This window comes from Coturnix japonica, chromosome 3 (genome assembly GCF_054131305.1).
Source record: "Coturnix japonica strain WE chromosome 3, WE-NBRP24, whole genome shotgun sequence".
In the NCBI taxonomy this organism is placed as follows: Eukaryota; Metazoa; Chordata; class Aves; order Galliformes; family Phasianidae; genus Coturnix; species Coturnix japonica.
In genome coordinates this window covers 46,329,242-46,874,592 of record NC_140665.1, presented here as the reverse complement: position 1 = coordinate 46,874,592, position 545,351 = coordinate 46,329,242, and the positions used below count along the sequence as shown (strand labels likewise).

General features: G+C 40.2%; 5 protein-coding genes and 3 long non-coding RNA genes across 25 annotated transcripts; 1 reads left to right on the top strand and 7 right to left on the bottom strand.

Annotated features, from left to right (window-relative positions):
• Nucleotides 1-10,859: 10,859 nt before the first annotated feature.
• AKAP12 (A-kinase anchoring protein 12) lies at nt 10,860-42,435 on the bottom strand. 5 transcript variants are annotated; one of them, XM_015858138.3, is made up of 5 exons: nt 41,917-42,435; nt 31,431-31,617; nt 16,681-20,450; nt 14,152-16,062; nt 10,860-13,503 (listed from the first exon to the last, which is right to left on the bottom strand). In XM_015858138.3, the coding sequence occupies exons 1-5, from the start codon at nt 41,995-41,997 to the stop codon at nt 13,495-13,497; spliced, it is 5,958 nt and encodes a 1,985-aa protein (XP_015713624.2). In that variant the 5' UTR covers nt 41,998-42,435; the 3' UTR covers nt 10,860-13,494. The 5 variants fall into 5 exon arrangements, with proteins under 5 accessions (XP_015713624.2, XP_015713626.2, XP_032299230.2 ...); XM_015858140.2 differs by lacking the exons at nt 31,431-31,617; nt 41,917-42,435 and adding an exon at nt 28,738-28,942; XM_032443339.2 differs by lacking the exons at nt 31,431-31,617; nt 41,917-42,435 and adding an exon at nt 28,801-28,942.
• A 12,610-nt stretch (nt 42,436-55,045) lies between these two features.
• On the bottom strand, nt 55,046-63,562 carry LOC107311536 (uncharacterized). Of its 3 annotated transcripts, none has more exons than XR_014944009.1 (3): nt 62,388-63,562; nt 61,510-61,723; nt 55,046-59,825 (listed from the first exon to the last, which is right to left on the bottom strand). It is a non-coding gene; the product is annotated as an uncharacterized LOC107311536 (long non-coding RNA). The 3 variants fall into 3 exon arrangements; XR_014944010.1 differs by having other exon boundaries at nt 55,046-59,791; XR_001554127.3 differs by lacking the exon at nt 55,046-59,825 and having other exon boundaries at nt 61,314-61,723.
• Nucleotides 63,563-68,157: 4,595 nt separating this feature from the next.
• On the bottom strand, nt 68,158-202,858 carry MTHFD1L (methylenetetrahydrofolate dehydrogenase (NADP+ dependent) 1 like). 5 transcript variants are annotated; one of them, XM_015858104.3, is made up of 29 exons: nt 202,632-202,858; nt 201,600-201,684; nt 199,601-199,651; nt 199,471-199,524; nt 197,490-197,614; nt 196,403-196,503; nt 195,436-195,560; nt 188,240-188,351; nt 183,678-183,757; nt 182,889-182,986; nt 179,747-179,920; nt 171,591-171,727; nt 169,743-169,789; nt 167,685-167,792; nt 166,811-166,885; nt 165,315-165,417; nt 163,499-163,575; nt 160,153-160,293; nt 153,034-153,102; nt 149,247-149,303; nt 147,849-147,960; nt 127,416-127,555; nt 125,763-125,804; nt 124,734-124,834; nt 124,148-124,325; nt 113,315-113,422; nt 111,593-111,745; nt 74,661-74,769; nt 68,158-71,074 (listed from the first exon to the last, which is right to left on the bottom strand). In XM_015858104.3, exons 1-28 carry the CDS (start codon nt 202,748-202,750, stop codon nt 74,680-74,682), a joined length of 2,862 nt encoding a protein of 953 aa, XP_015713590.2. In that variant the 5' UTR covers nt 202,751-202,858; the 3' UTR covers nt 68,158-71,074; nt 74,661-74,679. The 5 variants fall into 5 exon arrangements, with proteins under 5 accessions (XP_015713590.2, XP_015713592.2, XP_085397620.1 ...); XM_015858105.3 differs by having other exon boundaries at nt 70,786-71,071; XM_015858106.3 differs by lacking the exon at nt 149,247-149,303 and having other exon boundaries at nt 202,632-202,857.
• Nucleotides 202,859-202,899: 41 nt separating this feature from the next.
• PLEKHG1 (pleckstrin homology and RhoGEF domain containing G1) lies at nt 202,900-327,122 on the bottom strand. 6 transcript variants are annotated; one of them, XM_015858099.3, is made up of 20 exons: nt 326,800-327,122; nt 315,983-316,046; nt 293,946-294,020; nt 251,482-252,020; nt 233,911-234,011; nt 228,614-228,683; nt 221,129-221,175; nt 220,532-220,682; nt 219,447-219,578; nt 217,176-217,358; nt 216,994-217,089; nt 216,784-216,870; nt 214,845-214,878; nt 213,580-213,675; nt 212,307-212,345; nt 211,832-211,854; nt 210,830-211,048; nt 210,072-210,188; nt 207,626-209,300; nt 202,900-205,895 (listed from the first exon to the last, which is right to left on the bottom strand). In XM_015858099.3, exons 3-20 carry the CDS (start codon nt 293,992-293,994, stop codon nt 204,793-204,795), a joined length of 4,761 nt encoding a protein of 1,586 aa, XP_015713585.2. In that variant the 5' UTR covers nt 293,995-294,020; nt 315,983-316,046; nt 326,800-327,122; the 3' UTR covers nt 202,900-204,792. The 6 variants fall into 6 exon arrangements, with proteins under 6 accessions (XP_015713585.2, XP_085397618.1, XP_015713586.2 ...); XM_085541492.1 differs by lacking the exon at nt 326,800-327,122 and adding an exon at nt 317,901-317,921; XM_015858100.3 differs by lacking the exons at nt 293,946-294,020; nt 315,983-316,046; nt 326,800-327,122 and adding an exon at nt 292,868-292,994.
• A 60,523-nt stretch (nt 327,123-387,645) lies between these two features.
• On the bottom strand, nt 387,646-408,252 carry IYD (iodotyrosine deiodinase). Of its 2 annotated transcripts, XM_032443734.2 has the most exons (7): nt 408,191-408,252; nt 405,848-405,930; nt 404,348-404,573; nt 395,106-395,300; nt 392,951-393,110; nt 391,620-391,776; nt 387,646-389,657 (listed from the first exon to the last, which is right to left on the bottom strand). In XM_032443734.2, exons 3-7 carry the CDS (start codon nt 404,526-404,528, stop codon nt 389,475-389,477), a joined length of 876 nt encoding a protein of 291 aa, XP_032299625.1. In that variant the 5' UTR covers nt 404,529-404,573; nt 405,848-405,930; nt 408,191-408,252; the 3' UTR covers nt 387,646-389,474. The 2 variants fall into 2 exon arrangements, with proteins under 2 accessions (XP_032299625.1, XP_015713684.1); XM_015858198.3 differs by lacking the exons at nt 405,848-405,930; nt 408,191-408,252 and adding an exon at nt 404,764-404,949.
• Nucleotides 408,253-451,041: 42,789 nt separating this feature from the next.
• PPP1R14C (protein phosphatase 1 regulatory inhibitor subunit 14C) lies at nt 451,042-501,669 on the bottom strand. Of its 2 annotated transcripts, none has more exons than XM_015858173.3 (4): nt 501,275-501,669; nt 462,897-462,980; nt 461,460-461,492; nt 451,042-452,366 (listed from the first exon to the last, which is right to left on the bottom strand). In XM_015858173.3, exons 1-4 carry the CDS (start codon nt 501,530-501,532, stop codon nt 452,292-452,294), a joined length of 450 nt encoding a protein of 149 aa, XP_015713659.1. In that variant the 5' UTR covers nt 501,533-501,669; the 3' UTR covers nt 451,042-452,291. The 2 variants fall into 2 exon arrangements, with proteins under 2 accessions (XP_015713659.1, XP_085399602.1); XM_085543476.1 differs by lacking the exon at nt 501,275-501,669 and adding an exon at nt 496,366-496,493.
• Nucleotides 496,508-503,238, top strand: LOC146761389 (uncharacterized). The gene is made up of 2 exons (XR_014944789.1): nt 496,508-500,956; nt 502,838-503,238. It is a non-coding gene; the product is annotated as an uncharacterized LOC146761389 (long non-coding RNA).
• A 15,075-nt stretch (nt 503,239-518,313) lies between these two features.
• Nucleotides 518,314-521,334, bottom strand: LOC107311539 (uncharacterized). The gene is made up of 2 exons (XR_001554130.3): nt 519,339-521,334; nt 518,314-518,694 (listed from the first exon to the last, which is right to left on the bottom strand). It is a non-coding gene; the product is annotated as an uncharacterized LOC107311539 (long non-coding RNA).
• Between the last annotated feature and the right edge of the window lie 24,017 nt (nt 521,335-545,351).

The following is a 545,351-nucleotide window of genomic DNA, read 5'->3' as shown; positions in this document are numbered from 1 at the left end:
TCCACTGGGGAGCAATCTCCAAGAGATGCTGCCTCAGTGGTGGTCAGCCCTTAAATGAGGTCTCAGAGGAGGTGGAGTCAAAGTCCACCCCTTCCTGGAGCACAGCTGGATTACTCTCACCTGTGCTCCCACAGCTGACCCAGCACTTGCCTCAGCTGATTAATCAGAGGTTCAAGCTGTGATTTCCCATACACCTGGCATTTCTACTACAGAGATAGGCAGCAGTGTCTCCCTCCTCTGATGGGCTGTTTGGCTTTATAAGCTGGTGAGAACAAGCTGCAGGGGAGGAAGCTTCCAAAAGAGTAACGTGAATTTCCCTGACACATTGCACAATGATTTGACAACGGTGTTAAAAATATCGAGGAAATTTAAACACTGTTCGTTTTACATTAAGTCGCCGCCTTAACGTTCGGAAATGGCTTTCTGGAACGTTACCGCCAAATTCCGTCACAGCGTTGCGTACGTATGACGTCCAAAGGTCACCTCGGTAAGAAGAAACTTGCCCCTCAGCGTGGCTCCTCTCACACCGTCCCACCTTTGGGACAGAGAGAGGGGCTGCCCTTCACTGGCGCACAGGGAGCAACAGCGGGGCAGTCCCGAGGGCTAAACCAGTCAGGAAGCAGTCAGTCAAACTGTAAAACTGCCACCGTACATCTGAGGACTCCTCCCTTCCTGTTTGGGGTGGTTTGGTTTTGTTGTTTTTCTTTTCATGTGGGTTTATGTTTGTTTTGTTTAAGGCTGTTCTTTGCTTTTGGTTTACTTTGATTGCTTCGTTTGCTTTCTGGTTGCTGTTTCCTCTAACGATGGTGGGAACATGTAGGGTGTAGAAATAACAGGGTGGTTTGCATTTCTGGAAGCGTTCGACGTGTCAGAGGTTTCTGTGATAACACCAAAGGGTGGATGTATCATGCTCCCCTCTGAGGGCTGCTGCTTCTCCTCACCCCCACAGCTGGACAGCAGAAGGTCCAGGATGCTCCCAGGAAGACATACAGGTCTGTACAGGTGATGTCTGTATTGCTCGGTGCTCCAGGAACTGTGAGGTGAATCCTGCTGCTAGAGAGCTTCCTAAAGGAGTCACTTTCTGTCCCAAAAGGAACTTGTCCAACAGAAAGTAGAAGTTCTCAAGACCTGTATTTGTGTCTCAGCACAAATTCCTGATGTGGAAGGGTTAAAATGCATGAGGAACTCACTCAGTGTTGCAGTATCACCTGGGTCGTTGTGCTCCTTCTGATGTCCTAGAAAGAGAGTGCACCATGACTGGCATAACGTGTGTCTGGTCTCCACTGGAGTGCTTACACCAGCTGAGGTTTTGCATGGTGAGAGAAAACAAGTGCAGCTGCTGCTGCCAAGTGGGTTTATTTGCTTCAGCAATGTAACTTACTTGCAGTGCTATACCCCAGCGGTGACACCGAAATGAGAAATGACTGCATTTATTTCCTCTTGCTGCCAAGGAACACAGTCAAATGTGATTCTGAGGACCAAGAAATAGGGTTACAATACCACAGACTCTTAGCACTGATATCTCAGCTACTCAACATAAGAGAGAAGGGTGATTTGCAGGAGTGACACTCTAGTCATTAAGCTGTCACTGGAATAGTCTGAGGGCTATGGATTGCTCTGACTGAAGCAAGAAGCACCAACTTGCAAGCAGTGTATAACAAGGCAGTTCCTCACAGTTTGTCTTTAAAACCTACCAGCTGAGTGTCAAAATTATTCTTCAGTGTCCAGTGGGATAAACAGGGAGGCATTTCTTGGTGTCAGCCTACAAGAGGAAACATGCTAAGATTACACAAGTGAGTTGCTCCAGCTACTCATACTCACAAAGGCTCTAGGGAGTAACCAGAGCAAGCTGGACACCTGCTGAAGGGAGGCTTAGGTCCAGGAACAACACACTCTCTCTCCAGCTGACAGGGACATTTGTGGCAAAGACTTGTGCTGCAGCCAGCCTTTCTAGACCTATCCAACAGGCCACAAGCTCAGTGCTGGCTTAGACTGAAATTCTGATGCAGAAAAGCCACAATCTGGAAAAAGTCATCTAAAAGCAAACGAGGGGCCATATTCTGCATTTTGGCTGTGCATTTTGGATGAGGCTCTACTTGCAGCTAAGGTGTAAGGTTAGGATGGAAGGGGAAACAAAGCCAAAGATTCTCACCAGCATGAGGCTGCAAAAGAGCTGTTGAAGGAAGGGGAAAGGTGCAAAAAGGCTGTGTAACAACTGTGGGGGGAAGCACAGGCACAGGATACAGCCTGTTCAGCTGGATTGACACCAAACAAGTATTTCAAGCATTGCGGCAAAAATTGAATGTGTTATTTCTCCCTTTCATTTCTTTCATAATGAAGTGGTCAAAGAGATCAGCCACATCTTGAAGCAGTTGTGCCTTAGCATGGAGCACACAGGCAGCTATGAACAGCATTAAAGGCATTGCTTTTTAGTGACAATGGCAATAAAGGTGAAGTCTTCAAAAGAGCAGATGTTAGCACCCCTGATTTAGACCTTGTGGATAAAGCTTCTGGCTCTGCCACAGCCTTGCCGGCGGTTCTTCTCTAGGACCAGCATCTCTTCAAGTGCTACAAGGATACTTAGCACATCCAACAGGAAAAGGCTTTATTAACAACTTGCTCTTGTAAGAACATCTTATTTTCCCAAGCATTTCTCAGAGACAGAGATTAGGAAGGTCTCCCGATTTAAGCAAGTGCACAAAATAGCCCAGGGAAATACTATACCTGTCATCTTTTTCCAATTCAGATTTCATTGAAGTGCAAAGAGCTTTGGGAACAAGATACTCTATGACGGAAAGAAACATTCATGCCCTTTTGGATTTCTAGTCAGCTTTGCTGGAGGGGAAGTGTATTTGTATATCAAATCCCATACATCCTTGCAAAGCAAGCATTTTCTCTATCTAAAAACACTGGAAATCACGTATTTTACCTCCCAGAATAACCATGTTAAACTACAGGATAAAGGCCAAGGTAAAGGGAGAGATTATTAAAGCAAAGAGTAAAGCAAAACTGTAAGTGACAATGAGAGTCAGTAAAAAGGAACAGAAATCTATGGCCCCATGATTAAACTGGTAAGCAATGCTGGCTTTAATCTCCATTTCACTAGTTTAAAATAGCAGTGGGGGAGATGAGTTGCAGGAACCCAAATATCACTTGGGAAGGAGAAAGTTACTATTTCTTTAAAAGCTACTTACATTCAAGGCCTCTCTTCATAGCATCCCAGGCTGAGCAAGGTGCTAGAGGAGGGCAGACAGACTCCACTTGATAGTGCAGCAGGGAACTACATGTTTCTATCACTCATTGATTTCTCCCAGTGCTGCTGCAGGATTCAGGCTCTTGTTTTCTAGAGTGAGTTATAGAATGGCCAACCTATTATAATGATTCCTAGAACAAATACTCTCCAAGATCCTGAAGTGTCCAGCACAGCATGTAGCTCCTCTTACTCAGAAGCACACGTAACCATTGGGTAATACCTCAGCAGAGACAGTTCTTCTCCCACCTGCCACCCTGTCTCCCCAGAAGACTAATTCCTCACTGAATCCTCGGTTGTTTGGGTTTTATGGGGTGTTTTTTCTCCTCTTTTACCGAACCTCAGGAGTGTTATGACAGGTGTTCACCGCCCGGTTAGCAGGTTCCGCCAAGCGGCCGTCTCTTAAGGCACCTGATGCGCTGCCCCACAGTGACCTCTGGTGGTAATATTAAAGTTTCCAGCTCTTCATCCAGCTCATCATAAGCAGAGGGCTGTGATAAGCCTTGTGAGACGTGAGGAAATACACCTCGGAGCCCTTGCCAGGTGAAAACAAACGTCCTCCTGTCTGCCTCCTGTTTTTCCATATCGATAGTTTTCATTCACTAGAAGTTCATTAAACAATGATTGCCTGTATCAATTATGCTGGAAATAGCCAAGGTGAGCAATCTGCCAGCAGCACTCAGAGCTCTGCCATAGAATTAGAATCATAGAACGGCCTGGGTTGAAAAGGACCATAATGATCATCTAGTTTCAACCCCCTGCTGTGTGCAGGGTTGCCAACCACCAGACCAGGCTGCCCAGAGCCACATCCATCCTGGCCTTGAATGCCTCCAGAGATGCGCTGGTTTGTTGTCATTAGCCCTTAGGGTGCTATACAGGCCACACAGGAAAGCTGTATGGCGATGAGACTCACCAATTAGACTTCATTCAGCTGTTTCATCAGTTCAGCATAAAGACAGTTGGCATCAGTGTGAGGCAAGCAGTGGGGGTGTCCTTGTTCACCACAACTTTCCCTGTGGGTGACCCATGACCATTCCTTCAATAAATCCACATCTGAGATTCTGTGAGAACCTAAGGAGTAAAACAGACTAGCCAGTGAGTGGGTGGTGACATTCCCATTGCTGCCTACGATGGAAGATGCTTGTTTTGTGAAGGGAGGGAGTCCTTTGTAAGTGTCCTCATCAAGCAGCTATGTTTGGGCTCCTGTGTCAATAGGGATTGTTGCAAAGTAGTGGTCATTAACCATGACCATCACCTTAGGACTTGAATCCTCACAGTGCAAGTAGCAGCTGATTGTACTGCCACAGCATTAAGTCTCAGCTCTGGTTGTCTGTATATTCATGGCCCACTGCCAGTACACACTGATATCAGAATCCCTGAGCTTACACCTCTGGCTTGGTCATTGCTTTCTCAAGTTACACTCATGCCAAGGTTTATCAGCATTGATGCAGTGGCTCTCTAAGCAAGACGAAACTCAAAGTTTCACAGTCCCTCTTTTTGCCTGTTTTTCTTCCAGTTACTGTTACTGTTCAGCTTTTCATTTGCCACCACAACAAACACACACTTATTCAACCCATTGCCCCAGCTGCTATAGCAAAAGCAGCTCATCCCCACCAGGAGGACATGTCAGAGATCCCAGTTCTGACACTGACAAAATGTCACAGCTCATTTGAGCCTCTCAAATTCACAGAGCGACACGCTCCACAGATCATGAGCTCGTTAGCAAGGGCTCAATCTCCTTTCAATAGGCTGATCCAGATTGTTAATTCCCCAAAGTTGTTGCTTCATTAATTCACCCACTCATTAACTCACAAAACCAATAACTCACGCACTTATTAGCAGAACAGCCACAGGCTGAAGGGGAGAGCTCTCGTCCTTTCTTCTCCACCTGTGTGACAGCACCGAGCCACAGCAGCCCGACTGCTGGCGGACCCACTTCAGAGGCTATGATCAGAACCTGCTGAGGAGGTACTTATGCAAAAAGCAAGTTTACCTTGTGCCCATTCTGCTCTGCTCCAGCCCAGCTGCTCCCAGCTGGAACCGTGCTGTGGGCATTGCGGATCCCCTCGAGCTGCAGCAGGCAGATAACGCTAGGTGGTGCCGTTCTCCTGTGGGAAGAGGCAGAAGGTGTTGGGCTGAATGAGGTGCGGTGAGAAGCCTCTGGAGCGCCCAGGGGTGTCTGGAGTGCTTTGGGTGAAGAGAGGGTGAAAGGGAGAGCCTCAGATTGTGTCCCCCCGTCTGCCGGCGGTGCTACCGGGAGGGAGCCACGAGCCAACGGCCAGGAGGCAGAGCGGCTTTGCAGAGGGGAAACCCTGACGCTTTCCTGCACGTTCGGTTCCAGCTACACGAGAGAAGCGTAAAGTGAAGGGCAGCAGCTCTGGGCCTCGGCACTGCCCATCCCTGCAGCAGATGGGGGGCTGCTACAGCTCCACAGCGTCAGGGCCACGGAGGAGACAGAGCCTGAGCACATCCAGCTAGTATGGGTAAACGTGCACTCTTGCAAGTACATTGACATCCAGACTCAGAAGTTAACACAGATAGATAGAAACTTCTGTCTTTACCAGCCAGTACCCACCTGCATGCACACAGCTCTCAGATGAACAGCCCAGGTGGGGTTCATCCTCCCCCTCACTGGTGGAATACAGCCCCACTCCATACAGATCACATCCACTGTTGGCACCACACCTGTCTAGCACCAGCACCCAGAACCCCCTAAAGCTCCCACACGTTAGCACACAGAGCTCTGCTCCATGGTAGGCACACCTACAGCTGCGAAGCAGAAAGCCAGACACACTGAAGGTGGTCAGAAATCAGATTTAAGCAGGCAGATCAGCTGTGGTGATCAAGCACAGCTCAGTCAGCACAAGCTTCTGACCTTAATACTCAACCAGTCTTCTATGCCTATATTCCTTCCTACTCAAATCCACCTTGATTAATCTCTTCCTCTATTACTGATCCTTCCACTAAACACTCCACACAGAATCACAGATCACAGAATGACCCGGGTTGGAAAGGACCTCAAGGATCACGTAGTTCCAACCCCCCTGCCTGGCAGGGCCACCAAACATACACATTTACTAGATCAGGTTGCCCAGGGCCCCGTCCAACCTGGCCTTGAACACCTCCAAGGACGGGGCATCCACAACCTCCCTGGGCAGCCTGTTCCAGGGCCTAACCACTCTCCTAGTAGAGACCCCCTATCAGTTCTTAACACATCCCCACATTCCTCTTCAAAAATCTCTTAATCAGTTCCTACGTGATCCCAGAACATTCTTCCTGATCCCCTTCCACCCAGTGCTGTGTACGGTGAAGGCAGCCAGACCTCTTAATTGGCAAAGTTTTCCGGGGAGTTTCCCTGCTGACTCATCCTGATGGGTTTCACATCCTTGAATCGTCTCAGGAAGCAGCCAATTCAAGGTGCTGTAGTTCTCGCTAATTAGGTTACTACCAATTAAGTTACCAAGGTTCACCACCTGTCGTTCCTCTGATTCCCTCCCTTTCTGTGTGTTTATGATGATTAGGAGCTGCCTTTAGTTGAATGGCTCAACAGATGCCCACAGATCTGGTTAAAAGTAAATGAAAGGAACTCACACCTTTCTTGTTGGATTTTTCTCAGCACCTGGTTTAATTAAGTGTAGCTAACAAATGGCAAAGTGTGAACTGGGAATTCCAAATCTATGTGACAGAGGATGCTACTGTCAGCCCCAGTGGCACCAGGAATCTACTACATCTAAGGCCATGGAGGAGACAGGTGCTCCTGGTGTCAGTGGTGTTACTATAGACAGTGGTCATGTCTTTTTTGAAAACAGCTGGCATAAAATACCTTATCCTCTGAGCTCTGTTGAATAACTTGTGTTTACTACGTGCATTGCACATTGTATCTTAGCCACCCTAAATCACACAGCCACCGAAGAGCTGGTTCTCTTTCAACTGCTGTCTGAGCATTAGAGTCCTTTCTTTCTCTGACGTGGTGGCCTTGGAGGGTGTACTGGGGTAAAGAGGTCTCCTGCTGGATGCAGAGATGTTACATTGCCAGCTTCTCTGGGTATGGGAGGAGCAGATGCCATGATCTGATGCAGTGTTCTTCCAAGTTCTAGCTTTCCTGAGTAAAAATTGTTTAATAAACCTAAAAAACAGAGGAAAGGATGGGAGGAGAAACAGTGTCAGCCAACTTCAGTCCAACAGCGTAGAACTGGAAGAACAACCCATTCCTTCCCAATTCAGGCATATATTGATTACCAAAGGGCGCCAGCAGGTGAGAGCACCATAACAGCACACTAAAAAACTGCTGCATTGTTAAATCCTGTCTTAAGCAGTGTCTGTAAGCGGGTACTTGAAGCAGGTTGTAAGCATGGGACAAGCATATGTGGTACTTCCCTGTAAATTTATGTTTGTTTTCCCGGTTTCAGTTTTGGGATTTCCTGCCTTAGGTGTGGTTTCTGCATATTTAAAATCCCTCAGTGGATTTTCTTACATGAATTAACATAGTATTCCCTTCCATCCACATAAACTACCAAACTCCAGGCAGGCTGTCTGGTAGTTTCTTTTCACATGTCCCTCCTCCAGCATGGAGCACCTCCTTCCCAAGCAAGGGGCAAAAAGCACAATCACTGCTACTCCCTCTACTACGTTTTCTTCTGCCTACAAATGAGGCTGTCTTCTTTCTCTGACTCTCTGTTCCCATGACTTGGTTGTATTTTGGGCTCATGACAGAATCAAGCAGCATCAGAGATTTCTCAGTGAAACATTTAGACAGGCAAACCTCGGCACTCCTTATCCGAGGGTCTATTTTAAGCTCTTCTAAGCAGGAGAATCATTAATATTTCAGTCTAACTTATTTAAAATTCAATTGTAGCCTTCCAAACGTTGGTCTGTGTCCTCCACCCAGAGCAGGAGACCCATTAGCTCGTTCCAGTGTCTCCATTACATAAGAAAACAGCAGTGAGGGGAAGAACAGAGCTCCACTGAACTTTACACTTAACAGACCATAATTAGTTGTCCAGATACTTTTGTATTTCTTGTTTTTTATTTTATCGGATGTTACAAGCTGCCACTCCTGCCTTTTCCTGCAGAAAGGGAAAGCACTTCGCTGCACAGCAGTTCTGATTCGTTGCAAAGTATTGCTTTCAGGATATGAACGGATTCCATTTCTTTTTAATGGTGATATACACGTCTACATGGACAAACATATTCTTCAGGAAGGTCTTCATCGCAGAAATGCCACTGTGTTCATAAAGCCTTTATCTGTTGCAGTTAAGTCTTAATCAACTGGCAAGTCTAATTCCCACCGCCACTTCCTTGCTGGTATTACTTCACCCCTCAGAGGGGACAACTGATCAATATACTGCATAGTTTGCAACTCAAAATGCAAGAACTGATTGGTTTTTCAGTGGTGGTGTGCCAAAGTTCCTCATTTCTACAGTGCTCCATGGAAATGTGATGGGTTGGCTTGCCAAAGCACATCACTGCTTTCCCCCTGTATGTTAGCCACAATCAGAAATAGGTAACGGGAAGGTCCAGGCCTTATGACACATTCAGAAATAATATATAGATAATAAACTGTGTCTCTTCTTACTACAAGCAGCTACCAATTGTGAATGACAGAAAACAAAGCAATGATTTCAAATCTAGTCAGTATGCTGCCATGGCAAATATAAGCCCTGCATCCACCAGTCCATATGAATACTGGCTTAAAGGGTTGGTTTGTTTTTCTTTTAATGAGCTATACCTTTCTAGAAAGAACGGCAGGCAATGTGCCCAGCTATTGCCACAGCTGCCACTGACAGAGATGAAGGTTCCTCCCCTCATCTGTGAGGTATTAACTGCCTCTTCTGTGGGGAGTAGAGAGGACGTGCAAGCCTAAATCCAATTGCAGGATCAAGACAGATTATGCAAAAATCCAATAAAAGTATTTTCCCAGCAGGGAGATTCATGCCAAAGAGAATAATGCAGTCTTTAAGATTGCTCAGCAAATAGTGCAGTTTAGGAGAGTTCATGTCACAGCCCGAGTACTGGGCAGGTTACACTTGTCTTCATAATTCTTGGTCTTTCTCATAAAGTAATATGAAAACACCATCTGGGAGATCAGTAAAAACCAATGTGTAACCCTCAAGGCTGGCACCAGAAAGAGGGACATGGCAGTGCAGGCAGGTTTGTGTCAGTTTCTCACTTCGTACAGCCATTTGTACAGGAAACGGCAGGCAGCATCTCCTGGAAATGAGTGTAGAATCAATGCAGCACCACTTGTTGGGCAGAGACAGCTCATGCAGGGCAGGCGCTGTATCACTGCAGGACCCAGGGCCCACAGCAGAAGGCCACTGCGAGAGGACTGTGACACTGGGATTTGTGATGGGATGCTTCATGATGGGCCCCTGGGATCTCTGTTGCTCAGGCCAGCAGCTGGCTTGTAAATTCCTTGTGAGTTTAAAAGAATTCCCTTCCTGTCCAGCTGCTTCGAGGAAAAACTACTGCGATGGTTATTCTTGCTACTCTGGTTCCTTTGTAGGAGGGATGGGGATACAGCTATAGGCTGAATTATAGGGATAGGATCAAGCTGCTGCAAGATGCGTTCCAGAGACCACTCTCAGGAAGCAGCTTCCATGACTTGCTGGCCCTCTGCTGCCCTCACATTGTCCTATCATCAGTCCCAGCACCAGAAGCTCAGCTAGGCAGACCTTCCCAGCAATGGAAGCCATTTGCTAGAGAGGAACCAGAGACACTTCAGAAAACAGCTCATCCTACTTTAAAAACTTTCCATGAGAATTTCTTAGCAGGACAGACATGGGTGTTTCACACATAATCTTTCATTCTCCCTTTGGTAAATACTAAACGGCCAAACTCCCACCTTGTTAGCACTGTGGAAGTGGTCACACATCTCATCCATCTCCCCAAGGCCAGGTCTCAAAACCTCGTGCTGCCAGTCCCACCGGGCTTCTCCTCTCCATCCCAAGCCATGCCCTTCCTTGCAGGGCACCAGTTCCTCATGGCCTTGTGAATAACAAAGCTCCAGTCTGCAGCAAGCACACGAGGCCACCTCAGGCATTTCTGGCAGGCCTCCTGCCCATCCCCAGGCACTTGCTGCAGCCAGGCCATGCAGGTCCCTCTGTGCACACAGCTGCCTCACACATGTACTGATCCAAACAAGACAGCCAGATCCACTCCATAGCCTGAGCTAATAGGCAGGATACTCAAGCTGTTCCAACAAAACAGCCTCCAGTGCTTCAGGTTGCTTGGTCTCCAGTCCCTACACTAATGGCCGTTTAGAGACCTCATATTAACGAGTAACAGGATAGCATAAATACATAGACTTTGTACAAGGACAGGCAGAGGATTACAGCTGTGCACCTCAGGCACAGTCTGGTGGGAGCTGCTGCTTTAGTCTGTTCTTCCTGATGCTGCTGAGCTGGGCGGTGATTAGGCACCTGCAGTACGAGCAATATGAAACAAAGGAGGAAACAGCATCCTGCACTGAGCGCTTCAGCGCCTGCCTTTCCTGTGACTAGTGCAGGTATTTACTGACAATGGATTTAGCATCAGGAGCAAAACAAACTCACTGAAGATAAAGCAAATGTAAGTAAAGCTGAAAAAAAGAACAACACACACACACACATTAGAAGAAAATTTTAGTTGTATTTTATTTAATTAATGAAAATCTACCTTAAAAACAAAAATCAGATTTGGTAACCCAATACATTGGATTTGAGAAAGCTTCAAGCTTTTAAGCACAAGCCAGAAGTCACAGTCTCAAATGAGAGTTTCAGAGGCCAAAGCAATACACCGGAACAAAGTGGGATCGTTAGGTGGAGCCGTGCTCCTTGCACCGTTAGCGTGGCTTCAGGCGCGATATTTGTCAGCTGTCAGTTACAAGAAGCTTTTGTACTTGTTTTACAGTTATGCTTGTCGCACTGCTTACATAGGCCCTGGATTAATGGAGAAAACGAGCAAGTTGAAGCACTTGCCTGTCCAATTACTACCAACAGACAATTTACATTGTGATAAAGCTAGCTTTATTTAAATGAGGTTCAGACAAGAATTAACTTTACATATTATTAACAGCTTTGGAGCTACAAACATAAGAACTGGGATTACACAGGTCATGCTACTGTTATTTCGTTTTACCTGCTGCATTTATTGCAATATGGCTTAACGTACATAGGTATACAGTTTGTACAAATTCAGCCAAGTTTGCACTTGTGAGGTGTTATTAAGAGCATGATTAACTTGCAAGCCAATTTAAACCTGTGGAAACCAACAGAGATTGTTGGAATTGCCCAAAGGTAGGGGGAAAAAGCTGCCGCTAACCATGGACAAAGACAGACTGGATTGTTTGAAACCACATCGTTCAGCTTTAAATATTTATATAATTTGCTCTGAGGTAAGGAAAAATCTCTTGATGCTTCCACGCAGGGCAGCACCAGATGGTGCAATCACACCAGTGCAATCAGTCACATTGCTTGCTGTATGTGCAGCCCCGAGGAGAGGCGAGCACCTGCTGTAACAAGAGCATTTGTACACTAAGAGTTGATTTTCAAATAAATTACTATACAGGTAGGATAGTGAGCTATTGTTCGCTTGGTGGCATCGGTTTCACAAAGTGCCATCTGGAACCTTCACTTTCGAAATCAGAGCTGAAAGGATTGACTTGCAGCCCATGTTTGATTCTAATGTAAACAACAAAAGGAAGGACCTACTCCTGCTGGGGACAGGCAATCCCAGTGAGGTTTCTTTCTGTCTTTAGATCACCCTGCTCACCGCAGTTTGCAGCTGTTCTCAGTTCAACCCAGCTTAGGTGAAGGTTGTTAGGAACTCAGTACTACAAGCTTTTCTTCAGCCTTTTGCAATCCAAGGCAGAATTCATTACCAAGCCCTTACCCTCTCTACTCCCCCCCGCCCCCTCAGGGAATTGGTAAAAGCAACAAGGATCTCAAGAAATGGGGAATGCTGTGATGGGATGGCTCAGCCATGGGTTGGGAAAGGACGATACTTGTATACAACATGAATATTAGATGATGTTAGTGAAGGTAACATCCTGGGGATAGATGGGGCTGTGATCAGGACTGAGCAGACTCTGCCAAGAGCAGGGTGTGATTCAGGGTTGTGGTACGCCTGCTGAATGAGCAAGACAGCAGGGAAAGGGTAAGCCTAAAAGGTTCTCAGAAACCTGAGAGGACTGCAAGTGGAAGGGACACTGGTCAGCACAGTTGGATCTGAAACAGGTCAGGGCTCTCCTTTTGTCTTTAGAAATATCAGAATTCTACATTAAAATCAGAACTGGGCTTATGATTTACATATAAATATTCAAAGCATGACTGCCAAGTTTTGGAGAGATTTTACAAGGGGATAAACCTGGAACAATAAATAGGAAACTATATGTTATTGAATTCCACTCCACCAGTATGAATTTCCTCTCCAGGCTACTCTACAAAATTCCTTTTAGGGTATGCCTAAACAGTACAGAAGTATCAGAGCTCTACATTAAAATCAGAACTGGGATTAAGACATACATATAAATATTCAACACGTTACAGTCCAGTCTCAAAACCTGAAGTCTTGAACAACAGAAAAAAAAGAGTACTGTCAACCTCCTTTCAAGCTACACTGTAGAAACAAATTCTGACTAAATCAGGCCCACACAATCGAAGGACAGATAGAGATACCTGAATGGGACTGAAAGGCAGCAATCTTGAGCACCTTGCTCAAAAATCTGTGCGTGATCCAGTTCCTGCTGTTTGACAGACGCACCTTCTATCAGCCGTAAGTCTCATGTGTTCTCTTCAGTCAGCTCTCCCCTTCAGCACAGAAGTCGAGCAGCAGCTGTGGCCGCTCGCTGGTCAAATCAAGGCAGCTACGGAAGATGGTGGGAGTAAGGGGGACCGCAGAAAGGAGGTAGGGGTTTTAGGGATGAATGGAGAATTCAAGAGACATGGGACATACAGGACGGAAAAGTTAAGTGAGGGGACGGCAACAACTCTGACACAAATTTTAGTGGTCTGTCCATTCACTCTGATGTGCATCTCCAGTCTAAATGGGACGTTTTCAGCAGAGGCAAATGACCTTTGAATGGGACACGTGTGGATATACCCAATATTAAAGGCATTGGTTTTTAATGACAAAAAAGGTGAAGTCTTCAAAAGAGCAGGTGTTAACATCCAAGAATAAAGGGTAGTGAATTAAGCTCCTGGTTCTCTCACAGGATTGTCAGTTGTTCTCTAGCACTGGTATCTCTCAGAACGCCACACGGATCCTTAGCACGACTGAAAGAGAAAAGGCAGTAAAAAAAGCTTTATTAATGACAATTTATCTCAAAAGCATCATAGTATCTTTCTAAAGCAATTTTAGAAATGGATTTGAAGACAGCCACGTGGCTTAGTTGAGCAATCACACCAAATACCTGTGTGAGAGACTATAACTGTCACCTTTTCTGATTCAGATTTCACTTGAAGTGCAAAGAGCTTTGGGAAAGAAGCACTTCAACTTTACTATGGAAGGCAACAAAAACCTCCTTTAGTTTTTTTTTTCAAAGAGCTGTTAGCATGGAATCACGCTCATGGATTAAATCCTATACAGACTTGTATTGTAGGTGTTTAACCTAGGAAAACTGGAAATCATAATTTTTTACCTCCTAGAAATATCACACTAAACTACAGGCCAAGACAAAGGCCTTTTATGTGAGTATCTGTATGGAAAAAAGCAAGGCACTAAGTAGCCCAAGAGAGAGTAAAGACTGTGTGGGGAATTCTATGGCCAGTTAAAGCAGAGAGCAGCTGTCTTTTCTGAAACCGAGGAGGAAAAAAGGAAAGAAAAAAAAAAAAAAGAAAAAAAAAAAAAGAGACAATAATTGCAGAAATCCCAAAATCTACTTTGCGAAGAGTAAGAAATCACTGGCTACAAATACTACTTACATTCAGAGCCTCAGGAGCCAACAAGTTCTGACTTTGTGGACCATCACAATCTGTGTCTTCTTGGCAACCATCGTCCTGCCATGTTTGTGTTTTCCCATCTTCCACTAGTGGGTGACCATCTTCCTCCCTTTCTCCACACATTTGTTTACCTATATGTTGGTCTGAGATCTCCACAACCTTTCCTATCTCCTTTTCCTTCAGTTTTACTTGGCGTATGTCTAGGATATCTTTGGTTGAATCTTCTGAGGTACTTATCTCTAATGCTGAGTTCTCAACTCTCACTCTATCCCTTGAAATGTCTTCAGGAGTAGTCACAAAGTCAGAATTCTGACTTGGTCCATCTTCCAGTGCCTCAGAAGTTAATAGCACGTCTTTTGCTTTTTCTACAGCTGCATGAATATCTGCAGACTCTGTTAATATAGCATGCTTGCTTAGTCGGGACTGCTGGAGCTCCTGCTCTTTACTTGATACCTCTTCTTCCTTTACTACCTGCGTACTTTCCAAAAGTTCAGGTAAAGTCGTGTCTGTCGGGCTTTTCCCTCTGGACTTAGTGTGCTGTTCTGACTCTAAGGCAGCTGTCTCTTCTGTTTCTGTAAGTTTGTTAACAGCAGTCTGGATGGCGTTCAATACGATTTTTGTACTCTGGGACTCTATAGTCCCAGTTGGAACAACATCCGTCTCAGATTCCGCGTGGGAGAGAGTGAGACCATCACTTAAAGGAGCAGTGTTTTGTTTGGGCTGATCCATACTCCAGAAACTCTCTTGCTTCTCTGATATTCCATTAACATAAGCGTGAGTTACCTGAGGCTGGGGTGCTTCCACAGTACCAGGCTCTGCAGTCTCACAGCCTGAATAGTCAGGAGTAGAAGCTGGGACCTCACCAGAAGCCATTTGTTCTGGTGTGGTTGCCAAGGGGTCTACAGTTTTGGCTGTGGGCGTAGCAGCTTCTGCTACAACATGCTCTTCAGCTGCTGCAGCTGCTACAGGCACAGGCACTTCCAGGGACTCTGAGCTTTCAGCTGGTGGGGAGGCCGAGTCACAGCCTTCCTCTTGCACAGAGAAAACCTCTTGCTGGACAGCTGTTGAACAACATTCATCATCCCTCACAGCTTCCTGTTTTCCAGACTGAAATTCTTCGACTGTTTCCATCAACTGCCCATTTATGTTTTCCTCTTTCTGAATGTCTTGACTGTTTGAGATTTCTGAAAGTTCTTGTTTTGTTTCTGCAGTCCTTTCTTCAGCTAAGCTGCTCTGTATTTCACTTGTCTTAGGACTTACGTCAGTGCAGATGGTGCTTCCATTTTCAGTGACATCTAGGCATGCTGATGCTAAAGTAGATTCGTCTTCTTCAGTCTTGGGAGGGTGCTCAGTGAGAGCATTATCAGACAGTGAGCGTGTTTCAGTTTTGAGCATGGAATCTTCTATTTTACCACTTTCAATTTCATTACTTTGGGAGAGAGTTTCAGGTGTTTTTTCTATGAGTTCTGACTCTAGGACAGGGACAGGATCTTTTGCTGTAATCTGCCTGCCATCCCCATCCCTCACACTCTGCTCAGCAGCCTCAGCTGCTTCTGAGCCAGTTGCCTCTGATGTAAGAGCTGAGGTTTCTACCTCACTGTCCATTGGGACCTCATCAGCAATGACTTCTGAGCTCTTTACTCCAAGGAGCACAGCATCATCTTCCTCTCTCTGTGCAGGTACCTCGCTAGGAACTGCTTCGATACAAGTTTGCTCTTGCAAGTCTAACTCGGGAGTTTCATCCTGACTCTCAGTACTGACAGGGACTTCTGCGACAACCTCTTTTGTGCCCACTGGTCCCACAGGGAGTGTTTCACCCTCTCCTTCAAGTTCTGCAGGCTCTTCTCCTGTAGATCCTAATGCAGAGGTTTCATCTTCAATCTCGTTCTGCACCTGTGGAGAATGGTAACAGTCCTGTAAATAAGGATGTGAGCTGGGGGAGACTGAGAACACTCTGGGTGCAAGAGCAGCTGAATATAAGACCACGAGGGGAGTAGGGTTATGGGAAGATTGTGAGTCGAGTATGTTGAGTTTAGTGGGCCACTAAGATCCCAGCATGTCCAGTTTGACAGGACACAGATCAGGAAACAACGGACAGCTGACACATCTGGAACACAGACTAAGCCAGAAAGATGGTAGAAGAAGGCAGAAACAAATCAGTCATAGTAACTCCTGCATGACATGGAGATAGTGACGTGATTTCTATTCCTTCCTTTGCAGAAGTGCCTCAGCTGCAACTGTCTATGCTTGTGACTGAAGATGCAAGTTCTATGTAAGGTATCATATGGATATTGTATGTTCTCACATCCACTACAATACTCTGCAGCACAAATATCTGCAGCTGCTTCTTTTGGACCTCTGTGCATCTGTCTCATTAAAAACAAACTCCAGTTACTACACAACAAGGGTCTTTGATAGGAATATTGCCACAACCTGGTTCTAAATCAGGTGCCATATTTATTTATTTATTTCCCCTGACAGATCAACATTTATGTTTTATGTAATACTTACTGCAGCCTGCACTTCTGGAATACGGTCGTCTCTCCTCTCATCTACTGTCAAGTCTGCTTGGGGAACTTTCTCTTGTTCTGAAAGCTTCTGCTTTGCTAATTGCTCTTCCTTGGGAGTTACTGCTTCACTGTCTTGCGATAAAGGTTCCTCTGTTGTCCTCTGCACTTCAGCTACTTCATGGTCTTCTACAACTGCTTCTTCACATATCTGCTGGTGGCCTTCATCTCTCAATAAATCCACATTTTCATCTCCTTCTGCACTTTCTTTCACTGCAGCAGACATTTCACTTTTCTCTAAACCTTCGTATACCCTCTCTTCAATTCCACTTTCACCCTGAACACTCCCTGTACCTTCCAGGGGCTGGACATCATCCTCCAGCTTTTCTCCTTTTTTCACGGACTGTTCAAGCAAAATTGTTCCCTGACCTACAATTTTCTCATCTTTAGCATCATCTTTCTCTTCTGACTCACTTTCTTGCATGGTTGAAATTACAGCTGCTGTTATGGTTCTTTCAGAATCCAGCTGCGTTACATCTGAAGACTTCACTCTTTCGGCAACTTCATGAAGAACTTTTTGGGTCTGTTTGTCTAATTCTTTCAAATTTTGTTCAGTGGCCTCTACTTCCTGTACAGGTGTGACCTCCTCTGTAGTATCTGGAGTTTCTATCAACTGTGAAACAGCAGAAACCATTTCAGTTGTCTCTTCAGCAAAGGACACTTCCATCGTTTCTTCAGCACAGGAAGCTTCTGCTGTCTCCTCTAGAGCAGTCACTGCCTCTGAGGTTAACTCTAGCTCACTTGCTGTGGTATCATCACTTACATCCTTTCTCATCTCTGGCACTGTCTTAGCAACTACAATAGCTTCTTCTACAACAACTTCTGATTCAAGTACTTTCTCAGTTTCCTTCTCTTCCTCTTCCTCCTGCTCAACACACTCTGTCAGAGCAGCAGATATCCACGATGGTGACCTTTCTTCAATGCTGGTAACTGCTCTTTCCCCTTCCACAACACTAACAGTAACTGCATGTACTAGCCCTTCACTGGCTTGCTTAACACTTAGCGAGTCTTCTGGTTTTTCAACTCTTTCTTCCTCTGAGCTTCGTTCTTTCAATACTTCAGCGTCTTTTGCTTTCTGGGCTTCAATTTTCTCTTGCTCTGCTGCTTCATATTCAGACAAAGGCACAACAGCTGGAATGTCCGAATCTTCTTCAGCTGTTTCTGCCATGTCTTCTCTCGCTTGCTTAAGATGAGCTGCTTCTGGCTTCCCATCTGACTTTTTCTTCCTACGGCCAGGCATAAGTTTTCTAAACGGAACCCATGATTCATCTTTTCCAGGCTCACCATCTGATGTTGAATGCTCCAGGCTAGATCCTGTGACAGAGTCTTCGGTTCTCTCTTCCATTCTCGTTTTGGATCTTCTTCTTGGAGTGACTAACCTTTTAAATGATTCCCATGTTGAAATCCCTTCACCTTCAGATGGGCTTCCAGCTTGTTCTGGAGAGGAATTTCCTTGTCCTTGATCACTCTCCTGAGAGCTAGTAAGAATTGCATCTGTTGCAGTTTCTTTGCTCTGTCCAGATTCTTCTAGTTTTTGGCTTTCCTGACCAAGCTTATGCTCAGATTCTTCATCAGATGATGATGATTTCCTGGCTCTTTTCTTTGAAGAACCTACACATATAAAAGCTTCCCAAGACACAGAGGTGTCAACCTTTCTTTTCGGTTCTTCTGTGACTTTCTCTGGTTTCTGGTCCATTCCATTTTCTTTCAACTCTATCTGACTTTCTTCAGCTGGGTTTTCAGTTAATGACGTTGCAGTGCTCTTTGTCTTATCATCTTCTTCTTTGTCACTTTCAGAAGGTCTTCTGACACGTTTCTTGGGAGTCACCATCTTTTTAAATGATGCCCAGGGTGTCACACTTTCTCTTTTTCTCTCCACATCTGAAACAGCAGCATCTTCATTTTCCGAGACTTGTGTTCCATCTACAGATTTTTCCAAAGAAGGAATTTCATTCAGCTCCTCGGGAGAAGAAGCAGAACTCTCTGCCTTTTGTTCTTCCGGGCTATCTGGGGAATCCGATAAGTGCTGAGTTAATTCTCCTTGCTCCCCTAACTTAGATTCTTCTCTTTTGCCTTTGTGCTTCTTTCCAGACAGTTTTTTTAATCCAGTACCTGTAAATAGTTTCTTTAAAGGGCTGCCTTGTAATTTAGTTTTTTCTTGAGAAGAGAGCAATTCAGCTTCATTTGTGATACCTTCTGGAGGCCTCTTTCCACTTGCTTCCTCAGGAGCTATTTCTGTGGTTATTTCGCCTGGTTTGATACCATCAGTGCCAATTTTGCCTTGCAGTCCTTCATCAGTGGGTTTGACTGACTGTTGATCATCCTCTGCATCAAATGACTGTTCAGAAGTAGAAAATGACTTTGGTCCAGCAGCATCCAGAGCCGGTTTTGCCTCATCTTCTTTGCTTGCCTTCTTCTCCGTGGTTCCATCCTGGGCTTCTCCTTGTGTCTCCAATTTTTCAGTGACCACTTCTGTTGTGGGTGAAATTTCCAATTCTGCTGTCTCTGTTTTTTCATCAGACATTTCCTTCTCTCCTAGAACAGGTTTACTTCCGTCTATTCCTTCAGATTTTTTAAAATCTTCACTAGAACTTTCCACTGCTAATAAGGATCCTGCTCCAAGTTTCTCTTCAGAGGATACTTCAGTTCTGTCATTTATTTCACATTTCTCCATTGACTCCAGATCTTTTCCTACAGGTAGGACTTCTGTGGATGCTTTCAATTCTTCATTCACACCTGTGGTGATTACAGGCATCACTGACTTTGTTGTAGGTGGTTTCTCTGTAACCTCACTTTCTTTCTCTCCTTCATTTTTTTCTTCCTTTTCACCAAGATCTTCTGAGACTTCCACCAATTTACTTTCTTGATCTTCAGCTTTTCCCTCCTTGGCACCTGCTGTGGCTACATCTTGCTCATCATGCTCAGTTACCTCCTCCTTCTCACTCGCACCAAATCCTATGGCAGTCTTTGACTCCTGCTTTTTCTCTTCAGTCTGCTCCTTTCCCTGTGTTTCAATAGTTACCTCTGTCACATTCTTCTCTTCCACTTGCTTCTCAGACTCTGATTTCTCCTTTTCACTGGTTTCAGTCATTAACGTTGTTCCCTCTTTTTCTTGCTCTTCTTTCGTAGGAGACTGTTGTTCATCCTCTTTGGGCTTCCTAAAACTCTTCTTTTTTCGAAATCCAGTCCATCCCTGAGTAAAAAACTTTCTTAATGGTGAAGCAGTATCAGTGGCTGAAGCAGATGACTGAGAACAAATCTCATTTGCTTCCGGTGTTTTAGGAGATTCATCTTCTGGTTTTTCATTTTTCAGTGCGTCTTTGGTGTTGTCTTCTGCAGAGGGTGCATCTTCAGGCATCACTGTTTCTTCTGAGCTGACTTCTTTTTGATCCCCAGCTCCTTCAGTGACATGTGTTTCTTTTTTTACAGTAAGCAGTTGAACTGGTTCTGATTTTCCTGTCTTCTCCTTCTTTACTGTGAATCTGAATCCAACAAATTTAAAAACCTTTTTAAAGCCCAGATCATAAGACTGCGGCTCTGATGCATGTTCAGCATCTTCTGCATCTTCTTCTGAAGACGGCAACCGCTTATCTGCGTGAGCATCCTCCTTCTCAGCAGCTACACCATCCTTAGTGCTTGAGTCAGATGGACTTGTCTCCATAGTTTGGGCGTCGTCTTCCTTTAAAGTTATACTGGAAGGTTCGGTTTGTTCAACTGTTAAAAAAAAAAAAGAATATTTTCCTTCTTGATTTATTATTGTAATATACCTTTATAGATACATATATACATATACACACATATATAGCTTTCCTAAACGTAAACATTCTATTATCTGTGTGCCTCTATGTGCTACTGTTAAAAAATTCTGAACTAGTCTTTTTCTGATCAAAGATTACTTTGATTCCTTTCCTTTCTCATTTCATTGTATATATTCTTTCAAAGTTTTTACACAACTGCACCTTTAAAACTCCTTATTTTCTTCATTTTTGCAGCACTTTTCTTCTTTTGGACTGTATAGCAGATTTATGAGACAAACATTTCATTTCTACCCAATTACTACTCAAAGAATGTCAAGAATTGCGTACGTAATTATTTCTGAAGTAAAGCTCAGAATCCTCTCCCTGTAGAAGGGAGCCTTGGGGAGTGGGAGGGTTGAAGAACTGACCTACATTGACAACAAGTAAAGGAAAGCTCACTTTACAGTTCTGTCCCAAAAGAACAGTGAAATGTGAAAATGCCCATGAGAAATTTCCTAATTTTCTTGAAAGCTTGTAAACCTCAGGACAGTTGCATTACAACATATTTGTTTTAAAGATCATAAATCCTGGAACAGCCCCACATATCACATCACCATTGCCCTCCAGCCCTCACACATCTGCGTTTGCACTGCCTCTTTCTTGAGCACTGTTTGAATTTTTCCTTTAGGACATTGGCAGCCACCCTCTCAACCTTACTGGGACAGTTTATATGTTATTACTCCTTATAGCCATGAGCTGAAGGAACTCACAGACTGGTATACAAGCTAATCCCTCTGAAATGTGGCAGTTAGGAAGCCAGCACACATCCACACATCCAGCTTAGAGCACAAAACTGCCCCATGCCCCCAGAGAAGTAACACTGTTTTACATACTTAAACAGTTATAATAACTCTAAATGCAAGCTCTAAACGAGCACTAAGCTGTTATTGTTAGAGTCAGAATTTTAACAGGAATTGTGTGATCAATAATACACAATGATAAAAGTCCACAGCATATACAAGGTACCAAGAGATTCTTTGTCTTTGATCCTGTCAGGAGTTCAACTGAATATTGTTCTTGACACTTGACTTTGTGTAACAGGTGCCAAGTGGAAGAGCTTGCACGAGGCAGTGTGCTCTTCTTGCTGTTATGCCAAGGTGACCAACAAAAAAATTGCAAAATCCAATGCTAATAGGCAACATTTTAGGAGAAGGCATAGTCCCCTTCATTAAGCTTCACATGTGGTGTTTCAATGCAGAAGGGCACGCAGGAAACAGATTTCAAAAGCACATACATCACTGCATTCTCAAAAACTGATTTAGTATTTATTTGATCCATCTGCAAGTTGGATCCAACTGCAGTGAGCTTTCCTTTGCCCAAGGGCTGGACCACTGAGCTCCAGTGGCCGCTTCCAGCCTAAATGTTTCCTCAACACTGCTTGTACATGACCTTTTTAGGAAGGGCTGCATCTTTATAAGAACAAGGACAATGTACCTTAGGCAGGGCTGAAACAACTATAGAAAAATGAAGTCTATAGGCTCGTAACAGCTGTCTGGAGGGCAAATTATGTTTACATTCACTATCAGCAGTCTCCTGGTTGTTGCTTCCCAACCAACATAAGCTAAGCTGTTTATCTTTCTTGTTATCTAGCACCTTAAAATTACTTGCTTTAATCGTTAATTCTGATTCACTTAGAAGTGTGACCTTTGACAACAGCCCAGGTCCCTGAATTTTTCAAACAAGGATAAAACATCCAAACTGAGTCATCCACATCTGAGTCAGGTTATGAATCAAACACATGTAGTTGTACACTCATCGTACATAAGGGTAAAGCCAAGGAACTGCTTTTGTATCCGTGTTCATTTATTCTTAGGTCCAGAAAAAAATGCATTCTCCTTGCCATCAAACTACGTAATTTGAACAGGAAGCTTATCACAGCTCAGTGGGAATTCACAAAGTCATTGGTATTTCTTCAAACGCTATGGTACATAACACATCTTTAAATGTCTTAGTAACAGAGAGATCAGATCTTCAATATACTCTCTAACACATATACAAATAGATAGATACACAGTCGCCTCTATATATGTATATTTGTTTATACATATAAGCTTTGTTTTAATAGATATTTATAAGTACTACCGTTTTCAACACAGCGACATTGTTGGTGGTATTAACTCCTCTCCTTCTTTCCCTAGGTAGAGAAGGTGATATTCCTTCCCTTTGTCTATGCTATAAGCTTTTGTTTGTTTTTCTCCAGGGTAAACCAGCTATGAAATTAAACACCTATCATTTAATGTCAAATACAGATTTGATCCTGAGCCAAGCATCCTAGCTCCTCTCATGTAAACAAGATTGACAAAGCCTCCCTCCTGTTCCTCCTCAGACCTGCACTGATGCCAGCATCCTTACTCTCACATATGGGATGCTCTGTCTCCATCTGATGTGACTCAGATAAAGGTGAGTTGTGTGCCAGCTGAGGATGCTGGCTCTGTGCAGGAAAGAGCAGCAGTAGGCAGTGGGAGTAGAGGTGAAAAGGGTCTGTAGACCCTTGTGGGCAACTGCTGAGCAGGTGGATACAGCTTTGTGAGGGCTCTCCTATCCACCCATGTGCAGCCCTTGGGAAGACATGCTTAACATTTTGAAGAAAAAAAGAGAGGTGTTTTTTTGTTTGCTTGTTTTAAAGTTTATAGTTGCAGCTGAGTCTATGTTTCTTCCCCCCCCCCCCCTTCTCTTAAATGTGTTTCTAGGAATTTAGAGGCGTTTAGGGTAAACAGGATTGCTATAATAGAAGAATGACTGAGAATACAAATTAACGAGGTATTTATTTCCAAAGTGAGAGATGAGACATTCAACAAGTTGATAAAGGCATCTCTTCATACTCATGAGAAGCACTCAGGGAATTTTTGCTCACTCTATTTCTGAACTGATGCATTCATAACACACTAATATAAAGACATGGTAACTTAAAAATAAATAAATAAACAAAAATGCTCTGCAGGGGAAAAGAGCTGAAAAACTACTACAAAACCCATAGATCCAATTGGTATATAATAAGAGTACAAATGGAATAAGAAAAAGATAACACACAAGTTTAGAGGCATGGGCAAAAGCTTTTAGGAACTGTTAAAGCAGGTTGACAGCACATCCTTGCAATACTTCATTAAGGAAACTGCAAAAGTTAAAGACAACTTTACAAGAGTGACGAACACATTTTTAATGCTAGTCAGAAAAGCTGCAGCTCTGCTTCATGTATCACTTGAGCACCACTCCCTCACTGCACACATGGAAGGTGTTTCTCCCCTCAGCACAGCAGAGCTCAGCTGCCAGCCTCAGGGTGACTATCTGCCCTTGTTCCCAGCCCTGCTTTGCTGCTTCCCTCTGCTGCTTCTCACATAAATCAATGCACCAGCTGCTCCAGCTGCCTTTCCCCAACACAGGTCAGGGTGACACAGCAGGCCAACCACTCTGTGCCACCAGAGGCTGTGCTGGATTCAGGACAAGCCAAGTGCCATTCACAACCATGCCATGACTCTCCAAGATAACATTCAAATGGTGTTTTTCTATCCAATGGTGTAGTTGGCTAAGAAGCCAACTATGCATGCTGATCTTGCTGTTCAGCAGCTGGATTCCTTAGTGATGTTTTTTATTAATGACATTCTTGGTGCCCAAACATTGTTAGCACACCTCTGAATGCAAAGCAAACAAGTAGCTCTACTGCAAAGGCTTTGCAGGTTATCTGCACAAGGTGTTGTTAAGAGCACTGAAGCAGTCATCATTCACTTTATGAATCAGTTCATAGGATTTGAAAGCATTCTTCGGGAACACAAGAGATCCTCAATAAAATATGAAATGCTCCCAAATGTTGTTTCTCTTGGCCTGTCCTGGGGGTAAGGCTGTACTCCACCAGCTATGGACTTGCCCAGAAAAACCAGGGAATACAGCTACAGCCAGAGGCAGGGATAGAAGTCATAGGTCATATCACAACATTGATCCACTTCACTGTTTAAACCCACCGTGGCTAAGGACTGAAGCTGAAATTCCATTTTAACTGCTTACACACCAGTGAAACTCTCAAACATTTTAAGATGGAATCAAAGTGCTGATTGTGTTTTAACCACTGCAGGTGGTCTCCTTCCTCCTGAAAGAAACGAGATACTTCTTGGCTAATGAGAAGAGCTTGATTATTATTTTTTTAAACTTCCTTAGGTAGCTTAGTCCAGGGTAAGAATCTATTTGCATTCTGTCATTAAGTATATTGATAAGATGCTGGAAAAGTAGCACTGTCAAACCAATTCTTACCTCACTCTATTAAAAATTAATTTAATGGACAGCACTTCATCAGCAGGAAAAGAGCCACCGTGGCAGTTGGACTTAACCACTCCCATCATCTCCTATGTCTCCAGAAGTAAAAACACTCCTCTGCTGGTAGCTGCCAGTGGGGAAAAAAAGCATCGACTGCAAGAGTTAAACACACAGCACTCGGAGTGCTCGCAGTCAACCATGTCAACATCTGGAGCTGGTTGACTTTTCCCCCTAAGGATTTGAAGCGCTGTGCTGGATTTTTTCCATAAATTCCCCGCATTCTAAGTCTATCAGATGGATGTCACACACACCCTGCGCCCTGTGTTTCCAGCCCAACTGACCACTGAAAGACTCCAGAGAACTTTTGTTGCTGTTTTGTTTTCATTTATGCATTGTCTAAGTATTCAGGCCAGATCCTACTCGTAGTTGCACACACAACACTCTTGGTGGGCCTGCTTGAACCTGCATGAAAATTGAAGCTGAGAGATGATTTCAGAATCATTTTTCAGCACTGTACTGGGGTTTGCCTCAAATGCGACTCACACAGAACGCTTACTGCTCTAGAACCCACATGATAGGGATGTAGGAGAACGCAATTTAAGGAATTTGAACTGAGCTCAATACCAAGCTTCCACTCATTATGTCCATTTTTCCTTAATTACACAATTACTATTAGCAAAAACATTTGAAGGCCAAGCCAAGCAAAGCTAACAACTGATCCAAATGGAGAATCAGTAGTTGAAAATAAAACAAACCCAACAAAATGCAGTTTGAAGTGACATCTGCAGAAAACCTGCCCTAAATAGATTCATTTAGAACAAAACGCCTATTGGGAATTATTAGAGAAATTGAATACTTAAGCAATGTAAATAAATAAGCTGTGCTTTTGGGCTTTCGTTGCAGAGTGCGGGAATTGGACACCATTCCCCAACTCATGATTCCTTTGACCTCAGATTTCAGGAGGTCAGGTTTAGTAAATGAAACAACCCCCCCCCCACACTCCTCAGTAACAGCCTGAAGCAGAAATATGTCCAGGTGTTGCCTTTCCAACAAACCTGGGGGCTTCACTGTTGTGGCTCATCTGTGGTGGTGCTGCTTCTTGACCATTTATTTCAAACCCAAGCTTTCTTTCCCTACTATTCACAGTATGTACATTTCTACTTCAACACACACATTTTTATTTCACAAAAAAGCACACATTTTCCCTTCCCATTCTACGCCCTCCATTATTTCTATGGACTGCCTCACAGCGTTAACTGTGGGGAGAGGTTTCCTTCAGAATAATTAAATACCTTCAGAACCTTGAATTATTCCTTCAGAATAATTAAATAGAATAATAAAATTAAATACTTAAAGATTTATGCATAACCAATTTCAGAGTGCATACATGCACTTTCTGTTCATGCTCTTCTATCAAACCATTAACAGCAAGGAGCCCCGTCCAGTTCAGCCTTTAGTTCTCTGGTACTCGATGGGCAACTGAAAAGTCCTAAGATCTCACATACCAAAAAAGTAAAAAAAAAAAAAAAAAAGTTGATAAATAGTTGTAATTTTTCATGTCTAAGGACTCTCTAAGAAAGCAAAAGCAACATCCCCAGGAAGGGACATCGCACGTAACTTTATATGAAATAAACTTAAAAGGACGCATTTCCGCTGTGACACTGTATAACATTTTTTGCAACCCGTTTATGCCTAGAAAGTTTATGCTTTAGCTGTACTTGTCTGCTCCAACCCAGAGAATAACTTCCTGGATTCCAGCGTGGGACGTGGGACGCTTCATTCATTTGAGACTTGAAGGTATTTCTTCTTTCATTTCAAATGTTTCAGAAAAAATAAATAAAATAAAAACCAGTGCTAAAGCTCAAGAAGACAGCAGTGTAGAGCCTCTGAAATTGTTTTCTTTTTAACAGGAAGGTCATTGACTGTGGCTTGGATATATAGTTACTGTATTTAAAGCTTTTTCATTAAATGCACTCACAACAATAAACTACTCTCCAACCAGTCCAGCTGTTCTGCTTGTGAACCAAACCAGCATGCTGCAAATATTTATGAGATTTCATGGTTGTCCATACCGTCCACATCTCATGTTCTCTGACTTTGTTTTGCTTTTTAAAATAGAATGTATTCACTAAACCCGAGACAGATGCACCGCTAGCAGTTGGGTATTTGAGAAAAGTAACTGCTCTGTTAGCAGCAAGGAAGGGATAAGCAACACGGCTTAGAGGTCAATGCAACATTTTTGAGCACCCCTAACAAAAATGCACAATGGGAAACAGATCGGAAGGTTTTTTAAGTTGTTGTTGTTGTTCAAAGCATCTGCATAAGGGATAATTACCATCACACACAAACAAAGGAGATGCTGTTGTAGCTACACTAATTAGACAAATGATAGCTTAATACGCTCCCGCATACCAACAAGGAAATGCACTCTGTCCCTACAAAGAACAATAACACTTACAATGAGCTGGACCTTGCTAAATACCCTATAGAAGCAGAGGTGATATGGTGAAAATTCAAGTTTCTACAAGAATTATTAAATAAGAAAAGCCTCAGATGATTACACTGTGCAACCCTATAAAGACACTGCTTTAGAAAAACAGTTTAACCTTTAAATACTAACAATAAAGGGAAATAAAAAATACAGAACCCTCGAGGAAAAAGACTCAGCATGTGATAAGCTCATTAAACATCAAGTTTAATGAAAACCTCATTGTAAACAGCAGTGGGATACCTCCTCCCCTGCTAACTGATTCAAATCACGTACAGTCCTCCCCAGGGTCAGCTCCAAACAGCGCTGGACTTCTGCAGGCTTTGTTGTCGTGAGGCATTGTAACAGCAGAGTGCTCTGCACCGACAGCCCCCACCATTTGTTTGAAGCAGTTCGCCAGCGCCAGCAAACAACATAAAAGCAAACAAACGAATATTCACACAGCGCAGAAAAGACCGAGCGGATTCCTAAAGACATCACAATGAGGGAAGCTCTGATGCAAACTGATTACCTTTAAGCAACTAAGCCTTTTTTTTTTTTTTAATATAATTAAATGTCATAGTGCTGCATTGTTTCCAGGGAAAAGACAGAAGTTTGTGAGAAAGCAGCAGCATAAGATTTCCTTTTTTCCCCTTTAATGTATCACTCCTTCAAATAGCGTAACCTCGTCAGAAAGCCCAGCTGGTTTGTGGTGGGAGCTCTCACACTTCAGTGGCTCACACCATACTTTCTTAAGCTGTATAGAGCCCTATGCACATAACATCAAGCTCCGATACCCCAGGCTGAGATCCTTCACACACACACACAAACACAGCCCCATTCCTATGCCACAGTGTTACTCTCCTCTGGATTTTCCTTCGTTATAAGCAAAGTTAAAGATCGATTTATCTCATGCAAATGATTTGACCATGGATAAAAGACGCCCACTTCACACACCCTTACACCGCACTGGGTTTAGCTTGTGAGATACAGCCCAACATTGCAAAATTTTATCTTAACCAAGAGATAAAGGTAAAACTATCAGTGTCTCCTTTGTTGTTGTTACTCAATTTCAGACCCCATGTCATATTCTGATACCACATAAAAGAGTTGTAAGCACCTTTACATACCTCAGCCTTGCATTAGAGATGCCACTTCAAACATGCAATTGAAGTAACAAGAAGTTTTAAAACTTCAGCAGCTTTTGCAGTGAAATGGTTCCCATTTGGATCAAATACTTACAGTAGAGTTGTTACCTCCCGCCCCACTGCCAGCAAACCATCACGGGTCACACAATACTTGTGAGAGCCCGAGGAGCGCTCCAGCATACACAACCCAGCACGCCCCACCCCGGCAAGCTATAAACCCACTGCAGCACAAAGTCACACAGCAAAGCCAGGCACTAAACAGCAGAGAGAGAGAAAAAGCGAAAACAAAAAACCAACCCGATAACAACAGGGCTGACGTTTTAAGCAACGCCACGCTGCCTTACCCGTGATTGTTATGGTCCCCATCATTTTTAAATTACACTAATAATAAGAAACTTCCTTCTCACAGTATGCAGTTCCTGATATTTGTGGGTCTGGAGCAGCCTCCTGCCTCACCAGACGCGACGAGCAGGACAGACCGAAGCCGTGCTCTCACAGCCTCTCTCCCTCGGCAGCTGCTCGTGGTGGAGGACCATTCCCTCCTCAGCTGTTCACTGCACAACCGAGGGAGCAAAAAGCGACTCGAGGGTGGGCTGGGCTCACACGGTGCGCCAACAAGGAGCGGGATCCCTCCCCTCGCCTGAGCCAGCACCAATTGCCGGCTACCAGATCTCATGTGAGGCTCTGGAAGTGTTTGGAGGCTGCAGAAGTGCAGTTTAACTATTCTCTTTCCATCGCTTCACTGCTGGCAATTAACGTAATTATGCTCCCAAATATTTATCTTGCTGCTTTTCACTCCAAGCTGTTTTTTTGTTGTTTTTTCCCCCTCCTTGAGGAAGAACTATAAGCTTCGCACTAAGAAACAACCAGTTTTTGAACAACAGACTGCTTCAGTTCCAACTTTTGGAACACCTTTCTGAAGCAGCCACACAGCATCCAGGCCAAACTGACCCCCCGGTACAGTTACAATAATCCTACATTGGGAACAAATATTCTGCATTGGGTATCTCCAAAGCTCAGCTGCTGCCCAGGTGCTCTGCCAGCCATGCATAGCCTGTGTCTGTGTCCACCAGCACTTCCCAATTAGCTTCATGTGACAGCAACTACGGTGATGAGCTTTGCCTCTCTTCAACAATCTGCCAAACACAGACTCAAATAACGGCCTGACTGAGATGGGGAGCAGGCCCACAAGAAAGAAGAAAAACCTCAATTCCTTCATGATAAGCAATTATCCCTGTTGCCACAGTGCTTTATTTCTGATTTTAAAGAGTTGACAAACAAGATGGGACAAAGAAATGTAGAATTCAGTGATTCATCTCTCTCACTGGAGACAGAGATTTTTCTGAATGGAGTGTGTAAAAGATACTTAACCCTCCACCCCCCCCCACCTTTATTCATCTGCTTAAGCTCACGTGGACCAGACACTGCAGGGACCAGAGGGTGGATACAAAGAAAGATGGATATCTGAATGTAGCATTCACTTGAAGAACCAGCTTTGTCAGTGCTTTAACAGTTTTTCCTCTCTATGGATGCTGTTGTCACCAGCTACCGATACCGTGTGTTTCATCACCTATAATCACCTGCTTCTCACTTCTTTTTCATTACACATCTCAGGAACGCAATTTCTGTACACCTAAAGCTACAACTCATAATCAAACAATAAAAATTACTTTGACTATTAACTTTAAATTCATGCCCTCTTAAAGGCTTTTTATTACTTGATCCAGAAGTCGAATAACATGAAATGTACTGACACTATTTCAAATCACTGGATAATTTCTACTCCTTCACGACTTCGAGTACCTTCTCTCATCCCTGACCACTTCAGAGTAAGATTTTAAAAGTGAAAACAGTGTTTAACATAAGCAAAAGAGAAAATACATTGCATCCCAGTTGTACAGTGCCCAAAGCCTCTACCAAAAGGATAAAGGCGCAAAAGCTTGACATAAAACAAAATATGGAAAGTTTTCTATTGGAATATCAGCAATGGCAATTAATGTAGCAAAATAAACTGCCTTTACAAGAATTCAAAACCCAGAACATATGAAGGGCAACACAATTGCCACAAGCTGCTCCAGAGGCTGACACTGAAAAATGTGGTCCCTCCTCCCTTCCCCCTCCCCTCCCTCCCTTGCTCCCTCATTCCACAGCATTCACTGTCTGCCTTGACCCAATCTCCCCCACCACCGCTTTGCTGAGAAGGTCAGCCCACAGCCGGCTCCTGGCAGCTGATGCCTCCCAGTGCTGGAAGGAGCAGAAACAAAAGCCTGGCAAGGAACAGAAGAACAAGCAGCATGGTGGCAGGGCAGAAGAGATTCCCTGAGGAGAGCATATAGGGAGTACCCCTCCAGTAACACACATTCATGAGGTCAAAATGCAAATCTGATTAAAATTGGTATGAAAGAAAGCTTTAATCAACAGAGAACCAATGGACAGCTGCCTCTCCCTTCTTCTGAGTTCAAAATAAGTTTTTCAAAAGACACCTGGACGTGGTTCTGGGCATCCTGCTCCCAGCAGCCCTGCCTGAGCAAAGCCTGGAGCAGAGAGCCTCCTGAGATCCTTCCCACCTCAACCAGTCCATTATTAACACCAATATAATTAATGAATGAATATATTAAAAATATAATTTTAAAAAAAAAAAAAAAAAACTGTGAAAGAAGAGATAAGTCTACACAGCATGAAACACTAACACAGGAAGTGGAAACTGAACTGTTCTTTCAGGCAAATGCTCAAGACATTGATAGCAAACAGAGGCACTACTGGCCTGCACTATGGGAAAAGAAGCACCCCAAAAGTAGGAAGGATAGCACCCTGTTCCACTGACAGCCTCAGTCCTAATTCATTTGGTACCCAAACTCTGACATAAAGAAAATGCATCCCAATAAAAAAACACTCTAGAAGCACTTGAGTAACCAAGAGATCACCTGAGCAACTCCCCATTCGCTATTACATGGCCAGTTGAGCCTCATGTCAACTTCTCGCTCTGCTTAGCATCCAGCCTCTAAGATTAACCCATTAAACACAGGTATTTACTTACCACTTGTTGTGAGCGCCTCTGCATGCTGTCCAGGGGGCTCTTGGACTGGCGAAGTCACCTCTGGCTGCTGCCCAGTCAGCTCCTGGGGTGTCGTAGCAGCTCCCGGCTGCTGAGGCTCCTCTTGCAGGACTTCAATCTCCAAGTCGTCTTCATTAATATCAGGTACAGGTGAACTTGCATCTAAGGCCTGGACAGCCACAAATGGGATGAAGGATGGTAGCAGAGGAAAAAGAGGAAGAAAGAAAAAGTGTCATCAATACTAAGTTAGCTTTTTTGTATAAAACATTGTTCTTCCTTTCTCATTTTGGGTAAAGGCAAGCACACAGAATCACAGAATGACCCAGGTTGGAAGAGACCTCAAGGATCACGTAGTTCCAACCCCCCTGCCAAGCAGGGCCACCAAACATACACATTTACTAGATCAGGTTGCTCAGGGCCCTGTCCAACCTGGTCTTGAACACCTCCAAGGACGGGGCATCCACAACCTCCCTGGGCAGCCTGTGCCAGGGCCTAACCACTCTCCTAGTAAAGAACTTCCTCCTAACATCTAACCTAAATCTTCCTTCTTTTAACTTAAAACCATTTCCTGCTATTGTCAACCCTTTCAAAGAGTTTACTCCCCTCCTGGGAGTTCCCTTCAGGTATTGAAAGGCTGAAATGAGGTCACCCCGCAACCTTCTCTTCTCTAGGCTGAACAAGCCCAACTCCCTCAGCCTGTCCTCACGCATTTGGGGGAATACTTGTATGCTTCTGTGTAGCATCATTCCTGTTTTAAGATTATTAAATTCAATAAATCAAAACACTACTGTGAGAAAAATAAAAAACAGTCCATAATATGGGGCTGTTTATTGTACTCCTCTCCTGTTTGAAGTATAAGGAAGAAGCAGATCTTACAAACAGTCCTACAACCTCATGTAAAAGTATGTTTCTAGTATATCTTCTAGCACAGAGGAAAGCTTTGGGATAACATGAATCTAGCTAATGGAAAGATATTTTTCATGCTTCAAGATGTCTGGCACAGTTGCTCCGATATATACAAGATTGCTCCTCTGCTGATGTGCTTATCTCATGATCATAAGCAGTACAGTTACAGGAAAGAAAAAAAAATGAACTATTCAAGACAGAAAGTATCTACATAAATCCCATGTGGAAAACTAGGATTAAAACTAGAGTTCCAGAGCCTCAGTTACTAGGTAGAGCTCATTCTTAACAGAGAAAACGAATCTGCAGTATTTCAGGACTCCACACTATAATATTTGAAGTTTTTTCCCTAAATTAGTCACTATGAAAAAAAATCTCTCCTTCAGTTTCTATATCTGATAGATTTTAATCACCTCCAGAACATCTATAGGATTGTCATGTAACAAGGGAAGATGTTTTTAAAATAAAAACATACCTAAACAATTAAGTTGTGTTGCAATCATTTAACACAAAACAAAAACAGCTCCCTCCACACGCACTTCTTTACCGTTTGTTTAATGAACTAGATTTCCAGCTGATCACATTCCCTTCCAACAGAAGCCGTTTCAACTAATTAGACACATCCCAAACCTCTGCTCCTGAAGTGCAAGTTTAAAGTTCCTCTGGTGGAAAAGCAAACCTTAATTACATATCATTTTCTTATTACTCTGCTGTATTCCCAAAATAATGGCATTGAAGACTTGTTAATTAAGTGAGGGAACCACAGATGCACCCCATCTTCCAATGGAACGCAACATCCAAACACTCGAAGCACCAAACTGGGATCAGAAAGATGACACACTCTTGAGTATCTTCAATGAAAACACCGCTTTAAGAGATTCTGAATGGGCAGAGCTGTTTGTTTATTTTTATTAACTATTGGCCTGCTGCAGTGAAATTCCAAATCAACACACAACGTGCCAGGGAAAGGGCTTCCCACTTATCTTTCAGCTACCTTTACATGTGCCAGGCTAGATCTAAGCAAAGTGCCACACAGGCAAGGAACGTGCATTAGGGTTCCCAATCTCCAGTTCAGAAGCCCTTAATTAAGCCAAATTGTTTCCACCTGGCGTTGCTGCACTCCTCAAAGCTGCCTTTCACAGCCACATAATCCACCTCAGGAAAAAGGACACCATTATGCATCGCTGCCAATACCACAGATGGAATAATTTGGCGTCAGAGTTTTCACATGCTGAGACCAGATATTAAATAGAAGAAATACGGAATGGCTCAACACTCAGATTGCACTCCCACTTCTCACATCATCCTTTTCATAAATCTAAAACACAGGAACTCAGAAGGAATAAAAACGCCACGGCACTGAACAAAGGGATGTAAACTCCAAGTCAATCTTCTGCAATTGCAAACAGCATTAATTGAACGCGTAACAACCAATTAAAGACTACAGATGGAGAAACACAGAAAATAACAGACTAATTTTTAAATTGACTTGGGACTCTTCATTAGAAATCTAAAGAAGTTGTTTATTTTTTTAATTTAAATATACATAATACATTGCAGTCATTTGTTCTTTTTAAGACTGCTACTCCTGCTAACGCCAAAACAACCTTAACTTTACTAGTTCTAACTGCACTTGGCTAACTGAAGATAAATCCATGGATGGGTATCTCAAGGTGACACCCTCAGACTTAGCACCAGCAACTCTTTGAACTCACAGGAAAAGCAGGAGCTCTGAGTACTTTAGCACTCCACACCTTGTTAAAAAATGCCTTTGCTTTTCTCTTCACATTTCTAACAAGCCACTTAAAGCTAGACATATATATGTAGTATTATAGAATGTCCTGAATTGGAAGGGACCCACAAGGATCACTGAGTCCAACCCCTGGCTCCAAACAGAACCACCCAAAATCAAACCCTGTGCCTGAGACAGTTGTCCAAACACTCCTTGAACTCCAGCATATGGGGCTGTGCCCACTGACCTGGGCAGCCTATTCCATGCCCACCACCTTCTGATACAGCCCCTTTCCCTCATCCCCAGCTGCCCCTCCCCTGACACAGCTCCATGCCGTTCCCTCGGGCCCTGTCGCTGTCACACAGAGCAGAGCTCAGCGCTGCCCCTCCGCTCCCTGTGAGGAGCTGCAGCCGCCATCAGGCCTCCCCTCAGCTCCTCTGCTCTGGGCTGAACAAACACAGGGATGTCAGCTGCACCTCACAAACCTTGCCCTCCAGACCCTTCATCATCTTTTAGCCCTCCTCTGGATGCTCTGTACAGTTTTGCGTCCTTCTGTTGTGGTGACCACACATGCACCCAGTGCTGGAGGTGAGGTCACACAGCACAGAGCAGAGGAGACAACTCCTCCTCTTGCCTGTGGCAGTGCTTGGTCTGATGCACCCCCCAGGGTACAGCTGGCCCTTCTGGATTGCCGGGGCACATACACAAATCATAGAATTCAAATAAGCAGCCAATGTGGATCTGTGGACTGCATAAGAAGACAAGAAATATAGGAATTAGGTACCTCAACGCAGTACAACTGTCTCCTTAAATCAAACCCACAGTGAAATCAGAAGCTATTATCATAGTTAATAATCCCCCAGTCCTTAATTTATTCTACAGTTGCAATGAATTTAGGAAAACAGTGACTCTGTATTATTTAAAATAGACATGATCAAAATTCATAAGTCACTGGATCTAGTAGATAACACTTAAGATCTGTCAAACACAACTATATTTTCCTGTACAAAGAACAGTTAAGATCCCTATATTTCCTTCTAAACAATACTAAATGCTAAGACCAGAAGCAGTTTTTAAACTATCAGCTGGTAGAATTATAACCTGTATTCTCTCTGTACACAAATTAAGTTTTGAAAGCAGAACACATCTTTCAAGTATCTAAATATTTGAAAAACCTCAGTAATTACAATTTTGACCAGATTTGCAACACAACCCTGCCTGCCCTTTAAGGGTGCAGTGACCACTTTAGCCCAGCCTCTAGAAAAAAAGATTCTGATGTGATTCTCAGCCACTGGAGGGCAAATTTAGATTTCCAAATCAAGTGGTCTATTTGCTTACATAAAATATCAGAACTGATAAAGCAAGTTAAAACACATACAAGGGAGAAGAAAATATGTACCTTTTGGAGCGAGGTGGGCTTGTAATGTGAAGGGAGACAAGAGCAGTTAGGTTAAAAAAAAGTTCCTATTCTGAGAAAAGTTGTTCAGGCTCTTTATTGAGGGTCAGTGCAGTCTGTCCCACTGCATTAGCTCCTGAAAGAAACTAATTTCAATTTTCACTCACATTAACTGCTTCATTTCTCTGCAAGGATCTGAAGCACGGTTTAGACCAATTATCTCCAATTTACTCCGCTGTGTTCCTAATTCCACTGAGAATAGTGATAAAGCCTAGTTGAATATACAGTCAAAGTTTAGAGAGAGGGGTGAAAACCTTGAAGATAAAAGTCAGAAGCATTGAGTATGTGATTGTTCAGCACTTTATTTACCTACAAGTAGAGACATTACTGTTGGTACATTTATTAGTATTTATCAGGTTTCCCTGGCATTCATTCATAGCCCTCCCTGGATTATGAATTAGCTTATGAATGTGTTGTCACATAAATGCAGGAGAAACTGAAAAGACCTGGTTATCCAGTTCACTGGTCCTTCTGTTTGATCACTCTCAAAACAAAGAGCCATCAGTGATGGAACACTTTTGCTTCTGTCATACCGCTTCTATAAATCATGCAAATAATTTCTGAAGACATCCCTCATACCCTCAGCAAAGACAGAAGCCAAGCACTGATGCACAGCTCATCAGACTGAAATGAACACAGCTTGCTGACCACATCAACCTCATCTACAGTGGTTTCTGCTCCATTGTTTAGATATGGAAGTCTAGTGGTTGGGCCCAGCATTAAATGTATACACCATTAAACATCTATAAATATAATGCAAAGAGCCACATGAGGTGTGGATTAACAGAAGATCCCTGATGGCTTATTGTGTGTTAGAGCATGCTTCACACATTCATTCACTAGTCTGAATGGTCTAGCACTTCCCAGCCTCTTCCCCCACCAGGAATCACCATCATTCCCAACATTCCTTATACCAGACCCAATCATTCCAAGGATTCCTCACACCAGGCCAAAACGTACCACAGTTAATTTTGCCTCATTCTGTTAATCCTGCTACAGAGATTCTACGTTAGATTATTAAAATAGCCCGATCCAGCTGTCTGAACAACTGAGCAAACTAACGTAAAGGGCTCTAATGTTTTCCCAGAAGTTTAATCCCAAAACTTTGAGAAAGCTTACAGTAGTTTGGTCAACTGAGGAAATCAGCTCCTTACACATAATGATTCACTGAAATGTCTGTAAATAAAAATACTTGGGGGAAAAAAAACCCCCACACATTAAACACAAAACAAAACCAATCTTCCCCTGAATGTAGGTCATTCCAGCTCTCTGTTCACAGCAGGTTGTCTTGTTTCACATTAGCTAAGGATTGGAAGTTCATGGGACATTACAAGTTCCACATGGAGATAACAGAAGGCCCTTATTCTATAGGGCACATATTTAATCACAGTATCTTTTTGTTTGTTTGTTTACATCTCCCACAGATGAAGTCAAGAGCCTTTTCCTTACCTTTTACTCCCACAGAATTATCACCTTCTGTTCTAACTCTCAGTCTGACTTAGTTGTGACATATCCTTATGGATGATTATCCTCACAGCAAAAATAAAACTGATGGTTTTATTCCCAAATCATTTCTGCATTCCTTTGGAGACTTGTAAAGGAAGTGTTACTCCCAGACTGTCATTCTGGTTCATACTCTGAGCCCGAATCAATGCATGCTCCTTCCTAGGTCTCGCACCTCTCAACTCCTTCTGCATAACCATCCTAGGATACAACTAATGCAGCACCCTAACAGTTAGACAGGTAGAGCACAAAGCAGGCTTCCATAACTGAACACATGGCTTGCATTTCCAACCAGAATGATTTCCAAAGACCACACCACTCCTCTTTGCATCTCTTTAGCTTCTCCATCACATCAAACGCAAGCTAATTGCCTCAGCCTTCAAAGTGTCCGATACTCCCTCTGCCACCTCCTTCTTATCTCCTGTATGATTAGGGGTTATTTCACGCTTTCAGTGGATCCTCGGCACCAATTTCCATTGTGCATTTTTTTCAATTAAGCACCTTTATGCCTCTCTCCAAAGCTACCCCACAGGCACAGGCGGAACTCCAAACATCAGCACACAACGACATCATTACCTTCCTTCCAGGTCTGACGGAAGCACTCTAGAGAGCCCTGTAGCTCACCTCTGGGCCAAACGCTTCTAACTCAATTGCTTTTTAATTGCAAAGATGCCATTTAGGGAAGTTCCTCTGGTACTTGATTAAGTTTTACTATCACTAACATACAACTTACTTGTATTTTCAGGCAGGCTCAGTCCTGCCCTGTCACCAGCACACAGTTGTTAAAAGAGCAGATGTATGTCAGTCACAGCTGTTATTTGTCATGCATGCAGACAATAAGACATTCTGACATCTCAGCTGGTAACCTCTTTAGAAGAGACAGTTCCAAATATTTACTGTATAGCAGACAACTTGCTCTCATTACAAGGCAGGTAGCGTAATCAAGTTACTGCTCAGAAATGGGAATTATCCAGAAAACACAGTTTGAATGAACGCTGCTCTTGAGCGGAGGCCCTTGCATGGGAGCAAGCCAGGAATTCACCACACTAGATTTTAAAGCCATCAAAATTCCCGCAGAAGGTTATCTTTGCCAAACTCCTATTTTGCTGCAAGAACAGCTTGTTGCTCTGCCAGGGTTTTCTTTCTGGATTCTACCTTTAAAAGCTTCCCAATGCAGAGGCAGGTAGCTGCTCCAACATGGCCCTCTGCTTTCCCAGCAGGACCACAAAAAGAGACCTGTACTAAAATCAGTACCCGGGACGTTGAAATGTGATAAAAACAGGGTGGATAACACATGCTCTGTCTGAGATGTCAGCAGCATGACACAGCTCTCTTCATACTGACCATGCAACTTGTAGCAACATTCCTCCCACAGAGCTTGAGGGCACCACTCCGAGGGGCAACAAATCAGCTCATCTTCCCACTCCCTCTTTGGATTCTCAGTATAGGCATGGGAAGCCAGACAAGAGGAGCATCCCTGCTATGAGCTCATCCATTAAATATGATGGTGCCATTGCTGCAACCAAGAACAGTGCCACATACATCACGCCTGCTTGCTCCCTTCACCTGCTGCCTCCTTTGCCCCAGCAGCCAGCACCTTGCTATAATGGTGGGGGGAACGGCATTGCCAAAGAAAATGAGCAACTTCCTGTGCTGCCTATCTGCTGAAGGAGCTCACCTAGTTCCAGAAGCCACCAGGGGAAGCTGCAGGCCTCAGGCTGGGGAGGAGACGGGAACACACGGCCAGCAGCAGGGCCAGCAGCAGGGCTATCTCTGCTTAAGTCCTTCCTAGGCCAAGCTTTGGGTCACCATGCTACTCAGGACAGAGTAGCAGACAGGTTCAGCAGCACTGGCAGAAAGAGCCTTCATTCCTCTCTTGCCCCACACACTCAGACAGGTGTTTGCCTCATCCTGGCTCTGGGTCTCAGCTGGGCATGAGTCAAACAAATCCAGTAATACATCAGGGAACTTGTCCAGTGCAAAAACCCTCCTACTGTTTCCTGAAGGGCTGATGAGTTTACTTGGTTTATGGAAACAAGGTGAGCACCAGTGTGAAGCAGGACCACATTGCTTGGGCCATAGCAGAGAAGATGGGCAGGGGATAAAGAAAACAATAGGTGAAAAGTAGTATTTCTGCTGAGAGGGCCAGGAAATACCTAGATCAGATGAACCTTCTGTGGGACAATGCCCTGCCCACTGATTTCAGCAACACTGTAGGCATTGCTGCACAAACCCAATGAATTCAGTTCAGATGTGTGAATGGGCTGGTACCTCCAGCTACCTGCCACACACCCTGCAGAGGGGCATCCCACAGTAGGGTAGCTGTGCATGATAAGAAACTACTACAAAACAACAACAAGAAAACAGTCATCAATTTCAAGTCCCACTACAATGCTGGGTTGGAAACTCTGAAGCTGCTTTATGGGCAAATCAGCAGCAATCTGTGAAAAGTTAGGGTGAGCACCTGGGATCCTAACTCCTTCAGCCCACATTTAATCTGCAGTGCTTACAAACCAGCACCCAAAGGCTCTCAAAATCTCTTTCCTGCTATGGTAGCCCAAATGCTTCACATGGCATCTGACATCTCCTGGGCTGCAGAAGTGAAACACAGGCCCATGTGCTCCCCCTTGCAGTAACCAGGACACCTCGAGACCTGGTATTCAGCCAAAGAGTCACATGGGGATAACAAGGCAACGTAAAGACTGTAAATTTGGGCCTTTCTCAGAGAAAAAGCAAACAGGTTTTCAGCTAGTGCAAAATAGGACCATTATGAAAGAAACTTGATTAAATATTCCGCGGTGTTTCAAGTGATGAGGAAGCAAAACTGCCATGAAATTTTACACTGCCTATTGTAACAGTTGCCCAGACAATGTATCTGTAATTCACTTGCCAAGGCTCGCTCAAATTGGATTATGTAAAAGCCAGTTTTCCAAATATTCCATTCAAAAGAGCTGGGATGAGTGCTTGAATGTCAAAAGCACCAGAATGGAGACCATCCTTTAAAATGACACCACTGCTTCTTTTTTTCCCCTTTGCAAACACATTAGCTCTTTGATAGATTTCTCCAGGGGCATGGCATGGTGATTTTCACGTCCAGAGGGCTGTAAGGAACAGCTATGAAAAACTGTGCCATGAATCTGCATGAAACAGTCTCGCTGTGGTAAGAACAGAATAAGGGAGATATGAAATGACAACAGTAACAAAAAAGTAGGACTTCACTTCATTAAAACTTTGATTCAATGTAAGAGAAGACAAAAACAGCTGTTCTAAGAGAAGCGTAGTCACAGAACTTCTTACAGCAGCGATACGCAAAGAGAACTTCCTCACCTTTAATCAGCCTGAATGATAAAACTGAAGTGTTGGAAAAGGCTCTTCCTAAAGAGCAGATGATATAAACTACAGTATTTAGAACCAATCATAGCCTGCCTCGGAGAACAGCATTGATGGCATCCCCCTTTTCTTGCCTTGGTCCCCGTGACTGGGTAAACGCAACTATGAACATTGCGGCCCTCCTCAAAATCAGGTTATCTTTGTTTTAAAACAATCACTGCACCCAAAGGCTCACCCTCCAAATGCACCACTGTCTACATTTCAGCATTTGAATTCTAAAGCGGCTCAACACAACTGCTAAATATTTTGTTAACCAACACCGATCCCTACTGCTTATTTGGTTAAAAAGAGAATAAAATAAATCTCGGTTAATTTAAAGTTCATTCTCAATGCGGTTTTCAAATCTGTCAAAACACGCACAAGGAGGTCTAGTGGAAGCCAGGAACTATGGGAAATTCAACTTGAAAGTTAAATCTGAACCACAAGGTCAAAGAAACAAAGTCATAACCCGTTCTCAAGCTCCAACACACCCACACGCCCGCTCACAGAAACTTGGAGTGCTCCGAGGACCCAAGCTCAGATCAGGCTGCACAGCGGACTCCGGGCATAACGTCGCATTATGTCTCCCCTAACAACTAACGTCTAACCCCAACACGATGCTATGTAAACACGTAGATGCACATAACCTCCCTTTCAGTCCCAGAATCCCCTCAACACGCCTATTCCAGAGGGATAAATGGGTTCATTCATAATCTATTTTTAAACACCAGACGTTTTAAAAGAATTTCTTTCAATTCTTCAACGTCTTTATTTAAAATAACACAGGCTCGGACCCCGATCCCTCCTCCCCGTTGGTTGCGGGCCGCCGCCGCCCCGCTCGCCCCGACGCTGTGCCACCACGGGGAGCGCCGCAGCCACCGCCCGCACCGCGACCCTGCGCCCCCCTCCACGCCCAGCTCCGCTCGGGTGGGGGGGGATGCGGCGGGCCCGATGCGGGACTGGGAGTGGGGGTGAGAGGAGGGACGCTTAAGCTGGAGCCCAGCAGGGGAAACTTGGTGGTGCGGGGAGGGTCCCTGCTGCAGCCCCCCCGACGCGACTCACAGACGCATCCTCGAGAGATATGGGAGGAAAAAAAAAAAAAAAGAAAAAAAAAAGAAAAAAAGACAGAAAGAAAAAAAGAGATGGAATAGTAAGAAAAAAGGCTGGGGGAGCCCTGGGTACCACAGCAGCGGCCGTAGGACCGCAGTCAGGAGGGCTCCCAGCACAGCACTGCCCCGGCTGGGTGCGGCCCTCTCCCCCCGCAGCCGCACACAAAAGCGCCGCCGCCACCGCCCCCCACCCGGCCCCGCCGCTCTCGCCCCCCGCCGCCGCCGCGAGTTTTATGACTGCGGCGCTGCCCGTGGCGCAGTCCCGGCCCCACCGCAGCCCGCCCGGCCCGCAGGATCCCGCCGACCCCGGCAGGTGCCCGCCGGCGCGCAGGAAACTTTCCCCGCGCTGCAGAGCCGCCGCCCGCCTCCCCCGGCCCCGCACCGCCCCGGCCTTACCTTGGCGGGCTCCGAGGGGGCGGCGGCGGCCCCGTCCTCCTGCGGCGGGGCGGACGGCTCGGCGGAGCTGCCGGCGCCCATGGCGCTGCCCCGCAGAGCTGAGCGGAGAGGAGCGGCAGGGGCTCGGGGGGAAAGGGGTGGGGGGTGGCGGCGCGGCTGGGAATGAGGGAGCGCGGCTCTCCGCGAACTCCTTTAGGGAGCGAGAGGAGGGAGGGAAAGGGAAAAAGGGAAAGAAAAAAAAAAAAAAAGCGAGAGGGAGGAAAATCACCTCCGCCCCTGGTCCCCCCGCCCGTCTCCCGCTTGCTCCATCACATGAGCAGAGCCCCAGACACGCCTTGCAGCATCGAGCCGGGCTGATAAGGAGCGGCGGAGGAGGAGGAGGGGGAGGGGGGCAGCGCCCTGCCCGCCGCCCGGGGCCTCTCTCTTCTCTCCTGGGCACCGCCGGGGCGGGAGCGCTGCCCGGACCCCAGACCCAGCCCGTGGCCGCCTCGCGGCGCTGACTCAGCTCTTTTACCTCCCCCTCCGCCCACCGAGACCGAGTCGGCGCCCGCCAATGCCCTCGGGGTGCTCGGGGCTGGGGCTGCCCCGCGGTGGGCTCGGGGCCCCTTCACCACCAGCGCCCGCGGGTTGACGACCTCAGCCGTACGGGCTGCCAGGGGCATGTCCGGGCTGCGGCTGATGCGGAGCAAGCAGGGACCTATGCCTTAGCGGGGTACCACGCTGTTGGCTTTCTATTTTTTTTTCTTTCTTTTTTTCTTTTTCCATGCGGCACAGGTTCTCATTGATTAATTCCTGCTAGACTGCATGGCGAGCAAAGCAGGCAACGTGATAGCTTCCCTCCCGACCCAGAGACACACACACACACTGTGCCCCACTTCCCTGTGCCACAGTGGTGGGACCAGCATGCACAGAGCAGCACGCCCATCCAAAAGGACCCCCAGGGAAATGACACGTACACTGAGATAAACCAACCACGGTGTTGCGGAGGGAGCCCCTCCCTGTGAATCCCCCCATCCTCCACTGAGTTCATAGTTCAGATCCGAGATTGGGGACATTTTCCTTTAGAAAATGTGAAGCAATCCTCATCCATTGAATCACTGGGTCATTCAGGTGTATATATATCTATATTATATCTTTATATTCTCTTAACAATCCTCTCTGCTAATTGCCTGCTCTCTGCACGTGGTCAGCTTTTTACGTAAAGCAATCAGGCCACACCAAGTCATTGCATGACACAGCCACTGCAGCAGTACAAGAACCTTGTGGAGCCTCAGCAAGAACCAAACTGCTGCTGGGGATGGCACAGGAAGAACCAAATCACTCCCTTCAGCCTAGTCTTGCTCACCCTCATATATATGCGTAGTACCAAGAAAGTGTTGTCCGAAGGCTACTTGTCTCTTTTACAGTTTTCTTAATCTTTCATTTGTTTATTTTTTCCTCATCTTCAGAAAATTAGTACTGGTGCATTTCTTTTAAGGGAGAGCAGGAAAAGGGAGTGAAAATTGATTGTGTGGTTGCTTGGTTCTGGGAAGTTGCAGTGAATCTCAAAGCCATGGCCAGCCCCTGGGAGCAGCTGCACACCAAGGGTAGAATCCAACTGAGTAATTCCCAACATTTCTGGCTTCTGAGCCCAGAGACACCAAGCCCTTCTCCCTTCTGGTGCTCATGTTGTGCATTGGTGCTTGGAAGTGCTGTAGATGCAGATGTATTCCAGACTGGGCCTACAAGGTCTTTTTTGTAGTAAACTATCACTAATAATGTGCTTGTGATGGCAGAGCCAAGCCCACAGCAGCTTACAGGGCCACCCAAAGGCTAGCCTGTCTGCTGGGTTACCCTCAATTGCAGCCCTGCTGCAACCCCAGTAGCTCCTTGGGCTTGGAACTGAGGGAAAATTAGGGATCCTTCTCAAGAAGGGAAAGGTGCCATAATTCAAGCTCCATGCCATATCATTTCCACTGCTCATTGGCCACCAAATGCTTTCTTTGCAAGCAGTCTCCTTTCTGCCATCTGAAATTGCCCTGTAGCTCTTCTGCTTGTGGCTTGTAACTTTTGCTTCCTTTACTGGAGTAACTCAGCAGAGGGACCTCAGGAGATATACCCATATCCCTACTTTGGCCCAGAAGCTGTTTGTTGATCCTCTTGTAGCCTTTCACCGTGCTCTGTGCCCTGTCTATACAGGAGGAATAGTGACAGATGACAGGTCTGACTCTGGCATGTGCTCTCTCCTGTGTTTCTCTATCTTCCACCCATATGCTAGAAGGGTTACTGCCCAGACCTTTGCCCTGAGCGGTGTGACTGCCTCTTACTACACGTAGGCCTTTCAGGTGCTAAGTCTCTTCGCCTGTCTGGTAACATGCTTCGAATGGTCCTCTTCACAAGGCACCAAGCAGCACTGTTGCAAGAATATTCAAACTACGGACAGAAGTATGCATGGTTACTTTTTAGAAAGCTAAAAATATAGTAATGAAAGTACTACTGGCATGTTACCCACATCTCTTGTCCCATCCATGATTTGCCCCATCTGCAACTTGTGGCCTTGGCTCTGGGTCCCTGTCAGTCCGGCTGTGGCTGAGGAGCAGAGGGGTGGCATGGAGGGCTAGGCCTCTGCATCTGCAGTGGGAAGTGGGATCACCTGGCATGGGCTTTGGGCTCCTCATCTCCAGCCCAGGGTGCCTGGTCACAGGTTTGTGCAGAAGTTGGGGTGGCTGCCTGGACCCCTGTTCGCACCAACACCCCGCTGCTTTTATCAGCAGGAGCCACGCTGGGATATTTTTGGCATAAATGCTAAGTGGAAACGTATCATGTAAGTGTTCTTGAAATGGGAAGCTCTTGAGAACATATCTTGTAGAGAATGTAGTGCTCTGACTTCACCTCAGCTGTACTTACCACCTATATTCTGCCTTTTTTCCCCTCCTTTTTAGCCAGCTGTGATAGGAAATCCCAGGATGTTGCTAGAAATAGATGTGTATACCTAGGAAGCTAATGTATATCAGCCTAACAAAACACTAGCAAGAGGTGCAAAAGGAAGAAAATGACAAAAATAGCCATGTAAAAATAGTTTGCTTGCAAGCAGCCTTAAATAAGCCATAGGAAGAAACAAGAAAGGAAAACAATTTGCCGAATTACTTTCATTTGTTTATTTATTATTATTTCTTAGGAGCTAAAATACTCTAAAGAATCACGGCAATATACAAAATGTGTAAAAAAAGAGAAAAAAAGAACCCAAAAACAAGAACAAAGCAACAAACACCTCAATCTAATCCATTCACATCCCAGAGGTTATCTGTATCAGAAAAGATCTATTCAGGTATATATATGTGTGCGTGCAATTTATAAAATGGTCTCAAATTTGATGGTTATTTAGGTAAAGGCCATATGTTTGATTAACAAGGGTGTCACCCAGTGAATGTTTGCACACTGTAGCTGGTCCCAAATATCGCTGTTCAATGTGCTGCAGCCATTTTGGGAGATCTGCCCCCACCCATGGTTTATTTTCTATCCTTCCTCACTCCTCACTTACTCTGCTCTTCGAGAGAGTAGTTTGGCAAACACATGAAGCTTCAGTAGCCCAATTACCACCACCTGCCTGAGGGCAGTTCCTCAGAAGGGCACGGGACAGGCCAAAAGACCGCAGCAGTCTCATGACCCGCTGGAAGTTTGACCAAAGAGATGCACACCATGGCCCAAATAATGCAGTCTCAGTTTCCCTGTAATTTTCCAGACAGGGGGGAAGGCAAGATCCAGCCTGTAGCTTAGTTTCCTAGTAAGCACTTGACTGTCATGCAGCATAGCAGAATAAATAACACGGCGTGCAGATGTAAGGACTGCAGGGTGCCTGTGTGGACCCGAGCTTGCAGGCAGGGGCAGTGGCAGTGGCAGAAGTGGAGAAATGCGTCCTCCCTGGTGGTGTTTTATCTGCCGCATAGATAAACACATCTGACCCAAGAAGCCTTTCAATCAGTGCTCTGAGGAAATTCCTCATCAAGGAAGGAATGCCCATGGGACAGAGATAAAGAGGCAGAGGAGCTCTGCAATGCTATTGCCCCATTGTCACAGTAGCAGGTGAATGACTCTGCTTTGTCCTCAGGAGAAAACCCCTGGGTTTGAGACTGGGACTGAGAGCAGCACTGCAGAGGAATGCCTTGGCACTGCTGGCATTGTCATGGCAGCTGAATGGAAGGGTTCTGCGGCATCAGGTGCTGGGACACCTCTCTGAAAGTTAAATTTTAATTTTGAACATACTCAGAATAATTTAAGTTGTAAGAGACGTCTGGAGGTCACATTTTTGCTTTAAACACAGCTAGCTTCTGCCGTTCAACACTTTGCTCAGGCAAGTTGCTCCTCATCTCTTGCTGTAGTGATACTACACTTCCAGCCTGTGGTACTGAGGGAGTCCTTAATGCCCACAGCTGGAACTTAGATCCAAGGTTCCTGTCCTCTGTTGTCCCCCAGCAGTCTGCCAAGCCTGTGTGTACCTATCTCCCTTCCTGAAGTGTGTTTCCACCACCACTGCCCCAACAGGCACCTGGCCTTGCCCACTGTCCAGACTGCTGCATCCTCTCTCAGAGGTTCTGTCCCATAAATGGGAAGATCACTAAGTTTTTCTGCATCCCTCACACAGAGATTACCTGTTCCTCTGGCCATTTTTTTTGTCATATTTCATGGCTTCTGGCTGAGCTTAGAGACATTTGCTGTGTGAAAAAATGGTGTAAGGTATGTGATCCTTTCTCTAATGTGATCCTTTCTCTGTGTTGCACTCCCAGGGAAACTTTGGTAGCTTCAGGTGGGAAACAGCAAAATACTTTCTGGATCACAAACTCCAGCAAACAGAGCAGGAAAACAAACATGAAAAGAAACATGCAGACTACCAGGATCTCAGTGCTGTCACATTCTTACCTTGGCCTAAGCGAGGACCATTCTATTCTGCCACTGCCCACCCAGAATGCTACAGCAGGGATGATTTTCCTAGCTCATTACCTTGACCTTCATCTTTGCAGCATTCCTCTGGCTCTCCACAGAGCACAATTTTTAGTCTTAGCCTCATCTAACGCTACCCTAACGCTCTCCTTCAGTGCTGATGATGGTCATTACCCTTCTGCTTTTGTGAGATCTTCAAAAAAATGATTTGGTGCTTTGCCTTTTGCTGGGGGTAATGTCCTTCAAAGTCCTTCATTAAATCATGCCTTTGATGTGCTGTCTACAGAAAATGGATCAGCTGCAGAGATGTGGCTGATCTATGATCACTGCCTGGCATGCTGGACAACCTTACTTCCTCATTTCCTCATCTTTTATTGGTCTGTAAGTACCTGGTGCAGTTTCACCAGACTTCACCCCTGAGTCTGAGTGCCCCTCCTTTATTCATCCCAAGCCACGTGCCTCCATGCAGCTTTTGCTGTTGCCTCTCAGTTCCTCTAATCCCATGCTGAAGGCACCTGGTCCCACAGGTCTGTACGCAGCTCTGAACACCACCAGACATCTCCTGGGCAGTGTCTGGGTTCCAAAGCCATGTGCTTCATACCTGAGACTTTTCACCTGGGCAGCCTGTGCTTGAGTGGGTGGGTGATGCAGTTCCTATACACTGAATGGAGGGAAGCTGTTGGATCTGCCCTTTCCCTTACTTTAAAATTAGGCTGTGAACTCTCCAATGCATGCACTTTTGTTCTGTCTGGTAAGTGCTATGTTGAAAATAATGGAGTCCTGTCTATGAGCTGTTTCTCCAGTAAAACAAATAATAAATAGGCTTTAGCTATTCATAATTTATAACCTTTGTCACGACCAATGAGTAGAAAAGTTGGGCTCATCGCTTGACTGACAAAGTACAAAGAAACATCCAAACTTTTAACCAAAAGCTTTTAACCTTCTGTAAAAAAAAAGCTTGCTTCCAGAAAAGTAACCAAAAGAAAGATAGCCTGAAAGATAACCATCATGTTCCAGACTTGTGAATTATTTCTGAGCTGGGACTCTTAAAGCATTTTTAGCCCTTTTTTTTTCTGTTGAAGCACATGAGATTACTGATGCGGGAAGGAAGAGAGAAGCAGAAAATGCATAGATCATTTCCATCATCCAGGTTTTGTCTTAGTCATTGTACTAGAGGGCATTGGTACACGTGACAAGCAGAAAGCTTCAGAAACTGAGAGAACTGTCTACAGACTTCAGGTGGCTCATTGTATTTGCCAACAACTTAGGAAACAAAAAAATACAAAGCTGTTAGGTTAAAGAAGTCTTTATGTAGAGAGTCAGGTATTACTGTAAAATATAAATCGACTTTTGCAGTACTTGCACATCAAAAGTTAACACGTTTCTCTCTAAAGGACTCTGTCTTTAAATGTTTATAGCAATTATAACAAATTCTCAACAAGTCTGGTTGCCTTTATTGTGACAGCAGGAGCAATGACATGGCTGGTGTCATTTCTATGGTTGGTCATATTGCTGCAGAACTTGAAGTGATCCTTGATAAGATTTTCAGTGAAAGAAAAGAAGAAAGAAAGACAGCAAGAAAGCCTCTCCCACGTCAAATTCTGCAGGCTGACCTGTCAGCTTCTATGTTACTACATTTGGACTTGAATTTCTCACCAAGGTCGGAGTAGATTAGAAACTACTCTCATATCTGACAGAAATGTTACTCCCCTGTGAACAGGGGATGTATCTTAAATGTGGAAAAAGGGTTCTGTCTTCTCAAACAAGCTGTGTGGAAAATGTGGAGGCCTCTCTGATTTGCACCAGCAACCACCTCCCCTGCTTTTGTTTGGAACTAAGCAGTGGGCTCTGAAAACACAACTGAAAATATCAGAAAGAGATAATAAGATTTGAAAGACCTCATGATCATCTCATGATCATCAGCATTTCTCTTTATTCTGTTTGTGGGAAATGTGCTATATATATATATATATATATATATATATAAATCATGCCTAAAACACACAACAACAAAGTTATGTGCAGCCGGGCAAGGGCTTTATTTCAGGAGTGACCTCAGGACTCACATTTCCTCTTGCCTGAAGCTCAATTCACTTTTGTAGGGAACTTGCTCAGTGGGAGACATGTTTTTCTTAAATGTTCAACAGCTGCATGGAAGTTAGGCAGAAGGAAAAACAGAGGGGAAAGCAAAGGATAAAAAAAATAATGCTGTATTCCCCCCTTGTCTTTTAAAACTCTGGTTCCCTCAAATAAAAAGTAAGAAAGGAAAGTCTGAAAATCCTGATATGATGAAACTGAGACCCGTTGGCTGAATGGCATGCCAGAGGTCATGAAGAAGTCTGTTGCAGAGATTGGAACAAAGCACAATATCCATTTCCCAGCCATGTTTACAGAAATGTCTAGCTCCGCCAGAATTAGTAATGGGATGCCAGAATGAAGAACAGCTACAGCTCTTTTCATGCTCAGATCTAAATAACCCAGTGCTGCAAGAGCATGTGAAAGCAAAGAGTGAACAACCGTATGAAGCGCCTTTATTTTAGAGAAGCCTTGAAAAATAAGATGATCTGATGAGGAAGATGCTTGGGAAAGGTGTATAGTAGTTGAAAAGAAAGGTGACTGGGCAAGGTGAACACAAAGTACCAAAGATCAAAATTTCCCTGAGTTTCTGTTTTGTCACTTGGCACTTTTATACATGTATCTCACATTCACTTAACATGTCATGGGTTGAACCTGCATGCCCTTTTCTGCCATAGTGATAGCCTGCAGTAGCAGAAGCAGTTGCTTGAAATAAATGAGAGAAAAGGTTTCCCTGGTTTACTTTCCCTGTGTGGGATGCTTGTCTTAGCTGGAAATCAACTTGTGCATCCTGCAAACATGAAATAAAGGAAAAATTAAGAAGAAGATGAAAGATTAAGAAGAAGGAAAAAGAAAATTAAGAAGAAGAAAAAAGAGATGAAGTGGCTATCAGCAGAAAGGTAGAGTTGGTTGTTAAGAACTCCAAAGACAGAGGAAGCAAAGAACAGGTAGGGAAGCAAAGAAAATCAGTAGAAGCTGAGAGGTACCAAGGAGGATCAAAAAGTAAGGGGAAAGGAAGCATTACACAGAATTTTTCAAAAATATAGTGTTTGGTTTGCAAAATGGTTGCAAGAATAGTTTGCAGAATAGTTACAAAAGATTTAACCTATTCTGATGAATGGCTGTAGTTCTATCAGCAATCACTTTTAGGCAAAAGCCAAGAGCAATCACTCTGCTTGCGAAGCTGCAATCTTTCATCAGTCTGTGGGCCAAGTCCTCCTTGCTCTGCACTGCTTGTGGTCAGGAAAGGATGGAGATAATGCTAACAGAAATCAGTCCTGCTTTACCTGCCTGTTTGCAAGAAGAAGATACTGCTCTTGTTAAAGCAGAGGGTCTTCCATAAATGCAATTAGCACTTTCAGAATGTTCTTCCAGACACCAAGACACAACTGAGAAAATGAGGTGGGATCAAGGTCTCTCAAAGCATGTAGGTCCAGATTCAGAGCAAGCATATATAAGCATATAGGAAGGCCATGTGGAGTAGCAGTGGTAGTGCTTCTTTGGTCTTGGGCAGCTGTGGTGACAAAGCCCAGGCGGGATATTGCAGGCATTTAGGCCTTGTCCTCCTCTCCAGTTCCTGAGCACTGCGGTGTGCAGGCTCTGCCAGCGTCCTACCTGGAAGAGCAGCCATGCTTTCAGAAGGCCATCAGTTCTATCAGCAGAATTCAAGTCCTCTGGCAAAGCTTAAAATCGGTTGTTTTGAGCAACTCTGCTCCTGAGCCACTGACCTTGCCTCAAATTTTAGCTGTGTTGTGGCTAGTAAATACCATTGGAGACTGTGTCTGGCTACTGGCAAATAGCTGCATTATGAACATGGGCAGATGGCAAGGCCACGATGTGACCTAGATGGATATTATCAAAGTTTACTCTTGTGAGTAGCTGGTGCTAACATAAATCTGCTCCTAAAAAAGATGGCAGCGAGACTCTCCCTGCCAGGGTTGGGTGCTTGGCAGCTTCTATCCTCAGGTTGCCAAGTCATCCAGTTCATCTGGAGATAAATTATGCCTTTTTTTTTTTTTTTTTCTTTTTCTTTTTTTTTTTTGAGAAGGGCTGCCTTATAAAAGCATGTTGCTTTTTTCAAATCTATAGTGCTCAGCACAGCAAGATGAAGATTTCAAGTTATCCTTTATGGTTTTATGTTTGTTTGTTTGTGAGTACATGTGAGAAGTGATGATCTAGGCCCCTGTATCTGCCTGCATGCTGATGATTTCTGTAGCTTTCTGCAGCACGGACAGCTGAGGACAGTGAGCGGCCCACACACAGAAATGCAGAGGCTCAGGCTGGCTGTCAGCCCATGACCCAGGGTCAGAAGTGATGGGAAGAGATGCACTGTCCTGCTGCGGTAAGCCAAAGGACTTTTGATTCGGCTCTATGAAGTTGATACCACTTCCATTGGATTATTAGGGAAGAAAAGATCTCTTCATGTAAGTTTATGAAATATCTTTCTATTTCATAGCTTATGTTTTTTTTCTAAGATTTAATATGTAGTGACCAACACAATTATAGAGGAATGAAGTGTTGCCTTTTAGTTATATCTGTCTTAATCTGTGTATCTGTGTATTTTAAATCTGATTTCCAGAAGCAATAAATATATCTGGAAACTACCCCAGCTTGTACTTCTGTAGTGTCAGGAAATAAACGTGGCAATGAACAAAATGATAACTTCTTCTAGGGTTCTAACCATCTTCCTTCTCTTGTTATGATTTTGTCATTTTAATTTCTGTTTCAATAGGCACTAAATCAGATCAAATTGCTTTGAACATTAATTTCAAATTCATAGGCCATTTACCCCAAAGCATGCAATAATGTGTCTACCTGCCATACCCAAAAATAATGTGACATATGACTGGAAGCAGCTGATTAATAATTTTTTTCTGTCTAGACATCCATATGGCAGTATCAGGCCTATTCAGATTGCTCTACTGTCCCAAGAGGATTTCCTCATGCCTTTTTTTCAGGAAAATGGAAGTTTGGGTGGCTCTGGCCAGCTTTTTTTCTCCTCTTGACCATACAGAAACTATCAGTTCAAACACAGGGGAGGATGCACTGTTTGAATGTGGACTTTCAGTGAACAAATGCATGCATATCTATCCAAAACACAGCTCAAATCTGCCCAGAGCTATGCTTCTCCAGATTTCCCAAAAGGCAAGAGATCTCCTCACCTTCAAGGGCCAGAAATGTTGCAGGAGCTAGTTGCCCTGACACAGCTGCTGTGGTTGACCTGTGGACCCAAGAAGATCCATTCAAGGGAGCTGGGCTTGTTCAGCCTGGAGAAAAGAAGGCTGTGGGGTGACCTCACTGCAGCTTTTCAGTACCTAAAGGGAGCCTATAAAGAGAGGAGTGAACTCTTTGAAAGGGTAGATAACAGCAGGACAAGGGGAAATGGTTCTAAGTTGAAGGAGGAAGATTTAGGTTGGGTGTCAGGGGGAAGTTCTTCACTAGGAGAGTGGTGAGGTGCTGGCACAGGCTGCCCAGAGAGGCAGTGGGTGCCCTGTCCCTGGAGGTGTTCACTGCCAGGTTGGATGGGGCCCTGGGCAGCGTGGTCTAGCATTAGATATGAAGGTTGGTGGCCTTGCCTCTGGCAGAGGTGTTGAAGCTTGATGATCCTTGAGGTCCCTTCTAACCCAAGCCATTCTGTGATTCTGTGAAGGGGTGGATAGTGGTGCAGAGATAGAAATTCCCTTGGGGAAAGGATTGCCCTCTCACGAAGTTTTGCTCTTGAGTGCTTCCACTCACCAATGCATAACTAAATACAGCATCAGTGGCACTTTAAGTATTGTTCTCACATGACCATGTTTCTTTTCACCACATCCTTGTACACTGCACTCAGCTATGCCTCTTTGTTTGTATTTTAGCTTTGGAAATTTTTATGGAGAAGGGGAGGAGAAGGGCGTCTAGTTACAATTATAGTTATAACTTTATTTCTGGAAACAGCTAGTGAGGATGTGATCCATGCCTTGGCTGACCTGGGAGGCCAGGGGTCTGCCTCAGGAGCATACAGACTTTTGCTGAATGGGAGAGGGATTCTTCTATCAGCTTTCAGGCTCTGCTTCCAAAATAGATTTCTGCAGCACTGCTCCAGTCTTCAGTAAGAGGTTGGAGCTCTGGTGCCCACCTCGGCAGGGTTGGCTGCACCTCTGGCCAGGGGCTGAATGGCCAGCACTCTGCCTCAAGCTTCTCACCTGTTAGTTGAGAGCAGCTGGTCTCAGTGAGGGTTTTCTGTTGGTTGTTTTACAGCATCCTAGTCCTCCAAAAGCTCTTATACTTACACACCTCAGGTTTCATTTTCTAGCACACGTAAGCAGGCTAGCCTCAGCTTCACCCCCAATAAAATCATTTCAGATGCTTTTGACAAAAGATACTGACCTGGGTCATGAAGCAATCCATTACTTACAGCTTGTAAACATACATTAAATTAGTTTTGATCACACTAACTCAAAAAAGAGATTTTTGAGAACCTGATTTTTCTTTATTTTTCCCTTTTGCTGTACTTTTCATAGCCATAACAAAAAAAGCTGAAATAACTCTTTCTAAAAGAGATAGAGTACCCCCTTCAAGCCCTATCTGTGGCTATTGCTGGTGTCATTTCACTCTGAAGCTGTGCTTTGCAGCAGAGGTCTAATCCTTAGCACTGATGTTTACAGTGAAAGAGTTGACAGATCCATAAATATGGAGACTAACGAGCGCAGCTATGCTTAAAAAGTTTCTTTGTGAAGAACACAAAATGTTGTTATCCAAACAGAGAGAACATCTTGTTGCTCACACAGTATGCAAGGTCATGTCAAACAGTGAAGTAACTTTGTTTTTGCTAGTTTCACTTTCAATGCCATCATGTTCCAAGTCAAGTGTTGTTCTGCAATGTCTCCATGTCCAGTTTTCCAGCTTGAGAGGCTTTTGTCCATCCTCAGCCAAGATGGGTGTATTTTGTTAATAAATGTAGGAGGTGATCTTAAAATGGATAAAGCTTCTTAGAAAATGTTACTGTCTTCTTCTTATTATTATTATTATTATTATCTTTTTTAATACCGAGTAATTTTCTGTTTGAAGCAAAGATTGGAAGAACCTGACCACTGGTCGTGTCCTGTTCTTCTGACTCGCCATCAGTACAGGTGATAAGACTGCTCAGATAAAAGACACTGGATGAGTTAATGTAAATGTTTATTTTTATATTCCTTTGTTCTTCAGCTCCTCAGTTACATGAGGGGGAAAGCACAGTGAATTCAGCAGATGTTTACTTTGTGCCAGTTTTCCAGCGTGTCTAGACTCAATACGAGTCAACACTTTTGCACTTGAGCAAATGAAGGAGATGAATAATTTAGTCATTGTTTATTGAAACCTGATGCAAGAGGCAAGTACAATGGAGGAGGACTAAATGGCTAAGTAATCTGCCTTTCAGGGAGCATCCTTAGTTACAGAGCAGTGTCATATTGTAATGTCCCATGATGTCCATCCAAGGAGGAAATATTCAGGAGCAGTCCATTAGATTAAAAACATGTAGGCAAGAAGTAGTCTAGCAAGATAATGCTGTTACAAATACATAACACGAGTAGGAGACATCTCATGAGTAGGAGACATTGCAAGTATTTTTGGTGGTGTGGGATTGCTAAAGACTGTATAGATGTGAGTGAGTGTAGAGCCACTATGTATACCTTTAAACTTCAATATGAGGAGTTGTATGGTGTCTGGAAGAGCTCTGATTTTAAAATGCCACCTGTTTTTCAGAGAAAAAAAAGATCGCAGGCTCTGATCCAGTTGGTATTGAAGTCAAAGTGAAAAAATGAAACTCCAAATGCACAGAATAAATATTGTTCCACGTAATTTTTATTTAATTTGAAAGTTATTTTCTAGGGGCTTCTGACTAATCTTATTCTGCACAATCAAACGAAGTAATGACACCCCAAAATTTGGTGTCATAAAAAGACACCATAGAATATAGTGTCAGAGTGAGCTTTTAAAGAAAATAAAAATGTGATTAGTGGATATGTTTTTTCCCTTCCCTTCCCTTCCCTTCCCTTCCCTTCCCTTCCCTTCCCTTCCCTTCCCTTCCCTTCCCTTCCCTTCCCTTCCCTTCCCTTCCCTTCCCTTCCCTTCCCTTCCCTTCCCTTCCCTTCCCTTCCCTTCCCTTCCCCTTTCCTTATTCTGTTTAGGTTTTCACAATCTTTGTTATGCTTACAAATACTCACACTGACATACTGTGTTAGCACAAAGGAGCCAAGATTGGCAGTGGTTGAAAAAAATGTTTAGCTGCAAGTAAAAATTAACCTGATGTCTGTTTACATAATCTAGGCAAAATCCAAAAAGTAAACACGGAGTATTATGAAATAGCAATTAAACTGCCAGAATCATTCACTTTTAATAGTCCAATAATATTAAGTATTTTTTTAAGACAGCTTTTCAGTCTGGCACCCTCTCTACTCAGGAATGTTCTGCTTCCATCCAAAAATGCAAAAATGCATTATGTGTGTCAGTAGTTTAACCAAAGCAGAGGAAATATTTGAAGATATCTGAAATAGGAATTATATAAAATAAATCTGGCATGCCAGGCAAAGCAAGACTGTCTTGTGGAGCTGTCAATGTTAGTCTTTACATCCTGACCTGGGAAGCTCCTTTTTGTATCCAGAGCACCAGCAGTCAATGGCATTTTTTAGCTATAGGATTTCACCACTTTCAGAATGTATTCTCAAAGAGAAAAGTTCAGGATAACCTTTTCAAATTACAAATTAGAAGAAAGTTTTCTTCTGGGATGATCCAATGGGTTTCCCATCTTCTTCAGGATGACAGGATGTGCAGGAAAATCTTGCCTGCTTCTGGAGGGAAGGAAGAAAGAAATCATCAGGCAGCACAGCTGGTGAGAAAGCACCCCACGTTGGGGCAGCGCAGTGTAGCTGGTGTCAGGCAATAGTGTGGGATGGATGAGGAGAACTATAACATCAACTGTTGTATGGGTAAGAATTTCAGAACATCTTCAATTGTAGGGAGGAAAGTAACATCAGCCAGTGTTACTGGATTAAAAATAAGCAAGGTTTGGTCATGGAAGCCATGTGGATATATGAAGTAAAACGTCTATGCAAATAAATATTTATCTTCAGTTCTAATAATTGTTATACTTTGTAACACAGTCCATTACATGACCTGTGTTAGTGCAGCAAAACGATTTACTTCTGCTTCTTATGTGTTGATTATAATAATTTTGTTTCTACACATTATCTTGCACTGATTTAACTGTCACCTTGATTTGAAACTGTCTAATTAAGGCAGCATGAAATCAGTGCGACAACCTATTTGAAGCAGATTTATTCAATTTGGCCAAACCCAGGAAAGCTGTGGTTCAAGCTGAGCTGAAATAGGTTGTTCTAATCTAATTTCACAGGGGTTTTGTAGCAATACAACTGCTTCGCTTGGTTAGGCTTGGAGCTTGATCTCTATTTTACTCAAACACTTGTTTGAATACAGCCTTTCTTGTGGACATGAGCATACTGTAGAGAGGTGCCTCACAGTGGCACAGTTCATTCCCTGTGGTGGTGGTTGTGCTAACCAAACCCTGCAGAAATGACACCTGCCCCTAGAAGCTGAGGGGTGGCTGTGGCTGCTGTGGCTATGGGTACATGTCATCTCACACCAGCACCTCCATGGCAGCATGAGTTCCTCAGGCAGAAAAGCCCTGCCAGCAGGTTATTCTATCCAGTAGGGGAACATCTTTACACAGGGGAGGCAGTGCTTGTTTTACCCACGATGTATGGGTAAAAAAGCCCTCAAAGCCAAAGCAGCTTTGCTAGATTGAAATGGGCAGACTCAGCTGATTTCAATACTGAAAATGTGTCAGTATATAGGTAAGTTCTAGGCACATGCTTGGGCAAGTTAGCATAGATGTATTTACATTGATTTAGTGCATGATTTGAGTTCAGTCATAGTTGCCTTAATGCTCAGAGTCTGCAATCACTCCTCTCTTAACAGCATTATTGGCAGCATGAATTCTTGGCGAGCAGGAGTCTGGTCTCAGGGTCGGATGCGTTTCATGCCCAGAGTGAGATACATTAGCCAAGGCCACTGTACACTGCTGCTCCCATTACTGCATGCTGCCTTTGAAACCAAGCACAGCATTACCCACAGCAATGCCCAAGACCAAAAGTGGCCTGACTCAAGGAAGCAGCATCCCTCCCAGCAGCATCAGTTGCTTTCCTCAGAGCTGCCTGTGACATTAATGAATGAAATCTCATTATTTATCAATCAAATAAGCATGGATAATTCTCTACTAAGGGCAAAACATGAAGCTCCCACATGACATCTCCCTCCTTCTGGCAGACAGATTGTGGGGAAGGATCCCCACCAGGTGATACAGGTGGCACTACAGAACCTGCAAGGAGATCAGAAGGGGTTGTGCCTTGGGGCCTGCCCCTCCAGGCAACATCCTGCAGACCCATGGGGAAGGGAGCGAGAGCCTGGGGCACCCAGCTAGGATGTCTTTATCTTCAACTTAGAGCTCCCCTGCTGCCACATCTTTTGGTACATTTGGCTGAGAATAAGAAAAGGAAGGTATAGCTTTTAAAAATATTTTTTCAGCTGAATTGTTGTTCATTCAGAGAAGGGGGGTGCATGCACATCTCAGCCTCTTCAGTCAGCTTTTGCCAGCAGAGCAGGTTCCTGGCTCCCAGGGTCTTGGAGGAGGCATTGGCAGAGGAGTGTCATGGAGCAGCCACCTTCCTGGCTGGGGCTGCAGGGATGCTCCTGGCGGGAGGATAAAAGCTCAAACAGGTGATGTGGCTCTATTTTGACATTTGAAATAGCATTAATGTTTGCTTTTAAAGATAAATACCCAAGTCAGTTACAAGGCTTTCTTTGTTATCCAAAATCTCTGTATTCAGAAGGTGATGCTTCTATGGCAGTGTCACAGTGACCACAGCTGTCTGGGAGTGCATCCCTGGGCAACTTTTCCATTTCATTATTCATTCATGCAGCCTGGCTTGCTTTCTCCCCTGTGCTGGAAAGAGCTCTTTATATGTGTGTGTGAGCCTATATGCAAATATGTGTGAAAGAGTGAGCCTATATAGTTGTTACATTTTTCAAATAAAGCAGCTGGAAAGCACCATGCTCCAAAAGACAATTACCTCCACTTCCATTCTGCCAGTGCCACCACAGACAACAGTGTCTCCAGCAGAGTTAAGGCTGTGACCACCTCCTGCTCCTCATGCTGCTGAGGCACACATTTCTGGCAGCTCCAATATCTGTTTGTGGATGCTCTGGTGGGTGGCAGACGTCTCCACATGTCACATCCCCCATCTCACTTTCCCTCAGGGAGTTTCAGTGACTTACATTAAGGGGATGCCTCCCTGAGGAGGTACATCAGGGGGTATCAGTCAACCAGTGGTACCATGTGACTGGTGATACCTGCAAGCACGTAAATTATTGCATCCTGAGGGAGCTGTACTAATACAACTTAGCATCTCGTTCATGTCTTTGAAAGGCTTCATGAATATTAGCCATGCTGAAACATTTCTATCCGTGTTCTATGGGAGCCAAGCTAATTCCATAATCCAGGTATCTCACTTTTTTCTCACTTTACACTCAGTATGGAGACTAAATTAGTGCAGATGAAGCAGGGACAAGCACTGCTCTCCTCCCCCAGGCACACTGTGGCTGAGATTGGGGCTCTGCTGCCTGCCAGCAGCCTCCATCACTCATCCCCCCTGACATCTCCATTTTTCTCTCTCCAATGAACCACCTGCGCGTACATGAAATGGCACTTAATGGTTCTCTGCACTACCTCCTTCACCTTGACATGATGCTGCTTTGAGCGTGTGTAGTGGTGACGTGTAACATTCCTACATAAAAGCATTACATTTATATGGTGTTTTAGAGTGTCACATAGATTCAAATATATTAAAAAAAGCAGTTTAAATCTGAGCCATAGTCACTGCATCTCTGCAGCACTGTGCTGTCAGTGAAGGCAGCTCCTTGTCCTGAATTACCTTCTCGCTGGTGGCTGTGGCGGTGTTTTCGAAGCTGGGTGCCAGCTGTGTTTTTCAGATGTGGAAGCTATTTGGCAGCTTGTAGCTAAAGTGTGTGTGAGACAGACGGTAACTCAATCTGATGTGAGGAGTCACCGTTCTGCTTCTGAATCACGCCTCAACCCTTTGGAGAAAGTAATCATTAGACTAGTGTAAGGATAGGGGCACTTAGCAAATGATGAAACTCAAAGCTAGAAAGATAAGAGATTAAAGATAGCGCTTGCTCATCAGTCAAGACATCTGGGTTTGGTTTATGGTACACATTCCTCAGCATCTGTACTGGAGACTGGAGGATTTCCTTCTTTTCCTTGGCTTTTGTTCTCTCATCCTGTATCACAGCCGCCCATCCCTGCAGATGCCACGAACCCACCCACAGGACCACCAGTCTGGGGCCAAAACCCTGCCATTCTCTTGGTTTTTGCTACACAACAAAACAGTGCACAGGATCTGCCAACCCAACTATATCCAAAAGCCAGGGAGAGGTAGCTGGCAGGCCAGTTCTGGAGCAAGCACTGCTGATAGAGTGCCAGATCCCAGTATAAGCATTGCTTGCACGCTGACTCTGTCCACAGCCTCTCTGTAAGTGCGTGCCCTGGATTTTCACTGTATATTTTGAATTTTGCATTGAAAAGCAAGCACAAAATGATGCTAAGGTACATACAAAACATGTATGAAAGACTATATCTCTGGCCAAAAGTAAACAGGGGGAAGGCATCACTACTAAAGAGGCTACAGCAGCCTTGAGAGCAGTGCTGCTGCTACCTGCATGCTGGATGTTCCTCATCTTCATGCTTCTGACTGCAGTCCTTCGCACAACAAGGCATGCTCAGGTGACAGGAGTCCAGGGAGGCAGACATCTAGTTTGGGGGTGGCTTGTGCTGATTAAGTAAAGCAAGGTGGTCAGGGCATGGCCTGAGACCAAGAGAGAAGTGATAATCACATTGTCACTTGGTTAAAAACAGACAAGACTGAGTTGACTTTTCAGAAAGCAGCACTGGAAATGCCACAGAAATAACAAAGATCTGCAGGCCTGGTTATAAAAAGGGTGATGGGAGGGAAAAAAACACAGCAGAAAGGTGGAGATTTATGAGGACCTCTTACAAGGCATAATTGAGAGAGCAGGGAGAAGAAACAGAAATATGTGTAAAGATGCCAGGGGACACGTTCCAATCTCATATCTGAAGATGCATGTGCATTTATGGGCAAACGATTACTCCAGTGTATTGGTAAAGGCATATGAAAACAGGTATATGCATATGCAAGCAGCCATTTATGTTCACTGGTATGAATTATGCATGTACAGCTTCCTGTAAGATGCATGGCCCTGTGCCTTTTATTGGTGCAAATCAAGACTTATGCATTTTGAATATATGGCCCTTTTATGTCTGCCTACTCCTATGTTAGTATTTTATCGGGCTATTGTGTGCATTTCACAGAGACTCTGTTGCAGAGATCTGTACCACTATCAGCTTTAGCTGAGGACGCTGCTGGTCTGTAAGGACAGCAAAGTTACATTAGATAGCAGGTAATTGTTTTTTTTTTTTTAATCCCTTAAATGCTGTATTTCAGGCCAGTCACTTTACAGGATGCACAAAGCCAGCAAACACTACTGCTCTATACAGGAATAAGGAGCTGGTATGGCTGCACTTCTGCTCTCACTGAGGGCAGAGAGGTGGCTATCTCTTCTTGCTGCGTTCCAAAAGGTCTGTTTATAAAGCTACCTATGAAACGGTGATGGATTCTTTGCTGGTGACTGACTTGTTGCACAGCCACAAGCAAAGTCCTTACCATTTTGTTCTTGCTTTCTGCCATAGCAAAAATAACAGGATAGTAAACTGCTACAGCTTTGTTTAGAAGTTGACCTGGAGAGAAACTGAGGGGTAGGTATATACCATTTTCTGCCTCACTTGGGACAGAATATGAGTGCAGCTGTACTCTTTTGTTCCTGCCTGTGGACCCTCAGAGCCCTCCTTCCCTGGTGGTGCATCATAACACAGCATCCCACTGATCGATGAACTGCCTCCATAAAAAGGGCCTTCCTTCCTTTGTTTCTTGCTAGCCAGGAAACGATTGGGCCAGTCCACCCTTGGGACATTTTGCAGTCTATAAAACCAAGCAACAGCTCTTATGCAGGGTAGCACAGCCCAAGTGCCTTGCACAGGAGTAGGGTTCATCTCCTCAGCCCAGACAGCTGGCGAAGAGGCCAAATCATTGGGTGGAGAATCCTTTTTCCTTCCAGGCGTAGAAGCTGATAAAGCAAAAAGGTATCTGCTCTGCAAGCCTGGATTTTTTAATATATATCTTTAGGCTTTTTTTTATGTCTTCAAGTTGAAAACCAGCAGCATTCCTCTGATCCATTAGTAGTATATAATTTTAAAGGACAAAAGAAATAAAATGGGGTTACAAAGACTAATTTTAATGCATCATTCAGAGCTGTGATAACTGCATGAGAAAGGAGCAGACCATACTGCAGACAGCATTTAAGAAGTAAAGAGCGTGCCTGGATGACAATGGGCGTTTGTATTATCCTTAAATGCTGGGTTTATCTGATGGACTGCAGTGGGTCCTTAAGTTAAGACTGTGTTTTCTTACATACTTGCTTTTTGCCATTACACACAGGCACTGCATAGCTGTAATGGGATCCTCCTGAATCTCCTGGGCAATAGCACAGCGACATTCTTTCCCAGTCTAAGTGATACTGCAGTGTGTCGATGCATTTGGAGGTCAAGCAGCGTGGCAGCATGATGAAAACTCCCATTCAGCAAAGCGTTCCGCCGCTCATGGTTCGGCTGCTGTGAGCTATTCCCATCCTGTGAAACCAAAGCCCACAGTATTCGCTCAATTACCAAATTTGTACCAGTACAAAAATGGAACAAGCACTCCTGAGAGAAATTCCACTGTCCAGAGAGACAAATGAGACATCCTCTGTTTTATCTGCGTTTTTCCTTCCCCTGCAGCAATGTGCTTTCTGTTACCTGAGTAGGGGAGAATGAATCACTAAGAAATCCCAAACCTTTACAAAAATTCCCAAAGATGTTCAAAACAACAGCATTTAACTGTCTTTGCATTTCTAAAACCTGGCCTTAACCAGTAGGAAATTTACAGGAATAGAAAGGGACAGATCTTCCATGAGACTCTTCTGATGTAAACAGAAGTAAGAAAAGCCAGAAATCTCTCAGACTCCTCTCTTTTCTGGAGAGGTTTGTACACTCATATGAAGTTTTGTGTACTTAGCCAACTGGGCTATCACTCTGTCAGAGATTAAGCTAAAATATTAGCTGTTTTCACAATCAAATTATTAATAAAACACCACAGTATGACATCCTACACTGTGGCTCCATGAACAGCGCTGATATCTTTGGATTATGTGGAGACTACACACTGCCATTGTAAGGTGAAAATAATACAAAGATAGCAATAATACAAGAAGGATGGTTATAAATATCCAAAAGGCTATGCATAGGAAAAACTCACCAGTATAGAAGCCTTCAGTCTGGAAAACACGGAGACAATCTCCACAGAGAAGCAATCTCCAAGTGATGCTGCCTTAGTGGTGGTCAGCCCTTAAATGAAGTCTAGAAGAGGTGGAGTCAAGATCCACCCCTTCCGGGAGCACAGCTGAATTACCCTCACCTGTGCTCCCACAGCTGACCTGACACTTGCCTCAGCTGATTAATCAGAGGTTCAGGCTGTGATTACCAGTTTCCCATACAGCCATGAATCCTGGGCCAGCTTCAAGGCCTGCTGCAGCCACCCACTCCCATACAGTTGCCTCTTCCTTGCAGTGAACAAAGTTTGGTGGTAGTAAGGAAATGGGGTGGAGGAGGGGATAGAATAATGCTTAGTGACCACTGAAAGGTTCATTGAGGATATTTACTCTGAGCAAGCATGATCATCCCATTATTTTTTTTCTCCTACTTGGTGATATGAAAACCGAGCAGCAATTTCTTAACAGGTTCTTGGAGCCTTATTTAGAAAGATTTCAAGGATTTTATTCTTTTTGAGAACTTCCCTAGGAGATCTTCTTTAAATATTTGGCATCAATGAAAGTACTCTATTTAACGTGAGCTTCTCTGACTCTTGTTTTGGGAAGCCACAGGCTGATCCAAACTTCAGACTCCCATATTGCAGATAGATACTTCATGCAGTGCAATTGCTCACTGCGTAAATGATTGTGTGACCTTTGTTTCATATTACATTAGATTAAAGGTGTAATTGTTTGTAATCCAATATGGCAAAGGAAGGGGAACATTGGACTCAGCAAATCAGGCTTCATATGATGGCATTTCTTAAGGAATGTACAGTTAGCAAAGACTTTTAGGAACTATAAATAGTGGAAACATGTTGGTTCAGAGAGCAGATGCTTTACTGACAGAAAGCAGAAGCGCTGTTGCTAGGAGCTATCAGAATAAGAAGGGAAAAATCCTTTGGGGTCTTCAGAGACCACAACTGGAGTAGGCGGATTGTGTTCATTAAATCTCCCAAAGGATGGGATTTTGCAACATTTTCTGCAACTCAGATCAATGTATGGCAGTGCTTTGGGAGTTACTGGGGTAGTTCTTGAATTAATTTGGGTAATGCTTCTGGGTAAAACTATGGGTCCATTGAAAGCAGCATCAGTTTCATTATTGATTTGGATGCAGAGAAGATCTCATCAAGCACACGGGGGGGGGGGGGGGGGGAGGGAAAGTAGGAAAAGTTTGATTATTTTTTTTCTTTTTATGAACTTTGGGCACTCAAAGACAGCGGAACAGCTCTGCACTGGGACCTTTGGAGACTGCAGAGCTCAGTGCACGTGCAGTGAATGAAGAAGGGAGTGGGAGCTCCTGAGAACTTGGTGGGTGCCTGGGGGCTGCAATGCAGCAGCTGTTGAACCAGTTGTTGGGGATCATAAGGTGTGAACTATGGCACGGAAGTAACCTGAATCACCACCAGCCTGCTCCAGTTTGTGTCTCTAAATTGAACATTTTCAGACATTCAGAACTATCTGTGTAAAAGCAGATGTATCTTATGTGCCTGTCATAATAAAGATGAAGACCTTGTATCTAGCAATGACTGAAATATCTGTTGTGAAGCAATCATTTCCAGCTTTCAGCAAAAATATCTTTTATATCTTATCGTAGAACATTAGTTCAACAAAAGCCTTTTATCAGTCTATGGATTTTATCAAAGCAGCAACCAAGAACTTGAAAACCTAGGCAAGGGGATGAAAGGCGATGAGCTGTCACTGTACCAGTCCTCACCAACAATCAATTGCCTACAGACAAAAGGCTTCATTCCTGGTAACCTTTCCTTTGATTTTATCCTTGAACAACTTCTCTGCAGTTCCACCTTCCTTTCTGCCTCAGGTCCTGGTGGGGCCAGGCTGGGGCACTTGAAGGTCTCACAACTAGTCAATAGGCTTTGAGGCTGTTTAGAAGTGATTTTGAGGCAGTAGAAAAAGACTAGTTAAAATCTAGAGTATATTCAAGCTACCTTTTCCTATAGGAATTAGGCAAATATAACTCACCTCTTAACACTTTTCATTTAGTTCTGAAAATGTCAGCCAAAGCTTCAATTTCCCTTTGCCTTTCAATAGTTCTAATTATTGAAATAGAGCTGTTTTATCCCAAAGACTATTGCTTTCAAATGTACTGTTATCATAAAATTCTTCACATTAAAAATACTCCAGGTTGTTTAACTGGTTTTTAAAGAACTGAAAAATTTGGGGGAAAAAATGATGCAGAAATTTCTGTAGTGCTGAATGTTCCCACTGAAAACAGTGCTTCTCACACAGTCTGCATACAAAGGAGTTCATCTCCCACCGTCCTCAAACTGCTCAATATCAGATGCAAAATAAAAACAATGCCTCTGCTGAAGAACTTTTCAAATTTTGAGTCATTGTTTTATGTTTCCTTCCATCCCTTAAGCTGTCACCCAATATCCAGCCAATGAATTAAAGAAAAACTACCCCATATGTTTTGCTGCTCTTTTTCAGGCAGCAAACAAGCTGCCCACAGTGCAGTGGCAGGACCAAGTGCCAAGCAGCAGGACCAGCTAGAGGTGGACTGGTGGCAAATGGGATGCTCACCAAGCCCAGCCTTGCCATTGTCAACCTGCCTTTCTGTCTAAAGGTGGCTGTCAAGCATGAACCTTACATAGAATCAAGGGATACAGGTGGTGTAAGGGAGAAGCTTTAAGGGTCAGGAAAAACTCAGATGTGAGTCAGAATGATGGCTGAAGTACTTGGCACTATTCATCAAACAGAAATAGATACCATTTGTCTCTCCTTGCAGATTCTCCAGGTGTACATCTTTGCTCTTCTTCCTCCTAAGTCATCCAGGCCTATAAGTAATACATGTATGGCAAGCTGCTTTTCACAGTTGCTAAACGATTCTTCAGTAAGCTAGGATCCTGATTGAAATTAAAATATTTCCTTGTTTTAACTGCTCATGAGCTAACAGCAGTGCTCTGGCAACACTTTCCAGTGTGCAAAATTACAAAGTATATACCTGAAGCAACAATGCAAACAGTATTATTCAAGGTTAGTTCTGTGATGTATTTGCCCTTTCCTACTCTTTTTGTGCATGTCTCTTTTATGGCAGCATTCTTCTGCAGCAGTAGTACCCAGCTCCCAGCAATTGAATGAAAGGCACAAGCCTAAGCTTACAGCTGCAACCATCACACATCCACTGCTGCGTGGTCAATCTGGCCTCTTCCAGAAAATGACTTCTGAACCACTCGTCAGAGACAGCCAGGCCATTTCACTTCACTTTGGCTCTTGAAATGTCAGGGAGTATTTATCCAAAGTGCTCAGAAGTCATTGCATTCTGCCCTAATAGTATCACATTGGTCATGGGCAGATGATTTCCAATTACAACCACTTTCATGATTAAATCATTCAGACTGAAGCACTGTTTCTAAATTACTCTCTTATACACCAGATGTCCTTCCCTGTCTCATCCAGCCAAGACCTGGCCCTGTCACACAGCAGCAGGATAGGATGGCTGGGGCCTGGGGCTGACCTAGTGGCAGCCCTGAAGTTGGTATACAAAGTGCCATGGAGGGATATAAAGTTTGCCTTACTTTGGTGGTGATCTGTGCTATCATATACCATTCGTTTGAGTAATATGGCCACGTCTAGCTGACATTTACACACATGGACCATGTGCGTATATGGACACATGCATGTGTATATGCCCACCTGGCAGTGATTATTGGTTGTGAAAACAGCCACATTCTGCTCAACAAACCAAAGGTCAGGCAGATTTTTTTTGTAAATGGAGGGAAATCCTGCTTTCAATAACCAGCAGCTTGACCTTTGCCAGGCATTAGTCTTGTCAGGAGTCATTACCCAAAGGAGATTAAACCACTGAGAGACTGGGGATTAAGCACAGATTCTTGCTAAGTGCCAAGGGAGAACCACAGGAGCTGCTAGCAGGGTGGGAAGCTGCACTTACCAGGCACCACTTCTTCCAGAGAAGCATAGAGGGAAGGATGGGAGCTGCTCCCTTCAGCTGCTTACACTATTCCTTCCCTTCCTTATTTTTTTATTTTTATTTTTTCTCCAAGTGGTTGTTTGCAGTAAGAGATCGAATCAGCACCCTTGCCATCTTCAGGATGCTATTTGGACTGTGACAGCCCATTTAAAAGAGTGATCTGGCTGGTTGTCTTAATATTGTGTCTTAGAGAGGTGGCAGTGAAATGGCTGTAATGCTGTTGTGGTCGAGTTGGAGCAGCTGGTTTATTGGCTTGTGTTGATTCTGGCACCCGCAACTCCAGAGCAAGTCTTTGGCTTTTCAGCAGTCCTTCATGTGAGGGAGAGAGTGAGCCCTCTTGCTCAGAGATGATGAGTGTCCTTATGCTGTGTGACATCGCTCCTTGTGAAAGTTTGACTGGATTTGAAGACATTTAGCTTACTAGCAAGGAAAACTCTGAGCACATGGTAGTACTTGGTGACATCCAGACAGCCTTTATTTCCACCATGGTTCTACATACATGTTTAGCTTAATGGCAGCATCTGTATCAGATCTGAAGGAAATACACATGTAAATATTTTAAATCATAGAACCATAGAATTGTTTGAGTTGGAAGGGACCATTAAGGGCCATCTAGTCCAACTCCCCTTCAATGGACAGGGACACCTACAGCTTGGTCAGGTTGCTCAGAATCCTGTACAGCCTGACCTTGATCATCTCCAAGGATGGGACCTCCACTACTTCTCTGCCTGTTCCAGTGCCTCACCACTCTCAACTGTAAAAATCTTCTTCATTATATCCAATCTAGATTTTCTTTCTTTTAGTTTGAAACCATTGTGCCCCCTGCCCCATACCCTCATGTGCCCGACTGGATGCCCACCAGCAGGGCAGATCCAAGAGCTGCTGAACTGCAAGACTCGTGCTTGAGATTCCTTATGTTGGAGAAAGTTCCTTGCTGAAACACTGTAGAGAACTGAAAAGTTACTTTGAAACCCAGCTATGAGGTATGTTAAAATCCAGTCCTAGTCCAAATGACTTCATCTTAGTATTTAGCAAACAGGAGCAATGTCCGGTACATGCTTTAAATGCTTGATTTCTTTCCACCTCCTCCTGCATATCTTGCTTCCCCGTTTTATTTCTTCCTGTTCCTAGGTTGCTTACTGCTGTGTTATGATCCAATCAAATTAACACCTACAGTTCCTGAAACTTTTGCATTTCTTGTATTTCAAACCCACCCCAAGAAGCTCATGGGTGCACATTCCTGTACCTGATATTGCTTCACACAAATCCAGCTGCCAGCTGAGAAGTGGAAAGTGTCCAGCCGACCCTCGCTTCTGATCCAGTCTTTCACACCAAGGACCAAAGTCAATAGCTAGATATTTTGAGACCAGGACAGGATGTTAATCTGGTGTGTCCTTTCCTCTGAACACAAACTAACTTCAAAAGAGCCGCAGTGAGAGAGAAGATGGGGTGGGTAGGCCTTCTGTGCACAGTCCCTTGTGGCCAGAGCCACAGAACCTTCCTGGCTTCCAGGACAGCTCCTGCCAGCAGCCCTGGGCACAGAGGGAGACCCACGCCTTGCTCATTCCTAACACTCAACCGCCACGACACTGAGCTCCCTCCTGCTATGATTGCATTCAGCTGGAGACAGGGACATGGCAAGACTTGGTGGCTTAATAAAGAAGAACAGATCACTACTCAAATAGATTGGATGGTGGATAGGAAGGGAGCAAAATTGAATAATAGAGGTACTATGTTGATGAATTCAGACTTAAGACAGGAGCCACTTTTGCTAACTGAACATCAGCATATGCATGCACTTTATTTCAATGTTTACAGTAACTGAAAACCCACACTTTGGGATTTTAATACATGGACCAAGAAATCTGCTGTAAGTCATCTGTTTCAATGTCATTATTTTCTGCAACAGCAACAGAAAATTATCCAGTCATTACAAAAATCAGACCCAATAGTAAATGACCAGGTGTTTTTAACAACTTTAGCACCTTTAACACCTTTAGCAAATGCAGAGCTCACCACAAGAAGCCTTGCAAAGCTGCAAAATTGCCCAGAACCGATGCAAGGCAGAAGCCTCACATCTGCAGGCCCAGCTGTTAAGTGACAAGCAATGCACAAAGCAGTACCACTCACCTTGCAAAGATCTCATTTTAAGCCCTTCTCGATGAAGGCATTTGGCCCTAGCAGTTGGGTGGCCCCAGCGGAAGGCACAGTGGATGCCAATAGCTCAGTTGCTGTGGACTGCAATACAGAACCTACAGGCCAGTGTGAATTACTCCTAACAAATCTTCTGCTAAAATATAAAACAGAGCCAAAAATGGACCAGCTCAAGGGATTTTGCAGATAGTTAAACTGGTGGGGGGGAAAAGGCTATGACAAAACAAAAAAGAACCACTGCAGCTTTCCTTCAATTATTGAGGCTATCAAAACTGCATAACAAATCCTGCACACGTGACAGTAGAAAAATTGCAGGATGTTTGTTAATGAGTAGAGCTGGAATGGTGTTTGAGGGGGAGACTGATGGGTCAGAAAAGCAGTCCCAGCATGAATGGCCTGAGGGGACAGCATGGAGACTGCAATAGAGAAACGTGTGAGTATTGAGCAGCAGGTTGAATTTAGTGGCTCACAACACTCACTGTTTGTGTCCCACACTGCATGGAGACAGTCCCACACACTACTGGGGGAACCACAGCAAACCCAAGGAAGGCACAGTTACAGTGTTTTGAATTTTGCTGGGCAAGACAGAAGGAAAACCTCATATGTCTTTTAATAATGATAGGAAAAAAAAAAAAAAAACCAAAACAACTATGCCTGGAAACCTCCCTTATGCTCTTCTAACAGTCATTGGGTTTTTTTTCTAGGCTATACTGTGAGATGTGCACAGGATTGCATTATAACATATATACGAAAAATGGGGTTGTATACTGGGGCACAATTTAATAGAAAACACCGGAACTCTCTGTCCAGAGGAGCTGTGAAACCCGTATGTGAATCTTGCTTTCTACTTAGCACGTTTGTCCTGCCTCAATGTAATTACAGCATCCACAGTCTAGGACATTATGAGCTCTATCATCTAATCAGGCTAAAGGATCAGGCAGCTTTATTTTTCATGTTGAAGTTTATCATCGCAGTGATCCCCTGGCACTGGGAGACGGTGCTATGAATAGGATCTGAAATGCAGTCAGCAGACATTTCCGTGCTACTCCAGGGAAGGCACAGATAATTACTTTAATTATCCCCAGTTTGTTCTTCTGTCCATAATTATAGTTTGGGGTTTATAAATAATGAAGCATGATTTTAAAAACCAAAACAGGACCCTCAGTTACCTCAGGAACTGTGCTGCAATTCTGTCTCCAAATGAAGCTGTGCGAAAGGGAACCAAAACTACATTGTATAAGCCCATACTATACAGATGTGCGTAAGCAGAGCAAAGCAACAGGATGGAAAACGTCACCAGGAAAATAAACTCTCTCATCATTATTTCACTGTTTTTTACCTAAAAAAAAACAACAACAATGTCCCATTGTCTTGATTAGACCTATTGTCCTGTTGCATTTTTTGTTATTGAGGGAATCAAGAGTGAGAGTCAGTGAGTGTTTCCTGAGGAGCAGCAGCCTGAAAAGCTAAATACAGTATCCTATGCTTAAGGCACATTTTGCTGCAGATTTGAGAATCTGGAGGTAGACTAAAGCAATCAGCTGAGGGTTTAAGTTGCCTGAATACCTATGTGAAATACAAAACACACTGCAGCTTTACAAGGTGGTTAAAAACTGCACAACAAAGTTCTTTCCTGTTGCATCCTCACTTAAAGACCATTCATTCCTCTCTTGTTCCTGGGTGTTGAATGCGGCTAGCTAGCGACAGAGCTGGTCGGGAGCCAGCACAGCAGGAGGCTTCATTAGCCATGAGGAGGAGTAAAACAGGGCTTCAGGCAGGGCAATGCCCTCTCTGAACAAGCAGCATTCACAACCAGCTTCCCCACAACAAGCACATAACCAGCTGGATGGCCTCAGAGATATGCAGAGACCTATAGATGTGAGACAGCGATGGCTGAAGTGTTTCAAAAGATCATTGCTCATCAAGGAAACAAATTATATATTAAAAACCCTTCACAGAATACATGCTCTGCTCTTTCTCCACTTAGTATCTTCTTTGCTTGAAGCTTGGCTTTTGCCCAAATGCATCCAGAGCAACACTTGACGATAACTCAAAAATGTGAAGTTAATCAGTGTGCAGCTTCTGCTCCTGAATGCCAGGAGCCAAAGTGTATTTTTCTGGGAGAAACAGACTCAGTCACAGAGAATAATCATGTTTGCGTAAGTTTTTAGATAGCCAAGGATGAGGGAAATACTTTTGTTAACTCCTTTGAGAAAAGATGAAAACTCTAAAGAGAAAAATTCCACTTTCTCCATGTCATTTTATCCGGCACCAAATACAAGACCAAGCAGAGAGCTTTCTGCAGTACAGAGAAAAACATTCAGCCTGCCTTTTTTCTTAAAAACAAACAAACAAAAATAACCTTGCAGTTAAATTTCATCCTAAAAACTAGTTTGAAGAAAGAATAAACCTTTGCTCTGTGGTTTATCTTGACATTCCTCCAGAGACACATAACAGGAATATTTCAAATTCACTTTTGTCTCCTATTTGCAGGAAACAGGGAAGTTGCAGTTCTTAATGTCCGGGCTTCTGAAATGAAAGAGACAGTGAAGTTATAAGTTGAAACAAGAAGCCTTTAAAGAAGAAAAGAAATGGAAATAGAGTCTTAAATGTACTTGCAGCATTTTAGCAAAATCGGATATTTTTGCCTTCATCATAATAAACAGGGACGCTTATTTATGTCACACATACCTTCTGTCTATGATCTCTGTATCCCTGCTGGGAGGAAAACAGACATCTGAACTCTCTTCCCATCTTATATGGACTTCAAGCTCTACATTATAACAGTAACTGCTGCTAACTGACACCCTGAAGTGTAGTACTGGGGAATGATAATAAAGCAACTCTGTTTTTTTGTTTCATTGAATTGATCTTGTGGACACAAAGAAAAAGCTTTCAAATGACTCCTATCCATATCCGGATGAATTAAGATAAAAACATACAACAAATATTTTCCAATTTAATGATACCAGTGTTGGTGCCTTCCCCTCAAGCTTTATAACCATGCAGATGCTGACAGTCAGAGCTCTGAGGTTGGAATAATACCTGTGCTGTGTATTACAATCGTTCTGAAGCTCTGCCAATTTGAAGAGGAGACAAGTGCAGGAGCATTTCTGCACCCATGGATAGCCACGGCCTTAATAAGCCACAACCAACAGAGGAAAACCATCGCCTCCCTCATCAACCCAGACAGCCAAAGAAGCACTGGCACAGTAAGAGAGGCACCTGCTGCTGCTGACTGCATTAGAGGGAACTTTAGAGCTCACAGGGGTCTTCACTGTGATTGGACTGTGATTTTGCAGAGACAGCAGGTTCATAAACTCCCCTCTCTGCGCAAATAATATATATACTATATTTTTAATAGCTCTTCCTCCTGGCAGACTTGTGTCCATGTAAGTAATTTGTATTCTGACTAGACCTATTTACAGATGGCTCTCAAGGAAACGATTTCAACTTTCCATTTAGCATAAGCCAGGCAATATAGGATAAATAGGCAAGGGACAAAGAACTACACAGATTCCTCCAGGTTAATTTCCAGATACTCAAATATTTTTGTTTTTTTCTTTTTCTTTCTTTCTTTCTTTCTTTCTTTCTTTCTTTCTTTCTTTCTTTCTTTCTTTCTTTCTTTCTTTCTTTCTTTCTTTCTTTCTTTCTTTCTTTCTTTCTTTCTTTCTTTCTTTCTTTCTTTCTTTCTTTCTTTCTTTCTTTCTTTCTTTCTTTCTTTCTTTCTTTCTTTTTTTTTTTTTTTTTTCTTTTAGAGCATGTTTCTCTTATGTATCATAACATGAGTTCACTAATTGCCAACAGAAGAATAAGGAGCTGACTTTTTTGGCAAAGATTTGGCTCATATGACTTTATAGAGGAGTATATTCATGACTGGTGTTCTGCAGCTTTTTTGGGTGACAAGCATAATCTGCTTCTATGACAGAGGTAGAAAAAAATCAGAGGGGCTGATGACACCCAGTGTGTCAATGCAAGGAGAGCAGCATGCCATCACCTCTCACAGCAGGAATGTTTACCTGTATCTCTTTCACAAGTCCCTTGAAAGTACACTTTGCAGAGGAGGATATGAACTACACACTAATACAACCGTTCTCAGCTCTTCCAGTGTATAGAGAAACATCTGCAGCTCTTACACTAGTCTCTAAACATATTTCAATTGCCACATCCTAAAGATTTGAGTAATATCTAACAGGTTGGGGTACGATATCTTATTATTGTATGGTGCTCCCTAAGTGTTACAATATTCTCAATGCAGGACCTTTATTCAGATAGTTAAAAGCAGGAATGAAGGTGAACATGAGCCTATTTTATCTTTAAAAGGCTTAAATGTACAGAATCATCCATCTATCTCATGCCACCAACACCACTATAACAAAATCTAGTCTATTTATTTGCAGTTGAAAATATACCATTTTTCACCTGACTACTACATTTTTATGGTTTGGTTAGCACTTCTTTTTACAGTTAGGAAACCACAATTTCTGATTAAAGAGACAAGGCTAACATTTTCATTTCATGCACTACTTCACCTGAAAGACATTCACAAAATGGAGTATTTAATCATTTGATCTGCTTAATTATGATTACTTTTCACAGCACACCAATCCATGCATTGGATGGATTTGTGGAACACTATGCAGTAACCGCACGATTAAGCAAGCTACGTGAATCTGCATATAGATTTTACATTAGGATACTGCAGTCATTTTAGATGACTCAGAGGTAATGAATGACATGACTGACACATGATAAATCAATACGTATGTAAGAAGCCATTAGGCATGTAATGTACATCAGTAACAAAAACAGGATACATGCCAAGAAGCAGTAAGCGTAATACTAGCCAGCAACAGAACAGTCAGGGACAGCTTGCATGCGTGTAAGTACTGCTCACTACCAGCATGTCAGGTAGTAATTACTTGTCTGTCCTGTCTAACTTTCAAGCTAATAGGTTTTTACTTGTCTTGACTGGTATACGTGAAACAGTAGAATCTGCTCTCAGGGGATGTTATGTGAATGCTGTGAGGATCAAGTATGGGCAAACTAATGGTTAATTTGATCTGAGCAGCGTCTTCCTCAGGCTGTGCAAACCTCTCCCCTCCTCCAAACAACAGGCAAAAACAGAAGATGAAAGCTATCTCAAATCAGAGTAAGCAAGGATTGCTAGAGCATGGCTCGAACACTTTGGCACATTCACCTCAAACCTGTAGATGACCTGGGGTGCCACCACAGCCCTAAGAGCTCAGTTATGAGATATTGTCATTCTGTGAAAAAGGAACTTTTTGCTTTCCAGACGGGCTTTCTGGGTTAAGAGAGAGAAGTGATAGGAGCATCCCATCACAAGGTGTTTTGCTTCAGTTATGGTTTCATCCTCTCTTACTCCATTCAGTATGGTGCAAGGTTAAAATGATGTAGCACTAAATATTTTAGCAGCCTGGAATTTCAAGTGAGGAACACATGCTACACACAGTTAAAAAACACCAAGAGAATTAAGTACTAAGGGAAGGGTGGAGGTTGTGGGGGAATAGCAGCTTTCAAGGAAAAGGAGGGAAGCCAGCATGAAAAACACACAGCCTAAGAGTGTTCTTGAGAAGCCTTTTATCACTTGAGAAGATGACAGCAATCAGGAAAAAAATGAAAAACAAAACAAAACAAAGCTCACGATAAAGCAGAAAAACATCTCCCCTGATACCCAGGTAATGACAGAAACACATTGCCACATGAAAGTAGTATCAAAGATGAACTATATGTTTCTTTTTAGGTGACTAACGGGACATGAATTCTTCAGACAGACTTTTTTCCATAGCCAAGAGTGGTATAATTCCAGAGCCTGCTCCTTCTCACTCCAAACTGACAGAGCTGGGAAATCCAAGGACACTATCAATGTACACCACCAAAGGGCATCAGAACAAAGTGCTAGCCACCACTCAGCAAATGAGAAAGCCACAGACAAAGCGCATTTTATGAAACATTCCCCCAAGCCCATGTGTGAAGCTCTCTGTGAAACTAGGGCCCAGATAAACTCCTAACAATATATATTTTTTTACACATATACCAGAGACAAACACTCTCCCCCCAGTCTGGAACACGAAAATAATGGCTGCTGACCAACCTGAATTTCGACCTCAGCATCAAAACAATCCCTTCACTTCCTCTGTGACAGGGTCAAGGTCAATGTCATAGAAGCACGGCCTTGTGGGCAGTCCTGGCATAGTGCTCATCTGTGGGAAAAAAGAAATTAAGTTACAGTCCTGTACCTGTAAAGAGGCAGATCACACTATCCATGTAAAACTCAGATTAAATGGTGTAATTGTTCATTGTGGACTCAACTACAGATGGGAACTTCACATTTTTTGTTTTGGTTTAAAATGCTGAACTCTGTACTTCCCCAACTCATTTTTAAGTGTATGCTTCTAAAAGACAGGAAAGAAAAAATAAAAGCCATAAAATGGAGGACAGTATGTTAAGCTAAGCATAAGACTAAGCTCTTTAACAAAATGAAGCCAAGAAGATGCTCCAAGACTTACTGTTTCTCAGCATATTTCTCTGGAATGCACACCAATTTATATCTAGTAGGAAATTCACACAGCAAAGAGCAAGGATGTAACTGCTTGAATTCACCTGGTTATGTAAATGTGCTGAGCTACAGACCTTCTCAGATCACAGAAGCAGAATTAATCGCAACACTTTCATGACCAATTACTTAATGTGAAGAACAAATTAAAATAGTTCAACTAAACATACATGGCTTGTAGCTGAATCCTAATTTAGTAGTTAGAATCAGTAGGTTGAGATACAAAGCTAAAGCAACACAATTATCTCAAACTATGTATAATTAAGATCCTGATCTAGCATAAAACACCAGCATCTGTGTACTTTGAATAATACTCTGGCCTTAAATTACACAGTTAAATAAAACCCTGCTCAAGCTACTTATATAATTATTCACAATTGGTGTTTTAGCAGCAATTAAAAATACAGGATTGACATGGAAATCCCAAGGTACAGGCCCACCACAGCTTATACCACCTGAGACCAGAGGTACTCCTGCTGTCCATCTCAGCACTCCTACCTTCTCCTTAAGAAGGAAACATCTGAGAGTAGGAGAGTAGGTTCAGCAAAATTATCATATTTGTTAATCCTCGTCATCTTCTCTTTCAGCCTATTTAGCCAGAAGAGGCTCCCAAGGCCCCAGTGCCAGCACTGGCACAGGGTAAAGGACAAAACTGTGGTGCATTATCAAGGCAGGACCAGTCTGGATCAATCTTAACCACCATGCTACCCACCCTGCTTCTTTCTAAGATGATAGTCAAACTGAATATCTCACCATGCTTCCACTAATTCAAGGCATTCTAAAAATAGTGTTTGGGTTTATGAACTCTGTAAACACATTCAGTATCTTAACCTCAAAGGTGGAGAATGGCCATACTATATTAGGTCCTACATTAATACCCAAAGAGATGAACAATATTGTAATCTTTGGAAACAAGCCTGAAGTTCAGCATTAGCTCAGCTAGATTCTAAAGACCAACATTGGGACCAACATTGGGGTAGGTCAGTGGAGCAAAATTAAAGTTGTTGCTTAATTTGGCCTCAGGATGTAACCTTCCAGTGTGGTTGTATAGGAACAAATCAGACCGGCTGAGTACTGAAACTGCTCTTGACACAATAACATACTGACAAAGATAAACTGAGGTATGTTCTCATGACATGAGCTAAAACCCACTGGAAGGAGGAAGTTTCACCCTTGAGATGATTCCCCCTTGGAGCTGGCTATGGTAGTTGTCTCATTGCAAAGCAACCTTGTTCAGCACATCAAACTGATGAAAATACCCCTATTCTTTTGGACAGAGTTGGTCAGCTGATCAAACAAAATCTGCTTCCCACATGACCAGACCACTGGCCCAAGCAGGCAGCAGCAGGACAGCAATGAGTCCCCACCTCCTATCTGAGGGCACATAGCTAAGATGGCTGAAATGCTAATAAGTGTAGCATTCCCATCATGGGAACACAAGTACAAACATCTCTGCATGGAGCCCTGCCTTACCCCTCAACTCTGCTTTCTCCAGGTGGCTGTCCTGCCATCTCAGAGCTTAATTTCACCTCTGAGAAGGAAGAAAGCAGTACTGATGCAGCCATTGTCCTACTTGAAATCTGAGAAGAAACAATGCAACCTGCTCTTCTGCTGGACTTGGTACATTTCCTCTGTTTTTAAATATAGCCCTTCCTGAGCTTTTGTTATTGCACACAGTAGGATTAAAAGAAAAAAGTGTCTATTTGCATTCACTTAAAACCATTCCACTGATTGTAGGATGTCATTTCATTGGCTGACATTGTCTTGGCATCTTACTTAAGTACTAAAACACCTTGTCACTATTGTTTATCAGTTGGCCACACCTATTGGACTACTACATTATTCGGGTTACTGAATTATTTTCTGTCTCAGACTCAGCCCAATTTCTGAATTAACCCTTAACAAAAAACTGCCTTAATGAGTTATATTTTCTTGGGAGGGGAATCAGTACACTGCCAAAGACAACTTTCTAGTTACTCTGTTTAGGGCAGTTCTACATCTACACCTACACTTGGAAGTAAACTCCCACATTCCACTCTCCTTTGTTTTTATTTTTATATTATTATTTTTATAAATAAATCTACAAGCTTGGCCGGTCTTCATTTCAATTTCCCTGTACAATAAAAACAAGAATAAGTTAGTGGAGTTTTTCCTTATTATTGTGCAAGAAAAAAATCCTACACATATGTTTGCTGTTTTTTTTTTCCCCCTATGAAATGTCAGAGTGGAGTTGCACTACTGTAGAACTGCATACAATGGAAGTATTGCATCTATAAAATGTGAATATCAAAACAGTTTATTACCAGTTTAGGGAGTACAACCATTCTCATATTGAAAGTTTAAGTCAACAAAAGGGAGTGAGTTCATCTGAATTAGAATTACTGCTGCATGAAATGAAGTGTAAGGCAAAAAAATAAAAAACACCAAACCAACAAAACAGCGGAAACATTTTGGGACAAATGCCTATGTGAACTGCAGGGTGAAAATAAAACATGTCCTGTGATATTCCCCATTGCCCAGACTTCCAAACAGGCAAAGCCATGCCAATTTATGGTTATGTCTCTCCACTCTCCTTATCTGGACAGAGAGGTAACAGGCAGCAGAATCTATCCCTTTTTCATTAATTCAAGGTCAAAAGCAAGAGACAGCTGGCTGACTGAGGATATTACTACCACTTCTTTCCTCGCCAGAACTCCATTTCTTTCTGCAGACAAAAAAGCAAGACAGCAAAGAGGGCTTAGTCGAGTGCAAGGCTAAATGAGGCTTCAGCTGACTGCCATTCCACATGGGTGCAGACTCAAAGCCATTCTCTTCCCTTGCTCTGCCTTCCACAGTGCTGAAGGAAGGCATCAATGTGCTAGTTCACAGGCCAGCTATAACCTCAGCATGCATCATGACCGAGAAGCATCCAGTTCTCTCTCTACCCCAAGTGACTACAGTCTCAGTTTTGTACAGAGGTACGCCAAACTTCCACTGGAGCGCATGTTGTACTTGCACAGCACCCAGCAGACTGCTTCTGCCTCTCTAAGGTTTCCTGAGATAACTACACACTAAAATTACTTCATTCTTAAATCTGGCAAAAAGGAGAAAGAACAGTGAAAAAGAAAATATGCCAAAAACATAGTTCACTGTGGTAATTAGCAAGTATGTGCAGCTAAAAAACAAACAACAACAAACAAACAACAACAAAAACCCAAAAAAGAAATGCAACACAGAATCTTGCCGGGCATCTCGTACAATGTGTCATTTCTATACACTGCATGGAGATCAGCACAACTCTCCATTCTAATATAATGCCGTCTTGGCTATAGTTTTATAGCTACTCAACATCAAACGATGAAGCTATAAAGAAAAAACAGGATAAGAAGTAGTGAACAAGACCACATCATCCTGTTCATACCACAAACTCAATGTAGGTAGCCAAAACAATCAAAACTCAGTTTGACCAAAACTGTTGTTATTACACTTCCCTTGGGAGAAGAAATATGAGGCATAAACTTTGCATGTTAAGACTTTATGGAATTCAGATGAATGTTTTATACAGGGAAGACAATAGAAAGTTTTATGAAGAACTTGTCCAGCTGCTGCCCAAAATATATCATGAAGGAATTAATAGGAACTTGTTTTTTTCTACTGGAATCAATCACTTGCTTTACAAACTCTGCAGCTGTCTACACATCCATGTGAACAAATCACCTTCAGAAAGACAATATGAAAAATCCAATGTTTATTTCTTTCTATGTCACTCTATGTTTAGGAGATAAAAACAGAAAGTCTTACAAGCAGCCATCCTGAAGGCTGTTTATGCTCCTGGAAATGTGCAGTTAGCAGAAAATAAAAAAAGATTTTCATTCAGAAAGCCTGTTATAGGCTATAGCCATTTAGAAGAAGTGTTTACAATCTTCCAGGTGTGCTTACATGACTAAGCAGAAAAGAAAAAAAAGGAGCTTCCTTAGAAAAGGAAGGTGCCAAAAATTATAGGGAAGCTATATGAAAGTGCTGCTCCACATCCTCTCCAAAACATACCTTCAGTCACTGGATGACTCACTAAGCTGAGCGTCATTGGAGTTTCATTTAAATTACAGTTACATGTTCACTTGTAATTTCATTCCGTCATCAGGTTTACGTAACAATTACCATCAAGCCCTAAGGCTCTGCCAGCCAAGTTTGCCACAGTCTCAAGAGGAAATATCCTCCTTCACTTCTATCTCTCTTATTTTTTCTTTTTAAATTGAACAAACTCCTATCAGTGGTTGACACATTCTGCCTTTTATTTTGAGTGCACATATACACATATGTACCTATATATATTTACTTAAAAAAAATACGTATACAACCTTAAATCACCTTAACAGAGTCAACACAATGGTATGGTTTGCAAAACAGATGTCCTGAGGACTACATCCAACTCATTTCATGTTTTTTTTTTTTTTTTTTTCAGCTATAAGACGAGACAAGCTGATTTGCAGGTACAGCATGATTTCTAAGTAGAGAAGAAATAAGCAAACAACAACAACAACATTCCAGAGGAATTGGTTCTTACACAAAGTCGGCAAAACAGATGACTAGAAGATACCAAAAACCAACAGTCAGCTTATTGAGGACACCTCTCTGTTTTGTGGCTTATGGTGTTACACCGCGTTTGACAAGAAATGCAAGTAATTCATATTATCTAATTGTAATCTTTTGTTAACTAAGTCAGGACAATGTGTAACCATTTGAAACTTGAAATACTGCAGAAAACAGATGTTGTTTCTCAGGAGAATCTAGCAGACACGACTGCGGATAACTTCTCAATAAAATCTGATGGGATGAATTGCACACTCCACACTCCCTCAGCAAGAAACAATATAAGAGGAAACACAAGAGATCTATAAATAGCACTGTAAACCATGCATTGTTGTCAGCACACTACAATTTGTAGGAATCTTGAGGCGTGGCATGAAGGATCTCCACTTGAGGGTTTCAATAAGGAGCCATTTCAACAGCAGAATCACCACAAGAAAGTTGTTCACCAGTCTTCAAACTAAACTGTCCTACATTGCACAGAGATGTTCAGTGCGCACCAAACAAGGATGCTGGTGCACAAAAATCAGGCAGCATATCCCAAATAGCTCCAAGATCAAACTAGCTTGTTCTAGGGAACCTGAAAATTTCCCCCATCTGTCAGGTATCAGAAAGCAGCTGACATTTGGAATTAGGGAAGCAAACAATTTAACAGGAAAATGAAGGAAAAGAATAATATGAAGAGAACAGTACTGCTGAGCTTACTTAAAGAAAGAAATACAAATTTGCTGAACCTGCTGATGGCCAGAGGAGGTAGGGAGAGTGAAGCTCATATTTCCTTCTCTAGAAATCTTTAAACAAAAAACAAAAAAGGAGAACAACAGCAACCACCCTTTGAAACTCAACACATCGACTGCTTTCAAAATGACCAAAATAGTGTTTGAAAAGATGATGATCCTACTCCAACATATGCTGTAGCATTCCTTGCAAGAAACATCTTTGTTTCACTGGCATGCTGGATGATATCAGGTGCAGAAGTCCATCTGGCATCAATTATTCTATTACGATTCTCTCTTACATTAATGTTTGCACATTCTTGGCAATTTTCCTACTTTGTGAAAGTATTTACAACAACAAAATGCACACACACTGCTCTGCCATCAGCATCTGGATGAAGTTACAGAAGTACCAAACGCTGAGTATGCAATCCTAACTGACCTTGCTGCCAGGTGCTCAAGCAAGGTGGAAGCAGCTTGTGCCCTGTTATGTTCTCCATAACATAATTTATGTTTCCAGGACCCAATTTAGCCATCTTGAGAGGAAATAGTCTGACTGACAGCAGTCTCCTGGGCACCATGAAGTAAAAAAATCATGCAACAGTCCACATCTGTCCATTGCAGTTTTTGAGACAGCTGCACAGGGTACATGAGTACTTGGCTGGCCAAGTTCTTAGGAAATGGGTCCCTGTAATACTTCTGAAACTCAGATGTTGCTGTTAGTGATGTGCTGAGGCACCAAAGACTCAGAAGAGGCATTTCGTTAGTTATTAAATAAAATACTTAGGCACAGATGTAATCGGCAGGAGAATGAGCAGATTTCCTTCCTTAAGTAAAACATTTGTGACTCACATACATGACAGTATTTTCTCCTAGCAGAGTTGCCTCAACTCAAACATTTTCTCCTTGGAGAGTATAAACCGGTATTTGAAGCAAAAGAAAATGATCCCCCTGATAACAGCAAAACAGTGTAAATATTTTAAATTTTTATTAAAAAAAAAAAAAAAAAAAAAAAAGCACCCCTCTGAGGTTAAATGTTAGATAGGCCAAATGCCTCATGTATTAGTTGTTTGTGGTACTCACAAAGTGGTAGGATGTTCCACAGGCTGTTCAGAGCTTTTCTCTGAACCTAGATAAATAGTTAAACAGAGTGCTGTAAACTGAAAGCTATCAAAAAAAAAAACCCAAACCAAACCAAACCAAAAACAAAAACAAAAGAACACCCAAAAAAACCCAACAACAAACCCAAACCCAATCAAACAAACCACAGCAACAACAAAAAACAACCACCGCCAGAAGAGATAGCTAGAGTGAACAAAAGTATTACAAATACCAGGTAACTCATTCCAGAACACCCCGCACTCCATCCCAGCCCATTCAAATCCATTTCCAGCAGTAATTGCTCCCTTGGCCAAGGTCTGCATCCTGAATCTCCCTCCCTCCCAGGCTTTTGTCTGAATACCTGGCAGAAGACTTGAACTCACTGCCTCTTGTACAAAATCACCTCCTCACTCAGAAGAAATCCTTCTCTCCAGCTCACTCCTGAGGTCAGAGGCTTCCAGGGCTGCTCCCATTCCCTGACAAGCAGCCAGCTTATCAGACAGTGCTCTGAAGGAATAGATCTGGAGAGTATTTCATGGAGGGTTGCTCCTCTCATGTACTGCTTCAGAAACAGGAATGTCCAGGTTATCTGATGTTCGTGGATATACAATCCTCCTGCTTTGTCCAGTGCTTGGGTCTCCTGGTGGCCAGGAGGCGATCAAGTTGCACAAGTAGCTCAGGTTCTTTCTGCCTGTGCTATTTGGGAAGAAGATGGGCTGTATCCCAGCCACCTTGCTTTTGCTCAGGGACTGGGCACCCTTGATTTCCTCTGAAACTTCTTTATTTTGTATCAGTTGAGGGCCATCTCAAACCCTGGGAGCAAGCTCCACTTTGTGCCCTTGATCTTCACTTTGCCATTTTGTTTAGAAGATTTCTAACTTTCACACAGGACTTCGTGTGCAAGTCTGACACACTGACAGAGGAAAATACAGGGTTTAAATGTAGCCCAGGAACTAAAGACAGTGACACCAGGAAACAGTGCAAAGCAAGAACGAGCTCTGCATGTAACAAACGTTACCCTTCCCAGTTAGGTCATACTAAGGAAGAACATCAGTCAGAAGTGCATTGCAGACCTCTTGCAGTATCTAGCATTCTGTACCATGTATCCTCCAAAATCATAGCAGAACACACAGAGATCCTCCTTGTAAGAAAGAAAACTGAACAATTTTTGCCCTGCAGTTGGCCACTCTCTGTTTTAAGAAGCTTCCAAAACAATGCTAAGGAAAGCAAACTTTGAAGAACCTACGCTGAAGCTCACACTTCTGCTCAAAGACAGATGCTTTGAAAAACACTGATTAAAAAAACGTGGATAATGTGATAAAGAAGGAAGAGTGATCAAGAACAGCAATGAAACCCCATCCAGAATGGACGCACCCAATTTTTCATTAGTCTTATGTCATTAACTTAAGGTGTAAGAACAGACGTAGAATTTCAGTAAGGCACTTGCTACTATGATATGAAAGGCAAAGACAAAAAAGAATAAAAATAAAAGAATGGATTTTTCACGATTTTGGCTTTGGTTTCTAGAAGGAAGGAATGCTGGGTACAATCTTTATGCTACAAACCTTGTGCTTGTATCTAATAGAGATTTGTATCTTTATAAAGATAATGCTTTTCAAAGTACTTCAAAACAAATGCAACACACCTGGGAAATAACTGAAACAAAACCCTCATTTTAAAAGGTGAGTGAGATAAAAGGCAGAAAAGGTTAAATGTTTTGCCAAAAGTTAGAGAAGGAGCTGAGGTGATGCCAGAATAGAACCCAATGAAGCCAAATCTGATCGTCATCTTCATCGCATGTAACTGAAACTTGAAAATTGCTATGCCAAACAGTTACTCTCCATGCAACATCTTCATTATAATAATGAAATCTTTGCGTCAGTATTTCCAATGAAATAAAAATTTCTCTATTTCTCACACTTTGCCCTAAAGTACCCAGTATGAACTTGCAATTTTTCATCAGATTTCTGCAATAAAACGAACGATAGCAATGTATTCACATAAATAGCAAAAATGTTGTTAGACTAACCAAGTAAAATCAACCATATTTGGAAATACATCTTTATTAGTCTGAAAAACAAACCAACCCCCAAAAATGCTTTGTGGTGGGCATTAAGTATTACTTCCAAATCAGTGTGTGAAAGGACAAAGAAGGACTGAGTAGTAATAAACTGCAGCCAACATGGAATGCGTTAACAGAACTCTCTTGCCTAGCATCTAGTGGAGGATGATCTATGGGAACATTTTCTTGAGCACTTAAAAATGCATAGAAAGTACCCTATCAACAGAGCGAGAGTCCATTTGTGCACACACAGGGTAATTCATAAAAAATCTAAAATAAAATGATAACACAGAAATTGAAAACAAGTGGGAATATCATCTCTGTGATGCCAAAGTGAACAGAGTGGCACACAAGGCCATAAGCTTTATTTACTCACGGTATAGCCCCAAGGCTTCTGCTAATCAAAACAAGGCCAGCTAGTAAATGAACTCTCATTCTTGGCAAAGAAACTCTTCACAGTCAACACAGCCCACTACACATTCATCAGCATCCAGCTCTCCTCATCCCTCCCAGTGCCCCACAATGGTGGCTGCAGAGTGGCAGTGCCCAGCAGCATGTGACTGCCCACCCACTTGTGCACAGTCCTTGGTGAGCTGTTGTGGTTTATTAGTGGAAAAACTCTGCCTTATCTTTGCTTTGGTCCTGTCTGGACAAATTACCTGCAAAGCTTCTGGTTTTGGCATTTGTTCACTGCATCATGTCAAATAAAGTGGCACCGATGCTCTTTACTACAGACAGGATCAGGGCTACACTGTTCACAGGGATTGTGCAAGGTCTCTGACAGGCAAATATGACATGCACTCTGCCAACAGCATGACATCTCTCTCTAGTACATACAAAACTGCTTTTACTCCTCTGTGGTCTTGCTGCTTTGCTGCAGCTGTGTGCTTGTACCTGCCCCACACAGACTTTCCCCACCACTACTAGGAAACATGGGAATGGGAAAAAGCCATCAAAGGCTGAGGAAGGTAAGAAATATCTGTATCTTCTTTTCTGCATTTGTTAATGAAACATCATCTTTTATATTCATTGGTTCCCATCTAGCAAAATCTCCCAGTGCCCTGCATTACAGTTGCATGGAGCAACAGTGTGCCATGCATGCACAGAACCTCAGAGAACTATTAGTACAGAAGTTACATGCTTTAAATCAACCAAAGGCAGGCAGAAAACATGCTTTATCATAGCAGAACAATGTGCATCTCTCAGTCTTTTGTCTCTGGCAAAGGCTGTGCCAGATGATTTTAAAGAGAAAAGCTAAAGCTACAGAAACTTGACAAAGCAACAGTGGGAGCTGGTACCAGGAATGCTCAAACCCTGGAACACCACGCTCAGTACTTTCTCCAAATTACTTACCTATATCAATTACAACCCTGCATATTGTTGATGGCTATATCCTTTTATAAATCTTGTTAAATTCTTGGCCTTAGTGACTTTTCCCATGTTAACGACTTCCACATTTTAATCACATGAGAGAAAGTATTTCCTTCTTTTATAGAGGTATTAGTACAGATGCCTGGCAACTTCTCCTCACACAATCACAGAAATACTTCAAAGAAAAACTGGTTCCCCAGCAGTAAGAACACAACTTCAGATAACCTCTACAGCCTCTGTAACAGCATAGGGATAAAATACGGGTATAAGTACAAGTCTATGAAACATACAAGACTTCAGATGTAAACCAAATGTGAACACAGCAACTTAACTGTTCTGGGCTTTGTCATTATTTCAAGCACCAGAAACAAGTTAATGTGTTGATTGCCCTGAAACTTTCTCTGTGTTAAAGAAATAGAGAATGATACAAAATGCTTTAATTAACAGAGAGAGAAAAAAAAGGTCAAAGTGCTGAAGAATACAGACCTGTTACTAAACCAATAAGGGAATAACAGGTGAGGTCAGATAATAGTAATTAGCTTTGAGCACACATTTCAAATTAGCAGGCCTATAAATAAAATACCTCACATCACACTGTGTGCAACTTAGTGTTTAAAACCAACTTCAATACCCTGTTTTCAGAAGAAAATGCCTAAACATTTATGGATTGCTGAATTACCATCTCTGCAATATTCTTCTGCTTGTCAGGCTCCTTAACCAAAAATTTTAGCTGAAATAGATGCTTCCCTTGAATTTTCATTTTATGAGATCCAGGTCATAATACAGAAGTAGTTTGGATTGCATAAGCCTAACAAATGGGATTTTGTAAGTTTCCTCTTTCTCAAGTCTGGCATTGCTCCTCCAGCTATGCAGCAACTTCAGAGTTTCTGCAAGCCAGCTGGAGTGGCTGCAGTGCCACATGACGAAGGATCTTTACTTTTTGATGTACCTTCTGGGATTAGTGGGGAGGGCAAAAAGCCTGGCAGAATGCTGAAAAAGCTAGCACAGGTCAGGAAGTCATTTCTGGGAGCAGCTGTTTGCTCTAATTGCTTTTACAGATGAATGCTGTAGAGGGGAAAGCTGGCATCTAGTAGGTGCTGCAGACAGATCCATTATACCCTCATTAAGTCTGTTATTAAAAAGAAGATACTGTGAGAGAGAAAGAGAACTGACAGCATATGCAGGGGACATGCAGGCAACCCAGGAGCTGCTCTGTGACATCCATTACTTGTTTCCTCTCATTATAGTTTGACTCCTGAGTAGATTATTCTGGTACTTCAGGCTTACAGTCCCTCTGCTGCCCAAGTACCGCAGATACTTCCCAGCCAGCTTCTGCATGACTGCATTTTTGTTGGAGTGGTATAAGGCACCTAGAAAGTAGCAGAGGCCTACCTGCAAAGTACCACTCAGCCAGTTCTAAGTGCTGGGAGCTGTTGCATGAGCAGCTCATGCATCCCTGCACTCAGGGCACCACTGTCCCACAGAGCAGCAGGGCAGCTGCACTTCTTCAGTAACATGATTTTCATCTGCAGATACATGTCTGTCAGAACTCTAACTCTCACACTGCATTACCTTTGGGCCTGATATTAAATACACGTCTGGAAAGAATAAAAGGGTGGTCAATTGTTTTGAACTGGGGAAAAGGCAAGAGTTTTTCTTACTCAAGTGTCAGAAAATATTAATGTAACTTTGTACTTTATAAAGTGGAAGGACTCCAAAACCAGCCAGTGCTCCATGTACCTGCAGTGATAAGCAGAAGAATGTTTAGATAGGATACAGTTCTATTAAAAAAAAAAAGTCTGCCTTGTAAATCACTTTCCCATCTGGAAGAGTACTGCAAGCCCTGCAGGAGGACACCAGCAGTGAGCTGTAATGCCAAAATTTCCTCTGCAGTACGTATTTGGTTCTGAACCCAGTCCAGAGAAAATACCAGGCAGCATCAAAACAGAAGCTATTAATTGCCCTATAAAATGAAGATGACTCTATCTCCTTCAAACTGAGCTTTTATGATTACATCCTGGAAAAATGGTACCCCGTGCAACCACCAGGCACAGCACTGCAGTTAGCTAGGATTCACCTCACATATGATTTGTTTTTCTTAAAACTGTACAGGAAATGATATCGAAAGGCCTATAAGAAAGCACATTTCTGGATCACCATGGCTTTTATATGCAGGAAAAAGATTCAGAAAATATATTTAATTAAATGGTTCATTTGATATAACTAAAGGAAAGAAAAAGTTACTATTTCTTTTCCTAAGACCACCTTAAAGCATATCAGCTGTTTTCTAGTTGCATGGCATTCAGAGGCTTGGTTAACGTTTCAGTGTGGATTCAGATTAGCCACAGAAAACCCCCTTTACCCTGCAGTAAGAATGCTCATGGTTAGATGTACTAGAACTGCAAATCTGCTTTAATTCTATGTCATTCCAGCATGACACACATGCATACATACAGGGGGCATTTGTGTACATATTCAACAATTTTCCCAGTTCTTCCATTCCTTTCTTTTTGACTAGGGAGCAAAGAAGGTGCCCCAGTGTTGCCCATTTTGTATAGCACATGGAAAGCAGAAGGAAAAAGGGAAATAAATTTGAAATGGTTGTTGTCATTTCCTATAAAAAAGGTGAAAAAATCTCTTCTTATGACCGATCAGCACAGGTATGTGTGCAGGTGGCCTTTCTCAACCAGCACAAGGCACAGATTTGTCCCTTTTCCTTCTCTTCACTTCCCTCTCAGACCAACTTCAGTAAGCTTCAGTACTGCTCTATTGTTACCTCTCTTACATATTAATCTCTTACAGAGTACGTGCCCCTGTTCACCAGCAGGGGAATATTTGAAGTAATGCATCTATTTGTATAGCGGTGCCAGACATTCCTCCTATGCTCTTCCTGTGCTGTGCCTATAATTGCATCTGTCTTTCAAAAATTCAATCAAGGAGCATTTAATGAAAATCAATTAAATTAGCCTTTTGACAACACAGAGCAGCACCACTCAGATGACATACGTCAAGTTCCTGACAAAGCAATGAGAAAGAAGCAGCAAATGCTGGTAAGTCTTCTCTGCATCCCTTAAAATGCTGGTGAAGGAAGCCTTAAAAATGCTTGTTGCAAAGGGAGTGCAGTACGAAACAGCTGTTGATTTCCAAATGAGACAAGAGGGAAGCTAAATAATTCAGAAAAAATCTCCAACGCTGAAAGAGGGAATTAACTCTTGTACTATCTGAAGGGTTTTGTTTTCCATAAAAGATGTGAAAATCCTCAAACAACATGGTGTGCATTGATGCAGTTTTTATATTTGATTCTATGCAGCACACTCAATACATCAGGGTAGGAGGAAAGAGAAGAGAGGAGATGGGGCAAAGGGGTAGGATGAAAGATTTCCTAATGATCAGGAAGGTACCCATTGCAAAGTATGACAAATTTATTTGCCAAGTCAAAATGAATTTGTGAATATGTATAGAAATTTTCTCCCCTAGAACATTCACTAGTTTTCTACTTTTGTAGTCAAAACATTTATTTTATTCACAACATAAAGAAGTTGTGAATGTTTCTAAAATCCAATTTGAGTGACTTAATTTATCCTGAGAATACAGATCCAGAAATGAAACATCCTTAATTGCACCCTATTGCTACTAGCGGTGTGGGTATATGGATAGGTAGGCCTATACATGGATAGTTATTTGCATGTGCTGAGTGTCTGTGAGGTAAAGGGTTTCTCATCAAAAGTAAGCTATTTAAAAACAATTGTATTGCAATTCAGATTCCATTATTCAAAATTTCCTACAGTTTTCCCCCTTGTACATTTAAGATCTCCAATTGTGACTGGTTTTATGTGACATTTTCAGGTTTTGTTGTGGATTGTTCTGTGTGCTGTCAGCTATATGAAGGCAGAGCAATGAGCGACAAGCTGGGGTGACATAGCTATGTCAAAGCATTCCCATCACTTCTAGCTTCTTGTGCCTGTCGGTTATAGCATGTGTCGCGGGACTCACACATGCTGTACCTGTAGGTTCTGCTGCTATAAATTGAGCCTGGGGATGCAGCCAACCATCTCAAAGCTTCTCCTCTAATATAAAATGCAGCACTTTGTCTGTTAGAAGGAAACACTGGATGAGACTGTCTGCAGTTAGCACCAAGAATGCTGCACGTGATCTGCATTCGCACTAGCTTTACAGCAACGACGTGCCCAACACAGCATTTGGGGAAGCTGGGCTGCCCCTCTGGCACTCGGCCTCTCAAGAAATGAGAAAAGTTTCTTTGCAGAATGAAATGGAAAAAATAAAAAAATCAAATCAAATAAATGACAGCTTTCACACTGCTCTTATTTGTGAAGCTCTTCATACAGTCTATACAAACAAGAAGAAATTAATATGGCACGTAAATGTGCCAAACCAATTACAGCTGCTCCTTTTTTTCAGACAAGCACCATTTAGCAGTCTGACACCAGGAGCGCCAGCCAAAATCGACGTATCTCTGCTCAGCCAAAGGCAAGAACCATGCCTGATGCTCTGGGGCACAAGGAGCGCAAGAGTGTTGGGGGCAGGCAGCAAAAACCTCCATACTGGTTGTTTCAAGATGTTGAGAATCCAGTGATGCATGTAACAACAGTACATTACAGTTCTGTTGCAAACAACCAATTAACCTTCTCTCAAGTGTCATACGATCTAAAGATTCGTGAAATCAGAGTATTAACACACTTCACACTAGTTCATTGGTTGCTATTAGTACCGCACTGAGCTTTATCACAGTCAATCTGCTACTTCACAATGAAGCAACAACAACTACCAACATTTGACCTGTTTGAACGAAAAAGATGATTAAGCACAGATGTAACTTAGTATTACTAAAAACAAGTCACTGAAAGTAACAATTATTAAAAGAATAAAAGTTACATACAAAGCAATTCTTATTAAAACTAGCACTTATTTGACAGCTGTTTTCTCCCTGAGCCAATCCACCTATAAGCAGAGCAGCTCATCTGAGCCATAGCCTCACAGTTGCAGCTTGTTGGTTCTCTGTGGGTAATCAGCAATAAATATATATGACCAAACTCGCTGAGGCACTACTGAGATTGTTTGGATCACAATGGAGGAAAACAGCTAACACAAATTTTATAGCTTTCAATAACACTGTGTGTTTCAAAGACCAGTCATACGAAACTAATAACAGCTGATGAAGCTGTTTATATTAAGGAATATCTTTGCCAAAGTGCAGGAAGATCTATTAACCCAGGAAACAATCATGGGAAACAAGCCCTCCACTAAAAGTATATTACTACTGAGACAGAAAATAAATGAATTTCATAGCGTGATGTGAAAGCAGAAATATCCACGCAGTAGAGGCAGAGAGCATGAGCTGCCTTCTTAGCAGCACAGCTCATATTCTGTGGGAAAACCAGCAATCTGCAGCTGTACATTGGTCCAGGGATGCTGTTCCCTTGTTAATTATGCTCCACCTTGACATGGCACAGCTCAGCATAATGGGAACGAATACAAAGCACATAAGCAGCCTTTGGAGTCTTTGGACACAAAAGCTATAGCTACATGTTCAGATGGGCAGAGCTTGGGAGGTATTTGTATTTTAAAAGGAAAGATCTCAGAGATCTTTTGAAACACTGGGACCGCTCATACTGAGTTACAGTGACATTTTTTTACACAGTTTTCCTTCCATTCCAAATTCCAAAGTTATACATATATGCACATCCACTGTGATCTATTTTTCTCCTGTGCAACACTGTATCTTTGTAGCCTGGCTCCGTAAGTTGCAAAGCTGAATAAGAAGTGAAAATCTAACTTCATTTTGAGACTGGCAGGTCACAACCAAATTCCAGAAAGCACCACCTGAGAAGAAGACTGTTGAAAAGCTTTGTGTCAGTGACTTGGATGCAGATCCAAAATCTGACTCTGCTTTGGAAGCACCCAAACATGCCTATTCCTATGCAGACCCCCAGGGCCAATCTCTTTCCCTCGTTCTCCCCATGAAGGCACACAAGCCCACCTGCGTTCTAATATCTTGAACCCCTTCCCAGAGCAGAGTGGTATCTCCCTTCCTCCCTTTAAAATGTGACACATAATCCAGCTGCAACTGCACTGAGATTTGGTTAGAAACACCATATATCATTTCCTGGAACTTCCATTTTGACATACAAAGCAGCGTGCTACGTGCTACTGCTGAATAAATACAAGATTATATGACAGAAAAACAACCCACTTCCTTACAAAATATCACAAGCTTCAAAACAATGCTTTAAAATATTCCATAAAGGAGAAGAAGGATGATTATGGGAATCATAAGGGAGGAAAATGGACTTGGATTGTGGTGACTGGACAGTCAAACTGCCTGCAGATTAAGAACTAAGAAATAAAAAGGTCTGTGTAAAGAAAAAACAGTTCAATAATCAGAAGATTTTAAAGGTTTTGCAATATGCAGCTGGACCCAGCTGTCCTTAAAAATGATAGGATTTCCTAGCTTTGTTCACCCATACCTATATCTTACCAAATCAAACCTCAGCAAATCCTGCTTGAACTTCACTAGACACAGAGGTTCCATGGAAAATACTGTAGCTCTGGAGCTGCCAGAGGAGATCTTCCTCACCCTCAGTTTCAGTGATATCCCCCACACAAACACTGCCAAAAGGTTCACTTCTTGACTGTGCCGTGCAATTCCTTCAATTGGCAGCTGCTTCCTTCACTGTCATTTCAGCCCATCCCAAGAGAAAAAACCACATACTTTTCCCAACTCAATTGTCCCACAGCACTCACTATCGGCTCAGCAACAGCAGTATGTGCACAGCTGTGTAACATCTGGCATACAGGTGTACGGAACTGCATTTGCTTGTTGCCTGGCTAGTCACCACACATTCTTTGGAGGGACAGCAAACAGTTATCTTGTAGAAAGACAGTGCTGTTGTGCTCACTGCTCTTAGTTGCATTTATCTTCAGTGGTCTAACCTCCAGACAGTAAGGTAGAAATGTAAATTTCATGCTCATTTATTAAGGAAAAAAAGAACAACAAAACCCTCCTATGGGAGACAAGCACAGTGCTTCACTCTAGTACTTATAACCTAGCTTGAATTCTGACCTATTACCAAAGAGGAAGTGGGTGGGGCTGCAATGCATGCTCTAAATAACTTGTCCTGCGTGGCCTGAAATCGAGTTGGAGCAATTACTTTCATTCACCAGCTGGAGCTTACAGGCTAATGCCAGAAGCACTGCAAACATTAGCCTTAAACACAGCACCAAAGGCAGACTAAACACGAGGTTCCACAGAAGAAATAAGGCCAGTATAAAAACAAAGGTCACATTTAAAAGGCAGTCAGATCTTACAAAGAGTATGGGAGAAAAGTGTAAGATATTAAATATAATAAGAAAAAAAGGGAAGAAAAAATGTGGAAAAAAAATAAATAAATCGTGGTCATATTTACCAAAAGGCCTTGGTTCAGCAAGACAGATAATTCTAAATACAAAAATAGTAGAGGACAGATCTACACAGCAAATATGATGATGCAACTTACATCCAAGAAGTACTGTGGGCATACAGGCATCCATGTGTGAGCTTCAATAGAACAGGTGCAGATGCAGCTACTAGAATGTGACAGGACAGATTTCAGCACAAACTAACAAGCCATGTGCATATGCAGAAGCTTGCAACGTAACTGCAAGTTGCATCTTTATTACCACCACCACCTGAGCATGTGCTAGCTTCCAGTACAGACATTTTAGACTTCTGCACACATATCAGCAATGGGCACTGTGTTATGCCAGTTTGTCCCCAGTAACCCATGGCAGAAACTTATTAGTAGAGAAGACACCAGTGTTACTGAGACTTGTGCCACCCGATGCAAGTTCTCAACCAGCAACCTGGGTGAGGTTGCCAACCAATGGCTTGGCCTCTGGGACAAACCAACATGAAGGCAGCAAATGCAAAACAGTTATCTCAGGAGGAAGGGCGAGTCCTTACTATAAAGCAAAGCTTTAAAACTTTTCCAGCTCCGAAATGGATTAGTAGCATGGGCTGATAGGTGATTTGGCAGAGAGAAATGAAATATGGGTAGGTTATTAAAACAGCAAGCTTTGCTGGCACCTGCAGCTCGCTGAAATTCAAAACCAGTTGCCAAACAAAATTCCTATTTGGAATTAAAAAGGGGCATCTCATCTATTGTCAAAATCTTTCAGACTCAATTAGTTCTGAAATCAAACAGGTGCAATATTTTCTTTAACTAATGTTATGCAACATATATGCTTCAGTTTTGCTATTTTTCTACTTCATAGTTCTCTGTCCTTTTTGTTATGGCAGCTGGAGTCAGTTAGCAAATGTCTCTCATTCTGAAGCTCTAAAACAGTAATTTAGCTACATCCACAACTCCTTGCACAGGCTCTGCTCTCCATTGAGTCATAAGTGCAGGGCCAAGCCTCCTAAGCATGTTTGTGGAGGACTTTTGATTCAAGAGTAAATGCTAGGAAGATTTAACCAGAGAGTAGTCTTCACTTCCTAAAAATACTGCATAGCTGGTGTGGTGTGCCACTCCACGTGAAAAAAAAATCAAACCCACTCTTCTTGCCAAGAATTGAGTACAGATATTCTAAGCTATTATACCCATGATTGAACCAGCAGCTACCTCAACTACTTGGTTGTATATGAACAACAGTCCCCAAAAGATGAAGGGAAGACTTGATAAAGAGCTAATTTTTACTAAATAAACAGTAGATAGTCAGACATGGTGCTTCCAACTAAAACAGTGAGCATTGTTATGCCCTTACATGCCATCTTCAGCGTAACAATGATCTGCTTCAAGAATTTCCTCTCTGGAAAGCAGAAGACTGCAGCATGAAGAGGATGGGCTGTCCCTCAGCAGTGCCTATGCACACACAGGTGCCAGTGCAGTTTGCTGCACCGCCATGGAAAAAGCTTTTTAAATTCACGGCTAACTAGCTGAGCCTCTTGGAGCAGAAGAGCTTTGTTGCTTCCAAAGTACTGGCATACTGTGGAAGCTCACTACAGATCAGGAAATGTTTCTTTGATGAGATAAACTTGAAGTTGTATACACATTCAGGTCAGCAGCTTTCTAATATCTTCACACTGGTGGCATCTGCCAGTTAGAATGATAAAGGCTAAATGGAAGGGATGTGCTAATCTTGACATTGTGTTTAAGGAAATGTTTTTCAACAAATAGAACAAGCTTCAACATCTCAAAGGATTGCAAGACTCAGATTGTGCTCTCCCACAAACCATGCCCCAAGCAGCACACAGTGTTGCTTCCAGCACCAGCCTGAGATCCAAGAAACATCATCTCCCAGTTCTTGTTTGTGATGGACAGCTTCCCTCTCACCTGCAGCAGGGGATCATATTTTACTTGCATTTCCTCTTTCAATAAAGTTAGGGAGGAAAAGCACTATATATGACATGGCACATTATAGCAAATAAATGTAGTTTGCTCTGAAAGTAATACCTCCTATTTATTACCATGGAAACTACAACAGACAAAGAGCACAATAATACTATTTGGTGGAGCAAGTTCTCAGCTACCAAACAGTATTTTTCAACATAGTCACCATGAATAGCTATGCACTTTTTGCCAGAGGTGAACAAGAGTCTGCCTGCACTGAGGAATTCAGTGACATGCCTTGTTTCATACACACTTCCATGTAAGATGCCATTCTGTTAGACTGCCCTTCGGCTGCCATTTGTCACACAGTAACAACATGTAATGGAATACTGTTGAGAAGGTTCAACCTCTACTGTCATATCAATACCATTCACCTCTGATGTCATGGCCCAACATAATAAAGTAGGAAGTATTACTTTTGGATCAGCCCACTTGTTGCACGATGCCATATCAAATGGGAAAGATGATGCTGCAAATTGATTTTGAATAGTACATTTGGGAGTTGCTGAAGATATCCTCAGCACAGTAAACATCTACTGCTTACCATCTTCCTTTTCTGTCCACTGACAGCAGATATCAACGCACAGCTTCCTCAAAACACTTTTCCTACACTTTATATAAAGCCATATGAAGTAACTTGTGATATAAGTTAGATAAGGTATTCAGAATATGCAATAAGCCCAACCTAGTCCCTTCACTGCAATTTTCTTTATGATGTACCTAATTTAAATTTCATGAATATTTCAAGGCATAAATAGGCACACTAAGAAATCAACAAGCACTTTCACAATTAGATAATTGAGTTTGCAGATTTCAGTAAATATCCAGTTTCTGGCTATCAACTAAATGTGTTATTTAGATGAGAATTTTAATCCAAAGAGATTGAAAAACTGAAGAACATATGTGCCATTCAGTGAATGCAAAAAATTATTTCAGGAGAGAAATAAGTTATTTCTTGGAAAATCATAATTGATTTTGACTGTTGGGGAAGTAAAGCATAATTATTAATTAGTAGAGGAATCAAAACATTTACAGTTTAGCAGTTAGGAAAAAAAAGACATGAAGAACATGACTTTAAAGCCAAGATACAAAAGTAATACACCACATATGAAATGATGTGTAAGTAATGTGTAAGTAACTATGAGCCCCTATGGTCGGACTAGATGATCTTAGAGGTCTTTTCCAACCTGGACAGTTTTGTTTCTAAGATAAACCTCTAAAGGCTATGAATCCTAGCAACTCTGAGGCCAAAGATCCTCCTTGCTATCAGCTGCTAATGGGTATAAAACAACATGTCCAAACCCAACAGACAGTGCCAACCAGAGGTAATGAGATATGTCAATGCAAGCTGTACCATCTGAATACACTTGCTTTGATGCCTGATTGCAGCCAGCACAGGTGTGACTTAACACTTAGGTGCATGTGGTGATGACAGCCAGAGTGACTGAAAAACTTTATTTTAAACACAGTTACCCTACCTTCCTGGTTACCTGTTGTGATTATATTCCATTCATCTTTAAACATTATTTCTTCTCTGAAAGACAGACAGGAAAATAGTAGAGGCAGAAGACATAAATGTATTAGAGAGAGAACGAGCGGGTCTGGAGAGCCAAGAGGAAAATCCTTCTTGTGCAAAGACGGATGGTATCAGTGCCACTTGGGAAAAGCAGCCAGCAGGAGCAAAGGAAATACTAGTTAAACCAACAGACAAAAGGCAGATTTCAACAGCACAATGAGCAGAATGGAGGGATGTCCTCCAAAGACAACTGCTAAAAGATGGAAATAACAAAGCAGCAGTAATGACATTCTTTCCTTTTCATCACACCTCTCTGAGGGCTGAGAACGCATATGATCTCTGATGTGGTACAAACAATGCACACCCAGGCAGATGCATCTCTGGAAACAATTCTGGTGCTTCCAAACTGGGTAGAATTTTCATCTCAAAGACTTCCAAGTCTAAATAGCCAAAGCAAAATAGGAAAGGAATATTAAGATCTTGAGTTTCCTTGAGATATACATGTTTAGAACAGCAGTAAGGAACTATTTATTAAGAATTTATCACACCCATCTTAAAACCCATTCTCTGTGGAACTGGCAATCAGTATGCCACTGCAACAAAAAGTCAGATCATGTTAATTACACAGAGCTGTTAAAAATGTGCAATGAAAATAATATTCTTTAGAGGCAGTGCAAAGGCAGAAATATTTACCCTTGATTTTCTTTTCTCCTTATTAGGAAAGAGTTTTCTTCCATTGTTTGTACAGATTTAAAACAAATTTCAACAGTCCAGTCCTCCTAATTTCTACTGGAATTCTAACTGAACAAGAAACATAAACAGTTTTCTCTCATGAAACTCATTTCACACAAAAAGAGGCTGCACTGAGAAGTAGTCTGTGAAAATTCTAAAGTGCTGACTCAGAACTGCTGACAGGTCCTCTTGTTTTAGTTTGTTCCTTTTTTAAGCCTTAAGTCTGGTTGTCAGATACACACTGCACTTAATAGACCTCAATATTGTGAGATGCTAGCACTTCACATTCGTTGTTAGCATCGATTCTTAGCACTGATGTCAAACAGCTTGCACTGCTTATAGCAGTGACCAGGGTTGGCTGTTGCTCCTATTTGCCTCTATCGAATTTTCTTAGCCCAACTTTCACCAACATCTCTGGTGCTGGGAGTTTTTCTGTTCCTCTCTAAAATCATGCTCATTATTGAAAGTCTCACAGCAGATGGTTTGGTCTTGTGGACATTGTGAAATACATGAAATTGAAAAAACAATAACAAAACAAAACATAGAAAAGGATCCAAGATGCTCTGTCCTTAAACAAGCACGTTCTTCCCCATTTTATCTTTAAACACCAATAATATAATCAGATCTTGTTTTCTATGAAATTACAACATTCCTTTCAGTTTTGCTTTGTTGGATTACAACAGAAGCTCCCGTGATTGTGTTTGTCATTGGTAAGAAAAGAAACCTCCTATAGCACCTACTTTTAACATTTCCTCTAAATCTATTGATTTATCACCAAAATCCTCACTGCATTAAGTTGCATTGGGTTTGTTTAGCACATGCAGCAAAGTTAATACAAACTACCTAGCAAGGCTCCCCCATGACTTCCATTACTGCTGATCACACAGTTCCTCTATTTAGTAATATAGACCCTTTCACAATATCAAATAAGAAGAGATTCCTCTGGATGCCTGTTGTTTTCTCCTTACTTCAGAAATAAGCATTCCAATTCCAGTTTAACGTGATCTTGTTGGCAATTATACATCAAATAAAAACACATGCTAATGCAACACAACTAACAAGTCACTTACAGCACTGGCCCATGTAAAAAAGATCTTCACACCTCAGTTAAAATAAGTTTAAGCAAAGATGTGAACAAAGACACTACAGTTATAACAAATGCATGCTATGTACTTGTCAGCTTTTCCTCTGAATTTACTCCTGATAACTTCCCTAAGGATCCACATAAACTTGTTCCTTTCCTGTCATTGTTTTACACGGAACTACAAAATAGGTTTAGTGGAAGAAAAGGCAAATTTTATCAAAAAAATTTTAACAAGAGTCTGCAGCTCATTCTGCAGCAAGAGTTAAATGATGTTTCCCAGGGATCCCATCTGGCAGGAATCTAATGCTGCAGAATGCCACAGTTTCTAGAGATTATGTCTGAAATTAATACAGAGTCAGCAACATCGGCCCCATAAACGGTAAGACGGGATTTGAAAGAGGGCAGAGAGCTGAAGATCAGGAAGAGTTCAGCACTTTGGAGAATCAGCTTAGGACAGAAGAGCTGTCAAGCCAGTAGCACTAGGAACACACCTTCCATTCAGTACATTCCCTGGCTTGCTCCCCCTTGAAGGAAGCCAGAAACCTGCTAACCAACATCCCTCCCCACCCTTGGGTCTTTCTGGCAAGCCTGGAAGAACAAAACACAGTGACCCTAATGCAAAAGGATGTAACACTTCATAGCCTGGTAATAAAGCATGGCTTTGAGTGACACAGAGTTGGGGCCAGCAAGCCTCTGTAAGAGTGCACAGGCACAGGAAAGGGGGTAACCACACACACACTTATATGTGTGGGTATGTGTATGTGTACTCCTGCACTTGTGTACAGACACTGTAGGCACAGGGGAACACCTACAGACTTTTAGTGACCATAGGACAAATCTACTGGCTTGCTCATTTGACCACAAAGAAAAGCATTGCATCTGGACGAACCTCTTTCAGTCCAGAAGAGATTCCTATAAGAGTACACATGAGTTTTTCTTCTTTATTTTTTTAATATATTACTTCCTCTTGGCTGGATCCCCAAAGTTGTAAGTTACACATTCTATTTTTAATATATGCCATAATCTGGTTTTCCATTTTGTGTCCATAAAATGTGAGGTTTTATGGTGCCAACATTGCTAGATTTCCTCCCAACACCTTTAAATAAATAAGACACCCTTAAATTGCAGTTTATTCTTGTGTATATCCTGAGTGAAAAAGCAAAACTGTTTCCACTTAAGAGAAAGGAAAGCATTTGCTGATTTCTGTATGAGAATCATAGGATTTCTTCTGTCCTTTGCCAGCTTTTCTGCTTCCAAAGCTGAACACATTCCATTCTTTACATCAAATGTATCAAAATTAAGACCGTCTCCAGCAGCCAAAACAGTTCCAAGTGGGGGAAAAGGAAAGAAAAAAGAGTGAAAACTTTTGTCTGCTAACATGAAGCATCGATGGTCATCTATGGGATTATAATAATTTGTTGTATCCCACAATATAATTGAATGCAACTAAAGCAAGCGACACATAGTTTAAATCAGTGGTTAAAAACCCCCCACATTTTCAATGGGAGATAAGCAACAGAATTATGCTTTCTGTTATTTTTTTAATACAACAGTGGAAATATCTCTTTTTCAGTTTGAGTGACATTTAACAAGAACACCTGATGATCCAACCAAAAGCATATTCTTCTAGTAACAAATTCACTCACAATTCACATCTCCCTGTACTCACAAGGAAATTCTTACATAAAATGATGACGGCTCCATTCATTGCACTCTGCCATCAGTAATAAGATTATAAATTAAGTCAAAGTTGCAAAATTGTGGGCGAAAAGCCATCCTTTAAGCATTAATATATAGAGATATTCTTTAGCAATTTCATTACGAAAAAGATACCACGCAAAATGGTGGTTAGTGGCAAAGTTGAGTAGGAAATGAACAGTGTATACGTTTCCTCTGGATCATTTACACCATGCATAAAAGAGCCTAAACACCCTATTGCAGGGATGGATTTATGTGGGCAGGTACAAAGCTGTAAGAAGACAGAAGAGCAGCAGCAGTGTGAAAGCACTGCTCTCAACAGGCACACGTTCTGCAAGGCAGCAGCACTTCTGAGAACAGAAACTGAGCCAAAAACATGAGCTGTGTGGTGAGGAAATGCTGTGGGACACCCTTTGGAGTAAGCACCTGCTGTACAAAGCCCAGGGCTGCTCACAAGGGAACTCCACTGTGACCAGGGAAACACCAGACTCATAAACTATAAATGCAAGATACCCAACTCCACCAGTATTTTTTTTCCCCAACGCAGTAACCACAGGCCTCTGTATTTCAACTTATTTTCTGGATCAGAGAGAGGTATAAATCACTGTTCCAGATTCATGCGTTGTACAGCTTCCTTGACAAAAACCCAGATTAACACTTCATCTCTGAGCACTGGAAGCTTTGGACAGTGGTGAAAATGCAATAACTTCTGAGTAGCAAGAGGCAAGTACTGCAAATGGTACAGAGGAGTCACAACCCAGCAAAACTACCTCACGGATGTTCACTACTACTACCTTTTGAGTATGAGTGCATTTGCCACACTGTGATACATACAACACTGCCTTTGCTCAGACCTAAAGGAAAAAGCATAGAAGACTACTTTCTTACACAGTCTTCTCAGTGGTTCTCAAGAAGTCTAATTAAGATCACTAAGGGTCAAATCGGTACTTCTGCAAAGTACATTTGAGGTTTTAGTGTGAGCACAGCAGGGACTTCCCCGGGCACAGCTCTCCAGAAGCAGCCTGGCACTGGCAGTAGGCTAAAAATAAGGAGCCAAGAAAGAACTTTGAGTGTCGTCAAATTTCACGTGGGTTTGTGGGAAAATTAATAAAGAGTAAAACAATGGCAGGAGATCTTTACTTATCTAAGCAAGGCTTAAAAAAATACTAGAAAAAGTACAACTGGTTTCTACAGGTGACAAATTGTGACAGGTCACAATTCTTCTGCCTTCAGTCTAGTGATTTGTTTTATTAAGTGAGCAAGGAACAAAACCAGATTGCCTCAGCATTAGAGTTTACTGATGATTCACTAAATGGCAAACACATTACCTGCATTCCTCTGCTGCTCTCATTCATGGTATTCATGATTGCAACCAAGGGGCTATCTCAAAGCAAACCTAATATCCAGTATTGCAGGGTGTTAGCACGCCAGGTGCCTTGCTAAATACATTCCCCTCACACACATCAGTGTATCTTTCTGATCGACAGAGGCTCACTGCTCCTTTGTTATATAATTTAAAGACCACTCTGAATTATAAAATCAGAATTACAAAAAAGATTTCTGAAGATTAAAATGAATATAAATTATATCTTTGTAACTATCACAAGTCTGTGTGTATTTAACAGTTGACGTGTTGGCCACTAAACAGTGATTGAAACTGAGCACCTTTATGTTATTTTGCATATTTGTTGAAACAAGAATCAGCTGACTTGGACCCAATCATCTTCATAAAAATCTCTGATAAAGCTGCATGGTCTCCAAAAATTTAGTCTGTTAATATAAAGAATAGCTCCAGATAAATTTAGGGCAGCTGTGCAGAAAAGGAACCCATGGCCTGATTACCTACTTCTCACTACTTTTCCTGAAGCGAGGTACTCTAAGGTTAAGGTTAGCCTCAAATCTTCTGAGCATTGCTAAACTTTAAGTAGGACAACACATGTAGATCCCTTGCATTTTTAAAACATTTTATTCCCAGCTGCAACATTCCTATGTATGATTGACTGGCTCATTCTGAAGTCCTTCATATCATTACCTTTTCTTATTAAGCCTGAAGTTTAGCTCATTATGCTGCCTAAAGAAACATGATTATTAAAGAAAGATGTCGTGGTCAGGCACTACAGCCTAAAATATCACGCAATTACAGGATTTTATCTTCACAGAATGTTGAGCCCCTGAAGAAAAGCCATTTAGCCTACAAGTACCCCCAAATTTTGACATTTCTGATATATATATATATATATATATATATATATATATACATACATATAAATGTGAAACCAGTTAAAGACAATGTCTAAATTTATATTAAGCCTTTCTACATGACTTCAAGCAAAAGCCAAATGTCCAGCTGCCAGGCCCTAAAGCATAAGGCATCAAACACTGTTGTAGCTAATATAGAATTCTAGCCCACTTAATAGCTACAGAGGTATAAGATTAAAATTTTCCAAAAGACTTCAGTTTTCCTATAGAAATGAACACCTGAACATCTTGTGCTGTTTCCCATTCCGATTTCCTGTGGCCACCCCAGAATGCCCCACCATCCATCACACTGCACTTCATCCCTTAAGTCACCTTCGGTCACTGTGAAAGGACAGGTCTTTCTTACATGCCTTTGGGCCTTACATGTTTCCAGGGACACAGCCTCTACACAGCTGTGTTTAAGAAGTATTTAAGAGACTGCTATTTAAGAGACCTGGGGACCTGACTTACTGGTAGACTTGGTAGTATCAGGTAATGGATGGACTTGATGACCCTAAGGTTCTTTTGCAATCTTAAATGACCCTGTGATTCTACAAAAATAGGAAGGCTATGGCTTTGGTTCTGTGTCAGCCTGATCCTTTCTATGCTGAGGTTCCTGTACCTCTTGTTGAGTTATGAAAACTATACATAATGTAGCAGCTACACTACTGCACTACAAGCAGTACTCAAGAAGTTTTGCTTGTGTTAAGACATTTCATACCAGTACATTTAAAATGTAATTGCATTAGCTCAGATCCAATTGTATTTCTTCTTCACAGGCTCATGAAAAGCTCTGTTTCTTAAATCTCTAGGCCAAGACATACCATTCTTGGCTTTTTCATTGTAAAAGAGAAGTAAGCAATGAAGGGAATTTTCCCTTAGCTATATGGAATAGGCATTGTATCAGAGATTCTTAATCTTGGTGTGAAACTGAATATACTCTTACCTCCAAAAATGTGAGGAGAAAACAACAGGGAGAAAAGAAGGGGCAAAGTGTTTACACCATGGAGAAAAAGAGAGAGTGGAAAGTCATCATTCGGGACCAACTGACAGAGCGTTTATATCAGGTTTTTACTTTCAGATACAGGAAATGGTGACAACTACTGCAGTATTATTTCTGTTGGGGAATTGTCTCAGGTGCACAAGAATATGAGCCTTATTATTTCTTTCCTTCTGTTCAGAAAAAAACAAAACAAAACAACAAAACTACCACTTGACCAGTGATGTTCACTAATGTGTCATCCAATCTAAGAAAAGTAGACAGGGAAAGACAAATGACTACTAAAGAGCAGCATCAAATAGTTTCTCCAAATAGTAAGAACGCTGCATCTACAGAAGCCCATGGGTCACAGCTGCAATATGTCAGGAATACTTGTTTTAATGGACTTCTCTGCCTGGGAAATTACTCTTGTTCTATAAGCTTCAAGCCCACTATCAAGCTGGTTTTATGCAACCTTATCCTCATTTACAGTTAAAAGGTAACACTTCACTCATGACATTTCACAGCTTCGGGAAGCAAAGAAAGATCAGTCTTTTCAAAGTAAAACCATCATCGCTTATCAAAGGTGAAATACAGCATGCCGACATTTGTCCTTCCATTTTTCAAAGGAGGACACGTGAGGAATTCATCAGGAAAATGCTACTTCTGGGTGGATGAATGGAGTAGCGGCACTCAGATTTTTTTCAGTGTTGTCCACAGAAGGTAGGTCAGCCTGCTCTGATGGAAATACACCAGACTGGTCCTTCATATCTTTACAAGTAAGCACCTCACAATTTTGCAGGCCGGGAAACAGTGAATTTTATTCATGCGCTGATTTGTCAGGGGACCTCAGTGTTTACTTCACTGAACTCCTTATTTTAAAATCTGTGTCAAAATTTTCCTTGTCTTGCAAACTGTTAACATGAATTGATTTAATAAAAACATTGGGCATTATAACTTTTATAAAGCCCATGTCACAATGTAATCAATTAGAGAAGCTTCATTTCTAACTTCCCAATAAAATGCTATTTTGCAAAGCATGTGCGGGATATGTTTATTTAAAAACAAAAGAATTTGGAAAATGCCCTTCTTTCCCCATATAAGCTATTTTTAACTAATAATAAATTTATATTCTACTATGTAAAAGCATAACCTATTTTTAACCTCACTTTTTCATGTAAAGTTTATGAACAAAATACTTTAAAACAGGAAATCAGAGACCATTTCCTGTTTTAACAAGGATAATCCCTTGACCAGTGGGCACAAATATTCAGTCCTCTTTATTGTTAATTAGCACACTCTTCATCCTATATTTCACAATTTAATGAAAGAAAGCAAGTTGCTGGTAACATTATTAAGTTCAAACCATCTTTCACCTTATTTATCCAGAACTCAATAAAACTGTTCAGTCACAGACTTGCAGCCTCCAGCAAGGTTCCTGCTATTAGTCTTAAATCACTTTTAGAGTTGCAATAACAGTAAGTTGCCAAACTCAAATACACATCTATCTACATCTGCTTGATAATTTGTCTTACTGAGCAGTCTGGAAGAATTTCAGTTATTTAACTGAAGCTTTAAAGTTTTTTTTTGCTGCTTACCACAGAATCAATACTTTCTAAATCTACAAATTACCTTTTGAAAAATGTATCTGGAAGAATGCTAAGGGGCCAATGTGTTCCTTCTTTAAGTGAGCATAAGACAGCCTCTGAGGAAAGTGCATGTATGCAAAGAAGTTTAAAAAGGTGACTACTGCTTCCCTAGTGAATGGCTGAATCTCAAATTTTCTAGCCTTAACCATGAGGCACCTTTTCAGAAATGGATTTATTCAACTGAAGAAGACTATCGAGACAAAAAAAAACCCAACAACACTAAAATAGGGATTATGAAACATTATTACACTTCATCCCTAGAAGGAAGATCAACAGTAAGCTGGAAGTGACAAAGCATTGCTGCTGCTATGCAACAAAGACAGGCAATGGGGACACTAAGCAGCAGCCAAACATCCTAAGGACTCAGTGACCCCTAGTCTAGCAGCGCCAGCTTCTTCAAGCATTAAAAAATGAATGGGAGATGCATATATCTGGTTGCCATCTCTGATGCTCTGATATTACATCTTCTCTGTAGGAAGCATAAGTAGAATATTAACCCTTAAAGCTGCTTTTCCAAGGTGTTCCATAAGCTGATTTTTTAACTCCTCACATTTGACCTAAATGGATGCATGCAAGGCTGATTAATTGAACAATCAGGGAGGGCAGGCAGGGCTGCAGCACCAAGGAGAAGCTGCCATAAGCTGTATTGTTCGGTCACCCACTTTCTGCTCTGCCACAACGAATCCCCAGTAAGGTTCAAACAAAGCACTCAAACTCCCACATCTGACTCTCCAACACTGCATTCCTATTTCATGTCTGAAGTCATGTGTAAAATCAAAGGACAGTGGTCAAAATTTCTGCCACTTTCCATCCAAATTACACTTCCCAATGTCAACAGGGAAATGCAACTAATAGCAAGCCCCACCAAATAACTTAAGATACAACAACCAAAGCAGCTTTACCTCCTCATGGTGCCTCACTCTTGATTTCTTTTTTCCTTTCTTAAATGATGCAGTTTTATTCATTCTTGGAGTCATAGACTTTCAATCAGAGAAAAGGGAATGAAACAGACAGAAAAAATAACCATGCTCATAGTTAAGTCTCACTATAACAAACAGAAAAATCTTGATGATTCCCAGTCTCTGATAAACCTTGAGTAAACCATGTTTTAAAAGAAGTGCCCCTTCAGCTGCAGGCATGGTACAGGTGATTCTAATTTTATTTGCCAATGCTAATGCTATCTACAACCATAAGACAGCTGCACTGAGTTCATTACATACTACTTCACAAGTCTGATGAGGGCAAGACGTTAACAACCACACTGAAGAAAACTGTTTCAGAGCATAATGAGTAGTCTTTGCTCCAACTTCATTTAAACTTGTCCACACTAGCCAGGCATTACCCTTGATCAAGGAATCCATAATGCTGATGCATCAATTCAGCTAATCTTAACTGAAAACAACTGCTACATTGCTTCAGATCTACACACATCAGTTTAACAAATGCCTGTTCAGCAGCACTGACCTGACCTGCCATACCTTTCACTGAACAGCACAGCAGAGCCCTTCACATGCAAAGCAAAGTAGGTAAAATTACAACATAAGGGATGGGAGTCTATGGAAAAAAATAAAAAGCAATGTCAGAGGTCTTCTGAATTCAGGATATCAATTACTGACTACAGTGAAATGTGAAAGTCACTTTTTATGTATAGAAATAAGTGCTTGTTTTAAGGTACCTGTTCAGGTGAACCAATTTATGTTAACAGAAACACATGTTTATTACTTACATCTAAAAGCTTGAATACAGTGTTAAAATTGCAGGGATGTATTTAATAAAAATACCTCTGGAAAAGAGGACATAGGGAATGTCACTGATACAAGGAATATATACAGCTTACTTTTGTTATTAAAAAGTTAATTTTCAAGTGTCTACATCCAAGTCTAAACGTTAGCATAGTAAAATTATTCTCAGACATTGCTTAAAGTGATGTAAGATAGGAAAACATATACAGACACTGAATACAGAAAACTACTTTTACAAAAAACATACCGAAATTGTTTGTAAAGGAGGTTACACTGAGAAGAATCTGATCTACTCTAAACGTTAAACAGCTTACCAAACAATGCACTGTATTTTATTGTGATACATTGCTGAATGCTTTAATCTCATCCCAGAACAGCAAGACCTTCTCTCCAACCACTCAGTTTGCTGAAATAATGCATCTCACAACTTGTTTTTTCTACTCAATTGAAAACAAAGCAAAACCAGTTCTGCTAACTTTACGAATGCTGTCCCTAGAGACATCTAAGGCTAGTGTGAAGGAAGCTGTAATCAAGATGCAAATTAATTTTGCCAGTAGGAACAGCAATGGGACCTGCTCTTTCATCCAGAAAAGGTAATACATTGTACTGTATTATAATGTAGGTTAAATAAAGCTTATTACCAAACACCAGTGAAGATATAATTTAATTACACAGAACTTAAGTGCTCTGCCTTTCAAACGACATGGAGAAAATAATATATTTTTCAAGACACTCTTTTCTTCTCCCATAAAAAAAAATAAATAAATAAAAATCCTGAGTCATAGGGAAGGCATGTTCTCCTCTCTCTTACATCCATCAATTACACCCATGACTTCCTCCTGGACGGATCTTAGATTATGTCATTGCTTCAATTAATACTTTTGGAACATTTTGCAGTCTTTCTTACTAACGTGACTCTTACTTCAGTGCCCTCTCCCAGTTCTCCATGCATATCCTGGATGTATCTTCAAATAATGTCATAGGTATTTCCTCCCAATGGTACAACTCTCAATTCAACTTTCTCTTTCTAGCAAAACCCACAATTTTAGTCCTCCCCCCAGTTTTCTATTCTCATCTTCTCACCACAAAGGGACACAATCATCCTTGACTCTTAACTGTCTCTTGGTCCACAAACCTGGGATGTTCCCAGAGGCTGCCACATAACCCTTTTTATTATAATGTACAGACTTTACCCTGTCCTTTCAGCTGAACCATTCACTTGGGCCTATTTTTGTCTCATCTACAGCAACTCTCTCTGGCCAACCCAATACAGACTCATCATGCAATCCACCAAGGAACATGGATGATTTGCTGGTGCTATACTACTATAAATTTCTCAGCCTCTGGGTTTTAAACACACTGAACTAAAGTTTACTGTCCTCACCTCATCTTCTTGCTAATGACCTTAACTATGTTCTCATCTCCTGTCCCATCAATTCTATCAATTCTATCATTCAGTTCTACTTTAAATAATCTATCAGATTTCCTCTGAATGTAACATCATTCAGCACTTCCATGTACGTCAACATTCAGAATTGTACCCAGTTCAGTTGAGAACTGCACAGTTTCACTCCTGAGTTTAATAGAAAACAAAAGCAATAAATTCACATTTTCTGCACAGTTGTTGCAGTTATCTCAAAACCAGTCTGCAAAATCTATGAGCTGTTTGTATTTTTTCAACTAGATATCTGGCACTGTTAAGTTATTAACCACTATGAAAGAAGAAATTCACTTAGCAGGAAACAGTATCTTCCTTCCCAAAGTATTCAAAACATATTTACTTTCTCGTGTTTCCTCACCCTTGCAATATTAAGGCACTACTTTACCAGGACAGTCCTGGCTGTAACCTACAAGTGAATTAGGGTTTTAACATTCCCATACATTGATTTCAAACTCCTCCATGTTGTCCCAAGAATCCCTTCCTAGAGAATACAGTTTCAGAAGAAGTTCCAGAGGCTTGAAGTGCTTTCTTTATGGGGATAAATAACCTTCTGTAACACATCAACCCTTCTTCAGATACGTCAGTATCTGAAGGATGTCAGTTCAGTGCAAGAATTTGAGACTTGGTGTGTCTCCAAGGAGTACTCATATTTTCACTGGGCCCTTATCTATAATTCTAAGCCATTGAGGCATAAATGCATCTCTGAAAGAGGTTAGTAAGTATTTAAAAATCTCACTATGAATCACATGTAGCTAAATTACTTGCACTGGTGATTTGCTAAAGTGTGACTTCACAAAGGTAAAAGAAGGGAAGTTTTGCTTCTAAAACGAGCTTAAATTCTTGCACATCAAACAGCAGAAAACAATAGAAATACAGCTCAGTATGAGAAAGCACCACAATGGGTGGGGGTGGGGAGAAACACACATACTACAAAAATCTAGTAACAACTCCACCCAAGCATTGCTAGTGAATGACCTCACTTGTTTCCTACATATACTCCAGCGGTCTTCCTGCCATCACTCTGTTGAGCCAAGCAATGATGTCAACAGTCCACCTGTGAGAGTGTTGTAGCCCTCTGGGTCAGGGTCACAGGGAACTCAGAGAAAAGCTCTGCCAGTGTTAATTACATGCACCTCTTGTTTCACTGCTGATTTCCTCTGATAAGGCTCAGCTCACTTTTCCTGGAAAGACTTCTATGCTGGAAGCCATAGCCAAGTTTAACTCAAAACAAATATTACTTAGAGAATATGAAGATAAACATTATTTAGTTTTAAATATATATATATATGTATGTCTAATAGTGCTGAGATATATATAAATCCAATTAATTTATGTGTACTAACAGGCTAAACTACAAATGCTAGTTACTGCAGATTTCTTCTAATCTTTCAGAAGTACTTTTCCATTTGTAATGCTCTTCCCAGTTAAACTGGAGCAGAATTCTAACAACCTGCTTTACCACTTTTCTGCCAGTTAGAGTTAGAGTGAGAGAAGCTTGTCCAGTAAATAATATGCTTTGAGAATGGAGTTTGACAGTGGATCTCTTCCCCTTAATTCTAGACAAAAAATTGTATTATAAAAGTATGCTAGGATCACATTCAGACTCATTCATACATTCAGAATTGTAGCAACTCTGATAGTTTCAAGGAATGTTCTGCCCTACATCCTTGACCACTAACAGTATTTTTCAAACAATTTAGTATATATTTAGATCTTTATACATCATCTTGCTCTTTAAATTCTCCTAAAATACAAAACACTAAATTATATTACCTTCCCCATTCCTGATGCGGGAAAAGTTATATGGCTATACTATGTTTCACTGAAGTCAGAGTAACTAACTAGAACATGTCATTAAAAATCTCATCCACAAATTCTGTATCTATCTATCTACAGTGTTTTTCTTTAGAATCATAGTTCTGGTTCTAGGTGATGAATTAAAAACAAGAGGTATCACTTGAAATTATTTTGTCTATAGTAGTGTCCCGTGGACAGTTCAAGTGGATTTATGAGGCTGAACTGCAGCTAGTTTGCATTGAGGAGGGCAACGTGACTCATTCAGAAAGTTCAGCCCAAGAACATTTCACTCAGACAACCTACAGAATAGCTCCCTCATGGATTTCAAGCAGTTGCTGCCCATTCTTCACATACACTCCTCACAACTTTATGACACACAATTTCCAGCGCAAATTTGAATCCAGGCCATGAAGAAGATATTAGAACTTCTGACAAATTGCATTCTCTTACCAGTAATTGGAGTGTATTCTTACACTATTTAAACACACAGCTGTGCAGCACTTCTGGTGGATGTACATCATGTAGCCACACAGAAGGAAAGTACATCCCCATGTCCAGTGAGCTAAAGTGACACAGTTTCCTGAACTCCAGGAACTCTTCTGGTCAGAAAGTACTTCCTTCCTTGTTTCAAACACTTGATTGTTTCAGAGGGAATTAAAAACAATAGATTAGAAACTTTCAGCCTTTGCTAAGTGTACTGCTATGCAAGGAAATCGGGCCATGCTCTGGAAAGATGAGATAACATTGGGAGAGGACTCTCTTCCGGAAATGCAATAGCTTTTGCATCCCTTCTTTAGCACCATCACATGAATCAGCTACATATAAGTAATAATTCCTGCTATGAGATGTCAGATGCAGTTCAGCTATTGTTTGAAAGAAGATGTGCATGGTTAGCAAAAGGCATGAGCTAACACAGCAGTAATTTCTCAGCTATTTGATAAGCCACGTCAGGGAATAAAATAGTAGGAGTTTCTTAATCTTCGTCTGTAATTTAATGAATAATTAGGAAGAAAGCATGACAATCTCCTCTTTTTAGTACTCCATTGATTACATCTCTAAAAAGGGGAAAGAAAGTGTTATTTCTACACTCACAAACCAATCCCCTTCTCACTATAACTTAGTTTAACAGAGCAAGCAGACATGTCCATAACATCTTGGACTCAACTGATCCCAAAGGAACACAATTTTTTTTTTAATCACACTTTTTCCTGACACGATTCCTTTAATCCAGGTTAGAGATGAAGGATTTAATATTTAGAATATAATCTTAAATTCTTATTATGAAAAAGCTCCCCATCTAGACTAACAGAAGCCAGTGAATGATAGTGTTTCTGATTTTAGCTAACTTTTCAACACTGTCTCTCAAAGTATCCTTCTAGACAAAACATACAGCATTCAACCAAACAAGTACATAATACAGCGAGTGAACAATCTGCTCACAGGTTGGGCTCAAAGTGTAAATGGGGCTATATCAGGTGAGTGGCCTGTCACCAGTAGAGTCCTGAAAGGCTACATTTTGGGGCCAGTTCTTTTCAATGACTGTATACAAATACGTAAATCATCTGGACACAGGAGTTGAATGCATACTAAGTACGTTTGTGGATGACACTGAATTAGGAGTCTAGAGGGCTGTTGTAGTTTATCCACAGACCTATGAGGAGTGGCTGATGCTCCCTAGTTTGTTTGGCCTAGAGCAGTGGAGGAGCTGAAGGGATGGCTACATCTCCTCATAGAGGGGAGCATAGGGACAGTGCTCAGGATCAATGAGCTCTGTTCTCTGTCACAGTGACAGGGCCTGAGGGAACAGCATGGAGCTGTGCCAGGGGAGGGTCAGCTTGGGGTAAAGGAAAGGGTCTTCACCAGAGAGTGGTGGGCATGGAACAGGCTGCCCAGGGCAGCAGGCATGGCCCCAAGTGCCAGAGTTCAAGGAGTGTTCAGACACTGCTCTCAGACATAGGGTTGGATTTTGGGTGGTTCCGTGTGGAGCCAGGGGTTGACTCAATGATCCTTACACATCCATTCCAACACAGAATCACAGAATGCCCCAAGATCATGTAACTACAGTTATTTATGGGCTGCAATTTGAATAATAAAAGGAAACAGTCATGCAATTGTATTTTTTTCAAGATGAGAGTGCTTAAGTACCTCAGACTCAAAAACATAAGAAACAGCAACAATTCTTTAAGACCCTTTACTAAGAGCTTTTATACATTATACTTTCCTAATTCTCTTTTCCTACCAACATACAGCTACACAACATCAAGGAATAAAATTATTACTTAAAACATGAGAACTCATCTGGTTCTCCACATTTTTTAGTGACAAAGTCGTACTTCCAAATCAAGCTAGATCAAAAGAAGAGGAGTGATCAAGTTGAATGCTCTATACTCACCGTTCCTACCAGGGGGTAGATGAATCCAGCTCCAATACTGGCTCTCACGTCACTAATCGGCAAAATGAAACCAGTGGGAACACCCTTCCTCTCTGGTTGATGGGAGAGGGATAGGTGAGTTTTTGCCATGCATATGGGAAGTTTTCCAAATCCCTAGCCAAAAATCGAATGAAAATAAAAGATTATGTTTTTACGATTACAGTAACACAGAATACATTTTCACTTTGTCATCAACATTTCTATAAAACCTAAGATCTACATAGCAACAACTAAACTTAATTCCTTAACAGCTAATATTTCAGAAATTGACATAATACCGTATTTTATATAATGTTCTCTCTCAGTTCAGGCCCGTACCTCCAAGGAGAGTTGCCTGTAGTTATACCCACACTTCTGGTGTGAATTCTCACTCTAGAATTAGGTGCAAAATGTTGCCAATAGAATAGCTAGAGCGTGCTATTTTCTGAAAGAGTGGTCAAACACTTCTCTATGGAATCTAGTGACCTAATTAGATAACTAGATGAGATGGGAATTACCCTCTCAAGGGTAATAATAAATAGCTTGTAATACTTTACTATGTTTTTAAAAAGCACAAAGTGTGTGAGGCAATGGCAGCCACTTTACTTATGAAAATGTAATAGTTGGTCGAAAAGTAGGAGAAAACACCAGGGAGCTCCCCTAACACTGTTTGTCTCCAAGATTATTGATTAACCTTGAGTGAGGTACATTCCACTCTTCTCTTTATGCCTTGACAAACAACGATGCAATTCACAGGGCCAGGAGAGGCAGTACTACACTCTGCAGCCCATTGCTTACAGCAGTCCTTTAATGACATTGAGAATATATTTCCTGACACTACTAACATTTAGACTAAAAGTGGATTAGAGAATTGCAGTGGGAAAAGAGAAATAAATGGGTTATTCTGCTCCAAGTAGACTAAGCAAGCTTCTTCTCCATCTAGAAAATCAAGTTAATTCTCAGGAGATTTGTGTTATAGAGAAGATAGCAATACTTCTGCTTGCCTGGCCAAGCTGCTGAAGCATACTTCGGAATTTTTCCATGACACATCATCCATAGTTTCTATTTTCTAACTGAAAGGCTCCAACCATGTTTACTTCCAGAAGTCATTCTGTTTACAGAAATACATTCACCTCGCTACACTGTTTCAAAATAGCCCACTCCTATGTTTTAGGAACAGTGATCTATTTCATCTTCTAATGTTTATAATCCCTTGAAAATAACATGAACAAAAGGAAAGCAAATGATTTCCCAAGTGTTGGGAGTGCTGTTACTAAAATGAATAGCTATGCACCACTTTTTCAGGTGCAAATGAACACTAATGTGATAGAATTGCGCAGCAACTACTTTTGCAGTTATGCAGCTGTTGCATTCAGAGCAGTAATGCTAAATTGTCACTCTATGAAGAGTGTGCAGGTTTCATCAACAATCCCAGATGGATTTCAGCCATCACTCATATCTTACATAGATATGTATGGATGCTATAGGCTAAGACAGCTTTCAAGGCTGAAACCATTCATTTCTGTTCCATTTAATCCAATCTAAACCAATCCACATGGACCTCCATAGTTAAGTATCATAGGTAAGCTCATGCTTTTTAGAAAAGCTGGTCTAGACACTCCAATTGCAGAATATTTTACAGCCCAAGGTCTCCTGAGTCTCATCCAGCAGGCACTTGATGGCACATTTCATTGATGTTCTTACCTGCCGGGTGTAACGATCAATTTGTGACTGTGCAGCAGCAGATAACTCTATATCCTTTGCTCCATATACTTTCTGAGCAATGACCCTTATCTTTTCAGCAATCGGAAGCTGCAAAAACAGGAAACAATATATTTAAGAACAGAATCCAAGAGAAACTAAAATCTTGTTTGCTGACTGAGAAATCTTAATCTTTCATTTAGATTCATCCTTTTTTCAACAGTCTTGCTACAAAAGTAAAGGGTAATGGTGAAAGATATGATATTCATCTAGAGGTGCATGAATTAGAACCATTATTTCAGCTACTCTATCATAAGCCATAAAATCTGTTACAGAGTTGGCAACAGGAGCTTATGCTCTTGCTTGAAGAGGGGAAAGAAAACTACTGCTATGTAGTTCCAAGAATCAAGACTTAACCCACAGCACAGACAAAAGGAAGCAGGCTCCAGTGGGTCAGCAGGGATCACCAGATTATTGTGATACTATTCGTAACACAATAAAGATAACGAACACAATGAAGGGACACGATAAGGTAGAAGGTAGGCAGGATTCCTTTGGGAAGCAAGACATTTTATCAGAAAATTTCAGACCTATCACTGCTTCTTTAGTTCCTTGCCTTCTGCCCTTCTTAACATATATATTTTGACCTTTATCACTGATGCAGTAAATTATTTTGAAGAGTTCAACACCCCCTCCAAAACCAAACCAAATGAAACCATTCCAATCCAAGCATTTTATGATACACATCAAAATTCAAAGTCACTAAATTCAACTCCAAACTCTATGAGCATCCCCACCACTTATTTACCTCAAACCGAACATGTTATCTGCCCTTAGAGCTTCTGTTTGAAGGCAGATCCAGACTCTCACATTCAGGCTCTTAGAAATCCTTTCACCGATTTTCAGTAGTGTTTTTTTGTGGTCAGATCAGGCACTTACTTTTTGTGCCATCATTTCTTTAGAGTGAACAGCTTTTATCCTTTTTCTTCATTGTGTTTGGCATGACCCAGAAGACAGCAATTATGGCCCCTACAGCCTAATCGAAATAAATCACCAGCTTCTTTTTCTTTCAATGTGAACATGACAAAGAAAGACAAACCACAGCTCTATGTACTAGTTCAGCTGCTTCAGTACCAAGCAGAAATGGGCAGAGACGTGTGCAGTACACCAGTGGACACCTCACCTGTAATTTGTGCTCCAGCATATTCAAGTAATAATAGATAAAGAAGAAATACTAAATAAAGAGATATCACTTGGGGACGAGGACTTAATCTCAAGGAACTAATGCACAAAAGGCAATAGAATAAAAATGAAATATTTAATTTTATACCAGCACAGTCAAGCAGTTGGTTTCTGAGTAACAAACTAGCTAGTGCATTCATGGGAAGTTCAACAGTTAATCACACTTTCACAATACCTCTCTAGAAGCAATGGTTATTCTACAAAGATAGATCAGTTAGAGGGCCTCTATCAGGCTGATCTTTCTCTATTTCTGATTAAATTTTAGAAAAATGGAGGTTTAAAATAGTCTGCCTTTACACTAATGAAGAGCTCCAGTAACAGAGACATCACAAACAATAAGCTTGCCAGGCTTTCAAGTAGCTTAAATATAAGACTGCAAAAGGCTACTAAGGCTTAAATAAAATCCCTCCCTCATGAGAAATTTCAAAATGCAGTTTTAAAGATGCGCCACAAGACACCTCCTGAATGTGCTGACCATATAATTATTGCACCTTAATTGGGAAGAATGATGTCACATTCCCGAATTCAGGCTTTTAAAATGAATCCATGTGGAGTAATAAAACCTAATGAGGACTGGAGATAACACATTATGAATACTCTGGATATAATTCCTGGCAGCATAAAGCTGAGTGAAATACCTCAGTGACATGGGTAGCCATCAAGAGACTAAACTTCCTTCAGTGTGGTTAAGTACGTTCATGACCACTGCTGTCAAGAAAACAGTGGAAGATATGCAAAGAGCATCTGTTAAACCTGCCACTTGGGTACTGTTTGCTGGCAGGGAAGAACTAACAGCGACAGCAAAAGTAAATGCAAGAGGAATTCCCCTCCCTTTTGTCATTAGGTCAACATCAAAACTAACAGTTTTCTACTTAAATCTCAGTAACTGCACTGAGATGGAGAGATTCATTTAGATTCAATTTGCATTTGCCTCAAAATATTTCAAACTAATTTGACAGCAGTATAATTACTATGCCCTCCTTCCAGGAACCATAGCTGCAGTTTCCAAATAGACTGCAGCAGGGTTCTGGCAAACATCACAACAGACAGCTTTAATGAAGGTGGTGGCACTCTGTCTCCCAGGATGTGCTATTTTGTATGATCAAGTCCGAGCTGGACTGTTTTCTACAGATTTTTATATATATATTTAATAAATAAGCATAATTTTTGGATACTTTTCAGTATCCACATCTCAAAATTTTGCAAATTTAACCTAAAAAGAATCACCAGTTGGGAAACAGATGCAAGAATGTGAATTTCATGTGAATGCTTTTGCAAGGAATACACATCCATGATGGTGAGGCAATGCACTTGATGTTATGAAACAGTTTGAGCTTATTTAGCTTCATGACACTCAAAGATGAATCTTGGCTGAGCACAGTCCAGACAGAAATCAGCAGGGAGGCAAAGCTGCTCTGTACACATTAACACAGCCCATGCATGTACACAATGTTAGACATGCTTCCTTCCTGAAGTTTCAGGAGTAAGCAGAGAAGTATGCTACACTGTGCTAAGGATCCACCTGTTTCCTAGTATTTAGTGGGATTTTTAAGAGATCACCTATTTAGATTCACAGCATAAAGTCATTTCAAGCAAAAAAGCTTTCTGTATTTCATTTAGCAAGCAATATTGTTGGATAATTTCATTTAACTTAGTTTTTCCAAATAAAAGCCACATTGTAATTTATATGAGAAATAAAAATTCATTTCAGTTGAAAATGACATACTGGTATTTACTGCAAAAGAAGCCTTAGTAATTGACATGGCAAAAGTCTGGATGTTTACAGGACACGCATAGAAACAATTCTAGGGTGTTATTATCTCATCTTTAAGGGTAAGTTTAGGGTTAGGTTGTTGATTGATCAGAATTGAAATACTTTCACTGGTGGGAACAGAGATCTGCCCTATGTAACAATGTTTCACAGTGCTAACTTGTACGGAAAAATTACTTAGTTGAACTCAAAGGGGCTGAAAAATAATGTAGTAACTAAATCTTTAAGATACTTTAAGCAACATTTCTGTTCCAACAGACACCAAACAGTTTGAAAAACTCTTGTGAGCTACCTATTCATAACATACCTTGGTCAAATACCTGCTAGCAGAATCCACGCATATCAAGTACTTAGAAAAAAGAAGTCTTACTGTATCTCTCATGCATTTTTTCTGATTGTTTCTGCAATGGGCTGGGATATTCTTGAACTAATTGTTCATACAACAACTAGTTGATCAGATCTCTTGTGGAATCTCCTTTCTTGGAGAACTTCAAAATTCATGTAGACATGGTCCTGGGCAGCCTGTTCTGGGTGGGTTTGACCAAATGACCACCAGATATCATTTCCAACCTTAACCAGTCTGTGATCCTGACTACCACTCTCAAACTACAACACAACATCTTCAGCTGAGCTGATGCATCTCTTTGTGGACCCTCAACAAACAATCTCAGTGAAAGAAGAATGGAAAGTCTGGTCTGGATGGTGTGTGAAGAACTGCATCCTTAAAAACACCAACTTAGCCCTACAGCCCCTCTGCTGACTGGACAGCTACGATGACAGTGATATTTATAAAACATGCAGACAATGCAAGTGTCAAAAATACACAAGATTTAGGATCAGTGATAAAAGCTGTTCTTCTTTCATTTCCTTCAAGGAAGGTTGCAACTTAAGCACATTTAAGCAGTGAACAGGTGATAGCTACACAATAAACAACATGAATATAAAGAAAATGTGACTTCTATAGGTAGCAACTATGTATAAACAGAAACACTGATGGAATTAGAGCATCTTCAGAGGATTACTTTCAAATTCAGTTTTAGCTTCTCAGGAAAATGACAGCATGAAATGCTCAAGGTAAATTTATACTGAATGTAAGTAGGTGCTACATGGTCACATCGTACAAGGATCTGCTGATGGCCAAGTAGATTTGCTGAAAAACATGCATTTAAACATAGAATATATAAAAGCTGCTGCCCGGCCACTTTTAATTCTGACACTGCATGCTTTAAGTTTCATAAATATTCATTTTAGGCCCACTGCCTATAACATTGTCACTATTTCACTTAGGAAGTCACCAACCTCTGGATTTATTGTACCTGAACTGCATGTGCTTTAGCAGAAATTCTTAAAATGGTTTAAAATTCAAGGCAATGGCACTTATTTTTTATTTAAAATTTCAAATAATGCACTCCCTGAAAGCAGTAATCACTGGTTGACTAAGTGAAATAGTATGCAGACATCCCTCATTCCTCTTCTTGGGAACACTGCCAAATGAAAACATATGATGGGAGTATGGCTGAAGGTGCTGTGTGGGGTGACAGAGTGCAGCACTAAAACAATAGCTGACTCTGCACATTCAAACTCCTACTTGTAGCTTTTCCCTTGGATAAAATAAAAACACATTTATTAAAGTATCTGTATATTCTGGTTCCAGAAAACCTGTGGCTGACAGAAGGGTTCCCAAGTCTCTAACACTCCTCTTCCTTTGTTGGCACAAGACAAGATTTTGTTTTTTAATCTGCAGAAAAGCATATTCAGTCAAGTTAAATGGTTTGTGAATCAGCACCTAAGCCTGTGGCCTCAGAGATTTCTTTTCCAACTTTGAAATCCAAGCTGTGCCTCGGAAAGTTTCTTCATACAAAGAATAGGAAAATAATAAAAACAAACACAAAAGTGCAGTGTCGTCAAGAGCTTACACACACCAAAATAATAGAGTGAAACAAAGACAGCTTCCAATATCAGAACAGTCAATCCAGTGGGAAAAAAAAGTGCCCAGAGTCCACCACAATCTTTTTGATGGGAATGAGAGGAATTCTGTGGAATTCCTCTTTAATGTGGCTTTGTGTCTAAATAGCTCATTAGCAATGGTTGAGGGAAATAATTTAAGAACGAGCATATCCTGGAGGGCAGCACAGTCTACATTTGAAGATGAGAAATGATCTTCATTGGCTATCAGTAAAAGTTTCAGTGAGGAACATATATAATTTTATTTATCCCCACTCTAGCAAATTTAAGAACTTTCAGTTCTGTCCATTCAAGACAAAAGAACAGAGGTATGTTGAGCCTGTGCAACAGAAGACACATAATGGATGGATTCCATGGCTAAGATATCAGTAGGAGAAAAAAATAATTCCCCCACCACTTAATTGCATTGGAATTAAAAAGACAACTTGTTTGCAAACAGACAAATACTCTTCTGTAGGTCATTTCTCTGGAGCTCAGGGTCCTCAAACCAAAGTCTTTCAAGTCCTTCTTGACTCTGCTCTTCTCTTCAAACAACGAGTAAGCGCATCACAACTCATTCTTGTTATTGAAGCCCATTGGTTGGTGGTGGATGGGAGAGAAGCTAATGCACACACAAGCACTACTATCAGTTTCCTCTGTTTTGATGCTACTTTTAAGCTCCCTGTAACTGACCTACCATCTCTGACTGCTGAAGCTATGACAGAAAGAAATAAGTCCACATCATTTTGCCACAGTGCAACAGAGACAGGCAAAACTGTGGTGTTGAAATGATCAAGATTTGCCTGTTATTGCTATGCTCACAGAAGAAGAAGAGAAATACCAGTGATGAAGTTGTTAACTGCTTCAATTCCGCTCCCAGAAGTGCTACTCAGCCTCATTGCTCACAGATGGACCCAAGATAACAGAGATCTTCTTTGTTCAATAGCTTGGCCAGGCCACTCACTGCACTCAGCCAAAATATTTGTGTTATCAACTTCCACGGATTAATCTAGTAATTACCATGATGATACAGAGGTCACTTCTAAAGTAATGCCTCCTATTTATTTCCATAGGAATTACAACAAAGAGCACAATGACAGTGTTTCATGGACCAAGTTCTCAGATAGAAAACACTGTTTTTCGAAGTTGTCACCACCATTAGCTATGCATTTTCACCAGCCATGGACAAGAGCCTGCATGCTGCACTTGTACTGGAACAAGCCCTTCTTCTCACTCCCTTTTGTGACTTTTATGATTTTTTATTTAGCTTTCAATGCAGCGTGTGTGCAGTGACTTGAGGCTCTTCAATAATATCTGTCATTTGCCATGTCTAACTTTTAAAGGTAAAATGCCAACCCCCTGACTAGCCGGATTTACTGATCCTGCCTTCATTTTTCCCTGATTGAGCAGGCCTCTCTGCAGTCATGTGAGAGTTCAACACAGAGAAAATAGAAGAGGTCCCAAGCATTCCCCTTCCAAAAGCTTCAATGTGCTGCACAGTGAAAGAAGGCAGGTTCCTCAACTGTCATGCATGAGCAAGGAATATAACTCAGAACATAGCCCCCTACTCTTCTCTCACCTCCCCTCACCAAAAAAAAAAAGCACTGAAGCCAGAGAAATTTGGGAATAGGATGCATATGTTTTCATCCTCTTCTATCCTCACCTTAGTTATCTAACCTTATTTCTAATGGGTCAGACAACATTATTTTGAGTAATAGCGTTCTGCTGCAACTTAAAGATCCATACTTCAAGAAAAGTGAACCCAGAAAGGAAGCCAACAGTGATAAGAGAGTTGATTATATGATATTTTCCATATGTAATGTGAATATATGTATATGTTTTTTTTTAAGCACAGATTATTTCACGGAGAACTCAAGAGGCCTTTAAAATAAACCCATTTTCCAAACGTTAGAGATAGAAGCTCAGTAAGAAACCAATTCAACAATAAAATAAGAGGGAACAGTTTTCACTAGGGGAAACATCCATATTAAAATCACACACTGCTATGGTGCTTATTACAACTACTGCTAATAATAATTTAAAATGTCATAAATTCAGAAGTCTATCAAATAAAATATCTCATCCTTGCTCCTGAACAACCCCCCCACTACACTGAGTCCCAGTACTGCACGGATTACATGGCATATTGTATCTGCCCTTTTCTCCCACTTCTCAAGTAACAACAGAGTTGTTGTCAGATGTTGCTTCTTGCATTTGATAATGCCCTCAAAATACACTTGAAGCTTCTTCAGTTCACATTTCAACTCCTGAAAAATATTTGTTCATCTATTATCATCAGTAAAAATATCGTCTAGTAAGGGAAAAACAAAAGTTTGCCCTCTTAGAGAAATAAAGAAAATGTGATAAGTAACTTAAAAGTGGTATTACACATCACTGTGTCATGCAGAGACACTGGCCCCGGGCACACTCCCATCACTCAGCAACACCCAAAACATCGGTGTGATATCAATGCTGTCTTGGCTTAAACCAAAAACACTGACTGAGATGCTTTGAGAAATATGACCAGACTAGCACAGTTCTCTGATAAGGATAGCATGCTATGATGCTCAACAGGACCACTTAGTTGAGCCTCGAGTTCTGAGTCAATACAACTGCGTAGTATCCACTGTCCAAAACTGCTGATTCAGCACATGCCTGGGCATTTCTGGAGAACATGGTGTGACTGTACAAATATATCTTCGGATTCAGAAAAAAGAGAAAGCCAATCCTCTTCTTTCCTTTTTTTTTTTTAAACCACTATTTGAGAGATACAGGAAAGATGTTCTTCTCACACGATATATATTTGTGAACACCTTTCAGCTTTTATTTTTCAGATAGATTTGGAAATTACATAAAACACTACAAATAGATACATGTCATTTCAGAGAAAAGCCAAAAAGAGCTCAGTTGACTTGGACTATGCTGTAATTAGAAGCCATACTGACTACCAGTAATAGAGCTTGCTGCAGTCATTAATCTGACTGGTAAAAACAATTTTATATATAGGGGAATAAGGGCTTTGTTTCTAAATACCCAGGGTAATGCCTTCTTCAAAATGCTATTTGAATCTGTCACAGTGTCTATCTTTTCCAACAGGAGTTTGTGCTGCTGGGAGTTCTATTTATAGCTAAAGGGAAGACCAGAGTAATCTTGTAAAGACAGAGATATGAATGAAGTAATAGTGGTCGTATGCAGAATATTTCCCCCTTTGATATTACACAAGGGAGAGAAGAAAACTGCAAGCCTCAGCAAACTGGAGGCAACCAGGTCCTGAAAGCATTCAAGTAACTGGACGGATGAAGCAATTGCTGAAAAAGGCCAGAATTATGTGCTTGCTCTTACACACCCTTTTAGGCACAATGATGAGGGAAAACATGCCTGAACCCCATCTTACAAGCTCTTCTATTTCTTCACTTTTCTGTCATAGGTACCCCTTTGAACAGTACAATTCAGTCCTCCAAATTGTAACATCAAAAAACCCTATTACACCCATAGTTAACATGTGGACAGGCTGACTGGGAAGAGGCAATTTCTTTCATGTCTCTGTGAGCACAGTGCGTAAATGATCTACCTTGCCTTAAAACAAGTAGCACTGCTATTTCATTCTCCTGCCTCCAATTGCTTCAGTTCCTACCCTTTGCCCAGTAAGAATGAAACAGAAGCCCGAACTTTGCCTTTCACTGTTTTTGTTGGCCTGAATTTAGACTTCTACAGTATTTTAAGATTTTTATATGTTTTTATAAAATTCCATCAACATATTTTTGAGGCTTATAATACGTGTGTTAAGTTATGTGAATTTGAAATAATGTAAAGATGTGATTCATTCATTCTGTGCTATAATCACACTGCTTACGCAAGACGGAACGAGAAGATGTGCCTGGAAAGGACATTAAAGTAGAAATTAATCTTATTTTATTCCTTCACAGATGCAATGACCAGCCCTGCTGATCATTTCTACTCATTCATATCACCAGGTTCTTAGTTACATAGAGCATAAGTATGGGATTCATCAAATACTAACATGCTATCACTGTAACACAAGTGTCCTGTGGGGAAAAGTATTACATGTATTTCTGAATTAAACTTTAAAAATATATAAATTTTATTATTCAAAGATCATAAAATGATATCCTTAGTTTCCAGTGCATCTCATGAGGGACATACTCAGAAAGGCAGAAACATTGTACAGTTTGGCTGTAAAAATGCTCCATGGGCAAAAAGCCCTGAATCGATGCCATAGCCCTTAGAATCCCAAGTTACTGCCATTGATTCCATGAAGGCAGTTTGTAACACTAATAAGAGATGGCTGGATTACTGACACTTGCGAAAATCATGGGAGAGATGAAGAAATAAAATGGGTGCAACAGATATGAGGTATGTATCAAGAAGGAGACAGACAGAAGAGTAGAGCATATCTACCTCTGGTTGAACTTTTTTTCTGGCAAGTAGAATCAAAATAGAAACTTTCAGCCATTTAAAAGGAATGAAGCAGACGTTCTGCTGTTAAAACATAGCACTCAGAATTTTTCTAAAGAAAATAAGTAGCACTGACAACTGGGGCATAGGATCTGAAATTTGACAAGAGCTTCCCTGGTGCCAGTGAAGTCTATTTTGCTAACCAAATTTGAAACAATCCATATTTGGATAGCCAGGAAGGACCTAAGAAATTGGTTGTGCAACTTCCTAGGCAGTACATGCCTCCACACTTTCTGCCTGCATTGTGGTAATCCATCCAGCAGAGCAACTAGGGGTCCAGAAAGTCCTTCCTTGCAAGCTGCCCCTCTTGATAGGCTCACCTTCTTGTGATGTTACTTTGCAGAGGACTAAAATAACAAACGCTCATAGATAGAGCATAATCTCCATCAGACCTGGAACTGAAGCCTGAACCACACTATGCTTTGTTAGGTTATCTAACAGCTATAAACACAAAGCCCAAGCAAGGATCAGAGGAATAATCAATGTCAGGTGGAACTGTAGTGATATAATTAGTGAGAAAACCTAATCAGTGAAAATTAGAGCACTCTGAGTAAATTATTTCCTAAGACCAGTCAAAGGGTAGGATATGCCACCATCACCCCTGGTGTGAAACCAACACAGATGAGTCAATGGAGAGACTCTATCCTCAGGAAACTTCACAAACGAAAGGGGTGACAGAAGTATGGGACTCGTGGGATGCAGAAAGAGTAGCACTTTAGGAGCAAGTAAAACTTAAAAAAATAAAATTAATAAATATGGGATTTTTGAAGAGAGCAGGAGTAGAGCAGTGTGTGCCAGCAGCTGGCTGAGCTGCGAACCCAGAGGATCCTGGGTGCTGGTGATGGCAGTGGGAGCAAGGTAGGGGCCAGGGCTACAGCTGGACAGGCTGAGGGCCCAATGCCAACAGCAAGAGAGACCCATGTGGTGTGGGACTGTACTGCACCAGTAGGCTCTAGTCCTGACCAGCAGGAGGGAGCAGCACAATCAAGTCACTCTTGTTTGTTCACCTGAGTGCTGTGTGAGTGCAGATGGGTGCTGGTGAACCCTAACTGCTGCACTACCCATGACTGTGAGACAGTTAAGTAAAATTACAGGTGACTGTCAGGAAAATCATCATACAAGATCTTTGTGAAGTTTCCCACAATAGTTGTGGAAGTTCTACCTACAGATAAATTTTCATGCTAAATATAAGCTTATCAAAATATGATTTAATGCACTAATTAACAAGCACTACAAATATTCTCTACTACTGATCAGACAAGAAGCAGATTGCTCATTCTCTTTGTTTAGGTCACAGCCAAGCCAAGCCGCTTTCCAAGCATGCTAGATAGCTTTGTTGCAACATTCCTGTTTTAAATCCAATAACAATGCAGCATGCATTCATTAAAATAAAATAATCTTACCTCCAAGTTGTAGAGATATTTGAAACTGCTTTTCTGATTGGCTGCCTTTTCCACAGCTTGAGCTAATTTTACTGCTCCTCTTCCACCATCGGACCAGTGACTGCAGGGTACAGCATCAAATGCTCCAGACTGCTTTGCAATCTTACACACGAGATCAACCTCAGCAGGAGTGTCAGTTCTGCCAACCAAACAGTGCTGTTTTGTTTAATTGTTTCTATTTGATAATCTTATACACTTAGCCTTACTCTTTATCAGCAGTTGTACAGCAAATTTTTAAATAAGTTTACATATACACAGCACATTTACATACAGCATATGAATTTACAGTTCAAGAACACTTATCAAAATTGTTGTAGCTGATAAACATGAACACTGATGCCTCCATAACTTTATATGCTTTTTGTCATTTTAAACCTTAAGAACAATCTACAGATACAAAGGATTTTCATGATGGAAATTAATAATTATAATACTTCAACAGTTGCTTTTCTGAGCACGAAAACTGCTTCATTCACAAATCAAGAGCAAAAAATGTGAAATTTGATCTGTGGATTTACTTACAAGAGTAATGAAAGAATAGACTTACTTGAAGACATTTAGAGCAACCACAACGGGAACCCCAAAGAGCTGAGTAATCTGGATCTGTTTCTGAAGATTGCAGCAGCCATCAGCTACTAGCTGGAGGTTCTACGCAATTAAATACAAAGTAATGGAAAGGGTCAGATACATCAAGCCAGCCCCAGCCAAAGAATTTTCCATAAATTAAACTGAATGTAAACAGTGCTGATCATGTCAGTTGTGGGCAAGTAAAGTGCTTCCAGACAAAACATTCTGGTACTTATTAATTCTTACTTAAATTAATAAGTATCAGACTTAATTGTCTATGCTGCATCCAAAATTTGTAAATGATTGCATTGCCTTTTTCTCGGACCTGAGAAAACAGTGCAGCTGATGGCTGGCTGTCAGTTGATACAAATGATACAAAAAAATGGTCTGTGGGCAGGTACACATAGACCTATTCCACTTCCCCTTCTACTCTGATCAAAGGCTCTGATCAAGGATGGAGATTCCTGGAAATATAATGGACACGCGTATTGCCAAAACTGGTCACAAAGGTGTGAACGTTAAAATAGCAGAGGACAACTAAGAAACAAAGAAAACACACCTGAAGAGTCCACTCTTCTTTGCAGAGTGACCTCCGAGGTCATATTAAACCCACTGTTTAATGAAAGTGCTAAGCTGCCATGAATTTCAGGGAGTATCTTTGACCCCTGCACCACTTGGCCCTTGCACTGCCATGGATGCCAGAGCTGCTTGAGGCCACGTGATGAACTGGAATTAAGAGCTGATCAGTCTGAAAGCTTAATGGTCCTGGAAAATTTACTGAAAAGTTATATTCCAGCTGGTTCAGTTCCTCAGTACAATCTCGATGCAGTCACACACACAGCACATGCAAGGACAACTCCGAGTGGGGAAAGTTTAAATGGCTTTAATTGCTGGCAGTGCTCATTAAAGGTACTTAATGAATGTTAGTATTAGAGCACATCATTGTCAAACCCGAGGCTGTGTACTACTCACTCAGCTTCTCCAAAAGCTTTATAAAAGCTCCTCTTACCTCTTCTGTGTATTCTTTTTTCAGAGGGGCACCAGCAGATACCTGAAATGGTAATCGAGGTCATCATAGATTCAATAAAATATATCATAACTCTAAACAGTCGAAAGTGCACTTTTGCTTATTTTCTGTACCACCTGAAAGCATAAATATTGCACAAATGTCACAGCTTGATTGCAGCCTCTATTTTATTAAAAGTTACACTGATACAAGGAGAATAGCAAAACTAAATTGCATCTTAACAGTAAGACTCAACAACTAGTTGTAGAAGATTTATTAGAGAATGTAGTTAAATCCTGTTCTACATTCTTAACAATGCAATGCAAAGACAATGGACAGCAACTTCCAACAGCTGGCTAAAGGAATAACTAACACGGACTATCTGAAGAGGAATATCTTCTCTGGCTGTGCTGTTGACAATATTGACACTTGCTATTGACAATAGCAAGAAATTGCATGTAAGTAATTTACTTTGCTGAGAAGCAAAAGGGTATACAGAGTAAGACTGGAGCCAAATAAGATTGGACTTGGTCACATTTGTCCCAGGCAAAGGTCTTGGTCCATTTTACAGTTAAGGTCAAGTTAAAGTATTTGTCACTCTCGGTCCCTCTATGATGTATTATGTAACTAAATGAAAGCTTTATACCTCTAAAGATACAGTTCAAGAACAGAGATCACTAAAAAGACATTCTAGTAATGTATTTACTAGACTGAGTGATAAAGCACAAGAAATGTTCCTCCATGCATAAGATAATGACAAATTATTTTAATATTTATTTTAAAAGAAACAACTGGTCTAAAATGATAGAAAGTTATACAATTATTTCAGCTTTAAAGACTGAAAAAGGAAAAGCTCTGCCCTATGAGAGCATTTACTATAAGAACAACCATGCAGTCCAAAGTTTTGTGGCTGGGAAGGTAGTTCTAGCATTTTTACTCAGTAAGATTGTTTTCCTAGCAGCATCACTCTCTTCCATGCTACTGAGAAGAGTATTTTTAGGAGTTTAGTGTCTGTCTGTTTGGCTAGCAGAGTGCAGTTTAATTATATGACCCAGGAGTAATTCTAGGATTAGTAATCTATACAAGTGTTGCCTTAGCTAAAGAGCAAAAACTGATGCACTGCTGACTTTGGGTACACCGGGGAAACACTTGCACACTTCCTTCAGTTTCTTCAGCATCCCCTGAACAGACTAAAGTGACAGAATGAGTTCCTGCAATTGCAATGAAAGAAATCTCAAAACCTTCATTAACAACATTCCCTATTTCTGTTCATGTACTGAAGCCTGAACTATCTTTTTGTTCTTTGTTAGCTGCCAACTTTCCATCTTGTGACTACTTCACTTAGAAACACTATTTCAATATGCATGGAAAAGAAAAACAAATATATATTTTTTAGCTTTTTTTCCCTCCACACAACCAAACTTCCCTATCTTAAAAGATGTAGCACTTCTTCAGAACTTACATTCCTCCTCTTTTATTTATGCCTTTCCATTCTTGCACTGCCTTTGGAGGCAACAACTATATGATGAGCTAAATTGGGGACTATATGTAATTAGCACTCTGCAAACTATCCCTATTATTTCTTAAATGAAGATATTTCACATATTTCAAGCTTTACCAATGATTTTGTCTTCAAAGAAAGGTGCCAAAACTTACACTTGGCCCACCTCCATGCATCTTCAAAGCCCTCACTGTAGCAACAAGTACAACCACACTGGGAACCAAGCCAGAAGCTCTGCATTTGATGTTGAAGAATTTCTCCATCCCAATGTCAGCACCAAAGCCAGCTTCAGTTACTGTTAAACATTAAAAACAAAACAAAACCACACATAAAACATGCATTTGGTTAAACACTGGGGGATACTTCTACGTTACCATACAGTACTTTTAAATATATACCAGTATTCATTTTTGGATAAACTTTCAAATAGAGCTCTATTTACATTACTGAGCCTGATTAAAAAGCTATTCCCAACTCAGAAATAAAATCTCTTATTCTTGATACGTACAATATGCCATAAAAATAGTCACATGGCAGGGAGGGGGGAGTCGGTGGGGAAATACAAGCAATCCAATTTAGTTTAAATCAAAGTCTTTAACAGACATCTAGCTCACCAAAATGGCTCTGTATAATTAAATTTATTCAAAATGTTTGAAAATGCATATATTTGACTTTCTTACATTATTTCTTCTCCTTTGATTTCACTGAAAATATGCTTTTGCCATAATGAATGGATCTAAACTCCACTGGATTTACTGAACTTTTGGTCATCTCTCTCTTCTGTGGGATGGATGCTTAATTACAAACACAAACCAGCATCCACAGCCATGTCTCAGTCTTGGAGATATTATTAAAAAGTGAATTATCTAAGAAGACTTTCCACTAATGAGCTGCCAGACATTAATTTAGTGTGACACAGGAAAAAATCTGTGCAGAATTAGGATATGCCAAGCAAAGTATTTTTAGTAGAAACAGAGATAAAATAGAAGGTAACCTGTATTAAATGACAATCTCTTCAGAGCCAATTTGTTCCAGTTTGTCCAATATCAATTACTTCAACTGCCTCTTTTGAGATCCCCAAAAGTTGTTCTTATTAGGCAAACATAAGCATACAGTAATTCAGAAATTCAAGGAATTAGATTTACTATTGGCTGAAAAATTTCCACTGTAACTATTTTTCAGTAGGACACTGAGTATATGGGATCAAATAATGCTTCTGGAAGGTGTGAAGGGGCTTTCGAACAGACAGGCCAGGGTGGTAAAGTAGTGTGTTCCAGAGGCTCCTGAACCTGACCGGTTGCAGCCCCTCCAAGGAGGGCCAGTAACACGTCTTCATAAACCCAAAACCCAATCAGCACACAAAACTCAGTGAGCTCCTCGTCAGCCTCCCACTTGCCAGCTGGTTGGACTCCCAAGCTTCGAAAGGAATCACAAGCAAATGACTGATCACTTTAGGGCTGGAAGCCTTCAGCAGGGCCATGGACGATGCTTCCAGACAAGCAGTGCTGCTGTGGAAGAAGGTCTCCCTGTTGGCAGGTGATGGGCTTTTCAAAGCCCAAGCCTTAGTGCATTTATCCTCACACCACCAGCCCCTTCCAGCCCTTTGCTTGACACAAAGGCCTTCAAAGCTCATCTCTGTGGGAGGAAACTGCTGGGTGAGAAAGCAAGAGCTGGAAAACAACAGCAGTGGGCATGGCAGGAGAAGAAATCTCTTGAGACAGTAGCTCATCAATTATGTTCCCCAACAGCACTGTAATAAACATATTACCTTTTTTTTTTTTTTTGAAGAGCCCTGAAAAAAAATAGACACATCGAACACAGAAGCAACAACAACAAAAGGAGTTACACAAACACAATGATTCACAGAAACAAAGCTAATGTCAGGACAAGTCGTATTTAAAGCAGAGCCAGTGATCACATGTCTACTTTCCAGTAACCTCCATTCTTCTCCTCTATTCTTTTACACTGCACAAAGTGATTAATGAGAGCTCTGTCAGGAATATATAAGCACAATCCATCTTTAATATAAACAACAGATAAACTACCAAGTACTTGAGAGGGTGGGAAAATAATTTGTCTCTTACAGATGTTACCAGCATATACATGTAGAAGTCTCCTAACATTTCCAAGCAAAGTGTCCAGGGACTTAATCCCTTCCGTGACAAGCTTTTCCAATGCCAATTTTCCTTAGACTTGGGATTCCCCTCTCCCTACCTTTCAAAGAGCAAAAAGCAGGGATAACCAGAAAGGCACATCTAGCACTTCAGGGCTCCAAGGATGTGTAGACTCCCTTCACTCAGCCCCAAAAGCCTCAGTAAACACCAAGACAACTTATCTGCTTAGCTCTACATACATAACATGATGCTCTGCCATGCTCTCAACTGGTATTGAGGCCAAAATGCAGACTTGCCTAAACTTGATGCATGCAAACAACCCAGCACTGGAAAAATGAACACAACTTGGGTATTCAGCAAAGTGACCAGAATGACCACTGTGGATAGGATTTCTCAGTTTCGAAAGAAAAGTCAGTGCTTTCTCAAACGTGAGGAAGGAAATAGGATGCAGTATAAAAGCTGCCTGGATTAAAACTGCTTAGTCCATTTTATTTCCTCTGAGAAATAGAGAGAAGATGAAATAACGTGCCAAGCTGTTATACTTTAAAACCTTTGTGCTGAAACACTTAATACAATTATTTTCATACTGCTTCCTGCTTTCAAATTAAAGCAACAATAAAAAACAAATACAGACCATCAAGTGGAAGTGTCAAGCTGGTCTACATCCAGGGTTTATGAGACAAAACAGCTAATGATGTTAAATGGAAGAAGAGGCGTGCAAAGTAATACATGGATTCCTTTGTTCCTGTTACCATTTGTTGTATATGATTTTTCAAGAGGAGGCAATTACAGTTTGTGCGTGTTCTGATGAAGATTTTGGGAACCAATATCTATCTAAGCAGAAGCACAGATTTGATAAAATGTACCTAATCTAAAGGGAAGTTTACGATGCAACTCCTACTGCATGTCTGAACAGAGCTGTTTTTTTGTTGTCACTTTTAATTATTTTATAACCACCTTTAAGAATGAAAGTCTTTAGTCTCTTCTGTGTACTTCTCAAAGTACATCAGCCAACTAAAAGCAGAGTTATCTCACCAACTGCAGTGGTAGAATTCTGGGTTTGGAGCCTCCATGTCACACCATGCAACAAACTCCAGCCACCCAGCATTAGCATCCCACTGTCCTGTCCCCTGAGGTCCCCCTAAAGCTTTGCTGCTCAGATTGCCATCCTGCAGGGTGTTTGTAACAAATGCAGGGATGCTGAGAGGTAAATGATTCACCTTCAGCAAGCTCAGAGGAAAAACACAGGTATTTGCTGGTCAGTGCTTCCTTGAGACAGCAATTCCAATGCAACATAACCAACAAAGGTCAGGGATGTTACAGTCCCAGGTCCTGACTTCTGTTGCAAATCTCCCTTTGCACTAAGTCTAAGTCTTTAGTACTGCCTAGACAACAATCTAGGCAGTACTAAAATACTAGTTTCTGGGCATAATTTTCAGTCTTTACAAGCTCTTTAGACTGTCTCACTACATGGTCATATAGAATGCATAAAAATCGTAATGAACATTAGAATGACAAAAATTAAAATCACATGTACTGGAAATGCACTACCATTAGGTTACTTTTCATCACAGCCCATAGGTGATAGTCTAGCAATTAATACACGCACCTACACATCCTCAGAAATAAATTCAATCAGAAATAAATTCAACGAAACGTTCCAGTAAGTTCAAGTAATTTCTTCTGGTAGGAGATGCACATGAGGGCAACCAAAAGCTGAGCTCATTCCCCTGTCAGAATAACTCATGAGATATTAATTCAAAGTAACTGTATGCAAAACACAACACACAACTGCTACAGAGCTTTCTACAGAACACTTAAACCACATCCATTTGACCCAGTTCAACTACCAATGTAACCAACAGACCACATCTTTCATTCACAGCAAGAACCTGAAACATCCAAACTAGGCATGAAAGGGGAAGTAAAGGCTGATTAAGGTGGAACTGGGCAAAAGAGATGATGAAGTCTGTTGGGCAGCACAAAGTTACAGCAAGGATTTCCTCTCTGCACAATTGATACAGTTGGCTGAGGTCTCTAATTCCACTTTAGGATTCAGGCAAATGAACAAATCACTCCAATGGTTTTGTTTCTTGTTTGTAATTACCATAACCTCTTGATGGAATTACTGCCATGCTGAGCACATCTGGGAATATTTTATCACCTATGCATGACAATAGCTTAAATAGCGTCATGGCTTAAGCAGCTAATTAGATTTCACAGTCATGCCTAATAAAATATGTAATTTTTTCTCCACCAAAAAAAAATACATATGTTGTGCTATATCTACGCAAAGCAGTTCTATATTAGACTTGCTTTTACACACTGCTTAAAACCCTTAGAGAAAGTGCATTTGGAATTTTTATTTTTCCCTTTTTTAAAGTTATTTCACTGACAATTAAATTTCATGTAAACCATAACTAATGTCTAGTGAAAGTAGCTTCTCCCTGGTCAGCAATTTCTATCAACAAATCAGTGTCAAAACAAAACATTTGTACTGTAAAGGGCAAAGTAAGATGCATATACATGAGGTGAAGCTTTAGGACAAGAACCGTGAGCCTGAATTCCTGAACAATGTAAAAGGAAATGGAAACTCTGAGCTGCTCGCTGCCATTTACTCCCCACATGTAAACATATCTGTTCTGGTGCAGATGTCTGCTGGTAAACTCAGGAAAAGAAGAGTTCAAAGTCACAGAAGCACATGAACTGTGAACCTGGAGCTCGAGGCATGCTCACTGTACTGTACTGATATTTTCTTGTTTAAGTGAAAAATACCAAGGTGTGCAACTGCCAAAATAAACTAGGATGATCTGTGACATCTAACAGGATATCATATCTTTGTTAGTATAGCTAGGGATGTCTGTTCATTCTGACTGGCAATTTTTCTGATGTGAACTGAAGTTATTATGACAGATTTTGGAATGGAAGAGATATTTTTCCCTTTCTTAAACCTTGCCCCTGATTTTCCTGTGGATTTTCTTCTGATGCATTCTCAGATGTCATACTATGCTGACACTTGTTCCTACCACCACTGGACGCAAAGTCCAATGCAGCAGAAAACTGCACGTGCCTATATTAGCGCTGAGCATTTTTCAGGAAGAAAACAGCTTCACTTGGCTCTGACAGTTATATGTTGTAGTTTTGCCCACTGTCTCAGCAAGACCTGGGAGAAAACAGAGTAGATCTTTGGCATCTCGTGAAAAGCATCACGATCTGATAGCTCCATGCAGGAAGCCCTGAGCAAAATGAATTTTGCTCTCTGAAAGCAGATGAAATGACAGTGAGGTTGTGTTCATATTAGATTACCATTCATTCAAGACTCTGTGTAGATGTCTCTGCAATGGCATATGGACAGCAGTCCTGCCATAGAAACAGCCCTTGAAAGAGGTGCTAGAATTGTCTGCCTCCTGTCCCCACACTTAGCAGCAAGCTGCAATTCTCAGGCTCTGGCAGAGAGAACTCTGCTGCTAAAAATTTCTCTGGAGTAAAAAAAGTCTGTAAAGCTTTTGACTTTTCCACAAAATCAAAATATGTCAGCTGAAAACAAAGATTTACATTCAAGTACTCCACCACCCTACACTGTGGTGATAACAGTTCGACTTGTGCTGTCTTCCTCCAAAATACACTTTTCCCAATGGGCTGGAGCACTCTGTCACTTCTTCCTGAGAGCAAATGCCACACAGGGTGCTTGGCTCCAGGAATACTCTTTAGCTAATTGTTCATTCCTTTGGGACCCCTAGCATGCTATTTTGAGCTTCTATGCAGAAACATTTCTTTTACCAAAAAATGTTAAATCTTAACATTTAAATGCAGAACAGTATTAAATGAGAAGCTAAAAGCTATAGCACAATCTCATATGGTTACTCATTTTAAGTACCATTTGCTGTTAACTGAGTATTTTCCAAGAGCATCCCATGATTAGACAAATGAATACGCATAATAACTTGTGCAGATTATTCCCAGGCTACAGACAGAAAACCAGCAGAAAGTTCACTTTATTTTCTGCAAGCCAGATTGCCAAAGGCAATCCCTAAATCTTGACTCTCTCACAATTAAGGATACAACTCCCATCTGTGGGTTTTGCAGGCCTGCTTATACACGTATGCTGCATATGCTGCATTTGAAATTCAGGGAGCAAAAAATCAAAACTGGAAAACCCAGGAACCAAGAGGATTGGAACCATGTGATATAAAGTATGCTCTGCACATCTTCCCAGCTCTGCATGCCTCCTCCCTCTCTTGAAAATACACAGAAGTGCAACGGCAATGACTCCTACCTACACCACACCAATTTAGGGCATGGTCTGACACAGTGGCTGAACAGAATGTGTGCTCTGTCTTGCTGAAAAGGGGCATTTCTGCTCCCTCTCAACTCTTCTGCCCTTGTCCCCTCCCCACTGTCTGGACTTCTCACAGGTTGTTGGCACACATCTAATGGAAAGATAAACTGTTGGAATTTGCTATCCATAAAACAAACAAACAGAAAAACACATAACAGTTTCTTTTCCCACTGGGTTGGAGTTGAACCAGCTCATGTGAGACCAGACAAGTGTCTGAATATGCTCAAACAAGCAGCAGAAGCCAGGGAAGGAAGGGAGGGAAAGCCCCACTTCGACAGTGCCAAACTGTTAATTTGTTGCTCGCCACCTTGTCAAACCATGCTCTAATATTTTGAACATTAAATTTGATGTCTTCTCACAGCTCCCTAGTAACGAGCTCATTATTTGGATTTATTACTGGAGATTAAAAAGAAGTTGAAGATGTCTTATAACCACAAACAATTCATTCTAATATAAATATAGAGAGCTGCATGTGGCTTCATGTTTCTCCGAGTCCCTCTGCTAAGTCTGGTGGGTTTCACACCCACTTTTTCTTAACTCCTGTGTCCTATAGTCACACAAAGACCCATTTTTCATTGGTTGTATTGGCTCCTACATAGGTGCTATTGAATTCATACTGAATACATTTACCAAATTTAAACAATTCCCCCTTTCCTAATCTCCTTCAGTTTTCTCAGTCATGAATGTGACAGTATGATCCAGACAAATTCAAACAAAACAACTGTGATTTTCAGGTTGCGGCCTTTCACCATTCATAACACGTTTCTCTTGAGGTAACAGTATCCTTTAGCTCATAAGACAGATGACCATGTTTCTAAAATGGAACACAATTAATGACATAGGAATAATGTAATTACATTATCTCATCCTTAAGAGATCATCATGGCCTTTGGCAGAGAATTATTAGCCTTTTGGTAATTACAAAATTAAAACCTCACCACTTCTTTTTTTCTTTAATTTCGAGTTGCATAGAAGGAATAATTAACAGCAGCGCTGATGGATCTTCATTTAAGACCATTCTTTAACAATTCCCAAGCTGCAAGAAGTGCATTAACTTATATCACCTGCAGTACTACCCAAAGTTTTATCACAGCTGGACTGTTTCCCTGTGTATCCTATCACAAGACTTCCATCTACTCTCACTTTTAAAAGACACATTTGGTTGAAACTCCAGCCCCAAATATCTCTCTCATCATCTGCTCTCTGTTGAAGATTTTGGCTCCTCCTGCTCCCCCAGGAAGAGCTGCAGAAAACATACTTGGAACATGACCCACATTATAAGCATCAGGAAAACTTCAAGAGGTGGGCAGAGAGCCTGAAGATCTCCCTGGAAGCGTTCTACCCATTTCAAAGGGCCATGGATTAACACCTGTCCTAGCACTAACATTGCGCTGATTCATAAAGCAGGACAGAGGGGAAGAAAAAGAGCTTATTCTCTAGATAGCATGACACTTCAGCATATGGCTTGGAAGATTATGCACGTTTATGTTGCTGTTTAGAAAACAATCAGACTGTGAGTGATGATCAAGGCAGCAAAGTCTGAATACACACCATTTTGCAGCTACTCACGGAATCCTCAAAGCCTGTTACAATTTGGAGACAAAATCCACTTAACTAACCACTGCCACACTTCCAAGTTCCTTCTAGGTGTGTCAGGGTCAGGCAATTACCTCACCTGCCAACATATGCTCCTCCTCATCCTGGTGCTAAACTAAACGTGCCTGCGCAGGGACAGTGGGGAGTGGTGTCTGCAGCGCGGATGCCACACAACAAAGAACACAGCCAGATCAGAATGATCAATGCTGCTGTCAGTAGGTGCAATCACCCGAAGCATGCTACGCACCAAATCATCAATCATTTCAGTGTAAACCTACCTTATAAGACATGCAACTATTTGCCCTGGGCTACTTCACTACAGCTCCTCCAAGTCCCCTAGATTCCTTACTAAAGCTCGCATTTTACTCACTCTGCTTTTCAAAGATCCCAGGAGTGACTGTTTTCTGTAATGATTGTGTCAGTGACTTGAATGTTATCTTTTTCAGTACACACATGCAGTGAATCCTCCGCCTAGGAAGAGCAGCTAGTTTGGTGGGGTTTTTTTATTCCACTTAACCTCTGCTAGAACACAGAACTTCTTCCCCTTGTGACAGGCCTGGGATGGGATGCCTTCAACACTGTTCTTGCCAAAACCACTGAGCCATGGTTCAGAAATTCATGAAGAGGGCCATCTTCCAGCAGTTTGTCTTGGTGAAAAGATCACCCAGTGAAACATCCAGTGTGAGGGCTTTTAAGTTACTACAGAAAGCCACATGAAGAACTCAGTAGAAAAGCTCTTTGCTGGTGGAAATTATATCAAGTGCGTAATACGTGTTTCAAACACATACACAATTCAAGGTACTGGAATGATTTTTCAAAGAGATAAAGCACCACATACTTTTATTACTATCTAGGAGATGGGAAAAAAAACATCTGGCAGTGAGAAGATGCAACACAAGCCAGAAAGGAGCAGATGAGAGTAAAGTACCAGTGATGTAAACCCACTGTGCTGCAAAAGTTTTGTGAAATATTCACATTCATGATAAATGCAGCAGAAGCAATTCTAGAAGCCACGGAAGCTTTTCAGAAGTAACCCTTCCTACATCTTTTGCTGATAGGCACTAACTTGGTTTTAATTTCCGAAGTTTTTAAAATAAATTGCACAAGACCAGCATTTGAATCTCTCCTCCAAGTCTAAGATTGATGGATTGTGTCATACATTAATAATCATTTGTTTTTCCTAGAATTTCTAGATGAAGGAAACGGACTCAGCTGGTTAAAATTGCCATGGAAAGTAATTGTGCCTGTTGAACCATATGTGTGTGTATGCATGTAATCTATCTTATAGAAGGAGTCACAGACTGAGGAGAGTGACAGTACTAAGGTCACACACCGACAAATCCCAAGTGGATAAGAATGTTCCCATATAGATTTCCCAATGGAAAACAACAAAAAAACAACAACAAAACAGTAACAAAAAAGCTCAACAAAAAAAATTATGGTTTGGATAAACCATAATTCTACTAGTTTACAAGTCAAAAGTGTAAATTGTACATTACCTTTGGATCCTCCTTTGGTGAGCATTGTAATTTATTAATATACATATTTTTTCAGTTCCTCTTCTTAATTGCCCATCATCTTGTCATCCCAGCTGCTCTTTTATACTCAGCCCTCCCCCATATTTTTGTGCTTTTTCACTGCTTGTGCAAGCAAAGGGCCCCCAGTCCTACACTGAATTTCTAATTGGCTGCAGAAAAAGCTCAACTTGCAGCCCTTGATTTATGAAGCTGTTATTCAGCCTCTTGGGAGCTCTGCTTGAGATGTAGTAGATGCAGCATCCTCACGCATGTAAAGCATCTGCTTCTTCCCTGATGCTTCATTCTCACTTAGAGGTTGTAGTCAGAGCTGGAGATACATTTCAAGCATGGGTGTTATTACTGAAGGAAGCAAAGTTGAGAAGTTTGAGTTTGTCAGCTTCAATAAAGCTGACAAGACAGAAAATAAGTACAAAGAAATCTACAGAAAGACTCAGCATATAAAGATAGGCTGCCCAAAGTTTAAAAATAGTTGTAACCCACATTTTCTCATCCTGCATTTGAATCCAATCTATTCTCTCTATCAAATCAAGTTAGTTACATAGTATTTACATAAAACTGAAAAACTAAAATATCCATAATGAAAAGGTCAGAGCAGCAAACTGATACACCATCTAGGATACTTCATATAAGCAGAGAACAGATGCCACATGCTTTCAAATGCTGTCAATATCTGACCTTCAAAAGCACTCTGGCTATATACCAAATCAACACTCTTCCCAATAACAAATCATACTAGGCATATATAGCCTAGTATTGTATGCAATCTAATTAAATATTTAGAAATGGTTTAAAAATAATTTTTCCTAGGAAGGAATGTATGATATTTTTAGTGCTCTTTCTTTTAAGGCATAGAATCAGATGTGTAAGCAAGCCAGGTATCTGTTTTCAAAGAAAAACAACGCTTTCAATTAAAACTATTTAGAAATTCTCAGCATAGAATAACATAGCTTGTTGATTGAATACTAAAAATAAGAATCACCTTATTTCTTTCTGTATTGCCTCTCATCATAAACTACTTCATAAAAATCATGAGGCAAAACAAAACACCTGCAAATAAAATTTAATGTGCATTTTTTGTCCAGGATCATCTGAAGAGATATCTGATTCCTTTCCCCAGACCTCATGTTATTTCATTTGGGCTGGCACAAAGGGTAGCACAGAACTAGAAAAGAAAAACCATTTCTGAGTTCTGCTCCAAAAGTTCTTTCTGAAACGCATATTAACTGAACACTTTGTGTGCACACGCATATGGAAAAAAAGAAAAGCAATGCTGTTAAATAGAAACATGCAGTAGGTTATATTGAAACGCTGCCAAGTAAACTGCCATAATAAAAAATGGAAATACACACTTACGTTCTTATCAAGTTTCACATTTGCATTGATTTTTCTGGAGCCTTGAAAGTTAAGTTCACAAAATACACACACAAATAAACATTCCCCCCTTCATATTTGTACATTGTTAATTATTTAATTATAAAAGCTCTCAGAAAACAAATCCCTTTTTGCCTCAGAAAATAAATCAGAAAGAAAAAAAAGAGGGTTAGACTGACATGATGGAAACATCTGAGCAAACCTGATTCCTATTCAAGTAGTCCATAAGAACAATAGATTTCAGTATCAAAAAGTCATTAAAACAAACAAACAAAAATCTAATAAACAGCTTTAATTTTCAAAAGGTATTAAAAATAAACCATCCACTAAAATTAAAATTCAGTCTTTGAAATGGGACTTGAACTCTCTGTGTATATTATGCCCTGCTGACCCTTGCTAAAGGGTATAAGCCAATATGAAATACTCATAAATGGAGAGAGAGAGAATGATGGATTTTCTGCCAAATAACCCTAAGCAAAAATAATTCTGTTAGCTAGGGAGCCTGCCTTTATTTCCTTTGTTAAGTGATGAATTAAGAGAATTTCTTTACAGATACGATGTTTTACTGTTTGCATTTTTTAACCTCTGGCACTTCTCTTCTTATAAATAAAAGCAATACAACCAGCAGGTAACAGAAGATCAAAGAGCCGCTTATTTGCTTCTTAGAAGTTGAGAGTTTTCAAGTTAGATTGCCAGCTTGAGAAGGGAAGAAAAGGGGAGACAACAGCGCAGAAGTTGCAAAGTCATCAGTTTCTCCTCAGTAGAACAGTATTTCATTTACTAGGAACTGAGTTTTCCATCTACTTTCTGAATGAATAACAGTCCTTTCCTATCTATTTTCACCTTGAGAGAACAGTTCTGGGACAAATAATAATGGATAGGCCACAGCAGTTATACAAGCCATATTTTTAATTTATGAATGTGATTGGTGGAGAAAAGTGTAAAGCACACACACCATTAAAATACTATGTCAGCTTCTCAGTGAACTCCTGATGCACGTTTATGTTGAGTCAGCTGCCACGGCTCTGCAAAAGCCCTATCACCTGAAAAGTTCCTATTATCATAGTGCTTGGAATCTTCCACTTGGCATCTTCCCATAAGCAACAGTGAGATAGTTCTGCCCCCCATCCCAAGGAAGTTTATAAACTAAAACCAGAAAGAATAGGATTACATATGCAGGCACACAGGCTGAGATTACATACCCAGAGCCACAAAGCTTTAGGTCCAGGATGGAGCTGCCAATAGGCATGTATCATGACATGCATAACAGTACCTTGGCCACAAGATCAGTCACTGCCAGAGCTCACTGAACATGTGCCAGAGGTGACATGCCCCACACTGGGCAGTTCTCTCCTTGTCTGTTAATGAGCAAGAAAGACAACTCAAGGCCTAAGGACAGGTGTTCCTACATATCTTCTAGGAGTAAAGATCACTTCATTTGCAGGTTGTGGTACCACTATGCCTTGTGCAACTTAGATGAGGACCTTCTGAGCCTTGTAGCTCTGCTAACATGGCATTACGTTCCTTCCCAAAACCCACTGTGCTAACACAGCTGTTTGGGTAGCTGCACTCTGAATAGGGCCAGAGAAAACACTGTAAGGTTCTGAATGCCCCTTATCTGGTATGTAGCACACACATGTATCAGAGCAGGTCAGTAACAGCCACTCTGATAATGATGTCAAGCACCTCATATCAGGAAACATTAGCTTTGCTTTAACACACTTAAACTAAAAAACATATTCATTCAAGCAGAAAAACACTTGAATGTAGTGGCATGATATTTTGTTTCTTGTGAAGTAAGGACTGAAGAAAAGTCAGAGATGGAATGACGCAATGTAAAAAGTAGATGGAAACATAAAAATTGAAGGGCCACAGCATAGATCCTCCTTCTAGTGGCAGCAACAAAAATGTTAAAAATAAATCTCTGAACTGAAGGTTTAAATGTAATATATCACATGTTGTACTTGTGCCAAAAGACTCTTAACAAAAGTATTTGGGCTTTATTTCCTTTTTTGGAAAAAGACTACTAGTAAGAAAAAAGATTGAAGTATTTTATGATGTTCAAAAGCCTACCAAAGATTATTCACTTAGCATATTAAACACATACTATTTTCGTAAAGTGGCTTGTAAACTTGTTATATAAAGTCTACTCCAGGAGTACATAAAATGGATACCTTTTGAAATACAACTTTGTATGTATTGGGCAGAAAGTTAAAGCAGCTAGCACCATCAGTTTACTCTAACAAGAGCACTAGTGCAATAAAGAGTCAATTATTTAGCTTTTAAAAATTTACTGCTTCTACCTAACTACACCATTATGATGCATGACCATTACACCATTCAAAAAGTGGGGCCAACTAAAGAAACAGCACCAACCATTTGCAAAAACCCTCCTTGCCTTCTTGTCACATTGTACTGGTAAAGACATCATCAGACCCAACCTTGCCTAACACAGCATCCTCTGTAACACAGAGTGAAATGGGATACACTCTTTAGCAGCAGAAAAGAAAGCAACTCCAAACACACAGTCTAAGCCTGAAAAACAAAGTTCAGAAGGAGTTTGGTTTAGGATTCAAAAATCATGTTCACACTTCACTTTTGTTCTGATTTACAGCTCCTCCCATTAGCTAGAACACCTTCATGGTATCGTCATGGTATTAAAAGACTGACAGGGCAATCTGCCGAGTTGTTTACTGTAATAATTCCTGACACACTGACACGTGACACAGGGAAGCTTACTTCTCTTCCTATTTTATCCTTTAAACATCATTTGGATACTCAATGCTCACTAATAATAAAAAAAAGAAAGCAACACAAAAACAACAGTTCATCCCTTCTAATTGCCTTAACAGAGTTTCAGGAGAGAATCTGACTGATGGAAAAAAGAACCTGGACTTTTACATTGCGAGAGTTTTGTGACTTTCAGCCAGCACAGAGGGAGGGATGAGCAGCAGAGAGGTGATGTAAGAAACTCTGACAATGTTGGATGTGTTAAGCGTCAGAAACAATGACCTCTTCCTGAGCAGAGCACCGGATTCATCACAAGGAGTGGCCAATTGCATTCTGTGTTGATGAAGTAAGAACTGTTTCCCTTTTTATTGTTTTTATTGTTATTTTGGATTTTTTTTTTGTCTTTGTTTATTGGTATTTCCTCTTCCTTCTTAGCAAGGATGCCAATGTACATGCTCACAAGAATAAACAAAGATTGCAAGAACCCTGTCCTTGTGGCACCTGAAGGGAAAAAACTTAGAATGGGTTCTGCAATGTAGTCCCCACCATTCCTGAGTGCAATTCAAGACACCCCTCTCTGAGAAAAATCTTTGTCCTTAGAAAGACATTTGGAACATTGGCAGCCAGAATAAATTCAATTTCATTGCGGCTTGCAGCTTTGCACTCTTCCTTTGCTCTCCCCCATGTGGAACATGCCTCAAGCAAACTTATAGAACCCCATACCCTTCACCTCCTTGTAAACTACACTAAGCTGTTTTCCCAAGGATACTATCCCAAAAAAGAAAATCACTGGTTGAGGATGGCAACACAACTGTGAAAAAGGCGCATTTCCTTGCACTTTGACAGCTGCCTATCAGAAGGCACTTGTCACTTCTTGCCTTGGAGTAACTGGAAAACACATCACAAAGGCTGCCATTAAAAACTTCAGTCACAATTTACACCAGCCTTGGCCTTCACCATCCACCAACTGCTGTGGATTAGCCACATGTTTGACTTTACTCCTCAACAATCCAAGATCTGAAGGCTGCAATAAAGAACAACTTGGGGAAGAAATAACTTAATGACACAAACGAAAGAATAAGCAACTCAGATGCTCAGCCATAACACAGGACTCTGTTTAAATGCTGAGCTCCCCTTCCTAGACACTTTGCCAAGATCCCAGTTGGTGTTTAACAACAAGGCTGAATCAAAAGTGAGTGAATTCGAATCAGTTTAACAGGTCAGCCTGGGCAAGTTCAGATGGTGACTGTCAAGATCATGCTGCAGTCCATAACATCTTCACCCAAGCAGTGCAGCCACCTCAATGGGACATTCACACTTGCAGCAGTGATAGGAGATAGAACGGACCAGCTGAAATATGAGGGTTGTTCTGAAGGAAACGCTATTTTATTATGCTGGCCTATGACAACAGAGGCAGATATTGGTGGTATGGAAGTAGAGGCTGTCCCCTCCTCCAATATTTGCTACATTTTATTGCCATACAACAGATGGCAGCAGAGGTGCAGCTTGACAAAATGGTGTCCAACACTGAAGTGCAGATGAAGCGAATGTGTGTCGCTGAATTCCTCCACGTGGAAAACACAGCACCCATTGACATCCATAAACATTTGGGGACCAAAGCATGGGTGAGCACATTTAAGCAGTAGGTGGAGCACTTCAGCAGTGGCAACAGCAACACAAGCCATATGTCAGACAGTCATGCATAGCAATGCCACACCACAAAACAGAGAGCATCTTGAACAACTTACCTGCACAAGCTGGCAGAATACAACCCAGGAACCATGTACAGAGCTGAATATCAGCTTAAATGCACTCAAAATGAGGGCTGCAATATTGCAAAGTTTGTGCCAGGTGGACACAGGAACAGAAAGAATGCCATAAGCAAGTTTGTCAGGACCTACTGAACTAACACAAGGCTGAAGGTGACAGTTTCCTGGATTGCATCACCACTGGTGATGGGATGTGTCACCACTATGAGACAGATTCAAAATGACAGTCTATGGAGCAACATGATGTAAATTCCACATCAAAGCAGAAGTTCAAGATATATCCCTCAGCAGGTAAAAGTGATTTTAATTGTCTTTTGGGATAAGAAAGGGGCGATCCTTCTGGATTTCCTGGAACCTAGACAAACCGTCAACTCTGAATGCTACATCATGACACTGACCAAGATGAAGGCTCAAACCTCCAGAGTCAGGTCAGAGAAGCCAACCTTCCTCTTGCAACATGATAGTACTAGGCCTCATAACAGTTGGAAGACTGTGGAGCTCACTGACATTCCTGGCTGTACTGCCCTACCACATCCATCATATAACTCAGATTTGGCATCTTCTGGCTTCTTTTTGTTCAGGCTGATGAAAAATGAACTTAATGGGCAATACTTTTCTAGCAACAATGCCATCATAGCACTGGAATAGATTTTCTATAAGCGTGGCATGCAAGCTCTAGTTCATTGCTGGCAAAAATGTGTAGCTAATGATGGTGGCTGTTGAAAAACTATATTGTAGTTGCTCTATCAAATAGTGTTATTGTACTCTTTTAGCTGGTGTGGTTTCCATGGAAATAAATAGAAGGCACTACATCTGAAGTGACCTAGGTATGCGGCTTCAGCTTGTTTGAAATTAATGAGGGACTGTAATTCCCTTGGATACCTGACTCCAAAGCAGAGAATGCTTTCCATTAGAGAAAACTCACAACAGGGCTCAGCAGTCGCACTTTGTCTAGATTTTTATAAACCAGACTTGTACAATGCTGTTCACTGACAATATTCGAAAGTCACAGCACATCAAAAGGCACTGCGCTGCATTTCCAGCTGCAGAGTGAACTGAGAATTAAGCAACGCAGGCAAGGAAAAGTCAGATTTAAAAATAAATGTTAAACGAACAGTTCTGGGAAGAGTCTTTTTTTGCCTTGGTGGTGAAACGCGGTCACACAAACAGTGGGACTTAAAGAACTGAGGCTGGTGTCTCACTGCTGGCCGTCCCACCTCACCCCTCCCCTGCACCAGATCTGGTGTTTTTGTGACTCTAGGCTGAACTGCTGCTGTGTTAAGTCAGCAGAAATTGAAGCCAACAAAAAGGGCAATAGGTTTATGCCGCCAGGAAGTCATGAAAAAATGGTTGAGGACAGGCTGAGAAAGGAGACAGGCTGCTGCAGTCGTGCAGACTCCATCTGATTAGCTATTGCATCTACAGCAGCTTTACTGGTACCTCATCGTTCCAAATGAGACTACACTTTGATAAACATATATTTCAACAGTACCAAAAATACCATCTTATGTAATATTGTCTCACTTTCCTCCTGCTGCATGTACAACTGTTTGCCCGGCCATCGTTTGGGAAAGGAAGGTCAGGAAGTTTTTGTTCTACTTGTCATTGCTTTCAATCAAGAACTGTTCTCCAGTCTAGTTTATCAAGTGGCCGCATAAACAGGTATGCTGGCAAAAGCGAGGGGCTGCACAGGACTGGAAACAAGCAGTTGGAGGAAGGAGGCTTTTAAACCAGCAAGGGTAAACAATACATGTACTGGTGAAACTGGTGCAAATTCAGACCATACCAAAGAGAAAAACAGGGCCTACAGAGTTAGTAGAATTCTGCTCTGAAGTAGTTATGCTATAAATAAAATGTAAAATAATTAAAAACTCTCTTACATGAATGAACTCGCATTCTTAGATTAAAGTACTTATTCTACTACATGGGAAATGGATTTATTTCTGTCACACATTTCTCATGTTCCTCCTTTCGAACTCTCTCATTAGCTGAGAGCTAAGGTCGCAGTCCCTAAAATGTCTCTCCTTACCATTCAAGTCCTGCCACTTACCTTACGATATTCCCAATGCTTCTTGTTTTCTTTCACAAGATCATGCAGCTACCCTACACATGGCAAAACACAGATCTGAAATTGCTCTGCCAAGAGCCTAATTAGTATCAGATCCAGTGTGAGAACAGGACTGAAAACACAACCATTAGTTGGTGGCAAAAGAACACAGAGTAGTGAAAACCTTTACTCCTAGCAAAAGCAAGTAACTAAACTGATTCAGATAGTTTAATCTGCAGCACAGCTGACCTGAATTCCCACCATCAGTATGAACATTTGCCTTCATCCCTGAATTTCAATGGCAACATGAGGTTCAGGCACACAGTACACTGGGATAAGCGTGGGCAGTTACCAGCCAACTGCTTTGCTCGGCAGCTTCATAGGGTACAGGGCTCACTGTTCACATGGATGTGACCTCAGTGCTGGCTGGAGCACACCTAGTCCTCCTTCCAGACCTCAGTTTAGTAGAAGAACATTGGTCAACATTTAATAAAAAAGTAAGTGTTACACACTATCTCTACCCATGTGTCTTGCCAAACTGTTATTAGAAAGTGCATTTGTCAAAGTGCAAATCTTCCACCAAACAAAGCCATTTACACTAGTGACTATCTGCAAAATCTATGTAGAGCATTCTAGGAACTGTTGCTGTTTGTAACGTTCAGAAAGATCTCAAAACCATGGTGATGCTCTTTGCTCAGAGAGAATGTAGCCTAATTGTGGACCCAGTTTCATTAGGATTTGTGTTCTGTAGAACAAAGTCTGGAACAAAAGCCCTTAGCTGGCAGCACACCAAGATTTTCACCCACTGCAGCTACACCAATTGTTCCTAAAGAGAAATGCTAGGATGAAAGACAAACAAAGCCAAAACAAAACAAAGCAAAGCATTAAAAACAAATAGGTGGACCAGGCAAAAGAAAACGAACAAAAAAAACCATGAAATGCATGCATTTGCTCTCAGTGCTTCAGGAAGGCACTGAATAATGAGAAATCCAAGCCCTAGGTGATATTTTTCCGGGTCTAGAACCCAGCTGCTCAAGACTGCTGTCAACCTTCTTCCATTCAGGTGAGACAAAAATAACTTTTCCACTGAAAAGACTGCTTTTTGCAGAAACAAGGTCACTGCTCCCATGAAAAAACGTTAGATACCTCTAACACTTCTACTTTTTTCCCCGCTTTTTAAAAGGCCACATTCAAACAGATAAGCCTCAATGAACTAGTAATTCTGCTCTCATAAAATAAATGTACTCAAAATGCAGAAGTGATCTTTGAGTGGAGACTTGATTCTTAAAGAGTAAATGAGCAGACCCAACAGTAACAATGAAGGAAATGACTCCTTTCCTTGAAATGACCAGGCATTTTGTAAAGGATATGCAAACACGCAAGACATTCCCAGACAACCTTGAAGACCTCGTGTCCCATCACCTTAACTGCAATACAAAACTGACTCTAGAAACTGATATTGTTAATAATACTATAATAAAAATCATTGCATGTACTTCACTGCTCCTTTGAAGAGTATTTCTTCTAGGCACTGAAGAGCATGGGAGATTTGAAACTTACCTCTATAAAAGATGAACAGCCAGAAATAAGAAAACCCATAAACATTCCTTAAAAAGAAATAAGCCCTGAAGATAACGGAATATAGATAAACAGCATTTTTACCTCTTCGATACTTTCATTCTTACTTAGAGATTAATAAAATGATATTTTTCATTTATTTATTTTTCCCTCCCCAAATCAATATGATATACAACAGGGTTTCAACATTTTATACTCTACTGGAATAATTTTTACTGCTTCTAAGTATCCTTTGAGAAAATGTATCTACATCTTCCTGGTCACTAGTGAGCAACTTTCATAGAAGAAATCTTTCCAAGCTCTCATGCAAATACATAGGCTAGGCTAATTTGTATTATGACAAAAAAAAAAAAAGTCTAAAAAAGGCATTATATAACAACGCAAACATCTCCCTCATCCTTTCTAGAATTAGCCACGAATTTAAACATACATAATATTTTCAATTAATTTAATTCTCTTTATGTAATTTAGGCTAACATGTAGGTATGACATAAGCATGCATATATATTTCTCTTCTAGATTCAGGGCACTAGCACACACAGACTTATGTTTCATATTACTGCACTTCTTCAAAAGCTTTTTTCCATAGGTGTTCAAAGAGCAATTTTAGTATTAACTTAAGTCAACCTGACTTCTACCTCGTCTCCCACTGCTCCTAGTTGCACGGAAAGAACCTTTTATCTCCTTTGCTTTAGTACAAACAGTAATGCAATTGTAGTAAGGTTCAAGAAAGCTCAACCAGCTGACAGCTGATTGATCTTTCTCATAGCATTATGATTTGGCGCTAAGGCAATTAGACCTAATTCAAATAAGGTCTGCTGTGGCTCCCCTTGTTTCCCTCCCCAGTCTGTTTCATATGTGCATTTCTTTGATAACAGGTTAGCAAGGGCACTCAATACACAGAAGAGAATGGTTGCAGCAGTGCAAAGGCATTACTACTGCAAGTTTGCAACACCTTTTATGTTTTGAGAATTTTGAAGTTTAGAAATAAAAACCAGTTTTTATAAAATTTGATTCACCGTTCAGCACTTGAGCCGTGAGTTTATTTTGCCCACCACCACAATAGTTTGTTCTGCATGTCTACTGTTGTTCTTACTCTTTCTTTCACCACTTCCTCTCTGCTGTTGCTCTGCACTGGCTCAGGCACAACCAAACTGATTTGGCTGAGCTTGGCAGAGAAATAACCCAACAGAAAAAGTGAATGGTTTTCGTCAGGTAGGTTTTCATTTTCTATATGGTGCCTTTAACAGGTTTGGCTAACTCCAGAATGACGGTGAGAACACTTGAGGGGTGGGGCAAGAGAAGTGTTTTGGTATTATTCCCCATGTTCACCTTAAGGCTTTTTAAGATTATTAGCTTTTAAAACAGTTATTCATTCCAGCATTAAATAAAGTAGCATTATCACTTTTCATGGCTATCTTATACTCTCACTTCACTGCATGCCAACTAGCCAACAAACCTGATAGGTAAATAAAACTTGGTTTAGTGAGCAAAGTAATTACTTACCTACAAAACCCTTTTCCCCAACTAGTTTAAGGGCAATTTTATCTGCCAAAATTGAAGAATTTCCATGTGCAATGTTAGCAAAAGGTCCAGCATGAACAAATACTGGTGTTCCCTGAATGATTTAAAAAAAGATTTTTCATTAGTTTAATGAATAGCCAAGAACAAAAACTCAGCAAACAAAAACTCAACAAAAACTCAGCAAAGTAATCTAGATTATATACAAACCAAAAGCATGCAGAGCAAAAAAATGGAAACTTGGAAACTATTAAGTGTAGGAGTGTAGGATAAAAGTTGTTGTTTTCCCTTGCCCCACAAACACAGCACTATTAATTAAGAAAACAGGCTTTATAGAAAAAAAATATTCCTTTTTCTTTCATAAAAAATATTTTCTGTAGTAACCTAAGTATTTTTCCTTTGTTTCACTAAATAACATTAGTGAAATACTTAGGTTATGATAGAAAATGTTTTCTAATTTTACTAACAACAAATACAAATCTCTTACAAATAACAACAATGAACACCTGTTCTTATTGCTCCCTATTGAAGCAATTATACACTAATAATTGTTTTGCTTAGAACAACAACATAACATTCCTTTGCCTCCTTTGGCACTGGCACATAAGTTCTCAGGCTTGTTCTAAGAAAACTGTTGTGCTTTTCTTTACTTTTTTCTTTTAATTGAAAGAAGGAAGAGGGGAACATACATACACATTGGCAGAGGATGTTCTTCAGAGACTAGACAACTGAGTTGAACCTAAAGACAATTCTGCCTCATACATGTCAGAGAAGAAATAGTAGAAAAGTAGCAGAAAAAGTAAATAAACCAAAAATTGTGCCCTGAAATAAGAGGAATGGTATTGATTATTACTGTCACAACATATTGATGTTAGTGTTTAGTTTGTTTTTGCTTTCTGTCTGATAATGATTATATACTGCAATATCTATAGGATTTTATGCATTTATGCAAAAATTTAACTTGAACTAGCTACACCTTTAACATCTTATAACATTTAGGCATTAATCTAACAGGAGGTAAAATGCAAACTACAAAATTATCTCCACTCCATAGGGCTTGGAATTTACTTAAATTAAACACTACCCTACTCTACCAATTTAAGCCTATCCTTCCCTCAGGTTTTACTTCTATCTTAATACAGTATTTACCTTCATATCATTCAACTAAATAATATTGCAGTTTTCTGCTACTAGACTGAGATCCACAGGATTTATTCTCATTTGTGTTTTATCACTCAAGAAGTAATATTGAACATAATGAATTCTTAATTTCTTGTGGCAAGCAATTGCAGTGTCATTCTCATTACAACCTAGCACATACATCAGCAGAGGTGACACATGGAAGCAGAAGCACAGGTGATGAAAGGGCAGCCCAGCCCATACCTCAGCAGCTATGCACAGAGGGTCCAGGAAATCCACAACATCTCCAGCACAATTGTTCTTCCAGGATTTCAATCACACAACACGAATGGGAAGAGATTTAGATTGTGGGATCGAACATGCAGAATACCAGCACCAAAGAGACTCTTTGCCATACAGTTGAAATCAAAACACACTTTTAAACTACTGATGTGGAAATAAGTCATTTTATGTGGCAGTCCTAGAAGGAGAATAGTCTAGGTACTTAAGAGAGTAAACTCCAGCAGAGCCCCAGGATCCTCTAGCACAGCTGGGAATAGACAGCCAACTTCAGTCACTCTGTATCAGTCCAGCCACCTCACTTATTTTCTTTACATTCTTAATAAGCTATGTCAGAAAACAAAGAATGGCACAGGGGTACATTCTGTTGACTGTTCTCAGAACAGGAAATTTTATTATCCAAGTTTTAGTACAAGAAAATAAACTCTGATTGTCAATAAATATCTAGAGTTATCTGGCAGCTAGAAGGATGTTTATAGTACTTACTACCATCTTTACTGTGAGTAATACATTGAATGTAACATGAGGAGACCATCGCAGAGCAGCCAGACTGCATCTACAAAAAGTTGTCCCATACAGCAGCTGCTCTGTTACGCATGGTATAAATAAAGGCTAAACATTATGGGATTGGCTCACAATGGAGCAAATCTGTCATGACAAATGTGGATAAACACTACAAAATCATTATGTGCAATTCAAACAAAGTAATCTCAGTTCTTCAAAACTAGATATAAGTTCTGCTGAAGCCAACATTTATTGTAGGTAGAGCCTACAACACTGAACTAGCATTTCCCGTATTTTCCATTTGGAGATTTTCCTGTCATTCTTGCTTATAAAACACAGACAACCACTAACTACTTGAGATGGCATTTCTGTTGACAGAATAAAAGTATCATGACAGAAGTCAACCCAGCAAGAAACATCTTCAAAAAGAGCAAATTAAAATACACTTCTCCATTCCTGTACAAAAACAAATAAACACGCATACACAACATTCACACCAGTTCCATGCAGGACTGCTATTCAGTCACTTTTGATTTTTCAACTTCAAGACCTCTTCTCTACTGCATGCAAATATTTTTTTCAAAGTTAGTGCACATTTGCTGAGCAGGTCACTCTTCTTCCTCTTTCAGAGGATCTTAGAAGCAATTCCTCACACCACCACAGCTCAACAGCATACCCATATACAGGCTCTTGATCAGATTATAGCTTTCTCAATAATGGCTACTTGCAGCCAAAGCCACTAATATTTACAGTATACTAAATTAACTGCCAATATCAGCTAGAAGTCACCCAGAAACCTTCCTGCTACCCCTCCTCAGGCAGTCTTTTTGCCATTCACCAGCATCAAAGCAGACCTGCCTTGCTGAAGTTTCATCCCTAACTTGCAGAACAGGTTCATGGCACAGTTTGAGCTACGTTTGTGTTCCGTGTAATTACATTATTTTATTGTTGTTGTTTTTTTTCCCACCACTTCTGTGCTGCAGACACTGAATGTTCTTATCACAGGATCATTTCTGATGTTACTGTTGTCACCTCATAGTACTGGTGCTAAAGGTCTTTACACTTACACTGAATAATTGTTTTCCCTGAAGGAAGCAGTATTATGTTTCCCAGTCACTTGCTATTACTACACCTTTGTTAACTTGAAATTCCTCGTCTTCTGGATGCTGCTTATTAGGATTATTTCAAATGAAGTTTGGGCTTCACATCTCCTCATTTTGGTTTCTAAGAAAAGAATACTTGTAATTCACACACATCAGAAAGACATTTATTCTTAGATGAAAAGATATTATTACATCCATTGCCTCAGAGTACATTATGGTTGGCCTGGTTTAAAATCTATCATTCTGGAAGACTAAACAGATGTGTCCCTTTTCTTTTTTGGAAAAATTAGAGTTACCAAATTAGCTACTCAACCTGTTAATGTAAATCAATAATAATAAGAGCTATTTATTCACAAAATGGAACATGAAACAAACTCGAAGCACAAGAACAGCAACAATGGCATGAGCAGCAAGAGTAGACCACTGTACCTCTACACTGCAACACTGCAGTCCAAGAGGCACATGTACCACCTAAAGTACAATATTATCTTCGAAAAGATTTAGACAATCTGGAGATTTAATATTAAATGACTAATATTAGTTTGCAAGCCAGTATTATTAAAAGGGTGAAGAAAGTCCTCAAATGGAAGAGTGTGAAGCAGTCTTTCTGAGCTGCTGGTAGTCTTAAAAATAACTGAGCAAGAGTAATTTTGGGGGAAACATATCCTTGGATACTGCAGTCAGGGCCCTCCTAACGAGCAACAGAGTTTGATAAAAGCTGGGAAATGTTTCAGCAATATCACATTTTGAACTAGGAAAGAGTACCACAGAAATGGCAGAAGAATAGTGAATATAAAGAAATACAGTGGGAAAAAAGCACAACAACAAACATGCAAGTCTCAGAACAAAATGCCTACCAATGAAATAATCTCTTCTTATAATTATAATTGTCTTTTAGAGTGCTATGACAAAACAGTATTTTCTAACAAGTATGTGAATGCAATTAAATATGCTAACTTGTCAGTGATGCTTAACACGCAATATATTATCTTGGTAGTGATTTAATACATATTTTTGGCCATTACATTTTGAATTCTATTTGACCTCTAGTTTCTCTCGGTGGATTCTTTGTATCAACTTCTGACACATGTATATGGTTCACACAGCCACATGAAAGAACAGATTTTTTTTCACAGAAGAAACAAATTAGGACGCCTATAGCAAAGCTACACGTACTATGACCTAAATTCTAATACTCCCTGAGAACAGCAAGTTGTTACTATCCTAACACAAAAGCTAAAATGTAGTTACGACTTTGATATGCTTTCAAAAGACACATATCAGCTAGGGACTGTGTTGATATCTTTCCGCATTCCACAACTCCTCACCATACAAGGAACGGTGTGAGACATGAGGCAGTCAAAATTTCAATAAAATACATTTACTTTTCTCCAAATATGTTTGTTTCAAAATCTTTTCAATTATTTCCCCATATTTCTCTCTTCCTGCCCTCACAGATGTAATTCATTGTTAATGAAAAGCCAATACTAGTCAACCCAGTCACTACGTCAGGAAGCACTAATTCTGCTTTCTCCGAGCTGCTGGAAGAAAGCTCAGTAGGATAAGCGTAAGTCATTCCTTTATACAGCAGAAAAGCTTTATTTAGGCCCAGAAGGTGCTACGGAAAGAGTGGTTTTTAGCCCTTTTTTGAAAATCTGTAAACAGGCAGAAGGACTCTTCTGCATTTCTAAATGGCACAAAATATAATTATGAATAGAATGGTCTCAGTGAAGCATCCACCTTCCACTGATAATGATAGGATGTGGGAACTATCATGGGAATATACATGTAAAGCAAACACATAAGAAGGAAACTTTTATACAAGAGGAAGATGGGAAACAGATGGAAGTCTATGACTCAGAAGTCCAACTTGCTTTCCAGTGTGCTCAGAAGCACTTCAGCAATTTACTGCAGCTCTAAGCAAAATTAAGACTAAAGCGAATCTCAAACAAAGAAAATTTTTTAAAAACAAGACTCAAAAGGTATAAATGCAACTAGAGTTATCAGTTAACATCTGCTAAAATGCCATTATCGAGTTGACCCTGGCTTAAACTTGAAAGGTAAGTGTGGTCACTGGAGGGAAGTACTGCAAGGGCAACGTGAAATTTGAAAGCTGGAGAAGGGCAACTGCAAGCCATACTCACCTCTAATGTTTGCATTAGTGTTGGCTTAATTGCATCTTTCATCAAAACTGCCAAAGCACCTGTTACTCCCTGAAAAAAAAAAAGAAAAAAAGTTGTAAAGCGCAGTGTTTCTGAGCTACACTCGAAAGTATAGTAAAAACAGGAAAAAAAAAAAAACCAACAACTTGCAGTCCAAAGGAGATAGTATGCTCATAAATTACAATGGACAAGTAGTATTTCATGACATGCATATTTAGAAGTTACCTCAAGATTTCTAGCATATTGCATTACAATGCCAGAAATAGTGTTGATTGTACTCTGGGTACAATCTGGATTAAAGAAAGAAGGTTAGTATCTTTCAGAAATGGAATATTAAGTGATCAGCATGAAGACACTCACAGGAAATAACAGATGAATTGGAAGCCAAGGCCTCTGAGATTTGAGAAAGCAAGATGACGATAACTTGTTAAGATTGCCCAAAGAAATGACAGATGTATTTCTTTCAAGACAGAATCAATACTGTGAATCAATAGCTAGCTGCATCTAGAAAGGGTAACTTGTAAGACCTATATGTGTAATAGACACAGGAAGAAAGCAGGCACAGAATAGATAGCAATGCATCCTGAGATTAAAAAAATTAGAAGTGCCTCATTGTGATGACAAGAAGACAAAGGGACCTGAAGGAATCACTGTGCTCTAGTTTTAAAAAACATCTTATTCTTCACTAAATTTTTTGCTGGGTATTAAGCATAAATTTTAAATGAGAAAGTTGTGACATTCTCATACAGCATTTACACTAAAATTCAATGTCCATTTTATTAAAAATAAATGAATAAATAAAGACTATGCACAGCACAATCAGACTACAAACAGAATGATATCTAGAAACCACAAAACATATATTCCTATCTATTCCTAAATTATTTAGATTCTGACAAGAGAACTTATTTGTTTTCGAAAGAACTCAGTCAAGGATTTAAAAACAAAAAGTAGCAGTTTTACTAGGAATAACTCAAAGGTTTGCCAGAGAACACAAAAGATTTTAATACATTATTATATTCAAAAGAAACATTAAAGCTGAATGAAAATAAAAGCTGCCATAAAGTGTTTAAAATGAAAGTTGAAAACCATGGATCTGTTATCTGAGTAGCTTATTAGGAGCCAAACTTTAACCTTCAAAGAACAGCAACAAAAATAGTGTCTGTGCTAAAATTACACTGTGGTAAAATCCACATAATAGATAGATGAGAGACACTAAAGTTAACAATCATTACACAAATATAGCATTTTATATGAATTAAAATTTCCCCTAAGTATCACATCTGAACTCAACAAGAAAACAAAGGATTATGTTTGACCTCAGACAAAAATGAATTAAAAGCAAAACAGTACAACTGATTCCTACTAAAGCACAGTAAGTGTTACTTTAGAGGAGAGTTAAGGGAAGGACTTGTTTTTTTTTTCCCCCATTTTGGAAAGTCCTACCATCTGCAAACCCCAACAGATTCACAAGGATGTAATATGAAACAGGTAGCAAAACAATCTTGTCTTCTCTCTTCAGAACTGGAGAACAACTACTACTGTTGTTCCTTTGTTATCATCTAATTTTGTCTCAAAATTTTTTCTAAAGAGAGCATATTTTTAAGGCTACTAAATATTAAATCTGTTTAATATGATAGCTTCTTTTTTAAAAAATGATTTAATTCACTTCTAAAATTTGAAGAACTTACAAAATAAAATAGTGAGTTCGCAGATCAACATCCAACAATTGAAAATGACATGGAACAAATTTCATTAAAACCTAGCTCTTAATCCTTCTAATTTATGAAAGCAAATACATTCTCTCCACTGTTTATCACAATGTGGAATCTGAATCCATGAAAAAAATCAGTTTTCAATACATCTAACTAATAGATCAATAAGCCTGTTGTTTTCCTGTTTTGCTCTTTTTTGTTTTTTAAATCATTTCCAAGCCAGTTGATACAGCTTTCCTCAGATCAGTGGCACAATTCCACTTTACCACCACAGAATGAGACAATGGTTATGCCTAGTTGCTAGCAACATAGCCTTGTAATACCTAGGAGAGTCCTTCATGTTCTGTCTCACAGAAAACAGGAGCATATATATGCACTTGACAGGAGGTAACAGGCAACAGAAATTTCTGAGGAAAAACGTTGTTTGATTTGACTCAGTTTCTTCCTCTATCTCAGTTTTTCCAATGTGATATAACATAAGTTATTCATTTGCCATGCGCCTTTATGCTAAAAGAGAAACAGCTGCTGATACTTAAAAGTGCACGGACACTGAAGTAGTTTACAATCTTAACATGTAAAAGGCAATTGCAATTGTAAAAGTGATTCAAATTTCAGAGGAAAAAATGACAACAGAAAACTTTACATCAGGTCTACCAACTGGTCAATGGCAAGGTTAACTACCGAGCAGCAAGGGATCAGCCCTAATGCTCTTCTTGGGAAACCCGCTGGAGGCCTGACAAGTGTTAACTCATGCCAGCTGTAACACCTGAATAGAAGTTTCTGTCATCTGCTTCATGCTTGTCAAGACCACCAAGCTCATTATTCAGAACAAGAATGCAAAAGACACTGACTGGCAAGATGACCTGGGGGGAGAAGATGATGATGACAACAAAGATAAAGAAAAAAAATAAAAGGGATATTTTTTCCCCCCCTTCCTCTTCAAGTCAATAATGACTTGTATCTTCTCTCCTTTGCTTTCTGATAGTTTTTTACCAATCAGGTAAAACAGGAAGGAAAAAAAAAATCCAAATACTTTCTACACATTTCCACTTTATCAAAAACTTAATTGATACTAGAGACACATCTGGACACAGCTCACTGTATCACTGTATTCCTTGCTGAAAACAAAGAAAGGGAGATGAAAAGACTCCAGTTATATCCATCATATCTATCTGCCTTCATGGTTTTAAATACATTTTGTGTTAAGAAAAAAAATAATAAATTAGCCTACATTTCCGTATCTGTCTGCCATAAATCTGTCAAAATAAATTTTTCATTCCCTCCTACCCACGTCTTTCAAGCAGCTTGCAAACAGTTGCCACATCTCACTGGACCTGATTTGCAAAGATATTTGAGGAATTAGTTTCCCTTTTCTAATTCAAAGGAGGTAGGTAGATGTTTCCATAAAGTAATTAGACACTTAAGACACACACCAATTAAGTATGTAAGGAGCTTAAGGATCACTGACTGTTAAGAGAAAGAAGCTGGACTCATTATCGAATGTAACATGGACACCCATCTCTCCCGTGTTCTCTACTGGAACTGTGATCAAGTACTTCTGAAAATACCCCTTCCAACAGTCATGGGTGCAGATACGCTCCCCAGGATAACACCAAGATCACAGAGCAAAATGTAAGTTAAAATTACACGACACAGGAAAGCAAACTTAGATGAAAATCCACTTTCAAAATCACTTCCACAGGAGCAGTCTCTGAAGTTTATCAGGAGTGGAAATGAAAGCCAGCAACAGATGATAAGGAAGGCACTGAAAGTAACTACTGAGAAATGAATAAGGGTTACACAGACTGAAAGACAAAGAAACACTGCATTTTTTATAAGAAAAATAATATAACTTCCTTTTTTTTTTTTTTTTTGAAACTATAGTCTCTAACAAAATAATATTTTTCTGCAGTATCAGTTCTGTGAAAAAACTGAACCTTAAACCATAAACCAAGAAGGGCTTCAACTACTTGTGTCTAAAGTAAAAGTATGCACACACTGTTTCTGTTGAACCAGTGAACGAAACATATTCAGCTGAGAGATCATTTATAAAAATAAATATGAAGCTTTTTTCTGTCTTGGAATTATTGAAATTGAACAGCATGGTACAGAAAGCAAACTGAGAAGTCTTATTTTAAAAAAATAGTGACATTTATTTAATATTTTTCATAGCTGCTGAAATACTAATCTAGGGCATACATACCCATTTAATTTCACATAAAGATATGGCATGTGTCCATCAAAAGTCTTCTATACTGTAAGAGCCAAAAACCAATTCAGTCTTCAAAATACTGTACAATGAACACCACATTTTGGCAAAGACTTCTGTACATTTCATTACAGAGGCCAGATATTTAATCCATTACTCTTGTGGAAGAAGTCTTCTCAACTCATGAAATATTCAATTTATCTTTTTTCTATTACCCCTAGCCGGCAGCTGCATCTGGTTTATATCTACCAATGTGTATTTTAGGTTTTACCATTGTATTATTATAAATATATTGAATATAAAGTCAAAATTAAGAGCAATTGTGTTTTTGTGAAGTATATTGCGTGTACTTCTGGAAACAAATCACAGAGAAGGGTTTAGTGGTTTCGGTTCAAATAGATTTCAGTGAACTAAGGACTACTGTCAAACATTTAAACTTAAATAAATTCAACCTCGTTACATATATAAAAAGACAAGCTCCAGAATTTATTTATTTTTTTAGTTATAGGTAGGATTGACCATCACCCATTAGTCATGTTGTGTGAGTACTTCTCATGATAAAGCTGTTGTTAAAATTTGTTAAAACTATAAGCAACCGCAGTTCTTTGGGCTAAAACGTACCATACTAAACTAACAATGGTAGATTCAAGCTTTTAATCTTGATCTTGTTTTATGAAGATGTAAGCCAAAATGATTGAACTGCTCTTGGAATGAGAGTACTGGAAAAGTAAGTTATCATTCCATTGTCTTGAGTTCTTTCCTTTATAAGTTGTAAAGGTTTGGGAACTGTTTTTTTGTTTGTTTTGCCTCCTCTCTGACTCTGAAGAAGAATGAAAATTCAGGAGGAGAATGGGTTCACTTCAAACCTTTTATCACATCCTAAAATTTATTCTAGATATTAAACTTAAAAAAAACAAACAACAAAGCTACAGTTCACAGATATTCATTTGTGAATGCTTCATTCTGCCTCATCCTGTCTATAAAGCTTTGTCTGCAATTCACAGTATGCTTACAACCTAGGATGTAGTAACTACACATACACTTTGCATCAGGCTCTTAGTCTGGACAGCTATATCACAAGCAAAGATGTCTTCCCCTTGATCCAGAAAGAACTCTCTTCTAATATGTATGAGAAGGAGACAGAACCTAAGCAGTCCAAAGCAACAAGAGTCTAAAGCTGAGCTTGCAGAAGCAGTTAGTTACATAGGCAGCACAAACAGCAGAAGTAGAGTGCATATTAAGATTAAAGTCTAGAAATAGAAGGCTTAGTTGTAAGCTATTCCAACAGACTCATCACCACTAGGTATAAAACTGAAAAGTTGTTGAAGCACCACTCTGCAGAACTGAAATTCTGCATGTGTATGACTTATGGCATCGTATGGTCTTCGATAATACATCTTCTGCTATTGTTTCCAGGGCATTCAACTTTCTGCAGTATGCTTTCACAAGTGTAGTACAGTACAGTTATTCATGATCATGCTCCACCTTGCACAAAGTAACTAGCATTCAATTTGATAATTTGTCCTTTTAGGACATTTCTTAGCAGAAACCTCAAACGGCCTAATACCTGGGACCTTGATGCTGGGAAACCCAGTATCACAGCATCCTACTTTTTCACCAACATTCATAACTACAAAGAAATGAACACACAATGATTAAACTCAAAAGTATTCACTAACTTGGGCTGCCCACTCTACCCATCAGAAGCTAACTTGTTACCCCACCCTCTGCTAGTTGAGTCCAAATCATGCAATTCAAAAGGAAAATTTAAAAAAAAAATTGTCATCAAGAACATTAAATGTAGTTCTTCATAAAGGATACCATAAAATTTAGGACAGATGAAAAAAATGCCTTAAAATGGAAGTCTGCTGCATAAGTGGGTGTAGTTTTTACCTTTAATTTTAATGATAACCATACTTAAAAATTTCCATACTCCTATCTTAATTTCTGTCTCAAGACTATGAAAGCTACATATTATAATTTCAGTTATTTATTAAAATCGAATCTACTATGGTTGTAAAGATAATCCTGGCTTGCAGATTTTGTTGACAAGGTGTCTTTTTGCTCATTCTCATTCTCCAGTACCTGAAGGGGGCCTACAGGAAAGCTGGGAAAGTACACTTTATAAGGGCATGTAGTGACAGGACAAGGGGAACTGGCTTCAAAAAGAAGCATGTAGCGTCAAACTAGAGTTTAGGAAATGGTGAGACACTGGAACAGATTGCCCAGAGAGGCTGTAGATGTCCCCTCCCTGGGAGCATTCAAGGCCAGGCTGGATGGGGCTTTGAGCAAGCTGATTTAGAGGGAGGTGTCCCTGCCTATAGTAGGGGCTTGAAACTAGATCAACTTAAAAGGTCCCTTCCAACCCAAACCATTCTATGATTCTAAAATGCAGTAAGTTTGTGCAGTAGTCCTTCACAATGAACAAACATTATGTGGCACAAACTTTGATTGCAAGGTATAACTTTTGACTTAACAAGAACCAGCCATAAAGAAACAGGTATAGAATCATAGAATCACAAAGTTGGAAAGGACCTATAGATCATCTAGTCCAACCGTTCTCCCTTTACCATACCTACGGAAAACCCCTAAGCCATATCTCCTAGCTCCCTATCCAGACACTATGCGCTTGCAACCACTGTCTACTCACTTACAGTCTGGTTATAAGGGCTGGGATTTGACATAAAGAAAGAACAAATTAATCTCTTACATAAGTGGAAGTAGAGAATGAGTGATGACTTAATAACATGAGGGATAACACTGTCCCAAGCATTATTAATAATTAAGAATAGTTTGCTTTCATTCTGATCTAGTGTCATAAACATTCATGTGTTAACTATCACCATAACACCTGAGCACTCTTCACAAACACAGTAGCAAAGATTACCAGCTCTCTCTCTGACTCACTCAGTACACCAAAACTGTTTGCCTTAAAAAAACTGCAGAAGCGTATCCAAGTAGGTTATGGAGAACAGACACACATGAACCAGATGTTACCTGAAGACTTGGAGGAATAAGTTCTACATCTTGTTCTCATTGCATGCAAGTTTTGGCCCAGATGATCTTTCACTGCACCGTTCAAAGCATAAAGATTGGCATGCACCTGCCTTTCTAATGCTTCGAGAGGCAAAACAAACAAATCACAGTTTATTCACAGTCACACAGGACTAAGCATACCAAATCATCTGCTGTTACTGGTTCTCCCTTCTTGTCATTAGCCACCACGATTTTCCCCAGCCTCTCCTTCATATCTTCCAGACTAGTGGTAAGTGCAAGGATGGCCATAATTTCACTTGCAACAGCAATATCAAACTGAGCCTGTAAACAGAAATGAGAATTGTGAGTCAAATCTAAGTCAGGTCAAATACTCACAGGAAATCATTGGGAACAGATTCAGGAAAGATAGAGTTAAGGTTGGAATTCAAACAAGTTCTAAATTGTAACCCACAGGTTTTGAGATTACTCAAGCTAAAGTAACTGTAAAACACTTTGCTTATATTTCTTCATTAATGCTCTCTGTTACACTTCATTTACTTGGGGACCAATACTGTAGAGTGCTTAGGCCATTGCCTCACATTATCCCCAGCAGAAACTCCCTGAAGGACCAAGAATTTCTTCGGTAGAAAATAAATAAATAAATAAATCACCAGATGTGTTTTTAGCTGTACTAGCATGAGCACAACATTGGTTTTGGAGGGTATTTTTTTTTCCCCATCCCATAACGCTCTGTCTCTCTCTCTCTCTCTCTCTTTTTTTTTTTTTTTTTAATTCTGGTTTCAAAAACATTTTTGTTACACTTGATCATTCTTTTTCTATATGAATTCAAAATTTACAAGACTGCCAAGTCTTATGCTCAATCTATGATGATGTAAAACATATCACTCCCACCCTTTAAAAACTGAATATATATATGCTAGGGAAAAAAGGAACAACAACAAAATGAAACAAAATAAGGGCTATATACTGCAACAGTCCTAATACTCCTCTAAAAATACAACCAATGGTGCAGTACCTCAGCAGTACTTTTATTTTAGAACTTGCAGGACTGTAACAATTCCCTATTAGTAAAGCCAAGGCCACATGCTGCCAGAATATAAACAGAAAAGAAAAGCATATTCTTATAGCACAATACATTAATGAAATGGGGGTAAAAATGAGAACAATTTCTCCATGTGTGCCTGTCTTTAGTTTCTGTCATGATGATTACAGCCCAGAGCACTCTTATTGAGGCTGGCCTCTATGTACTTGCATGCTTAGTCAAAACTTGTGAGGGACACGGGAGTATTTCCTGGACTTGACAAAAGCAGGGAGATGCATACAATATGGAAAAATAAGAATTCATGCTGAAGCTGAGATTTTCAGAATAGCTATTCCAGTGAAATACTAAGGTTACAATATAAATGTTCTGTACCCTTTGGTAGCAGTTCCATATGCAAAAAAACAACTGCACGCACAATTTACAGTGTTGAGATGGCCTGGAAGCTACTATCTTTTCTGAAGTTAAAAAGAGAACCTCTATAAGCCACTGACAACATAAGACAGGAAATACACCTCAGAAATCTATGCCTAATCCATACAGTGGAATATTATCTAACTTCATCAGAACGTTTATTGGGAGGCAAAAATTAAATTTTAGTAATTGAAGTTTTTGTATAAACCTGTAAGGTCAGAAAAAGAATCCCAGGTAGATGCTCAGAGTGGCAATATTTAATTGAAAAAACAGGCACAAAAGATTTTGCTATCAGATGCTATTTTAACTCTTAATAACCTTTACACACCTAGGAAGCGCTGACAGAAGTCTTAGCTGTAAAGCCAGTTCTCTATTGATGAAAGGATCCACCCACATGGATTCAATTGCAGGATCAAGGCCATCAGTCATGTAATACTCTTTAGAAATCACAGCACCCCTCTTCATTAAAATGCATACTTTTATGCCCGCTGTGCTCTGCTATTTTACACAGGTGTCATTGATTTTAAGAGTGCTAGAACATCACTCCAAATGTTTATAGAATGCATCTGTTAACCATGAAGTCCTGTTTTATCTGGATCTCTGGCTAGCCCCTATAATGAATTTTCCTAACTGTTCTCTATTTCTTGAGTCAGTAAGACTGTGTGTTAAAATATAAATGGATATGCATCAATCCAAAGCATCTAAACCTAATGCATCAAGGTCATTTTAGCCAAAATAGTACAGAAGCAGCATTTGACAGCATATGTCAACTAGTACTCTATTGTAAAACAGACTGTGTTTAATCCAGCACCGTAATTATGCAGGTAAAATGCTGCATGCTAAGAATGGCAGGCTGAAAGAAACCTAAACATGTGAAACTGTCTCCAGTGTTGAAGAAACTTGCACCAAAGTATTGCCCCAGCCCATTAGCAGAGAAGTCTCATCTAATATTGAGTTTTTTATAAGTGACAGACAGAAAAGTTTCTACCCTGTGTGCTCAAAACCAAAAGAAATAAGCATTTCCTTTCAATTTCTCCTTCTGGTTTGACTGTCTTACATACTGAATTGAACAAAAACATTAGCACTATTTTTTGCTCTCTTTATTTAGGCACAAAGCTCAGTGAAGGTCTGAAATTACAAAGTAGATAAGAGTTCCAAAAAGAAGAAAAACTTTATCTACGCCACTATAACTACTTATTTCATTGAATAACAGTCAGAATATGAATTTCATTATCCAGGCTGCTAGATTCAATCATCATCTATTTAGCAGCAGCTTCACATCATTGCAATGACCCTGTTCCACCTGGCAGAGCTATTCCACATTGCGTTGCTTCACAGATGGATTTGCCCAAACCACACCATGAATACTTGTTCATCAGATAGAGTCAGTAAAATCTGGCTTTCAAGTTATCAGTAAGACTTTAAAAAACTTCCAGAAGCTCTCATATGGTAACATAGGTTAGCTTTATACACTGCTGAAAAGTACACCCACTATTTTCAGAATGACACCTTCAAGACAACATATTAAAATTAAGCACATGCTCCAAGTTCTTACATTTTTACATTCCAAAGCTGAGATGCATGATAGGAAAATGAAAACTTCAATAAAAAGTGAATGGTCATTTTCAAACCTCACTAATTGGACCAATAACATATGGTGCTCCCCCTCTTCTCTAACGTTTTTTTTTAAACACTAAATTTAAATGTAATGTAAATTACATACATGCTATGAGGGATTATAAAATAAAAATAAAATAAAAGAGAAAAATGGTACAGATTAACCTTATAAAAGGCGAACATACCTTTTATATTCATAAGAAGACATGGTTGAACTGCTAACAAATTTTTTTTCAGGTTCTTTCAACACTTTGTACAATAAACACTGATTTCTGTTCCTGAAACTTCAGTTACTCATTAACACAATCAGATGCACTGCAAGAATGCTATACAGTATCAACAGATGTTAGCACTGCAATTCAAAGAGACACATTGAAATAATTACAGGATAACAAACATCTCAGCCTCTGAAGCAAAGCCTGTCCAAAATGTGATGTATTAACTACTTGTACATACCTGACGGACAAATCCTTTTTCTGTATTTGCCTGGCCAACAGTTATCTTGCGTAAGAATCTGTCATTTGTATCCACAACTGAAAAAAGCAAATAGCAAAACATATTAACAACGACTAGGAGATCTGCAATATCGTCAGGCATACCTGTTGTTACGTATGTAAGATTCAGCTGCTTGAAAAGCACTGCTTAACATTCTTTCTCATGTCAGCATTGGCACTGACATGGTTTCTGCCTTTTACTTGATACCATTAGAAAACAGGTTGAAACAACTAAAGCACAATTTTTCTGAACAAGATTTTCAGCTAACAGGTACTCAACATTCTACTGTACTTAATACCTTACTAATGTATGAAAAATCTCCCTTTATAGCTACAATGCACCTCAGACCTACCTCACATCACTTGCTTCTTTCTTAACTTGTAAAGAATCGATTCTTAAGACCACTTAACCTTGTTCTGTTTCTCTTTTAAGGGATGATAATTGTTGTCACATTGGTTCCTCCACACAAGTTACATTCTTGCACAGTAACTCCATATTCAGCTGCACAGTTTTCAAAGGAAGTTTTTTTTCAATTGCCAGGACCAACCATCTGCTGTTGAGTACAACTTCAATTTTAGACAACTGTCTTTCTAAACTGGAAAGACTTTAAGTATTACAAGGGCATGCCCAAATTGTCCTGTGGAACTGCTAACTTCACTAACAATCACAGCAATCCACGTTATGCACTGACGATACGCAACTTCAGACATGCTTTAGTAGGAATACAAAAAGGAGGGGGAATCATCAAAAGCACTCATCTGCTGAGAATGTATCAGGATGTTTCTAAGGAGGAAACACCGGGAGGATGTTTCTGTTAGAAAGAGAGACTGAACTCCAAGATCTGTCATGCCCAGAAGGGGCAATCCCTACAGAATACAAAATCTCTGTAGCATATAAAAACAGACCCCCTCTTTCTTAAGGGTTCTGTAGCTCTACAAAAGAAAGGGTGGAAGCTACTCTCGAGCAGCTCAATCTCTAGCTTGCATTACGTCATTCTTGTGGTAGATGTAGATCAAAATCCTGTTCATTTCAAGGCTGAGAATCAAGGATATCCAAAGAGGTTGTCTGTATAAAAGATTAGATACACCATGTCCTCCCTCTTTTCCTGCTTTTGGAGAGTAACAAATTTGTTTGTCCAGTACAGGACAACGTAATTACAGAAGAGGGACTTTGACTCGCAATCCTACACACGTCCGAATTCAGTGCTGTGAGTATGCTGGCCACTTCCTCTTACTGGGCACTTCTCATAAAGCTTTCATAATTACCATATATGCTTTCCACCCTCTACATGGTACTCAGGCCCTTGATTTTCTCAGGAATTCCATTTAACGGGTGATACAACACAGATTTGGTTAATTCCTTTTAGTTTCTATTTGTGTATTTTAAAATACTACAGTACTAATAGAAATGGCAGAATAAAACATATAAAAACTTACAAACAATTCCATAACCATTGCAGACAGTTAATAAAAGAAAGATAAGATATGTGAAATACACAGAAAATACAGTTTTAACATGCTTTAATATGTAAGGGAGACAAGGGACATATTTAAACTGTCACAATCTATCCTTCAGAATATTAGTGAAGTCTCTTGAATTACAGCAGATATTTAACCAAATTAAAGAGCAATATACTGCTTCTATATTTGCTCTGTACTTTGATTTCTCTCTTGTAAGTGAGTTGTTCTTAGATTCACAGAGCAGATAGCTCTGATTCAGGTAGCACTGAGCAAATAGTACAATTGCCAAGCTGAAGTGCAGCTTCCTGATTACATACCTCTTTGCCATGTTATGGTAGAAGGGTCAATATCAAGGCGCACAAATCTACTGATCTCTTCTTCTGTTAAAGTCTCAGGATCAGTCTTATTTATTCCCAGTCTCTACAGAAGAAGTAGTTGAAGAAAAGCAATTAAATGGCTATTTTGCTTCAAATGGTATAGCTGCTGTGGCTTACTTCACCCACATTATGAATGCACTTGTGAAAGTAGCAAGTCAGGATCAACCCTTTCTTTTTAAAAAAAAGCACATAGGGAGGCATCAGAACAGGAACATTGGTGATGAAGAAATGCAATTAAAAAAGAGAAATACTCATAGACAAGTACATGAGAGATCTCATTCTGATACAGAAGAAACTCTCAATGTAAACCAAAGGGAAAAATCAACCTTACCAGTCACTAATATAAAAAAGATTATTACCTGCTTGCTCTAGAGGTTATGAAAGTCTTTGACAGACCCATCCCATGTATCATCTTGAATGAATCAACTTTGAATGAAATAAAAAATTCTGCTTGGATAGCCCATAAATTCAGTGATGCATAATGAATTAGCCAATATATCTTGGTTTTTATAGATTCAGGATTTCAGCAACACCCAACATTTTTTTAGATGATTCTACATAAAGATGTATGAATTAGTAAATTGTGTTTAAGAACTGCAGTCTTCAACATTTTTTTTCTGGCAATAGGAAGCATTCCCCAGTGAATTAACCAGGCAGCACAAAGTACTTTTAAGCAACAGAAGCTGGTATTACCTTTATCCTCCTTTTCACCCCCTAATTCCAAGTGCAGCTCTGCATGCACTTGGCAGCTATCCATTGCCATCCAGTGGCTCTGAAACAATACTGAGCAGGACTCAGAAACCAACAAGAATCATGGAAATGGACATAGAAGAATGAAGTTGTTCTTGAGGTTTGTGTTAAGGGGTTAGTATTTTCTCTCCTTAACACTAGTTATGATTGTATTGTTGGTTACTTATTTATTTGAATGGCAGTTTGAAAACTGGATACATTATTCATGTGTGAATTGCATATGAATTTCTTATGGAAGCACAACAGGATGCAGAAATACTATGCAAACAAATATAATTCTGTCCCTCAGAAAGAACACTGTCAAATAGTCATCAACAAAATCCCATCAGTATATGCTATAATAAACTTTTCAAAATCAGAAAATATTGCAACATCCTTTCAAATATGACTTTACTATAATAGGAAAAGTATTTTAAAACTCTAATATACGTAAAGACACTATGCTTGAAAAACATTATTGGTTTATTTCAGGAGAAAATAATAGTAAAAATGCTAGTTATGACAATAATATCAGACCCAGATGCTATTACTTTAGAGAGGATGCTTTTTGAAAGAGCCTGGACTTAATAAACTCATGGGAGTTTCATACAAACTTGGCCCCTCATGTCAAATAATTTCCCAACTGCACAACAGAATCCTTCATAAAGACATCCCACAATTAAAGAGAAACAATATTAACAACTTACTCTCAGACGCGCAAGCTGAATAGAAGAAAATCCTCTCACACCTTTAACTACTGGAACAAGCCTATTATATAAGGCCTAGAAAAAAAAATACAAAGAAAAGAATTAGTTTTTAAAATAAGAAGTTCTTTTTCTTTTATTTAGATTAGTCTCAGTATGAATTTCTCAACAACAGAAGCTGTGGACTTCTGATTTGAAAGAGTTCTGAGAAGGTAGTAGGCTTTTAAACAATGCCTTTTATCTAATAGCCTAAATTCAATTATCAAAATCGCTGTGTTTCTAGGTCTCACAGAAAAAATATGCATTAGTTTTGAAAGTTGGAATCCTTTAAAGTTCCAAAAAAGGGCCAAATTACTCAAATTGTAACTATTATTTGTAGGTTAGCTCAGTTGGAAGAAAAAAAAAAAAGAATAAGTTGCAATTTCTTTATTTTCTCCCTCTAAATACTCAAGTTAGCTTTTGTTTTAACACGACAAAAAGACTTAGTAGAGAGAAGAGGATCTAGTTTATATTTACTACATCTTCTTTATCACACATAACTTTGTATCAGAAGGACAATTTTTAAGTTTAAACGACTGTCTGAATTATTAAAAAAAGATATGTAGAGAAAATATCTTTCAGTAGACTCTCTAGTACAGTCTGAAACAGCTGATAATTTTCTGGACAGAAGATTCTTATCTTCAGACTGTCTTATGATAGATGTTTGCCAGAAAAGTATATTCTATAAGCAGTATTTCCCAGCAGAATACAGTATGGCTTCAGCAATTGTTTCCATTCACTCAGTGAAAATACAAAGACAGCCAACTTACATAATTTGAAATGCAATTTATGAAAAAATGAAAAGAATATCGTGTTGTCATTAGAAAACAATTCTCACCTTATCGGATTGAGTGTTCTCATGCAAGATCCTAGCATCAATAGCAGCAGCCAGCAAATTATTTGCAGCAGTTATCGCATGAATGTCTCCAGTCAAATGAAGATTGAACTAGACAGTGAAAATTACAAACTTCTTTTAATAAAAGGCTTTTAACTCCACCTATTAATCTCAGACATTTATTGAAGAAAAAATACCACCATATCCTTGAGGTAGCAGCTGAAATTAGTCTCCGATGTAGATGAAACATCACAGGCTGAGAATGCACTGAGCTGTAGGAAGGTCTTGTTTTCACCCAAGTACTTAGTCAGCTACCCTCAGTTTAGTCAAACAAAGCCATAGATGTTTTAATTCTTTCCTAAATGACCCATTAAAGTCAGTTCTATTCTGCTGATACTAAATCAGTTTTCTACCAGCAGCATGAATGTGACCTGGATCAGTTGAGCAGGTTTTTGCCAAATCCCCCAAAGAATACAATGCCTGCTGGCTTTCTGATTTCATGTCAGCTTTCTGCAAGTCACAGGAGAACAGGCAGAACCAGGCACAAAATTTGCTGATGCAAAGTTTGTCCAACAAAGTTGTGGGTAAAAAACTGAAATGGGCCATTTTGATTAGATCAGGGCTTGTTTTACATAGACATATATTTCCATAGATATGGAAGGTCAGTTTTAATTGCACTGTAGTAGTACTGACAGCTAAGAGGCATCACCAACAGCTGACACCAGCACTTGACTGACTGTACTCAAGTGCAAAAGGCTTCCAAATGCTGCATGAGTATTCTGGACCAGCTGTGCATTTTCAGTACGGCATTTCATCAGCATGGAATTCTCTTGCCTCAGAACCACAGCCTGTTTCAAGCTGGGAAGGACCTCTGGATGTCATTTGTCCAATCCCTCTGCTCAAGCAGAACTGCTTCCCCAGGACCAACTCCATGTCACCAACAATCACCAAAGAGGAGATTACACAGCCTCACTAGGCAGCCTGTGCCAGTGTTCCACCACTCCCAAGGAACAGAAATGCTCCCTGAAGTCCAGAGGGAACCTCCCATGTTCCAGTTTATCCCCATTACTTCTTGTCCTGGCATTAGGCACCACTGAAAAGAGCTCCACTTCCTCTGCATCTTCTGTTCACATATTTATATGCATTGATAAGATTCATCCTCTTCTCTTTTACAGACAGAACGGTCCTGGCTCACTCTGCATTTCCTCAAGGAGAGGTTCTCTAGTCCCTTAGTCAGTCCTGTGGCTCTGCACTAGACTCTCACCAGTATGTCCACATTCCTCTTGTACTGAGGAGACAAAGTGGAGCGAAACCATCGTGCAGTTCTGAACAAGCATAGTGAACATACACATTAGATGAACTAAACCATTCCAATTTGCCTCTTCACTCAGGGAACATGCTTGCATTTTACCCTCCAGAAAACAAAAGTCAACTGTCTGCTACAGTGCGCACATGTCCTTGAGCACACAGTGATGTGAAATGCAAGCAAAGAAGAGGTTGAGTGAGGCATTAAGTGTAGATGGCAACCACCAGCTAAGAATGAACACAACACATGGTCTATGTTTCAGCTCATTCGTAAGTCTGCAGAACCCTTAGCCTTAGCATGGTGACTGCTGTGTTAAGGGATACAAAGGCTTCGCTGACATTGCTGTTTTCACAGTGGGAGTATTTTGAAAGCACCCACACAGACAGATTCTTCAAGAGCCCACATGATTTCCAGAAGTCTTTGAAAAGTTGTGGTAACACCATTTTCAACAGAAAGCCACTCGCTTGTGGGCAGAGGAAAGTTACAGATTAATTCAGAATGAAAAAACAATTCTTTCATATTCAGTGCCATGTGATTAACAGCTGGGATGTTACAAGCACATACAAGAACTGTGCAGTGGCTTTCCAACCCTGTGCCACAGTCTGGACACAACTCAGAGCAGCCACATGAAGATGGTAAAGACCACACCAGCTCTCCAGAAAGACTCTCACCAAAGACCAAACACTGCACCCAACACTTTGTTCTTCCCACCCCTCCCAGGGGACAGTGTTTTGCTGTCTCCATTGTAGTCTCACCTCCTCCATGGGAATCACTTGAGCATATCCACCACCAGCTGCTCCACCTGCACAACAAAGCAGGTGGTCTTATCATGCATCAGTCTTGGGCACAAAAACCAACACCTTAAACATACAAACTAAAGCATACAGTTTCGAAGGCACGCTTTCTCAGTATTCAGATTTCTGTCAGGGAATAAATGATGTACCTAAATAAACGGGATTTCCATAATTCTGCATTTTTCATCAGGCGATAAAATAGGAATTGTTTAACTGAAAAGAAAGCTTTCACATAATAGCTGGCCCAGACTTTGACTAAACACGGGTTACAGAGTTAGGGCATGGTCATGCGCATGCAGCAGTTGGGTGGAAAGACAGTAGTCATGAGCAAGCACTGCTTCCGAATGAAATTTTCACACCCTTCCCTGAGCATTCCTTCCCCACTGCCTTCCACACTACAGGCAAAAGTGTTTGTTGCAGCCTACACAGAAATTGAGTGGTGGGATTAATGCACTCACATGCACCAGTCTTGGTTGAGAAGCACCAAGCACCAGGAGCCTTCCAGCTGAAATCAAACTTGTTAATTTAAACTTCAGCAAAGCAAAGTAGAGCAGATGGGGAGCGTTAGCCCAGTTAGGCACAAGTCTCAGCTAAGAAATGGCAAAAAAGAAAAAAAAGAAAAAAAAAAAAAAAAAAAAAAAAAAAGACTATTACTTCCAATCAGCATTGAAGAGAAGCTTGAACTCTAGCTGGCTCTTACTTGGCCCTCAAGCCCTTCTAGACAAAAGTGCAGCAGCCCAGAATTTGGGGGACAATTCAAGCTGATAAGTTCAGCCCTAGCCAGATATACAATGCATGCAAAGAAGAGCTACACTTATCACCGTCAGCTTCATTGGTTTGGTTACTTCAATACAATATAGGTGAACTTAGGACTGCTCCTCAAAGAGCGTTAAACAGTTACATTTAGAAAGGTCTTTTAGAGCATCTCCAAGGATGGGATAGGCTGGAAAGGTGTGTACCCACAAGAGCCACCTCCTGGCTAATTAATCCCCATGTCTTTCATTACATTTAGCTTTTATATGCATTATCAATACACACAAGTACATGAAGTATGAACCTTGTACAGGAAGATGCGTGAAAGAAACCCTCAATTGTAAGTTACTTGAAAATAGGAAAGTTGCTCTGAAAAAAATGCCTCCTGTTTTATCCTGTTGACCTGTGATATCAGAGGGAGATGTTGGAAGAATGGCAAGTAAATGTCGAAACTTCCCACAAATATTCTATTACATTTTGTTGCCAGGTAACAAATGACTGTAGAGGGGCAGCCTGACAAAAAGGCATCTGACATGGAAGCAAGTATGAAGCAAATGCAGATCACTGAATTCCTTCAAGTGAAAGAAAGTGCACCTATTGACACTCATTTGTGCTTATGAATGTTCATGGAGACCAAACAGTGGATGTCAGCACAGTCAAAGCTGGACTGTGCAAAAACACCATCATATAAAAAACACCATCATAGCAGCTGTGAAACAGTGGATCACGCCCACTGTTGCAGATATCTACAAACATGACATGCAAGCTGTTGTGTATCAGTGGCAAAAAGGCATAGCTAACGGTAGTGATTATGTTGAAAAATAGTTTTTTGTAGCCAATAATTTTTCCTATCAGATAGTGTTATTGTGCTCTTTGTAACTGTTGTAGTTTCCATAGAAATAAATAGGAGGAAGGCATTACTTTCAGAGCAACCTACGTAAAATAGGCTACAATTAAGTCAAACTATTGCATTAGTGAAGTAAGTAAGGATTTAAGAAAAATGCAGTATTTCCTTTTAATCTGAAACACATAGTGCACTTTGCAAATATTACATACCTTTAACTCCAAAAGTAGGTCCTTGGGAAGGTTGTCTAAGACAAGCAAAGGAATTAATCTTAAGGTGTGCAGTAAGAGCCTGAACAAGTCCAATTGTGACTGTGCTTTTCCCTTCTCCTAGGGGCGTAGGGGTTATTCTAGCAAAAGAAGGAAAGAGATTAATTGAATTCTTTGCCGATGTCAGCCTTGCTAAGGATATCACAACTGACAGCTTTTGATTTCAATGAAGAATATTTGTACAATAAAATTTCAATAAGATTACTTTATCTCCACAAAAATACTGCCACAATGTTATTCCCTAGCTCAAGCTGGAATGCCAATATACATGTGTCTTCTATTTAAGCAATTTACTATGATAGCAGAAAAAGAGAAGATTATTTTGGCAAAAGTTCTAAAAAGAATTTATTGAATTTAGACATTTCCATTACAGCACAAAAGTCTCACCAGTTTCATTAACAAACCATCCATCAAGATACTCCGGGCAAGTATTAATACTTTTCTTTTGCAATGCAGGAGATATTTTATTCCCACTGCTGAAACTATGAATGAAAAAATCACATATTTTAAATTAAACAACCAACACTTTTGTTTGCAGAGCTTAGCTATCCGTCTCTAACTGACACATCATCATAACACTCAGCAATGACAGATCAACTGTTCTTTAAATAAAACAGGACAGAAAAGTCAGTATATTTAACTAAACATGATTTATTTTGCATTTAATTTTCTCAATACTTTTGCAGATTTAAGGGTGATGAGGGACAACCGCTGTTACAGTCTGATCTCCTATGCAACAGCTCAAAAACTTCATGCTACAAAGAAGCCATGTCTGGAATAGGACAGTATTTCAGAAAGACATCCAATCACAAACCAGAGACACTAACCTCCACTCGAACACTCTATGCTTGCCTCTTTAATGAAGAGATAATTATGGTTGACTTTCTGAAGTGGAAAGCTTCAACAGTCACTTTCCGACCTCCATCTCAGGTGATGGATGAAGGAGTGAACATATTTATGGATTGACAGAAGAATAATGTATATCGGACAATGGAAAACAAATAAGCAAGCAAACAAAAACCTCCCTGTTTTCTGAGCAACTCGCATTCTAATCACTTCTGAGAGATGCAGCTCAGGAGGTGCGCTCCCTCAGCTTCAGCACATGACTTTTTTTTTTAACCAGTAAAATGGTCTCTACAGTCACTGTTGAATTCACATGCAAAAGGCTCTGTGAATGAAAGACATGTCAGGATAAATGATGTCCTCTCTGCTTCCATCATATTTGTTCATGATCCATGCTAAAAGTCTGTGTGGGGGATGGTTCTTTCTTTTCTTAAAGCAGGAAGGCACCTCTCAGTTTCAAAAGCACATTCCAGCTATTCATCTGAAGCACATTTCTCTCTCTGACCATGAAAAGAAGAAAGCCCTAGTCCACCCCAGACACATCACTCTGATTTAAATTTTGAAGTTTTGCTTTTTGGCTAAGTGCAATCATTCTTATCTTTGCTGGCTCCAACACCAGTAGAGAAGTACCTTACTGAAGCTGTCATTAAGAATTAATCTTCATTCCCAAGGAGTTACAAGCATACACACATATCCTAGATAAAAAAGTAACCCTTATCACATTACATCTTCAAAACCTGACCTAACACATCTAGTGCTAATTAGAAACACTTCCTTTACCAACTAGTAATTTTCATAAGGCATTGCTGTCCTCAGATCACAATTCAAATTGCATAACAGCACTAAGAAAATTGTCACATGTGTCTCCTTGCCTGTAAGATGCAGCTTAGTTCAGTTAATCCAAACTGACAAAATTTTTTGTCCTACAAAATTTGAACACATGACAAACATTAACTTGTTGCAAATGAATTTATTATATCATTGGATCCCGTTATTTTTCAAAAAGCAGCAGCAGCAAAGCCTTTGTTAGACACGTCTGGAATAATGTGAGCAACAAGAGACAAACCTAGTTAAGATCTTTTTTTCTATGGGAAAAAACAGCTCACTTCCATTTTTCCTACCACTGTTTCTGGTATCATTGCTTTCTTCCTGGGACACTTTCTTTTAGAACATCACAAACAGATTAACTTACTTTCACAATCAGATTCACTCCCCTAGCTACTGTTCTAACACTGGTTGCCCAAAACCTCTCTAAATCATTACTAGCATAGTTTCTCCTTGTTCTACTGCTTCATTCACTATTGTCTATTGCCATAATCTCTTTCACTTGATCCTCTTATTCCTGTGTACTAAAGCCGGATTTAGATAATAAAAAACTAATCTTGAGGCATTACTGCACTCATTCAAAGACTTAACAAGATAACAACACTTAAAGCTATTAGTTTTTTAAAAAAGTGAAACTAAGCCAACCAAGAAAAAAAAAAAAAAAAAAAAAAAGGACTTCACACAAAATCAAAAGACTCAGTGCATACAACAGTTACACTGATAACAGAACAACTATAACTTGTACAGTGGTTCTGGTCGATGGTAACTGGTATCTTTAAACACCATTCACATTTGATGGGATTCAGAGAGATTGTCACTAGCTTTTTCAAATGCCTCTGAGGGCAGACTAATTTGGCATGCAGAGAGGTCTAGGGATTTTACGATTCTCATGAAAAAGTTAAAGATACAGTTTACTGTTACATGTGACAGGCCAGACTTATTTCAGCAGTGCATGGCAACAGGAGAAGGGGAAATGGCCCCACAACAAACCATCGGAAGTTCTGCACAAATGTGCATAATAACTTCTTCACAGTAAGGGTGACAGAGCACTGCAACAGGCTGCCCAAGGGGATTTTGGAGGTTCCTTCTCTAGGGACATCCAAGATCCCCCTGGATGCCTACCTGTGCAACGTGGTCTAGGGAGCCAGCTTTGGCAGGAGGGTTGGACTAGATGATCTTCAGAAGTTCCTTCCAGCCCCTACACTTCTATGATTCTGTCATTCTGTTCAGTATAGGAAAGGAAAATGAAAAAGGCAAATACTTCAACCACAGCCAAAAGGCACATTGGCAGCTCCATGAAGAATAGTTCCAGAAGATCCACACCATCAAGTGACACATTACTAAAATACTCTGCTAACCTGTCTGTCATTTTCTATATGACTAGATTTCTCAGTACACCAGTACTCAGCACCAGACACATCCCCAATATGAATGTGGTGCTCTGAGAGAACTAACCATCAACAAGTGAGGGTTAAAAAACTGAATTAAAGCAAGCTTATGCTCCCCAGTGTACTCCTGCAAGCACACAGAAATCTACAGTTACATATCACAGCAATTATAATCTTCACTATATAAAATCTGCTTGGCTGTAAGAGTCTACATTTTCAATGTATTCCTCAAATAGGTTTTAATCAGTTTTCTTCCCTTCTGAGAAATTGTGGGACCCACAGTTTTTGTGGAATTAGAGTTACTTAAATGAAGATCTAAATGCTCAAAATGTACAAAGGCAGCTGTGATGGATTAAGAAAACCAGCAAACAAACTTCCCTAATTAGTCTACAGCTCCTGGGTGACACACTTGTAAGAATTCTTGTCCACTGGAGTAGGTAGGAATGGGCACAAATCCCTGATAAGTCAAGAAAAGAAACCTGACTTTTGAGACTCTTTCCACATAACAGAATTATCGAATCACAAGGACTCCTGCAAATCACAGTATTCAGTAAAGTGAGTTTGGTCCAGACCATCACTTGTCTTCAACTTCTCATCTCACATGTGACATCATGGCAGGATACCTTTGACTTTGAGAGGTTCAACAGCAGTCCAAAGACTATTGGATAAGCACTAAGAATTAAAGTCATTTAATAGTTTCAATAGATACCTCAACCTCAGTTTTAAAAACCAACTCTAAAAAGTTAAAATAAAAAGCCCAAAAGTGAAACAGATTTTCATTCCAATCATTTCCTTAGAAAGTTTACTTTAAATATCTTCCCTTTTGTACCTGGCCTACTTTGATCAGTTTTTATAAATAAAATAATCCATTTAGACAGTTTTGTAGACATTTAGATGTTTTTGCTGGCTACACTACTGAGCCTACACACTTGCAACTGAGGTCACTAGCTCACATGAGTATAAAATTACAATCGCCAGAGGCTAACTTTAGCTCAGTTGTGCATTTTTAAACAGATATGCAATGCTATGTTTTGACCTCATGCAAATCTAGGGAAAAAAAACCTTTAAAATACAGTAAATTTTAATGAACGTCAAGAGATTTTTACTCATATTTGTATTCTTCTTCACATTTCTTTAATATGTTTTCAGTCTAAACACAGAAAACTCACAGTCATTTCCCTCCTTAAATTAACTTTGCAATCTACCAAGTGGTCATCAGCTCCCTGGCAAAGTGAGTTTTCCATAACACTGGGAAGCCTTCTCTCTTTATGTATATCAAAACAAAGATAAGAACATGCAGACTTTTTGTTTGTTTGTTATACATCACATTAGCTTACAGTGGAGCTACTTCTGTGGGAAAGCTACATGAGATCTGACAAAGAGAAAATAAACAAACAGTGAAATGATACACTGCATCAGCTGTAACCTCTTCAGTTACCACAGCCATTCTGTTTCCAGTAAGAACTCTACTGGATGTGACAACTCTTCCAGTTTCCTATCTTCAGCTCACCAGAATCAGCTACTTCAAACATTGTAATGATTTCACCATTCCATTGTTTCATGTGGATACCTGTGAAATCTTGCAATCAAGGGGTAGGAAAGAGAGTTCTCATGAACGACAGCCTTACCTAAATAAATCTCTCGCCCAAGATTACAACTGTCAAAAATTTATTTCTGAGCACAGAAGAATTGGAACTCATGTCACTTACAGCATGACAACATTGCAGTGTCATCTCTAAAATGAGACTGGAGCTTCCAGCTATGGAGTACAGTGATAGCTGTTGAACTACAATGACTGAACAAGACCAGTGAAAGACTGAAGAATTCACAATACAATCTCTCAATAGTCAATAAGGTTTCAGAGAAGATAATCCCCATCAGCACCTACTCGATGATACTACAAATACATTATGGTCTCAGCCATGACTTTACTTTGGATTGTCAACTGTTTCAGAAAAAAATACCATTGTGTTGATGCACTATTTATTCTTCCCCATATTTTTCTTTTTTCCTGTACGTCTACATCTTTTCTTTTAAGCACTTCTGGGCCAAGAAATACAGTGAGCAGAAATACAATCCAATACATACCTACCCACAGTAAATTCAATTTCAAATCTGAAATTCTGTTCCCAAAATAGTTACCATCATACAGCTTCAACAAGCATTAAGCCAGCACTTACTCAAGTGCATTTTTATCTTACAAAAAAGCTGGTTCATCACAAAACAATCTATTAAATTTAGGAAAAAACATTAATTTTAAGTTTTTCAGCATTCAAAAACCAACATACTTCTTGCCAAGAAAAAAAACAAACAAACATTATATTTCATCATTGCATTTAAAACAAGTGATTGAAAGACACAGAGTGCAACACATTTTATATGAAGGTTTCATGTTGTGTTTACCATTACCCAGTCTACATGCTTGAATGCATGAACCAGTTACCCTGGACACGAAATGTAGCTACTATGTCATGCATAAGCTTTGTTCATTTGCATATTCACATTGTGCAATGAATGGGAAGCAGTTTAAGTTAACATATCCCACAACAGAATTTGTTTTAGCATTCTAAAAGCCTGAACATTGGCAGTTGATGCAGAGAAGCTAATTACTCCAAGATAAGAGTGAGTCTGACCCCAATGCCTCTGAATGAGTTCTACAGCAAATTACAAACACACACACACGCAAAAAAAAAAAAAAAAAAAAAAGTAGTAAGAGATAAGAATTTAAAAGAAAAAAAAAAAAGCAAGGAGGGGGAAGGAATAATGCTCTCAACACAGACAAAAATGGAATTTACTGAGGAACGTCTTCATCTGAATTATTGAGTAAATTAACTTGAACCAAACTGATTTTTCAGCACACCAAATAAGCATTGCATTTAATTGTACTTGTGTGCACTCAGAAACTGCCTGTAAAACTTCTGAATGAGTAGCAATGTTTTAAAAAAGTTAACCATTCCTGTAAATCAAAATATATAACTTGGTCGCTATTCAGATCAACAACAAGGAATAAACTAAAAAAGTATTTGCATGATATATTCATAACTTCTAAACATCATGAAACACTTATGCTCTATTACAGGCACAAATGTCTATGGCTGCATCATGGATAGATGGATACTCTCCACATTGCTGAAGACACACACACATGCTTTTCACTTCCTTTGCTTACGAAAAGTTGACATAGAATCATAGAATGGTTTGGGTTGGAAGGGACGTTTAAGATGATCTAGTTCCGACCCCCCACTATAGGCGGGGACACCTCCATCATACACCCTTATCAAACACAGTTAATACATCCATCAGTCTAAAGACTCAGAAGTATAAGCATATGTATCTTAAATGTTTCCTGTGAAGTCTTGATAAATTAGGCTGAAAACCTATACAGTGCAGCTTTCTAAAATAGTTACTAATTATCTGTACTTATGGTAAGCCTACATTAAGAACCCAGCTGACAAGTTTTAGTTGACCTTGCCTAGGCAGGTAGAGTCTGAAGAAAACAAATGAAAGTATTGTTTTGCTTCAGTTTCTATATCCAAGTGGTATTCAGTCTTCATTGTACTAAACATTCTCTTACCAGATGCAGCTCCTCAGCTTTGTTAAAATAGCTTTCTGCCACAGCCAATTAGCAAACAAGAACAGCTGAGAACACATGAACACACACTGAATACATTTTTTAATAGGTACAATATTTCAAACTTCAAACTCCTTCAGAAGAGAAGGCCTATACTGCAATTCAGTCCCAAGAAAACAAAAGATAAAAGTCTACCAAAATAGAGAACTGGCTCAACCAGATATTTTTTCCATATCTTAAATAACTTCTCCAAAGTCCTCCAGGAACATCTTTATATATTTCTGTTCTATAATATAGGTTTGAAGACAGCTTCATGACTCATTTTCCTCAGCTTTATAACATTAGAACTCTAAGTCTACAATAGATCCACTTCAGACAATGCCAGAAATACAGGCAGTCTCCACAGAAAGGTACTAAAACATGAAGGTACTACAGCAAACAGTTTGCTAAACACTATCTGACTGAGGAACAGGTAGATTAAACTAGTTAAGAACAGCTTTCTCCTTCTGGATTTGTCTAAAGCTATATATTTGAAATCCAACTGGTTTTATTTACAAAGAAGCAACTCTAAAGATTTATTCACAGAATCACAGAATTATCAAGGTTGGAAAAGACCTATAAGATCATCCAGTCCAACCATCACCAATACTTCCCAGCTAAATCATATTCCTCAACACAACATCCAAACGTTTCTTGAACACCCCCATCGTCAGCGACTCCACCACCCCCCTGGGCAGTGCATTGCAGTGCCTGACCACCCTTTCCAAGAAGTAATATTTCCTAATGTCCAGTTGACATTCAGACCATGAAGAACAAATTTCATTTGAAATATTAATGAACACCATAACATTTGTTCACAATTAGAAGATTCCACTTAAGAAACCAGGTGAATGAAAAAGTGTTATGTCACTAAATGAGTGGAAAAAAGAAAAAGCAGCTCTTCAGAAAAGAAGCACATAAGTCCTGTTGAGCATAGTATTTGCTGTAATCCTGGGAACAGAGAGCAGGATAAGCCTGCCTGGAGACACGTCTACATTTCGGACAAAAAACATGGCTTATTTAAATATGTAATCTATTTTTCAATAAAAAAGGTATTTGTTGTTAATATCAAAAGATTAGCAGGCAGCTTCTGCTAAAGTTTGTTTATAAACAGCCACAACACACACAGACTTAAATACTCAAGTTAAACATTTAACATGCGTATAAAGCAATAAGAAAGCACACAACAGCAGACAAGATTAAGAAACTTAGAAAAAAACTACCTTTAGAGAATATACTTCCATAGTAACAGAAGGGCTGCATTAGTTAAAAAAAAGAAATAAATCAAAAACAACATGCTTTCAGAGCAGAAAAAAAATACAGCCAAACAGTCAGGGTTTTTATTCATGCAGTATATCAAAGATGTAAGCTGCATGTTTATATTAATATGAGTGGAAAGGGTGTACATTAATCACATTACTGCGCATTCTTACCCAGCAACTAGAACATATTTTCCATCTGGTTGATCCTTTAACCTTTCCAGCAGGGACAAACGTACTTTGGCTTTGGTTTGGCCATAGATTTCAATTTCATCTGTAAGCAATCCTATCTCCTTGGCAAGTACATCAACAGCTTTTGGACTCTGCGCTCGGGAAATCTCAATATCACTGGAAAAGAAAACAAATAGGAGCCAGGAGATTTGTCTCAGCTTAGGTGGTCGACGACAGAACACAAAACAACAGCAAATACTCCAACAATGGGGTTATTGTAATCAGTTTTTCAATCTTCTCTCACATTTTATTAACCAAATCTAAACATCGGCTACACCTAGTATAATATTGAAAATCACATGCAGTGTTTGTTAATTGTTATACTTTCACAGTGTTCTCTCATTTAATCAGATTCCAAAGACTACATAATGCTTTCATCTCAAGTTAGAGACTATCTTCTGGACGGTCCAGCACATCCTAATGGAATGAATGTTTCTGTTTGTGTTTTTCTTCTCCTCCCTCCCAGGAAGTGCATGTAGCACATACACTTCAGTAAAAAGCACATATGTTGCTTGGCCAAGAATCACATAAACACATTAGTTAAACCTGTGCATGTTGTGCCTTTCATCAGAGGGCACTGCCAAGTGACCTAAGCCTCGCTACTCCCCCATGAGGAGCTGGAACTTTAAAGCAGATAAGTTGAAAGCTGCCACACATCAGACGGTTAATGCACAGGATTCAGAACAGAAGTGCATTGAGCTTATAAACTACTTCCTACAAGGACTGCAAGTGGCAGCCTGAAAAAGAGGAAGGACATGGAGCAAGTGCTTCCTGAGGGAAGGTGGTTACAGCCTGCGGACACTAGGCATCCACAGTTCCTGACCTAGACCACCTGGATTCTTTGGATATAACATTTCTCCATGGATTTTTATTGTATGAATTCAAACTAGTTTTCCCTGCAGCTCCCAAAAGCACTTAGCAGCTGTGAGCTCCAGAAGCAGTAGTGCCCAGGGTCAGGCACACAAGATTTGAAGAGTCATCTCCCTTAGCTTTGAATTGCTTGCACCACCATGAAAATTGGCTAAAAAAAATTACCAAGAGATTAATTACTTTCAGCCTATCCGGGCTAAACTTTTTCCTGTAGTCTTGGTTGATCACAATATTTTTAAGACATAATCTGGCAACAGCATCAAAGCTAATGTCCAGGACTTTCAAACAGTCAGCAAGACCTCAAATATCCACAGATTAACACAGAACTACTGCCAAACCTCAGCTCCAAGCATGGATTTAGCTGTTGCGCATCCACCAGCAAACCATCAGTTTGCGTCAGCTTAATTGCATGCATTTCTTTGAAGATATTGATAACCTAAAATGTGACCGTTGTTTAATTACATGCAAAGGTAGAAATCATCCTATCTGAGACAGTCAAATACAATAGGGCAAGTAGCTACTCAACCATAGCACTCAGTGGGCCGCAGATCCTTTTGCTGCATGGACTCAGCTGGGATCTGACCACTTCCAAGGGCATACCAAGCACATCCTCTTGCATAGGAGGATATACCTTCAGCTCTCTTATGCATTTCTTCAATCACAATTAGCCATAAAAACGTATAAAGAGCACATGGTTTAGTGTTTTACAAACATCACAAGACACAGAAAGAATATTTAGCTTTCTTCAAACTATATCTATAAAAACAACTTGAGTACCGAAGAGACATTAGTTAGGTGGTGGCACTGTGGTCCCTTGAAGGTTAAAACAAAGAAAAACTGTACGGTGACCTATTTTTTCAATCAAGCAATTGAAGTACTCAGCAAGGGAAGAAGGGTGTAGACTTGCATGACAGAAAGTGAACATGCTGTTTTTTGTTGTTACTTTAAAAAAATCCAACACAACACAACAAACAAACTTCCGACTAAATAAAATCTTTCTCCGTACTAAAAGACAGATGCTATTGTTTCAGATCTCAAGACAGACTATCAAGACTCTCTGCAGCACTCTCAGCCCTTCCTATTTCCCTCAGCTCTCTTGCCACAAACACTGCCCTCTCTCAGGCAATTAGGACTTTTCCCATCCTGCAGGAGCCACAACTAGCAGAAATTGGAAGGAGTAAAACTGATAAACTGCACAATTTTAATTAAATTGAAAGAATGGATTTTTAGATATATAAATTACAAATATTTGTCAAGTAAAATGGATGCCAACTGTTCTCCCTGGCTAAAACCACTGCTGTTGTCATTTCCTCATCTGAAGTTCCCTTAGGAACCTTCAACAAAACAAACAAAACGTTATGTTAGTGTACATTTCCAGATGAAATGTCTTTTCTAAAACACATGAAATTAAAGACCTGATTATAATTGATCTTTAGAACACTACACTTACTGCTAGCTCACTTACTTTATAGTTATATGCTTACATACATATTTGAAATACTGAAATTATTCAGTAAGGTACGTCATTCAGTATTAAGCTGCAAATCTGCAATGTTGGTTCTTCTTGCATGAATGAGAACTGTTAACCAAGGAGTACACTATTGCCAGCATCAAATCATAATTTATGAAATATAAGATTTAAGAGATGTGGGGAAGGATCTACATCTACTCAGCCTATGTCATGGAGATTGCTTTCTGCATGAAAATCCTCCATTTGTTTCCAAAACCTTTGAAAACACTTCAACACCCAGTTCTCACAGAAATCAAAAAGCAGATGTTCCTAGATTTAGCACTTTAGCAGCTTTCCTAATTTTCAATGAAAACTCCATCTGCTTCCATGCAATGCTGTGTACTGCTATAAGATTGTATTTTATTGCAGGATACCTTCCATCTGATATTGTATGTTATATTTAAAAGGAGAAAGAGACACAAAGCTACAGAGTAATCAAAGAAATGGAAGTCCTACAACAAGTTGTACTTTATAGCATTGTATGCTAAATATGCATATACATGTACAATAAACACACATTGCCATAGAGAGGGGTGACAGTGCTTTCTGAAGAGGTTTTTTTTGCAGATGAGATAAGCAGACTAAAACTTAGATATGGAATATATTTAGGTTTATTGACACATTTAACACTTTGCATTTTTTTTATTTTTTTTTTTTAAGAAATAAAATAAACAAAAGAACAACAAAAACAAAACCATTTATTACCTAGGCACTGGTGAGAGGGGCTGAAGCTTCAAGCAGCGGAGATCCCACTTCCTGAGCTGCTGGGATTGGATCCATCGCTCTGTATTTTTTACCATGTTCTGTTTTTAAACAAGAAATCAGCACACACCAGCTGCACCATAAATACTGAATGCTAATTCCAAATGATGTCAAGAGGAAGTCAAAATAACCTTTTATGGCAAAAGCTAATAAAAAACCAAAACACATAAATGTTCCATCTCATGGTTTCAAGATGAAAGAAAAAACAACTGCTGCTCCATGGCTGTGCCATTGTTTGTTCAGATTTCAAAAGGAGACAATGTTATTAACACAATAAGTGGCAGAAAAAAAGATCTCTAATTAGACACTCAAAATTTTTATTCTGGTTAAACTGAGAATTACTATTATTTTCCTCAAGTTTTAGAAAGTATCGAAGATATTAATCACTCACTGACCAATTTGTGCTGCTTCCAAATAAAACAACACATTTCTGGACCATCTATCCATCACAGGACAGGAAAAAAATAAAAGGTGTTCAAATACAAATAATCTTCATGACCTTGCAAGAAGTAACATCAGAGTACTGATAAAAGTGTTTCTGGCAAGCTTTACTACAGGTATCAGAGCTGTGACACGTTTAATTTTCTGTGTACCTAACTGCAACAGGCATGACTCATCTCAACTGATTAAGAATTGCCATGAAAACAAGAGGCAAGTAATGAAGTTGTGGAAGCAGTTTCTACAGTTCACAGGAAGAACAACAAGTTTTATAACATTTCAAGTTATACCAACCTGCATTCGCATTGCTGCTGCAACAGAACAAACTGCAGTTTCAGTAGTACTGCTGTTTTTCTGACCATAGTTGTGTTTCTCTGTAAAATAAGAACATCACACAAATTATGAGGCTTTTTTCGAGTGGGAACAACTACACTTGAAGCTACACCCAGACAAAGTAATTATGATGCTGACTTAGGTTAACAAGTTAACAGTACCATTGCCAAAATTATAGGTAGATCCTGCAAAGCTTGTTAAGGGCTGATACAGTGCAATAACCGGAGTGCAACTGTATGCTCTGACGTGTATTTTGCAAATATACACATACATACAACAAAACATACAACATACTGGAAAAAGAAAACTTGGAGCAACAGGATTTTTTGGGAGGGGAGGAGGGAAGAGGCAGAAGGGAAAGCAAGAGCAGATAGTCTGCAGAGGCTGTACAGTGTACAGTGACTCCAACTTAAAAGACAGTTATGATTGTTTCTAGTGGTAACGCATTATACAATAAGCATACATTAGCTACCCTAGCTAAACATACCATTTGTCATTTACCCGCAATTCCCCTTTTGGCTTGTGCACTTGCTATTGCTTATTGACTTTTATCTAGATGGATTTTCTTCAAGACAGAATTCACATCCTAGTCTCTACGGGCATAGCACAACCCTTGTCTCATTCCAAAGGGCGTAGACATAATTACAATAGAAGATAACAACTGTACGCTGACACTGTTAGCCTCTCTCCTCAAGGGAATTAAGAGCACAAACCCTGACCAAGCCAAGCTTTCCCTGAACTCACCCTGCCTACAGCTATCACAAAACGTCCACCTCAGAGCTGCTGCCCCCATGGTAGCAGAGGTTGGGAGCCTCGGGCTGGACCCAGTGCTCAGCAAAAGTACTGCAGTACCTTCTTACGCCTTTGTACCAGCACTGAGAGGCAGGGGCTCACCAGCAGGCACCTCCACCCTTGCTCAGTGCACTGTCAAACCCTTCCTCAACCCACCTTACCAGCAGTCATCTGCACTTCAATGCCAAACCTAACTGGGCAGCAAGAGGCCAGTATTGATACTAAACTCAGAGAGTATCTAAAAGGCCACCTTTTTGTATTAACACTCAGTGTTAAAAATAAATAAATAAATAAATAAAAATTTCTGGAAATATGCTCAGCTCAAGCACAGGAGCCTTACTGGAAGAGCCCATCAGAGTCATAAGCTAAGCATTGCTGCCTTGAGACAGGGCTGGGAGAGCAGCCAAAGAGACAAATGAAGTAGGAAGAACGGACTTTAAAATCCCCTTTCAGACAGCTGTGCTTTGCAGAAACATCTCAACTTTTTGTTTTTGGCTTAATGTGATTTTTTTTTTTTTTTATCAGGAGGGAGCTAGCATACATGTAAATACATATTGGTATTGGATGTTTCTCTTCAATAAAGACTATTTCCCAGCTTGCCTATGCTACGCGCTTACCACACTAACACTAACCAGACTTTTACAGAGTGAAGGTGAAGCCAGAGCATACATGAGCTAAGAGGACAACCACAGGATTGCAACAGCTCACTCAGGATACGTTTTCCAGATGGGAGCTGGAATAACACTCTCTGCCTTGGGTTTTGGCCAGAAGATCAGCTGAACTGCAGGCACTGCACTCCCTCCTCTGCCTCACCCTGACAAAGGCCCATCTACTGGCAGCACACAGCTATACAGGCAGGCAGATAGGATTGGAATAGAGATGGGAGAAAAGGTCACATTTCCCACTTAGATAACTAAACCACGTGGGCTCGAGCTTTTCAGTGACCTTAATGGAGTTGGTCATCAAGTCCCAAATAATCTTGTTTTGGGGGGTTTTTTTGTTCAGAAACTCATTTTTCATTTCTATACATTCACAAATCAAATGTTTTCCTGCAAGAGGCACTAGATGCCCAAATAATTAGTGCAGCATAATAAGATGCTTTAAAACAATTGCAATTCTATCAGATTTTTTATTTTTCTTTTTTTTTTAAGGAGAAAGAATTCCATTAGTTTGGAACAAGCACTTTTAGCTCTACTCTCCTGGCTTATATCACTACAGCTACCTAATATAACCACATCCTTGCAAATTTAGGAGTGCTTTTGAAATGTGCCCGTGTGTTAAGCTACCTGTGTAGCTACATGAGGCAGAAATCATAGTATCATAGTCTCATGCGGGTTGGAAGGGACCTTAGAGATCATCGAGTCCAACCCCCAGGATTCGAGCCTCCTGTGCAGCAGAGTGGCACTTCTACCACTTGTGCCACAGGGTATTCAGACCTGGGCCTCCAGTGTTGCAACATGGCATTCCTATCACTGTGCCACCGGCGCACACCATCTAGCCACCATCTAGCAATGACAAAAGTCACTTCACATCCATTGTTGCTTTCAGGCTTTGTAAGCTCCTGCGGCCCCAACACAAACGTTGAGTTAGAGATTTCTAAAGCAAGAGAAATCCTGTAACAATTCCTGAGCATGCCAGCCAAACAGATTTCACTACGCACTGAAAGTGAAAAGTCATTTGTAAGTCAGTGGTTTCTCCAAGGCCATAAGTACTCCAAAATATACTTTTAATAAATACCTTGCAATTAAACTAAGTGCATTCTTCCTGTCAGACAGACACCTGTGTTTCAAGTACTTCTCAAGCAAGTCTTCAGGCCAGCATTTCTAAAAGCTACTAAAATGTGTTTCTGCTGTTCTTACAGAGTTTCTCCAAGTTTCTGACAGTCTCAAAAGCATAAAAACAGACCAACACTTGATACATGATTTTATTTTTAAACTATCTTTTTAATATTTCATAGTGCCTTTTCTTCTTAACACAGACAACTGCAGCAACATGAGAAACATAAAAAACTCCATTGGCACGTAGTAGATACTTTGTTTCCTGCCTTAAGAATGAGTTTTGCTGTGGTATGTGAACATATTTCAGATGTTTTCCCAACAGCATTTTTTTTTCTTAGGGAAATACTAATATTATCAATGGTACTATAGAGCAGACAGGTCTTGAGACTTAGGTATCTTAAAGTCATGTCAAGAGGTTACAATGTGCCAATTTTGGATCTGTGAAGGGAAGACCTTGGCTCTATTTGCAATGGAATGTGGGAACTGGGTAACTGGAAGCGAGACTTCTACCAGCAGCACACAGAGCTAGGGAAGTTCAGTCTCTAACACTGCCACTCAGGCTACAAGGAGATTACCCCATACTGCTTTCACAGACCCACAGCTTCACCCCAAATCGGACAACTCAGTGGCTCCTGATGAAAAGGACTAAAATGAAGAGGGGTCATTTTTCTTCATTTATATATTTATAGGTGTTACTGTTCTACCTCCATTCTCTTGTTGCTCCTCCCTTTCTTTCTCATTCCTATTTCTGTTGTGCAGCATTAGTAAGGGATAAGGTTTGGTGCACTCCCCATGAAGATCAGGGCACAGTTCAGGGAGGAAGAAGGAACTAACTACCTTTTGATAGCTGAGTGTATTTAACCCAGAACTCTCACATCTGCAGCATATGTTCAAATCAAGAGGTCATCAAGAAGCACAACAAAAGGTATCTCTTGCTAAGGCCACACTTTGCATGGGAACGGCAGCTGCCTTATTACAAACCTGGTCTTGTATTAACTCTGCTTGAAGCGTCTGCTTAATTTGCCCTGAGGAAACATATCTAGTTTAAGAATCATACAGCTCTTCCTCCTTGTTCTTATGCCCATTTCCCCAGTTTTATATCAAAAGATGTTAATAAGCACACTGCACACTTGTGATTAGTTAATGTGCTTTGCCAAATACATCACATTACCCATTTACTTCTTTATTTTCCTATTCTCTCACAACATGGTGCCATCAAGTCAAACAATCACATTGGTATGTGTACTATAAAAAAAAAAAAACAAAAAAAACAGAAAATACCCAGAGACCCTTACAGTTGCTGAAGGAATTTTAAAGGAAATGCAATTCCTGCAGTGAAATATAGTAACATCTGGGAAGCTTTCTTAGTCTTATTTCTAATAAAATTCTGCAACATTTCTCAATGGAGAAATGAATGAACCTATAACTCTTCTACAACCAGGTTATATTAAAGGGAGCCGGTGAAGAGGAATCCAAACTTATTTTGTATTAGTAACAGTTGCAGGGGACATCTTGCCTGTTCTGAGATATGCAAGATTTCTCTAGATCTTCTTGCACCATACTCTGCTTTGCATTTTGCCAGTATTCTTTCTATACTGCCTTTTCCCCATGCTCCAGCTGAGACAACAGAATTCAAAACGTAACACATTGTACAAACCAACACAGAAATAACCGGTCATCCAATGAACTCTGAATGAATCCATGGGATCACTGCTTATTTAACAACCCTGATATAAAGAATATATTCCAGTATCTCCTCCTTCACCTGATATCTTATTCTTATTTACACATCAGAGACACATGCACACATCCCCCATGTACAAATGCCCCTACCCCCCACCACAAAGATGTAGCTTTTAATCACAATGTGTGGCCACCAATATGCCAAACACTTTCTTTCAAAGATTCGGCATACGTCACTTTCAAGAACTGTTCACTTTAAACGTGGCCTACCTGACAGCGAGTCAGGAGAACAGTTGATGATGGTGGTTCCAGGTTTTAGCCAGCTCACAGGAACACTGTCAGGTTTCGGACTGCCAGCTACTACCACATCCGCAAGCTGAAGCTATGTATAGTCCAAAATCCACCACAATCCCCAAGAAAAAAAAAGAATAAAAAATATATTTAATCTCAGAAGCACATTCTTGAATATGCAAATTATTTTCAGATTTATAGAAGCAACAATATTTTGAGCAGTTTTTGCAAACAAAATCCAAACTGATGACTGCATTCTTACCACACACTATATTTATGAACAATAGCATTTGAGACTGAAAAAGTAAAACAAGAAAGTAAAGACAGCTCCAATAACATTTTATGGGAATTACCTATTTTCAACCAATAAGCCGTGTAACTGTTCAAAGTACTGTCCAATACAGTAAGTTGGAGAGACTCAAGAAAGAGAACAACTGAATGACAGTAAGTAGGTAATTATAAAAAGTACAGTCAGTTTACGAGAAAGAAAAAAGCCTGGACAGCATTGACAAATGCAAGATGACCTGATCTGCAAACACTGTGCCTTTGAAGAATACCAATTAAAGCTTCCCTTTGCTTCTCAGCTCATGCTTGCTAATCAGTGCCTCTGATTTAGTTCAACTTTACAGATGTCAGAGCAAAAATGCTTACTTAAAAAATTCTTATAATCAAAGAGATAAGTTTCTTTCTTTCCTCCCTATTCTGAAACAGGGCTCAGTAACAATTATCAGAATCAATATGAAATAAAGGATAGCATCAGAGGCAGATATATAAAAATCCACTCCAACAGGAATCACAGAATGACCTGGGCTGGAAGGGACCTCAAGGATCATGAAGCTCCAACCCCCCTGCCTGGCAGGGCCACCAAACTTCCATGTTTACTAGATCAGGTTGCCCAGGGCCCCATCCAACCCGGCCTTGAACACCTCCAGGGATGAGGCATCCACAACATCCCTGGGCAGCCAGTTCCAGGACCTCACCACTCTCCTAGTAAAGAACTTTCCCCTAACATCCAATCTAAATCTTCCCTCTTTCAACTTAAAACCATTTCCCCTTGTCCAACTATTATCAGCAGTTTCAAAGAGTTTACACCCCTCCTGATTATAGGTACCCTTCAGGTACTGAAAGGATGCAATGAGGTCACCCCACAACCTTCTTTTCTCCAGGCTGAACAAACCCAGCTCCCTCAGCCTGTCCTCATAGGGGAGGTGCTCCAGCCACCTGACCATCCTCATGGCCCTCCTCTGGGCCCTCTCCAACAGCTCTAGAAAAGTAAGATGACCATATTTCCCTTCTAGGAAATATGGGCACCACACTGACCCAAAAGAACTGTATCAAAAAGACAGTAATTTTGGAAATTTTAGGAAAAATGTAAATAAATGACAACTGTGGCAATCTACACAAACCTCTCCATGAACTGATTTGTGACCAACAAGCATTCCAGCTTCTTTTTTGGCCAAAAGTGCTCTGATGCAACTCTGCCCAGCACTCCTGCCAAGAAAGAAAAGCTACAAATTCTATCAGGATAGCACGTTTTTGGCACAGCTGAGCATCCAGAAGGGGAATTGTGGCGGAAAAGGCAGAAAGCTAAGAAAGCTCCATCTCCTTAGAGGATACATGAATGGTCTAATCCTCCTCAGAGATTCACATGTGGAAACACAGCCAAACGTGTGGGAGAAGGCTTACTTGCTTGACAGATGACTAATGCTACAAGCCGATTCAGGCTTCAACTAGAAGTCCTATGATTGCCTGTAAACGTACAGTCTCAACAGCCTTATCCAAATTGCCTACTCTTCTGTGTCCGCTGCAAGTATCAGCTTACATGCCACTCCTAGGAGATCACATAAGTAGTAATGGTTGACCAGTGTCAAGTCAAATTAGACTGTGGAATTTGCAAGCAAATTTGGATAAAATAACACTGTACAATACTCCAGTGTACCAAGAGTACAAGAAGCAAACAGCTCCCACAAAAGAAAGCAGCTGCTACCATAACATCAACACAGAAAACATTAACACTATGATTATCTCCAGGTATGCATATCCAGTGTTTCTGTAACAAAAATGTAATTAATATTCTAGCAGTTACAATATACTGATGGTCAGGAACATGCAAAGTCTCTGGGACAGGGACTCTGAGCTTTGTACACTGCTTCACATCATGAAGCTATGAACCAGATGAGAGCTGTATGTAACAAGAGATAATCTTGATAAATTTTCAGACAACATATATCAGATCAATTCTACAATAAGTAACTATAGTGACAGAAAACAACTGACCAAACATTCATTTCTATGACTACGAATTGTTATGTTAAAAAATGCCTACAAAACTGACTGTGTTCATCTGTTAACAACGTTCACATAGTGAATGGCTGGAGTTGGTCATGTCCACAAGTGCATTGAAAAAAACAAACAAACCCTTTACCTCATTGCCCTATCCTACTGCCTCCATGAAATGTTTTTTTATCACAGGGCAAAGAAGAGTTGTTCTACAGGCTGAGAACGTACTAAGCTCAGAGCCCACCTCCCACCATTTCCATTTCATAGAATCAAAAAATCATTTGTGTTGGAAGGGGACCCCAAAAAGCCATCTAGTCTAACTCCCCTGCAGTGAACACAGACACCTACAGCTCAATCAGGCTGCTGCTCAGAGAGCCATCCAGACTTTTTCCTTGTTTAAAAAAATAAGCACATATAAAGAAGAGAAAAATGAAGTAGAAATATATATTCAACTCTCTTGCTATAAGCAAGTATTTTTATGTGCAATAGTTGGGAGAGTCTATGAAGTATACATAAAAAACACTTTATGGATTTTTTTACCCCCTTGATGATATATTTTTTTTAAATGACATCCAGAAACTTGTTTGACTGGGAGAATGAATCCACTGGAAGTAAAACAGTTGCTTTGAGAATTCTGGGTGTCCTTGGAAGAGATTCATCTCCATTAGGGCAATTTGGTTTCCTTTGAAAGAAGTCATGTCCCTGCCCTACCTGGCTTTGTTGTTGTTGTTATTGTTTTTCCTTTTTGCCATAACCTATTCTTTTGACTGGTCATAAATTACTAAAGCCTTGGGAGGCATGTGCAGGCTTTATCTTCTAAATCAGAAATAAATCACAGACATTAGAGATGGAAAAGACCTATGAAATCATCACATCCAACCTCCCTCACAAACACACTGCACAGTCTCCAGACAGAGGATGCATCTGATCGGAACCATATGCGTCAGGCAACTGTTGCCAGGAAGCTGAGGAGCTATTGACAGGTGGCCGTGGGGTGACCCATCAGGCAGTACTGCTGGTGGAAGTGCTGCATCCCAACCCGCAGCGAGCAGAACCAGCAAAGGCATCACACAAAACCATCCACAACATGCTGGGCAATGGTTTGGAGACAGAGTAAGGCAGTACCTGAGTAGTATCCTGCCTTCTCACCAGTAAATATTGTTTCAGTTGGGAAGAGCCATGCCAACAAATAATCTGAAACCTTACCTCATAACAAAATACAGCTCTCTCCACAAAGATTTAAGTAGAAGCAGATTAAGAAGAACCACCCACTCCCAAGATAGATCACTGAATGTTAAAACAACAACGCAGACACTCAAGCCAAGTAGTTAATGATAATGGTACAGAGTAACTGTACATTCCAGATAACTGAAAGACTATTTTGTCATCAAGCCTGCACAAACATTTTGTTTTTTACTCCTAAATAATTGCAATGATCCTATAAAATGATCCACTGTGCCTTACTCACTGCTGTCTGTCTTGCTCATAATGACAATGCACAGTCTCTACCCGTGAGTATGATAAGGGAATTGAAAATGAAAGTAGGAGGAACTCATGGGAATAAAAGACTACACACTATTTAGCCTTATTGCCAAACATTCAGTTTCTCAGCTTCCACAACTGACCTCTTCAGACACCCTGGCTGTAGCTAGGGGTACTAACTGGGTACAGAGTGCCGCCACACCCTCCCTTCTTCCCCATCAGTTCCTCTGCTGGGCAACTCTACTGCAAGCTGAAGTCTCTTCCTGTGAAGTATACTGTAGCATACTGCTATGGTGCATGCAAAGTCTTGAAACAGAAAATCCCACTACACCAACAGCAATGTCATTAGAAACTCTGTGCAGCCTCTCTTTATCTCTCCTTTCACAGGATCTATGTGGTCATTCTCACATTCTGTCATCTCACTCATGTCTAGCAGCATGAAACATACTTTTCTGCCACTACCAAAGCCCTTCATTTTATCAAAACAGTGAAAATAGGACAGTGAATGACTAAGAGATGTCAAAAAAACCATGAAGTTTATGTGTTGGATCTAAGAAAAAGTGGACTGCAGTCTACAGAGTTTCTACCCAAACATAAGAAAGAAACTCCTGTTCATTTACTCTGGCTGAACATTGTCCTACTTCTCATACAATCTTTTATAAACAAGTTCTCAATTCCTAATTGTGCCGATATACAGATTTTCATATCTTTAACAAGAAAACAGCAGGATAGTGGCTGTCTTAAAATACATGTAATGTGGTTCGCAGACAGGCTATGTGCAAGATTACATGTTGAAATCATGACTGAGCTGAAATCCAGTCTCCTTGCAGGTACTAAGTATTACCCATGTTTTGTCAAGAAATTAAGCTATATTGTTAAGAGATGGATGCATTGGGTAATCTTCTCTCAAACTAGAGACATATTCTAACATAATGAAGGACTGGGAACATCAGTTCTTTTTTGCCAGCAACAGTGAATCAACTCCTGTTATTTAAAAATGGAACTACCAAGTAAGATGCTCCTGAAAACACGTCAGCAGATCATTCTTCAGGCTCTCTGCAGAGTTACCTATGCAAATCTTGGCAGAAGGATGACATCCTATCTATCTCCCCCAACATGCTCAATGCTACTATAAAAGCTAACATAATATCTGTTTCAATAAAGGAATTACATCATTAGGTTTGGGATTTGTGATTCAGTGCAAATGAGCACTGTCAACAGACTAAGACACAAAAACTATCTAACCTTAAACTCCATTCTTCTTCTGCTGGTATGTGCTGCAAAACAAGTGCAACTCAATAAGAAGTTTATACTGTTCATACGCTCATGGCTCATTTTGAGAGACAAATTATGACACTATCATACGCCATCATAATAAACAGCACAAAGAATGCTATTGCAGAAATGTAACTTTCAGAGGAAGGATCAGAAGTGTATAACCATGCCTGAAGTCACTGTATTGCGCAGGAAAACAAAATGCGAATGAACTTTTCCAAGTCTTGGAAAAATGCCTGCATCAACTACTACATTAGCTCACTTGAAATTCAAATTAAAAAAATTCACAAGAGGAGAAACCTTGTGAGCCTGTAAACTGCTTTTACTTAATCAGTGCATCAAAGCAAGAGAAAATAAACTTTTACCATCAGTTAGAATCATGTTATCAAATGGTGTCATATTGCAAACACAGGTTGCCACAAGGCAGCAGAGCTTAGCTGCTGCGTAAGAGTCTGGTGCTTGGTTTTTGACTGTCAGACTATAGGGAGTGCTATACAGGACAACTTTCTGTGCACACATTCAGCATCACCTACAACTCAGAGTTAATTACAAGAGTCATTCTGAGCAGTGCTCAGAGTTACTGGTGACACCGTAAGCTTACAGATGAAGAAGAGGAAGGTAAGTTTCCCAAGAGCATTGCTAACGAGTTCTCCAGGCAAAGCAGAATCTCCTTTGCTGCCAAAAGTTAAAATGAACTCAGGAAGACTGATGTGCAGAGCCTCCAGCTTCCTCCTACATCGGCCTCATACTCTGTTTCCCATCAGTGACTTGATGTGAGAGGTAAGCTATAGGGAATGCCAAACAGCAAGGCTTGATGATGGGAAAGCATCTGGAGGGAAGGAAACAGATCTTTCTCCAGCAGGCAGACTGCGCAGCAACTATGACCAGGTCTGAGACCTTTGTTGTAATCCAGTAGAAATACCTCTGGTACCCCAACACTTTCCCAATGAGCCCAAAGCAGTCCTCAAACCCAATAAAAACGACAGAGATCATCACACTTCAACCTTGGAGAGGATCATGCATTTCCTAAGCCTTGCCAGTCACTCAAAGCACAAAAATGAGACAAGCCTAACAAAAACATCAGCAGCTGTGAAAACACGGGGTTGCCAAAAGACTTTCAAACTGTCACAGCTGCTTACGGGTGTTTTCTCCTCTTGTCCTTGGGCTCCAGCCCAGGGGCCGGCCATCATCACATTGAGTTGGCTGCCACCGTGTGGCCTGCACTGTGCAATGCGAGGTGACCGTCACCACGTGGAGCGGGGACCTCTGCGTGACACAGGCACAGTGCAGCCCCAGCTGCGGTGAAAATCTGGATTGCGGGACAAAATCAACAGGAAATCATATCAGTACATAAATTGCTGGCAAAAGCTCTGCAAAAAGCAACCAGCAGAGTAAGGTACATTAAATCCTCTGAATTTAGATCTGTGAACTTTTCAAATCCTCTTACAATTCTCTTCAAAAATGAAGATCCTGAAACCCCTTGCCACAAAAGCAGCAGCATTTACAAATCTGAAAGACAACTCATTGCAATTGATTTCATGTAGATGACAAAGATACCACCAGACACCAGCAACAGGACAAGAGCTAATGGCCTTCAACTGGACTAGGGGAGGTACAGGTTGGATATGAGGAAAAAAAATCTCAGAGAGTGGTGAGGTATTGGAACAGGCTGCCCAGGGAGGGGGTGGAGTCATCAACCCCAGAGTTGTTCCAAAAAGATGTGAATGTAGTACTGAGGGATACTTAGTGTAGATGGTGGTGAAGGGTTGGTGGTTGGACTGGATGATAATAGCGGTGTTTTCCAACCTTAATGATTATATGGTTCTACGATTCTCTCTTCCAGGGAGAGAAGGAAAAAGGGAGATCTGTTTCAAGCTGTAACTTTTTTTCTTCCTCTCACAGCTACCAGAGCAAAATAAAAACATTACAGCAGCTGAGATGTATATGTATATTCCAGCACAAGTGCCTGTCTGTCAGAGTATAGTTTATGAGCAAGCAGGGAGAAAACCACCCTAGCCCATGTGGGCTGGCTGCCAGCACACTCCAGTGCTGAACCGGCATTACAGCAGGGGAAAAATCATCTCCTTGGAGAGCTTGCATGGCTCAGTGTCTCCTCCTTACCAGAGGAGAGGTCTCACCTTGCTTTGCAGCCCAGGTGACTTCCAGTGGCAGCTGGCAGTGATGGCTCCTCGTCTCTGCAGCAGGCACTGCAAGGAGGACCCCAAGGTCCCACTGATATCCACCAGCAGTACTGTCTTTCCATCTGCAGGACAAACACAAGGTGTTACAGCAGGCAGCTGGCACCAAGCCCCACCAACCCACGTGCAGCATTCTACTGATGTCCCCAGGACCAGCCAGTAAACCACATCCCCATACAGCAGCTCCATGCTCCCCCTCAATCACAACATCAAAGGCAACTTGAAGCCTATGGAGCAACACAAACCATAGGTTGTTTCCTTGGGACTCTCCAATTCAGTAAGCAAATATTGCTCTTCTGGTGCACTGGTATTTTATTTTCATATATCCTTCCGCTCATATTTGTTACAAAGTACACTTGACCACACGTTTACAAGTCTGTTACATAAATCCTTGTCTCAACAATGCTGAATTTCCATGAGAGGCTATTTCTGAAACACTGCCTTGAACCAACATAGTCTTCAGAAGCTGCAAAGCCACCAGTTTAAATCTGCCTTTTCATTGCTGGTACTTACAATATGCAAGCCAAAACAAAAGATCCACTCAGCAGCTATTCACAGGCAAACCTGGATTTCTTAAAACACTCACACTAATCAAAATTGGCACATAAAATCCCTGGTAATGTTTACATCCAAAATATTTTAGGTTTTTGAAGTTTCAGATGTCTCAGGTGGCTTCAGTGAGATTGAACTTAATGCAGATGGCAGGTAATCTTAGCCTAATTTTTCTAAACTGTAGAACCAAGACCTATTTCTACAAATCATACAGATCTCAGTGAGGTTCTTCACTGGCAGGAAACAGATACGTTCCAGATGGGAAAACAAAACAAATCAGAAAATAAAAAATGGTGAGAGCGTAAGATTTTAGCTACATTAGAATTAATACTGTACTCATGATAGAACAACTAACCCATATCTTCAAGGAGCTCCACCACGGCACCAGCAGTAGGAGAAACCAAGTAGTCAGAGCCTTCTCCACGTACCAAGCGTCCCAGGTTTACATCGGATAACCTGCAGTGGAAAAGTACAGTAATAAAAAAAGCTTTGTGTGATGTAAATCCTCAGTAAAGCCTGTAACATGACTAATCCCAAGAGCAAACACATCTCATAAAAGTAAATCATTCAACAGTCATGTTCTGCGGCTAATTTGCACCGTCCCACATGCCCATTAGACAGATGCTGAACTTCAAGAGAGTCCAGAAAGAGGCCTGAGAGTGGGAACAAGATACACAAGCACAACACACACAGACAGCTCTCCACTATGTGGCAGGTTAGATGTGGCATGCAAGGCCAAAATGCCAGAGTTACTCCTGTGGAACCAGATCAGCCCTGCTGGAGCTAAGCTGAGTCAGAGTAATGCATCCTTCTGAGACAACACAAGCGGATGAGAAGACAGAAGGCATTTCTGCACAAGCATTCCTTTTGACCTCCAGCACTCTAGACAATGGAAAGTCAACTAATTTGCAAGATGCTCAGATTATTCCCAAAATGGTGACCCAAAAATCTATATATCCTCAGAGAGCAGTGCAACTCAAGACTGACTGGAAAGTTGTGCTGCTGTGTCCAAACTAATACAGCTTGCTCTCCCACCAGAAGAAAGTGTTGTAAAGAAGTTACAACCTCTCCTGCAACTTCTTCCATCAGTCCCTCTTGCAAACATTTTGGGATTTGTGTTCAGGATATCTGTGTGACTACCACTGCATTAATCAAGTACTGAAGTACTTTAACTAAGTAATATCTATATACAAAAAAACAAAAAAACAAAAAAAAAAACACGTTATTTTTTTGGTTTCTTTGAAAAGATAATGTCTTGAATGTAGAGCATATGAAGATACAAAAGATAATGATCAGTGTGACTTCAGAAAAAGACTTCAGCACTGCATCTTCTATCACCACTCAATAACATGCTGGACATCTTGACTGAGGCATCCATTAGTGGAATGCATTGGGGAAAATTGATTTTTACAAAGACATCAGCCCCTCAGTGGTTCACTTACCCATCCACATCCTTCTCAGGTTTCACAGCATTTAATATCTTACTGCTATACAAGCTTTCTGGGAGGTCAAGGGCAAGGCCCTGCACATTAGCATCTTCGTTAAGCCTCAAGATTTCATTTACAATCTAGGAAGTTAATAGAAAGCAATAAGGATCAGAACAACAGACAACGGAAGAATCTAATTACAAGGGAATAAAACCTATTTTTAGTAACTCGTTTATGGCTACCTTCGCTTCCCATAAACATTACTGCAACTTCTAAATGAAAAAAGCAATAACCTGCTGTCCTATGTTTCTATGGTTTACCAAATTAAGCCACCCTGACTATCACAAACATTTTACAAGGCCAATGTATTATGTGACATTAAGCTGCCAACAATATTTTGTCCTTCACCACTAAAAACCTCAGAAAAAGCTCAACTCTGTAATGGCTTCAAAAGATGCTTTTAGAAATAGGAATTCTTGATTAAAACAAAGTTCAGAATAGGACCAGCTTATGTCCCAACAAAGACCATTTATGAAAAGCCATCACATTAAAACAATTATACGAACCGAAGAGCAAAGAGAAAACTCATTTTATTACAACAGCATATACCGTTACTGATTTTCCTCAGTAAAAACACCCTGATCCTAAGACCTGACATTGTTCTTACAAAGAATTGTCATTTTGAAAAGACATTGCATAAATAATTATGAGCTTCAGGTACTCAACTAGATATGAGTTCAAACCTTTCCATCGTTGGTCAAATTCAACATCTGTGTCTGTGTTAACTGCCCTAGATTGCTTCACATTACATGCTGAACAGGGGAGTTGGACATCCAGGGGTGCCTTTCAACCCCTTCAATTCTGTGATATCCAAAGTACAATACTGATTCCTAGTGATATATGTTGTTTTGCAGTGGTCAGATGGTAAAAGCACTGCCACAGCAAACAAACAAGTGGGGTAAGCAAACTGTTAACAACTTTTTAAAAAGTAGCTAACCTCAAGTGAAAAAAATACCATTTCCCCCACCCTTATTTATATAGTTCAGCTGCTTCCTGAGATGTTACTCCAAAGCAACAACAACTACTATTCCACATTCACTAAATTCCACCTATTTACCAACATTATTGAACAAATAAGCTCATAACAGTGTCTATTTGAGATCTGTTTCAAAAGCCTGGCTTTCTTACATGGCTCTGACATTATCCACAAAACAATAATAGAAAGTGGAAAGCTCCACTTAATATATGGAGAAGCCTCTTTTGAGATCATAGTGCAAGACAGTAACATTTTAAAAACAAAGCGTACCAAATACAAAATAGTACACAAAATCCACAGGCGTACAGCATTATTAAATCTCCCAGGCACAAGGAGGCCAGCTGGGAAATTACAAACTCCTTTGCTCTTCTTAATATCAGAGACCTCATAACCATGTCTATTAATAGTTTCCTATACTGAGAACATACTTGATACAAGCACCTTATCTCCAAGCTCTTGCCTTAGAAGGCATTAGGAAGGGAGCTCTTTAGTGATTTGGGGTGGATGAATTTGTTTAAAAGATATTTTATATGTTTAAAGATCAATAAGTAGGAAAACTATTTCAACTCTCTGTCACCATTCCAAATCAATTAATCACCCCGAAGTAAAACCTGGGCAAGAATCAAGAGCTCCATAAATAGATTTAAGGTCACAAGAGTGGCTGTAGGAGATAGAATATCACATACAAGCCCTAGCCCAGAGCTGCCACCAATACAAAAGCCATCCAGTCTGAGAGGCTACAAGAGAATGCTGTAGTTAAATATCAGACATGGAAACAAAACATTGAAGACTATTCTGCCTCAGGACTCCACAGGACAACCGTCCAAGAGAGAAACTTGCTACTTAAGACAGTCCAAGTTGTCATCTGAGTTAGCAGAGACCCAGTGGGGGTGCTAACCAATGTCTGCAGTAAATAGGAATTTATGACAGAAACAAAGAAGGAAGAGTCCTTCAGGTTACCTCATCTTTGCTGCTGTCTTCAGGGAGACAGATGTGAATCACACGTAGACCAACCTGCCAAAAGAAAACAAGACAATTACCAAAGGTGGGTAGCACATGACTGATAGAAAGCATGTTGTCTAAAACTTACCTCTTCAGCAAACTTCTTGTTTATTTCTTGAACCGAAGGAACATTACGTGCCTCGGGAAACAAAACAGAAGCTAAGTTTTAAAATAATAAATTTACATTTGAGAAATATCAGTGTACTAATACATGATACTAATACAAGGCCTACACGAGAAAGATAGTGAGAATAATCCACTGACCCCACAAAAAGGTTAAAAAATGAGAAAACAAAAACAACAACAACCAGCAGAATTTAAAGTGGATAATGACATCCTCTATCTCCCTTTCCTAAACCCAGCACTGCCTGTATCCCAGCACAACACTGCTAGTATCCCAGCACAACACTGCCACTTCTCTCCCACTCCACAAACCTGACGCCTATGGATGAGGAGCACTGAAGGGGCCACTGCATAGAAAACACAAGTGAACCTAATGCCGAGGCAAAAAACGATAGAGGTGTGTTAAGGTCAGCTCTCCAGCTGTTTCCTTATGCCAAGCCTTGTAGAACTGCATTCCCACAACAATGATCTGACCAACAGGACTGGGTGTTTGACTGAGATTCAGCCACCCCATCACATTATCATGATAGCTCACCTGATGCAGAAATTCCTGCACCAGCCTGGTCCCACCACAACCTGTAGAGCACAGTGAGGCCAAGCTGACAATCACATGCAGGGCAGAATCTGGTAGTGCACAGCTGATATTCATAGAGCAACAGCTCCATCACTGCACAGGATCCTGATGCCAGATTCACAGATATATTCACAGAACCACAGAATTGCAGGTGTTGGAAGGGACCTCAAGAGATTACTGAGTGCAATCCCCCCGATAAAACAGATTCCCTACAATAGGTCACACAGGTACGTGTCCACACAGGTCTTGAATATCTCCACAGGAGACTCCACAACCTCTCTGGGCAGAGAGCTTCCATAAAACTAAGAAGTAGATGTAAGTTTTTGTTATTCCTATAGTACAGCCTCTACTCAGTCTAAAGGTAGATTACAAAAAATGCTAATACTAATCACAAAGCCAATTGGGTTCAGGTGGCTCGAGAAAAAAAGAAGGTATCTAAAGGCACTTAAAGAGCGGGTTCAACATGAAACTCCACATTCCCCTAGTGAATTGGCAGCACACAGTGCCAGCTGCAAACAACTGGATCAAGGGGTTGTCTCACTGCCGTCTATGCTCCTCTGGCTGCAACATGTCACTTGGACAGCAGCACAGACCTTAGTGCTCTGCCCACTTTGCCCAGTAAAGCAGAGCACTATCAGTAGTCTAAAATAAACCCCCTTTGAGTACCAATACAGCAAATACACACATACAGGGAATTCTACTTCAGCCACTGCAGCCAGGACAGAGCTGGTTCCACACAGCATCGCCCAAAATTAAACCCTATGTCTGAGAACGCTGAACAAACACACCTTGAACTCTGGCTGCTCAGGGCTGTGCCCACTGCCCTGGGCAGCCTGTTTCATGCTCATCATCATCTGGTGAAGAACCATTCCCAACCCCCAGCTGCCCCTCCCCTGACACAGCTCCATGCCATTCCCTCAAACCCTGTTGCTGTCACAGAGAGCAGAGCTCAGCGCTGCCCCTCTGCTCCCCTCACAAAGAGCTGCAGTCACCATGAGGGCTCCCCCCAGCTCCTCTGCTTTGGCCACAGACCCAGGTGGGCAGGAAGGAGGGCTTTCCCCTGCCCAGGAAAAGTTACGTCAGGTGAAAGCAGTCAAGAGAGACCCCTTCGTTTTCATGCCTATCAGCACTATTTGCAGGATTGCACCAGCTTCAAGATAAATAAATGTTGAGAAATACTACCTTGACTTTAAAACCATCCCATCAATTCACTTAGACAACGTGAGAGAAATCGCTCGCTCTCTTGAACCCCAAGCTGATGGGGTTACCTGCTGCCACCATTTCGCTTAAAAACAGGGTTACTTCCTGCATCACACATCTCTGAAGCTTCAAACAGGAAACAGCACCAAAAGGAATCTGTTACCACTAACCCCATGTAAGTGGCTGTTACCTGAATAATGGCAAGTGTTGGCTCAAGCTGTGGGTGTTCTTTCTTCAGAGAGGCCAAAGATTTTCTTGCGTTCTCAGTGATTTTGCTGCAACACAACAACACAGGCACATCTCTAGCAAAAGAATCCAATCAAACATGAAACCCTTCTAACATCACTCAGTGGAAGCCTCTGTTAGTCAGCAGTACCGTTGCACGGGCAGATACATTTTTAATCACCAGAATTACCATATATTGCAAAGGGCAGCGTTCAGCTGCCAGTTACAGAAAACCCTAAACAGACTGAAATATCTTCCTTCATCAGCTGTGTGCATCAGTGTTCCGACATGCCCTAAACTTTACAGCCACGCTGTTTATCAGGTTTGTCTGACCCCACAGCAAGGAACCAGCACTCCACATCTCATCGGGACCAGGTAAGGTCCTCCATGTCCTTAGCTCAGGGCTGAAAGAGCACAACTTCTCACACAGCGCTGGCTGTGACACTGCCATTTTCTGGATGCTTCTCGGGGCTGCGGGCAGCTGGCAGACTGAGGAGCTCTGTTTGCTGTGCCACTTCTTGGAAACAAACAGCAGAAGCCGCAGCCAGGCACTGGGAAGGCTTTCTGGTAAACATCCCTGGGTGCATTGCAGTGAGTTCTGCTCCGTTTCCTTCTGTACATAGGGAGCAGCGACGGGACACGTTGTAAGGAATGGCAGATCACCATTTGGCCCCCACTAGCTGGGAAGAGGCGGACTAGAGACCTCATCCCTCTTTGCAGAAGCCAGACGCCAGCAAATCGCCCCAGCCGTCCCTCAGCAGCCACATGGAGGAGGGCTCACACATCCACGTGCACATCCATGTGCACATCTCCGAGCGCAGCGTCACCTGGACCACCCCACAACCGGCCGAAACGCCCCAACACAACCCCCCCCCCCAGCCGAAGCAAACCCCCCACCCCACCCCCAGCCGCTTCTTCTCTTTCTTCTTCCTCTCCCTCCTCCTCCTCCTCCCGCTATTGCATCAGCCCGCACCGCCTCCCTTTACGCTCCGCTTACCGCGCGGCTTGGCCGCCCGCTGCCTGCCACCCGCTCAGCGCCCGGTATGGAGCGGCAGCGAAGGGCAGAGTGAGGCAGAGCCGCATCGGGAAGCAGAATCGCAGCACCTCACTCCTCATCTTCCTGCTGGCTGCGTGCTGGCTGCACAGCCAGGGCGGGAGCTGAGCATGGGGCAGGCAGGACGTGCTGCTCGCCCCGCCCGCCCCTCTCTCCGCCCCGGCGGAGCCCCGCTCTCTTGTGCCCTCCCCCGAAAGAAAAGAAGCGCAGCTTGTTGCATACTCCACGTTTATTACAAATAGTATGAAATGGTCCCTGGGAGACAAGTTACGCGTTGGTACACCTCCCTTTTTTTGATTTTTTTTTTTCCCATCTGCACCCATTGCGCGAGGTGCGAGTTCCAAACAACCTAGAGGTGCGGGGGCAAAGCACAGATGTAACTCCTATAGGTATTTACAATACTTTACAAGCTCTAATAAATAAATACGTGCTCCACTACTTCTCGGTAGCCTAATTCTGTACAGTGCTAATTTTCTCGGGTTGGCTGCAGTTCCATCTGTGCCGAGCATCACTGCTGCTGGTTTGGACAAGATGGTTAATGCAATGAGTGACCGACCAGTGCACCTCATAAATAACTTAATCCATTCTAAGAAATCCAAGTCCTTATATCTTATTCTACAAGAACATTGATAACTTTGGGCTTTGCTCACGATAATCAATGGAGAAAATAGACGTCAGGTCCAGGAGCGCCGTAACTGAGGGGAGCCATACGTGGTTGATAAAAACAGTACTTCAGCTCCTTTATATACTGATATGTGTAACTTGGTACTGACTTTATCTGCACCATCTGAAGAACTTAAGCACCAAAACAGAATGACGATCACACGGGATGGTCAGTGCAGACATACCGAGGCTTTCCCCTTGGTACAATGTTTTCAAGTAACAGAATCCAAAGCTGTGCCACGATGACAAAACAGTAAATGTGCATCACACTGGAAAGTCTATTCTTGTGGTAAGTGGGAGCATTTACTCTATGCATTATTTGTAAAAGAAAGGAATACTCAGTCCACCTTGTTCTGAAGATGTCTCTTTTCACCCCACCCTGCCCTGGAGGAAGCCGCCTGTACCTCAGCTAGCACTACTGCAGAAACAGCCTGCAGCCTGAGCTCAGCACGTTTCACCAAGGCATGCAGACAAATCCCATTCTGTCTCAAGGTTACTGACTTTGAGGGGTGAGGAACCTGCAGGTTACTGTTTATCAATTGCACTTGGCCAACCCACATGCAGTAGCTTTCCACTGCTGGGTTCTGATTTAGCCTGCACAACCCAGACGCTACAGGCACAAAGCTAGCACTCAGCCTACCCATCTGCACAAGCAGCAGAGCTCCATTCTGTCCCAAACACCCTCTGGATAAGGATGACCTCGTGTTGACAAATTCACATAAAAAGATGCCTGTGCCCCTCCTCTGCCAACTAAGCAGTAACAGCAAGTAGAAAGGCTCCAGACACAGCTATCAGCATCTCTCCTAAGCACTAGGATTAGGTTCTGTTTAAAACATGAGTAGTCTGTTCTAAATCAACATGGTATATTTGGTATCTCATGTATTGGTCCTGTAGACTTGGAATCTCTCTTTTGAAAAGTAACATGCAGCAGCTTTGTGCAATTGCACACACAGCACGATGTTGTCATTACCAGAACCTGGCGTACAAGTTTGCACACTTACGGATGCAGCCGCATGCAAAGAGAGTCATCGTGAGAACAGACCTGGTCACAGCTCAGAAGTTCAAATGCTAAGGTTCTCAGGTGGTAACATGGCTTAAGAATCAAACTGTGCCAAACCTGGGTAAGACAGTTAAAAAAAAAAAAAAGAAGTAAAAAAAAAAGGGTATCATACCTAGCAAGAAACTGAGCTGTGCAAAAGAAAGATACAGAAGCTCCATATGGGATCGTAAGTTCACCTGCATTATGGAGAAGACAGCAGACAGTGCACATGTGGCCTTTTAACTTCCAGGATTCTAAACCATTAAAAAAAAATCTATTTACAATATTACTGTGATACAATGCCTGATAGTGTAATAATACGGAAATACATGATGCCAGTACTGATTGTCCCAGTATATATTCTTCATGTTAAGGCAGTACAGTTAGAGATCACTGAAAGCATCAAGCAAAGCTACTGGAACTAAGACACTGAAACTTTTCCCGTAAAGACTGAACAATATTCTGCTGGTTGGGAGATGGCACTCTCCACAGGTAGTCATTCAGTTTATCTGAATCACTGTATGCAGTCAGATATGGGGTAAGCGTGTGTTTGCTGCCGGTAGGCTTTGCAGGAGTACAAGACACAGTTTTGCCGCAGAGAGTTTCAGAAGGATCAGTGTCTGTGTTGTGCAATTTAGGATCCAGTTTCCTTGTTTGGTTCTGAGAAGCCTCCAGATCAGACCCCTCATCTTCAGACCTTATTTCAACATAGTCATCATCATCCCCTTCCCCCTCTTCAGTGTCTTTGAAATTAGAAAAATAGTTCTGAGTTGCCATCTGTGCAGTCAGAGGGGAGGGCCTGTTTACTCTCAGGACTTTTTGAGAATCCTGCAGAATCATATCTGAATAGCTCTCAGGGATCTGCTTCCTTGTATCAGGCCCTGTACAGGCTGAAGCAGTACCCAGTGCTTGATGGCTATTGAGTCGGAAGTTCCTATTGGAATGAAGCATTTTCTTGTCTGTTTCATTAGGATATACAATTGATTCTCCAGATCTATTGACCACAATCGAAGAAGATGACTGTGACCTACTGTATGCCTGTGGTTTGATATTGCTTACTCTTCTCCCAAGGGAGTTATAGATGTGATCTTGGTGTAAATTTTCTTTGTTAGGTGGGCTGATGATTGCACTCCACCTCTGCGCCGGGACATGCAAGCGGTTAGAAATCTGAAGGGAAGGCACTGAGCAGGCTGACGGCAGCTGTCTGGAATTGCTTTTTGTCACAGCTTCTGCATATGAGTTCTTGGACTTTGTGTCTTGGGATTCTTGCCACGGAGAAAAGTCAGCCAGCTCACCATTGCTGTAGGTAGAGTGCAAAAGCCAGTCCTCTGCTCTGGAGCACTCACCAGTGACCTGGGCACAGGGAAGAGTGCTAGCCAGAGGAGTGGAAAACCTCACAGCTGAGGGCTCCTGAGGGCTGGCCCAGGATTCCTTTTGGACCTTGGGTGTGCTGTCTCTGAAGACAATCTGGTCATAAAGCTGGGAGTACTCAGCTATCCTGGCACCTAGGGAAGAGAGAAGAATCGATTGAGACACAGCAACCCATTCATTTGAGTGACAAAAAGAATTAGAAAATCCCAAAAGACTTTGGTATCAGTTAAAGAAGAAAACAGAAGACTAATAAAAAGCTACTATTAAGTCAGAAACTGTTTCATTCTCTAGTATTTTCGAGTAACTAGTGTATTAAGTTTTCATCTTGAAAGACAATGATTTCACTCCTGAAATAAGATTTCACACCTCAATCCTACCAACAAGACACAGGCATAGTTGCCCTACCTTGGAAAGAGAGAGTTTAGTGGAGCTAAAGGCCCTTCCAGCCTCTTAACCTTGTTGCAAGTCTGCACCTTTTAGCCAGAAGTACAGTTTGATCAGACCACTGTTTCTCATAGCGGTGATTGCAGACTGTTCACTGGCTAGAAGCTTGCCTTATAAGCAAAACCCATCCAGCTAAATGCAGAAAAATGTGGAAAAAGCAGGAAAGAATGCAATTTTCATTTCTTTTTCCATGTTATTTTTACAGTGGGAAAAGACAGGAAGGCTAACGACCTGCCTGATTGCTTTTCCACTTCCTTTCCCTCCTTACAGCCCAAGAGACTGAGAGCTGTGAACAGAGGTGGAGAGGGGACAGTGATATCCTGTGAAAAGGCTGATATAGGAGAGAGGATTTTTGCATCAGAGAGACACCAGAGGGAGCAGGTTCACATAAGCTGTCATAACATAATAGCACAAGGAAATGCACTGCTGGGCTTCCCTAGAGATGATGATGAAGCCAATGAAATCTCACTGAGAGAAATGATTAGTAGGAAACAGTCAGAGGCCTTTTAAGTACTGCTGAAATTTGGTTTTATCCTGAATTCTGAGATGTTTTCTCAGGTAATCAATCTTAGAATTTGCCTCAGTGTTTAATTCTTGAGCAATTCTACAGTATGACTTGGTGTATAGTGCTCTAATATTTAGTACATTTGATCTAATTGCAGACAGCACCACAGGATAAAGGAAACACACAGTTCCGATTATACTCTGTTTCACGATAAAATGGAAAACTTTCTGAAAATGGCCTGGTAAATAGGATATTTGGAGATCTTTATAACAGCAACAATAACAGCAGTGTGTGGAGTACACTGGCTTCAAATTTCCAATTTGTTTCAACTGAATACAGATAAAACCTCCAAAACTCTTGTAGCATGTCCGTTGCTTTGTACTTTTGCTACAGAGAATAAGACCAACCTTCTTATCTGACCCCACTCCTTACATTTGTAAGTGTGATGTGGATGTTACCTGAGCAAATCTATGTGATTTATGAAGACAAATTTCTGTCCCTTTTTATTCAAAATATGAAGATCACTCTATTAATGGAAATAATTGCAGGTTTGGGGTTTTTTGTTAGTTAGTTTGCTTGTTTTTGGTAGAGGCCAAAGATACTTCAGGCGTGATTTCTATTTCCAGCCTAACTAAACTTAGCCCTCTTGCCAACACCCCACTATTTTTTCCCAATTTTATCAAGTAATGGCAAGAATTTATTGAGTCATAAAGGACTATTCACATCAGAAGCATCTGGAAACTCCAGTAGCATCACAGGAAATTCCTTTCAGAGTGTCATAAAACCATGACGCCAGAAACACAGTACTGATATTCAGCTAATAAGATAAGGAAGATTCTGTCCTCCAATTCAATACATGAATTTCACTCTAAGTACCTAAAGAAGCAAATCTGTACAGAAATATTTTTAACATACCGATAGCAGGACCGCCTTGTTTCTTCTCCTCCAGAATAGCAGCAAGATCTTTGTGCTTCAGTTTCTGTTGTCTGCTCGCTGGCTGTTCTTGCTCAGGAGTTTTAACTTTCAAAAGCTGGTTAGCTTTCTTAATTTTCTGACTGTATTGCCTTGCCATCATAAAAACTCTGTTCTTTGTTTTATCTACAGTAGCCAGGTCATTTTCCATGCATTCTGTATGTGCAGTGGACAGAATAGTATTGGCAGATTCGTATGGGATATCCACAAATGGCACCTCACCAGAGAAGGAAGATCTGTTCAGACTTGCTAAAGAGCTTTCCTTGCATGCCATAGTATCTTCAAGCCTGAGACTAGTCTCACTTATGGTGGCAGCCCTGGGTTTCATAGTTTTAGGGAAAATAGGAGTTTCTGGAAGAGAGAGAGTAGACATTGAGTACTCTACATCTTTACTCAGTTCAGGTGTACTACCAACATGCAGCCTTTCCTGTATATCATCTTTACAAACGGGAAAGGCTGCAAGATGCCGATCTCTTGTCTTTTCTTGATTCTTCTTGATGTAGTTTTCCAGGTCATTCCAGATCTCATCTACTTCCTCTGAGAGTTTATCAGCCGCAGACTTATGGGACAGTGAGTCGGAATTGGAAGAGCTATCTACTAAACTCAGATAGTCATTATCAATGGGAAGACGATGGTAAGGACTCTCATCTTCACTGAACTGGAGACTCTCTTCAGAAACAAACTGCTGTAGATTGTCAGAACATGTCAAGTCTTTTTCCAGGCCCAGAAAACTCCGCTTTTTAGAGCATTTTAAGGGATCACGTTTAAATTTCAATAGTGGTGTTTCTGGAAGCACTATGGTGTCATAGATGTTATCTTCAACAATCCTGAGCTCATCCAAACTTGAAGTAGGTGCTTCTCTACCAAGCAGGATCTCATCCCTGCTGGCATGAAGGGAGGCTCTGCTTTGATTTGCTGTCCTCTTTTTGGAGGGTGAATTTAAGCTGCTTTTGTTTTCCTCCTCATAAAGAGAGTCTCTAGCAGATCTTTGGGGACCATGGTGTGTTTCTTTCCTTCTTGTCAGACCCATCAGCTTCAAGTCTTCATAGCTTATGTTGTCATAAACATGTTCAATATCATCAATGGTCAGGTCCTCTGAACATTCAGGATATGCATTCATACTGCTCACCTCTGTTCTTTTTACATCCCTTCGAGAACCGCGCTCACTGATTTTACATCTGGCAATGGTTGGACACGTGTTGCTCTCACCAGCACTACTGGCCCGTCGAACAATTTTGTGACGATTGGAGCTGTGAGTTTCATTTTGATGCGCTACTCCCAGGTGCCAGCTGCACGGCCGATCAGAGTGACCCCTCCTTTCTCCACTAACAGCTGAACCAGTGTTGGGTGTAGACATCGATGGCATAAACATCTGATAATCATCATCATCATCTTCATTCTCATAAGGTGGACGCCGGCTGGGAAACAATGCCTGCCTGATTTGGTGGTCAGTCCAGATGTTTCTGACAGAGGCGGTTCCTCCCAGGATATTCATGATCAGTGAGTTGTTCTGGGGTGTGCTGAACTGTCTGGGTGACTGCGACTGTCTAGCTGAGCAGGAAAATGGGAGATCAGTATTCAGCTGGCTTGACTCTTCATCTGAAGGGTCCTTGGAGCTCTGTAGAGATTTGAAATATGCAGGTAACGTTAGTCTATCCCCTGTGATAATACAAAGATTCCCTCTGTTCACAGAACTTTCACATTATCAGGGTGTTCTGCAGCATGGAGTCAGGTGGAGATGTGTAGGATAAGCAGGCTGCTCACTAGACAGCAGGGTACCCATGGTGTCAGTCCCAGACTACTTTGTCCCTTAATCCTTTCCCTGGCTCGGAGTTCACTCTTGGCATTTAATATCATTTTACTTCAAATAAAAGACACTGGGATCATGCTGAAGCATGAATAATTAAAGGCAAATTTATTTGGCAGAGTTGGATTAAACCTTTTATGCTAACTCTGCAGTTCCACAATTAGATTTAGCTAATCTTACTCTGGTCTTGAGCCAAAAGTTTTGTTCTCCTCCCTTTCCCATTGCCTAGCAGAAAGGTACGTTGTGCTCTCTAACACATGCCATTGAAAATTTGTCATTTTCTTTTTTGGAGTAAATTTTCAACCAGCTCAATTGGCAGATCTTATTTTCAGCAAGGCCACATGCCTGCTAATGCAAATATGAAGGATACTGTAGGTGTATCTGGCAGAGAGAGAGATTACTTCTTCTGGATTATATCAAGGTTGATTGCTTTGTTTAGTTTTCCTGCCCCCAAAAGAATGCTCTCTGAGGTTCATGCACATGAAAAACATGGCACAACTTTTCTGTCCATCTAAAGAAATCCATACATTTCTTTAATGTTCCTATGATGCACAGCAAAACCAAAATAAAAAGGTTATATACCTGCATTTCACACTTGTTGAGATTAACACTTCTCCTTTTCTCAACATTTTCAGCAGCTTGACTATTAAGTCTTTTCCTTCCTCCTTTTGATTTCTGTAGTGAATTTTGTTGCATTCCCTTTGATTTAAAAGAACAGAACAAGTTAGGAGCATTAAAATCCACACTGCTTTGTATAGCCGTATTCAAAGGTTACTAAGCTGCTACAATAGCAGAGCCAGGTCATGTACCCACAGCTAAAGAACGAAATGCTCAAGAGCATTCAAAGCACATAGGAATGATCCAGGGCCTAGAAAACGTTCTTTATGATAACCAATTAAATAAAGTCAATTCATACAGCTTGCCAAAAGGAGATGAAAGCAGAATGTGCAAGAACACAGATGTAGAAGAATACACAAGAACTGGACTAGGAGAAAGGAAATAAAATATTTATAAGAATAAAAAATAAAATATTTATAAGGAGAAGAAGTTGCAAATACTTGCAAGATGTTCATGCCTCCTTGCAACTTTACAGATACTTTCAATCCACTTTCCATCCTCCCCAGGAGAAAAAGATTTTTATCACAGTATCGTGTGGGTTGGAAGGGACCTTAGAGATCATCGAGTCCAACCCCCGGGATTCGAGCCTCTGTGTAGCAGAGCGGCACTTCTACCACTTGCGCCAGAGGGGGATTCGAACCCCGGGCCCCAGTGTTGCAACGCGGCATTGCTACCACTGCGCCACCGGGGCACACATAATTTTATTCTATTCTTTTTCCTACCTGTTCAGTTTCTTCTTCATCATCAGCATCAATCTGTTCTGCAGTAGATGTCTGGAGATTTTCATCCTGATCACTGTTGTATGCTGGCTCAGCAGACCCTTGAAATTGGCTCTCTAGCCCGCTGGATTCCAACGAACCCTTTTTCCTACTATTCAGCAGGGTTTCATTTGATCCTAGTTTGGTGGCTTGAGATAATAGGGCTTCTTCAATACAGATCCGCTTAAGAAATAAAAGCATTGATTAAAAGTTACATACACTATATATTTCAGTATGGCACTGTTTTGTATCAGTCTTTTAGGCAGTGATTAAGCTACATACAATTTGCTGTGCTGAAATAAGATGTATAAGCAAATAATTAAAGCAATCACAATTTTTCCATTTAATGTTTGGAACTGAAAAAATAATGATAAGAATGTTTAATCATGGGCTTTGGTTTTATGGCATCCCAATTACATCCTATCTTATGTACCCTGTTAGTAAATTTTCCACAAACTCTCCTTCTTAAATCCCATCCCAAATAAGATCAGGATCTGGAATTCAACAAGAGACTTTTAAACTGCACAGAAACTTTGTAACAAATTCTTACAGAAATGTGTAAACGAGAAATGCTTATTTCCATTTGCTTAAGCTATATTGACCCCGGTCACATATTATGATTTATATATAGCATATCAGTCATAAAAGAATAAGCTCTCTTTACACACAGCACTTCTGTGATTATAGTGGTATTTATAAGTACCACTAGGACATTAGTAGTTGTTTGTACTGTGCTATAAAGTACAAGAATATATGGAACAGTCAATTTTTGCTTGCTAGATATTCCTGAAGTGGTTAGCTGTGTTTCTTTAATTTCAATAATGCTCCTGGAGACACTAAACGACATTTATGTTTTTGTTTCTTTCTCTAAACCAGCGCAGTCAAGGAGATTCTACAGTAAATATATTCTTCTTAGTTATGTGCTATTTGAATGTGCAAAAGCAAGAAGTACAAGAAATGGCCTACCTTCTGCATATCCGGGCTTATATCTGAAAAATAGAAGCATATCCTTTATCATAAGTGAATAATCAAATGGCTATCAACCTATGCCACAGGCTTAATGCTACACTCACATCCCAGTTATGAATTCCCCAAAAAGAATCAAATGAGATGGCAATATTCACTTGAAGGTCTCTGATAAAACAGAGAAACCAGCAGTTTTATGACATCTCCACCTGAGGTCCTGATTTGACTGCAATGATATAATGTGGGCAGCTATTCACAGTGGCTGGCTCCTGGTGTTAGCAATTACCAGTTGCTAAAACACTTACAGGACCAGAACCCGAGAGTGGAAAATCAAATATTAGATTTAAGCATGAGCATTTTATTTTCTTTGCCCCTCAAATGTGTATTTGGGGTAAGTTATGGGAGGAGAGGATACATTTTTACTTGTACAAAATTGGAAGCACTGGGTAAGTAAGCAGTAGAGGAAGCAGCTTACCATTTGACTTCAAAACTTTATGGACTCTGGATGAAGGTTCTGAAAAAGACATTGTGTTTAAGTGCTCCAGCATCACAAAGAAAGCTATAGTTATCTTTTCATAACTTAGATACCAAAATTTAAGCTCCTGGCAGGGAAGTCGGATCTTCTGTTCTTAATCACTCAGCTACCTCACATTCTTAGAAAAACAGAATTTCTTGAAATATCATACAGCTGTTACCAAAGTACTTACATGTTCCTAATGCTAGCTAGCAGCTGTTCTCTATACAAGACATATATGTAAATTTTAAATCCATGTTAAGATTCTTGGTTTCATAAGACTCAGTCCTCATCTATGCTACTGCTTTGAGTTGCTGGAGGTTTCCATACTGAAAACATAAATATTTTTGAGGTACTGAGAAATATTTATAAGGCGTTGCTTTTAAAGTGTAAGTAGCTGCATGTTACACGGGAATCCATCCAATCAGCATTATGTAGTATTCCTTTTATAGGCAAAAGAGCATCCATTTGTTTCACCTCAGAAACAGAGACAGATGCCTAAAAAAGTAAAATTTGGGTGTTTTTTTTTTTTTTTTTTTTTGGACACCGATGCCACTATACAATAAATCACTACATCAGTCTCTCATGTTTAAGTCATTCCCAGTACACAGCATTACACATCTGATCTTAGTAAGAAAGGTCTTTAAGTAGTTGAGCACAGGGACTGCAATATGTTGTCACTCAACTACACAGACATTTGTAATGGCTTCAAGACAAAACTAACAGTAATTATGGACCTATGAACCAGAAGAGAGAAAAACAGAAGTGAACTTATGCTTAATAGAGTTTTGAGAGATGGTTATGGCAGCAGACATTATGGTAAGTAGGTAGTAATTATATGTTGAAGTAACAAGCCTATCATAATATAGAACCACTTTTGAGACAATAATTACTTGGGAAGGGGAGCACAGGAAAGGTCAGACTTAAATAATGTGACTGGCTTTCCTGCTCTTGCATTCTCTGTCCATTAGAAAATACCAACTGTTGTTTATGCATCCACCCTTAGGAATGTATATTCATGAAATGAAATGCAGATGGTGGATACAAGAATTAAATTGCACAAACAACAAAGGTTAATAAGATATTTCACTTGCATATCAGAGTTACTGAGCTCTGCAAAATCTCAGTGGAGTGTAAGCTAAAGACCAGTGTTACGTGCACAGACTCAACCAACCCTAAACAATCCAACTTGCTTTTCCTTATCATCTTAATTTATTAAAATGAGTTTATTCACCTGATTTCCTTCTCACTCTCTGTTGAGTAGTGCCTTCTTTCGGCTGGTACGATGACTTTGTTTCTCCCTCAGGGCTATAATGGAATCCTGGGTGATCTGTGGAATAAGCAGAGGCAAAAGTGTGTTAATTCCACAGGTCTCAGCAGCTCCCTGGGGGCAGTGCTATCTTTCCTGTGTGATTCACATCGTGGCACGTAGGAGCCTGAAGCAAAACAAGAGCAGTACGCAGCTATAGGGTGACTTGGCCATAGAAACATTTTACCCATGTAGTTGCACCTTGCTCCTGATTGCTAACCCATAACATTAATAGCACAATGTTTATGTTCAATTGTTTGCTAGTATCTCAGCCTGAGCCTTCTTGACCCATTCTTCACAACCATTATGTAAATAAATAACAAGGCTGCTTTACTCCATGATTCAAGCACTTCCAGGGTAAGATTATTGTTCTCATTTCCCTTTGCTGCCAGGAATGGTTGCAACAGAAAGAGCTAATGCAAAGGCACAAAAGGCAGCAAAGAGATGCAACAGAAATGCCAGTGCAGAGGAAGCTGGATTCAGAACACACAGCAGCAGCATCGTGTACAGTCCTGAACCCTGACTCTTGTGATGAGCACAAATAAACTCTTCAGGGCACAGATAAACTCTTCAGTTAAACCTGTGGAAAGCTCAAGAATGCATGAAGCTTTCTTGTGATTGCATTATGGATGCAGTTGGTTTCCATCACAGCCACAAGCCTGACCAATGTACCACTTGGATGACAGCGTAGCCAGCACAGGCAGCCCATGCTGAGAGCCCCTTCTGGGCTCTCAGTTAAGTCTGTGCACACTGTGGCTGCCCTCAAAGTCATCCAGCAGCAGGTCTGCCAGCATAAGAAAGTCATATCAGCAGTATGTACATAGGTCTCTACTTTTTAGTCCTATCCCTTCAGTAGTCAGAAAGAGTTTATGCCGCAGAAGCAGGCAAGGGCAGGCATTTAGTCAGCATGGAATAAGAAAAACAGAATAACCAGTATTTACAGAAGGTCTAATCTGCCTCTTCCTTTTTAATCATGAGACATAACTTGTTGGATGAAGATCCATCAATGCAATGCCCAGAGAGTCCCACAGGATCTACAAGCATTTTTTACTTTTTTCCCATCAGTGTCATCATTCAAGGAACATAAACATGACCTTCTCCCATTTCAGACAGAAACAACATTCAAAGCCAAGGTTTTGAAGACAGTTTTGTTCACTTTTTAAAATGAAAGCAAAAAACAACCAACTTACGTATGGCATCCATTTCTAGAATCACCTGTTTGGCCTGAAAGAGAAGAACACAAAAAAGGAAAATTGAAAAAGATAAACTACAGATTGAAGGATTAATTCTGTTACATGTTATAAATTTGTTGGGTTTTTTTTTTTGAGGTTTTTTTTGAGTTTTTTTTTTTGTTTGTTTTTTGGTTTTTGTTTTTGTTTTTTTTGCAGACGATAAGTTTAATTTTTGAACTAATATATAACGCTGGCAATGCCATTTTCTCCTGTTCTCTATGCTTCACACATGTCATACATTGAGAAGAGTTTTGATGGCAGAAGATTAGTGGAGTTTATCTTCAGAGCACCACAAAAAAAAAACCAACCTGTTGTTCGCTGCACATGGCAACTCTGCCTCCACTCTGGCAGTAGAAAGGGAGGACTGCGTACCTATGGTACCCATTGAGATGGAGAGTTACCGGAGGAGGTGGTGATGCATACAAGTGGATTTTAGCCACCAAAAACTACTTTTTTTCTTTAAGGAAAATAAGCAGGATTTTTTATCAAGTGCATCAGCCAGGAAGAAAATGTAACTGAAATATAATAACTGAGATAGCCTGTTTGATCCTCTCTGGGTGTAGTTCAGCGACTTTCCACCAGGTGTCAGGTGTGAATTACTATTAAATCCCTCAAAGGCCAGGCAGAGAAGAGTCTCATGAATAGCAAGTATGAATTTGCCAAAACATGTGTGCAGATCTCGGAGATTTATTTAGTCAGGCTTTTTCTTCCCCAAAATAAACCATTTCCCGGAGCTGACAATTGCATTATGATGTAATTTCCATTGATTAAAAAAAAAAATCCACAGAGAAAAAAATCCACATAAGTTATAAAAAATATATGAAGTCATGCTGAAGCAATTCCCTTTACAATCAAATAGATAGCAACAAAGATTCACACTGTAAGCATGAATTCCAGCATAATCATTATATCTTCAGTGACATCGGTCAAACACATGTATAAGAAGAATTTCTAGAAGCAACTATGACTTGTTCCTCATTAATTAATCCTTTTATTTAATTGTTGAAAATGTTACTTAATACACCTCCATGTATGCCAGTCACAGGTAACACTTCTTTAGACATTACAGCATAAAAATCAGTGAAAATAGTAATAGAAAAGAAAAAAAAATTGTGAAAAAAAAAATGTCAGAAATAAAATCTTGCTTCCATAGAGTCATTGACATGAGTCATGAATGGAGTTAACTCTGATTGTGTGAAGATGCAGTAAGTTACACTGGGAAACATCACCCAAATGCCTAAGACAGGATTTGATAAATAAAAGGACCAGATTTCCCTACTTGCAGGCATAACAGCTATGAAGACTGTATCTGTTGGTATCTGACAACTATGAGAAAATGCAGAACTGTGCCTTGTTTTCTCTGTCATAATACCTCCTGGCTCACAAAAATGGGCCTAGGTGTTCCAGCTAAAGATTCAGGGCTCAGGATGGGTGTGTGCATTTGCAAAGTGATGCACATGCTACAAATGCCTTCACTGCTATGCTATCTAACCAGGACAGATTAAAACTAGCTTGACAATGTCTACACATGCTACAATTAGCACACCTGAGTGTCATGCAGGCAGGCAGTTTCAAGCCAAGGTATGCTCTTCCAGTAGAGCTCTCTGACACTGCACTGCTGTTACTCATGTCCTAGTGGGCAAATCCTGATGTGGTCAGTAATGCTGCTAACCTGGTTAAATTCCTCTACTCATGCACCAACCACAGGAGATGCTTCTAGTGGAACCTTTCCATTAATTTTTTAGGGACTTTCAAAGATATGAGAAAACAACATATCAATATCCGGGAGTCTAAACTTGCACTAGTCTGCAACTCATCTTGCAGCTAACAAAACTGACATGTACTACATGTGCACTTTCAAGGAGCTGAGTTTTATTTATCTACTTATTATTTTTACCTTGGCAGGAATTTTAGCAGGATGATTTTCTAGAATTAATCTCTTCAAGTGAAGAATCCAAAGCCGTTTGTCTTGCTGTGATTTTGCCTGATCAAAATAAAATAAAAATATCAGCAACACAAGAAAGAACAATCCTGCACTATGCAGGGTCAGGAATAGCACACGGGCTTCAATCAGGCTATGCAGTAGGCAAGGAGGTTTGTGTCATACCTGGACTGTATGTTGCATCTTGGGATTTTTGTAGTGGAAGACACTGAAGCTGAGTGGTTCCTTCGGTATTACTTCAACCAGCATAAGATTCCCACACTGTAACAGAGAGAGGTGACACTGCACATCATACAAGAGTTCCAGAGACTGAGAGACAACACATGATCATCTGCTCTCTGACATACCAGTATGTGAGCTTTGTATGCAAACATTTCATCTCTCTTTTTCGTGATTAGCAGCAGCTTGTCAAAGAGGAACAACGTGCGTTCATTTTTGGCACGCTGAATGCGAAACGTGCCTTCCAGAACCAGCTCCCCATAACTAGTGAGATCTGGCCCTTTCCAGTTGGTGAGCAAACTCTGTATCTCCTGCAACAGATCAAAGGAGAACAATCAACATGCATATCAGAGCTTTTACTTAAATAGATTCAAAGATCAATCTGCTGAGGCCATTCCTGCTCTCCTACATAACACTCAACAACACAAAGTCACTGTATGCTGGTACTGAGGTTATTGGGTTAGGTGCAAATCACAGCCAGGTGCTTGCACACCTGATGCTAAGCACAGACTAAATCGTGCCCTCCTGAATCCTGGTTTTGTCTGTGGGAACTCAGTGAAGAGTCTGGAGTTTCATAGGGCTGCCTGTATCTCTGTGTCTGATAGGATCACCAGAGCAGATGCCCCTGGAGGTGTTGTAGAGATGCTTCTCAGAATACTAAAAGACCAGAAGTGATTTGGTCAACCAAGCATTTAAAGATGGCAAGAATCATCTGCACTTGTAATCTTTTGTAGACGTAACGTAGATATTTCTCACTTTATTTATCATTTAAGAGAAAAAAAGAGATACATCTAAGAAGATCTTAAAAAAAAAAATTGTTACTCGTCTAAGACTATTCTTGTTTCTTTATGATGCTCATTTTTTCTGTCAGAGGCACAGATAGAAAATCTCAGTGCAGTACAGCAAACTAAGAGCAGACTAAACCTTAAGTACGGAAATCTTTCAAAACTCCCACTGGACTTTAACCTGGGCAGCATTAGTAAAGCAGACAGATTTCTTCATTCTGGGCTGGACTTTAAGACACCGCATACATCAGCTATAAATCTTACTGGTACATTTGACCCCAAATGCAGCCTAGGACATACGCAAGGAAGAAAATCTAAATGCACAGAGCAGCACATTTTGGACTACATGCAAAATCAAACAACAAAACATAACAAAACATTGCATTTTTAAGGTCCCTTAAGGAACTTGTAAATAAGTTGGAGTATAGCACAGCAATCAGTTTCACCAGTGTCCAGGGAGACTCGGCGCTGGAATCACTGTTACAGTACTTTCAGAACTGCAGACAATGGCAGTGTGAGAGCTCACAGAAGACCTATCCCCCCTGTGGCTGCAGAAACAGATTTTACTTTTAGAAAGGGTAACACAAACGTTTTCCACATGCTCATACATTTGCCAGCTCCGCTTAATAAATTTATAATATGCACTTTTCCAAGAGCATTTAGCCCTCTTTATTGCCAAATAATACTGGTTATCTTTAGTCAGATTTATAGCAAACTGTTTGTAGAAGTCATTAGAATACATTTCCAGCAATGTGTGGCAAAGGTTATACCGCTGCAGGCAAAGCATTATCAAATGTAACCCTATTCCCTCTGCATGTAAACAAAAAAATGAGGGCCAATAGGCACGGTTTGTGTTAAAAGACATGAAGGAATATAAGAATTACATAAGACAGATTTCTGGAATGGTGCAAACTTATTAAACTCTTTTATTAACTTTAAAAAATATATATTCCAGCAATATAAATACTGCTGACAAAAATGTAATGTAAAATGGCGATTTCAGGATGTCTGAAACTGCCTGAAACAGAATGATGGATCTGTAAGAAGCCTATGAAGTAGCTTATGCTTGACAAAAAATTGTTCAGTGTAGCTTTTGCTTTCTCCTCTAAAATCTGTCACTTGAAGTGAAGTTAACCTTTTCTTAGCTATCGTGTTTCTAGGTTTATATTTTTCACACGCACAAAAAAAAAAGTCTTCAGAAGCCCAAGAGGGAAGTACTTGAAGAAGCACAAGAAGTGTCTCAAAACAAAATTAATCAGCACAAAAATGAGAAATCGGAAACCACAGGATTTCTGAACAAAGACATGCCCTAGGGTTGTACAGCAGTGCTGTACAATTGAGGGTAAGGAAGAAAGAAAAGTTATCTCAAGTTCCATATTACTGCAAAATAAGTGCTGTACAGGATGCTGCTTGCAGAGAAGAGATTTCTGAGATTTTCCTGCAGCAGCTATGGCCATGGTTTCTAAGATCAAACAGCCACAGGCATATTCAAAGGGACTTTAAATTCAGACTGACAAAGATAAAAGAAAAAGAATAAACCAAAAAATGCTGACAGCATATATCTTGACAAAAACAGCTTACAGAAATGCTAATAAAATATCTTTGAGAACTCACCTGAAGCCTGATGGCATGTTCATGTTTCCTCTTCATGTCATTTATGTGCCATGCCACTCTTTGCATTGTATCTATGGCATCCAGCACTATATCATAGCCCTCAGTATCTTTGTCAAGGTGATTTTCTATCTCCTACAACAAGAAAAAATAATTTCTAAATGATTTTTCCCAGCTTGATGCAATACTGACTATATTTTATCTGTAATATTTTGTCTTTCCATTGCGATCACCGGACTGCAATCTTTCTGCCTCCACTTCTATTGCATGCAATTACCAATTTGATTAACACAAGATAGCTCAGCAGTGACCACAATTCCAGCAGCTGATACAAACAGAGGCACAGAAAGACAACACAGCATGCTTACAGGAAGAGACAATGCGTAATGGCTTTTCTTAAAACATAGGATGTATCTACATGTTTACAAAATACTGATGGGAGTACACTAGGCATTACTTTACACTTGGAGAGAAGAAAAGCACCGGGCATTTTAAATAAGGATCAGTGTCTTTACACTTCACTAGAACATGACTCTGCAATAGGAAACATATGTGGAAAACGTTAACAATAAAGCAGGAATTTCCGAAACTTGCTTAATTCAATTCGCTGAACATGGAAAGAATTCCCACTTCCTCAAACATCCCACAAAAATATTACCAATCAGGGATGTTTATATGTGTTTATTCCTTCTTTCAACCAGTCCCAGCAGTGCAATATGTGGAAAAAAAATTCTTTTCATTGGAATATATACATATTTTTTGTACAAAATTGCTTATTCATTAGAATAATCTTCCAAACAACCTCAGAATTACAGAAAATTTATAAAAAAAAAAACAAAAAAAGAAAAAAAAAAGTAAATATTTGGATGCACAGACTGATTCAATTGTCTAAAACAATTACCAGACATTCCAAGTTAAAACACGTGCATATGTTATGAAGACAGAAAGAGCTGCCATATGTAAAAAACACTCCCAAAATAAAGTGTCTAAAAACCCCAGAATTGTTCCAGCCATGAAGTCTCGTATCAGAGGCAGGAACACTGCAGTGCAGCAGCCCTAAGCGGGATGTATTTCAAATGGGAGCTTACGTGCAAGAGCAGGTGATACTTCAGGATTCGCTGGACAGGTTTCAAGAGATAGGAGCCCAGGGGCAAGGAATGCTGCAGTGCTTCTTGCCGTTCCCTGAAGAACTTGGCCAATGTCTTGTTCCTCATGCATTCTGTCAACACAGCCACTGACCTGAAAACATAATACCTATCTGTAAGTCTCTAGGTAAAGTTGAGAACCAGAATCATTTCTTTCCTTCCTCACAAAAAGGGACTGCAGGTTCCTAATCCAACCAGCATTTCTTATTTTAAGTTATCTTAGTTGCGTTTTCCTTCTGACATTCAGGCACTCTTCTAACACTGGGAATTAAATATTTGGTGCACTGTAGAAGACCATCATTTTTTAAGGAGCAATAGCAATGAATGACAAGGTCCATCGAAGTATAATGTTAGGTGAGCATCTTCCATTTTTTTGTTTTCTTCATGTTTTAAAAACTAACATCCATGTTCTTCCCTCCAATTTGCAGGAGGACAGAGTGGGGGCACGACATTTAGAGAGATATATATTTAATACACTACAACCCACATTACATAAATTGGCCAAGGGACAAATGAAGACAGGGAATGCAGAACTCCTACCTTGGGTAGTTGGTGCAGTACTGTGTATATATATGGAAATCTTCACTCTGCATGGGGAGGAAAGGTTTACATATATTCAGATTTTGCCATATGAGCAGCTAGCACACAAGCAAGGCACAGACAATGACAACACGGCAACACATTCTTCAGTTTCTGATCAGTGAGTTCCCCACTTTCACTGTAATAATCTTAAAGTTAACATAGACCTTGTTATTGAATTTCATTTTTTCTTTTTGGAGGATTTTCCTTAAAAGTTGGAGAAAAAAGGAGAGAAAGAAACAAAACAAAACAAAACAAAACAAAAAAACATCCAAAGCAACCAAGTGAACAAGAAAACCTAAACAGAGAAAAAGTAAGTGGCTTTGTATCAGAGCCTCCTAAGGTAAGTGGCTTTGTAACACAGCCTCCATGGTCCATTACGATGTCACCTGAAATCCTGACTATTTATCAGTGACAACCTCTACATCTTTTAGAGAATAACGACACACACATTCCCTTCAGGCAACTGAACTGAACGTACCGAGTTTTGTGTGTGCTGAAGCACACGCCTATAAAATTTAGTTTTGTGGGATATGTTCAGTGTGATTTTCAAACTATTATAAATACTTTCAGGTGTGAGCACAGTCTAAGCATGAAAATGAGATGCCACAAAAGTTCTAGTTTTTTAATATATATATATATATTCACGTAAATTATGACTCTATGAAAGCAGGAAGTCATTACTAAAACAAGTTGTAACTAGATTTAGGTGGGTTTGTGCATCTGCCTGTCACTGAGAAATACTCCACTTAATGCTGACAAGCTTCTCGGGTGAAGAGTCTAAGTTTCCTTTCTTTCTTCCTCAGCATAAAATTCTTTCTCAATTATCATCATTTAATCCTATGCGGAACAAGTCTCCAGGAATATTACCATAAGCTTTAAGTTTACGTCTGCCTATCAGTTTCTATCTGAAATAGCACACAATTTCTGCAGCATGTTGGAGTCATAAAGAGTAAGAAAGCACTGCAGAACTGCAAGGTAATCCTGAAATCGGTGATTTCTTTTCTGAGCCCTAAAGCAACAAAAAAGTGTCCTCTGGTGGTAAACAAGACCCTGCCTTCCACATAAAGCATCCACATAAAGACAGACTGTGACCCACTGCCCCACAGTAGCTGTGCCCCCTGGGCACCCTCCCAGCAGTGGTAGCTCTGAATGGTGAAGCTAAATATCCAGAGCCCAGTGCAGAGCATCAGGAGAGAGGGCTGATGCAGGCTGAGGCTATTATTTCCCATTACTGGGTGGATTTTTTTATTTTTTGGCTATTCATCAGAAAGAGGCAGGTGAAGTGCTTCCCTTCCCCCTCTCCCTCATACATCAGACTGCGCCTTCCATTCTTCCAGTAGAACAGTGATTCACAATGACCGTGGATGAAGCACTGTTACGAAACCTCAGTGTAATTACTTTCAATGTTCCTTACTGAATTTCAATATGAACTGTTTTGAAAAAATTAGTCAAGCAAACTTCTAACAAATGTTTTCCTTGGGGACTACAACCCCCATCTACTCCCTAGCATGCTGCAAATTTCTATTTCTTTAAGCTGCTCTTCTTTTAGACATCAATCAACTAAATTTGGTCTTAATACAATGCAGCCAAACAATTTAGCTTGGTCTTTCATGCCTGAACTAATTCTGCTGTCGCAGCTGGTTTTTGTGGCAGTTTACATATGCCCTGTGTTCACATGCAAAGACAATGAGTTTCTGTCACAACTTATTAGTGTTCAAGCCCAGAACTTGTGGTGACAGCTACAAACCGTCCCAGTGCAAAACCAAGCATTAATGAAACTCAGAGCACTGCATACATGACACAACAATCAACAAACTAGCTAGTACTCATAACATGTTAGGATACCTAGGAGAAAGCACTGTGATGAAATTCAGCATGATGGAGAAAGGTAGTTTATTATACATGTGCATATAGATTCATGGGCTTATAGAATGGCTTGGGCTGGAAGGACTTTAAAGATCATCCAGTTCCAACCCTCTGCCATGGACAGGACTGACTCCCATGAAATCAGACTGCCCAAGGTTCCATCCAACCTGACCCTGAACACCTCCAGAGATGGGACACCCACAAGTAGTCTGGCCAACCTATTGTGTATGCTCACCACACTCTGAGTAAAGAATTACCTTCTAACATCCAACCTAAATCTCCCCTCTTTTAGTTTAAAGCCACTCCTCCATGTGGTTTCATTCTTAGATCCTGCTTATATGCTTTCCTCAAGAACTGGAATGTGGCTATGAGGTCTACTCAGAGCCTTCTCTTCTCCAAGCCAAACAAGTCCAACTCCCTCAGCCTTTCTTCACTCTCCAGCCCTCCGATCATCTCTGTGGCCCTCTTATGGACCTGCTCCAACAGCTCTGCATCCTTCCTGTCTTGAAGGCTCCAGGCCTGCATGCAGTACTCCGCATGGGAACTCACAAGGACAGAGCAGAGGGGGGACAATTTCTTCCCATTCCCTGATGTTCATCTCTCTTTTAATGCAGCCCAGGATACTGCTGGCTTTCTGGGCTGCAAGTACACACTGCTGGCTCGTGTCCAGCTTTCCATACCATATACTAATAGAAAATTTTCATTTAGGGGTTTGCTGTTATAAACTGTGATAAATTCCCATGGCTACAATCATTGAATGATGTACTTTACAGAATGACTTCACAAGCAAAGTACAGAACATTTTGTGAAAATTTATATATACTTACACACTCAGCTCTCTATAATGACCAGAAAGGAGGTTGTGGCAGCCCAGGCCATGGGCTGCCAAGCTTCTGCAGGAGAATACTGTAGGAGACAGTGTCAAAGACTTTGCTGAAGTCTAGGTTGACTATGTCAACAGCACATTCCTCATCCACCAAGCAGGTCGCTCAATCATAGAAGGAGATCGGGATGGCCAAGCAGGATCTAACTTTCCTGAATCTGCACTGGCTGGGCCTGATCCCTCAGACACATAATTTAGAAGATAATTTGTTGCTTCTCCACCTCAATCAAAGAATACAGCTGAGACTTGATAATAAATCAAACACACTGATCTAAACTGTCTAAACTAAACTATAAAATTCACCCTCCAAGAACCACATAACTGTTCTTCCTCAGCCCAAAGAAGGAACCCACACTAGTCAGGATGGCCATTCTCCCATGGACTACCTGGTTACCCTGCACCTCTGCATCTCAAGAAGAGTCCTCTAGTTTGCATGTATGGCTGATACTACATACTTTACAGCAGACTTCCCAGAGAGAGCCCTGAATTACTGGGGCATATCAGGGCAAAAGCTATGCAGGCTAAAGCCAGTGCAGTATACTGCATTCAGAAACAACAGAAGAACTGGAATTGATATGGATTTAATATATTTCTATCAACCCTTTTGCACTTTAAGTGTAGCCATTAGCTACACTCATCAACATTTCTTTGACCAGTTTTATGCTTACCCAGTCTAAAAGACATTACATTCACCTTAGCTGTCTTCAAATCAGATTAAAAGTGATCTCTGCTGGGAGGCTGGACTTGCTCCAGAGACCATTTCTAGTTTGGAGGCCCAAAGCTTTTAGGGCAGAGGATAAAAACACTGAGACCAAAGCCAAAAGTTATTTGCACTGACTACAAGTCACCCTGAAGAGCAAAGCCAAGCACAACAGGGTCCCAGCTATACTTAGCTGTCCCCTGTTGCTCAATCAATTCACAGTGTGACTCCTGCGTGTGGAGTGAGGAGCCAAACACAGGGCTACATCCGTGATCTCCTCTCAACTCTTGGTGCACTTTGCTTTTTTGTAGCCATAAAAGGCACTTTAAAAGAAATTTGAGACTGAAAAAATGAGCTGAGTGAGAGCGTAAGCTGAAGCCAATTGCCTGGATCTCCTCTTCATTAATGAGATGTTAGATTAGAGTAATTTTCCCTTTCCCCTTGGTTAAGCTGTTGGTTTGTCTTTCAGAGAACATATGTTCTAAATTTCTGAGGTGCTGAGTGAGAAGAGTCATGCGCCAGCATTAAGTTTTCCTCTACAGCTACTCACTAAAATGCAAATTTGTGGAATACTGAAGTCAATCTTTTAATTAACAACGGCATCATTACTACAAAAATGAAAGACCAAATTGGCAAGAAAACACATAAACAAACTTATATATGAATAATTACGTTGTAGAGAAGCTTGCTCTGAAACCTTTTGTCAGCCTCCGATTACAGTCATCAGCAAAACATCTTCAAGACGTTTAATGTACCAGAGTTAATGAAGTACTTCTAAATGACGAGGAAGGTCTAAGGGCTGGTAGAAACTACAGTAGTGCATTGCAACTCTCAGTGGCAGGTTATTTCAGTGCAGCAGCCCTTCCATGTTGATTAAATAAATACCCATTCATCTCTTTTGTATCTCAGATAGTTAAAAGCAGTAATACACAATCAAATTGCAAATTAAGTGTGGTTTTCCGCATTTGTGTCTATATTGTGTCCAGGGGTGATAAACGATTTAAAAATATCAGAAACAGAGGGAATTAGTATAATACTGTAAGTTGTTACAAAATATTTATACTGTGTTACATCTTTGTATGGCTATTTTAACTGTTAGCCAGTTTTAAGTTAGTGGCTTGTTTACCCTGAGGACATCTTGCTGAGGTCTGTTAACAAATAAATGCTACCATTTTAGAAGCTATTTATTTTGGGCAGTGAACACAATGAACGATAAAGACTCAAATCCACAATCATGGGTCTTTGTCAAAGCATGCTAATGTGAATTGATAATCCTTACTGTATTTCCTTCAAAAGTAAAAGATGCAAGGCTGCTTACTATTTAAACATGTGTGCCTTACACAGGAAACACAATGGTATCTGACTGCACAAGGGAAGAATGAAAAGCTATGCAACAAATTTTATTAAGCAAAGCCAAGTAACATACTCAAATTCAAAGAAATAGCCCATCAAAACTAGTCCCAAACTAGATGCTACAAAAAGAAGTCCACTAGATATTTACCATAATGGCATTTTAGTTCCAAAAAGTTCCAGTTACTTTAATCATAACTATTCTATTATTCATGAAAATCAATTTTGTGTCACTTCACACGAACCCTGAAAAAATGGCAATTACTTTATTCAGTTACTGAGTTTTATGAAATGCAAAGAGCAAACATGGTACCTACAGTGAAAGCTTGATTATACATTCAAAATTCCTAAAAACTAAGCCATTCCCCCCCCCACCCAAAAAAAAAATGGCACTAGAACCAGAGTTAGCATAACCAAAGCACAGTTCCACTAAAAACATTTAAGAAGCTCCACTGGAGCTACATCCATTAGCTAAAGCTGTGAGCTATGACTTCAGTATAATATTATCCCTGTGCACAAGTCACAGTGAAGATCTAGCACACTCAAAGTAATCAAACAATAAATGGCTGAAATCCCGTAAGGCTTTAGGGATTGTGCTGCCAAAAAAGGCTATTTTATTTCCAGTACTCAATGCTGAGAAGATACAAGCAACCAAGAATGGACAACTGGAGTCTGTTAAGACAGTCACCAGATACTGTAATGACATTTTCACAGCCAAAAACAGAACTATGGAGTACTGTGGTATTGTTTTATTTTTCTTTTAAGCATTTGCACTCATCTGGATGAAGTTAAGAAACGCTCATTAGGACTGCAATCTCCAGCAATTTCTGAGCCATCAGGCAGTTGCTTGCCAGTAATACAAATTCTAAAAACATCTGATGAGGGAACAAAAAGCACAAGCAATTGATGATACACAGATGTATTTTGGAACTAATGGCCAGAAAGTCCATCAGAGATCTTCTTTCAGTTGGCTAGTATGACAGAGGAAGTAACTTTTTCTTGGATTTGCTGTTATCACTTTTATCACCTCTACTGAATGTCTCAGCCAGTAGTAGTCCCAGATACGTTCATGTACTATGGCAGAAAGATCTATGAACTCCAAACTGTGACATCTGTAAATATCACATTTTCCAGCCTCCAGACCTGCTGGATCACTCTACTATGTTTCTTGTACCAGAAGACCAAAATTCACAATAGTATGCAGTCTTACAAGTACTGTATAGAGGGGAAGAAACGATTATCTAAATCTGCCAACTGGACTTTTGCTAATACAGATTATACGTTAACATACATGGGAGATAGTGTTGGCTTTCACTGCAAGGGCACATTGCTGACACGCTCTCTTGTCTACCACAAATCCAGATCCTGCTGAGCTGTTCACTAGCCATTCAGACCCAACCTACAGGTAGGTTTGTTCCATTCCACACACAAAATTTTGTATTTGTTCTTACCACTCTTCTTAAATTCAATATAGGATGCTTGGAATGACAACAATGTGCCAGAAGTCGCAGTGCAATGTGGCAAAAATGCAGTGAGATCTCCCAGTGCTTACAAAAGATCAGCTGACAGATAAATAGCAACTTGCTCCAACTCATTTCAAGTAAGTAATTCAATGAAATGGCAGTCCTAATCTGACATCATCATTTCCTTTTCCAATAAAATCCATTGTGCAACAATAGCACCGAACAAAACAGAGTGGTCCAGCTAGTCCTAAATACATACGTTAGGACTGTTTTTATGAATGGCTGGTGCTGGCAATACTGAACTACAGAAGTCTAAAATATGACACAGATTTTACTTTATTTATTTTTTATTATCTATTTTTAATAAACTGGATTTCCCTTCTCTGCTCCTTTTAACCCAGAAAAGTCATGGAGCAGTACTGTTATTTGACATATTTGGGCTCTACATTTGGGCAAATGGAGGTTCTCTCATGATGTCTGCATTGAACTTGAGTCATCAGTAGCCCAAATAGGTTAATCTGTTGTACTACACATTACAAACATTTTCCTTACCACTGACTATCTCTCTGGGTTTTCTTTAATGAAAGACACTTTGGTTCTTCATACTTCTCTTACATCTGACAGCTTTCTCTTAATATTTTTTTACTTCTGAATTATACAGTTGAATAAATATGGTCAGAAAATCCAAAGAATTTCAGAGAGACTGAGGTTTGAGTCTTTACATTAGAACTTCAGTCAGTCTTTTTTTTAAAACAAACAAACAAACAAAAAAAAAAAAAACTAAATTATTTCAGCCATTCTTTTTAAAGGAAAACTAAGTTAGGAAAAGAAAAAAAAATCATTTCAGAAAATAATATGGCAATAATTTATTGCCTTTTCTAAAAGGGCAGCTAAGCTGTATTCTATTGTCATTTTTAAGCAAAGCATAGCAGTAGTACTAATTGATCAACTATGTTAATAACAACGTGGAAAAAATGAATCCCTGTAATGCTCCACTAAAAAAGGACCTAAAACTTAATCTTAGATCAATAACACCATCAGTTTGGATACACTTCTCAAATAAAGTAACATCTATTTCATGGTTGAAGAAAATTATAGGTCTTGAAAATTAACATATTAATCTTACTCTTTGATACTCTGCAACAAGTACTGTGCTACCGATATTTGCAGTAGCCACTTACTTTGGATACAAAACAGTCTGCTATAGCCACAGGATCATTTTCACAGTTTTCCAAATCTTGCAGAAGTTCACTAAAACAAAGAATAGGAAAAAGAGAGACAATTATTGCACGCCTCAGAATAGACATTCATATGTACCTGAGACAGAGACACAGTTCCATCATTCAAGGAAACGATACCCAAAGCACTCACAATGCAGGGAGTCCTAAAAAAGGAACTAGAAACCCTCTGATTTCCCAATGTAAGCCTCCTATTCTCCTATGAATAGACCTGCAGTGCTCTTCCTTGCTTTTTTTCAGACTACAAAAAAGCACCATCTTTCAAACCAGGATCAAAATTGGACTGAGTCAAACATACTGTTCTATTTCCTATCACATAAAACATGGTATCTTAGCTCTGTTCGGTGTTATTGCCACTGTTCCTCTTCCATACAGATCAGGCACTCAGATTCAGACCACACCAGTTGCACAGTATCTCCATGTGTGCTACTCAAAACATTTTCTCTTACACACAGTCAAGCTGTTATCTGCACATGCACAGAAATTCCAACTCTGATACCACAACACATTATCAAGATACAAAACTGCACATTTTTTTATCAATATGTTGAAGCCACATTAATTTACTTTTTGTATTTATTTATTCTAGCAGATGCTGGCTTCTTATTAATTGCAGCACTGGAATACCCTCTCATCAATAAAACACAAAGCTTTATGAAGTCTTCCCCCTACACATGCGCCATTGGAGTTTTCTATCTGAAGCACCCTAAGGAAATGGTATTCCCATATACACAAACATTCAAGTTATTAAAATGTCCATGGGTTGCTGATCATGTAAAGCTGAGTGCTGTCCTTCAGACTAACAGCTCTTACACGATATGCACAGCAATGTAGACTGAGAGTTGTTTATCCTGTACTCCAACTAACACATTCAAGTCAAAATTTAAATCGTGCCCTGTCCTATAAAGATTTTCTTTGTTCCTGGAGTTTGACTTAACTGAGGTGGATGAGGAGCTAGTCTGAAAGACACCAATGAGAAACAGAGATGCATTACACATACAAGAAGAATGGTAATAAGTTCACTCAGGAAGTCTTTTCTACATTTAGTGGGTCTCTTCACTGAAGAAAGATGGTGAGCCAGGAAAATGTTTTTTGAAAGGGAACATATAAATTCTACTTGCAGAAAAATAAAACCTTACTGAAAAAAAAATTATATTTTTGACATGCCAAACAGGAAATGAATTTTTTATAACAGGAGCAACTCAAGGAAGCATGTTCACTATCATATGAAATCTGGGTCTTGAAAAACTATTCAGTGAAATAAATTGTTCAAGCAGAAGAAGAAAACCTCAAAGGTCACTCCTTGATCTTAATATTCTTTAGTCTTAATGAAAGATGTTCTCAGAAAACTGAGAAAGAAAAGTAATTTTTTACCAAAGGGTTCTTTGATGAACCATTTTTCCTTCTCATAAGATGATTTTTCATTTAATGCTACTTTTCTAGTATCATTCCAATTCACAGCTGGTTCCCTGAATGCACTTTGCCTTAATATTGCTACATCTGTATCTAGGGAACTACCCTTTCCACCTCAAAGAAGAAATAATTCCCTGTGTAAGTAAGAAAAGGAGTAAAACAGAAAAGTTTCCTGATTTGTTCTTCGCTTCTGTAATTACTGGAGGAAGGAAGGGGAGAAATCAGCAGTCAGTCACAATGAACAAAGACAGACAAAAAACTTAGGTTCAGGGGTCACTAAGCCACTTTGTATAACAACAATTTAACCTCCAAACCTCAATTTCTCTCTTCATCAAAGTGAGAATAAAAATGACCCTTGCTTGATAGCCCATACTCATGAAGCTCATTAAATTAGGGAAAAAAAGTACTTGTAGCAATGCTGAGTATAACCATTAATTATAATGACTGTTCTCCACAGATGAATTTTGGAAATGACATCGAATATATAGAACATGCTCAGAGGATTCTTGTTGCCCAGCAGGCAGACATTCTCCTGATGCTTTAGGATATGTAGCATCTTGGTTGCCATTTTATTCCCACTTGCCTCCTTATATACATATAATTTTTCCTTTAGGATATGGTTAATGTTGCACTTGAAGATTTCAAATATTCATGCAGAGAGTCCAAGTTTATGAGGAAAATATGCCTGTGTCTTGTGTGGTCAGTGCAAGCCTATAATATAAGAGATGCACTATGGATGATTTTGTTAGCTGTACTGCATTGTCTCATCTGGGTGGTAAGAATGGGATTGGTACGAGCAACCAGCCACTGCTTAAAATCAACAAATCTGTCATATCCAGGAATCCTGAAAATCTTAAATAAATTCTTATAATGCCATGTTGAAGTGTGAAAGAGCAAGTTTATCATTCTACATCTAAGTACCTGATAGTAAAAATGGTAGTGAGAAAACAGATATTTCCTTCACCTGGATATTGAGATGTTTCACACTTTTCACGGGTAACAACACAACTCTTGACAACTGTGACTTGCTTATGCCAATAGCCCAGGCAGAAAGAGCACATGAGGTCAGTGGAGGAATGTGATGCTCTTGCAGACAAATCATGAACAAAACTCAATCTGAAGCACGCCAAAAGTGCTACTGCTGTTTCAGAATATGTTATACCATAGCGGTTGTTATGAGCTGGAAAAATCTGAATTTCTACTCATCTGAGTCATCATCAATAGCTAATGCTAATACATTTGGGATGAGAGAGGTAACCATAGGAAGACTAACAATTTTTCATTCTTTAAATTCATTCTTGTTTCAAGTCAAATGAGTAAAAGTCTCATTACAACGCCATTTATGATGTTCTGTCCTTTTGAAATATGAATTGTTTTCAAGACAAAACACTTCACTTCCCTTTCAATTCAGTCAAGTGAGACTTCTTTTTTTCCATCTTATTCAGTAAATATTATCACCACACTATTATAAAACAAGACACTCTGATAAAATGGGAGGAATGAAAAGATGTGGGAAGGGAACAGCATTATTTGTCCTGTACCCATGACAAAGAACAGCTGATGATCAAACATGGTGCAGTATAACCATAAATGCTAAAGTAGCAGCAAAAAGCTTTATTCTCCCTATGCCAAGCAGAGCACAGCATTAAAAACTAAGAGGGACAAAGCAATTACATTCTGGTCTTCATGGTTGCATTGTTTGAATAATTCAGTATACTAGATTTTTATATAACAAATCTGAAAAGTTCAGACTTCCACAAAAAGAAAAAAATAAAAAGAAATGTACCCTTAATATAATTTGATGGACACAAAAATTCAGTGGCCAAAACTGTTTTCTTTCAACTAAAGAAAGCAAAACCCTTTTCCTTTAAAGGTGCAGGTTTTCTGAAGACTTCCTAACAGAAAGTCAACAGCTGCCAGCACAGACTTCAGAACATGGAGACTACTGGATATGGCACTTGTAGAGAACAGCTCTGCACGGTACATGCATGCTTCAGTAGTCACTAATTACACAGTTTGTACCATCAATGAAGGTTTTAGTTTGGCCTATCTTATGATCAGCTGGGTGTTAATAGAAGTACAAACCTTTCATACATTTATCCACAGAGCTCCCATTTCAGAATGAAATCATGATACTGGGTCAAGAATTTATCCTAAACTGACACTGGAAAGAATCTCAACAGGAGAGACCAGAGAAGGAAGGCAGCAAACGCTGGCTTAGAGGGCATTTCTCCTTTCCAAATCAATTAATAAAAGGGAGGCTGCTCTTCCTACGAGATGCAGCAGGACTGCTGGAATATTATCAGTAATTCTACTTTAAGAAACGGCTTTCCATAAAGAAGTCATACAGACACAGGAGAAATTTTACTTCAAGTTCCCAATATAGGCTAAAATTCTATTTGCAGAGTTTTTGAGAAGGCTGATAAGATCCCGAGAAAAAAAATTCAATAAATGGAAAGGTACTTGAACACATTTTTGATAATTCATTTAATGAAGTGTCTATCAGTTTCATAGAATCACAGAATTGCTCAAGTTGGAAAAGACCATAAAGAACATTGAGTCCAACTGCAGCCTAACAATATTACACTAACTAACAACCCTTCGCTAAATCAAGTCCCTGAGCACCACATCCAAATGTTTTTTAAACATATTCAGGGATGGTGACTCAACCACCTCTCTGGGGAGCCTATTCCAGTGCTAAACAACCCTTTCTGTAAAGAAGTATTTCATGATATCCAACTTAAACTTACACTGGAGGAACTTGAGGCCTTTTCCCCTTGTTCTGTCACCTGTCACCAGTGAGAAGAGACCAACCCCGCTCTTGCTGTAAGCACCTTTTAGATATTGGAAGAGAGCAATAAGGTCTCCCCTCAGCCTCCATTTCCTCAAACTAAACAGCCCAGTTCCTACAATTTGAAGTGTTACAAAAGTCAGGTGCATGGCAATCAAGTCAGGTGCCCTCAGTACAAAAAAGATATGGAGATTTTGGAAAGGGTCCAGAGGAGGGCCACAAAGAAGATCAGGGGGCTGGAGCACCTCCCCTATGAGGACAGGCTGAGGGAGTTGGGTTTGTTCAGCCTGGAGAAGAGAAGGTTGCGAGGTGACCTCATTGCAGCCTTTCAATACCTGAAGGGAACTTACTCCCAGGAGGGGAGTAAACTCTTCAAAAGGGCTGATAATAGCAGGACTAGGGGAAATGGTTTTAAGTTGAAGGAGGGAAGATTTAGGTTGGATGTTAGGGGAAAGTTCTTTACTAGAAGGGTGGTTAGGTCCTGGAACAGGCTGCCCAGTGAGGTTGTGGATGCCCCATCCTTGGAGGTGTTCAAGACCAGGTTGGACGGGGCCCTGGGCAACCTGATCTAGTAAATGTGTATGTTTGGTGGCCCTGCTAGGCAGGGGGGTTGGAACTACATGATCCTTGAGGTCCCTTCCAACCCGGGTAATTCTGTGATTCTGTGTGATTCTGTGATGGCAATATACAAAAGGATCTGATATAGAAGGAACACTTCTCTTTGGTAAAAGAGGAATGTAATTCATGGTAGTCTTGCATTATGCTTTTCTGAGACAGGGAGGTTAGATTTATATTTATAGAAATGGCCAGCATGAAAACAGAAACAGTAGATGAAAAACAAACTTGATTCGTTTAATCAAATGCTACAAAATCTGGTATCAGTAAATGAACCCACCTGAGAATCAGAGAAATACCATTTCTCAATTTATTTATATATTGGCTGCATTAAAATGCTAAAAGAAAATTTGCTTGGTTTGCTCCCTCCCCACTAATGCATGCTATTGACCCACTTTCATTTAGTTAAACATCAATTTACCTGTTGAAATGGTAGATATCTCGTATGTTTCCAAACAGGGCTGATCGCTCTTCAGTCCCCAGGGGCAGTTTGGATTGGTCAGTGATACAATCAAGGTAATCCTACAAGAGGAATGAGAAGGACCCGTTTAGACATTTCCTCCTTTTCTAAATCAGTAAACAGAGCGAACATTTACTGTACAAGATGAGTTCCTTCATATCAGTTTCACATTATTATTACAGTAAACCTTTTAGTAGCCTCTCTGTGAACAGTCATTCTATTATGAAAGGTAACAGTACTCACTTGTTCACTGAAACCAAGAATATAACAAAAGACTGAATGCTAAGTTATAGTCCTTAGATTGGACAGCCAACATTTCTCTTGCTACTGATAAATAAATGCATTCAGATGTCATTAAAATGATGGCTGAATTGATCATATAACTGGCTCAAAGGAAAAAAAAGAAGTATAAATAGGGAATGAAGAATTGAATATTAGTAACAGAAAACCTATATAATCAAGAGCAGTAAGCATGGATGAAACACGTTCTCAGAAAAGCAACCACAGAATTTTTAACTATAGTTGAAAAAGCAATGCATATTTTGTACAGAACAGAGGATCTCAATGTATATGCATCCATGCAATTTACCACACATATGTAACCACACATATAGATACACTGCAAATTACATTGGTGTATACAGTTAGTAAATGTATGCTTTTACCTTTGTAAGTGTCTTGTGCAGTGATTTTAACTAAGTACAAGAGAGCTAGAAAAAGATCAGATCAACACTGTTCTAGTAGAACAACCTCCCCATATTTTCCATCATTTTGATAAGACATCAGCTCCCAGAGCATCACCTTTCAACCTATTGCTGTTACAGTGTTAAGATTTCCTCGGCTACAAGCAAAAAAAAAAAAAAAAACAAACAACAAAAACAAAACAAAACAAAACAAAAAACAAAACAAAAAAAAAAGCAAACCAAAACACATTGGGTTTTTTCAACTAACTTCAGCTCATAAACCAAGAAACCCAATGTGCTGCCGCATTTGTGAAGAAATTCTGCTGGAGGACGGAAAACAATAAAGGAAAAGTGAAAACAGCTGAAACAATGTGAAATAAAAATAAATAAAATCCCTTAGCCTGGGATCAGACAATGTAGTGTGGCAACCTACCAAAAGCAACATAACATTCCACTGCACTCCAAGGAAGAAACCCTGTAAAATGTCAACTGGACCATGAAAGCTTCTAAGATGTAACTGTGCAGAGTCACAAAGAAAAAAAGTATTGCAGAACACACACACTGGACACAATTTATTCTCTGTAAATCCAATGTAGTTAAAGGGTTTTGATCAGCCACTGGTTTGGCCTTAGAATTTTAGATACCCTCATAAGGAGGATTATGAATTCAAGTCCCTAGCACATATTCTGTGCAAATAAGATGGAGTCAGCAGAGTCACAGGTACTAATCCTACTACTTGGTAGTCCACACTTGGTATTTGCTTACCTTCAAATTAAATCTACCACTCACCACTACCAAAAAATCCCAGAAAGTCATCTCATCTCTTCTCTGAGGGACATCTGTATTCTACATTCTTTCAAACTTGTAGGCCAGGCCTGTGCTTGAAATATGCTTGTGCAGTAAGTCACTGGAAAAGCATCCCTGCAGCTGCCTGAATTTTTGGTTGGCTTTTCATTTACACTCAGAAGCTGAAAATGAGTACAATGAGGCTGGCAGGATTGCAGTATGTAGTACATAAGATCAAACGCCGAAGTAGATGATAGATTCAGGACTACTCCAGTGACAGCAATAAATAACTTTTTCTGCCCACTAATACAATTTCATTTTTAACAGAAAAGAACAGAAAAACTGCAGTGAAGCTGTGATCATCTGAAAACACTGGAGCACTGCAGTGCACTGGAGCATCCTGAACTCCTGTGATTTAGGGTGTTGCAGAGAAATGGAAATCTCACAATAAGTAATTCCATACAGTCTGTTTATTGTATGAAGAGGAATTCCTCATTCATCAGAATAAATGGAGCTTGGATTTCCTCAAAACAATAAATAGTCCAGAGTCATTTATTTTCCAGTATTTCAGACAGTTTTATAAGCATGATCTTTTGTACTCCTTTCATCCTCTCAACCCAGTTTTTCTCCACATGCATATACTCTTTTCAATCTTCTCTTAGTTAGTAATAAGGAACCAGGCACCTTCTAATGCTCCTGCCAACAAAAAGCCTGCAGGTGCTTTGGCTGTTCTCCAGTTCTCCATGAGCATGTGCCAGGATCAGGTTATATCACGCACCCACAGCCTGCGCTCCCTGCTGCAAAAAGCTCCCCAGAATTGCATCTCAGGCCCCTTCCAATCCCAGCATCAGAGCAGAGACAAACTGGAAATAAATGGTTGGGGTTTTTCTTGCTTATAGCAAAAGGAGCCAGTAATTTGTTAAATATGCTTGGGATTCAGAGGTACCTTATATCTCACTCATACTGTTAGGGAATCGCTCAGGTTTGGGGGACTGCTTTCATGTTTTAACTTTCCGATAGTGCTAATGTCACTGATCTGAGTCTTGCTCAACAATCCGATGGTTACAGTCGCACTGCTGAAGGTGTGAGCAGTTGCCAGGGCCTAGGTCTGAACTACCCATGTACATCAATCCCAGCAATAGGCTTGCAGAGCTCTGTGCGTGTGTGGAGCAGGACGCCGGCTTCTCTTCACAAGGCAGCCCGACACATTCCAGCACTGTGCGGCAGCACGCAGGTTGCACTGGCACCATGAGTAGGTTATATTGCTTTACAGAGTGTATGTGCTGTCATAAAAGCTTCATGAACCCATCCAGGAAACTTAAACACTATCAGCATACAACCCCTCTGCAAGGACACCGACAGGAGATCAAAGCTAGACAGCCATGGGGTTTTTCCTAATTATTTCTTAGTATATGGTACTTTACCCCCATGGTAGCCACTGCAGCCTCCTGCAGCGTATCAACAGCTGTTATCATACGAAACCATAATGAAAGGTCTGGAGCTATGAGATAACAGGGCAGGTTGCAGCTGTAATGACACGGTGCAGAAATCAATGATATTTATCGGAACAGAACACTAGGTTTATTCGCTTTATTTGCTTCTTGTCATCATCTATAGAGCCTCTGTCAGCACTGAATGATTTGTTTATAACCTTTGCCTTTGCCAGCATTTTACTGCCTCTCCGCAGTTACGGCAAAACATTTAGCTTACTTTATAGGAGAAACAAAAATAAATGCCAGTCTCCTTAGATTGATTTATGGAGCAAGGTTTGCTCTAATAGTGTTGCACAATTTTTCCACACTATTTCCTGAATCTCTCCAAAAGCCAGAAGGGTCTTGCCAGGCAGCTCTGCCTCCCTTGCTGAGTTTGACATTCTCCTCATTTGTCTTTCATCACACTGAATCTATTGGGAAGAATGTCTGCTAGAAGCTTCACATCTGACAACCGCCTCCTCCTCCCTAATCACTCGAGGAAGAGCTCCAGAACGAAATGATGACAACACTAACCTCAAAGGATTAAACAACAATCCTATTAATTGGAAATGAGAGAAAACTGTCTAGAAAAGAACAAAATGACCAGAAATTTCTTCACAGATTAAATTATTTTTTCCGTGACCCAAGTTCAGAAAATAATTGCAAACTTATGTGGAACATTTTCACCTAGACACCCACATTTCCTTTGAAAACAGGAACACACTTAGCTTTACAAACAAAATATAAGCACAACAATAAAGCAGAAAATATATTACCTTGTGAAACATTTTTCCTGCCCTGCAAGGAATGCATATTCTGTGAAAGTTTCTAGTGCTTCTTCTACAAAGTAGAACTCTGCATATATTGAAATCAAAATAAGCAAAATTGTCTGAAAGGTAGTGCGGTTGCATACACACACCATTACCAAAAGGCACATCCACAAAACACTAAACATTTAAATAACCAACCAAAAACATAAAAGGAAGAAAGAAACAGGTACTTATCAAAACTCCAGGAGAATCCTGTGCTGAAGCAGCAGGAGGAACATGCAATAAAAACATCAAAATGGACCTAATCCAGGGAGCAGTAACATCAGCCCCCATTTTCAGGTATTTCCAAGGTTTGTAATACCAGCAAGGTAACTTGTTCTCCTAGATGATACATCAAACCTGTGGGCATGTACTTGGCTTGACTGCCCTCTACGCAGCACAGGTGCAAATGGCACAGATCAGATGGTCAGGCATAAGAGGAGCCACTGATGAACTCCAGTAGCCTGGGCTGTCTATGCAATGCTCTCACACTACTTTGAGGAAAACGCTGCAGGCCAGAAAGAAAATATGGCCCAAACTGGATCCTGTCTGAAGCACTCTAGCTAGAGCCACACTTAACCAAACCACAGATGAAGCAAAGACAATACTGGACTATTGCACAACAGAGTAATTGCTGTTACGTGCCCCACTCTGCCCATTACAGAGGTAATTATAATCTGTAGCAGTGCCCCTTTTGCCTGATTTTTCCTATTCCTTTTTATAATTTACTGCATATATAGATTCATCTGAAATGTACAGCAGCACTATCTAAATGCACTGTCGATGGAGAAAAATACTACAACAGGTGGCCAAAAACACTGAATGCCAGTCAAAGCAACACACTGCAGCTCTTCTCAATTATTGAAAGCACAACTGTAACCTGCAACATGAAGGTGCAGTTGTAAACAAAATATGTACTGCTTTCTTGACTTGGTTCCTTTGGCTATATCTGGCTAAGGACTCAGAAATTGAAATCAAAATTAACTTCTTGCCAAAGCCTCCTGTCAAGATTTCTCATTAAAATACATACATAATTGTCATTATTACAGTCCCCTTCAGTGACAGAAGAAGACAAGTCCATCATTTAAATGCAGGTCTCATAATCTGCAGTGATTTACTTAGACATATCTGTAGTAAAACTTTAAATGTAGCCAAAATTCACACATTTCTGAATACTTTCTTCCATTCAGTTTGTCTTCCACAGTCTGTCTCTTTATTCCCTGTAAAAAGTCATACTGATCACATATCTGTAAGACAGCTTCATTTTGACTGAAATCATCCTTCTATGAACACAAACGCTTGCTCAGTTTCTCTCCCAGACTTTGCCACTTTAAGCCCTCATCAGACAGCCTGACATGCTCCTACTTGGAAAAGCAGAAACTCATACCTATCAAGATAATTAGTGCCCTTAACCTCCCGCTTCAAGAGCTCCTCTGCCAGAGAACCAGAAGCAGCTGTGCTACAATAGATTGCCAGTATTGATTTAACAAAGAGAGGGGTAACTTTTTGAATGCTTTTTCCTGTGTCATTTAGAATTCAGTAGCTATCAGCCAGTACCTCCATCTCTCAAGAGAAATACTACCATTATCTTAGGCTGTAAGCAGCACAATCATGCTGTTGTACAGTAGGCTAATACAGCTGAAGACTTATGTTTTTTCTAACAGAAATACTTCTAATCATAGATTAAAGGTTTTGATTGACAAAACAAATTTATTTCTGCTCCAGACATTGCCAGTATATCAAACTTACATAAATAAATAAACAAATAAATAAATAAACAATGCTTGCAATGTCCCCTATATAGCTGCCCTATATGCAAAACTATAATTCAATAAAGATGGAAATCTCTGTGAGCATGTCTTTCCAACTTTTACTGTAAGTGAAAAGTGCAGATTTTATTTATTCATATTATTCTATTTTTTTAAGGACATCAGAAGCTTGAAAATCCTCACATGGACCATGGCATGTACAGTTCGTGTGCCCCTCCTATTCTTCTTTCCCATTCCTTTTACATTCCCCAGTACCTTGAACATAAATCTCCACTTGACAGTGCCAGCAGAGAAGGTCTTGCCCCTGTGGGAAATTCAGCCCCTCCAGAGCTTCTCTGCAGGCTCTTATACAGCCACCTACATTCTGTCAGCATCCCAACACTGTTGTCATAGGAGAACAGTTAGGAGAATATGTGCCACTATTGATCGAGTCTCTGAAAACTCCTATGTTTTATATAATGTTTGTTTGTGACCTCGTTCCCTTTTTCCAGGCAGAGCAGCAGTCTCTGGAGTGGCAAGATGCTTCCTTGCTGACATCAGTCCTATCTATCCACGTGGATAGAGGTGGTGGAGGAAGCTGTATAAGCTCACCTTTGTTTATGGCCAGCTTCCTCCACACAGCCAGTTTGCACAGGCAGTCAGCTCACAGCCTACAGATTACAGCAATAAAACCGGCATTATGATCCAGTAAGATGATACCCCACTGACTGCATGCAGAAAGGGCAAAGATTGATGGCAAGAGAGCACTCGTTAGAACACGATATGAAGAAATACTAAAAATAGAGAAGCACATTTCAGTTTTCTTTCCAATGTTTAGCATTGTAGAGTAATATGATCATGACAGAGTTTTCCATACATTTTCCATAGTGAGGGGTCTGCAGAATCCAGTGCTTTACAGAGTATTGTATCAACTTCACTACCATCTACAGAATAACAGAAAAATATTTTTTTTCATGTAGTTGTTTTCAAGAAAGTGACAAATTTTCTACAATCAACATGGCTCCCTCACTCACCTTACAGATATGACAACACTGCCTCATTTACAGATACTAGGGACTGGAAACAATGACATCTTGTAAGTCCTACTGGCTTCTTCTGCATGCATGGAAAGCAACAGAGGGAGTATATGTCAGCCAAAATTAGCTGCGAGGAATTTCTGAATCCTAACACTATGACTTGCACCTCTAAAATACTCTTGCTCTTTGGTTCCGATGTCACTAAGCAGTTGTGCCTGTGTAAAGCACAAGCATGCACGACACTGTATACAAAGTCTGAAAAGTTCTAAAGCTTATCAGTGTCAGCAACACAGCACTCAGCAGATCTAGTTATGGGGCCTCAGGGACAGACTGCTTTCATGAATTTTGCCTTCTTAGCAGAAGTGAATTTTTGCTTGAATGAAATACAATCACAGTTTAGTAATGTTCCCCTGTTCAACTGCAGGTATTTCATGCCAAAATTTCCCACCCTAAAAAGACACCCTGGAAGGCAGGCTGTCAATTAAATCAAGGTGTAATTTGATAGAGGTACACTAAAAGCACTCATAATACAAAACTGGGATTCATGGATCATGCACAGACAAGTTCCCTGAATCGTCCATCATCTGTAAAGATTATATGGGTAAGCCACTGGGAACAGAAACTCATATGTAATGCCACTTATATTCTTCAGCACACTAAGTTATTGAAGTTGTAATCCATTGATTAAAACTAAGTTCCATGTTTATCTTCAGATATCAGCCAGCATCAACTGATAAATCACAGCTACAGGAATTTTGCCCAGAAGCTGCCACTAAGAATTGTTATTCAGTGGTACAATAAGATGTAAATTCAGAGAGCAGATGGAGATTATGGGATGATAATAAATGGTGTCAGTAATTAACTAACATGTCATTGAAGAGCAACATGAGGCCTCCACCTATCTGGTTTCCTAAAGATAAGAGGAAACACAGAAGGAACAAACTACGGTATTGAGGACAACCATATTAAAGCATTAACCAGCAATTAGGATATCAAACACTTTGAGGTCACTAGGCAGATGAAATAGGTACTCTACAAACTTCTATATCTAATCATCAGCAGCATTCAATAACCTAGTGTTTGTTTTTTTTTCCAGAAGATACCACCTAAAAATGTGCAATAATTAATAATTCTAAAATATATATATTATTAAATCTCAAAGCTCTTCAGGATATCTACATTAATTCTCACAACAGGGCTTAATTAACCTGACAATAATTTTATTAAGACAGAATCAAGCAGTGCATAGAAATTTTGTAAGGCACATTTAGTCTCTGAGGTTCTGAGCCACCCAGGAAAGAGACCTAAATGCTGCCAGACTATTGTCCTGTTACATGAACTTCCCTCAGTTCATAAGGCAGATGAATGTTATCATTTTTTTAAGGAAATCTTGATATGCTTGCAAATTAAATGAGACATTCCGGAAGATAAATGTTCATTTTAAAACACAAGAAGGGAAACTGCAACCGCTTGTTTTCCAAAGAATGAAAATGCAAAGCCAGCATATCAGAGAAAATGTGCCCACATTTATCCTAACCTTGTTAACAACATATTTCCCAGACTTGGGGATGGATTTTATCAGTAACAAACAATTAAATGGAAGGTCATAGCAGTGGGTGGATTGCAACTGAAAATTTAAGACAGTATCTTACTTGCAAAATGGTCTTCTCATGAAACCACAAAGAATTGCAATCAGTGACGCACCTTAGTGCATGGGAATGGTGAAAGGGAAACGAGAGTGCTGTGCTGCTTTTCAGAGGTCCCCATCACTGCTAGCGAGCAAACGGCAACCGTAGGGCAGAGGTTAACTTCCTAAATTACAAAAGAGCTCTACTCATGCCATGTAAGAGTAGTACAACCTCATGCTGCAGCCTCAGTATAGATATAAGAATGAAGTTTCACACTCAGGAGCCTTTTCAGACCACCCTCACTCCTAAACCACACATTTCCTATATAACTACAGCTCCTTCTTATTGACCCCCCACAAAAAGGAAAACTGTAGAATTTTCCAGAACAGTAAATAAACTTTCTCCATTTAAGCTATTAGCATTTGCATTCAGAAATCATAGAGGAGGCTATAGTTAGCAGAGTCAAGTGATATATCCACTGCTGCAAGTAAAGGACTACAATAACAGTTGCAGGGGCTTTTCAGCAATTCTTCAGCTCACAGGCACAGCAGCAGCTATCTCTGCTGCTCATCTTCCACCTAGAACCTAGAAAAGACTAATTGTCTTTACAGACACTTCCTTTATTACCACAGCATAACTCACTCTATTGCACTTACCTACAACAAACATGAAGTTACAGCTATATATTCGTTTTGTCATGATGCATGTAATCCCAGCCATAAACTGAAGGCCTGTCCCAAAAGGTCTCTATGGTCTCAGTGTAATATTAGAGCTGGATGCAAAGTTCAGATGCAGAAAACACAGGGTAATGCTGACATTTTAACCAGTGACTTTCAAATACTCAGGAGTGTGCTGAATATTACTTAATATTACTAGCAGAAATAAGACATAGTAATGATAATACAACCAAGAAAAAAAACCAGCGCGTCCATATATATTTAATTGTGGCTTTGCTTAGTTCATATGATGTTAGTACACAAACACCTCCCTGTTCCAGTTAAAATATAAGCAGATCCATTTCACCACTGAAGTAATTAGCTAGGTTACTCCTGTTTGCTCACAACTCCATGTTCCTGCTTTACAACTATCAAATATCTTTGGCTAAAGCCCCCAAATCATTATCACATGCCCCCCAAAAACAAGGTTTTTTATTTGGTTTTCTTTTTTCTTTCTTTTGTTTCTTTCTCTTTTAAGGGTAAGTATGATGCTACAAACATAGCTGGCAAAATACTTTTGTTCAAGATCTGGGAGTTTTAGTAACAACTCAATCTAAAATGATTTTAGATACAACCGTGAACAATTATTCGCATACTTCCATCACTTTAGGTAGTTTTAGGATAGCTCACATTCAGGAACCAAGAAGTGCACTGGGAAAACTGGATAGTCCTACTGCCTCAGACAAAACAATTCTGATTAACCATTTCTCCGGGGTAGCCAGAACAGCTGTTTACATCTGGTTGGTAACATACCCATTGTTTCTACTGCATATTTCTTCTTTCAACAGACTGCAGTGAGAAAAAGGTCTTGATTTGCAAACAGCAAATTCAGAATCAAAACAAAACATAGAAGCTCTCCATTACAGCTGGATAAACATTGCTGACTCAAAGAAGGCCTTTGAGATATGTTTCAAGATAGTCAAGCACAACTTAGTTTCTTTCAGCTATCATATCTCAAACTTTCCTGGCTTTTAAGCCCTGCTGTCCTTGAGGAGGTCAATCAGAATTTGACACAGCTCTTCCTTCATGGATGAAACAGAAACAGCAGGAAAGTTCACTGGCTCAGAAGGATATAAAATATTAATCACAGTTAAAAATATCACTGTTGTTATCAGAATGTTTGTTTTGTAGGTACTTAAATTGCTCATCCAAATTTTCTTAAGCCATAGCAAGACAAATTTCAAAGGAAAAATAACCTAATTCTAAACAATTTTGTTTTGCTTTAAATCTAAACTGAATGTCTTGACTGGCTCTGCAACTGTTCTCACAAAGAAGGAGAGCCTTCCTCATAATCACCATTCTATAGATGACAAAGTTAAAGTAAACTGCTAAAAACTAATGCACCCGTCAACTATTTTCATCCTTTTGTGCTGGAGATTAAAGACAAACAGATGAGGCATGCTAGCTATCTTCGTCAGACAGACTAGACTTCCAAAACTGCAGCACTTATACATAAAACTGAATCACAGAATCAGCTAGACTGGAAAAGACCTCCAAGATCATCTAGTCCAGTCACCACTAATATTTCCCAACTAAACCATGTCTCCTAGTACATCTAAACATTTCTTCAAAACCTCCAGGGATGGTGACCTCACCATCTTCCCTGGGCAGCCCATTCTAGCACCTGACCATTCTTTTGAAGAAGAAATTGTTTCTAATATCTTAGAATCATAGAACTACCAAAGTTGGAAAAGACCTCTAAGATCATCGAGTCCAACAGTCCACTTCTCACCAATATTTCCCACTAAACTATATTCCTCAGTACAATATCTAAATGTTTCTTCAACACCTCCAGGGTAAGTGACTGAACCACCTCACTGGGCATCCTGTTCCAGGGCCTGACCACTCTTTCAGAGAAGAATTATTTCCTAAAGTTCAATCTGAATCTCCCTTGGCACACCTTGAGGCCATTCCTTCTCATCCTATTGCTAATTACATGGGAGAAGAGGCCAACACCCCCTTACTACACCCTCCCTACAGGCAGTTGCAGAGAGTGATAAGGTCACCCCTGAGCCTCCTCTTCTCCAGACTAAACAATCTCAGTTTCCTCAGCCACTCCTCATAAGACTTGTGCTCCAGAACCCCTCACTAATTTTGTTGCTCTTCTCTGGACACACTCCATGGTCCAGAGACCATGGTGGGTGCCAGAACTTTGTGCTACAAAACAAAGGTACTCTCACATGCAAGAGGTATCAGTAATCCAAATGTATTATCCTCAGGCATGTACGCCAGCAGCCATAGAAAAAGAGGTTTCAAAAACAGTTTTTAAGTACAACACAGGAACAAACGTTTTCAGTTTCATTAACTACATCGTGACTCCAACCTAGGAGGAGCTAACTTTCTCTTACTGCACAACAACGTAATGCACAAGCAGCAGTGCTTTTACTGACGCTATCAAGCAGCAGCACAGCACAGTCTTCAGAGCTGTGGGTTTAATTGCCTAAAATGTAGGAAGAAACAGAATCTAAATGCAGAGACAGGAAACTTAGAACAATGACATTTCGATACTGACTTCAGCCCAGAAAAGCCTTCCTTAATCACTGGTGCCACAACACTGTCTAGGGCAAACATCAATATTAATCCTTGCCAGGTTTCTCCCTGTCACACAAAAGAGATATAACTTTGTCAGACTTGCTCACCTTGAAGCTAACCCTGTCAGAAACATGCCTCCTTGCTGAGCTGCTTCAGGAGATATCAGAAAGAGCATTCTCCCTGGACTTTTTCAGGAAGAATTGAAAACACAATTTTCTGCACATGCTGAAAAATTTTGGTGATTTTCTGCTCCAAGAAGCACTCCTAGGCTGAATGGCAGGGACATAAAATATCCCCTTGTGCCTCAAGGAGGTTCTGTAGCAAACTGGACTGTAATGTACACTTTGTTCAGAGAGCATGATTTTTGCCATTGTACAAACCTCCCCATAGTTGAAATTATATAGGGGTGAGGAGTGAAACCTCTCAAATTCATATTTTTACAAAAGGAAATTTTTGCAATGTTCCTTTGTCTGTTTCAGTTCCATCTTCTCTAGGTCTCAACCCACAACTGCCACTGTACAATGCTATGAGCCACATCTAGTTCTGCTCCTCTGAAAAAAAGACCAGGAAAAGATTGTTACTGTGTCTCAGTGATACTCTGCAAATCATGTGTAATGAAGAAATATGCTATGTAGTTACAGGACAAAGGAGACACAACAGAGTCCTACTGAAAGTTAAGGAGAAACAGGAACAAAGTTTGATGTACACTGGGAGGTGGAGACTGGATGCCAGCATAATTTAGAAGGCAGAAAAATTAAGAATAGTGATGAAGGTGATGCCAGGATAACAGAAAAAAAATGAGTGAAAAGCTGAGCTTTTCTTAGAGGAGAACTGCGCTAGATCTGGCAAAAAGTCTATGACAAGCTATTTGAGTGCATCTTCAGACAAAGCAAGAGGACTGCAGGGAGAGATCTGGAGCCAGAATAGACTGAGAACATTGAAAACAGAAAGATCAAAAAGTGATAAATCACATGAGGAAATGAGACAATATGGGCTGACTGGGGACAAGAATGGGATTATAGAAAAAAGACAGACAACAGATTACTTGGAAGACTACAGGCAAAAACTGCAGAGGAAAATGGGATTTTCTGAGTAAAAAGGCTTGATTGAAGAGACTTCAGTTTAAAAAAAGAAAGTGGTTGGAGAGATGAAAAAAAATTATGGAGAGGAGATAATAGGGAGAGAAGACAGAAGGAAGACTTCGACTGGTCTAGTAGGGATGGTTTAAAAATATGAAAGGATATAGAAACTCACACACATGAAAGAAAATTCCCACACTGCAGATGCAGTTCAAGATTTCTGAAGCTTAACCACCATTTCTATCATTTTGTACACACTGACAAAGCTTCATTCATCATGAATATGGGCTTCTAACTTCTATGAATCAGACGAACAAAATACTGAGTTTTATTATAAACTCAGAAGATTTTACTCAGGAAAGAAAGAAGTTGCCTGAGTAAGTGACTCTAAATGAAGTTTACACATATTCTAACTGAACTGCTATTTGAAAAAGTAAGGCTGGATCCTGAAGAGGAGGTCTGTGGGTTTTGCCTTGACCAGTACACCTGTCAGCATGACATAAGCAGGAAGACGAAGTATCCAATTTCTCTTCCTAAACTTGCCCAAAACATGCTTCAAGCTGTACTAATTCAAAATTTTAATTACTCTTAACAGATCATCTGATAAAATAAATCAAACAATAGAAGAGTTTCGTCTATCCTTGGTACAAAGCTTGCCTGTGCAAGAATCACAGCAGCATTCCTGAAAACAATAATAATTCAACTGTTTCCCTAGGTCACACACAAAATTGTTGTACTGGCTAGAAAAACTGTTGTTTTTAAGCATAGAGAGCCCAAACTGTGTCTGTATAGCCTCCTCTTGCTCATTCTAAATCAGTTAAATACTTAAGTTAAAAGAAAGCCAGAAAACCTCAGCAGACCCCCAACAGCACATAAAGATCATATTAGCAATGTCTTATGAAGCTGATTTTTACATCAATCTGACAATTTGGCATTGGTAAGAATAAAGACCATGGACATATTCAAAAGTAAACTTAAGTTTATGTCTTTTTAATTTACTTTAACAGTGGGTAAGTGAAATCATCCAAAGGGGTGAAATTCTGTTTTCTCACAGTCACTCCATAGTCTATATGTTAAGCATGCTTAACCCTACATGTTCTAAGAATTACACACACTGAGAAGATTCTTCCTAAAATGATATGCTAGGCTAACTCTTAATGAACGAGCTTGGATTCTAGAAATCTTGTCCTACATGCAATTTCATACAGTCCATGTTAATTAAACATTTGAATACATACAGATATTACTAACCCTAGAAACCTCTTCCAACCTTGAAGGACACAGAGGTATTTAGGGGGTAACCAGCATGGATTCATCAAGGGGAAGTCATGTTTGACAATCTTGGTATCCTTCTATGATGAAAAGACTGGCTTGGTAGATGAGGGGAGATCAGTACTCATTGTCAACCTTGATTTCAAGAGGGTTTTCAGCACCATCTCACTTTACATCCTTCTCAGACAAGCTGTTGATGCATGAGTAAACAGACAGATGGATTGAAACTTGGGTCCAGAGAGTCACGATCAAAAGCACCAAGTCTAGTTGGATGCCAGTAACTAGCAGTGTAACCCAGAGCTCAATACTGGGTACAGTACATCTCATATGAGGAAAGGCTGAAACTATCCAGCCTAGAGAAAAGAAGGCTTAGGGAGGGGCTCACCAACATATATAAATTCCTGAAGGTAGGGTACAAAGAGGATAGAAACAAGCTCTTCTCAGTGGTGTCAGGACAAGAGGAAATGGGAACAAACTGGAAAATGGGAGATTCCCTCTGAAAACCAGGAAGTACTTCTACAGTGTGTAGGTGATGGAGCACTGGCACAGGTTGCCCAGAGAGGCTGTGGATTCTCTTTCTTGGAGATCTTCAGAAGCTACCTGGATGCAGTCCTGGGCACTCTGCTCTGGCTGTGCAGGGTTGAGAAGGTTTTGGACTAGTTGGCCTCCAGATGGCTTCCAACCTCATGCAGTCTGTGATTCTGTTTAGCTGTAAGTTGGTCCTTTCACAAATTAACATGGCTAGCATGATGGGGCTGCACTCTTTAATACTTCAACACTCTTCATACCTCTTTGCACAACTGCACAATTGTTAATGGGTGTTGAAGTATTAAAAACAATATCCAAAACAAGCCACGATCATGCATCACAGACATACTCTGCTCAGCATACTCAACAGAAACTCAGAGGGTGAATTCATAGATATGAGTTTTAAAACCTCCTCAGTGCTAAAGCAAGAACATGTTTCAAAGTGCTGGAAACAAATGAGAACATACTCCTGTTAAGTATTTTCCCATTGTCCACAGAGAATGTAGCATCAGCAGAGCTCCATTATTGAGGACAAAAAAGTCTGTACCAACAGTTCTCAGCCAGGGGCAGAGGGCAATTAAAATAATACCTATTCACTTCTCCCTTTTTGTCCTCACGTCAACCTTGGTCTGTCTGACATTTTTTTCAGTTGTCTGTTTGTACTTGAGTTGTCTTGTTTCTCCTTCCTCAGTCCATAAAAAAAAACAACCCATACACGTGATGGGCATTACATGTAATTCAACCTTCCCCAACTCCCCTTTTCTCATTCTCAACCCATTTCCTAACCAGCTGCCAAAATTGGACCCAAGTTTATCTGGAAAATAAGACAGACTGAGCTTCTTCCCTTCATCTTATTTTGGCTCTGCACCAGTCATCTGACTGCCAAACTAAACGGCCTCAAGTCATAGACATCCAGATAATCAAATCCTCAAAGGCTACAGCACTCCTACAGATGTTTCTGGAGGCTTCCCACCCTTTTTACAGCCACCACCCTTGGATAGGTGAACCACTGCAATATTGCTAAGGTAACATGGGGAGAAAGGAATCCTGAGAAACACTGACAAACAAGCCCCTCTTACATGCTTCCAGTCATATCTCTCTCCCCTGAAACCAAGTGAAGAATATGCACAAGCTGAGGTAGGCTGTCTCCCCACTCTTCTCACCATGTAGGAAACAGCTCCTTTGAAGCCCTTGGATCCTGAACACTTAGTTTAAAAAAAGCTGTGCTGCCAACCACTCCATCTCACAAATAGCTCTCTAGTACCACACAAATCTTTCAAGATTTTTTTTTATTTATTAGATGCTGTAGAAAATACCTTTTGGCATTTCAAAGGTGAATACCTCAAGTTCTTTCATAACATCAAGAGCATTTGCCTCATTTAATCTACATCTATTGTAGTTATGCTTCAGATGTTTCTAGCAAGCATTTTTGGCCATTCTATTTCTAAATGAAAAATCTGTTTCACAATTTTAATGATGGCTTCCTTTTTCTCAAGCTGTATAGTTTACTGCATAGAAAGAACAGTGGGGGTTAATGTTCCTAAAAACAGTGGGAACATGCCTGGGGATCACTGACTGCACATAGATATGAACTTGCTTCTGTAACACACACAACCCTTAAGACTACCAAAATGAAACTCTGGCAAGAATTACAGGTAGTGAAACAGCAGAAGATACAGTAACAAATAAAACCTTAAAGAAATAGATTCCTTTGTGAGACTTTGCCGGAGGAGGGGGATGCGTGAAATAATTGAAAACTGCATTTGTTAACATAGCCTAAAAACTTTTTCCCTCCTCATTCTAGTCTTGATTAGGTGAGCAAAAGGCTGGGACTTGGCAGAGGCATCTTCTTCATCTGACCAGTATTTTTCCTTTTGCAAATTAGCTCATACATCTACATAAAGCTATATATTCTACTAACAGTGCACAAGCTTCCGAAGAAATTTTTCTTTGTGGATGGTCATAACATACCAATACAATCGGCTAAGCATGCGGACTACAAACAATAGCCAAGGGACTTCACTGTCATCTTTAATAGCACAAAAGAACACGACTAATAGGCACAGTTGCAAGTTTGTGGATTGACCAGAACAGTCTACAGAAGGACTCATCCCTATTTTACCCTGTACTAGAAAGGGAAAATGAATTGTATTATTCAGCTGGGGGCTGGACAAAAACCTCTTCACTGCTAATACATGCTACAGTCACCACTCGTTCAAAACTGATATTAAAGAAAAGATTATTCCTTCATTTAACAGCCAAACAATAGGGTTATCCAGTAGAAGCACATGTCACATTCAATAATGTAGGTCAAGGACTTGAAGTGAACAGACTGCAGCTGTGAGCAGCATAAAAGGGAGACAGAAAGGCAGGAAAGAACTTGCAGAACCAGAATATGGGGAGTGAGAGGGGAGGGCTGACCTGAGGAACTACAGGCCAGTGAACTTTACATTTGTGCCTGGGAAGATCATGGCACAGATCCTCCTAGAAAAAATGTTAAGGCATACACTAGACAAGGAGCTGAACAGAGAAAGCCAGCGTGGCTTCACCATGGGTAGATCATGCCTGACCAATCTGATGACCTTCTGTGATGGAGTGAAGGAACTGATGGACAAAGAAAGCACAACCTGGACTTGTGCAAAGCCCTTGACATGGTCCCACACCACAGCCTTATGTCTATATTGGAGAGATATGGATTTGAAGGCTGGACTACTCAGTAGATTAAGAACTGGTTGGAAGAACACAGCCAGAGGTGAAATGTTAGGAATTTTCTAGGGTGGTGAGGCACTGGCACAGGTTGTCCAGAGAAGCTGTGGGTACCACATCCTTGGAAGCATTCAAGGCCAGGTTGGATGGGGCCCTATGCAGTCTGATCACATGAGAGGCAACCCTGTCCACATCAGGGGTTTCTAACTGAGTGATCTTTAGGGTCCCTGCCAACACAAACTATTCAATGACTCTATGAAAGGAAAAGTGAGATTCTTCAGATAAAATCTTTAAAAGTGCAGACAGGCTGTCTGCTGTTTCCTTCTTGCTATATATTCCAGCACACATCTAATAAAATAAAATCAAGAAATACACAAGAACAATGATGTTACACGTGTTATTCTACAAAAATCTTCATCTAGGTCACCAAGCAAATCTCAATTCCACTGTAAGGCTTATTCATGCTGCTGTGAGATCAAATGGTATGAAACGCAGCACTAAGGAACAGTTAACACATTTCTAATTAAGATTCCTACCTTCACAATGCTTTTCAGATCCTGCACATACATCCTTTCTGTCTCCAGGATCTCTTGGACAACTCTGTCCACGTAGAGGAGCTTGGGACTGGTGGGCTCTGTCACCAGGGACATTGCACAGTTTTTGCCTGCTCCTTTTTGTTCTGTCTTCCTTGGAGTGCTTAGCTTTTTTTCAAGGCTCTCCTCGGGATCCTCTTGCTCTGCAGGGGTGTTCTTGCGTGATTTGTTGCTGGAAAACCTTCTTGCTGGGACTAATTCTAGCTTGATAGCTCCTGCTTCTTTCTCCTGGTTAAATAGGCCCAAGTGGCTGTTTGAAACTAATGTCATCCTGCTTCCAAAGGAACAGTGGCTGTCTCTGGAGGAAGCAGAGGAGGAAGTAGAGCTAAAGCTGACAGGACGGTCACTGTCTGACAGGTCCATGGTTTTTTTTTCACAGCAGCGGAAAGGTCTGCTCTCTTTGTGCAGATCTTCTCCTTTTGTCTCGGAGTCAAGGTCCTCTGTCACAGCTGGTAGAACATCTAGAGGTAAGTGGAAGTCATCTAAAAATATAAACAGAAAAAGCAGTTTAATCATTGTTGCTCTATATAACCTCATGGTTGACAATAGGTGTTTTCAAAGCTTTGCACAAAAAAATGGGACAAAACAATTTTTCCAAAAAAAGATGACCAGAAAGATATGATTGGGGGATTATTGTAGATCTAATGCTTTTTAGATGGTGGCGATACCCCACTGGAGGCTACTGCATACATCCAGAGTACTTCCAGTTCATGTATATACCTCTGTCACATCCCTTCTTGGTCTCATATGCTATGGTGCTGGGCTTGGCATTAGCATGTGCAGTCTCCCATGCTGAGCCTTGACAGAGACATAAGGCAAATATTTTCCCTAACGTTAAAAAACTCCATTGGGAAGAGATCTTTCTGTCTCTGAGTTGAGAGCTGACCATGGCTTGGAGACTTTGGAAAACTCAAGGACTGTATCAGGGACACCAGACAGTATCTTCCATATTGAATGCTGCAAGGCCAACACAGTCAAACAGAAACTAAAAGCATTTATCATTTACCAGCGCTGCAGCTTGTACAGAAACAATAAAACCAGAATGATTTCCCAGTGAAAATAACAGAGTTTTCTAAAAAAAATTTAATTCTCACAGGAAATAGCACCGCCAAACACTACTGCCTTCCAGTAGGAATACAAATTTTTCTGAATCTGTACAACTCAAGCCAGAACATTACCCCCTTTTGAACTGACCAAAGCTGTTTTTTAAATCAATACAATAACAAAATAAGATGTCTGTCCTCCTGACAGCATATTGAATCTACTTTCTTTTTATTGACCATATGACCTGAAGGACATTTTGTGCGATACGGTGCAGATTTCTCCCTGTCCAGGTTGTGTGCAGTGCACCATGAGAATCTGCAAAAGCACCTGCAGATAAACTGAACATCTGAAGGCTTTCTTTCAGCAAGAACCATTCACCCAAAAACTTTGTCTTGAACTCAAAGAAATCTGGAATATCTGTCCAGTAAAAAACAAACCTGTGGCAATGTAGGAAGAGAAGAAAAAGTGAAGGACTGCTTATGCAACTGCAAGGGAATACTGCTTGTGCTGCAATCATTCCAAAGCAAAATTCAAAGCAAACAAACAGGAGCCCATTTTGAATACACAGGACTATATTTGTATTTAATGCTACCATTTTAGTGATGATAATATTAGCTTTTTGTTAAGGAAAATTATTGCCCTCAGCCTGATGTGCGGAACTGACATCGAGAACAATTTTCTCATTATATGGATCAGAAACCGTCCATTAAATTTAAATCTAATTTGACACTTCTATCCATCTTGTTTTGTCTTCAAGGGTGAAGATCTGCAGCCCTTCTTTATTTGCAACACATAATCAGCACAGAATCAAATTTTCTAATTTTTATCAAATTAACCAAATGAAGCAAAAGCTCAAAAATAAAGTACAAAGCAAGAAATCTAGAATATATTTAAAGCTGAAGAATGCAGTGAAGTTCTCTTGTTTCAAAATGGGTATGGATAAAGGTGTTTACCTTCCTACTGCTTGTGATAAGAATGTATGCATTTTTGATAAGAATGTATTTTTGCTATCAGCCTCAGATCATTTTTCAAGTTCAGTTAGAAAGCACAGTATTACTGTGCAGATGTAAACCCCAATGAAAAATGTATAGGATAAACAAGATAACAGGGATACCCTTCCGCTAACTTACTCCAAGAGATTTTACTAAAATTATGTGACAAAGAAACACCTGATTAGCCAAATCTAGTGGGAAAACAAAGGATTCCTGTTACATTCCATTGCTCCACACTCTCTTTTTCTTCCTGTTTCACTGATATGTTGTCTGCCTCACAGATAACCTGAAGGCATTAATATGTAATATTTGCTCCGCAAATACTCTGAGGCTCATTAATACAAAAACCAAACAAAACACAGTCCAGGTCAATGAAATCGAAGCCAGAATAAAAGTAGGTTTTCACAAAACATACTTATAGCCAGAAACACGGAGAGATTTTAACACACCTTAAAGAAAACAAAGAAAACTTTACTCTGTGTTTAATGGCAATGCCATTGCTTATTAAAAGCAACAACAAGGATTAGTTGTAGTAGTTGAACTGTTCTTGTTCAAATACCTGCACTCCCACAGACCTTCGGCTCCTGCTGGATGTGGCTAATTAATTATATACAATGCATTTGACTAGAGTTCCTGCATTTTTATACATAACATTATTCCTGTATCTTTGTATATCAAGCTCTGCAAGCAAACTCTATGGTAATTGAAAATATTGGTCTGCTTTGTACCCAGGACTTCAACCTGACTGTCAGCTTCAAAATTCATTTGGCCTGACATTCAACCAGGAAGCAGATTCCTGTCCTCAGCTTCCAAACCCTGCAACAAACACTGTGCACCCTGATAACGTCAACCAGAGCTGAAAGATCAATCCTGGCTCTGCCCAGCCATGAATCTCTATCTGAGCTATCTGAAGTATCTGTTACAAAGCCACGGCCCTCCCAAACAACAAAGATTCTGAACATCTTCTAAGGTTTATAGAGGGTTCATAAGCCCCTCTGAGGCTAGGCAGAAGGGGGGTAGGAGAGGGGGGAAGAGAACAGCCTCCCCCAAATTTGGTCTCACCACAGTTAAGATGGCTGCCCTCTGCTGACTGTTCCATGGAGAACACTGTAACCTCTTATAAATTACTCTTGGAAACAAAATTGTTTTTATAAAAAGTAAACTCATTTCTCTGATATATGAGGCTTCACAATCCCAGCGCCTCCACCATCACCAATGTCACAGCATCAGCAGCAACTAGAGGCACCCAGCTGCCAGCAGCATGCACAGCCAGGGGTATGGCAACTCTCCCACCAGGGACAGGCTAAGAGCTTGTGTGCTCCCTGACCCACATCTGGCCGGGTCACTACGTTTTTCATTCGGCATTCTTTTGTTTACTGGACCATTTCAGTGATGAGCCAAACTAACACTGAGAACTTTTGTGAATTGTGAATAACAGTATTAACTCAGTCTGGAGGGGAAAAAAAAAATCCAAAATTTGCATACTTTAATTAAGGAATAACAGTGATGACTTGTTAGTTCAGCACTGAAAGGGGGATAATTGCATATTTGTCTATACTCACAAAGCAAAACGCTCCCCAAACAAGGTCGTTTCTTGTTTGTGCCTCTGTATGAACCCAGCTAACCCTCCCCCAGCTCCACAGACCTCTCCTCCCCCTCTGCCCCTTGCACCCCATTGGCAGACACACACACACACACACTGCATACTGGCAGGACACCACCTCAGACTGCTTCCAAGCAAGAGCTACAACTGGTGCACAACCTATAATGGTACAAGGGAAAGAAACACCAACTTCATCCCAACTGACAACTGCAGTAGTGATTCAACACTGAAGTGGCATGCAAAGCAATTCTCTTACCATATCTACTGTTTTCAGCACATAATCATAACCAGCTTCTCACTGAAGTGCATAAACTTATTTTATCACTTGCTTCTCTTTAACATATATCTCCTGCCTCTGACTACATTCACAGTAATGATAAATGGTTTTCCATTATCTCTGCAGCCTTGGCTACTCGAGGACAATAACATATGATGAGAGATAAAGCAGGCTAAGTCAACTTTATATTTGAATACAAGCCCCATCTAAATATAGGTGCTTATTCCTTTGAGTTGTTTACTGTGTATGGCATTTTAAGAAACAGAGCACGGGTAAGAATTCACAAGTCAATTTATATTCATAATTAGTATTGTTGTTGCTTTTCTTCTGGCATGAAAAATAGCACCAATGATATTATCTGCAAAGTCAACATTACCAGAAATTGCAGCTTCACATCCTCTGGAAGGTCAGCTAAATAAAAGTGATGAGACTACAGGAATCTTTTCCTGCATTTTCTTTCACTTTTCTTCTCCAAGAAAGCATTTATATGGTAGACACAATAAAGTAGGACTGTTTATAGCAATTTCTACACTTAATATTAAGCTCAGACACAGCTCTGGGATTTAGAAACATTAACGTCATACAGCTGCCTGACTGAAAAAGTTTAAAATCCATTCACTGCAATAATCCCAACATCCCCACATCCTCTGCTTTGAACGCTACCCAAGTGAAGGTCTGCACATTATTAGTTACTAACTTCTAAGTACGCACATGTCATTTCTAAAACTAATAACTTCTGCAAACAAAGCCACATTAGACAGCTACAATATTTGCAAGATTATATCTCTTGATATCATTAATTCAGCATTAACTGCCATGAACGATGTATTGCCAAGTATTTTAAATGAACTTTGAGCAACAGAAATGCCATTTATTAGCAATCTTACAACAAGCAAAAAACAGCCGTCAACTAATGTGTCTCTGTCTGCCCAACCACCCTCCCCACCACGCAATGCTTAAATCAGAACAGCCTCTGTCAGAACCGAGCCTGCTAATGTCCGAGAACATTACTGCAAGGGAAAATCCTCTGCGACAGTATCTCACCACTGAGGAATGTCTCTGGCTCCCTGCACAGAGACCGAACAAGTCCTCTATTTTTCAGATCCTTTCAGAACAAACCACGACCTACCTGTGCAGCAGGGAGTAAATGCACACTCTGCCTTCAGCTGTTCCCGGATTACATCACTTGGGCACTCAGGTAAAATGAGAAGCTCCTGCTAGTCTGTACAGCTCCTTCGCCAGAAATATTGCATGAGTCAGCTTTTATCTATCAAAACCCTAAACACAAAGGCTGGGCAGAAACCTGATTCACAACTTTTTCACTGCCTTTTTCCCAGTGCACCAAGACTCTTCAGCATCGCTGAGAGACTTAAATGAAACATTACATCATTCAGCTCAGGGACAGGACAATGGGCATCGCTGTGGGTAACTTTAACATGCACACTTCACTGAGCAACACCCAGTAACTTCCATTTTTCCAGGCACAAAGCTGTAAAAATAGCAAAGAGAGCCTATGCTTCCATGGCATTCCTTATGCTTTGACCCTTTGATTTGCTGACAACATTGATAAGCATACAAAGCAAATAAATAACCTGCTGGTATTGTGAAATTTCTGTATTTATGTTAGAAACTCCCATGTAGCTGCAATGCTAATTAAAAAGGACCGTTCTGGATCTTATTCTGCCTTTACATAAACAGGAACAGGCTTCTGCAGTGTGTTTGCAAAACTTCAGTGCTTTTTAAAGCGGAAGAGGAAAGACTTCCAGCAGAAAATGAGAAAGCAGAGCCACCAAGTGCTCTGTGCTAAATCACAGAGAAGCATGGGAAAATAGAAAAGAGTTTTGAAGGGAAGAGTGAGAGGACAAACTGAAGGAAAAAAATGAAGAAATAGAGAAAAGGAAAAAAAGCAGAAGTAGAAAGAGGAAAATAACTGTTTGTAAAGAGAAGAAAGAAACAGGAATATGAGCAAAAGAGATGAAATACACAGAAGGAAGGTTTAACACAACACCTTGCTTGCTGAGTTCCTGACTGCAGGACTCCCTGCAAACCCAGAGCAGCTTTGTTTTAGCACAGGTTGTCTCTTAGTCTGAGGTCCAAATCACTGCCCAGACCAATGGGCTGGACAACAAGAATCAAATTGCTGACACAGAGAATAACTATTTCTGGGCACCTTAAAAGAGGGCTGGTTGTAGTTGCTATGTACATAACAGTGGGGACAGTCTCAACTCAGATCACTCATAGCTTTCTTTACTCCTCTTAGAGAAGTGCAGATGGTGAAAAAATAATGGCCTTTTTGGTCTAGAGACTTTTCTGGTCTATGGTGGGGGTGATGGCACTTTCTGGCTTGGAACTGGGAAGCAAAACAAATCAAACCAGATCCCAGCTGCTGGCTCACTTTCCAGGTGTGCTCTCACAGTGGTGTGCTCAAACCAAGCCCAGAAAGAGATACCCTAATCTTATAAATAGTGTGTAAAATTCACTCCTTGTCCCCCTCTATGTGACATGGTCTCAGCTTCATTAGGAGTTTTCCTAAAGAGCATACTCCTTGATCAGCACCTTCCAGCAGGAAGCTGGGTGAAGAGAAAGGAAGTGAAGGTGGCCTTGAGGCCATTTACAGAGCCAGGAAATGCTTTGATCTGAGCTACAAGGCTGCCAGGGTGAAAGTCCCATTTACCCAAGCTTAAAGATCAGCAGTTTACAGCCCATTGCAACACTGCCACTTGAGGTATTTGAGACAGGCTCTCTCAATCAAGTATTTTCTAGTATATGCATGTTTACATTAAAAAATGTGCATGCATACATACGCCCAGTTCTTGCAAAGCCTACATAAAACTTCATTCAGGGCAACCATGAATCTGTTCTGGACACACTCAAAAGGCATAGGAAGTCCAAGACTGGTTCCAGCATTCTCAGTTAATGTTCACATAGGCTGCAGTGCCTGTGTTCTCTGCGAGATATTCTGAATGTGGTGAATTTACTGTATATTTGCTGTGCATCAGTGTTCATACAGAAATAGTCAACAGCTGAGAACTTACATCCATAGACGTACTTCCTTCACACCTGGAATATTCGTTAACCATAGAGCTCTGTTGGAGATTTTTACATAACCCTTGGGCAAACCTGTAGGGCATCAACCAAAGGTAGTGCATGGTTTTGCTCCTGTCAGCTACCGTCTTATTACACACAAGCAACACCAGTAACAGAGCAAAAATGCATTGTCATTTAACAATGACAAATCACACAAATTCAGAAAGTTTGAATTTAGCCCAGCAATGGACTGACTAAGAGGCAGCCAGAGACAGAGAGCTTTTCACATGTGCTTCATTCAGTTAGGTGCAAGCAGAATCTGCAGTGATGCAGCATTTGCTGGAGCCACTGGTACAAACTTGTAGTGACCTTCCATAAGCTTTAATGCAGATAACAGGGAAGAGGGAGAGGTGCAGAGAACCTTACTCTATTCTGCTTTGCCCCTTCATTTCTGCACATCTACATTTGGCCTCTGCTCCCCTTTATATTCTTTCATATCAGACAGCAGAAGTTCACTCCACACATGATGATTTCCCTAGGAAATTCCCCCCTCTATCACTCAAAATATATTTTGAACTGAGATTTGTCAGTGTAAGAAACTGGAAACTCAGTTTGTTTTTAACCCTCTACTGTGCATCCTCAATGAAAGATAACATAGCCATGCCAGAAAAATAATGATTTCACCCCGCTTCTCCTTGTTATCCAACATTTCGTATCTCCTGGATTTGGTTTTTGTTTATCTGCATTACATAACAGGTATTTGTTCCTTCCTCTGTCCTTTCTCCCTGTCTCCTCCTTCCTCCCTTTGTATGCATAGAGCTATAGACATTATTACTGCATCAAATTGAAAAAGGTGACCTGTTTGTGTTTTGGAGCAAAGCCTTGATTTTTCTAAGCTTTAATAGTAATTGGAGTTTAGGGGAATTAGGAATGATGTTATCATATAATTGCTAATTAGTTAAGGATTTACTAAAGAAATAAGTTATTCTCTGCCAAAACTGAGGAGAAAAAAAAAAAAAAAAAAAGCAAAAACAAAAACCACCACAAAATAAATAAATAAATAAATTAAAAAATACCATAATGCAACCACAGGGTACATTCAGGCTTAAGGACACACTGACATCTTCACTGAAAGTGCAATGTAATGTATTAATAACTCACTGCATTGCAGTAGCTATTTAATCTGTACACAGTGCTGCAGAGAGATCTAACAAAAGGAACAGTCCATCACATGCTCCTGAAGTACTGCAATGTAAATAGAGCATATGGATTTAACGATCCATTTATAGGCCATCTAAAAGGATTGTTTTCCATCTCTTTGGGAACTTTGGAGCTTTGCTTCTCTCCTCTTTAGGAAAAAAAAGAAAAACAAAAGAAAAAAAAAAAGAAAGACTACCCAGTTACATAAATATATCAGTAAAATGGATTTTAAATGAAAACTCCATATAGATTTGTATATCTGAGTGCCTATGTGGGAATAAACACACAGTTCTTATCTCCACCGTGAATGATAAGGCAATCAAAACTTTCTTCTCTGCCCATACTGGTGTTTATGAAAGATTAAACAAAAATTGTTCAGTGTGCTGGTGTTTGAATTTTTAAGATTTTTGGTAGTCAAAATTCCACGGCATGAGCTGAATTAAAGTCCATATAGACTCTTCTTTCTGCTCAACACCATACATTATCATGCCTTGCTGCTGGCACACTGCTAATCTCTTTCCAACCTACACTACTACATCACCATAATGACACTCGTACACCAGGTCTGGTTTCTTCTTCCTCTTGGATTAGCCTACTCTGCTCAGCAAAAGCCCTGTTGTGCCAGCATGCTGCTGCTAATGGAAGTTTCCAACCTTAGCCAACTGAGCAGAAGCTGTTGCTGAATTTCACCTTTCAGAGCCTTCTGCAGCACAAGCAGACTGGAGTCATTGGCTGTTTACTCCCTGTACAGTTCAGTGTGCTGGTTGCTCTATCACATACATTGCAATGTTTTTAAGAAGAATTCTAAATGTGTTCTAGCTAGCAATGTAAAGTTCATTTTGCCTACCATACAGAGGGATACACAATTGCAGCAAAAGGGATTATAGCATCTAGGAAACATTCTTACTAGTCACAGCCAAACACTTAATTGTTTGCCCACAAAACAATCTACATACAAGTCATCTCTTCCAGTTTAACTCACAGAATGTCTAGCAGGAAAAACAAATAAAAATGTAAAAACCAGTTTTCTGGAAAAGACAGTTTCCTTAATTCCAAGTAAAAATGTATTTCAGAAACCTTAAATTCTTGAACTTTTCCTTTAAATCTAACTGAAGGATTTATTCCATTTATTTTTGAATCAGAGACACTTACTGGAACCTCCTCTGCACCTCAGGAAGTTTAGCAACTGGAATTTTGAAACAGAACTGAAATAATAACACCAAAGTCATAGCAACAGATGTTTGCATTTATAGAAAAAGAAAACCTTTCCCTTGGGTTTCTTCTCTTCAGCAAAATTAACAGCCACAGAAATTACCATCCATGTTTATTTCTTGGGGAGACAAATCCTTGAATTCTACCCAGGATGGAACTAAGACATGGCAATGGACAGAGTCCATCACCAGGCTGGCTCTGCCTTTTCAAGCAGTCATTTTCTTTTGCCCACTCTGCTAAAGACATGGTAGGTTTTATAACAGTAAGCTAATGGCTCTTTCAATACCCCAATCGAATAGGAATGTATTCAATGACAGAAAAAGTACCTAGGACTTAAAAAATGACTGCAATAGATTTTTGCAGCATATAGTAATGCCTATTTTGAAACCTCACAGATCATTGAATGAAATAACTAAATAAGAAGAACACAAGCAGGTGTTCAAGATCAAAGTACTGGTGTGTGACAGTTCCTCTCCATTGCTTCTATAGCTGAGAAAGGTATTTCACATAAATAAGATCCTGAAGACTAGGACTGCCAAATGACAACAACTAACTCATCATAGCAGTAATTCATGATCTCTCATTGCTGCCATATACAAGAGACCTGCAACGGTGCAGTCACACGCAATATTCTATTTTTATCTTCTACTGATGTTCCTTTTACATCTTGACAGGTTGTTTACCTTGTTTTGTTCTTCCCCTACCATACTGTCATTAAACTTTAAGGTATCTCTGTGAAAGACACTTCAACACAGCTGTGTTTTTTATGAGGAAGTGGCTTACCAATGCTTTCAATGCTGCTTTAAGGCAGTATTGCCGTATGTGCTGCAATTTAGCTTTTTCATGAAAAGAAGCTATCGAGAACACTGAAGGAATACTTTCCTTACAACTTCTATATCCAAAAAGCAAAGAAAGAACTGAGATGATAGCAGATCACTGCAGTGTCAGCGTGCAGAGTAGCACAGACACTGCACTCACATACAGACAGTGTTAATCCTGCAACACTCACCAGCACATCAGTAGCTAAGATGAGTAGTGCCAAGAGTCATTTCAGAAGCTACAGGGCAAGAAACAAAAAAATTAGAGACTTGGATTTGCCTGCTGTGAGTATTTGGTGCAAAATTCACAGTGACCTACTCATTGAGTTATAAGATTTTCTCTGTGCTTTCCTCCTAATATAACAACAATATGCTTAATTTAAACAGAAACACAGTCAGACTTTAATTAAAATTAACATATATTGAGAGTCAACAAGAATTCTTCGCTAACAGCTACAGATAAATTAGCCCATGGACTTCTAAATTGAATTCTCTAACATACACATTCAGAGATATTTCAGTTGATCTTTACATGCATGTAACACCCTACAAGGTAAGCTAATGAAAAAGGTATTTTTACATATCTTTTTCATATACATATCTTGCAGCAAGGTAAGAAAAAATGAAATATTCATGAAAAGACATCACATAACTGTCACCACTCTCCTGCTTTCCTCGCTTCCACAGCAACAGTCAGTACTACATCACCTCTCTCTTGCAGCCTCAAACACTTCCACAATGGCTAGCTTTTAGATCACAGGTAACTCTAACCAGCATCCAAATCCATCCATATGGGCCAAACCACCATCAGTACTCAGTGCACAATTCATACGTGTCTTCTCAGCACTCAAATCACAGACAGAGAATGAAGAAACAAACCCTCTTCTTGAACTCAAATCAGAGTTGTTCTTCTCAGGTTTCTCCTTCACACTCTATCTTTCTTCCATAGGGCCATTCATTCCCACCATTGATCTTGTTGCTTGTTTTCCACAAGAAACAAGTAGCAAATCCCTCTTTATTTTAATATTAGAGTTAGGCTCTACATCAAAATCTCAAAACCAAGAGTGCATATCTGCTTGCAACGGGGCCAGCAAGGCTAATACCATGACCTGAAATCACTGAAGGCAGGGGGCAGAGGATGTGTTTCCTCTGCATTGGACTGTAGGCTTTTCTGACAAACCATGCCAGAAAACAATTTCTTTTGTTGCTCTTGTTTTTATGGAGAGCATTAAAGGCTTCTCAGCTCCATATCCCTTACACTTGGGAATGTACCAGATAATTCAGTGCCCAGCCTACAGTTTAGGAACCATTCTCACCCCAATCCCTGTTTATTTTCTAAAAAAAACCTCACACAATAAAACATTTGCTTTCCTCATGTGAGCACGATAAAAAGGTTAGGCTGTAAATCCCACATGAACTACCTCCTGTAAGGCCCAGCAGCACAGGGCTGGTGAAGCAGCTGGGGCAGAGGAGATGCTGAGCTCTAGGGTCTTCCAGTCAAGCTGGGGAGGTGACTGGCTGCTGAACAAAGCTGTGCATTCAACTATTGAGAAGTGGGGCATGCTGAAAGGCTGAGAGGCCACTGCATGGCTATTATTCTGCTACATTCAGCCTGTTACCACAGCTATTAGCTGGCATGCTCACTTTTCAAATCCCCATCTCTTTGGAAACCCCGACTACCATTATTTTATAACAAAGAAGTACAGGTTAAAAGAAGTGTAGCCAGGCATTCTCCTTTCACATTATATGCATTCCTTACATAGGCAGGATTTTAGTAAGAAATATTTCACTTATACAGGTATTCATAAATTATGTAGTAATTAAAACGTTTTATTAACAAAGATTTTGGCAAAAGAATTGTAAAGTTTGTTTAATTTTGATCAACAGCAGAACATAAACAGACGAACCATAACTCTTCACTAATACCTTTTGCGCAGGGAGACAGTGATAGAAAAAGTAGGAAAAGTTATAAATTAAAAGACAGGAGATATGAGATAGATGTTAGGGGGATATCCTTCACTCAGAGGGTGCTGCGGACATCCTATGCCCAGAGAGGCATTCAAGGCCAGGTTGGATGGGGCCCTAGGCAGCCTGAAGTGAAAAAGGATAGCGGTTCTCCTCCATTCCATTTTTCCTATTTTACAGTTTCTATAAACAGCCAAAGATGATATCAGCTATACTTACTTCTGCAATCAAAAGCATTTATCTCACATCCTATAAGCAATAGGAACGGTGATATTCTTCTCCAAGACAAGTAGCGTGAGGAGAGTAAACCAGGCCCCTTTAGCAACTGATCAGCATCACTTTACAGAGCACCAAAAGATATTAAAATATCCACTCCATTGATTTTTTCAATGAATACAATCTTTTTAATTTAAACCAAAAGAACTGAAACATTTTTAACTTTTAAACTATGCACACGCCCTGCCAGTTATAAATTTATTGCAAAATATTTTGAAGGTTATAAAAACAATCTGGGAGAAACATTCCCCTCCAATGAAATCACAGCGGAATTCTTTGAAAACAATGTCAAAGGTTTCTAGTGCTGAAGGCCTGAGTTTCATGATGTAATGAGAAGAGTCAAATCCACTGTGGCCACATTGCTGCCTTTTGTAGGGCAACTGATACAACTGACTGCGGCTCAAAAAAAAAACCAGCAAAAAACAACATGAAAAACCAGAAGAGGTCCATGGCTAAACCATAACGTTCATACGTATGCTGACAAATGGGAGGGAAGGTGTCAACTGGTCTCCACTGGTAAGAGATCTCAATCGCAGAATTTGAGAGACACTGAGTCACAGCTGCAAGAAAAGCATCTCTCAACAAGCATAACACAATTTCACTGGAAATACCAAGAAGGGACTTCAACTTCAATATTCTCTTTTGCCTTTCAAGGTACAACAACATAAACCCACTTTTAGGACTTAATGAAAGACATTGACACAAACCCTGTTTCTAAAAGTGTGGCATTCTGTTTACCAGGAGGGTGTACAAATTCTTTCTCTGTATTAGGAAAACACTCAGGAGAAACTCCTTATGTTTGGGACAATCTATGGTTAATATTTTCGCATCTTCTAATAACTGTCTTAGAAGAATACTGCGCAGGGAAGAATATGTGAGGATGAAATCATCTGAAAGTCCTATCCACTTTGTTCTCTTAGCCTGTCATCGTTGTCAATTTACAGGATTTTGGGTTGTGGTTTTCTTTTTTATTGATTTTCTTACTCACATGATAGCATGACATATCTAGGGAGAGAAGCAAGGCAAATATAATTGGGGTTTGCCAGAGTTCTTACCATGATTTTGTTATCAGCTTCTCTACACTCTGAAAAGGATATTTCAAATTTCAAGTCTCACCATGTCAGCACTTTGTCTCTCACACCTAGAGATGGCAAGAAGCATATTTAAGATAAAGGACTCAATAATCAATATTAGCAAAGAGGAAAACAATTATGGAGTATGCACTGAGTGTGTTAGGCTGGGGCCCGCCATCTTCCCCTAGTATTGACATTCCTTTCTTTTTTATGTTTACTTTCCTCTTCTCAAATTAACGTAGTTGGTTTAGGAATGTACCACTGATACTGGCAGTTCTGCTTTGAGACTAATATTACTCTATATATAGCGATGTAGTTAGGAATCTTTTATACTCCCACTTGTCCCCTCCATTGATCCCACATTACATACTGGGAGTGGAAAGTGATAGTTTACAATGTTAGTTTAAATAAAAGTAATTCACTAGGCAACTCCACATCCTCATCTGAAGTATATTCATTTTTAGAAAATATAAATCTTCAGAGTTGCCAGAGTGGAATGAAACAGACATGCATGCTGCACACTGGGGCTTTCAGATTTCCAAAGTGCTCAGCCATGAACTTTTCCCATATGAATTTTAAGGAAACATTTCTTGTATTTAATCAGAAACTGGAAATACCACCCCACTAATATTAAATAAGTCATGCTTCCCATTACTAGCTAGATATCAGTAGCTTGGGAGAGTAATTATTTACTCACTAAACTGTTCTTTGTCTCTGGGATTTAATGTATCAATCATGTGGTGCTTGACCATCAAAAAGTTTGCTTGATATCCTGTTACTGTTTATATGTAAAGGTTTAAAATTAAATAAGTGATTCCTGAAAAAGAAATTCTATTCTAACTCAACATAAAAACTGAATGGATTTTGCACATATCCTCTGCACATTTATTTCTTGAAGTCTTAATGTGAATTATTTATTCTTTTTGTCATCAGAACACATAAGCTGATGCAAGAGTATAAAGCCTTACTTCAGCAAAGGCTCTATCTTATGAATTTGGTTAGATGAAAAATAATTTTAAAAAAATGAAAAACAACTCACACTGAACAAAAAAGTTATTGTTTCTGCTTTTCCAGACTATCTGATATCACAACTTGGTTACATGCATTTCTGAATGGAAAACTGATACTTATTGCATCAAATTATTTAATATAGTTTTAAGAAATAGGAGTATAGCAACAAAGTGAAGGCAGAGGCTATTCGTAACAAAATCTTAGCATTGCAGTTAGCCTGGTAACTTCGACTGTGCTCTTGTGTAGGCTTCTACAATTCACCATATTTCATTCAGGGCCATTATTTTCAGAACTGTCCTATATGCCTACAGTTTCCAAATTTCATGCCCCTTTTCAATGCAAAGCACTCAGAACTTTAAGCAAGGGGAAGCTGGTGGAGCATGGTAGCATTAAAGAACAGCAAGATTTTTAGCTGGTGAACACAACTGCAACACGCTGACTACAGTAGACTACAAAACAACAAATTGAATGGTTACTCCGCAAAGAATGTACTATGTACCTTAACTTCCATCTGCCATAACTTTTCATATCTGTTTTCAGGAGCACCACTATCCATAAGCCTCATGAGACAGAAGCCTAAAGAGGCTATGATCCACTTTGATACCACAAAAGAAAGATCCACTGTATGAAGTTGTTCTCTCCCCTTCCACTGTTACTACAAGACTTTCTATTTACATAACAAATGAATTCAGATACAAGGCAGTGTTCAACCTTCTGCCTCATTAAATCCATCACAGCAGCACAGAAGTAATGCTGCAGTTTCTGCTTGCCCTCTAGATTGAGCACAAGAGTGGCTCTCCTTCAGCACAGCCAGCTGGTCACCTGCAAACCCACAGTCAGGAATGGGATTATGTCAATTCGGACACATTTGACCCAGCAGATAGACCTTATCTGCTCCTAAACTTAGTTAGCTTATATGATGTGCAGTCAGAGTTACATTTTATGGCACTGCAACACACTCATTTTTTTATGATAGGAGAAAAAATTCAACTTCACACATGTATTTACCTGATCAGCAAGAAATACTGTTAATGCATTCTGCTGCCAAATGGTACATGTTTGTTTTGCAATAGATGGGAGAAGGACAAAAACCTCTATCTGTTGTCTCACCATGCTGTTACAATCCTCCATTTTACTGGAAAGATACTGAAATGCTCTAGTCATTTTGCTATAACATTATGCTTCTCAATTGCAATAGAAACAGGACTGGTGTGAAGTTGCTGAAGCCTGAAGACTTGGTAAATACAATACCCTGATATGAAAGACAGATACATTTCTTGTTTCTTCACCAACTATATGCACCAGTGATTTAGGACTCTTGAGCTCAGGGTTGAGGACAGCACAGTATCATAAAACAGCATGTAGAACCTTTAAACTGATTACTCTAAGAATATTTTAAAATTCTGAATGTGTTTGTTAAGATAGTAAGGGAATTTTAATATATTTACATGAAAATCTGTTGTCTTTACTCCTCAGACTTGCCTGACTTATAGCCATGAACAGAAGAAAAGTCTTAACTTAGCTGAGTCTTTATTGTAAGGTTACAGAAAGGTTGAACCTGATAGTAAAGAATGAGTAGTTAAAATAATTTCAAGTTAATTTTTATGGTCATATACCTAGTATAAATGAATAAAGCTTTTTAAAAAATCACTTTTAATTTAACAAATAAAAATTCAGTAAACAGACACATGAAGGAAAGACTTTCTTTGAGGGTTTTCATGTGTATGTAAAGATCTTTTCCATACACATGCCAACCGTTGCATTAGGCTCAGTTTACACACTGATAGTAACAAAGGATGTTTCCTTCTGCAGTGGTTATTTTGCACTTCAATTCCCCAGCAAAAACAGTCAGAGTTGTAAAAACAAATGTGTCAAAAGGTTAAGAAATGAACAAATAGATTTTCTCCAGCTGCATGAAAGTAGCTGACAATCTCAACTCTCCAAATCACAGGAGTGAACCAAATATCTAGCGCTGATTTAAAATGGAAATAACAGAAGGGGTGAAATTAATCTAACAACGAGTAAGCACCTGCATGAAGGAATACTATCAAGCTGAAAAAAATAGATGATAGCATACAATCTACGAATACAAAGCAAAATCCTTTATATTTAATACCCAATATAAATAAGCATTATCAAAATACTAGCGTATATTAGAAATAAATCATGTAATAAAATAAAGGTTGCTCAGCAAGGTCCACAGATATTTTTAAGCTTGGTATTTGTTACACAGGTTGTATCAGATTTGAAACGCTCCTAAATATTTCATACTTTGCTATTAACATTTTCCTTTTGTGAATGATGTGAAATAATATATATTTGTTTCCCCTACTTCTAACTTTTGAACGCAAACAAGATTAACAAGGCAAGTTACTTTTCAGGCCAGTGTGGAAAAAAGAGATTTTCTAAGACTGTTCTTTTGAATTTCCTTCCCCCCCATCCTCCAGGTGGTGGTATCAAAAGTTAGCAAGAACTTAGTGTAGTGGAAAGCACCACAAATAAAAAATAGATGAATCTGAAAAGCTATCCAAGATTATAATAACTGGACATGTACTATCTAGACCATTCTCAAACCTCTAGACGTGGTTGAGAAATACACAAGGTATCTTGCCCTTGCTAGCAAACATGATCTAAGTATAAATACAGTGAAAAAGAAATCATTCAGAGGTAGCATACTTCCGCAAATATTTACATGTCATTCGGGAGATTAATCCATGAAGGCAATGATCACAATGCATTTCCCATCTGCTGCCTTTTCCTTTTCCCCTATATTTTTAAGGCACAGAAATTCTATCTCTTTTAAAGATGAAAATTATTTTCCAAAGTAGTCTTTCTGTATTTTCTTGCTCTTTTACATAGGCCACAATAAAATATTTACCTGTTTCATATGCCAGTCAAAATCTTTGCAAGAGAGGTCAATGCTAGTATGAGGATATCACAGAGAGTAAGGAAAAACATATTCAGGTACTTAATATTCAAACCAGTTCAAACTCAGTATACTGCTTCATAGATACTTTAAATCCACATTAAACCCTGTTTTAATCCAGGTTTTTCTCCTTGAACACATACATCCAGCCCCTCCTCCCACAACAGCACCCGTGGGCTGGTGGGCACATAGTTCAGTGTTAACTTGCAGTGGGTTTTTTCTCAAGTTGTAACTGCATGAACACCCTCACCTTGCCTGGAAGACACCCAGGAGCTACCAAGAGAAAAGTCTGCTCTATCACCTCAGCAAAGTGTTCAGAAATGCCTAGGAAAATAAAGATACCACACTCTGGAGCTACATGAGCCATAAGGCATAGTTCTTCCCAGGACAGCATGCCTTGAGTTTGTGGGTTTGATTCTTATACAGCTATGCAATTACTACAATGACCAAAACAGTCCCTCAGCAGTCCCTCAGGCCATGAAGTAAAGTAATTTGTTGCATCACTGAGAAGTTATAAGATACCTGAACAAGCTACAGTAGCCAAAGCAACTGATAAATCAGCTGTGCTGCACCCAGTGATCAATTCCAGAAAAATCCTCCTCAGAATTTTTGGCATAAAATAATGAGATAATGCTATGTTTGTTTTCTTTGCTACTTAATTCTTGGAAATCACAATTACCTTAGAGATTAGATGACATACCATGGTAAGCTTCTGATTTCACATTATTGAGCAGTCACTAAGTGCTTTCTGTACTTTGCAACATTCACATGGATGGGCCATGACAAAAATTACAAACAAACAAACAAGCAAACAAACAAAAAAGTTACATGTACCTATATATAAAAGCATATAAAAATTAAAAAGCACATATATATATATATACACATTTGTTTGTTTTATATATATATAAAACAAACAAATGAACAAAAAAACTACTGGTAATTTCTAATGAAACGTATCCTGCTTTTAGAGCCTAGAGCAACAGTGTTAAAAACTTCTAGGATAAGCAAACAAAACTAAGAAAGATGAAATAGGTAGCAGAAGAGAAAATGCTTACTTTAAGACTTGTCTTATAGTACACCTAGATTCATTTTCACCCAAGGCGCAAGTATACAAACACCACAATTCAGACTTTGCCCAACAAACATTTATCTGTCTTCCAGAAGGTAATTAGCTGCTGCTGTTTTCAAACATTTTAGAAATACTTTCTGCAGAGTAACTCCCACCAGGATTACTTGCACACTTGTGAAGCAGCGAAACTGGTTACTCTCTGGGAGACGTTCAGCATACGATTAGCACAAGATAGCGAAGAGTCACCCTCTCATTCTAATTTTAAATCTATAGTTTTGATATCACACAGCTGGACATCAGCCATCTCTTCAGGCCTCCAAGAGAAGTCAGGTTTAAAAAAAGAAGAAAAGCCTCTTTCAGGAAAGTTTTTCTTCAATGTCTGCTTCTCTGCAGCATCCCCCCGCAGTGTTGAGTGCTCTTTCCATGGCTAGTTTTGTGCTCCAGCTCTAGAAGGCTGTAAACATTCCAGGTGATATCTCTCAGTTATTTAAATGTGGAAATTCTCCAGAATTGCCTTCCATAAGCTGTCTGGGAAATGTTGTTTGGAACATTATTTGTACTATGGCTAGGACTTAAACTCCCCTACAGACTACACAGCAGACTGATGGAAAAGATTTTCCTAAAATAGTAGCATCCCTTCTCCCCACACACCGCACTGCTAAACTACACTATAATAATCTTGTCAAGTGAAATGGGACCAAAATTAAATAAATAAATAAATATATATATATATATATATATATATACATAATTTTTTGTTTGCAAAGGAATAGCTATATGGGTTGGATAATAAATAAACTACATTAATTTAAGAATAATAAAAAAAAAATCTTCCTTCTTCAATGCATGAGCATACTGATGCGTTCAGCACCTCCTTTCTTCTCTCTTCTGGAGACATAGTTAAGTTACTGAAGTTACCAAGTAGGACCAAAGCCACAGAAATGACACATCTTGAGTTAAAACAGAGTAAGACATAGCACCCTAACTTCTTTTCCCAAGGTATGTATGACTAGTTTATCTTCTCTTTCTTCAACAAAGCAATGGAGGTGCAGTTTTCTGGTTTAATTATTATGTCAAAAAGAACTATTTTTTCAGAACCAAAGCTGAAAGTTTAGAAGACTTTAGAAGGAGTAGAAATGAGAGGAGAGGAAAAGAAAATATAACTGTTGCACAGCTTGATCAGCAAAAAAGTCTTAGAAAAAAGACATTGTCTGTTTTGAACAAAAGCATTTTTATGAACAGCAGTCATATTTAAATAAGAGCCTCAATCTGGAACAAAGTTAAATGTTATTAAAATTAGGTATTAATAAAGGGAGGAAATCAAAGGGGACTCTTAAGTCAAGGAGAACAGAAATCCTGGAGGTGGATAAAACTCACTGCTAGGAAAGCAAACTCCTGTTTGTAGCAACATAGCAGTTGCACATAGAGATAGCGCTTGTTATTAAGCTAATACAAACTGTATAGATCACGTATAATGAAACAATGACATCTGCTGCATGCATGGTCATAATCAAAACTGACTTTTGTGCTAGGTAGAATTAAAGCTATAGCATACATATGAATTTAGGTCCTAGGAGCATACATCAGGCATTCAATGGCCACAGCACATCAACCAGTACAATTACCACATCTTTTAATACACCTCACACTGGCCGCTGTCACCAGTCATGTTTGCCATGTCTTATATTCTTGGTAGTACAACATGTACCTGAGTAAAATATTCATAGGGTCAAAACATCACACAAAGTTGCCCTAGCATTAAAAGATAAATTGTAGCTGCAGTGGAGGACAGTATGCATGCTAAACTATGCTGAATTACAACTACAAGTTGTTGCTCTATAAATAATTCTCAAACAGTAGTCATATTCCATGCATGCTGAGCAGTATATTCAAAAGAAAACTCCTGGAAAATATAGTGAACTAATGTCTGCAGTCATGAACACCACCAGCTAAAGAAATTATGTATCCCTGTTCTCAGGAATTATGACCAAAATTTGCAACAAAGAAGTTGCAAACAGCAAAGAACCAACTAATGCAGGTTTTCCATTAACCCTTTTCTTTCTATTTGAGGGATGCGTGAATTAAAGACAAACTAAAATTTAGTCCATAGAAATAGTATTGAAGTATGACGTGAGGCAGGATCCCCACAAAGATAACGGTGATTACTCCTTCAGATATTCCTTACAAGCTCAACTTTAAATTGAAAAAAAAAAAAACCAAACCTGTGCAGTGCTGAAGCTTAATTAGCACTGGCAGGTCTGGAATGCTTGGAACATTTTCACAATTTAAAATATCAAAGAACTGATTGAAGGTTTTAAGGTTGGATATGGGGAAAAGGAGTTGGGATGGTTAAGGGGAAGGAGCACAGGAGGCACTTGTGTTCTCTCTGCCAGCATAGCTCTCCCTGACTTCTCAGTCCTACAGTCAATTTTGATCACAAAAAAAAGAAACTAATTTAGTGATAACATTCTTAACTGCTGTACAGACATACAGAAAACCAATTTAATTATCTCCCACCTCTGTTCCTCAGGTTGAACATCTTCCCAATCCCTGCCTCACCAATACAGACAGGGTTTGTAGCCTCATCTCCTTCCTGGCTGATCAGGAGCTCATTTGCTCCTTTTGTTAGTGTAACTTACAATAAAGTACTTGGAGATTTTGTATCACATTTGTTCAAAAAGAAGTTGTGCAAGGTGTGTCAGGGCCCTTTCTAATACGCTTGAAGAATTTGGAGGAGAGAGAATTTCAGTTGCATGCATCAGAAAGCAAACCACCTCTGTTAGGTAAGCCTGACCCAGTTCTGAGTTGCGTCTATTTTTAACAGCCTTTGATTTGGCCACTGTGTTCAAGTATTGATATCTGCCCCAATTCAGCAAACGGCAATAACACTTTTATCTTTATCACAGGCACTTAGCTTTGTTCCTGTGAGCAAAGAGTAAAGGTCAGAGCAATCTCACTCTTCTTCTCAAGCAGAGTTCCTCACTTCAATTTTAAACATATCCTATATGCATTCACTTAATAGTCATATGTCCATTTATGCAGCAGAAATATAAATATATTCAGATTAAAAGTTCTTCCACCATAGTTACATGGCACAGACACTTGCTTAGACTAATTATATCACAGCTCTGTTGCAGTCTGTATTATCCTACAAAGCACACAATTCTTTGAACATCACTCCGCTTACAAAAGCGAAAGGTCTACTACATCTCCAGCATCTTTGCTTGACTATATTCCACGTTTAGTGCTAAGTTGATGACAAACTATTAGGACGGTCTTGATCCAGAAAATAAACATAATATCGCAGAAAGAAAGGTTTAAAAGTTTGGTTTTATTTTTCTTGCTGTCTTAAATAAAAAAAATGAAATACTAAGTTAGATACTGCATTTTTTGTTTACTTGTTAAATTTATTTTAACACACATCTAGCAGAGATATTAAAACTTCTTTATGCTGTATATGGACCACGTGCAGAGTCATCAGTATTACACTACATCAGGCTAATGCACAGAGAAGCTTACTGATTTTGGTAAGAAACAGGCAGATAAGTAGTTCTAAGCATTTACAAAAATTTCAATTTCTTCATGTTAATCATGTATCTATCACTGTTTGCACTGTACAAGCTAAAGAAATGGAAACAAAAACTGCAGTAGATACACCCTTATAACCAACATCTTTGTAATTTTAGGTTATGAACTCATTCGTACTACTGACAACATTATAAAATAAAACATATTCCCCAACTTCCTCATAGCTTTTCTCAGCCAAAAGCAATTAAGAGTACTGTACCTTTGGGGAGAGATGAGGAAGGGAGGGAATGCCTGATGAGGTTATGACCTTTTTTCCTGATAAAAAACAAAGATCTCAGACTCCATTCCACAAGAGACTTAATACTGAAAATTATAACATCTCTCCCTGGAGTTGATTCATTCTTTTCATTTCAAGTCTTACAGTATTAAATTCAGAACTGTGCATTGGTAGTGTGAAAAAAAAGAAGTTGACTGTTGAAGTTTTCCCTTTGACCTGAACAAGTCCATCCTGAGTTACATGCCTCTGTGCAGGCACATTCTCTATTGCCCTTACATGTTAAACTCACTGCAAAAATAACATTCATGAGCACTTGCTTTCATCAGATTTAAAGTCACATTTGACTTCCACTTCTCTGCCAGCTGTAGCCAAGGCAATAGCTGCCTGGAAACATCTAAGGTAAGTTGATACCTAATTCTTACGCAAATACATGTTATTGCTTAAAATGAGCTGAACTGAAAGATTGGATCTGATCATCTCTTTTTCTGCACACAATGTGAAAGAAGACTTTCTTGACAATCTGGCTCTTCTCAAGATCTACTGTCCGTCAGCGAAGCTGATGATGCTGATAATTATGATAGTTGTTCTTTTGTCTACTTGCACACTAGTATTACCTTGCACATCAGCGCTGAATGTCCCTGAACAACCTCTATTGGATAACCACTTGTAAAAACAACCTTGATACACATTATGAGGGTTTACTCTGGGACAGTGGTTTTCCCAGTTTCCTCACATTACACTGGGAATGACTGAATTTCCAGCTATGGCAGTAGGAGTGTGAGAAAAGCATGTGATAAAAAAGCTATGGGGAAATTCTTCCTTTGTTATTTGTGGGTGAAAAAAAAAATGACTTCTGTATGTTTGGGTCACTACACACAACACTGTGACCAAACACGATACCATGACCACTGAATCCACAGAACCCTCCATGGAGACCTCTGGCATAGTCTTGCCTGGTTCTTCACTCTCTCCATCACATTACCACACACCTCACATGTTCAGTTCTTCTCCTGACTTTCATCTCTTTAATCTGATGACCAGGCTAAAGACTCAACTTTATTGCAAGAAGTCAGACCTCAACAGCAGACAGAGTTGTAAAGGGGTACTTCAGTTACACTGATCCAACACACACAAGCTTTAACACAATATGAAGAAAAGAAAGCAGCAACTTTTGACATATTCCTTTTCTCTTCCTATGACATGATACTCTCAAATTAACCAGTTGTCAGTGCAATCATATACTATTATTAAACCAGAAACCTGAGAAACAGAACCTAACGGTTTCACAGATTTTCTTTTTCAGACATTCTATCAGGATTCTCTAGGTTTACCTTTATTCCTGTAACAAGAAAGAACATTTTACAATGGGGCTAAGAATTTACCAAAACCAAAATAAAATGATACCTTTTTCTGCCAAGAGAATAAAGTTGAGTTAGTTTCACCATTGTAAAAAGGAAATAAGCTACTGTTTTGTTCAGGCTGAAATGGAGAATACACAGTGATCTCAGCTTGCTTTAGAGGAAAAAAAATCTACCTGCCCACTAGGATTTCACACTGAGATTGCTATCACAGCCATTGTGGTTTAACAATTCCCTTCTTTCTAGCACTGAAAACATAGCCTTAGATATTTGATTAACAAATTCAGTGCTTCCATGCGTAAACAGAAGATTCTTTTCTTAAATGGTATAACAAAGGGTAACAAAGCACAACACAGGAATAAGCATGACACTAGCACTTTCTGAAGTTAATCACAAGCATCCAATCAGCCATTGGTGAGGAGAAACCTGCATTAACATATATAGTTAACTTGATTACCTGCAGCCTCACTCTTTGCCTGACAGTCCGTTCACTTTTCATTAATAGGGAAGAGTTTGCAAGAAGGCATTTCAAGGGAAATTCCAAAGCTCAACATAAATAAAGGATTTGTTAGTGGATACTGCTTTCAAGATAAGAAATTGCACCAGCAGTCAAGGTATCTGAACTAATTAAGCCCTCCTGGCCGCAGAATGTTTACTTTGGGGAAAAAAAAAATTTTAAAAAAAAAAAAATTGGCTTCAAATGCTTTCAATGCAATTGCTGTATAGAATAGCCAACAAAAGTACTACCTGTTTGCACAAAGCAAGATGGAAACACAATGACAAGAAACCTTGTCTGGATCTGAAACTCAAATGTGTTTGACTTCAGTGTTGAGTTTCCCAGTTATGAATGAGCGATAAAATCAATGGTAGCCAGACAGAACACGCTCAAGTGAGCAAAAAAAAGAAAAAAACTTTTAAAGAGGACTATGTCAACCACTGAACAAATACTGTTAAAAAAGAAAAACGTCACTGAGAATGCACCTTGAAATAAAAGTTGGTGTTTGCTCTGCTTTAGAAAGCAGAGACACTTAGAGAGTAGGGATCATAACCATAGATTTTATTAAAATACTGTACGACAGATTAACTGAGCTGAGTACAGCATTTTAGCCAGAAGAAAACAATTGTACTAAATAATCAGTAAATACAATCCTAGGACTTTGAACGAAGAAGTCATTCCTCAAAACCCATAGATCTGTATTATGTTCCATAAGCAAATCCAGTTCTTTATGTTACTTCCCAGCCTCTGCAATAAGAACAGGGTCCCCTGTCTTTCCCTCTCTATAGATGCATTTTCAGAGGTTTATTGTTGTTTTTTTAACCTCCTTGACATATTTGCACACTGACTATTTGCAGACTGGGATGCTTCAATCTGTTGATGAAATGACAACTACCTTTCTTCTGCTAATGATACTGAATCTTCAGTGTTATGCTCTATTCAGAACTTACTTTTCTCCACCTGCAAATAAACACCCCATCAAACAGTACTAACAGTAGGTATTAAAGAGCTTCACAACAGCACAGAGACAGTAGTCTGTACAGATTTAAACTGACAGCTACTTCTATTTGCCCCAGGATGAGATCTCAAAGTGGGGAATAGAGAAGGAAGTTGGCAGAGTAAAACATTAAGTACTGAACAAGGAAAAAGAAATAAAGAAGAGGAAACTCTTCCAAGACAACAGGTTGAAGGTCCTGCTTATGAGCTTCCTTTAATGCAGTTGAGTTTCTATGAGGTAAGTCAGGGACTTGTTTAAGTATCACAGGCAAGGAAGTATACACATACAGATTTCAAAGGCTGGCCCTCAAGCCAATGAAAACACTTTCCCTCTGCAGGCCGCGCACATCGCTCTGTATAGAGCTGTCATTTATGTCTTTATGTAACACAGCATTAGAATATCATGTTGCCCCAGCTGGAAAAGGAACGGCCTCTCAGCTATTTCAGAGGTAAAGTATTTTTATCGCTTGGTTCTATGAACTCCTTTTCATTAGCACACAGTTAGCTAAACAAAGGAGGAAAAGGAGTTAAAGTCACTTGTTCAGGTGCAGAAAGCAGAACATGTTACTAAGTTCTATATTAATCTTAAATTCAGCCTCTGTGTGGAAATGCTGGACAAATCCACAGCACTAAGCATGATTTACCCTGCAGGATGTTTATAACTGACATGGACAATCAGCTGAAAAGCTTCATAGCAAGTTGGCTTGGGGATGGCTAAACAGACTGGATTAAAAATAATAATAATATAGCTGTTCCCTTCTGGTTTTGCTCCTGAAATATCATAGGAAAGCAAGCAGAGGTAGGTGAAAACAGAACCTCAGTTCCCTCTTATCTGCTTACTTGAGTCATGTAATCATATCTCTTTCATAAGAAACCAAACAAGCCCCTAGTCTTCAGCATGTCTGCCTCTAAGCAATCCTTAAATTGTTTAAGCCTAAGTACTTGACATAAACATCTCAAAGTACCTTAAAATACCTTGAATGGGCTTCAGAAAACCACTCCGTGTTATCAGTCATGATCATGTCATAGTGTTAGTACAAGGACACAGCACAGAAATATTAAGTAATATAATACATAAAAACAGTGGTATTTATGTGCATAAAACAATACGTAAGCCCCATGAGTGACAATCAGCTCAGATGCCTTCTTACACATGCAAAATCCAGTTGTGCTGTTGGAGCCTGTAACTGGATAAAGGAAGATGAAAATACAGAGTGCAATAATGAAATTACTATAAATGATTTTCAGCAGGGCCCCAATATCAAGCAAATATACACAACAAAACAAAGCACCTCTAAAGTCAGAGTCTTCCATGCAGACTTAGAAACTGGAAACAGAACAGGATTTACATAAGCATACACAGATGGCTGTTTTCAACTGGCTGACAGACTGCTTAACCATTCAATGGCTAATTAAGAGAAAAGCTAAGTCCCTAATGACTAATACAGAGATTGGGCCTTGGATAAGGAGTGACAGAGTCCTGCTGTACAGCTGAGAGTGACCCAAGATGGACAACAGATAGATTCTTTGTATGTGTGCACCTCAAGAGAAAGTTCCTACAGTTTTTGCTGTTGTTCTCAGAGCTTGTAGTTCACCACTTGGCTTCAGTCACTCATATTCCAAGGTACTATATTAGTCCTTCAAAAATGACACATTTTAAGTAGAAAATTAAAAGTGATTTCTTCAGAATCTTTAACTAAAATCAGTGCATCAATTCTAATTGTAGTAATAAACACAGTGGTAAACAAAGTTGGCAAATCAGGCAGCATGTCAAATACTACAACATCTGTAGCACCAGGCTATTCAGCAGTATTCTGACCTCAGCATCCAATAATGATTAAAAAAAATGATCTTGGTATTTTACATTACAACTTGGTCTGCAACTTAAAGTCTCAAAAGATAGTGTCAGACCTTTGCAGAAAAACAAGACAGATGCAGGGGTGCTGCCACAATACGCTGCCTCCAAGAGGAGGCTCAGAGGAGACCTTATAGCTCTCTATAACTTCCTGAAGGGAGGTTGTAGTGAGCTGGGGGTTGGCCTCTTCTCTCGTGTAATCAGTGATAGAACTAGAGGGAATGGTTTTAAGCTGCATCAGGGGAGATTCAGGCTGGATATTAGGAAGTATTACTTTTCGGAAAGAGTAGTCAGACATTGGAATGCACTGCCCAGGGAGGTGGTGGAGTCACCGACCATGGGAGTGTTCAAGAAACGCTTGGATGTGGTGCTGAGGAATATGATTTAGTCTGGAAGTATTGGTAATGGTTGGACTAGATGATCTTCTAGGTCTTTTCCAACCTTGATAATTCTGTGATTCTGTGATATCCAATAAATGTAGCTTGACTAATTTATCATTTTTTTAATGGAAGAGGACAGGTGAAAAGAAGTAAAAGATTTAAATATAACAAATACTTAGAATAGAATTATGGAACATTTTGGGTTGGAAGGGACCCTGAAGATTCTCCAGTCTCAGTCTCCTCCCATGGACAGGGCTGCCCCCCACCAGCTCAGGCTGTCCAGGGCTCCATCCAACCTGGCCTTGAACACCTCCAGGGATGGGGCCACACACAGTTTCTCTGGGCAACCTGTGCCACTGCCTTCCCACACTCTGAGTACAGAATCTCTTCCTAACGTGTAACCTAAATCTCCATTCCTTTAGTGTAAATCCAATCCCCCTTATCCTATCACTGCCCACATAAAAAGCTTGCCTTGCTCCTGCTTATAAGCTCCACTCAAATACTGGAAGGCCACAATGAGGTCTTCCCTAGATCCTTTTTTTCTTGAAGCTAAAGAGACCCTAGCTTCTTCAACCTTTCTTCATAGGAGAGGTGTTCTAGACCTCCAATTATCTTCATGGCCCTCAAGCAAGAATCATCTATTATTGAAACTTTCAGCAATTTAACTCCTAATTAGGACTCAGTGAACAAGCAAATGCACAAGCTATTATTTTAATATATGATTCAATCACTGTCATATGTACAACATGTGTTATGCTAAAACACTTAAGTAATTTGAAGAAGCAAATAATACTGCATGTAAATACACATGTAAAAGCTACACAGCTACACAATATTTCAGAAGTGGGAGGTTTTCTGTGTGGGCTTTTGTGTGTGTTTTGGTTTGGTTTGGGTTTCTTTGAGTTTTCTTATTTGACTTCTAGGAATTAATTCACTAATGTCTTACTAGCCTAACTTTCAAAATTTCACTAGAACAATCCACTTCAGATTTGAATGACCTTCATAACATTCACATGCAAATTAATAGTAATTATTACTATTATCATTATTACTATTCTAAGCTAGATCACACACAAGAGCTGAGCACGTATTTTCTATTTGCTTAACAAGAAGGCCACAAATATTTTTTCTTCTGAATAGAATCATAGAATTACCTAGGTTGGAAAAGACCTTGAAGATCATCAAGTCCAACTGCAGCCTAACCATACCAATTTATTCCTAACCGAATACCACCTAACCATTCCAATTTAAATACCTGAGATTTTTTTCGAGATTTATTTGGTATTTAGATTTCAGTGAGATGTATTTAAAAATCAAATAAACAAACAAACAAAAAATCTCCCTTGTATTGTTAATGAGATATTCAGTAAAACATATACAAACAAAGTAGGATATCTATTTAAAGCAGCATATCCACCTCCCAGTCTACTGAAGCTGTACCTCTCATCTCTGAGGCATTTCTTTTGTGAGGTGCCACAGAAAGGAAACCAGAAGAATTGAATCCCATTCTCCTAATGCTCAGCTGATCTGTTTATCCAGGTTTTAAAGTACTTAGCCAAAATATTGAGAAAAGACTCAAGGCAGGATAGACTTGCAACTACAACTGTGATTTAAGTACAGAAGTGATCTTAAGTCATCAGATTCAGCACTATTTATCCTAATTACAGAATCATTTCCTATCTGGACCTCTGTTTCAGACTGTAATTTTGCTACAATACCCATGATCACAGATGACCATATCAATAACATCCAAAGGTCAAGGTAACAAAATGAGCTCAAAGTAGCTTTTGTATGTCTTGCTTTCCCTTAACCCCTTCAAAGATCCTGAGAGACAGCTATTTTAATGTAAGATACTGTTCGTAAAGTACAGATTGAAAAAGAAAAAGAGTGAAAGAGTAAGGAAAAAAAAAAAGAGTCCACAGAAACAAAGACAAATAACAATTAAACAAATGCAGATTTAATTTTCTTATGCAAAAAAAAAAAAGCCTCTTTTATTTACTAGTTTTGCATGAATTTATTCTGCAACCTGAACTCCATTCACAGCTTTCAAAATCACTTTGTACTTGCTAAGAGCTTTAAACAAGGGACTGTCCTGCCCCCTTCCCTTTTCCTACCTAAGCAAAAAAAAAAAAAAAAAAGAGAAGAAAGAAAGAATGTGCATTAATTACAAGGTACTGACTGACCTGGATTAGCCATTCTTCCATGTCAGTAGAAAGGAATTCCTAACATCTGCATTAACCGGGAGGGTACAATAGGCTATTCCAAGTGGATTTCTTGTGAAAATAAATAAATAAAGGCAACTTTTGTTTTATTTGGGTGTATAACAGCATTCAGTCTATTGATGAGACAGTAGCCATTCAACTTACACAGTTCAGAAGAGCCCCCCTGAGAGCAACAACCATCTCTTTGGTCAAAGTTTGCTGTTGGAAGCTTAACATAAGACACATTTTAAAGAAATGACTGAATTCACAATATAATTAATTTCTCTTTATCATGCTTGATTCTCCAGAGCAAGATTTTACTTTAAAAACTATTTCTAAAAGGAAGTATGGTACAGTGAAAAACAAACAAACTAACCAACTAACAAACAACTTTTGCAATGTAGGCCTTTAGGTTGCAAAGATTCACTAATTATTCAGCAGTTAAAATCTTAGCCTTATACTTAGAAATAAAAAGTTTCAAAAGTATTCATATAATCCCCTTCATGTATAGAATGTATCATATGTAATGATTTTACAGACCTTTATAAACTTGAACTTGGTAAGGATGTCTGCTGTGCAGGAGCACTATGCATTGAAGTCAGATTAAGCACTTTGAATCCAAGACTTGAAAGATACTGTTCGGTTGGGGAATGAGTGGACAATCTTTTGAATATGACTTATATGATACTATAGGCAGTTGAGTACAAATGTCATGTGTTCTTCAAAACTTTCCTGTTACAAAGTGTTTCAGGTGAAATACACAGTAACTGGACTTGACACTTAAGTGGAAAAGCTACTTCAAGAACTATACTGTAACAAAAATTAAATCCAGTATATACATTGAAATATCAATTAGTTGTGCTTCTTTACACATTGTAAAAGCAATCTCAGGCTAAAATTACTGAATTAGGATTTTCATATATTGTAAATTAGTTACAAACTCAGTCTGCAAAACAGAGTGCTTGAATACATCCAGACATAAGGAAATTTGCCAGAATCTGATTTAACCAAAAATGATTATGTAAGATCTACTCTGATCAACAACTGTACTTTCAGCTCTGGAAGACTTACAATTCTTTGTTGTTATTTTGCTGTTGTTATTGATTTGTTTTCAGTGCTTTTGCTTGTACTTTTGTTTTATTTTTCCTGCTTTTTAATTCACATTAATTTCTTGAAGAATTGCAAAGGTTCAGACATTGAACCAAGGAATCAAGTAGCATATCAGAGCTTACAAAAGTGTTTGCCTATTTTTTCCTCCATCTATTGCCTTCAGTAGGATTTTTTCCCAAGCTTTTTTCTTGTCCCCCACCCTATCCATTCTCTGTGTCTTACATTAAAGGTTTCCTGGTATGACATTATCAGTGTGTCCTTTTGAGTTCTTTCATTCACATGCAGAGAAGGGTGTGGATAGCTTATAAAAGTAGCTGTAAAGTAAATACACCTATAAACTTTGACAATTTTATAAAAGTACTTTATTTGTCCATATTCAGAAGCAGCAACAATGCAGTGACATTTTCCCACCATAGATAAGTGCAAGCCTGTTTCAATTTTGGTATCATACACTTGAGTCACAACAGTAGTGCCAGGACTTTTAAATTCATAAAATGTAAAGGCTTGTACACCTTGAGTTTTTTGTTTTAGTTTGGTTTTGTGCATGGCTTGCTTTTTCCCCCTCAGTAAAACTCTGATTTTTCCACCTGCCAAAGAAGGGGCCTCAGAAAATACCACACAGATCTAAATGCACCAAAGAGGAACAGAAGAGAGAAATACAATGGGGAAGAAAAAAGAGAGCCATAAGAAAACAAAATTTCATTTAAATGCTCTGTCTAAAAAAAAAAAAAAAGAGAGAGAGAATGTAAAAAATCTGAGTCAGACTCTCCTCATCAAGGCTTATGAAAACAAAATAAAATAAAAAGCAATCAAGCTGAAGTAGAACACAGACAGGAAGAATTTCCTGCCCTATAAACAAAGGCTCAACCTCTTATTATGTCTGTTCATAAAAAGGAGCACACAACACACACTGCACCCAGAAACAAGTGGTAATTCTGGTGGGTTTGGTTCACTCTCCCATAGCCCTGACACTACATGGTCTCAGTTAAGGTCACAGCTCTATCAGTTTTGCACAGTTCCCGTCCTTGATGAAAAGAAATCAGTGTAGCAGACAACAGGAATGCATTTGTGCTGTTAGAACTGCTGAACATTTCACTTGAGTAAAAAATAGGATTTTATAATAAGCATCAGACATTATTCATAAATATTTTTGTGCAACAAGTTTATGACTGAATTCAAACTCAAGAAAATCTTCTGTCACATATCTAACAGTTGACATAGAACAAATCTTTCACAATACTTTGCCTATTTTAGCATCTCACAAAACATGTGTGTGGTCAGACTGAGAAGAACACAACTCTTGGGCACCTTCATTTTTCCACTCGAAAGCCATGTGCTGTAAGAGTAGGCCAGTGCCTCTGATTAATGCTGTCACTTCTTTGGAAGTAGAAAGCCTATGAGGCTTTAGGCAGCATTTAAAAACATGAATTGATGTTACTACCACTCAGATGGGGGGGTAAGGGGGTAAGGGGGGTGGGGGGGAGGAACCACAACAACAGCAAACCCTCAAAAAATCCACCTAAAGGTCAGAGAGAAAAAAATGGATTTGTATTTATTATATGTAGGTACTTACACTTAAGGCCCAAAGGAGTTGGTCTCTGTGCTTCATTTAGAATGCCTAGGCAGCTCCTAGGGCTAGAATCTAATCTTAAGCAAGATTGTCTCAGGGGATAGGGAACCCGATTGGGGACAAATCTTGAAATGCAACCATTTTCTTTCTGAGAGTCAAAGCAAAGTTCTATCTTCTTCAAGGATTTCCTTTTGCCTACTGGTTGTCTATTTAATTAAACAAAACAAAATGCAAGACAGGACATCACATCTTTAGAAACACTGGTCTGCTTTGGATATGACTAGACAGAACAGTCTTCTGGCCAGACACTAAGCAAAATTCCCCAACGATTAACCTAATGCTTTACATGATTCTTAAAATATTGCTCTTCATTATTAAAGGCAGACCCTCTCGTGAGATAAGACTTAACCATCAACACAACACTTTTTTCACAGTGAAAACTACAACCATATAAACTGATAACAACCCTTCTTACAAACAGACATGAGAGGAGGCATGTGCCTCACAACTGTCTTGACAGAAGCTAGACATAACAGAACCCAAATAACTTGGATTGCTTGGCTTTCCCAGTGATCTCCAAGAGTCCCGACTTGCTAGAGTAGAGATTATGTCCAGGTTCTTATCACCTTGAACTGTTTCTTAGTCCTTCCACTGTCTGAAGTACAGAGTGCATTTCATAGGCATGAGAATAAAATTGTGTATTGCGTCTGGGAATTGTGTCCATTTTGAACTATTCTGTGAAATATGCATTGTGGGGACTGCTGCCAAGATGAGCATAATGGCATTTTGTATTAAGTACTGTTCCAAAAAGCCAAAATAAGAACAGTTACTATTTTCAAAGGATTTGGTAATTTTTAATGTCTTGAATTACACAATTAGCTTCACAGCATGTTCTGACCAGAGCAGTTACCAGGACATATCAAGGCTTTAATTTCAAGACTAGAAGCCTCCTATGCACTCAGTCTCTTGCCCAGACCATTAAAGGACCTGGAAATAGCATAACAGGAACAAATCTCCCACCTTTACCCTTCTTTAACTTCTGCCGTAAGTATTTCAATAGTGCTGCAATCAGGCTGCCAGTTTGCTGACGCTTCAAGAAACTGACTTCAATTATCTGAGGTATCATTCAAACACGTGAAAAGTTTCTATTAATATTTTATTGCTCATAAAACATCAAAGCTAGCTCCCTTCCTTGTCTGTCAGCAAGCAACAATTTCCCCCTTTTTAAGCTCAATTAAACTAAGGGGAGCCAATTAAAAAAGCAAAACCTAGCAACTGAGATTTCCTCTGTGTTAATCTCTCTAAACTTAGGATACTTTAAGGCATCTCAGCCCACTTCTAGTGTTACTGGCATAGCCTGAAACTACTGCTGGATATATAATGAGCTGACTAAAAGATAAAAGCAGCAACAAACACAACAGGCGCACACCAATCAACCAACTCTTGAGTGACAATTGATTCTAACAGTCTTGCCAAGGTTTTTCAAAGTAAAGCAGTAAGTACATGGGAGGTACTTGTGCTGCCTGATCATTACAGGGGATTTGGACTAGATGGCCTTTTAGAGTCCCTTCTAACTCAAATGATTCTACGATTCCATGATTCCAAAAGAGCAAAATGTCCTTGTATCCTTAATACCTTGTATCTCTTGGCTTTAAGGCTGAAGTCACCTCAAGATGAAAGAATGTAACCATCACAACCTAATTTATGATAAGCGTTGTAGTTCCCCCTAGGTTAATAAGATAACTTGCCTCTTATCCTTCAACATCCTTTAAAGCTGGCTAAGGATCGGGGAATCTGTGAATTGCAAAACAAATTTGTAGCATGTCAGTTTAATAAAGAAGGAAGAAAAAATATGGATGAAATCTTAAATGTACTTCAGGAGGAATTAAAATTAATTTTTATTTAAGAAACTACTGTCTTTAGAGTACTTAAATCTATTTTACATCCTAATGCTGTGTTAAACACTGACAGAAAAATTAACTGCTACTGTCACTCACTTTCTGGACATAAATCCTGTGCAGTTAACAAAAGTTTGGGGATCTTTCTCTTGTTCATGTTTCCACTCAACAAGACACTGGATAGGGAAACCAATTTATATCAGAATTTATAAGATAATTTCCATGATAATTACGTCACTCTATGGTGCTCTAAGTACTGCTAAAGAGTAATTTAATAAACAATAATGGCTTTAACAAAAAGTGACTGATGACGAAGTCCGCACGTAAAGAAATCCCAGGGGAAGCAATGGCTATCATGCCTGACCTAGAAAGAGCAGATATGAAGTATACTACCAACATTCTTAATCACAGAACGAGACTTCTGCATTTTCACTCCAGGTCACATTCAGGCATGATTATAGCGTAACAAAGTCATCACAGCCTATTTTCTATCCAAGGTCTTTCTCTGGGAACTGTAATGGTAGTTCAACTCTTTTTAAGCATGGAAAGAACTATAAACCTGTAATAACTTTTAGGGTCAGCAGCAAGTTCTGGAGATGTAAGCAAAGCAGACACTAAGCATAAAGCAAAAATGGAATTTGCTATTTATGAAGAATTCAATCACTAATTATCGTTTAATTATTTTCTGTATACATTACTAAGCTTAAAGCAATTAATGAATTTAATGATTAGAAACTTGATCATTCTTGATGGATATCTTCAATGAAAGGAAATGTTCCCCCATCACCACCATGGAACACTGAAGATTTAACCATCATTAGAAGAATGCTCAGTTTGTACATGAAGCACCAGTTACTTTCCCATACTTGCAGACACAGAGTCTTTGAGAAAAAAATATCTCTACACATGTCTGTACTGTAAAATGGAAGAGTGAGAAAAAATAATAATCAAAGAGCTCATTCTTTAAAACCCAGTGGCCCGGCATTTGCCTAGATGGGATCCATTCTACAAAGGATGTGCAGGTGAAAAGCTATCAGTTATGACAGGCAAGAAGACAGACAAATGGGTTTGCCTGTTTCTCAGAGAAAACAGTTAAGTAGAGCAAGGAGCAGCATATGGCTAGTACAGGAGCTGGGAAGGAGACAGGACCCTGGGTGCGTCCCACCTTTTGCAGCCACACAGAAACAAATCTTTGGTCCTGTTTCTGTTGTGCCCCAATCATCCTTTAAGAGCAATGGAGAAAACAACATTTTTGTTCTGATCAGGAAGGTGAATGCTGATAACTCCTCTACAGTATCCATGTGTTTTACCTTTAGGCTTTGTTTGTGGTGCAGTTTGAGGGTGGAGTTGTTTATTATGTAAACGCAGTAAAACTGAGAGTCATAGAGTTAAAATTTTCACCTTAAGAAGGAACCTCAGTTCCTTCAAAAATGTTTGAATTGTTTCAGACTTCTCTCATCTTGGATTGTCAATTTGGAAGTAAATTAGGCCAAAAGCTTTAAAGAAACAACCCTCATATCAGTTCATATTTGACTGCTTCATGCAAGCTGCATTCAGTGCATTGCATTACTCATAGTTAGTTAATATGTACACAGTATTCATAAATCATAAAACACTATTTTTATAACTTATTTATACAAAAGCAAGAAATGCACCAAACTCAAGTGCTACACTCCTTAATTGCTTTAGAACTATGAATTAATAACTGTTGAGATACAAGAAAAATTTCTTTAAAAGTGGAATCATCAATAAAAGCTAAAACACAAACAAACGAAAACTGCACCACTCACCATTTTCCAGAGCTCAGGTTTAAACAGTTCAGGCCACAATAAACTTTCTTTACCTTCTTTACCTGACTGAAGGAACAAAACAGGCAGACCACTGAAACACCAGCCAACCAGGGTGGCATTGGAAAAGCTGAGCACCCAAAGAACAAGTTAGTATACCAGTTAATAGCTAAGCTTTGTAGCCTGTGACTTAAAAAGGACATTACAACAGCTGCATATCCTGGTGAAGAGCAGGCTCTACTGTAACCTATCATTTCACAAAGCCTAGAACAGTCTGTCTCTCATCACCCTTCATTGCCTGAGATGAAGGTTGCTACAGCCGCTGCTGCCTGATCCCCCTCTCCAACCCACTGAGCTCAGGAAGCATGAAGAGAACAACCAGATAACATCCTGTTGGCAGCTTAGAATAAAAGTAGAATCTAGCATGGCCCAGTGACTTAGACAGCAGTGAGGAATCTGAAATACAAAACCCAGATTCCCTGCCCTTCTGCTTTTCTCCCTTTCTGAATCAGATTTCAAACTTGCTAGGCTTCACCAGCCCTAGGGTTAAGAATTTCAGATGCTGTCCTCATACAGACACTTGGTCGTCCTTCAAAGTATGAATTTCTAGGGATTAAACAAAGCTACAAAAATCAGACTATGAATAGTAACTAATGAAAAATAACCTAGAACATGAAGATTACATTGTAGGGGACAATAAGAACATAGCATTTATCGTGGCCTTCCAGTACATGAAGGGGCCCTACAGGAAAGCTGTAGGGTGTATAGTGACATGATGAGGGGAAATGGCTTTAAACTGGAAGTGGGTGGAATTAGACTAGATATTAGAAAGAAATTCTTTACTGTGAGGGTGGTGAGACACTGGAACAGATTGTCCAGAGAGGTTGTGAATGTCCCCTCCCTGGAAGCATTCAAGGCCAGGCTGGATGGGACTGTGAGCAACCTGGTCTAGGCATAGATGTCCCTGACTATAGCAGGGGGTGCTGGAAATAGATAAAAATCTTAAAGCTTCCCTCCAACCCAAACCATTCTATAATTCTTTGATTATATTTCATCTTAGCATTCTTCTAACTTCTTAGTAATTTCAACTAAAGGGATTTCCTTACTCTGTAGTGGATTCTCTATTTGGAGCTCTTTCTCAAAAATTTATCTGGTCTCCCCTTCAACTCACATGCATTTCTACATTTACACTATCTTTGGCATGGCAGTAAACCTGACACCTTCTGAATAAACAGTTATAACCTTTTCTGTCAAATCTCAAATATCTAATGTTATTGAATGGCCACAAGTCCTTTTGCACGTAACAGCACAGGGTGTTTCTATAAGTCTCACAGTCAACGCTGTTTATTCTGGATGTTTCTTCCCTTCAGTTAGGAAGTAACAAGCTGCAGTAAACATAGAAAGGAGAAAGGAATAAAAACAAACTTTCAGAGAACAGGAGTAGGTAAGCCAGTTATACAATCACCACCCAACAGTGCATTGATATTTTTGCTCCTGTCCCAGTCCAGCAATAAACTATCAAACCTACACTGCACTATTACCTCAGTTCATTGAATCCTAGAAAGATTTGGCTTGGAAGGAACCTTAAAGCCCATTCATTTAGATTCCCCCTGCCATGGGCAGGACTGCCCCCCACCAAATAAAGCTGTCCAGGGCCCCATTCAACCTGACCCTGAACACCTCTAGGAATGGGGCAGCCACAGCTTCTCTGGACAACATAAAAACACCATTTCATTGACATGTACCCAGTGAAAGCATTTGAAGCTTTGCACAGGAGGCAACACTTAGCATCCACTAACCTGGACTTCTTCTGGCATGAAGGAATCAGTCTTAGCAGAGGAATAAACTGTGCTACTTTCTTCATCTAGGCTTGTGATCCATTAGGCAGCTGGAAGCCTCACATGGCTGTGCTTGCATGTTCTCTTTGTGCAACACATCACACATTACAGCCAAAATAGTATGCAAACATATGTCAGACGGATTATGAAGCTAAATGAGTGTTACCACAAATAACGGTAACAGCTGGTTGGCTCTCACTAGTGTCATCAGGTACACAATGCAAGGAAAAACATTGCTGTTACTATAGGAAGCTTTGCAATGATGTCACCTTGTTGTCTGTTGGGATTTGTCAGTGCCTGTTTATAAAGCATAGGTGTAGCACAAATTTCCTTCAGGATGCTAGCACGAAACACAAAGACAATAAGGGAGGGTCCAGCTGGGGAAACTAATGGAAACTAATGAAAGAAGGTGGGGAGAGAGATGGAGAAGGAAGTGTTTGGGGGAGGTTGACTTCCTCACATCTTCCTCTTCAAAGATTTCTGCTTCTTAAGGCACAGAAAAGCAGATAAACTGACTGGGAAAACCTCATAAAGATTTCCCCAGAATAACCTTCAAAGTATCTGAATAAAACTTGGAGGCATTTGACTAAAACTGCAAAAAAAAACAAAAACCTGAGCCCAGAAGCCTTCCAAACAGCTACTGAGGTAAACATTTTCTTTCTTTCAACCTGTCCTAGTTGTGATATGAACAGCTTTTTAAAGGTATCATGACTGAAAAAAATAAAAAAAAATCTGAAATCCACAAGTTGAAGTACTCAGTTTTTACACAGGCCATTTAGAATCAGAGGTATTTTCTTAATCCATCGATCAATAAATTTATACCCTAAGATCATTAGTTCATGATGAAAAGTCTACTATAATTCCCCCCAAAAGATAATGTAGATTAGAAATCTACAAGCATTCCCATTAATTTTTGCAGGTGATCAATTGCCCAGCTCCAAACACCATTATGAGTAGGGCTGCAAATGACAGAAACCTCTCTCCAAGTGTGAGAAGAGGAATTTGCACAAGGGGTGAGATCCTCCTGTCACAGTCTAGTTGCAAAGTGTTAACTAAACTGCAGGTTGAAAAGTGACTATTCAGCAAACATGAGCAGAACAAACACTAATTCCTTTGCAAGCTAAAACAGAAATACACTCAATCCACTTCCTAGTATTGACATAGCACATTGTTCTAAATGCATCCATTGTAAATAGAATATAATAGCTTTGCTGGAGGAAAACAGTTAAGAAACAGTTATATGTGGATTATGGAGGAGTTTCTTGTTTTAATTCATTTGTCTACTGCTCCTTGATAGCTACACAGCCTTCTTGAAAAATATTTCTCATGTGACACACACACCCCTACATCTTTGCAACCACAGAATCTCCAAGTACTGCTTTTTGGGTTTTTTTTTCACCTACACAGTGCAAAGCAAGCGGTGACATTTATAAATGTAAGTGTTGACTCATAAGGGTTTGAAAGAAGAGGTAGCAGTAAAGCAAATAATCTGCCCACTCACTGGGGACCCTCAAGTCAAGGACTAAGTTACAGAAACTTAATTACAGGAAACTCATTTCTCAATTGTCTGCTTCTATGTGCTTCGTGATTTAACCAGAGCATAAGGAATAGTGGGTCGGTGGGTGAGAGGCAGGGAGGGGCACTGCTAGGTTAAGCAACACTGACATTTTAAAACTTTCCAGATAATCTGTTATCTTACCAACACTTGGGCAACTCAACTTGACCCTTACAAGTGCAAAATGCTAGTTAACAGACATTTTGTAACAACAAACACGCCTTTCTAGAGACCACTCATAGAATTAATATTTCTTTGGAAAAAAAAAATATATGTATATATATCAGGAGTAAGATGTCTGGAAATAATTAATACAACTCACAAAAATGCTTTTGCACATAATTAGCAGTGATGTCTCAACCCCAAAGAATTAAACTCTCACTCCTGATTCCTGACTCAGTCATACTTTGGACCAGTGAAACATTCCTGTTTACTAGTAAACTGTATAAGCACTGAGTAAACAAAGAGATGCATGTGATCAAAGACTATGGAAGTTTATCTTACACATCAATGCTAGAGTAGCTACAGGAATATGCCTAGCAATTCTTTTGAGCAAACATCATAATGTTCTTTAAAAGTATTTACGGAAATAACCTTTCAATGTGTAGAAATTCTAACTGGTATCATGAGAAAATACCAGTAGCATGTTTTGTCTTGAAGAGAATATTAAAATTGGAACAAAATATGACCCCTCTAAGTGAAAATTTGTTATTATTCATTATTTCATTTTGTTAAGAGGACAAGATTAATTCTGTAAGTGATTAAAAAGTAAAGCATACAGATTAACCCATATTTTGCTACTCTCTGTTAAATAACATTTTAAAACAACCCACTTGAAGAACATTGTTTGCTAATAAATGCAGCAAAATACAATAATAAATGCAAATTGAAAATGAAGAGACAACATTATTCTGTATACTTAATTAATTATATTCTATGGTATGAATTTTTACTTAGGTCAATTACTGCTTTTGTTGACCAAGTACCTGAAGATGTGTTACTTCAATCTAGATAAAAATTACAAGTTGCTATTAGTTATTCTGTTTTGCTTCTTTTCCTCGTGCTAGTGGCTCATAGAATATAGAGTGTCATGAAAACCAACATACTATTCACCTCAAAATGTATGAAAATAATTTCCATAGGAAAAACCTCATCTATTTTTCATGTTTCTCATTCCTGTATCAAAAGCCTGATATATTAGGTCAGGGAGGAAGGGAACGTCAATGTTATCTGGAAACAAAAATGATGGAAAAAAAAGTTAGCTGGTTTCTGAAGATAAAATATGAAAGATGAAGTGCAGCATGCCCAAGAAGGCACAGATGTATTCACATCCATTGCCCAGGAAACCCTGTAGATGCACTTGCCAGATGCCTGGCACTCAAAACAAATGACTGGGAACAGCTTTCTTAAGACCTCACTGCTTAAGATTAGGTGTATATCGGTGCATATGTACAAATCCATTTCTTCAAATCCACATATATGCAAATATTCCCCTTCCAGTTTTTCAGTCTTTCCAGTTTTATCTTTCCCTGAAAAACTGCAGGACATTTTATTATTTGTCTGCTTAACTAAGCAGGTATCAGCAGCTACTAAACAACACAAAAAGATTGAGAATGTACACCAGTAAAACATAATGGGCAGCTGCAGAGGAAGTTCAATCAGAAAGAGCAAGAATTTTAACTCACACAGCTGTCCCTTGCATAGCAATGCAACGTCCCACAATTACAGAATTTCACACAGAAAAACAAAATCACACAGAATCATGGAACTGGAGGGGTTGGAAGGGACCACAAGAGGTCAAGCCCAACCCTCCTGCTAAAGCAGGTTCCCTACAATAGGTCACAAAGGTAAGCATCCAGAAGGGTCTTGAATACTGCCATAGAAGGAGACTTCACAACCTCCCTGGCAACCTGTTCCAGTGCTCCAGTTAATAAGAAAATAGAAGAAAAAAAGCCACAAAACCTTAAGAAAACAAATTGCTCACCACTAGTCTATCAAAGCTGAGCTCTTCTCCAAGCAGTGACAGCCCTGGAAAATTTCCTCCTCCAGTTTTACCATTCAGCATGACACCATATTGTATGGAATATCCCTTTGGATCATTTTGGGTCAGCTGTCCCGTTCTGTCCTCTCAGTTTCTTGTACAAATGCAGCATCCTCACTGGCAGGACAGCATGAGGAGGAAAGATGTCCCTGGCTCAACGTAAGCAGTGTTCTGCAACAACTAAAACACCAGTGCGCTATCAGCACTGTTTCCTTCACAAATCCAAAACACAGCACCATATCAGTAACTACGAAGAAAACGAACTGTATCTCAGCCAAAGCCAGTACGCCAACATACAGATATCTGTATGTTCAGAACCCTAATTTTCCACCCTTGAACCATGTGCCACCATCTAGCCAAGTAAACAAGCATCCCTCTGCTCCAAACTTTTCCATTGTTGGTGGCCATCTTGAAGGTTTTGTGCTATTTTGCAAGATTTGCTCAATTTTTACATACCAGAACACCCTTTTAAGATGCAAGTAGCTTAAAACTCACAAGGTATTGAACAAGATCCCCAAGGCAGTGTTGTGACTTGCTTAATTTCAAAGATGTCTAAATCTCAGAGAGACTGAACACTTGAATACTTCAAGATTTCCCTGTTTCAATAGAAGTCACTGATGCTCAGTTCCTTTTTGTATCAGACATCTAATGATTGCCAGCTCAGGTTTTATGAGACTTAAGTGTCCCACTTAAAAATTGGACCCTATTTCACAGAAGCTTTTTATTTAAAAGAGATAGAACTTCTCTCCTAGTGGCAAAATTCCAGCAACCTGCTGGTTGTCCCTAGGTGTCTTTATGGACTGCAGTATTACCGAGGACAATGAGTCAGGGAGAGGGAGAAAGGTTACACAAAAAATAAGTGAAAATATACTGCTATTTAAATAAAAATGTACAGACTAAACCATTTCAACTCCCTCTTAAGGAAATTTCAGGAAAATAAACAGCTTTTGACTTAATTCTTCTCAAAAACTATGACATTTCATGAAATTGAAATGTTTCTGAAGGAAAGAAAGCTACTCACCTTCACTCCTGGGGACAGGTTCTGCACCGCCTGGTGTTTTATCTGGCATCTCAGCAGAGACAGGCTCAGTACATCCTAACAGACATAAAGAAAATAAATTGTATCTCGATCAAAATCAGAACATTTCAGCAAGACACTCCTCTGCCCCATGCAGGATGAATTTTCACCTTTCATCATTTCCATGTTTAGATGTAGCATATGTAAGTAAGTAAAGCTCCCTACAGTTCATCTACAACACTGTTTGGTAAAATGTAATGAGGATGTGAAAATATACAGTGGTATTTATTTACAGGCAGGTAGGCACAAATGGTATAAATCATATAAATCACAAATATAAATCTTATACATCGCAGTGGTAGATTAAAAGCACTCATTATATCTGGTAGACCTCAGACTTTAAGCTTGGATATTTCCTTTCAGCAAAAAGAGAGTTTCTAGGTGGAGATCTATGAATTGGGACAAAAGAGTTGCTTACACCCACGTGCTGCTGAAGTTAATGAATTTGCTGAGCCTTCCTGTTTCTAGCGCTGTTGATACAACAGAGTTGATTCAGCATAGAATTTTGACACTCATCAGACACAAGGTTTGGGAGACCTCCCCAACCCATTCTGCAGTAAATCAGGGACTGAACATTAATAAAACAAAAGATAGACATTTTCTTTCCTATTCAATTATTTTGCTCTCAAATTTATAGGCCTATTTCTGAATTCAATCGCCAAAACTAGAATTAAAACATTTCTACATGAGCAAACAATAAAGGAATTGAGTTTGCAATAATTGCGAACTATAAAAAAAAAAAAAAGGTAGGATTTCTTAAGTAATTTAATTTCAGGCATGCTAACCAGGGCAATTATATTCATCATATTAAATTCATATATTTTTACCTTTTTTACACACGTGAAGCTATGATCCAGTAACACAACTAAAGATTTCATTAATGCAGCTAATACAAATTTAGCTGATGGAAACTCTACTGCATGTGACTTCCTATATCAGCCAGTTCATCTCTCCTCAAGATAAAGTTTGTCAGCTCTTTCCCAGAAATTACCACTAATGAAACAACTTTGTCAATAAATCAGGTGTTTCATCTGCAGAACGTGACACACACTGAGCATTTGGAACTAGCCAAAAAGTTTCCTCTCTTCTCCCTAAAATTAGTAGTGATAGTGCTTATATTGTGCTAGACAATGTTTTATAAATGTCTGTGCACCTGAGCTCATGAATGACAATGGGACAGTGTCACAAAGCAAGTAATTGAGCTTGCCCTCAACATGATCTGTGAATACTTAACAGTCTCCAAAAACACTTTATAAATCTGCGTAAAAACAGAACACAAACTCCAAATGGTATTAAAAAAAAATAGTCTATTGCTCAAACAAATTCCTCCAAGTTAATAGTCTGTGCTTATCATCACTAGGTAGTTAGCTAGCATTAATACATCAACTAACTCTAAAACTTGGCAAGCTCATCCAACACTATACATTCAGTGATGCAATACATTTTTGTGAATTTTGCATCAGTTCATAACTACACTCCTTCAGTGATTGATGCTATAAACCAGTTAATTCTACAGTACTTTTAAACTAAGAAATCACACCAATAAAAACAGTCTGTATCTAATTCTGTGATCCACTTCAAACTAAATTAAATCATTTCTATAAATTCTACGTTTTAAATAAATTGTTCTGTATTGCAAATTCAGGGTACTGCACGTTTAAAATAACAGACTGTGGACATTTATTTATCTTCTGGATTTGGCTGTTTTGAGCTACATACAATTAAAGTAAATATGTAAGTAGACTTCCCTATGAAAATGCTCAGAGAGTAACTTACTGACACACTAATGATATAAAAGCAGTGGTGGTTCACAACAGGGCTATGTAGGACTCATGTGAAAACACAGCAGAGAAGCAGCGCTTGGAGAAAAAGCTCGCTAGCAAGATGTAGAAGAGTGCGTGTAATTCTCCTTCGCTTGCTAAACAGTCAAGCTCCATTTATCCAAATTGCTATGTTGCAAACTTTGGGTTATTATTACTAGTACTACTGATTTCAGAATCAATCATACGAAGGACCATTAAAGCCATTCCTTTTAGATCCTTCCAAAAATTCTTAATATAATTATGGACACATCTTTAAATTGCCCCTGCACCTTTGGCCCATCTATCCCTGTCACAAATGGGGTACTTGGTGATTTTGCCTAAGCAGTTTTTCACAGAGCATACCAATAAGAGAACCTGAAATATGTAGGCATTCATAACTTATGAATAAACACAGCCATACTGTTTACATTTCTTAATTAGGCAAATCTTTTAAGACTAACCAAAAATATTCAGATGTATGACCATGCATTTTCACAGGCCATAATCAGCCAGGGCCACCCAAACAGGCATATTGGGAGGTCCTAATTCAAGAGATTTGTTGTTCCTTTTAGTAGACTGGTTTGCTTTTAAAACCCTGCTTTTAAAAAAATTATATTTTTATTTTTATTTTTTTGAAAAATATAAGACCTTATTTCCTTTAAACATGGGGTCCGAATCACTAACACAGCATAACTGAATTCATGAGAAAATGTTCCAGCTTACAGAACACAACTGATTCATAATTATTGAAAATAACTATAAACTGAATTATTGCAATTTTTCAATTTCTTAGATTCTCATTAGAGAGAAGATTTCTTTTCCATCTTTTCCATTTTTAGAGCATCTTTTGATGCTCTAAGAAAGCATCAAGCAGCTTAAAAGAAATAATTGCTGATCACAATATCGTTTGCAGTGGTATCTATAGAAGGCAGGTATATATTTGTGTTGAATAACATCACAGACCAAATCCAACCTGAACTTCCTCCTTTGTGTCACATCACCAGCCTCTACACTGTATCTGTTCCAAAGAGCTGGAAGTGATCACATTCAAAGAAGCTGATTGGATTTCTTCAAAAACCTCTCACTGCACAGAGCCTTAAATAGACTGTACATTTCTTTCCAGTCTTCCAGAGGCACAATCACCAATACTAATATTAATCTGCTCCTGTTTTAGCCACTTTATGCACAATCAACAGTGGTATTCCTTTAAAATACTGTCTTTTATTTTTAGATGTAGCTCTCTGCAGTTTAAACAGCCACAAAAGCAGACTAATACAAGTGAAACAGCTGACATTACACACAATACTGCTAATAGTAAAACCATCTGCTCGTTTATTTTAAAATAACATTTGGATGAATTCTTCCTGCTACAACTTTAAAAAAAGAAAAAAAGAAGGAAGTGCTAAATTGGCTTGGGACAAAGGGTGTATTTGTAGTTTTCTTGACATGCAAAATTCTGCAAATTAACAAGTAAACTCAGATGCCCACGCACAGCCTGCACAGAATGATACACTTCTTAGGTGGATGTGTTTCTGAAGGCAGCATCACTCAGACCACCATAAACAGCACTCGGAAAGTCACAGGCTGCAGGATGAACTCCAGATTCCAAGGAAAGTTACTGCAAAAATCTCACCCATATTAATGCGACCAGAACTTGACATTTTGCTCTTAAAGGTTGCATATATCTTTGTTAGAGAAGAAGAACATCCGTCCTAGAAATAGTTTTTAGCAATTTGTTTGTCTTCAAATTCCCTTATGGACCTGAAACATTACTGCTCTGAAACCCATGAGAATAGCTTTGATCCAAGGTCACACAAACCATGAAAGCTAGATCACATGCAAACACTAACACAGTTCTTTCACATGAACCAAGAGATGACACCGAAAAAACTCTAAATATCATGGAAAGGACAAAAATCAGGACACAAATCCTCATATGCTATTTAGCCTCACTGATGTGCCTATGCATCATCACTATGCATCATTGTCTTTCAAAGTAACATAGCAGTACTTGTTTAAGATTAAAGTGTTGTTTCAAGTTAGTATTTAGTTCTTCAAGACTGCACAGAATTCTAATGGCTCCTTTCATTTCCTTCCAGCCGAGCTCTGAATGTGGGTGTGAATTACTGCTTCCCTTTTCCAGCAGTCCTCTCCCACAAAAATCTTTCAGCCTTTTTTCCCCTGCATCAAAACACACACTGAAGCATTCCAAGCCCTATTTTGTGGCTGAGGAGAAGGGGATAAGTTGTCTCATAGCCAAAGCAGGTCTCCCTCATTTCCCACAGAAAGGCTGCGAAAGTGACACTACAGCAACTGTACCAAGAGATGAGCTGCTTTGAACAAAATCATCTGACAAGAAGGAACAAAACATTCTTTGCATCTCATTTGTCCTATCAGTGAAAGTCGCAGCAACATAACCTCTCCTCCGCCTTTCTTCAAAACAGCACAAGGCTACAACATTCTCTGACTAGTTTCTGGAGTCAATTGTTCAAATTGCAGCTGCAACCAAAAATACCCAACTCTTTCCCCTCAAGCAAAGACCAAATCACAGAATTCCCCTTGTCACTTTCATTTTGGTTTGCTGCAATTCACTGGTTTTGGATCTGAAAAACATCACAAATGTTCCAGCAAAGGGAATGAGCTGGCTGCCTGCTCTGTGGTTTAACTGCTACACCTACATCTTGCTTCTCCAGTCTCTCCTACAGCTCTGAATCCATTTCCAATCCTGCCCCAGGGCTTGGCAATGGTTTTCCAAACCCAATAAAATATCGAGTTCAGCAACTAATAATTATATTTCACTTCACTAATTAAGAGAGCAAATTTTTGCAAAGTAACAGATGATATGAGGTCTAGGAGGGAACATGATGTGGAATCTTCTCCTTCAAACTTTGTATAGAATGAATTTCTTGAAAAGATGAGACATTTGGTCAGTGTCCAAACGTGCTGTGAGACTCCTTACTTAACACCACCATATGCTGCTTCTCTGCCAAGGGAAACAAAGAGGAAGCCTTCTCTGCAGGGTCTTCTGTGGGATCAAAACCTCCACTGACATTCCATCAAATAACCTGTAGACTCCCAAATACCCCTGCAGAGTGTCAGTTCAAAGCCTAAGCAGAAAGACACAAGGTTTTAACAGTGAAATAAGCACAGTGATTTATCAGCTCAGCAGAAGTAGCAGCCTTCTAACTCTAGTCAATTTTGCGCAGATTATATGAAATTATTTCAGTATAATTAACCACTATCATTTTTATTTTGTAAAGATCAACCATTAGTAAGTATTTTTTAAATTATCACCTTTTGAACATGTAACTTTGCTTAGAGATCAGCCCTGCTCCTCTGTAGTCATGCTGTACCACAGCAAACTGATAGAAAAAAAGCCCCTGGTATCACTTTTGTGGTGACACAAAGTTCTGATAGCACGTTCTCATCTGTTTTCTTAATGGTGTTGCACCTCTGTATGCTAACACCACCTGTTCCAGCAAAGCTCCCGCAGGTGGCACTAGCTGCTGCTTACAATGAAACAGATAAACCAAGTGTGAGTAGCTGAAACTGCCTGTCCCTTCTGGACAGCATGCCAATGCTGTGCTACAAACCCCTACAGCTTTCTGGTGTTTTATATGTCCTGCTTAGTGCTCAAGTCTTAATCTTGGCTTACTAGCCAAACAATTCTTTTGTTTAGTTATTAAATTTCTATAGTCAGAATAAATCAGATTTCTACTGCAGCTTGAGAAAATAGGCAGACTTGAATGAGATATCTTAGCACAGAACATTCCTGAAACACATTGAAGGAAAACAGTGGAAACCAGGACAAGGAGATCAGCCCTGAACTATTTACAGACTAGCAGAAAAGCTTATCACAGGCCCTACAAGCAGTCAGTAGTAAGACATATCTACCAAGTACTACTCTATCAAAGAAATCTGCTCTTCAAAGCCATCTCCCCTTTTTATAATGTGAACTTTCTCATGAGAAAAGTTCTAAGAGCAACTACAGATGCTCAGTGTCTCAGTTTCCAAAGGAGAAGAAAAAAAGAGGAAAAAGAAAAAAAAAAAAACAACAAAAAACCAAAACCAACCACTACCAATATAACAATAGCAAGCAAACAAATGAAAAAGCCTCCTTCCACAAGCTGGATAAGAACCTGTCAAATTCCAGCCACAATAAAAGTTGCTGTATAGTGCTCATGGTTGTGAAAAAGCACCCGAAGGGAAAGGATTTCAGCAGCATGGTTCTCAGAGTAGCTCAAATTCCTTTTCAAAGCCCTGAACTTCACACAATAGGAGAGATGCTGATTTGGCTAATACCTGATACCTGCTTTCACAGTCTTCAAGTCTCCTGCAAATTGCTTTTCTGTTACAGAAGTTGTGTGGTAGCACTTACGGTGCTTCTCTTTTTGTTTGATCTCTGTGCTTAGGATATCGCTATATTCTGTCCTGAAAAAGACCACTGTTGTGCAAATACATCATTCCATCATACACACAACCAGAGGAGGAAATGAAACTGAAACAGCCTGCAAGGAATAAAAGTTGTTGTTGCAACACAAAGAAACCAATCTCAGCAAAAAAAAATAAATGATAATGATCACAAGTTTTAATACACAAAGCATTAAATAAACTCAAACCCATTTCCACGTGCAGTTTTAAGCACAGCTGAATAATTTTGTTCTCACATAGTAACATTCTCACCATGTCTGCATGCCTTTCATATTATGGCACTTCATTTTCAGATACCTGTTTCTGCTCCAGAGTATTTCTTGACAATCAGTTAAAGATCACTAACACTCATATTTATTTTGTAGAAAAAGCAAAAAACTTTGCTGTCACCTTGGTAAGGACTATGCGCATTACATAGTGTAGTCTCTCCTAAAATCACACAACTATGATAACAACTGAAGTTCCTCCAGGTTTATTTATTTTGTTGTGTCTCATATGAAGGTTTCATAGCCCTCTTAAAGAGAAGCTCTTTGATATTTTTAAGGTCAGTAGAAAAGATAATATCTACGGGACAAATAAAATTCGTAATTATTTTCATTCTAAGTAGGGCCAAAGTCAAAACAATGAGATAGGGAACAAAGTCTCCCTAAACTCATATAACCTTGAAACTGCAGTCATGGACAGTTTAAGAAATAGAGAGAATGAATCAAAAATATAAATCCTCAAATCCTACTGAACAGCTCAATGTGTTATGAGAAGTACAGATGCATCCACTTTAGAGTCATCTATTTTAGGGGTCTCTTCTTAAATCCATTTAAATACATCTTTCTGAAAGACCCCCAGAAAGAAAGGGGAAGGAAAACGTAGAAACCAAAAATCTGTTTCTGTACCCAAACTAAAATCACAACTTATTCTCGCAAGCACACAGTTTTCAAGGTACAGTCATTTTTCTTTAGTTTTGCTAGCAATAGAGTGATTGGTATGTAACAACTCTAATTATGCCGCTTTACCTCTTAAATAAAATGCCGGTAATATATTTGGCCTCACTTTATGGTTTTAAAGAAACAACTTTGTATGTTATTGTATGAGGGAAAAAAAATGTCAACATAAAGCAAACGTTTCAGAAGTAGATCATACTTAGAAAAGACAATGTCAGCACAGTCCTGAAGGTTCATTCACTTTGTAATAGGCAAACAAGAGGAAAAAATATTTTTCCCCTCATCTGTAAACTGTTCTGGAAAGCTAGACCAAAAAAAATAAAAACTAGAATGTTTGGTTTGGCATTGCTGCCTCTTATTCATAAAAAAAGAAGCCTGCTTTAAGCCATGATAATGAATAACTATCACTTACACTTGGATCCTTCACTGAGTTCTTTTCTCTCCTTAAGAAATGGTGACTCCATTACATTTGCAAGGAAAGGAATGGATGTGACTCTGTGTTAGGAAAAGGACTCCCTGAAAGCTGTTTGTGAGCTTCCTGCAGTTGCAATGGACTTGACTGAGCATAGTACTACCGATGAGCTGGGAGGTTGAAAGATGGGCTTCAAAATTATTAGAAAAATAATATCCAAGCTGGCTTTTCTAAAGTGTCATTTTTGTTGCTAGCCAAAGTACAGTCATGCATAATCATGTTACTTAAATGTATTTATCCTGTAAAACACATTTTTCTCCTAGGAGCCATCAGAAAAAGACTGTCCCAGCTTCTTGCATGGAGCAAAGTGTGATTAATGGAAGCATCTGGGGTTTTGTTTTCATCATAGAGTACGTGAAATTAGGAAAACAACAGTACAAAGACCGTAAAGCATTCAGTGGATAAAGCTTTCTCAACTCTGACATATTCCAGTTATCCAAGTGCTGCTGCTGGCTGCCTCCCAGCCCTGGTGCTGGCGGTCAGCGGCAGGACCACTGGCATGCTTCTTTAGCTTCTCCTTTTTCTTAATGCATAGGCATGTATGTCTGGGTGTACATACTTTCTTATATATGTACACTGCATGCACATGGGGAAAAAGGAATCCGATAAAAGATAAACTAACAGCACTGTGCACACTCACTTGTAAGTAGGTTGTCAGAATGAATGGCCTTATAACTCAGATTTGGACATTTCCTGTAAAAACACTACATTATTTATCAAACCTCTCCAGAGCACAACTGTTGAAGTGTGACTTGCAAATAATACATTTTTAGAGCCAAAATTGGCAGTTATCTTCAGAACACTTGGACTAATAGTTACAGTAAGCCAGGGCTTTCTCTCTCTGTATATGTAAGCTTTGAATATCACATCCCCAGATCAGCAGAGCTCTGCAATTGCAGGTTTTGCCCTAGTTATGATTATGACATTTAAATACATATTCCTAGTGAACAGCACAGAGAAATGATATAGTTTAAAACTACATTCATGCTTAGTCTCTGGTTAATCACAATTTTGTATATCACAGAATCACCAAGGTTGGAAAAGACCTAAAAGATCATCCAGTCCAACCATTCACTCACTACAAATAGCTCCCACTATACTATGTCCAATATATGGAAATACGTGCTTGTGTGTGTGTGTGTGTGTGTATATGCACATATAAAGTCATGCTTCAGTATGAAGAATATGCAATATTAAATCAAACATGACTAGAAAGAGAAAGGTTTCACGCGTTGCTGATTAGCTCAAGTAGTACCTAAGAGGCTAAACACTGGTGAAAGGAAAACACACAGCAACCATCTTCAGCCTGACATGATTTGCAAAGGAGTCTGAATGACTGCTTCAGAAGAACAAGTTGGGACACAGCTTGAACTGTTTCCAAGTAATTTGCAAAAACAGTGGACAGTCTGAGCCATTGCACTTTGCATTCTGACAGGACTCTCATTCACCTTTTCTAACCGAAATGAATACTTTGACCCAGCTTTCAAACATAGTACCAAATAAATATCTATTACGCATTAAAATAATAGTTGTCCAATTTTACTGCATGGACAGATCATAAAACAGATCTCTAAAAGACTCAGCACTTGCGTACTGTGAAGTTTTTCAAAGCAACAGCTTTCACAGCTAGTGCCAGGAGACGTTTTTTGTTGAACTGAATGTTGCTTTGTAATTTTCCATTAGATAGAAGAAAAATCAGCCCAAATCCTTTTGTGCTTTAGATTTAAGATTATCTGAAGTATAATGATCATTGGGAAACATGCTTGGATACAGCTGTGGTAGTCAATAAAGTATTTCCACCAGTGTTACCTTTTGTTTTGAGAAGTGTTAGAAGATGCTAAGACTACATGCCATTTTAAAAATTTCTATTAACAGACATTCTCACTTTGAATAGCTGTCCTAGTTCTCCCCAGAAATAGTTCACTACATGGTGAAGGCCACTATTCTTAACTTTCAGTTTTGACCACACTGAGGAGCACAGCTTTTTATTCTGCCAGCAGAGAATCAGAAACCCATCACACACTGAACTGTCAGCTTTCCCTGCTCTTGTTGTGTTGTCAGAACTGCCATCACTGACACAGGGATGTTTCTCTTCCTACCTTTTCACATCCTGGGAAGTTTTAGGAGAGTAAAAGATGCATCACTTTCATATGCAAACAGCATGAGAATGGAGCAATCAATTATTTCATTTCTGTCCTCAGAAAGATGATGAAAAAGAACAACTAGCTACCTAAAGAAATTCAATTTTCCTTAAATAAGCTATATTTATATATATAGCTTATATATATATATATATTTATATATATAAAATCAATATAATTCCCAAAATCACATCAAGAAATTTCAAAGGCATGTAAATATTTTGCACCGTATTAGAAGTGTGGAGGTATACAAGAAAGTTAACATCAACAAATCACTGTACTGTATCAAATCCTATACCAAAACCAGCAATAAGAAACTATCATGCATACTTCTTTCATACTGAGCCATTTTCATGACATGTGTATCAACAGTGTGGTTTCAGAGAGAAATAAAAACCATGACTTACATTGTTTTCCTACTGGCAGTGCAATTCCTGCTGACAGACTGATATCTGTAGTACAAAACTCGGCTTTTCCATTTACTTCTATTTGTGTAAACACAGAACACAAACTTAGGCCACAAGAATAAAAAAGCTGCTGGAATATACATCTTTTCTCTCATTTCTTTGTCCTTTTGATCTAGTACTGGAAATCAATACAAATAAGGCTGGGGGTTTGGGGAGGGGGAAACCTCTGAACAGACTTGACTAAAGTAAATATTCAAGGGGATATTATTCAATTCAGTATCAAGAACTTCAGCCAGTTTCCAAAGCCTTTTGAATTCTCTGAGCTAAGCCCGGTGAATTCAGATGAAAGTTCCTTTTCTTCCATTTTTTTAAGGGAAGAAATAACTTAGGTGAACCTTTTACAAAATAGCCTCCCGTATTCAAGCGATGGAGGAACAAACCTAAAAGCACTGCCAAGATATACAACTAAATATATGTACATTTATAAGCCTTAATGTTTTATTCAAATATTAAGTACTGATTTGCTGAAGAAAAAACACAAATGTATTCCAATAAATGCTATTTCAAGTTAAGTAATTCAGCCTTTGATACATAAAAATCCCCATTCCTCCACTCTTGCTGTATATTCCACATTCTGCACCCTGGAGGATGCCAACACATGAAGTGCATACTAATAACCTCAAGTTTCATCTGGATCTAGAAGGAGGAATAGCTAAGTAAGACCAGCATCTAGGATCCCGGATGATGTCAGCATATTCAGCAGGGCAAAATTTAAAAAGGAAAAAAAGAAAAGATGACTCTGTTGTATTTCAAACTTTCAAATGCATAAAGGGCTTTGTATATTACCAGAAAAAGCAGGAAATCATTCTACTTCATGAGCAAATGAGTTTATGCAGCCCAGAAGCCTTACTCCATTTATACAATAGGAGTGGGTAGAGAAAGAAGTGTTTGTTCCTCTAGATCTGACTGCAGTCACTCCATTTCCTTCTCATCCCCATATTCTTCTCCCTGCCACCACCCCTCAACCTGTGTAGTGGTTCCAGGTCTACCATCAAGCTGCCAGCATTCTTTGCCAAACAGGGCTTCTCATTCCCCTCTAATCTTCCCCTCTGATCTGTCATAGGGCATCAATCAAACTATTGCCACTCCAGTTTCAAATTCTGCTGTTTATAAGTTTTTTCTTCTCCTTGGTCCTTACCTCCCCCACTTTTCCCAGCTCACTTGCAGTGAGAGGACATTTCAAGATACCACCTCAGGGAACACACGAGTCTGAGGTTTGGGCAGTCCCTCTGACACTATCAGGGTAAAGTTAGCATGAAATGGAAAGCAGACCCTTAATGGAAGTGAGATTTTTGTGGTTTGGATTTTCATGTTGCTTGCTTAACTCCAACTCCTTCATGGTTTTAGCAAAAGCTACTACAGTTAGGGAAGAAGCTGCAAGGCACCATAAGTATTACAAAAGTAAGGCCAAACATTGCAAAACCAATTAGTCACTTTGGAATCTGTGCTAATTTGTGGAAAATAGGAACCTGACTTGCTTCAAAAAATCAATTCAGTTCAGGTTGAAGTCACAACCAAATTTCAAAATTATCAGTAATTCTGGGAAATTTTGAAAGCTTTCGATCTAAATGTAAGAAACATTTTATCTACTTTAAAGCAGATACCTACATGGTACTTTTGTCCAATCATCCTTATTAGTTGGTTTTATTTTCAATATAGATGCGAGTCAAAAAGAAGCAAAGACAAAGAAGATTTGGGTTATGTAAGCCCTAGAGAGTTACAGTAGCGTACCTTTCGTAATGCTTCTAGAGCTATTTTTCTTTTCCCAAGGTTAACTAAAGGCAAAATCTACATTCAAGTTCAAGTATTTGATTATTTATTATAAATTAATATTACTAGTTAAATCAGGTCGCCTGTAACTACCAACTTCAAACCTCTTGAAAACTTTTGAAAATTGATTATGGGCCCTGCTAAAACTGTTCTGGATCATGAAAACAGCAGTAACCTGTGTGTGCGATCATCTGTTTGGCACCCTATTCTGCTCCACGGAAAGAAAAGCTGTTAGAGCTGCTGCAAAAGGCAGTATTTTCCCTCTCCACTCAGGAATTAGTAGAAACTCTCCAGAAAGTAGTAAAATGAAGGCTGAAATGGCATTAAAAACAAAGAAGACAAACCACAGGCTATGAGTGCTTCCTTAGAAGCCATAAGCATTATACGTATGTTAAAATATTTGAACTGGGAAGACTAATTTTCAGGTATTTGTATTTTTTGTATGACTCTTATTTCTAAGTTTGAGCCTGGTACTGTAGGCTACTGTAGCACAAATTAAGTGTTAATACTTTATATAGAGTATGAGATATGCTTTGTCAATACCCCATCTTTTGATTCAGCCAATCAAAACACCAGTGGACACTGGCATCTCCCAAACATCTATCGTGAGCAACATCTTTAAAAATACAACTAAGCAATCCTAGATTAACACAAGATAATCATCAAGGCAAAATGATTTGTTTTCTTTTACTGATAAAGATCAACTGCAGGAAGTGCAATACTATAGAGACATTATAATATTTACATTATGCCTATTTATACATACGTAAATGTATACTTACACGATGATTTCCACAAACTCAGAATTAAGAATGAATTTTTCTATCAGCAGTGCTGATTGCATTTTAAGAAAAAGCCCCAAGTACTTATCTCATTTCCAGCAAGCACACAACACAATTATATCACTCATCTTTGAAAAGTAATATCCAGGGAACCAGGGATGGAAACTGCTCATGTTTCATGCCTCCCTCAGATATACAGTTATTTACACTAAAGAATTTACTCAAGTACCTATATCCTTGCACCTGACAAGGGTACAGATAAGACAAAATATGGTTTAACAATATCAAGAAATGTACACTACTCTCAGTGTTGAAAGGCTGTAAAAAATCTTTATGACAATTACAACTTCAGGCATCTAAACTACATTTAGGGTTGTGACCTAGGTGCATGGAATCAGTAACAACAAAGATCTGAGGACTCATTTGATTAACATACATACAATGCGGCACCAAAAATCAAGCACTTGTGTGGGGCTCCTCTAGTCTAATGCCAAACATTTTGGTTTCATGCCACTTATTCCTCCTGGGGGCAGGGGGAAATCCATTTCTCAAGACTGGAGAACAATTGATAAACAGAAAATAACACTGAATTATAAATTCACTTGCTATTGTGAAATGCAATTGAGTGCTATGCACTGGCAAAGCATTCAGGCTCACTCCAGTGGCAGAGCAGAAAACTTCTACCTCCATGTTACTCAAGGAAAGTCTGAGGCCACTAGGACTACCACTACTGATTCAAGGAAAACCAAGAAACATTCCCAGACACTACAAAGTTGAAGAAGACAGACTGTTTGCAAAACGAGTACCTGAATTTTATGCTTTTGTCCAGCTTTTGTTTATTTTTTCTATGCATAGTAGCAATACGGATATTATGGATGGCACCAGCGTGTTACCACAGTTGAAGCAGCTCTTGAAGTCTGCTGGGCTTTAATAGCACAGCAGATGGTCATTATTACAGATTGCCCTCCCTTGATCATCACTAATTTAGGAGCAAACTAATTTAAATGAGCTAGTGCCAATTCATAAAGAACTCCTTGTTCTATCCGAATTAATAGCTTTAGATCTTGTGTTACCAGACGTGCTTCAGAGACGCTATAAATTTTTAAATTATGATGTCCTGTTTAAAGTCCACTGTAATATCATTTCTCATAAACAGTGGTGCACGAGGCAAATTTTAGAAGTATGAACTTCTAAAATAAAAATAAACACAGAAAATTCTTGATCTAAGTTTTAGCTTAGATTCTATGCAAATCTGGCACGAATATCTTCTACTATCCTCTAACCCGCCAGACCAAAAGCTCTCTGTTCTGAGACTAGAATTGGCACACCATCTTTTGAAGGCTTCACTTCACCCCAAAGATTAATATACCCTCAACATTAGAACATCCAGCAAAAAGGCAGGCAGTAATGGTGCTCACTACATAAGCAATGTATCTTAGATGTACAAAAGACCACGGGTTTTTAGCCAAGAGAAGAGAAGGCTCCAGGGAGAACATATAGTGGCCTTCCAGTACCTGAAAGGGGCCTATAGGAAAGCTAGGAAGGGACTTCTGTGGAAGGGCATGTGGCAACAGGATGCGAGGGGAAATGGCTTTAAACTGGAAATGGGTGGATTTAGACAAGATATTAGGAGGAATTTCTGTACTGTGAGTATAGTGACACACTGGAACAGGTTGCCAAGAGAGGTTGAGGTTGCGCCCTCCCTGAAAGCATTCAAGGCCAGGCTGGATGAGGCTTTGAGCAGTCTGGTCGAGAGGGAGGTGCCCCTGCCTATAGCAGGGGAGTTGAAAGAGATGACCTTAAAGGTCCCTTCCAACCCAAACCATTCTATGATTGTAAAACAGATTATTAGTAATAAAGGGAAAAATCAAATTTATAAGAATTTGAAGTAGATCTTAACTTTTTTGATAAGTCACCAGTAAAAAGCTCCACGTGTCAAGTGGGAAGCAGCAGGAAACAGTGAATCATTTATCATGATTCCAAGCATCTCGCATCCAACATGTTTGTCAGATTATTCATATTAAAACAAAGAAAGAATCTTTTCTATGGAAATAAATCCCAAAAAAGAAGATTGGTATATTAGAAATTACTAGACAACTATTTTTCAAACTTACAGAGAAATAAAATGCAGAATTTGGAAAATAACATTTTTCTGTGAAGAAAAATCACTGGAAGACTTTAATTCACAAATATAAATAAAAATGATAAAAAAAACACACCAAGAGAACTTCTTGTGAAAAGTAAGATTCAGTTTTAAATAGCGTTATTATTTTGACAGGAAAATGTGCACCAGTTCTGTGAAGTCCTGCATTCTTCCCCTCGTTCCCCCCGCCCCCACAAAAAAAAAGAAAGGCTGAAAAAAAATCCTGACTTTGCTTTTTAAACTGTTTTTACAAATGTAATATTTCACAAAGCCCAATGCCTTTTCTTACTGAAATGGTTACACACTGTGTCCTTTAAAGATGCACGCTCACTCACTGTTATACTCCCACAAAACAAGCAACTGTAGTGTTTAAATCTGAATGTATGAAGAGTATTTTTTTTCCCAAAACAGTCTATTTCTACATAGAAGAAACAAATATAGTAAGTATGATTTCAGATGCTTTCTATTTAACTTTGAAAATAGGATTAGAAGACATATATCCAATATTCTTTGGCCTCCATTTCATCCCAGAAGACATAGATGCTCAAACACAATATACACTATATTTACTAGGCAACTTCATGTTTCTAAATTATTATTATGTACTAATCATAATACTGGATTTATCCTCATGTCTGAAAAGTTTGTGGGGGGCAACAAATACGCTCTTGGGATGTAACAAGAGAGTGAGGAAAAAGATAAATGCTTTATTCAAAAGAAAGAAAAAAAGGAGAAAAAAAAAAAGGGGGGGGGGGGGGGAAACAGACTCTATTCCAATATTACTTTGAATTACAAAAGAAACTCATGAATAGAAAACCAAACAGCATTTGATGTACTCTACTTATGCTACTCCAGCTAAGTATGCAAAGTAGTTTTTTTTTCCCCATGTATTAAATATTTTTTTAAAAAATCTCTACAAAATGTAACTAATATAAATATTTACTTTTACAAAGGGTCAATTGGACAAAATGTAATTCTCCCAGAAGGAAACCAGATGTTCAGTATCTTCAAAGTGATGTCTGTGCTGATAACAGCAGTAGCTAATCTTTCTTTCAGGGTTGAAGTTCATACTACAGTTTCTTTTACTGAAAAGCTATGAATCACAATGCTCTGGTGAGTATCTGCCCCAAAAGCAAAAGTATTTTTGTAAGGATTTTGTTCTAAGTGTGCAGTCATCAATGCTCAAAACAAAAAGCTTTCTTTGAGCGTTCTGTGAAACAATCTGCAGACCTACAAGTCACCTACTGCATCCTTAGCTCAGGATGAAAGAGTTCACAACCATTCCCAAAGCAGGTATTCCATAATATGACCATTTTAGCAAACCTCTAAATAGCAAATGGAATATACTAAATCTCACATATAGTCAAAAGTTTATTTTAAGAGACAGTTCTACACACTACACTGAGGCACTGCTATGATTCTTAAATTAAAATTTACCATACACACTAACCCTGCCTCTTGAACAGAATTTATTAAAATAAAAAAAAAAAAGCAAATACAGATTTGTATAGGGTTTTCCTGTATTACTTGGCTAGTGCCATAACTAATATTTAGCTACAACATAATGCTTGCCAACAGATGCAAGATAATTCCAAAATCCTGTGGGATAGGCTAAGCACTTGAAAGGCTTTAGAGGCATGAGCATTGGCTCTGTAGATCTCATTCAGAAAGCAAAAGGATTATTTAATTGCTTAAATTACACTTAGACAAGCCTATCAAAAACAAACAAAACACCACTGCACCCCCTTCAAAAAAAAAAAAAAAAAAAAAAAAAGAACGAACCCACAAAGATTAAATTCACTACAAGAAAGACGGGAAGACAAAAAGATGGAAAGACAGACAGAAAGACAGACTCAAAATTGGTTTTTATGGTGCTCATTTTTTCAGAAACCTGGAAGCATCAATTTTCTGCAGTGTGTTCTGAATATCACCAAATACCTCCTCAGATGTTCATACAAGTGCATTTGGCTGGAACAGTTATAATAATTCTTTCTAAAATAACAGCCATTCACACTTACAGGAAAAAGCAATAGTTGACAGAAGTTTAACCTTTACTATGCTGGCCCACTATGCAGTTAATTACTCTGCACAGTTCGTGAGTTTAGACTGCAGGTGGAAATAGTACCCAAGGAGGGGATCACACTGATACCTGTTCTGCCAACAGTGTATATGCACCTCCAGGCCATAATTGCAGCATGATTGATTTATGGCATCATTAACTATGTTGATGTTCATCTACAGCACTGTTTATTCTTGCTTTTCTGATCTCTAGTGGACATGTGCACCTGTTATTTGAAAAACCTGCTTAGCTCTATAAAGGCTGTCAGCCTCCAGCTAAAAAAAAATCTTAGGCATACAAAGTTGTACATTTCAAAATCCCCCCCTGTTAAGTGATGGAGATCCTTAAGAAGAAAGGGGCAAAAAAGATCTTGGTATATCAAATGGCAAGAAAGGACTGAGAGGGAAAAAAAAAAAAAAAAAAAAAAAAAAAAAAAAAGACACACATACACAAGGAGGGGGAAAGAAAAAGGAAAAAAAAGGCTATTTCAGAAGGCAAACAGCAGAAACTGCAAAGAAAGAGGGCAGCACTACCCAGTGCACTAGTTTCAGTTTAAAAGCTCCATCCAAGGTCAGCATAAATACTGACTGTTTAAGTACCAGAATCTTTAGCCTGTGCAAAAACAGAGTACTAGCACCTCACTGACACCACTGCAATTAAGCATAATTAAAAGCAAAAGAAAGGAAAAGGGAAAACAAACCAAGACGGTAAGGACTCTGATTTACAGAGCTCTTTCAGTCAACAGCTTTCTCACACAATTTGTGAGAGAGCAAGCAAAACAGCTTCCTGTTGACAGTCAGAGTGCTTGCACAGAAAGCATCAGGGGCTGCACTGAGAGCATCCCACTTCCATTTACTTCTTTGAGATATTAGAATTATTTTAAGTGCTTGCTATGCAGGGACTACACCAGGAAGACAGAACTCATTACCTACCTATGCCAACCAAAGTGCAGTACATCCCCAAACCTTTTGCAATAACTGGGTTTTTTTTGTAAGATGCACTTATTTGTAAAACATAAACAAGTTGTCCTGTCCCAACTTATTTGTTTTTCTGCTCTGGCTACACCTGTGACAAAGAAACAATGCTGTCACATGTCACCCGTATCCCTTCTATTAACTAGTCCCCAACAGGAAAAAAAAGTCGTCTTCAAGTCAGTTTCACTGCTGTACAGGATGCTCAACAGAAAACAACAGATGTGCTATAATCACTGCTGCCCATTCATTTCCTTTATGTCAGAAAGAAAGCTGCAGTCATCAGTTAAGAACTCCTATCTACTGGACACAAAAGGAAGCATACACTTTTCCTTCATCATCTGACCACAACAATAGGAGATGGCAGCTGGAAAGGACTGACTGCTCTGAGGGAGCATAGGGGAAAGTAGGAGTGAGGGAGCTTGTCTTTGGGTTAGCTTTTAAATAGAGGTAGAGATAAGAATTTTTGTTCAACATCTTAAGATAAAAAAATTGAAAAGATTCCTTTGGCCACAGAATAGACAAAATTCTTATTATATTATTGCTGAATTTGTCCAGACAATTCTTTTCACAGGACCTTTTTGACAGCTGAAAACCTGCAACATATGAACTGGTAAGAAAATAAGGCAGCATCTGCAAAAGAGGCTTAATCAATTAAGGCCTTTTTTTTCTAAACCCTATTTTTTACAAAACTTAGTTTATATGTATTGAGGGTTTAGACTTTCAACAGATCGCTGGCGTAAGTTACTTGGATTAATATCTTGAGAAACCCAGTCAGAATTGTGCAGGCTTCTGTTAAATTTCACAGTCACTAGTTGGCTGTCCTGTAAGTTGTGAAGTAGAATTAGAGGTTTCATAAAATTACCAACAGCAAGCAACCTTAAAAATGCACTTTACAGTAGGTCTATATGAGCCTGACTGTGATCAGAAGCAAAGCGTTCGGGAAAAACTTATTAAAAAGTGCTAACTTTAATTAAAGTATTAGATTCTAATCCAGTACACTATATTAAGCCCTGAATATTCCCATGGATACTCATGCAACTGCACTAACAATCTGGTAGGCATTTTCTGCAATAAGAAACTTTAACAGGCCTTCACACCACAACTAAGCTCCTATTTTTGCACTGCACCTTTTCTCCATTGCATACCAAAAATAGACCAGACTCACAGAAAAGCTTATATGTGCGCATGCATCATTCCTTCCACCTCACATAGTATGCAAATCCTCATACGTGGCCTAAACAAAGCAAATGGACATGCACAGATTAATGAATTTTTGTCTGCTTTCCAAATTTGTACTGGCCTACAGCATAAATGCAGTGTTTTAAAACTCATTCTGAACAAGTTTATGAATGCGTTATTTTTTCCTTTGCTACACTATATGCCACATTCATTCTTTCCAAAGCAACTTCCTGAAACCATTAGAAGCACACAACATTGTTTGCAATTCAAACTGGTATAACACACAAACAAATTTCATAAGCTAAGCCCCACTCCCCCTAAAAAAATCTCAGGATTAAACATTCTTAAAACTTCTGTATTTAGATTTGGAAATTAAAGAGAACTTGCCAAAACTGCTGGTGGCTATTTGGTACAGAGTTAATGTTTGGCCCTTGTATGGAAACTGTTGAATTATGGCCTGAACTGATTGACCACCTGAGGTAAGCAATGAGTAATCTGTGGGAGCACAGGTGAAGGCAATTCAGCTGTGTGACCAGAAGGGGTGGAGCGTGGCTGCACCTCTCCTAGACCCCATTTAAGGGCTGAATGCCAGTGGGGAAGAACCTCTTTCTGGAGACTGCTCTTCTTGGAGTTTTCTTGTGAGCCTATAACACCACTAAGCATTTTCCATTTATTTCCAATTATCCTTTTCCAATGTGATAATCTTTCCCTCTTATATGCTCTCTAATGGCCAGCCTAACTTCTCTGTATAGTTGTCAACTATGTATCTGTATACTTGTTGATTATACAGCCCTAAAAGCTGTTCTGCAAAAGGAAAAGCTTAATAGTTTGGACAGATACACCACTCATCATAATTTAATTTTGTGGGAAAATGAGAGAATATTAATTCCTTCCTAAATATTCTTCATTTAGTCCTTGAACCACTCATCCCTTCAGCTGAAACATTCCCACACACTCCAGTTTTGTTAATTCAACAATATTCTGAAACACTGTAAACAGCGTTCTTGTCTGCTACATATCCCAAAGAATTTTAGGAAATCCTCTGCATCTTAGGGCACGTGTACAAACCATGCTTTCTCAGCTTTTAGAATATTTTAGTCTTCAGTCTCATTTAGCTTTTTCTGCTCATTATAGAAACAGATTAAAATCACTACAACTCAAAAAAGGCTAAGCAGTGAAACAGAATTCAGGATGGGGGAGGAGCAGAGGGGAATTTGTACAAGCAATTCACTTCCTAAGGTCATGAGATCAATACTTAATATGCATTATAATATGCATAAACTTCAGCTAAATAAAACAACGTGCTGTGTGGGGCCTGGGAACACTCTGCCCCTCCATATCTGTGGAAGGGAAAAAAGATTGCTGGCAATTAACTAATCAGCAAATAAGAAAGGCAACTAGCATACTGAATTTAGGTCAACCCAATTTTTTGTTTGTTTATGCTCAAACGTGTGGCCTTATTCAAATTCAAGTTGCTATTTTTATAAAATGCCAAGAATCTCTGGTCTTTCCTCTCTCATCCTCTGCAAAATGGTTTCCTACTTACAGGCACGGTTATCCCTTGGATCCAAACAAAAATCTTACTAATGTTTAACAGATGTGAGATTCAGCTAGATGCTTAGCAATCATACTAGTGTATACTAAAACTATGCAGCCTCAAAATATTGGAAGGGACAAAACTGCCACACTTCTGAAACTGAGTATACATTTGATCACAACTGGATCATCTATAGATACTATAAAAATGAATTGAAAGCCCTACTGTTATGATACTTGTTTAGTTTCCTACTATAGTACATTAATACTCACTCTGTTGCCAATGGCAATTAACATAATTTACTTTTTTTTTTTAATTAATCCATACTATACTGACTTCAACAATTAGTTTCCTCATCTAGAAGGAGCAAAATAGGTTATTTATAAATCACAGAGTTTTTTTCCAAATAGCAGTGTTTGTGCAGTTATCCTCAAAGCCGATCACTGAATGCCTGCTTTCTTCTGAGAGAAGAAAAGATTCCTTTGGGTTGGCATTGGGACTGAGATGTTTGGTAAGAAAAGAGGAAAAGCAAGGGAAAAAGGACCTTCTTGCCTAAAGTCATCTTAGAATTTAGTACAGTCTCAAACTAGCCCTACTGTGAAGATCTCTGGAACGACAGTGGTGTTTAGATAGCAAAATGAATTTAATCAGCTACTCCATTCAAGAGATATTGACATCTACACTTGCTTTTCTATATTCTTTCAAATTCCTCAGGTCCCCCAGGAACTTCAGGTAGTAAGAGCCCATTAAAATAAATAAATAAAAAGAAAAAGAAAACTCCTAAAAAATAAACTTGGAAAGAATAATTAATTTCTTCTCAAGGTGACAGAAGCAATATGGGAAATCTCTGCAGAAGACAGAAGTCCCAGATCTTCCAAAACTCATGCTCTGCTTAATTACAGGAATATTCCTTCTCCATAAAAACACCACTTCTACCTCCAAAAGGGCAGAATAAAGCAACTGAACAGAATTTTAGCTACAGAACTTTAGCAAAAATAAAAAACAGTTACAAAAATAGATGCTAAAACTGCTGACTTAGTCTCTCATAACTGCTTGGATGCCCCTAAATTTTTATATTATCCAAACTTGCAGGCACATCAAAAAACCCCGCCATCTTGGCTAGTATCTCTGGTTTTTATGGCATTACATGGGATTTGCGTATCAAGCAGTCTCATGGTTTTTTGGAGCATTTTCACTGAATGCCAACATTATTTAGCTCAGACAGAAGAATAGACATTATAAAAAAAATTAAAAGATAATAAAATTTAACTGATAAAGCACTCACCAAAGAAATCACTGTCAAGTTGGGCAGAGTCTCTTTTCCTCTCTTCTCTTCAAACAATGGCACCCTGCAAAAGGAGGACAACATTTAAGGAATTAGAGAAAAGGTATCATAGAGTACAACTCTAACCCACTGGGGAAGTCATAATCACAAGGTTCTATACAGCCCCAGTACTGCCTTTGCGTTTTGCCTTTAACTATCTGAAACAAAAAATGTAGCATGTGCTGAATCTGGTTCAGACAGACTAAAGGTATTAGACTTTCAATAGGAATTAGACACTAATGTGATTCTGAAAATCCCATTACCACCCCTGCGAGTACCTCCCCACCTACGTGTCATTAAAATCTAGATGAAACAGTTTATCTAAGGTTACACTCTAAGTCTGCAGCGAAGTAGGAAAGTGCTCTCCAGTTCCCAAGCTCTAAACACTGAAAGCTTCAGGCCACACACTGCTTCTAGAAATTGTTAGCCCAGATTTTAAACATAATTATGTTTAATGCCAGGAAACCTCTATCCAAATGATCCCCAACCTTCCCTGCTGAGCAATGTAAGGATACATAGGTAGCTGTTAGGCAAATCAGATCCACTAGCTATTTTCAAAGGTCTGCTACTTGCATCTGACCTAGCCACTTTCACAGGATCAAAAACAGATACCATTTCATCTGTCACTTCGCAAAAAGCAACTATTTTGATACAATTGTGATGCAGTTCTTTCTAGAAGTTAGTAACCTACCTTAAAGCCTTCAAAACCGTACATTTCTTGATTTAATAAGGGAAAGAACTCGTTTCCTTCTCTCCATTTATAATCCTTCCCCGCTTCACAGTATCATTCAGAACATCAAGTAGGAACTGGACAGAGATCTTTTTATTATTTTCATTTCTCTAAACCACTGGTTTACGTTTGCACCTTCTGGAGCACTTCAAGGTTAATTTGCTTCTCCTTTCCTCCATCGCTATTTCTGTGCTACAAACTCAACCAGATGTGATAGGGAAGAACCCACAGAAACAGAGTATCAATGTTCGTCCTCTGAACTTGCAGGTAGCTATTGAATGCAAGACGGGATTTTAAAAAATAGTAATATATATATTTTTTTTCATTTCTTTATATTGCCATAAGGCATGTTTATGTACTTGGAGTGGAAACAGCGCACATTCATCTGCAATTGATTTCCTGTATGGCAAAATACCTCAGGCATTCAGCTGGCAGGGAACAGAGGCCTCTCACCATTACCAGGTTTTTGGGACCAAGACGTTCTGCCCAATGCCTGTTCCTATGCCAGAATAAATAGAATCTCAGCCGAGTGTCCAAGTTAATTTGGTCTAGGGGAACCAAACCATAAACAGGCAAGATTTTATGTTTAAAAAATCTATTCAAAAAATATTGGTCTACTTTCAACTTAAACAGTAATGCAATCAATTCAGTCTCCCTAATGTAGCATGCTGTTCTTTTTTGGTTTTTTTATTTTATTTTTAATACAAAGCACAACTCCATCTGAAAAAAAAAAAAAATTCTTTTTAATTAAAAAAAAAAAAAAGAAAAAGTAAAAGAAAAAAATAAGACTGAAGGAAAGATAGAAAGAAATATCAACACACTTTTCCTCCATCCAATTGCTAAGTTTACCACAATAAATCAACACTACAAAGCAATTTCACAGGTTTAAATAGCTATTTTTTACCCTTTTGAGTGACAACTATAATTAATACTTTATTTATAGCATTTAGTTTTTCTCCATTTGCAACTGGATACATAGAATAACCTCCAGTAACACTTTTATGAATCTGAAAAAGAAAATTCATGAGTAGTCTTATTAGATTCCTGTGATTAGACTGCAACAGTTGTAACATTCAAAAGCCCAGCTACCTTGCTGTACCTCAAACTGTAAATTAAGTGAAACCAAAATACAACATGAGCTGTAATTACCATCCTACTTTCCATTTAGTCTATGCAAGCTCCCTTATTCTCAGTCCTCCAGAGGCAAAAGACTCCATTTCAATTGCTAGAGAAAGTAGTTTCTTTAAGCCTAGAAAGAGACAGACTGTCAACACATAAGAAATAGGAATAACCATGGTCATTTAATTATACACATGGATCAGAAAACCTGGCAAAACTGGGAGAAACTTAAATACTTTGGTTTGATAAGTTTAATCCACAACAGCTTCTTAGTTCCCAAATAAAAACATTGACCCACAGCAAAGAGGTATTCTCTAAACTCCAGAGCACCTAACAGCCTTCCAAAGCCTTTGGATAAATAACTTCTGGCAGAGTCCTACAGTCACATAAGAACCAACAGAAGCTCAAGATTCAGGATGCTACAGAGCAATTTTATATCAGTTTTCTTTAGCTTTTTAAAAAATATTTTCTGCAGATCTTGGTTTTATCTTACTACACTACAGAAAATTCTGGAAGAAAAATGAATTTTTCATCCTGTGAATTTTTGAACAATTAGGTTGAACGTTATTGGAATAACTCTTACACACCAATGTATGAATATTGCACACTTTTACATAATAAACACTGTCACAAGGAGAACGCACTTTTCTTTTTGGTGCATACTCTGTACAGGAGGCAACCAAAAAAAATTTCCAATAACAGGACAGGCAGTTTACTGTTTTCAGAGTCTTAAGATCTTCTTCACTTCAGTTTTCCTAAGAAGTGAAACCCAATCCTTTTGTACTATACACTGATGGCCCAGGACAGAGTTGCCGACAGACAGGCTAACATTATCTTTTCACTCCAACGAACTGGTTCTCTCAAACAAATAAATATGGTTTTGACTTTCAAAAACTCTGTTCTTCAAGAACCTCTCTGTTCTGTTTCTTGCTATTATTACCAGCAGCTAGGAATTCATAGAGTATGATTTTTACTGAGTTACATGCCAGTACTTACAGCACAACTTTCCTAGCCAAGGAAAGTCTTTTGCCTATTGTAGAATCAAGGGATGGCCACATATTGTAATTCCTTCTTGTTGCATGACAAATAAATAGATTTGCTGCTTCCCAGGAAAGCAGACTTATTCTACATGTAATCACCTGAGCACTTTCCCAGATGTATTAAGCTAATTGCACAGGCTAATTTCACACAGCACTCCTACCGCTTACAGCAGTGAGAAACACAAAGACTGGGTTGCATGAGAATGTCAACAGCTAAGAGTGAATCTTTGCTAGAATTTCTCCAGACCACTTCTTTTATGACCTCAAATTGTCTTAGGAAAGAAGTCCATGTTAGGCAGGTACTGACATACACAGGTGACTCTGACCCACCAACTAAAACTAACCACTTGCTGATATGGCTCAAGGTGTGTAACCAACAAATAAGTCAAACCAACCTAGTACATGTTTCTGCAATTATCTGAAAACAGGCATCACCAATCCTACATTATAAACAAAAAGAACTCTTCATGCAGCACAGCCATCAATTTAAAGGAGAGCAGGAGGAATGAAAAGAACCATATATTGGGTAGACGTTATCACCAAAAGACAGAAGCAATAAAAAGGCAGACCTGGTTATCCATAACCCTGTAGAAGCTTGTTTAGCTGTATGATGCGCACACACATCACAGGCAGATGCTTCTATATGGAAGAGCTGTTCACTAGAAATGAAATAGGCACAAAGCAACAGCACTTCAGCAACAAAGATTAGCAACCAGCTTTTATTATGAAGACAGCAAACCAGATATCTGTAATTTGGTATTCCAGAATTCTTCCTCACAAAGCAGATGAAGCTTCAACCCTATCCAAACATCATGCAGTGTCACACATGGAAGAAATGCCTACTCCATATCCCAATAGCATGTATCATGTGTCCTATCATGTCAAATTTCAACTAGCAAAAGGTAGAAGAAGAATACCTGTTTTGTTTTTGTTTGACCTTGCGGGAATGACAGTACCTGTACTATGCTTCAGATAAACAAATGGCTTTGGATGGACATAAGGGCTGCCAGAGCCTTTGGTAGCAGGAGTGCTTTATTGGCAGGTCACTCTGCCACAGAATTGCAGGAAAAACTCTTCAAATTGAGTTTGATTTTCTGGATTTTCAATGCCCAAAGCAGCACAAGAACCCTTCAAGGATAGCTTAGCCATGAAAGTGAAGAACTTATTGTCCTGTATAATCAGGACCAAGGAAGCATAGCAGGCTGTACATACTACTGGAAGAAAGTGATACTGCAGATGGTGTGGCAAAGTGCAAGCTGCAGTAATGGAGATCACTGGGGAGAAGCACTGAGGTTTCATCAGCTGGTTCTTTTTGTTCTTGTTTTATTTCATGTATATATAAGTATGAAATAATATATATATATATATTATTTCATATAGTGTTCAGTTGTTTTGGGGTTTTTTTGTGTGTGTTTTTGTTTTGTTTTTTTATATTTTTATTCTGTTTCTTCTTTTGTATGAAAGAACAATGTGGTTCATACAGGGAAAGTCTAGCTGCCCTCAACAGAAAATTCTGCCTAGATCTGCCTTTCTTAACATACAGGCATCTTTAGTAGTGGGGGCACAAAATCACACTAAGATACTGCTCAGAAAGAAACCTTGGAGATTAAATGGATATTGATGCCTTCAGAAATCACAATCTTTAACTCAATTACTATTCATAAATTTCTATGATAGCTTACTGAAAAGCCTACGTTGTGTCTGATACTTGATGCTGCAAAGTAGACACTCAGAAGTGAAGTTAAGGACTTTTTTTCTGGGAAATCTGGGGAAAACACAGAAGGATAAGACAGTTTGAAGTGTGGAAGAGAAGGAGGTAGTAGAGAAGATACCATCCTACCACAACAGGTGAACAGACTCCACAACATAACTGACCTGATAAGACAAGGACTGTAAAAGGCTGATTCAGTTGGGACTGTGTCAAGTTAGCCTGCCTACCTCCAGGACTGGCAGAAGCCTTCTCAGGCAACAGGAGTACAAAAGGCCAAGGTAAGTCACATCAGAGATTTGTGACTTGAGTTCCACCTAACACAAAGGAGACCGATAATTGTCAGAGACCGCCTGAAAGGAAAAATTACAAACATCCTACACTGCTAGCATATAATGGCAAGTTATTTCCCAAAATGCAATCATGACTCATCATCAAACACACCTTTTCCTACCATTCAAATAAGCTAGGTCTGCTGACTCTTCAGAGAAATGAGAGCTTCTGCAGTGGAAGAAGTCTATGATGACATCATTTGAGTCCTAAGGCATTACAGCTTTCTGAGTAACACACAAGATATGTTATCAGGATAATGAAAAGGAACCATGAGGTAAACAATGACAAAGCTTCACATACACTTGAGTCGCAGCACGTTAATCACAGCAGCACCAAACTTGTTTGCAAGCTGAAATGATGTTTCTCTTGATGTTAGCTTGGTTGCAGTTTAAATAGTAAGTAGAAAACTTTGTGTCTACTGAAGAGATAAAGAATATAGACTTGCATAATCACTAGTTCTTTGTTTCTTTATTTTAAAAGAATGAACTGTGAGTCTTCCTTTGTGTCAGTGCCTGTGTTAAAGGACCCAAAGCACGATGTTACTCTTGAGTTGATACTGGTAGGCAAAGGCAGACACTGTGGCTAATTATAGGGGAGAAGGTGGGTTAAATACTGTAAGAAAAGAGTTTGTAGGTTAACAAAGACAGCATGCCTGTGTTTATAGATAACTCCACCTAACACAAGCGGAAGCATGGGAGAAAGTACGAACGCTACAAGTTATGTACAAAATCTAGGAGATACAGACTGTTACCATGTGCTGATTAAAGGCAGAGGTTGACCTTGAAGCCCACACCCAGATGACATTGCTGAGAAGTTGTCAGCTGTGACGGTGGAAGGAAGCAGGCTGTTACACTGTCCGTGACAACATTCCTTAGGGCAATCTAAACAACCTTCTTTTTCCTGATCTAGGTATCAAAGTTTTATCTACAACAGCTCTGAGTAAGCAAGAGGGCAGGTGATTCAACAACTGTTCCCATGACACCCTTTTTTTACCTCTGCTCATTGCTTCTAGCGAGAGGATGCGCCCATCCTATCAGCAGTATACATTAGCTACACCATACTAATGCCTGTGGCATGATCCTGAAATGTCTGAATGGAAATGAATGCTCAAATATCTCGAAGTTAACATTCATTAAGTTAGATTTTAAACATCTGGGTAGGGCTCACAAGTTTCTACAGAACGCATGCTTACAGGAAGAGGCTTGGCACCACCTGTAGCCTGAAATTCAATAACAGAACACACAAGCAAGACTTAGGTGACTTAAAGATAATTTATACCATTTAGAAGCCACAAGTTTTCATGGGAAACAGCTGCCAGTCCAAGATATAGCTAACCAGTGCATCTATAAAACCTTTGTGCAATTTCCACTAGCACAACTACCCATGGTCCTGTAGAAGATGAGGAAACAGATCCGTTGGAGTTCACACTGTGGAAGGAAGAAAGAAACGAAGTCATGGGCATCACATTTGTGTTCTAGATAGATTTTTAAACTGGAATCTTGCTCTGTATTCTCACAGCAAGGCTCTGCATCATGATCAATGAGAGCACTCCAAAACTCAGGTCCCTCAGAAAGTAGCAGACAACATTAGTTGGAAGCAGCCTGTAACTACCTGGGCAGCTACTTCCCTCAGGTCTTCTCAATAACTACCTACAGCTTTTCCTTCAGTTTCCTTTCCCAGCCCTTTCTGACTAGGTTCCTCTTTTTCTGCACCTGCAGTCAAATTTGCATTTGAATCAATTTTAGGCCAAACTCATTCAGACTTGGGTTGGTGAAATCAGACTCCGCTGACCTATTCGATCCAAAAGCCACATCCAGAAAAACGTTTTATAGTATTAAAAAGACCTGAGAAACTTTTAATTCTGTGAGATACTTTATCACACACACTCTTTTGGAATTGCAATTAACACAAATAGCCCTTCTAGAAACTTATTTATCACAGAACCTTAGAATGGCTTGGGTTGAAAGGGACCTCAAAGGATCATCAGGTCCCAAACCCTCTGCCACAGGCAGGGTTGCCAGCTGCTAGACCAAGTACTAGAAGAGATTGCACAGGGCTCCATCCAACCTGGCCTTAAACACCTTCAGGGCAGCCTGTTCCAGCACCTCACTGCTCTCTCAGCCCAACTTCCCCTGACATCTAATCTAAATCTCCCTTCCTTTAGTTTAAAACCATTCCCTCTTGTCCTATCACTGTCTACCTGTATAAAAAGTTTATCACGTGTTTATAAACTTTTAAATACTGGAAGGCCACACTGAGGTCTCTCCTCAGGCTTCTCTTTCCCAGGCTGAACAAGCCCAGTTCCTTCAGCCTATAAGGAAATCACAGAATCATAAAAGTTGGACTAGATGATCTTAGTGGTCTTTCCCAATAGACAACCCATCACCACCATGTCCACTAACCACATCCCTCAGTGTCACATCTACACATTTCTTGAACACAAAGACTAAACAATTATTAAACTAATATTTAATCTGTTCACATTCACCTCTTGTGCTCTTAACCACACACTTCCAATCATCACTGCTGCCACTACATTTCTTTTACGACCGAGACAGACCTCTCCTCTTCCCTTACTCTGCTTCCACCTTCCCTTTCAAGTCTACAGTTCTATCCACTCATTAAAATCTGTGATGTTCTGAAAGCCCCAAGATTCTCAAGGGCATCTCAGGACCCTCTCTTTGAAAGAAGAACTGTGTATTTCAGTTACAGCAAAAGGACTTGAAAGTATGATTATTATGTGTTCAAACAAACAAACAAACAACAAAACACAGGAAGAAAAAAAAACTATATTGCATTTTTAATGATTAATACAGCAAACACACAAGTTTGGGAAGTATGAGCCATGACCGTGGTTTTGGGAGGGAAAGACACTGTTTGGAACTGGTGATGTTGCACAGCTATTCCAACGTTCTGAGTGGGTTTCTCACAATGAGAATCTTAATCAACAGGTAAACGAACATCTATTAGAGGTAGCATCTTATAGAGAGGTAAGAAACCTAGAAGCTCTGTGTCATTCTCTGCATTCTCAGTTTACAAGTATAATGCTTTTCTCCACTTTTTTTTTCCTCACTGGCAGTCTGCAAACTAAAGCACTCTGCATAACCACAGCAGCACAGGTTCTCAAAGCTGAGCATTCAGCAACACCTCTGCAAGTCCTTCTGCCACTTCAGTCTTTGCTGAGGGCTGCAGTAATTCTCTGTGTTGTTTTTGTTTGTTTGTTTTTGTCCTCCTAACACTATAAAATGGAAACACTGCTTCCAGTAAGTTGTGGCAAGACATCTTTTCACACTTCAGAGCAGCAGTTACATATACACATATACATATACAATACACTGTTTCTATATCTTTCCTAGTTAAATATCTGTGCACTGAATTTGGCCCCTAAGAAATTTAAGGCAGTGGACTAAAGCCATAACTAATACAAAGCACTTGTTTACTGCAACAATCATCCTTCTCAGCACATGGCTGAATACAAAAGGGAATGCTCATCAGATGAACTCCTTTGTGCTAACTTCAAACTTCTACAGCTTAACACAGCTTCTTACAGCTTCTACGTATAATCTGAGAAATGCTTCTCTTTGTTCTAATGGCTCAATTGCCAAATTGTGTATTTCTATTATTTCCTGACCCAGACTATCTGACCTTATTGATGTGAGGTACATGAAAGGGCCATCACAAGAATCATCTCCAACTGCCACCCAGCAGCCCCGATAGACAGTCAGAACTGTGGCCCTGGCTTGGCAGGGGAGGGATTTGGCACTTCCAAGCAAGCACTGGAGTGGCAACTGACTATGAGGGAAATAAATACAAGCCAACCATTCAAGGAGCCTTTGGCACACTCCTACATCTAGATTTAATACAACAAAAAAATAAAAATAAAATGAATAAAGATTAAAGACACACTGAAAGGGTACAAAGAACTCAACCAGCTGGCTGGTTACAAACCTTCCCTGCTAAGCACAGTTCATACCAAGGCTTCACAATCAACTCCTTCAGTCCCAGATTATGTCTCTGGATTGTTAGCTTGCATTCTCACATCCTGCCCAAGGAAGAAGGGAAACACATTCACAGATGTTCTGAAAATGAGAGCTCCCAGCAAACAAAGTTCAGTATATAAAGATTTCTGTAGTTGTGCATTGTTAACATTCACCCTGCACTGCTTGCAAGATATCAAGATTACAGCTTGCAAATCAGTTTGAATAGGGACCTATATTTTCTTCTTATGCTATTTTGAAGACGGTGAGAAAAAACAACATGCATTAGCACCCAGTGTGAGAACCATAGCCTGCCTTTGCATGAACACACTCAGTTGTACTGCCACAGGTCGATACTGTTTACACAGGGCTCTGTAGTCCTGTGGGAAGAAGCCAGCATTCCAGTGAACACACAGAGTCAAAACTGAACCACGTTATCAGAGAATTTTGCATCGTTCCTGTTTGTCAGCCTTATAACATTGAGAAGAAGTAGGGAGTCAAAGCTGAATAGCGAGGCATCTGCACAAGCCAGAGAACAATACCAATATTCATTAAGAAGCTGATATTGAGCTGCCCTCTCATATTTTCAAGACAAGCACTCTATTAATACATTTTCTAACCTTAGCATAACTCTTATGTTTCCATCTCAAAGCACCCCCATATGTGCTGCTGAAGAACGCACAGAATTAGAACAACTGCATGCCACACACGGAAAAAAAAGAAAAAAAAAAAAAAAGGTTTTAAATAAATCTCAGGGAAGTTATATATTGTGCCTTGCCAACCACAGTGAATTACACAGCCAGGAGTTGCTACTGCCAGATTTAGCTTCGTATGAGCTAAAAGGATTCCTTCATAAATTTAGCTAGAGGCACAGGCAACAAACGCATGTGGAAATTTGAACCACAACTCTCCAGCAGCAAAGATTGCTCCCTCCAAGAATGAAACAGTAGCAAAGGAAGACTATTAGCAGGCTCTTATTACACAGCTTTCGAAACACCTACAAGTCATCGGGTTCTCTGGGCAGCATTAGGAATACCTAGATTACAAGCAACAACATGAAAAAGTAAAAACCACGGCCACAGCTGGTGCTGTATCTCAATTAATAATTAAAAGAGGAAAAAAGCTAACCGAAGAGGACCGGGTTAGCTGTACATTCAGCTGGCTACCAAGTTTGTTTCAGGTCTTTTTCACTCCTGCTCAGAGCAATGTAGCTCCAAGAGAATGAAACGAATTGCCCCAGGTTTGTTAGGGTTTCTCATTCAGCAAGAGGGACAAGGGCCGCGGCACAAAATCAGCAGAAGCAGAGAAAGGTGAGGATGGAAGATAGGGCAATACACAAATGGTTCCACCGGACACCAGGACACACTGCTTTGTCGGCGTTTTCTTCCCACCCAAGAACAAACTTTCCTACTACTTAAAGATGAGACCAATCATATTTTAACCCTCTCCGTGCCACATTTACCACAATCCAATCAACATCACTTCAAAGCATCCAAGTTTTTTGGAACAGACTTTTCCAAAACGTTTGTGTAAACCTAGAACCGTGGTACGGCTTCACTGTATATCAATCCCCATCCCCCCAAAAGACACGATTAAACCTTCAGACCTCAGCGAAGCACAGCCGTGCACAAAATACCCCCTTTTCTCTCCCAAACCCGAGGATGCCGGTAGCTCCCCCCCTCCCCAGCAGCGCGCACAGAGCTGCCCCGCCGCAGCGAGGCGCGGGGCTCGCACAAAGGCTGCGGGCACGGCGACCGCTCCAGGGCAGGCGATAGGGCCGGCGGTGGCACCCGGGGGGCTCGGGGGCCTCAGCGACGGCCGAGCCTCGCTGGGGTCGCCCCCTCCCCAGCGGCACGAAGATCCGCGCTTACCGGCAGCCCCGCTCCTCCTCCCGGTTACAATCCAGGCGCAGAGGCGCGCACCGGGGGGCTTCTCCTTAGAATCCCTCCTCGCAGCGCTCCGCAGTCGCCGCCCGACTCTCTCCGTACACTTCGGCTCCGAGCAGCGGTTTAATCTCCAGACTTCCTCCTCCTCCCGTCCGGGCAGGGGACTCAGCGAAACTCCCCTCCTCCATGCAGCTCCCGGAGCCGAGCCGCTGCCTCAGCCCCTCCCCGGGGAGGCCCGGCCCGGCCCCGGGCTGCAGCTGACTCCGCTCCCCTTTTCCTCCTCCCCCGGAGGCTGGAAAGGGGGAAGGGGAAGAAAGATTTAACCGCTCGGACTGATCCCTGGAGCCGAGCCAAAGCCAGCAGTCAAATTACAGCCCCGGGAAGAAGGGAGGGGAAAATAATAATAATAAAAAAATCAGCTACTGTTTTCACGCGTGGAACGAGCACTCCACTCTCAGCCTCCTCTTCAGCCCTTTCTCTGCGCTTAGGAAGCACCGAAGACGGCACCGTGGGTTTTTCTGCCTGCTGTTCTCACGGCCGGTATCGGTGTTAAAGGGTCAGCACTCCTGTACAGGAGTTTAAACGGCCCAAAGGTGAAAGGGGCAGGTGGACACTGACATTCTGACCGCGAGCGGCAAATTCAGGGAGGATTTAAGGATCACACCTGCCTCCTGGTCACCTGTCTGGCCATCTTCTTGGAAAGATAAATTTGTGATTGCTTTTAAATGGTTTCTTCTTACCGTCGTGTTAGATGCGTGCCCAGAAAGAAGTTGCTTCAGTTCAGCGTGAATTTTTAATAGATGCTCGGTGGTCCTCGTTCCTTTGACCCCTGACTAAACACATGGCTTCCAGTAAAGCCTAGTTCTGTGCTTTGCATTCGGTGAAGCTCTTTCACTTCTGTTCCACAACACGGCATCTCGCGAAACACACACTAAGACAGAGCACATAGAATAAGAAGCAATTTAGGAGGCTGGAATAGCTCTGAATTTGCAGATGTCAAAACAAGTACAGCAGTAACTCAGTAAACCAGGAAGTTTTGGTGTTTGCCCTCATTGTACCTGTTCTCATTAGTATCCTTCAGAAAATAGAAGAAAAAAAAAAGCTCTGACAAGGACTGTTCCTGTGTCATTAGTTTAAAAGCTCAGAGCTCCTTCCCACCAGCCACATGGTATAAGTTGCAGTGCAGAATTTTAAAAGAACAACATGTTTATAAATTCGTTTTGGCCACGTTTCAAAACGAAGGTTTGCATTAAGTAAGTGGGAGTAAATTAGCATATCAGCTGAAGGAAAAAAAAAAAAAAACCTCAGGGATCTTAATGACAGCCTTTCTTGGGAGTAATATTCATTCACATCACGGAATTAGAGCATGTTTATGAGTAAGGGGTGAGCCCCATTCTTCCTCACCTTCCTTATACACCGTCCTAGCCCCATCTGGCAGAAGGGCAGATGATTGGAGCTGAGAATCCACAGAATATTCTGGAAGAGTGCTCCACAGAACTGCTCTGTAGGGCAAACATGGAGACAGTGAGCAGGGCTGAACATAACTGGCACCTTCACTAACCCAGCTCAGAGATCGCACCCTTGTGCACTGCCTTGCTGCTCCGTGTCAATGTCCAGCATCCAATGGGGACATCCTTGTCCCAGCACAACACTCTGGCCATGTGCTAGGGACAAAAATTTGGCCTTTGTTTGCTCACCAATGCAAGAAAAGAAAACAAAATGACAGAAAAACCCTTTCTAAGGAAAAAAAAAACTGGGAGAGACATATTTGGAACCTTTCCATGCTGAGGGAAGAAGGGAGTGTTTTCCTTCATGAACAGACTTTTCAAAGATGATAACAAAACAAACTACTGGATGGTGCGTTTAACTTGGGCCAAATTAAAACAAATGAAAATGCACACACGTCTCCATATGGGAAATACAACAGCAAAAAGCCCAAACCACACGATATTCCAACTCCCTTTAAGAAACTGTACGACCTCTGAAAATGTGTTTTAAAGGCCTGACATGATCTGTTCCATATGGAGTTTGTTTTCTCTCAGCGCTGTGACTAACAGGAAAAATCTTCAAGAAGAGAAGCCTCTTCCTCTCTCTTCATCCTTACCTCCTCCTCCCCAAAGGACCGATCAAGAGTCAGTCTGGTTTCAGTTTGCTTCTACTAAAAATAGTGTTCCAACACACTGACCAAATGCCTCCAGTTCTGTGTCGACTGACCGACAGAATACAATCATTGCTGCAGAAAATGAAAGACTGGTACAGGTTTAAAGGTCAGGCTTTATGACCCTGCAATTCAAAACAGTGCATTTGGAGAACCACCCCTTTTTGGAGAAATTACGTACATAGACAGGCTGTAATAATTCTTATCTCTGGAGGTAGTGCAGGTGACTATTATTAAAAGGCCCAAATAACCTGGGCATAACTAAGAGGCTGTGGGGAGGCCCACTTTTCACTCTCATGTAATGATGCTTGTGGTAGACATAAGGGAGAGCACACAGAGCTTGATTAGTTTGCCCGCTTTCCCTTTATCATACTCTTGCACACAGACAAGGCCCTGATCCCTCTCCTGCTTCTCTTTCAACATGCAAGGGTACCTGTTGTTCATACCACTCCTCCGTAAGACCCCTCCTCATGTAACATAGGAACCAGCCTCATCTGCCACCTCATCATCCCAGTGGGAGCTGCCTGTGTTTAGAAACCCATACCAGCACCCAGATGATATCTTCCACACAAGTGATCAGGACTCTCCTTCAGATACTGCTTAAAAGGAGTTTGCTTATTACAGCTGGGGATCTGGAACATATGTTTTTCCCCATTTGGGATTTTCCTTTCTTCTATCAAGTCCATTTGATCAGCTCATCTTCCAGTGTGCTTATACATCTACACATACAATTTCAAACAGTGCATTTCCTTATGCAATCAGCGCTGCATCACACTAATCATCGTGCCATTTTTTTCTCATTTTGGGTGTGACTCAGCAAAACTCCAAGCACAGCTATTAAACATACAGAAATCTGTGTCCCTTCAGCTTTGCTGACTAACAAAGAATTTCAACATTCACTTGAGGAGAAGCTTAGCTTTATGCTTCTTTATGTATTCTGAGTTAGAATTTAGGGGTAAGATTCTTCCCTAAAACAGCAAAAAACTGCTGCATGTTAAGACATTCCACCAGTACTTAGAAGGCAAAGAGACACCACAAGCTACACAGTTATGGTCGGATCTGGAGGTAAGCAGCTGTATCCATGCCATGCTCAGGGGTGTGAGACAGGCAAATTGATGTAATCCTACACTATGCACCCCACAGTCAGCCTAAATCCTAAAAACATCTGCAATGTGCTCCTTGTCTAGCATCCAAATTAATTATTCCACCCACAGTACAATTTAATTGGCAGGCATAGTTACACCTTTCTGCCTTGCAAAGCAGTATTATTAAGTGTGGGCTTTTTAGAGCTGTGCTGCTTATACTCTTTTACGTATAGTAGTACTAAGGAGCACTCAGTGATTCCAGTAGTTAGATGTTCCAGTTGAATCATTAGTATCAAATAAAATACTACATATCTACTTTAAGTCTGTGTCATGCAGGTATTTCTGTACCTCTGAGTTGATTACATATCAGTACAAAATAAAACTGGAAGCACATATAAGTCTTTACAGCAGCAGCTGCTAAAGTTTCTAATTAGAGATTCCAAAGTACAGAATACCTTCCTCCCAAACTTGGTATGAGTTTTAGATGAAAGTATCATAGAATAGAATCATAGAAACATGAAGCTGGAAAAGACCATCAGTCCAACACCACTGTGCCCACTAAGCCATGGCCTTCATTAGCATATCCACATGTTTCTCAGACTCCTCTGGAGGTGGTGTCTCCACCACTTCCCAGAGTAGTACTTCAAATACAAGATGGCTCTGCATGACACTTGCTTTTGGACACTGCACAAAAAGGGTGGGAGTGAGATGATAAAATTTACCAGTTACAAATATGAAGAATGTCAACATAAGGAAACAACAAGATATAGTGCAGATGTAATTAACTGAACTTAATCTTTCTGGGGAGAGAGTTTGATTGCTTCTTTGGGAACATTTCCACATAGAAGTAAACAACTTTCAGACCTCTTGTTTTTCCACATAGTAGTATCCTCCACAAATGCAACTGTATTTCATAGCAAAGCATGCTATCCAGATGCAGCTCTCAAAGGATACACTTCTGTAAGCTCAAAAGGGCAAAATTACCTTGTCACCTCAGGCCTCACATTCTCACACATGGTTCTCAAGTGCAACCTCCACTTCCTTTTGCTTTCTGAAGCATAACACACTAGACAATAACCCTCTAGATTTCTCATCCTTTCTCCTCCTGAAAGCTTTCCTGCTGGCTTACCCCTGAAAATATTTTCATCTACAGCTTTATAAACAATAACAAAACAAAACAAAAAAAAACCCAAAACAACAACAAAAAAGAACGTTCCACTCTTTTAATGACTTATCTCTTTCCCTAAGCAATTTTCTTTGAAGTGCTTTATAACTGAGCAGTTCATTTCCAGCTTGAGGAGAAATGCAGCCACCAGTCATCCTGGTATAGAAGAAAGTCAACATTAGCTTCACACTGTTCATATTAAAGCCACCAGCTTAAGTAAAAACCATTCCATCCCCTCCAAATTGTGGTGCACTTCCCCATTTTTTCAGACTCAGCAAGACACTCAAAAGCACTCAGAGTAAGGCTGGACAAGGATCCCAATCACTCCCTCTTCTTTGTTCAGACAGGCTTACTGGGCGTGCAGGATGTATTTGTTTTGCAAACATCAGCTGCTTTTTATTTATTTATTTATTTTAAGACTAAATTAAGGAAAAATAGTATTAGGGGATGTTACTAATGGAGGTTTTTGGTTTGTGTGTCTGATTCAGGGGCTTCAAACTCACACCCTATAAAAGGTTTTTGTGTTGTTCTTTTCTGTTCTGTGTGCATCGTGGTGAGTCTACAAGCACAAAAAGCAGGATCAAGTCTGAGTCCTTAAAAACACAACAAAGAGTGCACTGGGATCTCTTTAAGCAGCAACTAAGATCTACTTTTCAATGTTGCTAATACAGGTTGCTTGCATGGCAGATGGCTCATCTGATTGCAAGAACCCACTTCAGCTTAAAGGAAACTCCTTGAAACACATAACCACTGGTGTCTTCTGGCTCATCTAGGTTATTAAAAAACTTTTACCACCTAAATGAGTGTCTTGCGGTTCTCTACTTTCAGCTGCTCCTTTTAAAACACAATGCTCCACAATAATTAGACTAATTGTTTTCAACTACCGTCTGAGTAATGAGTAATAGCCATGATTTTTTTTTTTTTTTTTTTAAAGCAGTGAACTAGATTCAGCCTCTGGCTAAGTGCTCAGAGATATCTGAACATTCCCAACTGGGTTTCATCTCTTAGGCACAAGTGGCTCAAGGTTCTCCTTGTATTTTGACTGGTTTGCTCCCATCAGAGTGACCCCGGAGCTGGCAGTCTGTAAGCACACCCAAAACAGGGTGGTTCAGGGCAAGGAAGCGAGAGGATCCTAAGGGATAGACCTACAAAAGGGAGATGAGAGGGCTTTAATCTCCTTTACACTATTACCATCTAATGTAGCGTGCATTGTCAGTCCCAAATCAAGTAACTGCTGTACCACAGTTCAGCCACTCCAAACCCCACCACTGTTGCATCCAGTGTTTCCTAAATTGCTAGCACAGGAAAAAAGCATCTTGAGAAAAGACTTTCCCTTGTCTCAATGAGTTCTTAGCAACGAAAGCCAATCAGGTCACTGGCAGCTGGCATAATTTATCACAGCCCTTAGGCAGGTTTACATTACATTGAACAACTCATGCTCAGTCACTGCAGACTGGTCAGAGGAAGGTGATATATCAGATGCTATCAGGCCAGAACAACAATTTAACAAACCTACTCTGGTTTATTCTACATATATATACACAAGTACAGACAAGGCAGTGAAAAAGGAAATCCCAGAGCTTTATCAGAAGTTGTAATGACCACAGCTGTTAACTCTCAAGTGAGAACTTGCACTGACCTTAGTCAGTAGCTATCCAAAGAAGAATGTATACCACAGTCTGAAATAAAGGGCTGTCTTTCATAAAAAGCCAGAGAATTTCTTAGTTTTTACAGATAGATGCTTTTGAGCCTTTAATAGTTGCATAATACAAAACAAAAATGCAAAGCACTCTAAGCAGAAGGGAGAAGAAAAAACAATACCTCAGCTTCAGATATGGAGGGGTTGAGTGCAAAAGAGAGATCAGAGTGAACAAAAGGAATCAAGAATGTAAAATAGGGGAAAAAAAAGGGAAAAAAACAAAAACAAAATAGCAACCACCAGAAAATACAACATTTAGAAATGATAGTGCAATGCAGCATCTTCCAAATATCTTCTTATATGTAATGCTCTATACTGTTTGTTCTATTTCTCCTCAATTCTCAATTTAAAAGAGTATGAAATCTGTAAATAAGACAGAGATAACTCTGCCTGAGAATTACTGGGAACTGAGGGTCAGTTTTCAGTATTTTGAAAGCAGAGTTTTGTTAGTCCAGCAGCAGTCTTTGGAAGTAGTAGATCAGAAACTCACGGTTTTCAGTGTCCCAGATGCGGTGCTGTCCAATTTTCACTGACTACTGTTTGCAGATTACTACGAGAACTATCTCAAGATACAGAGATGAAATCACTCTCAGAATAGCTCTCTCCTAGTTACATACAAAGCAACTGATGCAAGAAGGAGACAAAAGTCTGTTCCTTTTACTCAAGCCTTCAACTGAGTAATACATCTGGCCAAGGACAATGTCCCACATCACTTTGATTGGACAAGGAAGCCAACACTTACATCTGTTAGCATCCTGTAAATCTAAGCAGCTGTGTTGTGAGTCATTTCAGGACTGGATAATTGAATAAACAATTGTAATCATGTTCTATGGAACTCCTATTTTCTTTCAGTCTTGGCATCACTTCTCACGAAAGCTGTGCAAGTTAGATACAGCCACACCACTTTATCCATCTGTGACAATATTTACCCAATACCTCTAGCCTTAACTATCATGAAGTGCATCCTCCTGCTGGGCAATCAGCCATTTCCAAATATTTCACATCTAGCAAACCACAAACTCACTTAAAGAATGATAATTATTGAGAGCACTCAGGTAGTAGTGCCATTTATTATTTGCAAGGCACAGTGAGCAATGCAGCACTTGTTGAAAATGATCACAAACCTAAAAAATCAGCAGCAGCAACAGGAAAAAAACAGTGTAAGAGAGAAGAGCTTAGAAGCGAGTTCTCACCTCAGTTCTGGAAAGTACTGGAAAGATTAAATACAAGTACTAGGGCTTATAAATCTCCATAGATTTTACTAGTAGAAAAAGTAATTCCTGTTAAACATCATGAGGTTTATATGACAAGTTTGTCATGTTAAGATTTCTACTTGTGAGCAGATACCTTTGCTGCTGCGACATATTCAGCCATGATAGCTTTGCCAAGGCTATGCAGAAAGTTTCAGGCTTCTGAGTTTTGTTGACACATTCCATTGGAAAAGCTCTGACATCCCTCCAGATGCACATTTCTTTTCACCTACAATACACTATTGTAGGCTGTGCAAGTCTTCTTAGTTTAGGTGAAAAAGTAGAGTGCTTGTGCCTGGAGGCTACATTTACTTTGATGCCTAGCACTTCAGTTTACTGTTCCTGGAGAAATGTCCTTGCAGCTGTGCTTCCCAACACGACAACAACATCAGTGTGATACCCTTGCTGAACAAAACTCCCCTTAATAAGTGGATATTAACATGGTTAGGAGATAACCTGGTAAAGGAGTAAGTCCAAAAATTCAGACAGTTAGGGGGGGAAATTTTCCAAGACAGATACAACAAAGGAAACAAGATAAGCTGGCAAGTCCATACTTTGTTTTTTTATCCTGAAGAATGAAGACTTGCTTTAACTACAACACACCGGTGTGATGTACAGGGGATTAAAATTACAATTACCTGTACATTACACCTTCCACCCCCTTCCCCCCGGCTCTGCACCATGGGACCTGGTATGATACAAAACTGGTGGTTGGACTTGATGATCACAAATGTCTTTTCCACCCTATATGGTTCTGTGAAAACTGATAGATTCTATAAGATCAATGTAGACACTTCTACTCACTGCTCTACATGAAAACAGGAAACTAGCAGAGATCTTTGTTTGCCACACAACTGATATGCCATTATCAGCACCTGTTTTGCAGAAGATGATCTCTTTTGGCAACAGCTAACAAGCAAAGTAAAATCTTTATTTAAATCAGCATTAGAAGCAGAACATTTATTTTTCCTACATTCATCACTTGAACTAAGTTCATATGTCCTCTTTTCCAGACCTTTTTTCTATTATATTTTTCTTTTAATTTTAAAACAAAAGCAAAATAAAACAGCCCATCTGTAGGCCCAGGTCTATGTGTTTTCACAGACTGAGACTATGGCCTATTATCTTCCACAAAACAAATTAAGCCAAATGCTTTGTTATGAGTCAGTTGTTCCTGTCTGGAGAAAAAGATTTAACAACTGAAACAAAATGAAGGTTGTCCCACAACACTTGAGCAGTCCCACAATATCTTGAGCAATCTCTTTCTGCCATCTACTCTTTCACCTCTTTTCTCACTTTTTACATTGTGTGATGAGCCTGAACTGATCACAACTATTTTATTGCTGCATTCACTGATGTTGACGAAATTCTCTGTAACAGCCCAGCTAACAACCTTTGACCATATTTGCAATTTCACTAGTCCTTGCAAACCTTTCCTATGGGAACCTGACCTGTTTTGCAAGTGCAGAGCTACCTGCATCCTACTTGGTTCAGATACATGGAATAGAATACCCTAACTGTATTCTGAAGGAAGCCTTCTTTCTGGCCAGGCTCTTAGGACAAGTGTGTCATAATTTTCAAGAAAAAGGGAAGTAAAGGAGGACTTTCTGAGGCATGACTGGTAATTCACAGTCTAGGACTTTATAACATACAGCCACTTTCCTTTTCACCTCCTCTCCCCCACATTTGAATTCTGAGGTTCCATGGTTCTGGCATTACTCCTGTGCCATATAGAGTGTGGCACTCTATTGAATGGCTACTTAAAATCACCAACTATTTTTACAGACTAGTTTCATTTCTAAGAAAAACTATAGATAAACAAATCCAGAATTCCCATTTCAAACTTCCTAACTTCTAATAATACGAACCCATAGCTTTCAAATCTGGCTTCGAAGCAGTTAGTAAAATGCATGAACCAGTTGGCATGGGCAAGCTAGTGAGAGATTCATTCATGAATATCCAAGTCATCCAGACCTAATGTGACTGTTCTGTTGCTGTAAGGAAAAGAGGCAAGATTATGAATGAAGGGTAGGTGCAAGATACTTAACTGGAAGAAAAACCAATATAATGCAGATGGGAAGTGAAAGAATTTTCTTAGCACAAGGAATACATCAGCATAGTGCATAGCTAAAGAGAGGTCTGAAATAAACTTCTAGCATTAAACTTTAATCCAGCACCTGCAAATAGTTCTTTCTTACTTTCCAAGAGATTCGATCCTACCCTGTCTGATCCTGAGCTTCTTTTAGCTGTATACCATTAGCAAATGTTCTCCGAAGTCCATTAATACCGCATACCAAAGCACACTGTTGTATGTTCTCCACAATAAGAGTCTATTGCACCAGCACCAGAACTGCCTTTTCTTTACCTTTAGAATACTAAATCAGTGGCTAGGTGTTCAAGCTCCTGAATAGAATAATTGCCTGAGCAGAACCAAGTTAAAAGACCACCTCACCTCACACTTCAAAGAGATGAACATTTTCAATCATATCTTCTCAGATCTGAGATGACTTTTTACTCTCAAGGGCCAAGTTTGTTCACAGAGGAGCATATCAAAAGTTCAGAACAAAGAAAGTGAAACTTCCCGAGGAATAAGGACCTCATATTTATCTCACAACTCCTGCCTTGTTTATTTTGCATATTAGCAAACATACAGTAGCACAAATTACAAAGAAAACAAATTGGGTTTAGCAAGCACTGTGCTGCAGGCAGGTTTTTCCATGTAGAGCACACTTAATGCACAACATATTAAACATGAACAAATACGAATAATATACCAAGAAGAGCAGCAGCCTAAGAAAAGGAAGGAAAAAAACCATTATTTTTAATCTGCTCCATACGTCTATTGGAAAGGCTGACCTTTCCATCTAGAAAGGCACTTCAAAGGAGAAAAAAAAAAAACAACCAACAGTGCAAAAAATTTACTCTCAAAGGGGCAAGCAGAGAGAATGTGTATATACACACCCTTCCTTTTTGAGTAGACTTTCCTGAATATTGCCATAGCTGTCTGCTTAGCCCTAATGGAAGGACTTTCCCTTTTATTAAATAATAAAAACCTTCTCCTTTGTATTTTGGAGCCAGCAGCAATCGTCAGAACCAGTGGTTTCCAAATGTTTTATTGCACATGCCCCTCCCTGCTCCATACAGACTTTGTACTTGGCTCAGCTCTTATTTCAAGGCATTGAATCACCTGGGCTCATGGGTTGATACCTACTGGTGAAACAGCACTGGAGAAGACAACATGTTGAATTCTACCTGTTTTCCATCCATTAACTAGTATTGGATTCAGTGTGAGTTGTGTATCAGCCTTCACTGGGATCCTAAAGACTCACCAGCAGTTACATGCAGTGACTCACCAAGCCAAGCTCTGTCTGAAGAAAGTTCTCAGCTGCTCCAGGCTGAAAGGGGATATACATTCATTGTAGAAGTGCTACTTGTGTTTAGTAAATTAGAGGCACATACACTGAATGAGGTTAATCAGAAGAAAATTCAGGTTTTTCTGTTTGAAGAACACATTGTTTTTTGGACGACGCTTCTAAAACAAGTAATAGAAGGAAACTAAAATTAGTCTTGAATATTTTTCTCTACAAAAAGAGATTACTTCCAAAATTCCAGTGAAAATTAGTTTTGACCTGGCAGATTTATGAGGCTTTGAAACTTTCATTTGGAGCCTAAGCAGCAGTTTGTTTTTTGTTTAGAATAATAATACTCCTTAACTTAGGCAAAGAGGGGCGGTGACACCACTATTTATGGCTTGTTGTCCCTCTCCATTTCAGCGCAGGGAATGCTGCTGGACTGGTTGTTGCTTTTACAATTGCTGCACGCTTTTTGTATTAGCAACCCTCACTTAGCAGAAAACTTATGAAACTGCTCCCTCAGAAGAGAGAATTAATTAAAAATGAAGAGCTTTTTCAAAGTAATCTTTCCATTTGCTGTTTTCTGCCTTCTTATTTACACTTATAGTAGGCATTTCTTCAAAGTTTCCAATTTTTTCCCCAAAACCACGAATGCAAGAAAGCTTTGAGACAAAGCTAGGATGTTCATATGTTTTACAATTCTGTAATCTGAGGCAAGATGAAAAGGAGCAAGCATTGCAGTATTAGCAATAAAGCGTCAGTGACCATCATGGAAACTTGACTGAGCACTTTTACCTTCTTGAATAGCTTTCAAATGAAGTGCTGGAAGTTTAGAAGTCCAAAAACATTATGAAAATTCTGCATAACATTTTGACAGGTGGAAATACAAAAACAGTTTAAAATCTAGTGTTCTTGCCTTTCTTCTACAAATGCTAAAAATCTGTACAAGTCTAACATGAAGGTGCCTTATTGTGTGAAAAGAACTTCTTTCCATACAGCCTCAGAAGAATTGGCTCAGAAATATAGTATGCCTTCTTTAAGTGGTGATACTGAGTGTTTTTTGGTGATTTTTTCTATTGAAAAAGCAAATACCATTGTTTCTAATTTTGTATAAGAATTCTAGAGCAGCAGAATCAATAGGCTGTTTCATATCCCATCAGCAGCAGATACTGGGCTGAAAGCCAGTTTCCTCACGATTGCTTTGTTTAGCCTACAGTTTTGGTCTTACTATAATTCTAGTTAATTGATTGCTGGTTTGTTTGAGTTAGCACAATTGAAAATGGTAAAGTAGATATCCAAGAAATATTTGGGCTAGAATAGTTCATTAATCAAAGTTGCAGCACATCCAAAAGTTTATAACACATTAGGTTAGGTTGGATATTGTTCCCCCTACCTCTCTCCCATCTGATACTTAGAAGTTATATACCTCCTAGAGGCCTGCTGTACTAATAGAGGAGAGTACTCATCAGGACCTTGGGTGTGGTATATCAGTCTCTCAATTCCAGACAAGAACAAACAGAATCCCAAAAAAGTAAATATTCCACCCAGACCTCAGCACCAAAGGGAAGTATGATGATGCAAACAAAATAAAAAAGCAAGAACAAGGTCAGTCAAACATTTTACCCCCATTAGTGCAGATAGTGGAAGCAGCAAACAGTAGTGAATCTGTACCTTCCTTTCCACTTCTATTTCACATCTGAATGTGAAAGAAGGCGTTGGTTTTCTGCCATCTTACACGTAATGGATGCAGCATAGTTGTAGTAGATTCTTCATGCTAGACAGGACTGTGCAAAGCAAAACCATCAAAACGTGAAAAGTATGAGCAAATACATGCAATTACACTTATACAGTCAAATAAAGGATGTGTTTCACAGTTTAAACGCAGGCTTAAACACAATAGTGAAAGGATATAACTAAATCAAAAAACATCTTCTGTAAATATTTCTGAAAAACAACACTACTGGACTGAACTTTGCTGTTTATTCTGCATAACAATCCGATATGAATGTAACAAGACAAAATACTAGGTTTTCCAGCACTATCCTATAAAAAAACAGTGGACAAGAAGACATAACTGATGTATATGCTCATGGTGGCAATTTCACAATGAGTGGAAAAAATGGCATAGTTATAAGAGGACTTGAAATTCGGGATCTGACAGTGTAGCCCTGGTTACTCTGGTTGATACTGTAGCATAGATAAGACTTGAATATACTTACTATTCAATTGCCTAGCCTTACCCCTGTGTGACACAGCAACCTAAGCCTTCACTACTGTTCAGCTCTGACCAAAGAAATGTAAGGACAGAAAAAGAAAACTTTAAATTTTGCAGTGTATTGAGTTAATTGTAAATAGGTTGGAATATGAGCAATGGTGTCTTAAATTCTGGCTGTATGTTTTGAACCTGAATATATCCTGTTCCCCACTGATGAGCTTGTATTCTGTCTAATATGGCAGTTGCAAGGCATGGGCTTCATGAAAAAGTTGAATCTGGCTTCAGAAAACAGACAACACTGTACAAACCTCTTCTGGAAAGCAAACATATGGCTTGACTCTCTTGCTAATCTCCCTGGACTGACTGAAAGCAGCTCACCACAAACAGTTTGGGAGAAGTTACATCTCTTATCTTTTTTCTTATACACTTCAGGAGAATGCTTTACTGTACTTATAAGGGGGCTGAACGCAAACAGAGCTGGTCTCTGCCACCTAAGTGCCCCATAGATAGCCACAGTCAGATTTCAAAGTGGAGAAAGATCAATGACAGCTCAGAACAGAGGTGCTGAAAGACCCAGATTCATGGTTGATGTATGTGAAAAGACTGGTGAACAGGGCATAGTGAGGTCTGAGAAAAAAAGACCCATCACTGAAGTTGGCGAAAGCTGCTGACAATTGTTTTTGCACACTGAGGCTATTTCTAAACATGAGAAAACTTACTTCTATTAACTGCAGTTTTATGTTTCCTCTTCCTATTGTCATAACCACCATCTTCCTGCAATGTTTAAAAAGGAAATCTGGAAGAAAGAAACAAAACAACAGGCAGTCCCACCTTTACGTAAGGAGACTTATACATTCCATTGAAGTGTCATACATAGGTAAGCAGAGTACTTTTCATTTCTCACTCACTAACACATTGGACTTCACCCATGAGCTATTATATTCATCGGTATGTTATATCTAATACATTTGATCTCCTAGGATACCAAACTTCAAAACAGATGACAGATATCACCCCTAAAAATTAATCTAATGTATCACAAAAGAGAAAGATTTCCAAATGTGCAATTAAAGAAACAATTACATCTTTGAATGAACAGCCAGTTTGGTCAACTAATATGGAAAGCTCGTAGACTCATTTGTCCATCATTCTTCTGTGTTGTTCATTTCTGTCACGTAGGTTTCCCTCCTCAGAATACAGAAAAGAATATACCAAAAGTACAGGAACAAAAACCCAAGCTATAAGATCAGCAGATTGGCTAACTAAATGTAAACAGACTTGTAATTCATTCTCCTAGCAGCTTCAGCTCCCCAAGCCAGTTAAGGTCTTCTTTTCTGTCTATTATTATTATTATTATTTGACAGTCAGTAATGTTTAAGGCATAACTGGATTTGTACAGTTTTCTTAATAAATCTGACATTTCAAAATAAAGAAGCCTTTAAAATACCATGGCACTTTTCCTTGCTAATCAAGAGATAACTCCATACTTTCACAGTTCAATCACAAAACTCCTTGAGATGTATAATGCCCTAAAGAGAAGACAGGGCAGAATACTAGCAATAGCACACAGATGATAAAACTAGTTTTTTTCCCTGGAGGGAGGTAAGAGATATGTAAGTTTGGCTTTCAGAACTGCAATTCACATGCCTTAAACAAGAGCTCAGTTCTATTTTCCATCATTGAGAGGCCTTCGATTTCCTTGTTCCTGGAACCTGCCAGGAATTTCCCCTGTATTCATGGAATCCACAATGAAACAGTATTCCAGACTGTACAAGAAGAACTTGTACTGTTAATGGGACATAGAAAAAAAAAATCACCTTGTGTGGGAGCCAGGACAGCATATCACTTGAAACAATGGTCAGCGGCTCAGCCAAGTGTGTGCAGCATGGATGGGAAATCCCAGACTTGAAACAGTTCTCCTGACTGTCCCTTCCCCACTTCAGTGAATTCTGTTCCACTGTGCTCAGCAGTCTTATGTCCTTTATCTTTAGATCACTTCAAGAAAAACAGATTAATAAGAAACATGTGTTAATACTGTTTGAAAAAAAGAACCTCTTCTTATTAGAAGATGCTATATGGAGGGACCCACACACTGCTTTATGGAAATCATTATAATCTCTTTGAAGCTTCAGTTAATAGCAGTGTTTCTGCTACACTGTGGAAGAGGAATTGTCTAACCTTGAAAAAACATAGAATTCAACAGCAAGGTTCAATCCAGTAAGGTTGTTTTTTAGAAATATTTGCAGAAGAGGTTTTGTTTTAGTTATATCCCTTCACTTTTGTGTTTAAGCGTGGGTTTAAACTATGAAGGACAAAATTATTCTGAGAGAAAACATGCTTAATCTTCATGATATTTAAGTCATTCTCAGTAGTTACTCATTAAAACAGTGGTACCAAGATGGATGGAGTTTTCCTAGTGGAGGCTCTGAAACTGTTTCTTTCTAATGAAACTTCGTAATTCTTTTGTTGGTATGTGATTTTCAGGGCTCTTTGCTGTATTTCAGAATACACATCCTATTGTGACTCCTGGTTTGCTGGGAAAAAAAGACAACAGTCTGCATGGTATCAGTACTGAAGGTATTTGTGGTTTTTTAATTATTTGTTGGAAGATTTCATTGATTATTTCATTGGGTTATAAGATATTACTTATTTATAGGCATGCTCAAAACTTTTCAACTGAGGTCACAATGAAAAAATCTGACCTTTTATTTTACAGCTTGAAAGTTTGAAATATCCAGTAGTAAACTTGACCTAATAGTCTGTTTTAATGTTCTCACATGATATTCAGCTATGCAAAAGATGTATGTTGATAACGTGAAGATCAGCATCCTAGAATATTAAAAGAGTTTGTTCTACTAGTGTTTTGTGGCACTGTTAATAGGGACACACTGGGGACACATTACCTCAAATAAAGCCACTAGTAAAAGCAATAAGTGGACAGACTGCTAGATTCCAGGCAGAAAATGGGCAAGCCCAGAGCTTTAGAAACTTCTAGGCTACAGTTCCACAGACATAGTTGAAGACAATTTAATAATTTATTAACCTGTCATTCCAGAGGGAGCTGAGCAAACCAAGTGTGTGGTGGTGGCCAACAAAGAGGAAATCTCACTCTCGCCTCTCTTCTCTCCTGTCCTGCTCCCATATTACACACTTAACACTTAGTGAAGGCTCTCCATGCTCCCTGGACTCTTCAGAACGTCACCCTAGCCTAGTAGAAAATGCCCAGTTCTTCTGTTGAGTAACTTCCTGCTGGGGTAGAGGTTAGACTTCCTGCTGGGGTAGAGGTTAGCTTCCCTTGAGCATGGAAATTGGATACATAGGAAGGCAATCAGCAGCATGACCATGGGAAAGAGCAAAATTTTCCCATCTTGGTAGTTGTAAGTCATGGTTTGCTCAGCTACTCAAGGAATTACAACTCAGTAACACCGCTACAAGAGTCAAAGATTAAGAGCTCCTGGTGTCATTCACTTCAGCTGCTAGAAAGGACACTTGCTGACTTCAGCTAACAGTTTGATTTTATGAATTTCATGAAAAAATAAAGTGGGTCAGGACACCCTGCTGGCAAGTTTAGGCAATCCTTAGCAACAGTGTGTTATTTGGTTTGCAGCAGGGAATCTAACCAACAGACATACAGCCAAGAAGGAGGACTGTGTTGTGCTAGACTACATATACATAACAAAAATTATCTTCTGCAAATAGATCACAGCTGAGCAAACTGAATAAAGACAGGAGAAATTTAAAAAAAGACCATGTCTATACTACAGGTCAGCAACTGTCCACTAGATATCTTTTTCCCAGCAGCATGGATCTATTAAGTGCATCATTAGCTTATATTGTAATATTCATGATTCTTACAAATGCAAGGCCAAACCCATCAAGGTTGCAGAAGAAAAAACTCAGATAAATGAAAATACGCACTAGACACATAAGACTTAAAGAAGAAGTATTCCATTCAATGACAAATTTTTATTGAAACAATGTACTGCAATCCCAGAAACATCAGTTAAAAGGACCTGTGGGGTTTGCCGTTTTGCTTTTTTTGTTTTCTTATGGACTTTTGCATGTCTGAACGGACAACAGTTGCTCATTGCTGAGTTAAAACTACAGAAAATATTGTTATTTCAAAGAGAGAGGCTACTCTAAAAGGCACTTCATCTCTTACCAGTTTGTAAATAGCGCATAGAGAAATTGGCATTAATATACCATAAGTACCTTCACTAGATGTTTATTGATTGAAGATCTACTCCGTCAGAGCAGACTGCATTCTGCTGAAGCCTTTTGAACTCCTACTTTTGTTTTTGGTTTGCAGACCACACAAATTTCCCAGAATAAGAAGAACCTCCATCCATCATATTTTAATTTATTAAACATCTGCAGTCAATATGAGAAGCGTATCCCAGAGGAATGGAAAATTATAGTATTCAGAACGTTTGGATAAGAAGCAACTGGTGTTGCTGGTAATTAAGTTTTGGCAATGATGAATTTCAACCCACTGCATACACTAATTAATCTACACAGTTCTCCTGAGGAGGAAAGAAAGAAAAAAAAAAAAAAAGAAAAAGAAAAAAAAAAAAAAGCAGAAAGGTCCAAGACTGAGTGCTTACCTCTAGAAGAAAATTAACACTGAGGGCTGACTCTCGGTGCTAAAAAATTAACATAAAACAGGAGGGGAAGACCCATTCATCCATTTTAAATGGATAGCTATTTTGGACTGCCTCTGTGAGTGGACATTCCTGTTCTGGAGCAAGTGACGCTTTTTCTGGTTTCCTTAGTCCAAAGGAACACAGCTTGAGCTTATTTAGAAAGAAAGAGAGGGGGAAAGAAAAAAGGGAAAAAAAAAAAAAAAAAAAAGAAAAAAAAAAGCCATTATATTTCAGATAAGATCATCCAACTGCCTCCAAACCAGTCACCAATTATATCTATAGACAAGCCTCAAAACCTAATTTTACACCAACTTGGACATCTGGGGTCCTTCAGTTCAGAAGTATTTTTCACATTTGACAAGTATAATGGTACAATTTTAATCACGCTGCCTCTAAAAGAGTACAGTAGATATAGGATTATGCCAAAGGATGATGGCAAGTATGGGTCAGCATCTGTACTTGTAAAAGCTAAAACAAGCTAACTTTCCTCAGCTCTGGATAACTTGTATATTCATGGAAAGGAGTTTAGTAAAATTACGATGAATAAGGAACAATTGTTCGTTTATTCCTCACCAGATAAACAAATGAATTTGTCCTATGTCAGACTTTAAAACAGATAAAAACAATGGAAATACTTTTCCAACAAGAAATTGTCTGATTCACTGCTACATGAAGTTTGGATGCAGGTTCAAAATGTGACTGGGCAAGCCAATGGAAGAAAGGTCTATCAAGGATAACCAAACAATGGCCCCAATGTAATGTTAAGAGGAAGAAATGCCTGCAGCGCTGGTTGCCAGAAGAAAACAAACAGGAAAGGATCAGTGCTCTCTTCTTTAATCTCTTTCTCTAACTCTTGGTATTGGCCACTGTCTGGGAGATGCTAATGAGATGAGCCAGTGTGGTACTTATGTCAGTGTTCTTATGAATTTCCAGTGACTACATCTGTGCTTTAGTGGATTTCAGCAGCAGAATACATCAGAAGAAGTAACAGCAAGATATTACAGAGTGCAGAAAGCTGGAGATGGTTCTGGATCTTGTTTTGGACTCAACTCCTTTACGTTAGCCCTTTATAGTAGTAAGTGCCCAGATCAAATCATTTCTACATTCCCTAGATAAAGAGTTCTGCAGCAGTACAGGAGGGATGGTGAGGACAAACAGCATAAAATAAGAAGGCCACTATAAATAAGTCAAATCCTTCTATGCCCTTTATTAATCTCTTGATATAACCCAGATGAGTGAATGATTTCTTTATGAGAGTCTTGACATTTTGATCACATCTCATTAATTTAATGTTACGGTCATTTTTTTCAGACACTGTATGTTGAGAATAAATTTGCCTTGTAACCATTTGGCTCTGAAACTTGACTGAAACACAACAAAGCCTTTATGGCCTTTCTAGACTCTGCCAATCCAACAAACAAAAATGACAAAAACTTCTCTTGCTTTTCAGTGTATTCCCAAATTTCATTGTGCTTTTTGGACTTGGCAATACATTTTACAGATTAAAAGTCTCTCCAACATATTTTTGGTCCCAGTGCTATTAATGTAGATGCTAAAAAAGGGTTCTCAGTTAAGATGAACAGATTCATTATGCCTAATTTTGACCTCACAGAAATCAGGGGATGAGAAGTTCAGCTTCAGCTTTTCATGTTATCATTTATGTTTCCAAAGGAGAGAGAAAAGGAAATGCAAAATGGATTGCAGTGAAAAATACAAAATAATTCAGAAGAAAGAACACGCAATGAGTAAATAAGCACTAAGGTCACCCACTTATGCTGGGCCAGTTCTCATGGGACAGCAGAGAGCCTGCCATCTCTACAACAGAATATAAGATTCTATTTAAAAATGCAACCAAAATGAAACAACATCACATGAGGAAATCATGAGTTTAACTGCAGGGGAAACATAAAGTTGTAATAATTACATCAATGAAAAGAAAACAATAAGGAGTACAGTGTGCCACACAACTTGTCTAAAACAAGATGGTTTTAAAATACTGTTTTATGCAAACAATTGAAATTATTTCTGTCTATTTTTACATTTAAATGCACACTTTAAAAAAAAAAAAAGACAAAAATTCATGAAGTTGCAAAGGTAATAAAAGTATACCTTAAAACATCCTACCTTAAAAGTTTGCAAGACCAAATATACAGTGCACAACAAGAAGCTATTGGTTAGCATTGTATATTACAAATACCACATCATTTAGAATTTACAAAACACTACACAAATCATACATCCTCTAGCAGTCAAATTTTTAGAGAAATCAAAATGTGAACATAAAACCAGGATCCACTGAATGTCTACTTAAAACACCTCTACTAATATCCAATGACTCTCAACAAATGTGGTATGAATGGATTTTGTTGCAGCCTTCTAACCACCTCTGGAGTATTCAACAATACAAAGTACCCTGGAGTGTAGCTGTAGTAGGACATTTTAGGAACGAAAAGTTTTTTGTTCTCTATTCAGAGACAAGTAAACAGGACTATTTTTCTACCAAGATACAGTGAGCATATAAACTTCAGGAGTAGCATACCTGAGTGTCACACACTTGTTGAAAGTATTTCACAAAAAGTAGATAAAGATAAGGGTGTGGAATCACATACAGAGTTGAAATAATCACCTTGCAACACTCTTCCAGAGTGCAGATACTATACAAGCAATTTATAAATAGTTTCTAAAAATAAGTAGATACTTTTTTTATTATTATTATTCTATAAACAGTAGAACCAAGCAAATTATGTATGTATACTTTTTACAGGAAATGCTAAAAGCTCATTAAAAGTAATAAGAGATCACATGAACAAAACCATAAAATGAGGAAGTGGAAAGTTTTTGCTTTTCTCAGAAAGCAAGGCTTATACAGTCACATTTCCCACTTCCAGACATTTTGAGGACCTCTGACACATTTCAACCAAAGTTAAATGGAAGATAAAAGTCTTCAAGATGATTATAAACCACAAGCTTTATTAAATTAGAGTTTGCGAAAACATATGATACGAAATAAATGCTTCCACAACAGGAAAGTCTGTCCTAGATTCTCATCTAGCCTTTCAAATCAGCACCTGCCTGAATGCAAAATAGCCAGGGAATATATGCAACTCACTGACTTGAGGAAGTGAGCCCTTCTGTAGGATACTGAAAACCTCACACTAGTTCCCTCCACTTCTGGAGACAACTTAAAGATGTATTTACTTTCAAGAGCAGGATCAGAACATGAATGTATCGGATACACAGATACTTGAATTTTCAGTCTAAATCTAAAGAGGAAAACACAACTGGAACACAGAAGAGAGCAATGCTTTCATTTGCTCACTTGCAAGACCAGTGGGCTAGTTCTAATATTTTCCAGGAATCTGCTACAGCTCAGAAGGTCTTATTCTAAGCAATAGGAGGGGATGGTATCTGCTAGGAGATCCAAGCTGAAACATCCCCAATAGGAGAAGAACCACAGACTGACATCCCAGGACTCCAACAGACAGACTGTTAGACAAACAGAAATTCTGACAGAATTTCTAAAGCCAAACTTCTTATTTCTTTATTATTTCTCTCTGATCTCTTCTAGTAATATTTAATATAAAATATTCCAACAGTGAAGAACTAATTCTATGCTGGACACAGAAACCCTCCTTCATCATTCCCTCAGTGTGTACCACACAGCACAATCTGAGATTGCTCTGCTGGAGTTTTTGTGCCTAATGAAGACAATTATGAACACATCTGCATACAAAGCCATATGAACAACAGTGGTCTGTAAAATATACTTCTGCAATAGAAGATGCCAAAATCATTTTTCCCATTGTTTCTTCAATCAGTGAAGAAATATAGAATAGACAAGAAGAAAAGACATTAATTTATGCCTCTGTTTCACACCCACCCACATATCTCAGTGGGATTTCTGTAAATAATGCAAGGCCTCCCTAGTGTTTAAGATGCAGAGCCTCCAAATACAACAGCAGAACTCTGTAGCTAATAAAAAGAAAAATTTGAATTAAAATGCAAACTAGTTTATTTCACCATAAAGAACACTTTCTGTATCTGTCACTGTAATTGAATTCACTTCAGTAGGTAGTGCTAAAAGCACTATGTCAGATGCATTCTCCTGTTCCTATGACAAAAGTAGATAACATTTTCTTGTTCTCTATTGTTCAGTGAAACAGTTGTTTTAGAGCACACATTAACAAATGACACCTACATTTTGCAAGCGGTTTTGAGTGTAAGCATGTGTCAGATATTATAAGAAAAAAACATTTTTGTCAACATATTTTTCCATTTACTCATCTGCTTCTTGGTTTTTCTATGGAACAGCAAAACAAAGCCATGCTATGTTCTCAGCAGGGCTATTTTCATAGTGGAACAAGTTTCAGAGTATCGACTTGGTATGCTTCCACTATTAAAACACAAAAATACAAATCCAGTTCCTTTCCCTTCCTTTAAAGGGCTGAAAAATAGAATTTCTAGTGATATTCCCAGTACCAGAGTAAACAAAATACAGCAAAAGCAAAGATTTAGTGTATATAATGGAAGAAGGAAGAGACAATGAAAGCAATGCCTGTGTTTACTTTACACAGAATTTGCACTCAACAGTCACTGGCTTCAATACAAATTCCATTTCTATAAACCCTGAGTAGGAGACTGATGTTGTGGGAGCCATACAGTAAAGAACAAATTCAGCCAGGCAAATGACCAGTGGTGTTATTGGCAGTGTAAGATGGCAACATTAGATTCCTTTTACCCTATCTACCTTATTAGGACTTTTCCCATATCTTCTTCTCTTACTCTTTAAATGAATGAATTTGCAATAGGAAAGCATTAGGTTCCCTAGCTACAGAAAACACAGGTGGACAAAACAGACTAAAAGTTCATTTCTTATGATCTTGTATTCAAAGAAGATAAAAAAGCTCATGCTGGGACTTGGTCTGGTGTTTTGGAACACAGCTTGCTTTCACTGCTTGTCTGACCTTTGTACAGAATACCAAAATCTATCAATACAATATGCAGAAATTACATCAGCCCTTTGATATGGAGGGTGAGGGATGGCTCATTTGGGATATTTGTTTTAGTGATATCACAATTACACATTGTGTGGTTTGAATTAAATAGATTCTTCTGAGTTCAAAAAATGCTATTGATCTTTCAAAATATTCTTTTAATTTTGGCTGGCACACCACTGTATATTCCCTAGAGCTTCTGCCATTTAAATGAGTTCCCAGCTGATGCAGTAAGCACATTAAAAGACACAAACATCTCAGGGTTTTATTTATTTGTATGTTTGTTTTAAGCCACTCAGAATTAAATGCCAGCTCCTGGGAACTGCAACAGTGAGAGAAAAATGGAACGTGCAAGATTATTATGAATTAAACTGATGTGGAATAAGATGTGACAATAAGAATCATCTCCCTTAAAATGACTGTACCTCGGAAAAACAGATTCCCAGTTTATGCCTCAGACTACAATAGAACAGAATAAGATAAAAACATCTGTAGCTTTCCTGCACTGAACAGCCACTGACACCAATGCTCATTTAATTTCACATAGGCTTTACAAGTTGAGACAGATACTCTAGGAGCCAGTATAGCAAGTTAACAAGAGCTATTTATTTTAAATAAACTCTGACTTAATAAAATATGTTAAAATTAATTTAAATGGCCTTCTCAAAACTAAGTTGTTCCATTCTAATTCCAAGTTTCCATTATATTTAACTGATTTATCATCCCTATTTTCAAACGAATGAAAATAAGATAAACATCCTTAAAAGTATTTTGGTTTCAAACTGACCACAAAAAAAAAAAAAAAAAAAAAAAAAAAAAACAAAAAACACCAGTTTTCCATCTGAATTGATTGTTTCTCTTTTCCCTCCCTCCAAACTCTCAAGTCATTCAATTTCAGAATCTTTTTCTCATGGAGTTGCATTGACTGAAACAAAACTACTTTTGAATGTGATGCATTAGATGAACTATTTTAAACTCGTAAGTTTTATTTTAAATTAATAGTAAGGAAAGACTATCCTCATTATTAAATTGGCATTTTCCATCCCATTCAAATAAGTTCAACACTCTCTTCCACATGAATTACTTTTTATCTCTGTTGTATCCCAATCTCTCTTCCACCTACAGTGATGCAGTGGCAGGACCACAACTTATGTTCAAGCCAACATGTTGCAAATCACTGGAGAAAAGGAGCACTGCCAGAAGCATGAAATGACTCGATCTTTTTAGGTTAATGGTTTCAGTATTCTTTATGGTTGAGAGTCGGGGAGAGCCCTGTCGTGCTCTGTCTTCTCTTGCTGCCTTTCAGTGAGGAAGAACTAGAGCAGTGCCTAGATATATCCGTAAGACTGTGTAATGGCAAGTGATCAGTAGGGAAGTACATTGTTAAAGACTTAGAAATACCAAATATTGTAAAAATAAGAAAGATATTGTTATAAGTACTGTAAGAGACGTTATTAGAGAGCCATCAGTAGTTCCTCAGTTTTCCCAACTTCCTTGATTTACTATCAAGCCTGGCTTAACCCTTGACATCAGTGCTCTGAATGAAGAGAGCAAACTAATTAAGGACATCCTTGTACTAAAAGTAGTAAAGAGAAAGACAAAGAACACAGACTGCTAGTAACTGCTGAGTCAACAAAGAGATAGGAGCATAGTGTAGTCTCACAATATGAAAGAAATTGGAATAAGCACTTTCCTTTAGCAAGCGCCCTCTCCAAAAATAAAACAAAGTACTGGGAAATCTCACACAACAGATACTTGCTGTAATTTTATAACTAAAGGACTGTTCTAACAGTGAGTTTATTTAGCGCTTGCCCAACTCTCACTTGGTGCATGCATGAGAATGTATACATTTAGTTTGGTTTCTGCTGAGCACTATGTACTTAGATGACACAAATGACTACAGTCTGGGGATAAGAGGATTTTTTTCCTGCCAAGTTTTAATCCATGATCAGGAGGTGTAATGAAAAATAATATTTCTTAGCAATAATAATGATAATCACATTTAACTATAATAGGTTTTTTGGTTTTTTGTTTGTTTGTTTTTTTAAAAAGTCTGATCACAGCAGTTCTTAATTTAAACCAAACTGCACATGTGGTTGTTACTGTGGTAACAAAACACCTGGGATAAACTGCTGGGCCACAGAAAAAAAACAGTTTTACTATTGACTTCAAGAGGGTAATGCTTGCCTTTCTGCCATACAGAACAGCAGATGAGCTGCGGTATTTGCAAGTTCAGTAGTTCGCATTGAAAACTGTGTAGGCAAAATAGGAGTTTTCTTCATAACACAGACAGAATGTGATATGTGCCCTGTATTTACATATTTTTCTGCAACCAGGAGCAAGGACATATGAACTTAAAACTTCTGGCACTCCACTGGTATAAAAATATACCTTCCCACTTAAGAAAACAGTTCAGTCAGTTTTCTGAATGAGTTTTACACAATCGAAAGCGTGTGTTCCTAATGTGAAACCCAGATGCACAAGCCGCCTCTCACTGATGTGAACGTAACACTTGCCAAAGACTAAACCTCAGCAGAACAGCATTGTGTAATATATGGACAAATAGCACAGGATTAAAGTAGTAATCTCAACGTCTGAATATTGGTTACTTTTGGCAGATACACACACATACACAAAAAACTTTTGTAGAGGTTAGGCTGATTGTTAATCACCTTAAACCTCAGCATATACAAAAGCTTTTGCCATATTTCTACCATGAAGTAAACACATTGTTTCTCATCATGAAATATCTAAAGGGATGTTCTTCTCAACAAAGAAATAGAGGGGGGGAAAAAAGGTAAAGTATCTATTGTCTGAATTTGGAGCATCCTTGCCTTCTGCAGCTAATCCTCCCAAAAACCTCTGAACTGTCAGTACAACTAAGTTGCTGCTTCTGATACACTGAAGTCTCAACTCTGCCTGATTGGAGAGAGCTCCCATTGATCCAACACAGGATTGAGTTGCTAGAAGTTAACAAGTCAGTTCCAGGAAAATCCACTACAGGCAAAGCTGGTCAGGCTGTTGCTTAGGGAATGGTTTAAGGCAGTGATGACGTGTACTGTCCAGTGTGCGCACTGGTCTGTAGAACCTGTCCCACAAAAAGTGAGGCCACTGCATGGTGGTTGTCCACTCTTAAATCAGTAGAGTGGCAACAATACTAACAACAGTTTTATTAATAAATTAAATGCTGAAAGGCAACACACACAGCTACTTCATCCTTTTTCTTTTTTTTCCCCCCCTTCCACAGTTACTGTAGTACTTCTACATATTAGTAATGTCTATTTATATATTTTGGCATTTAAGAAGCAAATAGTATTTTTATTGCAGCTGTCCCCAAAATTCCTACTACTTCCATTACTGCTAGGGACAAGTTTCCAAAGCAGCTCTTGAATTTAAGTTCATTCTCTTCAGGAGCTGGCATTTCTCACACTTGCTGCAAACTAAAACTTGAATTCTGGATACTCATTACATCCAAAAGTCAGATCCCAGATGTCTCCAGCTACAGGTTACTTTGGTTTATGTAAATTACCAGCCAATCCTGTAGCAAAGACACAGGCCTTAAGTTATTTCAAAGAAAGTTGTCCTTACTGAGTTCTTCACTGTATTTATTTATTTTTTTATCAAGTGTCCATAGCCTCTCATACTTCTGTTAGCTTTCTACAGCTCAGCACAGATCATATTGGAGTTGGATTCAGTGATTCTTGTGAGTCCTTTCCAACCTGGGATATTCTATGATGCTACACGTGAATCCATCCCTCAAATCCACCAATACTTACCTTTAGTTGATATGAGCATTTGGGATTTACAGTTGAAGAGTACACATAAGGTAGAAGAAGATTGCACTGAGGGGATATTTCTTCCACGTTGGCGGTCTTAGAGCTACAATTAGCACAGAACCTAATACAGTATTAACATAATATATTACAATGCAACGCAATCTAGTGCAACACAAAAGGTAAAATGCTACAGCTTTAGATAAATTCCAACAACATCACAATCAAAAATAACTGAATAATAATCCAAAAGCTTATGTCAGTTTTCATTTGCAGTTATGTGCATTTACGTATTTTTCCTAGAATACTTATCTGTACATTATTCATATTGGAGAGATTTTAAAAATTCCTGCTCAGCCATGCCTTATCTTGTCATAATTATTCATCTTCCTGAAGGTTTCTAGCAGCCTCTGGTTATAACACCTTGACTTTTTCTAATAAATTATGAAGTGAAAGGATAATTTTGTCTCCCTAACCAATCAATCTTCAGCTTCTTAGCAAAACTTGCTTCAAAATTAATGTACCTACTAGTCTATAATGAGCTGGCTCCAATAATCAGTCCACCTCACATTTTCACAGGAAATAATTGATACATCTAAACACTTTCTGGTATTGACCAAACAGGACAAGCCCTAAAACATTTGAAAACTGAACATGGGAATTAGCTTCTTGGAACTCTGTGGCATTTTTCAGTGGGAGAGCAAACCAAGGAATGCATTAGCATTTTGAAATTGAGATAAAAGAAGGTTTCTAATCAACATGCCTCAGGATTGCTTAGAAACAAAATCTCATGCATTTCCTATAGATGTTTGGCTAACATCTACTGAGATCAGTAAAAATAGTCCATTGACTTAACAGCTACTCATGATAGGAGGCACAACATTACATAAAGAGCAGGAGCAATCAATGCATACTTTTGGTCTTATATTACAGCAACAAAGTTCACATTTTTTTTTTTTAATAGTAGATGCAGGAGAAACAGGAGAGAATATTCTTATGGAAAATCCATCTTTGTGGAGCTTAGTCTAATCTGAATCAATCTTTTATAAAAGCAATAGTTTAAATTTCATTTAAACTCAGGTGTCTGCAGTATCTACAAACATGTGTTCTGTCTTATGCAGACAAGGCCAGTGAGATGTTTTAAGTGTCAAGGGGGAAAGTTCTCACATTTCTCAAATGGCAGAGGGAAGATTTATAAGGTTTTTACTGGCCTGAAGGAAAGAAAGAAAGAAAGCAGAAACATCTGCCAGAGCCATGAGTGGATTGTTGGCTAAATTCATTCAACGGGGGAGTCTGAAATAGATCATCTCTGCTTTAAGCAGTAGGCGTTAGAGGAGCCATCAAAAATAATTACTATAGAGGATTTCAGGACATACCTATGGGAAATAAAATTAACGTGACAATGTAAAATAATTCTGCAAAATAGGGATAGAGAAATCAGCACTTTTTCAAATGTTCTAACACAAGGCACTAACTTCTGTATAAAAGAAGAGCAGAAACACTTTTCGTTTGAACCTGGAATTCTACTTATGAATGTGTCATTAGAAAAGGGAAAATCACAGGCAATGGAGATGGCTGCAGATACACCTATAGTCACTCTACTCGGAAATTCTGTGATAAAACACTTACTGAAAGGTACAAGCATTGATTTTAGACACTGATATAGCTAGGGATGTCTCTACTTTGTTCTAGAAACTCACCTGCTCTAAGACTAGCAAACATAACAGGAAAAATAAGGCTTCAAACAAGCGAAGATTGGTGGACTGTACATATTTAAATAACTCTTTCCTTTTTATCTTTGTAGTACAACTGAAAGGAGAATCTGCAGCTCCTAAGTCGAACTCTTGCAAGTGTGTTTGTGCTAGCCACTTGGCACTATCCTATAAACAGTGCACAAACACCATAGGAACAATGATGTGGCCATTTCCCACAACAGTTCTATCTTCCTTCTCGTAAACAAATCTAAGGCTGCACATTCTCTTCAGAACTGTGGCCTCTCCTCAGGAGCTCACATGAAAGCTTTTTGACTGTGTTTTGCATTAGCTTATTTTCAGTGCCAAACAGCCTCCAGATTCCCAAAGCACATGCTGTAAAACCTTTCTCTGGAAGCAGAGCAAGAGAGGAGCAAGCAGGGTCACATGCTGTTAAGAGATTCACCCACATGTGCTGGACAGAATCAGACCCTCAGGCTGTCTTCTCTTGGGGTAGAGAAGACTCTTCTCTGACGTATGATTAATGGCCAGCTCTCCTTAAGATATACTTTTCTGGAGAACACCGAGAAGACACTGAATTATTTTAAGAATATCTCCATGAATGTGAATACAACCAGCTTGAGTTTTAGGGAGTGGCTACACCCACATCCAGAGAAGCTTGTTTAAATTAAAGTGTTAAAATTCTGGCCTTCCGACTTCACTGACATTTCCAGAGCTAGATCTGTCAGGCTCCAGCCACATGTAATTCTTCAGGGCTGTTGAGAATTGATTAATTTCATTTTAACGATGGTAAAACCCTAAAGTGAAATATTTTATGGAAATTATTTTAGTTCCTTCCTTTCTGAGAGGCAGCTCATATACTGGCTCCTCCCTCTTGTAGCTACTACTGAAGGGAAACCCTGAGAATGAGAGGTAATGATGTTCAGGCTCATATAAAAGGAGTATGAAAGGTATTCAGAACTATGTTTTTTCACCTGTACCTCCATCATTCTCGCATGAGACCAGCTACAAATGCAAAGATAACTAGCATGCAAAAGAAGTAATAAAAAGTGCCACAAGCCCATCCTAGCAATTTCTGCAAGATAAAACTTTTTTTTTTTCTTTTTAGCTCAGTTTTACCTATTTATGTTGTTTTTCCTTTTCCCACTTCACCTTTCTTCTTTCAATGACTGTACCTTTTTATGGAGAAAAACTATCCTCTATGATATTTTAGTTTACATATGACAAATTTACCCATCAGGTGACTTTACCCCCCTCATTTTCTTATTCCCTAACATTCCTGTTGTCACCTTTGTGACAGGAATTACTGAGAATCCAGATGTGCTGACAAAATGTCACTTGCTGTTCCTTCGTAGCCTACTTTTTCTCTAAAATATCTGGGATCAAAAACTGTACTATTAGGTACTGAGCTACTTGAGGTCACTTAAATTGAATTAGATGAGAGGGAAAACTATTTTTAAAAATTATTCCAGAGTGCAACAAAGGGTAATAACCACACATCTCCATCTCCTTGTGTGAGGGAAATGGGAAGTGGTTTGGAACCAAGTAGTAATGAGCAAACAGGTTGTTGACAGAGAGGACATCTCACAAGTGAGTTCAACCGTAATCCACAGCAGACATATTCCAAGGTTTTTAAGTGTACTATAGCAGCTGAAGGACAACTAAGAGGCAGCACAAGCAATTCAAACCATGGCATGGTATTTCTTCTGTCTAGCACCTTCTTCTCAAGCATCAGAAATCCCAGTACTATGTTGTATAAATAGAACATATTCCAGACCACACAAAATTTCATAGATAAAATATGAATCATGGAACATCCCAAGATGGAAGACACCCACAAGGATCATCACGTACAACTCCTGGTTCCACACAGGACCACCCAAAAATCAAACCATATGACATAGTAGGAGAAGGAAGATGACCACATAAGAGTTGGACAGTTCCAAAAATCCTGATACCCCATAATTTTTCTTTTCATGGAAAAATCAGGAGTATTTCTAAGTAAAAGCCTTTCTAATCACATAGCCCATAGTCTCCTAATTGAGTCTTCAAGGTTTGTTTGGTTGGTATTTTTCAATACAGGCAGAAAACTTCTGACAGCTCAAAAAAAAAAAAAAAAAAATAATAAAATAAAAAGAAAAAAATTGTATTTAGTGTGGTTTCCCTGCAGATATAAAAAAGATGGCCATGGCTATTCGAAATATGGATCTCAGCTGAGTTACTAAAGTCTGACAACACCCTTACATATTTGACTTCCTCAGATACTATGTTTCTGTGCAAGATGCGAGGACAGCTCTAACAGACTAGTTTAGAAACAGAAGGTATGTAAAAGTAGCCTTAGCTGAAGTCCCAGAGGGAGTATAGCCACATCACCACAGCACAACTCTCAACTCATCCACTTAGTACAGCTTGCTTGTGAGGGCAAAGCGTTATGCCAACGAGGAGCTGTCACTTCCAGCATGGGGACTACTTTGGGTCTCTGTGCATGACACTAAAGACATGCATCATCCAGGAGTGGCTTGGCAGAAAACTAAAGTTGTTAAAGCACAGTTTTTTCCCCCTACTTATATCCTACCTTAATGATTTGGGAAAATGTGTATTTCAATAGCAGAATAAGTACTGGGTGATTGCCCATCCAGACTTTCTGAAGGAAAATGGACTTACAAGAAGTTTTACACATAGGCCAACAGAACTTACCATCTAAGAGAAAACTGGGAAGAACATGGTTAAGATAACTTGTATTCCCAGGTCATACTACTCTTTGGTTTCAAACAGGACTCTCACCTAAGTCCTGGTTACACTGCTAGAACAGAGATTTAAACTTTCTGTGGTGAGAATATGACAAAAATATTATAAAATTGTTTTACAAGCTGTCAGATTCATTTCCTTTCTGGCCTCAGAAACAGATTGGAGATGAAGGGAAAAAAAGCCCCTGTAACTGAGCTGTTTAGAATACAGCTTAAAACTATGTCCTGCCTACTCACAGTGACTGGGTAGGACAAGCTTTCATTGTCCCACAGGAAAAGGAATAGTCATGATCAGGAAGCTGGAAGGCACCCTGAATTATCAAGAAATGTGCTTGGGATGAAGAGTGGAATAAGTAAACTGATTGGCCAGGTCCAGTATTTAAAAGATGGAAAACCACTGCCACAAGAAGCATTTAAATGCAAATATATATATATATATATAAATCACAAGGGTTTGAGAATGGTAAAAGTTTATATCACAAACAGTAGACACTTCAAGGATAAGTCTCCTCATAAGAGTGTTAGGAAATATGAACCATAGGGATAATCAAGCATGGGTAGGGAGAAGTCAAGAGGAAAAGAGCAGACTGGACTGCGTAACATGTTTCAGATATTTAAACATATCTGAGGGGGAAAAAATGAGGTGGGGGACAAAACACAGGCTGGAGAGGAAAAGGCCGATTCATTTAGCTTGTCTTAATCTCTGCCAAATACAGCTATGAGTGGACAGATCCTCCTGCCACTGATGTCCGTTGCCAGGTCTCAGCCTTCTATTTCTCTCTTCCTGGAGGTTAGCTCCAAATAGAAAACCATTACAACGTAATCTATGCCTTATCAGAGCATCCAGTGTAAGCACACAAAAGCTTCTGTGTTAGCAAATTAACAGGGTGGCATGAGAAGCTATTCCAATTAGGCATGTCTAATATGAAGAAAAAGCACAGCTTTTAACTCATTACGTACAAATGCGTTGTATGTCTGAGCTGAGCTTCTTTTGAGAAGGGATAACCAAAAGCTTTCTCTGCAAGCTAAAATTGAACCTACGTGGAACATTTTAAACTGAAGACATTAATCTGTTTAGAGATGCCTGATACCAGGGAGACCTGCATTCACTTAATAGGGAGCAAAACTGCTTTGAACTGGTCAGAATACTATTTCTTATTTAAATAAATAAGATAAAAAATAAGAAAGAAAACACTTTATGACATGGTCACAAGGGACAGAGGGAATTTTCTGCACTATGGAAGGTAACTTCAGAAGTTTAGAATCAATAAACGTGAAGTATGTCAAAAGTTGCTTTACTTTTTAACGGCCCTTACCCAAACAGTATTATCTCATTGAATAGTTTGCCATCAGAAGGGCAATAGTTTAATTGCATTACATAAACAAGAATCCAATTAAAGTTGCCTCAGCAGTGCACGGATACTGTTCAAATACCTCTCCCAAGCAACATAAATGGTCTTTAAATGGCACTTTTTGTGATTGCAAAAGAGATCCTTGGGCCAACATCAGAGAGATGCAAGGTGAAAGACACTGCCTTTTACCCACAAAGTCTGTTTCCTTGCCCTCCAAAATGCAATTGTATTACTTTTAATGCTTTGGCACATTCTCAGTTTTTTTTTTTTTCTTCTGGCAGTACAATAAGATCAAGCTACAGGAAGAAGAGCAATCTGTTAACACTGATGCGTCTTAAGGACTATTTTTATTTTTCCTGGTTTATTTCTGACCTCCTCATGTTTTTTTTCTCCTTGACCTTCTGCATGAAGACAAGAAAATAAGTACATTTTATCTGCCAGCTGAGTGCATTTTCTTCACTCAAAGAATTACAGGGTTTTAAGTGAACATCAGCTGTTCTGCCTAAAGGCTTTCACTTCACAGAAGGAGTATACCTGACTATTTCTTTTTTTGCTAGTAATGACATCTGTTAGATAAAGGAATGTTTACCAAGTAAAAACTGTACAGCTCCTCAGAGTTTTGCTGAATGCTGATGTTTTGGAAGTCAGTTTCTCCCAAGAATCAAAATCAGTGACGTGTAGTCAGGTATTTTCTCAGTGTAATTAGCTTGTTTACCAACTCTGCAATTTCCTATCATGGTTCCTTTGAATCAAGATAATGAAAGGCACATAAGCAACTTCCTAAATATGGGTCAGCATATTGATGTGTGCACAGAAACTGTTGTTCTGCTTCCCCTTTCCCTCACCACCAATTCACTACACAGCTCTTAAGATTATGATGCTAAGGCTATTGTAGGTGCTTGGGTACTAAATATAAACATGTTCTGAACTAGAGACAAGAAAAAATAATGATAATAACTGGTGTTATTTAGGGAAGCTGAGAAAACATATCTGAGAGAGTGTTGCACAGCAGTAAGTTTAAGTTCCCTCAGTCTCTAACAAGGCAGCTGTCTCTGGGAAGACTGAAAGCTGAAGAGGCCATGGTATAGTCTCTTCCTTCCTGTTCTCTTCCCATTCTAACAAAGCACCTGGACTCTGGCTCAGCTGTAACTGCTGCATCCACTTTTTCCTTTCTAGCAACTCTGTTAGTATCTACTGTCTACGTGGATAAAAGAGGCAGAACTTGATTCCCACAGTCTACTTCAAAGATAGACCAGCAAGAACACTGTTCTGAGACAGGAGGCTTCCCCTTTGGTTAGATGTCATGCCTGGGGTACCCCATCCCAGGTATCTGGCACTCAGAAGCCTTGGAGCAAAATGGAGAAGATGGAGGGAGGTACCAGGAAGGTGCTGGCGCAGGAGATTTGTTGATGGTGCCAAAGTTCCTCCCCAGGACTCCACTGATGCCTCATTAGGACAGTGCAGCGCCAGGCAAGGAAAGAGCAAGGAGTTTGTGAAGGCGTTGGATGAGAGGTAAGGAGAGCCCTAGAGCCCCTGAGCTTCCCTGGTTTCATTATCCCTAGCTGATTTATGGCATGGGTACCAGTATACATGCGTAAAGTCTTAGCATCTTCCTGTTTGAAATTCACTCACACATCTTGCCGAGCAGATTGAAGGCAGATCTAGCAATTGACTCCACCTGGCAGCAATAACAGAGCTAAAGCCTTAACTGGTTCAAGGCCACATTTCTTGTTTGAATGATAACAGAAGGCCCAAGTAGATGAGTCTGAGCTTCTTGCATGCAACAGGTTACCCATAGACTGTTAATTTTCAGAGAAGGGATGTATCACTCCATCCTAGTTAATCTGTGATAAAAATAACAGGAAGGCCTCCTCTCTGCCTGCAAACAGCTTCATTCATGTTTCTTCCAGCATGCAGCTTACAGCGTGCAAATCATTAGGATCTCCTGTCAAAATGCTAATATTTCTGGTCTGTCTTTAGAAGCAGCAGCCATGATTCTCCTATTTGTATGATTCTGACAACAGAAAATGATGTTCCAATTAGCTTGTCAGTATCTAATGTATCTAACTGATTCAAATGTTTCTCATTTTTCCCTTGCAATCAGAATCTAAGCAAGTTTTTCTTTATTCAGAATACATCATTAAAATCTCAAATAGGCAATTCTAAGAGTTAATTACTCTTTGTTGTATGGACTTCAGACATAAAGAAAATTTTCTTATTAATAATTGTACTTAAAATATTTCCTACCACTTTACATTTTTTTTCAGAAGGACTGTTGATTCAGTTGCTCTATTCGTATCCCATGTGTCAATATTGAAATGCCTCTTGCAGTCACATCCACACAGAGAAACTTTGTCCCTTTAATGTTAGAACAGCACAAAATATTCTCATCTTCCCTAAGTGGAGTGCTTGTACAAAGATGCCATAACCAGTATGGTTAAGAATATAGAAACAGCAATTGTGGATGTATTTAGCACAACCCCCAGTGTCTGACAGCGGCCAGCTGTGAAAGCCAAAGAGGAATAAAGTAGCATGACATGCTCATATCCTGCAAGATTCCCTACCCAGTGGCCTCTCCTTGCACCTGTTAATCCACAACAGGTTTTTCATCTATGTACCTTCACAGCTCATTCCTGGAGCTCTGAATATTTCTCAGACCTCCAACAGGCTGCAGTCAGGGATCTCACAGGTTAAACCTGCAGTCCTGCAAGAAATATCTACTTCTGTTTATTTTGAACCTGCCACCTGGTGGTTTCCTGGCACATTTATCCACTTTGGTAGTGAAAGCAGCAGAGAAAAACTGTTTCATGCTGACCTTTTCCTTCCTACTCAGCTTTGTATTGACATCTATCTCCACACCCATCTTCTTACACACTGCAAACCACAATCAACTGATTCTGGTAAAAGAAGTTCCATAAAGAAGGAAATAGACACATTACTATCAGTATTACTCTGAAAAATTAAGCTGAGTTAATTCTTTCACCTGAAAAAGACAATATTTCTCAGGTTATAAGTACTAGTGAGTTAATGCCAGATATTTTTACATTAATGACTTATTTACATGTCTCTTCTCTGTAGTAAACCAGGTACATTATCCTTTAGGGAGAGTGATTCATCACTGAAACAGAGATAAAATTTATCACGTTGTAAGAACACGTACTCAGGCAGGTACTAAGCAGCTGACACCCACGCTGTAAATTTGTATCATACTTTACCCTTCAGTACTCAGACCTGAGAGACACTCACTCAAAGGCGGCACAGAACAGTTTACTCAAGCGAGACACTGAAATCACCCCCCAAACCACTTCCATTGTCTGCTGCCTTGTCTCCCCTGAACTGTAGCATCAACACAAAGATTGGGGGCAGCTCTTTCTTCTCCACAACTCATACCTACAAATCCCTCTCTTCCTCTGCCTACAGGCTGCTGGAGACCTGTTTTGTCCCCACACCCCAGAGCAGACCACATTGAAAGACCAGAAACCTTGTCACCTTCTAGAGACTCTATGGGAATGCAAGAGATCTTAACATTTATGGCTAGATCATCATCACTTTAGCAGTTGCCATCTGGAAGTGCTGCACTGCTGGTGCAGAGACAGTTAGGTCAGAAACGAGAACATGATGGAGCCTGCTTGAGGGAAGATGAAGCCAGGTTCCCTAAGATAAACAAAACAGAAACTTTCTCAGTCATCACCTAGATCAGTTCACCGACAACAAAAGCTATGCAAATAAGGACAGTTTGAAGTTAAATACTAAAAGCTTAACTGAGATCAGACACAATCTTTCCTCTTAACCAGACTATATGGAATAAAGAAGAGAACAGCTGCAAGATAACCGCATGGCAAACAAAATCCACAGTCTACGGAGATGTATCTTTGTACAAGGAAGAGACCAGTGTTCTCCCTGTTAAAAAACAACAGGGTGCTAATTCATTTACAGGATTACAGCAGATGATCAGCCCTTCTATTGCCTGCCTTTAAATGAATCACAGGTACATCTACCTCAACCCTGTCCTATTTTCTATTTGTTACATGGACTTGACCATTTACATTCAATTTCTGCCACTACTTTCTCTCTTTCACAGGAGGCTAGCATTTTAGCAGTCATATGCGTTACAGAAAAAGAGCACAAATGAATGAAAAACAGATGCAGACGGGAGGCCAAGGTCAACTAATGCCATGAAATTCCTGGTTGGAGATCAACTCGTATGATCTTTAAGTATGGTTCCTGAGCATTTATTCAAAGTACGGCAGCCCCCCACTTCCTTTTTTCTATTCCAATGAACAGCAAATTCAGCGCTTTCATCAGTACCAGACATCAGAAAGCATTTTCCTTGTTAATCCTAAATGAAGTGGACTTTACCAGTCATTCAAAGGGACAAGATTCCTCATGTTGGTCTTTTATGTTTCCTGGGGTTGTAATAGATTTAACCAAGCGGATCTTTCTTTGAACCTGTCTTTTTTTTTTTAAAAAAAAAAAAAAACAAAAACTTTTTATAAAATGATTTACTACAACAACTAAAAGCTAGATTATCCAGCGGTGTTCAATCATGTGGTCATAAGTCAGTAAGTCTTGTGGTAAATGTGGCCAAGCACTCCTTGCAAGAATACACCTGTATGTAAATTTGAAAGTAGGGTCTCTGCATTACCAGTTTATGAAAATATCAGACATTTCCCATTAGAGGTTTGTTAGCACACCTTGCCCTCTGGATTGCACAGTAGAAATCAGCACTGTGCAGATGTAAACAAACATGTAAATTCAGGGTCAGTCTATTCTAAGCAAATAATTTCTTTCCCAGGTAATTATAAAGAGTCTTTGGTAAAGCTGGTATCACTACAAGTAAATTGATCAGAGAGATACAGAAGAAAGGAGAGACACTGAAGGAACTAGAGGAGGAATATCCTGCATTTGCCTCTGAGGCCACAAAAACAGCAGCGGGAAGGAAGAGCGTCACATGAAAGCACATCTCTTTCAGACAGATTCTATACAGATGACAAAAGAAATTTAAAATAAATGTTTATGCCACAGGAAACAACAGGAAAACAGGAATTGTCCTCATAGCGTCAGTGAAGCAAATGCATATTTCAGAAGGCTCTAATTACAGCCTTTCAGCTATTGAAGTCTCCTTAACCTCCTAACGTTTCAGAAGCAGAAGTCTGAACCATCAGTGAAAAAAGATGCCACATATACAGACTTTTCCCTTTCTTCATCTTCTCTGTTCTTCAGCCAATCAACAGCTGCCCAAAATGTCTACAAATAAAGTAGCTTTTCCTGGCATCCCTCTTCGAGTTCAGAATTTTGAACTGATTTCAGATGCATAACGTAGATGTGCTGCAAGTGCCAATAGTCAGAACCATACCTCAAACTTCTGCTGCTTCTTTAATGTTATCTTCTCAGGGAAGTTTCTACTCCCACTGCGCTCATGAATAGAATTTACTCCTCTGTCTTTAATTCCCCTGATGTACACAACTGCTTTACTTTATGAAAGTTTATCTTTTCACCACAAAAACTGAGCAGGCTATTCATTTTAAATGGCCCCAAAACATAATAATATGTTTTATGTTTTGGTTTTTTGTTGTTGTTGTTTTGTTTTTAAATGGTATTTGGGTACTTGGAAAGCACCCAAAGGCCTAACTCCCTTCAAAATGCATTTGAAGCAAGCACCCATGTCTAGACAATAATTTATTTCCTATGAGTAAAACTTTTCTAAAGGCCTACAGAGTATCTGCTCCTGAGGCATCTCTATTCCCGACTGTTCACTTCAGCTGTAACCATTGGTTCCCACTGACAGGTTCATCATTACAGCATGGTAACAGCAGGGAGCTGTGAGCTGTGTCAGACTGAGCTGAGACGGTCTAGTAAGTGTGACCAGTGTAGCGATGCCAAATTTAGGAAAAAAGAAGCTGCTATGGTACTGAGAAGTCAGCTGGTACTTTTAGAACTACAATATCTTCTGATTACAAAAAATAAAACAAAATTAACTTTCAGATATATTATACAGCCATAGTCAATTCAAATTCAGAACTAGTATTCAAGAAAGAAAACAAAAAGGATGCAGACAGTTTGCAACAAATAACTAAAAAACACGACGAGACAGAAACCACTCCTAATCATCACTTTTAACCCATAGCCAGCTTCTCTTCATCAGGTCTCAAGTGGCCTGAAGGCTGGAAAGATGCAGTGCTCCTGAAAGCAGACACAGCTAGGTGTCACCTTCATATCCCTGGCATCTTGAGTCCATGACAAGTTACAATTTCCTCTTTTAAGTAACCAGGGATGCCAAACAGGATGCATGAGACCTTCTCTATGTAGTCAGTGATATCCCGAGTGTATACACCTGCAGTGTGTACTGCTCTAAAAGTCAGACTGCTTCTGTCAGCACATATTCAAAGAGAACAGATGAATCAACGTGTGTCAGTATTTTATCCATCAAGTCAGGAAGCAGGAAATTCTGCCTCATAAGTAGATCTGTCAATATTTCCTGAAACGTTAGGCTACAATGAAATCTTGTACATGTTCTGGTTCTTCAGAGGCCGCTGGTAATTTGTCTTTTGAACTAAAAAGAAGGTAAGAAATCTATTTAAAGTTTGATAATATATTTTGTTTGTTTGTTCTTTGAAAATTTTATTACACAGCCTCTCTCCTCTTTTTACCATCCAATTTATAGGAAATCAAAGGATTCTGAAATGGAAAACATCTGATCATAGAAATGAAGCAATTAATTGGGATTAATAACAACAGTATATTACTACTAAAAAAAGTAAGTCTGTAACCTAGGAACCTTAAATAGTATATCAGGGGGAGAGGGGAAGGATAAAAATGCACGCCAACCAGAGCTCAGATGCATGTTGGAATTTAAAGGGGTTGTACACACAGTAATAAAACAGTAATAAGAGCCCTGTAGTTAAGTCACTTTCCTTTGCAAACCAGAAAGAAATAAAGAGAGGACTTGGTCTTTGATGTTTGAATAAAAACACCAAGAGCAATCCCTCTATCCATATTAAGTGGCTTTGGTATAATCATGGCCCTAGAATATCTGTTTGCTTAACCTACATTTTGCAAGACCTCCATGTGACAGTGAAACGTACCAGTCTGCTTGGCTGAGTTCATTACTAGAAGTAAGTGGCAAAAGACATGAAGGTAATTTTTAGAACACAGTAGGAAAGAGGAGGAAAAAGAGGTTGCTTTATTCTGCAATAAGCACTAATCATTACATTGCCTTTCATTCAGCAGAGTAACACCTCTGTTTTCTGAACAGAGTAGTGCAGGGCTTTGTCCTGACACAAGACAGTGGATTAGTAGTTTCAACTCTATTGCCTAACATAATAATTAACATAAATATGATTAAATCTAATAAAAAGCAGTAGAATATACACATATAAAATGAAAGCTTTCAGTTCTGTCATTCTGTCTTATGCCATGTAAGTCACATGAGTGAGACCATTTTGCAGGGCACCATGGACATCATGTTCTCTCCCCCTGAATGGTCATTTTATCTGAATACATGGTACATCCACCTCTTCAAACTCTGCTTTTTTTTTTTTTTTTTTTTTAAATTAAACTTCTGCAAGAGGAAGGGCTGGGAAGGCAACAGACAAAGCCCAGCCAGACCTCTGCCTCTACTCTCCCCCTCCTGTCTGCAGCCTTTGCAACAAAGGCATCAGCTGTAGGAAAAGGAAGAGAAAGGAGCTGAGGAAAGGGAGAGATAAGGAGAAGCTCTTGTGCAATAGAGCAGACAGTGAACGAACATGCAGGTGTGTGAACTGCTAAGACAAAATACTTGAAGGCAAGAGGTCTAATAGGAGCCATCAGGGTAAAATGAGTCTGCTGCATGGAAGGTCCTCTCTATACAAAGACAGCTAACTGAACAGTTCTGTATAAAAATAACAATCTGCCTTGCCAGCCAGTCTCCCTTTGGCCCCCAGCTGTTTCCACTTCCTTAACATATGTTGAATGAACCAAGTAAAGTGTTTACTAATTTCCTATCCAGCCATTTCTTTTTTTTTTTTTTTTAAAAAAAAAAAAAAGGAAAAAGACCAACACAAGAGCATGTACTGCCAAGGCCAGCAGAAGGCAAAAAAAAAAACACAACAAAAAACGAGCAAGAAGAATAGTAGAAGGTAATAAAGCAGTGAATTTCTGTTGAATTTCATGCAGTTCCCACCTAACTGCTTCATTACCAAGGCAGGCATCTGGAAGTATCTCCACTGTTCCTCATTTTATGGAACTGACTGGATGCTCAGGGCAAAAGGAATCACAGTGAGGTCTGTTCCCTCCACACAGGAACCTTTTGAGCAGCTGGCAATGACTGTGACAAGAAAATAGCAACTACAGACCTGTCAGTCATCTTCAGAGGACGTGCACTAAACTGCAGCCCTGCCCACAATTGAGAGTCACAGAAAAGAGAGAGGTTTTATCTACTTTTGCTCATTTCATTCATTAATGAAAAAATAGTCAAAAGCTATCAGTACATCTGCTGCTCTCTACCATTCTTTTCGTCAATAGGGTTAAAGAATAATTCCTGCATGACTACCTGGCAGCTGTCACTGCCATTCTCATAAACCCAAGTCAATAACCTAAAAAAGTAATTCCAAGCACTAATTTTCACCCATAGCTATCATATAAATAGTGACAGTGTGTACATATTCACTCACCAAGGAGAGAGAGGAAGTACCAAAATCAAAGCAAAAACATTGTTCATATTCAAAAAATCTTCTGCTGACTGTGGTGTGGCTCTGTACAGCTGGTGTGCCATTCTGTATGCTTCACACTCACACAGTTAGACACAAGAACACACCACACCTGTAAGAGCACTTCCCTATCTTTATAATGATCATATTTTGGTCTGTTCATATGAACCTGATTCAGTCTTGAGTCATGCTCTGAACAGATAATTAAACCAGCAAGAAAGCTCCAGGCAGCAGCTGTGCAGCACCCTGATACCCAGAGAAACAAATCTCCTCAGGCCCCTTTTCTCATGCTTTTCCCTGTGAGCGTGGCTTTGACAGAGAAACAAGCAACAGAACAGGTGAGTTAAAAACAGCAATTAAAAAGTAATCCTAGAGTATGTTTAATTATGAGCTCAAATCTCTAGAGTTCTACTGAAGCAAAAACCTGGGAAAGCATTATGTGTCTCATCAACAGTGAGGTTTGGGGAAGGTATGAAGCTTCAGTATTTATAAGAGCTGCTTATTTCCTACTCTTTCCTGTACTTAACCAACATGGTTCTTTTGAAAAGGGAGGAGAAACAACTTTCATGCTGTATCATTCATTCTCAACAAATTTCCAATCAGTATGTAACAACCACAAAGCAGAACAGGGGAGGAATTAATTCTCAGTAGTAAAAGTCAGTGAGGATTTTTTTTGCTCCCACATCTGCTAGCAAAGGAAACTCAAGACAGCCTCATTTAATACCTGTGTCAGATAGCCCTGCACTCTAAATCTGCAGTGCTGAGGTAGGTTAGCTCCATCCACTGGGACATAAGGGCATACAGTCTCACTTCCTTCCTGCAGTCCGAGTGGCTGCTCCCTGGGAAGAGCCCTACCTCTCTACCCTGGCACATTTCTTAAGGTCAGATTTCCTGGAGTCTGAGGAAACCCCAAGCAAAACTAGAGATACCGGACTTCCTTCCTCTTTCCAGATGGTGCTCTTTCAGTTGTCAGTTACTTCAACACTGCAGGCTCTAAGTGAGAAGGACATGGGCAAAGGAAGCTTTCAGCATAGTTATCCTCCTGTTTCCAGTTATCACTCAGAGCTGTCTTGACTTCCAGTGCCTTGCAGAGCAGTTTCATGGCTGCTGTCATCTATTCCTGTGTGCTATCAGTCAGAACACAACACAGCCCACTGACCCCTTTATCCTCCTGTTGGCAGTGACAGCCCTACAGGGTCAGCACAGTTTCTGACTGGGGCCTTCATAAATACTTCTAAGAATGTGGTAAAGAAGTTTGGATGATTAGTCCTGAAGAACAAATTCACAGTATTTTGCTGTGTATTTATTTTTGGATAAAATGGAATAAACACAACAGCCACCAGCCCTGCAAGTAGAAATGTTTTCAATGTTGAAAGATATGGAGCAGAGGCTTTAGAGCTCCTTGTCAACTACAGCCCAGAATGGCACAAGGATTATACAAATGAGTGCACTGTTACAATTAAGACACTTCCTACAGCAGAGTCAGAGGACAAATTAAAACAAAACAGAAACCAACAAAACAAATTCTACAGCTCCCTGGTCACTAGGCATCCTTGTGTCTGTTCTCATTTATTCCAGTTAAGTTCAGTCTTCATCTTTCCTTTGATAGCTGCAGCCTATCATACTGTACGGACTTCCAGTCTTACCCTGGCCACATTCTCTCACTACTGTAAAACTCCACCATACTTTGTATCTGAATGAGCAAGTCTCCTATTTGTTTTTTTCTGTCGTGGTTTATAATTGATCTAAAATCTCTTTGATTTTGCTTCCACACCTGCCTGGTCATGCACTGGCTTGTCCTCCTTTGGCACTGATCTTAAAAGCTATCACTACCTTGTGTTTTGTTGGCAATGATCTAACAGAACTGCATGACATTCACTGTATTACAGTAGAAAATTAAGGCTGTAAAAAAAATTCCCCTTTGCTTCAGAGCAAACAAGCTACATCTCAACAAAAATAAGAACACGAAGCTGATGAACTCTGAGCTGTCACTGACAAGAGCTGCCATCATCATTTGTTTTAGAAGCAGCTTTCCTTTTGCATTCCACAAAGAGCAGGTGAACATTACTGCTGGAACAAGAAAACACTGACTCAGTAAAGCAAATAAAGAAGAAAGTGCATTGTACATCACATTTTCTGTATTATTATTAAGTTACCCACAGGTTACACAACCATTCTCTAGAATTCAGTGAACCTCCTAACACTGTAAATAATACATTTACATTAGCTGACGTGAACAATCTCTAACCTATTCAGGAATGAAAGTCCATCTTCATGAAGACAATCACTGCTGAGCAGTGCCTTCACTTCATTTTCTCCCTTATTGCTTTCCCACCATGCTGCAGGCATTTATATTTTTCTGGACTCTTTCTATATAAGTATCTGTAAGTTTGAAGTTTCTGGGAAAAGAGTCATTGAAAAAAGAAAAGATGTCCAGCAGATAAAGATTAGTGGAACTCACTGAGAGCATACAAAACAAAACACACCTGTAGCCACTGTAATGACTCCTCCAGGGGTGACAGACGTAAGAAATCATTGGATTACACTGTGTGCTTCTACTAGGAAAACAGGTGACCTAAGTGTTTCAAAGTAGCAGTGTGCTAATGCCCCAAAGGGAAGGAACTTAGTCATTTCTCTTTTCTCAGCTGAATTAAGACTACCTTGGAAGTGATGTCAGTAGAGACACTTATCCAGCAGAGGAGGAGAGAAAAGAAAAAACGGTGGGGTGGATACAGGGGGAATATGAGCCAAAAAAAAAAGAAAAAAAAAAAAAATTTGAACAGATTCAAGCTGCAATTCAGACAGCACCGCTGAAAAAGAGCTGTTCATCCATGAACTCTAGTGCCACATTGCTCCCATGTCATCCACATATTCTCATGTATAACTAACATAACCGAAGCTACCACTTCAACATCAGCTCTTATGTCTCTATGACTAAAATCATCCTAATTTCTCATTATCCTACATTCTACCCACATCCTCTGACTTTTTCAATACTTCTTGCCCATATACGTTACTTGTTTGATTGGGAATGAGGCAGCATAGGTCACGGACGATTCAAAACTTGATTTCTGACAGCCAAGCTTGCAGATCACACATGCAAGATAAGCAACAAACTCAAACTTTTCCTGTTTTCTTCACAGTGAATATTTCTGCATTTTCTTAGGAGTTTATCTTGTAAATTTCCATGTCCAATTAATGTGATTAAAATTTAGATTTTGTTGGTTCAGTTGTAGACTTCGATAGGCAACATATAAGCCTTGTACTCACAAGAACTTAACTCTTTCAACTTCTCTTCCAGATTTTGTGTTGATTCTAGATGAGTCATCCTTTGCCTGATTCTTTTGAAAACATGAATAAAACAGCTATAATGGAAAGCAGGGAAAGAATACATAAAGAAAACCTGTAGAATAAGTATTTAAACACAGAAAACTCCATTTTGTCCCACCTCTCAGGTTTCAAAGCAGAAGCTAAGTAATGACAAAGGTTATCACCAGGGTCTGTGATTTGCAGCTTCCCTGTATTTGATTAAGATGAAAGATCTTCAGCAGATCTTTCCACAATTTTTTACTTTAACAACAAACAAATCCTTGTCTTAACTCAGACTTCTTCAGTCTTGAAAGGTGCATACAATATAGGAGGATAATAGTTCTTTAAGTTTAGTGTGAAGAGTTAATCTTTCTGTTTATCTGAAGAAAAAAATGAAAAAATAACACCTAACTTCTGCTAGTCCTATATTCACAATTTAAATAAACACCGACAATAAGAATGTGAATTGATGACCACCATTTCACACTGTCCTTGAGAGGATGAAGGAGACTGCTAATGGTAGGGGAGTCACTAAGAGACTTCATGCCCTGATTTTTATGAGAAAAATAAAAATGGTTCACAGTGTCACCTGAGGAACCTGCTTTCTTACTGTCTGTCAAATTCAGAGCTATACCTGCCATAGAGGAAGTAATGAGCTAGAACAATAGACTTCCTAGACTGTTGCTTCAAATAAAACCAACATTTGTGACAGTCCAGTACAGTTCTTTTTTGTTGAGAAGTTTGAAGTATAGCTCCCCAGTCTTTTTAATTCACGAGCAGCATTCTGAGTGAGCTTTTGTCTGGAAGCCTTAAAGAAAGTCTACAGTTTATCTTATGAATTTTTTTTTTTTTAACCTATCCTATTGTCTCCCTAATTCACACCTTATGTGCTACAGCACAAGTAGTCATCCCACCAACAACCTCAGCAATGCACAGAGCTCTATTTGCAAATGAGAAACATTCCCAAATACTCCTCAAAACTTGTCCTTTACCCACCTCTTAGTGGTAATTTGGTGGTGCATGTGCTATATGCAGCATTCAGCTGTTCCTCCCTGTGACAGTGGAACTCTTGCTGCTGGAATGCTGCAGTATATGTACCGTTTCCCATCTGCCATTGTAACGAGGTATCAGACTGCATGCAGTTCACCAACTGCATATTCACCACTTTCCAGGATTTTAAGTAACTACATCTCCTGAGCCTGATTTCAGCTCAGGGTTGATTTTCTCTCTGATTGTAAGTAGATTCTGAAGCATTAAGCAACTGCTATTAAAAAGTGTTGTTTTTGTATTAAATACATTTTATGGAGTTAGAGCAGACACTTGAAATTCAAGCTTTATTGAACAGTATTGTATGGTCGAAACAATACATGTATAATGTACAGTTGGAATATTACAAATGTAGTTGGAAATAAATAGCCAGAGGGTAACTAAGGAAAAGGACTCACCAGCTCTGTGGCCTTCAAGATAGGTGCTCACCAATGTCAAGGCTCACCACTAGAGCTCCACAAAGGAGCAATGTCCAGAAAGAGACATTACCTTAGTGGTGGTCAGCCCTTAAATTGGATCTGGGAGAGGTGGAGTCAAGCTCCACCCCTTCTCAGAGCACAGCTGAATTACCTTCACCTGTGCTCCCACAGCTGACTCATCACTTGCCTCAGATTGCTAATCAGAGGTTCAGGCTGTGATCAATCATTTCCCTTACAAGTCCTAAACAACACACTGATTTCCAAAGAAGCAAAAGTCTCACAACTCTCATAAACACAAATCTCTACTTTGCCTCTGAACCACAGGGACTTCTGCTGAATCTGAAGGAGGGAGTAAAGAACCCTTGCAAGTCACAGACATCTCCCTGAGTCTCCCACAGTTCTTGCTTCTGCACAAACCCTCCTGTGTGCCAGCCAGAACACACCATTTAGCCATTTAGTCCATTTTAGGCTTGGCATCTTTTCCATGTATTTCTGCAGCCTTACATAATAGATCCCTCAAATGTCACCACAGGAAACAAGAGGCCATGAAAACTAAACCCGTTAAATATTTGTTTCATCTTGCTGGTGTTGTAACAGCTGCACTTAGTTTGTAACTAAAGGGCTGTTTTTTTCTTTTTTTCTTCTTATTTCAACTTCCAATGTTGCAAACTTACTTCTATGTGAAACCCAATCACGCTCCTTCTAGCTGTTAACATTATTAATAATCACTACTACAAGTAATAATGAAGTAAAAAACCGTCTTCCACATATTATTAAGGCCTCATCTGTCAATGAGGTTCACACATAAAGGGGTTGCTCAGCTGAAGTGCAGAAGTTGAGCCTCACGTTGCTTTGTACAAGACGAAAGCTATCTGGAAAAAGAAATCTCCAAGCTTGTTCTTTCTGAGAACTCACATACTGAGTGGAAAGCCATGCTGGTGTTGTTTTCCTTCCTGCAGTGGGTGATCATGCCCTTAAGCAGCTTCTTGGAACACTTCTTTCTCATGATACATTTGAGCAACTAATATTAAATGAATTCATACAGAAGCTAATTGCTGTAAGAAATAATTCACTGGGAGCTAATCAATAGCATACCCCTAGAGTTATCATTTTACTGGAATTAGAAACTAAATAAACTTTGCTTATGCTTTCACTTTGGTTACATATTTCTCTCTTACAGTCAACAACAGTGCTTAAAGTATTGCAGATGTGCCTGTCCTCACACTCTTGGTCACAATTCTTCCTCATCCTTTGCTTAATAGAAAACTCAGTTTGGTGGTGTAAGCTCTTAAATTACAGCCATGTCTACTGAAAAATAGTGTATGCAAAAAGGAAATGAAATTAGGCAAAAGACATTCTACAATACACAGACTGCACGGCTAGTATTACACAAGAAGTACTAGAAGAAAACAAAATACTAAGTACTTTCACCAGCTACAGGAATATAAGTTCATAAAGAGATGGAAAAATGTAAAACAGCAATCAGAGGCTTACTTCTCACAGCAACATCAACACAAAAGTCAGTGTGAAAGTTATTTTCTAAGTGGCAAGGCATCACACTGAGAATCTTAGGACTTGCTTTACATCTTGTCGGAATCCCAAGTACTAGTAGGTATACCTTCATTAATCCCTGAATAGCAGCAGTGAAGTGTTGCACTAGCCTCACCTGCTCATGAGAGAGACAAGACACCAGAAGCCCTCTTTGTGTATTGACTTGCTCACAGGAACTCTGCAGGATAGCATAAGTGAATGTTTTTGCTTGTCTGCAAAATATCTCTGGACTGCTAATGCACTGAAGGTTAAAACATGGCTACAACTGCAAATCTAAAAAGTAAGATCCAGGATTGCATTATGTTAATGTGGATTGTAAAATGATATAAAGATGCAAAGGAAAACTTTTAAATATATCTAGACATAATCAGGTTCTGCCTCCTTGATGTGTATTCTGATACACACAGATCATACCTCTCTTCATTAAACTATAGTTAAACCCATCTTGCCCAAAACAGCTAAAGAGTGTAAGGTAGGAAATAAGCTGTCACTAGTCAGAGGGTAGACTTCCCTGTCTCATGTTGGTTACTCAGCAGGGGAAATACATACTTGAATCATCTTGTCCAAATGGTGCTGCATTAAATAAAAATGACACATTAGAAGAGACTGTGGAAAAGGTAAATAGGCAACAGACAGGAAATCAAAAGAAAACCCTACATTTGAATAACATGAAGGAAAAGGAGACAAAAGCATAGACAGAAGGTTTCTTTTGCTATCATTCAGACCCGGGCTTACACCAAGAAAATCAGAATATGTGCACTATTCAGGACCTTGAAACTGAATGAAAACATTTTAAAATGTATGTACAGTTCTGGTCTAGTTTACAGATAGGACCCACATAAAAGACACATGGGAATGATTCATTGAACAACACACCTTCGTTCTCAAGCAAATGTTATCTCCTACCAGTGCTAGTTCAGACCAATATGATTCTGTGATTCTATTAACATACCCTTCCATCCACTACATTTGAGAAAGAAGATAATTATGCCTCTAACATCCCATGCCAAAAAAAAGATAACACCTCAGACAGGAAAAGAACTTTCTGCTACCCCCAAATCCTCTGATGTTTGCTGAATCTGAAGGCTGTTTAAAATACAGAAGCTCACTTGAAATATTCCATCCCTGGAACATTTCAGTCCACCCACTTCAAAAGTGAAGTAACCCTGTGAGATCAAAACTGGCTGTCTTGCTTAGACCTGGACAGTGTATATGCTACTGTTGATATATTTCCAGTAACACTACAGGCAACACTAAACCTACACTTAATGAGCACCTTCTAGGTTCTTGTGTCTACTAGCACAGACTTCAGAGTGGAATTAGCAACTATGTCTCAATGCACAAAATATCACTAACAAAAGTGAGATTTATTCTTTAAAACACATTTTTCCTAAAACTCTTTCTCAGAGTTTCAGAAGAAGTATCATCAGGGACAACATATAACGTTGGTGAGTTGCTGCAGTGATTGGATTTACTGACACAACTGGACAAATACTGTAAGGACTCTTTCCAATAATACTGCAGGCAAATTCAAAACAGCTTATCCTTTCCTGCTTGCACTCCACTGACAGCCCAGGCAAATGCTGCTTTGTTTACAGTTTAACAAATTTAATGCATGTAGCTTTAAAGTTATCTGCAGATATCACCCTTTAATTGCATATTCAAGAGTTTATGCATGTGACCAAATAGGGTCAGCCCAACACACTGCCTAGTTTACCTGATCCACTGCCACTCAATGTAAGTTACATACCTCGCTTATAAAATATGGCTTTAATTTTGGAATGAGCATTTGTCCTCAATGAGTTCACACACACTAATTTTAAATTAAAAGAATAAATTTTAAATACAAAAAAGGGGAAAATGCTTTAAGAAGAACGTATCAGGAAGCTGTGAAACACTGGGGGGGAGGGAGAGGGAAAACAACAACAACACACACATACACACACGAAAAACCACTTAGTTTGGTCACAAAGTAATCCCATGACACATTCCTGCAAGTAACACACACAGAGCTGGTTTGTACCACTTAGAATAAAAGAATAACAAAAATATGGTTAGGCTGTGGTGAAGATTTTAACATACAAGCATCTGACGTCATTTGGATTTATTCAACAGAACAACATGGACATTCTTAAATCATTCAGTTTGAAGCAGGTTGATAGCTGGCCTATTTCCAGTATTCTCACAAATTACATAACACAGAAAACCCTTCCTTAGCTGCATCAGAGACCAAATATATTTTTCCCCTCCTTGAGAGGGCCAAGCATTCAAACATAATCCAAGGAAATCCTGTTGTATTTAGAAAAGATGCTGTCATCCCAACTTGCACTTTACAGTTCTCTGCAGGTGTGACTGGATGCTTCCAAATGAAGTCACAGGAAGTGCAAGATTTGCAAAGTGCTCATCTGCTATTGAATACTAAGAGGTAAAAATAAAAGCGTATGTGGCCTATATGTTCAGTAGTTCCTATTAAGAAGCTGGCTGAGAAAAACATCTGACAATATAACTAAACCCTAAGTTTACCTATTCTGGTGGAACAGCCTCAGCCTCATACCCAACAAAGAGCAGGCAACACCTGGCTGAGAACTGCAGCACTTACACTGTGCCAAGTTCTGTACATGGAGCACAAACCTCCCATAACATGCCTCCTAGCATTGTTAGGAGCAGACAGATGGCCCCACTTCTGCTTTTAGCCCCATGAGCCTCTAGGCAAAAAGCAGGGTATCTTCAGTTCCAGTGGCAACCAGAGTTGGATGGATGGAAAGAGGTGGAGGCTGCAGCTCTGCAGCCCACCATGTGAGCTTGCCTAGATCTATGATAAAGCCCAGCACTTAGGAAAAGCAGTTTGCAAGAAGATCCAGAAGGGAACTCCCTTCCCACTGAAACAGCAGATATTTCCCACACAGCATCCTGATCCTGCCCACACACAGCGTTGGTCTCTTGCAGTCCCAGACCTGAAGGGATCTGCCTTCATCTCTCCAGGCTCCTGAAAATCTCCTCCCCCACTTCTGGCACCAGTCCCAACCTGCAGCTGTTCCCGAGTAATGCAACAGCTCCTCTTTCTCTGCTCCTCCTCTAGCTCAGCCTGATAGCAGATGTCAAGAGCACAGATCCCTTCCCAGGAGGAACGTGTATGCAGCCAGAGTAATTATGCTATAGTTCTGCTTATATGGAGCCCAGGTCCAAGTGGAGACAGCTCAGCTCCTCAGACACGAGCCATCTACATGACTAAAGCATGCTCTGCACCAGTGGGTGCGGATAGTCATAATTAGAGCCCCCTCCTACACTCACTGTACCCAAGCCAGTCTGCACAGTTCAAATCTGACTCAGTCTGATAATTCCCATATTCCTGTGTAAGCAAGCAGACTTTTTCCTTTAATGTCCTCTGCTTTTTCCATCTTTAAAAACCAAGGCATTCCCCTAAGCATAAGAGACCCCAAGGACATCTGTGATGGATTTGGAGATGTCTATAATTTTATATATAATCTTTTAAATGTTTGTGTGATTACTGGAAAGCAATTTACTGTATAAAAAACACACCATTAAACTCAAAGCAGACTGCCTGCATCAGGCAGGAAAGAACAGAGTTCATTTTCATACAGCTTAGCTATTTATCTACCTATTCAGGAGAGAGTTTTCACACTTAGGCATTTCAGGTCCTTCAGAGGGGGGAGCTGACCTCCACTCTGTGATGATGAAACGGATAAGGGAATATTCTACCACAAAGCGCGAAATATTTCCATGCAATTGGACAAGAGGCTTGTGTAAGTCAGGCTCATCTACCATGTAGGAACAGGAAAAACTTGTGGAGGACAGACCATTTGATTAGCTTTACAGGAACAATTCCCAAAGCAATCAGACTTAAGGGATACAGATATCAACCACACTTACCATTCACTCAGTTCAGGGTCCTGGAGGACTCCAATTTTTCAGTAGCAAGTCTTCTAAAGGCAGGCCTGTATGTGGATTATTTATTTTCATATTTCTTTAGTCCTCCTCTCAGTTCAGTTCTTAGGAAATATGTAGCACTGTTGTATTTACGTGCCTCTGTTTCTAGACTGAAAGGTCTTACACTAGAGAACTTAGAATGCAATATAAAACCAGGGCATGGTCCAAGGACATAACCAAAGTATTCTGTGAAGGGTTGTGACCTGAAACATTTTCCTCTGTTAATGGTTATGACCTGAAAAATTGAACAGCAGGACAGAAGAGAAACTCAAGCAGGGCCAGACCATAACTCCCAGTCTCTGAGGATCTTCTCTGCCTCTGCAGGTCCACCTCATTCATACTCTTGCTCCAGATAAAAGGAGTCAGCTTCTGTTGCCACAACACCTGAAAGCTGTCAGCCACAGCCAGCTGAAGCTCCAGCTGCCCTCCCAAATAACTTCTCTCTATGGGCAAACATGCTCTCCTACCTCTTCCTCCTGTCTGGGAGATAAGTCATGCAGCAAAGCCTGGAAATTCACAAAAGGTTGCTGGCAAAGAGCAGCCCCAAATAGCCTGTCCTTCCCAACCCACCCATCACACAGTGGCCAGACTGCTTTGAACAGTGTTTAAACATGTGCTCCAAAAGGTGAGGTGAGACAGCACCTGGCTCAGAATGGATGAAACCCCAACACCTGGGCAGCATCACATTTGCTGCAGCATGATAGCAATGCTTTTCATTGCACAGATTAAACTAGGGGTAACTAGAACAGTTTTCCTCAGTCTGAGCAAGAGAATTGGGCCTGGGGGCTTTAAAAAACACCACCACCACAAAACACAGAGTAAGACAGACAGAGAAAAAGCATCCTCTTAGTCTATCCTCAGGCTTTTCTGGACACTTAAATGTATCAGCACCACTGAGAGGAGGAAGCAAGAATGGCAAGAGGAGATTGAACCATTTTGCCCCAGGTTCATTAACAGTTCTCAGAGGCTACTCTGGGGATCAGCAGAAAGAAGCTGGCCTAAGAAGAGCTAATGGGGGGAGCAGTGACAGGAAAGAGCAACAGCAACTGTAGCTGCTACTGCTTCAGCTCTCTGAGTTCAGCTTTCCCCTCCTCCACATTTCTCCCCATGTCCTTCTCCACCCCTCCTCCCCCAACATTTTATTCCACATCAGGATGCAGGTGTAATGGAAAGCAAAGTGCTGCAGGAGAATTCGGATCTGTGCCTAACAATGGTTTAATCTACCTGACAAGCCCTCCCCCTAGGCTTTGCCCTGCTAAAAATAATCAACTCTTCAGCCTTTCATGGGAGTTTAGCCTTAAGACAGTGGGATTGGTGCATTATTTCCTCCTACAGCTAAACACCTTCTTCAGGTGGTAAAACTTGTTCTTTCTGCCTTGCACCACCAACAGCTTCGATAGGTTGCCTGATACTGAACATAAGAAAGTTCACTAAAAGCCACGTGCTAGCCTGGGTGAGATAGTGGTCAGCCCTGCATTTCTCAGCACTGCTATAGTTTCTCCTCCTTTCTTTTAACCACTGCAGGCATAGCCACACTAGCCAAGGCAGGGACATTCCCCAACTGTTTTACACTTCTTACAAGCCTACAACTTTTCTATCAACTGCTCTGTATTGCATCCAGTGAAATAAGCACAACACACTTACATGTACTGTGTACACCAGACTTCACAGGTAGGAAGTACAAGTTAACCACATTAATAGGAAAAAATTCAGTCATTTATTTAAGCATCATACAAACAATGCGGTAAACAGCCTTTCATTAAACATACATGAATCCCACTTTAAAAAATAATAATTAAAAAAAAAAAGCTGCGTATTTCATTTTTTGTTAGAAGTTTTTTTCTTCTTCAGGACTACAGGAACACAGAATATACACAGAAAGCCCTGCTTTGGAAAACCAAGTAGATCCCTGATATAATTCCCAGGAGAGAATGAAATGCTGAGAGCTAGCAAACAAGATGGGTTAAATTCAAACCAACATTCTTTCCTTCTGCAAGTGCACAGAGATGACAACCTGTTCAGTGCCAGATTTTTGCAGCGTTTAAATCTATTCTACCTCAGTCTCCTTTTTTCTCCAGTGTTCTTGCAGCATTCGTGACTACTGCAGGAAGAATACTTTCATGATTAATGATTAGAGGCATGGTTTAATCACAGATAAGATGAATACAAAATCAGGAAAACTGATGGAGGCAGCAAATTTGATATCAGATTAATGCTATCAGAGGCTGCTCTAACATCTTTCTGAAGGAGAAAACTACTAAGTGATTTGTCTGATTCATGTGGGCAGGAGTGCCAGTTTTCTGCTTTATCTACTTGGCTGAATCTTCTCTAAGGGGAATACCCCAGATGGGCCTTCATTTTAGGTTGGCATCTGACTTCCTACTTGGGCAACCAAGTAACTGCTCTGCACCTGAAGGCAAATCCAAACCTACCTTGCCCCAGTAAGCAATTTCTTTGTTGTAACACAACAGTAGAGCTAGTCTGAACATAGCATCACTGGTATGCCTTCAAATTTGTATATCATCCCCAGGCATTTTTTTCCCTTCTGTGCTCCCATAAACTTCTTATGCCATCACATTCTACATTATAAGGTGATATATACATTCTTCCCTAGTTACTTAAATCTCCATGCTCAATTCTCTTAATTTTCAAACTGCTTATGGAAATAGAGTTCAGTTTTCATACACAGCTCATTCATTTGGAGTAGAGCAGATGAAGATTTGCAGGATACAAGTCAGGGGAAGATAAGAGAGAGCTTTTTCACCACTGCTCTTCTCAGTATAATGCTACATCATTTACTCACAACATAACATTTGAAGAGAAAGAAGCTCCTTTATGATTATCCTTCTTTCAAGCAAACTACAGAAATTAGGCAAAGTACTTGTGTGTTTTATAGAAGACAAACTGTACATTGTGGTTTACATTAGCAAGTAAGAGCACTTGAATAGACTAAAGCTGAATCTGCTATCCAGGAGAAAAGTAATCGCATGCAATGGCTTAGCTGCTCATCTGCTAGCACTGCAGAGCTCTGAACATGAGCGTGAAAACACTTGAGGAAGAGAGGGAAATAAATGGAGAATTAATTCAATGAAAGGAAGTGGATGGAAAATAGGAACTCTTTTCTTAAAGACACCTGGTAAACACTACAGTCTGACAGAAGAGTAATATGAAAGTTTCTGAATCTGCATTGCTACATATGTGTATAGCAATATATATGACTAGATAAAACGAGGTCCCTTCTATAAGGGAGAAAAAAACTCTCCTACCTAAGCCTATCAATCAGAGCTTAGCTGAATGGAGTCCCACCCTTTGAATTTACAGTAAATTCCTAACGTTTCTGAGCCTACGCAGTACTCTGTGTTTTTGATCACAGTCAAAAACTCGCTTTTTATTCTCAGATACGTATTACTGGATCTGTGATTTGGTTAACAGAATACAGTAAAAAGTAACAGGAGTAAGCAGACAACATTAATGCGCTCCCAGCCAAAGTTCCCTGTTCCTACAGTCTCCTTATGCCATCTAGCGGCCTACAGAAAAAAATAGCAAGTATAGTGCAGGACGATGCATTTCCTTTCTAAGCGAAAGCAGCTGGAGTTAAAGGGATTACTGCGACTACAAAAGACTTAAAAAACCGAATTCCAATGGAATGGTTTTCTTTGTGAAGCTAAGTAACGCAATACAAACTTTTTCCTACTCTTTCCTGTGTCCAACAGACAGAAGGAAAGATGTCCATCCTTTGAAACAGTTCTGCTGTGTGTGCAGGTCAGAATACACAGCCTATGGTCACAAAGGTCATTAATGCTCTGTAAGAAAATCCAACACATAGTAACTGTATGAAGGATCATCCACCACTCACGGCTACTCTTCATCTAAAGATGTTTAGTCCACTCTGCCCCATGCCTCCACTCAGATCTGAAACCATGAAGTGGGAGCTAGCTGATAGTTGTCTGACATAACACAGTCAGAATTAATGTGATCATTCAAGTGTTCAAAGTTTTTCCATGTTTGATTCCTGTAGATCATCTTCTACTACAAGAATGCTCAGTAAAAGAGTGCCTCGGGTTCTACATTTGCTTATAACATTTGTTATTTGTTGAGAGTAAGTTAATTAGAAGTCAAGCTGCATTGACTCTGCCTTCTGGTTGGATAACTGAGTCAACCAAACAGCACAGATTTATAACACCGCAGTCTCATTTGGAGTGAGCGCAGCACTAACTAATTACAGCATCAATTACAAACTGTTTTCAGCTGCTGATCAAATGATCCACAGAATATCAATTATGTGCTAAAGAAATAAACTACTAATTCAGAATAATCACGTTCTTAAATATTGCAGTTTGTTCATCAACAATTTGCTAAATGCAACTGAAAAATAATATCCAGAGAGATACACTCTTATTTGCAGGACAGGAGACATACAAAATCTACTAAATTTACTGCTGATAGTTAAAACATACAGCAGTTAACAGCAAGTTGCTGTAACCTTTGTTTATTACCTCGGTCATAGTTCTAGTTTGTGTTAAATTGTCTAACTATTAGCAAATGCTACAACAAATTCAACTGAAAGGAAGACAAACTTTGGAGTAATGATTGATTTTTGTTGTATAAGTGGATAGAATCCAGATACTGAATTGACATATACAGGAATCTCAGAAATGAGCACACAAGAAAACAAAACCATGTTACTCTCCAGTGCCCACTATTTTCCTAGGTCTTCTGTCAGTCTGACATGCTGTGCATACTGTTCATGCTCATTTCTGTCAAATATTTTGCACATTTACATCAGGTGTGAAGTTAGATACCCTTTAAAAAATTATAAGCTGCATATAGGAAACTCAGTTTACCAGCTTTGTTAAAGGAGTTGATATTCAGGAATTCAGCAGCTACCTTTTGCTGCTGCTAAGTACAAGAAAGTTAAGTCATTTACTTCTGTGCACTGACCATAGTGCTCACATTTGGTATTTCTTTACAGTTATTAAACCCAAACATGGAAGACCGCTGCATAGAAAAAGGTGATAAAAAAGGATGAAGTTCTACTCCATGTAGAGTAGAACTTACAAAACAGTAAATATCCCTGTCCTGAACTGCACACACAACCCAAGATCCGTGCTACACCTCAGTTCCTCTTCACAGCAAGTACTCCATTAGATGTTACATCCATCATCATCTGATATTACAGAGCATCAGCAATATATATGGATACACACAGGTTTGAATGTCAGAATGAAAACATTGAACCATATTACTTATGTTCCAGCTCTCTTTCTGAATCTACTCAGTAACAAGATAACACAATCTTTAGACAGGTGAAGTCAGGCCTGTGAGCATTCAGACTATGTCAGCACAACAAGATCAAGTTACTCAACTCTGGGGTCCCAACTAGAAATCCAGTTACTGAAGACAGAGAACAAGTACCCTCAGATCTCACAAAACCTTGAGTAAACTCCTGAGAAGTTCAGTATCATTTGGTTATTAACTAGTGCTACAGCAACATTTTGTGTTTCTGTTTCAGAAAAGGAGGGCAATGTACAAAGCTCAGAAAATTCCTACAGCAAAAAAAATGTAGCAAGAAATGATGGATGGTTTAACACCAGCAAGCAACTAAGTATCACACAGTCACAAGATGAAGGGCAGAAAAGAGGCTGAAATGGGAAAGTAAGTGAGCAAGGAGCAGCTATGACTGTACCACCATATATTCAGCATGAGGAAATTAAGGTGCATCAAGAATCAGGAAGAAACTAGTTAAAAATAAACTTACATAAGTATTCCTGTGGTCTGATAGGAAACAAAACACTTATGTTTCCTTTTTCCTTTAGAGGATTTTCTCAGATTTAGTTCTGTATCTTCCAAAAGCAGAATTGCTTTATGTTTCTCAAGATTTCCTTCCTGGGAAAGCTTCATAACCCCTTTCGTGAAACATAGCCACTTATAGAGGCTTCATAAACATGCATTCATAAAACAAGGGGCCAGAATGATGTGCACCACATGCTTTACCTATACTTTAGTTGTATTCGCATACTTAAATTTCGTACACACATACTGGCATAGGTGAAGGTAGTGATCACAATAAGAAATCTCCATCTAGTACCATCCACTGACCACTTTTCATTTATAATGCTACTGGCACAAAGTGAGACATCTGACACAACACTTTTCTTTTTTAAGGTTTGTGCATGAGGTTTGTCTCTCAGATCTCAGTGAGCTTCAGAAATGAGCTACCAGCCTCATTCAAATCAGAATACATCCTCAAGCTGAAATACAACCTGGAATCCTACATATGATCAGTTGTAGGCCTGACATCCCAGCAGAGCAGACAGTTTGGAAATATAGTTTCCCATTTCAAGGGCATTCTGAAACACCATGCAGTATGAAACAGAGCCTAAATCTCTTTGAAGTGATTACACTTGCAGATGCAGCTTTGGTCTCCCAAGCAGTAAAAGGAAATAATCACAATTCTTTTCATGCTTTCTCAAAAATGCAGTTAATCAAAATGATTCAGTATTTCCAGTGGCTTTTGATTTCTAAACAGATAGTGAATATAAATATTTCAAGACTTCCTTTTGAAGTTTACTTCCCTACCCTTTGCAGGACCAACCACTATCAAAATTGATTGATAATACACTCTGGTTTAAACTTGAAGATCGCCTGCTTTGTACTGCTTAGAAAGCTCTGAAATACTTAATATCTAAATTTATAAAGCTATGTACAACTCTCCAGCATTTCATTTATTGATTATACCATATTTTTCTTGGGCCAATACCTGCATTTCACAGTATTTAAAATTATTCCTCTGCTGCTATATGCTTTAATCATAGAATTGCTCAGGTTGGAAAAGGCCTTCACAATCATGAACTCCAACTGCAACTTAACCATACTTCATCTCCATTTTCCATGAAAAAGAAATTAGAGATTAAGATGCTGTACTGTACTATGTTAAGCCTAAGGAGCACTCCGAGAAAGACACCATACCAACAGGACTGCTACCAACAGGATGCTCTTTTTCTCCTCTGCTTTCACCCTTCAGAGTGGATATTTAAGCATTGGCTACTACTTTCTGCTTATGTCTTTTTTATCAAATGTAGAACTCGAGGAAGTTTATAGAAACACAGAAATTGTTGTGGAAATTACCCTAAAATCTTCAGATTGGAAAAAGGGTGATGATACCAGTGTAAAACATTACTAATTAATGCTTCAAGGACAAAAATATCTGTGCTATTTCTTTTCACACACCCTACCCCAGGTTCTTCTCCCTCACATAAGGTCACAACACTAAAGCCATTACCTTCCTCAAGGCCCTCGTTACCTTCTTGCAGGTGGATACTCTGCATCATCAACCTTGGCTCAACCTTCAAATTCCAACAAGACCTCTCAGCCTGATGCAAGGAATACATTCTCAGAAGCTTCTGCAGGCTTAACAAAATGGAATTCAGTTCCCCCCCTCCACCACCCCCTCTTATTTATTTTTTGTAGCACCTCTGGCTGCCAGTTTATAGTTCTGTCTTTCCAAAGTTATCCTGCTAGGTCAGCACATTAGAGAAATAATTCAGAAGAAAACTGAGCATGCTGCTTACATAAAATCAGAGGACTATGATTACCTCTCATAACTGGGAGCTGTTGTTACAGAAGACTTATTTCACATCTCATATTTATTTATTACCGGAAGGCAGTGCAACTTTTGAAAGTTATTCCTTCCACCTGATAATACAACTTTTGTGTACACGTGGCTTACAGCAAGCTGATAGCGAGCACATTCCTCTTTACCAAAGGCTGGTACCTCACCAGTGGTCCCATGCAGAATTGGTTATGACACCTTTCTATAGGCTGTATGCATCACTGCTATCCTGTGAGGAAACTGTGTAAAACCATAAAAAGCTTTGTCACATTTGGACTGTATAAAGTACAAAACAGTGACACAAAAACATCATTAAAATCCAGCAGGTTAATTACAAATCAATGTCACTACTGCACATCCAACAGAAAATAAGTCATTCTGTTAGAGCAGATCCTCTGATTAAAGCACGACTCTATTATGATTGCTCTGCTTTACAGCTATGCTTTTATGTACTTAACTCTCAGCTTACAAACTAAGAACTTGATACTTGCAAGAAGTGTTTCTCAGGACAACTCAGCCAACACAGTCACATTCTAGCTCAAAATTGTGCGAGTTTAGTCTGACCCTTTAAATTGTGTCACTAACTACCTTAGTGGCAAGATCTTACCCTCAGGTCAGAGAGAAGAACTTAAGCTCAGGGCAGCCTCTCATAAATAATTCCAAGTACTTCATATTTCTCTAAGAAAAACCCTCAAATGTTTCCTCATATGCTTCTATGTGACAAAAGATTTGGTAACCACTTCTTAAGGATTTGATTGTGGCCTGTCTTGCTGATCTGAATTGCTTTCTGTGTCTTAGATTTTGCCACCTGTATTTTGGACTGCCTTTGTTGTCTGTGTTTCTATCACAGCAAGTTCAATGCAGCTCCAGCTCAGTAGCCAAGCTCAATAGTATTTTTCCCCATCCTCACACCACCACTGAATGCACTTTTCTAGCTGATAACTTACAGTACTGAGGATTCAAGTTTCAACTTCTCTCTTCCATCTTATATTTTAAAGGACTGTAATCATTCTCCTTATCATTCACACCCCACAAACGCAAGAAAGACACATCCACAGGGGGCAAAGACTTAACAAGCAGATTACTGATCACTTGGATGGAGATATACAGGTCACATTAACCTAATAAATAACAAAACACCATGACAGTTACAAGTCATCAATGACAGTCTCTGTTCTGCAAAAGCTGAGCAGATGACTAAGCTCAGGTGGGCAGAAATCTTCAAAAAACATACAGTAGCCAATCTCTTCCTAATGAAGTCTATGGAGAACTGATTAGTAACAGCAACATGAAATCAAACCTCGGCCCTTCTGGAATAGATGTTATCAGCATTTGTAAAGTCTGTCAGAATTAGCTTTTATGTTTTATTTCTGTGCACTATTCTGAGCATTTTGCAAAGAGAAAAAGACAAGTGCTGTGAATGCATGTCCTGTTAGTACCTAGCATTGAGGTATTATGCATCTTGCCTTAGAGTGCCCAAGCACTTCCTCAGTATTGATTTTTCCAGAAATCAGAAAATCCAGAAAACAAAGGCAAAAAAGAAAGTTCTACTTACATTTGGAAGGCCCAGGATAGACAAGGATCTCAAGCAAGATACCCTTACCTTCACTGCTAACCCTTAAATGAGGCCTGGGAAAAGGTGGAGCCAAGATCCACTCCTTCTGGTTACTCAGGTGTATTGAATGCATCTGAGCTCCCTTGAGTTGGCCCTGCCCTCCCAACAGGTGCTCAATCACTGCTTCAGGCCCTGACTTAATATTTCTGCAACAGCATGTGATCTTGTTTTCTTCAGCCACTATGTGTCTATCAGTTTCCATCATCAACATATGGAAGAAAACAAAACAAACAAAAACAGAACAAAACAACATAAAATATCTTTCATCAGTATAAATAGGTATGTTGATGTATAGCAATGTTTAGTATCATGACAACTGTGGGTATATTTTAATGTGGCTTGGTTCTTCATTTCTTAATTAAAAAGCCATAATATGATAGTCTTATACATGCAACAAATTGACTCAGGCATACAAGCTCGTGGTGGCTTAAACTGAACTAGTCTGATAAAGATTCTCTGAGAGCTGTTGTGGAATAAATGCACGCAAACACACAATCTCTTTTGCAAATTGGGCCAGGCAGAAGCACTTTATTTCCAAGCCATAGAAGATAATGTTGAGTGACAAAGGTACAGCCCAATATCCACATGAGCTCTGAATTAAAAAAATAAAAAAACAGGGCATATTTACTTTTGTAGCAGATGAAAAGTGCTTTGTGAGGGGGCCTGGTAGGGCAGAATTGCTTCTATGCAGAAGGATGAGTTGTTATCCCAGCTGAGAGGTGTATTCCTGATACTTGGGAGCCACAATCTGGAGCGCCACCAGGGGGCACTGCCCGCACAGGCACTGCAGACACCCGCTGTGCTACCAGCCAACGGCGCTCCTCCAAACCTGCCTCCAAGCGGGACCCTCGGCAGGCAATGCTGATGGTGGCAGAAACAGCCTTAAAACAGGTTGAAATACGCCTGGTTTGGTGTGACAGGAAAGCACCTTTCACGTGTCAGAGCGTCTCGAATTGTCAGTGTTAAGCTGGGGGAGCTTATCTCTATCTCACTATTGCTACTACTGAGCAGGGAAAAGCAGACGGGGAAAACGCCTTCCTCATGAACAAATCTGATCACGGTTAAGGGGACGGGTCGTACTGACCCGGTGTTGGGCGGAGTGACAGCAGGCAAACCCCCGCAGTACATAGGCGGTCCCTTCGGAGTGCAGCTATCATGGCGTGGTGCCGGCAGTGCGCGCAGGGATGGTCGGCTGCCTCGCAGACTCCGAGTTCAGCCATAGTCTGCTCTAGGCAGAAAGCTCTTGCCAAAAAGAATGTGAAATTTCATTTGTGCGGCTGCAGGGAGTGCTTCAGCCTGTTGCTGCCAGTGGAGGGCGGCAGGGAGACCGCCTGCTTGAGTGTGAGCTGGTGGGCGATCTGCCCAGCATGGTGGCAGAGCTCAAGGAAGAGGTGAAGTTAAGGAGCATCAGGGTGTGTGAGCAGGAGATAGTCTGGTGGAGCGACTCCCTGCTATACACGTGATAAGAACTGAAGTGATACCCCTCAAACAGTGGCAGACCCCTCTCCTGGTGCTGCCAGGCACAGGGAGGGGACCTTAGAGATGGGAAGGAATGGAAACGGGTCTCAGCTCAGCGTTGCATGCAAACCCCATCCCTACATACCTTGTTTCCTAGGTACCATTATACAATTGGTTTGAGGCTCTGGCATTTGAGGGAAAGGGGGGAGATCTACCCAGAACTACAGGGCAGTTTACTCAGTGCTTGTACCAGGAGAGGTTCAGATTCAGGAATAGTCAGGCACTGGAACAGGCTGCCCAGGGAGGCGGTGGGGTCACCATCACTGGAGGTGCTCAAGAAATGTTTATGTGTAGTACTGAGGGATATGGTTTAGCGGGGAAATATTGGTGGTAGGTGGACAGTTGGACTAGATAACCTTGGAGGTCTTTTCCATTTTTAATGATACTGTGATTCTGTGATATAAAACCTCCGTTAAAATTATGAATTAAAAATAGCTGTTCAATAGTAATCACAAAAATGTAAGGAAAATATGTGTTCTAGTTCAAGGAAAGATTTGTCCTTACAGTGCATAAGAAAAATGAAGTGATGAAGGTCATTTAAATGTTACTGTACTTGTCTCTTGGAATGACTGGTTAGGTTCATTGGTAATAATACCTGTTAAATGCACCATGCATGACTACTTGCTGCTGTTAGTAGAAGCAGGCACCGTGGTTACTAGCACTAAAAGGTGCAAGGGTGTAAACAGTCAGAGCAGCAGTAATATGTGAGCATAAAAGCTGGGCATAATACACAGGAAAAGCAACAACTTCAGTAGGCTGCTGCTTCCTAGCAGGCAGTAGGTTGTGCTCTCTCCTCGTGGCCCTGGGTTCACATCATCACCATGATGTCTTCTAATGGCTTTCGAGTCAGTGCAGGCACAGTGGCATCTTTCTTGGGATAGCCCACGGGGAGCAGCAAGAGCAGCTTCTCATTCACTGGGCGGTGGAGCAGTGCCCGCAGCTGGGGGCCACAGTTCAAGGGTGTGGTGGTCACTGTGTACAGACCGGCATTCTGCAAAGAGACAGGAGCAGAGTGAAACAAAGGTGTGTGCTAGGTGGTTTTGTAAACATTATTCTCCTGAGACCTGTACACATTCTCATACTGACTAGCCCTTAAACAGTGTCTCATTACACCCTTCTGCAGGCTTTAGAACATCCCATTTACTCACTGCCTCAGCAGAGCCATGAAAGATGCCTATTTTGCATACAGGGGGAAAAAAACAAAACACAAACACAACAAAACCAGCATCTTTCCACTGCAGCAAGAGCCCAGGCTAATGGAAATAGCTCTGTTCTCTAACATACCTGTACTTTGCATAGCAGGAGTCTGCCGGTGGTGTGTCATGACAGGGAACCTGTGGTTACTGTGAAGATGGGAGGCACTTGTGGAGCTTTCACTGTAATATCACCCCATGGGGTTCATCACTCACACAGAGAAATGTTTTGGTTCTTAAACTCAGATTGTTGGCAGGAAGATGTCTTACAGCTTTCTGAATGTTTGTTCCTGCTCAAGTTCTGTACCTCACAGGGGTAGGAGACGCAGCGTCTGCCTCAGAACTTGTCATAGGAGTCTGTGACAAACATTCTGGCTTGCATCAGAAACCAAAAATAAGTCTGTGCATCATTCTGCCCTCACGTGAAATCTCATAAAAAATAAAAAATAAAAAGAGCTAACTAATCTGACAAATAAGAAAGAGCTGACACTATCCAAAAATCATGGCCACACAGCAGAGGTTCTTCTTAGGTGTTGTGCACGTAATGCAAAGCATGTTGGTTGGCTTTGAGATACAAAAGACAGGCACTGATACATGCACAGGCAATATGCTTCTCGTATTCAGTAGTATCTATGATCTTCTGAAGAGAAGAGCTAATAGTAGTCCATGGCACTGTGTCCTTTAGTGTTGTCAATTAACTTCTAAGAGCTGGGGAAGAGATAGCATTAAAGAGCCTAACAGTTGGTAGGGAGTCTCAGAAGTCCCACTTGATGGTGAGCTGGCAGAAAGTGGAGCTTTGTCACTCCTACAGTGTCCAATTTAGGCACCTGTGACATAACGCTGGTTCTGTCCTATTCCTTGTGCATCCACTTTGCTGTCAGCTCTATGGGGAGAAAATAGAGGCTCCCGTGCAGCTGTGGAACAGCAGTACCCCCAGTGATGTGCATCTGCACTGCCCTCTTCTCAGACATCCCATCCTGAAGATTCTCCTAAGGAACAACAATGCAGGCTTGGAAATGCCACTCCCAACAGAGTGGAGGAGAATTGGCAGTTCCCGATAGGGGACTGGCCTAATGTAAGAGATGGCAGCTTACTGTTATCCTGCTGACAGTCCAAGCTAACAATCAGAATATCTTCACTGATTAAGTATATGTGTGAGTACATCAGATACATCAAGCAAAAGTGAGTGCTGAGAAACCACAGAGAAAATCCGACTGGTTGGTGCCAAGCATGCTGAGCTTTAGAATCAGTACATTTTCAGAAATATCTCAGAAAGACAGATTGAAATTGTACAGTCTGTTCAGTAAAATATGTCCCTGATATTTTTTCCAGCATTGTGAACTAAATTGGTTCGGGGTCAAGCCATTTTTTAGAGGTTACTGAAAATGTGGTGCTGTACAGTCATACTTTGGTAACCTACAGACCTTTGTCATCCCTGTTAACATAAAGCAGAAACTACATAAGGCAGAAACCACAGATGCTGAAGCAGGTGATAGGAGGACAGTGATAACTCTGAAAGCAAGTTGCACTGCATTTTTCTTCTTCTTAAGAGTACTGACAAAAGGAATCAGCACGGACAAGGGCCTATGCAGAGTAACTTTAAAGCTCAAAAACTAAGATATACTGCCAGGATTTGGACAGTCTGAAGGACTGAATGTTAAAATCTAAATTCGATTCCATCCTTATTTTGGCAGAACAGTTTTGATATGTAATTGAAACCGATATAGTGACTTCTCAGTGTGCCAGTTCTGTCAACATACCTGCAGTGCAGCAAGCAGCATACCACAGGCAATAGATACACTGATTTCATTGTAGTAGTGGGTCTTCTTTTTGCCATTTGGAAGCCTCCCATACACCTGCTTGAAAATAAGGATCAGATAGGGGGCAGTGTCCAAGTATTCTTTGACCCAGTTTGTTCTGCAAAAGAATATTTAAGACATTTATTTTGCAACTCTTTCACTTTCCCATAAGTCACATTTGCTATCTGCGAAGGTCCAGTAAAGGTATGTGACAATTACAGCAGTAGGCTAAAACTTAAAACATATTCTGTAGAGGATTAAGTATTATCAGCTTAAACAGAAACATTTCTGCAAAAAAAGCCTGAATAGAGTTCTGAGGTTTAACACATTCAGCTGAGGAACTGAAAAGTAGAATTGCAAAAACAGGAGCTTGGTCTTGACCTCTTATCTTTGAACCGGCCTCACAAGCATTAGTCCTTAAGATGATTTAATTCCTCAAATTGTGCAGACCTGCAGCTCTACCGGTTGTCATCAAACTCAAATGCTTGGAAAAGTCTCGAAATGGAGAATGTGTAATCACTTTTATTCAACAGAATTTTATGGATCAGCCACCAAGGATCTATGCATATTTTTAGGTTTTTCTTGCCAATCTTATATCTTAAAAATATCTAAAAACAGAGAAGGAGGAAGGAAAGTAAAAGTATACTAGAAGAAATCAAGATAGGCTTCTTTTATCATGTTAATTTTCTAGACTGTGGTGCTTTCAATAAGATTCTCATTATCTTGAAAATCAAGACAAAACCAAACAACAGGGAAGGGTATTCTGAACATTCAGATCCCTTATTTCATCCTTTTTCTGGTAAGGCTGAAGCACAGTCATAACAAGTAGCCAGAATTAACATAAAGATAGAAATGCAACTCCTGCTGGGGCAATGGAGCTCCAGCTTCTCTCAGACAGGAATTTGGGAGGAAGCCCAACTGAAAATTAGTATAAGGATCACAGTATAGACACTTCAGCACCACACTGGCAGGGACAGCCTCTGACCTCATCTTTCTTCTTTCTCTGCAATCAGGAAGTGGGAAATGTTTACAGCTGCCTTTCTGTGCAGCACCAGTAAATGGGGAAAGCTTAAGGAATAGAGAATAAAAAGAACATCTTTAAAACAAGATTTACAAAATATATATCTTCAAAGGTTTTATGTGGTGTTTGTTGGTGTTTGCTGTTGTTTTTCCTTACTCAAAATAAATGCCAAAATTCAAAAAGAAAAGCATGAATAAAACTCTCAGTGTAGTTTTCCCAAGACCAAAACACATCTCCCTCCAACACCCTTAACCAATTCATCTTTTCATACCTTAATCTCTTGAGGTCATTAACCCATCTATCTCCCATCCTTTTTTTGTAGTTTATTTCTTCTTCTTCTTCTACGATCTCCCGAATCTTATGTTTTAAATCTGGATCTTGCACTACCACAAAGGTCCAGGGCTCAGTGTGCGCTCCACTGGGTGAGGTACCTTAGTACAAGAATGGGAAAAGATGAAGAAGCAGCTGGTAGAATTCTGGGAGAGGGTGTGCAGTGAGAGGTGTAAGCTCTTCCCCATGGGCTTTCCACCATTAGAGCAATGGGAAAGAAAAACTGATGAACAGGGAAAAAAGGACAGAGATAAGTTCAAGCAGACAACCTCTGCATTTCTAAGTATAAAATTCCATCCAGTGACTGAGGTTAGTTCTTTCAAATTTCCATTTAACAGTTAGGAAAAGTTGAGGATTTGTAAAAATTCATTTGTGGTTCTTTATGATATGGCAATATTGTGATGCAACACATGCATACAGCAATGTTAATGCAAATTATTATGCCCAAAGCAGCACATCATCTGAATATGCAACAAACTCAGAAATGGTTTTAGCTGAAGGGCAAAGCTAATAGATTTCAAGGAAAGAAGTCTAACCACCCGCAGGAATCTGTCTCTGGCTGACGAATATGAGTAACTGCACAATGCAGGCACCTGCCATATAGCATACAGGTTTGAATCTGTTGTCCCAAAGACAGCTGGTCTATGTATGTATTCAGTCTCCACTTACTCATTGAGCCTCAATCGCTTTGACACTACTGGAGAATATTTTAAATGCCTAACAAATGAAAGCCAGAAGCTGAAGAATATAGTTGTCTGTGCAAGCTCACAGAGATATAGGGCAAAGAACACTGTTCAAATCTCTCTAGCTCCACACAAACACTTAAAATATTTGAAATTCTTGGATATGTGCTACATTTGCTCGTGTGAGCACTGACTTCAGCTTGAGAAACCCTGAATAAGCAGCTTGAACTATTTATCCTTTATATTAAAATCTGTTTGTATCAAGAACCTCGTCTCTCCCTTGGGTTTGGATAAGAATGGATAACATTTATGTTTTGCATTGTTTTCTTTTCCTCTGCACAGCCCAAAGCTTTCAGGCTTACAAAGTACTTCATCTGTACTCCAGGCTTGTTCACGTTGGTGCATTTGCTAAAACATGTTCAGTGTTCTAATGACTCCCAGCTAATTAGAGGAAGATGGAGTCTTGTTACAGTGCAGTTACAAAGCTGATTACAGTTTTAAAGAGAAAACAATGTACCTCAAATGCTAAGAATCTCCTTATTAATAATCCTATTAAAGTCTATTGAAGATTTCTCTAAGGTAGCTTATGAATATTGTTCTGTGCTAACAGCAGCAAGTTCACAGAATTAAGATAAACGATGAGCATCAGACACGGTACTGGCTGAAGTCAGTGCTGCTAAAGCAGAGATGGGATTAGATGGGGACATTACAGTGGTGATTTGAAACATGAGTTCTCAAAAAAATGAAAATTCATATCTGAGCCTCAGCCAAACTATGATCAAGGTCCTCTGCATACATACCAGTCATGCAACAGGACCCTGGCAATGATACTGGAAAAATAGGAAAAGGTTTATTTCTGCTCTTAAAAGGATACTATTTTACCAAAAATAAATCTTAACCATTTACATTATCTGAAATGTTTCCCACATCTGAATCAAACTCTTAAATTTACCTGGGGAAAAACAACAACCAGAAAATACATGTGATGAATATCACGAGGAATGAAATTTGAAAGCGCATGAAGTACGAATGATTTGACTTTTTTTTTTTGAGAGCAAACACTTCAGTGTTCCTATCTGAAAGATATGTCACTGAAATGCATTTAACTTCTAATAAAAATAACTTTTAAAGCTTAAAAATGAGATTTTTTTCATGTTTCTGTTTTTTTTCCCCTTTCAGGGGCATTAAAACTATAAGAGAAGTGCTCCAAACAAGTCCCTAACATAAAGTCATTGAAGCTGATTAATTTCTAAGCAATCAATGAGTGCTTACTCTTTATGGCTTCAGATGAGTCTAGGAAGACCACAATCCAAGTGCCAGTTCCCTTGGCTTTTTCATATCACTTTTACACAGTGGAACAGCCATACTGAAGGTTGTGGGTTTTTTTCAGACTTTAAACAATGCACTACCTACCTGCTGCTCTGATGACATTATCAATAACCTCCCTGGGAACTGATTCATCACTGAGAAACCTTACAGACCGCCTCTTACTGAGAAGTTCATAAAATGACCGTGACCTTTTAATCATTTCAGCCTCAGAGTAGCGCTCTGCAACAAAGGGGACATGGGCAACATTTTCATCAAGTCCTTGCCACTCTTCATCATTCTCTGCAAGAAAATAAAAGCAGTTAGGGATTGTTTTTTTAACTGGAGAACACTGAAGTCTTTGACGTTCACTGCCATAATGCACTTTGGTCTGTACTGACATACATTGCGCTTCTACACTACCGAACAGCCAAAGTCTGAGGTTCCCATTGACACACCTCATTGATCCCAAGCTCCAGCTAACATGAAAACTTTGTTTAAATACCAAGAGGCAGAAGAAAACTGGCTGTAGGAACTGTGATCCAGGAAGAAGCTACATCCTTTAGCTCTACAGTCTGCAAGTTATCTTGTAAAAGTGGATTATAAGCTGAAACAACAGTGAAAAGGTGGGCAGCTTTTGAGCCCACTTTTCTCTGTAAGCAAATCTGAACACGTATGTGCATCCCCAAGCAGTCTAATAAGAAAAAAGAAAAATCAATCAAATTACTGAAGAAGAGAGCTTAACTATCAAGATGTTTAAGATTTCCTCTGAAGAACTGAATGTCAGCTTCTTCCTATGTTCATGTTTCATAGGCTATGTGCAAATGGGACTTTGTGGTTACGTTCTTTGGTTTCAGGAGACCTTCAGCAAAAGGGGCAATGGGTAATAGGCATTTATACTTAGGATAGCATATCAAACATAGGGTATTGTGTTTCTTGCTTTTAATTTAAGAAATCGAAATGGTTCCTAATTTCACTGAAATTAAGCATTCTTTTTATTTTTTAGTATCATAAAATACATCTTCTGCTCTCTCTGAAATCTATTTTTTTTTCTCCTCTGTGTTCCTAGAATTAACAGTGGCATTTTTTGCCGCTATGACATGGAAGTTAAAAGCATTTAAATTGTGCATTTCTGCTAGTCGATAGTATTGAGCAATCTGCTACAAAGGGCTGAGTCAGGAAAAAATATTCCAGTGTTTTTCCACTTGCCATTAGGCTGTTATTTCAAAATCATAGCAGTCTCCAATGCAAATTCAAACAGCAGCTAATTCTGTGCTTTTGAAGTATGCAGTTGCTTTAGAGACCAGGCTGATTTTTGTTAATTTTATAAACACCAGTGAAATATTCACAAGTGTGGCTCAGCTTGTGCAAGGGGATGCAATATATCCAGTTGCACATGTTGAACCTAAGCAGAGATTCCAGACTCCCTATAACATATTTTTCATTTTATATACAAACAAGTCACCCTAAAAACTTTATTCTTTTTAGCATTTCATAGCTGCGATAGGCATGCTCAGTCAAGCCTGCAAGGCCACAGGGCAATGGGAAGCAGAGACAAGTTGTAAAAATTATTTTGTGGGAATCTTAAGCACTCAAACTGGAAAAAAAAAAAAAAAAAAGAAAGAAAGAAAAAAAGAAAGAGGATGCTTTTTTTCTAACATTCCCTTTGTGCTTTACATGTAGTACAGCAGATTATTTATTATTCAAGTAGCAACTAGCTGGCTAGAACTTGCTCTTTGCTAGGATCCTAATGACCTCCATCAGAAATTATCGCACACCTCCTTTCTGCTGCTCCTCCTCCACACTCAGCGAAGGGAATACCACTGGGTTATAAAGGCTATGTTTACACTGTACTGGGAAGTAACCTGAACCAGGAGGGTTACAGAGAGATTACACTTCTTTGAAACAGCCAGGATACAAAAACTTGCAAGTTTGGGGTGCATAAATTATCTCAGAATCTCCTCTTGAAGGATTTATAGGCCTGAAATCTGGATAGCTGCCTGCAGTGGCCTCTCAAAATCCATCTTATGTATACAGGTATTTCTGATATAACCAAAATACGCATTGCTGAACTGAGAATTAAAAGTAACACTGACACACATCCTAATTCTATCTACGAGCACTTACATAAGGAGTTTCTAAATGGGAAAAATGTTGTCTTTATGATAACAAAAAACTCATCAGCTGAGGTTGTGCATGTGCATCATAAGGCATAATGTAACTAAAAAACTATACTGAATTTATACTAGTATGCTGTAGTGACCATTCCTATTCATTTCCTAAGCTTATAATGTTGAGTGCCCTGAGAAATGGAAATAGGATAATTCGAGTCTATCTATAATAACTTATATAAATTTCTTTACTGGGAGAGTGGTGAGGTCCTGGAACAGGCTGCCCAGGGAGGTTGTGGATGCCTCATCCCTGGTGGTGTTCAAGGCCAGGTTGGATGGGGCCCTGGGCAATCTGAACTAGTAAACATGGAAGTTTGGTGGGCCTGCCAGGCAGGGGGGTTGGAGCTTCATGATCCTTGAGGTCCCTTCCAACGCGGGTCATTCTGTGATTCTGTGAACTTAGAAATGTCCAATAAAAACTTAGCCCCATCAGCTCTTATGTGCTCTCATTATTTACTTCCATATGATGAGGTTCAGAAAGCAAGGCTCAGAAAGCAGGAAATAACATACATGCAATGCACCATACCTTCTATTCCTTTTTTTTTTTTTTTTTTCCCCCCCTTTTTTTTTTTTTTTCCCCATTCTTTTTCTTTTTTTTTTCTGGTGATGGAAACTTTACAGTTTAACACTTGCAAGAAGGGCTTGGATAAACCCAGGAGGACATCTCCTTTTCTACTATTATTTCAAAATAATAAAAAATCCTTTTGGGTCAGAGATACAGAAACCAGTCTACAAACTACTGAAACCTGTACAAAAGAGGTTTGTCAAGTAGGAGTTTAAGGCTGGAGGAAATCTCTGTAATATCTGTACCTGATTTTGAAACACGAGGAAAGTCGAGTAAATGATAAACCACAAATGTCAAAGAACAGAAAGATCAAATTAACTGTATAGATGAGTTAGAAAGTTGACTCAGACAATGTACTTAATTCAAAGAGCATGTTTCTCGTGTACATTTGAATGCCAAAACAGCAAACTGGAAGAGCAGTCAGTGCCTGTATGGGAGATAGAATCATATCTCATTTAAAACAAGACAGACCAGGGAGAGAAGAATCAAGCAACACTAGCTGTATCCATTTGGACATGTTCAGGAAACATTAACAGAATTGATGTGGTAGATTGGAAAGAAATATAAAAGTTATATATTTAAAACAACTGTAGTTTTTTGAGATGCACTGCCTTATGGGATAGCGTGAAACATACAAGAAGTTCCCAAAGTTACATTTGAATTAGGACACACCTTTAAGAGCAACATTGCCTTGTGAAGTATGTGGTGAAAGCACAGCTTTCTAAGTATGGACTGAAAAGATTATCAGTTAATTCAATTTAATCGTCTACGTGACAAGTTAAGGTAATGAAAGCTTCTAATCTAAAAGATTGAGAAAAAAATAAGTTGAACAACTCAGATTGAAAAACCCAGGGATAAGGAATCAGAGGCATTTGGCACTTCTTCATATCAGAGGTACAAAATTCATCTCAGGTGTAACTGGTTGAATAAAAATATCATGTAAATGACGTACAGGCAGCTAAGAATAGAAGTTAAGCAAGTTAAAAAGTTAGAAAAACTAGCAGTATTACCAGAAATAAAGCTGAGTTAAATTTTTTAGGTTTATTTTCCTGGATTTTTTTCCTTGTAAGTAGAAGAAAAGCAGCTACTCCACGGCCAAGATTGTTTGGCATAGTAATAACATGGCAGGGAAAAAGGGCATATAATTTCAAAGACATTGAACACGTGACAAGGGTGAGATGACTAGTAAGAATGAATGTTTAAGAAGCACCTTATCTAATTATCTAATTTAGAATATCTAATTTAGAATTGTAAGCAAAAATATGCTGGAATGCACTAAAATGGGAATACTGGCTGAGGCAGAAGAAGTACCTAGAAGCGACAGAACTGAAACACAAAATTGAAATTCTCCTGGAAATTTTTTTAAAACATAAAATAATCTATTATTTATTCCATTCTACCATGTGTCTACCATTCATTCTTAGCAGTTAATGTCATCCATATGCTAAGCTAAAAACATTATCAACACCATCTGTTTGGTGCACGCTCTCTATATCTTTAATGGCTATGTTTGGACATATTCCTTCATTTGTATGGTCACGTTATATAATACTACAAGTGTCTTGTTTGTATGTATGTGTATTCCTTCATTTGATGGACAACAGACTTCCTGCTAGTCATTCAACTCTCCTGTTAGACACAATCTCAACATTCCCACAAATGCTATTCTGTTGTACATCTCCAACAGTCATTAAGCTTCTTTTCAAGCAAACCTGAAAAGATTCTGGCTTAGATATCCCAAGTGAAATCTCATAATAGATGTGTCCTTTGGATACATTTTAGAATGATGTTTGTTTTCTTACAAGAATTTCACATGGAAATTTAAAATCAGCCTACAAATCATGTAATAAATTTTGTCTTGGTTTGAAGGAAACACATTTGAGTTTCTAATATTATAAACTCACACTGAGTACAATGACTTGTTGTTTAATTTTTGCTGGCCACTTATTTTGCCCACAGTGATACTTCTATGTGTTACTGGCTTTCATTTTTATATCATTAAGAAATTTCACTTGTACACTCCTTGGTTTTATGAAAGGCTACAGGGTAATATTAATAATTGATTCTGACGCTGATCATTGAAAAACATCACCACTAACTTCAGTCTAGACTAAAGTGTTTGCTTTTCAACTAGCTCTTTCAGTTTATTCTCTAAGGAATTGCTTCCAACATTTAGAATTTCTATGATATCACGCACAGAATGTAATTACATGCATATAAAGAAAGGCTGTGGACCTTTGTACCTAAAGCGCTGGAGAAATGACCCTGTGCTTCTTTGCATGATTGATGGCAGACTGCTACATAATCTGCCACTATAGGAATCTCATTAACGAATCCAATCCTGAACTGAATGTGCTACTAATCGTAAGTTAAAGGAGATGGAGTGCCTTACTTGCGAGATGCAAATACTTGTTAGTAAGGTGAGCCTGGAATCATAGAATCGCACAGGTTGGAAAATACCTTAAAAATCATCACGTCCAACCATGACCTAACCATACTGCCCTAACTCTAAGAACGCTCCACTAATGTCCCTGAGCACCACATCCAAAAAGTTTTAAAACACATTCAGGGATGGTGACTCATCTGCCTTCCTGGGGAGCCTATTCCAGTACTTAACAACCCTTTCTGTAAAGAAATTTCTCATGATATCCAACGTAAACTTAGCCTGGTGCAACTTGAGGCTATTTCCCCTCGTCCTGTCACCTGTCACCAGTGAGAAGAGACTTGCCCCACTCTCGCTGTAAGCACCTTTCAGGTATTGGAAGAGAGCAATAAGGATCAGTGATCTTAACCAAAAGAAGCATCAAACGGGAGAGACAGACCTTGGAAGAAAGAAGTTAGTAACATAGCATTGCAAAAGTAAATTCAAGCCATAATACAGTTACATAAAGCCTACATAAAGGCTTCTTAAGTACTTCAGAGCAATGAACTATTTCTTAAAGCAAATAAATGCTGGTTTATCTACTATATGAAAAATTGTGAGCCAAACTGATTGTTGTCTATAAACCACAGGAAGGTTATGACTTTTCTTCCCAGTCCTGGGAAAGGTATCCTAGGAACAAATATAAGAGGATGGAACAATAAACAGTGGTTATAGGCAAAGGTTAGACAGCAGGCAGAGGAGATTTTTTAACCTATGGCATGAGGTTCTAGAATAACATCCCAGCAAGGTATGAAAATGGGATCAAGTTTAGACTTCAATCAGCTAATGACAAAGACTGAAGCATCAGCAGGGGGATAAATGCAATGAAGTGTGATGTCCATGTAAGTAAGTCTTATGTTCCTAAATCACACAAAGAATGAACTGTCACTAAATTGGAAAATTAAATTTCTGCTGTCTCACTCATATCAACAGTATTATTATTGAAAGATCTGGGGAACCTTTGAAATACATCTGAAGTGGGAGAGGTCCGTTATAAGAAATATCATAAGCAATAAGCACTGAAGTCTGAGAAGAGATGAAACATTTGGGCCTTTGCACATGGCTTTATATTTTTTACAGAAATTACCAAGCAAAGTCCACACAATTAAATACACAGCAATAAAATCCCTTTGCTAATATTCTCTGCAGCTGATCCTCAGTACAATAAGGTTGCAAATAAAATTAATTCTGATCCTCCACAACACTGTAAATTGGCTCTGTATTTACCTTATCCATTAATGTTATTGATCTGAATATATGACCCAGAAAGTGACTTGTTTGTTCCTGATTTGAGAAAGGTGTATTATAGTAATTAACTAGGTAAGGACTCCCTGGACTGAATAATTTCTAGCAGTTGTCTTTGCAAGCACCTAGATTTAACTGTGTAAAACAGAAGCCGTGGGACATTAGGTACCACCATTTTGGAATCAGATGCCCAGCATTTGGAGAAAGCCCTCATGGCTCATGCTTCAAGATAAGGCCAAAGAAACATGTTTTTAATCTATGTTTAAATGGCAATTAGACAAGACCAAGTACAAGATACAGCCACACATATAGACCATTTGTACCAATCCACAGCGCAACAGTCCCTCATTCTGGGTCTCATAAATGAAGGAAGAAGATACAGAACATACGGAGATGCAAACAAACCTGAAGCACTTCCAGCTAATAACCTACTGATTGAATGCTTGCCACTTAACCAAAGAACTGTGTTTCTGGCTGCTCTGAGAAACATCTTTCTCTTCAGTTGCTGAAAGCATAACAAAGACAGGCTTGGGAGCACCTGGGACTCCCTCTTCTGCTGTTCACTTTCATTAAGTGGCTCTACTGAGCCCATGCAAGCAGATCAGCTAATTGCACCTAATGCTCCAGTGCCCAAAGGTTTGCTCCTATGAGGGGAAACATTCCCTGCTGGTGCCACTTGAAGGAAAGTTTACAGTGCTGGTGATGCCTGAGCAAGTTCAGTGCTTTCCTAAGGAGGTGCAGGGTGTACCCTGCCCCTTGAAGTGTTTCAGAAATGTACAAGGGCTACACAGTTCTAGGCTTCATCCTTCCCTTGGTAAAGTGCCCTTTAGTCATGGACAAGTATAAAAAAATCTTGGTATTTAGCTGCATTTTCCCATTAGGAGGCTACACAAAATTCAGCTTGTTTACCTAAAGCAGACTCGGGTTCCAGTTTTAGACAACAACTTAAAAATGCTTCACCTAATCTACCTCAAATTCTTTCCAGAGGAGCTACCTTTTTAAGCACAAGCCAAGTTGAGACATTTAAGTAGAAGCGAGCTTTTCTAATAAAGAAACATTAGTGAAGTAGTAGGATTTGCATGACAGATGAAACATTCCCTACTGTTCAGGGAAAAAAAAACAACCTCTGTTTGCATTCCATGTTTCCATTTTGGCAGCTGCTGTGGTCAGTGACAATTTGTACACTGACAACAAGGTGAACATGTTTGATCATTTATTATGGCATGAGCTGAATAACAGATCCCTTCTAAGACAGTCATATGCTATTCTCACTTAGTCTGGACTTCTTCCAGCTGAGGAAAACCTTCACCAAGCATGGTGCAACTACATCATTTTACCTGGAAATAAAAGACTTGCCTGTTATACAAATATCTTGGCTTTAATTCACATAGCATTAAGGGAAAGATGATTATTTCTTGTTAAAACAACATAGCAAGAAAGTCTAATTTAATGTTGCATTACATGGTGCACTGAGAGTGGTTTTACTAAAAGTCTCCTTTAGCAATGGCATAGAATTCTACCTACCTACAAAGTTATAAACTGTTTATAACTAGTACAATTTTGAATTTAGCACCTGCATTAAAGATAGGAGGAAAAAAACTAAGACAAATAAAAATAACATTTTGTATATGGAGCTATAGCAATGAGGGTCCTCATTAAAGGCTAATATGTTTGTTTACTCAGGGGATCTACATTTTTAAACTGATAGAAACAGCTGTAGTCATAAATATCACAATGATAACTTACAGAATTTTCACTTGAACTACCCACAGGAATTTGCAACAGTGTAAGAGAACTGGTAAGCCATTAGAAAAGGGAAATACAGGACAGTTTTGTATAGGATTTGTTTTGCATTGCAGAAAGGAAGGCATGACATTTGAACTAACTTTTAAGTAGATGTGTAGTCAACATGGTTTAAAACATTCCAAGTACCAACTATTTCTGGAAACCGATACAGAACACTAACTCAAACCACACTGAACACTGAGAAACAGAGAGAAGTAATGATTCTCAGAAATAGGTATATGTACAGAAAACAATATGAGATGCAAGATTCCAAGAAAATGACTACATTAATGTGTCATTATGGGAGAGAGGGAGAGAAAAAAGTCTTTGGAACCAGCATGAGTGAATGAGCTGTATTAATTTTAAGTTTAAAAACTTCATCGGAACAGAACCAAGTAGGTTTTTATATCACAAAGAAATGAAAGGAGATTATGAAGGATAATGAACATGCAAAAAGAAGAAAAGGTACATATTTTATGCTCATACTTTTGTCCAAGATGCAAATTGGGAACAACTACTGCAAGAAAAGCTGTTCTATCTGCAGCTTCAAATATGCTGTTGGGTGAACAGAGATCAGTGTCATCACTATTGCTATTGTTCTTAAAAATCTGACTCAACATAGCTCCAAAAATGATCCCCATTCTAAACCAGCTAAAATTTTTACGGACATTCGTAACTGTAACAAAACTATTTCCCTTTTTTTCCTGGGGGAGTTAAAATGAAATACATACTATGCCATGTAGCTCATGTAGGTAAAGCAGGATGAGGTGTCTATCGAGTCAGCCTACAGACAGAAGCTCTCTCCTCCCAGAGTTCCTCATCCTAGGAAGAAATTTTAGCAATATCCCCTTCCTTTCCTACATTCCACACAGAATCCCTCTTAGATCTGAGATCTGCTGGGCATGAGGCAGACAACAAACTCTGAAAATACATTTTCTTCTTGCATTCTGACCTATGGACTCTAAATGAAACAGATTAACACCAAGAGGAACAGGACACCAGAATAGCCTTGTTCCATCAAGTTGACAAGCTCAGGGTACAGTAGTAGCATAGCACTATGCATTTCTATCAAAGTGAAGAAGTCCAGAAGTTTGCATCTCCATTCTTATTAGCAGGCCAAATTCAAGCAACAAAATTGCTCAGTTGGATAAGACTTTCTTACCTTCTTCCTCTAAGTGGTGATCAGTGCCATCTCTTAGATCTTCATCCACCCATGGGCGAGATATGGGCTTACTTGTAGTGTCACGTTTTTCCTTCTCTCTATTAGTCTTCTTCAGTATTACCCCAATCAAAACACACACGATTGCTACGAAGACTGGGGTTAAGGAGGAAAAGAATGCCATGACTACTGAAATGTGGAGACTTCCTTCCAAGTTCAAGTTTCTCTTCTGAAAAGGAAAAGATGAAATGGGAAGCACAGAACGGCAGTAAGCAGAAAGGGGTGGACCCAAGGTTCACTCCTTGACCCTATCTCACTTCTGCTTTTCAGCCACTGCCCCCACAGCCTCCTCTGTGATCTGTGGTTAAGCAGACCCAGATTTAGCTATTTTGGAGTAAAACTGTAACAACACTACTTACAAAGAACTAGCAGAGGCACTGACCACGTACAAACACATAAATGCTGACACGTGCAGAATAAATAAAGAGATCTTCCAAAATCCCAGCCTAAGGCAAAACACTCCTTCCCCTTATTTTTTCAGTTACAGTGATCCCAGTAATCTTGCTTGTAACAACAAGTATGAGAAAGAGCCAAATAGGAATGTGACTTTTAGAAACTGATGACATCTCTTCAATGTTTAACTCAGAATACTTAGTAATATTACACGGTTCCCAGGAAATCAGAGTATCACCAAGCAAATATGGGCTTGCAGTGCCACCCTCGGTTGTGTAAACAGGTCATTACAACAGACAAGCAAAGTGGTAGCATTACTTCAGCATGAAGTATGAATTAGATTGTCTACAGAACCCCATGTCTCTTCTGGATGGTCTGGGGGAAAAAAAGAAGAAAAAAAAAAAAAGAATTTAGGGAGTAAAAGTAAGAATGATCTGAAGGCTGGAAATCTATGCTGTGGTGAGTTTTAAAACTGTGACTTAGTTATCTTATCAAAAGATTAAAAAGCAATAGGATCCTGGTCTAATCCAAGAATGGTCAATGTCTAACCCATTTTTAACTAAGTCAGCTACTCGGGAACTGAAACAACATAGCAGCATGTAATTAGTGTCTTTATCTGGGACTGCTGGGCCATGATGGATAATAAAAAGTCAGGTGGCAATGGAGAGCAGGGTGCAGGAACTGACTGAAAGCAGTCACCAGCACCCACCAGCTCTTTTAGTGCCAGATAAGCACCACCCCTGCCAAGGCTTATCTCATGCTGCACAGGTCCTGCTTTGAAGTCTCTGTATGTTAATCTACATTTTGGATAAGCCCATGAAGGATATGTGAGAGCAGTCTACAGAGACATCCCGATGACCAGTGTGCCCTGCCGGGGTGTGCTGCAAGCCCTGCCTTGGGCAACCTCCCTCCCTAACCTTCCAGATGAGTTCATAATGCCATCAGAGATGAAATAAAGAGGACACAGAAAAAATGTGCTTATGGTGTTAATCCAATCCAGTAAAACTAGTGATAGACAGGCATCTGCCTCTGGTTATGAGAGTAACCTACTTGAAAACCTGAGCCATTAGTCTTCTTTTCTCCAGTCCAGATATGACCTGGGTCATATGGTTGGGTCGTTGATGCTTGGTTTCCTGTAAAATATTAATTAATTTTAAAAGTCATCCTTTACAGGAATAGAAAGGACAGCTATAATAATGTAGGGGAAAAAAAGAGTTAAATTTATCCTCTGTTTTCTTAATTTAGATATTTAATTTCATTTGTTCTCCCTGCTGGCCATCCAGTCAAGGAAGAAATACTTCACCTACTCCCAGCTGTAAACATCAAAATTGTTTGCATGAGTAGAAAGAGACCTACAGTTACATCAGACACTTTTTGGACAGCCCATTCTATGGCAGAGAAGGAAAGAGAAATGTAATCTGAATGGCACTGACTATTTCTCCCACAGGGAACACATTCTTGTTAACCTTGAATATTCACATACATATAAGCTAGTATCGGGATGCTTTGCAGCTGAAAATCCATCCTGCAGACAGACAGGCCCATTCAGAAAGAGAGAGAAAGAAGCAATAAGGAAGATTGAATTCTATTGTTTAAAATAACTACTTCTATTTGCAGTGCTGGGAACCTTGCAATCTCTCACTCTTCTGGAATAACTTCCACTTTCCTAGAGGTGAGGACATATTAATTTTACTCTTGTAAAGCAGAGAAAGAAAGAAAACTAAATAAAATTCCATTTGGTATTAACTCAGACGAAGTCTGTATTTGGTGTTATATATTCAAGTCTCTTAATTTGAACTTCAGCCCCACAGAAATCCCACAATACCTTGTTTTATTAAAATCTGATTTAGTTTCAATAACTCCATGCTGCAGACACTCAAAATATAAGCACAGTGATGCTCTGAGGTGCTGTGGGAATGGTGGGTGGACACAGTCAATTTGTATATAGTAGATTTTAATCATTTTTTCTAAACACGCTGCTGGATTTTCTTCAATCCAAGCTTTACATGATTATTACCATGATAAATTCAAACAATATTATTACCATTATTTCTTCTGTTTTATGATAAGATCTAAAGCCTAGCAGCTGGATATTTTATTTTGTGATTTTCAAAATAGTCAGGAGAAACACTGCAAATATTCCTACACCTACAATCTAAGCTTTTCTGACAAGCTTAGAAAGAAGACAGAAGAATTCAGTAGCTGTTGTAAACACCAAAGGTCCAAAATGTTAGTGAGCGTGAAATCCATATTAATATTTTTAAGAGATACAGACATTCATACAAGAGTTTTTGGACCGGACACCCTTTTTTATATCTTTCCTACTGAATTCTGTGCTTAGTTGTTGTTCTGGAGAAATAAACATATTCAAATATCCAATATGGCCCTTCATTTATCTCAAAGTACATGTGTGTAAAGAGCAAATGTCATTCATAGGCTGCAAGGATACAAGTGTATGGTAGTGCAGTGCATTAGCTCTGTTCTAAGCTGTTGCAACTCCGCTTCTGAGAACAGTGGGACTGACTGACTGTGACAGTTTCACCATCCTGCTGTAACTGCACTGAGTGGGAGCAAAGGCACACAGACTTGAGCTCTGAGTTCCACAGCTCCGCCTCCCTTTTGGATATGACTCCCATGTTTCTTTCCATCACGGCTATGTGAAGATACATGGAAGGAGAGAGCTCTTTGTAAAGTCCTAAGCCTTCTCATTTCATCTCACTTTCTGCATTTGGCCATGGATAAACACGGGATATAGCGCTGGATGATCAGCAGAAAAAGAATGTTAACTTGGAACATACAGGAGAACAGAGTAGGATGGAGATGGTAAGTACAACAAATACAGCACAAGTCTGTGAGATAAAAACACCTTGTTGCATTCTATCTTCAGTAACCACATCATGCCTGTCTTGCTTAACATTATTAGTTGCACGCAAAGATGGAAAATGTGTGCTATTTCCGATGCTGATCAGTGAACATACTTTTGTTGGGACCATCAAGTGACACAACAACACATGGCAGTGAGTGTCCACATAGACAATATGCTATATATATAATTACAAGCAGGAAAACATGGCCACTGGGAATGGTCTTAGAGGTACAAACTTTTTTCTGTTGGCATCAGTCATAGAAGTGAGTTGCAGCATGAAGTTGAGGTTTACTGAGAAACAAACAAAAAAATCTTATTCAAATGCTGCCCGTAATCAGCCACTAACTCAGTATGTATCTGCTACAGGCAAGGCAAAAGCACACACAAATTGCTTAATCCAATTTCCCAATCAACAAATAGAGACAAATGTCTGGGATCAGCTGAAACTTATACATCACCATTGGCATTACTAAAAATATCATTAGCATGATAAGCATCTTCATCCTTGTGATAGGTCTAGCACATACCTTCCTGCCTCCATCAGCGGCCAGCTCACAGCTCTTCTGAGCAAGGTGACCCCAGTCTTCTGCTGTCTCTTGCTTCTTCTGCACTCCCCCATACAAATGCCTCCTTCCCTTCCCTGAGTCAGCTGCGTGATCTCTTCATGACCCCCTAGAGATATCAGATATCATGCCCTATAGCATTAGATTTGATTATCTTTTTCATTAACTTAGCTCAGATTGCCACAAATGTTATTACTGCTTATGAACTAGCCTTTTGAAATCTAACAGTACAGAAGCTAATGCAATTACATCCCATAGCAATGAAAGCACGAGACAACAATGCAATAGAGTAACTCTTTCCGTTTGCCCTCAGTATAGCACCCTTCAGTTGCAGGGCAGAAGAAATAACCAAAACAGTAGACAGTGTAATTCATTAATATAGTTCTAAAAAAAAAAAAAAAAAAAAGAATCCATTAATTAGGATCCATGTTACCAGATAATCCATTACTCATACCTAAGGGAGCAATAGCAGTCCTAAAAATATTTGTGATTTCAGAAAATAGCTTAAATCATCTATGTTCAACATGTGGCCCACATGTAGCCTGGCCCCTTGCTCTTGATAGAAGACCACAGGGAAAAACAAGAATAATGGGGCCATGCATTTGTGTCATTCCATCTAGCACGGAAAAAAATACATAAGCTATGAGTAGCCATCTGGCAGGGGGAGTGCAAATCCTAATAGAGGCTGCTACAGCCTCTTCAGATTAGGAATGTTTAAGGACAAGGAAGGGGATGTCAGTGCCTTTGTCCCTATAGTTGAGAAAAACTGTTTATATATAGTTGAGAAAAACTGTTTCCAGCTAAAAGATCCAACCAAATGAAACCTCTAAATTGGGCCAAAGAGAGAAAGGCAGAGTCAAAGTGCAGAGACATAAGTTAAAAAGGCAGATGCTGGGTGCAGAGCAGAAGTATGTATATAGACACAGATAAGTATGTATATAGGCCTGAACCAGTTCTGTTGTCAAAGCCATGTAATTATAATGATGCCAAGGGCTTGAGGTAGCAGCTTACCCAAGAATCAAGCATCTCCCTATGCTGGTCCCCCTGCAGCTACAGCTCTCCAGCCTTCATCCCCAGACATGTAGATCCACACTGACACTGGTGCATTTGCACATGCTCTGCCTGTGTTTCTAACTGCAGCACAGGCATCATCTCAGACCTCCTCTCATCATCAGTTCACTGTGCAGGAGAATGACTGTTTACAGTGAACTTATAGCAGCGCCCTACATGAGCAGACTTCTCAAATGGTGATGTAAAATCCAGTAACTGTTAGTGGTAGAAAGTTGTTAACTGGATATCCTTTGTAGCTGACATAAGAAAAATTGCTATTGTCATTTTGATGTAAAGAAGAAATACGGGGAAAAAATATAATAAAATGAGAAAAAAATAGAAAAAAAAAAGGTGAATTTTTTATTTCCATTTGTTTATAGGTATTTTTCTGAGTGCTTACAGAGAGGGAAATTGTCTTTCATTCCATATTATTATGATGGGACAAGCCAAATGGCAGCATGCAGCATTTAAAATCAGCATTTCAAAGCACTAGCTATTCTTGGAATAGCTATTTCTATTACTTCGCTTCTTATTTGCACCAAATCAAAACACAGCAAGCTTGTTTGAAGAGTTCCTTAGCTGATTACATCTGAGCCTCTAAAAACTTCATCTAGGAAAGCACTTTCCAACTATGAAAGGAAGCCTTCAATTCCTACGTAATTATAAACAGCTACGTTCAAAGGATTTTTTTGTTGGTGGTGCTGGATTTTTTTTCTTCTTTAAATGCTCTGAATGATAGTTTCATCTTCTTTAGCCTCCTCCTAGCCTCCCGAAGAAATCTATCACAAGGCTGAAGTCCTGTCCTCACCACAGAGGGCATCTGCAACCACTTCTCTGAGTGGGTCTGCCCATCCCCCTCCAACTTTTCTCACATTTCAGTTTGCAGTTCTGCCTGAACTGTGGACTGGCCACCCCAAAAATGCCTCAAACCAAAACCCTTCCTGCCACATGATCAGTAGCACCAATAGCCCAATGTTAACTGTGAGCCTGGTTCAGCTGCATCAAGGATGACGCTGTTCCAATATTTCTCTCCGGTTTGCTCCAACATTTGTTGCTCACACAGCAAAGGTAGGAAGTGAATGTGGCCACGCTCCTACACATGCAGTCTAGATCAGAACGGATGCTGACCAGTAAGCTTCAGGCAATTAGGCAACATGGATGAGATATTTAGAGTGTTGGATGGTGTGAAGTACCTTGGCATTTGGGGAGAGCGGGATAGCTGGGTCAGCATGCTCAACAGGGGCCCTTATTGGACAAGTATGCTGAGAGACCCAGCATGCTGACCTCTTCACCACCCTGAGTCAGCCTATTAAAGATATTTCCCAAGCACATACACATCTTAAAGCACTGCCAAAAAGAACCTGACAGAGAATTTCCCCCTTTGCCCTAAGGCCAGGAAAAAATATCTTCCAGTCACTGATCTAAGACTTGTTGTTCTTTACTGCTGTTTTTGTCCAATGCATCAACATTTATTTCATAACCTGTGACAGCAGCTAACCAGCAAATCGCTCCTCTTGGGCTGCAGTGCCACCACATGACAGGTTGATAAGTGGTAACTGACATTTACCCTTTTCCCTCCCAGGGGAAAAATCTGCTGCTTTCTCTATCTAGTCTGCAAAAAGGCAGTATATCTCACAATAACGTGTAGTCCAAAACCCCATAATTTCTCAGACCATTCACTCAAAGTATACACTTAGTTGCTCTCTGAACTGTTTGAAAAATACCACCCTGCAGTACAAGTAAACAGTTTGAAGTTTGCCATTACTAACCAGTATTTTGGGCCTGGACATGGCCTCAGCTGATGGTTTTTCCTTGGGATCTTTGGGATCTAAAGTCTTTGAAGAGTTCAGCCTCTAACTAAATAGGCAAAATCCTCCCTGCCTCCCACTGTGTTGCTCTTTCCTTTGCTGTTTCAGTAAAACAACATAAAAGCTCAAGCCATGACTGCCTTTTGAAAAGAATCACACAATCACCCAGAGTGGAGAAGACCTTCCAGGTCATCAAGTCCAGCTATCAACCTGATGTATAAAGTACCATCACTGAACCGAGTCCCTCAGTGCTGTGCCTGCCCATCTATTACTTACATATCTCCAGGGATAAGAGCTAATTTCTGAATGAATACTGGAAGAACCTCCCATTACTTCAAAAATCGGAATGTGGTTCTTGGTATTAGAGGAAATTTCAAAAAAGGAAATTATGACTATTCTGAAAGATCTGGAGAACACCATGTTAAAAACCTTGCCCCACCACAGGCACATGATGGCTGTAACCACTGGTACGAATGGAGGCTCGGACTCCATAGAGGTTATTATACTTTTAAAATTATGAATGGATATTTCTGAAAAATATGACATGGCTTATTAATGTGTAAACTCAGAGATTCAGGCATTTTGCCAGCACAATTGCCCTCACCTTGCCACACTGCCGTAGCTTCTGCTGCTACTGACACAGTGATAGGCTGAACTGCTGAGTCTGTGATGTTACCAGATGTTTTGCAATAGCAATAAAACTCCTGTTTATTCTACAGTAGGTTGAGTTTGGGAAAGCTTTGCATTTATTGCTGATGCTCTTTCATAGGTCACCAGGGTGCTGTCCTAAAACCAGGCATCTTCCCACTGGAGATCAATCATATCTTACCTTGCAATCCATGCACTGCAGTCCATTACAGTTAATCAATGCCAGAAACTTATCTGCATCCAAAAAGATAAGTAAGCTCATTTTTCAATATTGACCATAACCATTTGCTTTTCAGCGTAATTTCACTCCCAAATTAAAGAAGAATTAGGAACTATACACTGCTTTTCCTGTGCTATGGACTCCCCCTGTTCCTGCTAACTACAAGACAGTCTGTCAGCACATAGCACACTGTCATCAGGGACACATAGTGAGGATTTTCTTCAGCAGTTTGCCAGAGGATTTTTGTAGCTTAAGAGCCCAATTATTCATTTTAGTCAGGTTCCTCTCAGTAAATGAAAAAGTAGCTGAGCGTTATCTGTGAAGCCAGGCAGGGCCCTGTCCTAGCCCTGCTGTTAATTGAGGTGACCCCCAAGTAGCGCCAGCTGCCTTTGGGGTTGTGCTGACAGCCAAAACAGAGCATGTATGTGACCAGTACTTGGTTATTTCCCTTTGCTCAACCCATACCTCATCATACAAGGCTCTGAGGGATGTGGATGTGCAGCCAATAACCTGTGAAAGCATATTTCCCCAGCGGTTCCTTCTGAGCAGCAGGGAAGTGTCAGATGAGGACAGGGCCAGCATTATGCTGCTGCTGTGACTTAATCTCAACAAGAGCTCTGCTGTTAACCATTTAACAGTCAAGACATACTGTTCAGCACTGTTCCTTCCAGCTTTGGCCCTGCATTGTTCCTAGTAGAGAAGGGACAGGGATTTAATTGACCACTGAAGCTGTGTGAGAAAGCTCTGAATAGATGCCACAGGGACAGATTCAAGCACTGGGCCAGCTGTCCCATCATCCTGGCAGCAGCGGCACTAAATGCCTCAGTGCAAAACGCTCTTCTCCTTAAAACCAGGTCTTCTCATATTAGTGGTTCCCGCAGACAGCTAGGTTCTGTAAAAATACATTGGTATTCCCTTCAGAAGGTAGAGACTTGAATTACCTTGACCCTTTCGCTGATGGTCTTCCTGTCCCAGTAGCCAGACAAAGGTGACATCACAGGGCTCTTTTGCATGCTGGTAGAGGGCCTTGGAGCTGAATAACACCAGTGAAACACCTTTCCTGCTGCCAGTTGCCCATCATATCCACCCAATGGCTTGATATTATAAGCAACGCTCAGGGTAAGATGACCCATTTGAAGTAAACTCTGTTGTCACTGTGAATTTGGAGGTTTCTATTGGTTCTGGTAGGGATTATTTTAAATTTATTCCAACAAACATGACAAGAAATGTGTCACGCTCACTGTATTCCAGACCCTCACCTTATGGCTGTATTTGTCTGTGTATTTCCATAGCATTATTGCTTGGTGCATGACACTACCTCCAGCTGCAGCAAGGTTAAAGGAAGTAAGAATCCTGGCCTTATGTTTGATTGCTTCTGTCAGTTCCAGTTAGCTACACTATGTCATTATGGTTTTATATAATACAGAAAAACAAGTTTTTATTCTTCCTTTGAACAAAATCCATCCTTTTTTTCCAGACAGCAGACAGTAAAATTAATGTATTTTCTCATAATATTTTATGATCTTAAACATCAAATATTCTCTGCCAGCTGAATCAATCAGGATTCATTGACTCCTATTAGCAGTTTACAGGGCACTGCCTCCATCAAGCAGACACTCATATTAAGCCTTTGAGTCTGTGAAATCATGCTTGAAAGCTGGGAAGTCATTTATGCTACATGCAAGGTCTGGTTTGCAAGAAGTAAGAAACACGAGCACATTTATTTTCTCCAAGGCACCGATGTGGAATAACAGTTAAAGTCCCAGTGACTTAACTATAAAATAGGATGCCCTAGCTTCATCATTACACATGATCCCTTTTATCATTCAGTGCATTTCAGGTGGATAGAAAGACAATCTCTTTGATCACCTGTGTCTTACACAAGATATGAGGTAATTCAGGGTCAATAAATTTTCAGAAAATATCTTTAGGAAATATTGTTCAGAATACAAGTGGAATAATCCATATTTGCAATTTAGGAATCTTGTATATGATAATTTACTGTCATGTGCACAAGACATAGAGTTTAAAAAGCTAATTAATTTATCTCACTTGTGAGAGCAACATCAGTTGACTGCAGCTGTAGTCAGCAGCATGAAGCAAATAAGGTTTGTGTCTTCTCACACTGTGCATCTCAGAAAGCATATCAGAAATAGTTGCTTTCTTACAGAGTTAAGAGCCTCTGCTCCTTTTTAAATGTGGAATGGTAGAAACATTGCTTACTCTCACACTAACAAGTATGTTTCGGTAATTGTAAAGTCATTTTAAATTCTAATTCAAAGTAATTGGATTTGCAGGAAATGACAGGTAATTGCTAATGCAAATGGCTCTGCTAGATGTGGCTGGATGAGCCTCACAGAAGGTGAGAGCACACTGTTCCTCAGATGGTTGTGATTTCTTTCATAATAGTGAGTAAAACAGTTCAAATCACTTCCTTCTGCAGGTAACTGTCACTTGGAAGCTGAAATTAGAGCCATAATTCAACATAAGTGATAACTGTATTCCAGCACTATTCTAACTAGTGCTTATATTTTTGAAGGCAATATGCCTCTGTGCCAGATCAGACCTGCTGGTTTGCATTTCACAAGGCCTGTCTCTTTCCACCATTTTCACTTCACTTCCAGACCTCAGAAAACTTCCTCCAGGTCATCAACATACCTGAACGCAAGAGCGTGCAGTACTGAGAGGGCTCCAAACGTTCATGTATAGATGATCCAGACAAAAGTCAACCTCTGTAAGGGCACCTTGGGAAGAATCTCTCACAGCAGTTCTGCAAAATGAAAAACAAACCTATGGATGAGTAAAATATGACTGATGTAAAGTGCCTTGATTTACAAAATTATCTGCTAAAGGAGTAGAAGAAACTAAGCATCCCAGGAAAGTCATAGTGCAGCTAGGAGATAGCAACATTTTCTTAATAGAAAACAAGCAACAGTTCAAGAGAACAGTTCAAGAGATGAAGTTTCTAAGTTCAGAAAGGAGAAGGCTGGAAGAACACCAAGCATTACACAGAATTGTCTTGCTCAGCTTTCTCTCTACGTCTTCATCTATCAGCACTCTTACAAACAACACTCAAGGTTAGGTGAACTGTGGGTCAAGATCTGCAACAACAGCTTTATCTTCTTAAAGCACCAAAAGATCTCCCACAATAATCCATAAAGATGCTGAAAGCTTAACTCACATCTGAGGTTTCCGTTAGATGTGCTATTTTATTTAGGTCCATCCCTAGCATTTTATAATTCTCTTTAAATTGACCAATTTTAAAAGTCTGTAGCTCTTCTCAGAGCAGAGAGAAGCTCAGATGCACTTTTAAGGTTTGGAAGAGCAAAGCCACAGTTCTAATGGCACATAGGCTCCTGGGTTTCTCTCTTAATGACTGCAAGGCTCAGCATCGGAAGTAATGCTTCATGCACAGTTCAGCCTAGACAGGAAGAAAAGCAACAACCACCTCACAACTGGGAAATCCTGTCAGTGTAACACACAGTCTCAAGGATGCAGAAATGCTCTGAGAAAAGACTGTGGCATGTACAGGCACAAGGAAGATTACTGACATGTCCAAGAGATGATTGGTGAGACCCATCCCAGCCATTCTCCTTGGCTGAAGGTTAAAGAAAAAAAAAGAAGCAGGCGTCACTGTTGAAAAGTGACACTGTTTCATACAAGAATGGTTTTGATCTCTGTGGGGGGGGGGAGGAAGAAAAGAATATGAGGTGGCAAGAGGAGTCCAGTCATAATACAGTACCGAGCAAGGCCTGCTTCTACTTAATGATTTTTCCTCTGTGTTGCTGCCTGAATCCTCCAGCAAATCAGTATGCCAGGCAGGGGAGACAGTGTACTGCAGCAAGAAAAGACAAGAAGGAAAGAAGACTGTTTTTCTCTATCTGCACATTTCCAGTGCAAAAGGAGAGATACTAGAGTGGTTATCCCTTAAAGCAGAGCTCACTTGGTGTTTCTGTTTCCCTTCTCATGACCTTCATGGGGAAGAAAAAAAAGAAAAACAAAGCAAAAACATATCACCAGGCAGAGCTTCTGTGAGAGCAGCTGTAATTGGAAGAGATCTAGTTTCTGCTGAGCAGCAGCATCCTATCTTCTTCCTCCAGGAGGAAAAAAAAGAAAAAGTTAGAAAGAATGCTGAGGCAGAGCTACAGGGCCACAAGAAGAGGTTGCCACTGCAAACAGTGATATCCTTGTGGACTAATGTGGGTCCAAGAAGCACCCCAGCAGGCTGGCTGACAGAAAGCTAGCACACTTACACCCTCCCCTCCCACTGATTGACTCTCAAAACTGGGAATAACTCGAAGGCTCTTTCCAATGCTGTGCCTCGCCCAGGTTTGCTCATGTGATAGGTGAGCTCATTAATGACAGCTGGGAGAGGGCTGGAAAACCCTATGATCCCAGCCTCTAGGTCTGGAGATTTCCTTCAGGTAAACCTCCAGTATTTAACTGTCTGTAAAGTTTTTTTGGGTGTTATTCCATAAACTTGAATGTTTTCTACTTCCTTGATGCTTGAATATATTCTGACAGCTGAGCTCAGATAAGTTTAGATGTTGGTAGGCAAGAGGAAAAGCAAGAACTTTCCCTACTTTCCTATTTATTGATCTATAAGTGTGTGTGATATATATATATATATATATAAAAGAGAAACTCCACTCAAGGAGGCTTCAAGAAGCACTTGAGGTCCTTCACCATGAATTGAAAGGACCAACAGGAAAAAAGACAGACATTTTACCTCTAGAAAAATGGCATTTAGAGAACGAAACATGCAAAGCAGTGAGCAATCAAGCTGTGCCCTGAAGGCCATGATTACATTGAGCCCAGCTTCAGATGAAGGCCACTTTATTGAGATGTCTAATTTATTCTAATGACTGCTTCTTAGCTTGAGTAGCATTAGAAGTCCCATGTAATTGGGGAGACATTTAGCTGGAGCCAATGGACTATATAATGTTTAACCAAGTATTAGGCTAGTGTGGAAGTTTAATCTCCTTTTGATTGACAAAGAAAGCAAAAATCCACAAAATAAGCACAGGGGAAGTGCACTGAATTTCACTTTTACTCTTGGCTGTGTGGGTCTTTTAAACTCATTTTATTTTCACAACCTTTAGGCTTACTCTGTAGGCTGTGCATACAGGAGATCAGACCAGATGGTTGCAGCAAACCCATTTGAAACTGAAGCCTGCATTATTCCAAAACACAATTTCTTACTGTGCCCTGGCAGTCAGGGAGAGAATCTGCATGTACGTACAACTCATACACCAGCACTGAATGTTCACCCTTCAGTATAAAAGTGGGAGCATCTTCCAGCTTCACCAAAACCCAGGGCTGTTTTTGAAAAGCCCTGAGCACAGGCCAGCATCTGTGACCCACAAAACCTCAAGCAGACAACTGCCTCTTGCACCTTAAAAGCCCCTCCTACAGCCAGAAGAGATAGACTCAGTAACAAAAGCAGGTACAAAATCCTGAAGCTGAAAAAGAGTCAGTCTGAGCTGAGCTATCCAACACATTTCTGGTTTGCTGCGTCATGAGATAGACAAGTCAGGGCACAGTAACAGCTATCAGCACCCCACCCAAAAGTCAAAATGTCAGTATTTGTCAGAAGCACAGCTTGCTTCAACTCATTTTTGGAAAGAGAAAATATCCTAGGGTTTTCTTTTTGGTAGAAACCAGTTTTGCGGGGCTAGACCCTCAGCCGCCTGCAGCTCAAACACATCCACACCCCCCTCTCCCTCTCATCCAAAATTGCTCCTTTCTGCTGCTGCAGCCATCACCAGCAGAGCAGGACTCACTGCCATTCCTTCCAGCCACAGACATCGCATGCAGCACAGCCTGCAGCAGACAGATAGGCAGCTGCCCTGGTGCTTTGCAGAAATAGAGAACACAACAAGCTGTATCGATGAAAGAAAGAAAATATGGCACGAAGTGGAGAAGATTTTACGCACTGTTTTTGGAGTTTTCTTGTCTGTGCTATGACAGTAAACCTAAAGGTGATGGGAATGCCATCAGGAGCTACAGGTGTAGAAGAAAATGATGTCCAAATGCAAAGGTAGAATTATTGATACTGTGTTGCCCTGAAGTAATCATTGTTCTGTCTTCATCCATTGAAAATCTTAACAAAGTAAGCATTAACATGCTGTACATTGCCTCTGGAAAAAGGCAGTATGATTGATATGTACATAATGAGCTAGCCTAAGCTGCAATACAAGAGAGCTTTACACAGGCATACGAGACCACATGCTCCTACCCAGACATCTGTAGCAGTCTGTCCCTTCCGTTGTCATTTGCATGCTCCTGAGTAATTGCACTCATAAGGATGGCTCTGCTGAAATGAGCAGGAAATCAACTGAAATATTGATGCTGCCAAAAGATACTGTGCAGACTGAAAGAACATTTCATTTTCTGTTTCTACCCTATACAGCTAGGGACATGGAAACCAGTCATCAGGAGACATCCGTGTTGCACTGGAGTTCTTCAGACATGAACAGCTGATAAACAGAATCACCATTAAGGTAAGTAAAGCTTTCCTAGTAGCCCACATCAGAATACTGGATGGATCCAAAATATGTGTTTCTCTGCAGTAAGTACTGAGGCAAACTTCTCCAAGATACGTATAATCATGGCTTGCTTATAAAACTCAACCAGATAACTGCACAGCACTAAAGGTCAATATTAAATTCAATATTGAAATACACTGGCTGCATTACTGGAATACAAACTGAACTGAAGAGCCAGGATGCCACCGGACAGCACAGGTTCTCCATTAAAAAAAAATCTTCTGATGGGAGCAATGTATGTGCCAATCATCACTGGATGGGGTCAATGCAAAGAAACACAATTAAGTCTTACTGAACAAGGTCCAGAAAGAGTTTCTCACTACTGGGTTTAGCAAATCTCTGCGCAGATGAAAACGGAATTGTAAAAGTGACAAATAAAGACAAATAAAGTGAGAGTGCCAGGACTGATATGTGGATCTCCCTTAGCTGGGTGGCATAGCCTTGCATGTGGAAGCTTTGGACTTTTGGCTTAAAAATAGATGCAATTGGCTCAACTGCAGATTTGTAAACACAGTCAAAACGTTTTGTGTCCAAGTCAATTCAGAATGAAAACAGCATTCTTTAAAAGGTTCCTTGAAATAAATTGTTGCTATCTAGTCAGTCCCAGTAGCAATTAGGAGCAGCAAAGCATCCTGCAGGAAGCTGTGGAAAATTTGGCAGGGAAAAACCTGTGCTGTGGATATGTCTGCATGTTACTGCTGCAGGTAAATTGTCCAGGGTGGCAGAAGTGGAAGGGGAGGAGTTAGTCCTTTCCTAGTGTTTTTGATACTTCATGCCTCAGCCATTTCATTTCACATTGGATTCACTCTTACTGCTGAATATAAACTCTGTTATCTCTTCTAATTGTTCTTTCAGCCTTGTTCCAGCTCTTCCTCCCTCCTCTATCAAGAAGGCACACACATGACAACTCTCAACCTTGCTTTCCTCCAGCACTTTTGTTCAGCTCCTCTCTTATTTTACTGTCAGTCCATTTTTGTTTCCTGCTCTCATTCCATCTCTTCTTTCCAACTTTTTTCCTTGTTTGTTCTGTTCCTCTCCCTTGGCTGGCTACCCACCTCATCACTCTACTCATCATTTTTTTTCTCTCCTAGCCTCAGACTTCCATTTGTCTTCCTACCCATTTCCCAGCCTTTCCTGCTGTAATATTTCTACTCCCCCAGTGTCTCAAACAGAGCATCACAAGAACAGCCTTCACCCTTGATGAGCTCCTATATAATTAAAACCTGCAAGTCTTCAACTTACTCTATTTGCAGTATGTCTTTCAGAAGCAAGGAAGAGGGCTTTTATTCTTTTTTTAAAAAATGAGATCTCCTGTTCCCTCACTCTCCTTTGCCTTATCATCCATCAAAGCAATCAGCCCTTTATAAAACAAGCCATAAGGGGAGCCTGTTGGCAGGGAATCTGCACTGACTGGGAAGCTGCCAAAGCCTGAAAAAGTGCTGAAAAACATCATGGGAGAGAGAGGAGGAAGCTGTGCCCAGCCTTTCAGAAATGGGTTAGTATTACAAAAGGGAAAAAGGCACAGAGACATTTCAGGAGTTTGTGTCTCTAATGCAAAGCCTTCACAATTTAGGAAGAGAGTGATTTGGAAATGATTGCTTTTCTCAGCAGTTCCCAGTCCAGAGTTAACACTGTTAACTCTCCCCTTCTTCCAGCTTCATGCTCACCCAGCAGCTGCTGCTCAAAACCCAGCGTGTGACAGAGCATCAACCAAATTCTCTCCACTTGAAAAAAACACCCTTCTGCCAATAAGCATTTGGAAAGACAGTGTGAAGGGTCCTCTGGGAAAGCAAATTATAATATTTATCTCAATCAAGTCCTTTTATACAATATTTTGCTTTGGCATCCATCTGAAGGTCCACATGCTGACATCCAGGGAGAAAATGAGTAAATCAAGTTTAAGAGGTAGTATTTGTATGCAAGCATTACAAATCATTCAAAGCCACTTAGTTACATTTGCTTCCTCCACACAAGCATGCATCTGTTCCCATGACTACTTTTCCCGTTCATGCCTCTCCTTTCTTTTCCGCAGTTCTCTGTGTCCATTCACAATATCTTGGCTTCAGTTAGCTATGAACAATTTGGCATCCACCACCCAGCACCTGGCAGACTGCTCTTCAGCAGTGATGGAAGTTTGCAGTACTATAACCCTAGAGATAACTGGTGAAATATTGCTGCAGTTACTAACGAAAAAGATGTAACTTGGAAATACAACCTGAAAGCACAACAGCATTTAAATGTACCCCTTCTCATTTTCCTTTCCCTTAATGAGCATGAAAAAAGAGGTTTGGGTGAATCTTTTACACTTACATCACCTTCTTTTGGTGTTACTTTCTTCTTCCATTTTGAATTTGAAGGACAGAGGCCAAAATTCAACATTTCACAGCTATCAGAACTTCCCATGATCACAGAGCCTGTGGCTTCAGAAAACATGAAGGGCTGTAGAAGTTGAACACTGAGTAGATATCCACCAGGCATTTGGTGAATCCCAAACTTAGATGTTTCCTACAACTAGCTGTGTTCTTTATGGTGTATATATTATGGCATATGGTATGGTATAGTTGTGTATTACTGAGTATCCTGTATTTCCATCTATCTCTTAGTTGTTCTCAGGTTAACCTGAATCTACTGAAAATAGCTGTGCTTCACACTTGCCATTTTCTTCAGGCAAATGCTGTTCACCAAATAAGATATAACTTACTTTAAATGTCTCAATGGCAAGTCCCTAGCCACTTAAGTCAGGAATAACTGTTTCTACCTTTTCATAAAACATGTCAGAACTTTTTTTAGAGATCTTTTAACATGTTTCTTAACAAATAACTCATGACAACACCTAACAACTTTTTCCTTCTACAAACACTAACATTCACACTGATTGGATTGGTATTTAGGCTGTTTTTTCCTTCCAATTAAGTTTGTATTTAAAAGAGATCTTTTCCACTTATTTAATAACAGTGACTCATACAACCTTTTAAATCTGATTTATTTTTTTTAATTTTGTATTTTCATGTGACTTTGCTGCTGTTATTTTTGACATTCAAACAAGTCTGTTTGTTTTGGTGAAGAAACTACAAATCTTCCAGAACTCAAATTTTAGGAAGAATTAACGTTATCCAGGTATTCATAAATAATTCATAACATAGCCTCATCTTTAGCACCATACTAAAGTCAGCCTATTAATTTGCAAATCTGTATTTGCATAATTCATTTTATTCTAATTGCAGAAATTCTCAAATAAAGCTGAGAAACACTGCAGCACTAGGAGTTGTTAGAAGTTAGGAACAAGTACTTTTACCTAGAACTAAAGCTCAATTTCCTGTCTGATACCTTTGAACTCTTGGATAAATGCAACTTGACATCTTAGCCCATTTTTTGTGGTAACACAGCTGGTGCAATCACATTTCATACATATGTCCTAGGGGGTTCGTAAACCCACAGACCAAACTAAACTAATTCTTGCAAAAGAGCAAAATACCCTTAAGCAGACTCAGTAAATTTCAGCTACTTCAAGTTGCTTGAAAATAAATAGCCACACAGAAAAGAGAGGCATCGTCTGTGCCTTAGCCAAACACACATCTCATTAGAAATCAGGGAAGCCATATGGAAGGGAACTAAAAAATGCCCTACTTAGAAGAAAACCTCAATCAGCTATCTTATCAATTTCAGATACTACTGTATAGGTAAGAAAGGAACATACAAGTTGGCAAGCATCATCTTTGAAATATATTTGCACACTGGTCAAATATTTTGCTTTGTGCTACCATATAGCCACATTTTCTGGAATAAAGCAAGTTACTACACGTAAAGCTAAAGCCCATGAGAGATGTTTACCCTACTAAAACCCCTAGAGTCTTTGGACCCCTAGGTCCAAAACTCACACAGGGGAAGCAGAGAGGGAGGTACTTGTCTCTTCCTCCTGTTAACCAATGACAAAAACATGGGGAAATGTCACAAAGCTACACCTGTTGGCATTTCCAAGTAAAATTTTTCAGGATCTGCTTCAAATTCAGAGCACATCACAGACTGTTCTGCTAATCTCTCCTCACTGACTTCAGTAGGAGTATGAAGCTCCAGAAACAGCCAGCTTAAGGAACACTGCCCCCAAAAATGACTCAGAGGGCATCCAGGACATGCCTTGTATGCATGCACAAGAAAAACTGGGTCACTGCTAGTCCTTCCACATTTTTTCTTCTGCAGATGCTTTGCAGCATGAGGTAAAATCCTGCAACAAGGGCAGCAGGAGAGCAGTTTTAGAAAACCCATCAATAGATAAAGTGCCTAGGGACACAGAGGTCTGAAACACATTGTGTGAGCCCTTTCTTACTCAGTAATTCCCCATTCATCTTATCTACAGTTCAGTGGAGCAAAGTATTCAATCAGAATTAATTCTTACTATATATAAATGATAGTGCATTTACAAAGCCCTTGTGGAAATTCATATCAGTAACAGAATCAAGCAACAGGAAGTATCTCCACATTAGATGCAATAAATAAATAAAACTAAATAAATAAATAAATAAAGCAAATCTATCATAGTTCAGATTTGAGTAGAGCCAGGGTCATAAAAGAACTCATGACTCAGAATATGCTGAATCACTACCCACGCTGGGAAAACACCCACTGAGAGCATCTCTGGTCCTGACACAAAAAGGGACAGTGGGAATATTTCTTCAAGATTTTAGTGCTTTGGCATGACTTTCTTCAGAAATGAAAATTCCCCATACTGAACTGCAGATAGGAACATTCTCAAAAGGAGAAGGAAAACACAAGGCTGATTTGGGTTAGCTATTGCAAAAGTTAAGTTTTCATTTTTATCAGCAGAAAACAAGATGCAGAGTCTGGATTACATTCAGTTTGCAGAAACAGAGAAGGCATAAAGCCCAAAGGCATCCATTTTTCTGCAATCTCTCAAATACTGAGATGCCCTAGGTGGGACCACATGGCATAGCAAAAGAGGACACAGCACTGTGCATCAGCAGCCATGGCCATAGCAGTAACACTGCAGCCTCAACTGCCAGGACCTTCCAGAAATACAAGTAGATTGAGTACAGGGTTTTCCAACCCTTCTGGCCCCACCCTCTGCATCTCTCCAGACTTTTATCCATTCAGCCCACATCAACTACCCATGCTTTTGCTCCATATATTCTTAATAGACCATTGAACATTCTCTCTTTTTTAAATGCAGCCTCTGTGTTTTCTCTGTGGGAATAGAGAACAGATCCTGTAAATGAGTGGTTACAATAAAGCTTGCATACTCAGAAAAAAACAAACCCATGCTTTGTACATCCCAGAAGACTATCATTACCCCCAGGGTTTTCTACAATGAGAGAGGCCTATAGCTTTACTTTTCACAACTGTTCTACATCTCAGAAAGCACCCAGGTGCTCCCTATGCCACAGGCAGAGTGAGGCTGCCTTCCCCCAGCCTGGTGAGCTTGGGCTGTGGGGTGGCCTTATTCCCACTGACACTTCATTATTCTTTGTTCTCTGTGCTGCCTGGCCTACAGGGCCTTGCACTCAGCAACTGCTGAACTGGCTAACAGCATTTTGCTTTTCCTTCTTGGTTGTCTCGGTTAGCCTGTGGAAGAGAAAGCACTTCTGTTGGCATAGCCACCCCTGTGTGACACAACAGACAGAAGAAGACAGGATAAAGGTGAGAAGCTCCAGGAGATATCAAAACACTCCTAATGCCTAAATGCCAACTCAGTAAAGGTCAGCAGGAAGAAAACTAATGAAGAACTTAAAGGGGGCTGAGCAGATAAAGTTGACTTGTTTTCCAGTCAAGTGGAAAAGAACCATGTTCCAAATCACATTTTCCAATACAAGTACTTTACAATAAAACAAAATGAAGGAAAAAGAAACATTTTTCATACAAATTTCACTTCTTTGGTGCATGCGTGATTTCTGGGAGGGAAGCAAGGATTTTTCAGTCGCATAAGTAGCATTTGTTGAATACTGACCAAAAGCCCAAGGACTGAGACATCTCCAAGACAAGTGGAATTTTAAGAGCTGCCTTCTCTACTTGCTTCACACACACCAAGTCTTTATCACATTTTAAAAAAAAATCAGTGCCAGGATCCTGAACAATGGTGGCAGTAACAGCAGAGGGTTGCACTGTGTTTTATAGCAGCACATCATGGCCCATGTCATCAAAGGTGGACGTTGGCCATACAACAATAGAGGTAAAAAATTCTCTCCAATATTCCATTACATTTTGTTGCCATGTGACAGATGGCAGCAGAGGGGCAGCCTGACAACATGGCATCTGACATGGAAGTGAGGATGAAAGAAAAGCATGGAACTGAATTCTTCCACGTGGAAAAAACAGTACCCATTAATCAATACTTGCAGAACATTTACGGAGACCAAACAGTAGGTGTGAGCACAGTGATGCATTTCAGCAGTGATGACAGTGGTTCTCCTCCACTGGTGCAGATATTTGTGAGCCCAGCATGCAGGCTCTCATTCCTTACTGGAAAAAATGTACAGCAAATGGTATTGACTATGTAGAAAAATAGTTTCTTGTAACTGAGAATTTGCTCTATCAAATAACGTTACTGTGCTCTTTGTAACTACTGCTGTTTCCATGGACATAAATTGGAGGCATTACTTTTAGAGAAAACTACATATAGACATTTTATATATGTATTTATAGATACATTAAAAAAAAAAAAAAAAAAAGTAGAGCCTAGGAAGAAAATTGTATGTGCTGATCAAAAACGGCAGTTTCACGCTCAAAAGATACTACAATATTGAGTTGGAAGGAACACTTAAAGGCCATCTAGTCCAACTCCTCTGCAATGAAAAGGGACACACACAACTAGATCGGGCTGCTCAGAGCCCCACCCAACCTGACTGTAAATGTCTCCAGGGAAGGGGCATCCACCATTTCTCTAGGCCTCTTATACCCTTATCGTAAAAAATTTCTTCCTTAAATCCAGTCTAAATATCACCTTTTAGCTTGAAACCAAGCTAAGGAGACCTCATCCTATCTGCTAAAGAGTCAAAAAGCATCTGAGCATCGAAAAGCAGCAAGTTTGGTCAGGCAGGACCTGTTCTTGATGGAGTCATGCTGGTTATTCCATGTCACCTCCCTAAATCTCTATCATCTTCAACATCTGCTGAATAAAAAAAAAATTAATTCATTTCAGAGCCTGAACTGCTGCCTGTTGCCATACAATGAGTTTCCCTATGTAACAATATAGACTTCACTGAAGGGATGTAGTGAGAATCTGTTTTTGCCTTGTTTCTGGACAAAAAAAGCCATTAAAGTCTGAATACGTTTTGAAAGGGGAAAGAAGATACTTAATAGAGCACTGCTTTCTGTTTAAAGGTTTGTTTATGATGGGAGGAACTTTCTTAAAACACTGTTTGAAGAGACTGAGTTGGCCAGATCTCTCTGAAACTTCAAAAGATTTCTTTCTAAATCCTGAAAATGCCAGTCATGGCTAAAAAAATACTTACAAAATGAATATATCTCATTTGAGACTGAGATAAAGTATGATTTTACACAGATTTCCTCTACTATATGGTATACAATATATGGAAACAAAAACATTAGCACACTTTTCACTATGGCAGTCAGCCTCTGATATACTGAAGGCAAGAGCAACACTCAACATACTTGTTAATTACAAGCTGTTCACACAACAGTCCCCACATGCATCCATTTTTCAGAAACCTAGATGTCCAATGCATAACATGAAAATAGCATTTTAAGTGACTTCATATTGTGTTGGCAGAAAGCACCAAATTTTCTCCCATTAGCAGTTCCCATAGTAACCAATCTAAGTGAGGGAAGAAGAAACCCAAACTGGGGAGCACAAAAGGAATCCAATGTTTTCACATAAAGGAGCAGAAAGAGTGAGGATAAGGCAAAGACAAAGAACTTTCAAGTATATGAGCAATCTGGGAGCTCCTACACTCCATGCCTTACAGTGTTCCAGTACCTTACCCCACACCACAGCACCCTGTTCTGTTCCAGACTTGTCACACTTGACTATTGCTTCAGCTGAAGTCATGAAATGCAATAGATGGCCTTATGCAAGGAGAGTTTGAAAACTGGTGACAATTAGTGCCTTAGAATGTAGATCCTTGTGTAACATGATTTCACTGCTGGTTGTATTGAGAAGCAGTGTTGTTACTACTGGCTTTCCGGTAGAGCCTGGTTATTCCTGCCAGAAGCAGATCTGTCTCAGGTCCTTAGAAGTGTCAAGGAAAGGGACTGTGCAGAAGAAGACAGAGGATGTGACCAGAATGCAGCTGAAATACAAGAGACAGTGAATTCCCAGGCAAACCACACATCAATGTAACACCCTCACACTCAGTTTGAAAGGGCACATTTTTCATAAACCCACAGAGATCATAACCTATATCTTGGAAGTTTTCCTTCCTTCTCTCATGCTCAGACACAGAACATAATATGAATCAATTTACAAAAAGGCAACAGGAGCGGAGCAGCCACATGAGCTGGGTGATGGGGCACCTCGGAGCACTGCAGCACACCTGGCACTGAGCTTCAGTGGCTCCAGTCAGTGCTTGTTCTACTCTCACAGAAACCTATTAAAAAGGCACCTGAGTCATGCTTTGCCAAAGGCGTTTTCTGCCTTTCTCCACTGGAGGAAGATGGAAAGGCCTGTCACATAGACATAGCAATCCAGAAGAAGAAACTTTTTATTTAAAAAGAAAAAAGAAGCTACCATAATTAAGCCACCAGCCGATTGCTCTAATAACGCAGTTGTCTATCACACACAGAGTTCAGCCTGAAGCCAGTAAGACAGTCATACAGAATTTGGAATAACTCACTGTGAGGAAAAGTGCAGCCTCAATTATTTAGCAGTCATCAACTTAATATATTGCTCATGTGGCTTTAGAGTAGATATTTTAGTATAAAAAAATGCTCTTGTTAAGATGAAAAATGCACTGAGGTAGCCAACAACTCAATTGGGAAGCGCAGGGCTGCATTCAGTGTAGAAATAAGTAAGATATGGGAACCTGAACAGTAGATTCTAAAGGCCACTAACAAGATGATGCAAGCTTTGCAGATCTAGTTAAGTCACAAAGGACGACACAGCCAGCAGGAGGAGTAGTGCCTGGATTTGCAATGGATCGCCCGGAAGGGAGCATCACAAAGCGTCAGCCCAGTGATTTTATGAACGCAGTCTGCAGTCCCCTGACTTCTTGCTTTTTCTAAGGCATGCTGTAAATCACTGCCATCTAGTTCAGTGCACATGCTGAAAGAAAAGGTCCATTTCTTTTTTCCAGCGCTGCCTCAACAGCATTAGTCTTGAGGGCTGGAAGAAGACAATGCATTCACGAACAGAATTATTGTAATGGGTGCTAATCAAAGCAAAAGCACAGAATGAGAGCACTTGCTTGCCTGAAACCATTGAATGATCATCTTGTTATAACGCATGAGTGATGTGGGGTATTTCTCCTCTCAAAAAGAGAGGAAGGGAAGGGAGGGAGGGAGACAGAGAGAAAAACAGGAGGCTTCAGTGCTGAAGAGTCTACAGAACGGTTTCCCAAGTTGACTTAAATCCTATTAAATAATGAACCTTAGAAGGGAAAATGCCTTGGCATGTCTCTTGCATAGTAAATTTCAGATATCATCTATAAAAGAAGAGGCACTCATCAAGCAGTAGGGTTGTGAAGAGAGTGGTACTCAAAACTAGGGAAAGACCTTGTCTATTTTTAAGATGCAAGGAAATAAATTCCCTTTTGCAAAGAACTAAGTGACACAGAAATAATTCTTGTTTGCCCAAGCACTGAAGTTTTGATGCCAGCTGTGCTGTAAGAGTTTCAGGCTCAGAACTCACATCAGATTCTTCTACATGATCCCAGGATACAGCGATTTAATTTCTGTCACCCTTCCCCAGAGCCCAAATGGTTAGAATAGAAGCACTTAGACATCCTGCTCCCCCCATAGTAGATCAGAGCTATCTGGTTTCTGACCTCCCAGTCTTGCTGGCACCACCAAAGTACTCCTTCATCCCTGTCCCATGCCCTCATGAGCACAATCCCAGTGCTCAGGTTTTCTCTGCAGCCTGTTTTCTTTATACCCCAGGGTGCACAGCCCTTCCCCTTGGGTAGCTGGTCTGTTGGTTTGCCCTTGGGTGAAGAAAACAACTGATCTGCATTTATTAGGGAAACCAAATGTCACTGCCCATCAAGCTTTATTATACTTCTCTCTACAGTAGAACATAAATATGGAAGCACTGATTCCTCCTTTATTACCGAAACCGTTGACCAAATGAATAAGTACAGCATCGATACTAACACTCTCTCCAAGACAGCAGTATCCTCTGAGCCAGTTCACACTCCCTGATGAGCATTACCACTGTAGCATGAAAACTAAGCAGATGCAGCCATACATCTGCATCAGAGCTCTTTTCCCATTCACAGCCACTCGGCCAAATCTTTTCATCTGTCTTCTGTATGACTGCTCAACAAACAGATCAAGTGAAGAATAAAGCCCCCTTCTAGCTCACATACACTTTTCAAAAAGCTGCACTACAGCAGTGGAGTCAAAATGTTGCCCATTGCAACCCTAAAGAAAGGATTTTTCTGGTGATCATGCAACTTTCTTGTGAATTCCTGTTCAGGACAGAGACTAGATTTTTCATGACCTCAGACTATGTATTGGTACTGATTGCACTGCCCAGATGTCTTCTCATCCTCCCCTGGAGAAGCTGTCTGTGCTGGAGATTGCAGAGATCATGAGTAGTCTCAAAAACTGTGACACTTTCTCACTTTTGCAGACAAGCTATGCCACACCACATACGGAGCTCTCTGGCTTCCTTAAAGAGGTGAGAAATCTCAGTGAAATAGCAAACAGCTCAGGACTATCAGCAGTTCTGCTCTAGTGAGTTTTAGCCGAGTTGTTCCATCTTCATGGAACAAGTGCATGCCAAGTGCATGTTAGGTAGAGTCCTAAGAGCACCAAGAGGTATTCAGAAAAATAATTGAATATTATTCCAGTTTTATTTATATTATATAATAATTATTATAAAAATATTTTATTTATATTATTTGCTGAATATATTCATCAAGGCAGTTGGGCTCCTCAGTGATTACTTCATCAAATATCAGATTGCCTTCACAGACTAGGAATTCAAGTATTATGTAGGAAAAAAATAATTAAGACACTGCATTTCAGTGAAACATGAGTTGAGAAACATCAGTGGCACTATTTAAAGAAAGTATCATGTCAAAAAAGAATGTAAATTAGAGCACAAAAATAAGGAGAAACAGTTCAGGAAATGTTTTAAATGTACAAAACCGTAATAACTCAGGACAGGAAGAGCGTGCAACATCAGGACAGTTCTGTCCCATAGCAGGATGGACCTGTACCTCCATCCTTTCCAGGATAGATTTATCCAACCCATCCCAAACATTTCTTATGACAAAGCTGCAGTTAATACTGCCATTCTGGAATCTGTCCCAGGCAGATCTTCCTAATACCTAGACTGAGCCATTCCTGTAGTACTATCAGTACAAGAAAACCTACTACCATCTGCCCTAGCCTCTATAATTATGGAAGTATTTTATTATCTTCTTCCTCACAGTCCTTTCACGTATTCTGACTGCTACCCCCTCACACTTCTCGTGCTTCAGAGAGGCTGACCTCTTTCTTTTTGCTGAGCAGGTAGGTTATGGTTTCTAGTCCTGTAATTATTCCATTTCTTCACATTTTCCCTCCCGGCTGTACCTCATTTTTATTTAAGCTTTCTGCCCAAAAGGAAGTGCTAACAAACAAACAATTGACATCACCTGATGGGTGCTCAGTGAGTTTTGCTCCTTCACTGCAACAATTTAATTTTGACCATTTTTCCCTAGCTTACTTATAACGAGATAATGTCAAATGTCAACTCCCGCTGATTCTTTCCTACCTGTAATATATTACCATTTTGTAAAAAGGGTTTAGATTGACTTAGCACAGTTTGTTCTTGACAAATTCATAATGAATGTTACAGACTTTCTTGTTTCCTCAAGGGTGCCTGCAAAAATACTGTTTAACTATTTGTTTCAGGCATTTGCAGAGAACAAAAGCAAAGTGACTGATGAGAAATAATTCTCCAGTCTCCAACTTTTTTTTATTATAAATTAAAAAACACACCTGTCATTTTCTAGGTATTCTGTCACCAGAACTGTTTTGTCTCCCAGAGGGCTGTGAACAGTATCATTCCATGATCACCATTACATAAATTACTCTCCATAATGAAATTCTCAGCCATCCTTACTAGTTAGAAGTAAAGAACTTACGCTCCAAGTTGCTTTCACTACCTCTGTATCAAAACTCTCCACCAGCACATTAAAAACTGGATGAACCATCTGTGACCTGTCATCTTTTGTTTTCAACAAATGCTTGGGTAATTAAACTCTCATTAACACCACATCCTGCTCTGAATGATTCTGCAAGTTCAGTTTTGCTGGGACATCCCTGCCAATCTGTTAGCAGCAGGCAAACTACATTTGGTGATTTGTCAGTCTGAAGGAATGAGCTGTAAAGTTTCAAGGAAGAGATCTACTGTCATTAGAAAACACAGAAAGGGAGAGAGCAAGAATAAACACTTATCTGAATTATGAACAGGTAGATGCTAAACAAAAGCATATTGCAGTATCACATCACCAACACATAGGCTCTTCATTGTGTTCTGACTCAAATATTTCTAGTAGCAGAGAAGGAAAGAATAGGCTCATAGAACACTCTGAGTTAGAAAGGACCCAGAAGGATCAAGTACAACGCCTTCAAACATCAATAAGAATTTAGACTTTGTGTTTGAAAGCACGGGAAATGCACCATTAGGTCAGAACAGTGGTCAGCCCACTGAATATGTCGGTTGGATTCCCCAGTTCATGTTCTTTGATGAAGTTATAAAGCTTGAGGAGAAGAGCAAGGCAGGATGTTGTTTCAGAGATGAAGACTTTCCAAGATAATTGCATTTATCCCCTTCACTTTCAATGACTTTGCTCTTTCTGACAATGTCTGGCCAGGTGTAGAAATCAGACTCACTGCTCTCTACATTCCAGGATCCTTTGTAGCCCTATTATGTAGGTAGGAATTACGTTAGTAATTCACTAATCTACTGCCCATTGCAACTTCCAGCAGTGGGTTGGATAGGCAGAATTTCAGTATTTTCGCCATAGAGATACTTCCGAAGCCCAAGCTACATGCTCTCTAGTCCCAGGGACTTATTAATGTACACAACTGGTCTAGCATGATCTGTCTCCTCTCTCTTTCCTGCTGTGAAAAAAGTGTTGGGCATAGGAATCTCCTCAGCAGCAAAGACCAGTACAAATAAACTGAGCTTCTCATGGGGCCCAGTGGAACACACAGAAGAACTGCTTCTCTTGCAGCTTGCTCTAGGAAACAGCCACGTAATACGTTAAAATTTGTTACCTCTATACCTTGTCTTAGTGCTGCATCAGTCCTGTCTATAGAGGGAGGTTACAACTACACACTTTACTACCTGTCTTAAAACTGCAGCTCCTTTTATTTCATGGAACATTTCCTGGTCATGTAATGATCATTGGTCCTCAACCTGAGAAGGGGATCATTGGTATGATCCTATTACTAAACCTTGTTATTTGGTATTCTATAGGATATAGGATATATTCTATATATCCTTTTTCCTTGGAGCATTTTTATGCTGTTACACTTCATGTTACCCCTCAAATACAGCAGCACTCTCCCACCAATGTATACTGCTATATCATCCCTGCAAGGGTAGTAGCCTGGCAACACCATGTCCCATTGCTTATCCTCTGCCCATCATGTCTTGAGATGGCTGCTCCACTAGGGGCCCTAGCATTCTTGTGCCCCCTTCCTTTTTAGGCAAAAGGAACTGCTGTAAAACCACACATATTCTTTGCCTGATCTCTGTTGCTCAGCACTGCTGGTCAAGGGAGACCACAAGCCAGTCTCATTTTCCCTGTTTAACTCTTCTCATTTATTTCCTTCCCAGTCTTTTCGGAGGGATAGTGCTTGGCCTCAAGCCATTGCACAGCCTTACAGGCTGCACAACTGTCTTGCTCCAGGAACTTCTTCATTTCCCAACATGCTTTAATACTGTTTCTTTGCTCCTTTGCCTCCTCCATGCACTGGGGTTCTTTGCTAGATTCTTATGCCCTGTTTATGGCCCTCACAGTATTTTAGACAGCACAGAGGTCTGGGATCCCATTCTGCTGCCTCGCAGAACATCCCTTTATTGGCATCAACAGTGATCACAACCTCTAGCTTCTTGTGGCACACCCCACCGAACAGACTTCTCATGTGATCCACTGCCTTTATGTATGACAGGCAGGTTACAGTGCAGTTCACACATCCACCTGTCCACTTGCCTGCTCCACAGGGCAATCACTCACAGCACAGCTTGTGCAGTCTTGCAGGGGACCACCACTCTCCTTCTGTCCTTTTCAAACTTCAGCTTAAGGTTCTTTTGTTTTTGAAAGCTGATCAAACTCTAGCTTCTCTCCTTCAATTAATGCACTCTCTCTGTACCTTACTGTGCCCACACTAAGCTAGGTAACACCCAGCTGAGAGGCTGCCTGAGAAACTCAAAACCAAATCCTCACAAGCAATAACTGCCCTACTCACTTCACCCTCAGCTGCTCACCTACTGTTTTACAGTAATCCGAGTCTATCCACTCTGCTTTAGCTGTCCCTTGGTGGAGCATGGGTTACTGGCAGGCTCCACGTCTCCTCTGTCATTGCTTTGAGACATGCCAGAAACATTTGGACACTCAAATCACACTAGATGGCTGTTGTTTAGGCAACAAAACTAAGATCCTTAGGAATGTGAGTTTTGGCATACAACAGCGGAGAAAGGATCCCAAGCTGGAAACACAGAAATGCTTTTGGCACAACTAGCTACAAAATACAATAGATGCTACTTCCGCTGAGGAAGATAAGGATGGATAAAAGAGAATAAAAAGTACTTTTTTTGAGAATAGAGAGATTTTTCTTGATCAATTTGATGCAAATCCAGCTGCTAAAAAATATCTTATGGTAGCAAGAAAAATGGAAATGGCAGTGAAAAAGCATCCAAAGGCTCCGTGCCTGGTGCATCCTTTCGGGCTGCCCTGGCAGGAATCATCTTTTGTAAGCAGTGCCAAACAAAGGTAAATAATAATAATAATAAAATCCTCAATAATACAATAAACAATGATAAATGGTTTTGAAATCAGAATTCTGATTATTCCTTTCCAGCAAGTTTTAAAACCCTGTTACATTATTGTTACACACTACACATTTTGTTATAAACCCCATTTAGCTACTAGTCTCTTTCACAATTGTATGTTGATTTAGTCATGAATGATGGGAACTCAGAATATCTGTTGTGGTTCAACCCAGCAGCAGCTGAGCACCACACAGCCATCCACTAAGTTACTCCCATCACTCCCAGTGGGATAGGGGAGAGAATCAGAAACAAAACACTAATAAAGCAGAACTTGTGGATTGAGAAAAACAATACTTACTAAGACAGGAAAGGAAGATAAAAGGAGAATAATGATAACAACATAATATATTTACACACAAAATGAGTGGTGCCCAGTACAATTGTTGACCAATGCTCAGCCAGTCTCCAAGCAGTGGCTGCCTGCCCAACCAACTCCCCACTCTTTTTCTGTTATTGTTTGTTTACATTTTTTCATATGATGTCATATGATCTGGAATATTCCTTGGCCAGTTTAGGTCAGTTGTCCTGGTTTTGTCCCCACCCACCTCTTTGTGACCCCTCAAGTTCCCTTTACTGGCAGTTGAAGAAGTTGACGCGTCTTTGGCTCTGCACAGTGCTGCTCAGCATTGGAACAAAAACATTGCTGTGTTATCAACATTGTTTTTCTCCCAAATCCAAAACATATCATCATATCAGGAACCATAAGGAGGAAAAAAAACAAAAAACCCAAAACTGTCTCTGCTGAAACCAGGACCATATTATAGATAATTATTTTTAACCTCATAATTAAATGTTCTTCAAAGCCTTAATTTCCAGTATACCATGACTGGGGGCTTCATAGGGTAACTTCTGTGCTTTTGGAGGCATTTAACAGCTACACAAAAATATCAAAAGGAGACAATCTTGCTGAAGAACATATAATTGAGTAGCTTTGCTTTTTCATACAACTACAGGTCCTGCATGTTCTTTCCAAATATAGTAGATACTTGAAAACATATCCGTTTCCTATACAAAAATGCTCTTCCACACAACCAAGGACATTGTACAGTGCCACAGTGCATCATACCATTCACTCATATTCTGCTTCGTTCATTCTCCATTAAACCTTTGTATTTTTGTTTTTTGTATTGCTTCTGTTTTTGCAGCCCGGCTCCAAGGCGAGTGAGAGTTGTGCAGAGGTATTTCTGGGATTGTTCTTAGAATTTCACAGACCATTCACTTTACACTTATGGCCCTTCGTTCATTGATGCCTTTTGTAGGTGCGCCTTTACAAAGAAGCATGTACTTAGGACTTGTGAAATAGCTCTATTTGGGGATATGCAACGCTACACATTGCAAAATACAGGACAGCTAAAAGGAAAAGTTGCAGGGCAGTCCATACTTAATACAGATTAATAAAAGCGGACTAAATAAGTACTTCATATTTGGGCATGACTGTGATCACAGGTTCTCTGGGGACAAAATATAAATTGCACAGCCAACTCCGGAAAGTTTGTGGGGCTAAGAGGCATTACGCATTGGACATAATACTGACTCAGATTATATTCTCAGCTTTCCAGAAGGCATTTTGTAATTAATACAGCAATGCACAAGGGGACTAAGTCCTCCTTTGAACTATTTTGCAGTGTCAGTCTTTAACTTCTGTGAAATTCTTCCTGATCAACACCAATTAAATAAGAACCTGGATGAGGCCTGTATTATATAAGGAAAAGGTAACAGGGAAGAATTTCAACAGACAACTGAAGTCTCAGTAGGAGACTACAGAACAAATCTGCCAATTCTAACAACATATATTTAAGGACCAAACAGAATGAAGCTCTAATTAAAGAAATTCCATTTTTGCCCCAAGCCAGCACCCAGACAAGCAATTCAATACTTTTTTTCCAGCAGTCTTTCATTTCACATGTTTTTCTTCAGCTAGGATGAAGAAATCTCAGGCATTGCAGTGATGCAAGGAGGTGCCACTGGATCAGCAGTGCACTTCCCTCTGCATCTGTGCTGAACTCAAACCACAGAGTAGAAGATCTCTGGTTCATCGTCCTCAGTGCTGATGGAAGTTAACCCTCATGTCTTGAGAAAACTGCACACTGAGTCATTAGCATTCTGCCCACAGGAGTCCTCCCTGCGACTGCACTGGGGCATTGTGCTCCTGACACTGCATCCCATAAACCACCCTTTAATGCTGCATCACTGTGTTGGGTACTGGCCACACATCTCCCCCCAAAATTATTTGTATTTCAATGGTAGATGTAACAAGTATTTAATGTAAAAGCTTCAGGACAAAAATGTATATTTTACCTTATTGAATTAAAGATGCATAAGATAGCAGTAATGAAATGCAAAGGTAATGGGCTGAAACTCAGAGGGGTGAGTCTGTGTCTTACTTTCTATTAGACAAACAAAAACTATTTTAGGACATAGGAACAATTACTCCTTATTTTTAAATTCTGAATAGACTTGTTTCCCATCCAAAACCTAAATAAATCCTACTTTCAAGCTGAAGAGAATTTTTCTTAATCAAAAGCATGAAGGAAAAGAGAGTTGTGAGTTTGTTCTCCAAGTGATGTGAAATGTGGTAACCAGAAGCTGCACAATGTGAGATTAGGAAACCATACAAAATGGTGAAAGTATGTATATCAAACTTGATTTTTCACAGCTCTACCGAGCATAAAAGTGCTACTTCAGTGGAAGATATTATTAGAATTTGTAATGCTTTTGCCATGGAAATAGCTGTCATGTCACCCACCAGGATTATGGCTGAGTGGACAAATAAGAAGAGCAGATGATACATGAAAGCAGTAGAGATGGGAGCATTTTTCAGAATTAGACAGCAGTGACAAGGGAAATGAAAATGACATGTAAGGTCTAATTGGAATTCCTTTAGTCATTTGCAAAGGATATTAAAAAGCCTTTTTCAAAAGCACTCTTATCAACATTTTCTTCAGGAATTAGAGTACAGCATAATTTGGTCAGAACATAAGCATATTAATTTTTCATTCTGGGAGCAGGTGACAGCAAGCTTGCAGATACTCTGCAGAGACTGAGTTCTTGGCCCAGTCACAGCATACCAAAGCCAGGAGCAGAGGGCAAAGGACTGGACACACATGATCCACAGCTATAACCCTGTTGTATATTCTTGCCAGCATGCTAGTGCTCACAATTAGAAGACCAGAGTCCCAAGCCTCTGGAGCTGGCTCATGATCACTCTCCCAGAACTGGTTTCCAGGTTTACAGCCCCTGAAGTTCTGACACTATCAGGCAGAGAAGGTCAGATCCAGTATTTTCAATTTTCACCTGCTCGTATGGAACACTGAACTGTAAATGTCAAGTGCTTTTTTTCAGGTGCAACAAGGAAGAACCAGCAAGCACACTCAGCATGAAGTTTAGATCACAGCAAGAAAATGCTCACCAGTGGAGGCTCTGCAGTGAGCAGGCCAAGTTGTGGGAGTGGGGAAACAGGCATCATCACAAAGATACAAACTGTTTAACAAACTGCAGAATGCGGCCAAAAGATGCACAGAAAATTCAAGAAGATAATAAATGTATGCAAGAGCATTTAGTCCACTTCTCCAGTGCATTAACAAGCCCTCATTCTGGATACGCTTTTCTGACCATCATAGTACCAGACACTACTGATGTTTTCAGGAACTCATTACAACCCCAAATCGAGATCCTGTATTGTAGTGTCCAGCCCTCTCAGATCCCTCTGCTATTCTCTGGATTATTATTTTAATATGTGGATTTGGAGTTATTTCTTATGTGCATCACATAACATTCAACCACACTGCATTTCATTTATCACTTTTCTGCTCTGTCTCTCAGTCTTATGAAGTTCTGCCTGTCCTCACGTACCCTCTCTTTACTAATTTGAATAACTTAAGGCTATCAGCACATTTTGTCAGCTCACAACTGACCACCTATTTCAAGTCAGGTATAACTCTGTTGAACAGCACAGGTCCCCAGGAACTCCCCTGGTGATTTTTCAGTTCTGTGAGAACTCTGCGTTTTCTTGTGCAGCAGTTCCTGACTTTAAGTCCACGTAAGGTTTTTCCTTTTGGAAGGGTAGACAAAAGTGATATTCTGGGAGGCATCAAGTCTGTACCCCCTCCCCCATCTAGGCTCCAAGTCTGGAGCTTGTTCTGCTGGGCTCAGCACCTCTCACACTGCATTCAGAACCACATCTCTGAATTCCACTAAGTGCATCACCAACATTGCTGCCCCACAAAAAGACACAAAGATACAGTGTGTGCCTGCACCGATTCCTTACCCACTAGCTAGCTGCCTGCTCAATTTAAAAATGGGCTACAAATACACCAGTACAGCGTTAGCAAGATGCTCTCCTAGTGCCAGGGACAAAGGAGAAGCTGTTCTGAAAGAAGCAGCAGAGCCCCTTCCTGCTCAGACTTGCTTGCCCCACACTGAGCACAGCATAACACAGGAGAGCAGATACTGGGGGAAAATAAATCACTTCTGGCAGTTTGCCACATTTACTGTATGGTCTTTGTGATGTGACCATGCCCACATCTCTGTTTTTTCTCACAGGACTCTTTGTTTACTGAATGGAGGAGCTGGGTTTCACTTAGCAGTTATTCACTATTTTGATTTTCTTTATGGAGTGCAATTTAATTCCTGCTCTGAAGGAAGGATTAGTCATTTCCTCCAGTGTTTTCAAGGCTGTCACTCCTATCTGATCTCTGGGCACATCAGAAACATTCAGATGTCAAATGGGGAAAAAATGTGTGCAAACCCCGACAGAGTTCAGACGTGCAGCTGACTGCTGCCACTCCAAAAAGAAGTACAATCAAGAGCTGAACCTGGTTTGTTTCTTTCATCACCTCCAGCACCAGGGAAGATGGGACATTTTGCCCGAGGCTTTCACATGTGCCTTCTGACTGGGAGGGGGAACATTAAAAGAGAAAACCTTGGGTTCTCACTGTGTGCTATGGAGTAAAGGCTGCTTTGATAGATAGTGATTTGGGTCCTCGTGATCCAGTACTTACAATCCTTCACCTTTCAAAGCTAAAATACAAAGGCACTAAAGAGTCTCAAATCAAAAAGTCACTTCAAAAAGCAATTTCAAAAGTCACTGGACCTTTTTCCAGCATAGTGACAGTAATACTTCCCACTGCAAAGCCAAAGAGCTGTCGGCAGGAAAGGAGCTGCCCTCCCAGCACAGCAGGACTCCCAGCAAAACTATCTCAGGGCAGCCATAGCTTTGCCTGATTCAGTCTCAAAAACCTCCAGTGCCCTTCTGGCACTTGTTCTGTGCTGCACCCCTCTCTTCTTCCTTGGGTCCCACCATGGGATCATGGAGCAGTCAGGGAGCATTGTCCCTTGACACGTGGGCCAGCACTAACAAGAAAGATTTAGGTCCATCACCTTTATGACTTTTGTAGTATTTGTGCACCTCAGCCTGTTCTATGTCAGCTGTGGCTAGATGGCCTCCCCCACTTCTGAGTTGATCCATATTTACCCCGAATTTCTTTCAGCAGACAGCATACCTGCAGGATTCCTTCTTGCCACCCTTCAAGTCTGCCTCAGGTCTTTGCTCCAGCTGGGCTTTGGTCTTCCGAATTTTGTCCTTAAGCACACAAGCAATTCCTTTACACCCCTTCTTCTATCACGTGTCCCTGCTTCCATCTCCTGCAAGCTCCCAGTCCTGCCCCAGTCTTCTTGAATTGCTGTTTGTCAGAGTCAGCCTGAGGCAGACAGCTGGTATGGAAAATTATGGCCCATCATAGTTTCTCAGCTATAAGTAACTGAAACCAGCATCTTATAATGAGTAGGGTCAAGAAATTTTAATCACTGGTAACTCTACCCTTCCCACCTATAATTATTTATTGTCACATATTGCAGCCACGCACTGTACTCTGGCCAGAACTACGCAACCCTTTTAAGCAACCCTAATATGCGTTCGTGTTACCTAAATAAATATAGTATTGATGTATCCTAGTAGATACTTGAACATTCTCTCTGTTTAATATATTACCTTTCATTCTTCCTGGTAGGCAGCCTTAGCCATTTTCACTATATTTCCATGATTTTAATCTTCTTTTTCCCCTAGTCACAAGTCATTTTCTGCTCTCCAGCTCCTGCTGAGTTTTTTATTTAGACTTTTATTACATCTAATATTACTTGCCTGTATTCTGTTCCACTTTTCCTCCCCTGACCTCAAGCCCTTCCCTGCCTCCCAAGCTCCCTCATCCTTCTCCTTCTCTCCCTCATGCTGTGTCCTTGCCTCTCCTTTTCACAAGTAGTCAGTTCTCATCCTCATTCCTCTTCTCAGACACCCCCTTCTTGCTGGGCCCACCTCTTGCTGACAGCCATCTTGTTCCAGCACCGGAGATGTTTTCAGCTTTCTTTGCTATGGAGGGAACACATTTGTTGTCTGCTCTCTTTGGCAGTGTCCACTCACACAGAAGGGATGAGAAAGCTATCAGAGAGCCGCCTCCAATAATCAAAATTGAGGTTTGCCCATAGCGGATGCATATCTAGAAAGGAAGGTGGGGGGAAATGCCCATCTTCACGGTGGCTGGCAAAGTTGGCAACCCCAGGCCCACAGCACTGCTGAACGAGCAGCTCCAAGCAGGAGTCAGTCTGGAGCCCTGCACAGTACCCAGAGCAGCCAGATGGGTTCCTGTCATGGTGTGGATCACTGACTTGTTTTTAACATTTCAAAAATCAAGTGCATCCTTTTAGTTACTCTTATTTGTTTGCTTTTCTCTGCTAGTAAGTACTAAATATTTTAAACAGGCTTGCAAGGTACTGCTTAACAGCAAGTGTGGTCACTGCTGTGTATTAATAATTTAAAAGCCCTGGAATAAAAATAAAGCCTACAGCGATGTATTGTTTAACCTTGCTGTCCCACCCCTGCACAGGCACACGGAGGTGATAGCAGCTGATTCCTGAGGCAGTATGTGAGGACAGACTTCCTCTTCTCTCCCACCTTCTGCTTGTCCAGACATCCATCAGATGAGCACTCACAATACAGACAGTGGTCTGCTTTGTTCCCCCCCAACGTTTTCACTCTGCATAGAGGGTGTCCTGCTCCTCACTGCAGTGGCAGGCAGGTGATCATGCTACCTTTGCACCAGCCATGACTTATCAAGGGCCATGCCTGTTGAAATTCCCTCTCATTTAGAGGAACTCTCACCAATGTTTCAGCTTTTACTGAACAGCAACTCTCCTTAGACATACTTGCATTTGCTGGTGTGCCAGCAAGTGTCAAAGGCCCTCACTCAGGAGATGCCACTAAGAGAGAGTAAATGTCTGTGGGGGATCAGAGCAGGCTTGCAAGAGGAAGCTGAGTGCCTAACATTACCTCACCTGCCAGCCTGCCCAGTGGAGCTGGCACATGAAAGCAGATGAGGAAGGCACCAAGCCCTCAGGCTGAGAGCCATGGAAGCCATTTTGTGCACCCACAGCTGAAGGAGGCTGTCCCATGCCTTTGCAAGTACAACACAAAATATCTGAGCCAGAAAACAAAAACTTAAATAAAATTCCTGCCCATAGGATTATTAGTTATTATTATTTGAAGTACAAAAGCATACTTGTACTTAGATACAGGGAAATAAGGGGAAGAAGCAAGCAAGATACAGAAGGAATAATAGAATATAGAAACCCAGCATTGCCTTGGGTAACCTGGCCCGGGGAGGCACTGCTGGGTAACAATGACACAAACAATGCAGGCAGAATGTTAAAAATAGTAACACAGCAATTATTAGCACACCCATTTGCTATTCCCCTCCAGCTCTGTAACCCGAGAGAGCTCTGCTTCTGCCAAGCAAAATGTAAGGCATGTACTGTAGGTAGCATTAGCCTTCTAAGTACAGCCCTTCCCATACTGCTAAAAATAACTTTGCTTGCCTCTGAGCACCAGTCCTCAGGGCCAGTTTTGTTCTCCATGTTAAAACATTGGCACTATTTTGAGGCTATCTGAAAAAGTTATGTGGCCCATTTGCTGCCTGGAACATAAGACAACTGGGTGCCACCATGGTGCTCTCCTGCCTCAACTCACTGATCCTGGCAGCACCCTCAGCATAAAGACAGCCCTATGTATAACCAGTAGGGGCCCAAGGCACAGAAGAGGCTCTGCAAAGTCACGCTTCGACTTGTGAGCTCGGCAGCAAGCTACAAGCTCAGTGTGTGGAGCTGGCATGATCCTTCTACCAGCCACAGTTTCCTTCCTTCCAGCCAAGTCCACTTGTAAGAGAGCTTTGCCTGGCCTTTCTCCCAACCTGGACCAAACCTAGGTCCAGCCTTGGCAACATCTGAATGGACACTTGCCAAAGCATCCTAATGTATCCAGCTTTAAAAAAAGAGCAATAAATGAGGCTGAAACCAGAATAAATACACAAGAAACTCTGCTCATACTACTTCCTTCCCAGAGCAGGTGCAGCATTTGCACTGTGCATTTGAATCACACAGCTCCTTTCAGGCTGCCCACTGGGCTGGAAACCTCACAGAGGAGCACACACTCAGCCATCTCCTTCCTCCTGGCCAGGTCAGGACACCCTGCAGTACTCTGTACCTCCCAGCAAAGCCCAGAAACCTCTCACAGCACTCACACCTCCCATCTTTCCTACACACGCATTACCACGCACTCACATAGAAGGTTAACATCTACCCAGCCCTAGTGGCAGCCCTGCTATAGGAATCAGGTGTTAACATTGCTATATAGCGTTTCTCTGTGTTACTTCTAATTCTCTAGACAGATAAAGATTATCTTCCCATTATTAATCATCAATACCTTGATCCTGTCTAAGCCTTTGAACTTTACCCAAACAGTGATCTCTCATCAGGGTTCAGTTTGCTACACCTGCCATAGCTATTCCTAACTGGTGATCACACACCATACAGTTCACATTGATTTTCATTTTTTCAAAGGTATTTTAAGAAAATTATCATGCTATTGGTGACATACATCAGTGAACAACTAAGGGGTGATGGAGGAGGGGAAGAGAGCAGCAGAGGCACCAGCAAGGCACCTCAGCAGCCACCTGGGTGCACATCTTGAGCAGTGCAAGCACCAGTCCTCAGAATCAGAAGAGATCAGCATGCTGTCCCTGCTGGGATACATGAGGCTCAGGCAGGCCCTGCTGCCAGGAGACTGGCACAGCCCAGCAGGAGGTTGGAAAACCACCAAGCCAGCAACAGGCTCTCGCCAGCTTTGCTTTCTCTCTGCCAGGTGCTGCCAGCTTCCTGCAGTCTCCTCCTGCATATGTTTGATATGGCAGCTGCTGAAAGGACTAATGCTACTCCTATAGGAAAATGGAAAAAGGGATGAAGAATGCAGATATACTGTTAGATACTTCCAGAATCACATGCAGGAAACTGCTCTCCCAACAAGCCTTGCTGCCTGAGCTGTGAAGGGCACTGGGGTTTGAGCTCAAGGCTTCTCTTTTCCTCTCCACAATCTGTTTAGACAACGTGGCCTATTACTGAATGCAGGAGAGTGTGTGAGGGGTAATGCTCACAGTTTCCTCCAGATAGCAGCCTGTGCAGTACACAAAGCCCTCATTCCTTTTACCATGATGACCTCTTCAGCAGGAGGGGCAGGGCTGGGCCTCATCTTGACATGGCTCCTCACCAAGCGCCAACAGCAAGGTCTTCCATGAAGCAGCACCATGTCTGGGTTTGGGACCATGGGACCCACAGCTATTGCAGCAGACAGCGCATGAAGCTCCATATTTTTCATCTGAGCCATTAGAACCCTTTCATTGCTCTTTGAGAGGGGATTCCAATCAGCAAGAAAACCAGGCATTGCTCATTTCAAACTGCTCCCAGAGGCAGTCACACACATGTTCTATGAGATAATCAATAACCAAAGCTCTGAACTGAAGGCAACCACTGGTTGCACATCTCATCCCCCTGCAACACACAGACCCAGGCAAACTATGAACAATTGTGGTTATCTATCTTGTCCAATTGTGGCATTCCTTAAAGCAGAGAGAGAAGGATTTTGCATGACTAAAAGGAAAAGCATGCATGTGTGGAAAAACATATGGGTAACTAACCATTCACCCACCTGCCACTTGCAGAAAAAGGCTACCATGAAGTGTTGTCATCTCAGTTTACTTCCCTAGCCTACAGATGTGTGGATCCACCTCCCAGATGCATTTTTGTGGCTCTAAAATCTCCTGGCAAACTTCTTAATGTCAGCTACCACTGATTTATGAGAGTTGTTCGCTTGCAATGACTCTTAACAACAGACATTCCAGCATTCAACAGCCTTTTCCTGTCCCCAGAGGGCAAAATTTGGAAGTATAATTGGTTGGGGCATTAGCTAGGCTCCACTGCAACACACTTTCAATCTAAACACATTGTTCAAAAGCTCACCAGGCTGCTTGTGTCTTCAATAATTTATATTAAAAAAATAAAAATAAAAACAAGCTGCTTATTTCCAGCATCCACTCAAGAACAATTTTGTCCACTAAAGTCCCAGTGGTGTCCAGCAAAGCACAGAAATGAAATATGAATGCTATCAATCACTAATCAAATTTAAAGAACAGATACTATCTGGTAAATTAAACCAGTAGCTTGCATTTAACTGGGTAGAGGGTAAACTGTATCATCTCTAAACTCAATTGATGCCAGCATATTCCCATATAATCTAGCATGCCTACCTCATTAGCTGTTGTGCTCATGCAGACCTGGGGTCCTACCAGTGCAGGGGGACCTTCAAGGACTATGTGGGGTGCACCAAGAAGTGCACCATTAACTACAGATCCGCATTCTTGATTGCTCCTGACCTGAATATTTTTATCACAAGCACAACATCCTTACTAGGATTCCTGTTCCTGAAATTGCTGGAGACAGGGAAGTCTTGCTCTTCATTTAAAAGGAAGCTTCAGACCTTCATCAGCAGAGCAAATGATTTTACAAGAGGCTCTTGAGAAATCATCTCAAGAAACAATGACACAAGTCAATATACATTATAAAAGACTCAATAGCCTCAGAGTGCCTGACTGACTTAACTCATGATTTTTGAGCATTTGAGATGGGTAAGGTTAAACAGGGAATAAACTTTCCAAGAAGCAGAAGTTGAGCATATTCCTATGCTGTACCTGCTACATGACCTGGGCTCCCAGCCCCAACGCCTAATTGACAGATGCTCTTCAATCTCTAATTAGCAAGAGTCAGTGGTCAGATAGAAAGGTTCTATCTGACCATTATTTTTTCTAAAAGGCAGACTTATACACAAGCCAGATCTGAGACTTTGAACCAACTCAGTTTTTAAAGCCATCTTTCAGATGCTTCCTGACTAAATAAACAAACCCATGTTACTATGTAAGATTTTAGTTTTGCAGAAAAGGAAAGATTTGAAACTCACAGCTGGGACTGGGCATAATAGCCTAGCTTTCTTTAACAAAGAAAACACTGAAATAGTGTAGGATTGTCTGGCTTATTTGACCTCTCCTCATTCCTTCTCTAGTTATCTTTCCTGTTGCTGCAGAGGTGATAGAATTTTGAAACACTTGAATTTCTGCTACAAAAAGGCATGAGATCAGAAAGCATTCTGAGGGAGGGGAAACATTTAGATCAGAACCAACTGTAGCCAAAAATATAGAAGCTATAAGAAATAAAGTACTAAAAGAAGGAAGCATCTAACAAGATCAGGCTGAAAAAGTCTAATTTCAGAATGCAGTCAGATTTTCAGATTAGAGAGGTAACCAGAGGGAAAATGATAAACAATTGTCACTTCACTATACCCTGGCTTTAAAACTCTTGCTTATTTTTCAAGAGCTGACATATTTTTAAATGCTTTGTCCTTGTGACAAGGATAGAAAATTTAGCCTGCGAGTGATTAAGCGCTGAGCTCAATGTACAGCTACATAGACAAAAAAAATAATCAATACAATATGCTAAGTGGTAGCACTTGACCAAGGCACATGAAAGAACAAAAAAGAGAGCAGGCATTTGAGGTAGACTATTAAAATTCCAAGGATATAACATTATACAACATGCACTACTGAGCTACATTGTCGATGTGGAAACAGAATCATGTTTGATACATATGAAGAGGAGACTCTTGCCAATAAGTTATAGTTTGCATAGCCTTTTTCCAGCATATGACTACTGGGTGCTTGTTTTAAGTCTAACCCAGTGCCAGAAAAAAATATTCTAAAGAAATACATTAAAGCCTTTCTGATAACTGAGAAAGTTGTATTAAAAGGATAGCTGGAGTGTAAGAGGCAAGAATTGGGCAGGTCTAGACAAAAGAAAATTAAACATCTTCATTTCCTCTCAAATCCCAGAAGTTGACAGTTGATAATAGCATAGGTACAGCTAAATCTATGTTCAAGAGACATGGTTTTTATGTTCACGTATCAGAGCACTCAAGTTATTCGTTGTCTGGTTGGGACAGCAGAGACTATACTCACTACAGCCACTGCAGGGTGGAAGAGGGTGATACAGCTTTCCAGCGCTCTGCCTGACACACAGCTTTATTAGCAAACCAAGCATTGCATTCAGAGTTGAGCCAACTAGCAAGTATTTGATTACACAAATGTACTTCTATATGCATGACTCCCAAAGCACGTGTACTCACCCATCTGCTGAGCTACTGTCTGGACCCAGCAGTAAGCTCAGTGGAGTCTGGTGGGAGGACATTCATTTTCTTCCAAAGCGTTAAACTCAAGAGGAATGAACAGCTTTTCTCCAGAGAGTACAAGGATGGTCAGTGCTTGGCAAGTTTGTGCACCTGCCACCAGTTATTTCTTGTCTTTTTTGTTTCTTATTTTTGGTTTTTATGTTGTGCTACACCCTCAGGTTTCCAAACAAGACCACTTCCATGACCTCATGCAGAGTGTCTTCCAGATATGAGGGGAAGAAAAAAAAAATAAAGATCTATAAGCCTCAATAATCTTCTTTTTCCCCAGAATGTATGACAAATCACTCAAACAGCTCCAGGACCTTTGTTCTCTCCTCACTGTGTGTGGCTGAGTTACATTTACACACTGAAGACTTACTTGGGAAAGTGACATAAAGAAATAAGGGAGAAAGTGAATACGTTTTATTAGAATGAGTCAATAATTCAGAATACGCTTAACCTTACAGCAGTCTTTCAAGGTTTTTAGACTGACAGGCAAAGGCAGCACAGCCTCCATGGCAGAAATAGCATCAGATCACACATTTCCCATTTTCACTGAATAGTAAAAAGTCCTTAGGAGAAATAAGCTACTAAACTTAAAGGAATAGGGAATATTGAAGCAGGTTATAAAGAAATACATCATGACAGTACTGGAGGCAATGTATGCTAAAACTGATCTAGTAACGACTATTTCAGTAGGCTTGGATTTAAGGCTATAGAGACACAAGAGAAGACATGCAGTTCATTGACGATAATTAGTTGCAAGAACAAGGCAAGAAACTGCTTGAGGGCTCACTTAGTACAGGCTAAGTCTAACCCTACTTCTGGCTTAGTGTGGCAGTCAAACCAGAAGATGTGGGATCCTTTTCATTTCCATGTCTGAGGCAGTACGCCATCACCCTCCACTCAAAGAGGGTTTTCCACATACTACCAAATAAAATCTGTTATCTGCATCTTCAAAGTTACTTTCAGTCTTAAATCCATTTTTAAAAAAGCTTAGTTTCTTTCACTTTAAAGAGAAATGTTCAATTTCTGTTGGAAGACAGAAAATTCTGTAAGAAGCATAAGCTAATAACACAGCAAGTCTGATCACTATACCAAGGCAATTAAACTGAAAAGAAAAAACAAAAAAACACCAACACTAGGGTAAGGATATAACTAGCAACATTAGAACTTCATTAACACCCTGTATTTACACTGATGGCAGAGTTCACCGGTGACAAGAACAAATTCTGCAGCACTAGGTGCTCTCTAAGCACATTTTCTTTGCTTCAGTTTATCTCTGGCTTTTGATAGCAGCATTAATTACACTTACATGTATTATCATCAAGAAAAAAGAAAGAGAAGTAACACAATTCCACAAAATACTTGAAGAAAAGGTCTGGATTTTTAAAGCCTTTGACCATTGTTAAAATCAAAAAGATTAACGCAGTGACAAGGTGATACAGGAGCGTAACAGCAAAGGGACTGGCATGGACAGAGCAATTTTAAAAAGGAAAAGTGCTCACCCATCTCTGAAGAGATCAACTCACAGGAAAGACTCCACAAAGGAGGGATCTCCAACCAGAGATCCTTATATAGTGGCAGTGAGCCCTTAAATGAGGTGTGAAAGGTGCAGCCAGGCTCCACCCCTTCTGGTCACACAGCCAAATTGCCTTCACCTGTGTTCCTAGGGCTGACAGGGTCCTTTCCCCAGGGGCTCAATCAGTGGTTCAGGCCATTCAGCATTTCTAATGAGTTGAGGAAGAACTTACAAAAGCATCCAATTTCAACTGGAGGATACCAATAAGTAGTGATACCACTTATTCACACACAGTAGCAGGCTCAGTGCTCTCACTCTCACTACAAAATCAGTCCATCTCCATCTACTCCCAAAGTTCTCTTGCTTAATCTTCAAGCCTTCCTCCACATTATGCTTTTCTCCAATAAATGATAATATATTCCTCATTTTCTTTTCAAATTGAAATACAAAGGCTGCTCTAATGTTTATGGAAGGTTTGTGGAAACCAAACAGAGCACGGTGAGGACTGGTTAGTGCATTTCAGCTGTGGTGACACTGACTGTGGGTCATCACCAATGGGGCAGATGTTTACAGGTGTGGCATTCAGGCTCTTGTTCAACAGTGGTGAAAATACATAGCTACTGGCAGGGACCGTATTGAAAAATAGCATTTTGTAGCTGAGAATTTGCTCTATCAGTGTTTTTTGCTTTGTCCCCATTGTGGTTTCTATGGAAGCAAAAGGGATGCATTACTTTTGGAGAGATGCAAGACTCTTGTCAGTCTTCTTAGTAGCTGAACATGTAACAGGAGAAATTTATTGCTGATTTTTTTTTTTTTCCTAGATTTCCAAGTACTTCACCTCCTTTCTGACTCCTCAAAATCTCAACATCCTTTATAAATCAGAGAATCATTGCATGCATTTATTCAGTACTTGTTCAGCATCTGTGGAAGATGCTGGTGATGGCAAATCTTATGCAGAATCAATTAATCCTTGTGTTACAGCACTTCACCAAGAGTTCAAGTACAACTCTTTGTTCAGAACTAGACCTGTATCCTCTTCCTGTTTCCATGCAACAGGTGCACTGTTCATGTGGCCCTCATGCTTTTTTCCTCTGGAGCTGCTTATGTTAAGGCTGCCTTAATACAGCAAATGCACTTCAGAGTTGCCAAGTAATTCAGTTTCTACACATAATGCTAGAGAAATGTGCTAAAGACTCTTCAAAGGCTCACAGTGTCCAAGAGATCAAAGTACACAAGAAGGGCAGGTATTTTGCTCCCACCTTTCTTGGTCATATTTTCCAAGAATAGAGAAAGTTGAGACCCTCTCTACCCCCTGTGTTCCCCAGATGGTCCCTGCACAAACTTTAGGAGTAAAATCCACCACAGAAGTAATTGCAGGAAGGGGTAAAAATCAAGGTTGGAACGTTATTTCCTATGTCCCTGTTACACCACGAGACACACTGAGTATGATTACAAGCACTTTCTCTTCCTAAGCCAATTAACAGACATCATCACAATGTCAGCTCCTGCTGTAAAACATGCAAAGGATAATTATGTCACAAGGCATACCCCAGGAACACACACTCTCACAGGCAACCTTGTATACTGGAGAGGCACTTCAGTGCCAAAGTAAAAAACCTCAGCTTTGCTATGTATTTATTTCAGGGCACATAGGTTCCTTTCATTAGGCCATTTAAAACCTCAGAGAAGCACTCACTGCAGATTTGGCCCACATAAGGAAAGTGGCCCAGCCATGGCAGTGAAGAATTTCAACTACAATTTAACTTCACATTGTTTCAGCAACAGTGTGCTATTGATACGCCCCTTGAATATCTACAGAGCCAAGAACACCCTCACAGTACAAAGACACAGATCTCAAAGAAATCTTCATGAATGGCTTGGTTCTCCCCCACAGACACCAAGGCCAAGAGCATCTCAGTTCAGTAAAAAGCAGTGAAAAGGAGAACCTGTGAGTCTCCAGCAAAATCATACCAGATGCAAAAAAACAGCTATTTATAATTAGTTTTTGTCACTGACACTTGTAAGATAGCAACGCACATAGAGCTGGAAGAGAGGAAGCCCCTCACAAAAGTAAATGTCCCATCCACACACAGCAGAACGTAGCATGGGCTGTCCCAGTGTTTGTTGCTTCCAAGTCTACTACTGATCTCTTCCAATTGCTTGCAAAAAAGTAGGCTGCTATTTTCCATAACAACTGCAGTGCAAGAAAAAGACAACAAAAAAATGTAAACAGGTGACACATACAGGCTTTTTTATCTGAGTAACATGAGGGAAAAATATTTGCAGTGTCATTTTGCTGCAGGATAAAAGATATATCAGACATAGCTGCCATTACCTTACATTTATGATTTCGCACACAGTTTTTATACAAGAAGAAAAAAATGTACATATTTGAAGTTGTAAGAGGAATCATACAATGTTTCTCTGAATGTAGAAATGACCCTAACCTTTCTGTTCTGACGGGAGGTTGTTTCTAAACATCACCTGCAATATATAGGCAGCTGTAGCTGCCTCAGATCCTCCACAAGGAGTACAGACCAATGAGAGAATCTCCTTGTGATAAGAGAGTTCATTTACATGGGCCTCTTTCTGAAGACATACCATTGATAACACTGACAGCAATTGTGAAAAACAGCAACATAAAAACAGCAGAAATCACAACCCCCCCTCCTGATATTCCCAGAGCTCATTTCACATTCCATTAAAAAAAAAAAAAAGTTAAAAGTCTCCTATAGAAACCAGGACTGAACTGCAGCATCACCAAGGTACAAGACATAAACTTGACTTGCTGCAAGGCAAAACAACCAAGTCTTTTCTCAGGGCTGCTAAAATTCCCTAAGGCAAATTTAGAGAGATACAGAGGGCAAGAAAGGCAGACAGCCCTGCTGCCAGACCTACAGTAGAGAACTGAGTATCACCCACTGGTGAGCCCTCCTCATCTGACCCCTGGGGGAAGGCAAAAAGGAAGCAGCAGTACTTATCTGAAAGTATTTCCATGATTTCTCTTCTTTCTAATTCTTCAAGGCACAGGGAATGCATGCCCCAGCTGTAGACTTTCAGAAGCGAGGCTGTCCACCAGGTTACAGAAATTTGGCTAAGTGATACTGAGCTGAGCCTTTTGTTGTACACTCTAAGCCAGCTGGGATCTATGCAGCTGGGTTCCCATGTACTCACCACCTGCCAGGCTTCTCGTTCTGGTAAGAAAGTCCATTTACCAACCTATTCAGCAACAGTAAAGTGTACATGTAACAAGTCACAAGTTGTTCCATTTATTTGAGTAAATATCTGGTAAATAAAATCATTGGTAAACATTACAAAATTAAATACATTAAAAAAGCTTGCCAGTATACATAAAATTCACAAACATGTACTTCTTTTGAAAAATAAAATATGTTCAGAGCACCCTTGATATAAAATGCCTGACTAGTGTCACCTACCAGCATATGGTAGCTTATCGAACATTTCAGATAGGATATTTTCCAGGAGGGAGCAGGAAATCTCTCTTCTGTTCTCGCTTTTACAAGAGATCCACATTATAAACTCTCCCAAGTCTCAGGGTAGAGCCATAAAAAGACTATAATAATCTTTGCCTACTTGAATAGGAGAAGAATCTTGATTAAGACCACATCACTAAATGCAAGACAGTGCTTTAAAGTTATTTTGGCAGCATTGCCTTTTTCCTCCACTGTGAAGCAGCTTTTAAGTGGTGATGGACATTTCTCTAGATATGACTGCAGGCCCTTTTTCAGCATAGGTTTGCACAGTTCCAAGACACCATGAGGTGGAGAGGAAATGATCTGGCAAAGCATCAAAGTTAAAATAACAACTTTAAGTCTACAAATTAAGCCCTTAAAATTCCCAATTCTCATATGCTGCAGTCTAAATAAGAAGATATGATGAAATTTTTTCACCGGGCTACTTTAAGGGTACTTAGAAAAATGGCAGCACTCATTTTAGTAATCTAAATTGGTACCTTCTGGTAGCATATTTGCAATAACCACCATTTAAATAATTTACTGTAACAAACTTTTCCTTCCATCCATGTGAAACAGTATTCACAACCCACTTTATAATTTATGTACAGACAAGCACAAGAAATTTGACATCCATGAGTTAAATGTACAACCAACTTAAAAAACATTATCCAACTAGTCACAAGGAGAAGTCTCCTAGCTCTGTAAATGTACAAGATCTTCCGGTTTACCACGTAGGCTTGCTGCCTTTCATCACTAACTCTTGGATTCTTCACTTGCTTCTGTAATCCTCAAGTGAAAGTTGAGCAGCATCCAAAATGTTGATATTCTTGATTAAAAAATAAAAATAAAAATTGACACTTAAAAAAGAACCCTTAAAACACACAAAAGAAATTCCTTGAGTCAAACCTGAATGAAATCATAAAAGTTGTGGAGAAAGACAAGTATTTTAATAAAGGTCTTGTATTCGAAGTCCCATTTCCCTTGCCATGTCTTTTACAGAGTGCTACTACTTCGAGTTATTTATATACTCTTCTTTTGAGGGGGACTGAGTTTTCTCATTCCTCTTATCCGAGTTAGCAGCTCTTTGATAAATTCCTAGGAAGAAAAGATTAGAAAATATGAGTAATCTTTATGATCCCATAATACCATGATTTTGAGTTTTAAAAAAATTCAAAGCAAACTGTACATTTTACTTTAAGCTTTTACTGCTAAGCTGGAATTTCTTTAGCCTGATATCCAGGAATCTTATATGCATACTCTTGAAAGTGTGAATTACTGATTTTTCTTCTGTGAGACTGTGCTGCTTTAGTTGCTAGTCATCTCCCAGCCATTTATTACATAGGGCCTTCTACCAACTGTTGAATGAGGTAAAATCTACTATGGGATACCATGCAAACAGCCAAAAGAGAATGTCACAGTTTCAGCCTGCACAGAAAGCAAACAAAAGAGGTGTTTGTCTCACCATTTTCCAGCCTGGCACAAGCATTTTGTCTGGCTGCTCATTCAGCTGGAAAAGAGAGCTAGTCTGGATGAAAACTCAGCTGTTCTCCTGTTGGCCTGTTACATTCCAAGCTGGCTCACCCTCTGACTAGATTCACCACTGCTCAGTCCCACACCAACTGGTTCCAGTCTGAGGCTATGCAGAGGCCAGAGGAAGCACCACTGGTTTGTTCTGGGTGAAACACTGGGTGATACTTGTGGTAGAGCTCAGTGATCAACGTTATTCCAAAACAAAAGACATTAATGTGCAACGTTATTCCAAAACAAAAGACATTAATGTGCCTGCTCTTTGTTCACACTGAGAACTTCCTCAGCTTCAGTGGGTTTCCTTTTTTAAAAATAAATTGTGAAAGAGCAAAAGCTTAAAGAATTGCACTATTATACACCGAAAGAATTTCAGATAATAACTGCAGGCATGCTAAAAGCTAAATCACCCCTTACTGTCACACTGGGAGAACAATGTTTATCCATGGTACTATGCATACACTCACAAAAAGGTTCTTATCTAGAAATCGTTTAGCTATGAACATGGAATGTAATTATGGATTTAGTCAGTTCACTTGATGTGAAAGGACAAAAAAGCATGACTTCCTAGCCAAGTGCTTGAGGCTAAACATGCCAGTGAGCAAGGTCACCACAGTACCTTTCCAGAGTCACACTAAAACATACATTATGCGGGTGCTGAAGTGTGCATACAAAAAGTCTCTGTAAATGGGTATTTTGACTTGAGAGGGGCAAGTTTTTTTCTTGCACGCTGATATTGTACTGCATAAACAGTTTTATCACTGCTTAAGTTCCCACACCAGCTGTGGTTTCAAGTATAAACAGCAAATGCAAAGCAACACCTATCTCAGTGTGGGCCATAAAAGCTCACCAGGAACATTATGTATCATAGTGTGGTACTCACAAGCCAGCTAGATCAATACCAGTACATGAAACACTTGTGTATATCAACAGTGCACATCCCATACAAATAGGCATATAGCTTAAAGGGATGATTGGAAAAATGCATTGTTAAGATCCCAGTTCTCCCTCTCTATCCCTTAGAAGCTGTATTTTTTCCAGATATGCACAGGTCACTGCAACAATATCCACTCAGATCTGTCAGAATACAGCACTTAATCACTGAGAAGTCAAAAAAAGGAGAAAGGCAAAATCCACAGCACTTACTGCACTGTGCATTGATCCTGTGTTACTGTTTCATCATCCTACAAGCCTTTAACCAACGCAAAACTAACAAGGCATGCTGCTGTTTGAAGGAAGAAGATCTTCACTCAGAGGGCAGTGAGGTACTGACAAAGGCTGCCCAGAGAAGCTGTGAATTCCCCATCCCTGGAGGAGTTCAAGGCCAGATTGGATGGGATGGCATCTGCAGAGCAGACAGGGAAATCTACAGGCATTATTCTGACTATAGCTGTTTGGGAACGACCTTTTTGAAAGGCACCTTTTTCATTCCTTCATCCATTTACTCCCAGCTCAGAAGAATCTGGAATAAGTTTCCCTTGGATATGAAATGCAGTCCGGGGATCAGCTGTTCCTCAGTACAATGCTACAGCAAACCTCACGTTATTTTGGCAGCACCCCCAAGCACTTCTTCTGCAAGATAACATATTTGATTCAAGTTTTCTATCTTAAGGGCACCTAGAAACTCCTCAGTACCACCAACACAGCATCAAAATAAACCAAACTGAGTTGAGGTAACCTAATCAGTTGGGAGATAAATTAAGGGGTTTTGTTTTCTTTTTCGGTTTGTTTTCTGAAAGGGGAAAGAAACCATATTCACTTAAAGAAGAACATAAAATGATTACAAAAGCTTATCCCTCTGGAGTTATTTTTCTTGAACTAAGTAAAACCCAACAAGAACATTTTGTACACAGCAAGCATTTCACACAATGCAGCAGTACAGTAGCGCAATCCCATAGGTGTCAAGCCAGAGTACCAGTTCAGTATGTTTATGATTAGCTCTAAAGTATCATTTTGCATTGATGCCTGCACTGAGCAAGCACTGTGCTTTTGTACATTTGTTCTCCAGTGCCTGTGCCTTTTGCGTTTTGCAGCACTTCATCAAGGTAAGGCAGCATTCTAGAGCAGATGCACACTTTCCCTCTTGGAGGCATAAAAGGCAGCTTTGCAGCATTTTAATAAGCCTTCACTTTACAGTTAACTGACTCAGCTTTATGATGCACAGTAATACCCATTTATTTTCTTTAAACATCACTCAAAAATTGCTGTTTTATTCCTTGCGGACATTAGAGTTGAAGCTTAATAGAAGGCTTAATATCCACATCCATCTCAACCTCGTACACAAAAAGTCATTTTACATGAAGCACTTTTGTGAAATCCCTTCTAGGAGTTGGGCTGATGTTTAGCATCGTGAATTGAAAGCTAATCATGTAGCAAGATAAGTAAAAAGTAGTTCTGCAACACAGGTTGAATTATCTACTTACTAATACTTATTTAATTCTCATAGTTGGAAAACACTTAAAAATAACTCAGTTAAAGATTCAAGAAATTACAAATTATTCCTTTGAGGACTGCAGCCAGAAGCACGGAGGGCATATCTGTACTTGTAATGGAAGAAAAATCTAGTACCAACAGTTTGGTCATTTGTTAATGGGGAGAAAAAAAAAAAAAAGGAGGAAAAAAAAAAAAAAAGTGTATTACCCTAGTTTAAATTCTTTCTATCTGATTTTCTTCAAGGAGATCACCTGTAGATACAGCTTTGTCACAAGCACAAAGTCTTGCTAATTTATAATACAAAATTGCTGTTTCCAGAATACACATCTTTCTAATTCTAAAGTCAAATTCAAATGAGAGCTGGACAGAGAAGAAATCTATAGTTCACTTGAACTCATTAATTGTCAGCCTTAGGCAGTTGCCTTCTCCTTTCTCTAATGCTTTCCATAGAATCAAAGGCATCTAGTTGAACAAAAACATTCATCTAATGCAGAATAAAAAAAAAAAAAAAAATTAAGAAGGCAAACAAAGGTGAAATGATAATTCAGCAAAGGGGAGGAGATCACTTCACCTCTCTGCTTTGGAGGTGCGAATCACTGTTTTAATGAGGTCATTTGACAGGCAATGAATTCTCAGCTTCCTGTTCAAGTCATCCAATTAATTCTAGACACTAATTAGACTTTTTCTCTCCAGTTTTCTCTTCCACAAACAGAACACATGTAATAGGACTAAGTCTTAAGCCAAAATGAAAGGTGTCTCATGCTTCTGCTTCACCAGAGCATGAAATGAATCCTCAGTCATCTTTACTCCACAGCTTTCCTTCCCTACAGCCAAGTCAAAAATCAAGATTTTCTCAATTGTTTGCCTGAGGCTGTCTCCCAGAGAAAGAGCCTGATCAGTTGAATGCAAAAAGTAAATCCAGCCTGGAGAGTGCTCTACATAACTATGTGACGAGGAAACTTGAAAATACCATCTGAATGGGGGAGGAAAAAGAAGAAGAGGGAACCTTATTTCCAAACACCTTCCCTTTCCCACAGGCTCAAGCCTTAAGATGACTGCACATGAAGAAGGGAACTGATGAGTCCTAGATGTTTCAGGGAAATGGGGCCAGAAGCTGTCTTCTGATAGCAAGAATTGGTGCAGCACCTCTGCAGCCTCCCTGCACAATCCTAAGGGTGCCAGAGAGGCCACAACACTATCAGTGCCCAGAGGAGTACACAGCAGTTCAGCTTCTCGGTTAGCCCTGTAGAAGGCACTGACTAAATACCACAACACTTAGCTGTGGTTAAGATATATACTCCTGTTACTCCATCATTTTTAAAATACTGTGATGAGTATTTGTAAGGTATGTTCATGAGTACTTGCAGAAACAACAACATACAAGTTTAATTATCTCCAACACTGTCATTCCGAGTTAGGGCAGATCTCAGCAGGCCCGTAAGCCACTTTAGTTCACTGAATTCAAAGTGGTTAAACTAGATGAAATTTAAGGCCCGTTTCAACCCAAACCATTCCATGAGTCTAAAAGGATCAACTAGAAACCATATTTTCTTCAAAATGCCTCTGTCTGTCTTGTTTTAAATATGTGTTTCTTAACATTTTCTCTTTACAAAATGATTTATTTATCTGCTATCAAGTAATATGGACATGTAGGATAGTTACAGTGACTTAATTTACCACCCATCAGCTGAGCTGCCATGACTGAGCTTCTAAGCTGTCCTAGGTGCAAGGTAGAATACTGCACTAAGGCTTCAGGACACATCTTTACTGTTGCTTAGAATGGGTATCCTCTGTATTGCTGCCCCACAATTACATTAAAAACAGACAGAAACCAGTAACATAAGTACAAAATAATTCATAACACAGCAGGACCAAAAGACAGATATCTTTCAAAAGTTGAGAAATACCATTTCAAAAGAGTTTTCTATCCATGTCTGTATACTAAATGCATACATTATCTAAAGACATACTTAAATATGTTTAAAAAAAAAAAAGTGCTTGGACCATACTTGAAAATCACATCAAAAACTGCTACTATTACAAAGTTCTCAACAAAATAACTTTATCATGCTATTTCATTTACTTTTTCTCTCATTTTGCACTGAGTGAAGATTTATACTAAGAAGGTGGTCTGGTAGATTTAATCCTGCCTGCCTGAGTGGAAGATATCTCTAAACCATTTGCGCTAAGTTTTATATATTCCTTTGAAAGAGGAAAAAATTAAATTAAAAAAAAAAAAAAAGAAAGAAAGAAAGAAAGAAAAAAAAAAGAAAAAAAAAAAACAAACCCAGAACTTACTTAACTAGGTTCTGTTAAAAGACATTATATAGTTCAACCACACCTTTCAGAGTCATTATGCACAAATTGCTTGTTCATTCAATTTCTCTTTCATAAAAGTTCACAAGTCACAACTTTCCTCAAATCACTTTGACAGTTCCACCTGCAGAAGCTTTAATTCACATCTGTGACAAATCCTTCAGACTATCTCCAGAGCAGAGTCTAAATAGGTGATCTTGCGATTTAGCCAGCCTCCTTCAAATTATACTTCATTTATTTCACACCCACAACAGTCTTCCTATTCTGAATACTGTCAAATATCAAAACCTTATAATCAAAGCCACAGATCATACTTTCTTTGTTACATTATTCACTGCTAATGTGAAACTCAGAACTCCCTGTGACCTATATTAAGACCCTCTATTGCACAGAACCGAGACAGCCACTTGGAAAAGGTTTGGGGTGGGACGCTCCCCAGGCAGTGCGTGGCACAGAGAAGTGCTATCTGCCCTGGCCACATGGACAATTGCAAAGGATGCTGCTGCTCGCAGCTCTTTTTCAGCCACAACTGTTCACATACAACATCTTATGACACTGATTTTGCACAAAGCATATCCTATAGCAGTGCCAATAGAAGAACTGCTCTCATAACAAGCCTTAGCTTACATAGCTTAAACTACATGATTTGTACCACCTTGGAACTAGATACGATAGTACCAGAAGTTAAGAAAGGGAAATGGAGAAAGCAATGTTTAATTTTGCATGATGGGAAGACTATTGTCATATGTCAAAGCACTGTCTCCGTTGGAGGACCTTAAGCCTATTCCTTAGGGCAGGCTTCTCAGAAGAACATTTTAGCACTTCTCTTCAGCAAGTGTAACTTAGCTACATGGAGCAAGGAGATTTCGGCACAAACAAAACATGTGAGTATAAATATGAGTCACATGCTGCAGTGACCAACACCAATAAAAATGTATTCCTTAGAACATAGTAGTCAATAAATGCATCTCTTCACTGCTATTTTTCTTTGTGTGTGTGGTTTTGGTTGCTTTTTATTGGTTTGGTTTGTTGTTTTTTTTTTAATATTATTACATTTGAAGAAACAGCCAAGTTGGAAAATGATGCCCAGACATTATTTTTACCTTTTGGCACATTGTACACAGCTGATTTCTAACAGTGAATAACACATCAGTAACAAGGCATATCAACCTTGATTAGCAGATCAAATTTTTGATGTAAGGATCGCTAACGTAAAACAAACAGTATCCAAAAAAAAATCATACTAACTGCACGCACCTTCCCAATTAATGTGTTTGCCTTGTTTGAGTAAATTAAACCACTGTTTACAAGAAGGCTCCCACATCAAGCATATTCTCATACAAATTAACACAACAGCAATAACTGCTACCTCCAGAAAGATTTAAAAAATTTAGTCCACATTCAACAGTGTTGCTATAGATCCTTGATGTGGTTTAACAGATGCAGATATGTCCCCATACTGCTTGCTTCAGAAGGTTTCAGAGCAGTTCCTCCTAAGTTAGTGTCAGATACTATCTTTCGCCAATTTATGGGTAGATTTAGGTTGGATATAAAGAAAAAGCCTTTTACAGTGAGGGTGCTGAGGCACTGAAGCAGACTGCTTGGAGAGGCGGTGAATGACACATACCCACAGAGACATTCAAATCCTGGCTGGACGGGGCTCTGGACAACATAATCAATCTGGAGGTGTCCGTGTTCATTGCAGGGGAGTTGGACTAGATGGTCTTTAAGGGTCCCTTCCAAATCTAAGGATTTTACGATTCTATTACAGAGACTGAGAACGGAGATTCAAAGTTCCTGCCCCCTTTCAAGTGACCTGGATAATTCCATTTCTTCTGATGAAAAAAATCAATCCAGAATCATAGAATCATTCTGGTTGGAAAAGACCTTAAAGATCATAGAGTCCAACCATGACCTAACCACACTACCCTAACAACCCTCAGCTAAATCATGTCCCTGTGAATATATGCATAAACTCTTCAACCATTCTTTAACCTTTACTTTCATTGGATAAAACAAAACAAAAGTGGTGTAAAGTATGATTTATTTCTTTATTTATTACAGGTGGTCTGTTGGATTTTTCCTTGTGTTCTGAATAGCAGAGACCTCATATTACATAATTTTTTAACCAGAAAGTGATTACAGCCTTTTTCAGATGGTAAAACTATTGCTGAAAAAGCATCTGGTGCACTCAATGAACTGTATTTGAGTGGTCAAGAGAAATTCTATCAGCTCATATTTTTTTCTCCACAAACTTTCTAGAAAGCCTTTCAAAAATCAACTACCTCAATAGTTTTCCACAGTCTGGAAATAGGAAATGAATGCAGATTTTCTAGAAAAGGCATCTTTATGGACTCTCACAAAGCAAATTAAAGCCTACTTAAAGGCTTTTCATCGTTCACCAATGACAGGTTAAGAATTACAATTTTAAAACAGCCTAAGTTAACAGTCATGTGGTGTTACTGGGCTCATAATGCTACAGATGAAGAAGAAAAGCTGCTGTTGTAAAAACAGTCCTGAGAAACAACTTCCATTTTAGCAACTATCGTCATAGACTGGATTATCTCAAGAGACTGTCAAAAAATATGGGTACTTTGCCAGGTAAAGGAGCTGTCTCCATTCTGCCAAGAGAGGATGAGAGAGCCAAGTCAAAAACTGCAGCATTAATATTCCACCCTCATCGCAGAGAGCTGAGGGCAGTTTAACAATGATATACATGTTCAGGTTGTTTTTTCACCTGACGTGCCACACCAACTTAATTTACCTGCTCTGCACAAATACTGCAGTTTTAGAAACAAGTTTTCCAGTGGAAAACTCACTGGTATCTGTCACATATCCTTATGAGAACTCTGAAATTTGTCCTTGCACTAAGTGTCAAACTTCAGAGCTGGAACAGCACAGAACAAGTTGTATGTATTTCACCTGGTGAGTCTTTCTGGGTCAGCTCCCTCTACTGTCAAAAAGTTCTTTATTACCAGCAACTTGTAGACAACTTTTCCATCATGCCACAGGGGTCAATAATAATGAAAAGTTTCCAAAGAAAGCATCCAGAGAGCTGGAAAGTGTATCTGTAACTGTAACAGTGGTTCTTCCTGACAGTATGACTGTCTGTACGGCCCAGTAGTTTAAGTGGCTACGACTACTGATATTACAGCGCTGCTCATCATAGTAAAAAGGAACCATACGCAGCCATGTTTCAAAAACCAAAAACCCAGCTTCCAGTCATGCACAACTGAGAGGTAACTGACTTGAGAGATCCTTTAAACCACCCACTCTATTAAATACTCCACATTTGGCACAGGTCATTTTGTTAAAATATTTACTCTTCCTACCAAACGTGTATTAACAGATAGGAAGTAGGCTATGTTGGCTCTGCAAATAGATACTCAAGTTGACAGTTGAACACTTCAAACTATAACTTGCTAGTTCAGGTTGTCCCACCATTACTGAAATCTACTCAAAGAATGAACTAGCTGAGGTATGTATCTGCATTACAGTTCCCAGATTTACTACCAACATTAAAATTACATGACTTCACCTTGAAGAGCACACAGTCCATCTCTCAAGCTGAAATTCATGGAAAATGTTTTGAGGGTTTTTTGACCATGTGTAGTAAATTGTGTCTAGTTCTCTTGTACCATGACAGTTCTAAGTGTCAGTAAATTCAACCATGCTGTTGCAGAAGACAACAATGGTATACTTCTGCTGGTATGATCAGCAGTTCAGTCACAGAGCACAGTTCATTCCTACTATAGTCAAATGACATAGTTAAACTTTCTCACCAAACAAAGCCCCAAGCCCATCAGCTTGCCGTTAGCATTCCTATGTTAACTTTAAAATAAATGAAATAAATAAAGTTAGTTTAACTTGAGCATAACCACATTGTGAAATAGTATTTAAGAAAAGTATTTTTACCTCTGTTGGTTTGTAGCAATCTACAAGAGTTTCCTAGAAGCAAAACATGAAAACAACAATTTCAATGAAGAGAAACAATGAACATAAATAAATATACAGTAGGAAATCTCACAAGGGAGTGGGGAAAAAGAAATAGAGCAAGGGAACAAGAACCAGGAACCACTCGATGAAGATGCTACCAAACACATCAAGTCAGCTTTACTCCTTTGGTAGGCCAAAATGATTTGCAGCTGGAGAAAAATGATGGCTGCTTCCTCCAAGCCGGAAACAACAAAATCCCTCCCTCAAAGACAAGTGAGGAGATGAGAATCTAAGAATATTTATTCCAGTGACACAAATGTGAAAGCAGCTTTATGTGAGAGCACCACTGTATTTGCAATGCAGAAATATAGACATTAGCAAGATCAGGCACTCCAGGGCAGGGCAGCTGCAAGCAGCTAGTTTAAGCAGAAACAGCAATGCTATTTATGAATGCTGAGTAAACAGCTTGGAGAGATGAGTTTCTGTGGTTGGGCAGTGGGCACTGAGAAAGGCATGCTGATAGCCACTGCTACCAGAGATATGCTACCTAAGCATCAAATTAGTGATCTAGAAACGAGCTGAAGTGCTTAGGGACAAGTTTCTTTTCTTTAGTGCATCTGAAAAAATCTTACAAATGGAAAACCTTACACGGTTTTCCTACCTTAGCTGAAATATATATATATATATATATATATATATATATATTCACACATATATATACATGTGTGTATATATATATATATATATATATATATATATATATATATATATATATATCAGGACAATTATGTTTCCTTTCCTTTGTCTCCTCATTCTTCCATTCATTCATTTTCTTTTTCTTGTACAAATTCAGCAGATATGTTCTGAATTACCCCACTAATTCCTTTTGCTGATCATTATGTCATTCTGTTGCACTTTTAGAAGGGTTACTCCATGAGAACTTGATGTGTTCAAATTTCTAGCTGGTATAATTAGAGAAACAAATCTTCCACTATCTTAAGGACAAGGCAGAATTTCCAGTCTGTGTAAGCACCAGTGCACATTTCTGCTGCTTCAGTGAATCAGAGAAACTATCTGGTCATCACAAGTGACTCACAGCCATACAGTTTTCATATTCTTTACATATTTATTTTCTTTAAAAAGGAGAAAAAAATAGGGCTTTCTAATCTGTCTTAAAATATCTCCCTATATTTCTGGATTCTTTGAACTTCAGTCTTTTTCTGCTATCACCTACCTTCCAGAAATTTCTTATCCTAAAAGATTTTGATTACCTTCACACAGTCCAGCAGATTATGCTAAACTCTGAAGTAGGAACCTCTCTGTTCTAATTCTGTGCTTACAGTGGATTTGGTCAGATACAAATCCAGATGCATTAATTTAGGCACATTTGGATTTAAAAGTAGAAAATAATATCACCTGTAATTTGAGAGCTCTCTCTTCTTCATTGGCTGCATCAAGAAGGTCATCAATGTCAATTTCTACATCTGGCATCTCTTCTTCCTGAAAAGACAGAACTCCCATTTAGTTCATAAAAGTAGACTTTAACTAACCTAAAAAGCAGATTAAAGATAGCACACAGAACTCAATCTGCCTAGAGACAGACAAGAAGAAAATCAGTAATGGATGGTGACTCTCTCACGGGCTTCACTTACAGGCCTCTCTTATGGCCCCCACTTATGGGCCAGCATAGGCTCAAGCCCCAGCCACATAGAAGTAATCCTTCCCTTGTATCTGGCGGTTGTGTTACCAACCCATGCCCAGCAGCACAACTCATGCTATTCTCACGGTACCAGGCAAGAAAGGGGAGAAGAGATCAGGGAAGGGAAAGTAGATGAAAGCTGCGGAAAGCTAACAAACAGCTTTGAAAACATCCTTGACTGGACTTATCATTGTTTTCCCCCCACTGTGAAATACCCCTCCTGCTAAAAGCTGGCTTTCCAGCATAAAGTACATGTCCCACCAGAGAGGCTCATATTTCCAGTGTCTGTACTGAAGCAAAAAGTCTAAGGCATGGAGTATCTTACATATCTCTTTAAGATTTTATCAACACACTGCTCCTTTTGCATCACCGATACATCAGAAATGTTCCTCAAGTTTGAGTTCCCATCTCCACCTTTTGAAGGACCTCTGAGCTCTGGAATCCCAATCAGAATTCACTGGCTACAGATATCACTGTTTATCGTCTTTGCAGTTACACCAAGAACAAACATTCTCTTAGCCATTTTTCACATTTTTCAATGACAAGAGGCACTTCAAGCTGGCAAAGTTAGCAGCAAAGTAACATAGCTTCAGCACCTTACTGCACATACAAAATACTTTGCTCTCAGCCTCTCACCCATGCCAACTCCCACATCATCAACACCTCAGTGCTGCAGACACACTTCTCTGACCAAGCCAGCATACTGGCACTGCCAGCCTGTACTCTCCCACCCCTCCAAGGTATTGGCTCAGCAGCACTGCATCACCTCAGCATCTACCAGCGGTAGACAGGGACCTGAGAGCATCCAAAGGGTTGGGCAGATTTGAGTCATGAGGAAGCAACAAGGCTGTTATCTGTAGTAGCACCTATTTTCTTGAACTCCACAGACACCTTTACAGTTCTTTAAAGGAACATTTTGACAAAAATGTGATAGTTCTGCTGATTTTCAAAACAATTTTACTGGCTGTGAAATAACAGATCCAATAGCAATGAACACAGGTAACACCAGAATTACTCTTAGGATGAATAAGACTCCAAACATTATCAAGGAAGACACCAAATAAGCCCAAGCTAATCTAATTAAAGTTAAATACCGTCACCAAAGTGCCGAACAACCATATCAGAAGTTTCAGCTGAAATGTCAGCTGCTCAAAGTTCATTAGTGTGGGAAGAGAAGGGACAGAAATGGATGCTCTAAGTTCCCTGTTCCCAATTGGAAGGAAAGCATGCAGGAACATGACCATGTAGTTATACAGGCTGCTAGATCCAATGAATAAGAACATATGAAGTATGTCCTTTGTCCAATTAGCAAGTTCTTTCCTTTTCAGCATGCATTTTAGTCAGAAAGGAAGCGTGGGTATTTGTGGAGATGACTAGCTACTGTAAGATGTTCTAGCAACAAGGGAGTTTCTAACCTAATGCTATAAACTTGTTAGTGATTTAAACAATGGGGGGAAGAGGAAAGAAAGAATCTGAATCTTTCGCAAACTTAAAAGATATTCAATAAACATATTCAGGAGTAGAAGGTGTAAAGACTAACCCACAACAGTGGAGCATTTATTACTTCAGCAGCTTACTATCCCAGCTCTACACTAATTCACATATCACACTAAGAACCAGAAATTCAACAAATAGAAAATAAGCCTCCTGAACATTTTACCTAAGCAGCTTATTACAAATACTGTTAAGATAGGATATCTGGACTTAGCATTAATGCTGTAAACACCAACCAAAACATACACCCATGGAGCTGCATAAATGCAGATTGCACACCCATCACCACACAGATGTGCTGTTTGGTACATTGAATATTTTATCAGATAATGTATTTTGTACTCTTGCCTGTTGCATTCTGCCAAATGAAATGATGCAGAAAGACAACAATGAGAGAGAAACCCCTAAGAAGTATATAAAGTTTTACTGTGATCACACTCCCCTGAAGATGAAAGCTCCTGTCTTGTTTAGATTGGTATAAATCATAGGGGAGACATCCTTGTTTCTATCTCTCTCTCTCCACTCATACCTTTTTCAAATCAGCCTTCTCCTACTTCTTCAAGGTTAGCAGTGCTTTGCAGGAGACAAAGAGCAGGAGTAGCTTGAACCTTCCTACAGATGTCCACTGATAATGCCAAGAAGACTTATTGATCCCACCTTTAAAATACTTGCAGCAGAAAAAGACTGAATCCAATCTGAACCTTTTCTCTCTGGGGATGTATTTTACAACACCATCTTTAGTGATGTTACCAGACATTATCTCCCCCTGGAAATGACAGTCATCCACTGCTGAGTTAGCCCTCACCCTCAGCTTTTGTTGCTATGTCAGCTGGGTATCAGTAATTCACTGAAGCTTGAGTGTAAGAGCTAACACAGCTCTTCTACATCAAGGAAAAATGCTTTAGGAATACTTCAGAAATGAGGGAATATAATTGTGCCTGACATACTGGCATTCAATTAACTTACACTGTTTTAGATTACACGGGTCTTCACCACTTTACAGCAGATTTGAACCTTGATACAATGTATAAATGCAGAGGAGAAGCCCACAAGGTAACTCTGGTTCCTGTTTTTGTCAGAATTAACAAATGGGCACCATGAAAGCCTTCTTTTTGTCCTCCTGAAACATTGTGCGTGCATGATCTCAGCTTCTTGGCAAGCATGGAAAAAATGTGCATAGCTCAGGAGCTGAGCACTCCACAACAGCTGTAATGACAGAAGAAAGGAAGAAACGGTTGCGCCTTCTGTTTGCTTGATTTCACTGGTGAGATAAGTATGATTGATCCTACTACGGTTAAGCAGTTAAATCTAAATTGTTTGGGCTAGCCTAAAAGGGGCCTGCACACCTGAAGGGTTCTTGTTAGCACCATGAGGCTGTGTAAGGAAATCCCAGCACTCCCATCGTCTGCTCCAGTGAGAGAGAAACAAGGTGTTGCAAACAGCAAATGATGGAAAAAAAAAACCACAAGAATAATGCTGATGGGGGGCAGACCCCAGAAAAGCTAAAACAAAAAAGCTGTGGGGACAGGGTGTGCAAACATTCACTATTTGAAACAGCTGGAGGAGAGAGGGGGTGGATATTCTCTTTTTAAGAACACTCTCCAGACCATTAACAATGATGGCAAAACATGAACTGACTCCATTTGAATATTCAGAAGTCCAAAAATATAACCAAAGTTAAATTCTGTGCTTTTAATGCAGCTCAGTTTCAACCTTGTATTGGAAGAGAGACTCGTGGTCACTTAAATTGCATGAACTCTTTGCAGGCTACTGGGCAAAAGACCTTGGGGCACAGACATGCATTAATTAGTAAACAGCTGTGGAAGTGCAAGACATTATAAACTATCCAACTGTTTGCCATTTAGCCTCTGGCAGGGTTTCTCGCTGCCCCAAACAGAGGATGAAACAAGAACAGGTGAGCACTCTTCAGTGAGGCCAGGAAAGAAGTGTGACAGCTTCCCAAACCACCTTCTGTAGCAGTTTAAACTGTAAAGCTGTATTTTGCAGACATATCCGAATACCTGCACTCCAGCCTACCCACCCTGAGAGTGGCACACGTGTCACAGCAAGAGCAAGTCTGAAAGCATTACCAGCACTGAATATTTAGCTAAGGCTTTAAAATGTAAGGGGCAATAGTAGCTAAGTAGTTAAACTTTCCACTTTAAACTCAACTCAAACTAGTCTACTGTTCTACATCCTCATGATCCATTCATTCTATGCCATCCTATCATCTGCATTGTTGGGAAAAAATAGAACAGGTCTGTTTACTTTTTACTTTTGTGTTTAAGCTTGGGAGAGAAAAGAGAATGTGTGTACAGCAAGAAAAGTTCATCCAGAAAGCTGGAGCAACCACCTGTACAGTGAATTTGGAAGCAACCTGTGTAGAAAAGATGGTAAGAGGAAGATGAAGGAAAAGTGGACAGAGACCACATGTCTGAAATTTTCAGAGAATATATAGCAAGGATTTCTTTCAGAGACCTGAAAGATAGTCAGTGTGTTTTAAACAATCAAAACCAAAGTGCAAAACAGGGTGAGTTATTCTAATGGTATCCATTTATTGTGTGAAAGGTGATTTCTAACTACTATTCTTTTTTAGGATATCTAATACAGTTAGCCCTAAGCTAGTTCATCTGCGGATATGGATGGCACTGTCCAAGTGCAAGGTGCGAGTTTACACAACAGGAGAATAAAAATGCTCTAAGTTGTCAGGACTGGCAGTTATCAATTGCATACATAATCTAGTGGGTTTATGGCCAGTCTGCACTTAGTGCAGGTGAAACAATGCTGTCCCATAGTCATGTGTGTGGAATACAATGGAAAACCTCAAGCACCCCTTGTTTCAAAGTATTCAGTTGTCCTCAGGAACTTAAGAACCCAACAACAGAAATGAAATGGTTTGCAACACAAAAAGGCTGCTAATGTCCTCTGATTGGTGTGAGGAGTGGAAGATTAGTAAGGGATGTTAAGGACCGAAAGAGGTTTAGAAATGTCAGAGCTTAGGACACAAAATAGAAACAAGAACCAGTCATACAATCAAGTGATCATATGCTTTTTTTCATAGCTGCTCTAACCAGAGCAACTGCCTCTTCCACAAACACAAGGTCTACCTTTATTCATCACCCTTGTGCACTAATTAAACATACTGAGAAATTATTAAAGGTAAATTTACAAGATTTGCCTGCTCATTTACAGATATGGATCCTACAGTTTCTGAATAATCATAACTTACCTGTGGAATTGTTCCTATTTAGAGAAATATCGTGTGATGAGCCTGTCTTCAAGCATGACCTTGTGGACCAGGTAAAAGACCAAGGAGAGGAACACTGAATGCCCACTTTGCAACAATACATCTTAAGCAGGTCGTGCAATATCTCACAGGAACATAAAACGTATCTTTTATCTACATAATACGATATGAATGGCTGGATGCAAGCTAGAGACACAATAGTTTATCTGTATGGCCTGGATCTGACCTACCCGTGCTAGCAAATCGAGCATGAGGGGGCTGTGCCCACAGCCTTGCAGACCCACCACTAGAGGGAGGTAAGACTTTACAAAGAAGGGCCCAGGAAGTTGCTGGCAGAGCATGGAAAACTCTTGAGACCTACAACCAGCTCTCAGGTTGGAGAACAGCAGCCAGCTTTTGCCCCTGTTACCTATTTTCCTCCGGTTCTGTTCTCAAATATTTAGATCTCTTTTTTTATTCCCATAGTTAGGTTCCTCCTCTGCTTTTGTGACTTGGGATGCTGCTTTTATGTCCTTCCTTCTCCCTCTAGCTGAGGGTCAGAGAAGGGACTGCTGGATACAGAGAACGGAGCAACTCCCTGCTCCCAGGCACTGAGACCAGGGCTTTCTGCCAACAAAAACTGCTAGGAGCCCAGCCCAGCTCCCTACATGGAAAGCTTGTTCACATTAGACAATCTTTGCGGCTTACTGCCAAAATTCAACAAGTTAAGGCACAGGACAAACGTCTGTGAAAAAGAAGGGGAGATAACTGATTAAACTGAGAACACTTTTAGAAACTGGTTGCAGGCATCTCTTGACACAACACAAGTCTAATCTTTCCCAAATTTCCAAGACATGCTAGAGTTTCAACTGAGCTGTTGAAAGTTCTCCTATACTGTGGAAAAACACTGTTCTTCTTTTTTTCTTTCCTTATTTCAGTCTTAACATGAGCCAGCAAGGGCCAGCCACACCTGTGGTGCAGCAGGCCCAGCAATGCCACCGTCTAGGGGAGGGGCTGTCCCATTCTTGCACCAAGCTGTGCAGCCTCACCTCCAGCACTGGGTACATGTTTGGGTGCCATGATGCAAGGACATAAAACCATTAGAGAGCACTCAAAAGATAGCTAGAAAGATGAAGAAGGATCTAGAGGTCCCTGGGTTTGTTCAGCCCAGAGCAGAGGAACTGAGGGGAGACCCCATGGCAGCTGCAGCTCCTCACAGAGAGCAGAGGCAGCTCTAAGCTCTGCTGACAGGGCCCAAGGGAACAGCATGGAGCTGTCAGGGGAGGGGCAGCTGGGGGTGAGGGAAAGGGGCTGCACCAGAGGGTGGTGGGCATGGAACAGGCTGCACTGGGCTACGGGTACAGCCCTGAGCTGCAGGAGTTCAAGGAACCTTTGGACACTTCTCTCAGACATAGGGTTTGATTTTGAGCTGTGCTTTGTGGAGCCAGCAGTTGGACTCAATGATCTGTGTCGATCTCTTCAAACTCAGTATATTCTATGATTCTGTTAATACCTTAAATAACAGTTATTATCTAAAAATTCTTCCAAGATATTCCAGCCTAGGCAGGCACATACTGTGAACCTCTTCAGCTCAGATTATTTTGATTTGGACAAGTCTGACATTTAAAAAGTGTGTTTTCCAGGTGTTAAATCAAGAGTAATGCCAAAAGCAATGTTCATAAGGTTCTATGAGGAAGTGGAATACACACATTGCTGTGAAGGAGAGAGGGAGCTTACCTAAAAACCATTAGTGCCTAACAATAAAGAGGATGTAACGCTAAGCTGCAGGGCAAGAATATGAGAAGGATGCTAGATGAGAAGGATGGACAGACAGGCACAATGGCATTGTCTGCACAGGCTGGTACAGCTTGACCTGTGTTTGCTCTGCCTTGTGTGCACAAACTGCATGGTCTGAAAACTACAGCTGCATGAGAACAGCTTTTAGGACCATGAGAATAAATCCTGTTGGCAGAGTGTTTACATTCAGGTATCATAGTATATTAATATGGAAATCAGACTTCTAGACCAAAGCTCACTCACATCCAGCTGGCTCAGAGAATAAAGTCCTAGCTAAAGCCTGTCTGCATCTGCCAACTAACACTATGTTGTTTAGTAGATAAGCCAGTAAATAGCCTGAAGCTTATTTTAGGAAGAGCACACCTTAACCCAAGGAACTCCCAGAGAGGTCACTTAGAGATTCATATCCAAAATCAAGGAAGAAGCACTCCCAGACTCTCACATCTAAAGTACATCCTAACAACATCACAGTTCCTTGTCAGCATGCAGCTTAGATGCTTATTGCTCCTGATCAGAGACACACCATGAGAAAAAGCATGAGATTACATGTTAAAAAGGATACCACAATGCTCCTTGAAAGATTGGATGAGCATGTTTGTCCTAACTCTTAGTCAGCCTTCACTGATACAGAGTAGTTAGTAATCCTCCCTTCTCCCTCCTCTTCTCCTACTGTGAGCAAATCTACCCACATAGTACATCCCCATCAAAATATTGAGGCAGATTTGCAAAAATAGCCTTATCTAAATTAGGTCAGTAAAGTCTGGAAGGACAATACTTACTGGGTTACTGATATAAGAGTGACAAGATCCCTTTGCATTTTCCAGTAAGCTAGGCTCATACTTCTTTTTATAAAGCATACCGTCAATATATTGGCATGTCCATACATATTCTTTTAAGAAACTGATCAATACATGATACATGAAAATGTGAGTCCTGAGAGCTGAAGTTTCAAAGAACAGGAACTCACTCTTAACCACCCAGCAAGAAGGAAAACAGTTAAGACTGAAGCTCCTTCTGTAGCTTTAGGGCAACAGTTCATTCATTATTCCCAATTACAAAGCTTTCACAGCATTGTCATCTGCAAATTAATCAAAGAGATGCATAGGGTTGCAAAAATATTGACAGTGACAGTAACCTGTTGGTCTAGTGCACTCCTCTAGATGAACAAACTAGAGGACAAATGTTAATGGAGCTAGAATGAAGATAAGAGCAGGGGTGAGAAAGGTTTTTATTCACACTTCATGTCAGTAATTTGAAAGTGTTCTGGTGTTCAGTTCTCTCTTATGTACTTGTTCTCATATGACAAAAACAAAAAGACCTGACAGAGGAGAAGGACCCTGTGGGAATGACTTGCTAATGGCCAAGACTCTTACTGGTTTTGAATATTTGGGATCACTGATTCTTTTTCAAAGAATATGAAATGGTGTAAAGTTAACTGAGAGCTGCAGAGGGGTACAGACATGGAACTGAAGAAGTACATGGACAGACTCTAAGTAGCTTGGACTCCTCCATATCCACCATCAATTCCTGTTAAGCAGGTATACATAAACAGGTATACTGGTTTGAGCAGTATGTCCCTCAATGGCAAGAAAGACCTCAAGATGGGATTTAACCAGCCTTGTCAATGACAAATTTAGAGATGTACTTCAGAAGAAAAATTGCTGACTTTGGAAAGTGGTTTCAGGCTGTCACAACTAGATGATGGTCAAGACTGCCAACCTTGGGGACACTATGTTTACCACTGTGGGGAAAACACAGTCTTTCTGCATTCAGAATTTCTAAAATGTGAAAGGATGCAGTCATACAACAGGCTGAGTTACATTATCTGACAGCAGAACACATCATCAGATATTCTTCTGCAAGCTGCTTGGAAAGGATAAACCGTGAGGGTCATCAGTTTTAGGGTTCAGTTTTCAGAGGTGGGAGGTACGTAAAGATACAATCCTGGCACACACATCCCATATATTAGTGTTACTTATTAATAGCCAGGAATGGCTCAGACTTTCTTACTTATAGTTATAAAGAACAAACAAGGTGGAAATCAAATTCACTCAAGCAGTAGGGGGATCTTAATGCCCACATATACATCAAGAGTTAGGTACAGCTGTAGCTTCAGAATTGAAATCCAAATGAAAGTTACACTAACAAGGCAATGGATACACAGAATTTAGAAAACATTTAAAATGTTAGTTGTGAACCTCATTAAAGTAATTAATGGCAGCTGATATTTTCATTAAGCGAGGGAGGAACACCCACTCAAGCTAAGTTCTTCCGAATCATTATCCAAACTGGCTCTCTCCCTTCCCTCAGCCACTGCCAACTGTAGTTGTTTGTTTTGAGCTAGCACTGCCACAGATTGTCCTCTCCACCCAGGTCTCGAGTGACTGCAGAGCTGACAAACTGGACAGATTCTATTTCAATTGGCAATTCTAGTCAAAGAGCCATCCCCTCAAAAGCAATACCACACAGCCCTGCATTTTCATTATAAAACAGTGCACGCATATACCAAAATAGCACCACCACAATTCTGGTGTTTCAATGATGCAAAAAGAAGCAACTCAGTTGTTCCCTTACTTCAGTTGCCATGCCCCTGTCAGCATGGAGGGATCAGAGTTACAGGCAGAGATAATAGTAGCATCACTCAATGCAATTGTGATGAAAGCTCCCTTTATGGGCAAGCCTTTGTGAAAGAGGATGTGGATTGCTCCACATCCAGAGCATGGCCTCTCACCCTCATACATCTCTGAATATCTACACCCTCCCCCAGAAAACAACCTCTCTTGCACTGACACCACACTCAGAAACAGCTGCTGCCTTCACAGATGCCTTCCCAGCATTGCCTCCCCTCCCCCCCCTTTTTTTTCTTTTCCAATTAAAAGGCTACAGAGAAAGACCATGGGAATGCATCACAGTTTCCTCTGGAGAAAGTCTTTATCTAGGCTATAGGCTGCCTCAAAGCTACATTTAAATTACATTTAAGCTACAACAGAACACAGTTAGCACCCCTAACATTTTACCCTATATAATAGGTGGGGAAGAAGTAAGATGGCTGCCAGACTCCCAGCCTGTGTCAAAAGTCAGCTGGTACAGGGAAAGGGAAGGTTAAGCTGAAGCAGGACAGACAAGTGCTAGTACTGTCAAACCATTCACTGCAATTACTCAGGGAGAGGGAAGAAGGGCCAGTTTCAAAGGAGAATTCAAAATATAGAAGCTGTGCAACTAAAGGTTTTCAGAAGCGGAGCAACACTGTGTGTGCAGTGCATTCTGTGCACTGCACTCCAACACACCACCAGCAGACGCTGTGTGTCACATCTGATGCCCCCAGTAATGCACAGTTATGCCAACACAAGATCTGGAATAAAACATGCTACCTCTTGTAGCATACAATAGAGAGTAGTTGAAAAATTCTTGACATAATTATTTGAAGGCGTCAGTGTAGTAGTGGTGATAGAGAATAGATAAAGCAATAGCGTTCTTCAAGTCATCTTAATGTAGGTTTACCTATACCCAAGAGTGACAGCAATGGGATTTTCAAATGGAGGTCAGAGTTTGTGAGGCAGGGACTCTTTCTAATCATAAAAGGCTAACATTCACTGCTTGCTTTTGCATCAGTGCGACAGCTACTGTCAGACACTTTTCTATGTTGGCATCATAGAATCATTTGATTTGGAAGGGACTCTTAAAGGTCATCTAGTTTGATTCACATTCTCTCATATAAGGGAGAATATTGTGGAGACCTTACTCAAACACTCTTAAACCTTGTCTGAAGAAGGAACCTTGATCTGCCCCAGATCTCTATTGTGATTGCTAGCAGGGCCACAGATCTGCTTTTTAAAGAATAACTTGTTAAGAGAGGTAAACTTCAGTTTTATTGCACTTCAGCTGAGGCTGGTCTTGCCCAGCAGACACACTGCCTACTGTTAGTCACCAGCACACCTGTCAAGCTTCTTTCGCTGGAAAGAAGACTCTCTGTTCTCCTTCAGAAAGCTGTGCCTTTTTACCCATATGCCCTCATAGCCAGCGTGGACCAGCTGCCACATTTCATTGCTGCATTCTCCCATCGGCTGCAGGGCGGTAGCCCTATGTGTGCTGATGCAACTCCATAAACAGCACTGGAAGCTTTTGCAGGCATGGCAGCCAAGAAAAATAACAGAACCTTTCACTTTTCCTCCATCCCATTCTGTTTAGAAGATATCCCCTCCTCTCAGCTTTTTTTTATTTCCTTTTTTTTAAACCATAAGAGAGCTAAGGAAGCAGTCTGCAGAGAATCAACAGGGCTAACTTTTCCTCTAATTAGCTGCATAAGGGGCTTTTGTAAAAGGAAAAAAATACATACATAGACTACATAGGTTTTTTTTTCCTCAGCAAATGAACTTCTTGGTATCCTGTGTTTTAAGAACAAGCTCTCAAAAGAGTCTATTATGTAGGTGACTGAAAACACTTACCCTGGGCCGTGGACTGGCTATTTTTAGTTTGGCATTTATCTGTTCCTTGAATGGGTGACTGAAACTCTAGTCAGGGGTCACACAGTTGCAGTGTTGACTCTGGTCTGCCCATACACAGTAGTTCTTGTATGAGCAGCTGTTTAGGAAGCACTTGCTCAGATCTCCTGCCACAAACATCCAACGGAGAGAAACCAAAATAGGTTCTGATTTGGAACAGAACAGCTTATAGGAATCTGAAGCTGGACAAGGTTTGGCAGACCTTGCTTAGCTCACGGCCTCATGGGTCACTCACATTGTTTCATCCTGGAAATGGATGCTGAGACTCAGATACAGACCATTATTCCATCTTATTTCACCATAACTTCTGAAAAAACACGATAGCCCTTTAAAATCAGATATTTTAACTATGTCACTGGAGCAGCTGCCCAGTACAACAGAAACACAGCAACTTCTATTGAATAGGCAGAGTTCCTCAATTGTGCTTTCCTCTGCTGGCTGGGAATTCTTTGCCTAGTCTACAAGGAAAAGCCAAAGGAGATGCAGCTGCTAAGTCAGAAAAAGACATTTCTCTACAGAAAGAACACAAGACAGTAAGAAGCATGGCAGGAAAACTCACTTTCTCTCTCACCTGACGCCTTAATAAAAGTTCCTTTTGAAAATCTGATATGAAAAAAAAAGAGGAAAAGCAACCAAGCACTGAAAGGTGAAAAGTGAACAAAGTTCATACTATACCCTCTGCCACACTGACTGAAAGGGGTGTATTAACTCCCTTCAAAATGGAGATTTTCAATGGAAGCATTCAGGTCACTTTCTTGCAGAGAAGTGTTGTTTTCCCAGCTGGTTTGTTAACTGAGATTTCTGTCTTAGAGCACCACCCCTCCTTCACACTTTCAAAAGAACCATTTCACTATTTGACATATCTGCCTACTGGTCCTTTATGTCATCTCATCCAATTTTAATTAAAGTCTAATTGCCAGTATGTCTTAGCCCAGTTGTCTCTCCAAAAATCTGTCATTACATCCAAATATAGCAAGTTTGAAAGGAAATGAAGCTTTAGTATAAAATATCTCCATTTCAAAGCTCTAGGAAGTCTGACTATTCATTTTATTTCAACTATACACATTCACTCTTTAGCGAGTCTCTGAAAAACAACTTGTGAGGAGACACTGTATTTCTACATCAGGAGCACTTCCTTAGGAGCTAAGTACTGACTCAAGAGAGCAGATCATTGCAAAGATCATAAAAGAAAACCGTCCAGAAAATCCTTCTGAGTCCCAGTTCCTCCCATCTTCTTTAACACAATTCACACTAAGGAGTACTCATCCACTTTCTTAAAGGCAAGTTTAAGTGTTTCCAGAAATCGTACTCTGAACAGCCAACCTTGGAAAGGGTTATGTTTTTGACTGCAGGGTTCTGCCATCTTGAAAATGCAAACTGAGCAAGTATAATTCATCAGAGTCAGCAGATAATCTGCAACAACTGTTCTAGGAGCAGATACAAGCCTCGCTACCTTCCAAGATAGCCTGCAGTATTATGACCTCCTGTTTCAGCTCTCACCATCCTTAAACAATGCATTTTTTTTCAGCTATATTCTCATTTTCCTGCAGTCAGCCTAGAAGTTCATTCTTCTACTGGCTCCTACTTCAAGATGTATCTTTTTAAAGCCAATGACGTCTAATATGTTAAAATATTTTCCTCCATTTTTCACAGAAACACAAACATGTAAAGTCAGAACTTGTCAACAAGCTCCAGTTTTCTGAAATGCTGGAAATGGTCAGAGACTAAATAAAATTGTGTGTTTCTGCTCTCAGTGGCATTCCAGAAGAATTAGATGTTATGGATGATAAGGATATCTTTTTTCTTGCTTGCTTGCTTCCTTTCTGTCTTTCTCTAAGGAATGAAGGCTTTGTGGTTCCATAACCATAGCCTTAAGAGTCATTTAGGCATACTGAAAGAGAAAAGTATAACATAGGGCAGGATATTTGTTGCTTTGGCTTGGTATCAAAGTAAAAAAAATGAAGTCATTCTGAAGCATCTAATTTGCTCACAGCTTTACTTCTTAAATGTTAAAGAGCCCATCATCTTCCAGGACAGGCTATCTTGCCTGCAGCAAACATGTGGTAGACCTTTTCATGCTGGATAATGAAGACTTGTGGCAGGGTATGTAATCACAACACGGTTAGAGAACCCAGAACAGAATGCTGCCGGAGCACTGAGGTGGTGTCCCTTGTGCTTCTCAGATGCACAAACAAGCAACATTTTCCAGCACAACTGTAAAAATTCCAGATGCTCATGCAACAGCTGCTATCCCATGCAAACCACAGTGGCTGAAACATGATGCAAGACAAACAGAGCAAGTCCAAGGCCAATGAGGGCCTTTAAACAAATGTATAGACTGGCAATACCAAAGTAAATGCAGTTGGGCTGAGCTGAAGAGAAAGATGCCCAACAGGGTGCTGAAGGACAAACACAGACAAATATATTTTTTCCTTCTAGTAGTACAACCCTTGTAGACATGCTAAAGAAAACAATCACTTAGACTGTTTCCTGTGACTGCAGTACAGCTCTAGGCAGGGACTATTTTTAAACAGCTCCATCAACCCCAGCCCTTCCTTACTGGGATGATTCCATAGCAGAAGTGCTATAATGCTCAAATTTGAGTTAATAAAAGAATAAGTCTACTCCTAAATATGTTAATTAACACAGCACTTTAGAAAAATATAAAATAGTTGGGGAGGAGATGATGACTTAAAGAGAAGTGGAAATTTCACAAGTAGCCCTTAAATGCCCTACAGAGCAACCCTCAATTACAGGGATTACCAAAGCTTCACTGCTTCCCAGAACAGAGAACTTGCACCCACATTTGAGGTCACCCATCTCCAAGAGCTCCCTGTGCTGGCAGGATAGCACACACTGGAGTAATCCAGGATATGAAGCACTCTAGTGTAAATCAAAGACCTCTGCAATTCCTGCAGCCCAGAAAACAACCCGGGGGGTGCTTCTGGTTGGAATGGAGATTCCCCGAGGCCAAAACAAGGGGGTGGTAGCAGGGGCTTTGTCTATGACTGACACAAAGCTTTTCAGATAGAATTCCAACCAGCACAGCAGCCTGTCAGCTTTCTCCTACAGTTATTTACCTACTATGCAAAGCATTTCCAACAGCTTATGTGTATTAAAAATATAGCCAGACAGTAGCTTAATTCAGTTTGATGTTATTCTGAACTGCAATACTGTTTCACGTTGTGCCATCCAACATCACACTATATACAGTCCACGCACATATACACACTAGCCCTTCTTAAGCCTATAAATAGACTACAAATATTTGCCTACATACACAGATGAATGAACAGTTACCTGTTGTTACAGAAGAGAAAGAATCTGCACACAGATTTCTGCAATGGAAAAATGGGTAGCAAGGCCTTGGAGAAGCACAGCGTGCCATAGCACAACAAAGCACACTAACACACCATCTGCTCATTATAACAAGCTAGACAGGCTTCAGCTTCTTGCTGCAGAGATGCACCCACACCATGTCCCTTGATCACACAGACAGCTGTTGGATATAGCCAAAATCTTGCCACAACTGTTTTGGAGAAGATGTTATATGTCTCTGGATTCAAGAGCTGCTTTCCCATGCAGTTGTGCCTTGGAGCAGAACTAGTTACACTAACATACAGCCCAGAGTCAGGTTCCTTCAGCTATAGATATGCGGACATAACCAAAGTGATTTGTTTAAAGCTCCAGACTTCTGCTTTCACCTCAGAAAAAGGCACACCGAATTTCCTGCAAACATGAGTACTAAGGAACGTGAAATCTGTTCTCAGGAGAGATACTGGCTCTTGAAAAAGAAACAAGGACAACATTTCTCCCCAGTCCTGCAGGCAAGATGACAAGTCTTTCAGTCCTCCTCTCCCTCCCTCCCCCCCTTGTTATGTTTCTTCCTTCAAACACAGAAATTATGGAACAGCTGTTGCTTTTGCCAGCTTTGTGAGAGGCAAAGAGCAGCAGTCAGAAGGAGCAGCAGGGAACAAGACTCCAATATACTCCAGGTCCCATCTGTTGGGACTGGGTAACAGAAGACAGCAGGTGAGGAGGAAACGGGGACTCCTGTGTGCAGTCCAACACCTCCTTTCTTCCCATTTACCTTACGCTCTTTGGCTTCATACTCAGCGACTACAGCAAAGGGAAGAATAAAGCTCTTCACGTTAAATATATAATATCAATACATTTAGTGTCCTGATAGTGTTCACAAGCAAGTCATTTAATTAATACACTCTGCAGGCAGTATTTTGGCTTAGTTGTATTCTGCCATGTGGCAAACTAGACAAAGCAGATGGTCAATAAGCTCTGTTAAACTGTCAGGGCCAGCTATTATAAAGAGACACAAAACAGCTCTCTGATAGTTCCAAAAATTTTGAGCTAAGTCTCAGCAATCTCAGTTTAGCTACTCATCCTAGAAATGCTGGCATCAAAGGAATAAAGATTAAACTAATAACTTTTCCCAGGATTAGAGCTCCCCAGGCTCCATCCTAAAAGATGCTCAAATTCATTAAGTGAACAAAAATGCAAGAATGGCCAGAACCATCTGCAGTACACTGAGAAACCACCAATGTGTGAAATCAGCTGTTTTGCATCTTAAAAAAATAATATGTAAGCATGGCACTTAAGTTTGGAGTGCTAGGATTAAAATCAAACATTAGTTCCTTTGCCATTGAATTTCAAACACGGAGACCAACACGGCATGAGCCCTACTTATAAGGATGAACAGGTTAACAATACCAAGTTCAAAATACCTTCTGTTGTTCACCAAAAAAAGTCGTTGTCACACATAAAGCCTAAAACAAACCCAGACACTTCACCTCTTATTTACATCCAGATAGTACTCTGATCCTCCCAGCAGATGCTCTTAAAAAATAACCAAGTGGAGTGGAAGCCTGGTTCAGCAACAGCAGCAGCTTTTGTCGGGCGTGAGTAGAAGGGATCTGGCAGAGCACACCGCTACACCTCACTTCGCTCAGCTAAAACCCATCTGTTCCTGCTGCAGTCCTCTCTCTGCCTGCTAACCTAAATCCATTCATGTAGAGACCTTGTTCTGAGGCTGCTTCAGACAAGCATTCACACTTTGATAGAAACAAGCCTGTTCCTCCCCAGCACTTCCCATGACAGCAGACTTTCCTTCAAGGCCTTCAGGTGCTACAACAGTTCAGCTCCTGCTTTTCACCCGAGGCAATAAAGCATCCTGCAGGTTCAGAGCAAAGTGTTGTGATGACAGCCCTAATCCCAGCTGCAACAAACTCAACCAGCAAAACACAGCACATCCACAGCTTTGAGGCTCCACAGAGCTGCCCTGATACAAGGCATCAAATCAAGGAGAATGGTACTCCTATAGTGCCCAAGCAAGATGCAGTGCGGATGACCTGAAATAATGGGAAGTTCTGCTTTCTCGAATAAAAGCAGCCTAACTTCTTTCTTCATCAGGAGTCTCAGAGCAACTAACTTTTTTAGTCTCCAGTACAAAAGATCAGCGCTTCAAACAGAGCCAACCAAATAATTACTGTTTGCTTAGCACAGATGAAAGTGAAGGGCTTTTAAATTATATTTTATGCAAACTTTGACCACTCAGAAGCTCATGTATCTACATCAGCAGACTTCAGTCCCACCTACACAGGGTATGACACTATCAGAATACCAGTACATTTTGCTCCCAGGGCCATAAAGAGATCAGGTAATGTGCACTGCACATTGGTCAGATAATGGCTGAACACAAGATGTGCATTCTGCTTTTGCACTGCATCTAGTCTAGCTAGTTAGAAGTCAGTTTATGTTATATCTTGCTGCACTTTATCATTAATATTTACAGTAACCTTAAGTCTCCCTTTTCAGGAAAGCTAGAAACCTCAAGTCCTGACAGGGTGTCCAGTGTGCAGGTGCCCTTGACTCCGAGCTCATGTAAAGCAAATTATTGAAGCATCCTTCTAGAAAGCACCATTGGTTTTCATGAGAAAAATGTTATTGCTTAAGTTTTTCCACACAGAACCTTTTTAGGATTGAAAACAGACCCCATCTTTAGCATGCTACTTTAAAGCAATTCACCTCAATGCTTCTATGTGAACCCTATACCAGCTCACCACCACATTTTTCAGGAAGGACCATTTCTCTCTCTCAATAATGTTTATAACTAAGCTCCCGTCATGGTGGGGTTCTAATATTAGTTGCTTCATCTGCAAATGCTTCTACAACAGCCACCAAATTCATTTTAATCATGTTAAGTTTGCAATTCCTGGCACCATTCAGGAGCTGCTGGCTAGAGAAATTAAAGAGTCAAGAGGCAAATCAACTTTGTTTTTCTAAATTATTTCGATTTAAATAATATGGGCTCAACATTTCAATGTTTTGAACTCAGACAGTACAACCTATTTACAGCAAAAATCCAGACCAGCTTGAGCAGCATCAGGTAAGACTGTAACAGCATGGGTTTCGTCCTCCTAGCTAGTGTCTAGCCTCTGGCAGACTGTCAAGGAACCATTCAAGCAATCTACCTGAATTCAAATCTCAAACACTCACTCCTGTATGTTTCCTTCCACTGCCTTCCATCTGAAAGCAGTCAGAAATTAGTTCTTCCTTCCTTCATCTTCACCTCCAAACAAACAGGCTAATCATGGGACAGGCAGAACACATGCACATTAAGCCACTTAACTTGTAAACCATCATACCTATCTCAAAGCAGAGTGAGATCTTCATCTAATCAAAAAGATTCATGTTGTGCAACATTTTAAAGAAAAGCTTAAAAATGAGCTTTGTTTCTTTGTTTTTCTACCAACACCAGATTTTTTTCTACCACATTCAGATTTCTCACACCTGCCTTTAGAAGTCTACTCTCCCTTTACAGTAAACAGTGGGAACATCAAGCAATTATAGCATAGATGTCTGTCTCAGGGCAGATGAACCTTACCCCCATGTCTTTCATATATAAACATGGAAGACCACTATCCTCCTGTTACAGCAGAAGCTGAAGTTCACTGTCACTAATTACGACCCTGACAGCAGCACACAGCACAGCACTACCCTAGTGCAGGAGAACTGGAATCATGCCCCTTCTTCAGGTCTTTATCAAGGTACAATGGTTAACTTTATCAAGGTTGAATTAGGACATAAGACTACAGACAGACTGTCTCAAAGACTGGCTCATACTAGCACTGCTCATACCGCTTAGCCAAAAGAGACGTGCTACAAATCACAATGAATATCATTTAGTTTTTCCATCTGTTATGCTGTATTTTAAGACTAAACTTTTTTTTCACTACCAGTTCAAAAGAAACAAATCAAAAGTTCTGAAGACAGACACTACCAGCTGCCTACTTTGACCACCCAACAAACATGACTTTTTGTTTTAAATCCAGAAACTCTGTATAGCAGTGAAGTATGCATAAGAAACACAACATCATTATCCCATAGGGCACAGATAAGGAATTATCTCCAACAAATTCAAAATTAAGTCTTTCAGTAGAGCTCCTCCTCAGATGAGTTAGGCCTGCAAAACATGTGCACACAAACCAAATATCTGCAGCATCGTATTGCCATCCAAGGGACAAAATGATTATAGAAAGAGACCATTTAGCCATAACTAATCACATACTTTCTGTGAACAGAAACCCCTTTAAGTCAGATCTCACTGTCTAGGCACAGAAGTTATGCCATCAAAAAGAACCCAGAAGCACTCTTGTGCACATTAACAATTGAAGTACATAGTACAGTCCTGTGCCAGTAGGTGTTCAACAGAGAACAACCAATTCAAAGCAACACTGAATTCACGGCGTGATACTGTGTCAAACAGTGTAAAACAGTCATTTTTAAGTAACTCCTCTTCTTACAAACGTCTAGTGTCTGAAATTTGAGGCCCTTGTAAAGACCAACCTGGATGCAAACATGTTCCTGAGGAAGATTCCTACAATCTTTGCTCATTGAGATTCTCACAAGCTCGCTTCCATTCCCACCTACAGATTTTCCTGAGTGGGAGATATTCCAGGGACACCAGAGAGGAAAATCAACTATTCAGACGTGAAACTGCACAAACAAGCACACAGAACCAGGTGGAAGGAAGGGAGAGAGATCAAAGCTAGGCACTCCCTTTACTTCTCTGGGAAAGAAAGATAAGAAAGGAAGCTCTTCATTGCTCCTCTCCTGTATTTCTAATTTTTCCAGCTGTAAAAGAGTTGAGTTGCCAAGAGTTTTCAGCACTAGCTAAATCCAACGCTTTCTAAAGTAGCTGACTTTTATCTACTTCTTGTAGATGGAACAAGAGTGTTCATCAGGCTCTCAAGGCACTGTATAAGACCACTGGGCTTTGCAGGTTCTTTGGGGTGGCTCAATTTATTCTTTTTTTTTTCCAAACTGTGGCACACAAGAGAAATTACCCTCTTTGCCAGTGAAATGGAACATGAGCAAGATCTCAATGTAGCAGATTTATGTTTTAGTCTGTCAGAGACCACCAGAGGAGCTACTCAAAACTGGGCTATGTATTACACTTCTGAATAGATTCCTCATGTCTGTCCTTACAGAGAGTAGGAATATTAACATACAAGAGGCAACAGAGCTAAAGAAATGTGGGCTTCCTGTGAGTCATCTTTTGATTCCTAGGCACCCAAAAATAAGCCCTTCCATTGCAAGAGGTACAGCTGCTTACCAGAATGGTTTCTCTGCCATCTTCCCTTCAGCAAAGGTTCTCACAATCTCTAAGTTTTCTGCAGATAGGCAGCTGAATTGCAGAATTATCATCACAGCCAATTTCAAACCGGTGTTCTGTAAGTCAGCATGGCAGAGGTCACATACGCATGTGCACACACATGGGTTTTCTGTCAAGCTCTTGTAGCCTGCCATTTTAGCTTAATAATGGAAACAAATACACTCAATGCCCCTAAAATAAAATCATCCTCTTCTAGTAACAGTCCAAATTGGTACTAGACTGAGAAACAGTTTTCAGGATTTGTGTTTATGGGTTCAGCAACTTGTTTTTAGCTTGAAAAAAATATTGATGCCCATAAAAATACTCTTCTCCTGCTCAGCTTTTAAGCATCATGCACCACTGGCTCAGGAGATTTTCCACAGTGGAACTGGATCTTCAATAAACTGCTAATGGACAGCCAGTGTTCAGGTAGCCCAAATATCTCTTTATTTCCCAAGTAAATAGAAAGAGAACTTTCCATGAAGCACAATTATACACAATCTCTCTGTGTCCAATCTACATGGTCAGATCTCTTTAAAACTCACGTTTGCCTTTTTTATGCATCCTAAAATGTTAGTGTGCCACATTAGCCACAAGCTGCAAGCAATGCACATTTCCCTAATATTTTTTCTTATCAATGAACAAGTGGGGGGGGGGGGAGGAGAGGGAGAACACACACACAAAAAAACCCAACCAAACAAGGAAAGAGTCAGCATAATTAAAGTGACAGGTGGATTTTGAAAACCGCTTCAGGCTACAGCTAATAATAGAATACCCTATTTCAAATTAAAAGTTTGGGCGCAGAGTCTGGCATGCTTAAATGCTAAAGAAACACTAATGATTCTCCATGAGTTGGTCAGGGAGAATGGAAATGCCAGAATGCGGGAGCAGCATGAGAAGCTTCTCATACAGCAACTGGCCTGAATCCAATTCTCTGGAAAGACCTTTTCCTCCAACAAAGGCAAGCTGCTCTCCACGCTGTCAAGATGCATATGCAACAACCAAGGGCAAGCTTTGCTGTAGCAAGCCCATCCTCAGTGTTCCCCAGAAGAGGCACGGGCTGGCACAGGGTGATACCAGCCAGCACAGGGGAAATGATGTGCTCCATCTCACCAGTCCTTCAAGTCATTCCAATAGCCAGCAAATTTCAGGCTGTTTCCAAAGTGAACACATAAGTAGTTAAATTTTTCAACTTCTTCAGTAACAGTAGCAACCTCACCCTCTCTCATAAATTCCTTTACTGAACTCCAATGTCAGAGTAACAGCTTAAGAAGTGTCTGACTCACTACTGACAGAGGGCTTTGACAGCTTGGGTGGTTTTTTTATCTCCTGGCCCACAGGCAGCATAAAGGAATGGGGGAGGAGGGCTATTTGCTATTAATAAAGAAAGATGTTTATATGCTTCTTGAGTAGCTACATGTGGATACTCTTTGAGAACTTCACTTTCTCATTATAGCTGTAAGCTACCAAACAGCTACCCCATCAGGCATCCTCAAATTCTTCCAAACACACAGAAGATGGAGCAACTCCCTCCAATCCATCTTGATGACTTGCAGAAGGACTGTACCTGTATTCCTCGCATAGGCAGGTAACTTAGATTGAGCATGAAGGGCCCACTTCTGCACACACAGTGCTCAGCACAGGAATTAGGACCCTAATAAATCTTTCATTCATAGCACGTATTGTTACTTCTACAGAGTAAAATCTGTTGAATATAAAGAGTGCAGCAGCCATCGCCTGGGCACTGCAATGTAGCAGCAGCATCCAGGAAGTACTGTATGAAAACCACTGCCACTTGCTAAAATTAAGCATATCCAATACTCTTTTGTTCAAAACCCCCATTACCTACAGCTGCAAGAGGAGGTCAGCTATGCCAGGAGAACTCACATGTACACCGCCTTAAAACTGCTGAAGATACTCCATACATTGCCTTTGGCAACTACTGCTGAATAAGGGCAAGTCAAGACACAGAATGCTTTGTAACACAAAAATATTCAAAACTGAAATACTGAAATGATTTTCCAATCCAAAGGGATGAAACAATTATGTATTTAATTAGAAAAATTGGGACATTGGTTTCACCCTGTTTCTGTGCAGGCCAAAACTCATTTCCTGCTGTGGTTTCAGAAGCAGCTCTGGATAACTACATATGAAAGACAGTTAGGAAAGTAGGATAATTTCTACTCCACTCCACGTTGTGGTTATTAACAAATGAACCAGCAAACAAAAAATACATACATAAAAAAAAGGGGAACTAATGTTTAAAGACAGCCCAGGTTATAAACTCAAACAGTGAATATTCATGTGATAAATCATAAAATACTTCAGATATAGCTAATGGAAAAATAATAGCTCATTGAGTTTGTTTAGCTTGGAAAAGAGAAGGCTCTGGGGAGATGTCATTGTGGCTTTCCAATATTTGAAAGGAGCATTTAAACAGGAAGGGGAACAGCTGTTTATGAGGGTGGACAGTGATAGGGCAAGGGGGAATGGTTTTAAACTGAGACAGGGGAGATTTCGGTTAGATATTAAGAGGAAGTGTTTCACACAGAGGGTGGTGACGCACTGGAACGGGTTGCCCAAGGAGGTTGTGGATGTCCCATCCCTGCAGGCATTCAAGGCCAGGCTGGATGGGGCAGCCTGGTTTGGTGGTTGGCAGGGGGGTTAAAACTACATGACCATTGGGGTCCTTTTCAACCCAGGCCATTCTATGATTTTATGATTGAGTTTCCAGTCAACAAGAAAGATTCAATCTATACAGAGGGACCAGCAAGGGTAAATTAAGGGTGCAGTTTACAATTACTCATCCCTTGGTAAGCACAGCATGACAGCCTGTTACATACGTGTTCAGCCTGGCAATCTGGCTCAGGTGACAGAGTTGTTTTGAACACTAGGCCAAAGTTTTACATCAAAGCAATAAAGCAATTCCACAGCAGCCAAGGCAATGGCTTTTTCTCCCATTAAAAAAAAAAAAATTTAAAAAAAAAAAAAAAAAAAAGCATTCTGCCCTTCTTAGACTGCTTATTATGCCAGCTCTGGCTCACAGATTGCTCCATCCTCTCACATAAGAAATCCATCACGCACCTTGGTGCTCCACTCCCAGCCTCCCTGGAACTACAGGCAAAAGCCCAAGTGCTGCTTAGTCGTGGGCTGGTGCTCTTCCACCTTTTGATAATTATAGCCCTTTGATTGGAGCCCTAAAGCAACTTCAGTCATTTGATGCTTTCCCACAATATCTTCCACCCTTCCCCCTCAAAACACGCCCGAAGAACAGACAAGTTTCCACAGTTCACTGGGACATAAAGAGCCGCTCAGTTAACTGCCACAAAAAAAGCTATCAAAATAAAACACTAGCAGTCCTAGCAACGGGCATATGTGAGTGAAGTGCTTAGGCACATACAGTAATCCACGCTGCTTACAAGCGCTCTGGGACTTGTAACCCTGCTTAGTCCATCCACCTGCTCTGCATCCAGGCTGTTTTACAAACAGGGCTACCTTGCATACAGAACAAATGTCCAATTGAACACCTCATTTCTGCACTACAAGACTACCATCCAACTTGCAGAAGTTTACTATTCACAAGAAAGTATGTTCTGGCAGAGTAAAGAGCTCCATGTTTTGGAAAGTGGAACTACAGGTAGTGAATAGAGGTGCTCTTCCAATTAAACTAGATGAACAAGGGTAACAACCTCTCAATCAGATCTCACCAAGGAGTATTCATGTGACAACAGGCAAGTCATAATGTGACTGTTGCCACCTCTAGTGTGGATAAACTGCTTAGTTAGCCCTTAGTTCTGACACTTTTTTTCATTATCCTTTGAGCACTTGAGACTGCACTTCAGAATCAAAGCAGTGTACATATTAACCTGGGAAACAGGAAAAATAAAATACTACCAGTAAGTGTTGCACTAAACCTAACCTGTTTTAAAATCTATCTTGAAGTTACTAGACTGTCCTCAACCGTTCAGGCTTGAAGTTACATTAACAGGCATCTTCCTGTTGCACTGCAAATATTTTTTCTTGAGATGCATGTTTAATACTTGTAGTTAAATGGATCATTAGGACTGGAAATGTTCATCTCTTAGGAGATCAATAGGTTAGGATAATTTTCTCTTTGCAAAGCTGCCATTAGCCTGCTGATAGTTTCCTTTAAGACACAACACAGTAGCAGCCAAGACTAGCTTACATTGCTAGAAAGACAATACAAACTATCCAATTATTCTTCTCTCAACTACATGAATCCTTGCAGGTCTGTTTGTACACTGGATGTTAGGAAGATGCACATCAAAAACGAGTCTTCACAAAATGTAAATGAGTAGCATGACACAAGCACTCCCATCAGGGTGAAACAGCCACGCTGGTGAAACAACTGGATCTGTTACGGACACCTTCAAAATTCTCAGTCCATGGCATGTAGGCTTACTTACACAGTAAGCCTCATCCAGAACTAGAGCTGCACCCATAAGGCCAAACTTCTGACACTTGACCCAATAGTCTTAAGAAACACCCAGAACTGAAGTCTTACAAGCTGCTATTCAGACTTCATTAACGTACAGATGGCTTCCCTCTTTTTGCCTTGTCTGTGTACTTTGTCTTTCGGGGCAAGAAATTCCCCAACAAACTTTTATTGCAACTTTCTTGACATTGATTTTGCAACTGACCACTTGCAAAGCAGAAAAGCAGACACCCAGATGACTGCTAAAAGAAAGAATCATACAAATTGGAGTCACCATGAAAGACAAGCCACAGTAGGAAGATAGTTGGACACATTCTAGCTTCACTGCTCTTATACCTAACACTGCAGCTGTAAAAATCAGAAGGGGGGAAAAAAAAGCTGCTTTTTCAAGGCACAGAAAACCAGACTGCACTTCAGAAGTACATCACTGTTCAGCACTGTAGAAATAATTGCAAGTATAGTTCATGTTCTGCCTTCTTATAAAGGTTAAAAAAAATATATTAAAAAAAAAAAAAAGGATGAGAAGATGGTGACAGTCTGGAATAAAAGCATAAGCTGTAATATGGCAGTGAACAGGAGTGAACAGGTCACTTTGAGACTAACATTGAAGGACCACTACATTCTAACAGTAACTGTTTGTACCATAGCTGAAGCACTATGATTAAACAACTGTTAAGCTGGGCTCAGCAAGTGGAAAATTGCTTCTATTAAAAAATTTGCCTCATAACATTCCTCTCACAGGCAAAGAGTGCAGAAAATCAGCTCATAAGTGTCCATTACTTTGTTTTTACTACAACCTGTAACTCAGACATTTGGACCTGGTATTTGCTGTTCCATGGAATGTCAGCAACAGTCTATCTTACTGAGCACCTGTCAGCCACTGTTACCACTTCAGCCATCAGTGGTAAGATTAGAGCAAGTTGGTAACTGCACAGGCATCCATGAAGACACCCTCTCAGACCCTCTGCAAAAGAAGTTACCAAAAACATTGGACAAATTCCCTAGAATCAATTGGGCACGTCATGCTTCCCGAAAAGATGTACTGACATCCTGATTTAATCGCAGAAATGCCAGCAGCTGTTGAGTGATCACATTATCTCCCCCTCTCATCTGCTACCACTGTTATTGTAGATTCTCCAATACTGCTGTTGCTTTAAACTGTATTCAAACAAGTTTTCCTAAAATTCAAAATTCCAGTACCTACTTGTACTGCAACCTCTAAAACAAGAGAAGCAAACTTAAAACACAGCTACCATCAACCTCATTGTTCCAATAATCCCTAGCTTCAGATGCTCCCTCTTCCTCTACACCTACAGCATGAACATTCCTTTGAGTCTTTCAAGACAAAGAAGAGGAAGAAAAGTTGGGTCAGGAACCCAGGGGCACAAGAAGAAAGCAGGGTACTGAAGTACTTTTATTATTATTATTTTAATCAAATTAACACTTTTACTGACCACAATTCTACTGCCAGAAGCAAGTCAGCAGAGTTTATGCAATCAGACAGCTACCCACACACCTGGACTAGAATTATTCAGTAGGGAAAGAAACAACATGGAAAAACATGGAGAAGGCAGGCAGTCTGCCACAGACTTCTATATTAATTCCACCACTTCTTCCTTACCTTTACCTCTCCAGGCCCACTCAGCTTCCTATTTTCTCCTGGTCCTCATAAGACAACAGTTTGTTCAAGGGCAGCAGATATCCTTCCACTGCTTACTACAGAAATGTACAGAAGCAAGCTCTTGGGGAGTGAGGAGTATTTTCTCTCCCCTATTGAAAGACATGCTTGCAGACACTGCAGTGGAGAAATAGGTGGAAGAAGAGGGGGAAAACCTTCATCTTCTCCCAGCCCTATCAACAATTGCAGTGTTTTCACTTTCTAGGACAAGGGCTCCCAAGAGTTCCCAAATGCTCCATCCTCTTAAGCACTTAAATTTCAGAGCAGTTCTCAAGGCAGATAGGCCCTTGTGGTATGCAGTGTAAGTGGGTAAATTACCCCACAGCCACAGGCAGTAAAAGCAGGGACGTAACCAGCAGGTGGAGGTGTGGGCAAGACTCAACAAGGGCAAGACTCAACTCAAGGAGCAGCAGGTTAGCTGAGATTCCCATCATTGCTACTAAATTATGAAAAACAAGCACCATAAGACGTGCAAGACCAAGCACCACAAGATTCTGAATTTTGAGAATTCCACAACCCATGGTGCCCATAATTCTGGCAATAAAAGTCAATTCTCTGTTATGATGACTGTAGCTCTCTATCATCTTTATCACAATGCCAAATAAAATCAATTGATGAGAAGATGTAATATTTTAGGATGCCAGAATACCTCTTTGCTCCCACAAAAAGAAAAAAAACTGCCTGTAATAACACAGTACTATCAAGAATTCTATTCAGGTATAAGTTCAAAATACAAAAATAAAGAAAAATCTGTTCAATATAGTTGTTGTTTAATCTGACTGAAACCAAGACAGCTACACTGAGATAATGAAGAAACCTGCACTCTGCAGCTGCACTGTCAGTAAGCAGAGAGAAGGAACTGACACCTAGCCATGGAATTGCTTAGGCTCCATTTAGCCTTCTTGAGAACTAACACTGCTATTTTACTGTTTTCATAAGCAAACTGTTAAAACAACCTCAATTTATTAAAAAATAAAAAAATAATAGTAATAATAGAAATCCTTAACATGCTGGTTACAAAATTGTTGTCTAATTTGTGCATCTCTAAATGAACCATTAACATGTGAAATTGTTAAACAAAGAACTAAATGAAGAAGGGGCACTGATCACAAACTACACTGAGCAGGGTAAGAGGGAAGCATTCAGCACTTTTTAAGCATACCCATGACATGGATCTGATCTCAGCAAAACATTCATTAAAAATCAAGAGCTGTCTCCAGAGCAAATGCCTTGTGTTCTTGATTTAAAAATAGGACATGCTAAGTCTATGCATCGTTGTCACTTCTGTTAAACAAAACACTCCAAAGCAGATAGGGAGGACACGTCATGTTTTTTATCCTCATGCACTTTCACACAGGGCAGAAATAGTTTGGTATTAGCAAACACACACTGTGCTCCGAATCACTGTTACACAGTCATCCTGGAGCAGTGCACAAAGTTAAGCCATCAAGAGCTTACTAAATGGTGGCACTTTGAGGATTATGCCAGTGGGATGAATTTCCACGCAGATATCACAGGACATCCCTATCACTGCCTTATCCACAGTAGCACATTAATATTCACCTCAGAATAATGGAAGCTGACGTCTTCCCTGTGGTTTGTGCATAATTCTGCATATGGGAAGAATGCAATAGAGAGAAGTCAGCTAAGCCCATATTGTGTTGTTGCACCACACAGAGGGTAATGGTGAACCAGAGAAGCTGGAAAGAGGACTTCTCAGCTAGGAAAAAAAGTGTTTGTAAGAGTGAACTGTGCTACATGGAAGGAAATTATGAACTGGACAACACAGAAGGAACATCCAGAGCATTTCCTACAGTTTTCTACATACCTCATTCTTGCACTTTTACACAAATAAGGCTTTACTTGGAAACCACACGCAGCATTTGGAACCGCTCTTCTAGCCTACGTAAAGATCTTCCCCCTTTTCAGAAGGGAATGAAGTTCAAATAGAAGTAAAGTCCCTAAGCATCAACTCAGCACTTCAGAGAAGCCCTGAGATTCACCAGTAACTTTCTCCTTCAGTCAGAACAGTGATGTCACACTCTCCTAGAAGAATGCCTGACAACCTCAAATTTGACAGACTGACTGCTTTCTTCTCAGAGAAGGGGTGATAAAGGTCCAAGGAACAGAGTTCAAGAAAACATTTCAACCAAACAGAATCAACACCGGGCCCGTTGTGCCCTGAGGATTTATGCTAAGGCAATGCAATTAAGGTTTGCCTCCTGGGACACTTCAAGGATTAACTACTCCAACAGATCTCTTGAGAGAGCACAAGGAGATAATGTGAGACAAAGAGGCCTCTAAATAGTCCTCCCCACCTCAGCTTCAGCAGTCCCACCCAATTTATGTTAGCCTCCAGACCCCATTTTCTCTATCCTGAGAAGTTATGTACAAACTGCCTTCTACCACAGAAGTCACACTGCAATGGTACATCAAGTATTCGACACAGCCCCTTCAGGTCCTTTCCAAACCATTCTACAATTCTAGTCTAACCAATTAATTAAACCATTATTGGTTGGAATAACAGACAGTTTTCCAGCACAAGCATTTCTTCAGTCATTAAGTCATATCAGATTTGACAAGGGAGACACGAAATCTGTCTTCTGTAGGAGAAAACTGTTTTATCCAGTGGTATGAAAACAAGCACTTGCACACACACATAGGAGAAATTTCTCATTGCAGAAATGTGGTTGGTAAGGGATCTGAAGAGATTTCCATAGTCTGCAGCAAGTCGTTCCTTCAAGGGGTGGTGTAGCAGCGTACCCTGCACTGTGATGACTGCTATGCCTCCTCCCAGATACCAATTTTGAGCAGCAGGCAAGCTGGGGACTTGCAGTTGATGCATTTTGGCTTTAGTCCACCAGTGTCAAGAGATGTCAGCAGAAGTTCCAACATGTTCCAAAGCCGGCACTCCTCTTCCCCACGGGGCCAGAGACAACAGTTAACTCCCTGGGCAAGACCCCAGACTGTTAATGATAAAGCATCGCCTAAGGATTTTTTTAAGTGAATTTAATAAACTGCTTCAGATGTAGGGAGTGGAGAAATCTGCTGTGACCATTCCACCAATATAACAGACTCCAGGAGAAGGGAGCAAAGACTGTGGGGCCATAGTGTCATTCTATTGTTCCTTTGAACTGTCAGCTCCCCAAAATGCATACTGCCACATATCCCTGACTACTTCTGCTTGCTACATTCAAGGTGAGAGCTAAAACTGAGGTCTTTACATAAATGCTTTAAATGGAAATGTAATAGGAACTTAAACAAGGAGGAAGATGTGTTTGTTCAAAGATCATGGAAAGGGAGGCAAAGGAGAGAGACTGTTAAGGTGCCTTTCTTTTACAGAGGTAGTCGTAGAAGTCTCCACAACAAGCAACCCAAAACAAGGCAGCCCTCAAATTACAAAGTGCAGGATGGACCTTGCTTCCTTATTTAAGTATATCTGTTGATCAGAATTACTTCAAAACCCCATGGAAAATCTTCCATTTATGAGTTTGCACTTGATATTATCTTTCAAAATAGAAATCAATCAATGGCAAAAATTCAAGGCATCCTTTATGTTTAAGGTACATAGGCTGCTCTGAAAGCAATGCCTCCCATCTTACTCTGTTGGCCCACAGCGTAAGAGCTGGATGTTGGTGATATGGCAGTAGAGAATGAATCTTCCCACCAATGTTCCATCAGATTTTGTTGCCACACATCATATGGCAGCAGAGGGGGAGTCTGGCAGAATGGTTACTGATATGAAAGTGTATGTAAAAGAAATGTGCATCACTGAATTGCTCCAGGTAGAAAAAGCAGCACCTACTGACAAACATCACCACTTGCTGAACAATTTCAGTGACCATACAGTGGATGTACACACAGCGAGGCAGTGGGTGGTGCATTTCAGCAATAGAGACAGTGGGTCACCTCCACTAGTGCAGATGGTTACAAGCAAGACACACACACTTCTTTTCACCAGTGGTGAATATGCACATCTCATGGTGATGAATGTGACAAAAAAAAATATGTTTTGTAGCTGTGAATTAGCTCTATCAAATAGCATTATTGTGCTCTTCATATCTCATAGTTTCCAGGAAGCATTACTTTTGGAGCAACCTATGTAAGTGTATCAGATTATTATATATCTAAAGCAGAACAAATAATTTATATGACACTAAATTTATACACCCACTTCAAAAGATAACATCATATATTTTCCAAGACCTGTGAAATATCAGCCAATACATTTTTCCTGAAGTCTGCAGACTTCTGTTGTAAGGTAACAAGTGACCTACAGCAGAGTCATTGCCTCAATACTTATATCTTTCTACTGTGACCATCACCTGACCCTGATGATAATCAGCATAGAGACAGATGATAAAATGTGTTTACAATCCATTTAAAGTTCATCCCAGAGAGAGACTCCAGGCAAGACCACCCCAAGCAAGCACAGGTCTTCTGTCTGTGTCTTTTTGTAATACACAAAAGAAGAGAGAGAGCCTAATTCCTTGCAGGTGTAAAATATATATTTAATTCCATAAAACAAACTGAAAGAAACATTTAACTGAGTTGATCCATTAAAAAACTATATGAAATGCAAACAGCTTATTTGCAAATGAGAAGGCAGGTTCTGTGACCTAAAAGATACCTCCCAATTCTATCTTCCAGAAAGTAATCCTATTAAGACAGTGCAACACAAGGATTTTCATTAGGCATTCACTGTGCTATCACTTGCATTTGTGATGTCCAACACACAAGAACGAAGCTTGTGATCCCCTTGTTACCATCACACTCAGAACTGCCCTCCATCCAAAAGATGTGTCACTCAGTGCACAAACCAAGCATTTAGACCCTTGCCATTATGCCTCTTTAAACTAAAGCTCTTTTTGTGCTAGATTTGCTCCACATGCAGAACCATATTACACTCAAGCTATCAACAGTATAATAACTAAAGATCTATAGTACAGGTTATTTTTTTCTACGTTCAGATCTACTAGATCTGTACTACTGATTAGTATCACATGCATTAAAAAGATACAAGATGCCTTCCAGGCCTGTGATCTGTGTGATGCCTCAAAATAGTTTAAGATACTGTGTTGAACTCATTTCCTAGAATAGATACCATGCTCCTTAGGGGGAGAAGAGGTAACAACTCTGCTCAAATGTGAGCTTCAGAACTAAACACTTATCACTTCAAAGACCATTTGATTTGTTTCAGCGCTCACCTCTGCCCAAATGGTTCCTCTTTCCAAGTTCTTTAACATGCTAAATTTGTTCTACCTTTGAAATGCAGTCATACTGCCACTGTCTGGACTGCATCCAATTAAGACTTTTGTCCTCCCCTTCTCCAAAGTGATTAACTTCTGGAAATCTTGACTTGGATAATTCCACATGTCACAATGCTTCATGACAGGCAGCCAAAATCTGCAGTGACAGAGATGGATGGCCGTGTGTAACCTACTCAATTTGTGCTGTCAATGAGAAGTTTCTGGAGTTAGACAGAGGGAAAGAAAATAAAAAAAGAAGGGAAAAAAAAATGAGAACTAGGACTTACACTACAGGCAAGACACAAGGCTGCTGGGAGAATGGATTGATATTGCTGCTGTTTTATCACCTGTGGTAACAAGAGACAAGGTGACCATAACTCAGACTGAAGGAGGCTAGGGATGGGACAGTACGTTTTGTCACAGGCATTTTCTGCACTCTTAGAGAGCCGTTTCAGTTTACAGATTACATGTGGTAGCATACACTACAAAAATGCTCTACAAAACTTGTTGGATCTGGAGCCGAATGCTGTGCCTTTTCAAGTGGATGGACATATCCTAATCAAGCAGGAATTCAGCCGCACTCTGCAAGGTATGGACCACTAGAGAATTAAGTCATATGAGAACCCCAACTACCATGATACTTGTGAAATTAAGTTCTATTTCAAGTAGAACATCTTTTAATGTAGTTTCGACACCTACTCAGAAGCATTCACTATGCCTTTTAACAGGAGGCAGATGCACCATGAAATGCATATTTTCCTCATTTAAACAGTGCTATTTTTGTTTCAGGCATTTGGTTCTCTAGCACAGTTCAGATCAGCTAACACAAAGCCCTGAGAATAACAGGAGGTACCATTTCACCCTGCTGGAGCACAGGGATACAACTGTGTCCCATGTCCTGCAAGAAAGCTCAACATAACCAGCTCCCAGCTAACTGGGGACAAAGCATCCATGTTGTGGTTTAACTGTTCTGCAAGCACAGGCACATCCAGGCCAGACTCAAGTCCAAAAGGAACACAGGTTAAGTCTGTGAGTCAAACCTGAGCAGGAGAAAAGGGTAGATCAACAGTTCCCCTCTATCCACATCAGCTGTTTGTTCAGTGCATAAACTGTAGAGTTTACAACTGTTTTTGTTGTGCTTATTTTAATCCACATTTTCCCCCCATCTCTTCACTCACTCATCATCTTGGATAATCAAGCACTGACTACACAAATTGATTTGCCTAAAGGCAGCAGAGTCTTTGTAGCCACAACGGTTGGAAGATACCATTTATAAGAAGCACAATTATGAAAGGTGATGTAAGCAATCAATTATTTCTTTGCTTCATCATAAAGCAATCACACCCACACCTCCAGCAAAGAGACTGGTTCAATCTTGAATGAAGAGGGAAAGAACAAGACTTGATACAAAAAAGCTGATGGAAGATGAAGATTTGTGTTGTAAAGCTTCTAAATTAGCAGCCACAAATGTTGCTGCCACTTAAAGAATGAACCAGGACATTCAGACTATACAAAGCTCAAGTGGTCTGAAAAATAATTTTCCTGGACTCCTTGAGATGTAGTGTCAATTTTGCATTTTAAAAGGATGAAGGTAGCTGAATGGTGGTACATTTCCTAATAGATTAGGGTCTTCAGAACCTAAGATTAGAGCTTAAACAGCACTTAAGACACAAAGGGCTCCAGCCCCACTGCCAGCAGGCGGCTGGCACCTTAGCAGGTACTTAATTCCACCCTCCCTGAAAGCAGCAGCATGCATTTTACAAGAGATGTTTTACTGCTTCATGCGTGCTATGAGCCACTTTGGGTCTCCTATTTTCCACTCTTGGGACTCTTCAAATAACTCTCCATAGCTGCTACACAATTTCTGCTATGCCAGCACTGCTGCGTTCCTTGCAGTTCTCTGATTATAGCAACCTTTGCACTGAGCAGGGTCTCTGTCCTCAAGAGTCTTCCATGGTTCATGCCGTGTAACTCTGAAACCAGTAATAATAGTCCAAAAGAAATAACTTGGAATTTAAGCAATGTGGTGAACTTCTAAACACTTTACTCCGATGCATAAAAACTCTCATTTTCATTTTCCTGAAGGAATGAATCCTTCATTACACTTGTTACTCACAGGCTTATTTTCAATGGACAAGCCTCCCTCCTCCTTTTCTCCAATTCTCAGGCTCTTTCCACTTGTGATCCCTTTGGAAATGAGTTCACACACAGTTACCATTTGTGAAGCCTTTGTCCAAGTCAGAGGAAGTCTATTCAAAGAGCCAGTCAGCAAGTTTGTGGCTGTGGTGTTTCATTTGGTGGATTTCCTTACAAACACCTCTGTAAGAAACAAGTCATAAAACTCAAACATTACCTCACAGTAGCATGAGGAATAAGTAGTATCCAATCACACCATGACATCCACACAACAAAACGGCAGCCTCAGCTGCATGCTGAACACACTGTTCTGGAAATACTGGTGTGCCCTAATAGAGGAAAAAAAGAAAGTATTTGTCCCTTATACTCAGCATTCTTCCCAACCCAAAGCAAACCAGACCATCAGCAACTCTGGCAAATGCCTCAGCCACACAGGACTGCACAGAGCCACAGACTGCAATGAACAGGCTGGAGAAGGCAGTACATGCCATGCATAAGGTTGGTAGCCCATTTATATACCGTCACAAATAGCTGGGAGAGAAACAGCTGCAACAGAGCCCATCGGGTCATAAAATGTCTGTATGGGTGTAGCTATAGAGGAACCGATACCCAGGACAGCATCTCATTGTTCTGCATAAGCAGCACTGCTCTTGAAAGACCATCAATACTCAGTCTGCAACTTGACTCAGCATTGAAACAAATATTTTGGGAATTGTCAAGGCAGCTAATTTGTTTAAAGGCAAGGTTAAGTGTCTAGAGCCTACCTTGCAAAAACCCATCCTTTCCAGACAGCCTGATAAGAGCCAGAGCGCACACCTTACCTACAGCCCTTCCTTAACACTGACACCTCACCATCAGCTTTTACCACTGCAGCCAAAAGATGAGCATGGCAGGAAGGGAAAGGGAGTGCCAGGGAGTTCTCACTTTTGTGATCTACCTCTGAAGCCTAAATAAGGGCCTTCCTCATTTTCTCACGTCTAGCACCAAACAGTTTAAAGTCATGCACGTACAGACTGGCAGACTCTGAAGCTACACCAGAGACAAGCTGCAGCTGTGCGTGTATTCAAGCAGCTCCACAAAGAAAGTAGCCAAATAGAGTGCACTCCCAGAGAAAGACCAGGGGAAGGAACATCAGTCCATGCAGGAATGAGTTAAATGGTTCCCTTCCCTCCCACTCCTACCAATACCTTTTATTTTTAAACTAATGGCCACAATGATTGGCTCTACCAACTTGAAACCCCTCACCCAGCTGAGGGCTTTAAGCCATTCCTGTCCTTACAGCACCCACATATTAGGGAGTAGAAAAGAATCCTATGCAATGACAATCTCCAGTCTGGCACAGCTGTTTGCACTGAAATAAAGTGTTTGAGGGGCTTTCACAGGTAACCTTCCCAGTTGTCATTTCTTCTAGAATTTTTAAGCAGAGAATTCCATATGTGTAAGCTGACCTGGAACAGAAAAGGTATGAACTGGAACATAATTCCCTGTTACTTCCAGTCTGAGATCACAGCCTACGCTATGCACTGGTAGCCATACATGATTATAGACTACTCTAATAAAGCAATTGATTACCCAATACACTCAGCAACAGCTTATGTTAGAAGGAACTTCTAGCATACAAAACCTAAGGGCTCATTTGATTTGTACATCCACATCTCTACATTAAAAAATACTTAGCAACAAACCCATAGGTCAGCAAAAATCTTTCTTCATTGTTTATTAATGTTGCATAAAATCCATACGTCCTTCGTGCTCTTATTCCATCAGCTTTCTGCCATCTATAGCAAATTCTGTACTCATGAGTAGACAGTACCACTGGGCATAGCAATGTACTTGAAAATCTAAATGGTTTCTGGGGACAAATCTATTTGCTTCTGTAATATTTAAAGTAGTACAAGTCTGATAGGTGCACACAAGGTAAATCCTACTTCTGGAAATCTAGGCTGTGATCACTTACGTTCTGACATACAGGTTGCAAATCATTGCAGAACGAATGGCAATGATGAAAGTTGCTCTCTGCAGCATTATTTAGCAATCCTTAAGCAATAACGAGTTTAGCCCAAAACATGAAGTATCTGGAAAAACTATTTTTAGAAATAACACTCCAAGTAAAGACTGACACCGAAGTCAGTTCAAGCCTTGCCATTTAAGCACTGCATTTTCAATGCACTAATTTGAGACTGCATCCCCATCACATAAAGGAAGTTTTGTAGACCATTCATTTGGGGTTTTTTGGTGTTGGTTTTTTTTTTTTTTTTGTGGGTTTTTTGTTTGTTTTAAAATGACAGCAGCTCTGGGAGCAGACAGCCAGCCCAAGGCTTCCACCTGAAGCCTTTGTCTTTAATATGCTATGCTGCCAGGGGTTGTTGCCAAAATGAATCCTGCTGAGGAGACTCTGGTCCCACTTAAGTTTATGGCCATGGTAACCCTTCACCATTACCACTGGTCTCTATCCATAGAAACTGCTTCCTGTAGAAGCAGCCTTATCTATGGTTGGTATTTGTACCATGCATCTGTGGTCACCATCAGAAACCATCTTGAAAAGTTCCTTCTAAGGAGTATTCCACAAGCTTCATTACCCAATTTGGCATCTAATTTTAAAAATTATACCTGTTAAAACCAAGATTCACTTGAAAAAGCACACAAACAAACTTATCTCCTTAATCCCTAACCTCATCTGCTAAACACTGTCACCAAGCCAAGACATGCTCACAAGCACATAGCTGATGTAACTTGCAAGTACTTGAGAGACTATGAATACACATCCAGCTCTGAGTAAAAGGAATCTTCCAGTAAGTATCCATTTACCAATAAACCTTGGTATAATTCAGCAGAAAACATTTAAACAGCAAACAGTAGGGTGCTACATTTACTCAGTCCCACAGAGAGACACCTAAGACTCTGCTGCCCTGCAAGTACCCTCCACTTTCTTATTTATATTCTTCCCAGCAATAGAGCACATCGCTCCCTATAAACAGCTTTGGATCAGGATAGAGGCAAAAAGCAACACCTGTTAGCTCTTTCAGGATTAGTAATTTCATGGCTATTTCTGACACTCTTGAAGATTTGAGGTTATTTCAGAACTGAAGTGTCATCACAGTAAGGAATTCATGGTAGATCCTTCACAGAAGGTGTGATTCCCACAATGCCTCCCAATTTGCAGACAAAGTTATCAGCTCTGCATAGGCGATGAGGTTTCAGCATGAGAGCTAGATATATAAGCCTAGAAGTAAATCGGGTAGACTCCAGCAATGCATCTTCCATTAAGTTGCTATCACCTTTACTCACTATATTCATCATGCATCTTCAGCTTTATTTTGACAGCATATTAACTGCTTGACCTTTTCATACTGCCATCAGCGCTGACACCAGTCAGAGTTCCAGCGTGACAGAAAAGAGCTTAAGACCTACGCATTTTGCCCTCAGTCTTCAAAGCTATAAACATTGTCACCTGTTGTATCAAACCATTTCCCCCCACCATGTAAAAGACATACTTGAAAAGGAACTCTAAAAAAGAAAAAAAGAAAACTACTTTTAAGCAATAATATATTATTTCCATCTTAATGGGGAGCCCTCCTATTTCAGTTGGAGTTAACACCAACGGTGAGGAAAAGGCTCAAAGGTGTATTCTTCAGGCATTTGTACACAACAAACCAGTTATTTTAATGCTGTAAAGAGCAGCAATAGCTCCCCTGGACCTTGGCTTAGTCCAACATGACACCCTTCTTTGCAAAGAACTACACCCACGTGTTAAAAGCACACAGCACATTGCCCAAACAGGCTTTGTGTTTTGAGCAACACAAGTTAAACCAGAGGCAAGAGATGCAGCAAGCCAGCTACTGACCACACCATCACACACACACACTAATTCACCAGCTGCAAACAGATGTAAGTACTTCTGACCTCAAAGAATTCCTCACGCCCTACAGGTTGCACGGCTGCAAAGGCAATTCACACCAAGATGACAAATAACAGCTGCTCATTTTTAAACCAGTTTCCATTTATATCTTTCCTTCCCTCAGTTCAGAGATGCAAACAGTTACAAAGGTTTCACTGGTCACATGCACATTTTTGATGAGGGAAAACGCTTCTGACAAATTTGCTGATAAACTGGTTTTGAGATGGAAGGGAGCTTCTTTGTATGCCGGCTATCAAGGCCCAGTCACTTGGGCCCTCACCTCAGGGCTGCCAGGCTCTCCCCTGCCTCACCAAAGCTGACCTCGAGCCCAGAGGTGAGATGCTGGCTCTGGGGATGTGAGCTGCAAAGCACACATTTTGCTCCAACAAATCTCCCTTTGGAAGTCATTACTGAAGGTGAATTACACACTACTGATGGGAAAGGCTCAGCTCAGACTGAACGTTCTGAGCCTTTATAATAGCAAGTACTGAGGAGAGAGGGCAGGGGGGAAATTGGACGCCTTGGGGAGTAGAGCTACATTTCCAATGAAGCTTTGACAAAGCTCCTTTCCTTACAGCTGTTACTATGCCTCTGAATAATCTTGAAAGCCCTCCCGTGCACACATCCTCTACAGAAGAAGATTCAAAGACAGCGTTGACATGACTTAAACGCGGTAAGTACGGCCATATCGGCGCTCGCAGTTCCCCCCTCTCACGACCTTCCTTCCATCCGCTCACCGAAGCCCACCGGCAGCGCCCACCGCAGCTGCGGGCGTGGACAGGGCAGGACGCGGAGCGCCGCCGGCCGCCCCTCGCGATCCCGTCCTCCCCTCCTCCCTCCCCTGCCGCAGCCGCCCCCGGGGCGCCCCTCTGCGGGACGGGGCTCCGCTCCGAGGACGCCGCCCGGGTTCGGCGGTGGGAGGTCCCGGTGCCCGCGGCGGGCGGGGGCTCTGCGGCAGGCGAGCCGGGCAGCCCGAGCCGCGTCTCCGCACCTGGCAGCCGTAGAGCTGCCCCAGCTGCTCCACGATCCACTCCTCCAGCACCAGCCGCTTCCGCAGCTCCTTCCGATCGTATTTCACCGTCACTTTGCCCTGCTGGTGGCGTCGCTGCTGGACCTGCACCGCCGCCGCCGACACCGCGTCCTCCCGCCCCGAGCCTCCGCCGCGGGGGCTCTGAAAGAAGACGCGGCCCCCGCCGCCGCCTCCGCCCGGTGCCGCCGCCGCCTCGCTGCCTCCGGTGGCCACCGACATGCTCCGCTCCGAGCCGAAAGGCGCCCGCCGCTACCGCCGACCCGCCCGTGCCGCGTCTGGCTGGCTCCCCCGCACCTGCCGTTTAAAGGCTGGCATGGCACGGAGGATCGGCCGGCCCCGCCGCGGGGAGGGATGTGCCGGAGCGGGGCGGGGACAGCAGCTCCGCGAAGGGGCGGCACGGCACGGTCCGCCCCCCCGGGCTGCCGGGTCGCCCGCTGCTGGCACCGGACCCCGGGCTGTGGATTTTCGGCGGTGTTGTTCGGAGGAAACGCTCGTGCTGCCCTGCTGTGCGCACTGCGGTTGTCGGTATCGCCTGTCTGCACGAATATCTGTATGCCATCGTTTTCTGCTCTGCGGGGCAAAGGGGGCCGGGGGGCGTTCGAGTCCTAGCGGGGGGTGGGGTTGTGATTCCAGGGCAGTGAATCCAAATAGAGAGCAAATATTGCAAGCTCTCAGCGGTTCCAGTACCAATTAGCCATCGGAAGATGGCTGTAGTTCTAAAAGCCACCATTTAGCATCAGTGTGACGGCACCATTTAGCAGCAGTGTTTTATTTAGTGTGGCAACTCCGAGTCTCTCAGGAGTCGCCTAGTGAAGGCACGATGGCCCATCACACGCTGAAAGACACCTGTGAGCGTATTTTGCAAGTCTGCAAGTAAGCAGCTGACCTAAGGCGGGCTCTGCGTAGGGGCCCCAGGCTGGACCCGACAGCAAACAGCTGCAACAAGGGACAGGAGCCAGCTCCCCACCCGTACAGACACGGGACTGAAAGCATCCAGTGCCCCACAACTCTACGTGGCTGTGGGGAGCATGTCCAGCACTCACAGAGCACACCCTGGTGAGGGTGTGAAGGCGGCACAGGGCAGAAAATCATCAGCTGTAACACCCAGGCATGTCACAGAATCATAGAATCACAGAATCACAGGATGGACTGGGCTGGAAGGAACCTTAAAGCTCATGTACTTCCACTCCCCCCTGCCGTGGGCAGGGCTGCCACCTACCACATCAGGCTGCCCTGTCCAACCTAACCCTGAGCATCTCCAGGGGTGTGGTACACACAGTTTCTGGCAACCTGTGCCAGAGCCTCAGCACCCTCTGAATTTCCACCTAACATCTAACCTTAAATCTCCTCTCTTTTAGTTTAAAGCCATTCCACCCTGTCCTATCACTATCAGAGCGTGCAAAAAATCAGTCCTCCTCTTGCTTGCAAGCTTTCCTAAAGTACAAGAAGGCCACAGTGAGGTCTTCCCAGAGCCTTTTCTTCTCCAAGCTAAATAAGGTCAGCTCCCTCTGCCTTTTTTCACAGGAGAGGATCTCTTAGCGGCCCTCCTCTGGACCTGCTCCAACAGCAACATGACTTTGTTCTGGAGGACTTGGGCCTGAGTGCAGTACTCCAGATGGGACCTTGAGCACTGTGTCCAGCCCATGGGCTGCCAGCCTGTCCCAGGCAAATGCATATTGCTGCATGGCAGGCCGTGTGGTAGCAGCAGCCTTTCAGCCGCTGGTTGTCCCCTTAATGGACACCACCACTGAGCTGGCCAGTGTGAGACATCCCAGCCTCATCAGGGTACTTACGTGAAACCCAGCTTGTGCTGCTAAAGAGATCATAATCTAATATGGGCAGGAGATAAAATCTCATTATTGGTCTTAAATGCTGTGATAGCTTTCAAATTATCTTCTAAAATAAAGCCAGTTCTTCAAAGCAAAGCACGCAAAGTTAAGCTTCTTGTATGCATTTAGAGACCACATGATTTTCAGAGATGGGCAACCACAGCTGGGCATTAGAGTAGGCCCCGCTGGGAGCTCAGGCAGCAGGCAGAGCTGGGAGAGCCCCATCCCACAGCTCTGACCTGGTGCCAGTAGCTCTGGCCACTGGGCTCAGCCGCAGCACAAGCAATCCCGGACAGCAGCTGCAGCTGCACAGGACCGCCCAGCTTATAAATCTGGGCTTGGGTAAATACAGTAAGAAAACACTATTTTCTACAGTTTGTTCTTAGAGAAACCAAAAAGATGCAGAGGAGCTTCTGAAAGGGGGCAGTGGGGGCCTTTCATTTTATTTCTTTTTGTTTGGAGTGGTCTGTAATTTGGGGCTTTGGATCTGCATGTCATCCTGGAAGTCTGATCCTGAGGTTCTCAACCACAAAACTTGACACTTCCCCATTTAGAGCAGTTATACTTCCATCCTTATAGAATGGTTTTGTTTCCAGTTCCTGGAATTCATTACAGCTCAAAGGTCGGAGAAAAAATAGATTCATGTAAAAGAAGGTAAAATGAGACTCTTTAGAGACACCAATGATCACACTTGTTTTCCTGTGAGGTATAGAGCAAGAGGAACCAACGTGTTGCCATAATAGAATCTTTCCAGGAGCCAAATGCACTGTGGGTGTTCCACGCTGGATGTGTAGCTCGAGGCATTAGACCTGGATTGAAAATACTGAGATTTGGGTTACCTGGTACAACCAGCCAGTAGTGCTGCTAATACCAGGCATACAGATGGCTGGCATGCTTTTATTGACTCTCAGTGTGTGAATCCAGAAATCCTTAGTGGAGGGACTCTTTCAATGCTATTATTAATAAGGTATTATAATCACTGCAGATGTTTGAAAGCTGGCACCCATTCTTCAAGCAGAGCTTCCACAGCACACTTAAAGTAGAAAATGAGATGCTGGGGATGGGAAAGCAAGTCCTTAGAGTTTATCGTTTTGAAATTGCAGTTCTAACATAATGCATAGTGCTTTGTAAACGTGGGTGGATGAGAAACGGGTAGAACTGCCTGCATTGTCACAAGGCTGCTTTATGTACCACTGGTTTTTCATTCAGTTTGTAAAGAAAGTGCATTCCTCAGGAAGCCCGGGCAAAAAGCGCTGCCAAGAATGTTTCCTGAAACAATCTTGCTTCGTTTGAAAGAAAGATCTGCTTGTTTAAAAGTCAAAGTTGAGCAAAAACGTTTAGATCCGCTAACATCCTGGGAATGAGCAATGCAACCCCGAGTGGGTACAATCTCTGCTTTACTCCTGAGTGTCTGGAGACATTATGAGAGCAATTCTTGAGGTGAGAAGTCTACAGAAGTCTCCTGCCAAATACTTCGCAGTACCCTGATGGGACTGTACATGGATGGACCCATAAGAAAGACATGTGGCAGAGGAAGAAAGAAAGAAAGAAGCCTCTGTTTCAGACTTACCTTGAAAAATGAATTCAGGACATAAGAGATCAGGATTTACAGGCGAGCACCTTCCAGCAGCTAGATCAACATCCTGGTACCACATTCCATTTGAAGCTAGTGATCAGTAAAACTGAAAGGAAACTAAAACATAGTGCCACTGAAATATCATGCTTTCTCCATAACATCATGTGCAGGTCTCTCACACAAGAGCATTATGTTGGGTGAAATGAAGAGTGAGAGGCTCATGGTCAGTAGGGAGCAGAACACATGAATGATGAACAGCAGGGGTAGAGGAACACCTGCGTCACCTGCACTTCCATGATTCCTTCCTGGAGAGTGGATGTGGAAATCTCTGTGAACGTAAGTGAGATGGAGCTGCATCTGCTTCCTATGCACTTGAAACATGGTCCTTCCCTGCGTGTAGTCAAATTAAATATTCGCAATTAGCCAGACTACTACTTCAGGAGGCTCATGCAGTGCTCCATTAGCTGGCTGTTCATTGCAACTCAGATGGAGAGCAGGTGTCTTATCTTCCCAAACAACTGACACTTCTGTCTGTGCTGGACAGCAATGTCTCTGCTGACTGGTTTCTGTGAGACTCTCGGGCTGACCATTAGCTGGAGATTTTTAGCAAAACAAAACTCTTTCAGATGCAAGATGTACACCAATTGCCGATCTGATTTTGCACATTGGCTTTTCTGTGTTCTTAGAATAGTGGAATTGTTTCATTCGGGTACTCTTTGGTTTGCTAAAAAAAGTATCTGAATTAGGAGTTGCTGGGGAATCTCCTGAGTATATAATGATTGACTGCATTACTTTTGTAATGCTGGACTGTCATTGTCTATGGGCTATCCTGCCACATATGAGCTCTGTATTCCATTCTTGTCGGTGAGCTCTGACACTTTGCTCCAGGCACACTAGCACTGTCCCAGGGCTTCTCTTTTTCATAATTATTGTAAATTTCCATCAGACAGATAGTCAGCCCTGTCCAAACTGGCTGCCTCTGAGAAGTGTGAAAACACTGAGAACAAAGTTATTTAATGTTATTCCCATGCAAGAAAAATGTTTCAGCAATGATGAGCAGTGACACCCCATTCATCTTAGAGGAGCTTTCACCCCTCAAATCTGGTACAGGGTCACACACACACACACACACACACATTGCCTTTCTTAGATCTTCCCCATCAATAAGCAGAAGTGGTTTGGGAATGCTGTATTGCTCACAAACAATTGCAGAACTGAGCTTTGATGTGAGCACAGCAGTAGCCCATGTGTGGCAGTCAGTTTATAACTGCCATTTCTGTGTCTCCCACTTGAATTTAGCTTGGGGCTATGTGTTGTTAATGGGTTCTGTGTCTCTAAGTGATTTTTACTTTCCATGTCCTAATTAATGCCCCTCCCTCTGATTGGCAACTTCCTTGTCTCCCCAGATTCTCTATGATGTTTTCATTTTCAGCCACCATTCATCTGGCTGTGATGCTGAATACTCCAAAGATACTGAGTTTAACTGCCTAAAACTGTCCCTCCTAGCACTGCAAACATTTTGTTCTTGCAGCCATACTTTTATTGCTCACTTAAAAAGAAAACCTGCATTTTTAGTTTATTTGCCTTTACTAAAAGCTCCTCATTCTGTTTCTTACAAAGACCATCACAAAGGGCTGTGTTTTCTTCTTCACTGCCTCACTGCTCAACCCCCCAGCTGTAATACCTGTGGGTCAAAGCAGTAATTCTACTATTCACTGTTGACAAACTAACAACACAAACTTTTGTTTAAAACACTAGAGTGTTCGTTCTAGTTCGCCTTGGTTTTGATACATCAGTGGCTGATACTCTGTAAACAAAACTCAATAAGATCATTGCATCTCAAGGGGAGAATGTTGGGTACTCATGATTTACTACACACAGGTATGAAGGTAAATGCTATGTGAGGGAGAAGGAGAAACCTATCTGTACCTATACATACACATTATTTCCTAGAAGGTAGGAAATTCCCATTTAAGAAACAAGAGCTGAGCAGGGTGTGTGAGCAGAGCTCACACACACAGGGTGTGTGAGCAGAGCACTGCCAATACCAGCAGTGCCCATCTCAGCAGGTTCCATGGGCCCACACACCATCCAGCTCCTGCTGCCCAAGCTGCTATTGCTGTGTCTATGGGGAGAGAGAATACCCTCTAGGGCAGGAGGTCTCCAGTTAGCAGAGGTCTGGCTGCCTGTGTTTGGTTCTAATGAAGGAGCTAGAAATTCAGAGCACTCCAGAATATCAGGCACAACTCTGAGCATTTCTGTGTGCACTGTTTGGTCATATTTTGGAATGCAGGCTGTGCTGCCATGATCAGTAAAAAAGAAGTATTTATTGTTGAGGATGAGTGGCAACTAAACAAGAAGTAGGTAACCTCTGTTTACTTTCATTTGCCCCCAATAACATCTGTGATTCCTGGTACAAATAATCTATGATTGCTCATCTGGGTGCCACCATCCAAGCTGTCACTTTCATTTAGAACAACATGGATAGCTTTTCTCTTTCCTGGGAAGGATTAGTAGGGAGGTAGGGAATCAATAAAGGAAAGGATTTGTAAAACAAACAAGCAACAAAAAGAAAACAATAGTAAAACAAATTATGATGTAAAACTGAACAATTAACATCCCATAGCAGCTAGTAATATTGATTATTGTTTTGCCCTTGAATCCCACTCCGCCTGCATCAAAGTGTTTGGTAAAATACAAAGAGGGAAAAACCAGTGACACAGATCAAGCATTTGTACCAGTCCACAAGAAGAAACAAACAAAAACAATGAAAGAAAGCATAGGTTAGAGAGCAAGACACAATGTGTAGGTGAATGACATGCTGGATCAGTAGCCTCCCAGACTGATGCGTCACTTGTACTCCATCTGTTCACTCTGAAGAAAAACTGAAGTATGACAATAGGTTACTCCACATGGCTTGGCTAGTGATATTATATGCTGTACTGTTTTGGGGTGTTAGTGTTGAATGACAGCACTGCAGTTCTGGGATCTGTAAGTTGAGCAGAAAGCAGTTGCACAGAAACTCAGGCGCCAACAGTCCTGTTTTGCCCAATGTCACCCCAAAGCATTTTGTAGAAGAATACATACAGAGCAAGCCACAAGTCTGTCCAAAAAACCAGGACAGACAGGCAGCTGAAACCAAGCAGTGTTCTTGATCATCGTTCAAGAATTACATGATAAACTCCCCAAGTCCTTGATTACTCCATTTGGGAAAGAAGGAATAATACTTGTGTGTGGTCTCCCCAGGTATAATAAAAGACATCAGTAGCACAAAACTGTTAAAAGCAGTGAGTAATTGATGCCATCCTAGTACATGCCCTTTCAAACTAAAAGGGTATTCCAATAGAGGTAGCATAAACATCAAGCGAGCCACTTTGTGAAATCTATCAGCTACAGTTTGAGCAGAGAGTAAAACAAAGAGCCAAAGCTCTACTACTCAGCTGCCTTTTTGGATGATTTCTACAAGAAACACACTTTTCTAATCTTGAGGGTATGTATTCTAAGTTGCCGCTCAAAACCCAATAAATGAAGAACATAAAGGACACAAGCATTAAGGAAAGGGGATCAACAGAATATAGAGTAGCAACAAAACTAATCATTTCACACAGGATATAATTCAATAGAAGAAATGCAAACACCCTGCATTCATCTGGAGTGATCAACTGTGGAAATACATGATTGAAAAGGCAAGTTTGGCAGCAAGGGCCAAGGGGATCTGGATAACAGACTGAACATGAGTCAGAACCACACTGTGGTGAAAAAAGCTACATCACAGAAGGGTGTATAAAGAAAAATGTCAGTTAGATGAGACACGAAGTAACTTTGCTAGATTCTGTCAGTAAGATCTCTGTTAAGTGTTGGACTTCAGAAGAAATTGGACCAATCTGGAGAAATTGAGGAAACACAGCTGGAATGGTATCTAAAAAGATATCCTTTCTTTAAAAACCTACAGGTAAAGGCTAATGAAACTGAAAATATTTCATTAAAAAAAAAATACAAGCGTCAATAAAGACAACGGAAATGTGCTCTCAATCTCATGTGATGAGCACAGGGAATAATGAGTTTAAATTGAAGCAAAAGAGATTTTGATTTAACACGATGAATGATTTTCCAACAGTGTGTGTGTATACACACACACACACACACACACACACGCAGAAAGAAAATACAATGATGCAGAACATCTTCAGAGTTTTTTTCAGGAAGAAAAAGGCGAGTATTTTTTACTTATTTCACAATGGAGAGAGTTTATCCAGCCTGAAGTCAAGGAAACTAACCAGTATCTTGAACTCATGATATTCCTATCATCATAAGCTCTGCAGAGCCAGGGCTGGGCATGAGCTCTGGTAGCCAGGTACCCCCTAAGATACCACTGGTGTTCTCAGTAGGGCTCAGTCCTGTGTTGAGCACTGTCCTGGAGATTGAAACTCCAAAGATTGGTCTCAGCAGTCACTATGAACACAGCCTTTGATTCCAAGGGAAAAAGCATTCAACTACATTGGCTTCGGGGTCAAAGCAGAGGCCAAGGCCCTGTTGTTTATATAGGTGGAGATTAAAAGCATCCTCTGGTCCTAATTTCTGTGGGCATTCCTGTAAAAAGCTATTTTTAACAGGAAGGACCCAAAAGCCCTCTCAAAATACAATTTAGAAGAATAAGCTTTTTTTGTATACAACAGCTATCCAGCTCTGGGGCATTCACACAGTTTTGCTGCACTTAGCAGCCCTGTATAAATAACATATGAAAGGAAATATTCCATGTATATGCTCATAAATTCAAAATAGTTACAGTAATTCATTGTAATGTTACCAAAGAGAAAGACCCATTATTCTAAGTACTTCTACTAACCAGCAGCAAGAAGCACTGCCTGTCCTAAACACTGCACAGTATGATCTGAGACAAGAGCAGAGGGTAAGACAACATGATTATGTAAGCCATTTGATTCCATAAAGATTTCTTTATTATTTTTTTTTAACTAAAAAATAAGATTGCCTGTAGCTATTTTCAGGATAAGGCACAATTATTTAACACTTCCTTCACCATTGAGGCTTAAGTCAGTTTTCAGGAGGATTAGCTCGGTAAGGTTTATGAAATGATATGATCACTTCAAAATTTGGTCTTCTTGTTCAAATAAATATATCAGTTAATCTGTTACATGCTTGTCTAGGTTGCTTCCATTTATGAAGCTTCAAAGGGTTGGGTAGTAAGGAGATGAGATAGGTGCTTTTATCTACAGGTACTGACCTATATTTAGATTTCTCATTGTAGTGGGAGGAGAGTAAAATATGTTCAGGTTCAACAAATACAACATCCTTTTTCAAGCTGTAGTCAAGTTCGAAGCACATCTACTCTTCTGTCCGTGCACATTTCTAAGCACCACTGAGACTTGGAGCATCACTCTTCAGAAAACTGTTTCCTTAAGAGATATTCTAAGAAATATTGCAAAATCGGACCATATGTTTCCTGCAGTAGTGACAATATCATGTACATCAAGGTTATTTTCCTTTCAAACCACCATACAAAAAATAAAAGCACCACAGGCATGGACATAAGCTACTGAGTAACCTCTTAGTGCACTGACCTGTTTATTGTTCACAGGAGGGTTAATGAATATATTAGCTTTAGATAGGGTATCATTAGTAATCTATGCATGAGTTCTGTTATGTAGCCTAAGCCCCATCTGTCCCATAGATGATAAATACACATCTGTCACACACTACTACATAAAAAGGTGAGTTGTGGGGGGGGAAATAATCATTAATTCTTTTATATATTAGTCTTACACAATGTGAAAGATGTGATATTGAGGTATAAGATTTCACAATTAAAAAGGGGCAGTGCTATGCTACTAGCTTCAAATATGGTATCCAATCTAATGTTAATTAATTATTCTGTTTGGGTTTTAGAACATTTCTAATGATTCCCACCATATGATCATAGTCCTCTCTGTACTAAATATCATAAACTTCACTAAGCTCAAAAAGAACCCCTGGCATCTGAAGAAATCAGATCAAGATGTACACTAATTTCTGTGACTAAGTACTTTAGTAACTCATCTTTAAAGAACAGACAATGACAAGTCCCCACTATGCTGTAAAGAGAAGACTGCAATCAGCCATGGATCTTCTTGAGAATGGGAGAAGGAGCATAATGAATCAAGGAAATGCTACATAGAAATTGAATTTGACAGGGTACACCTACCAAATTATGTGCTTTCTGATGATGAGGCTGGATCTAAAGCAGCTCTTTTAGAAAGAGTAATGTGGAACTGAAAAAAAAAAAAAAAAAAGAACAACACAGAGTGCCGACATAAAAGACTGGCTCAATGTTTGGTGCTATGTGAAATGGCCCTTAGAAGTCAGGCATACTATCTATCCCTGTTTTTTTACTGTATAAATGCACTTTGCACTTGCATTTTTCCTAGCAACAGTACATTTATACTCATCTGACTAAATTATTCCCAAAAAGAAACAAAATACAGCTCTACAACAACAACTTAGCAATGCACAAGGAAATGAGGCAATTATAGGTAGAGTTAATAAATCCTCTTTGACTGCCTTCTCCTTTTAGAGCCTCATCCCAAGCCTATTGTTAGGAAGACACATTGACAAAAATACAGTAGGAACCTTAGAAAAGCAATCCAAAAGAAAAAAAAGACATGCTTTTGCAGAATGTGGCAGATTTAAGTCTGACGCAGTGAGTCTTTACATCAATCTGCTGCTAAGCAGAGGTTGGACCTGGTGACCTCCAAAAGTCCCTTCCCACCTCAGCCATTCTACACTCCGGCAATATGGCAGTGCCACCCCATTGCCTTGACTGAGTTTGAGTAAGAGCACAAAACAGTATAGTGGAGTTACTGTAGCACTTGGTTTGGGCTCTTATAAGCTGCTTCTCACAGGAAGACTTTGGTTACCATGTGACGTATCTGCAAGCAAGAGCACATCCCTGCATCCTGCAGAAGAAGGCAGCAAAGCGCTCATCCGAGTCAAGAGTCCAAGAACAAATTAAAAATAAAATAAAAAAATACTACTAAAGTGAGAGAATCCTGAAGGGACAAGGAGAAAATAATACAGAATTTATATTGAACCAACAATATGAAATATTGCAATAAATACATTAAAATGGATAATATTATTACTATAACAGGATATTAACTATTAGACAGTAACTAATCTATCATTAAGTAACTCAGCAATAACCAGCAGTTTGTTTAATAGTGCTCTACTCAGCTGATCTCCATCTTCCTAGTTGGTTGCACGTAATGCTATAATGCAACAAAAAGCACAGCAATAATAATACAATAACCAAGTCCTAGGCTGAAGCAAGTTAGGATATGCTCAAATGCAGCACCTGCAGTCACAGAAACAAAGGAGAGAGGAAGTCAAAAATCTGCTTACCCTTATACACCTCAGATAGGCAGAACTCTCCAGCATGATACCTTTGTCTCCTCAGCCAGCCCTTAAATGAGGTCTTGGATGGATCCTGGCTCCACCCCTTCTGGTCACTCAGGTACATTGCATGCACCTGAGCTCCTCTCAGTTGGCCCTGCTTTCTTACCAGGTGTTCAATCACTGCTTCAGGCTGTGACTTAGCATTTCTGCTACAGTCGTGAGATGTGTGAATCCTCAAGGTTTGTAGATTAATGTGTGACAGAACACTCATTCCTTTTTATGTGAAAGCATATTTAGTATTTTAATCAAAATCAGCAGAAGATGTTAAATAAGACCCTCTCATGGCACAGCTAAGTTGCTTATTTCTGTTTTTCCTTTAAGTACAGACATTAAATTCTGTACCTCGTGCTGAGTTCCACTATACTATCAGTAAAGTCAGCTGAAGTGCTTTCTCCATTAGTGTTGGCATTAGCTGTGACAGATCTTTCCCCTGCTGCCCATGCCTGTTCTGATGGCTGTTTCAACACTGACTCATGACTGAAAGGAGATTAAGACTTTGTTTTGACAGGTTATAATCCTCTGCCTGCAATGGGAATGCCTGCTGCCTACAGAGCAAAGCTGTGCTCCGATATCTCTCAACCAGCAGTCTGTGCCCAAGGAGGCATGATGGCCCCATCTGATGTAATTCAGTTTGTTCTGATTAGAAAATACACACATATCTAATTGAGGCAAGGGAATTATTTTATTGGACTAATAATGCACTTGGAAAACCTGTGCTGGCACTTATTAAATAAGCGCTTGGTCACATACATAACTGGGTTCACTTCATCACGCAGGATGAAGGTTGGAAACTGCATCCTGCAAAGTGGTTGGAGATTTTCTTGGTTGCTGAGCAGGCAGCATTTCTCACATTCTTTCCAGACTGTCCTTACGTTTCACAACTATCTTCTCTCTCCTTCTGAAGCTGGCTTTGTATTCTGACACAAATGCTAAGAGCAGCACCTCTTCTACCAAGCTTTACAGAGAGCTTTTAGTATGCACAACAGTATGTTGTATTTGTAAAATAAAAATTAAAAAATTAAAAAAATAGCAACCTTAACTAAAATGTAGCAGTAGTTACACAAAACGTGCTGCCTTTGTATTTTCTGTGCTTAGTTTCTTGCCATCTGCTTTGCACACAGAACTCATGCTTTTGGGGCAGCTTCCAGGATTCTGGCATTTCTATTGCGGATGCCATGCTTCTTCCCTGATACAATGCCAAGGTTTTCTTTAATTTGAAAAACAGCATACATAGGTTATACGCTGGCTGACAAAACTGACATGGTATAAATGAAAAATACTGATTTCCATAGGAACCTGCCTAAAATGTATGCTAGTTTGCATCATATCAAGTTGGCAGTTGTTAATTTCCAGTTCACACTTAACTGTCATTAGCTGTCATGCTGAGGTGATGTACCCATCCAATTTAGAAAAATGAAGTTCACCTGCAGTCTGGTGCCACACTGTGGGTCCCTCCTTTCTTAAAGACACTTTCCAACCATGAGGCTGGTGGTAAAATCAAATGCAAAGCATTTGAGCAGCATGAAGCCTTAGGATCAGAAGGCAAATGAGAAAAACATTTTCATTTCAATGTGATGTATCTTTAGGGGAGGATGGGTCTAGATGGGCCCATCATCCATAACTGTTTGAAGCCAAACTAAGTCCACACTGTCCTTTAAGTACAACCACCCCAAACCTCACAGCCTTTGGCTGCATATTCTCACTTCCACTAGTGGGAATATGGAGCACTCCTGCAGCTGCACAGTTATCCACACTGGAGACCTGATCCATCATAACGCATCCAAGGAAGGAACAGAGAGAAGGATATGACCCCAGTACAGCCAGCCTGGCTGCATGAATAACCAGCATGTCGTAAAGTAGAAATATTTGGACAAGGGAAAGAAGGTAAGATAGTCCATTGTGGAAACAACCATTGCTTAAGTCAAATTAAACTGATGGCTAATTCGTGTACATAGCTAGATGAGTGTGGGCACCCCTTGTGCTTTCAGAGCATAGTGCTGGATCTCACCAAAATGCAGTTATAGATCAGACTGTGATGTATCATTAGCCAGCACAAAATCAGTTCCAGTGCTCACACATGAGACTCACTATGAAATTCATAAAAGCAATGAGACTCTTAGATGGTTTGCCCCAAGTGGAGCATCTCCCTTTGTGACTACTCAAAGAAAAGGACAAGCACAGAGCAGGTGCCACCCTGCAGTCTTCCCTCATCCCCAATCCTGTGATTCCACAAGAGGAAAATTTTTGCCAAGGTAGTCTAAGACAATTTCAAAACTCAAATGCATCCAAACATATCAACATGCATCTCAACCAAAGAAAGCCTCAAAACCATCTATCTGTTCTTCAGATTGCTACAGCTTTGTCCCGCTGTTTCACTGGAGACATCCCATGTATTGGCTTCACCAACAGTGAGCACCATGTAATGAAAACATCTACCTAGTTCAAGAACCAGGAAAATCCTTTAAATCATTTTGCTACATTCTCCCAGACATTTAGAAAGAACTGAAAATTATAACTCAGACTGCAGTTTAGGTAGATATAAGTTAGCAGCTTTGATCCTCACTGGGAAGTTCATCGTAACTTCTCCATTTGCAGCAGCATGGTCTCTCGGTGGGGCCTCCAGTCATTCAGACCACAATGTTTAACAACCAGCAGAAACAGATGTTTGGATTTTCATAACATTTCTTCATCTTTCCATATCAAATTTAGGAGCAAATTCAGATGTTACAGCCCGCTAGGTCCTTCTCTCTGTGCCAGAGGAATGTAGCATATCTTTTTCAATGGGTGTTTTGAGATTCCTTTCTCCACTTACTGATTTCAGAGCCATCACATATATACAGGGACTTTCTTATATTTGGAGGGCACAAGAAATCAGTCAGAGCATGAGAGTACAAAATCTTTATGGTTCATCAATATTTCAGGCCCCATCAACAAGGCATTCAATTTTGTTCCAAAAGGAAATGGAAACTGTGCCCCTTTTGTGGATTAGGAGAAGAGCCAGCCCTGCCCAGAGACTTACCCTCTCTGCAAAAGTTTAGTTTTCTAAAATGAAGCTCCCTCTCCACACTTTCTGTGCAACTGTTTCCTTTGCAAGTCAATTCTGCCAGTCCACTGTGGACTGGATCGACTAATAGAATCAGCATCGTGAGTCTGAAAAGAATTTCCAAAACGTGTACGTGCCTGCTCGGCTCACAGTGTTCCTCTTGGAGGGAGAGTTACTGTGCTCAGACAAACACGTTGCGCACCAGTTAGTCAGGTACCCTGTTGATTACATGTAGCTCTTTAAAGGAACGCCATGCCCTTTTTTGAGTAGTTTTGACTTGTTTTTATGGACTTTTTTTGGCAGCTTACTCTTTCTACCATTATTTTCTTTCACCAACTGTAGTGTTATTTTCAAGAGTCTTAGAAAATTAGAAATGGATGTTTTGATTTTTTTCTTCCTGTTCAATAATTATTCACTTCCCTCTCTATTTTTGCTTCCCTCCCATTCCACTGCAATTCATGTTCAGCATCACAGAAGTGAATCTTGCTATTACTGAAAGCATGTTTCAGAACTACAGTTTCCTGAGATTAAAACAAGGAGTAACCCACAAAGAAATGGAAGTCTGATTTTCACATTCTGTTGGACAAGACAACATGATGAGTCAAACATGTAGTTAGGGGATAGCTCAGATGGTAACCACAGCCTTCAGGGAGTGGCTGTGTGAACTCAGACTGCACACTAAAGCCCAGGGAAGGATGAGCCTGGAGGAAATGATGAGCCACTGACAGGCAGGGAGGACACAACATGTGCATCCCCACTGGATCTGTTTTACTGAAGCGGGCAGGGGTGGGCTCTGCTCCTCACTTTCTCTGTTCTTAGTGACTTCTTTTGCCTGCAGCTGCACTGACAGCCTGGCATCCTCTGGTGCCTGGGAAGCTGAGGGTGTTGAAAAGCCTTCTGCCCTTTTCTGCCCTCCTTGGTTAAATGGGGATGCTGAATCTCAGGCAGGCTGCCAGAATAGGAGGCGGGCTTGGAAAGGCAGATTAGAGCTTTGCTTTTTAACATTATCCCAGGAAAAAAAAAAAAAAAAAAAGGAAAAAAAAACCCAAGCTGTTTTCTTTACTCTGGAGCAAATAATGGGCATGTGTTAAATTTGCAGGAGAGATTGGGCAACTGGGCTTGGCAGTTTTACTGCAAGAAAAACTTAGTGAGGTGAAGCACTAAACTCTGCCTCTGCTTCTCTCCAAACATCCTTTCATGCGACGTTCATTTATTTTATCCTAAAGCTGCAGGATGCTAGCGACACATTGTATCTTGGGTTTGTGTTTTTTTTTAACCTCAGGAGACTTCACCCATGGGAACTAATGAAAGGTATAAAAAACATCATTTTTTATGCAAAAAAGACAAGTTGCATGTTGGACTGGATGCTTTTCATTTTAAACTCTTCCACCCTAGATTGTCCTTGTTTTCTGTGAACCCCGAGGGCCAAAAAGCACTCCTTGGAGTAAGCAGTATACAAGTGATGTATAAGTTGGGATTTGGGAAGAGATAGCATTTAGCCCAGAATATCACAGGACAAGAGTAGCAGGAAGATGCTGCAGGACAGCTGGGACTGCTGTTGGACACAGCTTCTCAAAGGCCAGACAGGGAGTGGATTGAGCCTATTCTTCTCTCAGTTGCAATAGTTCTGGGGAGAACATTGGTGGATCAAGGCAATTAAAGGAGAAAGTCTCACTAGGGAACACAGAATGTGTTTTATGTGACATATGTTACGTGACATATGCAGCTACCTACACAGATTGAGGATTTGAGGGTTAACTCCACACCCTAAAATTCCCCAATAATGACATTAAGTATCATACACAGATAAAATCAGTTGTGCTGCATCATTATTTCCATCTGCCCAGGAAAAGAGCAGGGAAGCTGTCAGGGCTAGCATCCACACAATCCAAAAGCTCATTCTCCTTTCTGCATCCCCAGGCTCATCATGCACACACCTTCCCAATGGTTTAGAATTGGCTTGATTTGATCTTGACAAAAGAAAACTAAGCACAAAAACACTGAAGGTATTGTAGAGAACATCTCTCTGAATCACATTTAGCTTCCAGTCACGCCAAGAGATTATCTCCAGTTAAATCCATCCTTAGCTGAAAGGAAATATGGAGCTAATTCAGCTCAGTGTATTTCAGATATCTGCAGAGCAGTAGCTACAATCAGCCACTCTTTTTAAACTCCTTCATTCCCAGGATATCTTAGGAAGATAAACTGGATGACAGCCCTCAAAACTTCATCTTCCATGTGCTGTTTCATATAGGACATACTTTTTTCAGAGGTCTCTCATCTATCACAGTTTTATATTGTCTAAACATTGCTACATTGGGCTCAACTGCCCATTCCATTGTTCTCATGATTTGTTCAAGTAGATCACATAGAGATGGAAAATTGCCCGATGATTATTGCATAACAGCTGTATATAGAGGAGTTCAGCTGACAGTAGTTACAATTAAATTATGATTAAGCTAAACTCACATAGTTGTGATGAAATTGAGATTAAAATAAATTCACATTCAGATGTCAAGTCAAATCAAATCCTAAGTGTAAAATCATTTTAACACCATGGAATTCATTGAATTCCTGCCTGTTTTCATCAGCTGAGGCACTGACTACAACAGGGCTCTTCTGAGCAATTTTCTCCTCTCTATACCTAACAAATGAGCTTTCCCAAGCGCCTTGAAAAGTTTCTGTCCATTCATTTAAGCAGAGGTCCTCTTCGGTGTTTTCTGTAGCTTGAGCAGGAAGCAGGACTCCCACACCAATTCCTGCTGAATCAGGGCTCAGTGCATCCACTACCAATCACTTTTCTCACAAGAGTTCTTAAAATAGCAGCTTTAGACCAGCCTTGCTCACTGGGGAATCTGTCAGCAAATTTCATGTTTCTAATATTACAAAGACCAATTTTAGGATCAGAAATATATATATACACACACACATTTATATATATATATATATATACACACACCCTAGTAGTGATAAAGCTCAGAGCATCTTAAAAGAATCCAGGTGGAGATGGTTCAGCACTGCAAATACTTTCACAACGAAGTGCCAAAATTTCAGTATGAATTCACTCTAATATATTCATATCATCTTGAGTTGGTTTTTCACAAACATTTGGGCAAATGAAATCTTGAATGACAACAGCGTTTACACTACATTGCTTATGAATCTGCATAGGCTTCATAATATTCATAGTATTCATAGTAAATGGGTTTTTCATTAGCACTAGCAGTCTTGCTAGAAACACTTGCACACTCCTGAGTTTAGGAGAGCAGGTAGGCATCTGCTGAGATCCGTCCTTATTCTGGTCAGTATAGAAATGTGTGCTTACCTCCCAAAGACTTCCTGCAGGTGCAGTTCTAAATTCATCTATTGCCATGTAGACCCCAGAAGTGAAGCTGCGAGGAGATTCAGGTAGATGGAGGCTGGGAACCATATGACTTACCGACTACTGAGCTTGAATAGCTGACACCTTGCTGTTATTCAGAAACTTAAAAAAAAAAAAAAAAAAAAAAAGAGCAAGTGGTTGCAAATTTTCTAATAATACATCTTGAGAGAAATCACAGCTGCTTGTGGATGTCCTATAATTAAGGAACATCAATTAGTAATTTCTGTCAAACATCACTTTAAAATCAGACAAGTCTAGCACTTGTGTTTGGTTGCTTGTTTCTTTTCATGTGATTAAGTTATTCCAAAGCAGAATACAGAAACCCTGGTTAATAATAGTAGACAAAGGAGTTCTGACATGTTCTTAAAGAGAGAATTGGAGAAAATTTCTCAAAAATCCATGAGCTTTCTTTACTAGTACAAAGCTAGGTAACTCCTAGTGCTTTGGCTAGTTACTCAGTCAACACAGAATCATGGAATGGCTTGGCTTGGAAGGCACCTTAAAACCCATTCAGTTCCAACATCCTGCAATAGGCAAGGCTTCCACCCACCAGATCAGGCTGCCCACCTTCAGGGACAGAGACTCCACCACCTCCCTGGGCAGCCCATTCTAGTGCCTGACCACTCTTTCAGAGAAGAAATTTTTCCTAATATCCAACCTGAACATCTCTAGAGATAGGACATCCACAGCTTTTTTGGAATTTAAGTTATCAAAGGGAAAAGTCTGATTTAAATGCATGTGCTCACCTCCTGAAATACTTCTATGGGCTCCATAGTCCTATTTCAATCATGTTCTGGAAGGGTGTCTCAGAGACCCTCCCCATGCAGCACAACTCCAAGTGTCATGATGGTGCTGCTGAACAGGTATCATCCACTTTCTTCTGTGAGGGCAGAAAGAAAGCAGCAAGTGTCTGAAGAAAGTGACCGATTTCAGTCAGGAACTGAAGTAAAAATAGAATTAGGTTCTAATAACTTGTCATTTCTGTGAACTTAGAGGGCTGAGAAATGCCTCGCAGATATGCCATTATGAAATATGATTCATGGTTCTTCATGGATGTGTCCCTCTGGGTCCAAATGCAGCTCTGCATAGATTGTTTCACATTTGGTTGACTTTGAGCAAACCTATAAGTCAGTGTAAGCAATACAGAGCATGAAGAATGTTAGAATCCTTATCATCCCCCCTCTTTTTTCAGGCTATCAGGGAGGAAGATGATAAAGAGTAGGGTGATTTGCATTTATAGGCATGCATATGGTGTAATTCTGTGTTCCTACCTTAAAGACAGGCATCAGGACACAGACTTAAATGTCTTAATTTTGGAGTACTGCTAATAAACGAGCATGAATTATTTTTAAAGCACGATAGTAATTGAGAACCTAAACACTGTGTGATGTTAGAAAACAAACAGCCTGTCCTTGGCCATAAAAAATAACTTCTCTTACCCATATGCTTGTTGAAAGAAAACAGAATTTATAGTCCCTAGGTACTGCTTTGAAAAATTGATGTCAGTAGAGGTGGAGGCCTGAAGATAGGAAGGATTCAGAAGAAGAGAAAAAACAACAAACAGCCTAAGGTTTCTAGATGGAATCTGAATGTACCGCTGGTAATCAAAAGAGCTGTTAGCTGGTGCTGCTGACTCGTGCTGTTCCTGCTGCATCTGCCACCATATTATTGCTATTTTGCCTCAAGCATTGCTGTGGAGCTCACTTTAGCTAATGATCATGCAACTAACAGTCTGTCAGCCTTAATATCTCTGGGAAACAAAATGGAATTTGTCCCTACATTATTAGCCATGCTTTCTAAGCACACCTCCTTTGGCCATATGTATTGAACGTTACATTTGATGGCTGCTGTACTACACGTCTACTGGTTCTGTGCAATAAAGGCAAACATTATTGCCCAGCAGTTAGAAGTCTGCACAAACTTCTTTGGCATAACCTTAAAATACAAAACCATTTAGATCATTGCTCAGATCTGGGATATGAAAGAAATTGGGAGCAGCGAGTTAGCAGTCTGGCAGTCAGTAAATATCCCAATTTATTGTAAGACTCCATTTTTGCCTGAGGTCACCTGCCTACGTGTATGGTAATCATAATGAGATGTAACACAAGGACAATGAAAGCCTCCATTCTGAACAGATAAAAAGATCTGATCACTCAAAGATGACTCAAAAGGGAGTACAATGAGCAGGGGGTGAATCAGATGGGATTCCAGATCTGCAATCTCTTTAAACGCAGGGAGGGATTACTCTCTTCAGCAGTATCCATCCAAACCATCACTGTGTCCTAAGCACAGATGAGTAACAGATTGTGCTGAGCAAAAATCTGGCTGCCTGTTGGTGTCCAGAACATGCTGAGAGGGCTCAGAGAATCACTTAAGTCCTCCCTAGTCTAAGGCATGTGATGCTATGCTGCTATGCTGACCCGCTTCTTTTGAGTTGATTTGCAAACTATGAGGAAGGCATGAGTGATGGGAATGGGGGAAAGCAAGCAGTGGATTCCTTTCAGTCAAACTACTGCTGTGTGGTGACAGAAACAGGAATCTGCCCTCCTGACTTGGACTCAGGAAAGACTGAGAGCTGGCTTGGCCCCTTAGCACACATCCAAATAATGGATTTGGTTTTTTGGAGAAGTTACCTCAAGCTAGATCTTAGTTTTCATGTATTTCATAAGAACTGGAATTAGAAAAATATTTAAATGTAATGAAGGATCTGACAGAGGACTGTGGTGAACCTACCCAAGAACTATCCTATCTGTACTCCCACTTGTATTAACTTCATAGGGAACTGAAGTGTAATACACTGTGGCCTTCTATTCACTGAAAAGGTCCTTTAATTTAAGCCACATATTAGGTCACATGTGTTGCCTGGAGGTAAAAACATTCAGTTTCTATATGTGATAAATGTCAGAATAGCAAGGGCACGTGCCCCAACCCCATTCCAACCAGCGGCAGTATTTTAATCAATGAGTGAAAGTTCTGGGGAAAGCTTTATCACATACACACTTTATGAAGCATGGGAGATACCCATTTTGAACAGCAAATGGCAAACTAAATACAAAGTTAAATATGAGACCTTGTAATTAACTAGATTTGCAACATTGTCTTTAAAACACAGTATAAATAATATTATTAAATTATGTCCATTTTTGTTAACTGTGCAGATTTCAGGAAACAACTCACCACGGGTGCTCAGGAGCCCCCACACCCACCCTCATTCTAGTGAGAACTGCTGGGTTTCTTTCTGACAATTGATAGGATTATGCATTTATTATCTGCATTTATTATTATAAATTATAGAATTATCTGAATTCTTTTCTCCAGAAAATTAGCTGGATGTGGCAGACAAACACATTTTGACACTGAATAAAATCTGCTTAAGCTTAGCAAGGCATCTACATTGTATAAGAAACAGTAATTATTTGCACATAAGGAATGACTAATATGGAGAAATCCATTTGCATTTTCTGCAGTGTGTACTGTTTAGGAAAAAGAGGAAGTTTGGCTCTGCTCAATATTTTCATCTTTGTGGTAACTGTACCATAGTTATGTTCTTCCTAATATAAAAGTAAGTTGGGCCTCTATTGGAGCAGGGCACTTAGAGTGTGAAAGAACATTAGAATCTAGTCCTCTACTTCAAGCAAACAATAATAATAATAATAATAATAGTAATAATAATAATAAAAAGATAAAGAGTCCCTAGCTGAAATTTCAGATTTAAAGCAGAAATCACTTAAGACGTGTATGTAGGTGCATGTATGTAGGAATACTGCCAAATACTGAGAATGAAAGAGTTGAATCTTCAGCTCAGAAGTAAGTAGGTGTATTCCTTCTGACACCCTCTAGCCATCACACTGGTCTCTGCTATGCTCTGACTTATAATCAGTAAAATTTATGAAGCAATCGATACTGCCATTTTTATGCCAAAATAACATCTTGTGTCCAAATGAGACATCTCAAAGCATGTGTATTAGCATGGCAGTAATCACATTGCTTGGCTGCTCTATATCACACATAGAGAACACACTGCAGAATAAAAGAGGGATGGTCATACAAGGGTGTAATTTTCTAGCCAGGGAACAGCCATTATAACAAAGCCTATACATACGGTTCAATTTTCAGCATCCAGGATCTAGCTAGTTCAGTGTACTAAGATGGTCAGCATCTCTGCTTGTCAGTCAAGCCACCATCTTCTCTCATTCACTGTAACCCTTTCCAGGCTGCCTATGCACTACCACATATCTTCAAACGCTCCCTACCTCAAAGTGTTTGAGACAACTTCTGATCCTTTCCCCCTCTATCCCTCCCTACCCCCGCCCCCCATTTTCAGCACACCCCAGCTCCACGTCACGAAGACTGTGCTGCCCTACTATATGGGCACACAGCATTTTGAAAGCAGATGCAAGTTTGCTTCAAGGTGGTAAGAAAATGAGCCAGTTTGAAAGCAGAAGGCACGTGACTGCATTATCAGCACAACGCTGAACTTGATGCAATAAGCCTGGCGGAGAAATAGAATACATTAGCTGAGCTTCAGTCAGTGCAGAGCACTGGCAAAGCAAGCTTACATCTGTCTGCAATCTGTCAGGCAGCTTCACGTTGTGCCTGAATCGCACAATTCCCCCTCGAGTCCTACCAGCCCACACACAGACTGAAGCAGGGGCAGAAAGTGATTCTGTTTGCTTTCTATGGACAAATTTGCTGGTACTGTGCTTCTGTCAGAGAAAGAACACCTGCATGGATAGAGTTCAGCTCTGCCCTGCTGTTCCACTCTATCTATCAGAGGTACCAGGTACATATTTGCCAGAAACACTTTATAACCCACATCCATATTTACATTCATTTAGTTTACCAGCAAGAAATTATTTTCTGCATTGCTACCTGCTTTCACTCACTGAAAACCAGCTTCCCTAACACTTTTATTACAAACATACATATATATCTTACTCTCCAATTTTGGTTCATCCAAAATCAGTAGAGTCTTACATTATCATAGTGTAAGACTTGCAAAGGAGCATCTTGCATTTGGTGGGATTCATATTCCAATGTCACTTAGGATAAAGCCCACAGTTACTCATTTTGAAGCACATAAACACTACTAGAAAACAAAGAGGCTTGATTAACCCTTGTGACCATATCCTCCTGGGAGTTTTTACATGCAAACTTCCCCAGATTCCATTTTCAATGTTACATCTAATGAACATAAGAGTAGCACATTACATATATACTATGTCTGGGGCCAGTTGCTAGGTGCATTGGCCCTTTCTTTAGAGAAACTTTGAGGACCTGTCTTAGGTTCAGCTGGGACATAATTGTTTATCTTCAGAACATCTGGTTTTATGCTATGTTTTGTTTTTAGGACAAAAACAATGTTGATAACACACTGCTGTTTCTAGTTGTTGCTGAGTTGTTCCGTAATAGAGTCAAGAATGTTTCAGACCCTCAGTTTCTGTTGCCCAGCAAAATGACTAAGGGGGGACAAGTACCTGGGAGAGGACAGAATCAGGACAGCTGACCTAAACTGGCCAATGTGATATTCCACACCATATTACATTATAAAGAAGGAAAGCTTGAAAAAGAGGGCAAATTCTGGGGATTTTCTTCCACTGCTCATGAAATAACTTTGCATCAGTCAGTGGGTGGTTAGCAATTGCTTGTGCATCACTTGTTCATATATACATCTATACATATGTCATAACTATTACCCTTTTTTTCTCTCTTCCTTTTCTCTATCTTAGCAAGAAGTTTTTATCTCAACACAGAAGTTCTACTTTATTTTTTCCTATTCTCACCCCCTCCCACTGGGAACGGGGGAGGAAGCAAGAAAACAACTGTGTAGCGCTTAGCTATCTGCCAGGTTAAACCACAACACTTCTGAGAACAAAATCACCAGACACCCTAATCAGAGCCACATCCACTCAGGAAGTGCATTAGGACCAAGCTCATAATAGGAATAGGTGGGATACATCAACAGCAGATACAGCCCCACTTACAGTTTGTGGGCATCAGACACCAACTTCTCCATGAGCGCTCCCTGTACAGCCAGCCCTTAGATCCAAAGGTCCACCACTTGGCTCACATGTCTGTAAAAAAACAATGGGAGTAGATATTAGGACAAGCAACACCGCTGGCAGGGACAGCTCATTCTACTGACAGAGCCTGCATCTAGGTATGCTTTACACAGGACATAGGGTCAGACTGCGGGAGGAGCCTGGACCTACCTGCCAGTACATTGCATCATCAAAAGGCAACCAAAATCGGCAGGTGTAGTAAGACTCAGACACTCCTTTTCTCCTCACAGAGGAGGAAAATGGGTGGCTGACCAAAGCTCCTGTTGGAAAGCAGTAGCTTTTGTGCACTTACTTGACAAATACATTATTTGCAGGAGGGCAGATGGAGAGGCAGTCATCATTTGAACGCCGAAGTGCAAACAACCTTTGTTATGATGGGTACTGTGCTGCTTTAGTGAGCTACCAAGCCTTACACACCACTTGGAAACAAATGAATAATTGAAACAGAAGGCAGTTCATGCAGTAGCCCTTGGGCCAGTTTGGACAGGACAAGAAGTAAAAAGCATGTTTTATGCTGCAGCCATTATTCCATTTGGAGCCTCTGGCAGAAAGCCCCAGGAGAGACGCAAGGTCTGCCCCTAGGGTTTGGGAGTCAGGGATACAGAGGATCTGGAGCCCGCTGTACTCCAACTGAAAAAGAGATGCTGGAAGCATATAACAGCATTCAAGCTGCTTTGGATCAGTACTGAAGAAAAGCTCCTCTTGGCACCCCAACTGCCAGTGCTGGGCTGGGTTTTCAATGGGAAGGTCCCCTCCACACATCATGCAAATGATGCTACATGGAGTAAGGGGGTCACACTGATCACACAACAGGCTTGAATGGGGAATCACAGTCATCCAGGAATCTTAGATGTGATTGTGGACTGGCCTGAAGGCAAAGATTTCAGAATATTGGCAGAAGGGGGTGTGACACATGCTGAAGATCCTACACTATATAGTAAATTGCCAGAAAATGAAAAAAAGTATACACTGTTTGCTGATGGGTCCTGTTGCACTGTAAGAAAGCATCAAAGGTGGAATATTGCTTTGTATGGAGTCCTACATGATGAGTTGCAAGATACTGAAGGAAAGGGTGAATCAAGCCAATCTGCAGAAGAGAAGATCACCCAGCTGACATTAGACATTGCTGAAAGAGAAAAGTGGCCACTGCTCTCCCTCTGTGCTGACTCTTGGATGGTGGCTAGTGCTCTGTGGGGGTGGTTACAGCAATGGAAGCAGAACAACTGGCAGTGCAGAGTCAAACCCACCTGTGCCCCTCCTCTGTGGAAAGATATTGCTGACTGAGTAGAGAACATGGTCATAAACGTATGTCACTTAGATGCCCACGTACCCAAGAGTTGCATCACTGAAGAACATCGAAACAACCATCAGGCAGATCAGACTGCTAGGATTGAAGTGGCTCAGATAGATCCAGACTGGAAATGTAAGGGTGTATTATTTCTGGCTCATTTGGCCATGATATCTCAGGCCATCAAGAAAGAGATGTATCACGTAGGATGGCTTAGGATCAAGGGATGCACTTGACCATAGATGCTATTTAATAGGTATATTTACCTTTTAATATGGAGAGGCTAGGCTTGTGAATTATATTACATCCACAAACTCACCATGGCAAAACCCTTGTGCTTACTATTGTGGAAGCAACCACAAGATGGCTGAACAGATATCCTGTGCTCCATGCCATTGTCCAAAATATCATCCCAGATCTTGAAAAGCAAGTTTTGTGGCAACATGACACCCCAGAAAGAATTGAGTCAGACAACAGGACTCATTTCTGAAACAATCTCATATCACCTGTACCAAAAGGTATGTTACTGATTGGGTATATCGCATCCCCCATCATGTAAAAGCCTCTGGAAAAGCTGAACAATACAATGGACTGTTAAAGGCTACACTGGGAGCAGTGGGTGCTGAGACATTCAAACACTGAGACACACATTCAGCAAAAGCCACCTAGTTAGTCAACATTCAGGAATCTGCCATTACATCTGATCCTGTCAAATCAAACCTCTTGCGTACTGTAGAAGAGGATAAAGGCCCAGTGGTACACATTAGAACATACTGGGCAAGACAGTCTGTGTTATTCATGCTGTCCCTGGCAGTGTTCAAGAGGCGTCTGGATGAGGAGCTCCGAGATAAGGTTCAATGGTTTGCTGTAGCTGTGGTAATGGGAGGACAGTTGGACTAGATGGTCTTGCAGATCCTTTCCAACTTTGTGATTCTATGATTCTGCTTTGGGCAAAGAAAAGCCTATTCATGGGACTGGTTTTGCTCAAGGACCTGGGTGCACATGGTGAGTAATGTGGGACGATGGGGCCATTTATTGAATATATCAAGAGGCTTTGATGCTGGGTGAGAACAGCCAATAACTTGAACTGTATGATGTTAAATTGCTACATAATACTCCATGTCATCATTATTATGGTTGTTATATGTCAGCTCCCTGAAGCAGCTGCCTAACTCTCAAGTTGCAGCACTGAGCACAAAGCAGCCTTCATCCCTTCTTACATATTATTCTCCAACAAAATTTTTCTTTCAAGTCACACAGTTCATGCTAGAGAGATATTCATCATCCACACTGTTTTCTTGCATAGGAACTGAAGGTGTTATAAAATAAAAAAGTCCAGCTTTTCAAAAGGATGATAGAGATTACTAACTCTAAAAGACATACAAATTCAGTGAAATGAAATATATGAGAAAATTTGAACAGAATTCCAAGAAAAAGTACCTGTAGTAAAATCTAACATAAAGGTCCCCCCCACTCCTTCCCTAGCAACAGCCAGTGGCAGTCAAGTAAGGTCTAGTACAAGCAGTACTGGCAAATCCTAGGCCCACCTCCAGGCTGAAGTAGAGGTTGACGGGAACAGCACACCCATGGTGCAGCAGTACTCTGTTCTCTCCTGTGACTCCTGACCTCGTTACTCCCTGCAGCACAGTATTCATCACCTGTCTCACAAGTGCATACATCTGCCTTGACTGAATTTCCACTGTGTCAATCTGCTTCTGAAAGTATTTCAACCAGCAAGGAACATTACTAATACCCAAGGAGAAACAGACAAAGCAGACAAAAAGCGCTTAGGGCCATTTTGAAATGGGGAGCTCTTTCATATTGAATTTTACTCAAAAAGTCTACCCCAAGAAACTGCCTCCTGGCTTACACAGATTCCTCTTGAAAAGTATTCCTGTTACTGTACCTCCCATACAGCTCCCCTGGCTGGAGCACCATGCCTACACCACAATCTTGGCTCCATAAGGCTCCCGGTCATCTCCAAGGCTTTATGTGCACAACATACTGATATCAGGAATGGCTGCAAAACCTCTTCAATCTCCCACTTAAGAAATGTGATACAGGTAAAGAATCAGCATTACCATAAGCACAATAACCCGATATTACAAAATTAATCTCTCATTCCTGACTGGACTGTGCTGAGTAAGTTACTGGACCAAAACTTGATCCTGCTTCAGCAGGCTCCTGTGTGCTGCTTCCTTTGGCAGTACTTGAAAGCAGGCTGTAAAAGCACAGTTTTCTACTGAGGGTGAGTGCCTTTCTGGCACAGGAGCTCCTGTTCGCCTGCGTAGATCACCTCCCTCCAAACTGAGATGATTCATAAGATGACATAGTTAGCAACTATACCAATTGAAATTAGGGAAAGGCATCTTGCTGGTCCCTACAGAGAGACTGCTGGAAAAGAAGAGGCTGAAGAGAGTCCTTAACTGCCCATGGCACACGATTAAGGCCCAAAAGCTCTGGCTGCTGGAAGGCAGCAGAAGTATTTGCTGAATAGCAGTACTCCAGTTGGAGCTGAAAGACAGAGAAAAGGCAGAGGAATGGATATTAGTTTCCCTCTAAAGCAGAGTCAGAAAGCTGAAGATTAGAGGAGGAAAGACACTGACACACAAAGGGCAGAGAATAAGTGGTGGAGGAAGACTTGGAGTGCTCTTGAAGGAGCAATGCAATGCATACTTGAAGAGCCTGCCACACCACACATACTGCATGGGGAAGATGGATGGCCCTCTCTGTTGGACTTTAGATGTTTATCATACAATATGTTGTCCTAGGCATGTTCTTTATGTACAATGGCACTGTAATAAACACCAATTCCTCTCCACCTCCACTTTCCTCCTGGAGAAAACAACTGGGGTTCATAGCTAGACCCCACCTCAGCCCACCAAGCCCTTGTGTGTCAGTCACACCCTGGCTGCTCCGCTGCTGAAGGGGAAGGTGACTTCCAGGGAACAGGGGTGGGCAGAGGCCAGCCTGCAGTGAGAGCAACCCTTCCTGCAGCAGGTCAACACTATGGGGAGCTGTCTCCCAGCCCAGTTGCAGACTTGGGAGTCAAGGGGATTCCCTGCCCTCTCTTCACATGGATTTCCAGGCTTCCTCTGACTTAAGCCCCCATCACCAGAGCCCCTTTTCCTAGTCTCAGAGTCACCTTTCTGACTCTCAAAGTTGAATCCAAGGGACCATTTTTATGTTCACTTCTGCTATTAGTTTGACCTCCCCTGCATTAAATCACTGCTTCTCTTGCACTCAGTGCAGAGTTGCCTTGTACTTTGTGTCACTCAGTTGTTGTCTCCACTGACCTTCCTTCCCAGGGTGGTTGTCATTGCTTTCCTCTCAGGTCCACAAAGAAGCCAGTAGTGCACGCAGCTGTCCCTCTGCCTCACATGGCAGTGACCTCCTCTCTGGGGACCATGGTCTTTCTCACACTTAACATCAACTGAGATCAATAAATCCACTCCCCGATTACTCTCCTCTGCTGTCAAATAGCTCCGGCACATCCTGTTGATTCTCAAATTAAATGCAGAATAAATGTAAGTCTTAGCAAATAATTATACTCTTCTCTACTGTAGGTGTCTTTGTGCATTTCAATTTGAGTACAGACATCCTTGGGGTATGCTCATGCAACACCTGTTTGTCTCAGGCATTCTCTCAGGTTTGTTGGGAGAGATAGCATATTTTGAATTGCAGCAAAAGAAAGTTAATGACTACAACTCTGTCAAAGCCATAAAGCTGCATTTTCAGTGGGCTAAAGCCAAACTGAAGCTGAAGAAGCTGACTGTGATGAAATAAAAAGAAGACAGCACCATGGAGTAATAAATGATTTTTAAAAATGATTAAAAGACAGGACGTGACGCACAGAAGTCCCATTGCTCAGTGGAAGAAGATCACCAAGGAAGTCCTGCAGGAAGATGTACTGACTGATCTTGTCATGAGAGACCTGGAAAATCAGACAAGAAGGAGTAATAGCTCGCTGACAATAAGAAGCTATTGAGAGTACTTTTGAAGTACTGCTAAGAGCTGCAGAAGGATGCAGAATGACTTGCAAAAAAAAAAAAAAAAAAAAATGCAGCTAAATTCAATATCGATAAATGTAAAGTAATGCACAGGAGAGAAAATGCCCAACTATACATATGCAGTGATAGTCTCCAAAAGAGATGCTACCTCTCTGGAAAGCAATCTTGAGGTTATTATACATAGGTCTATGAAAACATCAGCACAGTGCTCAGCAGCATTTGACCAAGCAAATCAAACATTAGGAAAGAAATGAAGACCAAACCAAAAAATATCATGATACCACCATAAAATGACTTTATCTTAAAAATCTGTGCTATTCTGTCCCCACTCCCCCAGCTCAAAACAGGAGGAGAAGAGAAAAAAATAAAAGAAAGAAATATGCTCAGAAGTCTAAAAAGGTTTCTATGTGAGAAGTGAATGAACAGGGCAGGAGCCATTTTCTTTGAGAACAGAAAACCAGCAAGGAGATGCGATCAAATCTGAACTGCTTGAAGTGGCTAGATGGATGCAAACAGTGAATAACTACTCACAGTTTTCCAATACAAATATATAAAAAGAAAAATATAGTGAGAGGTTCAGAGAAAACAAAAGGAGATAATCCTTCCGAAAGCTGCAGTTCGGCAGTGTAACTCATTGCCCTCAGCTGAGGGCAGAGAAGTCTCTTTAGGCTTGGAAGGTTCATGGAAGATGGACCCATTCAGGAATTTTTGGATAGAAAAACCCATTTTCCCAAAGGCACTGGTCTCAGGATTGTGGGAGATATCTCTGATCCCTTCTTACATCCTGTTTCTCACTGGGTATTCATTACTGCTTACTGCTGATAAGCTGTGGTGGGACTCAGTACAACTGTTCCCCTGTTTTTAGGTTGTCTCCTCTAGAGATCAGAGTCAACCCCAAAGCTCATGCTTTCTTCTCAGAAGTGAGGCAAACTTAGCTCTGATGCCTATTTTATACTGCAATGAAATATAGTTTGGTCAAAATCAGAAGGGAGGTGTAAGCGGTGTGACTTGGATTAATTTGGAATTCAGTGGGTGTGCGAATGATGACATACCCACCAATGGAACAGATGGTCTGGGCAGCAGAAAAAATAACTAGATAACTACAAAAGAAGGCTCCCCCCAGGCAAGTTCTGATCTCCACTTCACCAGGATGAACCTGAAGCAACTTCATTGAAGGGACCAAGCTGTTTACCTGTTTTACCCGAGGTATACCTTAGCTCTTTGCTTATTTTGACCTCTTCCTGGAATGTACTAGCTGGAAATTCACCTCCTTCCTCCAGTCTGATTCTTATGTTATTAACTCTGTGCTGCTGAATCTTTCACATGGTTTCTATGGAGTAGTATGTAGGCTGATCTCCAGGAAGGTGAAGTAAGTTCTACATACACCTCTCAATTCCCAAGGTCAACGGGCAACAGCTCCTTTGCTCAGCACAGTGGTTTGTGCAGAAACACCCAGAAATCCCCTTCACTTAGGTTGTAAGAGTCTTGGAAGTCTACAGCCCTGGACTGCTGTAGAAATATAAAACTAACAGATGCATCCACTGTCTCTTTTCTTCTTCTCTTGCCCCGTCTACCTACTCCAGAAGTGCTGTGGCCCCTTCGTGTCAGGGACCCATCCCTCCTGCAGGACAGTGACACAGCTCACAGCTAACTCGCAGTATTGCCCAAGATGTGTATCAGGTGGACACCAAAGCAAAAAGTTTTTACACATCCTAAAGTGATATCAAGGTAAATAATGACATTGGGCTAAGCAATAAATATTTAGGTTTTAAACATAATACTGTAATGGAGAGCTTGGTGGCAGCTTTTTCCTAATGTTTTCCACACTGCAGAATCCATTTTTCTACATTTTTGTGTAATCTGTTAAATACAGTTTCTGTTATCGTAAGCATTAATGTTTGTCAATACCGACTTTAAATAATAAGAGGGTGATTTGATTGCAGGGGGAAAAAATAGAATGACTCATCTGACTGCACATAAAGCACTGAATTCTTGCAAATGTATCCTGTATATCTGAGTATTTAAACAAGCCTAAAATATGAGGACGCAATATTGTTTCCAACTAGAAACACTATCCAGATCTCTGTGTGGGTGGATCAGCAGTGGGTGGATATAATAAAAGCCTCTGTGATGTATTGTACATATCCCTCTGTTGTTTTCAAATATGGCTCTGAATTATTAATACCTAAAAATGGAATTGTCCAGCTCTGCTCCTATGCATCATTGTTTACATCAATATCACTAAATATAGCAGGAAATATTGAATATTTAATTCTGCAGCATAAATAAAGACAGCTCCCAACCATTTTGGAAAGACCCCATTTCAGAGATAGCAGCAGTCTTGAAGTGCTTAATTATTTTTTTAATTGCTGCTGAGGTCTGCTGATTTATGACTCAGTCATTTGATACGCTGTGATGAACTCCTCACTTCCACAAAGAAAGGGAGAAAACTGAGGGGTCTCTGGCTTCACCCTTTGCATCCAGGACATCGCTTACCAAGCAGATGTGAACAAATGCATATCTGCACCAGGCAATTAACATTGGTTTGCTCTTCCTTTGAGACCCACTAGCAGCAGATGCTAAATCTTTTGCAGTTTCCTTGTAAACATCCATTCCAAGCACACAAACACCCACATATAGGTGCTCTCCTGCCAGAGGGCAGGACAGGACTCCTTCCCTCAGCACCCACTTCATCTTGTGTCACCCCAGAGCCAGCTACAAAGCACCTGAGGGAGTTGCACAACAGGAGCTGCCCAGCTCGCAATGACAGATACTACCTGAGGTGCACTGACAAAGTGTTGATCTACTTCAGTCAATAGCTTTTTCCTCTGCTTTGACCCTGGCACACGTCCATGCCTCTCCATCACTACCTTTGATCCACACCTGAGTGTTTTGCAGCTATGAAAATTCTGTGGCTGAGGCATCATTGGACTGTTTCCTTACCCCAGGTTTCCAGGAAGTCTGTAGGCACTTCAAAAATCTGTGTGGGATTCCTAAGACTAGATAACTCAAGAGCAGCTTACAAATCAGGTGCATCTTGCTACGGGCCAGCACACAAATATACAGCTGTGTGCAGTGAGGCTGTGCCGGGGGCAAGTACATTTGTTAAAGTCAGACACTCCCTGAAGAGATGTTAAGCACCTATGGCAAGCTCTGCTCCTCCCTGCCTCACAGCAGCACTGCCAGCCTCTAACGGCAGGCTTTGTGCCTCTTTTCTGCACACACTGGAGGATCCATGCCTGTGACTTCCTTGTAGCTCACATCCACAGCACACCTCAAGGAATCCCTTTTTCCTACCAATGCAGATATGGCTGCACAACCACTGAGTGTCCCTACAAGCAATCCTCAAACCATCAGGATTTCCTGCCACCCGCACACAGACAAAAAATTCCTCTGCACACACTGGCCCTCATCCTCTTGCCTGGTGCAGCAGTGACTCCTAATCCCACACAGGCACAACCACACATACAAATACAACACAAGGATTCCTCTGAACACCAGGCAACATTTCTTTACTGTGCAGATGACAGAGCACCAGTACATGCTGCCAAAGAGGTTGTGAGGTTGCCTGGACATGGCCCTGGGTGGAGCAGAAGGGGGGGAAGATGAGGGGGGTTGGGGGCAGAATGAATAGGGCACATTAATAACACTGTAAAACAGGCCTATGACACATTACAGAAGCTGCTCTCTAGAATCTGTGTAGTCCTTTCTAAAGGAAGACAGGGAGCAGGGAGTGCTTGTTAGCCTGGTAACAAGGCAGGTTTTCTGCAGTAGAGTGTAAAGCAACAGTAAACAAAACTGCTCCAAACTGTTATTTCAGAGACCACAAGGAACAGTCACAAAGGTAATATAGGGCACAATAAAGATAGTTTACAGCAGCACATCACAGATACAGACCACTCAGCTATTGTTTAAAATGAAGGGTTCTAACATCCTGGAAATGTCGCACCAAGTGCTATCTGATTGCTTGTAAAATAGGTAAGTTGTTAAACCCACAGATAGGTTGGATGCTTTCCACTCATTTCTAATACATAGTTCTGGCTTCATACAGGATAATTGCAAAGTCTGAGAGCAGATAGGGAACAACTCTTAGAATACTGCAGCAATCTTTCCTTGCTAACAGGTAGCCTATATCTCACAGGCAAATGAGCTTTATTTTGTTTACAATCTTTGTTCAAGCAATATTGAAGTCAGAAGTCAAACTAGAGGCAGAACTAGCTGACATCTTTGTGACTACTTTAGGCACCCAGCTGACGATGGTTACCAAGGGCCCAGTAACACTAACTTTTCACAATTGTTTGCAGTGCTTTAATTGCACTGAGAAGTGAAGCCATTATTTCTTATGCATCACACGAACCCAGTAGTTTTAAAGTCCCATTGCTGAGACAAGATAACAGTTTCCACTGCAAGGATAAAGCCCATTGATACATGTCATTTTCAGAGCCTAAGGCTAAAGGACAAACTCCTGCAGCTACAAAGAACATCATCATCATTCTCCACCTTTCAAGAAAATGTTCCTCTTGAGCCTTTTCTTCTCTGACAAATATATTTAAATATATATCTGTTTTATATAAATATAAAACATAAACAAGACCCAATTAAAGAGAAAACTAAAGCCTATTAAAAGAAAGCATTACTCCAAACACAATGTTTCCCAAGAGAGTGATGAGGATGAGCTGTTAGTGGCAAGCAGCAGGTCCATCACTTCCTATACTTGGCTTGCACTCAGATATTACTGCATAGGAAGTACAGTGAAAAGCAACGCTGAGCATGATGGAGCACTCTGCGTGCCAGAACCAGGAGCTGTGGAAGAGGACACCCTTGTATGAAGGGTGAGGTTGGCAAAGCTTCCAGCGAGACTTCCAGGCTGTCTGGAAGTGTGAGGTGACCCACACACTGCATTAACAATTATGTTTGTTTGTTTTAATTGAAATTAAACCCAAATGACATTTACCTAGGAGAAAGCAAGAGCAGAGAAGCAAATATGGTAGTCTGTTTAAAAGAAGTGGTAAACATATGTAGGGAAAGATGGAAGAAAGGGGAGGCAATGGCTCTATCCTGTTTTGGAGAGGTGACATGATGTTGCTTGGGACACTAATGAAAGTACAGAAGGGCATGTCTTAAGAAAGGGGTAAAGTGTATAAGGACTGTGCAATGTGCAGATTTTGCACATGAAGACTGCAAATTTATTTCTAGTGCAAATTAAAAGCCACATCTCTAAGAGCAGGGTCAGTTTCTTTGAGCTGACTAGGCTCCACTGTAGGGACCCTACTGGGTGGGACAATCTGTTGCAAGAATTTGGTAGCTTAATTACAGAAGAGAATTATACTGGCAATATGCAGGCTGTTGCTAAGTCGTCCAGTGCAATACACAGATTAATAAATAATTAAAATTAGTGTAAAGAAACCTAAATTTGTTGTAACCAAGTAACAAATTACGCAAACCATGGCAGGATCCCAAACTCAATTAAGAATAGGTGTATAACAAAGCAGTAACTTGATCAAATGCAATGCCAGCCTATGAATAGGTGTGTTATTTTCACTGAACAGCCTACAGATGCTTAAGCAATATTTAAACTTGTAATACACTTGCCATTCTCTCTGTGTCAGGCCATGGGAGACACAAAAGAGTAAATACTGAGAGCCCTGCAGGAGACTATGAGGGACCCAGATATCATGGAAATAAAAAGCAGATTTTAGAAAGTCTTTACCCTGAGATGATATTCCTTTTCAAGACATAATGACTAGAAAATAACATCAAATTATCCTCAGACATTTCAGCAACAGCTCAAGAAGAGTGAACGAGCAAAGCAGAAATGCCCTATTAATATCACAGCTGGTAAAACAACAGCAAGCTTCTTCACTCTTTGTCATTTTTATGGGACACGTGCATGCCATAGCTAACACATGAAACAGCTAATGGCATGGTTCTCAAAAATACATATATATATTAAATTAGATTATCAAAAATCTGAGGAATGAGAGAATAGACATTTTTAACATTGAACAAAGCACGAGTATTGCAAAGAGCTACTCAAAGGCACCAGAAAACCCTATAGCCGGTAGCATTATCACTTGAATCTACGTCTCAGCTGTCAATACCATATCCTATCCAAACTTTACATAGCACATGGCATGAAGTTCACACAAATTGCTCTGATTCCAGCCTGGATGGACATAATGTTACGACTTGTGAGGCTGACCTGACTAAGCAATACATTTAGACACTTGTCCCAAGCACAGCAAAAACTTTTGACCCTTGAAGAAGACATTCGGCTTCTATTGAGAGAATAGAGATGAAGAAAACGTATCCATTCAAGTATTTATTCATGTATAGAGAAGTTGAATACCTGTAGACTGCATATAAACAAAGAGCAAGAGGTTCTCTGTCCCTCTCAGACAGACTCAGCAAGACAGTTTCTAAAGATCTAATTACATCAGAAAAATAAAGAAACTTCCATCAAAATGAGCTATGAAATGACCAGCCACACACATCTCACTCAGATTGTTGCATTGTTGATAAAGTCTTGGGATTAGTCCTTTGGTTGGAGTTGTAGAAAAACACGCGCTGAATTCTCCAGAGTTGCCAACCATGTACTACACTCAGTCCTGATCATTCAGGAAAATCCTTTTAAAATGGCTTCATGATGCAAATAGAATACACATTCACAGTGTGAACCGCATTTCTTTTCATCACAGTTCCCAAATTTCACACATAAATAACTTCTATGCAATATTAACAAGAAGAAAGCCTCCTGAATGAAAAGTACATTATACAATGCATATAAACAGCATTGATTCACAATGCATATACTTGCAGAAGCAGTCTCGTTAAGTAGGAATATAGTGCCTTAATCCAATATATACAGAAAGTCAGTGCCACTCAAAAGTATTTCCTGTTTCTCTCTCTAAATAAATATGAGAAGGGACAAATTTGTTTGGTCAAAATACAAACTTGATGGAATTTTCACCTCTTTTGAGGACCAAATTCCAGTTTGTCTGAGGATCCGAAATAGTTTTTTTTTTTTTTTTACACTGCTAGTTTGCAGATAAGAAGCACAAAAACATTATCATAGTATGTCCAGGTCACATTTAAATCAAGAAAGCAGTAATTATTTCAAAGGAATCTTCATATTCTGAAAATTCATAATAGACAATTAGTACAGGTATGTATTCCAGCTCTAGATGCTTACTAAATGATAATAAAAAACACAATGGGAAATGTTTAAAACTTACAGTCGCTCAAACTGTGTCTGTGCTGTATTTATGACTTTTTTTCTTCCTGCTGATGTAACCAGTACATCTTTGTCACACAGTTACCCTTGGTTATCTGTATTGGAATCTAACCAAAACACAGATACTTCCCAATACAGTCTAGACATGGTGATAGTATTTAAATTATAGGTGACCAGGACATGACTGTTTCTGGGTGTTTTTTTTTAAATGCTGAAAACCTCTGTAGTATTTTCTTAGCAAGTCTTGTCACCTGTGAGGAAACATTAGCACATGGGGGAGAACACTGAGAAGAAGACAGGAAGATTAACTGCATTCAAGATGCTTTGTCTCATGCTTCATTACAAAGCGTGTGATTTGCAATCCAATTTAAAGAAAATCCCACCCTCATTCACCAAGTTAATTTAACAACCGGCCTGCTTTGAAGTCTAAGACGACAGAAGTTAAATGCCTGGGAAAAAAAAAAAACTCATATAAGAGCTTCAATTAAGAAGCCAGTTACAACACACCTAAAAATCCATTTTTCTGCCATTGCCAAAGTAGGAGCATCATTCAGGCATTACACTGACTTCACCTGGAGAGATTTGTGTTCGAATTGCAATGCAATAGCAACAGCAGTTCTGACATGACAGTGGGCAGAAATACCAGGGAATTGCTAGAATTGCATGGGGAGCTTGAGGAAAAAAGCCAAATGCAAATGGAGTAAATGAGGACAAACACATTCAGCCCAACATGCCAAAGAGGAACTTGATCGTACTGAGCAAAAAACAGACAAGAATATTTTTAATTGCACTGTTCAATTATTAAATGCAGTGACCTCAGAGTGTGTTATTAGCATTAATTACTTTTACTATTGCAGCTCTCCTTATGTAGATACCTATTAATATTTCCAATTTGTAAACAAGAGATGCAGATCATGAATCCAGCCCAGAGCCTCCTGAAGTCAGCAGAAGTCTTTTGTCCGAGCTGGGAGGGCAAGCTGTGTGAGCTGCCCTGCAACAGCCAGAGAAGATCTCCTGACTTTTGTTCAGACACCTTCAGACTAAGAAAAACATGCTGTCCTTACAGATCTCATGAGCTCACTTTCTGTGTCAGTAGCAGGAATTTCAACAAAATAATGGCCAGAAAAACAATCGTTATAAGGCCAAAAGCTACCACTTTCATTATTAAAAACATTGGAGAAGACCTAAGGACAGCATTTAGCTATATTTGAACTGCAAATGTTCAAAATTAAAGCAATTATTTACCTGAACTTGATAGTCTTCCATCTAATTGTAGTTGCACTCCCTTAAGACAGCAGGAGAATGTTAAAGCAGCAACTCAGGCTGCTGAGCAGAACAGTTCACATTTTCACTAAGCTAGATAACTTATAAAATCCTAGCTGATGTGTTTCCAGCACTAAGAGACTAAATCTTTCCAAGAAACTGCTGTAGAAAAATCACTTGGAGGACAATCAGCTGTAACACAATGGGTTAAAATAATGATGGTTGCTACATTCATCTCTGCTGTTTAATATCCATCCGGGGGGGAAGGCAACAACAAACAAAATCGTCTGTGAGAAAACCTCAAGTACATTTGAGTTTAAAATGGCTGCTGCATTTTGTGATGGAGGTTAAACAAAAGCCTTACTAAAATAAAGAATATCATCCTATTCCACAGCAGATCCAGCTGCCCAGTCAGTACCTCTACTGCAGCAAGTAAGTCAAATACTAGCATAATGGTATTTCTGTTTTCTAGTAGTAAAGATGTGAAGGTCTACTTCATTGACTCACTTCTCATGGGCTTATAACCCAATTGATTTTTATCAACATACAATGCAGCAGAAGAATACACAGCCAAAAGAGCAATCAGTAATTTTTCCAACTTTGTATTTTCCTGGGAAGCTATCTTCTGTACTTTTGTGCATAACATCAAAGCTGCACATACTTGAAAAAAAAAAAAAAAAATGCAGGCAGCCAGTTTTGGATTTTCAGATGGTACATGAAATAGTTTCTGAGTTTTCAATATACGATGGGATTTTTTTCATTGACTGTTGGACACCTTATGCAAATGTTTGCTCAACTAACAGCTTGGAGTGCAAGTCGTTCTCCAGTACAAATAAAGGCAGAGGCTGTGTCTTCAAAGGTTAAAATATGCTAACTACAAAAATGCATATAATCGACCTGTCTTCTTTCTTCCAACCACTCCCATACTGATAGTGCTGTTTACAAACAAAATGATTTTTTCTACTCTTAGATTAAGCTGGGCTCTGGATATTAAATTAGGTTTCTACTGTTAATAAGTGGAAACACCTCTGCAGAACTGGCTGAAATTCTGCTCTCATTCATTTTTATTTTTTTTTAAAATAGGATCACAATTGTCCTTCACCTTCCAGACTGTAATTTTACAGACCTCTTTCCCAGAGAAGCAGTTGACAGCACCATTGCACTGATGAGAAGGTTACTAAAGGAGTGTTTGGTCTTCAGCGTTTTCATAAATCACTCGGATAAAGGACAAAACAGTCTACTATGTCTTCAAAGCACACTGAACTGGGAGGAGCACTTGATTCCTTTAAGATTGGAGAGACCTTGGCAAAATAAAAGGGTGGGTAATCACTAACTGCATGAAATTTAACAAGGGCAAGTGTCATATTCTCACCCTGGAAGAGAATAACCCTGGATCTATGCATAGACTAAGGGACAAGAGGCTGGAGAGCAGCCCCATGGAAAGCAATCTGGTGGTTCTGGCTGAAGGCAAGCTGAACATCCCAGCAATGAGTTCTGGCAGCCAGAAGGGCCAACTGTACTCTGGGGTGCATCAGGCCCAGCACTGCCACAAGGCAAAGGAAGAGGTTATCCTGCTCTGCACTGTGTGGCCTTCCCACAAGCATTGGGTTGAGGTTTTGGTGCCACAGAGTAGGAAGGACATAAAACTATTATAAGAATGTCCAAATAAAGTCTACAAATGTGGAGAAGGGCAAAGATGGAGGGCACAGATGAAAAGTGATGGAGGTCTTTTGGTTGGCTCAGCCCAGAGCATAGGAGGCTGAGGGGAAGCCTCATGGCAGGCAACCCCTCATGAGGGGAGCCAAACATCAGTGCTGAGCTCTGCTCTCTGGCAATAGCAACAGGATCCAAGCAAATGGCATGGATCTGTGTCAGGGGAGTGACAAGCTGGGGATTAGGGAAAGGTTATTCTCCAGAGAGCAGTGGGCAGGGTCCCAAGCTGCCAGAGTTCAAGGAACATTTGGATACCACCCTCAGACATAGGGCTTGATTTTGGGTGGTGCTTTGCAGACTGAGGAACTGGACTTGATCCTTGTGGGTTTCTTCCAACTCAGGATAGTCACTGATTCTATGGTGTTATTCTGCCAGCAATATTAGGATTTCTTTGCTGGGCTCCACTCCACCCTTTTTTTTTTTTTCCCCTGATTACTTTCATGCTTCATTTTAATTAAGCCATCTGTTCACTCCAGTAACATCCATACCTCAGCAGTGATAATAACAGCCATTATGCGACCTCTCCTTCCACAAGGAATTTCAGCTTAAACCAGAACAGTTAAATTCCTTTAAAGAAAGGCAGCCTCCTTCCTCTCTCCACTCCCTATCTTTCTCCAAAAGGTGTTTAAAAAAAAAAAGAAAAAAAAGAAAAAAAAAAAAAAAATCAGTCTCCAAGCTCTCAAACTCAGTACCAGATCCTGAGTGCTTTTTTTTCCTGTTAGAGTACGTGTTGCCATACCACGTGGTGCCTGGCTAATGCCTTGCAGTCAATTATGCAGTATCTGGGCAGAGAAGCAAGCACAGCACAGAAGAATGTAATGTTAAACAAATCACCTGATGCCTTTCTTAGCCAAATCCTTCCCACTCCCGCTAGTGGGAAAGGGTCTCTGATAATTCAAGCCTTCTTTCTTTCTCTGCCTCCTTCCTGGTTTTAGGGAAATACTCACCTTTTTTAGGTACAATTATAGTCAAGCATACAGAAAGGAGAGGTTTTCCTTAGTACTATTCTGATCCGTCAAGAAGAGAGCTCTCAGTTCTTCTGCACTGATCTTTAACATAACAGTAAAGAAACAAGAAAAATTACATCCACCCACAAGGCCAGGATTGCAATGAGTATTTCTCCTGTTTTTGAGGAAGGAAAATAAAACTACTTACTGTACTCAGACTAAAACCATCTTAGTTGGCAATGGACTTATCTCTTTAACTTGCATCACTGTGGGACACACATATAAACATGAAAATGTTCCATATCATGTCAATTACATCACTTTTTTTCATTTAGAAGTTTGAAAAATGATTCCTCCTGTTGTTTTCATAATACAGGTTCCACAGCATCAAAAGACATTGCTTAGGAGGAATAGGAAATATTAAGAAAAAACAAAGCACAAAAGATAAATTATATACCTGAAATTCCTCTGCTCCTACTGCTAACATTCTAACATTTGCCTCAGCTCTCACAGTCACAAACGTGAATCTCCTTGCTGCAAAGAAAAGGTTATCACTCCAATTCATTCATGGGCAAATTGTTCAAACTTGCTGTCAATCAACAGTCCACTCAAGCATCCAAGCAGATTTGTATCTATCACAGGTGTTTACCTGACAGATTCGCACAAGCAAGCTGGAGCAGAGAAAATATGCTTAATGGCAGCATCATGCTGATGGCACATTTTCTGCAGATAACATTTGCATTATGTATTTACTGTTTACAGAGTATCTGGAAGACATCAAATAGAAAAGACAGCATTTCTGCTTTTAAGCACATATTCCATCAAAAAGGAAAATGCTGGTCCATAGGGAAGCACTTCAGACAGGAAAACCCGTATACAGTTACCCCTTTTCTTTCTGGACCCTTTCTACCTTCTATTTCTTTCCACCTTACTTCATTTCCCTTTTATCCACTGGCTTTTGTTCCTCCCCATTTTCTTACCTTGGAAAAGATGCATCTAAAGAAAGATGAACAGATGCACTCATATCCCACTCCCACAGTTCCAGTGATTTATGAATTTTGAACACAAATAGAGATTAAAACAAATCAACATATAGTTGGAGGCATGAATATTCATGAATCCTGAAATCCTGTATTCCTGTCAGGTGTTATTCATATATAAAGAATGTGTTGTTTAATCACCCTTTTTGGAGAAGAAAGGTAGCATTTCCTCTAATTATCTCATATCCTTGTTGCGTGCGTGTCCTCAACAATAAACTGGAACATGCATGTACCCTTTGAAAAGGGGAGAGCTAAAAGCTGACAAATATCCTCATAAGTATCTAATGCCCTTCACTTGGGGAAAAAACAAACAAACAAAAAAATCCCATTCTAAAATTTCATTTCTGTGGTAGGCAGGAATAAAATATATAAGTATTACTAAATACACCACAAATTAATTTAGACTTGCAACTCATGGCCTAATGCAAATCTAAGTCACTAATAAGAGTGAATCAGAAAAGAAATGACATTTTATATAAGTATTAATTTACTCTTAGGTAGACATTCACATCCAGAAGCTATTCACTTTATTTAAGTAATAAGCTGCTGCCACCTTCTGAAAAACTTTAGAATAACTACAAATGTCATCTTACAAAGCAGAAGATGAGCCACACACACAGATCCAGGAATATTAAGCAACAAAGCAAGTTCTGCTCTAGAACACTGTGGTGGTTTACACCTCCCTACACCTACACCCCCACCCATAGCCCTGCTCAGGCAATAACCATCAGCAGCAGCTGTGGTAGACACATTAGGTTGTAATAGCTGAACAAGGTTTAGCGTGGACCATTTAGGGGAGATGCACAGACCTACCAAATATGGATGATATACAAATATGACCAGTAGTGAGTTATCTTGCTCTGTATAGAGACGACATCACAGAGCCCTAGTGTACAGTTACACAATTATACAGTCAGTAGGTAAGCAAAGGTTAAACATACGCTTCATATGGAAGATTACTGTGATAGAAAGATAATCTACGATAAATAGAAAATGCTCACCAGTGCTGAAGGTTTGCTGTAAACTCCACAAAGGAGCAGTCTCCAGAGAAACAGACCCTGCCTTAGTGGCAGTCAGCCCTTAACTGAGATCTGGGGGAGGTGGAGCCAAGCTCCACCCCTTCCTGTAGCACAGCTGAATTACCTTCACCTGTGCTCCCACAGCTGACTCATCACTTGCCTCAGGTGGTTAATCAGAGGTTCAGGCTGTGATCAACAGTTTCCCTTACACCTAGCAAGATCCTGTACATCAGGCTACATGTTAGAATCTTCCCCTTGAGCAGCAACATCTCTCAAGGTTACTTCTTGAGGTTGTAATTCCTTATCTGAGACACACTCAATGAGCTGCACAAGTTGCTTTGAAAGTAATACCTCCCATTTATTTCCATGAAAAGTACAGCAGCTACAAAGAGCACAATAACACTATTTGACAGAAAACTTTCAGATTCATAACACTACTTTTCAGCATTTTCACCAGTGATGAACAAGAAGCTGCATGCTATGCTTGTAACCCACTGTCACCACTGTTGAAATGTATCATTCACCACTTCATTGTTTTCACATCCACTGCTACATTTCTGCAATTCTGTAATACCAGCTGGATGCCAACTGAGAACCGGGATCTTCTATTCCAACAGAGAAGCCCTTTGGTGACTGAGGATGTGACAAGTAATAGGCAACCTTGAGCACTTACTTCCCCCTGCAAACTTAAGCCATCATAACTATTGTACAAGACTTATTTGTGCTTTATGTTCTGACAGCACAAGCAGTAATGTGAGAGTATAAGGGCAGAGTAGGAGGAAAAATAAATAAAATCAGTGCCACATCTGGAAAACCAGTGTGTTGCAGTATCTGTCATTAATAATCATCTCTCTAAAACTCTCCCATTCAATAAGAATCATGGTATTTTAGTCTGATTTTTCAGGTGAAATGAAGAGTAAGTTACTTTGCTGTCTAGCTGATCCTTCCCCTATAACTTCTGCATGCTTTGACCAGTTCAACTATATTTGATAAGAAACCAAGCCTCAAAGATACAATTTCCAGAAATTCAGAGAGCCCACAAAGCATGCAGAGGAACGCAATATTGAGAAGATGCACTGTTGTCTGACCAGCCTGCTTCAAAGAAACTATGAACTACAACTGTGTTCCATTCCCTGACCTTGTATTTTAATTCGTCCACCTCAGTCTGTCTAGCCCCCTGTCCTTCTGCTTGTTTGTCTTTCCCATCCTTCCCCTCCATATGTATCTATGTACTCTTCTTCCACCTGCATCTCTTTCTACCCAACACACCTTTAATTTATGTCTCCATCTCTGTCCAGCTCCATACCTCTCTCTTTCTCCCTCTGTCCTACTCAGCCTCTTCTTCAATCCTCCTCTTCTCTCCTTTTTCTGCTTTCTATCCCTTTGTCCTGTTTTGTTGATGCTTCTTCTTTCTACAGGCCTCTGTCCCAGCCCCTCTTTCTGTTCTAGACTTGCTCTTCTGATTTCCCTGCCCATCTTCCCGTCAAGGATTTATGTCTGTCCCTCCACCTGCTACGCTCTTCCACTTGTTGCTCCATCCTGTTGCCTGTCCCTCATCAGGGAGCCACTTCTTTATCAGATCCTTAGAAGGAAAGTTAGACTTACTGCATAAAATACTTAATCCTGACTGATCAAGTTGGCATCATATTGGTCTGATCAGTGTAGGCATTCTTATGCCTTTATCAAGGCAGGAGGGCTAAAATCTTAGGGTTCTGTTATACCTACTATCTGAAAAGTACTACAGACCTGAATGTGAAGTAGTCCCAAGGCATGTGGAAGTTTTCTCATGTATCTGCTTCATCCCTGCTACCTTGGAGCCCCCCAGAGGAAGGCACTCAGAAGTAGCCCCCATGGTGGGAGAAGGAGCACACACCCCTGGATCTCTAGTACTCAGAGCTTCCTTGGTTCCATCGCTGTCAGAACTGCTCACACATTTGGGCTGATCCTTACTGCAAGAGGCCCCACTGCAGCCCTCACCCTCTAACAGGAGATTAAATAAATACAGAGAAAGTTAACAGAAATATCCAGATTTAAGAAAACAAACAAACCAGCCCCTTGAGTTGCTTCTCACTCCCAGCAACACCAGGGCTGGGCTAGGGGGCCTGCTCACCTCCATCACTGCAAGCAGGAGGGGCTGCAGTACCCACAAATCCCCCAGCTTCCCTACAAAGACATGGTGGAAA

Bases quoted from the DNA above. Each gene is read 5' to 3' on its own strand.
- AKAP12 (XM_015858138.3), bottom strand. From the start codon at position 41,997: ATGGGCGCCGGCAGCTCCGCCGAGCCGTCCGCCCCGCCGCAGGAGGAC. The intron at 31,618-41,916 runs GTAAGGCCGGGG...GTGGCTGTCCAG, and splicing joins CCCCCTCGGAGCCCGCCAAG to GCCTTAGATGCAAGTTCACC. The intron at 16,063-16,680 runs GTAAGTATTACA...CATTCTCCACAG, and splicing joins TTCCAGAAGTGCAGGCTGCA to GTGCAGAACGAGATTGAAGA.
- MTHFD1L (XM_015858104.3), bottom strand. From the start codon at position 202,750: ATGAGGAGTGAGGTGCTGCGATTCTGCTTCCCGATGCGGCTCTGCCTC. The intron at 165,418-166,810 runs GTAAGTTGTTAA...CTTCTTCTGTAG, and splicing joins TTCAGCTTGCGCGTCTGAGA to AGACTGGGAATAAATAAGAC. The intron at 149,304-153,033 runs GTGAGTATGGCT...AAATCCTGGAAG, and splicing joins CACTAATGCAAACATTAGAG to AACAATTGTGCTGGAGATGT.
- PLEKHG1 (XM_015858099.3), bottom strand. From the start codon at position 293,994: ATGCCAGATAAAACACCAGGCGGTGCAGAACCTGTCCCCAGGAGTGAA. The intron at 228,684-233,910 runs GTAAATTGATGT...TCTTTGTTTTAG, and splicing joins GATATCTACCATTTCAACAG to TGAACTTCTGCAAGATTTGG. The intron at 220,683-221,128 runs GTAGGAGTTCTG...TTATGTTTTCAG, and splicing joins TACTGCACCAACTACCCAAG to GTCAGTGGCTGTGTTGACAG.
- IYD (XM_032443734.2), bottom strand. From the start codon at position 404,528: ATGGCATTCTTTTCCTCCTTAACCCCAGTCTTCGTAGCAATCGTGTGT. The intron at 395,301-404,347 runs GTAAGAAAGTCT...ATTTTCTTGCAG, and splicing joins TCACCACTTAGAGGAAGAAG to AGAATGATGAAGAGTGGCAA. The intron at 389,658-391,619 runs GTATGTTGACAG...GTCTCTTTGCAG, and splicing joins TGCTGCTTGCTGCACTGCAG to AATGCCGGTCTGTACACAGT.
- PPP1R14C (XM_015858173.3), bottom strand. From the start codon at position 501,532: ATGTCGGTGGCCACCGGAGGCAGCGAGGCGGCGGCGGCACCGGGCGGA. The intron at 461,493-462,896 runs GTGATATTATTT...TTTTGCTTCTAG, and splicing joins AGAGAGCTCTCAAATTACAG to GAAACTCTTGTAGATTGCTA. The intron at 452,367-461,459 runs GTAAAAATACTT...TTTTCTTCCTAG, and splicing joins ATTGCTACAAACCAACAGAG to GAATTTATCAAAGAGCTGCT.